The 576,716-nt window shown below is 38.9% G+C and overlaps 36 protein-coding genes across 61 annotated transcripts; 19 read left to right on the top strand and 17 right to left on the bottom strand.

The window, feature by feature from the left end:
* Positions 1-39,825: 39,825 nt before the first annotated feature.
* mfsd14ba (major facilitator superfamily domain containing 14Ba) lies at positions 39,826-54,877 on the bottom strand. The gene is made up of 12 exons (XM_066650871.1): positions 54,576-54,877; positions 50,385-50,483; positions 50,226-50,288; positions 50,009-50,136; positions 48,696-48,810; positions 48,194-48,412; positions 47,991-48,104; positions 45,071-45,142; positions 44,261-44,373; positions 43,990-44,087; positions 43,712-43,866; positions 39,826-43,019 (listed from the first exon to the last, which is right to left on the bottom strand). Exons 1-12 carry the CDS (start codon positions 54,660-54,662, stop codon positions 42,804-42,806), a joined length of 1,479 nt encoding a protein of 492 aa, XP_066506968.1. The 5' UTR covers positions 54,663-54,877; the 3' UTR covers positions 39,826-42,803.
* Positions 54,878-60,747: 5,870 nt separating this feature from the next.
* zmp:0000001301 (rab9 effector protein with kelch motifs) lies at positions 60,748-72,734 on the top strand. Its single transcript, XM_066650312.1, has 18 exons — positions 60,748-60,809; positions 61,434-61,506; positions 61,655-61,697; positions 62,003-62,081; positions 63,673-63,761; positions 63,868-64,014; positions 64,748-64,799; positions 65,223-65,323; positions 65,884-65,969; positions 68,481-68,562; positions 68,658-68,743; positions 69,445-69,532; positions 69,618-69,666; positions 69,900-69,987; positions 71,592-71,692; positions 71,909-71,993; positions 72,240-72,344; positions 72,630-72,734. Exons 1-18 carry the CDS (start codon positions 60,748-60,750, stop codon positions 72,732-72,734), a joined length of 1,521 nt encoding a protein of 506 aa, XP_066506409.1.
* Positions 72,735-75,018: 2,284 nt separating this feature from the next.
* Positions 75,019-85,995, top strand: LOC136675005 (spindlin-Z). The gene is made up of 6 exons (XM_066651370.1): positions 75,019-75,146; positions 81,122-81,450; positions 81,560-81,608; positions 81,874-82,124; positions 82,252-82,485; positions 82,904-85,995. Exons 2-6 carry the CDS (start codon positions 81,399-81,401, stop codon positions 83,101-83,103), a joined length of 786 nt encoding a protein of 261 aa, XP_066507467.1. The 5' UTR covers positions 75,019-75,146; positions 81,122-81,398; the 3' UTR covers positions 83,104-85,995.
* A 4,898-nt stretch (positions 85,996-90,893) lies between these two features.
* Positions 90,894-92,713, top strand: nxnl2 (nucleoredoxin like 2). Of its 2 annotated transcripts, XM_066651530.1 has the most exons (3): positions 90,894-91,395; positions 92,179-92,375; positions 92,407-92,713. In XM_066651530.1, the coding sequence occupies exons 1-2, from the start codon at positions 91,094-91,096 to the stop codon at positions 92,345-92,347; spliced, it is 471 nt and encodes a 156-aa protein (XP_066507627.1). In that variant the 5' UTR covers positions 90,894-91,093; the 3' UTR covers positions 92,348-92,375; positions 92,407-92,713. The 2 variants fall into 2 exon arrangements, with proteins under 2 accessions (XP_066507627.1, XP_066507626.1); XM_066651529.1 differs by having other exon boundaries at positions 92,179-92,713.
* A 3,104-nt stretch (positions 92,714-95,817) lies between these two features.
* tfpil (tissue factor pathway inhibitor-like) lies at positions 95,818-99,757 on the top strand. Its single transcript, XM_066650420.1, has 6 exons — positions 95,818-95,884; positions 97,129-97,323; positions 97,727-97,891; positions 98,431-98,496; positions 98,889-98,967; positions 99,451-99,757. The coding sequence occupies exons 1-6, from the start codon at positions 95,818-95,820 to the stop codon at positions 99,506-99,508; spliced, it is 630 nt and encodes a 209-aa protein (XP_066506517.1). The 3' UTR covers positions 99,509-99,757.
* A 3,635-nt stretch (positions 99,758-103,392) lies between these two features.
* On the top strand, positions 103,393-149,806 carry LOC136675312 (myosin-IIIb). Of its 2 annotated transcripts, none has more exons than XM_066651816.1 (32): positions 103,393-103,627; positions 104,696-104,761; positions 104,922-105,052; positions 109,582-109,684; positions 118,708-118,810; positions 120,385-120,541; positions 121,142-121,244; positions 121,522-121,647; positions 124,014-124,122; positions 124,755-124,871; positions 125,461-125,561; positions 126,459-126,545; positions 128,346-128,411; positions 129,819-129,932; positions 130,797-130,908; positions 132,838-132,881; positions 132,972-133,034; positions 133,685-133,804; positions 137,748-137,833; positions 137,925-137,972; positions 138,317-138,364; positions 140,123-140,214; positions 141,904-142,080; positions 142,368-142,495; positions 142,624-142,820; positions 144,608-144,697; positions 144,977-145,142; positions 145,686-146,018; positions 146,447-146,513; positions 146,917-147,877; positions 148,481-148,595; positions 149,278-149,806. In XM_066651816.1, the coding sequence occupies exons 1-30, from the start codon at positions 103,526-103,528 to the stop codon at positions 146,922-146,924; spliced, it is 3,264 nt and encodes a 1,087-aa protein (XP_066507913.1). In that variant the 5' UTR covers positions 103,393-103,525; the 3' UTR covers positions 146,925-147,877; positions 148,481-148,595; positions 149,278-149,806. The 2 variants fall into 2 exon arrangements, with proteins under 2 accessions (XP_066507913.1, XP_066507911.1); XM_066651814.1 differs by having other exon boundaries at positions 103,394-103,627; positions 146,444-146,513.
* A 1,288-nt stretch (positions 149,807-151,094) lies between these two features.
* On the bottom strand, positions 151,095-156,423 carry pdxp (pyridoxal (pyridoxine, vitamin B6) phosphatase). The gene is made up of 2 exons (XM_066651655.1): positions 155,615-156,423; positions 151,095-154,007 (listed from the first exon to the last, which is right to left on the bottom strand). The coding sequence occupies exons 1-2, from the start codon at positions 156,234-156,236 to the stop codon at positions 153,679-153,681; spliced, it is 951 nt and encodes a 316-aa protein (XP_066507752.1). The 5' UTR covers positions 156,237-156,423; the 3' UTR covers positions 151,095-153,678.
* A 592-nt stretch (positions 156,424-157,015) lies between these two features.
* setd9 (SET domain containing 9) lies at positions 157,016-161,653 on the top strand. Its single transcript, XM_066651503.1, has 6 exons — positions 157,016-157,185; positions 158,018-158,352; positions 159,254-159,377; positions 160,302-160,417; positions 161,267-161,372; positions 161,506-161,653. Exons 1-6 carry the CDS (start codon positions 157,088-157,090, stop codon positions 161,591-161,593), a joined length of 867 nt encoding a protein of 288 aa, XP_066507600.1. The 5' UTR covers positions 157,016-157,087; the 3' UTR covers positions 161,594-161,653.
* Positions 161,654-164,153: 2,500 nt separating this feature from the next.
* On the bottom strand, positions 164,154-174,933 carry mier3a (mesoderm induction early response 1, family member 3 a). Of its 4 annotated transcripts, none has more exons than XM_066651355.1 (14): positions 174,843-174,926; positions 173,952-173,976; positions 172,624-172,716; positions 172,303-172,448; positions 171,813-171,947; positions 171,527-171,647; positions 169,652-169,725; positions 169,410-169,479; positions 169,129-169,274; positions 168,883-168,961; positions 168,703-168,797; positions 168,460-168,587; positions 168,208-168,353; positions 164,154-167,698 (listed from the first exon to the last, which is right to left on the bottom strand). In XM_066651355.1, the coding sequence occupies exons 4-14, from the start codon at positions 172,399-172,401 to the stop codon at positions 167,250-167,252; spliced, it is 1,542 nt and encodes a 513-aa protein (XP_066507452.1). In that variant the 5' UTR covers positions 172,402-172,448; positions 172,624-172,716; positions 173,952-173,976; positions 174,843-174,926; the 3' UTR covers positions 164,154-167,249. The 4 variants fall into 4 exon arrangements, with proteins under 4 accessions (XP_066507452.1, XP_066507451.1, XP_066507450.1 ...); XM_066651354.1 differs by lacking the exon at positions 174,843-174,926 and adding an exon at positions 174,688-174,801; XM_066651353.1 differs by lacking the exon at positions 172,624-172,716 and having other exon boundaries at positions 174,843-174,933.
* Positions 174,934-187,694: 12,761 nt separating this feature from the next.
* Positions 187,695-204,719, top strand: grk5 (G protein-coupled receptor kinase 5). Its single transcript, XM_066650579.1, has 16 exons — positions 187,695-188,204; positions 191,725-191,820; positions 191,941-192,053; positions 193,903-193,980; positions 195,772-195,875; positions 195,968-196,060; positions 196,575-196,638; positions 197,787-197,927; positions 198,188-198,378; positions 198,646-198,683; positions 200,095-200,181; positions 200,955-201,163; positions 201,852-201,989; positions 202,301-202,438; positions 202,534-202,707; positions 204,359-204,719. Exons 1-16 carry the CDS (start codon positions 188,153-188,155, stop codon positions 204,449-204,451), a joined length of 1,809 nt encoding a protein of 602 aa, XP_066506676.1. The 5' UTR covers positions 187,695-188,152; the 3' UTR covers positions 204,452-204,719.
* Positions 204,720-204,771: 52 nt separating this feature from the next.
* On the bottom strand, positions 204,772-222,894 carry ash2l (ash2 like, histone lysine methyltransferase complex subunit). Of its 4 annotated transcripts, none has more exons than XM_066651324.1 (18): positions 222,757-222,894; positions 212,275-212,394; positions 211,283-211,349; positions 211,026-211,189; positions 210,456-210,544; positions 210,264-210,358; positions 210,065-210,160; positions 209,869-209,964; positions 209,690-209,765; positions 209,417-209,434; positions 208,619-208,721; positions 208,302-208,519; positions 207,545-207,712; positions 207,202-207,395; positions 206,997-207,089; positions 206,811-206,909; positions 206,150-206,209; positions 204,772-205,555 (listed from the first exon to the last, which is right to left on the bottom strand). In XM_066651324.1, the coding sequence occupies exons 1-18, from the start codon at positions 222,780-222,782 to the stop codon at positions 205,448-205,450; spliced, it is 1,890 nt and encodes a 629-aa protein (XP_066507421.1). In that variant the 5' UTR covers positions 222,783-222,894; the 3' UTR covers positions 204,772-205,447. The 4 variants fall into 4 exon arrangements, with proteins under 4 accessions (XP_066507421.1, XP_066507422.1, XP_066507423.1 ...); XM_066651325.1 differs by having other exon boundaries at positions 211,026-211,171; XM_066651326.1 differs by lacking the exon at positions 209,417-209,434.
* Positions 221,182-223,115, top strand: pnx (posterior neuron-specific homeobox). Its single transcript, XM_066651328.1, has 2 exons — positions 221,182-221,898; positions 222,617-223,115. Exons 1-2 carry the CDS (start codon positions 221,766-221,768, stop codon positions 223,045-223,047), a joined length of 564 nt encoding a protein of 187 aa, XP_066507425.1. The 5' UTR covers positions 221,182-221,765; the 3' UTR covers positions 223,048-223,115.
* Positions 223,116-226,120: 3,005 nt separating this feature from the next.
* aebp1a (AE binding protein 1a) lies at positions 226,121-241,185 on the top strand. Its single transcript, XM_066650773.1, has 20 exons — positions 226,121-226,600; positions 229,346-229,666; positions 229,756-229,812; positions 230,340-230,426; positions 231,006-231,086; positions 231,358-231,417; positions 231,534-231,593; positions 232,637-232,714; positions 233,227-233,336; positions 233,597-233,736; positions 234,224-234,308; positions 234,669-234,813; positions 235,148-235,227; positions 235,425-235,548; positions 236,374-236,570; positions 236,889-237,062; positions 237,631-238,024; positions 238,575-238,714; positions 238,844-238,943; positions 240,376-241,185. The coding sequence occupies exons 1-20, from the start codon at positions 226,357-226,359 to the stop codon at positions 240,954-240,956; spliced, it is 3,258 nt and encodes a 1,085-aa protein (XP_066506870.1). The 5' UTR covers positions 226,121-226,356; the 3' UTR covers positions 240,957-241,185.
* Positions 241,186-243,525: 2,340 nt separating this feature from the next.
* On the top strand, positions 243,526-250,401 carry ykt6 (YKT6 v-SNARE homolog (S. cerevisiae)). The gene is made up of 8 exons (XM_066650865.1): positions 243,526-243,777; positions 244,305-244,441; positions 245,643-245,725; positions 246,323-246,423; positions 246,642-246,746; positions 246,862-246,927; positions 247,209-247,310; positions 248,465-250,401. Exons 2-8 carry the CDS (start codon positions 244,338-244,340, stop codon positions 248,498-248,500), a joined length of 597 nt encoding a protein of 198 aa, XP_066506962.1. The 5' UTR covers positions 243,526-243,777; positions 244,305-244,337; the 3' UTR covers positions 248,501-250,401.
* An 802-nt stretch (positions 250,402-251,203) lies between these two features.
* Positions 251,204-260,029, bottom strand: ddx56 (DEAD (Asp-Glu-Ala-Asp) box helicase 56). The gene is made up of 14 exons (XM_066651140.1): positions 259,912-260,029; positions 257,383-257,544; positions 256,852-257,006; positions 256,570-256,740; positions 256,353-256,443; positions 255,444-255,685; positions 254,329-254,475; positions 253,989-254,102; positions 253,793-253,887; positions 252,991-253,064; positions 252,808-252,897; positions 252,406-252,511; positions 252,221-252,318; positions 251,204-252,066 (listed from the first exon to the last, which is right to left on the bottom strand). The coding sequence occupies exons 1-14, from the start codon at positions 259,966-259,968 to the stop codon at positions 252,001-252,003; spliced, it is 1,668 nt and encodes a 555-aa protein (XP_066507237.1). The 5' UTR covers positions 259,969-260,029; the 3' UTR covers positions 251,204-252,000.
* A 693-nt stretch (positions 260,030-260,722) lies between these two features.
* Positions 260,723-271,812, top strand: ccar2 (cell cycle and apoptosis regulator 2). The gene is made up of 18 exons (XM_066651811.1): positions 260,723-260,964; positions 261,700-261,785; positions 261,935-262,049; positions 262,159-262,294; positions 262,436-262,553; positions 263,459-263,602; positions 264,362-264,581; positions 264,732-264,842; positions 265,033-265,196; positions 266,065-266,191; positions 266,326-266,442; positions 266,641-266,778; positions 267,076-267,291; positions 267,512-267,658; positions 267,753-267,861; positions 267,976-268,173; positions 270,144-270,301; positions 270,433-271,812. The coding sequence occupies exons 1-18, from the start codon at positions 260,806-260,808 to the stop codon at positions 270,478-270,480; spliced, it is 2,511 nt and encodes an 836-aa protein (XP_066507908.1). The 5' UTR covers positions 260,723-260,805; the 3' UTR covers positions 270,481-271,812.
* A 1,037-nt stretch (positions 271,813-272,849) lies between these two features.
* h2az2b (H2A.Z variant histone 2b) lies at positions 272,850-276,127 on the top strand. Its single transcript, XM_066651111.1, has 5 exons — positions 272,850-273,013; positions 274,654-274,731; positions 274,819-274,932; positions 275,251-275,380; positions 275,587-276,127. The coding sequence occupies exons 1-5, from the start codon at positions 273,011-273,013 to the stop codon at positions 275,646-275,648; spliced, it is 387 nt and encodes a 128-aa protein (XP_066507208.1). The 5' UTR covers positions 272,850-273,010; the 3' UTR covers positions 275,649-276,127.
* Positions 276,128-277,504: 1,377 nt separating this feature from the next.
* On the bottom strand, positions 277,505-280,092 carry ved (ventrally expressed dharma/bozozok antagonist). The gene is made up of 3 exons (XM_066650149.1): positions 279,685-280,092; positions 279,093-279,349; positions 277,505-277,981 (listed from the first exon to the last, which is right to left on the bottom strand). Exons 1-3 carry the CDS (start codon positions 279,959-279,961, stop codon positions 277,664-277,666), a joined length of 852 nt encoding a protein of 283 aa, XP_066506246.1. The 5' UTR covers positions 279,962-280,092; the 3' UTR covers positions 277,505-277,663.
* A 7,442-nt stretch (positions 280,093-287,534) lies between these two features.
* polm (polymerase (DNA directed), mu) lies at positions 287,535-295,747 on the bottom strand. Of its 2 annotated transcripts, XM_066650606.1 has the most exons (12): positions 295,649-295,747; positions 295,388-295,546; positions 294,367-294,547; positions 294,162-294,260; positions 293,528-293,698; positions 293,368-293,439; positions 293,166-293,286; positions 292,120-292,252; positions 291,893-291,995; positions 290,967-291,269; positions 290,170-290,253; positions 287,535-288,216 (listed from the first exon to the last, which is right to left on the bottom strand). In XM_066650606.1, coding segments are annotated over exons 1-12 (1,515 nt in total). In that variant the 5' UTR covers positions 295,651-295,747; the 3' UTR covers positions 287,535-288,129. The 2 variants fall into 2 exon arrangements, with proteins under 2 accessions (XP_066506703.1, XP_066506702.1); XM_066650605.1 differs by having other exon boundaries at positions 295,388-295,730.
* Positions 295,748-296,269: 522 nt separating this feature from the next.
* gnsb (glucosamine (N-acetyl)-6-sulfatase (Sanfilippo disease IIID), b) lies at positions 296,270-311,628 on the top strand. Its single transcript, XM_066650604.1, has 14 exons — positions 296,270-296,393; positions 299,001-299,222; positions 300,785-300,844; positions 300,991-301,194; positions 302,100-302,165; positions 302,849-302,947; positions 305,771-305,938; positions 306,026-306,108; positions 306,483-306,601; positions 306,689-306,792; positions 306,873-306,974; positions 308,778-308,888; positions 308,979-309,086; positions 309,824-311,628. The coding sequence occupies exons 2-14, from the start codon at positions 299,064-299,066 to the stop codon at positions 309,980-309,982; spliced, it is 1,542 nt and encodes a 513-aa protein (XP_066506701.1). The 5' UTR covers positions 296,270-296,393; positions 299,001-299,063; the 3' UTR covers positions 309,983-311,628.
* A 523-nt stretch (positions 311,629-312,151) lies between these two features.
* mrps24 (mitochondrial ribosomal protein S24) lies at positions 312,152-314,575 on the bottom strand. The gene is made up of 4 exons (XM_066650607.1): positions 314,466-314,575; positions 313,342-313,422; positions 313,072-313,183; positions 312,152-312,608 (listed from the first exon to the last, which is right to left on the bottom strand). Exons 1-4 carry the CDS (start codon positions 314,562-314,564, stop codon positions 312,325-312,327), a joined length of 576 nt encoding a protein of 191 aa, XP_066506704.1. The 5' UTR covers positions 314,565-314,575; the 3' UTR covers positions 312,152-312,324.
* Positions 314,576-315,347: 772 nt separating this feature from the next.
* On the top strand, positions 315,348-318,933 carry nudcd3 (NudC domain containing 3). Its single transcript, XM_066651278.1, has 6 exons — positions 315,348-315,683; positions 316,332-316,621; positions 316,830-316,962; positions 317,217-317,360; positions 317,526-317,714; positions 318,177-318,933. Exons 1-6 carry the CDS (start codon positions 315,486-315,488, stop codon positions 318,285-318,287), a joined length of 1,065 nt encoding a protein of 354 aa, XP_066507375.1. The 5' UTR covers positions 315,348-315,485; the 3' UTR covers positions 318,288-318,933.
* A 413-nt stretch (positions 318,934-319,346) lies between these two features.
* On the top strand, positions 319,347-399,785 carry LOC136674536 (calcium/calmodulin-dependent protein kinase type II subunit beta). Of its 11 annotated transcripts, XM_066650566.1 has the most exons (23): positions 319,347-319,704; positions 325,096-325,190; positions 338,859-338,918; positions 339,283-339,337; positions 339,897-339,962; positions 345,934-346,006; positions 358,604-358,706; positions 359,380-359,463; positions 360,275-360,369; positions 360,512-360,634; positions 362,470-362,553; positions 363,239-363,281; positions 366,972-367,064; positions 373,447-373,484; positions 379,432-379,464; positions 381,894-381,962; positions 383,935-383,979; positions 386,482-386,530; positions 388,984-389,064; positions 394,311-394,386; positions 394,547-394,641; positions 395,050-395,284; positions 396,056-399,785. In XM_066650566.1, exons 1-22 carry the CDS (start codon positions 319,643-319,645, stop codon positions 395,280-395,282), a joined length of 1,755 nt encoding a protein of 584 aa, XP_066506663.1. In that variant the 5' UTR covers positions 319,347-319,642; the 3' UTR covers positions 395,283-395,284; positions 396,056-399,785. The 11 variants fall into 11 exon arrangements, with proteins under 11 accessions (XP_066506663.1, XP_066506653.1, XP_066506656.1 ...); XM_066650556.1 differs by lacking the exons at positions 379,432-379,464; positions 388,984-389,064 and having other exon boundaries at positions 319,351-319,704; XM_066650558.1 differs by lacking the exons at positions 345,934-346,006; positions 379,432-379,464; positions 388,984-389,064 and adding an exon at positions 351,697-351,769 and having other exon boundaries at positions 319,353-319,704; positions 373,450-373,484.
* A 2,006-nt stretch (positions 399,786-401,791) lies between these two features.
* On the top strand, positions 401,792-426,199 carry ogdhb (oxoglutarate dehydrogenase b). Its single transcript, XM_066650541.1, has 23 exons — positions 401,792-401,939; positions 404,290-404,689; positions 408,526-408,714; positions 409,659-409,761; positions 415,115-415,230; positions 415,464-415,618; positions 416,188-416,334; positions 417,489-417,579; positions 417,795-417,974; positions 418,750-418,878; positions 419,749-419,928; positions 420,061-420,213; positions 421,570-421,672; positions 421,798-421,926; positions 422,018-422,168; positions 422,459-422,586; positions 422,686-422,864; positions 422,943-423,014; positions 423,163-423,288; positions 423,862-423,934; positions 424,193-424,356; positions 424,473-424,627; positions 425,074-426,199. The coding sequence occupies exons 2-23, from the start codon at positions 404,459-404,461 to the stop codon at positions 425,192-425,194; spliced, it is 3,075 nt and encodes a 1,024-aa protein (XP_066506638.1). The 5' UTR covers positions 401,792-401,939; positions 404,290-404,458; the 3' UTR covers positions 425,195-426,199.
* Positions 426,200-426,499: 300 nt separating this feature from the next.
* Positions 426,500-435,582, bottom strand: pargl (poly (ADP-ribose) glycohydrolase, like). 3 transcript variants are annotated; one of them, XM_066650543.1, is made up of 18 exons: positions 435,399-435,582; positions 435,253-435,289; positions 433,383-433,475; positions 433,089-433,352; positions 431,596-431,682; positions 430,765-430,854; positions 430,598-430,669; positions 429,990-430,076; positions 429,715-429,875; positions 429,192-429,271; positions 428,927-428,999; positions 428,765-428,840; positions 427,960-428,107; positions 427,752-427,830; positions 427,441-427,549; positions 427,252-427,360; positions 427,031-427,159; positions 426,500-426,913 (listed from the first exon to the last, which is right to left on the bottom strand). In XM_066650543.1, exons 1-18 carry the CDS (start codon positions 435,464-435,466, stop codon positions 426,804-426,806), a joined length of 1,872 nt encoding a protein of 623 aa, XP_066506640.1. In that variant the 5' UTR covers positions 435,467-435,582; the 3' UTR covers positions 426,500-426,803. The 3 variants fall into 3 exon arrangements, with proteins under 3 accessions (XP_066506640.1, XP_066506639.1, XP_066506641.1); XM_066650542.1 differs by having other exon boundaries at positions 433,089-433,475; XM_066650544.1 differs by lacking the exon at positions 435,253-435,289 and having other exon boundaries at positions 433,089-433,475; positions 435,399-435,577.
* A 19,354-nt stretch (positions 435,583-454,936) lies between these two features.
* Positions 454,937-493,401, top strand: zmiz2 (zinc finger, MIZ-type containing 2). The gene is made up of 19 exons (XM_066650818.1): positions 454,937-455,424; positions 475,622-475,727; positions 479,007-479,121; positions 480,051-480,244; positions 480,792-480,975; positions 481,638-481,862; positions 482,383-482,577; positions 483,276-483,377; positions 485,165-485,333; positions 485,681-485,822; positions 486,092-486,302; positions 487,036-487,141; positions 487,270-487,427; positions 487,693-487,760; positions 487,953-488,021; positions 488,126-488,370; positions 488,550-488,719; positions 490,143-490,379; positions 490,724-493,401. The coding sequence occupies exons 2-19, from the start codon at positions 475,678-475,680 to the stop codon at positions 490,829-490,831; spliced, it is 2,748 nt and encodes a 915-aa protein (XP_066506915.1). The 5' UTR covers positions 454,937-455,424; positions 475,622-475,677; the 3' UTR covers positions 490,832-493,401.
* A 606-nt stretch (positions 493,402-494,007) lies between these two features.
* ppiab (peptidylprolyl isomerase Ab (cyclophilin A)) lies at positions 494,008-497,347 on the top strand. The gene is made up of 5 exons (XM_066650634.1): positions 494,008-494,223; positions 496,104-496,134; positions 496,222-496,310; positions 496,414-496,586; positions 496,939-497,347. Exons 1-5 carry the CDS (start codon positions 494,155-494,157, stop codon positions 497,069-497,071), a joined length of 495 nt encoding a protein of 164 aa, XP_066506731.1. The 5' UTR covers positions 494,008-494,154; the 3' UTR covers positions 497,072-497,347.
* Positions 497,192-502,391, bottom strand: LOC136674580 (RING finger protein 122). The gene is made up of 6 exons (XM_066650635.1): positions 502,192-502,391; positions 499,711-499,861; positions 498,712-498,757; positions 498,564-498,605; positions 498,401-498,483; positions 497,192-498,150 (listed from the first exon to the last, which is right to left on the bottom strand). Exons 2-6 carry the CDS (start codon positions 499,839-499,841, stop codon positions 498,045-498,047), a joined length of 408 nt encoding a protein of 135 aa, XP_066506732.1. The 5' UTR covers positions 499,842-499,861; positions 502,192-502,391; the 3' UTR covers positions 497,192-498,044.
* Positions 502,392-506,906: 4,515 nt separating this feature from the next.
* LOC136674877 (dual specificity protein phosphatase 26-like) lies at positions 506,907-511,916 on the bottom strand. 3 transcript variants are annotated; one of them, XM_066651163.1, is made up of 5 exons: positions 511,785-511,916; positions 511,293-511,471; positions 510,222-510,433; positions 509,825-510,035; positions 506,907-509,578 (listed from the first exon to the last, which is right to left on the bottom strand). In XM_066651163.1, exons 2-4 carry the CDS (start codon positions 511,469-511,471, stop codon positions 509,833-509,835), a joined length of 594 nt encoding a protein of 197 aa, XP_066507260.1. In that variant the 5' UTR covers positions 511,785-511,916; the 3' UTR covers positions 506,907-509,578; positions 509,825-509,832. The 3 variants fall into 3 exon arrangements, with proteins under 3 accessions (XP_066507260.1, XP_066507261.1, XP_066507259.1); XM_066651164.1 differs by having other exon boundaries at positions 506,907-508,324; XM_066651162.1 differs by having other exon boundaries at positions 506,907-510,035.
* A 1,444-nt stretch (positions 511,917-513,360) lies between these two features.
* clip1b (CAP-GLY domain containing linker protein 1b) lies at positions 513,361-541,271 on the top strand. Of its 3 annotated transcripts, none has more exons than XM_066650762.1 (22): positions 513,361-513,482; positions 515,642-515,816; positions 515,921-516,402; positions 519,658-519,782; positions 520,150-520,345; positions 520,953-521,150; positions 521,340-521,443; positions 522,411-522,471; positions 523,824-523,928; positions 524,430-524,555; positions 524,674-524,790; positions 525,932-525,989; positions 526,209-526,459; positions 527,566-527,628; positions 533,171-533,277; positions 535,627-535,747; positions 535,875-535,924; positions 536,628-536,688; positions 536,990-537,146; positions 537,230-537,282; positions 537,358-537,470; positions 539,439-541,271. In XM_066650762.1, the coding sequence occupies exons 2-22, from the start codon at positions 515,729-515,731 to the stop codon at positions 539,659-539,661; spliced, it is 2,859 nt and encodes a 952-aa protein (XP_066506859.1). In that variant the 5' UTR covers positions 513,361-513,482; positions 515,642-515,728; the 3' UTR covers positions 539,662-541,271. The 3 variants fall into 3 exon arrangements, with proteins under 3 accessions (XP_066506859.1, XP_066506858.1, XP_066506860.1); XM_066650761.1 differs by lacking the exon at positions 513,361-513,482 and adding an exon at positions 513,701-513,875; XM_066650763.1 differs by lacking the exons at positions 513,361-513,482; positions 523,824-523,928 and adding an exon at positions 513,702-513,875.
* Positions 541,272-543,409: 2,138 nt separating this feature from the next.
* Positions 543,410-548,552, bottom strand: LOC136674843 (B-cell CLL/lymphoma 7 protein family member A-like). Its single transcript, XM_066651114.1, has 6 exons — positions 548,428-548,552; positions 546,428-546,509; positions 545,965-546,058; positions 545,334-545,474; positions 544,934-545,010; positions 543,410-544,527 (listed from the first exon to the last, which is right to left on the bottom strand). Exons 1-6 carry the CDS (start codon positions 548,517-548,519, stop codon positions 544,453-544,455), a joined length of 561 nt encoding a protein of 186 aa, XP_066507211.1. The 5' UTR covers positions 548,520-548,552; the 3' UTR covers positions 543,410-544,452.
* A 1,992-nt stretch (positions 548,553-550,544) lies between these two features.
* On the bottom strand, positions 550,545-551,748 carry LOC136674245 (hydroxycarboxylic acid receptor 2-like). The gene has a single exon (XM_066650148.1). It carries the CDS (start codon positions 551,746-551,748, stop codon positions 550,768-550,770), a length of 981 nt encoding a protein of 326 aa, XP_066506245.1. The 3' UTR covers positions 550,545-550,767.
* A 7,311-nt stretch (positions 551,749-559,059) lies between these two features.
* Positions 559,060-560,043, bottom strand: LOC136674409 (hydroxycarboxylic acid receptor 2-like). The gene has a single exon (XM_066650419.1). The coding sequence runs from the start codon at positions 560,041-560,043 to the stop codon at positions 559,060-559,062; it is 984 nt and encodes a 327-aa protein (XP_066506516.1).
* Positions 560,044-562,731: 2,688 nt separating this feature from the next.
* Positions 562,732-565,339, bottom strand: LOC136675208 (hydroxycarboxylic acid receptor 2-like). Its single transcript, XM_066651644.1, has one exon. It carries the CDS (start codon positions 565,337-565,339, stop codon positions 564,377-564,379), a length of 963 nt encoding a protein of 320 aa, XP_066507741.1. The 3' UTR covers positions 562,732-564,376.
* A 3,502-nt stretch (positions 565,340-568,841) lies between these two features.
* LOC136675234 (hydroxycarboxylic acid receptor 2-like) lies at positions 568,842-570,410 on the bottom strand. The gene has a single exon (XM_066651681.1). It carries the CDS (start codon positions 570,401-570,403, stop codon positions 569,423-569,425), a length of 981 nt encoding a protein of 326 aa, XP_066507778.1. The 5' UTR covers positions 570,404-570,410; the 3' UTR covers positions 568,842-569,422.
* Positions 570,411-575,344: 4,934 nt separating this feature from the next.
* LOC136674842 (hydroxycarboxylic acid receptor 3-like) lies at positions 575,345-576,319 on the bottom strand. Its single transcript, XM_066651112.1, has one exon. The coding sequence runs from the start codon at positions 576,317-576,319 to the stop codon at positions 575,345-575,347; it is 975 nt and encodes a 324-aa protein (XP_066507209.1).
* Between the last annotated feature and the right edge of the window lie 397 nt (positions 576,320-576,716).

Raw genomic sequence — 576,716 nt, 5'->3', positions numbered from 1 at the left:
CTGAAAGAATGTGAAACTGTTAAAATGCTGTCACTGAGAATAGGAAATAGTCACAAAATAAGAACTGCATTTAAGACACTTGTTCTTCATATAAGTGGATCAGACACAGCAGTGCTACTGGAGTTTTTAAACACTGTCCCCACTCACTATCCACTCTGTTAGACACACAACTACCTTGTGGTCTTGTAAAGTAAGAGACAGTAGCTCATCTGTTGCAGCACAGTTTGTGTTGGTCATTCTATAGAATGATCCTTCAGAATGATCCTTCATCAGTGGTCACTGGACTCTGTTGGTTGGATGCTTTTGGATGGTGGACTATATTTAGCGCAGCTTTGTAGTGTCTTAACTACTTTTGGGGTGTCTTAACTGTTTAAGACGAGGGGGAAAGGGAGCTAGCAAAGTATGCAGAGCAAAATGTGGATGAAATCTGGAATTGTAGAACACAAATTGCACCTGTATGGTCAGTGGAGCTGATAGATTGGACAATGAGTGTAGGAGCAAGGATGTGATTTTATAGTAATGACTGATAGGTGTATGTTAACTGCATTTTCTAATGACACTTGGATTAATGGTAATTTTAACTGTAAATTAAATAAATTAAGGCTTAAGAACGCAAATATTTTTTACCCACCTCTGATGTTCCATACTGACCATGTTCCTCATAACGTCTATTCTGAATATTTGCATTAATTCCTTCATGCCATTCCTATCACTATGCAGCTGAAATTCATCATAATTATCTCTTAATCATATGCATTACATTAGCCCTGCAAATTGGTTGACTGTCAGGCTGAATATTCATGGCATTCTCACGCAAAGAAGCACAGCAGCTGGTGAGTCCATGTATCTCCAGGGCCACGGTGCCATGACCTGATTGTTTGAGAAAGAGGTGGAAAAAAAAGAGGATGTTCTCTTCCATGTCAGAGTTTGACGGTCTCTCCGGAGGGCTTGGCGAGGTGCTAAACGCTCCCTCTGATCTCCCCCAGCATGAGGCAGAGCTTTGATTCCAGCGCAAAACACCATTGTTTTCAGATCAAGCAGTAGCTGGGCTAGCTATAAGACATGATCAATAACAATGCAATTAAAATGCCGTTAGTGTTTCCCATGTTTCTCTGCTTGAGCCTCATTAAGATGAGAAGTGATTTTCGATGTGATGCATGCTTAGAACTAGTGTTGGAATTCGGTCGGCAGAGTTCCCTAACCCACTGAAGACCGCTTTTCAAAATCAGTTTGTTTCACTAGTAAGTGATTTTCAGTGGAATGTGTCTGCAGACATTATAAATACAAGATAATCCACTTGCATAAGGAAGGCAAAATCAAAAGAAACAAAAAAAGGGGGAAAAAACAGCAGTTCTCAATTCGCTAATTTGAAAAATGAGACACATAACAACAATGCAAGAACTGGTAGACCATCACTGTCTCCAACATCAGTATGTTTTCGAGACACAAAATCAAGGTCCAATCAAGATGGAGCGCTATCAAGATGGAGCGCTATCAAAAAACTAGCAATAAAAGAAAATGCCGTGCAAATCAAATGAAGACGTTGCATGTGTTCTCAGAACTATCAGAGTGTTTAAGGAAGCTCTGGACCTTGAGAAGTATAAACTCAGAGACAGTAACCCATCTGTCGCTGTGCGGTTTTTGTTGGTCGTCCTCAAGTCCTTCATCAATGGACACTGGACGTTGCCCAGAGGAACAGTCAGCTGTTCTTGTTGTTGCATGTTTGACTACTCTTAATGTGATTGTGCAGTGTTTTAAAACTCCAACAACACTGCTGTGTCTGATCCACTTGTATCAGTGCAACACACACTAACACACCCCCACATCAGTGCCACTGCAGTGCTGAGAACAAAAAACACCCAAATCATACGGTTCTGTGGTGATCGTGTTGGGGTCCTGACCATTGAAGAACAGAGTGAAAGGGAGGCTAACAAGGTACATGGTGTAACAGCTTAGATCCAAGTTCCAGGCCAAGATTTTAAAATGGCCAGCGGGTATGGCACTGTAACTGCAACTGCTAATGCACTTGACTAGAGTATTGCATCATATCAAACGGCCATTGCATAAATCCTGGCCTGGAACCTGGATCAAAGGTCTGGATTTGATGTTCTCGGCTGTAGAACTACAAAGTGCATGAATATGGTCATTGGAACTGATAAAATGGAGAATGCGTGTAGCTTGAATCAGGTTTTAATGTTATGGCTGATTACACATTTCCTGTTTCCTGTTTCAAAATGTATAACTTGCTCTTAATGGTTGGGAATTCTACAAATGAAGGGTATTCACAGTAGAGTAGTGATTTATAGAGATCGAGATTTTAAATAGGCTGCACGCTTGATGTGTTTTTACCCATTTAGCCTGGTCCTACATGCATGCAAACACTATTTTATACATATTGCTCTGCTCTCGCCTCTTGATTTATGAGTTCCCATGCGGCGTGTCATTTCTCGGCCTGAATCGAGCTCAGCACTAAACAAAAGATCCATATTTTTATTTATTTAATTTTTTTTAAAAGCCTCCAAACAGATCAGAATAGAGTAAGTACGGCCGGCGCGAATGTGATTTAGTGGGATTTTCCATTCAGCTAGATTGCGGTCAATCTGCATAGATGAGTTCTGATTGATCAATCAAGTGTTCCTTGAAGTCGGGTGTCCGCACTAGAGCCCCCCCGCCAGCCAGTGTAAGCTATGGACCTTCTAAACACACACTCAATTAGAACACAGCGATTGTGCAGTTCTGACAGGTGTGGACATGCATAATGCATGGCACATTGTGGTTTGCCTGCTCAGTGCGAATATTATTCCGACAAAAGCTGATGTAAAATTTACTGCTTGGAATAATAAGCAGGCGCATGAATAACTGGGAGAAAATAACACAAGAGCAAATGAGAGGGTATTACGTTCTGTATGTCAATATACATACAGTTAATCTGCATGGCTACTGTATGACTGAATACAGATGCCAGGTGCCGGATGAGGCTTAAGCCCATGCAAAAATAGTTATCTGTATAAAGCTTCCCCGTAAAGATGCGCACGCTTATGTAACGGGGGAAAATGTTATTACATTTTCCACAGGTTCCACCTAGAAATAATTTATGAGGGTCAGGGATGTCACCACAAACATATTGTGTGCTTTCATACATGATATCCTTCCACACAGCCAGCTAGCAACACTGCAAAACAAAATAATTATTTATTTTTCTCATGAAAATAATTTCAAATCTAGTCAATGTGTAATATTTCTCATGAGACTTAAAAAGCCATAAACATGCTTTTATTGTCATTGTACAATGTACAACTCCTGCTGATTTTAACCTATTCTGAGCAGTGAACACACACACACACACACACACAAACATCCAGACATGAATGATAAGGTACAAGAAAGTACTATTCCTTCACTCCCCCACCCCCCATTTTTTTACTGCCAGTCATGGGGATTGAACCAGCGACCTTCTGGTCCTTTGTAAACCTGCTTCTCTAACCATTAGGCAATGGTTTTAAGAATTATATAAGATTGTTGAAGGTAGTGTCGCAGTCACAACTCCAGGGACCTGGAGGTTGTGGGTTCGATTCCCAACTCCAGGTGACTGTCTGTGAGGAGTGTGGTGTGTTCTCCCTGTGTCTGTGTGGGTTTCCTCCGGGTGACTGTCTGTGAGGGGTGTGGTGTGTTCTCCCTGTGTCTGTGTGGGTTTACTCCGTGTGCTCTGGTTTCCTCCCACGGTCCAAAACCACGCGTTGGTAGGTAGACTGGAGACTCAAAATGTCCGTAAGTATGAGTGTGTGAGTGAATGTGTGAGGTGTTTGTTGCCATGTGAAGGACTGGCGCCCCCTCCAGGGTGTATTCCTGCCTTGCGCCCATTTATTCCAGGTAGGCTCTGGACCCCCTGAACTGGATAAGTGGTTACAGATAATGAATGAATGAATGAATGAATGAATAAGATTGTTGAGCCTATTTCTAGATGCTTTACCTCTTTTAAAGTGATCTTTTCATTCACTATTATTTTTCCACAGGTGAACATACTTCAGGAGTCTTCATGAACCAGCTGTGGCATGCTTTGGTCAAAATACCACAAGGCTCAAGCACAACAGCACCATTCACCACCTGTTACGTTACATAGCAATGACCCCCAACCCCATCCCAGGTTCACTACTCGCATTTTGCCATTTTCACGTGGCTCTTTTATATCTGGGCTTTCGTCTTTTATATCTAACATGTATCAACCCAGCCTTTGTGCCTTCCAATGAGGGGTACTCCAATGACGTCAGAAGTGGATCAGAAGTTTTAACCCATGTTTATCCTAGGCTGTCCTGACTGGGTTGGTCTTATTTTACAGTATCTGATTTGGTAGGCTCCAGTTACCCAAAAAGCGATAGTTTCACTAGTCGTCTTATTATGTGATTTAACCTAGAAAGTGTATTATTTCCTGAAAAAAATGCTAAATGACCTGCAGTTAGAATAAGACTCATTCACTTAAAAGTCACGGTGACTGTGTAAATCTGCTCAGCGTACTGAGATAACATCCCTTCTCCTGCATTGTGTTCTGGAGTTCACAATTGGTGAAAGGAAGAAGAAGAAAACTCCATTGATGCTAACAATGCCTGTTTACTTTACTTCCCCTGTATGCAATAATTATAAATATTTATTTAACAATGTGTGCAGCAAATTCCTATACACACAGGCTTATACATCAGTATACACCCAAGCCTACAGCTCCCTCCTCTCATTTCACAAACTGCAGGCTTTGGGGCTCATGGAAATGCAGCAATATTTCACACACACACACACACACACACACACATATATATATATATATATATGCCTAACTAATGCCTTCTCAGTGAGCGTGGTGATTGTATAAATTGATATATAATCACAGTAAATACACTCATTCATTCATTCATTGTTTGTAATAGCTTAGCCAGTTGTGTGTTTTTGGACCGTGGGAGGAAACTGGAGCACTTGGAGGAAACCCACGTGGACACAGGGAGAACACACCACACTCCTCACAGACAGCCACCCGGAGGAAACCCACACAAACACAGGGAGAACACACCACACTCCTCACAGACAGTCACCCGGAGGAAACCCACGTAGACACAGGGAGAACACACCACACTCCTCACAGACAGTCACCCGGAGGAAACGCACGTGGACACAGGGAGAACACACCACACTCCTCACATACAGTCACCCGGAGGAAACCCACGCAGACACAGGGAAAACACACCACACTCCTCACAGACAGTCACCTGGAGGAAACACACGCAGACACAGGAAGAACACACCACATTCCTCACAGACAGTCACCCGGAGGAAACCCACGCAGACACAGGGAGAACACACCACACTCCTCACAGACAGTCACCCGGAGAAAACCCACGCAGACACAGGGAGAACACACCACACTCCTCACAGACAGTCACCCGGAGGAAACCCACGTAGACACAGGGAGAACACACCACACTCCTCACAGACAGTCACCCGGAGGAAACCCACGTAGACACAGGGAGAACACACCACACTCCTCACAGACAGTCACCTGGAGGAAACCCACGAGGACACAGGGAGAACACACCACACTCCTCACAGACAGTCACCCGGAGGAAACGCACGTGGACACAGGGAGAACACACCACACTCCTCACATACAGTCACCCGGAGGAAACCCACGCAGACACAGGGAAAACACACCACACTCCTCACAGACAGTCACCTGGAGGAAACCCACGCAGACACAGGAAGAACACACCACATTCCTCACAGACAGTCACCCGGAGGAAACCCACGCAGACACAGGGAGAACACACCACACTCCTCACAGACAGTCACCCGGAGAAAACCCACGCAGACACAGGGAGAACACACCACACTCCTCACAGACAGTCACCCGGAGGAAACCCACGTAGACACAGGGAGAACACACCACACTCCTCACAGACAGTCACCCGGAGGAAACCCACGTAGACACAGGGAGAACACACCACACTCCTCACAGACAGTCACCTGGAGGAAACCCACGCGGACATGGAGAGAACACACTCCTCACAGACAGTCACCCGGAGCGGGACTTGAACCCACAACCTCCAGGTCCCAGGATATTTTATTTTGTTTGTTTGTTTTGCATTGAATATACATGAATCTTTGGCTATTCATGTATCCAAATCTATACGTATATGCTTCTGGGTGCTATGCCTGTGCCTGTGCATAAATAGACATTCATATAAAGCCTCCTTATAAAGATATCTCTGCACATATCAAGGCAAAAAATCAAATGACATTACATATCTCACACGTTCCAAATGGAAATAATTTACAAGGGTCACCGACGTCATTGTGAACAACACGTGTGATTGCATCCCTGATACTCCTCCAAAGAACCATGCTTGGCCAAGAAAACCTCGTATTTACACCTCCAACAGACTCCATACCACCTCACAATATGTCATAAATCCCACAAATGAAATTGGGGAAGAGTAGCTCACAGCACTCACCTCCACAGGTCCACGTGTATGGCCCATATTTGAGCAGACTGCTGATACCACATCCCCCTGCATCTGAATAATATACTGCCACCAGAACACCAGGCTTCATACATATTATTCCCCACACGGCTCTGTTAACTTTTGTCCACTGGCAATAAAGACAGACGCCTGGGTGCCTATATATTCCTACTGCTGATAAAGGTATATACATGTCATATTTATAAGCTTTATGTGAATAACTTGCAAAATGATGTGATATGTTTTTAAGTGAAAACTCTAAAATCTAACCATTATTCCAGTAGTGAGATTATGATTAGGAATATTATAAGGTTGTTTAACTTATTTAAAAGAAAAAGGCTTGAAGAAATGTGACCAATATAATTTATTTAGTGATTACTCAGTTTTTAACTGACCACAAAAGGACATCATTGGGGGTTAAGGATGTAATTTTCCTTTCATGACTCTTCAAAATGCAGCTCATTGTGAGTATCTGTTGCCTTGGGTGACAGATGTGGAAGTCAGTGTTCTCCTGCAAGCATGTGGAGCTGTCAAATGATGTTTGGCAGCTTATAAAAATAACCTGCATTGTTGGCTTGACATGTCTAGCCATGAATTACGAGAACCAGAAATGTAAACAACTTCAAAGACTGAACTTTGGAGCTGTAGCCCAAATAGGTTCCTACCCTCCTCCATAACTTATGTGTTATAGTGTTATGATGTTACACAGTGCAGTTTCTGCAGTGCTGAACCCAGAGTAGCAACTACAGAGGCTCGATTCGCCCTGTTACAGCTCAGTGAATCATCATAATGATTTTAAAGCTGTTATATTAAGGTAAAAATATTACGTAATGTTCTTTTAAATACATGCATAATATAGATATTAATGAGCAATTAACTCCAACTATTTTTACTTTTTCACAGAACTCATGATGGTACCACCTGATGGCATAATATTGGTTTTAAGGCATTCACAACAAGCAGCGTATTTATTGAAACCCATGGATGGGTCAAAAGAAGGGCAAATGCTATAGAAACGAATGCACCTTGGTTTTTTCGCAGGGGAAGCTTTGTAATACCTGCTATTGTGTATGAGCTGGATGAAAAAAAGCAGACTATTTTATTATCTGCAGGACAATATGCTATCATATATCTAGCTTTCATCCAAATAATCAATGAACCAGGGCTCAGTAGGCAGTGCCAGTCCTACAGTGATCTTTCAATAAAGCAACCTCTATGAGTGAATGATCTTTTCATTAGGTTGGAATGGTTTTAGTAGTAATGTATAGAGGAACGCTAGCAGTGTAATAGGAAAAAACAAAATGGCTGTTGAGTTTGCTCAGGCTTGTAATGTAGCTGGGGCTGATATCCTTGTCCTGAGTGTTATAGTGTTATGATTCAGTGAGAGAGAGAGAGAGAGAGAGAGAGAGAGAGATCATTAAGAGAACAAAGGGAGAGCCACGCTTTATCTCCAAGCTCAAATGCCGAAAAAGCCCAGAATCCTGTTGGGAATCCGCAGACTTGTCCCTCGATGATGTATGCGCCAACTGTACTTTAAGGGAACAATACTGTAAACCCCTGAGGGAACTGCAGCAGGGAGCTCACATTGATTTGTTTGGGCTGCAGATTGAGCGTGTTGAGCGTCATTAAATCAGTCATGCAGATAACTGAGCCTGTCTGCCATCACACACACAGCGTAATGTGTCACCAGGCCTTCACCCGCCACACTTAACTCCATCCCCATATCCCCACACTCTAGGGAAAAACACACAGGATCCATCATTACCAGTGAAAAAATGTCATATATGACAGAATAGTAGTCTTCCAAATGAAAGCCATTGTCACTGCATTATTTTGAGATTTAAAAGAGACCTGAACACTAGCTGGTATTTTTACCTTAACATTACAGCCTCAAAAGTGTTGTGATGATTCACTGACCTATAATATGGCGAAAAGAGCCTATATCCTTTCAACTTTGGGTTCAGCACTGCAGAAATTGCACTATGTAACATTTGGAGACAGGTAGGAAATCACGCCACCTCCTGCGCCCTTTCCCATTGATTTCAATACACTGCCTTATAACTTAACTACACTAGGGGGAGCCCCATATGGACAAAAAAGTAGTCCTAGTTTTTTTTTAAACTCATTATGGTGGGAGGGGCAGCGCGATAGGGTCTTGGGGTCCTGGGTTTAATCCTCACCTTAGGTTTCTTTTTGTGTGAGGAATTTGGTGTGTTCTCCCTTAGGCCTCAACATGGAACTCCATAAACATTATTTGGAACTGTTCAGCATGTTTACACCAACATAAACTGGTTCCCGAACCAGAAAAGTTCATTCCCAGCTGGAACCAAATAATACTTGGTTCTTCAATGTGAACCGTGACTTAGCATAATGCCTGAGAACTTGACAACTACTCCACATGTGAATCTGGTGGTTATCTATGGCTCCAGTGCTGTTCTGAGAATCTTCCGCCTTGGAAAATCAGGCCAATTTTGAGGTCAAAAGATCTCCTGATGTTAAGACGATCACAAATTCTCAGATTATCCTGTAGTGTGGGGAGTCCAGAATCCAATCTTAACACCTTAAGGTTCTGAGCTGTCTGTCGGAGTTTGTAATCAGGAAGTTGTGGTGTTTCATTCAGGGCAGATTGTGTAGTGTGGGGATTTGAGGACTAATAAAATCCAAATCGAGAAAATATGTGAAATTAATGTTTTTATGTGTGGAGTGTCCATCGTTATCAACATCGATTAGGATTTTATGGCCGTTATGGTGTGGGCCATAATGATACCAGGTAGAATCCAGATTGTGATTTTTTGGTACCTTCATCTAATAATAGACGGAATAATGCTATAAAGTTGTTAAAACAAAAATGAGACAAAGTGGACATACTGACTCGCTTTAAACATGCATTCACTTGCTGAGACACCATGCGTTGCTGAGTAGCAGTCCTGAATTGTCTGTTATTTTTTCTGATGGACTGGGGGAACCTTGTTGACCATACAGAATGGGTTTGTTGATTTCCCTCGCAGTCTCTAAAGCGCTGTAGTCTGTAGACAATCTCTGCAGCCCTTCAGCGGGATGAAAAAGCTCTGCGTGTTTCCACACTGATGTCAGAAACGCCACCGAGCAGAATCCGCTCGAGACGCCAGAAGCATTGTTATTCCACTGATGATGTCGCAGTCCGTCCGGCGCTATCGGGATCTCAGTGGTCTCCCAGAGATGTAAAGCTCCACTTAACTATGTCTCAACCTGAGCACACACCATGATCTGAAGCGTTAATATTTGTCTGTTGGAAAATTGATCTAATTGTAAATTATCCTTGAAAATATGCACTCATTAGCATCGCAAACAGAGATGGAATGCTGATTACAAGAAAGCAATTAAAGCGCATGCTGTTGTGTCATGACAGCGGCACGTGGGCGATCTCCTCTATGCCGCTATGAAGCAAGCTGGATTTTTTTGGGGGGAAGGGGAAATGAGAGCAGGCTGAGTTGTTTTGAGCAGGAGTTGTTCAGATCTGTAATGCTGTCTGCTTTGGGCTTAACTTCACCCGCAGGAAAACAAAATACACAACGAGAGCTTTAATTCGTTAGAAGCTCCTCTATATCTCAAACAAAAGACTCAACAACTTGGGGAATTCAGGTCTTTTAGAGCCTTACTCATTTCTCACACATCAAATACAACTCCCAGACTGCAGAGTGCAGTAAGTCATTGAAAGGCAGAGCATGTACCAGTGTTTGGTCCCATCAGACAGTGTTACAACAGAAAATGATTACGCCTCATATACTTATTCTTGATACACAAGCTGGAGTGTGAAGCTCCCGTTTCTTTCCATAGGCCAAAATGACCATTAACTACTCTTACCTATCATTGTTTATCAGGAGCTTTTGTGAGGAGATATACACTGATTATCCGTAACATTAAAATGACCTCTTTGTTTCTACACTCATTGTCCATTTTATCACTAAAGTGCTTTTGGAGTTTTTAAAACCCTGTGCCCACTCACTGTCCACTCTTTTAAACACACCTACATTGTTGATCCACTTTGTAGATGTTAGTCATCTTCTAGTGCTTCATCACGGGTCATAGGACACTGCCCACAGGGTGCCGTTAAAGGATAGTTTTGGTTGGTGGACTGTTCTCAGACCAGCACTGACATTTCATCTTCTTCTTCTTTCGGCTGCTCCTTCACCTCAGGGGTCAGACTAGCATTGACAATGAGGGGTTTAAAATCCGCAGTAACACTGCTGTGTCTGATCCAATTGTACCAGTGCAACACACATTAATACGTCACCACCACAGCAGTGTCACTTCAGCACACAGAATTATCCACCACTCCAGTAATACCTGCTCTGTGGTGGTCCAGTGGGGTTCTTGTGCATTGAATGACATTGTGAAAGGAGGCAAACCAAGTATTCAGGGCAACCAATGGACTGCAGTTTGTATTTAAAGAGCAAACAGCAACTCAAACAAAATATGGATGCTGTCTTTGTTGTTGCAGTTAACCTCCTTGGCCACTGGAGGTTGTCTCAACAAATGTGCACTCACAGACAAACACACTAGTGTTTGTTTAAGTTCAGAAGCTCTGCATCTTTTTAAGTTGGAAGGGTAGGTTTTAAGAAAAAAACGGCTGTTGTTTAGACTCAAATATAAGTTTAAAATAGCATGTTTTTATCATGCTTTAACCTACCGCACATTCTGCATTAAAAGTAACTTGTATTCTTGAAGCTCAACTCTACGTCTTGGTAAAGCTGTGCAGAAGTATGACAACTTTGCAGTTACTGACTACTCTCTGTTCAACGTTACGATGTTCATTACAGACCCTATAATCAGAAATACCACAGCCCTCCCATTCACATCAGTTTAACACTGTTCCTGTGGAGAGCACGGAAATTTAAATCGTGCAGCTGTTGGATGCCAGAACATCTGCACCCTTTAAGGTGGAATGAAAGATTGCAGTAAGAAACTCACTGATGTTTAACAGATTTTCAACCATAAAAACAAGAATGTACCAAAAAAACAACCAAAAAAAACAACACTTTTCTGACATTTACATATTGCCTATACCCTTGATACCCTGGAGCAGCTGCACATGAGCCTACAGTGCCACCAGGCCCAATGGCATGTGTTGGCCAGAGAGCTAAAAATCCCCCAAGGATTGTGCTGTAGAGCAGTGGAACTGCATTGGCTGTATTGATAAAACCCCATCTAATACCTCTGGGATGAGTTGCTATGGTGTTTGTGATCCAGAACTAATCATCCAACGTCAGTACCTGACCCTCTAATGCTGTTGTGGCAGAATCCCATCAAATCTTCACAGGAATGCTGCAATATCTATTGTAAAGCCAACTCAGAAAAGTAGACGGTTGCCAAAGCGGACAAACAAGCTTATGATCCTTAATGTTAGAAGAAATCATATAATCCTGCTGCAATGTTGTACTGACTGCACCGGGGGGTTGATATAATGGGAAAAAATCTTATATCTTGTGAATATATCTACTAGTTCTCATTATGATGATGTTGTAAGAATATTATAAGATTACTGCACCAATTTCTGGATTGTTTTGCTTTTTAAAGAGATTCTACCCAGAGAATTGTTTTCTCAAATAATAATACAACTTCACAAAAAAAAAGCTTAATATAAGCAAAAACAGGGCGGCACGGTGGCGCAGCAGGTTAGTGTCGCAGTCAAACAGCTCCAGGGACCTGGAGGTTGTGGGTTCAATGCCTGCTCCGGGTGACTGTCTTTGAGGAGTTGGTGTGTTCTCTCTGTGTCTGTGTGGGTTTCCTCCGGGTGCTCCGGTTTCCTCCCACAGTCCAAAAACACATGTTAGTAGGTGGATTGGTGACTCAAAAAGTGTCCATAGGTGTGAGTGTGTGAGTGAATGTGTGTCTGTGTTGCCCTGTGAAGGACTGGCGCCCCCTCCAGGGTGTATTCCCGCCTTGCGCCCAATGATTCCAGGTAGGCTCTGGACCCACCGTGACCCTCAATTGGATAAGCGGTTACAGATAATGAATGAATGAATGAATGAATAAGCAAAAACATCTAGAACAGAGGGGTTCTAACCTTGGAACACGCCAAAATAATAATTGCAGGGGATTGAGAGTTAATAAAAAGGATTATAAAACATTATAAAACTGTTTTTGTTTCATTTTCTTATTTTTCACGTCTGATTTAGATCACATTTTTTTATTATAATGATTAAAAATTATTGTCATTTGAGAAATTAAGGCTCATTTTTAGATCCCTGGATGATGAGAGAAAGACCCCTACCCCCCAAAGCAGGAGGATGTGTTCTGTTCATAGAAGCTGAAAAGAGGAAAGCTTTTATTGTCATGTGCTGCTTTTTATATTATTTCATTTTTGTATTTTATAATACACAATATTTTTAATACATACACTGCGATAGTTGGCATATTGGCAAGTTTGCTTTAGTTATGTTTACCATGGTTATGGTTTTAAAAAACTGGCAATGAGGGCCTCTGGATAACTCATCTAGAAGTAAGTAGCCATATAATTTTCTTCCCATGATCTCATAAGAGGAAGTATTAAATATACTGATTAGATTTAACTGCATGTCACTTGCATAGACATATTTTTTTTGTATTCTATTTGCATTTTTGCTTCTTGGCCACAGAGAGCAAGGAGGACGTTTACTGATGTGTCTGGTGGTAGTTTCATAAGGACGGGGTAATTATGATTAACGACACGAGGTGCGATAGTGACTGCATAGGCGTGTAATTGGCATTAATTACTTGGACTTGCACGGCATGTGTTTTGCAGCGGGTCATCACCGACGCACTCCAATCGAAGCTGAAGGAAGCTAGGTAGACACTCTAATGCTGAGTGCTTGGATGAAATAAATGAGACACACTGCAAAAAATAGTCTAAATTGTAGAATGTAAAACCTTACGCCTATATATAAATATATACCTGCAATTTTGTAATTTGAGGATATTGTATGATTTTTCCTGCTGTATCTAGGCAGTGTGTTTGCTCATTTTAGTTTGTTTGACTGAGTGAAAATGTCTTTTCAGAAAAGTCAAACAATCAGCCATTTGAATAAGACACTTTCTACAGATAAACCTAAAAGTACAGGTATCTAAAAATGACAGTAATCAGCTTATAATATGCCCACATCATTCTAAAAATGAGAATTATGAGATATATTGGCTTGATTTATGATGTTTTTACTTCATACAACATCATTTTTGCAGCGTACACCTGATTTACAGTAGTGATTCTGAGACAATTCTTTCAACTGTGGAGGTCATGGGGCTGAGGCCTTACATATTAAAGAGGGCATTTCAAAATGGCATATAATATTCCTCAGCCCGCACAATTCATTCTACATTACAGATACAGTGGGTGAAACACCAATGTATGCTCAGCTGTTCATAAAAAAAACATGTATTGTGGCAGGGACCTGATAAGACCACTTACTGTGTTGGGTCATAAATCACAAATTTGCAACTAGAGCTATGCCAAACACTGTGACCTTTTGCGAATCCATTTGGCACAGAAGTATGAACAAAGAGCTTGCAGGTATCACTGATCTGCACATGATAAATACTCCTGTAAGGCTACATTAAACTGCATCATTTCATGGTGTCTGACTAAAAAGTTGAATATATAAAGCTTAATGGAGTTATAAGGAGTCATGCATTATTCAGATGCTCACTGTACTTCAGACACATTGTCAAAATAGTGGATGGCTGGAAGTACAGCTAATGCAGCTAGCGATGTCATATTACAGGCCGTGGAAATGACCTGAATTTTCAGGATGCCAAATTTGACCAGAATCTTCTGTTCAGGTACAGTCCAGCTCAAATTACTGCAAAAGTTAAAAGGTAAGTGGATAATTTCCAGCCATTTTATTAGAGACCCCTACCTGGTAGATACATTTTATTGAAGTTGGTAGATCATGATAATTCAAAATTTGTCTTATACAGTTTCTAGCCCCACTTCAGGGATACGTTTGCAATAGCAGAGCCACTATTGGCCCTTAATCCTTTTGGGTGATGGATCACACTCAACCTATCAGCACATGTGTGACACGAGTGCATGTGTAAAATCCATCAGTATTACACTCATTGCAGTGCAAAACACAGTACTATTTCAGTAAAATGTCCTGTGATCAGCAACTGATTAAAAATTAATGGGTGCTACCAAACTGTGGCGGTTGAAAGCTGGAGGAATGTATGTTTAGAATGTATGCTAAATAAACCAAAAATATTCTCAGAGTTCAAGTGCTAAATGTAGATGAGAAAAAAATATATAATTAATTCTGTATAGCCGAATGGGCTGAAATGACTCCAAGCCAATTTGTAAACCAAATTAGTATTTACTGGAAAGGGTTAGTTGCAGTTATTGCTGCATAGAAACTAAAAGCTAACTGTACCACTCACAATTAAATGCCCAATCATAATAAGTATTTTGTCTAACTTAGTTTTCTTTATGACTTCTGTGGACTTCTTAGAAATTCTTATGAATTTTTACCATTGCCACATTTATGTAGAAATATAGACCGTTCTAAAGAGTTAACATACGTTCAAGGAAGGTCAACATGTTCTTCAATTCCAGATCTTGGATCCAGGTTACAGGCTGGAATTTTACAATGGCAGGCCAGTATGACACTATTCACTAGTCAGGTGCATTAGCATTTGCAGCTATAAGGTAATACCATTCAGCCATTTTAAAATCCAAGACAGGAGCCAAGGGCTGGATTTGAAGGCCTCTGATGTAAAACATATGGAGACATGGCAGGAACTCCAGATCTAACCTCCTTTTGTGCTATTAAGCATCATTTAATTAATAGATGATGTTTAGTATTAGCTGTGTCTGAGTGAAATATTAGTAGGCAAATAAGCTAGAACCATTAGCTTAGCTAGAAAATGCTAAGCTAATAGTACCCATGGTGTAAATTCAAAATATGTGATTTACTATGGCTTTTTTGTTGCTCAATTACAAAAATTTCTGGATTTAATATAATGTGGTAATGGACTGTGAGCAGTGTTGGACATTGTTTACTGTGAAGTTTCATAAAACCAATGGCTCTGATTTCTCTGGTGCGGCTGGTGTGTAGAAACATTACTCATTCATTCATTCATTATCTGTAACGCTTATCCCAGTTCAGGGTCGCGGTGGGTCCGGAGCAGTGGCGATTGCTCTAAGACTGCAAGGGAAGCTCAGCTTCCCCTAAAATGTAAAAAAAAAATAACTGATCAAATATATACTGTTGTGTGTACATATCATTGAATAAATATGTACTACAACGCGCTCAACTTTTGTTCAGAATCAGCTTCTTATCACTGGTAAAGACACGTCTTTCCTCTCAATCATTCGCGCAGCTTCACAGTGCTTTAAACAGTGAGGACGCAGAGCGTCCACAGAGTTCAATAGCAAAGCAGCGAAGTGCAGCGAAACGAGACGTGTCATTGGATAAATGCTGGGCTTTGTCACGCCCATCGGACGCTCAGCGTCTCTGGGGGTCTATGGGGCAGTGGGCTGGCCTCGGCTGGCCCGGACGCTCAGCTTCTGCATGATGATTGGATGATCTGTCTGAGGCTGAATCCCTTTTTGATTGACAGCGAAATGAGCGAATCAGCGATCCTTTGGTGTAGAGATCCGTGGACGCATTACATTTTCATTCTGTTCTGAGTTGAACCAGACTTTCTTAAACCTCTTAGCAGTATTTTCTTTGTTAAAAACGACTAGTGACAAATCGAGCTTCTATTTCTGGTGGGGTTGTTTGTAGCTGCTTGTGTTTGGAGACTGACTTCTATCACTCTTTCTGACTTCTATCACAGTTTCTGTCCAGCGGGTGCTGCTGAGCCCCTCCACCGTCACAAAGCACTCACAGGCGGACACACTTCACATGGGCCAAGGCCGTTTAAGCAGCCTAGCTCTGCTGGCCATTGAGAGGACACTAGTCAAGTCCCTGGAAAAGACGCATTGTTGGTACGACAGGGTCACAGATCATTTTCTTGAAAAGGAACGGAGGGTAGAATTTACGCATAAATAAACCGACACATTTTATAATGTAGGCCGAAATTGAGCTTCCCCTCCTTGAAAGACCAGCATCCACCACTGGTCCGGAGCCTACCCAGAATCACTGAGTGCAAGCCATGAACATTACTCGTTGGTTCATTACTCATACACAGAATCTTTCTACATTTCTCAGAAGCATGTTGTGTTTCTTTATGCTAATTATATTATAAAGAAACACAACCTCTTGAACCCAAGAACAGGAGCAAGTTAAAGCACCTCTGGTCATGCTGATAAGTATTCTGTAGTGCAGAATTGCACTCCACAGCTTCATCAATGTTATAGAACATGTGTTATAATATAATATAAGACCTCTTTGTGGTACTTCATCCCAACACCTACGCTAATAAGCCGCCTTTGTAGTTAGTGTGGCTGCTGGTTGTTAAGCTGTTCTCCCTTCTTTTAAATTCATAGCCGTAATATCCCATAATTATTCTAAACCTCACTCACAAGTTTGCAGCTAAAGAGCTAGGTTTATGTAATCATCTTCAGGGCTTTCTGTACCTACTGTTGTTGTTTTCTGTCTTTAAAAATGTGCACTCATAGGTTCCAGAGCAGGTCTGCTGTTCTTTCAGACAATGAACTGGACATGTTTCTCAAACTGATGAGTACAATAAAAGATTCTACAGTATTCTTGTAGGATCTAAAGGGAGTAATATGATGAAAATATTACATTTTCAGTGCATGTTAATTTTGCTGCCCCCCAAAGAACCTCCTACCTTCAGGATGTATCATCAGATTTTACTGTAAAGTCAAGTTGGCTCATTGACAACAGATGCCCACTAGATTGTGATATTTAACATTTGGCCAAAGCACCCTTTTAAACGAGTCCTATTAAACTCCACAGTGTTCAATGTTTTGGGTGAAATTTGTCAGCTCTCTGTATGGGCTAGTCTAATTGGTGCAGGCATTTTTGTGGATGCCATCCATGTCTGTCCACGAAGATGGCGCACTGTTTATCTCTCTGTCATTTGTTTCCCCAGCCGAGTGAATAAAAAGCTTTCAAGATATTTTACACTGACGGTTCTTGCTGCACTCTCTTTGGATTAATTGTGTAGGTAATTATATTTAATGGCTAATCTGACAGCGGAATGTTCAAATTGATAATTAGCTTTTCAAAGAGGAGAATAACAACTGTTTTGTTCACTACAGTGATGGGGGCTTCAATCCACATCCTTGGCCAAATGACAGAAATCCAAAAATTTGACTAAAAACATCGTTATTATTGTTTTATTTTATTATTGTACAGTTTCTCCTTTCCCATCACACCTGGGCTGATTTAAAGTCAGGAATGAAAATGGAACATCTTTATCTTGTTGGCTCTTATCTTAGGTCATCATTAATACAATTAATTGTGCCATATCATTAAAAATATACTTAATTATTGCTTCTTCATCAAAATGTGGTGACATTTTATTCTTTATTCCTTCCTAAAATGCCTTATGACGTGTGATTAACTTAACGAGACCCTATAGGCTTTGAAAAATTAGGTTTCATCCTTGTTTTGGGTTCCTGTCTGTTGGTCCTTTTAGATGGTTATTGTTGCCGAGTTCTGACAAACGCTAGACCTGGCAACCCTGTCAGTCACTCACCTCAGTAAGCAAGCTTGAGCAAGCAGTGTTGGATAGTAAACATGGACAAAACATTTTTGAGAAAATCACAGCCATCAGCAACAGAAAGTGGTTCAACTTCAACAGGGTCAGCACCATCGACAGTTGTTGAACAGCAGAGAGATATTTCAGGTGAGTCCACACCAGTGAGTGGGTCAATTGGTTGATGTAATAAACAAACGTGAGCTGCAGTTAGCTTGCTGGCTATGGTTAGAACCCTTGAGATAGAGCTGTGGTTAATTTGAATGTTAATAAAGTTTTACCGATGTAGAATTGGGGCTTGTAAGTATATTTGACCCATTAAAACAGGAGAAATGCAAGACTTTTTTCTTAAATCAAAATGTAAAAGAAAAAAAAAACAGTGAATAACATTTCACAGATGTAAAGTTAGTTACATTTTTAATATAAAATATTTCACAATAAGTCAGAGGTGCTCTAAATTACTGTGCTAACAGATACAAATTTAAGCATTTAGGAATTCTCTTGTCTCAGATGGCTTGAAACAGATTTAATATCACTGCTGTAAATGGGCAAAGAAATCTTCAGAGGTCAGCCTGGTTCTGAATATTTGGGCTAAGCCCCAGATGTTTAAAATGCTTGGCTCCGCTCATGGTCTTATTACTTCTAACCCAAATATCCTGTTTCCCTTAGAAACACATCAAGTTAAAGAAGTAAAATGTTTTCTGATTTCCATTTCATGGTGACTTTAAAAGGAGCTACATCTTGTCCTGAGAAAACACTCCTTTCACAACAAACCAGAGATAAAAAGACAGAAAACAATAACAACACATACTGGTAAAAAGAAAATTTTCACATAAAAGCAACTGGAGTTGGACTTTATGATTTTCAAGGTTCTTTTATTTATTTATTTATTTATTTTTAACAGTGTTAGATTTTCAGTTCCCAGAGCTGCGAAAAAGCCTCCAGGACATAACAAAGAAGGTGTTTTTCTTTCCTTTTTGATTTCAGAAACTAAGATAAAAAAAACTTTGTTTTCTTTTAGATAGATCTTGTATGCATTTAGACGTGAATGTTGATCTTTCTCTGATGAACCAGCTTACACAGTGGATTTTCCCCCTCCCCTTTTTCGAAAGCTCTCGTTCAGATCTTCTTTGTGGCGCCTGATACCAACACCTACGCTAATAAGCCGCCTTTGTACTCTGTGTGGCTGCTCGTTGTCGGACTGTTTGTCCTCCTTTTAAATACATATCTGTTCATCATCTCATAATTACTTTGAACTTGCAGCTGAAGCTAGCAGCTACAGTCCCGGGTCTACATTACCATCTTCACTGCTTGCAAAAACCTTTATTCTTTTTGTTACTCTCAGTCTTAAACATAATACTTGACTTTCTGTGCTTTTATGAACTTATGTGGGCACTCTTTATAATAGCTTGTTATATGTATATATAGAGCTATCCATAAATCAGAGGCCACACTTCATTCGATATATTGTACCTAGGATGTTCCATTTCTATTAGGAAGGACTAATTAAGAGATAACGAGAAAAATGGGACCCTTAATAACCATGCAAGACATAGTAGACCACAAGAGCTTTCATCTATGAGAGAGGAAAAAAAAAACAATGCTTCAGAGAAGACATATCAATGCTATGGGTCTGAAAGTGTGTGAAAATCATAGAAGCTGTTACTAAGTCAAGGCCATTGTCTTTACTCAGCTCATGAGAAGATTTAAATCCAACCAACACCTAAGACTGAACTCTGGAGGAATGAGAAAGCATGCCTTGCACATTCCTCACAAAGAACAGACGCTGTGATAAAAGTGAAGAGTGGACACATTACTGAATAATCATCTAGACATCTGTGTAATTAGCTGTTAAATGTACATTCTTCCTGATGCTGAAACTTTGAGTCAGTGGCTGTTTGGGCTGGAAATGAAATGGAAGGTTGCCTTCTCACAGTGTATTTGGGAAGAGATACCACAAGAAACAACAAACGGCGTAGAGTATTTATACCAAAATGTAAAAATGAAAGGTGATTTACTTGCCTTCTTTACAATCTCTACAATAGTCAATACCTGGAGCGTGGCTCGTACTGAGCTGTCATGACTCTGTTATGTTAGCACTTGTCAGGAATTATATTTTACATATTAATTATTAGCACATTTTGGGAAAGTGTTGCTCAAGTTTAACAGTATGGAATATAAGGCCTTTAGGGAGCATTTTTTCACACCTGTATTATTTTCAGACGTGTGCTGCACAGGTGGTACTTCCAAATTAATCACGTAAGTGTTTTGAAAGTTTGATTAGTTTTGGCGAACTTGAGACAGGTTCAAATGCATTGAGACCTGGAGCTGTGTAAAAGTAACTCTACCTGCAGCACCACCGTGCCACCCTAAATAATGATATTATTGTAATATCTAACCAGGTCAGTTCCCTTCCTCTCAGCCAAAGGTCATTTTCTCCAGAATACTGACCCTATTTCAAAACCTGTTCTCTTTTACAGGACTTGTAAGCTTAGTATTAAAGCTCCCGGCTTTTGCATTGTTATTTTGAGAAGCACTGGACGGGCATTTATGGGTGAAATGTACAGCACAAATCAGACGACCACACTCAAATCCTCTAGGCAACCTAAAGGGTCACTTAGAGGAGGGAATTTTCTGGCCACTACAGAGAAGTCTTGTGCACAATAGCAGCCTACATGTGTGTTATGAATGTGCATCCTATTCGTTAAAGAGTTTATAATAGCAGTTTTAAAATTTGTGTAAAGCAGTCATCAAATTTTTTACGTGTAAAATCACCTTTTGAAATTTGAACAAATGAAAGAACTGCCAGCATAAATGCCAGGGTTAGGCTACTTAAAATACCAAATCAGTAAATGTCCCCATCACCTTCAATAACAGGAAGCTGTTTACTTACTTCATCAATGTTGGTGTTGGCTCTGGTGGTACTCAGGGAGATGTCTGAAGCTGCAAAGTATCTTCAAGTGCTACCTATAGATACCTGTCCTACCTAGCAGCTCTGCACATGCTCAGACCCACAATTTTGAATGTTTTCATATGTTTTTCATGGTAAATTTGTTTTCCTGCATTATATAATCTTATCTTACTGTTATTCCATTTGGTGTTCCAAAAGTGTACATGTGGAATCAAATGTGAAAAAAAAGGATAAAACAATCTATTATTACAGTAATTACCTTATATTTCCTCTCATACAGGGATTTAGATTGTGCATATCTCCTGATTATACTTCTGAAATACTTCTTTTAGCCTATCCAAGTAGTTTTATTTGGGCAGCTGTACTTATAAAAGTTTCTGTGGTAGCACATTTCAACAAGGTAGCACAACTCGACAGAACACCGGGGCGTAGTGTGACTTTCACTTGTGTTATATTTTGTCATCCACATGAAACGGTTGTATAATGGCTTCCAAAAAGTAGTGACAGTTTAAACTCCAGTAGCACTGCTGTGTCTGATCCACACTGCACACACATTCTGAAAAAGAAGAAGAAGAAGAATTCATTCATTCATTATCTGTAACCGCTTATCCAGTTCAGGGTCGCGGTGGGTGCCAGTCCTTCACAGGGCAAGAATAATAATAATAATAATAATAATAATAATAATTCTTCCAAGGCCACAGCTGCCTCCAAGGTCACAGTACTACACGGGTAGCCACTCCCATCTCTGTTATTTACCCCAAGATTTCTTATCCAACCCATCATTAACATTACCGATGTCCTGTGGTAAAATGACATTGCCACTGCTCCCCATGTTAAAAAAAAAAAAAGTAATCCCATCCAAATAGAGCTTTAGAATTGTGCTCATATTAATGCCTTTAGTCATTTGCTTCAAGTTTGTTTACCTGGTTGGACCTCTCTCATGCTTTTCTTGACTTTGTGCTCTGCTTTCAAGTTTGACAGACCTGACTGATTATCTGATTTCTGATTCAGCCTCTAGACGACTCTGTTTGCAATTCCTTAATAACCATGCACTTGACTCCAAGCCCTGTTTTGAGTGAAGTACCTGACACTTATAATATTTTCACAACAGTCTCATAATAAGAAATGTTAGATGTATTGACTACAATATTTTTATACAGTGCTTTTTGTTGGATAGGAGACTATATGGGGAAATAGATGGTGAAATTTATTACATAGCTCTAAATAAAATATATATTTATTAATATAAATATGAAACTGTGTCTTCTTCAAAGTGATATAATTGGAGTATATTAACCATTCCAATCATGCTCAGTTATTTCTGAGTTTAGTGCTGTCATAAAGGCACTGACACTTTCATGAATAAATGTATGTAGAGTAACATTTATTATGTCAGTAAAATCATGTTTTATTGTCAAAATTAATTACTGAGAGTGTTATATGGATGAGTTTTAATTATCCTCATCCCCCCCTGTAATGCTTTGATGTGCCTTATAGTAATGGTGGACTAACACATACAAACAACTGGTTTTATGTAGCAATTTTCAGACAGTCCAGTGGACTTTTGTTGGTTTTTCACAAAGGCTTATTGAAACGGGCCAAGTTAAACGTCTGGCATTTGACACCGGTGTTCACCAGCCTTTAGTCAAGTAGCCAGCCAAGTTGCATTGAATGAATGCTCCCATAAAGCAGACCAAGGTCTACTTTTCAGGGAAGCCTCTTGAATATTTGAGAGTATTTACTGGCATTGAGTCCTGAAAACATGAGCGGGGTCAGATATGTTAGATGATTAACTCTGGATCACAAACGCTGCTCCAACTCGTCATCAAATGCATCACTCACACCCTCCTAAATGACACCTGGCATTCAGCATGGTGACCTTATAGGCTCATGTGTAGCTGCTCCAGAACATCCCATTTCACTTGATACTTTCCAGTGGAGATTATAAGCTTTGTGTCCACAATGTCTTACAAGAACTGAAATCCCCAATTGCAACAGGGGGTCAACAAATGTTTGGACATATATTGATCTCCTTGGTCCTACACTTGATGTCCATTCTCTCAGCTCCACTGACCATATAAGAACACGTTTTCATTCTACAGTTATAGATTGTAGTCCATCTGTTGCTCTGCATACTTTGTTAGCCCACTTCCACCCTGTTTTTCAACGGTCAGGACCCCCACAGGGCAGGTGTGATTTGGGTGATGGATCATTCTCAACATTGCAGTGACACTGAGCGTTGGTGCGTTAGTCTGAGTTGTGCTGGTTGGAGTGGATCAGACACAGCAGTGCAGCTGGAGTTGTTAAACCTCTCAATCTCCTAATGTCTCAATGTCAATTCAATGGACTATAGGACGACCAACCCAAACTGTGGACCAACAAGGTAGGAGTTTATAATAGAGTGGACAGTGAGTGAGCGCTGCTGTGACTCGTACCTCATTAATACATCAGTGTCACTTCAACACTGAGAATGATCCACCACCCAAATCGTACCTGCCCTGTGGTGGTCTCGTGGGTGTCCTGACCATTCAAGAACAGGGTGAAAGGGTGGCAAATAAGTATGAAGAGCAACAGATGGACCACAGTCTGTAATTGTATAACCACAAAGTGTTCCTGTATTGTCCGTAGAGTTGAGAAAATGAACAGAGAGCACAGAAACAAGTTGGTAGTCAATTTTATGGCTGATTGATATATAATAAGGATGGTTGTGTCTTTTATAGTGAGCTTTGCCAACCCCTGTTTGCTGTCATGGCTTAAAAGTTGAGAAGCACTGCTATAGCGGCGCACACATCATTTTATGATGGATATTTTGGGAGGTGATATTTTGGCAGTGGAAAGCTTCACATGCCTCTGAGGAAGTGAGCATTCGACCTCGTAAATTGGTGGAGCTGATGTGTGACAGGGGAGAGGCCTACTTTAATGGAACTCTGTGCTGAAAATGGAGGAACAAGACTGCGATCCAAATTGGAATCGAAAAGATCTTGTTAGATGCGATTGTTTGTCGTTTAGGCTTTGAAGAAAACATCGGTTCCTATGTCCAGCACGGAGACAAAATCCAAGTAGACTTCTGTATCAGTGGGGCAGTAAAACTGCAGTCATTTGATGAAATATGAGAGTGCTTTGGTCACTGAGCAATGAGTGGGGGGGGGGGGGGGTTCAGCCCAAAGACAGAGTGCAAAAGGATGAAGTGGGCTTACGAGAACCTATGCACTCTACCTTCTGGGCTGCCATCCAGTCAGAGCCTTGTCCAGAATTGCAATGAGCTTAGTAGTGGACGCCACTCCTGTTGACAAATCCTTCATGAAAGTGGTTTTGAGAAAGCGTACATTGATGTTATTTGAGGTGGATGTCTATGACATCCTGATACAGCGTTCTGGCGTGATGGGATCAATACAGAAATCGATTCATAACAGTATTAAAACATAAATAATGCAAAGAATTGTTCGTAAGGGTTTCAGGTTTTAGTTTATTCCCTAACCTCTTTCTAAACCTCACATCTGTCTATTTCTCTAGTCTTGCTCTGTCAGTTCGACATGGAATGATTACTGGGTTAGGAACACCTACCTTGTATGTACACTCATTTAAGCAGCTCCACTGACCAAGGAGCACTTTCTGGATCTACAATTACAGACCACCTGAGTATCCCCATTTCACCCACCTCTTCAATAGCCATAACCCACATGCCATAATTCAATCAAGCCCAACTTATGACACTGGAGACACGAGGAGCCCAAATAACACTTGCCAGTGGCATATCTAAACCGTAAGTGCCAAAGCTGGCATAGATGGCTTACATATGTATGCTCTTTGGGTAATTGCTAAACATATATATCTATATATATGGTTAATGGTACAGAACATGTTCAAAGTTCAAAGGAATCAAAGTCTGATCGAATTTTCAATAAAGGAACCCATGAGCTTGGGAATGTAGGAGCCTGGGAATACATTGATGCTTCCAAAATTAAAAAGAGGGATCAAAAGATATGAGGGACACAGAACTCATAAAAAACATAGACGCGCTACATCATTCTCAGAAAATAAAAGACCCTGGGAACATAGGATGACCTAACAAATGCTAGTTTGAGAACGCCCAATAGCTTGCCTGTTAGGCTAGTGTGTCAGTAACTTGCATCATACTTTGTTCACATTTCTTCAAGCCACTGCTATGGGAATTGATAATACACCAGTGAGTTTTCCTTAAAAATAAATTAAATCTAACAATGCTATGAGTCAAACTAGGAAACAAACACTGTGAAAATGCAATCATGCTAGGTGGTAGATTGCCAGCTAGCCTCAATTCACTGCTAGTCATGTTAGCAAAAGCATTCCACTCCCTGCTGCTGTCCTTTTTCCGCCGTTCTGTGCGACTGTAGTCACCCCTACTGCAGTTTCTCTGTTCTTGTTGTGGTGTAGAATGTGACTCAACTCCCCAGACTCTCATTAGCGCGAGAGAAGGAACTATATTTCGCATCACCTGGGAGAGCAATTAACACAGCGAGTTTACACTCAGGCCCTCATTGCTTGCCACCTTCAGTGTTGCACCTCAACAAAAAATGTTACCCTGAGCACTTCCTAGCACAAACAAAAATCTCGCTCAAAGAGCTCTGCCAACCAGATGTACAGTCAATGACAGAGAAAAGAGTGTGTTCGTAAAAGGCTTTTCAGACGACCGGGTCTCGCTAAGCGTCTGAGAGATGAGCCAGAGGGAAGAAAGCTCACAATTCACCTACACAAAGATGACGGCCTGTGAAATTCAGAGTTTGGAGTTTGGGGATTCTTTCTTTTCTGTCAACCAGAGGACGTCGAGCCTCTTGAAAGATGGCAGAGAATCTGGGACACACTGCTGACGGAGCTGTATTCACTTGTGAAAAGGTCATCCCCCACCCCACCCTGCCCCGGACACGCTGCCTCTTTTCTGAGAGGAAAACAAAGGTCATCACTCAGACCATTCTGACCGTACAAAAAAGAACAGTCTGCTTCAGGGAGGAGTGAAATGCTGAGCAAATAGTTAGCCTGCCGAAAGTACAATTTAGTCATCCTGATGCCAGTTAAGTCTAGTGAATCTTCTGAAACGAGGGGTATCAACAGGGGGTTTGTCCCCCGCTTTGCTGCTCCTACTCTTCTGGGAAGGTGTTACACCAGATGTTGGAGCATTTCTGTGAGTGGAAAACATTCAGCCACAAGAGCATTAGTGACATAAAGTACTGATGTTGGATGATTAGATCTTGATCACAAACACCACTTCAGGTCATCCCAGAGGTATTGGATGAAGCTACAGAACTCCAGAAAGTGCAGTTCAGCTGTTCTAAAACCTGGTGCTGGGGGGGCTTTTAAACCCCTTTGCTGACACTTGGCATTAAGCAAAGCAGCATTTTGCTCATTTGTGGTTCCTCTAGAGCATTAGATTTCATTTCATATTTTCCTTGGCAGATTCAAAGAAAGATATCGCACACACTAATAATGTACAAACTAAAAATGTTGAAAATGGTTCCATATAGAACCCTGAACACTTGAAGAATTGTGATTTGCATGATTAAAGGGTTCTTTGCATCATGAAGGGGTTCTTCAGATTGGTTCAAATGATCCTTTATAGCAGCTTTAAGAAAAGTGTGAGTACGGCACCAAAACAGTTCTTCTATTTTAAAAAGATTGACATCGTAACAATAGAGGAAAGGTTTTTGCAACATAGAAGCCTTTTTTGAAAGGTATATAGAACCATCTGTATATAGAACCCTTTAATCATGCAAAGGGTTTTAAGTGCTTATAGTTTTATACAGAACCATGTCTATTAATAAAAAGAATTCTTGCATTTTGAAAATTGGAGATTTTCATTCATTCATTCATTCATTATCTGTAATCCTTATCCAGTTCAGGGTCGCGGTGGGTCCAGAGCCTACCTGGAATCATTGGGCGCAAAGCAGGAATACACCCTGGAGGGGGCGCCAGTCCTTCACAGGGCAACACAGACACACACACACACACCTACGGACACTTTTGAGTTGCCAATCCACCTACCAACATGTGTTTTTGGACTGTGGGTGGAAACCGGAGCACCCAGAGGAAACCCACGCGGACACAGGGAGAACACACCAACTCTTCACAGAAATTGGAGATTTTACAAATGTCTATTTTGTGTAGTATTTCTGCAATTTCCACAGCATTTTTTGTGATTGATAAATCTCCCTATCCAATCAATGCTCCATAAAGTGTATGTGTCATGCTTCCGCGTACCGGGTACCAGATTTGCCTAATGGAAAAGCAAAAGAGCTGAGTGAAAGAGTAGGAACCATGCTGTGGAAAAGCACCATAAAAGTGTGAAAAGGGAGTGGACACAATTTTTAAAACCTCCAGCAGCACTGCTGTGTCTGATCCCCTCATTCCAACGCAACTCACACTAACACACCACCTCAACGTCAGTGTCATTGCACCACTGAGAAGGATCTAACATCCAAATGTACCTGCTCTAGTGGTCCTGGCCTTTGAGAAGGGGTCTAACAAAGTATGCAGAGCAACAGGTAGATTACTATATGTCATTTTAGAACTAAAAATTACACGAATGTGGTAAGAGAAGCTGATTAAATGGATAATAAGTGCATAGTGTGTCCACGTTAATGTAATGGAAATGACTATAAACACGTGGATATATAGAGTATATTCCACAAGCAAGCTACCACTCCTGAATGTCGAAGTGACATCGAAAGCAAGAGACACATGGGGGACAAGCGTGAATGTGAGCCGTCACAGCCGGAAAATTGGATTGTAATTAAAAAAATCGTAATTGGTCAATATTTTTTGTAATGTGACCATTTCAGTATTGACCAGTGTGATTGTTCACATGGATTGACCTTCCAAATGGAGTTTTCCTAGTGCTTTCTACAGGAGCCAGATAAACACATCTGCAAAATGTATTGACCATTGGGAATGCACATGAGTACAGTCACAAAGACTAAAAACCCTAAGTTAAAAACTGAATTTCCATCCTACATTGACAGGAGCAGCCACTGTAAAAGCCAAAGGAAGACAGAACAAGGACATAAGGTGCCATTGATGCGAAACACAATAGCACCCCCTTGCAAAGCAGCCTCTAAAAATGAGTGCCCTTTGTGGTGCAGTTCCTAACCATGAGGGAGTGAGAATGTGTGAATGAGTTACACACCAGTGCTTTGTATCTAAAAATATAGCACAGTAAGTGTTAATCATGACACACCAAAAGACATACAACGCCTTGAGCTCATTCCAACTAAAGAATCTCAGGACTTTTCCTGAACGAAGCCCCACCCATCTTTGTGGAAGTTATAAGGAGTGTTTCAGCCCAGACTGCTTTTAGAATGAGGCCCAATACTGGGTTGTGATTTAAATATCAGTCAGAATTCATTTTTTCTTGTGGACAGAGGGTAAAGTAATTATTACCGGAGAATCTGAGTGGTTTTAATCCCATCTAAACAGACTATTTCTGTCATTTTTCCAGAGCGCACCATCCAGTTTCAGCAAAGATTCCTGAGCCTTTTACCTACTGTAAATCGAGCAGTAAATATAACCCCAGGTTACATTAATCCCATGCGAATTGACATGTGGGTGAATATTCTGTCATGTCCCAGGGGTAAAGGAGTTGGGTTTTCTTGAGGATGGAGGTGCTGGAGGAGGCATTAAGTGATGTAACATATGGTTCAGGATGAGGATAAGCTCGACTGCTGAAAGATGCACCACACTCAAATCCACAATACGACCTCAAGGATCCTTACTGTCTGGAAGCTGTTTGGTTTTGTGTACAGTAGCAGCCTATAGGTGTGTTATGAATGTCTGTCCTACTCCTTAAGTCGTTAAATGATTTATAATATCAGTATAATAACTGTGTTAAGGTTTGGTAACTTTTTTTACCATCATCTTGCTCATTTTCTATTTTGAAAGACTGGAAGATAAGGTCATCGAGGGATAGATATTTTTGGTGGAAGGGGTATTGTCAGAACAGTAGTGCCAATATATACACACTCTAGTAGCTCTGCTGTGTCTGATCCACTGTGTGACAGCTGTGTGTAAATCAAGTAGCCACTCGTAGCTCTGTTATTTTCACCAAGATTTATTATCCAATGTGAATCTAACGTAAACATTACTGATGGTAACTGATGGTAAAATGACATTACTCCAGCACCCCACGTGAAAATAATCCCATCTGAATAGGGCTTTTAAAAGTATATTAACAAACATTTATTGTAATTCTTTGGTCAGAAAAAGGTCATGTGAAATTGACTTATGTTTTTTCAATGTAAAGCCAGGGGTAGAGGGGGAGTAAGACATCGCAGCTGTTTGTGTCTGAGAACACAAATCATTTTAAATCCATAAGTAAGGCACACTGAGTTAATCATCTGTAAATTTGCTGTCAATACACAGTCAGAACTGAGACTACTGTGGAGATTATTGACAGCATGGGACACACGTGGGTCTGAAGTTCAAAATATCAGAGACAATTAGAGAGCATTTAAATGCTTCATTTTTCCTGTGAGGTTTTGTGTTCGTCTTTTCTTTTTTCTGAGCCTTTTTTTTCTGTTGAGGGATTTCATGGGGGAGGGTTTAATTTATAACTGGACCATTATTACTTTTACCACCAGCTAGAAAGAAAACACACACACACACACACACACACACCAAAGCAAAAATGATATTTTGTAAACCTTTTATTGGATATTTTTTCCCAAGGCCATTTCTTCCCAAGGCCGCTATTGTCCCACTTTGTGAGCCTAAAAAGCAAAATAAAACAGAATAAAGAAGGTAGAGGAAGAACTACGCCTTCATCAACTAACTTTTTGATGTGTCCAATACTATATCCTCATCTGAGACCTACGGAATCAGGTAAACCATGAGCTATAGTAGCAACATTAAAGGTAATAATCTATAGAAAAAAAACTGGTGCTTTGATTTAATTCAAGCAATAACGCCTCACACAAATCCAATGGTGTAGAAAAAATTTGAGCACCTGCACTATTCATTGTCTACAATCGCTTATCCAGTTCAGGTCTATGGTGGGTTCGGATTCTACCCGGAATCACACCATGGAGGGGGTGACACACAGACACACACACACACACACACACACCCCTATTGTCATTTTTTGAGTAGCCAATCAAACTGGTGTGTTTTTGGACCGTGGGAGGAAACCTGAGCACCTGGAGAAAACCCACGCAGACACAGGGAGAACACACCACACTCCTCACAGACAGTCACCCGGAGGAAACCCACGCATACACAGGGAGAACACACCAAACTCCTCACATACAGTCACCCGGAGGAAACCCACGCGGACACAGGGAGAACACACCAAACTCCTCACAGACAATCACCTGGAGGAAACCCACGCGGACACAGGGAGAACACACCACACTCCTCACATACAGTCACCTGGAGGAAACCCACGCGGACACAGGGAGAACACACCACACTCCTCACAGACAATCACCCGGAGGAAACCCACGCGGACACAGGGAGAACACACCACACTCCTCACAGACAGTCACCCGGAGGAAACCCACGCGGACACAGGGAGAACACACCAAACTCCTCACAGACAGTCACCTGGAGGAAACCCACGCAGACACAGGGAGAACACCCCACACTCCTCACAGACAGTCACCCGGAGGAATCCCACGCAGACACAGGAGGAACACACCACACTCCTCACAGTCTTCCAGGTCCCTGGAGCTGTGTGACTGCGACGCTGCCTACACTTCTATTTCGCGGGAAAATATATGGCATAGAATAGACACAATTAAACACTTTCATATCAAAATGTATTATTGTTATTATAAGTGATCCTGTTTTACTCTTTTGATTATATGTAAATACATTGCACCAACTAAGATTGTTCCTGGCCATATCTTGTGCTTTAATATACCCATTTTTTTTTGTTGGGAATTTTTTATTCTCTCAAGGTTAGTCATTACCAATTCCACCCCAGCTAGACCTCCCACAGTCACACACACTGCCACCAACCTGGGAATGTGAGGACAAGTATTGGCTTTCTCTGAGACATGTGAAGCAAACTACTGCTGCTTTTCAAAGTGCAACTACACAACACCACTGGGCAATGTGTGCAGATATGCTATGCAATGTAATTGTGCCTGTGATGAGGGGAGTCAAAAGTGAAGTCAAATGTGCAATATAATAATAATATATATAATTCATCTGCAACAAAACTGGTTTTATATGGGGGAAAAGCAGACAAACTTTTTTGTATATGCAATGGTAGTTTGAGAATATTCAGCTGCATGGAGGAAAATGTGTAGACCACTTGCAGAGCTGATGCCAACCCCCCTTTCTTTCAAGCTCCTAAACTGCCATGGATGCTGAATCTGGAAAGCTGGTGGTGAGGAGCTCCATGTGCTGTGGCTCTTATCTGTCACACATCCGGCCCAGCAGAGAACACTTCCAGCAAGGCTTCACACAGTCTGACTGCTGCAGAAATAACGGGACACGGGAGAAGAAAGTGTTCCTTGTCAGAGTTGTCACCCCCATGGCTCTCAGTGTAACAGGGATGCATCTGCTCTATAACTTTCACAATCAACTCAGTACACTCTCTGCAGATCTCAGCTTTGACCCTCAAGCCAAGGCCTTATATTTTAATATTTTTATCTCTTGTTTCAACTAAAAATGCAAACTTGAACAGGAATGGTAGGTAATGCTAGCTTGCCAAAGTCAGCAGTAGGTTGTTGAAAAATGGTTTAAAAAACATTCATTCATTGTCTGTAAGCGCTTATCCAGTTCAGGGTCGAGGTGGGTCCAAAGCCTATCCTGAATCACTGGCCGCAATGTACGATCACACCCTGGAGTGGGCGGCAGTCCTTCACAGGGCAGCACATATACACACACACACACACACACACACACACACACACACACACACACACTTTTGAGTCACCTACCAACGTGTGTTTTTGGACCATGGGAGGAAACCAGAGCACCCGGAGGAAACCCATGCGGACACAGGGAGAACACACCACACACTCCTCACAGACAGTCACCCGGAGGAAACCCACACAGACACAGGGAGAACACACCACACTCCTCACAGACAGTCACCCGGAGCGGGAATCAAATCCACAACCTCCAGGTCCCAGGAGCTGTGTGACTGTGACACCACCTGCTGCGCCACTGTGTCGACCATTTTAAAAAAAATTATTTTTATTTATTTATTTTTAAAATCAATTAACCAAAAAAGTAAAGGTAATTTGGCTGCTAGAAGAAGCACATGCAGACTAAGAGAAAACACAAACTCAAGGCAGGTGTCGGATAGTGTGTATAGGGCGCCAACTTTCTGCAGTCAGTCGTTGCAGAACTCCAAACTCCATGTGCAGTGGAGATATGTTCTCTAGAGAGCTTGGTTTGGTGGTTGCCAGGATAACAGTACATGTCTGTCTACATTGTGCCTAGTGTAAAGTGGTGTGGGGTTGTTTTTCACGAGTTGGGCTTAGCCCTTTTGTTTCAGTGAAAATAAATCTTAATGTTTTAGCATACCATGAGATTTTGGACAATTTCATGCTTCCAACATTCTGGGAACAGTTTGGCGATGGCCCCTTTCTATTCCAACATTACTGTGCACCAGTGCACAAAGCAAGGTCCATAAAGGCATGGATGACTGGGTTTGGTATGAAAGAACTTGACTTGGACAGAGTCCTGAATTTCTTTGTCTGTTTCTTAAAATAGTGCACACATTTTCGAAAATCAACCATGCTACGCTTAGGATTTAATATTTCCGTTAAAGGAATATTTCAAATCGAAATGCTTATAAAAAGAGAAATAAATGGTATACAATCCTAAACAACCTCAACTCTGGGTGTAAATGTAGGTTTCAGTTCAAAACAATTTGAGTAAAAAAAAACAACCAAACAAACGTAGATGGTCAAGCATAAAATCATAAAAATAAATGAATAAACACATACATACATGAATACCAAAATCTCCTGTAGCTAATTAGTGAACTACTTTAAGGTGCACCCACTCAGACACAGATATTAAACTGTGCACACACACTGCTTTAAAAATGTCCACAAGAAGTTAACTTTGCCTGACTAAAGTACTCCTCGAGAATGAGAAGAACAGACCTCTAAAGGGAATTTCAACCAAAAATGCTAACACAGCTATAAATGAATGGATCATAATGCTAGCCAGTTCCTGCTAGCTGCTCCAACATCAACATTAGGCTCTCTGGGGCAAATATAGGATGAGTAAAAGTACATTACAATGAGATGATCTGGTCTTTATATTTCCTTTGGGGGAACAAATAAATGGAGCCTAATCCTAACCAGCTCCTATTTGCTGTCATTGCTCCATAACAGCATTAGCTAATTTAGTGGAAGTATTCTTTGAAATTCACCTCTACAATGTGCATGTCTGTTTTTTTATGATTCCTTTGAGAGAATGTATTATTACCAAAAATGCTAACAAAGCTATAAGTGGAATATAGTGTTAGCAAGTTCCTTCTAGCTTCTTCTATATCAACAATAACCCATCTGGGGCAAATGTTACTTTAAAACCTGCAGCTCTAAACTGGGACTGAGGAAGCCAGCTCTTTGGAGAAAATCTGATCTTTGGGTTTTCTAAATAAAATATTTCATGTAAAGCATGTTGATATGGAAAATAATTGGGAAAAGATGGTCAGTTCATTCATTCATTTTCTGTAACCCTTATCCAGTTCAGGGTCGCGGTGGGTCCAGAGCCTTCCTGGAATCATTGGGCGCAAGGCAGGAATACACCCTGGAGGGGGCCCCAGTCCTTCACAGGGCAACACACACTCACACACACATTCACTCATACACTCACACCTACGGACACTTTTGAGTCACCAATCCACCTACCAACGTGTGTTTTTAGATTGTGGGAGGAAACCGGAGCACCCGGAGGAAACCCATGCGGACACAGGGAGAACACACCACACTCCTCAGACAGTCACCTGGAAGAAACCCACACGGACACAGGAAGAACACACAGTCACCCGGAGCTGGAATCAAACCCACAACCTCCAGGTCCCTGGAGCTGTGTGACTGCGAAACACTACCTGCTGCACCACTGTGCCGCCCTTTGTTACACTTTAAATATTATAAATATTAGGTTTTTTATGTATACTTATGTGCATTCATATTCCCATACTTAAATTTATTGCACCTTTTTCTCTTTGCCCTTACACTTGTCTAAATCTGCACTGTTCTACTTTTTGCATTTCTGGTAGATGCTAACTGCATTCCGTTGCCTTGTACTTGTACTAAGGGCAAAGACAATACAGTTGAATCTATCCATCTAGTAGTTATTAGGAAAGTGTTTATTAAATAAAACAAAGAAGAAGAATATACCCAAATTCTAGAATGAACAAAGCTGTTATATACTGATTTGAACCCGTTCTGTGCTCTATTCACTATATGGTGCACTATTTTTGGATTCTACAATTTTGTAGTGGTCCCAGTTTAAACAATCCCACAATTCACTGCAATAAGTAGTGTATAACCAATGTACCATAGCGGATACCAAAAATACACTGCGTTCTCTACCCTCTACCATGAATTCAGTGCCCTATGAGTAAAGTAAAGAATATTGAGTAGTGGGCTATTGGAACACAGGTCAGGCATTTGTGTTTTTCTAGGGAGAATATTTCACACGCAAAAATAAACGGAAAAAGATGCTAGCCACATCATACTTCCCTTCATTCCCCAGCATCGACATTCTGGCTGAAGTGTTACTTTAAAACCAGCAGCTTTAGCATGGCTCCATTGCTCTCACAGACAAGATAAGTAGATGGGCTTTGAACACCAAATGTGTTTCCTGCTCTCAGATCTGAGACAACAGGAGCAAAGCAACTTGAGGAGTTTCCCTCTGGTTTCAGCAGCCTCCAGTGACAAGCATGCGCAGCAGGCTAGTCCTAAGCAAACAGGTACAGCTTCATGCCTGGTCAGATAAGAGGGTTTTTTGTTTGTTTGTTGGTTGGTTTTTCTACTTATTTACTGGCCCAGCGGACATCTCACTGATTCAGGTCATCTCCCGAGGACCATTCACCATTGGATCAGACAGGCCTTAGTGGACCCCCCGCTAATTGCATCATCACAGAGAGTGGTAGTGGTAGCAACCCTGGTGTAACTTGTGACCACCCCTAAAGGACCCCTTCTCAGCAGGTATCAGAGTAACAAATTGATCTGACCTCTGCAACGGAACGGAGACGTGCGGCAGACACTTTGATGCATAAAAATCCATTCATGCTGCATGCTTTAATCCATTCTCCACTCCCCCCCACCCCTTGAGATGGCCATGCAAAAACCCCAGGCATTAATATGTATGAGGCGAGGCGGAAATGTACACATCTTTGATGGAGAGTGGGGGTTCTCGCCTCGTGCAAAGTTGCGCAGTGTCAAAAACAAGTCAGATCCATTGAGGATAAGAATACCCACAGATAAATTGGTAATACAGTGGGCAATATCTTCTGAATCACAATGGGAAGAATGCAAATACAGAGTCTGCATATCATAGCAGGGGCTGAGTTGCTGAGCACAGACTTAACTTCCTAAAGCTCAGAAGCCGGATAGACGACAGATGAACGACACTGATATGCTGAAATGTGTGGGAATAAGTGACAGTATCAGTGTTACAATGGTGTGAGCTGATAATTGCATCCAACCACCTTATCAGCATCGCATGGGTGTTCGGTTTCAGTGCCGATGTGATTACGATTTCATTTGCACAGCACGCAAACGACTTTAAAGCGTTTGTAAAATGAAGTGAGTGTGATTTTTGTATTTTTAGTTTGTATTTCAAGTGAAGAAGAAGATTATAGCGTTGTTGTCTAAAGGAAATGTCTATAAAATAGAAAAAACTGGCATAACTTTCAAAGGAAATCACGGTTGGCACGGTGGCGCATCAGGTAGTGTTGCAGTCACACAGCTCCAGGGACCTGGAAGTGGTGGGTTCAAGTCCCGCTCCGGGTGACTGTCTGAGGAGTGTGGTGTGTTCTCCCAGTGTCTGCATGGGTTTCCTCCGGGTGACTGTCTGTGAGGAGTGTGGTGTGTTCTCCCTGTGTCTGCGTGGGTTTCCTCCGGATGACTGACTGTGAGGAGTGTGGTGTGTTCTCCCTGTGTCTGCGTGGGTTTCCTCCGAGTGACTGACTGTGAGGAGTGTGGTGTGTTCTCCCTGTGTCTGCGTGGGTTTCCTCCGGGTGACTGACTGTGAGGAGTGTGGTGTGTTCTCCCTGTGTCTGCGTGGGTTTCCTCCGGGTGACTGACTGTGAGGAGTGTGGTGTGTTCTCCCTGTGTCTGCGTGGGTTTCCTCCGGGTGACTGACTGTGAGGAGTGTGGTGTGTTCTCCCTGTGTCTGCGTGGGTTTCCTCCGGGTGCTCCGGTTTCCTCCAACAGTCCAAAAAACAAATGTTGGTAGGTGGGTTTGCTACTCAAAAAGTGTCCGTAGGTGTGAATATGTGCGAGGGTTGCCCTGTGAAGGACTGGCGCCCCCTCCAGGGTGTATTCCCGCCTTGTGCCCAATGATTCCAGGTAGGCTCTGGACCCACTACGACCCTGAACTGGATAAGCGCTTAGAGATAATGAATGAAGTAATTAATAATTCTGGAGCATTTCTATTGGTCCATTCATCATGAAGAACAGTTAAAATGTTGCTTAAATGATGAAGTAAACTAAAAATGTACAAAAATGGAGACAGCAATAATACGCAATGTGTGTTTTGGATTACTGGGATTACAAGGAAATGCAACCAGCTTCTAAGACCAAAATGTGGAAGTGTTGAGAACTATCTGCGCAGATTTCTGGAATTACATCTGAAAGGTATGGAAGCCAAAGTGTTGAAGTACTAAATACTGAAAATTGTGCTATTATATTTAATATTAATAGCATAATTGCTAATTTAGTATTTCCTATTAATTATCTATTATCTGCATTTTCCTCAATAGCTGAAAAACTAGTACGATGCATTTAAGAGCTTTAACAAGCTCAGTTAAATTATTGAAGATCCATTTACACAGTGTAAAAAAAACTGGGAGTAGAATAAATACATGATCAAATCCTGGTTTGGAACAGCAACCAAATCTACACACCTGTTCAAATCTGTTAAAGCAGTTGTTAAGCTACGCTGATACAATTCTGAAAGAATCGTGCATTCCTGCTTGATAGTTAAATATTTATATAGCCCAAAGTACATCAGTCCTTAAAGCATTCATACCATGGGCATTCAATAATGGGAATGCATTACAGCTGCAGCATCACGCACAGAAACACAAACACAAACTGAACACGTTATTGTCTGCCAGGCAAACAGTGGGAATGGATTTGTGGTTGAGAGAGAGAGAGAGAGAGACTGGGTGGACAGTGTGTTCTCCTACCCTCACCCCCCCCACACACACACACCCACCCTCCACCCCCAAAATGTCACTGCATGCACAACATGGGGTGGGTTTCAGAGGCTTGTTGGAGATTTTTTTTTCCCCCTCTCTTTTCCCCTTACTCTTTCAAGCACTAAATGGCCAGGGGCGTCCTCATCAGATCTATGTGGAGCTCAGTGTGCCGTTGTCTTCAGGCACTGCTGAGCTACAGCTACACTGCCCTCCAGAGGGCATTTAAGGTTAATGCTGTAATTCTGCTGATTTGTTGGACACTGCAATGCTGATAGAAACAATGGAGAAAAGCACGAAATGGAAGATAATCTGTAGCACCTGCATGAGGGGTATAACATCCCCTCGCCCATCTTGTGTACATCAAAATCTATTCCCTAATCCCCTAATCTCAGAAGAGTGGTTGAATGAGCATGTGTGCCGAAATATTTGGCCATGTAGGGTAGGTGCACTTTGTACTTCTCCAGTCACAGACTGCAGCCCATCTGTTTCATTGCATAATTTTAGACCACCTTTACCCTGTTCATCTATAGTCAGGACCCCCACATGTCCACCACTAATCAGTGTGTGTTTGTTGCACACTGACCACTGATGAAAGAGGTAAGGGGGGGTGTTTATTAAATTATGCAGGGAGACAGATGGGCTACAATCTGTAACTAGCATTTATTTATTTCATATCTACACAAAAACAGCCTTTAGGAACAAGTCTTTGATGTTTCAGGAGATATTCCTCAAGAAACTGCTTATTAGACAAGGAAGAACTTTAATGTAGTAAGCGCAAAGTCAAAGGGAAAGTAAGAGAAAAGGTAAAGGTGTGTATAGAAAGTAGGACTATTAACAAGACCTGGTAGAGCACCAGAATTGTCCTTCGGATAAACAGAACTTACTTTCATCGTGGAGATATATGTAATAGATAAGAGTGAATTTAAGGTTCACCCAATTCAGTTTTGAGAAAAACAACAAGTCCATCCATACACTGTGACAACAACTCCGCAATATGGGTCTGAAAGGATGTGTAGCTGTCTGGAGGATCTTACTCACAAGAGAAAAATAAAAGTTTCTGGTGATAACATCTCTTCAGAGATCTGACCTCACCATCTCTGGATGTGCTTGGAATTACCTAGAGTGTGAAAAAGCAGAAAATGCAGCTTCAGAGACACAACTTCAGAAGTTCAGAGAAAAATCCCAAGGGGGTTCTTTGGAAAACTGGAAGCAACTGGGGAAAGAGAGAGAGAGGAAAAAAATGGCAACAAGAGAACACCAAACATTGAAGTGGCTGATTTGTTGAAGATACTGTATGTGTACAATATTATAATAATAATAATAATAATTAAAAAAGGGGCGGCACAGAGGCGCAGCAGGTAGTGTCACAGTCACACAGCTCCAAGGACCTGGAGGTTGTGGGTTCGATTCCCGCTCTGGGTGACTTATTGTGAGGAGCTGGTGTGTTTTTCCCGTGTATGCGTGGTTTTCCTCTGGGTGAATGTCTGTGAGGAGTGTGACGGTGTGTTCTCCCCGTGTCTGCGTGGGTTTCCTCTGTGTGACTGTCTGTGAGGGTGTGAACTCCCTGTGTCTGCATGGGTTTCCTCCAGGTGACTGTCTGTGAGGAGTCGGTGTGTTCTCCCTGTGTTCGCGTGGGTATCCTCTGGGTGAATGTCTGTGAGGAGTGTGGTGTATTCTCCCTGTGTCTGAGTGGGTTTCCTCCAGGTGCTCCTGTTTCCTCCCACAGTCCAAAAACACACTTTGGTAGGTGGATTGGCGACTCAGAAGTGTCCGTGAGTGAATGTGTGTGTGTTGCCCTGTGAAGGACTGGTGCCCCCTCCAGGGTGTATTCCCGCCTTGCGCCCAATGATTCCAGGTAGGCTCTGGACCCACCGCGACCCTGAATGAATGAATGAATCAATGAATGAATAATAAAATATTAAATGATCTTTTAGAGAGAGATACCCCTTTTGAAACTCAGGTGAAAGAATAGGTGTTAAAACTTTTCTTCAGCCAGCTCAGAACCATTTCACATTCACATCCTGATGCCCTAAATAATGCAACACTAACCAGTGCAAGAAAAATTTATGTTAAGTGCTTGCTTGAGGAAAGACTGTGTTAATATTTGCAAAACATTAAGACACTGTTGTTGATAAAACATGAAAGCAGATGATTAGGAACTCTTTTAGAGCATGGCAGTGTGGGTAAATGTGCTAACTAGTTTGAAATATTCAACGATGAGGTGTGAAAGTTCTCTGTGAGCAGTCTTTTGACATAAAAATATATGTATTATATATAAATAAAAAATAAACAATGTATTTGTCGTTGGAATTCAATTAATCCACGTGGAGATAGTTGTGGACAGTGAGATTAAAAACTCTAAAGCACCACAGCTCCCCCTAGTGGCTATAAAACAAACCACATCATGGCATCATTCTCTTCTCAACCCCTTCTTTATTCGACATTTACGCCTACTAACCAGACTCCACCAAGAAAGACGTTACAGTAAATACATAAGTTGCTGTAATTTTTACCAGCAATAAAAGCTGTTCAGTTTAAGCAGTATTTACATTACTCAGGTATTTTTAAAAAATGAACATGGTTTACATTTTAGGCACATTTGTGTATCCTCTTGAAAAGATGAGAATAGCAGAGATCTTAACACAAATATTCAACAAACAGCTGGAACTGCTCCCCGTCCAACCCTCCCCCCCCAAAAAACAGGGGTGTTTGAGTCTCCGTAAAAGCCGTATTAGAGAAGAGCTGGTGAAATGAGTCGTCTCTGCCAAACCTACAAAAAAAACCTGCGTCAGAGACTGGGAACGTTCCAGATATGAGTGGCCAGCGTTTCTGTTCCAAAAATATAGCAGGTTCTAGCAACATTTAATATACTCCGTTAATACTATTCACATTTACAATACTTTACAATCTTAAAATACTTAATATTACCATCGTTGTATATTACATGGTCATAGTAACTGTTACAGGCTGTGCACTACAGGTCCTATATACACGCCCATGGAGCCGACTGTTGCTAATACAGGTAGACAGTCACCCACAGTGGGACGTCAATGTTTGCAATCTCGCTCAAAAATGCTTAAAAGGGAACTATACTGATCCTCTCAAGTTCTACATAAATATTTCAAAAAGTAATTGAGAGTGGTTTGATGTGAAATTCTGGACTGAAATGTTCACAGCAATAGTGATAGGAACCAGACGTCTAAGGAGTTTAATGCCTCTAAAAAGTACATCACAGAATGTTATTATCTGAAATGGTCATTTTAAAATACTATTTAATGCAGAGAAACACATTCAGGGCAAAACAGTCCCCAGTAATGAATTATAGTAAGTAAATAAATAAGCAATATGTGCACTGTAAAGATAGAGCTGGTGTGTTTCTTTAAATTGCACCATTTCACATCAAACTACCCTGAGATACCAACCACTGCATTATGCAGAAATATAAAAAAAAAATCAGTGGAATTCCCTTTCGAAGTTAAAGTAAGAACAAAGAGTGCTACTTCGCCATCTCAGGAAGTGTTACAAAAAATGCGTTTGGACACATTTGTCATAAACAGCTGCGACACAAAGTGATGAGAGGACTCCAGAGATCTGCAAGAAAACTGCAAAGAAACAGCGTGAACAGTAATGACAACCGTGAGCCGTTCTGACACAAAGGTGAGAGAAGGCTGTCACATGATGTAGTTGGAATGATAGAAACAGTAAAACGACAACAGCCAGAAGGTAACGCGGCTTTCATTCATAGTACTGTGTCACTGTGACCCGAGGGTGTTAATAAATACCCCCATGGTACTTAATAATAGTAATAATGACCTGACACATATAGAATGCTCTGTAATAAGGGAATGTTGAGTGCAGGAATCCCACGTATGTGAAGGTATATGAGAAATTAAACAGGAAAAAAGGAGGGAAAAAAAAGGTTTTGCAAGCGCTGTACCTGGCAAGAAAACCAGTCCGTGTACAAATGGAATGCATCCGCTAGTGCCCTTAGAGAGAGTAAGATTTATATTGGTTCTCTTAAAAAGAAAAGAAAAAAAGCTTTTCAATTTTACGGATTAATCCTCGGAAAAGAATTGAGTACGGCTATCCCAGCAAAGACTCAGAACCTCAAAAAAAACGAGGTAGCTTGCAATACACTTTAATAGAGTTTAGCTAGAGGTGAATGTGCCAAGATTTCCAATGAACACAAACACTGCCATTGCTTTCTTTTTTAAAAGTACAAAACAATAATATAAAAAAAGGTCTCACTCTAAGCAACAACATGCAAAATACTCTCGTAAAGTACCGAACGGTGAAACTAAGCAGTGCTAGATAATATGTCATTAAACAGCTCTGTTACAAACCTGTTAAATAAACAATGACTTGCAAGCTGATGCAAAAACGCCAGAACTACTGCATAGAAACTTTATCTGCCTAAATGCTTCGTCAACACCTCAGCAATCCTCAAGATTCTTGTGATAACCTCAAGCCATCTGGTGCTCACAGTAACTACGACAGGCTCAGCAATTCTATTAGCACCAGTTGTCTGACCTGTTGCAAAGTTAAAAACAATAATTGTACTAAAAAAGCTTGATGTAGAGGGCATGGCTACAATGATGTACAATACTGCACCGAGCGCTTGGCCCTGAAATCCTATGAAGCATCACTCTGAAAATGTTAATAAAAAATAAATAAACTCCTACCTCCACGCCTCACTGGATATGTAGATTTAAGGCTTGTTAAACAAACACTCCAGTAACCAAGATGAAGGAATCATTCAAAATATGCACTCACTAATCATTATTCTCTCATGGCTCTTCATCCAAAACATGAAAAATGTACACGAGCACCTATTGACTCAAATAAAAATAAAAACAATTAAAAATAAAGGTTCTGAGCACTTCCACTGACAGTAACCATAAGATCAATGAAAACTCAGCTCAAGCAAATCCCTTTACTGCACTTTGCCCCTTAAACCTGACTTAAAAACACATCTGTATGCATTCAAAGTGCCACACTCAAAATCCTGAGGCCCTCTAAAGACACTCCACAGCAATCTGAGGTTTCCCACAAGCCTGACTGCACATTTCTACTCCACTTCAGCTACAGCGCAATCTTGTTCCATTTGTCATCAAGCCCTTTATGAATTTATTTAGGTATGCTGTGGCGAAATAGAGTAAGAAAATTCATGAAAAACTTTGGTTCAAGAAACCTCTCCTTGATATAAAAAAAAAATAAAAAATTTAAGTAAATTAAAAATAAAAAATAAATAAATCTCCAGGGAGGTTTGGGGGGGGCCATAGGAATCGCTCTGTGGTGCTGGAGGCTGGAGGGGAATTTAAGGATTTAAGGGGAGGTGTTTTCTTTTGTGGTTGCCCCAGTTTATCTCAAATCACTCATTGGACCTCAGAGCTCTAATCAGTCACACAGTGCTGTCCTCCAGCAGAGGTTCAAAGTCCTCATCACTGCCCGGCAGCGGAGTGTTGACGTGGGCCCCGGCCAGGCTGTTGCTCCCCTTGTGCTCCTGGCACATTTTTGCTGCCGTGGGCTGGTGCTCGGGGATGAAGAGCGCCACGAGGAACGCCACCAGGACCGTGCATGCTCCCAGCAGGAAAGGAGGGCCTGGGACCATCACGTGCTGCCAAAGAAGACAGAGGGGTTGGTAAGGAGGGCATGTGTTGATGAATAGGGATGAATATAAAACACCTGGGTATCAGGTCATAGTAGGTACATTAAGCTTGTTTGCAGAGACCTTCTCTAATCACATTGCACTTTCTGGTGAAAATGCCAGCTGTCTTTTGTGGATGCATGCTCTCTGTGTGGTACATCATTGTTGCACCATACAGTGCACCTCTTAAAATGTGGTCCTGAAAACCACCATTTTAAATAACACTTCATTTCTTTAGTTGGTGGTTTCTGACAGAATCAGCTGCCCATTAGGAACATCAAGATCCTATAATGAAAGATTCTGAACTGAACACAATTTAGTCTTGTTTGTTGTTTACTGGTTAATTGATTAATGACTTACATTCCTTAGGCCATACCATCATTAATCTGATACCAGAAAAGACTAGAACATAAACATGTATTTTAGAGAACTGAGCGCTTTTGAATGTGCTAACACTTAGTTCAATCTCAGTAAAAACAAGTCCAGCTTAGTGCACCACCAACTTTCATATGACGTGCTAAACTGAACTACTACTATTAAAAAACAATTAAATCTTTGTCAGCTTTCAATATATAAACGCTACTGCCGTGATCCCTACTAGTTATTCACTACTAACTATATTAGCAATGTCTGTATTAAGAGCACAGCATGCAAACACTAACCTCGCTGGGTGGCTGGAGAGGGATGCCATAGTCAGCCTGGATTGGTGTAATCCCACTCAGCTCAACGTTGAAGAGGAAGAAGATAAAACCATACAGTGCTGGTCCCAGTCCATTACAGAGGCCTCGGATGCCTGTGATTATTCCCTGCACGAGTCCTAACATGACACAGCATGCCAGAGTTAGTTTGTGCATTGTGCTACGCCTTCACATAACTACACACTACCCTATTTCTTATTACATCATTCTAAACTCACATGGCCATGGAAGTGCAATCTCACCTTGTTGATCTGAGTCAGCGCTGCGAGACACGAGTGCACTTACTGCAGGGAAAGTAATGCTGGACATGGCAGCTACAGCTCCTGCTGCCCACATCATCCTAAACAACACGGACAGAGACATCAGGCACTGATTGGTCACTTCAGGACACCCTGTACACTTCATGTCAGATCACTGAATTCGCAGTAGAACAAGCTCAGCCTTCCTCCTTCACCACCATTTTTCTCCCATTTGTAAAAGCATACCAAGCCATACTGGAACAGCATGACTCACCATGGTTCGGATCCAAGGCCATACCACGCGAGCTGAAGGATCTGGAATCCTAGCCCCAAAAGAACCGTGTTCTTGTTCCCAATGGTCCTCATTAGCAGAGTGAGAAACAGTGTCTGCCAGGAGATCAAGATGATTTTTAGGGTGCAATACAAAAAAAACGACAATAGCTTTCTGAAGTACAGTATAAATGTTCTTATACAGACACTGACGCTGCACCAGTGTAACACCATGGCAAGAAAAGCCATTTAAGACATTCGTTATAATTGGTATTTCTCCAAGTAGAAAAATTAAATCAGAATACTGAACTGAAGGCCTGACATTTTATGAAAACTAGAATTGCTCCTGTAGTTGCCATTTTACATTGTGAGGAAACCATGCTCTGGAACAGCACTGTAAGTGAATACATTAATCATCACACTTTTTTAGGCTCGATTCTTTATCAGTTTTCACTGCCACTGTCACATTTAAAGCGATGGTTCATGGTCTCCTGTATTGGTGAATGTGTTATTCAAATAGCCTTCTTCCAAATAGGTTTACTGAATAGTGTTACTCAAATAGACCTCTGCTCACACACACACACTAATTCAGCCCTGACATGCCAAGGCTGAAAAAAAATAGCTTAATCTATTCACCAAGCATGAGTTTACCTTGTGCCATATTAGGTCATCAGTGAACTCTTTAACAGGATGCAATTCAATTACAACCCTGGCTTATTAAAGAGTAACTCTCTCAGACAATGAGGCAGCGCAAAATCCGTCTTCACGTGCACACACAAAAAAAAATCTGTAGAAAACGTTTTCATTTAAATACCTGGGCCAAGATAGAGAGGATCCCCACCACCCCGATGAACACAGCAATTGTAGTGGGTGAGAAGTTAATGACCTGTGAGATAGAGAAAGAAAGATGGAGAAGAAGGGTTGTATTGCTGCTCACAGACGCTGTCGGCCCAAGACCAAATTAACTGGTTTTGACAAATAATAGCCCACCGCTGAGCTAAAATGTAGCCAGCGGAATTTAACATTCTGACGGCTGTGTCCAAACAACATGAGAATGGTTTTCTATGCAAGGCTGCTACCATCCAAATCACAAGTCATTTCAGTTTGCTAAAAATTGGAAGCTTTCAGGAATTTTGCCTGGTTGCTATGAATACAAAATAAAAAAAGAATATACAGTTCCAAAACAGATTTTTTAACTAAATGTGAGACCAGGAGCCACTACCAAAAAATCTTAACTTAAGCTGCTTGCACCTTTAAGGCTTGCAGATATATGGGTGACATATCATCTGTTATTCTCATAACATTATGACCATGTCCTTTTGTCTGCACTCATGGTCTATTCTATTAGCATCCCTGACCATAGAGGAGCACTTTGTAGTTCTACAATTACACAGTGTAAGCTATCCATTTCTCGCCATTCACCCTATTCTTTAATGGTCAAGAGCCCCACAGGACCGCCAAAGAGCAGGTATGGTTTGGGTGGTGGATCATTCTCAGCACTGGAGTGACTGTGACGTGGTGGTGGTGTGTTTGTGTATGTTGTACTAGTACAAGTGGATCAGACACAGCAGTGCAGCCTGAGTTTTTAACAGCCTCATATGTTACTGCTGGACTGAAAACAGTTCAACAAAAAAAATATAAAGCCAAAAGCTGCCAGTGATCACTAATGAAGGAACAATAGATAACCAACGTAAACTGTGTAACAAAGCAACAGTTATTGTCTTTGACTTCACATCTACAAGGTCGTCTAATGAGCTAGATGTATCTTATAGAGTGGACATTGAGTGGGTACAATGTAGAAATAACTGCAATAAATGATACTCTTGTCTTTTTAAGCCCATTTTATGCCACTGATATAATGCTAATATAGTAGCATAATAATGCAACTACACCCCTTGAGAAGAATGATGAATATTTAGCAAAAACTTTGACATTAGACATTATCTTGATTTTACAGTATGTCTAAATTATCCTAAATAAATAAAACATAAACAAAAAATAAACCTGATTTCAACCATATGTACACAACGGCCAAGACTACAGACACCAGAGAACAGAACAGCGTGACTGGCTAAAACACTTAAGCCGTTAATTTATGCGTAAACAAACAAGTAAACTCAATTAGCAATAATGTAATTCTTGTGACAGGCCTAGTAAAGTGATAGAAACACCAGCAGAACTACTGTGTCTGATCCACTGATTCCACAAATGCAACATACTAACACACCACCACTGCATCTGTGTTACTGCAATGCTGAGAATGGGCCACTACCCAAATCATACCTGCTGTGTGATGGTCCTAACCATTAGCGAAAAAGGGTTTAACAGATCAAACAAAGTGGCAGAGCAAAAGATGGACTATAGTCTGTAAACGCAGAACTACAATGTTCTCCTGTTTTGCCAGTGAAGCAAAAAAAAAGGATAGTGAGTGGTCATAATGTTAGGTTTGATCAATGTATATCATAATATACTGACAATCTGTTCAATTCCAACATCATTTTATCATTGTTTTTTAAATTTTTGATTAATAATTTATCACATTTTTAATTGATCAAAAATTCGCATTACGATCACAGTATCACAGCCTGTCGAAACAGACTTTATTTAGCATAATGTACAGATAATTGCAATTATGAGATCGCGTTATCATCTGTTCAAGCATTGCTGGTCTAACGTGGCCTCAATGGCTGACTAGCTATATTTCCTAGCTTTGGATATTTATGGCTGGTTTAGGCACCTGCATAGATCTCTGAAATTGATTCATGGTATGCAGAGCATGCAGAGGCTTGCAAATGCATGGACCTGCACACCTCCAGAATCTCAATTGCACATCATATATCAGTGTGGAGCTGTGTGTCCTGTAAAGTAAATGCTGACTAACTGTCTGGGAGCCATGATTATGAGACCAAGACAATACTTGACCTGAACAACCTGAACTAGCATAAAAAAAAATGAAGCGGTTCGAGGGTCATTTGTCAAAAGATGCATGGGGTAGTACTGCCACAGGGGATACACTATTATTGAGTAAAAATCTACATCCATCTTTATTTTTTCCAGTATTATACTTCGTTCTGTATAAGAGTGTGAGACATTCTTCTTCATTGCTCACTGTATAAATTCTAGTTTGGATGCTGCTCCCTAGTGCACAACTATGCAAACGTCTGTGTATGTTACCCGTGTTGTTAATGATATTTAAGTGGGTTTTCATAGAAGTACAAACAAGCTTTTAGTAGCTCTTAGCTAAGGACACAGCTTGAGCTTAAATCAACAATCCTTACTGCCTTTAAAAAGATTTAGGGCACAGTCTGCAAATGACAAGTTTTTGCAGGAACCTTGATGCATAAAATAAATTAACTGAGGTTACCATTATGTAATAACTGTAACAAGCCTGTCCTTTGATATAATGCCTATAAACGAGCAATGCTTTAAAATCCATGTGTTGTCTATAACGTAAACTTGTAAAGTTTTATTGTATTGTTTTAAAGTATTATTCTAACATAAGAAAAAATAAAAAAACAATTCAATTAAAACATGTATACGTGTAATGTGTTGATAAACTGCATAAACACCAACTCAAATATCACCTGACACAGTGGTATATTCAGAGAATATTGTGATATTAGTTTTTAGCTATTCACCACTAAGACAAGTGCCTCCAGCAAAATGGCTGAAAATATTGGCAAAAGTCCAACAACCTAACAACATTGCCATAATCACATATGAAGGAGACTCACCTGTCTTAAATAGAGGAAGAAGCTGGAGTACTGGCCTGCCTCTGGCAAGTAAGACAGGAACACTGTTATACAGATGAGCAGCACAGTGGTGTCCTTCCCCACTTTCCTCAAAGACTGCAACAAACAGCACTAATCAGTACACAGCACTGAGACTGCTTCATGTACAGATATGTTTTTCTCAGATGTGTGTTTTCTTCCCTTACAGCAAATGGATCTGCCTGCTCCCAAGAGATTGGTGCCCCCCAGGTGTTCAGCCTCATCTTTTCTGGCAGGGACTCTGGGACAGCCAGCAGTATGAAGCATATGTCAGCCAGGGCGATGAGCGTAGCCACCAGCACCACCAAATTATCCCCATAGTTTAATGACAGGTACGCCCCAATAGCAGGGCTTGTTACCAAGCTAGCTGCAAACGTGGCAGAGACCTAGATGGAGATTTCAGGAGAATTAGGGTCAACACAACTGGGTATAGGCACATCAAATTATTAGCACATATTAAAAGAAATCTAATTAAAGAAAGCAAAGCTATCAAAATAACACCCAGTTGAAAACTCTGCTTTTTCAGGTCCAGCTAGATAGGTCAGCAAGAATTAATGTGGTCCTTCAAAAGAAGCACAACGTCCATGAACCCTAAAATTAAACAAGTGCATCTTTGATCGTCCGTCTATTTCAACAGCTTTTTCAAACAGGATTAAGAAAGTCCCTTACTAGGCCATATGCAGTGCTCCTCTCTCGTTCCTCAGTGACATCAGCTACATAGGCAAAGATGACAGAGAAGGTGACAGAAAAGGCCCCAGACACAGAAATCATGGCGAAGTACCACCTGTAAATGAGAAATTTTATTGTATTTATGAGTGTGAAAAATAAATGAGAGGGTGTCCAATATACTGACAATATACCCCTTCTTTTACCTTTAGCCCCTCAGACACTATTGGGATACCTGTACCAGAATGTTCAAGCTTTCACATATGCAGCCTTTAAATGTCCATGAAAATCCTGGTAAACAGGAGGTGACATTCTCAGCACGAATAATCAGTAGCGCCTTTATGACTGAGTCATCTCCAGAAAATAGACTGCAAATATTTCCTTGTGTAAAAACTATAAAACTGTAAAAATGCTAACGTTCTGCTTTGCTGGACATGCCATGCACACCATCTGTGTATTGCATGGTAGAATTCTGTCGCCACTTTCTAATAACATGTAGAAAATACACTTCTGTTAAATATAAACATTTAACTTTAAAAATGAACATTGTACAAACATTACAATTTGCCAGCTATAATTTAGACATCTCACCAGGCAATGCTTTGATTTCTGTTTGCATATGAGCTGTATTCAATCACTTCCTGGATATTAAACCATGTCTTGCACAAGTAAATTGCCAGTGTTTACACTCCAGCTTACTGAAATGAGTACTGTAGACATGGCAGGGGCTATGCTGCCATGTTTGGAGGAGAACAACAGGGCAAAAAAAAAGGAGAATGTGGATGTATAATATGACAGCAAGGCACAAGCACTGCACCATCTAGGTAGGAAACAATGGCTTTGTAATTTGATTAATGTCATCTGTGCTGTTGTTTTGAAGTATGTAGACACGTCAGCTGAACCTGAGGGGCACTGAAGAGACGGAACTCACCACTATAAAAATGTAGGGGTTTTTGTTTTTGTTTTGTTTAACAGTTTAGAAATAAGTTCAAATTTTAAGCAAGGTTGGGACATTTCATTAGTCCACAGCAATACAATCAGTAAGAAAACAAGACCTCTACATATCCTCGTCATCCAACTAAAAACATGTATCTCCATTGTTGTCGATTTTTAGTTTACTACATCTTAGAACACAGATGTCCTTCATATCATGTGAAGATTTCAATATGAATGGACCAATAGAAATACTTCACAATTACTTGGAATACAATCTTTTTACATTTACTTCCATTGACAGTTAAGAAGGTTTTTTCTTCCTTCTCCTGTAAAGTTACAATTTTGGGAGATATAATACAGGGAGAGAGAGACAGACGTACCAAGGGCTGAGCCTCATCAGAGGGATAGGGGCGCAGGTGAAGAACACTGTGACCAAGAGAAAAGACCTCCTGCCCCAGACATCTGATAAAGCACCAATTAATGGAGCACTCATGAAAGAAAGCAGGCCCTGGTTGACACAAATCACAGTGCGTTAGCCAAGATCGCAAATCTGGGTTAAGAGAGAGTCTCCAAAAATAATTTGCACTTATCTCTCACCTTCACTCCCTGAATGAGGCCGTTCATTAGGAATGTGTGTTGTGGGAATGTTTCGTGTAAAACCTACACAAAAAAAAAGGAACAGAAAAGAAAAAATCAATTGTAGTTTAACAAAAAGAGGTCAGAAGAAGAAACAGAAAGGAGGAGGACTAAACTTACAGTAAGCATTGGAGTGGTAAGGAGCCCCCATGCAAAGAACTCAAGAAAGATGACAACCACTGCATGGTAAACGCTGGGTTTCCCGATTCCCTGCTGCATCTGAAACACACACCAGTTATTAATAGAAGAAGTCACAGCAAATTTTGTAGGCATGGGCATATCAACCAAATAAAATAATCAATCAATCAAGAAATTAATTGTTAAAATTTAGTTGCTCAATTAGTACATCATCAATTTTTGACTAATCCATTCATCACTAAAAAAAAGCTCAAATTCTCACTAGTCTGTTATTTCCGCAAATCAAATAAGCACTTCTCCTTAGAGAGCAGCTGTTACAACTAACAACAACCTACATACCCAGAGCTGAGATACAAACCATTCCAAGATACACTTGTATTTAGCAAAGTGTGAACTCGTGAGACTAACACCGGAAATGATTTATTCATTCTCTACAAACAAGTTACATAAATCCAACATGCAGCCTGTTTGGATACAACTTACTTCCAGCCCATCTGTTATTAGCAAAATCTATATTATTAAAGTCTACTGTCTTTGTGCTTTAATGATAAATGTCCTGATATACTGTAGACCAGACTCAGCAGAAGAACACACACAGGGCACTGTGAACGGGCAGTGAACGTTTGAGCATGTGAGTTACGTAATGGTTCCAGACATCCTACAAAAAAAAGTGCCCATTTGAAGCTTTTATATGACATGTACTTCCACGGGCATTTTCCTGACAGAAAGCATTCAGCTGTTACATGAACACACTTTGTGTTTGTGTGAGAAGGGTTAAAGCACAGAAACAAGAAATATATCAGCACCATTTTTGTACTGCTAAGTTTATTTTCTTTAATATTGAGTATCACAAATTATTGTTTAAACACATTACCAGTCAATTGTTTGGACACACCCATTCAGAGAGGGCTTCCTTTGTTTTGGGCAATTTTCCACATATTGTGAATGTACAGGACCAGTCAAAAAATTCGAACACCTTCTCATTCAATTGTTTTCTTTGTTTTTTTTTATTATTTTCTACATTGTAAATTAATATGGAAGATATTAAAAATATGAAGGAACACCTAAAGGATTATGTAGCAGTTTTATACTTATACTCATACTTATACTCAAAGTAGCCACCTTTTGTATGATGACAGCTTCATGAGGTCATCACCTGGAATGGTTTTTAGTGAACAGCTGTGGCCTCTTCAAGAGTTAATTTGTTAATTTTAACCGCTTGCCTTCTTAATGTGTTTGAGACCATTTCTTGGGTTGTGCAGAGGTAGGGGCTGGTACACAGTTCTATAAAGTGAATAGCTCTATTCCACCAATGACTAATGAGGTGTGTCCAAACCTTTGATTGGTACTGTACGTAATTTGCCCTGAAACAAATTTGAGCACTAGTGGCCTTGAAACAACACTGCCTGAAAAGTCAGCATTAAATAAACTACTGCAATAAAACAGCAGATGCCATGCATTTGCTTATTTACAACATTTATTTTATATTTTATGTGCAAACAATATTAAAGAATAATGAAATCCAGTTCCAGTTAATTCTGTCATAGCATGCAGTATTATTTCAATTGCATCATTAGCATATTCAATATTTTTTTTTATTTAAAAATTATTTAATAAAGGGTCCTTTTTATGTTATAAAATTAGTTTAAAAGCAAATTACACTTTTACAGTTTTTTAGGTTTGACTGATATTTCAAACTGATATTTAATGATGCACTTATAATCTATAAAAGTAATACATTTGTCACTGGGCTAAAGTGCTCAAATGGCAGGGTTTTTTTAATTTAAAATTTTAAATGTTGACATTGACCTCTATGTCCATGATAATTGTTGGATACACATGGACCAACAATTCACAAATGAGTGTAAACCTAACAAAAATAAATTGTAATACGGCCGAACTATCACCTAAAGTGGAATAATAAATTGGGACATAAATGTACATGCTTAATCATGCATAATGTTCCCCCTAAACATTTATTAAACTTCTTAAAATTCATCTCTGCTCATCAAAATAACATCAAAATAGAAGTAAAAAACAAAATACCCTAGTGCCTTAAATGTGGCTTAAATATAACTGTAAATATACAACATAATTCCTGCCTTTATCTCCGTTACGTGCCTGTCGGATTGTCTCCTTGGGTAAGGGATGATGTAAGAAACCCCAAATGTTTAAATTCACCAGTTTGAGGTCATCTTTAGAACAATGCAGTTTCAAAGTGAAAATATTCAGCCATGATTGTTATTGCTTCATTTGCAAATTCTACTTTTTGTAGCATTTATTTATTTAATGTTACACTTATATAGCACCTTTCTAGAAACACAAGGATGCTTTACAATCGACATTCAACATTCAATCCACACACACACACTGGTGAGAAACAGCAGTCAAACGTGCACAGCGTACTCTCAACCAGGAACGACCGTCCATCTGGAGGACTGCATCGGGCACTAGGGTTTCACCCAGGATAGAGTGCCAATCCATATATGGGCACACACATTCACTCACACATACAGACATTCATTCACATACACACTCATTCACTCATAAATACTAACACTCAAATGTTACGTTAACTGGAGTGTGCCTTTAAAGTTCACCATCATATTAAATCCATTAGAGGGTTAAAAGCAGCTTAGTCACTCTGTTATGGATGAACTGTATGGATTAAAAATTTAAGAAGAGGCAGAGAGGGCAAAAACACACTCAAGAAGTCACAGTGGGGTTTATACACACCGGCTTCATGAATGTATGCATGATTTCAGCGGAGGGTTGAAAGAGACCAACTGAAATTCACAAACACATTTTGGTCTTGCTATACTTGTGAGGACTTTTACTGACTTGTATATCAATGTATATACTTCAAGTTGGTAATACAAATTGCCATAAAAACAAAAAACTCGTTACAAAGCTTTGTGTTTAACATTTCACTAACTGCACTTCACTAAATCAAAGCCTAACTTTGTTATATTTTTAAGGAATCATGTTGTTGGTCAGTGTTCATTTAAATCCCCCTCCATGTCAATTCACTTACTATTTCAATTCATCTAAATAATAAATTTAGAAGGTACTTCCCAAAAGAATAATCCCCTAATACTTTAAACGTTGGTTAAAAGCAAATCTACAGATTTCCCTACATTCCTAAAAAATATGTGGATATGTGATTTGCACCCACCACTTTCTTCATTTGCCCCTCTTTCACTAGCCTGTAGCTTGAAAACCCTGCCTTGTAAGTTGACAAGATTGGTTCCTTAGGTTTATGACTCACGAAACCCTGGTTGTCTGAACTCGCCTGTTTGAGACTGTCTTTGGAATGCTGCGGTTTCAAAGCAAACATTTTGAGCTTTGATTGATTATTTTACGCATGCTACTTTCTCTCGGATATTAAAACAAACCAAAACAAAAAAACAAACAAACATAAAGGAGCACAAGGACATGTTAACAAGGTTAAAAATGTGCATTTCCCTAGAGGGCATGTGAAATAATGACCATATACATGATCATTATCATATTGCCCACCTGTAACTGCAATAATTTACTAGCAACTTACACCTGGACCTGGACTTAACCTTTATTTCATGCCTTGTTTTTCATCATGAGGACCCAGGGCCCGTCCTCACAATGCGACAAAGACCAGTATAAAAACACACAGCTCACAGCTCCCTCCGTGTTACGTAACACCGCGCTCGGCGAACATGCTAATGCTAAGAGGGGTGCAACACACAAAACCGTTACTTTTTTTTTATGACAGCGTACATTATAACAGGTCTATGTAAGGGATAAATGTGTGTTTATGGCCTGAACTGAGACCGTGTGTATGTGTCCCTGGCGACGGTTAGCTGACATTTGGCGACAAACATTTCAAAATGGTGACTGGAAATGCGCTAACCGTAAGATAGCAAAGCGGATAATCGACAAACGGTCAATTTACTGTTTAACACATTCAGCGTCAGTTACGTTTACATTTAGTGAGACCTTTTAATCAAATTCTCCGGATAGCTGTCGAAATTGTTACTGTATTTGCTGTAAATTGTGAATGTTTATCCATGGCGTTTGTGAATGAATGAGCTCGGGCTCTAAAGCGAATATTCCGTTCCTCCTTAAATTATTTAAATGGCGGAGCATCTCAGTTCCACCGTCTGAAGTAATACGGCGTCGTCTTAATTGTCTTACCGGGCTGTCATCGTTCATTATTATTCTCTTGACGAGAACAACACTGTTGGTTTGTTTGGACTCTTTCCCGGACTGGGCCATCACCATCTCATCACATATCACAGGAGTAACATAAAATCCGTGCTGTGTGCATATCTTCGGTGCTCCTGCTCCTTCCAGGGTTTCTCCCTCGTTTTTAGCCCGAACAGGCTCCCCGTTTCCGTACTTGTTTTCTTAAAAAATGCTCTGAACTAAGGAGCTTTGAGGTAGCTACAGAGAATGTAACGTAAACGTTGCAGTTTTCTGAGCAAAAGAGAGATATTCGCCAGTGGAAACAGCGCCTCCTCAGAGCTGCAGTAGCACTATACAAACGAGCCTGAGGAGGAGAGTCGACTCAGCGAATGAAGAGTCGATTCTCCGATCCGAGCTGCTTTATTTATGAAAAATGTACTTGGATTTCATCCTAAAAAAATAACTCTAATTAGAAGTATTCCAAGTGTAATACCCCAAATTTTTACATCATATGTATATATTAAAAAGCAATATTATGATTTTATAAATCTGTGCATACATCTGTTTTCTAAAAATAAATTATCATACCTTAAAAAAATGGTGTGTTGTGTATGGTGGGCCCTAGGCTTCTTGGTTTAATCCTCACCCCAGACCACTGTCTGTGAGGAGTTTGGTATGTTCTCCCCATGTCTGCATAGGTATGAAAGGTTTCCTCACATAATCCAAAATCACAAGGTGGTAGGTTGATTGGCTGTGCAATTTTTAACCATAGTAGGTGAGGTTCCGGTGCCCCATTCTGTGCTGGTCCCAGGCCCAGATGAATGGGATGAGTGTGTCAGGGAGAATATCTCACATAATATGTGTGGCAAGTCTAATATGTGGATTGTATTAATCATAGCATGGAGCAGGCAAAAAGCAAAGAAGAATACTATTGTAAAATGTCTTCAGGGAGAATTTTAAATACATTTTTTTTATTGTAAATTGAGTTTTACACCCTGCTTTTTGATTCAGCACAGTTGCAAAAAGAACATTGATTTTACAGAGTTAAAGATAAAGCTGTGGCCATAGATTTCGGGAGCTCTTTATTATTATTCCATAGTCACCATCATGCCTTGGTTAGAAGCTCCAAATCTAAACATACTCCTCTATGGAAGTGAATGATATTTTTTTTTTTTAATCAGCACCAATCTGCCTTGATCACAAACGCAAATAATCTATTCCATATTTTAGGGGCTCCAGTGATGTTCAGAGGAAATATGTTCACAAAATGTGGAAGGCTTTGACACATTTGTCTAGTTCAGGGCATGGTATCAGTGACATTCAGATGCGGATCCTTTAATCGACTCCTTAGGAACCCAAACGAGATGATTCTTGCCCGTCTGTGTCGACTCTCAATTTTCTGGATTCGAACAGCTCTAGACGTAAGATCCCGTGGTAGGTGATATTTTATACTCCCACGCATTTCCCCGCAAGCCACGCCTTCCGCACTATGATTGGCTGGTGGCTTATGCTCACCACGGCTCTGGTGCTCACAAGCAGCTTCCCGCATTCAACCAATCGTGGCGCAAAAGACGTCATTCTATTGGCCAATCAAAGCACAGGAGGCGTGGCATTATGAAAAGACGTACGGGAAAAATGACGAACACTAGGAGGAACTGTTGTGGGTGTGAGTTTCAGTTCCCTGTGACAGATGCAGCTTTTATTAGACCATTAAAATAAATAGAAATAATTGAAAGGGAAGAATAGAACTAATACAATCAATAAGCTATAAAAAGAAATAAATACAACGATGCTCATAAGTTTATGTTCCCCTAGCTGAATAAGATTTACAATTCAAACAATAAAAGAATGCTCTTACAAAACACATTTTTAAATATCTGTGATCAGATGAAATTCCTTATATGAAATGTATTATATGTAGTGTATTTATTATAATAACAAATTAAATGTACTCTCAAAACTTTGAACACTATTTGTTGCCAAGATTTCTGGGCAGATTTACCACTTGAAAAAAAGTGTTCATAGATTGTCAGCCATTATAAAAGGCTGCAAGATGCTGCCACTGATGCTCAAAGAAGCAACACATGGTTGAAATGGAATTCAAAATATATTTTTAAAGATTTCTAGACTGCATGTGTATTGTAGTTGCAACCACCTTAAACAAACAGTACAAAAGTGAGGTGAATAAATGTTCTGTATTTAATTTCATTAAGAGCCCCGCTCCGGGTCACTGTCTGAGTTTGGAGTTTTCCCCGTGTCCATGTAGGTTTTTCTGTGTGCTCCAGTTTCCTCCCATGGTCCAAAAACACCTGTTGGTAGATGGATCGGTGACTCAACAGTGTCCATAGGTGTGAGTGAATGTGTAAGTTTGTGTCGCCTTGTGAAGGACTGGCACCACCTAATTGCGCCCAGTGATTCTGGAAAAGCAGCTACAAGACAATAAATGAATGAATGAATAATTTCATTATGTAAACTCCTCAAAACAGTAGAAAGCATGGGTCATGATCAAATGATCCCCAGTCTCTTCAGTCAGTTGGTAATTACAATTTTACAGAATGCTGATTAATAAAGAAATAGGCTTCAAGCATTATTTTAAGAATTAAGCTTTTCCAAACATGTGTTCATTCTGAATCATCTTGTGCCCACTCTAGACGTGACTGATATGTTCACAAAAATGTTCTCTGGGTTCTGGGTGAAGAAGGTCATCCTGACATTCCACCAAACGGTTACCTCATCTTGTTTATCTTCATTTTCTTAACCTTGACATCAAAATCTCATTAATTCTATGATAAATTATTTTCAGTGTCAGCATCTCTTCAAAACCTTCCTAGCAAAGGACAAGATCCTCAATTAGTCACCAACCATAGGATATTGATAAGTCTCCAGGGTACGGTCATTAGTTAGTATATAAAGTCTACACTGCATATCAGCATCAATCTTGTTTTAATGCACTTTGATACATTTTCTTCTTCAAAGAAATAAATAAATGACTAACTAATATTTTGGAACTGAGTTTCTTCTCCGTTAAGTATCTCTCCATACATTCCGGTTCTGATAAGACCAGTTTTAATGAGACCTTTTCACACAGGAACAAAAACATGAATGAGTGAACCCTTTGCTAGATATGTTTTTTATGTGTGCTACTGGTCCACACTGTTTCAGTTCAAGGTCACACACAGGTGACACCCAGAGAGCAAGAGCTAGATTTAAGGTATCCTCTGTTGTATGTGTTATAACAATTACAGGGTGGGCCATTTATATGGATACACCTTAATAAAATGGGAATGGTTGGTGATATTAACTTCCTGTTTGTGGCACATTAGTATATGGGAGGGGGGGGACTTTTTAAGATCGGTGGTGACCATGGTGGCCATTTTGAAGTCAGCCATTTTGGATCCAACTTTAGATTTTTTAATGGGAAGAGGGTCGTGTGCTTGGTTTTAACATAACTTTATTTTTTCATGAGTTATTTACAAGTTTCTGACTACTTATAAAATGTGTTCAAAGTGCTGCCCATTGTGTTGGATTGTCAATGCAACCTTCTTCTCCCACTCTTCACACACTGATAGCAACACCGCAGGAGAAATGCTAGCACAGGCTTCCAGTGTCCGTAGTTTCAGGTGCTGTATATAAAAGTGTGTGACCATTATTTTGCTATAACCTTTCCAAAGCTTAGCAGACATAAAGACTGTTGTAATTTTCATTCATTATCTGTAAGCGCTTATCCAGTTCAGGGTCGCGGTGGGTCCAGAGCCTACCTGGAATCATTGGGCGCAAGGTGGGAATACACTCTGGAGGGGGCGCCAGTCCTTCACAGGGTAACACAGACACACACACATTCACTCACACCCACAGACACTTTTGAGTCGCCAATCCACCTACCAACATGTGTTTTTGGACTGTGGGAGGAAACCAGAGCACCCGGAGGAAACCCACGCAGACACAGGGAGAACACACCAACTCCTCACACACAGTCACTCAGAGCGGGAATCGAACCCACAACCTCCAGATCCCTGGAGCTGTGTGACTGTGACACTACCTGCTGCGCCACCGTGCCGCCCCTGTTGTAATTTTAATTAATACTATTATAGACTGTTATAATTACAGTAATACACCAATCAAACATTTAAGTGTTACAGTTTTAGGAGCTACATTTTCAGGATGAAGTCTCTCAGTTGTTTTTACTTTGTTTGCACCCTTTCACTGTGTTCTTTAATGGTCAGGAACCCCAAAGGGCATATTTTATTTGGGTCGTGGATCATTGTCTGCACTGCACTGACTGCACTGACACTGATGTGGTGGTGTGTCAGCGTGTGTTGTGCTGGTACAAGGGGATCAGACACAGCAGTGCAGCTGGAGTTACTGATGGTATGTTGAATTTTTACCTTTTATTTTTTTATGGTATGTTTTACTTGTTTATTTTTAGTCCAATACTCTGCATTATTCAGACACATATATCCAGCTATTATACACAGTATATACTAACATCTATATAAATGCATATATGCACCTTTATTTACATTTATAAATAAAAAAGATGCAGGGGTTCACGACTAGTGTCACGCACTCGTCCTGTCATGCCTGTTTTCCCCGCCATTTGCTCTATCAGCACATGGCTCTGTTTGTTATTGTCCATGTCTCCGCCCTTGTCCCGCCTTTGTTCCTCCTCCTCATCCCTGTCTCATTTGTTACCCTGCCCTCTCATTATCTGTCTCAGGTGTTTCTCGTCTGGTAGATGTACTTAAGTCCCCTTGTCTCGCTTCCTCATATCTGTCATTTGTTTTGTTTCTTTCCCACTCCAAGTCAAGTCGTTTTGTTTCCTAGTCATGTCGGTTTGCGTCATTCTCATTCCTAGTCATGTCGTTTAGTTTCTCTCCCCAAGCCATGTAGTTTCTTTCCTGTAAATCTTGTTGTTTCGCCTCCAGTCTTTCCGTGTCTTGTTCCTTAGTTCGGTCTGTCTGTCTCTGTCGTTTTCTTATACATTTCATATGTCTTGTTGTTGCCGTAGTTGACTGTCTTCATTTTGTTATATCTTTTGTTTAATTAAAAGTACTGTGTTTTAGCGTGTGCATCCGTCTCCATCAGTCCGCCCTCCTTGAATCGTGACAACTAGTAGTCGTGAAAGGGGGGAATGATGGAGAATTAGGAAAAAAGTGAGCATATGAAAAACATATGAATCCACTTATTCATAGATCAGGCATGGGACATTTTCCCAGAGGCAAGAATATAGAGACATATGACTGTAATAAACAAATAATATAGAGACATGAGAATTATTTTAAACAAATGAGTTTTACATTAAAAAACATTAAAATGGTCAAAGGGATACTTGAGTTTATAACTCAGGCCTGAACTCTGTAGAAAAAATGGTGTAGCATGAGATTGTCTGGTACAGTGTGAAATACGACTTCCTTAGAAGACAAGGATACTTTTTAATTGGGCTCCTATGATATACTGTGTTCTTGGGGAGACAAGGGTACCATTTTGTGTCCTATGGAATGCAACCTAATAGGAGGGGCGAGATGACCTCACCCCAAAAAGTGTATGTAAACTGTGGTTTTCCGTGTGTCTTTGTGAGTGAGTCCTTGGGAGGCCTTCTGAGACTGCTCCCCAATGCTTTAAGAAAATAAAGAGCCTGCTGATCTTCCAAGTCGTCTTCGTCTTTCAAGTATTTTTAAAAGAACTAGAAACTTTTATTAGAACTTATTTTTTCAAGTTTTATAGTTAGACTAGATACCAGATTAACACATCGCGGTAACGACATTCCACAGCAAATTCACCAGTGGTAAATCAACACTATTAGTGTTAACAACTGAGAGTGTTAAATTATTACACTATCAGTGTTATTTTAACACTAATAATGTTGATTTAACACTGGTGAATTTGCTGTGTATTAAAAACCTGTGTCTTTCAGGAACAGCAGTGCTTACTGTAGAAGATTCCAACAGACTTACTGAACCCATTTCACTGAGAGCAACTGAGTGAGGTGCAGAAACGTCTGTTTACTGTTGCTAGGCAACAAGTGTCCTCATCTTACAGGTGTACAGCAGATCTGTGAATGAATTCGTTCCTATGGACCAATACTTCTGGGATATTGCACATTCCTGACTTACCTTCTACTGTTTCAAACACGTTTGATTAGGTGACAGATAACTATAAACAAAGAATTTCAGTGCCTAGAATGGCCTTGGCTAGTGGACACTGGGTTGAAAAGGAGATTGAAGGAGTGCCACCCACCCCAAGGTGAGCAACTGTCTTTTAGTAGGTTTGTAAAAAAGAAATTAACCTAATGCATGTATTATATGTCTTTAAAGGGGATTTCCATCAAAATTTTGATTGATGGTGCATTGTATTACAGTATATCTATAGCAGTTTGTACTGTACTCTACTTAATGTTTGTACTGTTACAGTTATAGTTTTATAGAACAGTTTTCTATAGTGTTTACATTCTGTAACTTGGTATTTTATTGCTCTGGGGTCTTTTGCATATTTATATTAATGTAGCACAGTGTCATGGAGATATATTTCCCTCTATACACATCAAAATTGAATTAGAATTTATTTGTGACAGGAACCTGTGATTTCACTGGGTATAGCCATTTTATGTTATATTTATAATTACCTGTGAGGGTCTCTTGGGAGGTAAAGCATTCCAAGCATTTGTCCTACCATCCAGAGATCACCATTTCAATCCCTGCTGATGGTTCAGCTATGCCTTGAAGTAGCTTTTAGAGGGTTCAGACATCTGGTTCTTATGACCCACCCTGCAAATATTTCTCACTCAGTTTCTCACCGTCAAACCATTTGAAACACCTCGTTACAGTAACATTACAGTGTTGTTCATTCAGTTTATGTGTTTATCTATAGGTACGGTCATGCGATTGCAGTGGCGGGAAATATTGTGTTTTTATATGGAGGCACGTCAACCATAAACTCTGAGGTGTGGAACATTCTAACACTTCAGCTATATTTGAACAACAGAGCTGACAACAGATTCACAGCTTTAAAGTGTGAAGAGATTTTTTGCATAAAATATACATTACATTGATTAACGTCATCTTAACCTACTTTTGTTTTACTCTCCTTAGGAAGCAGAACCTGTATATTTGAATGATTTCTACATGATTACAGGTAAATGATGCAAGCAATTGCAGTTTTAGAGGATTAATTTAATGTGTTAGTATTAGTGTTATGCCTTACTCTGTAATGTTATGATATACCATAACATTCTTTACATCTTTGTGTTATTTTTTTTTGTCATTAAGTGTTCTGTTATTAAAATACTCATTATTTACAACACCCGCACCCCCCGCCCCCGATCCCACCAATAGCACTTCACTGTACTCAATTCTTATATGTGAACCATATATATTTTAGAAATGTATGAAGTCAGCCTTTTCTCCCAACACTGACCTTTTTCATTTCTTTTCTGTAAGTCACTCCTACTCGTGTCACTTGGGAGATGATGCCTCAGAATGGAGTTGTTCCCACAGCAAGAGAAGGACACACACTTTGGTAAAAAAGCAAAAAAAAAAAAAACAAGATTGCACTTGAGATTGCACTTGACTTTAGGAATATAAGACATAACAAATGTATAATTAATTATTTATGAACACAGTGAATTACTTATACATTACATTGAAATAGTGTTGAAAATGTTGAGAAACATAATCAAATTAATAATAGTAATAATAATGATAATAATAATAATAATAATATGCGCAAAAATACCTTTTCATCAAAATCCTAATACAATATATGCAAACCAAACCAATATAGGGTGTGTTGTGAGGGTGACTGTCTGTGAGGAGTGTGGTGTGTTCTCCCTGTGTCTGCGTGGGTTTCCTCCGGGTGACTGTCTGTGAGGAGTGTGGTGTGTTCTCCCTGTGCCTGCGTGGGTTTCCTCCGGGTGACTGTCTGTGAGGAGTGTGGTGTGTTCTCCCTGTGTCTGCGTGGGTTTCCTCCAGGTGACTGTCTGTGAGGAGTGTGGTGTGTTCTCCCTGTGTCTGCGTGGGTTTTCTCTGGGTGACTGTCTGTGAGCAGTGTGGTGTATTCTCACTGTGTCTGCGTGGGTTTCCTCCGGGTGACTGTCTGTGAGGAGTGTGGTGTGTTCTCCCTGTGTCTGCATGGGTTTCCTCCGGGTGACTGTCTGTGAGGAGTGTGGTGTATTCTCACTGTGTCTGCGTGGGTTTCCTCCGGGTGCTCTGGTTTTCTCCACATGCTCCATAACACACATTGATAGGTGGATTAGCTTCTAAAAAGTGTCCATATGGTGTGAGTGTGTATCACTCTGCGATGGCACCCTCTTCAGGGTGTGTTCCTACCTTGCTCCAGACCCAATGCGAACCTGAACTGGATAAGCGCTTACAGGCAATTATTGAATGAATGAATGAAGCATTAGAGTCCTCACAGTTCACAGGATTTATTTTCTTTTATTATTATTAGATACATCCACAAAAAAAAAAAAAACAGCAATGCGGATGATCACATACACCCCTCACACACACTCCTCACCTACCTAGCATCTGGGTAAATGTACTGAAACCTTTGGGCTCTCAAACCCTTACTGTGCAATGGCTTCTTCACCCTGGTACTCAGAACCATCAATATCCTGTGACTAGACTGAAGAAAGAAAAGAAAACACACACACACACACACACCACTGCTGCTGAACATTGGACTTCTCTCATTCATTCTTTTAATTACTCTTGCTGCTAAATGAAAGATTGTTGAAACAGACAATCACTGCTCTCCATGTGCTGCTAATTAGTGTACTATTTTTATACGAATGTGCAGTGTTTACATCTCTGTAACCCCCTCTAACAATATCATCATAGCACACTGCAGTTTGTTTCACTTACATCACCCCAATGTGTAATCTGATTGGTCAACTGCAATGTCACTGAGATACGTGGATTCATTTCACCATGTACTGTACACACTGTATATAGTTGAACTGACAATAAAAATCCTCCTCCCGTGACACTTTACACTTGAGATAAGACTAAGAAATAACTAAACTAAGAAGATGCATTTCAAGACATATGCCCTGGGGGGACCCAGGAAGATTACTTTTTAATATAAAGATGTCATCTCTTCTTCACAGTGTTATCAAAGGGAAACTGTACTTATTCGGAGGTTCCTGCCACCCTCAAGCAAAGGAGTGTCTCCCGGGGGTGTACTGTTTTGATATTGGTAAGAAGCCACATCTCTCAGTGTTCCAAACAGAAGGAAAGTAAAACATATGGAAATTATCCATCATAGGAATTCTGAAATTAATTTGGTTCTAACTCGTTTTCAGTGTCACTAAGCTGGGAGAAGCTTGTCACTGGAGGAGTTGCAATGAAAACCCTCAGACACAGCTCTGCAGCTCTGGGGGACAATATATATGTCTACGGAGGTGTCCTGGATGGAATACCTTCAGATGACCTCATGATGTTCAACACAGGTCCTTAACCAATGCAGCTAATGGGGTGCTCAGATAGGGGTCTGTAGTTCCCAGAACAGCATTTTCCTGGGTCTTTAATGAAGCCTTATAGGGCAATTAAAGCAATAATTCCTAAAATGACAGAACCACTGGTGGTTCATTCTCAGGGCAGCAATGACGTTGACGTGGTGTTAGTGGTGGTATCCTAGTGTGTGTTGCGCTGGTACGAGTGGATCAGACACAGCAGTGCTGCTGGAATTTTTAATTTGAGTGCACACTCACTCTTCAGTCTATTAGACACACCCACTTCTTTTTTTTCAGTTGTAGATGTAAAGTCAGAGACAGTAGCTTATCTGTGTCTGCACAACTTGTGTTGGTCATCCTTTAGTCTAGTCAGTGGTGCATCAGTGACACTACAGTTTTTACAAACTTAAGCAGCACTGTTGTGTCTGGTTCACTCTTTCCAGCAACACGCATTTAAACACCAATACCACGTCTGTCAATAATGCCTTGGTGGTCCATCAGGAGTTGTGATCATTGAATAACAGTGAGGGCTAACGGAGTAAGCAGAACAAATGATGTGCTACACTCTCTATAAGGCTATATAGTGGCAGCTTTAATATTAGGGCTGACTGGTGTAGTGTAGGAATACTGAATGTGTCCTTGACTGAATTAACACATCTTATATTGTAATATCAATAATTAATTTAATTTGTGGAATGCCAGTAGTATTAAAATAGTTATCCTCTTCTAGTGTCAATGACATGGACTCCTGTTAAAACAACTGGGTCACTGCCATCTGCAAGGTAACATTATTATGTGATTTACATATATTTACATATATTTACATACATTTACATATATTAAGTATATATGTCCTGTATGTTTCAGAGATAAGATTTCGATTATTAAATCCCACTTTTATGAACCATACATTTAGGCCGTATTGGTGTTGCATGGGTCTGACATTGATCACTAGGTTTACAGTGCCAAGTCTCGCTCTGAACACACTGGGTGATCAGTTGTTGGTGCAGTATGTGAAAAGCGTTGCCATGGAGCCTTGGAGGGGGTTCATTTGCTTAGTGACCTCATGCGAAAATGTAACTGAGGGCCATCTCTTTTTTTTCCACTATATTTCTGATTCTGATTCAATATTGTGACCCCCTTCTCCAGGCATCCCCAGACACTCCATTCTCCTGTGCAATGTACTGTGAATGTTTCTTTTATAGATATAACCATAAGTGTGCTGCAGTCAATGAGCAGATCTACTTGTTCGGTGGCTGTGGAATGGATGGGTCCTACTACAAAGACATTCACATTCTAAACACAGGTATACTTCATACATAAAGGGAACTGCATAAAAATACAAGCAAATAAAAAAGGGCAACCAAGTGGAGGGCAAAAGCTTGACGTATCATGTAGTCAAATTGTCCTGCACTTATCCGTAAATGTTGGCTATTCTGAGCGGTCTGATGCTAATGCTCTAGATCACAATCCCCACACCAGCAGAACCCAAAGCTCTGTCACTCCAGAGATCAAGGTTTTACTGCTACTTGCCCAGTGCTGTGGCCTTTGTACCACAGTAATCAGCACTTGGCGTTGAACATGGTTACCTTAGACTCCAGCGGAGCTGCCCCAGGGCAGCAACGAATGCTGGTGTCCACAATTGGTGAACCTTAAATTAACAGAATATATTAATTAGAAGGGGTGTCCACAAACTTTTAATCAAACATCTGAATAAATTTGGCCATATTTTCACAGACATGTAGATGCTGAATATAAATCTCTACCTAAAAAGCTTTAAGCCTTTAAAAAAATTTTCTTTTCACATTACTCAGAGGTTATATCTTGTGAGAGCTGTTTCTTGACACCCACTGTGCTCCTCCACAGAGACCCTGGTGTGGCAGAGGAGTGAGGTCAAAGGGGAGTCGCCCCTGTCCTGCCCTGGTCAAACGTTTACAGCTCACCATGACAAGGTCCGAAACATCATTTAAAACGGTCCTTGTGAGCATTCAAATCACTTAATTTATCTCTATGGATTGAAAGGCAAAGTCATAAAATAGTAAATAAAAAAGTTTATTACTGGTTTATTGGTGTCATAGCACCAGGTGGAAACTCCACACACACTGTTAGCAAATGATGAACAGGTTGCATTTTCGTACCGTTTTGAAAATAGCCATGACATTACGTCTACCTCCAGTAAACAAGCCTGCTCTGTAGAATACCAACCGTAAATATGATCATTGGTTCATCCCAACAGATACACATACACGGATATGAGTAAAAGTCAGAGACCACCTTTCATTTAATATAACTCCAAACAAGAGCTTCATGTTCTCCTGCCTCTCAAAGATGAATGTTCCTGATGGTGATGTATCTTTAGCAGCACATCCAGAGGCAAGACTTCAGCAAGACCACTCCTTTCAGCTCCCAAGGGCTCAGGCAACGCACTGTAAACTCTAATGTTCAAAGTAATTATATGGATTGAGTGATTCAAACTTAAAATATATTGATGAGTTGCACCCAGAAGGTTGCATGGTGGCGTAACAGGTAGTGTCACAGTCACACAGCTCAAGGGACTTGGAGGTTGTTGGTTCCAATCCCACTCCTGTCTGTGAGGAGTTTGGTGTGTTCTTCCTGTGTCTGCATGGGTTTCCTCCAGGTGCTCCGGTTTCCTCCCACAGTCCAAAAACACACGTTTGTAGGTGGATTGGCGACTCATATGTGTCCGTAGGTGTGAGTGTGTGTTGCCTGCCTTGCGCCAGTGATTCTGGGTAGGCTCCAGACCCACCGCAACCCTTAACTGGATAAGTGATTACAGACGATGAATGAATGAGTTGCACTCAGAGTCCTGTTTGTGAATTCAAAAAACTTGATTATAGATTTAGCTGAACTTAAATATTATGAATTTATGCAGCATGACTTCTGAAGTCATAGACAGAAATATTCATTCATTCATTATCTGTAAGCGCTTATCCTGATCAGGGTCGTGGTGGGTCCAGAGCCTACCTGGAATCATTGGACGCAAGGCTGGAACACACCCTGGAGGGGGCGCCAGTCCTTCACAGGGCGACACAGACACACACACACTCACACCTACAGACAATTTCGAGTTGCCAATCCACCTGCAACGTGTGTTTTTGGACTATGGGAGGAAACCGGAGCACCCGGAGGAAACCCACGCGGACATGGGGAGAACACACCAACTCCTCACAGACAGTCACCCGGAGCGGGAATCAAACCCACAACCTCCAGGCCCCTGGAGCTGTGTGACTGCGACACTACCTGCTGCCGACACAGAAACAGTGCACAGCGATTTTCAGCCAGAATGGTGGATGGTGAATTTCATGTGGACAGGTTCATGTTTTTATTTCAGTGAGTGAGTGGGGGCGGGGGTGGGCAGGGGTGCAACAGGTAACATCGCTGTTACATAGCTCCAGAGTCCTGGGGTTGTGGGTTCAAGCCCCACATCTGGTTGTTCTCCCAACAGCCCATAAGTAAACATTGGTAGGTGGACAGGCTGTGCAAAATGGTCCATATGTGTGAGTGTGTAGTGCCCTGTGACGGACTGGTGCCTTGTCCAGTGTGTGCTCCTGCCTTCGTCACAGGGATTCCAGATGGGCGCTGGACCCAATCTGACAATTAATTAATTACTTAATTAATTAATAAGAACTCTTATACAATACATTTAGACAACATGCAATATTTATTTTAAATATTTAAATCCAATTAGTTTAGTACAAATAGTACATAGTATTGCGTACCATGTTTTTCTGTTGTATCAAGCATTATACACTTAAAGTAAATGTGTATGCATACTTTGAACATTTGAGTTTATGAACGTTAATATTACGGCAACTGATTGCCTTAATTGTTTGTGTTCTGCTAACTTGTTCAAGTTTACAATTTACTATGTGTTCTAAGAAGTTTTGGAGCTAGAATTTTGGAAAGTCTTGTTTTACTTGGACTTTTCCATTCCTTGTGCCAGTGTGTCCTACCACACATTTGTGTCAGTGCCACACATCTCCAGAGTCATTGGGTTCTGGGTTCAATCTCCACCTCTGGTCTGAGCATAGTTTAGTTTGTTGTGAGCACGCAAACCCAGGGTCTGTGTGAGTTTCCTCCAGGTGCTATAGTTTTCTCCCACTGTCCAAAAGCATATCAGTAGGTTGACTGGTGGTGCAATATTGTTAGTAGTTGTGAGTGTGTGAGTTACTGGGTGTGGGTGTATGTGTAATGCCCTGAGATGGGCCCAGGGTGGGTTTTTACATAGCACCTTATGGTTCAGAATAGACTCTGGACCCTGATCAGAATGAAGTAACATGAAGTTTCCCATGACTACCAGACCAAGGACTACCCAAATTATGGGACATAAAAAAATATGTCCCAGTCATGTCTTGTTCAGGGTCACCACTTTAATCTTGTTTTCTCTTGATTGCAGCTGGTGCACAATAATTCATAACAGAATTTCTGATTGTTTTACGTAGGATGTCTACTTGTTTGGGGGAATGGTCACTGGCCCTGATGGAAGAGTCTCTTCGACTAATGAAATTCACAAGTTTAGCGTTGGTAAAACACTGTCCTTATAATCTTATGTTCCCAAGTACATACTACCAACAATGTGCCATGACGATGCAACTTGTGTATTTTATATGTTTTCTCAGCAAAAAGGAAATGGAAGGTACCTCTGTATGTGGGGATTCCTCCAGCAAGACGCTATGGGCACATTGCCTTCATCCTTCATAGTCACGTGAGTGCATAAGTATATATATGTGTAAGGACCTGTATTAGTAGTACTCAGCTCAGTCCATCCAGTATCTATAGGTTCCCACACCAATCCAGTACAACTCTACCATATTTCACTAATGAGTTCACCTCTTGACAGGGAGAAACCCAATTAGCTGGAGTCGTACAGCGCTGAAAGATATACCTGCAGCCTCTAGGAGCCAGAGGACATAATTAAGTAATCCTGGTTCAGAGTAGATTTAAAGAGCTAATATTTTCCAAAAATACATTTTTTGTTTTGTTTTTGTATTTGTTTTATTCCCTTCTATATTAGGATGTAAATATAAAGCTGAAGGGAATTAAAGTATGAGTAACATTTATTAATTAACTGGATACAAATATACAACATCAGGACTAATACATGGTAAATTGTTGAGCACTATGGCTGAACAATTTGGGAAAAATATCAAACAGCAATTTGTTTGGACCAATATAGTGATTGTGGTTGTGGTCTGTTTTTATTCCAAAGATCAAGACACTCAGGCTTAAGGCTTAAGTGAGTGTCTAAGAGTGTCTTAAGTGACTGGTAGGAATGCCAATAAACCTCGATTGTAGTTGACAAGATTGCTCTATTAACAAAGAAAGTCAAATTCAACCCACTTTAGCAACAAGCAAGAAATCTTCTTAAAGGGAAAATGTTTTTAAATATGCTTTTCTTTCTTAAAGATGTATGTGTTTGGAGGCAAGAGTGAGGAGCAGGAATTCAATGACATGAAGATAATGAAATTAATCAATCCATCAGAGAGGCAGCCGGGTAAGAGGACTGCACCATATTTTCCTATCGATCAGTGGTATTACAATCTGGTAACCTAAATTATATTTTTCTACATTTACTACAGTCATGAAGGAAATTCTCTCTGAATTTGGACTTCAGGGAGTTAGCAATGGGTGGGTACATGTTCACGGCTTATATTTTGTTGCCTTTTGAGGACAGTCACAGTAAAAGTTAAGTGCCTTAAGGGTGTAATGACTGCAAATGACGGTAGTGTGTTGTCATCACCTGAAACTGAACCCCAAACCCATGTGCAAATTTGAAGTTCTAGTTTCTTTCTCAGTTTCACAAGAGCTATTTTCTTATATTTAAATGGAGTACGTGTGTGTGTGTGTGTGCATGTGTTCAGTTTCGTGCCAACCAAGGTTCCCAATGTGAAGTATGAGCTGAGTGAGAGTCCATTAACTGTGAAAACTGAGAGGACAGAATCGACGCAGGTGACTTAATCTGCTGTTTATTCACATTACTTGTGATACATTTCCAGAAGACACCTCCTATAAGAGCATTAATTTAAACTCATATGAGTTATCAAGTCAACATTAATAGTCATAAAATTCAGTCATTGTCCTATAGATTGTTCTTTGTTTGTCTATAAGATTAGTTTGTTTTAAAGGGACACTCCATTCAAAAACAAAAACTTTAACCATTGCTACATATGTTTTAAACCTGCCTACTCACCTCCTACAGTCTAGCCTGAGAGCCTCCTGCTTAAATACTAACAAAACCCCCTTCTTGTGATGTATATTGAAGGTGGGATTAACTTTTATTTCGGGGTGTAGATAAATGAGCTTGGGATGTTTGATATTTTATTTCTACCTGGCTAATGTAAAGGAAGCAAAATGGCTAACAGTGTTGCCAAATATCAAATCTATGTTTATAAGCGTCATCATGATCCCACTTCCACATACAGTGGAACCTCTACCTACGAACTTGATCGGTTCCGTGACCCGGTTCCTAAGTAGAAAAGTTCGTTTCTCGAGTCAATTTTCCCCATTTAAAATAATGGAAAAGCAATTAATGCGTTCCAGACCCCACCCCAAAAGTCACCCTTTTTGCACTGATATATGTTTACAACACTCTCAGATTAGTAAAAAAAAATACATGTAGCGTTACTAAAATAAAAAAGAAATACAGTGGTAACAGTAATAAAAAAAGAAATAAAAAGTTTCAAGTGGTTACACATCGCTACCTTGAAGACGTGACGACTGGCTGGAGGAGTAACACAGGCACTGGCTGTATGACGGGAGGTGGGGGGTGGGTGGAATAACGGAGTAGGCGGGTGAATGTGGGGAGACGAAGTGTAGATACGGCTTAACTTAGCACTAATTTTAATGCCTGCTATTTACACTAATGCTAAATTGCTAAAACTACAATTTGCTAATCTTAAACGCTCACTCAAGTCTGGGCGCTGGGAGACTCGCCTATTGGGGCCAGTGGCCATTTCCAGCCGCCGGCTCGGCGGAGGCTCGGGTTCGTTTCTAGAGTCATGGTTCGTTGGTGGAGGCAAAAATATTCAAATGCCCGGTTCATATATTGGAAAGTTTGTTAGTATAGGAGTTCGTTAGTAGAGGTTCCACTGTATTTGCTTATCCCATGCAGATTGTAATATTGAAAGAATACTAATGAAGAACAGCATGAAAAGTATAGAAAAAATTTAATTCTGTCAGTGTTCTCCCTGTGTCCGCGTGGGTTTCCTCTGGGTGCTCTGGTTTCCTCCCACGGTCAAAAAACACATGTTGGTAGGAAGATTGGCTACTCAAAAGTGTCTATAGGTGTGTGTGAGAGAGAGTGAATGTGTGAGTGTGTGTCGGACTGGCACCCCCTCCAGGGTGTGTTCCCACCTTGCGCCCAGAATGAATGAATTCTGTCAAAGCTGTTGAGGCTGAATGGCATAATACCGTCCAAACCATTATATGTCTGAACTGGAATGTCCCTTTAATACAACATAGGGCATTCAAAATAGCAATTACCATATTATATTTTGTCCACATAGAGCAGACCCAGCCTATGTATTTTAAATTCAATGTTTTATACCTTCTAGCCCAGAGCCCATCAAGATTTCACCACAGTTCGTGATGAGGCAATGAGCATGATCCACAAAGCTTTTGAAATTTTAGATGAGGAGTTCCTCAAACTAGACAGGTATGGCTTGGATTATATAATTAGCAGGTGAAAGTCACTTGCTGTATTAATTTGTCGTTAGTCAACATTTGGTAAAGGTACATTTTTAGTACATATTTTATTTTATTTTTTTTTTAGTTTGTTTAAGTTTATCCTAGGTGTGGCTATCGTGTATACCCTGATTGCAGCCGATTGCACAAGATATGTCAACTGTTGTTTCTTTTTCTCTGGAAATAGAGAAAAGTCAGAGCTTTCGCAAGCAGAAGAAGTGCTGCGTTGTGAGCGACAGGCTTACAATGAGTACCACCAGAGGCAGAAGCAGGTGTGTTGTATTTATTTATGGAGCTAACATGAATGAATATTTAAAAATGAAGACAGAGCAGCTCAAGTGATCTAAAGCAAAAAAATCTTTAAAATAAATCACATTTCGAAGTGTGTCCAAAATGGATCCTCTTATTTGAGCAGACATTTTCAGAGTACAATTTATTTACTGTTTTTGGTTTGTTTGGGGTTTTCTTTTTCAAAACAATGGATTAAGGAAGTTGGGTTTGTGGCTCTGGTTGGACAGGAACTTCAGGAAATGCTGGAGAAGCACAAAGTCCAGAACGAGGCTTGGCTACGAGCTCGAGCAGAGGAGAATGACAAGGAGAGGAAGGAGCTGTGTAAACTCAGGGTGTGTAACCACAAACAGTCATTGACGATGCACTGTGGCAGTGTTTCACTGGAGGCTTGCTATTTATATACCCTATGTCTGACTAGACAGACAATGACATTTCGACCTTAGCAATTAGCCTGTGCTGTATTTGACTGGACCTCGCTTTAAACTAATGGTCAATTGATTCTCTTATAAAGACAAAATCATACATTATACCAACATACCAGCTCAGTACTGACATAGCTATACAGAATTCCTTTAAGGCTGCTATAGACTGCTGTTTACCGTCAATATTGTTTATAGGAAGAGGTGCTTCACGAGCAGCAGAAGCTGAAAGAAGAGCAGTGCAACATCCAAAAACGCAGTGAGCACCTCCTGTCCATTATGCAGCAGTTCAAAGGCATGTGAAGACACTGTCTCCATGGCAACCGGAAGGAGGAGAGGGGCCGAGTTTTGTTTTCCATCACACTTCTTTGCTGTCATTGCTGTGCATCTGAGCTTGTTCATTTGCGGGACCCCTTTGTGTCTTTTAATCACTAGAGACATGCTTGCATAGATGATGTGTTTGGATTTTACCATTGTACTTTGTTATACAAAAAGAGACACCTGTAAAATCATGGCCTTATGTAATCAGACTAAGTCAGTTTGACTGTATGTAAGCTGTCATCTGTAATAGCAAGGAAACTACAAGCCATGGCCTTCAGTTCCGAGGCCTAAATAGCACAAATACAAGAAACACTCACTAGCTTCAGTGGTTAGCTGTGTTTTCTTTTCTTGAAAATTCATCTGAAATACACATCCTTAAATAACATAGAAAACAATTGTTATAACTACAACCGATGCTAGAAATGAACTGTAGCCTGTCTTCTACCATAATCAGATATTAACTCATCTCTGTGTAAAACTGTATTTAAGACAAATACCTAAAAAGCATCTGTACATTAAGAGACACATAGTGTCAAACACATGGTTTATTACAAACTGCAAAAGCAGGACAGTTGGTTAAATGAAATTAAAACAAGCTTTTAATACACTGCACTACTTACTTGATTCTTTAAACACACATAAAATATATTGGGACTGTGGCATGTTTGCTGTTGAGTTACATCACCTTCCCTTTTAACTACACTTTTTAATTATTTGGGAAAGAATGTTACTAATAATAACAGTTTTGCTATTAAAGATTTTGCCCATTCTTGCTTGTTGCAAGACTTCAGCTGCTCAGCAGTCCACGGTCACCACTGTCTGATTCTTTTTTTTATATGATGCTCCAAACATTTTAAATATGAGCCAAATCTGGACTAAAGGCAGGCCAGTCAAGCACAGACATTCTGTCTACAATATCTACGTAGGACATGCAGAGTAAGGCCTGGGATTGTTTGCTGAAATAACCATGGACTTCCTGGGAAAAGACTCAACAGTGCTGGGATCACTTGTCTCTATAAAATCTCAGTATATACCTCTGCATCAATGGTACCTTCACACATAAGTCTTCCATGCCCTTTCATCTCGGCATAGATCATTTGATATTTAAAACAAGCTGAAATATAGAGGAATCATTTAAACACAGCCCATTTCTCCACTGTCTATTAGGCCGTCTAAACTTGTGCTAAGAGTACAAAGTAGCCTTTCTGCATAGAATTGGTGAGTGTCATTGTTTTTCTGTTTCAGGTTGAGCTTCAACGCCTGCCCAAAATACTACTAAGCCCATTTAGCTATATTTATCATACTGGTGTATTGGTTTCTCATGCAGTGCTGTTTGAGGCCTTGAAGTTCCACAATGGTCTCTGACCTTGCCCTTATCTGTGGATTCCTTGAATTTTTTTACAAAGTATGATCAGTGTGTCGACCAGCACATTAAAATCTTTTTTTTTTTTTGGACATGTGTATGTTAAATATGAATTTGATATCATTAACAAACTACATATTCTCATTGTTTTTTGCATTTTACAAACTTTTCAGTAAATGAGGTTTGCACATTTTTTATGTTAAGGATTTGTGGTGAATTAGATAGCACAGTACCATTTTTTCTGATGCACTGGTTAATACAAAAATCAAGTGTTGTTTTATTTAACAACTACTATGTTTGACAGTGTACTACTTTTTTTATTGGAGTACTTAGGGTGAGTGATTTAAATGATTAAAATGATTTCAAGTGAGATTAAGCAGGCACTAAGTTAGACGTGTCAGAAGGTAACTCTACCTGATATCTGTACATAATATTCACTGCCTGTTTAAACAGTGAATACGGTGTTAGCAATTAACAAATGAATTTTTCCATGCCATTTTATTCCACTACATAAAATGCCTCATATTTCCTAATCGTCATTAAAAACATTTCTTGATATCATTCTGCTCATGGATTTTGATAGTTTGTGTCCATACAATTCCACACAGTGTGTGATGCTTGAACTATTCAGATCTATTCAGTGAAGTAGAAGCAGGAGAAATATATGGTGTGGCTTAATAAATCACAGTTCATTCATGGTGTATAGGTTTGGACAGGGGCACAGAGGACGGCCAACGGAAAAAAAATCCCTGTCGCAGTGTCTGCGCAAAAAAAACACACAATTTTTTGCCCTCAAGTTTGGAGCTGATGGAAAAAATGTACACTGGCTCAGTATTTCGCAGGAAGGCTGGGCCCGTTGCGCCAGGACGCGGCCAACGGCGGAGCACTATTTGGTTGAGTGAGAGACAGAGAAAGGGGAGGGGAAGGCAGGGCCGCCTTCTGCTCATCAAACGAGAGAGAGCGAGAGACGGAGGGAAGGAGAGGAATAATTCCCCTATAGCATGCATTAACATTTTCCAGTAACAGAGAGGGTAAGCTGACTAATAAATGTCCGACATGCAGATGTTTGTGGCTGCGGGAGAAAGTGTGTATATGAGACTCTGCGTTGGGGAGAACTGAGGGAGTATTTTTGAGGGGGGAAGCGTTGTCGGGCGCTGGATGCAGACATAGCTTTTTTGCCTGCTTGCGTTTGGAACGGGTTTCTCTTCAGGAAAAGGCTGTATTACAGTCCCTCCTTTGTTCGGCTGCTGTGGCTCTGCTGCGGGGATTGTAAATAATAGTGAAGCAACATGGCTGACGCGGCTGCTTGCTGCTGGTTAGCTGGCTAATGATCCATTTTCAGCTGAGTTCGTGGGGTTTTGTGTGCTTTTGGAGCGCATTGTATTTGGCTGCGTCTTTTTCTTTACGCCTCTTTTAAATGGCAACAACCTCCGCAGTCGTTAATGCTCGTGGAGGCGACCGTTGGTGCATCGCTAAGCGAGATTTAGCTAGGTTACCTGCGAGTGATTGCTAGCTTATTTTAGCCAGCAGGAAAAGCCAAAACGGGGTTTTGTGGTTAAGTGACACTTGGGGCATGTTATTTTCTTTGAGAAATAAAACGCATGGACTGGGTGGCTCCACCACGGTGGGTGAAATGAACGTTTATATTAGCTACGATTCTGGTTAGTTGGAATAAGCTAGCGTGGCTAGCGCTGACAAACTGCATCCTTCTAGAACATTACCACCTCTGAGTGTCCTTTTCCTCTGTTGTAAACTAACAAATTACTCCCGTAATCTGCCTGAGAAACCCCTCAGTCTTTTGGTAAATGAAACGGTGGAGTAGCTGGCCAACTTGTGTGCTGTCTCTATCACCCATTAGCCTGCTTCGCCTGTGGCAGGCGGCTGGCTGAAATGCGATCAGACTGAACTGATCTCACCGCATTGTTCAGGCGGTTCACGCCAATTTGAAACGTGACGCGAGAGTCCAACGGCTGAAACATCAGCCGCAAAAACTAAAGAAAAACCCTCTCTAGTCAAACAGCAACCCCAGAAACAATGGCGGACAACACAAATTAATCATTCGTGACAGAAACCGCGGTTTGTTTGGAGGGAGGGCGGTTGTTCATTTGTCTTTCTTGATGAACGGTTTGTAGGGCACCTCTACAGGATTAATTGGTCAATTAACTTGTGGCGGTAGGAGTGTCCGGGGCCTAAAGTAGGGGCCACCTTCACCTAATACTGCTAAGATTTTTAAATTGACCAAAAATTGGGGATGCACGATGACGTTGGAAACAGTGCTGCATAAAAACCTGGCACAGAACGAGTATAATAACTGAAAAATTAATAATTTCTATGTTGACATTACAGTTTGAAAGAGTGCGTTTTTCAGAAACCCAAACCATTTTTTCCATTTTAGCATAGGTTATCAAGACCATGGGGATATTTGGCTTATATGAGAGAGAGAGACCATTCAGAGGCAGCTGAAAATTGTACTGTTTACATGACTACTACCGCATTTAAATTACACTCTGACACTACATTCAGCATAAAGGCCAGGTCTCCTTGGTTAGCCATGTTATAAAAACATGCCTGGACTGTAATTTCTAGAAAATAATAATAATTTAAATCACAGTATTGGTCATAGAAATCACAGTTAGATGTTTTCCCCAAATTGTTCAGCCCTAACCGGTTGTTGCTGATATTTGTTGGACTCCAGAAGAACATAATGTTTAAGTGATGCCAGACTGATTCTAATCTTATAGAAATGAATGTTATGTTCCGGTAAAGCTGATCCTGTCGCAATAGCTGTATTTTGATTGATAAATTGTCCTAAAAATATTTCGATACATTTTTAGACCAGTTTATGCAGTAAATGTGGCTCCTCCACACCTCATATATTCAGCCTAGTCAACTTAGGTCTTGAACGAAGCCTAAAAGAGTCTAACATGCTACAGCAACCTACTTACAACAAAGCATGGCAAAGCTACAGTTCATTTTGTCAGCTTTAAACCTAAAATTAGAACACCTCCACGAACCTCTGGTTTATTCGTTTGCACTCTGTACACTGTTAGTGGCACTGTGTATTCACATTATAGTAAACGACTTAGTGAGCAGAGCCATGCTGGGAACCGCAGTGCAGCCTTAATTTTAAAGCAGACGCTGATTTTCTGAACAATAGGGCTGGCCCCAAGTTTTCAGGTATTCAGATTCAGTTCGTTGGGTAGGTATTCAGTTTCTAATTTTGAGATTCAGATATTCAGTTTTTGGATAAATGTGGCTATCGATAAAGGCAACGCTCCACTCAACCCACATTCAGGCTCTCCAGAAGTAAAAACAGTGCTCTTCCCACTCAACCCATCTTCAGGCTCATCAGCTTTAGTCTTTGTGCATATGAAGCCGAAAATTCAGTCATATAAAACAGCTTAACATGCTAAAACAACATGCTTATAACAAAGCGAGGCTACGGCACAGTTCATTTTGTCAGCTTTGTGCTTGAAATTAGAGCATCTCCGCTCAAACTGGTTAAATTGTGTATACTCTGTGCCCTAAATTAGCGAGCTAGTTAGCAGGTTAGCGAGCGCAGGTAGCAAGCGAAGCCATGCTGTGAGCCACAGCGCAGCCTGGAGAGAGGGTTATTCAAGCAGGGGTCAGATGCGATATTGTTAATGATAACAATATACACCACCCAACTCCGAAAATATACAAATATTCACTAAATATTCTGGCTGAAGCACCGAAGCCCTAAAAATGGTATTTGGGACAGCCTTAGTTTAAATATACTAAGTAAATGAAACATAACATTAAACCAGTTTTTAAGCAAATACACGCAACTGCTCTAGAATAATGACCAAAAAAAAAACAGGCTTGAGCAACAGCTAAAATATTGATGACATTCATTCTTATGCAAACAAATACGACAATAAAAATGTTCCATATTGAGGTTGGCAGCATTTACTGAGGTATTGTCCATATATTTTACAATAAGTCAATAACATAGGCAAATTAGTTTGGCAGGCCTATCCTTATCAAAAAATCTATTAATATCAGTGTAATATCATGCATGTGTAAAGTTGTCTTCAGTGAGCTGCTTCATAGCTTTTATATGAAGCCTGAAATTATCTCCTCAAAATGATAGTGGTCTAATGTGAATTAATTTTTCAATTTGTGCTGCGCTTGTTGTTGTGTTATGGAATGGTGCATTGTAAGTAAAAAAAAATCTGCCCAAAACTATACAGTTGTGACACAAACCAAGGAAAGCAATGGCTACAGTGTAAATAGAGGTCTTTTTGTTTACTAAAACAAATCAACCAGTCAAGGTGAAGTGTTATATGTAATGTAGATAATGATAAATCTGTAAAGGAATATTTTTTTCTCTGAGAGGTTTTACAGTACATAATTTAAGCCAAAACCTTACCTCAGAATCCTCAGGCTGTGTAAAGTAAGCTAAATTGTGTGTAGTTTAATAACTTTCTGTGAGGGAGCTTTTGGAGTCAAGCAGTATTTTAGCTAGAAGGTTTTGCTCACCACCAGTTTGAAGAAGTTTGCTGCTGTAATTGTACGTCTTGACAATTGAATTATTCAGATATTTATACATTTGGTGAAATTTCCTTATGTTTCTTTTGAAAAATTGAAATCTGTCATGGTTGGCTTTTCCATCATGGAGTTGTTCTGTCACAGGCAGCGGGTCAGTCATGTCTCTATGAGTTCAGTTGCTTGCTGAAAGATGTGGTGAAAACGTCATCAGTTCCAGCTCATTAGAAGGCCACCATTAGAAATATACTAATTCACTTTACTTAAGCGTGTGCTTGTGCTTAAGCTTTCCAACTGTTAAATGCATTATTATGACTTTTCTTTCAATGGATGCTATCTAAGGGAATAATGCAAGAGCCCTTCCTTTTGGATCAGTTAGCTTTGACTATCAGTGGTTACTGCATTCCAAAGAAATTTTGATTAGCCAGAAGTTGGAAAAGTGATTGAAGGGAGGCTGGGCTAATCCAAACTGAAGATGTGACTAATTTTTTGATAATTGTGCATAATTCATTGTTTCTGATGGGATTCTCAACAATTTAATGGGAGGTATTCTATAGTTGAGAAATATCTATTTCCATATAGATAGGGAGGTGATAGGAACATGAGGATAAGATGTTTACAGTGTAAATTAAGCAATTCAATTTGCTTTTAAAACGTGGATAAATCTGGAAAACTATTTCTTTGCAGACTCTGTAGCACTCAAAACATCCTGCATGTACCCCAGTTTCTATGAATATATATTATTTAAAAAATACATTAATACAAAAACTCAGAATTCTTATGACACAAAGGCACCAGGCAGCATATTCATAATATATTCATTCATTAATTGTCTGTACCTGCTTATCCAATTAAGGGTTGCGGTGGGTCTGGAGCCTACCCGGAATCACTGGGCGCAAGTCAGGAACACACCCTGGAGGGGGCGACACGCACTCAGACCTAGGGACACATTTGAGTCACCAATCCACCTACCAACGGGGCACCCGGAGGAAACCCAAAGGAACATTGGGCTTATTCATAATTATTTAGTGCAATAACTTTTTGAGGGAGGTTTCAGACATGTTAAATGATTCAGATCTCATCACCAAAGCAAACTACTCTCTTTCTTAAGCATGATTTTTTTTTACAGCATACAGCTTAGAATGTCTTGGTTTCCAGTTTAGTAATTTACCTGCAGAAATACAAATAAAATCACATGTAACTGCAGTAATTGGAACACCAATTTTGTCTATCATAAACTTGATTTCTAGTATCTTCTAAGTAATATCAGATGTATTCCATGACCTCTTTCAAATTCATTCTTTGGAGGTTGTTTCTTTCTCAAATGCAAGTTTAGCATTCAGAAAGAGGAGACCAAATACAAACTATAAGGCAGTAAGCTACTTAGTTATTTAGTATTTGAGAGCAGAGATGATGCTAAACTCAGGAGGACTTTCAATATCTAGTTTACTCTATTATAATGAATCTCGGAAATCCATTTGGCCCACTGTAGCTCATTTTGCATCAGTCATGCCTTTTCAGGACAATACTGACAAACTGTGGTCACCAGCACAAATAGTAACTCGAAATGAAATTCAGTGCATCCACGATCTAGGTTGTGGTAATGTCTTTTTCAGTTTCAGCCATCAAATTTGTTCCTTAAGGTTTAGCCAGTTAGCCTAGCGAAGATATTCTCTTTCAACCCTAATGTATTTTTCATTCTGTAACATGTCTGGTTTTGCTCAAAGAAGATGCAGTCAGTACTAATGCTCGTATAGGCATGATTTTTATTATACCCCAGATTTTTAAGTTCTTCTTTGTCAGACAGCTTGAGCTACAGTTCTCTCGAAATTTATTTTCAAAAACATTTCCGGTCAAGTTGACCCCAGTGCATAATGTAATGCAGTTGTGCCTGATATTCTGCCTTTCTTACATTGGAAACCAGACTAATTCATATTAGATTACCCAGCATAGCAACTGGGGACACTATTTTGGTAAGACTGTCTGTCTTGTGTGACTCTTAGCACAAAAGGTTAAAGTTACACTAGCCATGGGCTGCTTCTGCATGTAGAACAATCTTGATGTGTTATGTAACTGCTTCATCTTAGCTGACTGAAATACATATGTCTCATGTTAATATATATTTGATTCAATTTCTATATAACTCCAAATGTCTGGATCTCAGAGGCAGCCACAAGGAGAGTTAAGGAAGGCTCTCTTATTCTGAGAAATGGCACCTTTTTTTTTAAGGGTTTCATGTCAGTCTAATTAAACATCATCCATTTCCAACTGAGTTTGGAGTTCTACCAGAGACATCTGTTAAACATTATGCATGAAAATATTGAGACAAATTCTCCTTAGCTCATATGGAGTGCAGTTTAACTCAGTGGCTTTCAGTGCCTACATTTACTTAGAAAATGAATCAGCCATGGAAGCACAAAGCTGGCAATTAATCTCATTTGTGTTCTCTTATTCTTTCCTTGTCAAGACTAATAAATCTTCTTCTTGTTTTCTCCAGGTTTAAGAAGCCCTTCCACAAACGTAAAAGTCTGGATAGCCGTCCGCTGGCACAGCCCTGTGTGGGCTGCTGATAACCCAGCCGCCAGCTTTAAACCAAGAATCACACATCCTGTCTGTTGGTGTTCTACCACTGGTTTATATGTCAGCATTTTCCCCCACTGTAATCTGTTCCCCTATTCTTTGAATCCCCTTTTACTCTTTCCTTTATCAGAAAGGGTACAATCAATATTTTCACCCTAGTCCGGCAGCAAAGCTGCTCCCCTACATCCAGATGAATGAAGACCCCATTCGGGAAGAACGCGGCACAGAGATCCAGAGCTGATGCAGGTAAAACTGGTCTGAATGTTTTAATTTTGTGTTTAAAATGTGATCTGCTTTATTGGAGATACTTTCTAAAATGTATGTGGGTTCTTTTTATTTGTATTTCCCCCCCAAGGACATCCTGGTGTCTCGGCAAATATGATGAAGAAAAAGAATTCACACAAGTAAGTCTTCAAACCCATGTAAAATAATCAGGCAATAAAGAACTATTTCCAAATCAGATAAGAATCATATTATAAAAGCATTTCAGCGTCATAGACGTCGGATTTCTATGTAATATTTAACCGGTTTGTCGCCTGGTGTGGTCACTGAGAATTTTCAATTATAGCGGGCAGCAAAATCTCACAAGGTCACAATGGATTTTCAGGAGCTTAGTTTCACAGCACCAATATAGTCTGTGTTTATAAAAAGAGCTCTGTACTCCTGCAGGAAACACAAAAGCAGTGTCGGGCCCACCAAGGTGTCCCAGCCTCGGCGGAATATAGTGGGATGCCGCATTCAGCACATCTGGAAGGAGGGCAGTGGAACAGCCTCTCAGTGGAAGGGCACAGTGCTAGACCAAGTGCCCGTAAACCCATCGCTGTACCTAATCAAGTATGATGGGTTTGACTGCGTATATGGTTTGGAGCTGCATAAAGATGAGCGAGTGCAGGGTCTAGAAGTCCTGCCAGACCGTCTAGGTAGGCCTTGTTTTTGAGCTTTTTTTTGTTAATTTACAGGCATTGTGTTTTTCCATAAAAGTCTCTCTTCAAGATTTGAGTTTTTCTGAGCCTCTGTTTTTCATGTGATACTTCTTTCATTCTTTAGCATCCACACGCATCAGTGATGCCCATTTGGCTGACACTATGATAGGAAAAGCTGTTGAGCATATGTTTGAGACTGAAGAAGGCTCAAAAGATGAGTGGCGGGGCATGGTGCTGGCCCGAGCGCCAATTATGACCACATGGTTTTATATCACTTACGAAAAAGACCCTGTCCTCTACATGTATCAGCTCCTCGACGACTACAAGGACGGAGACCTGAGGATCATGCCAGATTCGAGTAAGTTCAGTGTATTTGCTGAAAGTGTAAATATCTGTCATATGTTATGACCAGTTTTGCTATTTGTAGTTCAAGGAGTTAGTCTTAACGTATTAAACGTATTAGTCTTAACGTATTAATCTTAGTTCAGTTTAAAAGGGATTTTGACTTTAAACAAGACAAAAGACACCAGTTTTTACCCTTGCAGAAAGCAGAAGACTTCAGATGTTTGACTTCTTAGCAGTAAAGTCCAAAAACCCTCACCAAAGTGGGGTGTCTTTGTGTTTAGACTGGAAAATACTGCAGCATGTGCTTACAACAGATGCATCAAAATCATACTGTGCTTTTAATAGTCCGCTAGAATTGGACACCATTTTTTACAGCATTTCTTGCTCTCACTCCTGTTTCGGAATCTAACATTTCTCTTAATGTGTTACAGATGACTCTCCCCCAGCGGAGCGCGAGCCCGGAGAGGTAGTGGACAGCCTTGTCGGAAAGCAGGTGGAGTACGCCAAAGAGGATGGCTCTAAACGGACTGGCATGGTCATCCACCAGGTGGAGGCCAAGCCCTCCGTCTATTTCATCAAGTTCGATGACGACTTTCACATTTATGTGTACGACTTGGTGAAAACGTCATAGACGGGCGAGCGGGCGAGAGTGAGGGAAGAAGGTAGCGGAGGAGAGACTGACTTTGGATGTGATCCACAAACTCTGCCAAAAGTTCTCGTGGAACGTTTCTTTGCAGCATCTTATGGAGACGTAACGATGGATATTTCACTGGAGCCTTGGATTGCCACTAGTTAAGTGTCTTTTTATTGTTTTTCAGATGAAGGGATAGCTGTGTTGACATGATATTCCCTAAACAAAAGTAGCTTAATATTCAAATGGTTGTCTTTTAGTATTGTTCATTCCTGTTGACTACCAGTAAAGATAATGAGCATACGTCATTTCCACTAGTGAAAAGAGGGGGGGGAACAGGTCCCAGAATCAGTTGTCTGCCTTCAAGAGTTAACATGTTCTCCGTTCTGTGCTTTGGGATGAATCAGGCGGTTTGGAGGACTGAGAATATACGTGTGACTGTTACAGCTACGTGCGGAGTTATGCCTTTACGTGTCACCCAAAGTCTTTGTTTCTTGTTCGCTTTGCTGAAGTCAAGCAGCACCCAGCAGCAGGGAAGACTAAGTTCAGTTACTCCCTTAAAAACCTTTTACAATTACTACAAATTTTACTCGTCATCTGTTTGTTAGATGATATGTGTATTTGTAGTGTGCACACCAGCTTCTTGCTTTTCTTTCTAGTTAGATTTACAAATTATTATTTTTTTTAACACAACTTTTGTTCTTACTACATGATAAAATGCTAAAGCAGCTTATCGGTGGGTTAATAATCTTAAGCACTAATGGCATTTGACCTCTGTTAAAGATTGGAGCACTTGATTTTATTTTTTTGTTTGTTTTTTTGGAACCTGGGATTTGTCAGATTCAGTCATGTATTTAAAAGTTATTTACAAATGAGCATTTTTAAGCTTCGACTGAATTTGTTATATATAAGTCTTGTGAAAATCCTGCTATCGCTCAGCTATAGCTTATGTACTTGAGGTGTTTTAAATGTATTTGCAATTTGTATTTTTCTTTCTTTATGTAACGCTATACATCGATTATTTTCAGAAGTTGTCTTAAAATGTTATTATCCCACATCTTTAGATCTTTCACTAGGACAAAAGTCAGAACGGTTTGTAACGTTAGATATATAATTTTTTTTTTTTTTTTTTTTTAACCGCCCCTAACCACCCACCCACCCAAGACAATTGGCCACATTTCAATAAATGCAATAAATATTAATATTCAGGAAGTGCATTGCAATCCTACCGCCTTCAGTCTCAATTGATGACTAATAGGTTTTTACACAATTAGCCTTTAGAGATTTTATTTTACTCCTCAGTTTGAGTCTAAATGTGCGTGCCTCACTGTTTGATTGTCTGGTTCCAATATTTTAATGTTTTGTATGTTCACTGCAGTTCTCTGTGTAGAAGATGACCTGAGGGCCCCCTCTCAGGAATGTTACAATGTTTAAAGTAACACATCCACACTTTGCAGCCACATGTGTTTTTCATTACCTCATGTTTCTCGTTCATGAGCGTTTGGCCCACTACAGCCCAGCCCTCCTCCGCCTTGTTTTTAGCTGTGTATAGAAGCTCAGTTTCTGAAGGAAACAGCCAATGTGTTTTCAAGTGTGACTGCAAAGGTCACACCCAGCTAATTTTTATTTTTTTGTCTTTTGATATGCACAGCGGAAAACTGTCAGTGCAGCACCATAGATTGTGCAACTGATGTTGCTTTGATTTCTTTTGTTTCTTTGTTTGTTGGGTTTTTTAATTTAATTTTTTCTCCTTTATTTTTCATGTTAATTTCTCCCAGTATTGACCCCAAGACCTTAAGGCAGGCAGGCTGCTTAGCGTACCAAAAAAACCCCAACAAAGCAAAAGATCTGTCGTGGATTAAATCGTTGTGATTTGTACACAGTGGGGGGAAGCATCATCCTTGGTTGCAGACTGGGACTTGGTAATGGTTTGTTAGCTAAAGAGGAGGCTATGGGTCCTGTAACAAAACTAGTATGCACCCCCCACTATCTGTTGCAGCTACATGTACTTAAGAAGTCTATATTTTTTAGTAGGATTCTGTCTTATCAGTGGCATATGGACGTGTCATTATGCAAACGGACATTTGGAAAAAGACATGTTCGATGGATTGGCCTTTTATTTACATTTACCTACTGTAGTATTGTACCGTGTTTGATGTCAGGTCGACGTGGGAAATTGAAACAAAGAAAAAAAAACTAAGAACGCTAGGCCATTCTTTTTGCATGATATGAGTAGAGTTGTAACTGTATGTTAGTGTGATGCATGTGAACCTTGTCTTTTTATTTCAGTTATTTGTTCCCTAAATGAAAGTTTATTGTGTTGCTAATTGTGAAGTTCCTGTTTTTAATTTTTTATTTAATTTTATTTTTTTTATTCTTTTTCCCATTTCTAAATAAAAGTATTTTATTTTCTACTATGCTCTATCAGATCAAATGCACTGGTGTTCTATGTGGAGTGCCAACTTGAAGGGCAAGGTACCAGTGTTACACAGCATTTGAGGGATCATATCTTTAAATCTTTAACCTAGTACTGTTGCACAGTGGGATGGATTTGTACGTTTTTATGCATCAAGAATTTGAGAATTACGGTGAAAACAGGGAGGTAAAGGCCTTACGTCTTCGGGATGACATTGTTAATACGTTAAAAACCTTATATGTGAAGTATGTAAGCGTATGCCTGTGTGTGTGGGTGTGTGTATGGAACTTCATGCTAATGACCACACATATATCCAATTGTACATATCAAATTGGAGAAAAAGAATTTTTCCTTCTCAGTGCACAACTTTACACAGCGTGAATAGAGTGGCGTATTTATGAATATGATCCCTTTGAGATGCTGTTGCTCTTTGATTACTTTGTAAAAAAACAAAAAAAAAAAAAAAAAAGGAAAAACAGTGCAATTTGATGATTGTCGCAGATACATGTATAGTTCAGATTTCATGTTCTTCACATATAGGTAAATGGCTTCTATTGGACCGCTTTTTTTTTTTTTTCTAAACATTGTAGATAGTTCATTTTATTTGCATTTAGAAGTATAAACACATTTTAAAACCTGTTACTTAATTCTGTAAGTAATTTTTATAATTATTATGTAAGTCTATCCTAAGATTAAAAAAAATAAAACTTCATGTGAAACAAGTGCGTCACTGTATCTGTTAGAAGCTATTGTGCACAAAGTCACCGGAGTGGAGATTTAATCATGAAAGCGTCATGGCAACATTTTTTAGGGCTGGACGATATGGTCAAAATTTATATCACAATATATTTCTTCATTTTAATATAATATAATTCCGATATCGATATAAACAGTATAAAATTCACTGAAAAACCTCCAAAAACAAACAAAAAAACACGACATCACCATCAAACATAAACCTACTGGCTTTGTCAATATGAATACTTTTAAACTTCATTTTAAATTGAGTGCAATGACACCCTCTGTCAGTCGGTGACAGATGTTATAAATAATGTATATTGAAATATTGAAAATGTGTTTAAAATTATATAATTGTTATTAAACATTTTATACTGTGATTTTATATTAATATTGAATTATTGTCCAGCCCTAACATTTATTAATATAAAATGTCATGTGTTTTTGTGTGAAAGGTGCCAAAGGTGATAGGAACCAATGTTAAAACATATAAGAAAGTGTCTTGGATTTATCTTACATTCAAACATAGCACATAAAGTAAGGAAATTTGTGTTTGTAGATTATTTCTTTGTTGTAACAATGCTTTTTGGCAATAAATTCATTGGAAAGCCTTAATTTCCCTTTTAAATGGTGCCACATTTGTAAGGAACATGGATTTGTGGCATGAGCAAGAGAGCTGAGTATGTGGGTTATGGCCATGAAAAATTTGCCAAACCCTCTCTGCCCAACAGCTTATTCTTCCATTGACTTGGTTGGTGTTTGGTGGATTGGATGATTAAAGTTTGAAGAAACAAGGCATATTGGCAGTTTAACAGTTTATTCATTTAACAAACAGGAGCCTCAGTAGCGTGTGGAAGAACCAGACATAGCCACAACAGTCTGGAACCTCCTCCTCACGCTGGTCACCAGCCTGGTCACACACCGCTGTGGGATGGCATCCCATTCTTCAACTAGCATTTGTCATTAGTCAGCCAACGTGGTTGTGTTCATCACTGTAACACGAACAGCACGCCCAAGCTGATCCCACAAGTGTTTAATGGGGTTGAAGTCAGGATGCTGGCAGACCATTCCATCTTCTCCACTCCCAAATTCTGCAGGTAGTCTCTGTTAAACCCCGCTCTGTGGGGGTGAGCGTTATCATCTTAGAGGATAGAGTTCAGTCCCAGACTGTGAAGATATGGAATTGGCACTGATTGCAGAATTTCATCTTGATATCTTTCTGAATTGAGATTGCCTCCAATGATGACAAGACTCATTTTGCCAGTGAGGGAGATGCCGCCCCACACCATCACACAAAATAAGCTGTTTGGCATTGGCAGAGAGGGTTTGGCAAATTTTTCATGGTTACAACCCAAGTACTCAGCTCTACTGCTCATCCCACAAATCCATGTTCCTTACAAATGTGGCACCATTTAAAAATTAACAGACTTTCCAACGGTGTACGATTTAATGCCAAGAAGCTTTGTTACAACAAAGAAATAATCTACCACACACAAATTTTCTTACTTTTTGTACTATGTTTAGATTCTGAGAATCTAGCAATGGCCCTTGCATCTGAGCTTTGTGTGGACTATGTTTACTGTCTTTAAGGGAAAATGCTTCTTTTACTGTTGGCTCATGTTAGCTCGTTCAGAACGCAATTCAGGTCAGTAAAAGCTGTTTTATCTTTTAATTTTATTCTGGTACTGATGAAATGTGTGCTTTATGTTTCCATTCATTCATTTTCTGTTAATGCTTCATCCTGTTCAGTCTCGCAGTGTGGACAGAGCCTACCTGGATTCATGGGAGCAAGCCACCAACACACCATGGACAACCAGTTCATCATGTTAGGTGTTAGAAATATGACAAACTACTCTCAGATTAATATTTCAGTTCTTTAAGACCTCATCCTTTATATGTAATATGTATGCAGCAACAGCGCTGACAAAATACTAAACAGTAAATATAGCCTTGAGCTGTGTTGGCCTAAGGCTTCTTACAGTTAACTCCCAGAAAGATTTCAGTTAACTCATTTTCCAACATTCTACATTCTTTCTGAAATGAAGCGTGATAATTGCTAGTTTGTTGTCCTCCACTCCACTCCACCCCACCCACTTTACTGCAGTAGCAGCTATTGCTCTTCTAGGAATGTTTTTGGGTACACATGATATATTTTTTTCTTTAATATGTCAACCATTTCATTCAACAGAAAAAGTAAGTATAGACTTCCTCTTTCATTTACCTCTCCAGACTCTTACTGTTTACGTCGTCAGAGAACTCAACCAAGTATATACACAATCAGAAGCATGTGGTAAGTCCAAACACCACTGAGAGAGAATAAGGAACAAATTCATCCATCCATCCATCCATTATCTGTAACCGCTTATCCAATTTTTTAGGGTCGCGGGGGGTCCAGAGCCTACCTGGAATCATTGGGCGCAAGGCGGGAATACACCCTTCACAGGGCAACACAGACACACACACACACACATTCACTCACACACTCACACCTAGGGACACTTTCGAGTCGCCAATCCACCTGCAACGTGTGTTTTTGGACTGTGGGAGGAAACCGGAGCACCCGGAGGAAACCCACGCGGACACGGGGAGAACACACCAACTCCTCACAGACAGTCACCCGGAGCGGGAATTGAACCCCCAACCTCCAGGCCCCTGGAGCTGTGTGACTGCGACACTACCTGCTGCGCCACCGTGCCGCCCGGAACAAATTCAGTGTAAACCTAAAGAGAAAACATTCATTCATTCATTGTCTGTAACTGCTTATCCAGTTCAGGGTTGCGGTGGGAACACACCCTACAGAGGGCGCCAGTCCTTCGCAGGATGACACACACTCACACATTCAATTCAGACTCTCTCACAAGGGACACTTGGGAGTAGCCAAAGCGCCAAACGGCATGTGTTTTTGGACCATGGGAGGAAGCCGACGGATCTGGAGGAAACCCACACAGACACAGGGAGAATACAGCTAAATTCTCAGAGACAGTAAAGAGAAAACAATCATACATAAACAAAAACAGTGTGCGGGCCTTTAGTTCAGGGCTGAAAGATCGTCACTGGACCAGATCTTGCCCTATTACTTAAAGGACACTAGATTTTGGAGGAGGAAGGCAGAGAGCTAATTTAACTCTTGTGTAGTTAAAGATCTAATTGTAGCCAAAATAAATTAATAAATAATTTAAATCATAATAAAAATGCAGAAAAGGGTTATGTAACTTTTGAGCACTTCTGGTGAAATTCCATAATAATCAATTAAAAAATTATACAAATAAAGTAAATAATGTTTGGGGGAAGTCGTGTGAGCAACATCCTACACATAACAGATATGGTTTCCACTCATTTTTAAAGAGCCCTCTAAAATGCTTTCCGTGTTCTCCTGTCAGTGTGTGGTGTTTATTAAACAAGATGCATTGAGTATAACATCGCCAAGTATTTCAACTGCAATGTGCCAAAGACTGTCAAACAGGGATATTCAGAGAGCCAGAGCTTCTGACATCACAAACCTAATGTATGTCAACTTGGGGGGGGTATGGCTTTCAAACAGCAGACTAATAACAGAAAGATGGAAAGAAAGGCAGAGACTAATTGTGCGTTCATATAAAAGTGAAAGAAGACAAAAGTGTAGCGTTGCATCTAAGCCCCTTCTAAGGCATTAGGAATTATATTCTTGGAAATAAATATTATATAACATAACTGCAAATCTACACAAATTTGTGCACATTTGTGTATTTTAAGTACCAAATCTTTTTGCAAACTGTGAAATTAGACACTGCCTCAGGGATCTATGAGCAACTGAAGACCCAAGGGCACATATGCATCTAATGGGACACAATTTCCTTGTCCACTTCTATCCTCGAGCTTGTTCGTTTTTTTTTTCCGGTGACAGTAGTTGTGTTCCGCTTTGTGTTGTCAGAGCCAGTTTAAGCCATATTTACTATGTTTTTATAACTATATTGTAAATTCTGCCTTGATTTTGCTTAAATATTTTGAGTAAAATTAACATATAAATTGTTAAACAGTTAATTTAAAATGATTTAAACCTTAAGCCCGAAATATGTGCAAAAAGGTTACAGAATGAATAAGGCACTTAAAAAAACATTAACACTAGTGGTACTTGCTACATTATTGATTTGATTATACGTCATACAACTGTAAGGCAGTATTTTAGGACAAATTATGAAAGTATTGACAACGTCTTCATGGTTAGAGGGTGTTTAAAAATTACAATGAAACAACTAAAAAGTTTTTTGAGTTGAATGATAAATGATACAATAAATGTTTTTATTTTTATTAAAATATTGATTATACATCCCATCCAAAACATCTTTTTTTTTCGTATGTCCTCTCTGACACTAGAGCACCTGGTTGAGGAACGGTGTAATTCATGCCTCTTATTCTATCAAATCGTCAATGTTGTGCTGACGTAATGATGTATTCTGTCAAATCAAACTACAACTTCTGAGTACTTTGTGCTGAATTGTACTGCAACTGGCAACCGCGGCGTCTGCGTGTTTATGGGGGTGGGGGGTGGGGTGCGTATCATGGAAGACGTTGATTGGTGAAACCGAACGTGATGTCATTTGCATAAGGGCGGGTCATAACATGTTTACATGCTCATCCAATGAGAGTTGAAGCCGCTGACCAAAACACTGCGCTTGAGAAGTGTTGCCAGTGTTTATACATTCTTCATGTTTCTCTGCAGCTGAACCTCAGCATTTCGAGTTGGGAGACGCCACTGAAGGGTTGTCTACACACACTGTTCGTCACAGTAGTTTGAAGAGTGACAAAAGAGCCACAAAAAAAAAAAACGAAGCGTCTGTGGTTACTTTAGGAGGAAGTATGGTGGAGGTTTTTGCGGGCCGAGTACTTTTGAACAAAGAAGGAGATGTCGTCGACCCAGAGGAGGCTCTCCGGAACAAAGTTGTGGGGCTGTATTTTTCCGCAGGCTGGTGCCCGCCTTGCAGGGACTTTACCCCGATTCTGTGTGACTTTTACACCGAGCTGGTGGAGGAGAGCGACCCTCCGGCTCAGTTCGAGATTGTTTTCATATCCTCTGATAAGTCCACCGAAGATATGGTTGACTATTACCATGACATGCACGGAGACTGGCTCGCCCTGCCCTGGACAGACCAATACAAACAGTGAGTATATATCTCTCATATATAGCTCAATGATATATTCTATCTTCTCAGCTCCTGGCTTATAGGAGTAGTTGACAGAGTGTAGACCCTGTTGTTCTTCATGCTTTTTAGTCACATTTCACCCTGTCTTTCAATGACAAGAACCTCCACAGGACGACCATAAAGCTGGTATTATTAGGTAGTGGATCATTCTCTCATTCTAGTACTGACACTGTGGTGGTGGTGTTAGTGTGTGTTGCATTGGTACAATGGATCAGACACAGCATTACTCCTGGAGTTTTTGAATCACTGCCCACTCTGTTATACCCAGCTTGTTGTTACTCCATGTAGATGACCAACAGTTTGTGTTGGTCGTCATTTAGTCCTTCATCAGTAGTCACTGGATGCTGCCCACAGGACACTTGGCAGTGGTGAAACTGAGTTATTTTTACAAATGGAGGTGAGTCTAGTTTAAAAAATATATGGATTACAGTATTTTGTACAAAGGTACATCTTGGAGCAGAGTTAAATGCACTATAGGCAGTCTTCAATAGCACTTGTCATTAGCATAGTAGGCTTTCTCCTTTGTAAGAGGTTTAGTGAACACTCTTTGGAGGATTATGTGCAAAAATAGGCCACTAGCCCTCTGCCTCTTCTGGACTGTCCAGTAACCTGTGGCTTTAACAACACTTTATCAGGTATAGAAATATCAAATTTCTTGAGGCTGAGATGTGTTTATTTTACAATACCTTCTTCATTATTACAGAAACCATTCTAATTTTATATTGCGCATGTGTCTTTCAGTGAGCTCAAGAAGCGGTACAACATCACTGCTGTCCCCAAGCTGGTCATCGTGAAAGAGAATGGACAAGTCATCACAGACAAAGGCCGCAAGCAGATCCGAGACCGAGGCCTGGCTTGCTTCAGGAACTGGCTGGAGGTGGCCGAAATCTTCCAGAACTTTAAATGCTGATGTCTGGCGACAAGCCACAGACCCCAAGGGCTAATGAAAAGCTACATTTTGCATCAAGCACTTTGTGAAAGAGTCTGAACACTTGAATGTTGATACAGCCATAAGCTTTGAGATTTTTTTTATGATGAATATGGCAATTTGTAAAAAGAATTGCTTTTGCTATTTCCAAGAATTTATATGATGTGTACTGCTGCTTTTTTAGTTTATCTCTATTTTAGGAAAAAAAGATCAACATGCCTCCAAGTTTTCTGAGGATGGCTTTACTGTTACTTGAAGATTTTCAGCTGTTGTTTTTATGCCTAGCATTGTCATGGTGCTGCAGAGTCATTTAGACTCCCCAGCGTTTCATTAAAGCACTGTGATATATCCCTGAGAGAATCATTTTTCCGCTGTGCTCTGCTCCCAGCCTGCCTCTGTTTTTCCTCCCTGTTTGCAAAACATTGACTCACTATGAGAACACTGTTAGATCTCACGTGACAAGTATCTAGAGGGTGCTTCATATACACCGCAAAACAAGGGGATATTTCACAAATCAGAGCTTTCTTATAAGCCCCATATCAAGCCTTTCCAATAGACAAACTTGAATTCCTACTGGATAACCCCCCTTTTCACTTTTGTTATCTGGTTAACTGCTTAGTAAAACATCTAATATCAGTATAGAGCGGCACGGTGGTGCAGCAGGTAGTGTCGCAGGGTTCAAGTCCAGCTCCAGATGACTGTCTTCGTGTGGGTTTCCTCACCCGATCCTAAAACACACATTGGTAGGTGGATTGGCAACTCAAACGTGTCCATAGGTGCGAGTGTGTGTCACCCTGCGAAGGAATGGTGCCCCCTCCAGGGCGAGTTCCTGCCTTGTCCCTAGGGTAGGCTCCGGACCCACTGCGACCTTGAACTGGAAACGGTTTCAGACAATGAATAATATCAGTATACCTAAATTGCCCCACATTTTGTAGAAAACGTTATTACGGGTCAATTCAACAAGCAGGCATCCACAGACATTTGCTCATATATTTTAGCATTTCCTGTCTATAGCCATGACAGGAAACTGATCTCAGTTTCAGTATCCAAATCCTTCCATGTACTTTCTCCATTCACTACCGGGGGGCGCTAAATCAACAGCACAATCGGAACTCAAGCTCACCACTAAGGCACAGAAATCATACTGTCACATTTTATATTAGTACTGTATTCAGTTATTAATCCTCTTTATTGATATAATAATTTATTATAGTCAGTTTCCGGAACATGGATTAAATCCATGTCCTGGATTAATTAGCAGTTGGATTTAAATCCTTTTTATACCTATTTAAACATAATCTGGACCTGGGAAGTGAGCCAGTTTAATTTGCCTACATCTAATAGTGCTATAATATCTGGTCTTTGGAAGGAGAATTCCAACTTTTTTTAAAATATAATAATAACATATATAATGTATTATTTATTTTTTTGTGAAAAGACCATTCAGAGTGATTTGACCCTTAGGTCACGATCCGTGGGGAGTTTGGTGTGTTCTCCTTGTGTCAGTGTGGGTTTCTTTCCTTCCATAATCCAAAAACACATGTTGTTATGTGGATTTTCTGTGCAAAGTTTTCTGAGTGACTGGGTGAGTGTGGGATGCCCTGTAATAGACTGGCAGGCTGTCCAAGAGGAGTTACTGCCTTGTGTCCCATGATTCCAGGTATGCTCCAGACCCACCATGATCCTAATCAGCAGTTGCAGAAAATGAATGACATGTGGGAGACAATGAAATACTATATTTATTGACATTTTATCATCACAACCATTGAGAAGTTTGAGCTATAGAAGGTGAGTGAAAAGGAAAGAGAATTTTCCTCAGATGTTATGCCTCTGGGAACCCTCCAGTATTAATATATGGTTATGATCATGACCATGATTATGATGTGCTATGAATTCATTTTTTTCCCACCATTATATTTTACATTACATCTCCAAAGGTTTGTGAGTACCTAGTCATCTGCTGTATCCTCTGTAATAAAGTGTCTGACCCTTTTGCTGCTACTGTTCAAGGGAGGCTTTACATTAGATGTTGGAACATCGTGAGGATTTGGTTACATTCTGCCACAAGATCATTAATGACTCCATCACGTCCAAAGATATTGGATGCAGTTCCATCACTCCAGAGAATCCACTCCATTGATCCTTAACCCAGTGTTGGTGGGCTTTACAACACTTGTCATTAGGCATAGTGACTACAAGCCCTGCACTGTTGGAGGCACTTTTCTTTCTATGGTGTTTGTATGTGTACATAAGCAAAGAGGATACTTTAATATAGTTGAATTCACTAACTAGTCAGTAATATCAGCTGTTATATTTATGAGCTCCTTTAGTATCGATGGCAGTGAGGCCTTAATTGCTAATGACGGGTCCAACAGGTAGAAAGTCAGCCTTGTTTGGGCTAACTCACTCGGAGGAGTTTTTCTGCATGTGATTGGCCGATGACGCCGCTAAGCATTTCATAGATTCTTTACAAGAAGTGTGTCACTGTTTTAGTGTCAGTTTCTGTTGGCCAATTCTGGGTGTGTGTTGGATTTTTATGGCTTCAGTAACAGCACAGTTCAGGAGTAAGAATATCAGATGAGTCAGTTAGCTAGCTTTGATGTATCACATTTGCTAGCATAATATTACAATGTAAAATTTAAAAAAAAAATAGCAAGATACACAAAAATGATTTGGCAAACACACTTTTCCACTCTATTTACAATTCAGATTGGGTTTTTGAGGTAGACACTGCAGTGTTAGTAGAGTCTTCCCTAAGGACTCTGATTAGTGTAGAAATGTGTGGCATCGAATCCTGGTCCGCCGTTTTGAAGTTAGTAACAGCCACTTCTCCTTCACTGCACTGCAATACAGGCTTTTTTAAATCAGCTGGGAAAGACTTACAGATCTGTGAACATTTTTGTCAATATTTGATTATGAACTCTAGTGATGTCAGGTAATGGTTTTGAGTGATTAGCTCTGGATAAAACACTACTCCAACTTGTTCCAAAAATAGTGATTAGGGATGCTTTATATGTCACTAGCCAAACTCTAAACTTGTCACTGGGTATGGTTTCCTTTGTGTAGAGGCTTCAGTATGGCTCATTCAATAACAAAATGATTGTGTACACAATGGGCACACTATAAAATAGCTGAATTCATGACATAAGTGTTGGCAACAAATCTTTGGCCATAGTGTATCTGAGTAAGCAGAATCATATTCTAATGTGCTGCGTGTATTTAACCTGAAGTGATCAAAACTACCCCCCACCACAGAACAGTGAGTTTATACATTTATGACGGAAACTACATTTGCTCTCAGTGAGAGAGCAGCACACACCCAGGCCATAAAACTCACAGAACTGATAAAAGAGTCTAAAGGACATTGCCTGGACAGAGCTTTATGAACGGAGGATATACTAGTGTCCACTTGTGCATACAGAGGATAGGAATCAGAAATTGTGAATAAGAAAATGAATTCGCAACGTTCTTTACAGTTTTTCTTAGTGGCTATTGTTTGTGCTGTTGCCGTGGCAACAGGTGAGTTGTATTGAATTTTACTGTATCTGTCATTTCCATGATTATGTTGGCACTAACTTGTAGCATACATGACTAGAGATTAATCTGGAACTGAAAAAAAATTTGTAAACATTTTTAATGATAAGTGATTTAATTCCATATAATTTTGATGCATTTCTATTGGTCCATCTATCGTCAAATTGTCATATAAAATGAAGCTGAATATGTAGAATAATGCAAATCAGAAAAATGTGGATACATGTTTTTTTATAATTTGTTTCTTCCTGCCATGGTTATACCTATACGTCCAAGTACTGAAGGCCTTTACCTAAAAGTGTACATTTCACTTCAACTTTATGTTTGACAGGAATTAAATTAAATCAGCTTTATATTAGCATCTGAAAAGAAATATGCTTTTCTTCCTTATTTTAATGATGCTGCTGGTTTTAAAGGCAGATTGTGTTAGCTACGTAGTTTCAAAACTAGACCAAGCATTCACAAGACAACCCAGAATTGCCAGATCTTTTAAACAAGATCACTATAAACTGGAGTTTTATTTGACTTTGAATTTTGAGTATGTTTGTGAACACCTGATCAGGAAGAGTCAGTCTGGTTGAATTTAAGTTGCTCCAGGAAGTTATATTAGAAATGACCAACATGTACTCTAAAATCTTTCTGTGGGCTTTAGAAAAAACTGGTCTGAAATTTAGCCATAAGTTTGTAATTGTAAATATGAAATTACATATAATTACAGAAAAATTGGAAGTTGAAGTGAAATAAAAAAAAAAATTCTACTCAACAATAAATGTGGACATTATTTCAGTGATTGTCATTTACTGTTGGAGAAACAAAATTGTTTGTTAATTAAAACATAAAGTATTGATGAGTTTAAACTCTTTATTTAGAAGCAGAATGTGAATGAAAAGCATTTGTTTGTGGGGAAAAAAAGAGCCATTTCTTTTCTGTAAATCGTTACATGAAGAAAAGTTGTAAATGGGATTTTACACTGACTTCTAGGTGTGATTTTATCCCCTAAAACCAATAAAAACACAAAATAGTTGTTCCCTTAATTCTATTCCCTTGACTTAATTTCATTGACTCAAGTCACCATTTTCTCAACATTTTCTTGTTTTCTGTTGATCTCAGTTGTCTGTGATCTCCCTTATAATTTTTATTTGCTCACAAAAATATAAATGATTTCATTATTACTGATGTTAATATCCTGCAAAATAAATGATGAATCCTTATTTTCTTTATTTTCCAAGATCCGAAATGCAGTAAAAACCCAGGTGAAGGAACTGGACAGGAGAGGACCGTGAAATTTTCCTATAACCCTCAGCTAGGCTACTGCACGCCTTTCTTTCGTAAAGGAAACTGCAGCGATGGAAACTGCTTTGATTCTGATGTAGAGTGCCTGAAGTCTTGTTCGGCAGAGTATCAAGCTTCCTATCCAGAAGGAGGTAAATGACTGCTGACCACCACTGACCACTTCACCTGCTCCACAAATGATGTAATTCATCGAATTAAGAGTCATTGTCCATTACAATGTGCTGAAGTTTGTCAGCTTATGGATACAAAACATTTGACCAGGGGCACCTACTTTTTGGTGCACCCTAAAGGTACTATCTAGGCCCAATATATGTCCAAACCCAACTTGTTTATTCTCCAAAGACAAGCACTGCTATTGGAAAATGATACACTGGACCAGCTGCACATGAGGCTCAGGATATTTTGTTGAGTGCCAAATGGTGGCCATAGCTGTTACTGCAGTAGAGGGGGACAAATTCCCTATTAATGCCATTGATTTCAAAAGAAATGTTGTATCTTTACTGTATTTCACTTAAGGTTTTCTGGTTGTTTTAGATGCAGTGTGTGCTTTAGAGATGAATCCTGGCAGCTGCTTTGCCTCCATTCTCATGTATTACTATGACAGAGAGGAGAAGACCTGCCGAATATTTCTCTATAGAGGCTGCCATGGCAATGGAAACCGCTTCGAGACCAAAGAGGCCTGTCAAAAAACGTGTCAAGGTCAGCCATCTCTTCTCTCCTATTCTCTTTTTCCCCTTTCCATATTGTTACTTCTTTTTCACCTTTGCTCTCTGTCTGCTTTTTCCTCCTTCCCCATAATTTACACACCACTGACTACACTCTGGCTCATTTTAGTTAAATATTAAGCTCAGCATCATAAAGAAACAGCCACTTCTGCACTGAGCAGCTTCACAAATCGCACATAGATGTGATTATATGTGAACAGCAGCACTATGCTTGTGCTTCAGTTCTATGTGTAATTAAATAAATGGTAATGCAATAGTCATGTTTTAAATTTTGGAAGCATGTTTAGTATTTGATCCAAAAGTCTGAGGAAGGTGCTGCAAGGTCAAAAATCACTGTGAAGCTGTTGTTGCTGAAAGTACTGTTAATGAGTTGGTATCCTTTGTGTTGTTGTATGGACTTAAATAGAGTCAGCATAAAGAGACGCATTGTTGGAATCGCAGATAATTCCCTTGTTGTCCATTAGAGGTCAGCACAACCCAACCGCAACACTTTCAATTTGCCTTATTTTGCAGCAAAGTCTGGACGAATCCTGGGGTCACCGGATGCTCCTAACCCCGATGAGCAGACAGTTAATGTGGGTGAGTGTTAAAATGAAGTCCGAGGCCTAGAGTTGGACTCTTTGAATGGATAAGATGGTCACTCATTGTGATGCTAGCTAATGCAGGCATCTGTTAACTGGTATAATGGAGAGTTAGTGTTTTCCTTCAAGCATGTTAAGCTGTACTGTTAGGTGTTATTAATAGAAGTTCAAGCAAATTCAGTTAGTGGCATAAAACATCTCAAAAGAAGCATGTGATGTTCTCACCCTCCCAAGCTGGTTTGCTTGAGGGAGTTGTAGCTAAAAAATGGAACTGAAAAAGTGTATACAAAACTTTATGCTATTCTTAATGTGTATCTGTGTTTTTACGTTTATCCTTAACGGCAACTCTCTTTCATATTCGATCATCTCATGTTTGTTTGTTTTGCTCAGGTCTGATTGTTGGCGTTCTGGGTGGCATCGTATTTGCAGTGGCAGCGATCGCTGCTATTGTCCTTCTTGTTACCCAAAGGTAATACCAATAATAGACAAACATTTCTGCACAATACTGCAAACATAAAAGGCCCTGAAAAGTAAAATGGTCATTTATGTCCAGCAAGATGCATATGACCAGTGAACAAATGAAGTCGTTCTCATTCAATACTAAGGATTTTGATGTATGGCCTTTAATCTGGGATGCAGTAGAATGGGAATTTGGGGGAAAATTTTATAACATATCAATGTGAAAGTTATGAACTGTGGAAAATACCTGTAATCAGATAGTAATTAATAATCCATTTTGACATTAATTGTGACAGGCCTAGCTCAGCATCATCCAAACAAATCTGCATATACAATAAGTAGGATTATAGCAAACTGTAAACATTTATCTGTAAACAAAAATGATTTCTATATAATGTGACTCCGTACATGCAAAACAATGTGTTTAACCTATGGATATTGAAATTGTACTGAATCAACACTGTAAAATTCTGTATTCTATTTGTATTAACAGGAAAGCTAAACGTTCAGAGATGAAGAAGGTGCCTACAACTGACATTGAGATGAGCTAGGCAAAAGTTTCTGTCTAAACTGTGTGCTCTGCTATTGTGTATGATTCTGATTTTGTTTGATTTCTTAATAACAATTGTATGAACCACTGATCTATGGCAAAGACGCATATTGTACATCTGTGGTTGTATTGTACATGTGGTAATCATACATCTCCTGTTATTGTGTAGTAATGTCAAATCAATTAACCTTATGGCTACAAGAGTCACATAAAAAGCTCTAGAATTTAGTTTTATAGTGGCTTTAGTTTCCCAGATTGAAAATTACACTTATTATATGTAATTGCCATAATACAACAGAATTTTCTAGAAAGCATTCCCCAACCTGGTCAGCTGTGCCGTTTAGAACCAACTCTAGATACTAACAAAGTTAACAGATAAACAATACATAAAACCTAACAAGTGGTCTTTAATCAGTAGAAGTCCTTCCTGTAAATATAAGCCTGCGGTCGGTATATTGTTTGATACATTTTTTATGGTATCTTTCTTACTGCTTTTGTTTTTTTTTTTTAAATAAAAGTTCTGTCAGTAAAAACATTCATTGTCTGTAACCACTAATCCTGTTCAGGGTTGAGGTGCCATCACAGACTTACTCATTGTCTCACACCTATGGACACAGCCAATTCACCTAACAACATGTGTTTTTGAACGTTAGAGGAAAACCATGCAGACAAGGGGAGAGCACACCATACTCCTCAGTGATCCAAGGCAGGGTTTGGACCCACAACCCCAGGAATCCTCTAACTGTTTCACCATGCCACTATCAAATTTTCAATAAATATTAATCAATATAGCAGATGATGTACTTCGGGCTAAAAAAATATAAGCACTATTTAGCACAAATTAGCCTACTAACGTAGCATTACTGCCATCCAGATGCAAATTTTACACTTACATTATAATACTAATATTAAATCCCTGCATTTAAAGGTTTGTACAATTTAATGGAAGAATAGATGCATCAGTTGCTGTTTTCAGTCCTCAGACAACGTTGTTTAGCGTTGTTAATAGGAAATGTAAAGACCTGTAAAAATCAAATATTGTGCATTTGGTACTGCTTTTAGTTTAATCTATGTCAAGCTGAAATAAGAGATTGACACAAGTTCACTATTTACAGACAAATAACAAGTAAATAATCTTCATGCAGTCGAATACAGAAAAAAAAATAATGTGAATTCTCAGATTTCAAGCCCAGGAAGCCCCAAAGAAATAAACTTTCCACTGCTGGACTAACAGGGTTGTCATGGCTGAAGCTAAATGAAAAGGCTAACAGAGTGAGCCTTTGTTTGTGAAGTTTTTAAGTGGTTTTCCATTTTAGAGGCTGCAATTTACTTCCAGTAAGTCATGTACAGTTAACTGCAGAGACAACAATATATTGAACAGAGATAAATTATTAGTAAGGCTGCTGTTAAACGAACCAGGATGCTATGAAAGGTATCTATACTATTTGAGATTTCCCTCAGGACCTGAACTGTTTTTTTTCCACACCCGTATTTGGGAAGACCCCGCCTCCTGCACGAGGGGCGTATTAGGAGCCAATCGCGGCTCTGTGTAAACCAAAACTGAGTGATTGTTGTTTTGTAGCTGATGCAGCGCCATCTTTAAAAAGGGTACATTCTGTACACGGTTGAGTGCAAAGGTTGTTGTTATTCTAAGTAAAAAATATATATTGACACAATCTTAGCTATGCTTTTAGCAATACTATATAGTAATTTTACCTTAAAATCACTGTAATGCTTCACTTAACTGGTAAAGGGTAATAGAGGCTCTCTGGTTGCTACTCCCACCTCAGCACTGCAGAAACTGCACTGTGTAACCTTTGTAGGCTGGTAGGGAGAGTGTCCGAGGTGTGTTTCTACCCTGTGCCAAAAAGTTCCAGGTAGGCTCTGGATCTACCTCAACCCTTATCAGGAAGAAGCAGTTACAGAAAGACGAGTGAATAAACAAATAATTAGTTTCGGTTTATGTGTTTAGTTTAAAACTGGAAAACTAAAACACATAAACATGACACATTGTCATACATTTTGCACACACAACGATTAATATTTATTCAGTAGGTTAAAAACAATAAATAAACAGTAGGCAAGGTTTGCAATAAAATGTTATGTTCTTTGTAGAGGATGCTTTTACGTTGCTTTCAGCATTTATAGTAAAATAAATAAATAAATAAATATAAACACTAATCAGCTAATCGTGTTTTCATTTCAAAATCAATAAAACATGTTAATTACAAAGCTGAGACAAATTTATATATATAAAATGCTTATTGAACTGACCAGCAACAACCATTATAATTTTTAAAGCCTATGTTCAAAAATACTGTCTCCTAAAATATATAAATAAATAAATATATATTTGACACATTTGTGTTCAGTCACAACAGATATATACACCATTACTGCCTTTGAAAAATACACTGTCTGGCCGAAAAAAACATTGGTGTGCATTTGCCGTGACATTGTTTCAACATCAGTATGCATCATCAAACTGTTATTTCCTTTGAGTTGCACCCATGTTGCAGAGATCTTGTATTAAGATCTATTATGATCTTGTATTGACCATAATAGAGTTAACCCACTCTATAAAGTATTTTCCAGTACATTCCAAAGACATCCCAAAGTCTTAAAGTCATGACTTTGTTGCAGCAAAACAATCTTTGACAATGATCCCTCATGCTTCCAGAACCACAGTTTCAAAATTTGGGCCCAATGAATTGCACCATCCTGCAATATGCCTGTAGTGCATGACTAGGGCATATATCTCCCAACATCATTGTTTAAGAAATGAGAAGCTGCTCACTGCATTAGTTAGGGTTAAAAGAATTGCTGGCAGCTGAAACTTTTAAGGGGCAGCCTGGTTTTGCAAAACTTAATGTCACTGTCACTCATCTCCAGGGCCATGGTGTTGTGGGTTGAGTCCCCACGTCTAGTCACTGTCTGTGAGGAGTTGGAGTTTTTTGTTTGTGTGAATTTATAGTTTATTCCCACAGTCCAAAAACACAAGTTGCAAATCTGCAGTTTTTAGCTGCATTTATTTCACTTTATTAAAGAAAAATAAAACACATTTCTGATTCATTTTACTACGAATACAGACAATGTACTGCAAAGGAAAATGTTTTATACTTATATTATTTTTAAATAATTTACTGATGTTATACAAAAATGTTTTACAACTTCATCATTAATTTATCATAAAAGTTCATATTGTATTTAATTCTCCCTGTTGTGGTTGTTGTTGTTGTTGTTGTTGTTTTTAGGTCAGTGTGATTTGATTCATTGTAAGCTTTCTGAGTTAGTGTTGCCAATGTAAAGTTAATAAACTTATTTTAACACTTCTGCTGGTCTCTGTGAGTTTTTTAAGTGAGAGTATTTTGAGACATTCATGTCACGTGTCATGGCAGGTGGTCAGAGTGAGGTTGAAGGTGAGATAAACTGTTTGGATGCAAGTGTTGGTAAGACAGGATGTGTTAATGGTTTTGGCTTTAGTTTAGACCTGTGCATTTTAGTAACAAAAAACAAATGTAAATCACATCCAATACTTTTTTAGTGTGTATTTTGAATCTACAAATTATTTAACCAATCCATGTGCAATTTGCAAATAAGAGAACATATAGCATACTGTGTTGAGTTTTGCCTGTTGTGTTATGTTTATTATGTTTTGTGTAGTTTGATTTACTTATGTGTTTGTATTTTTTGTGTAATTGTGTTTTTGTTTATTTTTATTTGTCTGCTTTTGGTGTGTGTCTGTGTGCGCGCGCGCGTGTTTGGGGGGGGGGGGGGTGTAGTAGCCAATCCAAAAGCAGGGGGCGTGGTTATGTTCCCGAATACCGGTGGAAAAAAACCCGCAGAACCCGACGTATCAGAAGAAGCATAGAAAGACAGAGCTCATAAACTCACTCAGCGCAGAAGAGCGAAGGCGGTAGTCGGCAGTTTCGGCGATTAACGAGATGTTTTAAGGAATGAGGAGCTCTGAAACGAGACAGTCGCCCTCCACAGAGTTGAAGTGAGTCCTGAACAAGCCATGGAGGAACACCTTCAAGAAGATTTGGCGAGTCTCTCAGATCTGGACGAGAAAAGTTTACTCGAATCTCTGACTGGCCGCTTTAGCCGCAACCACATTTATGTGAGTAACGTAAACTTCGTACATGTAAATGTGTTGTTGAACCCAATGCATTGACAGATCAATTCCATTTATATTTAACAATTTACTCATAATTCCGAGATTGAAATGTCAATCAGCTCATTTTATAGTGTTTATAGATTGTGGTGAATGAATCCAAGTCTTCCAACGTCTGCTTCTCAAATATAGCCACTTTTTATTTTCCAAAAGAACCAGTGACATTGTATGTGCCTTCTGGGTGTGTATATGTAATGAGGATACTTGTAAGAATATTTATTTATTTATTTATTTATTTATTTGTGGTATTTTACTTCCCATAATCCCTTTCATGTAACGTTCCAATATAAATTGATAATAAATGTATATTTTAGACCATTTGAAATCTCTCACGGACTAATGATTAAACACATCATGTTAATATTCAGATAATATGAACTTAAATATAAAAAATTCTGCTCCCCCAATAAATTCTAATGCTTCAAAAATGGCATAGATATAACTCTAAATTTTGCCTCCATTGAGTAAGCACTGATCTATGAATGTGATTAGTATGGGCCTCTATCAGCTGTCAAATTCTCACCACTCGTCTGCTGAAACCTTTTCTAGCATTTGAAAATCACCACAGATACATATCTCTTTTTTTCCTCCTTGTGTTTTAAAGAATTAAGTATCAGGAAATTATAGTCAACAAATCAGTTAAGACTCAAATGTGAAATGAAAGACCACCACCTTTTGTTGTCAACTGTTGTTGGACTGTTTTACACGGACACATCATGGCATCAAAATCACTCCCTCCACAACCAAGATGCCCTAAGGGTGTTGCCACCTCCATGTAATAATCTACTAAATGGAAGTGTAGGGCACTTTCTGCTTTGAAGGTCTGGTTCTGTCACCAGCACTGGACCATTCTGCCTCAGCTTCTCTACAAAGGATCAGCACATTTAACACTGGATAGAATTCCCTTTTTACATTATTTTTAAGATGGCCGTATTCATGAGGGATCTGTACTGGACACTAGGACACTTACAAAAATATATTCTTGAAGCAGAAGATTTGTTTCCTCTGTTACAGACATATATTGGAGACATCTTGGTTGCAGTGAACCCTTTTAAACAGCTTCCACTCTATGAAAAAGAGGTGAGTCAAAGGCTATTTTCTTTGGGTTAAGTGAAGCACTTCCTATTGACAGAAAAATAAAAGATAATACACTCATGACCTGTTTTTATTGTCATCGTCCTTCATATCATGTTTTGATTAAAGAACAGAATTCTACCTCCAAAATGTCTTTTATTTTCAGGTTTCTGAGAGGTACAAATGCCATGAGAAAAGGTCTCTTCCTCCACATATATATGCTGTAGCTGATCGAGCATACCAGTCCATGTTGGGACGCTTAGGAACAGGGCCTAAAAACCAGTGTATTGTCATCAGGTGAGTCCCAGAGTGAGTTTTTATGCTTGGAAGATTTTAGTACAGGTTTAAATCCCCAGAGTCTAGGCCTTGTGCACAAAGCCTTGTAATGTTCCCAGACAGTTTACCTGTAAGCAGACGTGTGAGGACAGGTTGGTTTTAGACATGTCATGGCTCATAAGGAGTTATGGCAAGAATTTTGCATACACTTTGGTTTATTTGATAATAAAATCAAGCTTGAACTTTGTTTGTAAACTTGACTTTTATCTCTTTATGTACAATACTGTGTTTAAGTCATTTGACATTTGTTTTATCTCTGTTCCAAATGTTATAAAAATTTCAGGAGATATGTAAAAGGAAATAAGAGAGATCATTCGTCTGCATAAATAAACGGAAACACAATGGAAAAATAAGTGACTTAACAGCTGTTTCAAACTGGAGTTTCTGCAGTTATTAAAAGTTGGGACTCCATGCAAGACCTGGAGTAAATAGAACCAAATATTTATTTGAAAAATGTCAATTACATGACTTGAAAATAATGGATAAAGAGGATAAAATTAAAATGTGCCCTCTGACACTTGCACATTAGATTCTCACTTGAAAAAGCTTCTAGAATGGTGCATGCTAACCCATTCAGCCTTGTTTTCAGTTTATTTGGGTTCTGTAAGAAACCACCAAGCACTCACGTCCTGCTTGTGCGTTTTTTAGCTGGCCATCATATGCAGTGGTGTCCTGTGTTGAGATCAGTTTCCAGCTCCTTCAGTGAAATGTGTCCATAAATGTTGGACATAAATGTAGGATATCTGGGGTAATGCATTTCACAGACATTTACTTCTCAGAATCTGCTTAGAGTTTGTTGCATGTGATGTCACTCTGTACAGTAGCTGCCATTTTGAGGACTTGATTATAACTCATAAACACATCATTTAAAATAAAAAAACATTTTATTGTTTCTTTAAATATTTTTTTCGTTTTTTTTCTAGAGAACAAAACCCATTTTAGCCAGACCCATTAATCCATGTCATGTTTGTAAACTGTCCTACTCTGCCCCATCTGTAAGTAGAGAATCTCAGGGCAGAAAGCGCAGTATTGAACAGGAATATGTGGAACTTATAGCTGGATAAATATAATAATTAAATGTACTATGCACTGTGTGAGTGCAGATGATAATTGTTTATGGCCTACACTGTCTCTTGTATATGGTCTAGAGAGACATTTGACTGTGGTGAGAAAACATCACTTACTGATAATCTTACATTTTTAGGCGAGGAGATCTACTTTATTAAACTTTAAAGCAAAATAAAAAGATTTTAGAGAGAAAAAACATTGTTCCCAGAATCGGTTAAATTCTTAGAGCACAGACAATATTCACCCAGAATCAGGGTGAAAAACAAGACAAAATAATTTTAGCTTGTCGCCTCTTAATTGCGGAAGAACAAAAACACAAGTGAAATAGCAAAATTACTGAAGTTCGTAAGCAGTCTGTGTATGAATAACTCTCATAGATGGAGCAGAGAAATACATTGGAGGCTAAAATACTAACAGTTTTCCATTATATCCTATCATGAAAATGCTAATATGGCTAATAGAGTGCAATGGTCTTTTCCTCCTCATTCTAAAACACACTGGGATTCTTTCCCCCGTGACATGAAGAGGAGGTGGGCTTCGGTGCTTCACTCCAGTGCAGGGAGAGGAGCTGTGTATGAGAAAAATATATTCATCTTTCACCTCTGTTTACATTAGTGATGCACTTTAAAAGCAAACAATCAGAACTATGAAATCTGGTGACCGCAAAAAAAACCCCAAAAAAACAACACATGACTGCAGTGTTAATCCATGAATAATTTGGATGATTAATGCTAGGCCTGGAATTGTCATTTATTTTCATAGGATTTTTTAGGGTTTGGAAATGGGTATTAAATTACACTGATATCAAACATGACAGTGCAGGGATTTAACTTGGATCTATATTTTTGTAAAAGTGATAACAGCCAGAAATGATTGCTTTATTAAGGTAAAATAATGTTTATATCGATCCCATAACTGGGAAATTCTCAGTGTTACAGCGTGAAGAGGATAGTTGTAGTAGCTTCAGAAGCATTATACAACACAAAAATGTTGTCATATGTATTTATATATAATTTTAAATAATGGCGGTAAATGGCCATCTTTGTAATTCTGTTTGATTTAATTCATTATTAGATTAATTAATTTATTAATATAAAATATTTTGTGAAACTATATAACATATGCACTAAAATCTGACGGATTCAGAGGTAGAATTTAATTTAGCCTCCTGTTGGATAGTGAATAAAGGATGTGGTTTAAGTTTCCAGTAACCAGCAACCCCAAGCAGGGTAGAACAGTGAGATCTCCCCTAGCTACCATGCAGCTGGTAATGAATGACAAGGGGAGTGGTCCGGTGTGTATTGGAGGACCTGAGGTTTTTCTGTGGTCAGTGGTGGTGTGTCTGTCTGATAATCGTCCAGACAACAAAGCAAGAACACGAGCCACACACAGTGACCAAAAAACCCCACACACCCCTGTGTGTGCATCTATACTTGACCATGTTGATGGATGTAAACAAGGCCTCTATTTTTAATTGTTAAAAGTGTCATGATGAGGATAAATAGTGTCTCACAACAACATTTCACCACTCTGAACAACACTATGAATGTGCAATATTATGACTGTACAAGAGAAGGAGAAATAATTATTTTCATATGGTGTAAGTTAATGTAATTATGAGGCTTGAATCTTGTATAGGACATCTTCCTTTAAGTGGGCCACTATGGCTTTATATTTATGGTTGCACAGTTATTTTTGTCTGTTTTATTTTATATGTAGTCATTTTTGTTGAGTGTAATAGAGGGAATCTCTGTCAATTCAAAAAAGCAGTATGTGAGCCTTGCAGTTAGTGGTATTTAATTGATGGTGTTCTCTGCTCCCTCGCTTAAGTCTCTACTTTCCTCTTAATTTGGGTGGCATTTACTGTGTTAGTAAATAGATTGTGGCCACAAAAGTGGATTTGCAAGTTGTATTGCTCATGCAAATTCCTAAGATCAGTTTGTAGACGCCAGCCCTCTGACATGCATATCAAGAGGTTGAGAGTGCTGCGAGTCTCTGAGCATTTGCTTATCAAATGTCTTTTTAATTTCCACGAAATCCTGCTCCTAGAGAAGAGATGTTGGACTGCGCTCTCTTGAGGCTTTGAATTGCAGGTGTTATTTAACATCAGCATCTATTATAATCAGTGGATGCATTTTAAAAAACAGTGAAAAGATACACTATATGACTACTTGTGGACAACTGCGTAGAGTGTTTTAGCATTGAGTAAGGTGACCTTAAGACCTTCTCCTTCTCGAGTGCTGTGGTGTTTGGTCTTTGTGGTATTTTGAACAAAGCATGGCACATGTTTTATTAAGACACCAGAACTGTGTTAACTTGTGTAAAAGTTGTATATGTCCCCTTTAAAGCAGCTGAACTCACAAATTATAAAGGTTGTCTACGAATATTTACACTTAGAGTGTAAAAACATAGTAATTGTTAACTATGTCATAAAGTGAGTCAACGTATACTCAAGTGAATGATTCAGTTGTTGCTATTAAAAGGAACATGCTGCTGTTTGTGTGTAAGCCACAGATTAAGTGGTAACTGTTGTATGATTTGTGACCCAAGATCTATTTTGTAAAAAAAAAAAAAATACAGAAGATAAAGCAGAAATGTAAGCTGTTTAAAATTTGAACACATTTTTTCAAATTGTCAAAATAAAAATGTAGTTATTCTCTGCAGTGCCTCCTCTGGTTCAACCTGTATATAGGCATGGATGACATGGCATCACTCCAAATTATAATGACACATAACATTCTGGAAATCAGTCAACTGATGTAACGGCCCTCTGATGACATCCACCCAAACCACACTCAAAAAATATGAGAAGCGTATGAGCTTAGAGTGAGGAAGTTATTTGGTTAATTTAGTTGATTTTTTTTTTTAAGTCTATTTGTGGTTCCTCAAATTTTTAAGCTTGTCTCAAAGTAGAACTAGGGATGGAGTTAACTCAGACCAGTAGAGTTCATTATTCTTTAAAAGGGAAGAGGTCCCAGGGCCCTGGCCTCAACTCCAATGGACATCTTTGGAATAAATTGGACCACAGTTCTCCTCGGAAATCAGTGCCAGACCTCACAAATTCACTTCTGATTAAATGGGCATATATCCCACAGACACACTCAAATCTTGTGGCAAGTCTTCCCAGAAACACTATGGAGGGGAAAGGGGTGCAACTTCATATAAAGGCCAATGGATTTATAAAGGAATGTGTAACAAGCCCATATGCGTGCTCTTGTCAGGTGTCCAAATACTTTGGGCCATGAAGTGCTTACGTTTGAATCTTAGTAGATTTGAAATCAGATATTTACACCCGTGACATACAATGTTCCCAGCTTTTTAGCGAGTGTTGGGTTACACTCTGGTTCAAAACACTGATGTTAGCAGTACATTGCCCTGTTTTATTCCAATCTTCACTCCAGGTTTTGTTTCTCTTTCCACAGCGGAGAGAGTGGGGCAGGGAAAACGGAGAGCACTAAACTCTTGCTGAGGCAGCTGATGGAGCTCTGCAGGGCCAACTCCCAGCTGGAGCAGCAGATCCTGCAGGTAAGATAATATTCTCTGCTGCTCTCCCCTCCTCTCCACTCCTCTCCTTCCCTTTTCCACTCCTCTGCTTGCCCAGCGGGGTCCTGCTGGAGCTCATTTGAATGCAGCCTCATGGTTTGCACACATTGAAGACCGAAGTCAAGCCGGAAAGGAAATGGTGGATAATTGACTCAGCATTTGGCAGGTACCTATTACAGAGATTTGTGCCAGTTCAATGGGCTTCTTGTGGAGTCAATGCAGAATAAACACTACATTTCACACGACATGGGAAATGAACACAAGGCAGTAGTGATGTTAGAAATTGGCCATGAGCATAGACACTATCAGAGGCATTATAATAATAATAATAATAAAAAAAACATCCGTCCACTTGGATTTAATATCTCAAATCAAATCAAACTTACACAGTACGACTAGTTGTGAAATGATATGCTTATGCACATGAAAAGAAAACAATGTCAAAGGTTAAACCTGTAAGATAAAGAGATTACAACGGTAAATAAAAATATCAGTTAAATATAAATATATACCGAGCTAATAATATAATTTAACTAAGGGAAGTGTGTAAAGAAATGTGCCAAGGACAGTATGCAATGTGTGCAATACAGATATGAACTGTCGCTTGTATAGTGTGTTTGCAAACTGCAAAAACAGTATGCAACATTGAACAAGAGGTTGTTTATATCTAGGGAAACAGTGTCAGAAAATGTGTCACTCTAGTTGTACCTTTTGCTGTCACTGTGCTTGTACCTTCAAGGGTACATATTTGTATGTTTAATTAGGGAACATAATTGTAGCTTATTTTATTATAATTTTAGATTTTTTAATTACACCCAATTTCATCTCAAGGACTTTTATTATGCTTTTTTTTATTTGACACAGTTCTATAATGAAAACTTAGTTTTCATTAAAAAAATGTTAAAAATATTCATCACTCCTTCTGTAGAAAACAGAAGGGAATACATTTAGGGAGCACAACCGGACTTTTAAACACTGTTGTACCTTTTTAAGGGCACATTTACACCGTTTGTACCTATAGTGAACATTACTGTATCTTTTTTTCTGAGAGTGTATGGTCTGTAGAGATCTACATTTATTTACGGGATTTAGAAGATGTTCTCTTCTAGTACGACTTACAGTTTTTAACCCTGTCACAGAACCTGGCTAACGCAGCATTTGGAGTCTAGCCCATGGATTTTTGTTTGTGTAGAGCAGTTATCCTGTCTAAGATGAGAATTTGAGTCAGCAGGCAGCAGTGTTATTACACTATCCAAAACCTCCACCTTTTAGGCTTTGGTGCAAAAAACTATGTAAAAATGCATCCAGAAACCCTGGAGCTGTATGGCTGTGAACCTACGTGTTGCTCCACCATGCCCCCAATGTGTTTTATTTTTATTTATTTATTTATTTTTTTAGTATAATTTGACCTAATGGGAAGGACAGTCATGTTTGCCATTACATGGGCAACTATTCATTATAGGGAAATTGTCATTGATGCAAACTGTGATTAATTTGCATGTTCTTTTACTGACATTTTATGTTCCACACATTGTAATTAAAACCGCACTACTGTCGACATCTCTATTGTTTTTGGCTGTTAGTAAGAAAAACCCCCCCAGCAATTTATATGTAAATATGAAGTAAAAATAGATTTCCCAAATGCCATCTTGCATTTATTAAAGTAAACAGCCAAGTAATAAACACCATCCAGTCCAAATGTCAGGTTATATATGGTGTAGAGTATGCCATGGTTTCATTACCTCTGTTAAAGGAAATCTCAAAACATGTTCTTATCAAATGTCCACCAGCTGTAAGGTCAGAAAGATTAGAGAGGACACAGGCATTAAATAACTCTCTCAACTTTATCTATCAGCCTATCACTGCATCCTGTTGAAGAAACAACAATTACAGCAGTTCTCTTCCAGGATTGTTGAGTTCCAGTGATGTGCTAAAAACATCTTGGAGGGGGAAGCAGTGATTGACTTCTCATTTTATATGTTAGTTCATTTTAGTTGATCGGAGCAAGGGATCTGAGATGAATGACTCTTTGTTTACAAACTTCCAGAGTTCCCTAAGCTCTGATCTGCAATCAGGTTTTGATTCAGAGGAGCCCAGACGTGTCTAACATTCAGGAACAACTACACTATGGAAGTGGAAGTGTTATTTTGAAACCAGACCAAGAGTGAAGTGCCCCTATTGATTAATGTCTCTGTGTGTCACTGTGGTGAGGTGTGTATGTGTGTGTATGCATGTATTCTCCGTGCCTTAGTAGTTTCTGACTGTTAAGAGTTTTTTTTATTATTTGGGCAGTGCAGCAACACTAGGATTCTGTTTCAAAGCTTGATTTCATTGTAGTTCTTTAAGCAACTGCTCAGTACCACAGTTCAGTTTAAATATTTGGATGAATTTTGCCAATTAAATTATATTCCTTTATTTTGATTGTACCATGGTTCAAGTTGATAATTTTTGTTGATTTTCACCAGGGTTAGATTAATTTGAATAATTTTACCAACATTTTGATTATTGTGGTTTATTTCACCATACAGTGGAACCTCTACCTCGGAAATTGATCCGTTCCGTGACCCGGTTTGTAAGTAGAAAAGTTTGTGTCTCGAGTCAATTTTCCCCCATTGAAAATAATGTAAATGATTTAAAAATAAATAATGGAAAAGCAATTAATGCGTTCCAGCCCACCCCGAAAGTGATATATGTTTACAAAACTCTCAAATTAGTAAAAAAAAATACATGTAGCATTACAAAAATAAAAAAGAAATACAGTGGTAACAGTAATAAAAAAAGAAATAATAAAGTTTTAAGTGGTTACACATCGCTACCTTGAAGACGTGACGACTGGCTGGAGCAGTAACACAGGCACTGGCTGTATGACGGGAGGTGGGGGGTGGGGGGAATAACGGAGAGTAGGCGGGTGAATGTGGGAAGACGAAGCGTAGATACGGCTTAACTTAGCACGAATTTTGATGTCTGTTATTTACACTAATGCCAAATTGCTAAAACTACAATTTGCTAATCTTAAAAGCTCACTCAAGTCTGGGCGCGCTAGGAGACTCGCCTATTGGGGTCAGTGGTCATGTCCAGCCGCCGGCTCGGCGGAGGCTCGGGTTTGTTTCTAGAGTCATGGTTCTTTGGTGGAGGCAAAAAATATTCAAATGCCCGGTTCGTATCTTGGAAAGTTTGTTAGTATAGGCGTTCGTTTGTGGAGGTTCCACTGCAGTTTGTTTCAATTATTTAATCCATTTAAATGTTTTTATTTTTTTCCCCAAATGGTTTGATTCTACTATTTTGATCAGTTGCGTTACAATCAAACAAGACCTCGATCATTTTGATCAGTTTCACTATGATTAATGAATTTAGTGGAATCAGTCCATTGTCCCATAATTCAATTCATTTCAGTACATTTCAGACAGACTTCATAGGCGTGAACAAGACATTTCCAACAGTGTAGTCCAATTTTTACGAAGCTGACAGAAGGCAACACTGCGTCAATTGTTCGATTAGAAGCTGTTCAGTTTTCTGTGTTGTATGGATGCCTTAAAATCAGTCTGACCAAAGTTGCATAATAAAAAGTGAGCATCAAGATGGAGAGAGACAAGCTCTTTTGTTTCTAGCAGAACACAAAAGCTTATAGAACCAGCAACTCTCTGACTTTAACACAGTGGATAAAAAAAACAATCATTTTTAATGAGGGAACAACACACACAGGTTCAGAGCTTCAACCTTCTGCACTGCCTCAGAACAGTTTCTTATACAGCTTTAGATCCTGAGAGACGTGCTGGAACTACTCATGGTGTGTTTTCTGTAGAATGGTGTGAACTCAGTTTGTTAAATGATAAATGTTAAATGACAAAGAAAAATGACAAATGACAAGTTCATGATCACTCCTGCTCCTCCTCCAGGAATTCATTTCTTCTTCCTCTTTCAGAATCTCCCTGTGATTTCAGTGTTTAAAAAAAACACATCAGATTTGGTGAAGGTTCCACTATGTTAAAAGTCACATCCTTTTTTTTAATCTGATATAAACTCACTCTGTGTGAATAGGCCTTAATCCTAATTCATTCATTATCTGTAAGCGCTTATCCACTTCAGGGGCGCGGTGGGTCCAGAGTCTACCTGGAATCATTGGGCGCATGGCGGGAATACACCCTGGAGGGGGCGCCAGTCCTTCACAGGGCAACACAGACACACACACATTCACTCACACACTCACACCTACGGACACTTTTGAGTCACCAATCCACCTACCAAAGTGTGTTTTTGGACTGTGGGAGGAAACCGTAGCACGTGGAGAAAACCCACGCGGACACCGGGAGAACACACCAACTCCTCACAGACAGTCACTCGGAGCAGGAATCGAACCCACAACCTCCAGGTCCCTGGAGCTGTGTGACTGCGCCACCGTGCTGCTCCTTAAGCCTAATAAACGATAATAAAGTCCAAAATCTGTTTGATTTAATCACCACTGTCATTTGAATGTGTGACGATACACTGGTCCATTTTTATCTCCCCAACAGGAGCAATGGTTAGGATGTGTGTTGAGTATGAATTATGAACTATTTGGAATCCTTCAGTTGCGAGTGAAGCAGTCAGACGTTATATTTCGTTATACTTAGTTTCTTACACTCGGAAAGTTGTGCAACATCATCAAACAGAAGCATTCTTCTCATGGCTCTCACTTACTAGAACAAATATTATGTAACTTGAAACATGTGTTACATACACTTGTTTTACTCGCTTAACCTGAACAGAATGACAGGACGTGTATTTTCAGGTTAATGCTGGCTCAACAATTTCTTACTAAAGACTGCATTGTTGTATATTACCATGATATTATGTCTTAGAAAGTAGAATTATCCTAAATATAGTTTGTGCATCTAATATTTCTACAAATGTTAAAACAAAATTCCGCGTATTTAGAGATGTTGTTTGCATGTTTGAAGTCATTTTTCCTGGTGACAGTGTCTTATTCTATTGGTCGATCAATATTACTACGAATAATTTTAGCATTTTCTCCCACAAAAGTATAAAAAAACTTTCTCTAAATAGAAATCACACAAGTAAAACTGTCTAGAAAAAGGCCTTAAAATCTTACAATATTCATTCACATACTCTTTTGATATCCTCTAATTGAAGTGAAATTTCAATAACTGAACATTTACAGTTATTTTAATAAATGGATTTTACTGCAGAATGTATGTGACAAAGGAAAGGAAGAGAAGGTTTTACTTAAGGTCTTTAAAGTGTCTGGTTAAAAGGCCAAAGAAAACATATTGTAAAGGTTTTTTTTTCTTCTTCCTCTTTTATTTCCTCTTTTATTTGAGGCAGTTGAGTAGACATCTGCTTTTAATTTAGTTTTTTATATATAACAGAATCCTTTCCATATGAATGTATATATATTGTTACTTTTAGTTAATGTTATTTTTCTAAAATATCAACCAAAGTTTGGTACTAATATAATGATTAAAATAAGCTAGACTTTTGGAACTAATTTTAATTTATTTACTAATATAAGATGTGCTTTGGTTTACATTCAGAGATGTTTCTGAGTTTTCCTTGTTGAGTTTCGACAGGATGTGGGGAGAGGACAAAGGCAGTCAGAGAGAGTGAAACAGAGCGAAAGAGGGAGGAACTGCCTGACACTTTAGACAGTTCTGTGGGGGAAACACTACTCTCTGAGGAATTACATCACTCAGAGTAGTTCATAAGCACAGAGCTCTCCTAAAGGCTAGTGTGACTTTTGGAAAGCCCTGCTTCTTGTTAATGGAAATAGCTATAGCCTTGGGCTCCAGTAAATAATAAGGGATCAAATGTCTGATTGTTACATTAGTATATGCTTCTCTTTTTGTACTTTTGCTGCAAGGAGTCTTCTTAGGTTATGGAATAGCCATGGTACTGACTCCTAGCTGTATCAGAGATTCTGCATTAAACAAAGCCCCCCCCCCCCCCATATTCACTTTTTGAGGATGTCTCTATGAAGCAAAAATGGGTTGTTTATCCAATCATTTGAGTCACATGTTTTATAGTACAATGCAATTGTAATAATTTTTCTCTGGATTATCACTCTGGATATGAGCGTCTGCTGGATGCCATCAATGTAAATGTATATTTAATATATAAACACGTGTATAAATTGGCTTCGCATATTAAAGATGACTGATGGCTATTTTAACTGATTTTTTTTGAGCGCCTCGGAAATTTCAACATGCTTTCGAAACCTGTAAATTGATGTTCAGTTCTAAACCAGCTTTTCCATTCAGAAATTTATTGTAGTCTCCTATAGCATGGTCACATGATATAAGAGAGAGAGAGAGAGAGACTGTGAGAGACTGTTCTTTTGTGGGAAACATGATTCATGGGAGGACCTCCAGAAAGGGCACAGAGTCCCACCAGTCAAAACAAACTTTTTCCAAGCCTCCGGCCTTCCTTATTTCAATCTCTCTCTCTCTCTCTCTCCATATTCAGAGAGTATCACCAAAGCATTAATACAACAACATAAACCATTAAGAACATTACAACATTTTTTTCCACTTCACATCAAAAATAGTATTATTAATAATAATAATAATAATACAAACAATGAAACAGTGATCTAATAGAACTGTAATAATCAATAATAGCTTAAATGAAGTGTGAAAACAACAGACAAGGTATTTGTGTGTGTGTGCGTGTGTGTGTGTGTGTGTTTGTGGGTGTTAGGGAGTGTGTGTGTGTCTGTGGGTGGGTGCCTGTGGGTGTAGGTGGCTTTGATGGAGTACGTGTGTGTGTGTGTGTTTGTTGGCCACTCAATGTCCCTGAATGTGTGGCAGGCAGATGCATATCTGCCAGGGCACTGCTCTCCCATGTCTCTGCTCTCTGGGGAGCCAGGTCTGTCTGTAGTGGCCGGTCTGTATGGCCAGGCCGCGGGCGCTGAATCTGTACCTTGTGTGTGTGTGTGTGTGTGTGTGTGGTCAGTCACTGTGCTGATGTATTCTGCTACAGTGTACTGTGGATTTAGGGCCAGATAGCACTGCATTCTGGTGTGTGTGTGTGTATGAGTTCCAATGGGTGATGTAGTTGTGTTTTTGGAGTGTCACAATTTGGTTGACTCTGATTGGGGTGTTTCAGACTGGTCCTGACGTGGGTCAGTGTGTGTTAGTGAGGTCAGGACCAGCTGTGTGAGGGAACTCTTCACTTTGCTCAGCTCTTGGCTTTGCAGTGATAGTCGCAGGTCACTGTATTTTAGATGTAGCCAATATTTAATCATTCATTTTCATATCTTCAGTAACAGAGGGCACTGGCCTAATTCCGCTCTGCTGCCATTGTTTGTTGTCGTCCTGTGCAGGAATAATTTGAGCCAGATCCGAATTGGGATTTGAATAGGAGTGTGGCGTTTGATGGCGTAGAATGCCCTGCGTTCTTTCTCTCTCAGTTCATTTACCACTGGACTGAAGCTTCCAGTTGCTGATCCTCAGTCCTAAATAGTTCTACTCTCTACTAGAGTCTAACCTGTGAGTCCCTAGTGTGAAGCAGGGGGAGTTTCCCTGAAATCTGGGTCTCTTTTGGAAGATGACGGTTTTGGTCATTTTCAGGTTGACTGGCGGGGCCCAGTTCTGCCAGCACTGCTCCTGCAGGTCCAGGTTCTGCTGTAGACCCTGCTCTGTGGAGGACAGCAGAACCAGCTCATCTGTGTAGAGCAGGAATTTGATCTCTGAGCCGTGCAGAGTGAGACCAGATCGTGGCCAGTTCGTTTATATAAATGTTAAATAAATGTGTTGGGGTTAAGCAGCAGCCCTGTCTCACTCCTCGCTCCTGAGAGGACAGCCCTGTCCTTTTGTTGCTAATCCTTATTGTTTGTGTATATCGATTTAATAATGTCATATGTTTTACCCCATTCACCATTCTCAATAAAGTTGTAGAATAGACCACTGTGCCAAATGGAATCAAACTCTTTTTAAAAAAACAATAAAACATGCAAATATATAGTTTTATTAAGTCAATCAGGGTTTGTAGGGTGTAAATATGATCTGATGTGTGGTGATTTGTTATAAATCCAATCTGACTCTTGCTCAGGACACTGTGCTTCATAAGGAAGTCTCTCTCTCTCTCTCTCTCTCTCTCTCTCTCTCTCTCTCTCTCTCTCTCTCTCTCTCTGTTAACTGCTTGCTCGAGACAAAGCTACAGAACCCGACTGATTTTCCCATGTGGCAGATTTTCCTTCAGCACACTCAGCTGTTATTCATGTTGCATGTGTGCTTTTAAACCCCTGCTGTCTGGTTTTTGTGGTTCCACTGGTTTTAAAAATACTACCAAGGATTATGTGGCAAATAGATTGTAAGCAGACAACTCACTGTTAACACTTACTGAAAAGCCCTCCATTTTTCATTTCCTCTGCAGCACCGTACAAAGAAGCAAAGCATATCAATTTAATGGAAAACTACACAGAGGCCTTGAGTATAAGATAAAACACCACTTTTCTTTTGATCTGAACATTGCCTTATTACACCTTCCATTCTTTTCATCAGCCTCTATTTCAGTTTTTTCAAACCATTTGAAGAAGTTTTTAACCCCTACAAAGTTAAGAAGTTGTTTGTTGATCTTTTTTTCACAATCCGAATAATACTGTACACATTCCGTGTGTTCAGGTCTGGGCTCTGGGGTGGTCTGGTCATTGTTCTGAGGTCACCAACATTTATTTATTTATTGATGACATGTATTTTTTGTGTCCATTTCCTTGTCTCAGGAATAGCTTCATAACCATTTCAGTTGACCCACAATGTTGTTCAGCCTTCTGATGCAGAATATGCAGATGCTAGAATATCAGTTGTCACTTTTCCTAACATATAGGTATTGTGTTTATTTTGGAACACCAAAATCTGATGTAAGGACTGGCGCCCCCTCCAGGGTGTATTCCTGCCTTGTGCCTAATGATTCTGGGTAGGATGTGGACCCACAGCGACCCTGAATGAATGAATGACAATCTGATGTTCTAATATTTTGTTTTGTTTTGGGTTTTTTTTTCTGGTGAACAGGTGAACCCTCTTCTCGAGGCCTTTGGGAACGCTCAGACAGTCATGAATGACAACAGCAGCCGGTTTGGGAAATACATCCAACTGCGCTTTCAGAACTCGTCAGGTCAGTGTACTACAAGTATTAAAATATAGAAATAGTTCTGTCACTATATCATCTACATGAGTAGTCCAGATTGTTACCAGTTATTCTTCAAATGTGGTGACACCCATTCATCCAGCATTCTAAGTGTGGGAGAAAGATCTGGTTGGAAAAGTTAACATTCTCCTACAAGCGCGTAGAGCTGTCCAGAGTGCTTCTGTTAGCAGCAGTTTGAAATGGATTGCTCACTGCCTCTACATGTGCAGCAGTCTATAATTGTCCTAGGATTCATGAGTATAAATGGGGCTACAAAACGTTCTTTGAAAGATGCCATAGAACAACATAAAAAGCATTTTACATGAAGTGAAGGTTTTTAAAACCTTTAAAGGTCCTTCACACTCATCTCTCTCTTCAGCAAACATGGATCCTCTATGGCATTGATCAAAATACCCTTTGTGGCAAATCTGTTTTTAAAGTTGTGCCCTGTGGACAGCAATACATATAAATGTGTTTTTATTTGATCTATGAAAAGCATAAACAGCAGTGAGGTCAGGTGGAATGTATTAAAGGAATAATGACATCAGTGGTGCAATGGCAAAAGCCGTGCATAACTGGTAGGAATTGATGACACTGCATTGTACCGGGCACTGCTGTGTCATTATAAAAGCGTTTATATTTGCTTTTTGTGTTATCGGAATTATCATAGTACAACTAAATATATATATATATATATATATATATATATATATATATATATATATATATATATATATGGGCGGAAGGACACAAAATATTTGACACTAATAACCACTTCACACGTTATCTATCTATCTATTTATATCAGATGCTTCTCTCTGTCTGCTCTTTCTTTTGACAAACCTACGTCAGTTATATTCTGCTGCCAGTGGTCTGTTTTAAAGGGGTACATAACATATAGTTTCCACAAGTGTACACAGTCCATGGTCGTAATGAATTAGGATCATACGACACATCTTCATCCTCAGTGCTTTCTTTAAAAGATAATGAGCCACTGTTCACCCCAATCTGAGAGCACACTAGAGAAAGTCTTGTCAGCAAAGGCTCTGGGTTTTAGCCATTGTCACATTGTTCTCTTTATTCTTCATTCTTGGTTTTGCCGTTTTTACTCAGTACTCTGGTTTCTCCACGCTCACTGTGTTTATTTCTTTGCGATCTCACATAAGCATGAGCCTGTGATTGGAGTTACTCAGCTGGGGAGGCAGGACAGTTAAAAAATGTCCAAAATCAGAATGGCAAATTGTATCCTGTGTTTCAGACTTGGGCAGTCTACGAAAAACCAACTGCACCCAAATAAATGTGCAAATGCACAGAAAATGTGATTGTTTTTCATGATGTGCCCCAGTTAAATGGTGCAGCAGTTACATTGTGGTGCCTGTAGGACACCTTAAATGTTGAGAAAGCTAGAACCTAACTGCTGTATTTAATGTGGAAAAACAGTTTTTTTTTTCTTGAATCATTGAATAAAAAGAAAAAAATCACATCCTTCTCTGGTAAGTTGTTAGTGCTCATCAAAGTTGGAATTAATTTCTGCATTGTGACCAAACCGTTTACTTCTCCAGTGAAAGGGGCCAAAATCAATGAATACCTCTTGGAAAAGTCCCGGGTGGTCCACCAGGACGAGGGCGAGAGGAACTTCCACATATTCTACTGCATGCTGGCTGGCATTTCTCCACAGGACAAGGAGATGTACGGCCTCCTGGACCCCACTCAGTACCGGTCAGTCTACCCATGGTGTCATCTCAACCTTTGAGATTACATTAGAAACACTCATTGAATGCATTGGAGTCATTACAGTAAACACAGGGTAGTCTTCATGTCATTTATTGATGTGTGTAAAAGTATGCATCGTGACACAGATTAGGTCTTATCAGACGTCAAATGAGTCAGCTACCTTTGGCACTCCCTGTTTTGGTTTCACCTTAAAGGTAAATGAGGCATTGTTGTGTTTTTGCTGTGGGATTAAATTGTCTTAACTGACACACACTATATCTACAAAAGTGATGTACATGCTGAATGCCAGAGCTCCACTACATAGTCCCTGATAATTGGGTTGTGTACATTTGGGATGAGATAAACCGTGTTTGTGATCTAGAACCGAACTGATACTGCTATGTCTAAAAGTGATTAACTCCTCAAAGAAATGTTTCAACTAGTTTTTCTGCGGCAAAGTTGGAAGACAAAGTCCCTGATAATAGTCTGAATTTTAAAAGAATGTACATATACTTCTAGCCTTACTGTCGCCCACGCTGTGTTGTAACTGCTCTAGTGTCACTTGCTATTCATTTCATGACAGGTGTGTCATTGTTTGTCTCTCAGGTATCTGAATGGAAGATTTGTCCAGGAAGATATGGTGCAGCACTGGGGCGCAAAATACAGTGAGGTGTCGAATGCTATGGACATGGTGGGCTTTGAAGAACAGGTGAGATGTTATCACTCTTCTTACTTTATATTTACTTACGTATATAATTCAGAACATAGTGGTACTGCAGGTAGTCTTTCTACTGCACTGCTCAAGGGGCCTGGATCTGTAGCTTTTACTCTTCTGGGAAGGATTTATATTCAGATAAAACAGTTCTTCACTAGAGGAGGATAAGTTGCCTTTGTTTCATTGTGATCTTGGTCAGGTGGTGGGGGTTTGGTTTGGTCTGTTTGCGCATAAATTGCGGTCTTTACTGAACTGTTCTTCTTTTACTTAGGAGAAAGTGGACATGATGACCATCCTTGCCGGAATCCTGTCTCTGGGGAACATCACATTCGAGACGGCAGACAACGATGCTCTGAAAGTCACAGACAAGTCTCAGGGTTGGCTCAAAGCCGCTGCGGTGAGTTTGAGTTTCAGTGTCCTTTTTCTGTTTATTTCAACAACAAAAAAGGTCAGCTGTAGGAAACAGTTCCTTAGAGTGCCCCCATAGAAGGAACCAAGGCAGTAAATGAGCTGATTTTCCTATTCTTTAGCAAAGGTTAGTGTTGTTTGTTTTTCTGAATAATTCCCTAAAATATAATAATCAGATCTAATCATGACATCAGCTCTGTGGACTCCTTTTTCTCAATGAATGGAAACATTCACAGATCCAAGGGTCTCGGATGTGTTTCTAAAGGCGCTGAATGGGTGAAGGAATACAGCAAAAGGGGAAGCTGGGAGATTATCAGTCTTGCACACGCACACGGTAAAATAAACAGGCTGATTGTTCATCTAAATGCCCTGGCTCTGACTCTGGAACAGAGTGAATGGAACCTAAGGAACCAGTCCAGAGCCTCTGCTCCACCCCTGCTAGTCAGACAGGTGAAGTATTGCTGCCTCCGGACAATTAAACTCCTCGGAGCAGGGGCTTGGCTATTGGCTCTGGCTACATCTGGCTGTTCACGATAAGATGGGTGGTGCAATAAAAGGTCACGAGAGGCTATGTTTAGATTGTTCCAGTATGTAGACGGACTATGTATGAGCAGGTAGCTTATTGTAGTGACGCATTTCCTGTCACATTGTTAAAGCAGCACTGGTGTGGTACACCACACCTTCTTTTTATTCTATGCTCCTATAATAATAATGAGGAAGTGTGGTTGCAATCTCATAAAGATTGCTAATAGGTGGGTAATTTTGTAATTCTTCTTAGTGACTGAAAGTAGTCACTACACTAATGAAACGGCATGCGGTCCAGTATTTCTTGGATGCTGCCTCTCACACCAGGTAATAACATCAGAAAGATGTTGTTAGATTCAGCTAATTACATATCACTGAGAAATGATGGCTGGGTTTCAATAGCAGGCTCTGGTATAGCACAGATCAGTAAGAACCGATGACTAGGGTTTGATTCCCCTCTTGGGTAAGAAACTGATGTTATCAGCTGATGTAATTTGTAGTGACTCTGTATATAATTTCAGATAAGAAACGAGTGAGTAATTAACACTAATGCTGTATCATTTCTGGAGAGTTACTGCACTATATTTGTGGTAATAATGCCATCACTGAATAATTACTTTTTAACAGCTCGAAAATTTATGGGTGAATACTGACCAATAAAGTTCATTCATTCATTCACCAATCCACCTACCGTGTTTTTTTGAAAACCAGAGCACCCGGAGGAAACCCACGCGGACACGAGGAGAACACCTGATCAATAAAGTCTGTATTCATTCATTGTCTGTATTGCGCTTATCCAGTTCAGGATCGCGGTGGGTCCAGAGCCTACCCAGAATCACTGGCCGCAAGGCAGGAACACACCTTGGAGGGGCACCAGTCCTTCACAGGGCGTCACACGCTCACACCTACGGACACTTTTGAGTCGCCAATCCACCTACCAATGTGTATTTTTGGACTGTGGGAGGAAACTGGAGCACCCGGAGGAAACCCATGCGGACACAGGGAGAACACACCAAACTCCCCACAGACAGTCACCAGGAGCAAGGCTCGAACACACAACCCCAGGCCCCTGGAGCTGTGTGACTGCGACACCTACCTGCTGTGCCACCATCGCCCTATCTGACCAATCAAGTCCCACTGAAAATTCAACCAAATATTTATGAATGACAGTAATGAAAATTAAAGGCATACCCTGTATTAAATGAAGAATATAACCATGCCTACGTGAATTAATAGAATACACACTCATCTCTTCCTTGTACACTCCAAAGCAAGGTTCCAGGTTTACAGCTAGGGAAAACCCCTCCTAGTGATCTATCTTGAAGATAGAAGTAATGTTTTTTTGAAAAATTGCCTTGAAGACTGACTAGAAATTTGATAACTATTTCAGATTGTATTATCCTCCAGATCAGTAGCTAGTGTGGCTTCCCAAGGGTTGTGTCTTGTAACAAAAATGCATTCTGGGTATTGTCATGAGTGAACACCTAATAGCAAATCCATTGTTTATTTTGTCATAGTTTGGAAGCTGAGAGATACTGAGAAATACTAGTTTAAGACAGGGATGACCTGGTAATATGTATAAATGCTGAGTGACACTGTAGAAATGGGATTCACTATTATCCAATTAGGTTTTTGGTCAAGCTTTCCTTTGTTATTTGTATCATCTCAGGGGGCTACCACAGATACATTGGTCAACAATGCTAGTAAATTAGCCTTCAGTACACAGGCTTCTTGTTGAACTTATTCACTTCTATGCTGGCATGCTAGTAAGTGGTAAAATATTTTAAAATATATATTTTTCATTATTTGTTTTTGTTCTTTCTGCCTCAGGGTCAGTTTGGGGTTCAGGAGGAGGAGCTGCTGAGGTGTCTCACCTGCACCATGTCGGTGGCGCGTGGAGAGTCCATCCACCGGCTCCACAACCAGCAACAAGCTGAAGGTGAAAAGAAAACAGTTTCTTTTACATTGCATTTTTCAGGAAATTGAATCCCACAGTGTTTATGCTGGAAACAAGGATAAGGATCAGGGTCAGGCGTGAGCTCAAATCTCACAGGTGTTTTCCAGGTTATTTCAATGCAGAGTGTGTTCAGTAGAGCAGTTGGCCCATTCAGTACTCTAAAATGTACTGAACGTAGAAGTTGTACTGCAAATAGTACACAGTTCATTTTATATATAAATAAGCTCTTTGTAACATTTTCCAGTGTAAGTTATAGAAACTGAAATTATTTATGATCTTTTTTTCATATGGAAAATAATGGCCCTTTTAAAATTACACTGAAAGTTATAATAAAAGAACTTCTTCATCGGGCGTTGCGATATTAAAGAGGGAAATATGTTGTTTACAAGTTTTAATGAAGAAGCCAAAACTAATGCAATTTATGGCAGGTAATGACATCATTTTGCGATGCATTTTCATTGCTAGCAATCAGCTTGATGGGAACACACCACTGGGCAGCAGCAACTAGCAATTATTTTGACCTGTTTTTGTTTTATCACTTGACATTTGCAAAAAAAGTCAGTGAAAAGTTTTTTTTTTTTCTTGTAAATAAAACCAGTCCTGTTTTATTTCAGATGCCAGAGATTCGATCGCTAAGGTGGTCTATGGCAGAGTTTTTGGCTGGATTGTGAGCAAAGTCAATGAACTGCTGTCACATAAACTGGATTCAGATGTTGAACTCAGTGAAATAGGTAAATATTTGGTAAATATTCATGTGCCCTCATGGTCAGTATATTTTTCCCTTTGTTCCCTGCTATTTTACATTGCTTTCCTTTCCCTTACCCAGATAAATCCCAGTTCAAAAGCATATCAAAAAGCAGCGTAGTTATAGGACCCAGTCATGTTCCTTGTATCCTAAAACACAAGCCTCACATCATATAACTTTTATATTTTTAAATTAAATTAAATAATTAAAATAACACTTTACTAAAAGGGCAGCTTTCAAAAGGCTATGCAGCACTTTTCATGACAACAGTCATAAACTTATATATCCATTTTTAAAGGTTTATTCCAATAGCACACTTTGTTGTTGTTGCTGCAGTGAAATTATATAAACATTAAATGCAGGTTTATGAGTTTAGGTCTTCTTGGAATATTCTTTATAAATATTTATTTAATTAGTTGGTGTATGGCACTGGTCAAAGCATCTGCCAAATGCTGTATATTTATGGGAGAATTATGTAGGTGTTATTCAGCTGCCACTCAGTACAGTATTGTAGAAGCTTTCTCCATACTGAAAGGAGGATAAATGCTGTCACTGCTTGCTTTTTCTCTTCACAGGTATACTAGACATATTCGGATTTGAGAACTTTGCTGTGAACCGTTTTGAGCAGCTCTGCATCAATCTCGCAAATGAGCAACTGCAGTATTTCTTCAATCATGTAAGGAGTTATTGGTTGATATATACTTTGTTTCTGAACACAAACACCCAGCATCATTTCTGAAGCAAGTGATTAGGCAGTTTACCCATATTTGGGAGGGTTTTACAATAGATGTTGGAATTTTGCTTTGAGGATTTAATGGAATTCAGCCACGAGACCATTAGTGAGGTCCAGGACTGATGGTGGAGGCTTAATTTTGCATCCTAAAAGTCACTCAAACTCACACCAATTTGCTTTATTCCGCTCTAGCTGACACTTGGCATTAAGCATGGTGACTATCTGTTGATGTGTAGCATCTGTAGATGATGTGTCCACAAAGGGTGCACATTTACATGGCTGTGTTTACCAATTGTAAGAGGCGTCTGCAAACCTTTGGCTATTTAATGTAGAACTGTCCTTTTGTATTCATACTTGTGGAGCACTTCATGACCACTGGTGGAAAATGATACTTTGTTCAATCGTTGTCCCTGTTTACCTTTGATCTCAGGCATATTTTATTCAGGCAAATACAGTCATGTAAACACTGAGGATTCCCCTTCGGTTAAACTATAATCTGACCACAATTGTACATGATATCAGCATAATTTTGATACTGTTTCTTAGATCTTAGACAGCTGGCTCGGAAAACAAGTTTGAATATGTTTTCATGCTCATGCTGTTGTGGGTTATTGTTTTTGCCAAAACACTGGTACCACAGAATTATTTTCCTGAATGCTCTCCATTTAGATGACCCAGTTTTGAGAGCTGTTTTTTGTTTGGAAGGCTGATGACACAGTAGAATTTATTCTGAATCAAACGCTGATTCAGTATTGTTTGTTTGGAGCCTTTCAGATGAATTGCCACATTTGATGCCATTAATGAACAACAGCTAATGTAACGGGTTTCCTCTTTCTACAGCATATCTTTCTAATGGAGCAGAATGAATACAAAGAAGAGGGCATCCAATGGGAGACCATCAGCTTCAAGGATAACAAACCGATTCTGGTAGGGTGCAAATGTCATTGTTTCTCTGTGTGTCCTTTATGAGCTGGAATACTGTAAAAAAAATACAAATATTATGGATTTCTGACAAGATAAGTAGTTTTAGTATAGTATGAATATGCCATATGTTGTTTATTATGAAAAAAGGGGAAAAGGAAGAATGGCCTAAACATCAAGTAAAGGCATGTTATCAAGAAAATGTGCAACATTTACCCCTGTCATCAGAAGAGCCCTCATCTCTCTGCACAATCCTCGCCAGTGTAAGCCTATATTAGCCTAAGCAACAAAATGGGGCAGTTAGTGTTGCGAATTAGAGATGTGTATACTTGTCTCAGCATATATTAGCCTTGAGGGCATAGAGTGTAATTACACATCCACTACATAAAACACACTTTAGTACATTTAAGTGGACAACTGCTGTTTATTTGCTGGAGATATGATGTTAAACAAAAATGTAACAAAAAAGTACTTTCTTTTAAAGTATCCTTCAACCTCTACGTTATTTAACCAGGGGTTTCCTAACCTTTCCGTGTGAATGTTTCAATCCATTCCATTCTTGTCTGTCTGTGAGAAACTACCACCTCTCAGAGGCCAGAATTTGGCAGACAGTATCTTAGAAACAGGAAGTGCTGAGTGTGCAGGCCAAATACCAGACAGCTTGTGACTTATCGTCCTCAGACATTAGTTTTGGATGCTTTCACTTTGTCACCTTTTTCTTAGCACCACTCAGGGTAACACAAGTTGTTTGTGGTCTTTGTATGGAACTTGTCTGTTTTCTTCTGCTAGATTTGAATGTGGACTGCTATTCATACCCTGAAAGTATTAAACCTGCTCTGTAATTATGGCTCTGTGGCTCCGGTGCAGCTGCAGCTTCTGCCACAAGGAGCAAATTTAGTACAAATAAGTGCATAGAACTGCAGGAGGTGTAGTAAGGAGTTTTTTTCCTTATGTGCTGTGTTTTATATATGCTTGGGAGTGCAATTTCTTAAACACTGCATTTCAGTTTTTTATTCTTTACTGAACCTGTGTTTCTTAAAATCTCAGATATCCAAACATTTCGATTTTTTTGAGGGGGGGGACAAATGGGTATTATTTTTTTTTACTAAAGGTCTGTACAGAAATATTTTGACGTTCCACAACCGATGGAGCATAATCTTCACAACAGTGCACAGTTCTAAGCAATGTTACACAACCAGCAGACACACCTTATTAGTGTATTCAGCTATTTTATGGTGTACCTGCTGTGGACAAAGGTGTTTAATTGTACATGCCCAGTTTGCATATTCCATAGAAGAGCATGAAATGAAATGGCACGCTGCGGAGCATGAGCAGCGTATATTAATATTAATATTAATTAATTAAGCTTAATATTGTGTCTTCTAGAAGGGTTAAAAATACAGAAACAGAAACATTGGGCTGAGGAACAGAGGAACTTCATTCTCTGGAGTGATGAAACTCCAGCCATCACCTTTGGGATTAGACAGAGTGTTGTTTGTGATCTAAAGCTAATTCATGGTCTTGTGGCTGAATCAAAAGTTCCAGTACTTTGTGAAGATTTTACTCCATCAAAGTCTGGCAAATTACAATTACCACCCTTAAATTCATAAGAATTGTGGTATGAACAGCAGTCCACAGTGTCTCTGCCATTTAATCCCTGACAAATTACTGTGATTTTGAACTATTAAAAAAATAAATAAATAAAACTGACCAAACAAAACCAAAACCTAATTCTAGAATATAACATTTTTATCTGAGATCTGGAAGGCATAAGGGTGTACTAATGGTCAAGGGTTCTCTCTCCAGGACCTGTTCCTAACGAAGCCGATCGGGATCTTGTCCCTGCTGGATGAGCAGAGTGCCTTCCCCCAGGTGAGCTGACCTTTACAATCACACAGTCCTCATCAGGAAGCAGAAGGTATTTGTTTGCACACATTCTGGCCTGGACTACATGACATCATATTGGTCAAAGGGAAGGTCACCTTGTTTCATATTTGTGTCTATCTAATGGTTGTCGTCTGCTTAAAACAACACGACACTGCAGATGAATATACATCTGTGAATCATGCATGCAAAACAATTAGACATTTTAGCCTCCTCTAGGCAAGGCATGGCAAGGTAGGTTTACTTACAGAGCCTTTTATACACAATGACAATTCAAAAGGTTTTACAAGAAACAAAAGAAAGAGTTAAGAATTAAAATATAAAAATGCCTCTATTTGCACAGTTATTGTTCAGGGAAAAGCATTGAAGTCATTATGAGGGTTAGGGTTAGTGTGTAATATGGATTTTACAGTTGAATGGAGTCTGTTAGGAAAAGGGGTGCCTTTTATTTAATTAGGTATAACAAAGGGTTAAGCAATTGATTATAAAATAATGAGGAGACTATAAGTCGTCCTGTGTATACTTAGATGAAAAATGTAAAGTTCCGCTTTAAAGGAACGGTCTGTTGAGAAAACCAACACCACTTGTTGATATGCTAATAAATGCATCAGTGGTGCCAGCTAGTTTAAATTACATTGAAAATATTTTTAGTTTGTTAAAGAAATAATTCAGTTGAAGGATTTCAAACAGCCATCCAATCCAAAAAAGACAACAACCCGTCCAAAAGCACTACTGCAGATCCACTGTACAAGAGTAGTTGTTTTATAACACAGGCACAATATACATGTCAGTTTTAAGTGTGCCAGTGCTGTGATATTGCTGTTTCATTTTACATCATTTTTTTAAGATATAAGCTGTAAAGAATTGTATCTACTTGTATCATTGTATCATTTAAGACCAATGAGAAACTATGAACATTACATCACTCATATCTACAAACAAAACTAAACGAAAAGAAAGAAAACAGAACCTTAATTTACACAAAAATAATATAAATAATCATTTAAATTACACACATTTGTCAAATTCTATAAAAAAATTATTTTTTACTTAGTTTAATTTTGATCAGTATGTCGCTTAAAAACCATGTGTTGCCTCGATCTAGAACATACATTTTGGTTTTTCCCTGATAGAAACTACACCACCTGTTTCCACAGCACAGCATTACGCAGGATACTCAGGAATTCATTCCATTACAGCACAGCCCCGTTCATCAGTTACACCTAAGCTATTAACAGAACAAAACATCATGATCAGCATAAAATGTGGCAGCTGACTAACAACATAGTGAATTCATGAGTCATGAATCATATGAAGTCTGACTGCAAGTGTGTGGGAAGAAACAACAAAATCATTAAATGAGGTTTCCTTCAAACGCTGTTTTTCATCCTGCAGGCCACAGACGGAAATTTTGTGGACAAGCTGAATGGCAAATTCAAAGCCAATCCTCACTTTGAGGTGGTCCGGAGTCACAGCCCCCTCTTCGCTATTGTACACTACGCTGGAAAGGTATGTCTCCAAAGGACTGATCATCTTTCATAGAGCACAATTTCATAGAAACATCTATTTTGTTGTCTCACTCACTGAACACTTGGTGCTCCATCTACATTAATGTTTCATTAAACAGATACAGTTACTTACTATAGCCACCTGTTGTTGTGCTCAGTTTATCAGCAGCCTTCTTACTATGGGCTGGGATGTGGGAGGGTATTCCACAAAGCAGGGTTTCAGAGTTAGCCAGTTAACTTAATGTCTACGCATGAGTAATTCGGTAGGAACATTTCTGGCTTCTTTTTCTGTTGGTTAGGATTGACTTTAGGTTTCGGTTTTAAGTGAAAGAAGTAGTAGTACTACATTAAATTTATGAATGCAAAAGATGATACAAACAAAAATCACATGTAGCATAAACATAGTAAATTACCTTTATATCAATGATATCACAATAAGTTTCCCTCATTAACTGAATTATCTGTTCAGTGTTTACATGATTTAATCAAATATTTGATTTAGTTAAAATGTTTAATAAAACTTTATATATTTTTGGCACTACTACCGTGTTATTACTATTATACATATATAATAATAATAATGATTGTTGTTGTTGTGGTAGTAGTAGTATCATTTGTAGTTGAAGAATTAATAAACATTGACTGATGTGAATTTAAAATTGTATGTATAGTGTGTTTTTGGAATTCATGTGTAATCATTTGGTTTTAAACGGAAGTTAAAAAAAAAAACCCTGACCACTGTGAAGAGCTTCAGGAAAATGCATGCAAATCATTCATCAGATACAGAGACCACCTCTAACTGACTCTGGTCTTTAATTTTATTTCTTTTTTTTTTTTTTTTTTCAACTGTCATTGTTCTATTCAGGTGCAATATAATGCCAGTGGCTTCCTGGAGAAGAACAGGGACAATATTCCAGCCAACATCCGAGCTCTGTTCATCAGTAGTGTTACTCCCTTGCTCAGCGTCCTTTTTTCTGGTAGGCCACATGCATATTTTTAGAAAATATAGGTTCGGGCTGTATGCGATGTTCATCTTAACTGATTCTGGTTAACTGAGATTATTATCACATAGAAATGTATTGTTGCAACTTCCACTAAGAGACTGGTGTTGGTTTTCAGTTGTGCTGCTACTATTGATATAGATTTTTTTTTTTAATATATATATATTTTTTTCAATAAGTCTTATTCACTTATTCATTCAAATAATCTTTATGTGAAATTCTAAAAATTAAACATATCTCTGCCTCCCAGTTCAATACTGAAACAAATATCTATGCTTTGGACCTAAAATGTAATCTATAAGCATTGTGATTCACCTATATGTGAATCTATATGCAGTGGAAAAATGACCACAGACAAATGTTTAATACGATGTTTTTAAAACGCCAAAATGGGGACCCTGTTCAGTTCGGCAGCCCCAAACACATCAGGATGTTGATTCTGTTATAACAGCAGTGGGAGTTAACAGGGTAGCAGAGGAAACTGCGTCTTTGAAACAGTCATAAAATATAAAACAACAACAGGTCTTTGCACAAAACCACTTGTCATGATAGAGCTCAGCCACATTAACCTCTGAACTTGAATCACTTTCCTGTAACCCTAGGTGCATAGCAACAGTCTCCAATTTTTACAGATTCACAAACTGTGCTAACAGTCAATCTTCAAAGAGTGTAAAGACCCAAGAATTTTTAACTACTGAAGCTAAGCAAAACATTTTGTTGTAGTCATAGTTTTCACTGCTTATGAACACACAATTCCATACGACATGGAACAAAATCACTGGAAACCATCCCTGACTATAATCACTCTGCTCCTTAGATTTTTTTGATTTTTTTAATTGAAGGAATTGAAGTCACATACTATATGGTTTAACATTTTCCAAATCACAGATCATGATCACAAAAAAACTCACTCTGATGCTACTAGTGTGTAACATAGCCAGGCTGAAGGGAGCAGCATTCACCATGTGCTCACCACTGTAATTAATTAAACTGTTATAATTATATACAGTAGTGTGAAAAATGTCAACCCCCTTGGTCAAATGACACATTTTTCTGTGAAAGATTTTTTTGTTAAGTTATGGTGGCACAAATGACTGATTGCTCCCTTAAGTACAGAAAATATACCACAACTGTGCATTAAATGTGAAGGGTTGTCACGCCCTGGTCCTGTCTTCTGTTGTTTCCACCATGTGCTCACGTAGCACATGGCTCTTTGTTGTTGTTCCTCTCTCTGCCCTTGTCCCGCCTTAGCTCCACCCTCTCGTTGTGCCTCCTTTGTAATCCTGCCCCCTCATTATTCCAGGTATCCCTTGTCAGTGTTGTCTATTTAGGCTCCTTTGTGTTACTTCCTGGTTGTTGGAACTTCCACATGTCGTTTTGCACAAGTCTGTCTGTCTCTGCTGTTCCTCGCGCTACTTTCACTGGTCTGTTTGTCTCGTCCATTTCCCTTTCTGTGCTCTGTTTGGTCTGTTTAACCCTCTAGGCTGTCTGTCCCCCGTTTGCCATGTTTAGCTCTCTGTCTAGTTTCAGTCTGTTTAGCTCTCTCTGTTTAGATCTCTGTTCTCTCAGTTCTCACTGTCTGTTTAGTTATCTCAGCCCAGGTTTAGTCTGTATCTGTCTCTTTAGTGTAGGTCTCAGTTTAGTTCCCTGTGTATTGTCTTTCTGTCCATATCCCTCTGTTTTGTTATCTCTTATAGTTTTAATAAAGTTTGTGTTATTGAGTTTGCGTCCGCCCCACGATCCTTACAAGGGTATGCACTTTTTTTCATTTAGAAAGTAAGTTGCTAACAATGTAGCTAAAAGTCTGCTGACAAATTTACTAATAAATCTGTGTTAATGTCATTTTATTAATCCATGTTCATTTCTGTTTTTTCTTTGGTGTTTCCTTTTTTCTTTTTCCCCCAGCCACAATTTCCAGAACAGGTACACTGATGCCACGTAAAGCAAAGGTATGATCTTTCATGGGTCCTTTGTTATCTGCCTGAATCATTCACACCCTTTAAGCTGCTAAAATGTGCAAAACTTTGTATCAATTTCAGTTACAAATTGTGGAGGACAACTTCAACTCGACCAGAAAACAGTCTGTGGGAGCACAGTTCAAGGTATAAATAACACAACCAAGTCATTCACATTGCAACTGTTGTCATTTCACTGTTGTGCAATACACTGTTCCAGAGACACTGAGTCAGAAATGTTTACAGTTGTGGTGATAGGAACCAGATCCCCAAAGCCTCTAAAAAGCCTCACAAAAAGTTCTTAAATGAGATGCTTATGACAAAAGAAGACATTGTGTTATGATAGTTTTGAGATAATTAAAATGAAATTAAAAGTCCTAAACCTTAAGTTTAGTATGAAATTTTGGACACCTGCTAATGTCTTCTGAAATTATTTAAATAAGAAGGTTTTCCTCCTATAACAGCTTCTGCTCTTCCAGGAAGGTTTTACTTGAGTTTTAATGGATGTTGAAACCTTTTATGTGAGGATTAGATGGCATTCAGCCACAAGGACATTAGAGAGGTGAAGTTTATCATCTGCATAGTGTTCCTTTGAAAGAAAGAAAGGTAAAATTACCACACAGTATTCAATCATACACTTTTTGAAGCCCAAAAATAAACGTGTAGATATTTTGCACACAAAAATTCCCCTTTATTACCTCTGTCAATATAGACAGTATCGTATAATATCAATATAGACAATATCGTTTTCAGGGTCAGTAGTATTTTAAAAATGGCCATTTTAATGTCCTGAGCAGCATTCCCTGGCTGTCCTGATGGAGAAAATGTTTGCAGCCAGCCCACACTTCGTCAGATGCATCAAACCCAACAGCAGTAAACTGCCAGACCAGTTGGACAGTAAGCTTGTGATGGATCAGGTATGCTACAAGTCCTTCATTTAAAATGGTATAAACTTGTATATTAACCTTGTATTAGCCTTGTACCTTCAGTGACAATCAGTAGACACATCATGTCTTGGCTTATTGAATGTATTGGTGTACACGACTGGATAAAGATCAGTTTTCACATGTATTTGGTGGCCTCTGAATTCACAGTGAATACTTGGTTTGTTACATTTCCTTGGCAGGAAATGAAAGAAGAGTGTATTTGGCCATATTTGCTTCCCTAAAGTTGTGCTCACTCTTTACTGCTCTGAAGACAAAATGTAATCTTCACTATGATGTACAGTGATCCCTTGTTTTTCGCAGGGGAAGTGTTCCAAGACCACCTGCGAAAAATGAATTTGCGTATATAATTATTATTTATTCATTTTTTTATGTATTTAACGAGTATTTGGACTTTTATAAAATTCTCCCTGTTACTGTTAACAGCCCACCCTTTGCATTAAAAAGTCATTCTATAATGTTTTTCAGCTGGAACTACATGTGATATCCTACCAGTTTCTTTAATAGAGTAATTCCTAAGCTGTGATTTAGCGTAAGTAAATTTCACTCGTATGTGGATATGAACAGTACATGTACTGTACGTAAGAAATACTTGAATGCTTGAAGAAATAACTTATATATTGTTTCACCTACAGGCCTAGTCTAATGCATGTAAATAATAAAAAAGCCCCCTTGAAAAAATCCACGAAGTAGCGAATCCGCGAAAGATAAACTGCGAAGTAGTGAGGGATTACTGTACACCAATACCATCCATTTCCCAGTACAGTCAGCAAAGATATGATTGGTACTGGAGATACAAAGCTAATGTAAAAATGGCCTCTATATTAACATGTTGAAACCCTCCATATCTAAGGGTGTGTTCAAACATGGCATGTTTGCTTTGTTTAAGATTTACCATGGGGTTATTGCTCTGTGAATGTGGTTCATTTAGGTGTGTTCCAGTGCTGTTATCTCAACCCTGGTGTAGACCAAAGAAATAATTTTTTAGTGAATTTTGTGATTCGTTTTTTTGTTTTGTTTTTTTTAAACAGTAGTATGTGTACAGAGAATGGACCAAAAAAAACAATTGTGGTCTCCCCTGCTTGGGTTCCTAGAAATGATGTATTAATAATAGTTTTGTCCTTAACACCACTTCCAAATTCTCTTCTATTCTTTCTTAACAAATACTCTCAGTTCAAGTTGAGCTCAATACTAAGCCAATTTAAAATATTACAATTTATTTTCACAACAATTATATTATGTTAATGCTCAATTTTATAAAAGCACAATTAAAAAAAAAATAGCACACTCGAGTGTGTCCTAAGATTTTATTCTTAGTTAATTTTTTTTTTTTTTTTTTTTTTTTTAAATTAATTCACATATTAAAGTACATAGAAAGAAAACACAACAATAAAGGTAAAAAAATATTAAGTTAATAGACACTCCTTCCACTTGTATTGTTCTGTGTAGACAATGCAAAAAAAAAGTCAACATTATACACTAGGGCTGTGTCATATCGTATTGTTTGCAATAATAGGTCATAATTATACATGAATAAATTTGGCACAGCAAAATGGCTCTGAGGTGGAGGAATTTTTTTCAAAAAAGGGAGTGACTTAATTCACATGGAGGTGGTTTTGTTACAAAATATCAGATGTACACAAAACCATAGTTTTATGTTAGAAATGAAAGAAGCTTTTAATATTAATATTTGTCAATCCCCTGAAATATTGTGATATTATTTTAGATAATATTATTATATTATTTTAGTCTTCTGAACATGGTTGGGAAGCAAATTATATTGTGCTTTGTACATTACAGGCAATATATGCTTCACGTATGTTAATAATGGGCGCGTCTTGTGACTTATTGCTGTAGAACAGAAAATGAATAAAACCAAACCACACAGTTTATTTTTCCCTTCACTCTGGACTAAGAAAATGAACTACAACGTCTTCAAATCGCTCACTTTACTTACTCACTCTCGTTTATATCTGAGGAATTTAATCAGTAATTGACTGGTCTGAGTGGATTTTATAGCTGTGGTTTCTGATCTAGTCTATAATCAAAAATAAAAGTCTATAATTAAGATGATAGCTGTTGTGTTTAGCTGTTAAAAGTGCATCCACCTGAAAGTATCTGTAGTGCAAAAAAAGTGTCAGATTACCATGGCCCGTTGTGGTTTAGTGGGCTCATGGGAATTCAGTGCTGCTCGGAAGAGCTGAGTTGTACTGCTTACTTTAGTTTTATATCTTTAAAATTAGTGGACCCATGTAATCTGTGCTTTCATATAAAAACTCATTTTGCATTTTGATTTAGCTTCTGTGCTGTATTTGCAGTTCTAAAGGCAGACCAGAGACATGTGTAAAATAACTGTAAAAATTCAGCTGGTTTGATATGTACATTAATTTAAAATATTGAAATAATTGCTTGCTTAATAACCAGCCGCATTAAAGGTATCATAGAAACAGACTAAAAACACTTCGGTCAAAGCTGTCCAGCAAAACAACCTTTTTAGCTGTCTCCCATCCAGTCCTTTACCAGGTGCAATATTATATATGATAAATTATGTCATTTTTACAAACCTTGTACCTTTTGTAATATACTGCCAATCTAGTATTTGGGGTCACCATACCTTTTGAATGGATGATAACTGTGGATACCCCAGCTACCCCCCACACAAAAGATTATGTCTCCCAGCCTAGGCAGGAAACCCCTGTTCAACAAGTAAAAGTCCTGGCCTGAATATTAACAATCTATTGAAACTGTTGACTCAAAGGTGATTCCAGGACTTGAAAAGTCTGAGTGCTGTTAAGTACCTAGGGAACGTTCTGTTTCACTTCTGATAAATATCAAAAACATTCATCATTATCATATCATTCATCACATTTCAGAACCCGAGCCTTCAGATGTGTTACATGTCACAGAACAAATAAGCAAGCTTGTTTAAAAATCAAGACTCACTGTCAAAATTATGCTCAAAGTTTCTGTATTTTAACACAGTCTTTAAATACATCTACTTCCTACACCTCCCACTCACTTCTAGTTTAAGCCACAGCCTAAACATGTCACAAACACTGTATCTAAAGGTTTTTGGACACACCTTATAACTAGTAAATTCAACTAAAGTGCACTTACTTTGGACATTAATCGATATTTAACGTGTACAGTTTGTATAATTTCTGAAATGCATGAAATGAAATGAAATGAAATGAAATTGTCAAAAGCATTTGAACATTTTGTGGTCGATGCTCATTCTCACTGTGGACTATATTATATAGCCCCCAATAGCTGGGCTGTAGAGCAGTGTAAGTTTGGGATACGCTGGAATGTAGAAACTGTTAAATAACTCAGTGCCCTCCATTTTAAAATTAAATAAATAAATAATTTCTTAATTTCTTTGTGTTTTATCAAAGAAAAAAAATGTTAACCGTAATCTGTAACCCAACAACAAAAAGTACACGCTTTATTTTTGGAGAAAGCAGGGTGTACACACTGGCAGTGTACATTTGAACATGATCTGAAGAGCAAAGCAATACTGTTCTTAGCCTGACAAAAGCTTTCTATACACTCTTTTGTAGGCTTTTGTCCTCCTTAGCTACACAAGTGACCTGTAATCCTTTTGTGTACGTCTTTCTAAGTCACATGACACAAAGATATGTAGGTTGAATTCTGTCAGAGACCTCAAATGCAGGGTAGGAAAATGCAGCATGCGTTTGGCTGCAGCGCCCCCTTGAGTGCAGCTGTGAATGTACAGCCTGGCATTAGTACAAGATACTGTAATAGCTCCACTATAATTTTGGAGACAAATCACTGTTTGTTAAGTGACCTGTTTTTGAAACACTACTGTGATATTGACGTTTGTAGATTTCTCTCAATTTAAAGATGCAGGTCGAAAAATGCTTCTCCTTAATACATTGTTGTTCTTCTCTCTTAGCTGAGATACAACGGCCTGCTGGAGACCATCCGCATTAGAAAAGAAGGCTTCTCCTGGCGACCGTCTTTTGCAGAGTTTGCACAACGGTTAGTAGGACCTACAATATGTGTTTGATTTCAAAAGCTGGACATTAGGGTTTCATTTTCAGATAATTGCCCAATTCTTCTGACCTTTCAGGTACAATATCCTGCTGCTAAAACCAGATCTGCCTCTGGACAAAGAAAGGTGGGGACAAATCTTCAAACAATATTCAGTGATAAGCATTGGAATTGCTATTCGCATAAGCTCATTAAGTTCAGTGGGAAAACAAGACACTTCACATCATAGCTTCTACATCATAGTATAGTATTAGATATTGCAATTCAGTGTGTCCATGCTTATAGATTCTGTTCCTTTGGATTTCAGTTTTCCAAAGACATTAGTAGGAAAATTTCTCCATGTCATATTAGCACAGTGCAGTCCTTTTATATGTAAAATTGTTATAATTATGTTGTTTTGACACTTTTGTGTTTTTAATGGCTTCAAATTATTACATGTTTAAAACATGATTCTTTGTTTTCTTTTCTCAGTTGTATATCAATCCTCAAAACCACAGAGCTGCAGGGCTGGAAGTGTGGGTAGGTTTCAGTTCTACACTTGCACACACTAGATATCTGCACTGGAACGGATAAACCTTAGTCCATCTCACACCATTATACTTTAACCTGACCCATCTAATTTCTTATTCCAAAGGCTGTGGGAAATGACTGAATATAAATAATTGATCATGTTCTTGACATTTAAAACAAATACCACAGCAGCTTTTGTAACACATGTTATTCCTGGGAACAGGAAGTTTAAATTCCTGAATTAATCTTAGCAAAGGAAAGTCTGCTCTGATATTTCCATCATCCCCATGCATCTTTCTTATTTTCCCTGGTCAGATTAAAGACTGTGTTCCTTCTGTTTCATCCCAGTTTTGTTAAAGGGCTACATTCACCAACTCCTCAAACTCTGGAGTTGTTTCATAGTGAGAATGTGCAGTGTTGTTTTTGGGTTTTTTTTGCGCAGCGGTGACAGGCACCTTCAACCACCCGCACACCCCGGCCCCAACCGGTGCAGCGCAAAATTATTTAAAAAGCGAAAAAGAATACATACATTACACAAAACATTTTACACTTTTTGTTTTTATAAATTCAGTTTCATAGACTGCAAGCCTGGCTTAAAGCTCCATCATAGGGACACCCAGGGTATATTGCAACAATATTCTGTGATAAATTACAAGTTAAAATACTAGTAATTCTTTGTACAGAGAGGAATGAAACAAACACGTGTAAGTTAGTGTAGTATACATGACAAACTGGATAGAGATCTTTTTTCTTCATTATGTCAGTGTAGTTTTGATGATTACTGAATTAAAATATCTTAATTTACTAAATAAGTGTTGGGGTCAAACGTATTTTAATAAAGAGTTATCTGTGTTAAAAATTAACATATTAGCCTTGACAGCACTATTTTAAATGTAGGATATAAACAGGCTCCATTCATTAGGCAGTATGTATCAAACTGAAAGAAACATTCTAAATGTTTTCAACTATAAAAGCTATCTAACTTAACGTTAGCTATCTAATTTAACGTTAGCTAGTTCTTTCTCTCTCTCTCTCTCTCTCACTCACTGGCTTGTAAGCAGCTTGGTTAATTTTTCACTTCCTCTGTTCCTCACTTCAAAATTAAAGCCCTCTGCTTTTGTAATTGCGGTTTCATGTAATTATTTAAATTTGGATGGACCGTGACCTAGGTTCAGGCTTTTACTTTCATGACAGAGGAGTCTTGAAATAATTAAAAGAGAGAATGTGACGGGGAGTGCGCTGTTAATAATAACATCACAGTTTTGTCTGTGACCATACAGCTATAATCACCTTTGAGTCATCAACTGCTTTTTTAATTAAGCAAATACATTAAAGTAAACCACAGAAGTGCAAAATACACATAGCGCAAACACTGGAATGTTTATATAGGTATTACTTTACATCTATTATATATAACTCCAGCCCAGTGTAAATTAAATTAGAATTAAATCCCCCAGTATATATTCAGGCCTCATCGAGCTTGGGTCAGGTGCAGATAACACTAGCATGAAAAACTCAAATCATGGAACGTTTTTATTGTACACAATATTGAATTAAATGATTTGTGATGTTTTTGTGCTTATCAACTTCCGAATCTGTTGAAATCAGAATGCTCTAGACATTAATATTGCACAAGACCATGTGATTTCTGAGCTGTAATTATACTACAGTTTTCCCTGAAATCAACCCTGATGGGAAAATATGTTTTCTATTTCCAAGGACACGTGGGGCTTGTTGAATGATGAACGTTTTGCCTCTCACTTTCAGATCGTCCCGCTTGTTTTTTAAGTACTGGCACCAGGAGGAGTTGGCTCGTCTGTTAGAGAAGCTGGGAAAGGCAGCTGTTGTCATACAGAAGAGTAAGTGTCAGTTAACCCAGTGTTTGTTTAAGCGATCTAATAAAGTCCCAGCAAAATTGCCATCTGAAGCCATTTCTCATAAAAGCTCTCCTGAGCATCTGTGCCAGATCTGAGTTCTGTTGTAAATTATCATCTTATAGACTTTTGCCCAAGGCTCAGTGGAGACGTACATTAGCAGACAGATGAAATGAAGGGAATATGCAGTCACGAAAGGGCATGATCAAACCTGAAACAAAAAGAAAGTATATCCTCATATATGTCTTCAGGCTCATTTTAAGAGCTTTCTTAATTCATTCACTCTTTGGATGTTCCTCAAGAGAAATACTACCCCATCTCACAATAAGAGCAAAAGGATAACAACTTGTCATTCAGGATGGGCAAAACTCTTTGTTCATGTTTTTTTGTTTGCATGTGTTAACATGCCACCACATAGTGATGATCCTACATGTTCTGCTTCACTGAAAAAAAGACCACGTTTGGCACTGGGGTCCTTCCTTAGACTGGGAGAACGGTCCAGTTTGAGGACACCGCAACCCGGTCTCACACTCACTCATGATATAGTCACATATGTAGGAGACTGCAATTCGTAACATAGTCGCATATTTCCGACATTTTATGCGACAATATCACAATCTTAAGTGTATGAGTAATTACCATAGAAACACTATGCGACAGTAACACGAAAACTCTTCTTCATTACAGGCGTCATTACTCATATAACATAGAAAAAGGCAATTACATAACATAGATTCTTATTCCAACAAAGGCATAAAGTATTTTATTATAATATTTCTCCTAAGCAATGCTTATTATTGGTGTTCTACTTTAGCTTTAACTCTAACGAGAACATTTCTTTCACTTAACGTTATTTTGACTAATTTTCAAAAGGTTAATACTGAAAAGGACATTTCTGTAGCCATTATTTGCTTCGATATTTTAGCAAATAATGAACTAGTAACGTTATATTTTTCGTAAATAAAAATAAGACGGTGGTATTAACGGATGGTAATGACGCCTTAATGAGGAGGAGTTTTCATGTTACTGTCGCATAACACGGCGGTTTATATGGTAATTACCCATACACTTATGATCGTGATATTGTCGCATAAAATGTCAAAAATATACGACTATATCACGAATAGGTGTGAGACCGGGTTGGAGGTTTAGAAAGTGTACTCCGTCCCATGCAGTCCGTGTGTTATGCCCAGCTGGCCTCTGAAACTGGCAACAAATTCTGCACATGAATTTATTTACAGAATGTGGCAGACCCTCTTATCCATGACTTATAGTTTTTTAACATATTACAGATTTATGGTAATGCAGTCATTTGTTTGCTTACTCTTTTTATTGCTCACAAAGACTGTGAGAGTTTCCTCCTCCTAGCATGTGCTTTTTTTTTTTCCAAAATATGTGAAGTCAGCCACGCCTTCTTTTCAAATTGTTGCTGACGCATGTTCATTCAATGGCTCTTGACCCTAACACTAAATGCCCGGAGGCAAAGGCAGCTAACAAATGCCTTGGCAGTGGCTGTGAGTTTGCAACGACAGGGCCAACATAAAACAACTGCACCACTTAGAAAAACTATGGTAATATATATTTATGCCGCAGTGGTTAAATATATCCATCATTAAATGTTTGATCGTTCAATTGCAGTGCATCTGCTTCAGCTTTTCTGTGCTCTTTTTCTAGACTACCGTGCAGTGAGCTGCAGGAGGAAGTTCCAGGTCTTGCTGGCTGAGGTGAGGAGACAGCAGCAGGCCCAGCGAGAGAGAGAAAAGCAGGAGGAAGAGATGAGGAGGAGGCAGGAGCTTCTGGAAGAGGAGCAGGAAAGGAAGAGACGTCTGCTCATAGAGCAGGAGAACAAGAGTGAGTACACACTTTTAATGTCTTTTTTTCTTCTTCTTCTTCCTTTAACTGCTATAGAACTGCTATTTGTGGTTTAAGAACATATTTTAAAGGATGTTCTGCACTTCTTTGGTTTACTTTATATTATTTGTGTCAATAAAAATGCAATAGATGACTCATGTGATTATAGCTGTATGGTCACAGGCAAAGCTGTAATCTTATTACTCACAACACACTCCCTGTCACGGTCTCTATTTTAATTATTTCAAAACTGTTAATTAATGTGTTTCTAATCGTGGTCATTTCAGGACCAGTGTCTCCCCCAGTTCCTCTGCCAAGAAAGAAAAAGCCTGAGCCTAGGCCACGGTCCATACTCACTGGACTTGCCCTATCCCGCCTTGCTCCTGTACCCCGGCCCCGCAGCAAACAGTTTGAGGTGAGTCCAGTGGAGGATATAGAACCTTTTATCAAGTGGTTTGTATGTTTGTCTGTGAATCAAAATTCATCTTACAGACTGTGTTACTTAAAACATTAACCTTGAACTTAATTTGTGCATTTGGACAGGCCACTCCGTTTGATAACGACCTGCACAAAAACAATGACCTGATAAACCTTCTTGGTGAACCGGGAGACGAAGAGCGAGCCAAGGAGAAGCGAAAGAGGAGGAGTAACACCATCCGCTGGTTCAAAGAGACGCAGGTCCGGAAAGTGGCCCGGAATGGGACTTTCCCTTGCTGGTTCCACGGCATGATCACACGAAGGTTTGTATATTTACATGCTAGTGGAATTTGCGCATATATGATCTGGGTTTTGTTTCCCTATATCTACAGTTTTACTGGATCCATAAGTAAGTCTTGATTTGTCCAAAAACACACGTTGGTAGGTGGATTGGTGACTCGAAAGTGTCTGTAGGTGTGTGTGTGTGTGTGTGTGTCGCCCTGTGAAGGACTTGCGCCCCCTCCAGGTTGTATTCCCGTCTTGCGTCCAATGATTCCAGGTAGGCTCTGGACCCTCCACGACCCTGAACTGGATAAGTGCTTACAGATAATGAATGAATGAATGAACTTTTCTGAGGATATCAAGGACGACGTCAGTACTGAAGCAACACTAGGACAGGGCAGGTAGTGTCACTGTCGCACACCTCAATACTTTCTGTGAGAACATAAACTGGGGTTACACTTCATGACAGATTTTCAGCCAGATTTTAACCCCAAATTCCAGTCTGGCTGAGTCTGTGGTTGGTGTGATACAGTGGTAACACCATTAGCTCAGAGACCTGGGTTCAATTCCAGGTCTGGGCAACCAGCCTGCTACACCAGTAAGAGTCCTCGGGCAAGACTCCTAACACTGCATTGGCCTACCTGTAATACCACTAACCTCATAAGTCACTCTGGATAAGAGTCTGTCAAATGCCTTAAATATTAACACAAATGTGATAGTTGTCTCTAGTCTGCAAGCTCTTGCGCAGTCAGAGTTCTCAGTTGGAGGGGACGTCATGTAGTGTGCGAGGGACTCCACCTTTTTTGACATGACTATGGACGTGTAAACTCTTCACCAACTCAAGTCTGAACGAGTCCCATCAACAGCCAATGAGAACAGAGCACAGAAAGTAAAGACAGGCACGTGCAGGGACCTCTACAGTGGAGGACGGATTAAACAATAAAACTATGGAAAACTACATATCATTTCATAGAGTTAGTCCCCAAATAACCAGTATTACCTGTAAGAGAAACAAAACAGAGTGCCACAGAACAAGCCGTTACGGCCTTTATTCCAACTTTATACCGTTCTAACAGTTATAAAGAATTGAAGGTGGAATGTGGCCTTAACTATGTTCTCTTTTACATGTCTCCAGCTCCCTCTTCAGTGTTTAGAGGTGCTGACCATGTCTTCCTTCCTATCCGTAACCCATGATTTCTTTTAAATCTACACAAATAGCAGCGCAAACTTTAACTGCATTGAGTCCATGTTTATTTGTGTCTCCTAGGAAACACAAGTCGCGTGTTTCTTTTGGGGTTTTGGGGTTGTGTCGTTAGTTATTCCTAGTCATTGAGTGTGTACCTGACATTTTTCCAGTTTTTGTAAAAATCGGTAAAAAAAAACAGTTGTGTAGCAGGAGACACCCAGTCTGTGTGTAATCTGCCCAGACAATAAAAGTTGTGTAGTGTACCCAAGGCTTATGTTCTCCCTGTGGCAGCGAGAGTTCTCCCTGTGGCAACGGGTTCTGGTTAATAACATCCACTAATCAAAATAATTGCAACTTTGGAGATATCAGAACAAACGCAGGTAGCATTTTATACAAAGGTTCGATTCAGACTCAATTGGCACCTTCCTGCCTCAGAATTCTGCTTAGGTTGACAGCATGTTTCATAGGATATTTTAAGATAATACCACATAAGCAGAGCAGTCCTTTACCTGTCAGTACAGCGACGCCACATTCAAAAAACGCTAATTGTTATGATTAAATCTCATGTATTGTGTCACACAGTGATATAGGTGCCATGTCACCCATAGAAAATCTTGATGTATATGTATTTTATTCCTTTAGGCAAGCAGAAGATCTCTTGACTGACAAGCCTCTGGGCTGTTTTCTGATTAGAGTGGGACAGAGCAGAGAAGGATATACACTTTCATACATGTAAGTTTTCAATCGCTGTCAGCCTGTTTTTATCACAGCTCGAATTACTTTCGGGGATTTTTTTGTTTTGTTTTGTTTTTTGTAGCCATTCTATTCTATTGCTTCAGTCAGCTTTTATTTTGACTTGGAAGTGCACCAAGCATGACCCTCTTTTCCCAAGCAAACAAACAACTTAAGTAAGAGAAAGGGATCTAATATTAAGAGAGGCAGAAGATATGTAAAGAAGACAAGTAAAAAAGTAAAAGAACAAATAATAATAATCCTGATTATGAATCACAGGGGTGGAAACCGCTGTCGACACTACATGATCGAGATGCAGAGTAATGGGAAGTATGTGATTCTGGGTGAAGACCGGGCTCACTCTTCTCTGCCTGACTTGGTCCAGTACCACACGCAAGTGGGCATCCAACCGTTCATGGAGTTACTCACCATACCATGTGGCCAAGTGAGTTCAGAAATAACTGTCTCAGTGATATCAGGTTAAGCATGTGGAAAAATCAGAGAGAAAAATTATATATACACATTGTTTTTCACACCATTGATTTTCTTGTAAAATTCCCAATAAGTTTGATGTGTCACACGACCCTCTTCCCATCTGAAAAAACAAAAGTTGGATCCAAAATGGCTGACTTCAAAATGGCTGCCATGGTCACCACACATCTTAAAAGTTTCCCCCTCCCATATACTAATGTGCCATAAACAGGAAGTTAATATCACCAACCATTCCCATTTCATTAAGGTGCATCCATATAAATGGCCCACGCTGTAGATGTATTTGTTTGAGTGCTCATCATTTCAGAGAATAATATGGTTCCACTGATCTACAGCTCAATTCAGGGGTCTCTAGCCCACACTCTGCACTGGGCATTGTGAATATTGGCTCATCCCATTCTATCCTTGGAGATTTTACAGTAAAAGCTGTATTCGGATAATATCTTTAACGTTTCACAGATATGCCTGTAAACATTTCTTCTGTTCTCTGCCACAGCAATGTGACCATGAGCCAGACTATGAAGAGTTACAATATATGATGACTCCTGTCGCGCTGAACAGCAGCAGTGTGGAATCTGAGGAGCGCATCTACGAGGAGCCGGAGAAGATGCACCTGGAGCTGCAGAGGCTTTTCCTGCCTCCAGGGAAGAACCCAGGGCTGGACTTGCACAGGCCACCCGTGCTGAAGAGAGTGTCGGACAGGCGCAGGCGTCTGGAGGCCACAGAACTGGAGCAAAAGGGAGAGGAGGAGACCGAGCAAAGCAGACCTGTTCCTCGGCTGTACCCCTCCATCCGATTGGCCATGAGGGAGATCCAGCAGATCCAACAGGTGCAAGTCCATTCTGAGCCACATGTGCTACACATTTAGTCTTAGTTGTGAAAAAAGCTTTTGTAGGGATCCTATACATTTATGAATGAAGACCTTCAGTTAGATATTATTCAAGCATGTTTTCTAAGGTGTAACGAAAACTCTGACATGAGTTACGATTACAGTCACGCAGAGAGTCTACATACGCAACACATGTATTTTCGTTGCAACGTATCCAAGTCTCAATTTACCCTTCAGAGCAGATCTGAAGGTTTGAGATCTAATCAAAAGTAAAAGCTCTTCAAACCTGTTCAGACACGCAGGTGGATGCTATCAGAATTAGTCTTTGTTTTTCATCGAAGCAGTCACCATAAGCCCTTGAGACGTATTCCCAATCAGACAAGAGCCTCTGTATAAACATGTCTCACCTCTTTTCACATGGGCAGCAGTTCTCAAGCAGCCAGGAACAAACGGCAGTACCTTCCCACAAGCCCTGGGGACTCTGGAGGAAGAAAGGTGACTGTTACACATCAACTCACCACTGCATGGGTGTGGCAGCATATACGCTGGGTTATTATTGTGTATCAGCTTCCTTCAAATTTATATGGGATTTTTATATTACATAAATCATTACATATTACATACTGTGAGATAAACAGAAAATGAGGCCACTCATTTTTTCAGTTTATCCATAATTCAATCAATCCATCCACCCCTCTGTAACTTAAGGGATTGATTGGTTGATTAATTTGTTGATTTTTTGATTGAATCTGTTTTTTCAAATGTTTTTTTCCAATTATACAATTGCAACCTGGTTCACTGTTTTCTGCTGTAGTGCATTTATTAACAGCTTTGTTTGTGTGTCTTTTTGTAGCAAGGTTTTAATTCTTTACTTCTTAATTTTTTAATGTAATTTCAGATTCATAACCCGAAGGAAAGGGAACACATCCCACATTCTTGCTGCTATCTACCGAAAATGTGACCTGGCAAGGAATGAGGAATGAATGGCACTTGAACAAATAGAGGAGGAACTACTCATCAGGGGAATTTTAGGCATTTGATTTTTAAATGTTGTTGTGTATTTTAGTCCTTTGGTTCTTAATTGTACTTAAATAGTTATTTAATTTGTAAATTATGTTGTGAAACTATGGGCTTCTTAATAAATGTCAGATTTCATACACGTCTACCTGCCTGGTGCCTGCTAGTCTTATAGGAATGACCTGAATCTAAACTTTGAAGGAGGAGGGGGATATGAAATGCCCTGGATTTATATATCCGTGTTTATAGACGTCAAAATTTGCTGTGAAACCTCATTTTATCCAGTCATATAAATATGTGAGGTCAAGTACTGTATTGGACGGAGATAATTCACTACAGAGAACACAGTTCCAATAATCCCACACCTGGGGGGGCTTTTTACAATAAGTAGCTGACACCTGATATTGCTCATGGTGATCTTGGGATATGGAGTTGGACTGTTGAAAACCCATGACAGCATAAGGCTTAGCTTATAGCAGCTCACTCATCAGTCCCGTGTTTAGAAGCAGCGTCACATGTAAGAACACACAGTCTCAGGTTAACCCAAGCCCCTGTAAATCTGACAGGAGCGTTACGGAAACTGTGGAGTAAAACAGGAAAAACAATGCGTAATCAATCTTGGCTGATGCCTCCTGAATATTCTAAAGACTTTCTGCTCGGTTTGAGAGGTGTGGCTTTTTTTCGGTCTGCTCATAAATAGCGTGAGAAATCAGAAGATCAGGATTCTGCAACAGTAAAGTGTGACTAACAGGAGACTGGAACGCAGACGACGTCCATCAAAATGGATCTCAAAGTGTTTGTGCTGGTAATCACCTTGTGCATCACCTTTACCACCATCCAAGGTAACAATATATATCAGGACTATCATCTCTGAACATGATTCTGATAACTTTATGGTATGTGTTATATTGTTGTGAAGGTCATTGTACTGTATTTTTTTAACATTTATTGGAATACAGATTTGTAATGCAAGGAAACGTGCAAATTCTAGACGTATAATTTATTAATCTAGAAATAAAGGCTAAACTTCAAAGAAAACATTGGACAATTTGTAGTATGTGTTTATTGTTCTTTTTTTAACCCTCTGTTGCATGCATTATAAAGATTTAAAACATTTTCACTTCTTTGCTTAAAACAGACCTGAATTATTACATTCAAAAAACAATTGTTAAAGAAGAAGTCATTCTAATTTAAATACTATACAGCTCCTCTGTGATTGGGTAGATCCACAATGTTGTTTTAAAGGCAACAAACAGATTGCAGGTTCTAAATTTTGTCATTTATAAAATGGTAAAAGAGAATTAACTGGTTAAAAAATGAAGACTCCAAAAGTCCTGCAATAGAGGTTTTATTGGTGGATAATGTGGTAAGGTAATTATTTACAAGCATCCATTATGTAAAGCTTGCTTTCATTTTTCTCACAAGGAAATTGCTTTTAATCCCAGGTGCCACTCCAACATGCTGCCTCCGTACGTCTCCCATCCCTCTGGCCATTCTGAAGATAGCAGAGAAGGTTGAATATCAATTTCGCAATGGAATCTGCGAGATCAATGCCGTGGTGTGAGTTTTAATGTGATTCTGTATTATGATAAATTATCAAGAAGTGTTTTTTAATACAGCGTCTATAGAAATCTAAATTAAATCCAGTATGAGATGCTCTGAATGCAGCTGCACACGAGCCTAGCTCATCACACTTATGTCTAGAAGGTATAAAGCCCCCAGAACTGAGCTGTTGAAGAGTGCAGCTGTAATCTTCAGTCTGGAGTCATGGTGCCTTCCAAATGATTACACAGTGTAATTGAAAGGTGAAGGTTATGTAACATCGTGGTTAACTCACCTCTGTCCCCACTTGCTAGCTTCAAAAAACACTGGACACTTTTGTGCCTTTGTCAGTTAAACAAAGCCTCAAGAGAATGATCAAATCACAGATTTTTTTTAAATTGGAGTTTACAAAATATCTCAACATTTCTTGAAATGGGGTTTGGAGTTTGTGGTGTTTTAAACAAAGCCTGTCAATGACTTTCACATATTTTGGCACCTGATGAAGTGATTAGTGATAGAATTAAAATAAAACTAAAGGTGGGACATGAATGAAGAACGATGCTGCCTTGACAAATGTGCATTAGTTTTCACCTGATTGTTGTAGTAGTAGTTTAAGTCATGTTTGTCATGCCTCAGGTTAGCGGCTGCAATTCTGGACCCAAAACACATTTGTGAAACAAAATAATCTGTTCAATTGCAGGCTGCATTATAATGGGAAAAAGTACTGTGCTGGGACCAAAGCGAGGCACATCCTGAATGCCATTCGGAAAAAAATGGGCAGCCAGCATTTTAAGTGAATTGATCCACTGACCTTCTGAGAAGATATTCTTCTGTTCCTGCCAGTCCTGTGCTGTTCCATTCATTTCAAAGCTAACTTCACTTTCTCACTCTCTGGAGTAATATCAATAGATTTTCTATGAGCACTTTCCTTTGTTTCGTGTGTGTGTGTGTGTGTGTGTGTGTGTGTGTGTGTGTGTGTGTGTGTCCTACTAAGAACATCTTAATCTTCACATTATTAAAAATGTACATGTATATTTAATTCTTTCATTGTCTGAAACCACTTATTCAGTTCAGGGTCATGGTGGGCTCAAGCCAGGAACACACCCTGGTCCAGTACTTTGCAGGGTGTGTATTTGTCTCTGAAAATTATATTTAAGGGAGAATTTTTGTCTTAACCAATTATTATGAGCGAATATATTTTCTTATATGTGATTTTTAAAGCAAATACAGGTTCAATTTTTGGTTGTTCTTAAATCTTTGACTTAAGATCTTGAATAAATGACTTATTTTCTCAAAGTAGTAAGACTTGACTGTGTTCTTAAAATGTTTATTTACTTTGTAAATAAAATGTATTTTTTTTTAATATTTCTCAAAAAACATTTAGAAAAAAAAACCTTTCATACATATTTTAATGTTTGATTAAAACGATTAACAGATTTCTTTTTCACCTGCTGTGTGTAATGTCTGATGTTGGCGTGGCGCCCCCTGCTGGTCACAAGCCTCAGCTGCAACCTAATGCTTTCAGTCGTTAATAAAAGTGCTCAGCAGGGGGCGCTTCGCTGCTACAGGTCAGAGTCTTTCTGCATTTAAAATTGATTTAACAGTCAGTCCTGTGGCGATGGGTGCTGACTACTGAAGAACACTATGAAAGTGGGATAAAAACAAAAACTAGTGTATAATTACAGTTAGTAATTGGTTATTATAATGTTTTGGTAGGTCGGGAGGAAAATGAAAATGATACAGCAGAGAGCTAGTGATCTAGCTTCCACTGGCATCGACTAAGTTTTATTAAAAACAATGTGTGCTTTAGACTATAGAACTTGCAGTAGGCCGTAGTCCAGGAAGGAGTCCCTATGCAGATCAGCAGGTTTATGCAGCACAGTATTTACTTACAATTTATATTAGGCTTTGGATAAATGTTTACTACACATTTTGGAGATGTTAATTAGCTAGTGCTAAGTAAATTAATTGAATGAGAAGCGTTACTGGGGGTTTTCAGGGAAAGACAGGGCCCTAGACCACCAGAAAACTGGATTAACGTAACTACTTTTCTGTGAGGACTCCAGGTTTTGAGGATTTGATGGCATTCAGATACAAGAACATTACTGAGATCTGGGGTGTATTCCATAAAGCAGGATTGAGCCAGCTAACTTAAGCCCAAAGATGAGGACTGTCCAATAGGCATCACCCTCAGATCCCATTGGACAGGCTTGGCTTTGGGCTTAAGTTAGCTGGCTAACAAAGAAATCCTTCTTTGTGGAATAGCTCCACCCTCTAACTGACCCTTTGCATTGGGCACAGTGACATTATGGTCATGTTGTTGCTGTAGAATATCTGTATCTGTATTTATTATAAAATATCTTTCTGTATTTATTTATTACTGTATTCGGCTGCAGTGTGTGCACCCAACTTTCAGTCTGATTGTGTATATTGTTTAAGACACATGTAGATCATTCACAATGTGAAGCTTTAGACACCAGTGTGAAGAGACTGGGAAAAATCAGTTAAGATCCAAGGCAAATTTTATTTAGAAAGGCAAATTTACACCACTTACATAAATACTAAACGCCAAACCAGTTCACAGTATGTATACAGTATTCACACAGATGTTTGGCATTCCCTTAATTACATACTTCATTTGAAAATAATATTCCTTCAGGTACAGATTGCAGTGTCTAGCTAAGAACAATAAACAATGACTAAAAGTCAATCAAGCTCCTGGTGGTTCACAAGTAAGCCACGACTGTCCAGTCTCTACTAGACAGCCAACACTAAGTGTAATTACTAGTAACAGTATCACAAGCATTTTAAATTACAGTTTAACTCCCTTAAGCACTCAATTGGGTCATCATTCATACAAAATCAAACATTCAGTGGTTTCATGGTACACATTTTCTTGAATGAAGCACACACAACTTGGCACGTTGCTTGTTTCAAGCTTTTCACTGAGGGCTTACGAAAAAAAAAAAAGAAGAGTGGAACAGATTGTATCGACTGCGACCAAATCCAGTTCTAGTGGCTCAAAAATGGTCCGATTTCATGAATTGCTAATCATTAAGGAATGCTTTTAAGGAGCAATCAGTCATTTTCACCTTAAATTCTTCTTATACTGACACCTTGTGCCTAGGATGCGTCACCAATTCTGTACTCCCTGGAGTGGGAAATGGTTGGCTCATGTACTACAAACAGTTAAATGTTTCATGTCATGTGACCTGTACTTTATACATAACATGAAATTAATTATTGTAAAATGACGTATTGCTCCTTTAAATTAAAATCTATTTTGAAAATGCTTTCACAAAAAGGCCTCTTTTGTGAACAGTACGAACTTGTTCCAAGAATGTTGTGGATTGGTAAAAAGTGGCACCAAATACAAGACGTTCTTCAAAAAGAAATCAACGAGTTTATCTTACAGCACAGATAAATCAACCTGTCGTTTCCTGTGAATCCATTTGGCACAATACATAGTCATCGTCTTTGCTGTTCATTAAAATTGTTCCTAGAGCGCACACAACAATGACCAGAGAACATGTCAGAGGTAAATTACAGTACCAGTGTTGTCCAGACTGGATAGGCAATGCATTGATTGTCGCTTAATTAATTTTGTTGGGGTTTTCTTGCCTGAAAAAAAAAATTTAAATGGTTATAAAATTAATTCCATTTTAATGAATCATAGAACTGCAGACAAATGCCAATCTACTTTGTTAGGGGCGCAAAAAAATGTATTATAATAGGAATGCATAAGAACTGGCTAAAATCAGCAGGATTTTGATATATTTTTCATTTTGGCCAATATGTGCTTCAATTTTATGACATGAATATTAAAGATGTAACCAAACAGATCCTATCAAACAGTATCTCAGTACAGGAGGTCCTCGGGTCACGTCAGTCCCGAGTTACGATGTTTCGTGGTTACGACACATCTCCCGTTTACTGTATAAAGCCTTGTTTCGACTTAAGTGGTTTTGCGTCGTAAACGTTGTAACGTGAACTTCGTGTGTGGTGTGCGCGGCGGAAGAATACACGGTTACGCGGCTCGGGACCGAGGAGGATAGGTGTTAGGATAGGATAAGTGCTTACAGTGTGATATTTACGTACAGTACGTACGTATTTTCCGACTTACACCGAAAATCGGTTTACGACGCAATGTAGGAACGGATCAACGTATATTTAATCATATATTATTGTTCTGCGTTGGCAATCCTATAGCAAAATGCCATAGCATAATCATGCATGACTCAATATGCTCGTTATTGAAATAATGTTAGTTAAATAGGCAATTGATTTCACAGTTTGTGATTTAAAATGGCTGTTTGGCCCAATAATGTTTATACTGTGATTCTGGCTAATAGATGGACTGGAAAAGTATTAGCCGCCTTGTGCCCAGGGTGAGGTGTCTGTTAACACACAGTAGCTTATACAAATATAATTTTTGTTCATCCAAATAATCTGTATGTAATTTTTTTAACAATTATAAATATTTGATCATAATGTTATACCTCAGTTATTACATATGTGCAAACAAAAACATCTACTGGTTTAAACTTTCTGGGGGAATGCCATATTTTTTTTATTCTGCACTGCATTACATTCTCTGTTAAATTACATTTCAGTAGTTTTATTATACAGCTAAAATTAAACGGTTTCAAAAAAAGCAGCTATTTTCTTCACGAATTCAAGGATCATGTACACAATATTTCCCAAAGCACTACTTTATTTTGTGGTATTTCTTTTTTTTTTTTCTGTTTTTGTGCGTGGCATGCCATTTTTATAACCCCAAAGTGCGCCTTGTATACTACGAAAATTACAGCCAGGATGATGTCGTCCAAATGTTTTTCCACTGTGCTTTAATCGTCAATGTGTGTGGTATACCTCCAAGGTTTTGTAGTTCAAATACATGTTACATCCTTGTCATCATCAGGATTGTGGACTGAAAATTCATAGGATAAAATTAGACGAACCATGTTGACACATAGCTATACTGTACACCACAAGCAACAGTATTGGGATTAAGACTTAAGACTGACAGTAATGACTGCTTCTTCGTGCCGGGCTGAGTTGTCTCTTGCACTGTGGGGTTCAGTCACAATGGGAATCATCCTTACTCCTCTTCCAAAGCCTCCAAGAAATCCGCAATACTTTCCACCACGTAGTCGGGCACACAGTCCTTCTTGTCCAGAGACTCACTGTCTTTGTACTCTTGTGCCTGCTCCATGGTCGACACGCCGGTCAGTGTAAGCACGGTGGAAAGGCCACAGTTGGCACCGAAGAGAATGTCAGTCTCCAAACGGTCACCAACCATCAGGGACTGGGCTGGGTCCAGATCGAATTGACTGGAGATGCACTCGAACATGAATCGGCTGGGCTTACCGATTACGATGGCCTTCCTTCCACTAGCTGTCTCCAGAGCTGCGGTGAGACTCCCTGAACCTGTGCACACGAAAGCAGAGAGCGTCAGCGGTCAAAGCCTGTCCACCATGTTTGCATAAGCCCTGCGCTGACATTTACTGAAACTGCCTTTTGTAGCTGCTGCATGCTCCTGAAAAGCTTGGACAAAAGACAGCCACTCTGCCAGCATCCACCACTGTGAACCACTCACCAATTCAAAATGTGATTCAGTGCCCACTCCAGGACATGGTGCAAGTGTAACACAAATCATGGCAATTTCTCAATAAATATTGCACAAGAGGACAAACATTTGTCTTGGAGCAATGAGGTCAGTGATGATGTACACTCAGATAAACCCAGGTTCACGAGGTTTACTCTACTGACTGGACAAAGGCCTAATCTGAGTTCAACTCCTGTTGCGTGATTCTCACTGAGGCATATAAAGCACCAGTGATAGAAATAGTGAAAATACATCTGCAATTTACTGCCTCTGAGAGCTACTTCCCAAAATATTATTATATGAATATGTAATGAATAAGCTTCCTGCTGCATGATACATTTATGGCAAATTTGATCATACTTCTATTTTAGAAGTGTTTTATCTAGTCAGATAAATGTAATAGTGTCTATCAGGGCTATCTCTCTGTAGTAGACACTGGGGACCAACACTGTAAAATTTCTCAGTTTTATAGTTTCTCCTCATTGTGTATTAGATTTAAAACACGCTGGTGGTTTTATTTACATCCCATTTCTTACATTATGTAGAAATTTGGAAAAAAAAAACTACAAATCATTAAAAGCAGCACTATATATGTTTGTCGCCTGTAGGAAATTCACAACCACCCTGATGGAAATATATAATCGGAAAAAAAAACATGCAAAATAATTTTCTAACAAGGGTCACACTGCATTCCGGTTCTCCAAAATAGATTTATCTTAAGATGACAAGCATACTCACACTGAAGGAGTGTTCAAAGTGAATATGATCAGAACACTGTGATGGAAATGCCTTCATTAACAATCAGCATTGTAAGACCCAGGTATCCTGCCCTACCTGGACTCCCTTTTTTTTTTTTTTTACCTGCTTGTGACTGTAAAATGTAAGGTTGTGTGATGTAGTCTGAAAACGTAGAGCAGAATCTGACAGCTCTTAATGCTGATGCGTTTTTAAGCTTTACAGGGAAACGCACAGCAGCAGAAAAATCATTTCAGCTTTTGTTTTTCATTCCGTATCCCATTTTCTTTCAATTTTACAAATTTTATGTAATGCGGTTTTAACAGGTGATTATATCAGATGTATTAGGAACATGGAAAGCTCCAAAAGCCAGGGCAAAGGGTGTATATTTCAGGACAGGACAGAGAAATGGGTAGAGTTTTATTTGCATTTATACATAACTATTTCTGCAGTCAAATGTTATATGCATTTAGTATATTAGGACAAAGATATACAGCATGGCTGTTGTCATTTATATGTAAAGATAAGTGTATGTTTACCAATTTTATAATATTTCAATGCATGTGTAATATTTTATATATGCATATGCCTTTTACACACACATACATACATAATAACTGAAGTACGACAGACAACTTAAAAAGTGGTCTTAAAAATGCAGCACTGATACTCCCTGCATGTGTAAGGAACCTACCGGGTGTGATTCTCCCTCCACGAAGCGGGTGCCACGGGTCCGGGTCCGTAGCAAGGAACAGACACTCGGAGTCGCGGAGATAGCAGCAGGCCTTCGCGAGCTTCATGAAACTGAATTTCTCGTCGTAGCCCACAAGCACCGCGCGCACGTCCTCCTCGAGCGGACAGTCTGCGATGCTGCTGCAGGACTCGGAGCCCTCTGCTCCAGCGGAGTCCTCCTCCGTCACCACGTCCACCCCCGCGGCCCGGAGCTCCTGCAGCACGCCACTGCCGCCGATGGCGAACACCTTCCCGCGGAGCTGCGCCGTGTCTCGCAGGAAGGCCGCTGAGCAGTACGACGAGCTAAAGATCTCCTCCTCGGCCACGTCGCCGAAGCCGAGGCGCGAGAACTTGGCGGCATAACTGCCGCGCGGTCGCGTGCAGTTGTTGGTGACGAAGAACACGCGCTTGCCGCGCTGCTTGAGCAGCCGCACCGCCTCAGGAGCCCCGCGAATCGCCGCTTCGCCGTTCCAAACCACACCGTCGCAGTCGAACAGAACGTCGCGCTTCGACTCCAGCAGCTCGCGCAGCTCCGCGCCGCGCACTCTGCGGCAACCGCCACCACCGCCGCCGCCAACGGCCATCCTGATCGACGCGAGAGGCAGCGAGCTCGCGCGCGGGCCTATGATGACGGTTACTTAGATTTTAAAAAAATTTAATTTCAGAAATCAACGGTTAAGTCATTCGCATCATTAAACTGAAGAATGAACGGCGCCCAGCTCCGGTCTCTTCACACAGCGTCCGCCAGAGGGGGCGGGTCTCAGGAGATAGCTTTTGCTGACGCTTATTGGTGCAGAGGACGTGGACCCGCCTTCGTCATCAGGCGAACACCAATAAGCTCTGACGAACGGACCCTATAATGGTAATCAATTACTGTGGTAAAATGAACGTTGGCCCCTGCGTCTGAACACGAGAAGGAATTAGAACTAATAATGTGTGTGTGTGTGTGTGTAAAGCCATTTTTAAATATAAAATATAAAAATTATATTTTATATAAAATAAAATGTTTGACTATAATGCTGAATGTGAAAAATATTTCATTATAAAACAATGATTGCAAACACAAATGTTATAACCACTAAAACAAAACAATAGCACAACAACAATAATAAATAATGATGATGATGATGGTTAAAATTATTATTATTAAACAACCCTTCTTGCGCTCTCCGCTGTGCTAGGTGGCGACCGCGGATGAAATCGAGAACAGAAAACCGTTGGACACCACAGAATGAAATCACGGGTCTTGCCCAAACCGCAGCATAGTGCACTAAAAACTGAGTCAAAACTAGTGCACTATCCTTAGAAGCTCATTCATTTGGTTAGTGAACGGAGCCTAGAAATGTGCGATTGTTCACGCGCCCATGTCGCCCTCACAGCGGAGAAACTACAGTACACAACTTGATCTGACTGTAGCTGGTTTTGATGGAATATTATGAGAAAAAGTCTAATAAAGCTCTTAGTGGAGAGTTGGAAATCATACAGACACAGATTTGTACCGTGGATGATTTTAAATCTTCGAAGAAATGAGAGGTTAGTATTATTTGACACTTTACTGACTGATATTTTAGACAGCTTGATTTCAGGAACATGGTTTAGTAGAGAGTGGAATACAGCCACACCATTGGAACATTTCTGTGGTTAATTGAAAACGTGTCTTAAACTATAGTAATAAGAGCTCCTAAGAACTTCTGACCTAAAAGTAAAAAAGACAATTTCCTAAGAATGTTTACTTATGTGTTTATTTTAGGGTGACCAGACGTCCTCTTTTACCCGGACATGTGCTCTTTTTTAAACTTAAAATATGTCCGGGCGGAATTTCACAAACGTAGAACTTCGAGAAGTTTCGTTCACAAACCAGTCCCGCCCTCCCCTACTCCGATTGGTTCGCTTGACTGAGAAGGGGGCGTGGTGAAGTAGCCTAAAAATCTTCTGATTGGACGGTCTGACTGTAGAGCTACAGTTAACCTTCTCTGTAAACATTTAATTGGTCAGTCTGCACGTCAGTAGTCCTTGTTTACGTCAGGTAAAGCTCATGTACCTACCCTCATCTCGAGCAACTATGCCGAAACATAAATGTAAGTTCTCGGATTAATTAAAAAAGAAATTCCCATGTTTTGTGTAACAAATAAAGGTGTAAAGGACCTAAAAGCACACATAGGTTCAGCTAAGCATACAACGGCTGCGAGGGGCGTAACCTCACTCCAACACCCCCAATGTGACATATATATACTAAACCTGCAATTTAACTTCATATGCAGAAAGTAATCATTCAAATGAAAATCCATTTCCAACTAAGTATGTGCATTATACACCCTACCCACCTGTTGTAGTCTCTTCATTGGTGTTATTTTTCCTCTCCTAGAACCCTCCGCCATGTGAGTGATCATTCCAAAGACAAACTTATTGAAGATGGAGAGGTAATCAAGACCCTCACATGTCTTTTTACGGGTCTGCTGAGGAATGACTGGAGAAAACACACTGAGCATCTTCACCTGCTCCCAACCACCTCCCAGGAGAAATACCTCAGGGCTCAGAATGATTTGACAGGGACAATAAAAGTGTCCCCCTGTTCTACAATGCTGGACACGCTGGGTTTCTGTATTGAGAGACAGGCCAGCACGCTTCCATCAGCAGGAACTGGAGTCTTTGTTACAGAAGGACATGTGCCAAAAGGTGTAACTGTAGCAATGTATCCAGGTACATAACCCTCACCAGACTTACGCTTTAGACAAATATGGGTCACCTCTGGATAGTTAATCAGTTTTACACTCACTATATTTCCAAAAGTTAGACAGGTTTTTTAAGGGGCACCCATTGCTGACAGGCATTCAAATAAATGTGCATTTACAATTTGTATGATCTCCATGGAAAGCATGAAACAAAATGGGATGCTCTGGAGCAATTGCATACAACAATTTAATACAACAGTTAACATGGTCAGTGCCAAGCATGGGTTAGAGGCTTCAACCTGCAGCTCCATTATCCTGCATGTGTGATAGTTACACCACTGTGCCACCCAATTCATGTCATATTCTCAACAATTATCTATGATTTTTTTTACACAATTCCTCTGTTTACTACATTGAGAAGTATCATACACAACCTCTATTGCTAGGACATTTCTGAAACAAATAAGTCTGATTCTCTACCAGTCACACAGCTCCAGGGACCTGGAGGTTGTGGGTTCGATTCCCACTCCGGGTGACAGTCTGTGAGGAGTGTGGTGTGTTCTCCCTGTGTCCGCGTGGGTTTCCTCCGGGTGCTCCGGTATCCTCCCACAGTCCAAAAACACATGTTGGTAGGTGGATTGGCGACTAAAAAGTTTCCATAGGTGTGAGTGTGTCTGTGTTGCCCTGTGAAGGACTGGCGCCCAATGTGTATTCCTGCCTTGCGCCCAATGATTCCAGGTAGGCTCTGGACGCACCACGACCCTGAACTGGATAAGCGCTTACAGATAATGAATGAGTGTTTCAATAAGCTTCATGTCATAAAAAGGCACTTAAACTAATGGGTCTAATGAAATGTTGTATATTCTCATGATACTATTAGAGTTCAACTTTAAGAATTTACTGATAAGGCAGTTTTTCTGTCTTCACAGGCACGGTGTATCAGGCAGATGAGCCTATTCTCATCCAGTCCATAAGAAACCCTTTTGTTTTTAGATGTATAGATGGTGTTTTGATAGACGGCAATGATAAAGGACTGTCCAAGCTGGTGTTTCGGTGAGTATGACCTCTCTTTGTTGGGCCTCCAGTTTCCATTTAGGGAGTTGGGAGCAGGAGTGTGGAGGTTGTTGTATTAAACAATTTGTCATTTAAAATGTGCAAAAATCAGGGACCACCTGTGGGTCCAAAGCCTACCCAGAATCATTGGGCACAAGGCAGGAACACACCCTGGAGGGGGTGCTAGTCCTTCGCAGGGTGACACACTCATACATTCACTAACACCTAGGGACACGTTTTTTGTCACCAATTCACCTGCCAATGTGTGATTTTGGACTGTGGGAGGAAACTGGAGCACCCGGAGGAAACCCATGCGGACACAGGGAGAACACACCACACTCCTCAAAGACAGTCACCCGGAGGAAACCCACGCAGACACAGGGAAAACACACCACACTCCTCACAGACAGTCACCCGGAGGAAACCCACGCAGACACAGGGAGAACACACCACACTCCTCACAGACAGTCACCCGGAGGAAACCCACGCAGACACAGGGAGAACACACCGCACTCCTCACAGGCAGTCACCCGGAGGAAACCCACGCAGACACAGGGAGAACACCAACTCCTTACCAACAGTGACCTGGAGCATAATATAGTTAATATAGTTTATTTTAGTACTGTGAAGGAGAGCAGCCATTATTTTCAGGAGACACACTTTTGGTTTTCAAAGTAATCTACAGGAATATTCACCCACACCACCAAATTTCAGTCCTAGAAGTTGGGTGGAGATTGAATGTGAATGTAAAAGAATTCTGAGGTCAACCAAATTTCTGAATTAGTTACACCCCAGATTAGGTTTGGTCTGATCAAACTAAGGTGGTGTATTACTCCGACTTGGTTGTGAATAAATTAATGGCTATATTTTTGGAGCTAATCTGGAGAATGGTGAAATTCAGAATTTCTTTGTTCTGTCTCCTAGGTCATGCAGTGGACGGGACAGACTTGGTCCATTCAGGCTGAGTGACAGCTCATGGCTAACGCTTCATCCAGAGAATCCTCTAGCAGTGGGGCAGTATGTCAACAATTGCTCCAATGGCAAGTGATTTCATGTATGGTCACTTAACCTGTGATATATTTGAAGATAATGCAGATGTGCTGCATTATGTGCTCAGACAGGAAGCACAAAGTTAACAGAAAAATGTGACAACGGACACCAATTTTCAGCTTCATCTCAGTAATCCCTAGCTGTAGCATGCATAGTGAAAACAGCTGCCTATTGGTTTCTACTAATACACACAGTGGTGCCACTGCCACAAAGCTCCAGAATCTCAGGTTCCTGGGCTCAGACCTGGCCTTGGGTGGCTGTCTGTGAGAAGTTCTGTGTGTTCTTCCCGTGTCTGTGTGGATTTCCCCTGGGTTTCCTTTCACAATCCGAAAGCACACGCTAATAGATCGATTAGCTGTGAGACTTTCCCCACTTGTGTGAGTGAATGAGTAAGACTCTGATGGTTCCTGCCTTGCACTCAACTGTATAGGCTCTGGACTCCCTGTGATGATGAAAATGGTTACAGAAAATAAAGGGGTATTTTATGATACACACTTAAAAACAATGGCTCTACAAGTGTTCTTTATTAAAGGAAAAGGTAGTGTATAGAACCCTGAACATAATTAAAATGTTCTTTGCATCATGAAAGGGTCATTAAAATTGATGGAGAAGTGGTTCTATATAGTACCTTTTAGAACAGGGTTCTCTTTGGCACCAAAAATGGTTCTTGGTGTCATATACCATGCAAATGTTCTTAAAGTGTCCAGGGTTCTATATAGAACCATTTATTTTAATAAGGACCCTTGTAGAACTACAGTTTTTAAATGTGTATATTTAAGGTATTGGTGACATTTTGCAACATTTTGTCTTAGTCACTATGTTCTCTCATTTCCCCCTAGAAAAAACTGCCAACGTCTGTTACCAGGAATTTGATGTCCCTGATGAATTTCCTCTAGAGCTTCGTCAGTATCTTCCCAATGTTACTTACAGGCCACACATACAAAGGCAAGGCATACATCGTATTTAAAATGAACTAAAACCATTTGATATTTGATGTTCTGCCCAGTAACTGCTGATGCTCATCTATATTTGTGGTGCTGTTAATTGGCTTAATTAGTTTTTTTCTATTCTTTTTCAGACCACTGCGGTGTGTTGTCCTAGTGTCATTAAGGGACATTAACAGGGGTGAAGAGCTGTTCTCCAACTACTATACCATTGTGCACTAATCTGATAATGTAACAGTGTTTTATATGGTTATGTATTGTATAAACATGAAATAAAGCCAAGTAATCGATGTTGGTTCTGGAAGATTTTTAAAGATCATTAAGCTCCTAACAGTTTAAGGAGAATGGGATGTTAATTTTCATGTTTTTTTTTACTGTTTTACTTTTTTACTGATGAATAACAAGTGGATTCAAATATAATAATTATGTTAAAAGGAAATTGGAAATTCTATTTTTCACAATGTTAGCATATATAAAGATGCAAACAGTCAATTTTTGGGATGCTTTCCAAGTCTGAGTTGTTCACAGTGGTGGTGATAGGAACGAGACATGCAGAGTGTTTAATGCCTCTGAAAGCTTCTTCATAGTAGTGGACAAATCCATTGCCTGATGTTGGATTCACAATAGTTACAATTTTAGGATAAAACAGTTTTCAATCTCTTCATGGAATAAGGACATATGTTCTCAGATTCAACTCTATTTAAAAATAACAATTCTTACAGAAACTCAGAAAATACATGTTCTGAATATTACTTAAAATATTTGTGCTGCAACTGCAATCACTATCAAGAACTGGGGAAAACCCAAGAATTTTGTTAAATAATGTAATATAATAAATTAGGCTTAATGTGACCATGAACCAAATTTATTCATTCATTCATTATCTGTAAGCGCTTATCCAGTTCAGCGTCACAGTGGGTGCAGAGCTTACCTGGAATCATTGGGCGCAAGGCAGGAATACACCCTGGAGGGGGCACCAGTCCTTCACAGGGCAACACACACACACTTTTGAGTCACCAATCTACCTACCAACATGTGTTTTTGGGAGGAAACCGGTGCACCTGGAGGAAACCCACATGGACACAGGGAGAACACACCACACTCCTCACAGACAGTCACCCGGAGCGGGAATCGAACCCACAACCTCCAGGCCCCTGGAGCTGTGTGACTGCGACACTATCTGCTGGCAATGACACTGACAATTCAGATTTTTAAGGAGCAATATACACCAATCAACCATAACATTATGACCACCTTTGTTTCTACATTCATTGTCCATTCTCTCAGCTACACTGACCATACAGGAGCACACAGAGACAACATTAGTTTCTACTGGACCCAAAAAGCCCCAGAATCCTTCTGTCTAATAAGCTCCGTCACCAGAGACCAGAGTAAAATGAAAGAAAATGTTGGTGTTCCATTTGAAAGCTGGAGACAGCTTAGAGCCCAACAGAACAAGATGGATTCTGAGGAACAGGTAATTTCTGAAAAATAATAAAAGTATAGACAAGCATGTATAGATTAAAAGCAAAAACTCTGGGGTTTGTGTTTTCAGTGAAGCAAGTGAGGAAGTAGAATTGTTTCTAAAGCTAACTTCAGCCTCACCTATTTAACAAACAGGAAATTCAAATAAGCTGGCGAATAACATAAGTATAACAATATTAGCCTTGTAAACCGACCCATTTATAGTGGAACTAAATGTATGAATACAAAATTTGTCAATAAGTAAACATCTAACTGGCGGCACGGTGGTGCAGCAGGTAGTGTTGCAGTCACACAGCTCCAGGGACCTGGAGGTTGTGTGTTCAATTCCCGCTCCAGGTGACTGTCTGTGAGGAGTTGGTGTGTTCTCCCTGTGTCCGCGTAGGTTTCCTCCGGGTGCTCAGGTTTACTCCCACAGTCCAAAAACACGTTGGTAGGTGGATTGGCGACTCAAAAGTGTCCGTAGGCATGAGTGAATGTGTGTGTCTGTGTTGCCCTGTAAAGGATTGGTGCCCCCTCCAGGGTGTATTCCCACCTTGCGGCCAATGATTGCAGGTAGGCTCTGGACCTACTGCGACCCTGAAGTGCTTACAGATAATGAATGAATAAACAGCTAACTTCTAAAATGACATTTAAGGTGGAAATGAGTATTTAAGAAGGAAGATATCAGCCTCAGCTATTTTTCAGGTGAATATAAATGGCCAAATATGCTTTTAACAAACAAAACCAGCAGCAGATCATTCACCTTTTACTTTTCAGTAGGTCAATGTTTTAGTGAAATAATGTACACTTGTGTGTAAATAGGTAAATTATGGCATATACTATGAGCAATGTAGTCCAAATTTCCTGAACTAGTCTTGCACTCATTCCAGTGCATTGTTTTCCTCCAATGGCCTAATGGTTAGAGGACCAGACTTGGTATCAGAAGGTTGCCGGTTCATACCCAAGACAGGCAGGAACATCCACAGTACGCCCCCCTCTCTGCATGTGTGTTCATAGTCCCTAGTGCACTAGTGTGTATGTTTTCATTGCCACAGGTGTTAAATGCGGAAGACACATTATGTTGTACAATGGCAAATAATTGTATATTATTATTACTTGGTTTTAAAAGCTCTGTGTCAGTCTTACAATATTCTTTTAATGGAAAATTTACAAAATGTATATTTTGGAACTCAATTAAAACATTCCTGTCATATCTAGTTAAAGAGGCCTACAGGACAACGGCAACTGAATATAACCTCTATGGAAAGTATAAATATATCTGAAAGAAAGACATAATAGTTCCAGAACTTTATTCCTGGATCTGTTTGCCAGTCATTTAATTATAACAGAAAATACAAAATAAAAACCAACAAAACAGAAAGTGTCTATGTACAAATATTATGAATGATAAAATTTCTTTTGAATAGTAATTGCTGTTTGATTGTCTATTTAACACTATCATTTCTTTACACCAAAATAAGTGTCGAAGAAATTTTTACTGTAATGCTTAGTTTCCCCCCCAGCACAAAAAGTGAATGCATGGAGAAAAGAGAAAAAACAAAGAAAAAAAAAAAAAAAAAAAAGAAAAACTAACCAAAACAAGGTTATCCTCATAAGGATGGTTTTCTTAAATTTACATTAAAAGTTTTGCCCTGGAAGCAAATGACCATCACTACATTTACAACAATTTTAAGCTAGTACTTTTCATACAAACTTTGGACATAAGTTACTTCACCAACACAATTTCCTAAAGCTCTGTTCAATCCTTGGAGGGACAGGAAAAATTAATTGCACAACCTACAGGACTCAGATCTGAGAATATTGTTTAAGTGTATTAAACAAAGTGTATCAATACACATCCTTCAAGTATGTAATGAAAAACAAAAACAATGGAGAATTCTGGCCTCAGGTACAGGAAACGATTTTACATAGCATGAGCCATACTCAGGTCATCTCTCTCACCAGCCTTTAAATTTCTCAAAAAGGACCTCTCAAGTCTCATAAAACAGCACAAAATAGTCTTTTTCCCTCCCAACGAGGCCATTGTCTTTGTGTTTTTTTTCCAGGTAGATTTAAACATGCACGTTTTTTAATAAGCAACAAGTGTTAAGGCAACACTGCAAAAAGGGCCTTGCCTTAACCAGCAAACATTCTTTCTCTCAGACAAGTTCAGTAAACCCCCCAGAACATAATACTGTACATTCAACTACTTCACTAATTAATCTGTGAAGACTGGTGCGTAGGGACGCTCTACCGGGTCTGCACGGACCACAGGAAGCCCGGGAACATGCAGACCCCAAAAGCGCTAGGCTGGCAGTGGAGGACAGCTTAGCTTCACGCGCCATGTACTGAACATCAAACACACTACACCCACTTGCAGTTTTAAGTGAATAAATAAATAAATAACTCTCTTCTTAAGCAAATCTGTCATAAAGCAAAACCAATAAAAAATAATAAAAAAGGAAAAAACAAAATATATATGTATATAATATATATCAGCTAAACATTAAAGCAAGTAAAGGCATTTCTGTGGAATACTTAAAAGTTACAGACTCAAAAGCACAGATTTTAAAGTTTTTAAATTCAAGTCTGTTTGCCAAGGAAGAGAAAGTGGGAAGGTTATGTTGGTGTCTGTACATATTTACAAATTATTGCCATATGAGAGTACGTAAGTTCACGGAGGAAAGCCATATTGAGGTAAATATACTTGATCATGTCAATAAGGGATATGAAGAACAAAGCTGGGAACCTTCACCAAACAAGGGCTAAAAGGGTACTCTCCATCTGAAAACAATCAGGTCTTAGTGTAAACCAAACCAGTTACAAAGTCACTCAAACATTCTTACTTGAAAATGCAATCTCTCAGATTCACAGGTTCAAGTAAGGTCATAAATAACCATGTCCAAGTTGAAATCACTGTAATAAATGCATAGATAAATTTAGGTTAGCCTCTTCCCTTCATGGACCATTTGGATGTAGAGTTGAATATTCCGTCTTGAGAGGTACAATAAACGCAAACAAGCACCTGGGACCTTCAGTACCACTTCTAGAAACAACTGGCAATAAAAACAAGAGGGTCTGTTGGGGGAGACACGAAGTTGTCAATGTGAATATATACAAAACTGGCTGTTAAGATGTGAACTTTTTTTTGTTGTTGTTTTTGTTTTTTTAAACAAACAAACATCCCAAATAATGTCTGCAACTACTTAAGCTTGCCTAAAAAAAAAAAAAAAAAAAAAAAAAAACCCATGCAAACCATTATACTTCAAATAAAGAATCACTCTAGTGAACAAAACAGGGGGCAGAACTGATAACAGTTGAACACATTGAAACATAGAAAAGGACATGTGCCAGTAAAACATCACAATTCTTCTTGTTTACACAAAAGGACCTCAGAATACAGCTAAGGTTTGCTTCGTAATGACCAAAGTGCAGTCCAATGGTCTTTACAGCAATAAATACCCCCCAAAACCAACATTTGACTCCAAAAAAATGCAAAAGGGAGTATATAAAGAGCACAAATAAATAAAAAAAACTTTCAAAAGGGTGTGTAGCACACAATGTTGCAGTGTTTTCCTTCTGTCCGATGAATGAAAAGATCTACTGAAGCATTCAAATATGAAGGGAAAAAAGGGTAATTACCAATCTTTTATAGAAATCTACAAATCTTTGTTGCATCTACAATAAAGCTCGATTGACCATATAAAAGGGTTTTCTTATGAACTGCAGTATTTTACTTGTCAAAGCAGAGTGACTAAATCCTTAACTGCAGAGCCACTTCAATGCATGACTATGATTAAAACTGCCCAGAGCCTGTGAATCTTAAAACAGAGAAGTGTTCTTTTAGTGTGCACATCCTCTCCATTTACACAACACAACGTTTTTGCACTGCATGAAAACATTTCCAAATATATTTTAATACTTGGAAATAATTTCACCTTACATAAAAACTATGAGTCAGGAGTAGGTACCGGTCAACACAGCTGAGTACCAACAGACTTATCGCCAGAGACCTTGTCAACTGTGAAAATGGTGTAGAAGTGTGTGAGAGACATTTCAGTGACTTTTCTGGCAACTACCGACACAGAGTGAAAGTCCAGACCTTCCACTCCTATCCCAAGTTCAGCTTCCACAGTATTCGGACAGGATACATGACACTTTCCAAAATATTCCGGACTGAAAATAAATGGCTGTATTAACTCTTGAGAACTCAAGATTAAGGTCTATACAATAAGACATCACTGATGTCAGAGTAAAAAAAGGTATCTGTACATATATACACGCACATGTACATAATTAATAAACAAAAACAACAAAAAGTAGTAATTAAATTTCCAGTGAGCTGCTATGTACATGGTTCGATTGCAAGCAGGTCCCATCAAACCGGAGGGAGTCGTTTTTGTTTTGTGAGCGGTCACTCGGACTGCAGCGCCGTGTGCTGATGTAGTGTGTGGCTCCCCATGTAGCTGCTGGCCTCGCTGGCCGAAAGGCTGCCAAAGTCAGTGACAGAAACTGCCATTTTGGCACTAGTGATGTGGTGCGTGCGGCCTTCAAAGTCCACGCCCATGCTGCGGCTGCCCACAGCCACCTCGTTCAGAAAGGGCTCAGACAGGCCCATCTTCAGCCTCTTTGCTGGCGGCCTGTCACAGTCTTCACTGCACACATTGAGCTGCCCGAGGTCAGAATGGTAGAAGCCAGAGTCCAGCAGATTGAGGCAGTCACCGTCTCCGTTGCCGGAGAAGCCAAGGGGCTCATCGTGGCCCAGGGGTCCACGGTGGAGCCCTTCCAGAGAAGAGAAGTTGTAGGAGTCCAAACAGCTCACGTCTCCAGGGTTACATACAGATGCCACGCTGCTGGTTAATGCTATGGAGAGGGAAAGAATAATTAGGTAAATTTGTCATTCTTTGTTACTACTAAAGGCCCAGGTTCAATATATTTTATGTTAAATGTACACAAATTACAACTACAAGGACAACTACCACAATAAATACATCTTTTCATCTTTGTGTAATTTCCTTTGAGTTTTCATCCTATGGCACATCATAGTTCTCTGTGCATTTTTAACCACATAATAAAACCAAAATCCTGCCCTTAATGCTTTCTATTGCATTTTGTCAGTTTCCTGAGTGTTACACAACGCTTTTCTTTTACAATGAATGACATGAACATACTGAATTATTGTGCCCTCAAGCAATGACAGCTAATCGATGGCAACAACTAATCACTGAACACCTAGCTACTATGCCTTTGGGAACTTAACATTAGGAAATTGTCAAACTTTCGCCTAAGTATTCTTTTAAAGCACACTCAAAAACGTCCAACAAGATATTAGAATTAGAGTGACAATTGCCAAAACAGCAGGATGAACATACCAGACAGGTCACTGGCAGTAATGGAGTTCAAGATGTTGAGCTGCTGGTCAGCTGAGGGCTCTATCCTGCCACTGCTGCTAGAGCAGACAGAGCCTGAGCCATCCACAAGTCCTTCTGCTTCATCTACCAGACGATCCATCAGGTCCCTGCAGAGCCAGATTACAACACACATTGTACTTCTGGTTTCTCTCAAGTGAATTAGTTTTTGCTAGTTGCCTTAATTCCTTAAAATGTATCTGGCGTAACACTTACGTTACACCAGGGTAGCTGCTGTACTTCTTTTTCCCAAAGCGATTTTGTTGAACAAAGAAGTCGAAGCGTTCTGACTTTTTCCACATGTAGTAAAAGGCAACGCATTCAGCCACAGTCCTCGTGTTCACCTTAAAGACAACATATAAAGTAGCAATTTATGATTTCAATTATATACATATAAAAAAAAATTCACCAATCCAATCCCTAAACACGGTTTTGTATTCACTGATGAAATTGTCTTACTTTGTGCTTCTGAATGAGGTGGAAGTTCTTCTCATATAATAGAAGAGCATGTTCAAAATTTCTACATTCTTCTTCAGACCACGGGACCATTTCATCTAAAGAAAGAACTTAAGTGAGTTCCATTTTATAACTGTACCAAACACAGCTTGCAATTACTTAACAATGTGTGTGCCAAAATACCGTTTGATTTTTCATTGCTGCGATTCCGTTCGAGAGCGTCCCGGACATTATAGTTACACTTAACAAGCTCGTACAAGGCCTGCATGGAATAAAAACATAAATTAAAACCCATTTGCAGCTTGTGATACAACACAATGTAGGAAAGAATACTACAGTTTTACAACAGATTTCTTGCACATGCATATGTCAAAGACTTATATAATTTCTTGACATTTTAATGTACCAAATAAAATAAGCCAAATTTACCTGTTCATTATCTCTAACAAGTCCCTCTCCATCTCCCTCTCCTGGTCCATCAGTGCCTGACAGAGTTGCTTCTAGCAAGAAGTCTTTCACTTTTGACTCTGGTAACACACCCGGTTGCCAAAGTAACTGATCATCTTCATCATAAACTGCAGATTGAATGAAATCATGTTAAAACAATGCAATAACAGCACTGACAATTTTATATTAATCAAGACAATTTCCCAAAATATGAATGACCAATATCTGTGGTTTGATATTTTATTTCACAACATGTAACTTACCCTTCTCATGATCATTATAGCAGGTAAGGGAGGGAATTTCAGCTTGGTACTGAGATCCAACCATGATTTCCTAAAAAGTAATAATATTTAACACACCAAGATACAACTTGAAAACAAAGCATATATTTTAAAATACCACTAATGACAAAAAACCTTAATATTAATCTTTAGCAAGCTACTTCTTTACTCCTACATGTACAAAATCTCAATCTTAAAATGAAACTTAAACACCTAGGCCTCACCTTTCTTGAGTCCTCAGTGTTCAGACCATCTTCCTCACCTTCAGACTCTTTGTCTCCATCATAGATAGTGTTGGCTACAATAGAAGTCACAGACAGGCACCATTGATTTGATTTTGTATTCAGCAGCTAAACATTTTGGAAAAATTCTGGAAAATCGTGCAATTAATTTTTCAAGAGGCCTTTTCAATAGGTTTATAAAAGACAACAAATGCAGGCTCTGAGAAATGTTGGTCTTTAGCTTTCCCTTTTTATTTAGTAGAGTGCAAAGAAACGCTAAAGCATATTTATTTTGGGAGCATAGGTCCAAAATTTAAATAATTGTGAGTATTATATTCATCCCTTAAGCATTAAATGCTTAAAATATTTAATGAAATTAGCCACTCTATGTTGGTTAGTGGGTCAACTACGCCAAATTCTGTGCAACAACAGTTACGGCAATGTTGACTGGCTTCTGAGAGCTATAGAAATCCAGTTTAAAATGATCAGCAGTTTAGCAAAAAACAGGAAATCTTATAAACAGCAGGGGAATACCTCTACCCAACTACTGACAGCTGCACCATAGAGCTGTTTGTTTGCCTAAACAAAAAAGTAGACATGATTTACGTAAAATTACCATTTAACTTTAAAATAAGAATGTAAAGTCAAACAGGGAGGCCATTTTCTCTTGAATTTCTGTAACTTTGATTTTAGAAACAAATCTATCAAATATGTGCTCTGTCACCTTCTTGCAGCTACGTACCCTGAAAATTCTCACAGGCACAGATGACAGCCAAGATTCAAATTTCAGTCAAAGCCATTTTTTTTTTTCAATAATATTTCTTTTGCATATCGATAAAACAAATTCTTAATTATACTGCTTTAAGCACAATACTAGAACACTTTATATTTAATAAAAAAAACATTTATATAACATTAAAAGCTAAAGAATAGTCTCCACACACTAGAAATTAGATACCAATTGTTCCAAATGACAAACAAAACGAAAAGTCCCTACACCCACCCCTATATACTGGCTTTTTAAAATGTATCACTGTTGATATTACCTTTTAACTTATCACAAATATTTATAATATTTTTATGTATTACAGCTTGTAAAATTCTATTTTAAATGATATATTACTTTATTATTTATCAATTTCCTGTAACCACTACAGACTTTTAATGTTTCAGTGATGATGATGATGAGGTAAGAAACAATTGATGTCATTTTATGCTATAGCCGATCTGTATAAAGGAACAATATGTGCATGGACTTTCCAGACTTAAATTACTCTCTAAATAATTTCTCTGTAATATTGGCATGTTACTACAGTTTGCATGCTAATGATATCTATATGTATTTAAAAAAAATTACAGGTAAAAGTGACTTAATTTAAAAACCATTTTTCCTACTTGAAATTATTTTGTACTTTATGATTATGTAAGAAAAAGAAAATCACTATGCACCAACATTCTTCTCTTAACTGATGCACAAGTGACTCTTAATTAGGACTGGACAATAAATCAATTTCAGTATATTTCACAATATCAAGTGTCAATTTTTTTTAACACATTTTCAACATTTCAATACACAGTTACATCAACTGTCACTCAAGTTCATTACCGGGTGCTGCAGTCGGTTCAATATTTTTTTTAATTAACTTTAAAATTAATATAGAGAAAGTCAAGAGGTTAATGTTTGATGGTGATGTCGTGTTTCTTGTTTTTTCTTGATAGTTTTTCTGTGGCTTTTATATTGTTCATATTAATTTCTGCATTATATCCTATTGACCAAAATTAAGAAACATATTTTGATATAAATTCTAGCCTTAATGTTTCCTAAACGAATAATGACAAAATCTCCTATTCAGCTAAATTTGCCATTTCAAAACTTACAGCGAAGGGTTCTGGGGAAGAAATCAGTGGTTTCATGTGAGGTCACAGATGGTGTGAGATCATCAGCAGAAGACTGGGTTTCTTCATCATCTCCAGACAGTAAGTCCTTAGCAATTTCCTCCTGTCCAAAGAAAATGTATTTGTTTTTAGAAAGAGCAAAATACTTTAATGAACATTATTTTGGTCCTAAATTACAAAATTGTGTCATATTTACACGCAATTATTCTGAAAAATTTTACGCATTTTAAGATTTTCAAATGAAAGTATATATTCAAATGTAACTTACCTTGTCTAATGTCATGTCAGGTAACTCATCAGTAAGTTCCACAGAGGAACTGTCCACACTCGAACCGCCTACAGTGCTGACTGATGGCTCATACCTATACAAGGCCAACAGCTCCTCCAATGGCATGTTCCCCTCCTGATTTGATTCATTGTAGGGATGCATGACAAAATCAAAATTAAATTAGGATGGTCAGATGTGTTTCGATAACATATACTAGCACTAGCCAACTGTTTCTATTTGTCTAATGTTCCATATATTCAAATAACTGATATTTAATTAGCCGTTTATTGCACTACTACGTTAAAATGTCTGCGTTTAACAATATTTTACTTAATTTGTGTCCCTCTACAAACAAATGTTACAAGATTTCTCTGTAGAGATAACTCGGGTAGTTACAACGACCATATTGGTGCATGCCTCTAGACAAATGGAATAATATTTTTTTCTAAATTAAGATAATAAGAAATCACCAAAATAAGGCAAGCATTACCTTCTCCAGATCTGCAATCTCCGAACTCCTGTTTGATTCTCCTTCCCGCATCTCTTCTTCCTCTAAAGTGTGCTCATCGTCATAATCATGGACCAACATGTCTGCTGTTGGGTCAAAGTCGTGATCCTCTGATGACAAAGAGCCAACTGCAAAGGATACAATATATTGCTTTAAAAAAATCCCCAGTTATTTAACAAAATCAACAAAGATACATAAATATTAGGGCTGAACGATTAATCTTTTTAATACTGAAATGTTCAAAATGCAAGAACGTGTCTTGCAATATTTATATATCTTATATTTTAAGGGGGAAATTTTAACCTAATAATGCAGTGGTGAAGTTGCTGTTGGGCACACTAGATTCAGCATTCAAGCCTCAAGTCCGAAAAAATTGATGTGCCGGTCTTCTTGGAGCTTAATTTATAGAAGATAAAACACATTTAAATTATATTTGAAATATTGTACAAAAATGGCAAGTAAATGGTTCTCAATTCGTTCAGCCATAACACATTTTCATATAGACAATTAATAGACATGTAATAGAAAATTAATACTGAGTAATCCATCATATTAACATACACCAATCGGCCATAACAAAAGTCTTGTTTCCACATTCATGGTCAACTTAAACTCCACTTACCCTAAACATGCATTATGTCTTTCTACAATTACTGTCTGTTGCCCATAGGTAGCTATGCATAAATTGTAAGCCTTATTTAAAAGTTTTATAAATGATCAGTACTCGCACAGAGCAGATATTTATGTTGTTGATCATTCTCAACAGTGCAATGACAGAAGTATAATCTGTGTGTGTTAGTGTGCTACTCTGTACAAGAGCAGGAGTGCTAGAATTTTTTTTTTTAGTTAGAATCACTTTATTGGCCCCTGTGCTTGAACACAGTAATTTGTTCTCTGCATTTAACACAACTCGTGCAGTAAAACACATTTTACACACACGTTAACACTCAGGGGCAGTGAACACACATTCCTGGAGCAGTGGGCAGCTGTGGCTAGGGAAGCAGTTGGGGGTTAGTTACAAGCCCAGTTCCCTAGCCACCGGGCCATGGCTGTCCATGCAATTCAGTGTTACTGCTACACACGGAATAGTCAGTGATTCAAAAACATTAATCCAAAACCATTCTAGGGGCACTTTATGACACTGATGCAGGACTAAAGGATGATTAGCACAAAACTGCAGCAACGAGTTACTCTCTCTAATTTCCAGTCGCTCTATCTGTTCAAGGCAAGTAGCTCTAATAGTGTGGACAGTGAATGGATAGTGTTAGAAAATTCCAGCATCACTGCTGTATCTGATCCACTTGTACTAGCTCAACACTAACACCAGCACAACATGTCCCTGCAATGCTGAGAATGATACACCACTTAAACAATCTCTGCTCTAATTATTCAAGTAAACCATGGACATACAATTGGAGCTGATGAAAATGACAATGTTTGTGGAAACCATAAGTTGGCTTTTAAATTTTATGGCTGATCAATATGAATCCCAAGGTATAGTTTACAGAATATACAGATAGATATAAGACTGATAAAACATACTGTAGCAGAAAATGTGAGGCAAACGGCTGTAAGTATGTATACATACAACTTTGAACTAGCTTAAAGAATTTGAGGTGAGTCTCATTTACCTGGACTTGTACTTCCCAAGGAAGCCTGAAACAAGAAAGTGACATGTCAGATTACAAAAACTACACAAACTCATACTCAAACTTTGCTAAAACAGAAGTATTAGGCAATATATCATGCTGAAATAAAAAAAGAAAAGAATAAAAAGGGACATCGGCATTCTAGGGGAAAAAACGTTTTATGGGAGACAAAAGTTACATATTGTGACTTGAAGTGAAAAACTAGTCTGCAAGTTCAATTAAATAACATTTCAACAACATTTACGGCTACAGAGTTGTCTATCGATGTGTGGAACTCGAACTCTCAACTAAAACGATAACTGTTACAGCTCGGTGTACACAGGAGGTTCAGACAAACTGGTTCGCTGTAGCTGTCTATCATATCCTCAGTCAATTTTATCTGGCGGACTACCGCGACTTTCTTTCAGTGAACGCTGCGTTATCCTGCTGTAGTAGAGTAAAAACGACGTTATTTTTTTAATAAAACCGCGCTCAACTAAAACTGTAAAATCTAAATTTCAGACTCAAATAACCGAATTTAGTTCCTGACGTTCCGTGTGTCAAACAGACATAATTAAACAGGATAAAATAAGACTGTTCTTGTATAAATAGCTCATTTAAAACCCTTCATTTGATGAAATTTCAGTGAACCGGAGCTCGGCGGAGCTGCTGAGAGAACTGCCGCCCGGCCTAAAGCCGACGATACGAAAGCCGAGCGGGGTTTAATCGCTCTTTTTACCGTCAAACGCAGTCCTTTCCCAAAATAAACGCGCATTTCTCGTATATAAGAACTTCATCGTTCTAAACCCGCCGAAACATTTCGCCCAGCTCCAGAAAGAGATGAGAAAACAACGTTAAAGGTGCGTCAACTGCTCCGTCTTTTTCCAATCTTACCTCCGCCATATTGATACCTCTCCGATACTAAACGGGCTTTACGCTAGAACCCGGATTGAGGCGGCGGACCAATAGGATGAGAGTATTCTCGTGCTCGATGCTGATTGGCTACCAACCTTGACTCAAGGTTGATTCTTTTAAATGAATCGACACAGTGGACGCAACAGTAAGAGATGACCCTTTCGGTTCTCAAACGAATCTCCAGGCGGCAATTTTAAATGTAAATATATATATATATATATATATATATATATATATATGAGTTTAAATTATGAGTTTAAATTATTATTTTACTGATGTTGTTTAGCGTATTACATAATGGTCATTAGTATTTAGGTACAATGTTGCTGACTATTGGTGGAGACAAAGAAATTATGATCCACAAGACCCCATGCAAAATCAAGTTTTTTTTTATTTTTTATTTTATTTTTTTTTATGTCAGAATAACATGTTTATATGATAGAAATACCACATGCGAACTAAACAGTTAATGCCAGGGTATTCTTCATTTTGAAACTGCATCAAATCAGGGTAGCACAGTGGCGTACCAGGTAATGTAACTGTCACACAGATCCAGGGACCTGGAGTTGTGTTTGAGTCCTCAGACTGTCTGTGAGGAGTTTGGTGTGTTCTCCCAGTATCCGCGTGGGTTTTGTCCAGGTGAGTGTGTCACCCAGCGAAGAAGTGGTGACCCCTCCAGGGTATATCCCCACCTTGCATCCAGCTGCTACGGGTAGGCACCAGACCCGCCGGAGCCTGAACTTGATAAGCAGTTACAGACGAATGAATGAATGAATGAATATTTCCAAATCATTCATATCAACTATAGACGAGAGACGTTTGAGCTGCAGGCAAACGGACAGGTTGATGAACATAGTGATGTTTACGTATATATTGAGAAACCTTTATTTATTTATTTATTTTATAACAAATAAAGACAAATAGTTACGCCTAGGACTTTTAAAGTATTAGGGGAATGTTTCTTGGAAAGTATGTCTATAATAATAATAATAATAATAATAAAGATTAGTCTATGACCAGAAAAGAGGCTTTAATAAATTTAAACAAAGTATGCAAATTAATTATACTTTAACTAATTTTAAAATTCTCTTAAATGGTACAAAGCTATTTTTAACATGCATTTAAAATACTGTCAAACTTTGTCAGTCTTTGAAACACATCATTTTCTAAATAAAAATTCTAATCTGTTGCTTTGACTCCTTTTTGTGTTAACAAGACTTTTTAAATGATTTTCACTAGAATGAAAACCGAGTATGAGGCTGTGTCTGAAATCGCTCCCTATTCAGTGGATCATTTCAGACACAGCCTGAGTCTGCTCTTCACTTTCGTTAAAGAGTTGATTAAAAGAGTCGACTCGTTAGGGACGACACAGCGAAATAAAGTAACGGCTCTCAGCAGCCAGCGGTTAGCAGTGCAAGCTAACTTTTCTAACTTTTATAATTCTATGTTATTAAAAGGTTTAGTCAGTGTAAAACTGTACATTTAGATCGATAATTTGAAATAGACTCCTTACAGGCATTAAAATATTTTCATGCTTCTGAACATTGTGAACAAAGTTTCATGCCAGATGAATGATTTTGTTTACGTCTCAGCAACTGTGCAGCAGAAGTCTTTCCCCTAACTCTGCCATATATGGTGCAATATTATGGAAGCAAATCTGTCTCATCAGATTTTGAAATATTACCACCTTTTAATTTGTAGCACTGAATTTTTTTTGCACTGAAATTATGCATCTGAATATAATTGCTCTTGAATAGAACTCGTGAATTTTGAAGAACATGTGTTCATTGTTATTATTCAAGGTTAATAAATTCAGATAAAAAAAAATCAAGCTCAAAAAATATATTTCTAAGTTGCTTAAATTTGGTAGACGAAATTCAGAAACCAAAATACGAGTTAAAATATATTCAGATACACATCCGGGACACTAAGGATGAGCAATCGATTCATTTGGATGTTTCACCTTAAATGCTGCACTAGTTCCATTCTGTCGCCGCTAGATGGCGAAATACGAACACAACTTCCATACCGTGGAAAAACTACACGTTCAGCTTCCTTCCGCGGAAATGATCTCTTTACTTTCAACGTGTCTCAAAAATCTGAAAGTCATTAAAGACACAACATAACAGACTATTGATATCCTGAAGATGAAGAAATTTTACTGTGGAATTTTTTTTTGTAACGGCCCTAGTGCAGCATTTAAGGTGAAAGAGAAAATCCAAATTGGTCACCCTTGGTATCTCGGATGTGTACTCTGAATTTTGTTAACTCGAGTTTTGATTGTCTACCGAATTTGAGCAACTTCGAAATATATTGTTTGAATTTTTTGGAGCTTTAATTTTTTTAATCTGAATTTATTAACCTTGAATAATAACAGCGAAAACGTGTTCTTCAAAATTCACGAGTTCTATTCAAGAGCAATTATATTGAGATGCATAATTTCTGTGCAAAAACAAAAACAAAAAAAAACTCAATGCTACAAATTCAAAGGTGGTAATATTTCAAGTCTGATGAGACAGATTTGCTTCCATAGATTCCGCTCTCTCTCTCTTCGCTAATCGCATTGGGTAAAACAATAAAACGTAAATTCACGCCGTAGTAGGGCATTTGAAAATCAGTCTTGCAAAAAATCACATATCTAAACAATATTTAAGTATCGCTAACAGTGTTGTAATTCTTTGTGTGCAAAACTGCATGTAGAACACAACACATTTCCATTTCGCGACAGATTTTTCACTCAGTGTAAAAGTTAGCTTCCTATTCTCTGAGGGGAAAATCTACCGCCATTTGTAATCCTTACATGTAGAGTACGGATACCAACACAGGACAAACGTAATCTCATTGTGAATCTCTCAAAACCACTGAATGTGGTAGCAACTATCTCGTTTGACTGCACCTACTTAAACAAAAGCGTTTTTATCTAAAAACATATTTTCTTTCAAAGTCAAGCAAGTCTTGGACATTAATCTACACACATATGACTCCTGAAAATGTTGATTTGAGTGAGTAAAGTACTTCTATTTATTTACAATTAGCTATGATTTCTTAATATATTTACAAGTGGCCGGAACTTGGGGTACATATGTACGCTAGGTTAGTTAGCTAGCTAAGTGGTTTTAACAGGAACACATATAGTCATTAAGATATTTTATATTTTGTTTTTGTCTTTTTAATGATACATGTACGTTATTTTATGTCTTATTCATTCATTATAACAATTCCCGATACCATGAAATTCAAAAACACATGCTAGGTGTGATTTGGAAAAAAACTAATATTTTATATCTGTATCTAATATTCCTTATCATATTATTATTATTGAGAGGAACTGCAGACACAGAAGAACCTGAGTAAGCGCATGCTTGTGCATTCTGTGTTTATTTACCAACTCAACTGATCTTGTGGACTTCCTGTGCTGTGGCTCCAGTCACCTGACTACAACTATCAACTGAAACCCTTTCTAAAGGTGTTCAGTACCACTACTGATTCAATTAGGGAAACAATCAGCTCGAGGGAGTTTCAGCTGTGACTACTCCCTCAGGCCTTTTGTTCTCTGCCAATCTTGTGGACTTCCTGTGCTGTGGCTCCAGTCACCTGACTGCAAGTAACAACTGAAACCCATTCTAAAGGTGTTAAGTACCACTACTGATTCAATTAGGGAAACAATCAGCTCGAGGGAGTTTCAGCTGTGACCACTCCCTCAGGCCTTTTGTTCTCTACCAAACTGTCAGTGGGCGGTCTCACCTGGGACAAGCAATCACCAACACAGGACAGCTGTGTGAGATCACCATTACAAAAAAAGAATGATCCCTCTGAAGCGTCAGCCTTTGTGTTCAGCCTTTCAGGGGTGAAGACATTCTGGGGTAAAGACATAATGTGTCTCCCAATCGTGTCCCCCAAGCGAGGCCACCAAACAAACAAACAAACTAAGCCAAATTTTCCTCCTTCCACAATGTGTCCCTACCCCATCTCTCCTCTCTCTGGAACTCGCAGTCGCTTCTACTTCCACAGACGGAAACGAAACCTTGATAACCTTCGCTCTCTATATCACACATCCACACCCATAACCAATTCCTTCTCAATAGGTCTATGGAACTGTCAGTCTGCAGTAAACAAAGCAGACTTCATCTCCGCCTATGCAAACCATCTTTCACTTGACATCCTAGCCCTCACTGAGACTTGGATCAAACCGGAAAACAGCGCTACCCCCACTGCTCTCTCCATCAACTACAGATTCGCCCATACGCCAAGGTTGGTAAACGAGGTGGTGGTACGGGGCTGTTGATTTCCAACACATGGGAATGTACCCAGTTCGAATCATCAGTCTCATACAGCTCCTTCGAATTCCATGCCATCCTGATGACTGCGCCAGTAAAAATGTATGTGGTCGTTGTATACCGTCCCCCAGGGCAACTGGGTGACTTCCTAGAAGAACTAGACACCCTGCTTTCATCCATCCCTGAACATGACTGTCCCATGCTCATTCTCTGTGACACGAACATCCACCTTGACACTCCGGCTGCTGCTGACCTCTTCTCTCTGACCCACTCCTTTGAGCTACAGCAGGTATGCACCCCCTCAACTCACAAAGCAGGTAATGCACTTGATCTCATTCTCACCAAACACTGCCTAATTAACTCTGTAAATGTTACTCCTCTACATCTCTCTGACCATTACTTTATTCAACTCAATGCTTGTCTCCCTCAGCAACCCACTGTGTCCGCTCCCTCTGTCCCCTTCCGGCGCAATCTCCACAACCTATCTCCCACCCACTTCAAATCAAATCAAATCAAATTTATTTATATAGCGCTTTTCACAACTGATGTTGTCACAAAGCAGCTTCACAGAATTCCAGTAAGACAAAGATTTGACATGAAATGTAAAAACAAATGTAAAACCCTCAAGTGAGCAAGCCAGGGGCGACAGTGGCAAGGAAAAACTCCCCCAGCTGAGGAAGAAACCTTGGGAGGAACCAAGGCTCACAAGGGTTGACCCATCCTCCTCTGGTCAATCTACTGGTGATGATAGTTAGTAGTCCATGAGAACTTCAGTGTAGGGACAGCTTCAAGGCACTTGGTGGTTGCTGGAGCGTGGGCAGCTGGTCTGAAGTGTGGAGGAGGGTCTCGACAGTCATCCATCCTTCTCTGCCCTTGTGACTTCTGCTCTCCCACCCCCCAGCACCTTCTCATCTCTTGAGGTCAATGACGCCACAGAGTCACGCTGCACAACACTGAGCTCCTGCTTAGATCGCCTGTGCCCTCTGACTACCAGACCCGCAAGACCCATGCAGCCCCACCCGTGGCTTACTGACTCCCTTCGATCAATGTGCATTAACCTCAGAGCTGCTGAGAGGAGATGGCGAAAAACAAAAGACCCATCACACCTGACACAACTACAATGCCTGCTCTCAGCCTTCTCAACAAATGTCACCATTGCAAAAAAGAAATTCTACCAAGACAAAATCAACAACGCTACTGACACCCGGAAGCTGTTTTCAACCTTCAAGTCTCTGATGAACCATCCACCTCCACCCCCTGCAACCAACCTCACCGCTGATGCATTTGCTGACTTCTTCACCAGCAAAGTTGCTGCAATCAGCAGCCGGTTTTCTGACCCTTCTACACAGCCTCTGGCTCCCCCTTCGAATCCTCCTAAACCTACTGTTTCCTTCCCTTCTTTCACTCCTCTCACAGAAGATGAGGTATCAAATCTTCTTAGAGGTGGCCGTCCCACATCCTGTCCACTGGATCCCATTCCTACCACCCTACTGCAAACCATAGCCCCATCCATTGTGTCCGCAGCCACTCATGTAATCAATTCTTCACTAACCTCTGGAACATTTCCAAACACCTTCAAGCAAGCTCAAGTAAGACCTCTACTCAAAAAAACTGCTCTTGCTCCTTCTATAGTAGAGAACTACAGACCAGTCTCTCTCCTCCCCTTCCTGTCTAAAATCATTGAAAGAGCTGTCTTTAAGCAGGCAACAAAATTCCTCTCCCAACATAACCTTCTTGACTCTAACCAATACGGCTTCAAGAGCGGCGACTCGACGGAAACTGCACTTCTGTCAGTAATGGAAGCTCTTAAAGATGCCAAAGCAACAGGTCAGTCCTCCGTTCTCATTCTGCTCGACCTATCAGCAGCATTTGATACGGTCAACCACCACATCTTACTAAACAAACTCACTGACATGGGCTTCAAGAACAATGCACTCTCCTGGTTTGAGTCTTATCTCACTGGACGATCCTTCAGTGTGTCATGGCTTGGACAAACATCAGCGCGACACCACCTCACCACAGGTGTGCCCCAAGGCTCAGTGCTGGGACCCCTCCTCTTTGCCTTGTACACCACCTCTCTAGGCCCAATCATACATTCGCACGGCTTCTCCTATCACTGCTATGCAGATGACACACAGCTCTATTTATCCTTTCCTCCAGGAGACACTTCAGTGGCAACTCGAATTTCTGACATATCTACGTGGATGAAGGAACATCACCTCCAATTGAATTTATCCAAAACTGAACTACTGGTCCTCCCAGCCAAGCAAGCTACTCTCCACAACATCAGCATCAAGCTAGAGTCCCTATCAGTGGCTCCCACCAAGGTTGTAAGAAACCTAGGTGTCATGGTTGATGACCTTCGCAGATCACGTTACTGCTGTAGCTCAATCGTGCTGCTTCTCCCTATTCAACATAAGGAAGATTAGGCCATACCTAACTCAACATACAACACAGCTCCTCGTTCAGACGTTAGTAATCTCCCGTCTAGACTATTGCAATGCCCTCCTGACAGGTCTTCCGGCCTGTGCTGTGAGACCGCTACAGATGATCCAGAATGCGGCAGCACGCCTGGTCTTCAACCAACCAAAAAGAGCACATGTCACGCCCCTATTAGTTGAGCTGCTTTGGCTACCCTTAGCTGCTCGCATCAAATTTAAATCACTAATGATGGCCTTCAGAGTATTCACTGGTTCTGCTCCCATCTACCTCAATAGACTCTTAAAACCATACGCTAGCGCCCGCCCTCTCTGTTCCTCAAAGGAGCGCCAACTAACACGACCAACCCCCCGTACAGGTCAGTCAAGGCTATTCTCATCTCTGGTACCATGCTGGTGGAATGAGCTTCCAAGCACTATCAGAGCAACAGAAACCCTCTCTGCATTCAAGAAATCATTGAAAACCCAGCTCTTCCGAGAGTATCTTTTGCACTGAATGTCTTTCTTTAATGCACTTATTACTTCCTGGCATACTGCACTTAATGTAAGGTATTTTGTATAATTTGTGCTGTAGTTCGAATGTTAGATCCTCTTTTGTAAGTCGCTTTGGATAAAAGCGTCTGCCAAATGCATAAATGTAAAATTATTATTATTATTATTACTGTTACTATTGTTATTTACATTTAATATATTGTTGGTAACCACTTATTCATTTCAGGGTCTCAGTGTGTTTGGAGCTTACCTGGAATCATTGGGTGCGAGCACACTGGAACAAACTGGACCGCATGCCAGTCCATCACAGCGCTTGATTGACTCATACATTCACGCCTAGGAACATATTTGCACAGCCAATCCACCTACCAACAAGTGTTTCTGAGTGTGGAAGGAAACCAGAGCATCCAGAGAAAACCCACACTGACATGAGGAGAAACAATAAACTCACAGTCACCCAAGGCAGGGCTCAAACCCACAGCCCCAGGACCCTGGAGCTGTGTGACAATGACACTACCTATTGTGCCACCATGCTATATTTGAATTATGTTTATGAATGATATATAATAATGATATAAGATTATTTGTAGTAATAAAAGAATATGTAATAATCTTTTGTTATTATAGCTTAAATTTGATCAGGCTAGATATTTTCCACAAGGAGGAGCCATTAGCACTTGTGTAAATTGTGTATGTCTTTGCAGGACAGGAATATGGACAAGAACAAAAAGAATTTAAATAATTGTTCTTAATTTGGACAGTGACTACTGAAAGAATTTATGCTGTAATGTCTTTAAATTGGGCGGCACGGTAGCGCAGCAGGTAGTGTCGCAGTCACACAGCTCCAGGGGCCTGGAGGTTGTGCGTTCGATTCCCGCTCCGGGAGACTGTCTGTGAGGAGTTGTTGTGTTCTCCCCGTGTCCGCGTGGGTTTCCTCCGGGTGCTCCGGTTTCCTCCCTCAGTCCAAAAACACACATTGGTAGGTGGATTGGCGACTAAAAAGTGTCCGTAGGTGTGAGTGAGTGTGTGTGTCTGTGTTGCCTTGTGAAGGACTGGCACCCCCTCCAGGGTGTATTCCTGCCTTGCGCCCAATGATTCCAGGTAAGCTCTGGACCCACCGCGACCCTGAATTGAATAAGCACTTACAGATAATGAATGAATGAATGTCTTTAAATGTATTTCCAATAATTATTCATCACTTTGTTGCGACTGTGAGCCTGAAACGGAGGAGCGGAAAAGATCATCATCTTTTTTATTTTAAAGTGAGCCAAGAATCTCCTACATCTGGTGTCCCTCGCAACTTCCACCAGCTCCTCCTGCGAGATTCCCAGGTGTTCCCCTGCCAACCGGGAGACATAATTCCTCCAGCGTGTCCTGGGTCTACCCCGGGGCCTCTTTCCAGTTGGACGCGCCTGGTATACCTCCAGTGGGAAGCATCCAGGAGGCTTCCTTACCAGATGCCCGAACCACCTCAACTGACTCCTCTCAGTGCAAATGAGCAGCAACTCTACCCTGAGCTCCTCCCTAATCACTGAGCTCCTCACCTGATCACGGAGAGTACGCCCAGCAACCTGTCGGAGAAAGCTTGTTTCAGCCGTTTGTATCCACGATCTTGTTCTTTCAGTCATTACCCTGAACTCAGGGCCATAGGTGAGAGTGGGTACATAGAGTGCCCGGTAAATTGAGAGCTTTGCTTTATGGCACAGCACTCTCTTCACTACGACGGTCCGGTACAGTGACTGCATTACTACAGATGCTGCACCTAATCTACGGTACGATCTAATGATCCCTCTGCCAATCATTCGTGAACAAGAACCCGAGATACTTGAACTCCTTCACTTGGGGTAGGTTCTCACCCCCTACCTGAAGGGATGCCATCTGTTTCCGGGAGATAACCATGGCCTCAAACTTGGAGGTGCTGATCCACATACAGACCGCTTGACACTTGGCTGCAAACAGCTCAAGTGAACGCTGGAGGCCTCAGTGTGAAGAAGCCAGAACAACATCATCGTCCGCAAAATGCAGACATGCCACCTCCCGAGCCCCTCGATGGAAACCTTCCTGTCCCAGGCTATGCCTCGCCACCCTGTCCATGAATATCAGGAACAGGAGTGGAGAAATGGCACAGTCCTGAAGGAGTCCAAAGCCCACAATGAACAAGCTTGATTTACTGCAGAGGATGCGAACACAACTCAAACTCTGAGAGAACAAGGTCGGTACGGCTCGCCGGAGCGACCCTGGCACCCCATACTCACAAGGCACCTCCCACAGAATCTCTCGGGGAACACGGTCATACACCTTCTCCAAATCCACAAAGCATGTGTAGAGTGGAGTAGCAAATTCCCATGCCCCCTCAATCATCTGTGAAAAAGTAAAGAGTTCCCCAAGCCAGCCAAGCCCAAAAAGCCTCCTTCTTCCGTTTGACAGCTTCCCTCACACCCAGTGTCCACCAATGGGTTCTTGGGTTGCCGCCACTGACCCTCTTGTTTACCGGGACAAACTCCAACTGTACAGCGCCAGCCAGGGACTTGTGAGTATCCCCACACCCGCCTGGTGCATCTCACCCTGTGCAAAACCTGAGTAGGAGGGAGACCATCCCCTATTTAAGAGTTTGGTTCCAGAGCCCACACTCTGTAGAGGTGAGTCCAACCATATCTAGCTGGCATCTCTAAACCTCACGCACCAGCCTTGGCTCCTCCCCCCCCCAGTGAGGTTTTATTCCACGTACCACGTACCAAGAACCAGTTTCACGGCCAAGTTCCACAACGCCAGGGGCTCCTTCGCCCCCGCTCTATGCCCGATGAGCATTGCATCGCACCCTTACTCTGGATCTTGCGGGTGACCCTACCAAGCTGCCGGCCAGGTTACGTGGCCTCCCCCAGTTGCCAGGCGCTTGCCGTCGACACTACCTCCAGGCCTGGCTCCAGGGTTAGGTGAGGTAAGAAGTGTAGAAAAATAGGCAATTGTAATGTTGTGGCTGATCAGTGTATACACAATTAATTCATTCATTTTCTGAAACTGCTTATCCAGTTCGGGGTTGTAGTGTATCGAGAACCTACTATGAGTTAGAAACACAACCTGGAGGGGACAACAGTCATTCACAGGGCGACACACTCTCACACATTCCCTCACTCCCACACATGTGGACACTTTTGAGTCAATCAGGGAGTCAGCCAATCGACCTACCAACGTGTGTTTTTGGAAACCCTCACAAACAGAGGGAGAACACACAGTGTATACACCATTCTTTCAGAAAACATATCACTAATACATTTGTTTTCAGGTATGTTTAGATCATTTATATTTTAAGGAAACATTAAGCTATTGCTGACTGGCCTGAAGTGATATTTTTATTCACAATTATAGGTTCTATTGTTATTGTTATATAAATATTTTCTTCCTATTTTTCAGATGTAATTTGATTATATTCCTCAAATATACACTTGTATGCCATACGAAAAAGCAAATGTAAAAGGTCAGGTTCTGACATTATTGTGCGCCTTTTTTCCAGCCCTTCAACCAAGTTTATTTTATTCTTTATCTCATAGCAACTGATGGTGGCGCCAGTGGTTCACTTCCAAACACTTGCCTTAGTTTATTCATATGCTGTATCCAGCATACAAAGTTATACAACAGATAAAATGATAAAGTGGAATATATTTGTTCAAATTCCTTTATAATTCAGTTGTTACTGTATGAAAGGATTCAATGTGTAGAAAATACTCAGCTCTGTATTTCTTTAAAATGATAGTTATACGAAAAGGTCAAGATATTAACAGTAAACATTTAGCCAATTTATGTCCAAAATAATAGAAAAACTATAAAGAAAAACTATAAAGAACTAAGAGCAAACTGACATCACCATCCAACAAAAACATCTTGGCTTTGTCAATTATTAATATTTTTAAACTAACTTTAAAATTGAGTGCAGTGAACTGACATTGATGAATAATGAATATCAGTCAGTGACAAATGTGGTAAATGATGTATATTGAAATATTGAAAATGAGTATAAAATCATGTCATTGTTAATGAAACATTTTATAGTGATTATAGTGTATAGTGAAACCTTTCATTTAATTCTTTTGTACTTTTAACAGACAGAAGTTTAAAGAAATGATTGTCTGTGTTTTCAATGATTATCTTAATTCTGTTTGTTAAATATAAACAAATTTAGAAATAGTTGCCTGTAACACACACACAACAAAAAAGCTGTCATGTATACCACTGGGTTGCATCAATATTTCTTTCAATTACATTTTTTAGAAATGTAGGAATTGAATATACAAATTTTTGCAGATTTGCCAGTGCTGTATAAAAGAATTTGACTGCTCAATCGTCTGTGTGATTTTCCTCATCATGATGCACCGTACATTTCTCCTGTTTTCAGTAGGAGACAGATCTGCACTGTAGGCAGGTTAGTCAAGCCCGCACACTTTATGATGCCACACTTTTAACTCATGCATAATGAATCCTGGCATTGTCCTGTTGAAATACACATGATGTTTCTGAGGAAAAAAAAACACAATATCCAAAATACCAACACGAGCTTCAGCAACAATGGTAACTTTATATATTTCACTCATGCTGTGGGCACTGATGCATCTCCATTCCATCACAGATACTGTATTTTGCACTTTTCATTGGTAACAGTCTGGAAGGTCTTTTTCATCTTTGGCACATAAAAACTGATGTCCATTTTTCCATAAAACAACCTGAAATGTGGTCTCAAAGAAGCAAGTTACATTATCCTTTGCTAAAGTAAACAGTAAAAATAAAGAAAATTATTTTGCACATTTGCTTTTTCTAAAGACATTTCTGGCGTTCAGAACATGCAAACCACCAGGTGTCTAGGTGGAGCTTTCATGGTATATATTGCAGTATTTGAACATCTCTGCTCAATGCTTGTTAAACAGTCAATCATTCATTCCTGCCATTCTGGCAGGTAGCCAATAACATTCTTTCTTCCTCAAAAGCAGTGCTGCCTTTAGAATCATTTTTAGTAGTGATTTTACACATATGACGTTTCCATTAGTGAAAGAGAATGTACCATAAATGTAAAGGTGTTAATTGGAATTTTTGAAGGGCAAATGCTGCCATGAATGCAACAGTTTGCCTTTCACATCAAGCCACTCTGATTTTGTTTACATTTGAACTGTTTAATCTAGATATTTAGAAAAGTTAAGCTTGAAAACTGACTAAGTGAAGTCGATGTCATGACACTAATTGGTAGCTGAAGCTATATTTTTTATTGAATCTATATTTAGCAACATTTACCTTTCTGACTGAACCATTCTTGAGAACAGAATTTGATACCTTATCCTTGCCAAATTGAACCTGGCAGTGAATATTAAAGCATGTGGATGGTGGTGTGGACACATTTTTTACTCAGACTCAATCTTATTTTGATTTGGGTGCTCTTGATTCACAAAATTACCCAAAATGTGCATGGTGCATGACATAAACCAGTGTTCTTTGTGGGTCACATTCCACCCTATTTTTGCTGGCTTGACTATTTGGTTTGGTATCTTCAAGTATAGGCCTATTTTCAGGTTCCTATGTTCTATATAGGACACTGAGGAACACAGGACACTAGGAAAGTACGTATATAGAACGGGAGAAGGTAGGACGATGAGAGCACTGACCTTTGGAAAGTAGGTATGACTTCCAGTTCTAACCTAACTCAATGTTTTCACAGCCTACAAAGCCACCTGACTGCCCTTTTGTTCAGTAAACCAGCTTCTATGCACTGCCTCCTTTTGGTTTCAAAATAAAACAGGCTCTACTACCTCCAGGTCCAAGTGACGTAAAATGTGATTGTGAGAGTTGTGGTCCACCTTAAATGTACTTGAGTTGAACATTTAAACAATAGATAGAGTGCTGAGCTAGCAGTTCAGTTCTCACACTGAGGAGGGACAGTTAAGAGAGACTTCAGGCCTTGGAGGACATGCAACAAAATGAAGACGTTTTAAGAATATGAAATGAACCAGACCTTAGCTTTTTACCCCACAGGCACACACGTAACTCAAGACCCCACATTCCTGATTTTTTGGACTCTGCTGCCTAATGCCACATTGCTGTGATGGAGATTGAATCTATGGTAGCGAACACTGCTTTGATCAGGGCTAGAGAAGGTAAAACAACTTTTAATTTTATTTGTCATATAAATGTTTAGTAGACTTAAATAAGTATCTTTGGTTTGCACGTGTTGGAAGATGGAATCAAGGATTAGACTTTTTTTAATAAGTGCTTGACTATGTTAATAATGATTAGGTTAGAAAGACAGATTGCAGACAGCAATACCATTTTGTTCTTATTGCAGTAAAGTCAATGAAAACTATGGGTTTCTTAAAGAAAATGTCAATTTTGAGGTTCAGTAAGTAAGGACAATTGATTCTTCTGTGGGACTGAAACAACAGTATAATGGCCTTCACAAACTGCAGTGTAAATTTGGTGATCTCAGGTCAATTATGTGCTTTTTCTCGAATTATATGAATGGGTGATACTACATAAGATTTTTCATTAATCTCTGAATTGGATGATAACTGCGTGGTAATGAGAGCTTCTGGGATGTTAGAAAATAGCAGGGGTCCTTTTTTACCCAATGTCTCCAATGTGAGTTTTAGAGAACTTTTTTCATTCAAAATTTGCATCTTTGTTCCATACAGAGCCAGTGCGTAACATACTGAGCGTCATGCACATAGTTGCAGTATTTCTATTTATAGCCTGTCACAATGCCAGCTTTGCAGGAGAAGATAAAGAACAGCACATTCCACATTTTTTTACTCAGTCCATGTACAAACAAAGCACGTCAGATGAACATTACTGGGAGACTCATAAAACAGGTACACATCTGATTTCCTCAGGTCATAAACAGGTTAGACTCCTTTTCTTGCTGCTGTCACTTGGATGGTGGGTGGGTTCTCACTGTAAACACAGATACACTCTGTCTGACCAAGAGTTAAAATAAGACCAAAGGACAAAAAAACAGATAGTGACGTTATAAAATACAAGGAAATATTTCATCATACAAATGTCAGTGAGCTATTCTCTTTTGTCAAAATTATTATTTTTTGTAAAATGCATTATGTTTTTAGTATGTTTTATAGATTATAACATTTTTAATGATCAGGGCATAAATATATATATTGCAAACATAATGATTTAAGAAGTAATTGTAAAGAATATGGACACTCTTAAGAGATAGACTCTGTATGACCAACAGAGTAAATTAGACCCACAAAATATAAACCTGTTTGTAGAGATGTAAAGTGTGTGGAAATGATTCATCACACCATTAGCCTATAAGCACCACATTATAAAATAATATTTATGAGTGCAATGGTTAATAATTAGGTCATAAATGCCTCACAAATAATAACCCGAGCATGTATAACACATAAGGCCTAAAAAGATCCGACTTGAAATTCATTAAATTGAAAACATTAATGTCAGTCCAATCCTGCACAGAACAGCAACCAAAAGGAATTCAGGTGTGGCTCTTTATGCACGCATCTCAGTAGAGATACTATGTCTTCTATTTATTACTCACTTCCCTAATCTATTTTTAACCTGAGTACTGTTTACGTGTCCCAGGATACCAGAGATGTCTGTAAACTTGAGCAGTAATGTCGAATAATAAAGCCTGATGAAAGTCCATGCCTGTTTTTGGAAGTCTGTACCATTTTCTATTTCTTCTCATGATCAGATGTGGCTCTAAGGGCACACAAATTTTTGGAAGACTGATTAGAATGTACTGACTAGATTGTAAATTCTTAAAGCACTCAATTCTGTAAGAGATAGTTTTGAGAAATGTAGATATAAGATAAACCACTTGTGTAAGGTCATTTAAAAACTTGTTAAAATATTTTAAGAAGGGAAGGTGTCTAAGGGCTATCACAGGCTGCCCACCCCAGAGCCCAGAAGCAGGAAATTTAGAGGTACTGAACAATATCCTTGTAGTTTTCTTTGAAAATCTGAACGCATTCCCCTAAAAAGAATGAAAGATGGAAAAAAGCCAAGGGGTGTAGACTAAACTCTACAACATGATCCTGTGATTATCTGTTACTTAACTGAAAAGAACTGTTTAATAGCGAGAGTTCTCCTCCAAGCATGTTGATTTGTCCAATTTTACTGTGCTAGCAGCAGTTTGAAAAAAAAGGAGTGGCTAATGCACTGTCACAGAAGACAATAAATACAAACAAATATGATATGTTTCATTTAAGTTTTGTTTTATTATTATTATTTATTTATTTTTAATTTTATAATTTTTTAGGCTTCTAAGTACTGTTCTGTTAAATTTATATTTTGCTTTTTTTTCTTGCTACAGGTCATTTTGGACAATTTCTATTGGCATTGGTCATATTATCCAATAAACAAGGAACGTCCCTGGACATTCAAAATAGGTCTAAAAGTAGTCTGTCCATCAAGGACATATTTTAAACGTCAATGGACGTCCAAAATCCATCTTAATAAGTTAGTTAAGTGGTGACCAACCGATAACGTCAGGGGATGTCCAAAATGCGTTTTATACAAGTAATTTATTTCGGGACCAAGTAAAACATCAATGGACGTCCAAAATACGTCTAATAGTCGTATTTTCAATGTCTGTGTTTGGACGTCTTTTCAACTTTCATTTTCAACCTTAAGAGAACGTTGATTTGACGGCAGTCATTACGTTATTTCAACGTTGAATCAACGGCTAAATGTTTACTGGGTAGCGATAACTTGTATTAATTGTTTATATAAAGTATTTTTAACACATCAGCTATTCTTCACCACATTTAATTTAATATTAGTAAGATGGCTATACAAGAAAATTGATGTTTAGGAACTGAAAAGAAGAGGTGTGTCCACAGCTATGCACAAAGATCATTTGAACTTCAGGGTCACCACTGTTCAGTTTGCAATAACTGATGTAATGAACCTAGATTGCAGCTACTGGTGTTAAAAATATTGAAAAAATATTGGAGTAGTTTATTTTTGTTCTGAAGCTACTCTCCCACCAATTCACCCGTATAGGGTCCGTATGAGCTGGGGCTGATATGTCCAAAGACTTGTTTGTTCTTTTAATGAATTAATTTAGTCACTATAAGTTGCAATCATTATGAATAGACATTTGTGCACACAGCTGGTATAATCTCTTTAGAACAGCATGAAATTAAATGAATTAAACAACAAAGAGGAAAATGAATTTCCTTCATTTTAGAAAAATATTGGAAAAGGTGTTTGCAATCTTTTGTTCATAGTGTCCATTTCTCACTAATTAACATTTATCATAAATCTATACTTAAATTGCGCAGTCACACTGAATTATTTTGTAACCATAGACTTGCTTTTGTGGTCTCTGACACTGTATGTCTTCTGTAAAAATGAAAAACTGACGATGAAGTTTAATGTCACACAAAGTACCTGGACCCACATAAACAAGTGAATTTGAGATTACTTAGCAACATAATGCGGCAAGTAAAAATTTGAATTAATTTTACAGTGGCTTAATGCTAATGTGTGGTTTATTGTTAGCTACCTTAGCCTCCTAGGTCTAGGAAAAACTGACTTCACTACAATATTTATATAAATCATTAACACTGGGACTAGCATTATTGCTACAGTTCAGAAACTATTATAATAAGACTCTTTGCTGTTTATCTGAAGGCACTGGGGGCAAACGCAAAGGAAGAAGTAGAAGATGGAAAGATTTTCTGCGTTTTCCTCACATTAATGAGTGTACAGCACTGGAGAAGAGCATTGGTGAGATTCTGAATTATTTTGTGTGTGGTGTTATTTATTACTTTGTTAGTCAAATAGCAAACATGGTACTGCTTCAGTACAGTGTAAGTGTTTTTACTAGTGTCATACTCTATGTTACAGAACGGGACTACTACAGTCTGTGTGTAGACCAACCTATTGGGAAGGCCCTGTTCCATCAATACTGCGAGACTAGACCTGAGCTGAAGCGCTGCATTAACTTCTTAGATGCAATGGTATTATGCTCTGTGCATTGTAAACATGGTGATGCTCAATGCACACAGAGAGATTAATTATATAATAAAAACTCAATTCAATTAGATTTTTAAATAACTTAAACATATGAATTAAAAGCAAATAATATACAAACCCCATTTTAAGAAAAGCTGGGACATTTTGAAAAATGCAATAAAATGTTATTTCTCTTGAAGCTGTAAATAATTGGCAAAAGCACAAAAAAAATACAAAGAATGAAATGGTTTATTTTGTAAACGTGTAGCACAGTTCTACATCAACTTTCCTTGTAATATGTTTGGAAGATACCATTTGCAAGCATTGCAGGTGGAAATTGTTTGCTTTCTTGCTGCATAGAAGAATTCAGCTGCTCATTAGTCTGTGGTTGCTGTGGCCTGATTCTACTCTTTGTGAAGCACCATAAGAAACAAACCTTGACTCCAGACAGGCCAGTTGAACACATTCAATCTGTGTCTATGAAGACATGTTGTTATAGCAAGTACAGAACGAAGCCTGACATTGCCTTGCTAGGATAACCACAGACTTCCCAGGAAAAAAACATCTTCATAGCAGCATATGTCTCACTAATAGCCCAATGGGTGCCTTCAAATTAATGGAAAGTTCTCACATATGCAAGTCACCAATGCACCCCATGCCATGAAAGATGTTGGCTTTTGCACCTTTGCAGTTAAAAGTCAGAATTGTCTAAAACATGGACTCCTCTGAAATCAGTGAGCCACAACCCATCTTTGCTTTCAAAAAGTCAGCCTTTGGTGGAATATCTTGCCTGTTAGGAGTTCACCTGCTTATTATTTAAGATTCAAATACAGTGATCCCTCGTTTTTCGCGGGGGATGCGTTCCAAATCACCCGCGAAAAACAAATTTCCATAAAGTAGAGGAAAGATAATTTTTTTTATGTATTTAACAAGTATTTGTACTTTTAAAACCCTCCCTGTTACTGTTAACAACCCACCCTTTGCATTAAACAGACATTCTATAATGTTTTTCAGCTGGAACTACATGTGATATCCTACCAGTTTCTTTATTAGAGTAATTCCTAAGCTGTGATTTAGCGTAAGTAAATTTCACTTGGATGTGGACATGAACAATACATGTACTGTACGTAAGAAATACTTGTAAATGATATATTTACTTGGATTGAATTAAATATTTTGGCTATTCATCTTTCACGGTTTTCCTAGATTTTCCCTCAATATCCGCGATATAGCGGCCATAAGCCCCCTTGAAAAAACCCGCGAAGTAGCGAATCCGTGAAAGATGAACCACGAAGTAGCGAGGGATTACTGTATATCTTGAATATTCTATAATTTAGTCTTAATTTTTTTTACTCTTATTTATCTTCTGTTACAATTTTTTGGGAGAGCACTGCAGGCACCCAATTTTATATGTTACTATATTTGCAAAATAAGATTGTTTGTGATTTTTCAGTTAAAAAAAACTTCAGAAGAATGATCACATCACAGAATCTATTTTTAATTATATTTTATAAAATATCCTAATTTTTTATTCTGCTCGAGAAGTCACCCATATGACCAAAATACAGCACATGCTGCTCTGCACTGATTTCTGTATAATTTCAGAATAAGATCATAGAATGTATTCAACATGGGAAAATATAAGGGATTAAGGTTTCGTCTAGTGTGTGGTATTTGGATGTAGGGCTTGGAACAGAAAGCTTCACTGCATTCTTCAAAGCAGACATGGCTGTAGTTTATCATTGTTTCTACGTCAGAGTTTAAAAATGCACCGTCTACTACATATTCTTTCTTTTTTTCCATTTGAAATGTATTCTGTTGTTGTTGAGTTTGCCTTTGTTTTCTGTCACTCAGGAGAAGCATGAGGTGACTTTAGATGAACAGCAGACAAGCCTTGGCAATGAAATTATTGAAACATACCTCAAACCACAGGTACCCAAGTGCTAGAATGTGTTTTTCTAGTGTACTGTATGAAACAGTAATACACAAAGAATATTATGTCACTATAGCTTATTTCAGTCTGGTTGAAATTACCATGCATATTTTATATGTCACCAGTTCATTCAGTTGCAACATTAGTAAACTCATATCAATGCTTCTCTTTGGCAGCTATTGGTTGGAATATCAGTGCATCCCTATTTTACAACCCCATGACCAAAAAAGTTGGGATGTAGTGTATAATGTAAATACATATAAACAAAATCACAATGCAATAATTGGTCAATCTCATGAAGCCATATTTTGTGCACGATAGATCACAGAACACACAAGTGAGACATTTGAAAAATATTAACTTATTTAGAACTTGAGGGCAGCAGCGCATCTCAAAGAAGTTGGGAGAGTGGCAACAAAAGACTGGAAACTAATATGGTATTTATAAATACAGCTGGAGGACCAATTTGCAACTCATTCACATGACTGGGTATAAAAAGGGCATTTTAGGGAGATAAAGCTTCTCGGAAGCTGTGAACATCTGTGTATAAAAACAATTTTTTAAAAAACATAAAATTGCAAACACTTCGAATATCCCACCATGAACATTACATCATATTATAAAAAGATTCAGAAAATCTGGAGAAATCCCTGTGTGCAAGGGTCAATATTGGATGCCTGTTATATTCACGCACTGCAATAAAAACAGGCATGTTTCGATACTGGAAATCAAATGCAAGTTAAAGCTGTAAATGCAAAGAAGAAGCTATGGATCAACACAATTCAGAAATAATTCTGTCTTCTCTGGGCCAGTCTCATTTAAAATGGACTGAGGCAAAATGGAAAAGTGTATTGTGGTCAGATGAATCAAAAATGTATATTCTTTTTGGAAACTATGCCTCGTCCTGCAGACTCAAGAGGAGAGGGAACATCCAGCTTGTTATCAGCGCCCAGTTCAAAAGCCTGCATTAGTGCCTATGGTGTGGGCAGTATTGTCTTGTATTAATAGGGGGTGTCAGGATCCACAGTTTGTGTGTGCAGGGGGCAAAACGGCGAGCGGGGGCAAAGTAGACAGAGAGTTGAGCACCACAACAGCCTGGTGGATGGAGCTGTCCCTCAGTCTGCTGGTTCTAGCCTGGAGACTCCGCAGTCTCCTCCCAGATGGTAGCAGGTTGAAGAAGCTGTGCAATGGGTGAGAAAGATCGCCTAACCTGAAAAGGTTTTAGAACAACATATGCTCCCATCCAGACAACATTTCTTTCATGGAAGGCCCTGCATATTTCAGCAAGAAAACGATAAACCATATACTGCATCCATCAAAGCAGCATGGCTTTTCAGAACAAGAGTCTGGGAGCCATACTTCACACATAGAAAATATTTGGTGCATCATCAAATGAAAAATCCTGTCAAAAACAAAAAAGACGCAGGATTCTTGAGCAGTTAGAATCCTGCATCAGACATTAATCAGATAACATTGCTCTCCTGAAACTCCAGCAGTTGGTCTCCTCACATCCCAGACTTTTACAAACTGTTGTTAAAAGAGGACCGAATGATACACTTTTTTGAGATGCATTGCTGCCGTCAAGTTGTAAATAAGTTAATATTTTTCATGAATTGGTAAAATGTCTCACTTTCAACATCTGATATGGTTTTTATGTTCTGTTGTGAATAAAATATGTCTATGAGATTTGCAAATCATTGCATTCTGTCAATATTTTACATTTAATACAGCTTCTCAACATTTTTGGTATTGGTGTTGTGCTCTAAATTTATCTTCATGTATGTGTTCAGTCACCCCAGTTTGTGCAGGAGATTTCAGAGAACTACAGACAGATGTGCATAGAGATGCTCCAGCACCACCACACCTACGACAGTGACTTCAGTTCCTGCCGAAAGTAAGCTTTTAGATTTTTCTTGTCAGTAGGTTAGTGTTAATTAAGGTATGCTAAAGAAATATTTGAGCTTGTTCTCTTTTGATTTATTACAGAATAGTCCATGACTATCTAAGTGGAGCCCCCTTTAAGGATTATCAGAACAGCATGTATTTTGATCGTTTTCTGCAATGGAAGATGGTGGAAAGGTGAGTAATTGATGGCATACATCAATATGTAAACTGTCCAGCTATAACATTATGACCACTTTCATGTTCCTAAACTCACTGTCCATTCTTTCAGCTCCACTGACCATACACAAGCACTCTGTAGTTCATCAATTACAGACAGTGATCTTTATGTTGCCCTGTATACAGTGTTTCCTCTCTTTCACCGAGTTCTTAAATGGTCAGGCTCCACCACAGAGCAGGCCTGATTTTGGCTGTGGATCATTCTTAGTGCTGCAGTGACACTGACACTGTGGTGGTGTGTTATGTGTGTTGTGCTGGTATGAGTGGATATACTGTATATACCATATATGAACAAAACTTTATGGACACTAACCCAATGTTTCTTCTGAAATAAAAGGTATTTTAAAGCTATTTTACTGCTGTAAAAGCCTCTACTCTATATGCTAAAATAGCCTTGCGAAATATGTATAATAATTCAACATATTCCATTTTTTATATGAAGTATAGCTAATCTTTATATTTTGGCCCACAGAAAGCCTGTCACAAAGGATTCATTTCGAGAATACCGCATTTTGGGAAAAGGCGGGTTTGGAGAGGTGAGATTTCTGATACTATATTTTACTGAGCAGCAGCCAAAGACCCTATTCAGCAAATGATGTTGAAGGCACTCTATATTTGAAATGGGCACATGTTCTATATTTTTGTAGTATTTTATAATTTGTATATATCTGGGGTCCAGATATAAAGTTATTTTATATTTATTAATTATATATGGGGCGGCACGGTGGCGCAGCAGGTAGTGTCGCAGTCACACAGCTCCAGGGACCTGGAGGTTGTGGGTTCGAGTCCCGCTCCGGGTGACTGTCTGTGAGGAGTTGGTGTGTTCTCCCCGTCAGCATGGGTTTCCTCCGGGTGGTCGGGTTTCCTCCCACAGTCCAAAAACACACGTTGGTAGGTGGATTGGCAACTCAAAAGTGTCCGTAGGTGTGAGTGAATGTGTGTGAGTCTGTGTTGCCCTGTGAAGGACTGGCGTCCCCTCCAGGGTGTATTCCCGCCTTGCGCCTAATGATTCCAGGTAGGCTCTGGAATTGGATAAGCGCTTACAGATAATGAATGAATGAATTATTTTTTTATATATATATATGTCTGTTAATATATTTAGAACCGCATGACATTATTAATGTCATAATCATTTTCCAAATTTTTTGATTTTTGATGATTACATGTGTAAAATGTGTAAAAAAAACTCCAAAATTATCTCTGTAAGATTACTGTTGTTGAGGTACAGAAATATAGTGCAAGCTGAACCATTCCTTATATCTTTGGCATATCTGGGAGGAGATGCACTGCTGTAGGCTTAATACGTTTTATATATTGTCCAAATATATTAATTCATTCATTCATTATCTGCAACTGCTTATACAGTTCAGGGTTGCACCTGAACTACTGTGCGTAAAGCAGGGACACACCCTGGAGGGGTCACAGGGCAACACCCACAAATTCACTCAGAAACTCACACCTACGGAAACCCACAAACCCCTTTGAAGCCCATGCAGACATAGGGAGAACACCCATGCAGATACAGGAAGAACACAGACATATATTTTATTTATTTATTTATCTATTTATTTATAGTAGAGAATGTACATTTGCATATTATACTCTAACAGTACCATTTCATTTTCAGTATTTTAATTAAATGTAACATAATACATAAATATATTTCTTATGATTTTTATCTCAGGTGTCTGCATGTCAAGCTCGGGCTTCTGGGAAAATGTACGCTTGTAAAAGACTGGAGAAAAAACGTATCAAAAAGCGCAAGGGAGAAGGCATGGCCCTCAATGAGAAGCAAATCCTGGAGAAAATCAACAGCAGATTTGTGGTGAGAACATTTTCAAATTTTAAACCTGTATGAAGTATCACAATATTCCATACCAAATCAATACTAGAGGGACAAAACATGTCATCTGTATGCCAAAAGTGCCTGGATCAGACATCTCTTTATTTAGTGCAGAACTGTTCAGATTTTCAGCTGTATGACATAGTACACTGCATAGAACACAACTCTGGGATAAACCCACTCATTTTGTTTTGCTAAGGTTTAGTAAGAAAATTAACTGATTTTATGTTTGTCCGGATTAGGTCAGTTTAGCCTATGCCTATGAGGCAAAGGATGCCCTGTGCCTGGTTTTAACTCTAATGAATGGTGGAGATCTGAAGTATCACATATATAACATGGGTAGTCCTGGATTTAGCAAACAGAGAGTCCAGTTTTATGCTGCTGAGATCCTCTGTGGCCTGGACCACCTTCACCAAAACTCCATTGTTTACAGGTAAGATGCTCCAGCTGTGTATCAAACCTTTGATGATGATGATCATGATGATAATAATAAATAATGATAAAAATACCGCGACCTTGAAATGGATTCAGCTGCAAAGAAGATGATGATGATGATAATAATAATGTGACATACATTTTTATAGCATTTTGTAATGTGGGAAACCTAGTTAGCATATATGAACATGCAATAAACATTAGGTAGAAGACTGTTGTCATCTGCCATAATGGAGATATATTTCACTTTTTAATTCTATTACAGGGATTTGAAGCCAGAAAACATTCTTCTGGATGATTATGGTAAGTGCATCTATAGATGACAACACATTAGTCTTAATGAACTGAGAATGCTGCTCAAATTCAGTGCTCTTTAGAACAACCTATTCTTTCATAAATATTTGTAATGGCAGACTGTGTGGCTAGGTGCTTAATTGTTGCATCTGTGCCAATGAGACTGAACCATTAAATATTGAATTTAGTTATTATATATAGGCATTAGGAAGGTTTTAGAATACAGCTTTAAATTACTATAAGATTAACTATGCAACAGCTACGCGGTTTCTATTTTTACCACCCAATGAACCATTACTTTTTTCCAGGAAGTGTCACTAACTGCTTTATTATCCCTCACAATCAAAAACAAGGAACGTTGTTAAGAGGTAACATAGGTGCTACATATTCTACCGGTTCAGTAACATTGTCCAGTGAAATGATTTTCACCAGTCCCCAGTTTTTTCTGTAAAAAGTAGTCAGACAACTAACAGTAAGTCGCACCATTCAGTTACAAAGCACATTCTACAGTGTCATGTGACAGTTTATAAATAAACCACAAGAAAAATTCAACAGATTTCCTTGTGCTTCACATTCATGAGACCTGTTTTTGAACCTGTGACACAAGAAGTTTGCTTCATCAGTATAAACTGAAAGTTGCAGATGTGGTTTCTTCATTCATGATCTTCAGTCATGCAGGACTGTTTATCGTGTTAAGCCCAAATTTAATCTTTTACGCAGAATGAACCTTTTTCAGCTTTCTTAACAAGCAGCCAACAAGGAAGTGTGAATAAATAAAAGTAATCTAACACTGAAATGTTTAAAGCATTCTCTATGGTCAATTTTCTCAGTTTAAAAAAAAAAAAAAAGCTTTCAATGTCTGTTTTATTGCTTGCTTTGTAAAATGGACTTTTGTAATGTACGGCACAGTTGAAGACATGACCTTCGTTTTCTTTTAAACATCCTAATGTACCATTAATCAGATATATTAAGCACAGCTTTCTTCAGACTTCCAGAGATCTATGTAGCTTTACCTAAGTCTAAGTCTTGCCTAAAGGATTCATTTCGGTATGAGTCATGTTTTTTTAACAGAACTGTTCTTTGATATATTAACTCCAACAGAAATATATGCATTTGACACGTTGTGCTTTATTAGGCCTCTGAACATTCTTAAATACTTCAATATTGTGTTTAAATATGCAAAACCTTGAGTTATTCTGAGTTTATTGTTAAAATCGTAAGGTGCCAAAGATGTAATTTGATGATGATGTAATTTATTTGTACACCAAATAAACACATGTTAAATGTGCTCCTAGAAAATCTGTGACTCTTATCTAAGATTTAAAAAAAAAAGTCACGGGACACTATCTATAGCTTACTGTCATGCAAGAATCTCATTATTATCTGTAATATAATGTCACTTTTGTTTTCTCGCACACAGGGCACATACGACTCTCTGATCTGGGGCTAGCTGTCAATCTGTATGAAGGAAAGGCTCGGGGCAAAGTAGGAACTGCAGGATACATGGGTATGTAAAAATATTGTCCATTTCATACCACAATGTAGTTTTCAATTTAGAGGTCAATCTCTCAGACAGGGATTATTCCTAGTTCTGCAGTACAAAGCATTCATAATGGAAATTCTATCTTGAAACTAAAGTATAGTCCAGAGCTAGGTATATACCTTGAATAGTAAACTTGTACTGTATTACATGTTCAAAAATTAGCAGTTTAACTCTGCACAATTATTGTATTCATTTAAGTTTCCCCCATAGCTGGTACAGATATTCATTTGTGTGCACACAGCTTCTATAATCTCTGTAGAAAAGCATGAAATGAAATGGAACATGTTGGAGCACCTGCACATCAGCTTAATGTTACCAGTTCCAGTGCCAATGACAGCTATGCAGGAATAATATCTACTTCCGCATACTTTGACCTCATAGTTTATTTTGATTCACTATGAAAAGACCAAGACCCAGCTAGATGAGATGCAAACAACAAAGATTTATTAATGGATTTTCCTACATTTAATTTAACTATTTTTATATAATTTTTAAAACCTCTGATCCCACAAAATGTATGCAATCATTGCTGGCAGCTGGGTTGTTAGGAAAATGATTCCTTAGAAAATCTGTATTTATGTGTATTCACTATATTTAGCTTAGATAACCCTTACACAAATCCTAAACCTATCCAACAACTCAGATTTAGCATTTAGCAAGCGTTCTCTACCTCACTGTTTACACTGTTAGCATTACTCACTGAATGATACGCTTGTGTAATGTGTCTCCACTCATAGCTCCAGAGGTCATCAAAAATGAGTCGTATGGGACCAGTGTAGACTGGTGGGGACTTGGTTGTCTCATCTATGAGATGACCGCCGCAAATCCACCATTTCGTGACCGCACTGAGCGTCTGCACAGAAAGGAGCTGGAGATGAGAGTCCTGGAAAATGAGGTGACCTACAAGGAAAAGTTTGACAAGCCAACTAAAGCCATCTGCGTAGCAGTAAGTGGAATGGATAAACAATAACATTATTTACCCTTTACTACTCTGAAATTAAACATTTTAAAAATACTTTCCACAAATTAGAAGAGGTATAAAAATGAGCTGTTACTTTTTAAAAATCATATCAAATCTAATCATTTAGACTCAGTGTTCTTTCTATGTTTACATTTAAACAATTACACAATTATAATTTCATTATGAATAACAATAAGACAATTACATTATTATGAGTTTATGCTCTTTGAGGATTTCAGTGGTTTCAAGTTAATAGTTGGCTACATCAACTCCCAGGTTTACACTTCCTCAGGAGGGCAGACAGAAATGTTTCCTTCAAGTTGGAAATAATTGCTAAGATTTCTTATCAACAAGAGTATCACAAAGTAACTACTGGGGTTTATTCCACAGTTTGCTGTAGAGAAACCAAAAGATACTGTTGTCACATTTTTTAATACATCCTTGTACTTTCCCATAATTAAAGGAAGTTAGAAGCATTTTTAACACGTCTACAGTGCCATAGAACAGCTCGTGTACCATCTAGTGTTTTTAAATAATTGGTTTCCTTTTAATTGGCCCTAGCCTGTTTTTCTAGAAACCATTTTGTGTTTAGAAATAAATGTTGCATATACAGATCAACCACTATGTTTATCAAGTAGTACTTGTTGATCACTCATTTTTCATTCTACTTCAGCTCTTGAACAGGAATCCAAATGAGAGACTGGGTTCTATGCCTGGTGGCACAGCAGCTGTAAAATCCCATTTTTTCTTTTGGGGTGTTAACTTCAGGAGGCTGGAGGCTGGAATTGTGGACCCCCCCTTTGTGCCTGATGTGAGTGGTCAATAATTTTTTGCCCGTACAGTGAGCACCACTTAGTGTACAAATTTAAGGACCGCTCATCTGTCAGTCCACAACAGAATCACTGTTGATCAAATATTATTTGGGATGTGTACAATTATCAATACAGCAGAGACAGTTTGAGGGTGATCCACTACTAAAATATCAAGCCATGGGCTATTCTCTTGTCTCTTGAGATAATGGTTAAACCCAAACTGCATCCGTTTCTAACTGTACTCCAGTGGATTTACAAAGTATAGCATCCAGTAAAAACAAGGATAACCTTTTGTTCATTCCTCTAACAGCCGAGAGCTGTATACTGCCAAGATGTTTTGGACATTGATCAGTTTTCCACTGTAAAGGGAGTATGCCTCGATGAAAGAGATGAGGATTTCTACACCAAGTTCAACACAGGGAGCATTCCCATCCCCTGGCAGAGTGAGGTATGAGAATAAATAGAAGATCAAAGTATATCAGACACTTTGATAGTGTTATATACATTGAATTGCCAAACAAACTCTCTTCTTCCTCAATGCAGATGATTGAGACTGAATGCTTTAAGGATCTGAATGTATTCGGTCCCAGAGGTTCAAGGACGACTGACCTGGACCGGAGCATCCAAATCCGACAAAGCCCTGATATCCGCCGCAAGACCCAGAACCCTGCTGAGCCCACTCGTCACAAGCTTATTGAAAAACTCTTCAAGAGAAATGTAAGGATACATGTTAGATCTTAGTGGAGTCCTAGGATTAGAATTAAGCCAGAATAGAACAGACTTTTAGATCTTGGTGGAAGCATATATTTAGCTTCAACATTCTGAAGTATGGGGCTGTTATTGTGGGAGGTTCTGTGTAAGGGTGGAATTGAAGATGACAAATAATTGGGGAAAAATACTGGCAAAATTGAGGATAAAAATCAAATATTAACCATTTAGGCATTTTTAAGTGTAGCTCCATTTAGGTCCATTTACATATCTGCACATATCTTTTTACATTCTGTATTTTTATTCAAGTGATGACAACTCAAACATCACATTTATATGTCTTTTAATCCCAAAACATCTGACTCCCATGTTCACACTGTACCAAGATATTTCGTTACATGGGGTGATGTGTGCTCACACTTTGCATGAAACACAACCTCATATGGGGTGTTTCTGTCGATCACCAAACTCTGCATTCTGTATTGTATTCTGTGAATCAGAAATGTTGAGAAAGTGTAAAGCTTTGTGGACTTGTGCCTTATAGTGCACTGAAATTGCCAACCCATATAGATTTCAGAAGTGTAAAAAGAGCAGGCGCTGTGAGGATTGTGGTGTGTTCTCCCAGTGTCTGCGAGGGTTTCCTCTGGGTGCTCCAGTTTACTCCAACCTTCTGTGTCACCCTGCAAAAGGACTGACACCCCCAGTTACAGACAATGAATGAATGACAATGAGCAGAAGTCCACAAGTTTTTGGCTATATATGATTAAATGGGGGGCAGCATAGTGGCGCAGCAGGTAGTGTCGCAGTCACACAGCTCAAGGAACCTGGAGGTTGTGGGTTCAAGTCCTGCTCCGGGTGACCTTGTCCACGTGGGTTACCTCCCACAGTCCAAAAACACACATTGGTAGGTGGATTGGTGACTCAAATGTGTCCGTAGGTGTGAGTGTGTGTGTTGCTCTGTGAAGGACTGGCGCCCCCTCCAGGGTGTATTCCCGCCTTGCGCCCAGTGATTCCAGGTAGGCTCTGGACCCACCGCAACCCTGAACTGGATACGCTCTTACAGATAATGAATGAATGAATGATTAAATGGATTTATGACATGTTTTCAAAATGTTAAAAAAAATCTTGAATTTGCTGTGATATTGTGCATTTAGGGCAAACAGACAGATCTTTGTGAGACTATTAGGTCAGTAAATGTTTGTGGGATGCTGAGATTGCAAGAAAAGTGACCAAAATGTCGGACATGTCAGGTATTCGTACGTCTGACTGCTCATTTGGGAAGTCAGTTGGACATTTTACTCCCCAGTCTTCCTCACACTGCACTTCTATAGTTTAATAAGTGTAAATTCAGTCTTAAGAGTTGGCTAAAATTTCAGTGCACGTCTAACTGTAGATGAACATTTGTATTTCAGTTTGCTATGGGCAAACGTTTGACAGAATTGTTGCCCTACTCCCAGATTACACCAGTTATGATGCAATGTATTCTGTTACATTTACGTACGTCTGAATTGTAGGTGTGTGTTTGAGTTCGTGAACGAATAAAAAGTAAAACTTACTGATCCATCCATGTGATTGAGATTAAGTAAACAGGTGTAAAAGCTAAAATATGTAGAATACTTGGTATAAATGTAAATTAACATATATATTATGTGTTTTGCAGCACCGTGATGAGCCCACAGACCAAAAGAATTACTCACCAAACTGCAGGTCAGAGGATCCTCAAGCAAGATTGCTGGAATATGACAGCTTATAAACTAAACTATAAACTAAGTCTGCGATTAATCAAGATTGTGAAGTCAAAAGCACTATAATTATAATTATTCAAGAGTAGCTGAAGAATCCCTGCATACTTGGTGCTAACAATATTCTTTTCAGAGTGTACAGGAGCATGAAGCGACTTGGAATATATATATATATATATTTTTTTTTATAACGTGAGTTTTTTTAGCTTGTATGTGTGTGTGTACATGACTGAAATCTCTATGTAACTATTGTGAATACTTTGTTTCTTTCCTCTATTAAACATTGATAAGTCTGACTACCGCAGCTTGTATTTAGATTCACTTTATTAAAACAAGCGCCAGTATTTATAAAAAAAAAAAACAACAACAATGCTTAAGAGTATGGAAACGCATCCAAATAATGTTTCACATCTAGGTGAAAAATTGTGAATCCATTTCCTAATGGAACAATGTAGAAACACAAAACAGGAATTAAAGAAAAAGCTAAAAAGAAAAACCACTGCAGGCAACAGTCAACTACATATGGGGTAAATGGAACATGTCCAAATAAAATACTCAACATCACAAAGAACATGGGTTTTAGACTTGTCTAGAAACCAGCTATACGTCACCAAAACTGTTTTGAGAATAAAATAATGGCATTTAAACATGAAATTTACCATAATATTTACCAATGCCTGTTTTCATTCAAGTAAGTCTCATATCTTCTTAAATGTATTTTAACTGATTCCACTATCAACAAAACAGCTGTTGTGGTTTATAGTAACAGTCTGGTTTGATAAGATGCAATGAGGGCAGATATCTGATACTTTTTTAACCCTCAATTTAACTTGTATGTTTATAAAAGCTGCACATAGGACCAGACTGAGTGAAATCAGTGGGCGTGAAGGAGTGACACTGGTCTTTATGTTGTATAAAGGGGCTGTGGTAAGAGTGTAATAGCTTCTGGGTGATTGGGCTTGGCATCATGTTAAAATTGTATTTTGAGGATGACATGAGAGCAGAGTTTAACCTTCCCATGGAGGACTGCGGCGTCCATCAACCTCCGTCTCCACATGATACAGAATATCCGCCAGTGTGTGTTCAATCACTGCACCCCAGCCCATATCACTCATCTAAACACACAACATAACGGAGGTTGAGCACAGGACACACAGCTGCTTACAGGGATGGGCAATATGTCAAGCATATCATTCTATTATTAGTACACATCAAGCCATTTTGAGACACAATATGCAATATTACATTCATTTTACTCAAGCATTATAACCTGCAATAGTTGACCATTCCATATAGACACAGCCTCTGCTTTATTATTTAGATCCATTAATTATACTTCTGTGGTTCTACATACAGTCACAATACTTTTTCTTAAGGTCCATTTCTACCTCTCGTCATTCTTTAGTATCTTTTATTGTGCTTTCAAGATTTATACGCAATAAGCTCTGCTATATTAGACTACCCCTCTACCACTCCACATTCAGAAAGCAGTTTACCGTGGAACACTACTTATAACTTCAACTTGAATAGAGAAAATTAACCTTGTCTAAGTTTAATAGAATGTGTTGTTTTACATACTGTGTATGGCACATTTTGAAATAAGAACGTTTACATATTACCTCAAACATTTGTCTGAATGAAATTAAGGAAAATTCAGTTTTCCTTTATATGGGCCTTTAAAAAAAATAAAAATAATTATCTGTACTCACTGGCTGATACTTTATGTCCTTTGGAGGGTATTTGAAATGTGGCCCAAAATTTACAGACACCTGGGTAGAAAAGCAGGGAGAGCATATCATCACGACCCCTTCAGAAACCATTATTTAAAAATCATATACTACATTCCAAAGGTTTAGAAGAAATGCCATGGATAAAATAATAATATTACCATAAAACAATACTTTTTGACTAAAGGCCTGTAGCATCATTAAAATAAACTCATTGTTACTTGCTAATTAAGGGTCCAATCATAAACCACTTTCCAGTATTTGAAATCAGAAGATAAACAACTGTAGGGTAAGCTCTTAGCCAAATGGGAAGGTCTAATTTTATCAAATCTTCATATTGTATAAAGCTAATAGCACGCAGATTTACATTTATTTCTACATTCAGATGCTCATTAATTTGAATTGAGTGTGTACTAGTTTGTATGTGACAGAAACTTTATAAAACTATGCTGGCTTCTGTAAATTTAGCATTTGGCCCAAGTTTCATCATGTTTGAAAAGTGGACTTTCATTGAAAATAGCGCCATCTGGTGTATATGCTCAACAAGTTACACCTCAATAATAATTTATCTGAAAGAAACACAAAACGCGGTTAGCTCTGTAAAACATCGAGATGAATTAAAAGTATGGTAAAAATAACATACGGTGCAGCTTTTGTAGAGAGAGATGGCAGGGAAATACATGCCCTCAAACAGGTTTTCATAAGCCAAACCCTGGCTCACTCCGTTCTTGTAGAAAATCATCTAGAAATAAATTCAGAAATTCGAGTTTCATGTTCAAATCTAAGATAATTAATAGTGAGTGCAGAACAGAATTTCTACAGTACTCACTCGACTGTTACTTATCGTCTTTAGGCTCTTCTCTGCCTTATCCACATAATCTTTCTCTTCAAAGTAGAGGTAGCTTTTAAATTTAATCAGCGCCTGCAAGAGAAACAATTAGTCCTTTTCTCCCACTGTTGTTTTCACATTTGGAAACAGCGATTATATATACAAATGTATCTGAGAATATGCACATAAATAAACGTATCCATACTTTGTCTTTGTATGTGTCTGGCAAGGCCTTTGCCGTCTCTGTACCATCTGGTAACTCAATGAAAAAGCCCAGGATGTCCCCCTGTCCGTAGCAATCGGAGTAGTGCTTCCCGATGGACTGATGGAAGCGGGTGCCCTTTTTACTGCGCCACGAGTAACTGAACTTATCATAGCCCAGTGGAGCCTGAAGATTGCCTACAAGAGGGGATATACGCTGCATCTTGTAAATGGTCTAAAGCTTGCATCTTTTAGCATGTTATAATGTTATAATAGGGTTATAATGACTAGGACAACTCATGAATTATTTTTATAAGGGCACAACACTTTACATATTAATTACGCACCTAAAGGCTGGGACCAGCCGAGACGGGCAGCAGTGTCAGGGGGCATCTCATCTACGGACACCTCGAAATACCAGGCACCTTTTCGAATCCCATGAGATGCACGCACCATCGAGTAGCCCTTCTCTCCAGTCACAGTGAGGCGGTCATCAGAGATCTTCAGCTGAGGGGCTTCAGGAAACACAAGATTAAATATTAACACAGAAACAAAATTCATTTTTGGGTGGGGATTTTCGTAAATGTGAAATACCATCTGGGGAAATTTTGGACCTAACATAACCCCCGTCTGTGGCTGAGACAAAGCGGGACACACTTTTGACAGTTATCTTCACTCTCTGCTTGTTGTAGCTGTTTTCGCATTATTCTCTTCCTTCTTCACACAATTTTATATTTTACGATTTTGTTGTTTTTCCACAATTTTTTCCACTTTGTTTTGGTTGTGTTTTCTCATGTCTCCATGTCTGTTTTGCACAGTTTAACTATGTCTTTTCTCATAGGTCCAGCACTGATTAGTGATGCTCAGAGGGGCAGGCAAAATCATTCCAACAGGCGTACACTACTTAAGGAGAAGTACAAAATTAGAATTCTCTTATTTACATTGTTTACTGGTGATTGAGAGTTGTAAAATCATGAAAATAAAACACGGCTGAATTCCTATCCATGTCCTAGATAGGCCCAGAAAAAAAATGTATTAAAAACATATGTGAATTGTGTGTAGAATAAGGCTTTAATATTCAGTAGTTATATTTAACATACGTACCTCTGTCATGAAGTGCTAGCAGCACTCTCTCATACAGACATGCCCTGTACAAGTCTCCTGGGATAGGTTTCCCTGCCCAACAGTCCAACTCCAGCTTCTCCGGATCAGGTGCATGGGGGTCAGGCTCTGCCAGGATGTAGCGGTAACCATCCTTGTTGAATGGGTGCTCAAGTGGGTAGCCATGAGGAGGCAGACGTTGGGCAGAAAACAAAGGGTCACTGGACAATTATAAAAAAAGGAAAAAAAAGATTAGAAAAATCACCAATATATAAAACAAACCTCAACCTTGATTTTTTTTAAAAATAGATTGGCTGTACCTGCGAGTCCTCTTGGCTGTTCCTGCAGTGGCTCCATCTTGCTGCTGTTGCTGCTTGCGTTTGGCCCCTCTACCTTTTCCTGTGCCAGGAGGTGGAAGGCCACCTATCATGAAGACAAGTGCTTTAAAACACAGCTTCTAATACATATATCACATTATATTTTATTATTTACTAAGTACATCAGACAGTTAATGGTAAATAAAAGGACTTTCTTCAAGTATATAAATACTACTAAAACAGGACAAATAGAAATAAGGATCTAGTTTCCCAAAAGTTCAGTTTAAATATCTGCTGTTAAAAATCAACCGGTAGACAAAATGTTAGCAGCTTTAGCATCTTTTGATAATCACTGTGCCAAAATATTTGCTTTTGGGGAACCAAATCTAGGACACAATCTCGAACTAACTAAGCCTTAATACTATGACCAAAACATTATTGACAATAGACAACAGAATCTCTAACAGGAGCTAACACCAAGGGCCAAGAGATATGCTTTGCTTGCATCTAAATGCCACATAATTTTGCTAAACCCTCATGCAGGACACTGTATTTATTTTTCTATTTAATTTGTTTGTGTAGCAAAGAAGACAAGAGCAAGCACAAATAAGCAGGAATTAGTGTACACATTGGGTTGATGACTAGGCACAGTTTGCCCAAAAGTAGCAAGCCAAACAAGCTTTAGGACGAACCATAACGCAAAGCTTCAGGTGACAAAAACAAAAGCCAAAGAGCAAGAAGGGTTAAAGGAGCACAAAAAAAACAGCCTCGAGTTCAAATGACACTGGGCTACATATTCACCTGAAAATGATGATCCACCTGGAATATAATGTAAAGCTGTTAGGGACACCTTCAGAATTTATTATCATACAACATACAACAGATTTTTAAAATTCTTTTCACATCAAACCACAATGAATGACTTGGTTTACATGTCACCCAGTGAACTTAAACTGTTTAGGAACAAAACAAAACAAAATAAACACCTTTAATAACAATGTGAATGCAAAAGAAGTTTTGATTTAATGAGATTACATTCAAGAGCTCAGGTTCATTTTTTCAAGTCTGTCTTACCGTTGAGATTACCAGCAGCTGTGACAGTAGTAGTTTGCTTTTGGTTGTCGTAGGAGGGTCCAATATTGGCCAAGTCCTTAAAGAATCATACAGAAAATACATACATACAAAAAAACTTGAAGTTCCCCAAATTAACTTAATAAATCCAAATGCAAATTCAGATTGAAAGAGACCTGTACCTGATCAAGGAGGCCAAACTTGGGATATTCATCCTCAGAGTCCTTACTGCCAGGGTCAGGATGTTCCTTCACTAGAAACACATCACGTTCTTTACTCTGAAATTAGAAAGTCCTCACATGGTGAAAGAATTCTTGCTTCCTGTCTCAGAAAGGAATAACAGCACTGAGCACAATAATAATTATCATGACCATTTACCATGGTCTTCACTATGTTGTTCGGCCAAGTCAGCTTTCCTGGTCTCTGACGAGTTGTCATGCACTCCCAGTATTTATCAATGAAAGGAATAATGTCCTGAAAAACAGAGAGTATTATAAGCTAACCAACTGAAGGGCTACAAAACAGCTGAGTTTATCTCTGTTTTTGTTTTATGTATTTTATCTATTTTAAAGTTTACCTTGTCTTTAGGAAACATAGTCTTTGGATGCTCCTCTTGAGTCCTTGACCTCCATGTCAGATTAGCCAGAGCTGTGAGGCACATCTCCTTTAAGTCTGAGGACGTTTTCCCAAAAAAAAAAACAATTTAAACCATAACTCTTTAGAATTAACATTTTGAACGTATTAAAAACAAATAAAACAAAACACTCACTTGCTTGCTTCCTCAAGAAGTATGTATTACCACTGTGGTGACACACATTGCAGTGGAATACATAATTGGTCATAAATGGAAGACATGTTCTATGGGAAAGGAACAGGAAGCAGAAGATTCAGATATCAAACACTTTAAAGTCAACGTGAATCCCTCTATGATAAAATGGACTTGGTAAAAGGAGGATGTTGAGATTCTTATTATTTTCACAATGAGGCACAATCAAATCTCAAAGGCACATAAAATTACTTCCAATCAAATATAACAAGAAAACATTTTGAGATATATTTATTATAAATTATATGTAATTAATTACAACACTACTGACATTTACACTATCACAATTAGTTCATATCAATTATAGTTTGTTTTTAAACATTATCATAAGAGTCTAGTTATAACTGTAAAAACTACATTATCTCTTTACGGACTGTTGAAAGAACAGTAAGCATCACAGTAACAGCTTGTTTAAAAGTTAAAATAAATCTTTGTTTGTGTGTCAAATAATCATGGGACATGTTTACAAAAATGAAATTCAACAAATACGGTTGTAAAAAACTGCACTCTTACGTAGTGTCAATGCCAAATGTGTCCGCAGTGAACCACTTCATACACAATGCGCACTGTAGCTCCACATCACCGAGCTGCCGGCCGCTCTCCTCGTCTCCTGAACCTGTTTGAGCATCTGCAGCCTCAGGACCCTCACCACCCACATCCTTAGGATGCAATGAACAGTGGAATATGAGATATGCATTATTGACATTTACACTGTTAACCATGAAGTGTTTACCTTATTCTGAATCTCTTCAAGCAGTTTGTGGACCTACCATTGTCTCCTTGCTATTGCCAGATTCTGTTTCCATACTCGCTGTTAGGTCTCCAAATGGTGCATCCCTATAAAGAGAGAAAATGTGAAATGATAAATGATGATGAAAGTTTAAATATTCTTAATATCCTTGCATTCATGCATTCATTCATAAATTAATAAATAAATAAAGGTAAACACTGAAAAATAAAATACTTGGAAGTGGTATATACTTATATTATTGTTCAATATCTAGCAAAAAAGGTCTTAACCCTATATAGTTTTCTGCACTAAATCTACTTTATGGCCGTATAACAGCCTTTTTTTATGTTAAAGTGAGTCCATGTGAATCCAAGGCTTTCAACACATAAATATTCATTCATTCATTCATCTTCTGTAACATAACATAATGATCAGGGTCGTGTTGGTCCCTAAGCATAACCTAATAACTAAATAACTGTTTACATTTCAAACATTTAATTGTACAGAAATATGTAAAAGTAGAAAGAGTACTCCCTAAACCTTAGTCATGTTAGAGAGATCTGTTTAAGACATCCCTCATCATTTTTATTTATAGAAAGCGACGGATTAATACTTTCTATGCACTAATTATTAAAGAATTATAAGGAGAATACCATTTTTCAAACCCAACGACAAAAATTATGAAAGGATTCTCCTCTCGTCTTTGGGTTCAAATCCTAACAATACAAGATCAGTTAAAACAAGGTCTTTAGCTTTAGTAAAGTATGAAAATACTCATGTAAAGGCCTTAATAGTTTCAGCTTCACATCCTAAGGCAACCTTTGTGTCTCTAAACAACAGAGAAAAAGACAACAGAACTTACAGAGACAAAAACATTAAGATTATACCTCCCGTTTACTGACTCATATTCCCCCTCAAGCTTGAATATTCAACACTCATGCAAAAACATTTGAATCAAATTCCCAAAAACGCTGTTTACGTGTCATTTAACACTCAGTTTCGATGTGCAAAGCCCTTAAATCGGACTCTTACCCTTCTGCTGTTTCTCTCTCAGACACAGACACAGTCCCCGACTCCGGTTCCGCGGCCATCATTAAACACCAAATCACACACAGCAGAAATCTCGCGATAGCACAACAACATTGCCCCCTACTGGACAGCGAGGGAGAGAGGACATCAAAAGTGAGAAAGAGAAAATGCAGAGGTAGGAAAAAGAAAGATATATGAAGATAGAAAAAGAGGGAACAGAGAGAGAGAAAGTAAGTAACAAAGAATAGTAAGAGAGTGAGAGACTTTGTCTCCATCATTTATTCTTTATATTTTATATCAGTGAGTATTTATATATCTGATTTACAAACTGAAAAGTTGGGACACTAAACAAATTGTGAATAAAAACTGAATGCAATGTTGTGGAGGTGCCAACATCTAATATTTTATTCAGAATAGAACACAAATCACAGATCAAAAGTTTAAACTGAGAGAATGTATCATTTTAAGGGAAAAATATGTTGTTTCAAATTTCATGGCGTCAACAAATCCCAAAAAAGTTGAGACAAGGCCATTTTTTACTTCTTCTTACAACACTCAACAGACGTCTGGGGACAGAGGAGACCAGTTTCTCAAGTTCAGAAATAGGAATGCTCTCCCATTCATGTCTAATACAGGCCTCTAACTGTTCAATCGTCTTGGGCCTTCTTTGTCGCACCTTCCTCTTTATGATGCGCCAAATGTTCTCTATAGGTGAAAGATCTGGACTGCAGGCTGCCATTTCAGTACCCGGATCCTTCTCCTACGTAGCCATGATGTTGTGATTGCTGCAGAATGTGGTCTGGCATTATCTTGTTGAAAAATGCAGGGTCTTCCCTGAAAGAGATGACGTCTAGATGGGAGCATATGTTGTTCTAGAACCCGAACATAGTTCTCTGCATTAATGGTGCCTTTCCAGACATGCAAGCTGCCCATGCCACAAGCAACCCCATACCATCAGTGATGCAGGCTTCTGAACGGAGCGTTGATAACAACTTGGGTTATCCTTGTCCTCTCTGGTCCGGATGACCAGTGTTCCATAAAGAACTTCAAATCGTGACTCATCTGATCACAGAACAGTCTTCTATTTTGCCACACTCCATTTTAAAAGACCCCTGGCCCAGTGCAAACGTCTGAGCTTGTGGAGCTTTCTTAGAAATGGCTTCCTCTTTGCACTGTAGGGTTTCAGCTGGCAACGGCTAATGGCACGGTGGATTGTGTTCACTGACAATGCTTTCTGTAAGTATTCCTGAGCCCATTCTGTTATTTCCTTGACAGTGGCGTTCCTGTTTGAGGTGCAGTGACGTTTAAGGGCCCAGAGATCACGAGCATCCAGTAGAGTTTTACGGCCTTGACCCTTACGCACAGCAATTTTTCCAGATTCTCTGAATCTTTTGATGATGTTATTCACGGTTGATGATGATAACTTAAAAGTCTTTGCTATTTTACGCTGGGTAACACCATTCTGGTATTGCTGCACTTTCTTTCTGCGCAACAATGGTGGAATTGGTGATCCTCTTACCATCTTGGCTTCAGAGAGACACTGACACTCTGAGAAGCTCTTTTTATACCCAATCATGTTGTCAATTGACCTAATTAGTGTCACACTCCTCAGCCTCCCCGGTAAGGTCTATGCGGGGGTACTGGAGAAGAGAGTCCGACTGATAGTTGAACCTCGGATCCAGGAGGAACAATGCGGATCCTGGAGGGTACATGGGAGTTTGATCAACCAGTCTACATGTGTTTTGTGGATCTGGAGAAGGCATTCGACCGTGTCCCTTGGGGTATTCTGTGAGCTCAGGGAGTACGGGGTACTGGGCTCTTTGCTATGAGCTATCCAGTCCCTGTACAAACAGAGCAGGAGTCTGGTTCGTATAGCTGGCAGTAAGTCCGACTGTTGGACTCCGTCAGGGCTGCCCGTTGTCACCGGTTCTGTTCATAATTTTTATGGACAGAATTTCTCTGTCCATAGTGGCGGAGGGTGTCCGGTTTGGTGGTCTCAGGATTCCATGTCTGCTTTTTGCAGATGATGTGGTCTTGTTGGCTTCATCGAGCCAGGACCTCCGGCTCAAGTGGAGGAGTTTATATACCTCGGGGTCTTGTTCATGAGTGAGGGAAAGATGGAGCGTGAGATTGACAGGCGGATCGGTGCAGCGTCAGCAGTAATCTACCGTTTACCGTTCAATCTACGTCCCAACCTTCACCTATGGTCACGAGTTTGGGTAGTGACCGAAAGAACGAGATCGTGGGTACAAGCGGCTGAACTGAGTTTTCTCCACAGGGTGTCTGGACTCTCCCTTAGAGACAGGGTTAGGAGCTCGGACCATGTCGAGAGGAGCCAGTTGAGGTGGTTCGGGCATGTCCAACGGGGAGGAGGCCCCGGGGCAGACCAAGAACACACTGGAAAGGCTACATGTCTCGACTGGCCTGGGAATGCCTCGGTATACCCCCGTTGGAGCTGGAGGTGGTGGCTGGGGAGAGGGAGGTCTGGGTTTCTTTGCTCCAACTGCTTCCCCCGCGACCCGGACCTGGATAAGCGGTGGATAATGGATGGATGGTCTTCCAGCTGTTCGTTATATGCGCCATTTCCTTTTTCCAGCCACTTATTGCTACTTGTCCCAACTTTTTTTGGGATTTGTTGACACTGTGAAATTTTGAATCAACATATTTTTCCTTTAAAATGTTACATTTACTCAGATTACACTTTTGATCTGTCATCTATGTTCTATTACGAATAAAAAATTGACATTTGCCATCTCCTCATCATTGCATGCAGTTTTTATTCACAATTTGTTTAGTGTCCCAACTTTTTTGGATTCCGGTTTGTAGTCTGTTCTGATACTTGTAGCTCTGTTATTCATAAATTATGTGGATTGTTTGTGTGTGTGTTTGTTTGATTCTAATGGCAGTTTCCAACCCATACAAATATATATATATATATATATATATATATATATATACTGTTTGAAGACATTTCTACATCTTGTATATTGTGTTTGTTATTTGGTTTATCCTGTAGTTTTGTGAATTTTGTGGTACTATCTGGATCATTGTATTTCTGGAATATCTTTATATTATGTTCCTGAGAGAGGTATTTGTTTAAATATAAATATTCTCTCCTTACAGATTTATCAGAAGTTTAGAAGAAATATAGTTTTCACAGATCCTACACCAAACAAAAGAAAACTTTTTGCATGGTCTGTGTTTATACCGAACACTTTTTTTTTAGTTTGGTCAATTTTTGTCTATTTAATTGGCTTCAGTCAGTGTGAAGTTTTGTTCATTTTGAATTCTAAATGGTGGTTTTGGGGAGGTGCCTCAAATCCTTGAGTTGTTCTGTAGTTTTCTCATTCTTTTCAGCAAGCAGTAAGCAAAATGCACTTTTTTCCATACAGAGCTATTCCATAGATGTTTCAGTATTTTTTAACTATAAAAGTATTAAACTGTAACAATAATAGGGCTGCATGGTGGCACGGCAGGTAGTGTCACAGTCACACAGCTCCAGGGACCTAGAAGTTGTGGGTTTGATTCCCGCTCCAGGTGACTGTCTGTGAGGAGTGTAGTGTGTTCTCCCTGTGTCTGTGTGGGTTTCTTCCAGTTGACTGTCTGTGAGGAGTGTGGTGTGTTCTCCCTGTGTCTGCGTGGGTTTCCTCCGGGTGACTGTCTGTGAGGAGTTTGGTGTGTTCTCCGTGTCTGCATGGGTTTCCTCCGGGTGACTGTCTGTGAGGAGTGTGGTGAGTTCTCCCTGTGTCTGCGTGGGTTTCCTCCGGGTGACTGTCTGTGAGGAGTTTGTTGTGTTCTCCCTGTGTCTGCGTGGGTTACCTCCAGGTGACTGTCTGTGAGGAGTGTGGTGTGTTCTCCCTGTGTCTGCGTGGATTTCCTCTGGTTGCTCCGGTTTCCTCCCACGGTCCAAAAACACACAGTGGTAGGTGGATTGGCGACTTAAAAGTGTCCCTGTGTGTGAGTGTGTGTCACCCTGCAAAGGACTGGTGCCCCCTCCAGGGTGTGTTCCTGAACTGGATAAGTGGTTATAAACAATGAATAAATTAATGTAATAATAATAATAATATATATTATTGCATTATATATTTAAGATACATACATGAATGATGTTTTTCAAGGTAAAAAGCTGACAAAACAGTATTTTATTTATTTTATTGTGCCATACACATTATGTCTCTTGGTTCCTCTCATGATCATTGATAAGTGAATATACTTTGATTATTGTAATAATATAGGACAAACTTTCAGGCTAATTAAATTTCTGCATTTATATTCTAGAATCCTATCAGGGAACTGATGTCAAAAGAGCACAAGTCCTTTCAGAAAAAAATATATAACTTTAAATGCAAAAGCCAGATTGGGAAGCTACAGACCCCTTTTAAAATTATTGGCCAAATGTCACTGACTCTAAAACTAATCATAAACCTGTAAAACACAGTTTAAACAACTATTACTCCTAACAGTGCTATTGTCTTGTTAAAAGTACATGACAATTATTACAGAGACTGTTGTTAAACGCAGGGGCCAGACAACCAACAAGGGAATTCCTCTGTCTGCTGAGTGTAAAATGCAGCCAGGAGAATGCAGGGGTTATTGTTAAAGTACATGATTGTTTGTGTGTCTTTCTCTGTGATCTTTTGTTGGCCATCTGTGAAGTGTGGACAATGCTTAGGAGAGATGGGGGGCTTGGTTTGTGCTACAAACTGTAATGAAATACCCCCTGAGTCCTTGGTCTGAATGAGGGTTTAAAAAGCTTCTGCTTAACCTCTTACTGTGAGACAATTGTGTGCTTTTATCCTCCATTTTGCTTTGAGTGCATTGCCTCGTGTCTGTTCCCCAGCACACTTTCATTCAGACTTAAAGCAAGATATTTCTTATAGGGGAATTCCAATAAACATTATTACTGTCTCATTAAAGAAAGTCATTTGATGTGAAATCCTTCTTCCTAGAAACACGAGAGAAATCAGAATTGCTCATGTTTAAGCAAAATGTTTGATGCCTCTGAAGGCTACCTCACGGTAATACAATAAAATGGCTGCAAATGTCTTCTGGTGCCCATATAACAATAGATTTAAAATAACTTTTCCATGTAATACCAATTCCTTCAGCACTACAATGGCAACTATCATCTCTTGAGGCCTTCACTGATAAATAATTGTTCTAGCAGTTTTGTGTTCAGTAAAATCTGTTCATTACTAACGGAGCAAATGCATGTCTTTATTAATCTAGACAAAATATTGAACTAAATTGATAGAATGAAGGTACAAGCTGCAAAATTTCTAGCTTTCATTTCTCAATATTAAAGATCAATTCCATCATATACCTTGCTAAATTAGGAAATCCCTGTGCTATCAACCAATATTACTATTCAACTAACGAAACTGTACAATTACTGAGAATCAGTGGTTTATTTAGTTTAAAATGACCTCCTAAAAAGTAGTGTTGCTGGCACACAGATCCAGAGTCCTGCGGTTCAATCTCCGCTTCAGGTTTCCCCACATTATGAGACCTATGGTTTGTTCTCCCTGTGTCTGCATGGGTTTCTTCCAAGTGCTCTGGTTTCTTCATACAGTCCAATGCATGTTGGCAGGTGAACTGGCAATGTTAAGTGAGTGTGTGAGTAAATGTGTAAGTGTGATGTCCTGTGATGGACTGGCATCACGTCCAGGGTGTATTCCTGCCTTGCGGCCAGTGATTTTTAGTAGGCCCTGAACCCATCTCAACCCAAAACTGGATAAGCTGGTACAGAAGATAAATGAATGACCTCCAAAGACATGTTGTTTTGACCCTTTCAGTTTGAGTAATCCATCCCCTCCATTGTAATGAATATCTGAAGGCAGTTACTACAGTTATATGGCCGCAATAAGACATTCAGCATCCTAGCAGTCAGAGAAGCACACTGCTTTACTTCTGTATTCACAAGCTAACGAAAAGCAAACAAATAAAATAATAAAACCAAGAGAGTCTGTCCTCAAATATTAACAAGGAAACGGCTGTTGTTGGTTTTTGGGGGTTTTCTTTTTCAGATTTTCCTCCCACTTTCAGGATACAACATCAGAATTTTTCCCTTTGCTTTAAGCTGCAAAGTCTCATCTAGAGAATACCGCAGCACTGGGAACAATTATATTTACAATAGACATAAAAATGCTTTCACTGGAGTGTCCCTTTAACTTTTACTCAATAAGTTAATGTAATGAAATTGTTGTTACAAATAAATAGTGAACCAAGAGCTTCAAAAGAGCACATCAATTACCCTCATAATAAGGTTAATAAGGTTAAACTATTTTACGGTTTAACTTCAGAAGCCCACATCTCCTATGGAGAGAGAAATAGTGGACTCCAGGGAGCTTTGGGCACACTCCTCTCTGCTGGCCCCTTGCTGGTGAAGCTCTGAACCTTCATCTCTCTGGACAAAGAGGGAGGTCAGGGAGGGTCAGCGGCACAAGTGACATCTGCTAATTGTCCTGGTGGGCCGGCTAAGCTTCACTCCACGAATACCAGTGCTTTGCTTGGTGTTGACACCTGGGAGGACTCTGGCAGCTGCCACAGAAGACCACCTCTGGAGGCTTTAGAGATTATTTACAACTTAAGTCGGCTCTCAACACCCCCAATGCACTCTGCAAAGTTGATACAGTCGTCAGTCTGTATGCACCGAGATGCAGATGGAGTGGAACATGGCTGGCTTGATTTATTCACGCTCCAAAGGGTCAAGAAGTGAGATAAAAGCAGTTGCACATCGTCGCTTAACAATGAAAATCATGCATCTACATTTTTGTCCATTTTTAGTTTACTACAAAAAAAATCTTTAATTTAAAGTTAAGAAAGTTTTTTTTTCCTTTTCCTGTAAAATGATTATTTTTGGAGATACATATTTTTCATTGAGCAGCCACAATATATAACATGTTTCAGATGTCAAAATTTGCATCAGCAACACAGACGTAATTAGACATTCTGCTGAAAATTCCATGATCTGGACTTATTTTTAAATTAAGAGAAAAAAACTGAAGTGGAATTTGCAGTATACATGTAACAACATGTTCCTGTTTTGTTAGCCTTATTTTATCATCAAATGTTTTCTTCCGAGTTTCTCATCTCATCTCATCTTCTTTTCCATTTCAGGGTCGCGGTCTTCCAAATTTCTATAAATATAAATACTCAGATAAATGCATATTTATACATGTATGTTTTAAAAATCCTAGTCGACTGTAAGTGAAATAGACATCTAAGAGTAACAACAGCTCAGCCACAAAGATGTAGATCATGGCCACTGAGTTTTGAAATATGAAAAAAAAAAAAAACACATACTCTGTTGCACCACTCACTACTGAATCACTATTGAATTCCAAACTCACTGTGAAAGCAGCTGTACATAACCCTAAGATCATTATGACAATGACAAGTATCAGGAATGGTGAAAACACTTTTTGGAGTGATGAAATATGCTGCATTGTCTAACCATATCATGGATGAATGTTTGGCAGACATCAAAAAAGAAGTAGCCTTTTGCACATATGCACTCTGGAAAAAGTCTGGAGAATCAAGTCCAAATATTTTCCCTTTGTGAGTTCTCCTTCCATACACGTAGCGCACAGTGGGGGATGCATTCTTGCAGATGGAAATATTTGTGCTTTAGACATGGGGCAGCATTTTGCAGTTTGTGCAGGAGATACAGGATTCTATGGAACATTTTCCTGTTCTATTCACACATTCAGACAATACCCTGACTTTGTACTAGAGAGTTAGCAGAATTAAGCTGAGCTGAAATCTGTGCCAAATATTACAGCATATTTATTCACACATACAACTCTTGGTAAAGCCCAGAATATTTCTGGATTACAATGCATGTGCAAATATATTAATAACGCCAGTAGTAATGTTTGGGAGAGGAGAAATAACAATGCTCTTAGGCTGTTTTTCAGGGCGTGTGCAAAGCCCTTTAAAAGGAACATTCATTATTGTAATAAAAAAATATATTTTTAAAAAATTCAGAATATATTTCCTCATTATCTGCTAGCTCTCCTGTCTGTTTGCATGCACAAAGCCAGTCTTTTTAAATGTCTTATTATTCATTAATCCATTATCTGTAACCGCTTATCCAGTTCTGGGTCACGGTGGGTCCAGAGCCTACCTGGAATCATTGGGCACAAGGCAGGAACACACCCTGGAGGGGGCACCAGTCCTTCACAGGGCAACACACACATTCGGACACTTTTGAGTCGCCAGTCCACCTACCAACATGTGTTTTTGGACTGTGGGAGGAAACTGGAGCACCCGGAGGAAACCCACGCGGACACAGGGAGAACACACAAAACTCCTCACAGTCACACAGAGCGGGACTCGAACCCACAACCTGCAGGTCCCTGGTGTTGTGTGACTGCAACACTACCTGCTGCGCCACCATCTATATATATAGTCTAAGATAGTAGCTCATCTGTTACTGCGCAGTTTGTGTTGGTCACCTTTCAGTCCTTCATCAGTAGTCACTGGACGATGCCCACAGGACGCTGTTTGATGTATTTTTTGTTTGGTGGACTATTCTTAGTCTAGCAGTGACATTGAGGGCATCAAAAACACACAGCAGTATACACATACTAACACACCACTACCACATCAGTGTCACTGCAGAACTGAGAATGATTCACCATCCAAACCATACTTACTCTCTGGTGGTCCTGTGCGGGTTCTGACTATTGAAGAACAATCAAAGTGGGCAACAGAAGTATGCAGAGCCACAGAGATGGTCTACAGTCTGTAATTTAGAAAGTGCTCCTGTGCGGTCAGTGGAGCTGAGACAATGGAGGGTGAGTGTATAAACAAGGAGGTGGTCATAATGACTTTTCAGACAAAGTTGTGCTTTAAAGGCTTTATGTCAGGAAACTTGTGTTTCACTTTACTTAAAGAATACTCTACTCTATTTTTATCCTTAATTGTGCTTGAATAATTATTTAAATAAACCAATATTTTTGCTTTAGTGCGGATTAGAGCTACTCTACCGAACTTTGACTAAATAACAGTAACACCACTTGAAGGAAGAATGCTCTCAAAATGGAGTCACTTCATTTCCATCACACTGAGCACTCGCGCGCTGTTGGCACCGTAAAAATCACACAGTTGCAAATAAGAACAAGAGCTGCCACAAAAACACTACACGCTTTTTAAGAAAAGGGCACATTTTAACCAGCTGCAGTGCAATAAACAGCCAAGAAGCGTGTCACCCACCGAGAGCAACATTAGCATCAGAAAGCCCCCAGTGAGAGACCTCCACTCTCCGGGGTTATAATATCACCGGGAGTTGTGCACCGGGGGAGAGCAGGGCTTCTGGGTTTTCTTTCAGACCCCCGTCTATTAAAATGTTAATTTTCCACGCGTGATGGTCGTGTGTTGAGCTGGTATAAATGTGTGGAGCTTGGAGAGGCGGCCAGCTTTAAGAACACGAGGAACAGCGCTGGCTGTGAGTGTGGTTAGATCCATTGCTGTGACAGGACTCCGAAAACATGCCGCAAGAAACCAAACACCAGTCCGCCACGACTTCTTCTTTTTCCATAGTGGACATCCTAGACCCCACCAAATTCACAGGAAGAAACCGAGAGTTAAATAATACAGACTATAATATGAAGAGAAAATGTGGTGAGTATTTTTCTTTTCTTCCATTTTTGTGTTCCTGATTGAACTTTGAGAAATTTAAAATATATCATAAATTAATGTATCAATAATTTAATTGTCATTTTAAAGATATACAGCATTCTGTACGGTTTTCCTCTATCAATTTCATTATTAATGAATATATCTACTCGTTTACTACTTACCCCCTTATCTGAGGAGCGTCCGTTTTTTTTTACTGTGGTCGCTAGCCAAATATTTCGTAACTCAAGAAAATAACTCAGAAATATTAAAGACTAAAATGAACATTTGTCTATTATTATTATTAATTTTATTATTATTATTATAATAATTATAATTATTATTATTATTACAAAATATTTTAAATGACCGTTAAAAATCCCTGAGAAAGTGACGTGCATATATGAAGTCTTCCACAAGAGGGCGGCTTTCTCCCGCCTTTTAATTTTTAAATATCATGAGCGTTTTTTATTAAGGTGGCTTATGTCCAACCTTAACAATATGGTAGGACTTTGCCCCTGTACTTTGTAATTTAAATCCTGCTTAACTGATATTTTGTCTCAAAGGAAAGAATAGCGGAAAGCTGCTAAAATTCAGATCGGTCACAATGAGCATTTCTCACCGACCCTCGCGTGTGTAACGGACTCCAAACGCCTTCATGAACTGTACTTTTCTGCTTCATTACCATTGCCAACTCTTACGCAACTATCTTTCCATTTGTCAGAATCGCCTTTGAGAGAACACAGACCTAAAGACTCCAGTCCAGACTCTCCGGTACCGGCTCGCAAAGCCAGGCGGGTGCGCACGGCCTTCACGCTCGAGCAGCTGCGCGTGCTGGAGCAGAGCTTTCAGAGCAGCCATTACCTTTCCGTCCTCGAGCGCCACGTCATCGCCACTGCGCTCCATCTCTCCGAGACTCAGGTGAAGATCTGGTTTCAGAACCGGAGAACCAAGTGGAAGAAGGAGCGAGAGGGACACGGAATCGAGGAGCAGAACCACTTCACCGTTTTCCCGCCAACGCTGACCCCAAACATTTCATTCTCCACCGCTCGTGAGGCCTCGTGCCACCAGGCAGCTCCACTGTCTCTACATTACCACACACCTCAGACCTACCTCAGCTCTCCGTACAGTTACCATGCACTTCAATTCTTCTAAAGACACAGCTCAAATCGGATGAAAACATACTGTTTTCACAGAAGACTGAACCAAATATTAACCTATTGTTATCAACATATTTAAAAAATTGCCTCATGGTGATTTTCATATTTATATGCTGTAATAATTCTTTTTATGTCTCATTTTGTAATAATACTCTTTGACATTTTATGTTTCATGTTTTAAAAAATGTACATTACATAAAAATATATTTTTTCACTACTTATGTGGGTTCTTTTATTTCTCATATGTAATAAGTTATAGCCACTCATTTGGAATATACATTTGTGAACTAAACTGATTCATAGAAAGTCCTCTCTGGACATTGATTATCCCCCTGGAGGAGTGGTATTCCATATATGAAAATCTTTAAAAGTGATATATTTTCCATTTTTTCTGTATGGGCTGTAAGGGAAAATCTGCTAATTTCCTTAAACTACAGAATTGATTTCTCAGCAAAATTTCTAATATAGAATATTATAAGAAGTTTCCCTAAATACAATTTATTAATTCAGGATACGCAGCAAACAATTAAGTAAATTCTTGTTTTTGAAAGATTTACCATTGTGTAAACACTCAATAGGTGTAGATTTAATCTTCGCTAGGCGTAGTAAATAAAACAGCTATATATTTTATGTTTGCCAACAGCATCATTCTAAGGAAATCTGATTCAGTGTATGTCTGTACAACACAGATTCGTTTCATAGACATTCACTAAACCCATGATAATTATTTTCATTATAATAAAAAATTATAAAAGTGGAATTAAAAAAAGAGTCAACTTTCCCTTTAAATGATACGTGTTTGTGGCTAAAATGTTTAAACAGTCTGATTAAAATTTGCAACTCAGCCAAGAGGATTAATAACTTGTTATTTTATGAAAATATAAACATGTTCATGACAAATACAGACAGGGCCACATTCACAGAGGGAGAGCAGAGTGTGGGGACAGACAGGATATCAGATGATAAAGGAGAAGTTCAGTCAGTCCAGCAGTGTCCTCACTATTGATATAAAGACAACATTAAGGAGAAAAAAAAATGTTTGAAATAAATCCAAATGAGCCCAGAAGGCGCACATCTGTCTCCAATCTAACAGATGGTTTTCATTAACATCACATGTCTGTCAGTACTGTCAATGAATACTTGCATTTTCATGGGTTTGCAAAGAAAACTATAACATAGGTTGAATTATTGTGCGTGGATGTAAAGACAGAGCTGGAAAAAGATGTTTTAGAATGGAAAGCAGACTATAAAGCATATCTGTACTAAGTTGATGTCAATGGAATGATCAAGGCACTGGTGATTTGTGTTTATGTAATTAATCTTATTAGCTATTTGTGTACCTTAAACCCCAGAACATGAACTAGATTTGGCCGTTTTTTGGGGGGCAATAATCTCTCTTGCAGTATTAAGATGGAAATGAAACCCTAACTTAATTTGGAACAGCAGAGAAACACATGAATGATGTTATCAGGGCTAACAAAGTTTCTGGCTCCCTCCGGAATTACATCATCAAGGCCTTGTCTGATATATCCCAACTTGAAAACATCTCACACTATCGAGCTCCATTTTCTACAAGAGAATTCCACAGTCCTCACTTCCATAAATGACGAGATTCGGCCTTTTTAAATGTAAAGAGTTTGATGGAACATTTTAAAATTTCTAATTTTAGTTTTAAAACATACTTTTCAGCTCATAAAATATATAAGTAAAATTATCTACACATTCATTTTTCACAGTCGATGTCACAACTATTATCACCATTGTATAGGACAATGCACCAAATCTATAACAAATCATTTCTGCCTTTTATATAAACATTTGAACAAGTGACAGAGACTGTATAGCAGAGTTATTATATACTGTGCAGTTCTTAAATGTTAGGAAGAAAATGTGCAATATCTTCATGAATCAGTTTGTTGTATCAGGTAGGATATGTCAGTGTGACTACTGAGCTTTTAAACAGTTAATAATAAGGATAGAACAACGGTGCACTCCTCTAAACTCTAAACTAAACCAAGGGTTTGTCTGGAATGATTACACTCAAGAGCAATGAACAATGTCCTGTTGTGCAGCGGTGCGCAGCCGTGCACTCTTATTCTAGAAAGAGCACAGTCATAACCACAATGAATCTAACCAGTTGTACAAAATAACAATGAATGCCCACTCTTCAGTTTGGTTGTGCTTAGCTGATGGAAATTTACATTGGTTAAAGGCACCCATTCGTCTGCAGAATTGTGCGGAGTCAGAACCCACTATTGGTCCATTAAATATATCCAGTCAAAGTATAAGGTGAACATATCTCAGTTTCAAGAATTATACACTGGTGTCTCAAAATGCATGGTCTTGCATGGTTGTTATGGGTCTCAAGTTTGCTATATCTTATCCTTTTTATGTTCTCTGTGGTATTTCTCTATTTAAACCTATGTCTTATCTTTAATCATATCTCTACACATAAAGACCTCCTGAAAAATGAATAACTTATACTTAATTATTGTTTTGACTGCAAATGGAATTGGTCTCTGGGGTTTTGTATATCTTTTAAATACATTGTCTGTGAGTCTGTATATAGTGAGAAATACATATCTCACTGAGAATTTTAACCTTGTGGAGCATATTTCTATAAGTAAGAAAGAGTCAACGAAATTTAAGAAGGACTAAGGTCAGTTTTGAGGGTTGGAAAACACCTGGAATGACTAATTCTTACATAAGAAGCATTCAATAACTAAGAGCAAAGAAATTCCTACTTGGCAGAACTCTTTACAAGCTTTTGTGAAGGTTAACTACTTGACCCACATATTGCTTGAAACAAATAACATTTTTTTTGCTGCTTGTCATGGAATATTTGGTCCATTTAAGAGAAGAAACTTTGGATGTGACTCTGCTTCACTCTAATTTACCCTCCCCCTTTCCCTCAAGCACTTCTTCCACTACCCTCCCCAGTCTGGGATCTTTTCCCGGAGATTTGTCTTCCCACACTCACTCAGAGGGGGCTGTCCGAGGAATTCGGCTGGAGTGGTAGTCCAGTCTGAGAAACAAAAAAGCAAAGAGGGCACCAGTTTTAATTGCCATTCATTGATTCTGCTTGGAATTGTTGTGGCTGGAATAAGATGTTTTGACTGGATACATTTGGATGAACCCTATTTTTTAAAGGCTATCTGCTAGTTTTGTGGGAGGTGCTGGACTGTTTTTTTTTGGTGCACTCACAGAGCATCTGCTTTTGCTTTTTGGCACTCTTCAGTGACAGCAGAGCTGTAGCTGTAGATCTACATTACTTTGATCTTTGTGGAGATAAGCAGAATAAGCAATGAAGATGTGTAAGTTGAAGGTGCCACTTTTGCTGACCTTGTTTGCACTCTGCTGGATTTTAACATGCTTTGGGAATGCAGAGGCCGATGGCATGGTCAAGTCTGATCAGGCATCCAAAGGCAAGGCAAGGCAGATACAAAAACAAAAGCCAGAAGGGACTCAGTTGGATGAGCCGGGAACGGACGTGGAAGCCAAAAAAGACAAAAAACAAAGTAAAAAATCACCTGAGGAGGTTTTGGCAGGTAAGGAGTTACCAGCATCCCACCCCAACGTATGTCTTGTGATAGACTTAGTTCATTTTCAAAACAAGAAAAAAATGTAAAGAAAAATATATATACCAAGTACCTTTTCAACAGAAGGGTTTATAGATAACACTGGACCGGACAGGTGGAGCGCTTATTATGAACCAGAAATAATCAGCCTTCACCTGACATATTTAAAGGTCTCATGGAAGAGCACAGTCAAAACCTAGTAACTGGAAACCAGTAAACACTTGAGCTGAAGTAAACTTAATATGATTTGAAAAATCACAATCCAAGAAAGTACAAATTCATTAAAATTGTACTTAACTGCATGAGTAAATGTAACTAACTCCAGTGATAAGGTTAAAAGAAAAGTTCAAAGAAGATGCAGTGAACTTCACATCCTCAGCTGTATCTTATCATGTTGACACATCTGGCAGAGGTTGAATGTAGCTTTTATCCTCTTATGCAAGACACTCAGTAACGGAGGACTGTTCAGTCCACTGACACACTTCATACGCTGCTTTATTTTCCCTGTAGCATGCTGCCGAATGGAAAAGAGATTATTGTTGGGGAGTAGTGGAGGGAAAGAGTAGATGGTAATCACAGATGGATTTTGAAAACACCGTGGTCAAGCAGAACGCATATCCCCACCACTCTACCCTCGCTCTGTTTTGCTAATAGCAGTGTGCTCAGTGGTTTGAGTTTGCAGAGGCAGGAAGAGAAACAGACCCAACATTTGGTTTGCATTGAAGCAGTCACACATCTATCTCCCTTAAAGGGGAAATCCACCACTTTCTGAAAATTGCAGCATAATTTGACGGCTCAGATGTAAACAAAGACACTGCATTTGATTTAATGTGAAAAAAAGGGATTTTTTATTATGCTTGTGATAGGAACAAGGGATGTGATATGAAAAGTAAAATAGATAACTTACTTTTGGGGAATATTTAGACTTTAAACAATCTGCATGTTTTTTTTTAAGTAAATATAGTTTAAGGCAAAATTCAATAGTAAAACAATGTTTCAGCAGTCAATAATTTTATGCAATACATTTATATGATGTACATTTTAGAAGCATCTGTGGGCAAATCATGTTTCAAATCACCATCACTGTGAAAACCTCCAACTCTCTAAGTTTCTCCATGGGCACAACAGGTAGTGTCGCTGTCACACAGCTGGGTGACTGTTTGTTAGGAGTTCTGAATGTTCTCCCTGTGTCCGCATGGGTTTCCTCCGGATGCTCCGGTTTCCTCCCATGGTCCAAAAACACTTGTTGGTAGGTGGATTGGCGACTCAAAATTGTCCATAGGTGTGAGTGTGTGAGTGTGTGTCACGCTTCGAAGGACTGCCACCCCCTCCAGGGTGTGCTCCTGCCTTGTGCCCAGTGATTCTGGGTAGGCTCTGGACCCACCGCGACCCTGAACTGGATAAGCGGTTACTGCCAATGAATGAATTAACAATATTCTTTGCATTGCACAACTTCACAAGGCCATTCTGAATTAATTTAATTACACAGTCCTATTGAGGTACCCTTTACTTGTTTCCATTTCAAAGTCTTTAACTTAGATCTGTCTTATGACCAAATGAAAAACCTTGGACAAATACAAAGACATAAAGCTGTGTAGTGAATGATTTTTTGATAAGTAGATTAAAGAAGGAAAAACTCAATTTTGGTGAGCCAGCTGTCTGCTTTTGCAGAGACACACACACACAAGATTTATGCTTCTGTGGCCTGGACTGGATTTGGCAGCGTTTCATTTGCTGCTACCACTGTCAACTAGCTGTATTTTATAGTTGTAAAACTTTTAAAACTTACAGCTACTCTTTGCTCTGTATTTAATGTAATTACGAGCACAAGATTTAGGAGCTCCACTCTCTGAATGTGTGAAAAGTTTAATTAAAGGGGCACTATTTCCAAAATAAAAAATGTAAGCATTTATCTTTGTCTTACATTTTCAGAGCGAGAGAAACCAAGTGAGTGTGAGTTTGTAAAATGTGTACAAATCATGAATTTTTTCCCTACTTTTTCTCTTAAAAGTAAAATGGGAAGTTTCAAAACAAACATCTAAAAAATGTGCTTTTTTCACACATGCAAAGTTCATACTTCTTTCTTTACTAATGGCTAGCAGTTTCGCTAGCAAACTATTAGCATCTAATGTTAAGGGAAAGATGTGACTGCTTATTCACTTATTTCTGTTATGTAACTTTCCATAAAGAATATTACGTGTTCTTTGCCTTACAGGAAAAGTGTCTGGTGACATTGTATATGTAATATAAATTTTGCCTTAAAAAGAAATAGCTATATATTTCATATATTATTATTATTATTAATATTAAACCTTTAATGGTTAATTTCAAGTCAAATCATTCTGAATGGGTTTGTTTTCATCCATCAGATTTAGCTGAGTAGACATTTTAGAAAATCAGTGGAATTCTCCTTTAAGCCATGAGTGCAGAAATTATATTGGCTTAAGAGACAAAAGTCTCTGGTTTGGCACTGTGAAGTACAGCGTGTGTGGTTTTTTTCTTTTTTTATCCACTGTCTCTGCAGCAGTGAGTCATTATGCTTAACTTGTATTTTTCTTGTTTTAATGTATTTTATAATGATTTATATATTTCCCCTCAGATTTACAACACTGAGTAGAGCTAATAAGGTTTTAGACATTATATATTCTATATTGATATAGATCTTCACTCCTTTTTTTCATGTGTACATTACTATTTTATTCCTTTTCACACAAGCCAAGGTTAAGAAAGCAGCCGAGAAGGAGGACAGTGCCAAGAAACCAAAAGCCCCCAAGCCAACGAAGAAACCCAAGCCACCAAAGCCAACGAAGAAACCTAAACAACCAAAGCCAACCAAAAAACCCAAAACCATCAGTAAACCCAAAAAGCCAACAAAACCAACCAAAAAACCCAAAACAAACAAGAAACCCAAACCCACCACTAAACCCAACACTCCCACTACACCACCCTCAGTGAAAACTGAGAGCCCCCCAACCGAAAAAACAAGCCTGGATTTCGAAGAGAAAAAGCTTCTTGAAGATCTTGGATGGGGCATACGTATGTATTTATCAACTTTATCGTGTATTTTTGTTGAGTGTGTAAAAATCATAAAAGTATATTTCTTTAAAATTCTTTTCTCTCGTCAGTTTTACCAACAGTGTCAGAGAAGGAAACTGAAAAGGAGTATCCAAGCCCAGAAGAGGGTACGTAAAACTATTTAGTCACTCCTGTTCCAGTATATTGTCAGTAATCAAGTGTCAATCGCCAAACAACACACCATTTTATATCTGAATGAATGTGGGTCTGTCAAAAGCCTTCACTGTGAAAAGGAAATGGACTGAAAAGAACTGTGAAAAGAATAACGGACTGAAACCTTCAGAGCCCAGCAAAATGAATCATTGTATTTAATGGCTTTTTTTTACTGGAAGCAAAATAATTAAAGGGTAGTCCGTAACTTGTGCACAGTACGCTTTGTCTAAAGCTTGTTTCTATTTGTTTTTAGTCAGATGTTATTGTTCTCTGAATAATTGTGTTCTAACATTAGATGTTGAAACATTTTGAATAGTGGAACTGACTAAAACACAAGGGTTTAGCAAGAGAAGTAAATGTAAACAAACCAACCAACCACTTTTATGACTTCCATCTTGCTGCTTTAAAGATGTTCCAAGACCCTTTTTGCTGAGGCAATGAATTATTAACAATAGCCCTTTCATCTTCTTTTTTCCTACAGACAGTCCCCTCAAGAAAGAAGAGCCTAATTTACCTTCTATAAAAGAAATCCCAAAAGAACATGACAGTGATTACTGGGATGCCAGATGTATGTTGGGAACAAAAGTTTAAATCCCACACACAAGCCAAAATTGATTTAGCTAGTGAAATTATCTTATATTTAGTGTAAATCAATAAATACACAATTTCTGAATATTCAGTTATATGCCATTAACAATTTGACATCATATTGCTGATAAAAACATAAGCATTTGTTTAAACAAGCAAAAGCACTGTAATATAATACGTCTATGTATTATTATGAATTATTCAATGTTGCGTTTAAAGAAGCACTGATAAATTTTGGTTTCAATGTTTCTTCTTTATGATGTAGCCATTATACTTTTTCCCAGTGGCCTAACTGCATTAGAAGTAAACCATAGAGGGACACTCTGGTGCATAAACTGGTTTCTTCAGAAACTTCAAAGCAATATATAAACATATCATGTGAATTGCACTGTGTTTAAAAAAAGGGTGGATCGATTTCAAAACATTCATTTGATAATTTTTAATTTTCTGCTGCTTTAATATGACATCAGTTTTGCAGTGCAGAAAAACGAATAAAGGATAAGCCATTAAAACCTCATTCAACACTTAGACCTTACATTTTTACTCTTTGATCTGACAGATGATGTGACGGAGCCTGACCTCCTTCCTCGCAAACAGGCCATCACCACAGAAGACCCACGTATATATTTACCCATCCCAGGTAATCCTTGGCAAATTTGCACTATGGTCAGGCGTAGGCCTTAAATGACTCTTTGCATGGAAAGAGGAGCCCACAAGTTTTACAGGAAACATTTTAAGACATAAACAAGAAAATAATAGTGTAGTGGCTGGCAGCTGGTAATTAAAGGCAAACATTTGAGTGAAAGAAATACAAGCTTTTAGCATTCAGTAAGAAAATGTTGCAAACTTTGTTTGTTCTTTCTTGTGTATTGCAAACTGGCTAATTTGATCCTGTTTTTATGCTTGTTTAGAAGAGACCACAGCACCGTCATCTGTAGCCCCCTGGTATGAGGATTATGATTATTCAGACTGTACGTTCACTCAATTTTTACTATGGTTTGTTTAAGAAGTTTTTTTTATTTAGTTCTCCTGTGTGCGATATGCAAATTACAATGTATTTCTGTCGCTTCTCTTTCTCTCTTCTCAGTGGAAGAAAAGAAGCTGAAGGAGGAGATGGAGAGAAGACAGAAGGAGAAGGAGGAAAAAGGTCTAAAACCTTTTTAGTTTTTTTGTTTATCCCAGGCAGCTAGCTGTAGGCCTCTAGCTAGCATTAGTTAGCATTTAACTAATGTAGGCCTCTAGTTAGCATTTATTTTATAAATGTCCCACTCAGTTCAAAAAGTATTATGTAATTATTTCCAAGGGGAAAAAATGCTTTATTCCTTAAAAGGGGCTTAGATAACTCCAGCGTCACCTTTGTTCAGTAAACAAGGATCTATGAAAATACAATTTGTTCCCCTCCTTATTTTCAATTACCTTGCCACCACTCTGCAGCTTGAAATGATTTGTCCAGTTTTATGAGGTAAGAAACCCTGGCTAAATTCACCCTTTTGAGAATCTCTTTCAAAGCTAAAATGCTCTCTCAGTACTGACCTCTTATTTCACTGATGATACGTCTCCTAGTGTGAAACAACACAACATGGGTATGATAACAAAGTTGAAGCTTGACTTTCACTAGACGTGCCTTTAATTTTAGTTCACCTTACAACACTGAATATGTCATTAGCATTAGCCAGTTATCCTGTGCAAAAAGATATGATATAGCTAATGTTCTCTCCTTACATTGCATGCCTTATGTCAAGTGCCAACAGTGCTTAAAACCTGTCATGCTAGTTTGGATGTCAAACAAATTCCTTTCAAATTTTAACACTACATTTTGCAGTTTTTCCAAACTGAAGTTTTTACAGTGTTTTAGCCAAGAAATCTCACTCTAGAGAATGGTGAAAAACAAGAAAGCATGTTGACAAAGGGTGCACTGAAGATATCCATGTAAAGAAATAATTGATGATACGAGTCAGTAGAAAAGTGTTTCAGTACAGTGTGCAGGTGAGGCAGAGAGAGATAAGATCATGTTAAAAAATATTACAATATTTCTGAAATATTTCTTATCCATTGTGAATTGCTATATTAAAGTCTGCCATTTTGTTGATGAATGCAGTGATATAATGAACTTTATCAGTGGGTTGGAGTATGAGTTATTTTAAGCTTACATGTGTGAATATGATATCATGTTCTTTCTCTCTCCAACAGCTGAAAAACTGAGGAAAAAATGGGAGGAGGAGGAGGAAGAAAGAAGAAAGCAAGTCCCTGTCCATGTTGAACCAAAGAGTGAGATTTTTCCCAAAGTATCTTCTGATTTTGTTCTAAAAAGGAGAAAGAACAATGACTCTGATGTAGCTAGGCTTCATATAATTTTATGTGGTACACGAGTCACACGTTTTATAAAGGGTCTGGTTATGCCTCCTGAGTAAACTGCAGTAAATGTCAGCCCAGGTCTGTGCTTCCCCTCTCAGATGCTTTTCCCTTCCAGCTGGAGGAGGCCTGTGTTGAGTTTGTGGGCCCTGACTGGGGTTGTTTTAAAAGGAGCCAGCATCACTGTTGGCTCCCACTGCATCCTGTCTACACTGCAAATGGGCTTCTGCTCACCAAAGGCAGCTTTCAAACAGGAGTGGAATCATTTAGTCAGTGTTCTTCTTTTGCACGAACAGTGACAGGGTTTTTATGTCAGCAAACAAGGCTGTCTGGCTTGGCACTGTGTGTTCACTGCTGTAAGCGCTGTGGTAAAAACATCAAGCATTGTGCAAATGCCATTTTAATGACAATGTTTTCCTTTTTCATAGATTGTCCACCTCTTGGCTTGGAGTCACACCGTGTGGAGGATGACCAAATCCTGGCTTCCTCCATGTCTCATCATGGGTTGTCAGCCCAGAGAGGACGTCTGAACATGCAGGTGACTAAACTTCTCCTGAATATGGAGCTCAGAAGATACATTTATTCGTTTAACTATCTAAGCGCTGGCCCTATCATAAATAGATCTTACGTTCAAGCCCGGATTGTGCCAATCAGCCATTCAAGGTTGGGAGTTCACCAAAGCATATCTGTCCTCAGTCTCTGGATGAGTAGGATGGCCCTCCTTCTCCCCCACATCACAAGAACTTTGCTTACATGTAAAGTGGGGTGAGTGAAATACAATTTGTTCTGTTATTCCAGAGCTCTCCTGATGAAGATGATGTGTATGGAGGGGCTTGGTGTGCAGACAGCGAAGAGAAGGAGCATTGGTTTCAACTGGATGCTCATCGAGAAGTGGAGTACACTGGAGTCATCACCCAGGGCAGGAACTCTGATACAAAGTAAGAGTCATTAGCAGTGATCATGATAACTGTTATATGACATATAATATTATATATAATCCATGAACTACCTTAAATTTCACAGTTCACAGAACTATATAAAGATTCAGACATGCAGTTGGCATAATGCTAATTGAAAGGGTGTAAACAGGGTGTATTCATCGTCTCCTGAACTACCCAGTTTTTTGCCCAGTTTAGTTGTGGCCAACTCTATATACTAACTAAGTAATGTGCTAGCATGTGTTTTCTCTGATTCATGTAAGACTCCTGCTAGCTCAGTTTGAATGTCACTGGACAACTAAACACACTTGGACGAGAAAACTAACTACAAATTCACTAATGTTAGTTTCTCTTGCATTCGCTGACATAACACCTGGATAAAGGTGAAGTCATCCTAGACATGGATGGCTGTGACAATGCCAGGATGTCCAATGCAAAAGTAAACAATCAAACATGCCTTGATCATATGTACTCCATTTTTTTACAGTGATGATTTTGTTTCATCATATTTCGTGGCGTTCAGCAATGACAGTCGTGACTGGACAGTGCTTCATGATGGTTATGCGGAATGGGTAATCAGATTTTTAAGTTCTATTGATTATAGCATTCCCACAGTCCAAAAACACACGTTGGTTGGTGGATTGGCGACTTAAAAGTGTCCATAGGTGTGAGTGTGTGTGTTGCCCTATGAAGGACTGGCGCCCCCTCCAGGGTGTATTCCCGCCTTGCACCCAATGATTCCAGGTAGGCTCTGGACCCACCGTGACCCTGAACTGGATAAGCGGTTACAGATAATGAATGAATGAATGATTATAGCATAGTATATAAAGAATGCAAAATGCTTTAAGATTCTAACCCATACTAATGGTTTTGTCTGAAATTGATTTAACAGCATAGTTAAATTTAGGTAATAATTTTCCTTTATATTTTAGCTCTTCTATGGCAATGTCGACAAAGACACTCCAGTAAAGACCGAGTTCTCCCAGCCTATAGTGGCACGATATATCCGAATTTTACCCCAGAGCTGGAATGGAAGTCTGTGCATGAGACTGGAGGTGCTAGCCTGCCCTCTGCCCAGTAAGCACTTAGCTTTTAAAATTGTTTGAAATATTGGCTAATGATTTCTCTCTAAAACTTCTGTATAATTTAAATACCATCATATAATTAAATTAAAGGTATGAGACATAATATTGTACGGCACTACTTTAATATTCCACTGTTTATGCTGGTAGTGACAGAAACCGATGTTTTGGTAAGCTGTGTTACTTCTTTTCAGCAAGATGTTTAAATGGATAATATAAAAACATTTTGATTTGGAACTTGAGTTCTGGTTCTTAAATTCAAATTGCAACATGTAAATGCAATTCTTAATCATGAAACCCAAGCAACTAAAATGACCATATTCCAACAGACACTTACATAACAGAAAATGATGTTACACCTACTGATGACTTGGATTACAGGCACCACAACTACAAGGAGATGAGGCAGGTGAGGTCTTTCTCTTTAGCACACTCTCACATTTTATTGCTGTGTTAAGGCTAGAGGTCAAGGCTGTTATTCTCATACTCACATTCCTTTGACACTGTGAATGTGTGTCATAAGCCTTAGCTTTACTTTAAACATAAACATGTTTTCTCTGTTTGGATTTTTTTCATTCCATTGTCCTTTTCTTCTTTTTAACACAGATGATGAAGGTGATAAATGAAGAATGTCCCAATATCACCAGGATCTACAACATCGGTAAAAGCTCTCAAGGGCGGAAGATGTATGCAATGGAGATCTCGGACAATCCAGGAGAACACGAGTTGGGTACAGTCTATAAACTTTCATAAATTGACCTTCGTTATGTGTGCATGTAAACCGCAGAGAGTTCCAGTAGGCTCCAGAACCACCACAACTTTGATCAGTACGAAGCATTTACAGAAGATGAATGAACGTATAGAACATTTTTATGTCAGATTTTCAGGTGTTGTGCACACTTCCCCTTTCCTGAGACCTGATTTCCATTACCATGGTTCCATCTTACAAGATTGCTTTCGACTTACATTCAGTGATGTTATGGTCTGGGCTCTTGGGCAGTGAATCCTTTGTTCCCAGAACACTGTGAAGCTGCAGATTTATTTGTTGCAAATATTTCTTAGTTCAGAGACCTGAGCTGATATCGCACACAAGATGAAAGACGTATTCCGCCATCACTGTCAATATCACATAAACAGTGTTTAAATCTTTCATCTTTGAAAGAAATAAAAAAAAACTAGCTCCCTCTTTAGAACTGAAAATATTGTCTGTTCTTCTACTGTGAAGACTTAACATTGTGGGTCTGAACAGGTGCACAGCTGTCAAGCCTTTACTCCCTGAGGACTTTGCCTTAATAATAGGAGAGGGAGAATAAACTTAATATTAGTGGTTATTATTTATCCTTGTCTACCAGTGCAGGGTGATATAAAAATAATGGAAGAGTATGGAAGAATAAGTAAGAATATTTATAAAAGATATATACAGGGTGATGCTTAATATGACCAAGGAAATTAACCCACTAGGGAAAGTGACAATGGGTTTGGTTGACTTTAAAATGTAAAAAATCAAAAAAGTAGTGAATTATGATAAATACTTTTCTCTTCATGACTTTTTTAGGAGAGCCAGAATTCCGCTACACTGCAGGACTGCACGGGAATGAAGTTCTGGGAAGAGAACTCTTATTATTACTCATGCAGTTCCTGTGTAAAGAATACAATGACGATAACCCACGGGTGCGCCGCCTGGTTGATGGAGTGCGGATCCACTTAGTGCCTTCCTTCAACCCAGATGGATATGAGCTGGCTTATGAAATGGTAAAAAATATTTACTTACAAATTAATACTTTATACAGCCAAACATTAAAGGAAACATTCATTTTCTCCAACGATTCTAAATCTTTTTAAACATGGCCACAGCCAACACTATGAAGCATAAACTGGCTCAGACATAGATTACAAACCAATTTGCAAAGCAGTTCTTCACTGCATGTTGTACTGTATAGAAAACATGTAAAATAATAATTTTAACAGATATTTACTGTTTTTAAGCAGTAAAAATCTTTTAAAAATCCTTTAAATATTGTGTTCTGCTACCTCTTTTGTTTCTTCATTATTATTATTTTTTTTTACTAGGGCTCAGAAATGGGAAACTGGGCACTGGGCCACTGGACAGAGGAGGGCTATGATATTTTCCAGAACTTTCCAGACCTTAACAGTATTCTGTGGGGCGCAGAAGATAGGGGTTGGGTTCCTCGGATTGTGCCGAACCACCACATCCCCATACCTGAGAACTTTTTGAACGGCTCTGTAAGCAAAGACCAAGCATTAAAGATTACTGATTTAAAGTCTGTACCTTTGGTATCATAAATTATTTGTTAATGAATCTGTAGACTTATAACAGGTCAGCAACACTTAACAACTCCTCATCAGCCCTAAACAGACCTCCGAAGTTATGCATCATTCTGTAATTTATGTCCCAGTGGCTAAGCTCGTTTGTTCTGTGAAAATAATAACCATTTTCATACATTTGCCCTGTAGGTCACTTGTTCCTTTGTGATATATGAATTGTAAAGATTAATCTTGCTTACTACAGGCAAATTGATTTATCTGTACATTTGACAACGATTGCTGTTTTTCTGGTGTGTTTAATTAAGTTTCCCAGGCTTCTAATGTCAGCATTATTTGTATTTATTGCCTTTCAATTCAGAGGATCCAGTCACATTCTGAGGAGAAGTGTACATTTTGCATAAAATAGCAATTTGCAGCAATTTCCAAATAGCACAAATAAAGAGATCCTAATATGGACATGATACAAACTACATAATATTGACCCAACATCATTTATGTAACATACCTCTGCATATATTGTGCTTAGGTTGCTGTTGAGACTAAAGCCATAATTTCTTGGATGGAGCGAACACCGTTTGTTCTGGGAGCAAATCTGCAGGGAGGAGAGAAGATCGTGGCATACCCCTTTGACATGCAGAGACCCCCCAGGTCCAGCAGCATGGACGGCAGAGTGGTGCACCGAGAGGGTCGTCCCATTCTAGAATACCACATGAATGAGGAGACCTGGGCCAGGATCCAGATGCAAAATGAAGTGGCACTGAGGGAGACAGCAGATGAGAGCATGTTCCGCTGGCTGGCCATGACATACGCCCACAGTCACCTGACCTTGACTGAGACATACCGCGGATCCTGCCACACTGATGACATCACTGGGGGCCAGGGAATTACCAACCGGGCCAGCTGGAATCCTGTAGTTGGCAGTGAGTACCACTTTACAATAAGACTGGACTTATACAAGTTCATAAATAACATGGCTCCTGAATGGTGCTCCTGTTTAAGCAGTCACCCTATAATCATGAAATCTCAAAGTTGATCCCCAGTGATGCCACTGGGCACCTGAGTGTCTGGTAACATAACAAATTTGGGCAGTTGGTGTTCTCCTCCAAAAGTGTCGAACATGTCAATGATGCCAAAATAAAAAAAAAGAAAACAGACCATCACTGACCTGTTGACCATTGACTGAACCTAAATATTTTGCAGATATGCAGGTAATAAATCTAGTGGCAGTGGAAAGAAAATGAAGGGATGTGTGCTAATTATTTACTAAGCTGTAGCACTATTACACACTTTCATGTTACACTCTTTCATTTTTAAATGAAACACAAGGTTAAACACAAGGTTTCCCCCTAGTGACAAATGTGGTAACTAAATGTAGAGCTAGTATTTTAATTTTCTTTTGAGGACTTACCAGATAACTCCACAAATAATCTCTACTGAACCAAGTGTTTTTTATGTTTGCCTTCATCTTAGGTATGAATGACTTTAGTTACCTGCACACCAACTGCTTTGAGATTTCCATCTTTCTGGGATGTGATAAATTTCCTCATGAGAGTGAACTAGCCATGGAGTGGGAGAACAACCGAGAGGCACTGCTTGCTTTTATAGAGCAGGTATGAAGAACAAACACTGAGAAATTCTTTATATAAATACGCTGACTTTTTGTGAGCTATATGATGCAGAATTTCATCATGATAAATATGAGTGGGCCAGCAATGAACTGTATATATTTCATCAACCAGGTGCACCGTGGAATCAAGGGTGTGGTGAGGGACACAGATGGTGGTGTCATCGCCAATGCCACAATCTCAGTGGAGGGCATTAAACATGATGTTAAAACAGGTGACGACTACAGCATGACTAGTGTATTTAGTTAAGAGCTTAGCCCAAAATGGAATTGTACATCTTTTTTGAGTCTATGTCCTAATCTATAGCAATGTCATATACTATTTGAAACAACCTATCAATCAATCAAGTTGTCTTCAATTTGAGATAAAATTTAAAGTATGTGTTGATTTAGACATGCAGTTATTAGCCTTAACCAAATGCAACTCATTTGCTTTTGTTGTATTTTTTATCTACATTCAAAATCCAATGCAGTGCTAAAAGCAGCTGATCAATTACATTTAAGTTAAAGAGCAAATGAAGGTTTGCAGGTTTTATTTTTGAGCAAATCACTTCAGAGGGCTCATATCCTGCATGTTTAGATGAACTGGTGTCCAACCTGTCTTACCCTTCTGTCACTGTACATTTACATTTAATGTTTTACAAACATGCACCTCTGTTTACTCAGAAAATATCCTTAGCTGCTTTGTATACTCTATAGGGTGACCAGATCTGACATGCAGAAAAAGAGGACACGTCTTGGGGGGGCGGGGTGTGATGAGTTCTCGCCCCTCGCTGCCGTTGTATACTTAGCTGAACCTATGTGTGGTTTTAGGTTCCTTACACCTTTATTTGCTACACAAAACATGGGAATTTCTTTTTTAATTGACCCGAGAACTTACATTTACGTTTCGGCATAGCTGCTCGAGATGAGGGTAGTTACATGAGCTACTGACGTGCAGACTGACCAATTAAATGTTTACAGAGAAGGTTGTCGACCAATAACGGTAGCTCTACAGTCAGACCGTCCAATCAGAAGATTTTAGGCTACTTCACCACGCCCCCTTTTTACTCAAGCGAACCAATCGGAGTAGGGGAGGGCGGGACTAGTTTGTGAACGAAACGAAATTCTATGTAAGCTCTAGAAAAACAAAATCCCGGACGTTTGTGAAATTCCACCCGGACATTGTTTTAAGTCTAAAAAAGAGAACATGTCCGGGTAAAAGAGGACGTCTGGTCACCCTATTACTCTACAATGCAAAAGAAACCTCTAGCTCATATGATGTAAAATACAAAAGTCAGTATGGAAACCTAGATACACAATGCTCACTACATTTTGCCTGAATGACAAAAGATAGATATAAGTAAAAGAGGCCTGCTCTAATGGGCTGATTCAGAAAACAATATGGCTTAAATCATTTGTCAATATATCATGTTTAGGCTTAAACAGGCAGATATAACTATTGAATTCTGTGACTTAACAAAATCAATGATTTTAAAATTGCTGGGTTTTGCAGCTTAGTTTCCATATATAGACTTTAAAAGCCTCTTACATTTTTTTTACAGAAGCCTCTGTAATACTGAACATTTTTAACATGCAAAGTGCAAAGTGTCCTAAGCTGCAATTTTATAATCACATACTAAGAGAGCTTTTTTTTTTTTGCTTCAGCTTCCACTGGGGATTACTGGAGACTTCTAAACCCAGGAGAGTATCGTGTCACTGCAAGAGCAGAAGGTTATTCGCCTCAGAGTCGGCTTTGTATGGTGGGCTATGAGGCAGGGGCCACATCATGTAGCTTCACACTGAAAAAGTCCAATTGGGACCGAATTAAGGAAATCATGACACAAAGAGGTAATGGGCCAATTAGAGTGGTTCCAAAGCAGCGAGTTCAAAGTCCAGATAATGCTATCACTGATAACAAAGCTCCACCCACAGTTTCCCAGAGCGATAAACTGCGTCGCATACGTCTGATACGGCAGCACAGAATGCGAATGCATAAGCTGAGGGCCAACTCAACTCAACCCAACTCAACTATGGCCACCAGCACCACTACAACCACCACCACTACAACCACCACCACACTGCCACCCACTACCACCACACAGTTAACAACACAAACTACTGACTCCTGGTATGACTCCTGGGTTGTGCTGGACAGTTTATCCATATCCACCTCCACTGATACAGTAATCCAGGAGTCTGAGCCCACACAGGAATATGACTTAGCATACAAAATAGATGATTATTAATCAGACATCATTCCTACATGAGACTAGCTACAAATGTTTTGGTCTTTACCACCTCAACAGTATTTCATTATTTCCTTTGCCTATAGAAATATACATTTTCTCTCTGTGGAACAGAGAGCATAAACATAACTGGAGACTGACTGAATTAAATATATATGGTTCACTTTTAAAGGATATTAAAATAACGAGATAAATTTCATTCAAGCCCTTATGTTCTCAAATCTCATTTGTGCGATTTTTGTATTTTCATGCATTAAAAGCTTTTTTTATAGAAAATGTGTGTGTTGTAGTCTTCATCTGTATTTGTTAAATGACAGAGGATACATTTAGAAATTAAATTAAAAGAAGTGTCCTGAATCACTGTAAACAGATTAATTCAGAGTGGTTTGACATGAAAATCTTTGTCCCAAAGGTCAGAACTATGGTGGTGATATGAAAATGGCATTTGCACTCTTCAAGTTCCCAAAGGAAATTATTTTATGAAAAAAGTGTCTATGAATATGCATCCTGAGACAGTATTTTAGGGGTAATATTTTGGCCTAAAATGCATTTGAGAAGGCGGTACGGTGGTGCAACAGGTAGTGTCGCAATCACACAGCTCCAGGAACCTGGAGGTTGTGGGTTCGATTCCCACTCCGGGTGACTTTCTGTGAGGAGTGTGGTGTGTTCTCCCTGTGTCTGTGTGGGTTTCCTCCAGGTGCTCCGGTTTCCTCCCACAGTCCAAAAACACATGTTGGTAGGTGGATTGACGACTCAAAAGTGTGTGTGTTGCCCTGTGAAGGACTGGCGCCCCCTTCAGGGGGTCCTCGTGCCCAAAGATTCCAGGTAGGCTCTGGACCCACCACGACCCTGAACTGGATAAGCGCTTACAGATAATGAATGAATGTATTTGAGAACATATTTAGGTCAGGGAGATGTAATGTGGTTTTGTTTCTTAGAAAATGTATAAAATAAATGCAGTAAAATAACACTATATATTTATAGCATAAATCACATCTGACACATCAGAGTTTCAGCGGCACGGAACTGGATAAGCGATTACAGATAGTGAATGAATGAATGTTGAGTTTCAGAGTATCTTACACGTTTACACAGTGGCATTAACATAGTAAATTTCTAAAAATGAACGGAAGCAAATATGATAAAGATATCACCAGTGCATATATGAACACATACAAACAAAATTCTAGAAATCAAGTCTTAGTTGTTAAAATGTTGATGCTGTAAGTTGTATATTCTAGAAGACTTATCATATTCAAAATAAGCAGTCACCATCATGGCTGAGCATTTCCACTTTGAAACTGGGGCATTCCAAAAATCTCAAAGTCTCAACATTCAAACTGAGACAGCCAGGATTTCTTCTTTCATCAACCTAAGAAACTAATCCCATCAACATACAGAGCTGGGCTTTTAAGTTGAAATCAAGTGGCAGAGGAGTGAGTGAGTATAGAGGCAAGGCAAAGCAAGTTTATTTATAAAGCAACTTTCATACACATGCACATGAGCAATTCAAAGTGATTTACAGAGTCAAAAGAAACAGTAAAAAGCAAAATTTAAATTAAAAGCAAGAATTAAAATAATAACTAAAAAACATTTAAAATAACTAAAGTTATGCAATAAAAATAACACATGATTAAAATGGTTCAAACAATTCAATTATAATAAAAACAAAGAAAAAAATAATAAAGTGCCTTTCCAAAATAAAAAATTGAGGATTATTTTAAACTGAGCTGAAAGCTTCAAACAACAGTGTTTTCAGTCTTGATTTAAAAATGTAAGGGCTCTTCAAATGTTCTCAATCAGCTGGTTCTCCATGTTTAATTTTCACATCAGGCAGGACTAACTGACCAATTCCTAAAGATCTAAGAGCTCTGACAGGCTCATATCTCTGTAGCAGATCTGATAAACATGCTGGCCAGTAACAACACCTTAAAGTCTATTCTGTAATAGACTGCTTTCCAGTTTAAGAATTTAAGAACGAGGGTGTGACCTCTTCTTTTGCTCCTAGTGAGAACCCTGGCAGCTGCATGTACCCCAAGGTTTCAAGCTAGTTCCTTAGATTTTAGGGCTAAAGGTTCCAGAATCCAGATATGCAGCCAATACATGTCTCTCATTTATGTTAAATAAAATAATCTCTGTTTTATCTTTAATCAAATTCAGTGTCCTACCCAGTTAGGGATGTGCTCAATGCACCTACACAATAGAAGAGTTTGGTGTGCTCTCCCCCGTGTCAGCGTGGGTTTCCTCCCACAGTCCTACAGTGTGTGCCTTGTGAGGGACAGGCGACCCCCTACAGGGTGTGATTCCAGGTAGGCTCCGGACCCACCGTCACCCTGAACTGGCTAAGATACAGATAATGAATAAATGTCAGCTGGGTGTTTTTAATTACAGGAGGAGATTTATGTATTTATTTACCGCCAATAAATTAATTAACTGGCTAATTAATTAAAATATATGTGTAATTTTTAATTACTTAATGATTCATCTATATATATTTTGTTTTGTTATTTAGGACTGAAACATTTTATTCAGTCATTTAGTACTTTTATGCTGAAATCTGTTCCGAGCCGCTGACTCATATTTTTTCCACTTTGAGTTTAGCTTAGCGGCCAGCGCGGCCAGGTTTTGGTTCAGGATTGGCACTAGCTCTTATAATTTTAGCCCTTTAGTCACTGTGATACGGTGAATTAAAGCAGTCGTTTTAAGTATGTGTTGTCAATATCTCTTATTTAGAACATTCTGTTGAGCGTCGAGTTATCGGACCAGTCTTACCTAGTCTATCTCAATTTAACGGATACATTTTCTCTTTGCGGTTTGAAAGGTAAGGTTCGCGGAGTCTCGATGAACTTTTCCATTCCACCTTAAACCGCTACATAGTGGAGTCTGAGAAAAGCCCTCCATGATAGTATTCCACCATTTAAGGTGGAACGGAACATTCTAAAGAAAAGCAGGCGAATTGGAGGCTAAATTAAGACCTGTATGATATGACTCACAATTAAGCGTAACACAAAGCTTGTTGTATTTTACATTAGCTTGGCAACACACATTTAAATATATGTAAAACGTAACGTAACGTTAGCCTGTTGCCTCGCCTATTTATTGTGACACGTCTTCGTGAAGCTATGCTAAAAGGCTACCAACTTAACCATTTTACCAGTGTAAACGCCAGTCAGACCTTTATCTAAACACTGATAATATTTAGCCGAGTGTCGGTTAAACACATTTCTGTTCGTTTTAGAGATATTTAAAGACAGCCATGTTAAAAAATCGTTGCTTGAAAGGCCTTAATCAGCTTAAAGTATCAATACTTATGTCATCTGCTTAAGTCATATCTGTGTCCTATTTCAGGTCTGTTAAGAAGTAGCTACGCAACAAAACATCATGAAACTCTACAGTTTAAGTGTCCTCTATAAAGGCTCGACCAAGTCCAACCTCTTGAAATCAGCTTATGATTTATCTTCATTTAGTTTCTTTCAGAAGTCCAGGTATGTTCTGTACGCCATTATTAACTAAACTATATTATTGTACTGTAATATTGTGTACACAATAATTTATTTTATAAAATCACACGTCCATCTATATTCCTGTGGGTAGACGGCAGCAACGCACTCAAAGTTGAGACAGAAGCATATATACAGCTGTGAAATTCAACCTTCCTTTAATTATAATTTTCAATTGATTGGGAACTGGTTCTGATTGTTAAATGTTTTTCAAATGGAACTTTTGCCCATACTTCCTTAATAGAAGGCTTTGCCCAGTGGTCACATCCTTTTGATTCTTCACTTAATGATGAGCAGTAGGAGATAACCTTGGTCTGCAGACCCCTCAAGCACACACACACTCTTTAGCACCTGGTTTAATAATCATAGATGTCCTGGGACATATGTTTCTCTAAAATCCTAAAATGCACTTACACTCACACATATGCACGTTACCCATGCTGCGGGCTCTGATGCACACCGACTCCATGACAGATGTTGCATCTGCACCTGTCACTGATGGGCACAGACTGGATAGTGTGTTTCACCTTTGGCATGAAGTACTCAACATCCATTTTGCTACAAAAAACTTAAATGTGACAAAGGTGTGTTTCCACTGCTTTTTGGACCATCTGGGATGAGCGATGGTCTCTCATACAATGTCATCTGATGACTCAAAGGTCACACTTTTTTTAACAGTAGGTTTTCTTGCCTTGCACTAAATGAGCCAAGAATGCTCTGCATGTTATTTTCAAAATATTATGTACAGTAGAGGGTGAAAGACCTAAATGGTTTGCAGAATTGCTGTGAAAAATGGTCTATTTCATGTGAAGATGTGAGCCATGGAGGATGCTTCTTCTATACATTAAATATTCACCTGTTTAAAGTGATGTGCTTCAAAATTAATTTGAATATTGCAGGCATCAAATTAATTTGTCTACATTTACAAAATACAATAAAACAGGTCATCGAAAAAAATGAACATCAATGTAAGACACACAGGTAAAGAGAATGAAAGTGTGAAGAAAAAAAACAGACACTAGTTTTGAAATGTGATATGTTATTGCTATGTACATAGCAATTGTCTTCGTGTACACCTGTTTAAATAAGTGGCTGTTAGTCGTTTGTTGATATGAACCTTTACATTTTGTATACTGTGTTGTTTATTGCCTGATGAATATTTTTTCCATAACACATTTTTCCCCAGTGTACAGGAATTCATGACATTCACCAGTGCCCTGATAGTTGAACGTTCATCACTAGGAAGCCGTGCTTCTGTTAAAGAACAAGGTTTGTTCACATCAGCTAGCTTTGGCACAGGAAACTGTCATTATTTAGACTTGGTCATTACTTGCACTGTAGCTGGAAGAGCAAATTACTGAGCGGATGTTCCTCAGCTGACAGTTTCAGTGCAGTTAAAACACTAAACTGGCCAGCTGCTGTCTCTTTTCAGCGAAGGTCTGTCTTAGGACAGAAACCGAATCTACAGCAAATTCTTTGTTGTATGTCATGCTGTTGGGGCACATCTGGGCTATGGTGACATAAATATTTGTTAAAATAAAATAAATGTTAGGTTTAGAATGTTTGGATTTAGATATTTTATAAATGTATGGATGTTTTTGTATTGGAATCTGCAGATAGGCACATGGAAAATGTCATATTTTGTGCCTAAGATTCCCATTATTGATACATTTTTAGGAAATTTAGGTAATTTTATGAAGCCTGTGAAATTATCAATAAGCTTAACTTCAAGCATGTTAAGAAGGAAGAAGGAGCAGTTGTGTTATGTAATGATTCTACAATGAATGTATTTAGCAGGCTCCACAGTATGTGAACATTTTTAAGACACTTAAACCATTTTTAAATCGATGATGTCTTTATTCACAGAATACCTATGTCATGTTTATGTCCGGAATGACTGCCTCAGTGGAGTAGTTATTGCAGACAATGAATACCCTTCCAGAGTGTGTTTCACATTGCTTGATAAGGTGAGCCTTTGTTTGTGTACTGGGAAGTGTTTAAAGAAGTAGCAACTCATAAATATTCAGTAGTAAACATAGACTTGTTATATATATAATTAGCTTTAATGCTCATGATTAAATATTATATAAAATGGGTTTTACTGGTGTATTCTTTGTGTTTGGGCTTAACTGGTGTTAAAGTAGGAGTTTTTAGGATCTTTTAATGCATTGCGCACCTGTTGCAGGTGTTGGACGAATTCTCCCGACAGGTAAACAGCATAGACTGGCCCTCCGGTTCACCAGCCACTGTACAGTACACAGCTTTGGACAGCTATTTGGCTAAGTATCAGGTATGTGTATTGATCAGCCAGACCTAGAAAATATTAAGTAAAATATGCTTCACAAAGCTAAACAAAATTGCTTCAAATCATAAGACAGAGCCTGGAAATTTGATGTTATCCACAGAACCCCCGTGAAGCAGATGCCATGACCAAAGTACAAGCAGAACTTGATGAAACCAAAATTATTCTGGTGAGAACATGTTAATATTTAAAATCGGTTTGAATTAGAAATTTTCCATCTGTAGGAAGATGCCAACTTAAAAAGATAACTTTTTTTGCACAGTTGCACAGTAATATAATCAAAATCTGGAGATTATTTAGTTCCATTTTAATACAATGGGCCTTTTTAAATAACACACAATGACTTTATTAGTCTTTTCAGGCCAGATGAGTTCTTGTAGTGAGAATACAGCTTGTTAAACTTTTACTGCTGGATTGTTGAATTAAGTTTTTATTTCCTTTTTTCTTCAGCACAACACAATGGAATCCCTTTTGGAACGAGGTGAAAAGCTGGATGATTTGGTGCAGAAGTCAGAGCATCTTGGAAACCAATCAAAAGCATTTTATAAAACGGTTAGTACATGGACAGGAATTGTATACTTGATTCACAGAAGATACCGTAATAATCTGCTGGTATGAAATAGGGCTGTGCCATATCGTATAGTTTGCAATACTATCGTCATAATTTTTTAAAACAATTTAAGAAATCTATATCATGATAATTTGATTTTACCTAATTACGTCATGCGGTTATCCATTATACAGCATATGCTTTTTACATGAGTCGTTTAGGTACAGTGAAGTATGGTGGAATGTGGTTCTGAGGTGGTGGAATGTACTCCAAAAAAGAGTGCTTTCAGTCGTGTGGAAATGGTTTGGTGACAAAATAAACTGGTGTTATGTAAGAAATGAAAGAAATCTGTAACAACAGAAGGGGAAACACAGCTAATATGTTTCACCACCTGAAGCAGAAGCACCTGGTTGAGGATGAGGAAAATCAAAAATGCCATTAGACTGGTTCAGCAGCCATTGAGCTCTAACTCACGCAGATGAACTACACTAACTCAGCACAGAACCTATATTTCCCTTATTTGTTTTATTGTCTGTGAAGCTTTGTTACTTTTTATAATTGTTTACATTTGCTCTTTATTTTCATACACTATTTTTTGCACTTTTATTGTGTGGTAGATTTGTGTGCTACATTATTTTTTTATACAAACTCGGAATCTTTGTAAGTTACTGTTTTTTACAAAGCAAATGTTTACAGATTTTTTTTGTCACGTGAAACTTACATTTTTAGTCAATTTTTTTAATACTATTAATATATATATTAAATATATTTATTCAATATTATTAATATTAATGTAACATTTGTTGCAATAGTGTGTTCTTTAAATTAATAAATGTATATTTTCAATGTTTTGTCCTTCCCTGACCTATCGTGATATTATTTTAGAGCTATATCGCCACACCCCTATTCTGAAATGTTTTCTGTCTGTGTAGCAAAAAAAAAAAAGATTATTTATTTATTATCTGAATTTATTGTAGTTGGCTCACTTTGTTATTGCAGCTTGCTAAACTTGACATTTAACTCAGGTCAAGATAGCAAGCCTAGCTTTCATTCATTTTAAGCTATATTAGCACTGTTTGCTTTAACTTTGTAATGGGCTTTTAATATCTAGATGTAATAACTTTAGTAAATGTGTGTTTAATTTTATTTCCTTTAGGCACGGAAGCAGAACTCCTGCTGTGAGGTGATGTGATGACAGCATTGTGTTATATTCTCCGTGGACGCTTTTTCTTTTCCCTTTATCTCTCTCTCTCTCTCTCTGTCTCATTCTCATTTTTTTTCCCCTTCCACTCTTTCTCCTGGCCTAGGCTGGGACACCGAGTAGGCAGCCCTTTCAAAGACTCTGGGGCAGGGGTCTATAGTGAAGGTTGAGGATGGGGAGAATCAGTTTTTTGTGGGGTTTTTGTCTCCAGTTTGAATTAGGGGGCTGATTTCTCAGACTCCACCACACTTACTTTGTGAAGATTTTCTTTTCATTCATGTTACCCTGAAGGGTCCGATTTAAACCTTAGAATGTGTCCTCAGGGTGTGGCTTTATTTGGTTTAAGATGATCAGAGGACATTGTGAAAAGGGGGCCAAGTCACACTGTGCCTTACTTTTTAGATGGCTGTGTATTGATCATAGGTGCATTCAGAGAGACCGTTCCTTTAGCCTTAAGAAGTATATTTTGAGTGGCAATACTTTTATTGTTCATCATCTTCATTTGAATTGGAAGCTCCAGGTAGAGCATGGTGAGAAGAGTAGTTTCTCTAGGGTTTTTCTTTTATTTATTAATCCAAATCTCAGCATGCTGTCCTACTGGATAAGGTTACCTGCTGGGGAAACAATCAATCACCGTTTCCAAAATTTCCTGTACAGCTAAAAGTTGTTGTGATAAGCAAATGTGTTATGGCTGTTTTCTAATATGGTATGTGAAATATAAGTTATTTTGGAAATGTATGTTAAAATGAGTAATTTATTCATACTATTCTCTTCAGTTATATGAGTGAACTTTTAACTCCCTAATGAAAAGTTTTGCTGTGTTTCCACATAAAACATTCCCAGTTTCACTTGGCTTAGCACTGCAGTTTAAAAAATAGAAAATGGTGATGATTCTGCTTAGACGGTTTGTGTTTTCATAAACTAAATCAAAACCTTGAAGTGTGGTCCCCTTTGAAATCAGTCCCCTGAACCTCGGCTCAGAACAGGCCCCTGTAGTTCTGCTTAAAGCTGGGCCTGTGAAATGCTGTACTTTTTTTGACTGTGTCTACCAAGCAGCAGCACGTGGCGTTAAACACACTTTACAAACAGTGATGAGTCTGGAATCACATGTGCACATAGTCTTGGTCTTCAGAAGTTTTTGCTTCATTTCTTTCCTGTTGGCAGAAGTGGCAGACACTAGATGATACCCAGGGATTGTATCTCGTATCTTGAGGACTGTGGCTGCTCTGAGAGAACAGGGTATGCTCAAAATATAAAGCCACAACCATCTCATCTTTGTGTGGTTTGTTTATCATGGAAAAATTATAAAGGCTCTCATCTTTCCAGAGTGCTTAGGGTAAGCGCTCTTTTACACTTCTGTTAAAAGTTTGGGTTTATTTTGTGAGTATGCTTGTGATCCTCCGTGTAAAAGATGGCTGATGTTGTAGTGATCTGATGGTGTTAAATTTTATGCAGAATTGCTCCTCAGTTTGTGGCTTCTGTACATCCCTACGCAATGTAAGGGTTATATTGTATAAATGACAGTATATTGCCTCGTGAAGAGTGACGAGGTGCTCTGGAGGACCTCCTGAGGTGCCTTTATTGTGATTGCCAAACCTCGCTAGCTCTTTCAATCTTAACTTGCCATAATGGCAAAGTGCTATGTGTAGTTGTGTATAAAACTAAATTTGCAAAGTATACTCTTACATGTTTATTAACTGTGTTTATAAGCAACGTTGGTTAACATTTGGCATTACATATACTGTAACACCTTTCATGGAGTTCAACTTCAAACTAATCAGCTTTGTACTCTAGTTTTTAAAATCCTTGTCTTAATGTAATCAATGTACAAATAACACTGCAGTTGTATTTAGTGGGATGTTATCTGCAATCTGTAAAAACTAAATATCACTTTGCTGAATCTGTGGTTGTGCTGTGTTTTTTTATATGAAATCTCATTAATCTAAGAAAATATGTTAAGCCAGTTATCTGGTCAGTCGATATTGTTATAAAGAAGTCTACACAGTATGTTGTAACAAAAATTTGAGACCACTCTTCAATGTATGTCAAGGTCTGGGAAATACTAGAGCAGTGAGTGAGTCACTCAACGGAATAGTGACAGCCTTCTGCTTGCTCAGAAGCTCACTGATGCACAAAGGATGTCATGTCTGATTTCAGCTGACAAAAGATACGGGAGCAGGTTTTTTTTTGTTTTTTTTTTAAATAAAAGTCAGAGGATCAGAGCACAAGTTCGAAGTCCAATTGAGACTATTGTTCACTTTCAAAATTAATTACAACAACAGACCTGTGAGCATCACAACTCTAGTACAATAGAAGTTGGCCAGGTCCACAGAACAGACAGCTGGGTACATCCCACAGATGGCACCTTTCAGTAGAAGACAAGCCAGTGGAGGGAGTGATGCACTGGATAATATTCTGCTGGAAGCCATTCACGTGGCCATGGATTTAACTTGTGCCACTTATCTAAACCCCATATTAGACAGGTTGTCTAAATGCTTGGGTTCAGCTGTGTATATTATTTTAAAAACATTTAGCAAGTAATATGTTGCATATGGTATAGCCTCTGATGACTTGCTTATGTCCTAATTTTTGTTGGCAGATGTTTCTGCAACTATTTTACCAACTGAAAAGTGGAACAAATTTTAAACACACAACCAACAATTTCCAGTTTTTGTGGTCATTATTTAATCAATTAAGGCCCTACCAGAAAGTGCTAAACGTGTGTATTTTTAATTATGTACAAAAAGGTCTGAACCATGACTTTACATAGTCACTGTCCAATTAAAAAGATGTACCTTACAAAATAGTAACTTTAAAGAAAGAAAAAACCTTAAGCTTTCAATGGAAGTGAATGTAAAGTTATTTTATTCCAAATAATTTGTCGAGCGTTTCTATTGGTTCATTCAGCATAAAATTTTACACTGAAGGACAGCTGCTCTGTTCCAGTGATGTAGAAAACTAAAAATCGACAAATTTAGATGCATGATTTTAATTGAACAATGAATATAAATAATGTTTTTTTTCTTCATGTTTTGAAACATGAAATTGTTTTTGAATACAGACACAATGGCTTGACACTTCAAAAATAACTGCCACTGCTTTTTGTGAGTAAAGAAAAAATACTGGGCAAAGTTTTTAAACAAGACTTACATAGAATATAGCCATTACCCCCAAAGTGGCAATAAATGTAATTATTTACCAGCTAGTGGTACCTCATTTGTCCAGTGTTAACTGGCTTCCTGGCTCCCTTTCTGCATGAGAATAACCTTGAAATAATTGCATCTCCTTTTTTAAATGGCATAAGGATTGTAATTATTCTTCTTGCTTCAGCTCCATGAGTCCTTGTTTTTCCTTTATTCAATGACAGTATATGTCCATATAGCTTCTCATGTTAAAGATGCTTAAAGCAGTGTCACTCCATTGTCTCTTCTGGTCAGTAAAGTCCAAACAATCAGAGCTGGACCCTTGTTTTTTTTCCATGTCATGTTGAGTTAGGATTTGCTCTTCTTTCCTGTGTAGCGGAAACTCTTCAAGGGGTTCTTGCCTCTGATGTTCTTCTGCAAAAATGAAATAGTTTGCAATGTCAGAAAAACATAACCCATAATAAAATTTAAATGTTAAACATTGGAGCTTCTTATTTTAAATGCAATTAAATTCCTTAATTGTACAAAGGACCTTTTTAAACATTTTCCCTAGAAATTTTTCTCTCACCTTAAAGGCAGTTTTCACAACTCCCTTTGGGTTTAGCTTTGGCTTCTTCTTCTTTTTTCGTAAGAGGGGATTCACCATACTTTTCATTGTGGTTGGGACTAAGGAGCACAAAAAAAGTTATTCTAAATGTATGCAACAGTAATGTCCACACAAGTACAGAAAATATTATTCAGATAATCTCTTACTCAAGTATTCAGGCACATTGCGCATATGAGGTTTGATGATGGCAGGATGGAGGTCTTTGTCGTGACGCAGCAGCTGCAGATCTCTGGGGTTGTCTTCGAAATATGTCTAAATCAGATCAACATGTCAAGTTCAACAACAGCTTTTTTTCAGGTTTTGAAACAGCCAATATACTGACACAGTATTGTGTACTAAATCTACTACCCGTTTTAAATATGACCCCCATCTGCGAAAACTGTTCTTTGGAAAATAAAACCGTTCATTCAGGGACTACAAGACAATTTAGTTCTCCATCTCATGTAAGTGGCACATTGCAGATGAAATGTGAAAATAAAAAAAATAATTGATTGTTTAATAATTTACAGAGAATTTAAAAAAAAAGCGCTCCTTTACAGTACACTAACCTTAAGTTTCTCTGAGTTAAGTAACTCTTGTTTTATCTCTTTTAATCTGGCCTCCTTCACTGCTTGCTTGGTGACCGACCTCATGGCATCCTAAACAAGTTGAAGCACAGTTATTAATCAGTGAAAACACAAAATAACTTTGCTAAATTGCTGTACATTGTTAGACAGTGAAAATATATGTACCCGACATCTGTATCTAAATCCCTCTATTTCCTCCATTTTGAACCCATAGGGCTTTAACACACAGTCAGCATTGTCTGAAAATAAGAAAACAAAATAGTTAAAAGAACATAACTCGAACTCTTTATAAATGAATATGACAAAAATCTAAATAAAAATGAAAGTACATAATTTTCACACAAATATGTAGTTTGTGTGACAACAAATATGTAGTTTGACATTTCTGAAAATGCTTTTTAGTGTTTTGCACTAGTGCTATGAGGCTAATGTAGCCTCATAGCACTGCATCTATCCACATTTTTAGATTACCAGGCATAGTTTCAGAACACACAAAAACAACTCTAGCTGGCATCGACAGTGGTTCTTAGCCCTGCCCTCCTTGTTGTGGTTTCTCCTCACTCAATCACACACATTTCAGAAGGGGTTGCTAGTAAGCTCGTTGGTTAGCATGATGCTAATTACTACAGTGTAAACATTTACATTTTTGCTAAACTTGGGTTCCATGGTGGAAGAAAATACTCAAATTTAATTTTAAAATACTCTAATTTGATTTAAAATACTAAAATACAACAGGCTTCATTCCAGTCAACAGAGCCTGGTGTTGTAAGCAGCCGGGCTAATCAGTCAAGCAAAATTAGCTGAGCTAAAATAGGGAAGAAATACCCCAGTGTTTAGTCATACAGAGTATTTCTATGTTCCCCTTAATTTGTGCACTCTATTCATACTCGGCAACACTATGTAATATAGGACATAGGGTTGTAAAAAGTCATTCAGAAAGCCTTTAATAAGGAGTCATGTCATTTACCTCCCATCAAAGCGTTCTCAACCTCCTCCAGCAAAGGGAGCTCTGAATGAGAAACAAATGTCAGGGCAGTCCCATGATTATCTGCTCGTGCAGTCCTGCCAAAAAGATAAGTCGTCAAAAAATATGAGCAATAGGTTTGTCCTATACAATCAAAAATTTTTTTTTTTACAAATGAGTTCGAGAAGTTCATGTTTACCTGCCAACTCTGTGAATGTAAGACTCAACAGAGGTGGGAAAATCGAAGTTGATGACATTGGCCACATTCTGGAAGTCAACACCTCTGGACACACCATATTCTTTATCTTTGCCTCTGAAAGAAATGACAATACAAAAGTTACATTTCCATATTCCATTTATACCTACATTATCTGTATTCTGGAAACAAACTATATAATTGTGAATGCACAGACTGTATTACATCCATACAATCTCTAATGACAAAGAGAATGCAGCAATATGAAAGTGCTGCACATGAGCCTAAAGTCACAATATGTTCTATTAATAATTCATGTAGTGACTCTCAGGTCAAACTTTACGTTCTACTCTTTGCTGAATTCTTCTTCTTCTTCTTCCCTTTGCCCTCTGTACTCTGGGAACCAGAAGCTGGGTTTTCAAGCCCTTGTTCATCTGTGGCTATAATGTAGTCATAGAATCCCTGGTTAAACTGTGATATGATGTGACACCTAGAAGATAAACAGAAAATCCAAAGTTAATCCATCATGTGCAAAAGCATCTCATCTCATATTTGCATAGGCAGGACATAAATCCATGAAGTTTACGTTGATATTACTCAGGTTAGTCACTGACCACTTTATTATTTTTTTTTTCATTATTATCACTTGTAAAAAGTACTGTTGCAGTATATTTTAGGTTCTTATTAATGGTCAGTTTCCAACCACAGAGCCACTATCTTAATTACTAGATAGGTGCCTATAAATTCAGATATATATATCGCTATACTTATAGATTTTATTTTGTTAAAGCAGTGTTTGGTATCGCTAATAAGATATAATAAGCTTGAATTAACATTTACTTCTTTATTAACTGCACATTAAAAATTGTAATGCTTCAGAAAAAAATAATAATAAAATTTCCACAATGCAGTAACAAGTACAAGTGGGAAGACATAGTCTAGACTGACTGAACAGGTTTAACCCTATCATGAGGATATTATAATGAGTTTTCTAAGGACTGCTGCTGACCTGTGTTAGCGTGCTTCTGTGTGGTTGCTTGAATGAAGTAAGGACTCTTTGACATGCTTTAAGTTGAGGTTACACTACACAACTTTCAATCCCAATATTAAATATTTTTTGCAGCAGTCAAGAGTGCCAGCAAAGATGAGAGTTTTGCCTCACACCAAGCTCAATTTAAGGAATGTGTAAATGAGCAGGATCTTTCCAACACACCTATGGTAACTGTGCTTTCTGTAGCCGATACCAATACTGTGTTTAAGTGCCAGTATTGGTGCAACACTAATTATTGTCATGGTATTGATACATACTCATGTAGTAGCCTTTATGTGAGTTTTAAAGGGCCTTTCTCTAATAATGTTTATTTTTTTTTTTTTTTTTTTTTTGTAAACAAGATTTTTGATATTGCATTGGTCTAAAATTGTTCATAAAGCATCGTTACTATTTCTGTAGGTACCTACCTAGAGTGAATGGGCAGTTCAGAGTTGAGGACACAGGCAGGAATGCTGAACTGTTCTAAGAAGAGCTTAAGTCTGTAGCAGCGGTCAAGAGTGCCAACAAAGATGAGAGATTTGCCTCGCACCAAGCCCAGTTTAAGGAGTGTGTAAATAATCAGGAACTTATCTTCCTCTTCACATTTCACACTATACTGCTGCAGCTTGGAGCTCTCTGGCAGGCATGAGCCCTGCAGCCTCAATGTGACCTACAAAGAAGGAGAGGCATTAACACTAACCAGTAACAAGTAATTTATCCTCACACACTACCTCACCAAACACTAGTGGTTAAGGGAGTTGTTAAGTCATTCCTTAGTCTTTGTTCCTGATTCATATCCGATTGTATATGTTCCCTAAATCTCATTTTTAGGCTCTAGCATTCCAAGTTACCACATCAGACGGCAGCCATTCTCTTGTATGACTACACTGGGTGTAGTAGCAATGACACACACATGATGACTAAAGAACCCCACAATAAACGGTTTGGTTAAGCTGGATTTGAAACAACAACAAAAAAAATCCAAGCTAAATATGCTTGTTTATGTGGTTTCCAACACTTATGATGCAGCAATTTTAATCTAGCTGTTGTCCACACATTTGGCTTAAAAAGAACCCACAGGTTAACGTCCAGTGCGTATTGACTTTTTTGTTATATCAAAGTTTTTTATTAGGTAGTTCAAGGGCAAAACTAAGTACACAAACTTGGATATCAAGCTTGTTGGCTGACTCCAACTGCAGGAGAGTGGAGGTTGTGTACATTTTTTGTCAAATTATAACGGTTCTAAAAACATCACACTTTGCAAAAGTGGAGTGTTTAAGTAAAATAACTTATTTAGTTCAACTGCATTAATGGTCATGAAAAAAATGTGTACTTACAGGATTGTGCAGAACCAACTCTTTCAAAGCCTGCACATCATCATTGAGTGTAGCAGACATGAGGAAAGCTTGGTAGATCTTAGGTAAATGACTGTAAAGTAAGAACAAACTTGTGTGAATTTCAAACATCCATATGGCTTAAAAAATTAACATTGGTAGTATTACTTCTATATGGACTATAAAAACGGTTATGAGCGCTAGGGATCAAAACACTCACCACATAAGGTTTTTAAGATCTGCCTCAAAACCAAAAGAGAAGAGGAGGTCAGCCTCATCAATGACTAGCATCTCCAGACAGGAATGCAGCAGTATGTTCTGGGCAGAAATGTGGAGCAGAACTCGAGATGGAGTGCCCACCACAACGTCAGGCCTTTCCATTAAAATGGGCCTAAAACACAAAAATATTACTCCATCATCACGTATACAACTACAATCAGACTACAAGATTAAATGTAAAGTTTGTTAATGTATAAACAAATGTATTTCAAAGTGGACTGACCTCTGTGCTGATAAATCTGTTTTGCCTGAGATATCAGCCACTCGAATGTCCCTGGAACAGTAAGTGGTCAGCTGTCGAATCATGGTCTGTACTTGCTGTCCCAGTTCTTTGGTGGGAACCAAAATCAAAGCTCTGACCTCCTGCTCCCGCACAATCTGCATCAAAAGAGGTTCGGTCAACCACTAGTTGATTTGATGACTGATGTGTATGGATGATTTATAGGGTTTCAACATTTTTAAGTATTGAAAATTATTTCAAATAAATCAGTTGTGTGATAAAGCAATGTGATTTTTGTGACGCTTGTATGTGGCTTCAAACAATAACAGTAACAGCAAAAATTATGTGATTTAAAACCCCTGATAACCTTTTTGGATTTACTAGACTTAGATGATGTTTACCCAGATTTTTCATTTTATGGGAAAGAAAATCACAGGTATGTCAAAAGAAAAAAAGAAGAACTGAAAACTTTACTGACCTCAACACCGCTTCTTTTAACAAACTTAGACAAAAACAGGAACCTTACTCTTTTACCTGTTTAGAGGTGAGGAGCCGCTGGATGACAGGCACAGCATAGGCAGCTGTTTTTCCTGAGCCGGTTCGAGCTCTGGCCAAAAGATCCTTTCCTTCCAAAGCCAGAGGAATGGCCTTCTCTTGAATAAGGGTCGGCTCAGCCCATCCCAGGTCAGCAATAGCCTTATACAAACAGAAAACACAAGGCATTTAAAATACATACAAGCAGGATGAAACTGAAGGCAGGTAGGCACAGTACCTGTCAAATGTTGGAACACGCCCACTCGGGGAGGGTTTCTTTGGTTTTGGGTCATTTTCCACATATTGTGAATGTACAGTGCCCGTCAAAAGTTTGGACATCATCTTATTCAATGGTTATTCTTTGTATTTTATTATTTTCTACATTGTAAATTAATATGGAATACATTACAACTATGAAGGAACACATGTTGAATTATAACCCTAACCCAAAGGTGTTCTATCAGGGTGAGATCAGGACTCTGTCCAATCAAGATCTTCCTCACCAAACCTGCTCATCCATGTTTTTAAGGACCTTGCTTTGTGCACTGATGTGCAGCAACGTTTCAACATGAAGGGGTCTTCCCAAAACTGTTTCCACAAAGTTGGTAGTATGAAATTGTTCAAAAACTTTGGTGTGCTGGAGCATTAAGAGTTCCTTTCACTACAACTAATGGGCCAAGCCTATCTCCTGAAAAACAACCGCACGCCATAATCCTCCTTCCACCAAACTTCACACTCAGCACAATGCAGTCAGACAAGTACTGTTCTCCTGGCAACTGCCAACCCCAGACTCATCTGTAGCAATCAACTCTCCAGAAAGTTGGTGCCCTCTGCACCCCAGCATCGGCTGACACAACTCGTCGTTTTATGTGGCCTACCACTTTGTGACTGAATTTCTGTTGTTCCCAATGGCTTCCACTTTGTTACAATACCACTGACAAATGACTGGAATATGTAGATCGAGGAAATTTCAGGACTGGACTGTTTGTACAGGTGGCATCCTATCACGGTATCCCACTGAGCTCAACCAATTATATCGCAAATGTTTGTGGAAGCTGTCTGCATGCCTAGGGGCTTGGTTTTAAACACCTGGGGTAATCTTTGGAATAGTTTAATTCAATAATTTTGATGTGTGAGTGAATACTTTTGGCAATATAGTTTACATTCTGTGCAACATATTAACATATTTAGAAACAAGTTTGGAATGGTTTAGGCTTGTCCCCTTTCGTAAATTTAAAATTAAGTAATATTAATGAGAACTGCACATTTCTTTCTTAACTTCTATTGGCTTAATAAATGTGAAATGCAGCATTCTATACAATTTAGAGAACGATATGTGTAGGGGGAGTGTTAGTCTGAATTGCACTAGTAGGCGTGGATCATGTCAGATTTACTTGCCACTCAGACACTCTTACGTTGTTTGGTCCATAACGTTACAGATGCAAAGTCAGAGACAGTAGACCAACTGATGCTGCTAAGTTTGTGTTAACTAACATTTATCACCACTCCTAATTCAGTGGTCAGTGCATTGTCAACAGGATGCCGTTGTCTAGATATTTTTGGTTTGTGGTCTATACTAAATGCAGCAGTTACTCCAGCAATACTTGTGTATCTTATCCACCTGGACCTGTGTAAGATACACTAAAATACCACCACATCAATGCCACTACAGTGCTGAGAATGATCCACCACCGCACCACCATATCATACCAGCCCTGTGGTGGTCCTGACTACTGAAGAATAAGGTGAAAAGAGACAGATGTACTACAGCCTGTAACTGAAGAAATACAACGTGCACCTATATGGTCAAATGACCTGACAATAGTAGTTTTGGGTCTAAAACATACAAATAAGCCAACAAACATTTATGGACACAGAGGCAAAACAGCCACAAAAGGTGGTTATATTTTAAGTTACATTTTCAGATACATCAGCGTTTGTAACTATTAAAATTAGAAAACAGATGTATTTTGGCTTGTCGTTTAGTAAATTAAATTCAGAAGTAAAGCAGGTTTATGGTGTGTTGTTGACACGCCTGGTTCCTATCAATCTCAATTCTAAATAAAGCTGATATGGCAGGTCAATCTATATTTCACAACAAATCTCTTTTAACAGGGGGATGTACACCTCGTAGTTGAATATTTAAGAGACTTAGTAAATCAAATCAAATGTTCTCTTTAAGTATCACTATAGCACTGACTATTATCACCTACGTCTGAAAAGTTACATGTAGTGCTTTGAATGACTTGAGAAAGCAAAACTAACATAGTTTTCATGTGAGCTGATGAAATAAAGTGGAAAACAGGAAAATAACTAAATTAAGCCCAAAAACACAGTAAATTACGACTGACCTAGAGAATAATCTAAACACACACTGAGCTAACGCGGTACAGCGAACACTGTGGGAATAAAACATAAGAAACTTGCTCGAAAAATGGCTGCCACTGTGAGTTTTCAGTAGTGGATCATCATTTCGACTCTAACTACATATTAGAAGCCTTTTAGTATTTTATTAATGAAGAAAAATACCTTTAAAAGGCGGTCGTCCAAGCCCATCTCGTGGAACTGCAGCTTGTCGGTTGCCATTTTTCCCACGTGTGTTTGTGAGAGGAGGAGTGAGAGGAGAAGAGAAATGAGACGAAGCCGAGAAAGCGCTCGAGAAAAAAACAGCGACACCAGCAGGTAATGTCAGTAAAAAAATAAATAAATAAATAATTATATATATATATATATATATATATATATATATATATATATAATAAAATAAATAATAATAATAATAATATACAGTTAATAATAAAATAATAATTTACAGTTAATCATGGTTGCCCCCATAAGAGGGACCCACTCTATGCAAGATAAGCTGTTTCATACAGGTACTATATATAAAACATGCACTAATCACCTCGGTGTCACTGCAATGTTGGGAATTAAATCATACCTGTTTGTGGTGGTCCAGTGGGGGTCCTGACACTATAAGAACAAGTCGAAAGGCGGCAAAGTATGCAGAGCAACATATAGACTTTAGTCTGTAATGGCAGAACTACAAAGTGCTCCTGTATGGACCTGAGAAAATGGACAATTAAGTGTGGAAACTATATGGTCATAAGGTTATGGCTGATTTATGAACATATTTGTTATATTTTTGTATATGTATATGTATTTCTTCTGAGATCAAGGGGTTAATAGTGAGTGTGCTCACTTTGTTGTAATAACTGCTTGTACACTTGTTGTATTTTGTAAGGAGAAGGGCGCGATTTGGAACTGAGCCAGTGTATTGACTTTTACGTCACTCCCCAGGTGAAGTGTGTTCTATTAAAATTGAGGTTAAATATATTTGACGGTAGACGTTTCTGCTTCTTTTCAACGAGAGACGCGGTACTGAACTTAAGCAATTCAACACGGAAAATTTGCTGTACAAAAATGCAACGGAGCACCGGAGCGGCGGGGTGTTTTCTCCGTGGCAGCGGGGCTCCGCGGCGGCCACACGGGGGCAGTGTCTCAGCTTTGCAGCGGAGGAGACCTAGTGGAGATCCGACCCAGAGACGACGAAGACGACAAAACGCTACACATAAATCTGAGGTGAGCTAACGGTTTTGTAGTCTAGATTTTCATTTTAGGGGAAATAAACGGTTGTCTAACGTTTCAGTTAAACACACACAACTACACGGTCGGTAAATCGGGGCTCTGAAAACCCGCCGTTCGGCTCTATATACAAATGATAATGCACTGTTAGCACGGCGAGCTAAGATATATTACGCTGGAATGACAGCATTTGGAAAAACGAGAAAAATGCTCAGATGTCCTGCAAACGGTAATGACCTCCTGCTTTAGTGTTAGAGCAGCCAGCCAGTAGCAGATGGCACGGATTATAACGAGAGCGTTAATCTATGTAGATGATGTTGAATAGATATATAGAAAAATATATTCATAATGCAAGTATATGCGGTGCAGATTGATAAAAAGAGATTTATTAAAAATTATTAATTGAAATTGCACGGTATATACATAAGAGTGCCGGAAAGGTATGTTTGTGTGTGTGTGTATGTATATGACCTTGTTAACATGGATAATCTCAGTTGCTCCTTGCCTCAGAATCTCAGATCTGACTCATGAAAGACTTGATAAATCAGTTCAATGGGTCTCAAGGCATTAAGTCAAGAATCTCTGAACCAGAACATGCCTCAACTGTGTTTATCTTAGCTGTATTAGTTGGATCTCTCTGAATGTCAACAGAAGCATACTAACATGTACATGCATGAGTTACAACAGCAAGAATTAGTAATAGTTCTGCTAAATTAAGAATTCTCTTTTCAGATGAGGCAGCGAGTTTTCACCGGCATCGTTACGCAGCTGCAGGACCATCATGGGATGGTAGACCAGGAGGTTCGCTTTCCTATAAGGTCTGTGTTGTGTGGGTTTATATATTTATTTATCTATGTCCCTCCAAGTGCTTTCTGTGCATTATATAATTGTTCAGTCATGAATTGCATAAGAAATCATTGTGGGATATGTGTGTGCTCATGATCAAATTTCTTTTGCTTTCATCCAGTGTTGTTGTCGGGAGGGTGCCCTTGGTCGGTGAGAAAGTGCTGGTGAAAGCAGTGCAGGATCCTTTGCAACCTGTCAACTGGACAGCACAAAGAGTCCAGGCTCTTAATGGGCAGGTACACTGTGAAATCGTAGTGTTATGGGAATGTGGACTGACACATTTGTGTAATAAATATGAAGTTAATTTATTTGTTCTTCCCTTTTTGTCCTGCAATCTTCTGTCAGCCGTTCAAGTCCCCACCTCCACTATTACCTTCCATGTCAGCAAACATGAAACCAGGCATTTTGGGAAACAAACCTCAACCTTTGCTGAAATCCCCCAAAATTCCTCCACTTATTCCTACTATGCAACCAAATCCAGGTGAAAAGTTCTTACTTCTTGAAACATTAGTGTATTTATGAAAACAGGCACCTAATGTAATTTCCAACAGCAAATTTTACTTCAAATGTTAATGTCACTGCCATTTTTATTGTGATTTACTTCCTGGCTGATATGTCCTAGGTGGTATGCACCAGATGCCCCATCACCAGCAAATGCCATGGGCTGGGCCGTTCGATAGCTGGGGTGGGAACCGGAAGAGGCACATTGAGGTTGTGGGAGGACGAAGAGGTGGACGCTGGTGAGTCACAAGAAGTTACCGCAATTGTTCCCTTTTGTATCTGCTCTCTCCCCCACCCAATCTTTCTGATGTATGAGATTACAGAGTTTTGTTTTCATATTTCTGTGCTCGTTTAATCATCTCTTGAGTCTGCTTCTAAAAGCTGGACTTGTTAAATAAGCAGCAGACCAAATGGCCATTTACACCTGGCATTTCAATGTAGTGGTGCAGCAGGTAGTGTCGCAGTCACACAGCTCCAGGGGCCTGAAGGTTGTGGGTTCGATTCCCGCTCCGGGTGACTGTCTGTGAGGAGTTGGTGTGTTCTCCCCGTGTCTGCGTGGGTTTCCTCCGGGTGCTCCAGTTTCCTCCCACAGTCCAAAAAAAACACACTTTGGGAGGTGGATTGGCGACTCAAAAGTGTCCGTAGGTGTGAGTGTGTGAGCGAATGTGTATCTGTGTGTGTGTGTTGCCCTGTGAAGGACTGGGGCCCCCTCCAGGGTGTATTCCCGCCTTGCGCCCAATGATTCCAGGTAGGCTCTGGACCCACCGCGAGATGGATAAGCGGTTACAGATAATGAATGAATGAATGAATTTCCATGTAGTTTTAAAGGAACACTTATGTTCACATGTCATCACCAGTGGCAAGGTATTACACATCCTTATTATGCCAGTCTCTCACTGTTTGTTGTGAGGGAAAAATATTTATATTGTGTGAATTACTTTCAAATGTACCAAGTGCTGTCCATATGACCACATTTCGTTACATGTACATGCCTGTACATAACCTGTTCATCTTAAGGTCTAAGGCTTGAGCACCCTGAGCTACTTAACTACACTTAGTTCTAATGAGCATTTGTGTTTATTTCAAGTATACATTGACCAACAGACAAACATAACATCTCCTTGCTCTTTATTCCATGACTCAGGGAGGAAGGTGGCAGTTCTTGGGGAGGTGATGGCACACATCAAAAGAGGAGGAGATGGAGAGCACCTGAGGAAGATGCACCAAAGAGGAGCACCTCTATAGCCAGCCCAAGCATTCCTCTCTTCTCCTGTTTCCCACGAGACAGGTAAGTTCATTCAGATGTTTCAAAGTCCAATTAAGGGACAGGAATTTGCTGAGAAATTAATTTGTCGTTGCTGATAGAAGGCCTCATATCTGCAAAACTAACATAAGCAGAAAAAAGACATCTACATATTAATAATAAAAAGGATTTACCGATCATCCAACAGGAAGAGTGGGCCCTGTTTTATTAAATTTTATTGAATAGGTTTCTATGAACAACAAGTGACATTCCAGATGGTGTTTGTTTTTTTTTGGTGTAAATTCCTCAGACCAGCTTGGTTTCCATACATTCACTAAAAACAAATTACAGATTCCACAGCTCATGGTAGGTTAAGAATACTTCTGCATGTAGTTACGGGGTTCTTATTAAACAGTGTAGAAATGCATTCGTTCCTTGACTGCCATGATGGATTGGTTACTAAAATAAGGCTTTATTGCCTATAGCTGTACTGGCAAAAAAAAAGTCACCAGATTCCATGAAAATACAACCTCATTTATCACTGGGGGGAAAAACTAGTTCAAGAGACACAAACATTGTAATTGTTTATAGTAAATATGACATACAATTTTACATGGTCAACACTACTCATACACTCTGGCCATGCATTATTAACTTTGGAAACAACACTCAAGGGCTTGGTGGATCAGGTGCCCAGTGCAAGATTATATATACAGTACATCTACCTCTGGTTTCATGGGTTCTTAACACAGAAACGACATTTCCCATGTACTCTGTAGTTATCGTATTTTGTCTGTCTTTCAGCCAGTCATTGGACAATATGGAGCTGCTGCGGCGCTATCCACAACTTCATGCTCCTTCCTCACTCTTTCATGTGCAGCTCTGCTGGCCAGAGAGTTTTCCACCCAGCCAGCCTCTGCCCCTGGCAGGGCCCTGCTTCTTTCATGTGGGCCCCAGCCAGCCTCAGACTGAAACAGATGCTTCTGAGTCTACAGATACCACAGATTCAAACTTCTCAGTTAAGGTAGACATAACAGACTTCAGTAAAGATTAACTCAGGTCTGTCATTAAATTAGAAAATACCTGTACATAACATATATAATAGGGGCAGATGTCTTTGCCCAGTGAAGTGCTCTTCTAAGGGTTTTTTGCTCATTTTCCATTGCCCTTGCAGGTGATGTTGCTGTCCATGCCTGGTATAGAGGACTTTTACTCTCAGTGTTGCAGCTGTTCAGAGGATGGTCAGGCTCAAGGGGATAACGTCCACCCTTCAACGCTTTTCAAGGTTGGTACACTGTGTCCTTTTTTTTTTTTGTCCTCTTCTATTTTACCCTGCCTTTATGTTGTTATTTTATTTTACATTTCCGTTCTTTTAATGTGTGTATGCCAGTAATCTGAACTTAGTGTTTAGAAATATTTTTTATATATAATGTTTTATCCCTCTCCCCTCTTCCCGTCCTCTGTATGCTTTATAGTTCCTTTTGTCAGAGAAAGGAGGGGAGATGCAGCTGCCTGGAGGTCAGTGGTGCCCCAAAATCGATGGCTCCAATCCTGTCAAGGATAGCAGCGTTCTCATTCGCACTGCAATCCGTTGTGTGAAAGAGCAGACTGCTCTGGACCTCACCAGTTGTACACAGTGGTTGGTCTTGTTTTGTAATGCCTCACACTTTCAACATCAGTTTACAGCTTTTCATAAAGAAGCACCTAAGATGTCAGTAAGCTAAGCAATCAGTAACTACGCTGCGCAAGCTCACGGCGTGGGCAGAGTGAGTTTTGATCACCCCACAGTAACTGAAAGAGCAGCCAGAGATCTTTGTTTAACATTAATAGAAATGAACTAACAGAGTTTAACGGCATGCTGCATATTCACAGCTTTTTAACACTCTTGTATTACAAGACATTTTACCATGCCTTATCTATGGTTTCGTTTTTACGCTCTCAGAAAGAGCCTTGTCTTTCATTAAGCAATGCAGCACAAAATGTTCCATGAAATATATTACATTTTATGCAATAATACAGGACATAGCGCAGTAGTCTACTTTTTCATTAGATGGTCATAAACATAGCACAAAAAGTAAGAAAATTTGTGTTTGGTAGATTATTTCTTTGTTGTAACAATGCTTCTTGGCAATGAATCTTATACAGTTGGAAAGCCTGTTAATTTTTCCTTTAAATGGTGCTACATTTGTAAGGAACATGCATTTGTGGGATGAGCAGTAGAGCTGATTATGTGGGAAAAATTTGCCAAACCCCCTCTGCCAGTTTATTTTTTGGTCCCACATGTATGACTCCTTCCCCACTACTGAAATGTCAATGAGGATAGTGTGACAAATGCTTGCACCCAGTGTGGTTCCCAGCTAAACTAGGCTTGTCTGATCTTTTCTCTTATTTAATATACCTTAATGTATTTTAAAGACATGTTCTTCAGGCAGTCATAAAACATTCTATGTTATATTTAAGCAGATGCTGTTCTACACATGCTAAGAATATAGCCCTTTCGTCCTCAGGCGCAAAATGGCTGAGTTGAGACTACTAACAGGGGATAAAGCAGAGACAGTTGTGATCTTTCTACCAGATGTGTGGAACCTAGTACCAACAGCAGAGGAGTGGGCTCAGTCAAGGGATGAGCAGAAGGTTAGATCACTGTGTACAAATACTGAATATATTATCCTCAGTAAAATGTTGGATTTGTTTTTCCCCCATTACAAACAGAGGAAAACACATTAATACGTTTGATTTTTCCTTTCTCTGTCTTTGTGGTTTTGCAGGAGGATGAGTCTCCTCTCCCTGAAGCACCTTCCCTGGTGGTTCAACCCTCTGCAGGTCTGACGCTGTCAACACTCTCCCTCTCTTCGATACTGGAGCGTACAAAAGATGCATTTGAGGTTGGCATCTTTGACTCTCCCACAAATGCAATTCTTGAATTGAGTTTAACAATTTAAAACAAAAACAAACAGTGATACATGTAAATGTAATTTCCAGTTGTTAACTCTGTCCACATGGGCAGCTGGATTATTCATCTTTCTTTGTGTTGTTTTCTACTTGTTTACATTCAGTGATATCCGTATGGTTGTTTGTGACAGGTGTGTTTGGTGGGAGAGTTATTCAGTGAGATGCTACAGAGGGATTTTGGAATGAAGTTGTACCACTCTCTCCGTAGCCTGCCTCCAGATTCAAATGCTCCCGTTTCTAAAGTCAAAGCTGAGGATAACACTTTCCTGGTAGGCTAAACAATTTGGAAAATATAATGTACTAAGACAAATATTGAAACCAAACAGTTCTGGTTGTAGTGATAATCAGTTGGCAGTTTACTGACACATCAACATAATTATATCAGATTTATTTTCAGGTGAAGGCTGTTAAAGTGTATTGAACCTGAAAATGTCCATTTTAGTTGTGTGTGTTTGATGATCCCTTTACATTGCTGCATAGAGGGTGATTGTACAAAAAATAGGCTGTATATCTCTGAAGTTCTGTGTATCCTTTAATAACTTACTAAATTTTTTTTCCTCCCTCAGGAAGAGGGAAAAAAAACAGTTGAAAAGAAGGCAAAAACGAAAGGAGCTAGTGATTCCAAGAAAAAGAAAACAAAAGAAGCGGTCATAGAGGAGGAAGACACTGTAATGAAGGATGAAGAAGACGAGCCAGAAAATCAGGAGGAGGGCAAGGAACAAGCAGTGGGTGAAGAAGAGCTGAACAGTGGCATTTCAGACAATCAGTCACCCAAAGACAACGTAAGTACAAATACTTGGGATACCTCATCTTTTATTTTATATTATTTTATTCTTACTTTAAGGACAGCAAGTATGGCACCCATATGGCTTATTTGATCTACTTGATTACTTTTGCTTTTGCCATTACATTTTAAAATAAATGACCAGTGCTGCATTGTTACAAAATAAGTAAATAAATAATAATACTCTTAGTAACATCTTTTCAAATTCTTCTCTAAAGGACGAGCCTTTGGATCAGTGCATAGAGCTTCCCCGCAAGGTGCTACTCTCCTGGGTGTTTTTTGACCGGCATCTCACTGGCCGCTTGAGGGAAAAGGACGTCCAGAATATTCTTCTGTCCCTTGGGCTCTACCTCACCAATGCTCAGGTTTTATTTCCTTTAAATCAAAAATGTGTGAACTGAATGAATACGAATTTTTAAGTCGCTGTAAACTCAAGCTTGCGTTTCTTTTATGATTTAGGCACTGGATCTGGTCAAAAAAGCATCAGTTGGTGGGCAGTGCTTGTACCACAAACTGTGCTCTCGTTGGACAGACTCAGAAGAGGTGCCATATGACCTCAGTGCTGAGGGTATGATGCATATCTTCTCTCACACACACACACACACACACACACACACACAAAAATAAGAGTGACTTATGTGAATATGCCTGCTCTATTATTCTATCATGTTTCTGTACTCAGGAAATAAAGGTCTGCTGCCTGCACTGCCAAGTAAGGAGAGAGGCTCTTCTCGGCGGTCAACCAACAGTGCAAACTCTGACATTGTCACCTACAAAGGAACCATTGTGAACATTCCCAACCTGCTGCAGGCCCTCGAGAGCAGCAAGGCAGTGCAGCATGAGTTAGAGAGACGGCTCACAAGTGTGCAGGCCACACTCGGTATGGCAAGAAAGCACTCAAACTTAGTTCTTTTACGACCATTCTGTACAAAAATAATAATGAGATGGAAAGATTACCCGTCTAAAGCCTGGCTCACGCTACACGATTTTTAAAGATCCTAACTGATGTTGGAAATGTAAGACACCCCACACAGACATTTTTCAGTGCTTGATCGTTGCTAGTCCCCACAGTACACGATCTGCCTGAATTAAACGCCACACACTTTCCAATCTCTCTCACACACAGACAGAGAGCTCCACTCCTCAAAACCTCGAGGGAATTTCAATGATGCATCCTGAGAGCATGAGGGAGTTTCTCACACACTTGGGCTGTGCCCAAACAGAAAGCAGCAGGTACTTTGTGCTCTTGTTGCCTCACAAGGCAGCATTTTGAAATCAAGGTGTTTGTAAAATGAGTCAGAGTATTCAATATTTCAGCACAATGCCCAGGCACTTGTACACTAATGCTCTTTCGCCAGAAGTATTAAAACCTTGTTAATCCTTTCAGGCCTCACATTCACGTGGCGTTTGTCCACCCCACACTACAGGATTCTGAGTTGTAAATAATGCATGTTTCACATTTACAATTCACACTTAGGATGCCCTGAGTGCTCTGGGAGAAGATTGGACTTTAGACTCCCCACACTACAGGATAATCTGGAAAGATAATCGTTTACCATCATCCTAAAATCGGCCCGGTTATCCTGTAGTGTGAGTCAGGCTTTTAAAACAATTTAGTGTTTTCTATGCGCTAAGGCTCTCTTACACTGTATTGAGAAGTCTGATATTGCAGTTTTTTTGGTCACTCTGCCTATTCAATCTAAATGCATTTCACAATTGACTTGAAGCATAATAAAACTTGACTATGTAGAAGGGCTAGTGTTTTGACAGTTATACAGTTGAGGCCATAATTTTGTATATACCTCTACCTTTTCAACTTTATACCGTTTTTCACAAATCCACATTTCATTTTACCATGCCACGTGTTCACTATATTACTGTATTTTCACATGTCCTCAGGTCAAAATAATTACTAAGTTTACTAATGTATTTATTTCAAGCTTTATATCAGATTTTAAATGGATCAGAAGTATACATACACTGTTATTGGTGATTTGGCTTTGTGTTTTCGTAACTTAAATTAAATGCTAACATTAGCCTTGCACAATCTTCACACAGTACTGTCTTGCAATTGTAGTCCATTCTTCCTCAAAGAGCTTCTGTATTTCAGTTGTGTGTTGGTTTCCTTTTTCAAATACTCTGTTTAGTTCTGCCCATACATTTTCTATTAGATTTAAGTTAGGACTTTGTGGTGGCCACTAAAATACATTCAATTTGTTGTCTTTGTGCTTTTTTCTTTTTCTTTATAAGAATGCTTGGGATTGCTGTCCGTCTGGAAGAATAATTTATGATCATGTTTAGCTTTTCTGGTCTTCAGGTGTTACCTCTGTATTTCTAAATAACATTTGTATGGTAGTACTTTTAGATATCAGTTTTCAAATATTTTACATCAGTCCCTTTCCCAGTTAAAAATAAAAAATCCCATATCCTGATGCTGACACCCCATACTTTAAAAATTGGTATGTTGAAAGCCCCATGCTTTTTCCTTCATTATGTAGACCTGGCCAAACAGAACACTCCTGCAAAAGGCTAGATCTTTGTTCGGTTCATTGTGTCAGCCAGGTCTGGCTTTTTTCTTTTTTGTTGTAGGGGCTTTTACCTTGCTTGGCTGACTTTCAGGCCAAAGTAGTACTCTCTTTATAGTGGATGTAGATCTTTTGGTACCTGATGTATCCAGCTACCTCACCTGGTTTGTTATTTGGTTGATTTTTGGACCCAACTGTAATGTCACTTGTACCCAGTAAAAGGGTCATTTTACATATGACAGGTGTCAAAGCTCTATGCATTATTTGTTTGCACTGATTATATATATATATATCTCCACTGGACTTTTTTTTCCATGTTTTTCAGAGGAAATTGAGGCGAAGCAGGAGTTATATCAGCAAGAGCAGCTGAAGAGCAAGTTGGAGAAATCTGAAGAGTTCAATAAGGTCTATGAGAAGAGCCTGAAGGAAAATGCTGGTCATATGCTTGACATTATTGAGAAGATGCAGAAAATGGTGGACCAGGTAATGACGATAGATATTCCTCACATTTTTTTCAATATAAGGATTATAATTCAATCCTCATTATTTTGTAACAAAGATTTTAATTTCTTGTCCTTTTTACATCAATTTCTTTCTTCCGTCTTTATTTACAGACGACAGTGCTTACAAGGACAAAGGAGACAAAAGGAACTAAAGACTAAGAGTCTGATCAGTGAAACAGCAGCAAAATTTTTAATTTTTTTTTCAGCTGTCTTAATCTCCTTTGAAATGTGGAGTTTATTAATTAAATTGAACTTTTTTTCCCCAAAATGTTAGATTGCTCAGCCTCATCTTACATTCAGTGACAAAGTCTGAAAAGTCCCGTAGGTTTTCTTTAACAAACAGCTTGTTTGATTTGTTTCTTATAGAACTTGCACAGATGTTAGTCTTACCCTCTGTAAAAATAATTAATGTGGAAGTTAATGTCCGTGGTTTACTTTATATTTGTTGTTATTTATCTTTTTTAATCTCATCAGGGCAAGAATATATTAAAACTCTGAGTTTTGGATGTGGCCTTATGTACTTTCCAGTACTATAATTTACAGGAGTACCATAATTTTTCTGGGGTATCAGCACAACTGTTCAAATTTAGAATGTGTTTTTATTTTATTTATTTTTTATGAAAAGTGAGCCTGTTGCTAGAGTAGCATAATTGACATATCAAAATTTCTCGCTCGCACACTAGACAGGGCATTCAGCTGGTTAATCCTACCTGCGGAAAACTTTGCACAGCCACCTAAACACTGTGTATATATAAATTGTGGGAGGAAACCAGAGCATCTGTTGGAAACCGATGTGCCCAGGAACTGTTTTTTATTTTTTTTTTTTCCTTCCCATTTTCTGTAACCACATAATCCTGTTTAGTGTTGCAGAGGGCCCAGAGACTACCTACAAACATTGGGTACAAGAAACACATTGGACAAGGGACCAGTCTATTGTGGGGCAACACACACACATACGACACAATGTGTGTCTTTGAATTGTGGGAGGAAACTGAAGCACCCAGAAAATACTAATGCTGACACAGGGAGAACACACCTAGCTCCTCACAGACAGTAATCCAAGGTGAGGATGGAATCCCAGACCTCACGATCCAGGAGCTGTGTGGCAGTGACACACCATTAGCTGCCCTCATTACACTGTATGCCATAGTCTGTTTTATTTTTTCCACCTCCCATATAGTTGCTATTTATAGCTTTAGCCTCTTTAACCTGCTCATCAATGACCAGGACCTGTATGGATAGCACACTGGTACAAGTGGAACAGGCACCAATGTCCAATGCGTAAAGATACAGTGTAAGTTTACCCACTGAGTGTAAGGATTTAATGTTGGATGATTGTCCTTGATCAGAAATGTCACTTAAACTCATTCCAAAATTATTGGATGGTACATTCCAGAGAACTGCTACAGACCGATGGTGGGAGGGATTTTTATTCCTGTACTTTTCTTTACATTTGGCCTGGTAAAATCAGGAATGTGTATAGCACTCTCAAAATCTTCACTGACATATAAGTAACAAAATAAGAAGACTATTGTATTTTTTTTATTATATCTGTAAATATCTGCAGAAAAAAGTTTAAAAAAAAAATGAAAATATTCATTTAACCCTGTGAAGGACTGGCGCCCCTCCAGGGTGTGTACCTGCATTGAGCCTAGGGATTCCGGGTTGGCTCCGGACCCTGAACTGGATAAGCGATTACAGATCATGAATGAATATAGATTAATTCAACTTTATTAAATATATCTTACAGCAAAAATTAAATACTTAAAAGGATAGTACACAAAACCTTAAATTTCACATCTGCCCCTTGATTTTGACTGATTTTGAACAGTAAAAAAAATTATCCCTATATTAGTTATTGCCAAGAAAATAAATCAACAGCCCAATGCCTTTTAAACTGGTTTAGATAGAACAATACCTTTACCTTCATTCTATACAAGTAGATCTATGAATATGCGAGTATACCTCACCTCTTTTTCCATTTAAACCTCCACCCCTTGCCGGCAGCTTAAAAGACCCAACCCACAAGTTGACTGGATTGGTTCCATAGGTTTATGATGCAAGAAATCTTGGCGGTCTGGATCTCCATTTTGAGAGTCTTAGAAACACTGCCGTTTCAAAGCTTAAATATTTAGCCAAGGCACAAACTTCTTATTTTGCTCATGGTGTTTAAAAATCACCACACAGACATATAAGGAAGGTACTTTAAAAAAAAATTATTGCTTCTTCACTGGTTTTGCCTGAAAACTGCCTATGTTTTAAGATGGATTTTTGCTTTTAAATAAGGTTCTTGTTAACGATAGTGTGGTCCATATTAATATGATCCTTTGCTCTATTTTTTTTAAAACGGTTACAGCATGCAAAATATATTGACTCCTTTACCCACCCGTATTGTGAAAGGCCCCGCCTTCCAGTCCTTGGATTCCCTCGCTATTATTGGTTAACAGCTGGCTCGTATGAACTACTAGCCACTACTAGCGCAAGTAATTCAACTTCATTAGCCAATCCAAGAGATGGAAGGCGGGACTTGTCGAAAAACGGGTGGGGAAAAATGAAGCGCTTCAATTATGTAAACTATCTCCCGCCATTTCAGCACCACCTACCGCCTGATTCATTATCTCCACGTCTCTGTGTAGCCGTAGTTTAATTTACTTTTGATTTCTGACTCTACAAATCTCTCTCCAGGGACATGGTAAGAATGATTTTTCTCTTGTATTTGTAATGTTGCTTTATCTTATCGCCCCGTCTCAAAACGGGGATTCTATTTATGTTTCTGTTCTCGATTAACGGTAATGTCACTAAATATCGGTTCTCTGTAGGTTTATATGTAAACATATGTCGTTAGTTATGGCTCACATCTGTCATACGTGAATATTTGCCCATATAGCCACGAGTTCAAGGGGTTTTGGTGAAGCTGAAGTTGGTATCTTGTTCGAATAATCCGTTCCTCCTTAAATGGTTCAGTAGCTCCAGGCGACAGACTGTTACTGCTGCGCCAATGAAGCCATTTAAGGTGGAATGGAAAAAATCGAATGGAAACCCAATTTTACCTTATAGGATTTCGGTTAAGGGAGCGCGAACCTTTCTGTTTAAAAAAAAAAAAAAAAAAGTTTGAACCAGTGCTCTTTGTTTTAACCTGTAGTATTTCTGTTTTATTTTACCATTTGCGTTAATTGTGGCGTTTAACGTTATTCTTTCAGCTTGTTGAGCTTAATGTTTGTTAATCTGGACCAACAGTTAGGCGCTAATTTGAAAGAAAATGCAGTAATTTCAAGCAGGTTAAACATTATTTATGGAGTAGAGAGCAGTTTGAAAGGCACCACTGTAGTTCTGTATGAGTTAAGAAACGGGTTAATCCGTTGCTGGCTAACGTTAGCACGATAGCTTTGGCGCTTGTTAGTAGCAATGAACTGTCATTTATATCCAACTCAAATATTTAGCTCTTCAAACCCTTTTTGGGAAAGTAACCTTAGGTATTTTCTCGACGGGTTTCTCCCAAATATTCGTTGTCATTATCTCCTCAGCTAAGCGTTAAAAAGTCGCTTTTTGATTAATGTAAACTCCCAAACTGTATTTCTGCTTGTACTCATTTCAACTACCTACTTCACTAGCTATATTACTAATACCACTACACCCTCAGCAACGGCAGTGTTTTGAAATGACGGAGTTCCAGAGATTAAAGATATACCCAAGTTTCGTACTGTTCTTCGCACGTTTAATGATCGTTTCCCCACATTTAACAATTCTTTCTCACAGATTCTTGTTCCCTTTTAACGGCGCTTCCCCTGTTTAATGCTGTTTTCCCCTTGTTTTAATAGGGTCCCGCCGGTTTAGAATGTCTTATTTCATTTAATGTAATAGAAACTTTATTTCAACGGAGTAGACCCAGAATAAAAACGGGACCGAATTATTATAATTATTATAATGATAGAATGAATGATTAAGACTTAGACGACCTAAGTTTAATAATTCGGTCCTCCATTTTAATAATTTTTTTTCTCAATATGATTTCTCTTCTAATTCAGTGTATATTCTGTATCATTAATTATTTTATTTTCTGTTACTAATAGTTTTCTTAAAGTCTCATTCGTAAATCAGTCCTGGGTCCTTCAGTATGTTTAATATGAAAAAATAGATTGCTGTAGCTATGTTTAGAAGGGAAACTAAAAGGAGATGTACATTTGTAGTTAAAAATACATCATTTAAATGATTAAGACTTACTGTTTAAGTGTTTTTTTTTTTTTGTTGAGTTAAAGATTTACTACTTTGCACACAGTTACAATTGAAATTTTTATCTCCATATTTCCACCCTCGTTTGCTTCTCTTCTCTAGGCAGGCGGAAAGGCTGGGAAAGACAGTGGCAAGGCTAAGGCCAAAGCAGTTTCCCGCTCACAGAGAGCTGGTCTGCAGGCAAGCATCTTTCTACCTGTTAGACAAATGTAGATACTCCCTTGTATATTTGAAAGAGTATGTTATGACTCTTGTTATGTTCTGCAGTTCCCAGTAGGTCGTATTCACAGGCATCTGAAAACGCGCACTACAAGCCATGGACGTGTGGGTGCCACAGCAGCCGTGTACAGTGCAGCCATCCTGGAATACCTCACTGCTGAGGTAGAGTTCAAGCCTAACTGTCATCATACATTCTCAAGCTGATGAAATTACAACTTTACAAATATCCAGTCTTGTTTGTATCTTCAGTATTGATAATCATCTTTGGGCATAGTAGTTCCAGTTCTGTACTGATTGATGAGCCGGAAATTCATTCATACTATTTAACAAAATTTCTCCAGGTTTCTAAAATGAAGCAGTGCTCATCATCTTGTCACACATAGAACCATTATCCCAATGATGAATTAAGTTTAAATTAAAATACAATTTAGTTTTGCTCCTTGTGGTAATCCTGTCGTCCTCTTGTATGTGTAACAATAGGTGTTGGAGTTGGCGGGTAATGCTTCCAAAGACTTGAAGGTGAAACGTATCACTCCGAGGCATTTACAGCTGGCCATTCGTGGTGATGAAGAATTGGACTCTCTAATCAAAGCCACAATTGCTGGTGGAGGTTAGTTAAAAGACCAGGAACATTATTTTGTTCTTCAGAGACTGAAGCAATGTCTCAAATCATTTTCAGGCACTGTCCCAATTATAGCCTGCCCATGTTAATTTAGTGAGACAGTTTAAATCTTGATGTGTGTTTAGCATACTGTTAGTCTCAGTCAATATATTCAGTCAATTGTCTATCCTAACTAAATTTCTCTTGTTTTTTAGGAGTCATTCCACACATTCACAAGTCGCTGATCGGAAAGAAGGGCCAGCAGAAGACTGTCTAAAAAAAAAAAAAAAAAAAACCCCCAGAAAAGCAGTTTTGTCATGTCTGTATAGTTAATGGCAATCAGTGTGGAGAGGATTTGTTTTTATGTCTTACCTTTTTTGTCTGGTTGTTTTGTAACCGTAGTATTAACATGAATAGTGCTTAGGTTTTTCGATGTATTAAGGTGGGTTCTAGAGGTGGGAAGGGTACAACAGGTGATGGCCAAGGAAAACAAACAGGTTCTTTTTAAATGGGTTAAACAAAAAAAGGCATGGGGTTTTCAGTGTAATATTTCATGTTTATGGCATGTGTCCTAAACCTGTTTTATACATAAAATATTGGAATTTTTTAAATTGTGTTGTGGTATTCTTTTTGTCCTCTTTAGAAGAACACGGTTCTTTATATAAAATCGTCCTAATGGATGTTCCCTATTATGTTTTTGCTCCTGTTACAAAGATATGCCATACTTTAATGTTTGAGTGTAAATCAATCACATAAATTATCAATAAACCTCATGTTGTGCATCACTTTTATTTTTTTCTAAAACAGCTCTTAAATATCATTTGTACTTTAAAATGTCCTTACATTTTTATGAAGTGGAGTTTTACCTAACCATAAAATTGAAAAAGACTACTACATCCAATTCTTTGTACACTTGGATCTTTCGTCCTGTTCATCAATAAGCAGGTCCCCCTTATAGAAGGTATTTAGGTCAGCACTGCAGTCAAACTGTTGGGTCTTGTGTGAATGGAAGTAGTGCTGCTGGGAACTGTAAACACTACCTGCTCTCAATGCTCTATTTGACACATCTACCTGGCAGTAGGCAGTACTTTACCTGTTGCTGCAAAATTTGGTGACAGGATCTTGTTGGATGTATGGTTTTGTTTGTTGGACTATTGGACATAGTGTGTAAAACTCAAGCAACCCTTCTATGACTGATCTATATGTGCCACTGCAATAGAAAATAACACACCACTCTCACATTAGTGTCGCTGCAGTGCTGCAAATGATCCACAAAACCAAGTATTTGTCAGGCCGTTTATCATGAGAAGTGAAGCATTATAGATTTGAAGAGTTTATGGTTTAAAACTTTTTTGCAGAAATTTAATACATTGTAAGTTATTCTATAAATTGTATAAAGCATTGATAATTTGTTTTGTATAGTAAAGTGGCTATGTTTGTGTTACAGATTCCAACCCCTGGTTCCTTTTAACATAACTGTAAAGTAATTTGAGGTGATTAGATATATATACAATCAACTGTTTCTGAGTTATTATTATAGAGATATTATTATAGTTTAGAGGAAAACCTCCCTTTACAGGGCTTACAGCAGTTTTTACTGTATAACAGTGCCATCTAGTGTCCATATAGACTATGTTCATGCTTGTAGGCATCATCTTTTACTCGCACAGATATTCAAATGTGCGTAGACAACTTGTTTAATCTCATGTTAAAGCATGAAATGAAGGGGGACCTGGAGTAGGTGCATGAGTCTAAAGTATAAATCCACCTGTTACTTCACTGTGGAGCAATGGAACTGCTTCCTGTTCCTGTGAGATGAGTTGGGAGCTTTTTATGATCCAAACTACTGATCCAACATCAAAACCTGACATAAAAAGTAAAGTTTGTATGGCTGAGTGTCATCAGATCCACACCACAAAGTTGCAACCTCTAATGGTAACCCATTACTGTGTAGTAGAAACTGCATTTCATTTGAATGCCATGACCATATTTTGTTTCTTAACTCACTCTGGAGAGCACTTAGCAAATGAATAATATCTCTCACAAATGTATGGATAAACATATTTATTATACACTCATCTTGCACATATAAACTTGAACAAAATAGAAATTTTAAAACATTTACAAGTAGGTATTAAATATTTAACCATCGTAAACAGAAGGGTCAAAACAGACCAAATAGACATTCATTCATCAAAAAAATAGACATTCATTATTGCACTCAACCCTGTTGTGTGGTTCTGAAAGGCTGCATTAAGACTGGTGCATTCTGCGCAGCTCAGAATGTCTGGGTCACTGAGAGCTGAAGTACTGGTGGTGGTATGGCTGGTAAGGGTTATTGGTGGGACTTCTGTACTGGTAGAGAGGGTTGACTGGGAGGGCTGGGATGGAGGTGGCTGGAGAGGGAGCATAGTGGAGGTTGGTGGGGCAGAGGTAAGAGGCTGCAGCCTCCTGTGGTGGGTAGTAGCTGGGGTACGGAGCTGGTCTGTAGCTCTGGAGTTCAGGAAAGTGAATGAGCTGCGAAGCCACATTAGCCTGACAGGCGTGAGCCAGAGCGTCCTGCACCGTCCTCTTCAGTTTCATTCGTCTGTTCTGAAACCAGTTACGGATCTGTGGGGGGCAAAAAAAAAGTTTGTTACTATATGGACATCTTCACAATTCTGAGTTAGACTTTTCATTGCTGCAAACTGTTTCTTTGAAACGTAAAATGCATTATAAAAATGTATTATTATAAATGTATTATTATTGTTGTTGTTGTTGTTGTTGTTACAGTAATAATAATATTTAAAACTGTAATTTAAAAAAAAAAAATCTGGCATATATATTCTAACTAATAACTGACCACCATATAAATTCACAACTATTTTAATGAAGTCACAATAATACATATGTAGTAAACATAACTATGTATTAGGGTGACCAGACGTCCTCTTTAACCCGGACATGTTCTTTTTTTTACTTAAAAAATGTCCGGGCGGAATTTCACAAACGTCGGGGATTTTGTTTTTCTACAGTTTTGTTTTTCTACATAGAACTTCGAGAAGCGTTTCGTTCACAAACTAGTCCCGCCCTCCCCTACTCTGATTGGTTCGCTTGAGCGAGAAGGTGGAGTGGTGAAGTAGCCTAAAATCTTCTGATTGGACGGTCTGACTGTAGAGCTACAGTTATTGGTCGATGACCTTCTCTGTAAACATTTAATTGGTCAGTCTGCACGTCAGTAGTCCTTGTTTACGTCAGGCAAAGCTCATGTCATCCCGAGCAGCTACGCCGAAACGTAAATGTAAGTTCTCGGATGAATTAAAAAAGAAATTCCCATGTTTTGTGCAGCAAAGAAAGGTGTAAAGGACCTAAAAGCAGACATAGGGTCAGCAAAGCATACAACTGCAGCGAGGGGCGTGACCTCATCAGCCCCCGCCCTCTTTTTTACCATCTCAGATCTGGTCAGCCTATATGTAATATATAATGTAAAATGTAAATATGGACTATCTAGATTGTTAAAGTTTTGTTAAAAATTTTTTATTTAGGAATCTGTTTCACTTTTGAAGCTATTTTCTTCACCCATTAAAGACTATCAGCAGGTTCAACATATCAATGCTAACTTTGCTAAGCGTCAATAAACCCCAGCGTTACTAATGAAACCTTTAATCTCTGTGAACTATCTCTGCACTGGACAGTAATAGCTATTTTATGCACTATTTTATTAAAGCAGTGCATCTCATACCTGTTTATCAGAGAGACTGAGGCGCTTGCAAAGTTCAGCCTTGTCCTGAGCTCCTAGGTAAGCATTCCTCTTGAAGGCTTTCTCCAAGCTCTCGATCTGCTCGGCTGTGAAGGCAGTGCGGGCCCTTCGGCCTGTAGCAGGCGACACAGAGGGAGTCGGCTGTTTGGAAACCACTGGAGAGAGAGAACGTCCACCTTCACTTTCATAGCCGGACGTCTCCTCTTCCTCTGTTCCACTGCTGAAGTCTGACTCTGGAGCTGCGAGGGAGAAAATGTAAGAGGGAGAGTTAGCATTTTGTCTTGGATGTAGGGTAGAGACCATTTTGGAGCATTTTTGAATTAGGAGGAGACACTAAAGCCTACTGAGACACTTAATGTCAAATATATTGTTTGTTCTGCGATAAAACAATTTTCATTAAGGTAAACAATTGCTTATTTGTTTTATTTAACATAATTTAACCCTTTAAACCCCAAAGGCCTGCATGTGGGCCCACACTAGAAACGGGATAGTTACATAAACATTAACAGTAGTTGAATTATAATTCTTCATATGAATGATTAAATAGCAATAGGCTTTTTTTTCAGTGACGTACCATGTTGGCCATTCTCTGGGTTGCTTGTGCTGATCTCCTGCTTTGAAGAAGCAGTGAAGCTATGTACTGGTCCCACTGCCTCAGGTTGTGCCTCCTGAGCTTCGGTGCTGTCCACTCTCCTGCTGTAGAAGCCAGGGAGGCTTTCTGGAACAGTCCCGGAGGTGCTGGCTCTGTCCGAAGCTGTGGTGATCCAGGAGCTTAGATGGTTTATGACTGTTGGGCTGGAAGGAACCTGGCTGCTTTGAGAAAGCCATTCGATGGAAAAGTGTCCCTTCATTGTAGCTGCTTTGAGATGAAGTCCAAAGAAGTATGATATCCAAAAGAAAGTTTGTGGAAATGCTCCTGTATGAGTCCTGTTTGTTTCAAGCTTGTTGTAGTTCTGGATTCTGGATGCGAAGCTAGGAGAGATATGAAGAGAGCTCCTGAGAGGTAGAGAGATCCAGCGCTCTGTTTGTCTTTGGATAAGTGATAACCACCTCTGGCACAGGGCTGGGGTATTTATAGGGCTAATCCCAGCTCATTTACAATTCACTTAGGCCAGGATCAAAGGAAACATCCTCCCGTCTGTGCTCCCCACCCCTTGAGTTTTCACAAGTGTGGTAATTAAGACGTCTCAATCACCTCTGAATGAGCCCATTAATTCCTGGCTCCAGTAAGTCTGGTGATGTAGCAAGACACCCCCTCCCCCCACCCTCAGCCCCAACTTCCAAAATCATCTCTGATCCTCCGTCTCCTCTCGGAGGTTTCTCTGAGGTTTCTCTGTGTGCTTTCACAGGTTCCTATGGTTGAAAGTCCAGGGTTAAACATGGGATTTAATGCCTCAGATCTCAAACTGTTTTTAAGTTCTAATGTATATGAGGGGACAGCACCATGACGTCATGGTGTTATGCAGCACATAAAACTATAGCTCTGTGTAACACATAAACGTATGCCAACAAATGTCATATTGATATATCACACATTATCATATCATTATTAAACACAAAACAAATATTGTTAACAGTAATACTCATAATACATACTACATACACAAATTCAATTTTGAAACCCATAACTTTTATAAATAAAACATAACACCCCATTAATGTTGGGCTGTTTAAATGAGTTGAGATTTATAATGTCAAAGAAATGATGATTTGAGAATATTTGAGAAAAAATAATATATTTTTGGATTTTATTAGTTAAGAGCAACTCATAGTTAGACAATAATATCTGATAACTCTTTTGCTTTTCTTATACTGCAGATTTAACTGGCATCTTTTGTATATATGGATACATGGGTAACACTAAGACTGAGTCACACATGACTCATAACAGAATATTATGGATGTGTAAGTAAGAAGTAAGAAAATAATATGTACATATACAAGGCATTTACATCAGCTCAACATTTTATGAATAGCACCATTAGGTGCCTTTAACAGTCAATGGTTATGACATTGACAAGGCACCATTGGTGTATATAATTAGTAGCATGAAACACAGTAACTCTTCTTTCTCTCTCACACACACACACACACACACACACTTGATGTTCTTGTGAGTGGCTGCAAATCTGTGTAATCCAGCCCTTGTTTATGTGCTCTTTAGTCGGTATTGGTATCAAAGCGCGCAGGACCTTTGAAGTGCCAGGCAGCAGTTAATGGCCTATTAGAGAAACACTACACCGACAGCGGGTCTATCTTTTCACACCCGTATTGTGGCTAGCCCCGCCTCCTCCACAGTGATTGGTTAAAAACGTCTAACGTTGAGTTTTAATTGGCTATTACTTTGCACTCACGTGACAGTCTACAAACCTACCCTATCACAATCCTGTATGCAAATGAGGCCCCCGGAATACTGGTAGAGAAGAAAATCAAAACACATCCACGGTGCGATATGGAGTGTGGAGACAGTAGTCTGGCCCCACAACTACTACAGGCGATAACTGGAATTATTACTGTCTGTTTATCAGCCTCATCAGCGGCTTATCTCTGCCCTGAAACGATCAATCTATCCGACTACTCGCGAATTCATCACAATAAATAAAGCCGCGACCTGCAAATTGCCCATGAGCTCCCAAGGGCAGACGATCATTGTGTGCAAGGGATCCCATTGATCTGATCCCCGCAAATCCACCAAGAAAACAAGAGACAAAAGAGAAAATGGACGGCGCCATGGGTGGAGATGGAGTCATTTAAAGTGATCATAATGCAGCATTTATCCCGTGAAAAATCACTGCTTCCATGGTCTATTAAATGTTAAGAAAGTTGTGGAGGTCAGCGTACAAAGTTCCTAGAGTAGCCTAATTCAATTCACAAATAAAAACATTACTAATTCAAGAAATACAAAAGTAGCATCTTAAAAACTATCAAAATAGTTGCCTAACTCACACACAGTGGGAATTCTGAGCATTCCCATATCTGCCAGGAAAATGCTTAAAGCTCCAATCAACCAATTTGGGATCCTGTTGGGTTCAAATAAGTTGAACAAAAAAGTAAGCAGTAACGTAATACAAACATCTAAGAAGTTCATTCACTCACATTCTTGGGTAGAAGTATTACAAATACATCAGTATTTTACAGAAGTACCTATACTTGAGTGAATGTGTAGCTGCTTCCCAGTTCTAGTAACCCTAAGTGAGGCCTAATTTTATGAGCATAAAGCATGATTTATTAGTTACACATTTCTGGATTTAATAATTTAAAATAATTAACCTACAGCAGACATAAAGTGACAATATATTTTGAATTCTCTAAAAACTTTCCAAATTTATATTTTGGTGCATAAACCTCCAAAGTGTCTGCTTTTAATCTGCTTTTTTCTTGCATTTTTCTCTCCATTTATCCACACCGTTATTACTGAATTTGCTCTACTTTTACTGGGAAGGCTTCATATGAAATTAAATAATAATGATAAAAAGATCTTTTGCATTTTACATTTCATTCATCGATATTTAATTATTATTAGTTATTTAAAAATAAGTTATGAATTATTTACTAATCTGATAGTTTCCTTTGAAGTTGGGCAAATCTGTTTCTCTTGACGTATTTTCCCCAGACACCTACTGAGTTTTAAGCTCTAATTATGTTGATAAATGTTTGTTGTTGGACTATTGTATGTTTTTTTCTATTATTTATTGGAAAGGTACCATTTCAGAAATACTGTTTCAGACAGTGTTTTTATGTTTTATATTTTTCTAGGTGGCTCCATAACTCAAATGTACACTGTAACACCTGACAATAATGGTGCATAATTCAAGATGCTTTAGACAAGTAATAAGGCTTACTAAATGTTTAGGTAATGTCACAATTAATCATTAAGTAATGATAAGAAACAAGAGCTAGAATTAACTAGCATTCTCTTAGAATTTTATATAATCCTAAAAAAATGAGTAATTGTGACTTTACTAAATCATTTAGTAATGCTTATTACTGCCTTAAGCACTGTTAATTAATGTACCCTTATTGTAAAGTGTTACCGTGTACTCTACTTAACTTTCCGTGGTTATGACTTCAAAGGGCAGATAACTTGCTGACCTTCTCTTCTCATATCTGCAGAGCTATCTCTCTCTCCTTGTCTTTTGTTTAAATGCCACAACAAAACTCATGCCTTTCTGTATCTGCTGTAGATCTCTAGGGTGCTGCTAGGCAGTTTCTGTGTTTCTGTGTGGAATGTGTTGAGAGGACAGTCCCGCAGCTCGGTTCCAGCTTCCATGAGTCCTGAGATGTGATAAAGGGGAGGAATGGCTTTGATGTGAGTGGCAGGACAGAGAGAGAAAGAGAGAGAGAGAGAGAGAGAGAGAGAGAGAGAGGGATACAGTACAGACAGCCGCCTGGTTTCACAGAGGACAGACGGGAGGGGCAGGAGACGGCGTGTCCACCTCCTGTTTCAGTGATTCTGCCATCAAAGGCCAGATTACAGTGTGTCTGTGCTGCTTGATACAGGGTTGATACTGCATTATCAGGATGACGAGACTTCTGAGCAGGTGCTTTGAGAAAGATGTGGTCTCTCAAAGCAAAACTTTGACAAAGTTGAAATCTCTTTGAAAAATAATTGCAATGCTATATTCTGGATATTGTATGCATAGAAGGTCAGTAACAATAATGTCTGCATGTCATACAGAGGTTTTCCACTTTAAAAAAATAGCAATCTCAGGACACCTGTGGTTTTAAATAACAGTGAACTTAAAACCCTTGAGCATTGTAGTGCGTTACTCAATGTTTTGCCTTTCGCACAAATGAAGAGCCTATGTAGATTCAGTGCTTTGCAAAAGTTTGGGAAAGAAGCTCTTATTAGCGATGCAAAATATAAACAGCATTAAAATGTTAATATCTGAGACATATCAGGATCCATTTTTGCTTCAGATCTAAAAGAAATCTGCAAGAGTTGGTGACTATCCTTTCACTGACCCTACAAAACTCAATGGGTCTGAAAGGACATAGCGCTGTCATGAAGTTGTTACTGAGAAAAACAGACAAAAGAAGAACATTTAAAATGAAGCACCAACTGGGATGTGGAGTGAGGCTAATACAGAAACACTGCAAATGTATTTAATCAACTGGGAGCAGGTCTCAGGAACAAGTCTGGAAGTTGATACATTAATGCCCACCTCGGGTCACCGTCTGTGAGGAGTTGGTTGTGTTTTCCCTGTGTCTAATCTGAGTGACTGGGTGAGTGTATGATGCTCTGCAATGGACTAGCACCTTCCAGGAAGGCTCTGGCACCACAGAGACCCCAATCTCGATGAAACAGTACAGGGAATGAATGAATGCTCCTGTTTTTCTGTTGTTGTTTGTTAAATATAATTTTCAGCTGATGCTATATTTAAATGAAATGAAAACCACATGATAGATGGTCACCTCTTGATAAAATTGATGATTGTGCTTTATATTTTGTGACTATTTTGGAACAAACGAAAAAGGTTAAAAAAAACATAACTGACAAAAGTATTTCTTATATATTTCCTTTCTTTTAAAGTGTCAATTTTGGAATATTTTGATTTCATACAGCAGTGTTGTACATAGTTATATGAAGCACAAAATATTGTCACAGTCAGAACAGTGTATTGGATTTTAAGGCATTTAAATTGGACCATCTCTACCGGTACATTTGTGTAAACATTTTTACAGCTTTTTCAGTTATATTTTATTTGCACAAATATATTATATTACATTTGCCCTAGTAGTTCAGCGACGGACAATAAATACGTCACTCAAGTCAGCTCCCTCCCTCCCTTCAGCCCTCAGACGACAGTCTCTGACAGTGAATGGGCTCCAGCAGTGATTGCCTTTGATTGCCTTCACTGATCCCCTTTCATCTCTAATGGGCACTGTTTGCTGCTCTGTTAGGGACACAAACGTGTCGTCCCTGCTCTGTCAGAGCTCGTTCAGCCGGGACCCTGAGAGCCTCCATCAATACATCAGGCTCTTCATCCAACCTGCCGGAGCCGTCATATCTCACACAGGATGAGAAAACCTCCGTTTGGCTTTATTACGTGCCAGAGGGTCAGCGGTGTGGAGCGGGAAAGTTTAAGGAATTTCATTGCATTCACGTAAAGGTTAATGGTAAGAAACCACAATGGAAACAAATCTCCTGGTCCTTTTGATTTTAAAATGAAAAATAGTTCAAATTTTCCATAATCAATCAATCAGTCAGTCCATGTGTGTCATAAGCTACTAAGTAAATAAGTTACTCCATGAGTTATTCACGCCATGATTTTATATATTACCAATTTATGTTAATATTATTTTATAAACCGTAGTGACTTCATTAAATTGTGCATTTCACTGGACAATTTTGGAAATTACTATTTAATAGAAGCATAAATTGTTGGATTATGTTGAATCTAACTCGCATAGACATCCATTTAGAACTCTGGAACCACTTTTTATATTAATAACTATTGTTTAGCACATGGAAATTGGTAATAGAATGAAGATACGAATGTAAATTTATGACAAATATGTTGTTAATCCAATTTTATCCAATTTTAATTGAAACAAGGAACCGAATTTACAGTGTAGGATTATCATATTCAGGCCATTTTAAGCATAGACTTCCTACAACATTGGACTATTACTGAAAACCTTGACTTTGAATGGTGTGACACTTAGACATATTTGCATTAGTCCTTTTAAACAATCCTTTAAGCCTTTCTCCAGTAACCGCTGATCTTATAATCACATAATTTTGACTACAATACCCCCATTAACCCATCCCTATTGATTCCAATCAGGGGTCACTTCAAAGAGGGGATCAGGGACAGCGGTGGAACTGGGTCTGTTTAAAAAAGGCTCCAAGTCATTGATAACAGACGTGAGGCCATTCACTAACATTCAAGCCTGAATCCACTCCTACAGTCAGACTCTCAGGCTCAGACACAAGGCCAGGGGCCTGACTCCGGGCCCTAACTATCCTCTCACGGCCATCTCACCCCTCTTGTCTCCCATTCAGCAGACTTTTGCTTTCACACGTGTGGGCCAGGAAGAGAAAAGGTAAGTGTCGAGAAGGGATTAGGACCCTATTGAGCTTCAGTAGCCCCCCCACACCCTTTCCACAACCAACCCAACCATATTTCACATGGATCCACATTCAGAACTCCTAGCTCAAGCCACAGTGGAGCCGAGGACAGCTTACATGTTTTTGAATGGGGATTTAGATCATGGTCTCCTGTATGAAAGGAGTGTCAGAAATATTTGCTCAGGAGAAGAAATGTGTGTGTGTGTGTGTGTGTGTGTGTGTGTGTTGGGGGGGGGGGGGGTACATTTGGGGCTTTCCTTTTCCTGTTAAAGGGTGGTATAAAGCCCGCCATGAGGTGCGACTCTGGCCTTTGAAGTTCAAAGGATGTTTAGAGGTAAGTTATGCTGTTTGAAGAAAAAGAAAATGGGCAAAAATGTATGAGGAGCTCAGCCTGACGGACTAGTCTGTAACTGCTGAAGACTGACATAACCTGCAAACAACAGGAAATGTTTGACAGTATTAAAACAATCAAATCTTAACTTGGTTACATATAATTAACATTTTACTGTAGCCATTTGTACATACATTCATAATTTTTTTATTTAATTGCTGCATAAACATCTATTAAGTCATATTCCATCCGTTTTCATAAAGGCTGTTGTAATCATTTTCACTTTAGGACGTTTTATGGCAACTAACATGTTAGAATAAACATTTATAAATGTTCGTTATAGGCATAAAGTCAGCTTTCAAAGAAGGTTTATATTATATGTGTGTCATGTAGCTAACAAACACCTACAGCAAACTGTTGCCCAAAAGCAAATATGACAAATTACAACCAAATAATAAAGTGTATAAATCTGCAAAAATAAAATATGAAGTATATTTGTGTAAAGTACAAATCATTACCATGCACAAAATCATATAAGGTCCTAAGGGTTTGCACATTACTGCGTGTCTGAATTAACACAGACATTAGATTGTAAGTGTTTAGATAGTACATAAGATAGTATAGATAGTACTTTTGCAACAATAGCTACAAGCAGGTCAATGGATTTCTGTGTGTGTGTGGTTGTGGTGGGATTACTATTTAAAATGTCTGAAAGCAGTGACAGTTGGAAAAAGTAGGCCAGAATATACCAGGTGCATGTATATCAGTCAGAAACTCCTTAACTGCAACAACTCAGATTACAGATAGTGGAGCAAACACACTACAACGGTGATATGAGGCTGATTCCCTCTTCCTGAACACGCAGAAGACAGTTTCCGCAGTAAAAACAAGAGAAAGCATCAGCTTGTCCATTTACCTCATGTTCACCTTGTCTAGAAATGAGATTAAGGACAAATGCTAAAATGAGATATGATTTATTTAGATGCATAACCTACATTAACATACACAGAATGTCCCATGTCTTAAATTCAGATTTCATCTTCTGGGTATCAGCCAAAATTAGCTGCAGTTTTGTTATAACATTAAAACATTTGTCAATTTAAACATTTTTTCATTTTCATTCGTAAAGTTAATTTAGCCGTACAGTCCCAGCTGGATTTAAAAGTTGGAGCACCCAGGTCAAATGCTGGTTTTCCAAGTGAAATAAATGCTGCCTTCAAATCATCCTCTGAAGTTTCTACTTCCAAAGGTGGAGCTTGTAATTACAACATGATGTGGATTTAAGTGGCTGGGGCAATTGATGCAATGAAAAAAATGGATCGACAACTGAAATCTGTTATGTGATTAAGTAAAAAAATGACAAATGTCCCGTCCATTAACCCCCACTCACTGGAGCATCCACCTTCCCTGTTTTAGATACTGATGGAAGAACCATAACAACATTAGCAATTTCACTGTAACAATGTCCCTTACAAAGGCAGAGGCACATGGTTTAATGGACTTAAGGCATGAGTTAATACAAGGCTATTTATCTGGAGATAAAAACCAGACTATCTGACCCCTGCTGAGTGCTGGATTTGTTGATGTCAGAAGTTGAGCTGGACTGCAGTTAGTTAAGCATTTCTCTCACATGGGGGAATGTACTCTAAACCTAAATAGGCAAAAATCTCCTCTTCTGAATTTGCTCGAAGGTACCGCTGCTGCAGAACAGATAAAACAAAATGTGGCAGATTTTGAAATTCATTCATTCATTCATTTTCTGCATCCTTCAGATTATCATCACCTACATAACAACATATCTGAATGTATAACTTCTTGCATTTAATGTACAATGATATTCTTTCACATTTAACTCATCTGTGGCAGCGAACACACAAACACACTAACGCACTGAGGCAGTGAACACACAACCGGGGTGTCTCATAAGTATAATGTAAGATAATGTAAGAAGATATGAATGAACATGGCCTATATAACACTTGTACTTTTGTGGCATGGATCATTCATTCATTCATTCATTCATTATCTGTAACCGCTTATCCAGTTCAGGGTCACGGTGGGTCCAGAGCCTACCTGGAATCATTGGGTGCAAGGTGGGAATACACCCTGGAGGGGCGCCAGTCCTTCACAGGGCAGGTATAGATCAATAAAAGATAAAAATATAACTATTGTAGTGCATTGATTTTATTTATATAATACTCATAATGTGCACAAAATGTCTGAAAATTAATGACAGCTTTGTTTTTTTTGTTTTTTGTCACTGGTGTCTGCAGTGTGTTTAAACTCTGAAAGCTTGGGTCTATACATGAACTAAAGGACAGGTAAAACCAAAAAGACAAAAAGTAGTAATTCCTGCCAAAGCAATTATTTGCCCGCACACTTGTCAACACTAATGCAATGTTGGTACAAGAGAGTTCTTCTGATGACATGATTAACACTGGATTTAGACTGAATGACATGTCCAATGGGAAATTCCCCATTGAAAATCCTTTCTAGTCCTAGGGTAAGCATAGACAGCGTCTAGTTACCTGAGTTTAAGGATTTTTACAACAACAGCCAAGTATTAGCATGTTTTATTCTGTCCCCACAGATAAAATACACAACAAAATGTTTGTGGACACTTTCTCAGTTTATATTGAATAAGGGCTGTTAACTAGTCATTTTTTGGACAGCACGGTGGCGCAGCAAGTAGTGTCACAGTCACACAGCTCCAGGGGCCTGGAGGTTGTGGGTTCGATTCTCTGTGACTCTCTGTGAGGAGTTGGTGTGTTCTCCCTGTGTCTATGTGGGTTTCCTCCGGGTGACTCTCTGTGAGGAGTGTGGTGTGTTCTCCCTGTGTCTGTGTGGGTTTCCTCCGGGTGACTCTCTGTGAGGAGTTGGTGTGTTCTCCCTGTGCCTGTGTGGGTTTCCTCCGGGTGACTGTCTGTGAGGAGTGTGGTGTGTAAGTGGATTGGCGAATCAAAAAAAGTGTCCATAGGTGTGAATGTGTGAGTGAACGTGTGTGTGTGTGTGTGTGTGTGTGTGTCTGTGTTGCCCTGTGAAGGACTGGCGCCCCCTCCAGGGTGTATTCCCGCCTTGTGCTCAATGATTCCAGGATTCCAGGCGACCCTGAACGCTGATAAGCGATTACAGATAATTAATGAATGAACTAGTAATTTTTCCCTTTGCTGCAGTAACTGCTCCTACTTCTCAAGTAATGATGAGGATTTGACTGAATTCAGCCACAAGGAAATGAATGAGGTCAGGTAATTATTTTATCTCTGTATTTTTGTTACTGTGTAAGACATTAGATAAGATCACATTTCCATCCAGGATTCAGTAAAACATCATTATTTTTTGTGTTTTCATAGTTGCACGATTAATTATGGTTCACAAAAGTCAGTTAGGTATTGGACACTGTTCCTTATTGTAAGGAGGTGGTGCCGGGGGGTTATACACTTCTGAATAACCCCCATATACGACTTTCCCATTCTGCTGGCAGTGCTTTTCTACAGAGATAATACAAACGGTGTGTGTGTAGTTTATTGCTTTTGTCAGCATTAGGAGCACATTAAAACAGCTGAATTTACTCATTAAAACTTTGGCCATATTGTGGATTGCAAATGAGAATATGTTGTTCAGTTGAAACGTTCTTTTTGAGTTCCTTCACTTACTTGTTTGCTGTCGTACAGAGCGTGACTGCTTAAGGACATGCCCTTCTCCTGCCCTGCCCAGCGCCTCAGCTCCCTCTCAAACAACTGTGGGAAAGAGATGTTTTAGTGGGTTACACTGGATTCCTTTAAGGCATCAGATTAGCTACAAATCTGATTCACAAAATGCTCTTCTTCTTCTAAATGTAATCTGGCAACCAGTCTGGAACCTTGTACTTGGGAACATTAATTCTTTAGTCTTACACAAATTAACCTTGGGCAAACTGTATGTCTAAATACTCTCAAAAATGTTTTTATCATACAAATTAAATTTCTGACAAATGAGATACTGTTTTCTATTAAATTAACATAATGCCAATAAAATTCAATCTTTAATATAGCTTCCATTAACTGATTTTAGAAATGCAAAATAATTTAACAAGCATTAAGACACTTTCTACAGTTTTCTAGTTGAGAATCTAGTTTCTGTTGCTGTAACTACTGAATAGTTATAAATTGCTTTTTAAATTGATTTATAAAAACAACAAGCCATCTTCACTGATGATTAGTTTTCACGTTATGAATCAGTTATTATGCTGTCACCTACTGGCCTGGATGTATCAAAAATTATGTACTAAACCCATTTTAAATTTGGCCAGTCCAATATTGGGGTAGTGCTCTATGGTAAATGAACTGGTCTCAATACTGGTGTCTCAGCACCCATCTTCCAAGGCCATTGCAATATGCTGCGTGATAAACGACAGGGAAGTGCTAGATTTTTGCCAAATTGTCAATTTTGCCACACACTGATGATACTTTACCTTTGATCCTGTCCAGCCAAGTGTAGCAAAAGCAAACTGACTGTAGGGACTGACCACGAGGTCCACTCGAACCGCTCTCCAAGAAGGCACTGGCTCTTGTTCTTTTGTCCTATCGTCACCTTCCATGGTGCTAGAGTCATACGAGGCAGTTTCCTGAAGCGATCTACTGCTGTCTTTATCTCGTTCAAGTTTAAATATCGAGAAACACCTCTCAAATCTGTCCATATTATGAGGAGGACGAGCAGGTCCGTCTTTACTCTCCAAGTAAGAATTCCTAGTTGTTTTCTGATATAGGAGCAAACCCTGGGGATGAAACAAAAGGAACAGAAAAAATGGTATTCTATGTAGACAAAAAAGGTTTGTAGCCACATGTTAAACATTTCTTCTGAAAATAAGAAATTAAGGAATTGGATTACACAACACCTTTCCTCAGGCCAACTCTGTGGGGCTTTATTTGCCTCATGAAGATGCATTATGTTCAGTATGGAAACCTCTGGCTTATGCAGATACTCCAGAACATCAATATTAAATTGAATATTTTTATACAGAGATCTTAACTGATTATTAGTTATTCTATATTACACCTGGAGCCACTGAGCTACAATGGAGCTCATAAAAAATGGAAGCTTATCATCTACCAATTAGAAATTAATAATTTGAATGACAGCATATTATACACTGTGATTTATACAGGTCTCTGAAGTCTCACGCATTTCAATAAGGATGGACTTTTTCTGACTGTGTTTTTTTCAGCAAGCTGATTGGCTCTTCTTATTAAATGGTGAGATTTCCCTGAACACAGACACCATGTTCTTGTTCATAAGGGTCTCCACCCTTATAATAACTCTGCTTATGGTATAAGGGGAAAATTGTGTAAAGGAATTTTTAAAGACCATTAAATATAGATACAGCTGAATTATAATCACCTGTTTCTCTAGCCAGTTGATAATTTTGGGCATCAACCCTTCTTCTTCTCCCTCCTCTGTGTGTGTGATGAGAAAGTCCACATCATGCCCGACCTCCTTACCCCTAAACAGATCTCCAAAGTGAGCAACTCACCACATTATCTTTTTCACTTAATCCATTTCAGTGTTGTGAGTGAGCAACTCATAGGCTTGCTAGTCATATCAGAGTGTATAAATAAAATAAATACCTTCTGAATCCTCCCATGAGCTCAATGATGGCTCCAGGCAGCACAGCATTCACTGCCTCTTCTACAATGTGACTAATTGCCACAGCCTCCTTTTTAGTGACAGGTCTGTTCAGGTCATTGTAATACCGCACTCCTAACAGAGAGTAAGTTCAGCACTAACTTTACAAACAGAAACAATTAGAATTCAAAATTTTAGCTACTGTTATTTTACCCATCTGTGTCAATTCCTTTTCCCAAAAGGTGTGCCTTGATTTAGACATACACTTTGAAATATGGAAAGCATAGTATTTAACTTCAGAGAGTATTTTATTTTATGACTTAAGAGCCTTCAAAAGCCTTCAAAACATGTCATACCTTCATGTAATAAAGGGGACAATTATACAAAATGTGCATAACCTAAAGACCACCTCCCTATTTTCCACACACACTGTATGTTGTTTAAGCTCCACTGACCATACAGAAGCACTTTGTAGTTCTACAATTACAGACTGTAGTTAGTTGGTGGTTTCAGCCTGTTCTTCAATGGTCAGGACCACCACAGAGCAGCACCATGATTTGGGTGGCGGATCATTCTCAGTGCTGTAGTGACACTGATGTAGTGGTGTTGTGTTATTGTGTTATGCACTAGTATAAGTGGATCAGACACAGCAGTGCCGCTGGAGGTTTTTTTTAACTCTCAGTGTCACTGCTGGACTGAGAATAGTCCACCTACCAAAACTATACAGCCAACAGCATCTGGTGACCCCTGAGGAAGGACTTGAGTATGACCAACAAAAACTGTGCAGCAACAGATGAGCTACTCTCTTAGTCTTTACATCTACAAGGTGGGTCAATGTAGGTGTGTCTAGCCAACACAGTGTTTAAAAATTCAGCACACAAAACATGCCTGCCCTGTGGTGGTCCTGACAATTGTAGAACAGGGTGAAAGGGGGCAAACAACGTAAGCAGAGCAACAGATTGACTCCTATCTGTAATTGTAGAAATACAAAGTGCTCTTTTATAGAGAGGGGGGCTAAACATAGACAGGATTCAGTTGAATCTTGTACCTGCCTGTTGTGCCTGGTTCAGTTTCTGTCCTGTGCGTATCAGGTCTAATGGGCTCCTCAGGCCTTCCCTAAACCAGCGATCAGCACTCTTTACTCCCACCCCAAAAATGCCTGTTAAAGCCTGGAGCAAGGGAAAGAACACATACTTTACAACAACATTGAACGCCAGGTGCTATAAACTCAACAATTTGACACCACATACCTTCATTGCCTGATATTGTGCAGACTGTACTGTTGACTCCACTTCCCTTGATGTTCCATCCTCCAAAATCTCCTAATCAGGAATGCACTTATTTGATCTCTTCTTCTCAACTCATCTTTGAGCATGGGTCAAATTAGATGAACCACCTGTATTCTCTTACCTTTATAATTCTGAGCGAATGCTCACCCAAGCAAGGCAGGTTCCTCAGATCATCCATCCCATGCACAGCCTGAGGAAGAGCTTTCAGGACAGAAGCAGACCGTCTGAAGGCTACACTCCTCCCCTCGTTCTCGTTGAACTCTGCATTTGCTGCTAGAATCTCCAGAGCATCCTGCTCAACAGAGGAATTCATACTTGGGTTTTTATGTTAATACAATAAATGTATTGTTAATTAATTGTTAATTGTTGAGGAGCCATTTTGGTCTCATTAAAGGAATTGTAGTTTTGTTTTATACTAAAATGATGGTACTGGGCAAATAACAACTAATGAACTAATCGAATGGACTATCCACCATTTATATTACTGCCATATTTATATTCACAGTTAAAACACCCTCTTCTATTCTTATATTGTATATCTGCACTACGATATGTACTGTACATCACTACACTATTACACTACACATGATATAAATCTTTTTTCCATTGTATGTTTGTAAATGATATATGTTTTTCTCCATCTTATATGTTTATATATAGTGTGTTATATACAACAAAAAATGAATTGGGTTTTGGTGATATAAATAAAAAATACATTTATAAATGGGTATGAAACTATGACAGAACTGACTTACTGTGAGAAACGCATTGTGGTGTTTCAGAGGTGTTCTTCTCTGACAAGCATAACTCTTCATTAAAGTTGTAGTAGTGTCCACAGAGGGCTCTGTGCTGGTCTATTAGACAAATTAAAGGGTTTAAGTTTTCACTCCTCCTCCTCTTTCTGAAGTTTCCACTTAACAGTGTTAAAGACAGAGCCAAAAAGCAAGAAATACCCATTACCTTTAATCTGTGTCTGTCCTGAGGTGTTAAAGGCCGTCCTTCAGCCATACTCTCAGTCAACCAGCTGATGTCCAGCAGATGGACAGAATGTGTGGTGTCTTGTCTATTTGTGTGGTTATTAAGCCAGGTCTGGACCTCATCTCCTGTATTGCTTTCAGATACAACATGAGTGGTGGATGAGCTGTAAAAACAAAAAGACCTGAATTGTTGTTACAAAAATTATGCATCATTCCCCGAAAAGATTTTTTCAAAATCATACATAATTCACTGGTTGAGATATAAACAAAGAAAATTTGGGTGTTCTGAAGACACATGGTATAAAACTGAGAAAGTTACTATTTTTTTAAACTGAGCAGTGAAGGGTTTTAGATGTAAGATAAGTGAGACTTATGTTGTAATAAAGTGCCTTTCGCATATCCATTATGAAAAAAATGTGACTCTAAAATTAATTTCACATTTAACCGCTCCAAATTTGTTTATTTTGTATCTTAACATTCTTAAATCTCTGCCTGGTCATTTATGAAACTCCTAAAACCACTTCTGTTGTTCAAAATGACATGTTTAGAAATTACTACCAAGAAAACATTTGTAAGTTGTTTAGATGTAAACTCTACACCTTCGCCCTCGTTCATTATGCTCTGATGTATGAATATGCAATTAGTCCCGGCACCCACTATATCTCCACCCACACCATCACCGCCAGTCTTTAAAGTCTAGCAATTTTGACAAGACTGATTCCAGAGGTTTATGACATAAGAAACCCTGGCTACCTAAAAATGCCATTTTGAGACTTCCTTTGGAACATGTGCAGTTTCAAATCAGAATTGCTCAGCCATTGTGTGATTAGCTTATTTCACTCATGATGTTTTCTAGCATATAAACAATAACACACAGACATGTCAACAAGATTCAGAACCTGATCCTTACTGGAGGGTGTATTTAATAATAATTATGTAGATTTTTCAGAAACTCGGTGGAGTTCCCCTTGAAAATGAAGTTATCATGATGTTTAATCTCCTACCTGAGTGATTCTTCAATTAAAAAGCCCTTACTCCGTCCAAGTCGTGTAAGAAAAGCTTTTCTGGAAGCTCCCATCTTTCGTTCCAGGATAAAAATTGCAACTTCGGGAAATTTACAGATTTTATTCTCTTGGTTCTCATCTTCAACTTTTGTTATTTTCCTGCGTTTCAGGGGAAACATAATGTGTTACACGTCTCTTGATAGCAAGCTAACCACAATATCTAACAGACATAAAGTAAAGATCATAGTCAAATATAGCTACATTTCCTCTGCTTTCAGCGAGTGTTTTAATGTGATGAATGTACACAAGTGTCAACCTCTGAATGAAAAATCACTCATAACGTCAGCACAAAGTCTAGTTTCTACTAGCAACATGCTTGGAACACTGCTTGTGATTGGCTGTGCTCGAACAGCTCCATGCTTCCTACGTAGTGTACATTACCGAGGAAAATTGTAGACTTGCGTCATCTGCTGGTGGTTTTCAAACATATTTGCACACAATTTCATTAAAAAGCTTTCACCATAATAATAATAATAATAATAATAATAATAATAATAATAGTATGATGTCGGAGCAACGGAAATTGTTTTTAAAAATTATGTAGAAGAAATTATATTGTCTCTTTTTTCTACATGTTTTTTAAAACATTTTCCGTTGCCCCGACATCGTACAATTATTATTATTATTATTATTATTATTATTATTATTATTGGGGAAATAATGTTGTACTCATGTACACCAATTGTGCCTTTGCTGTGAGTCCAAAACGCCATGCTAACAGGGCTAAGTGTGCAATAGTAGTCAGCAATAGCGCACTACTGTGAACAAGGGAGAGATTTGGGACAGAGCCGTCAGAGCTCCTGTAAATATTGTACCACTCAAAAGAGTTCCGTTTAAATGTTGAGTTTGTTTGTGGAGGTGAAAATTATGAATTAATTCACTGTGTATGTTACAATTAATGTTTTGTAATGGAATAATCAGGCGCGAATGGATTAACTTTATTCAGGTAGGTTAATAACGTATAAAAATGTTTCAAGTAAACAGATGTCTTACACTTTGAGAACAGGTTTTACTTTCTCTTCAGGAACAGAGTAGATTTGAGAGTCAGATTATAATTTACATTTCCCATTAATATGATATGAGAACACGCTGCATTCCTTTCAAATACGAGGTTTATCATTGGTTAGGGGTTGTATTGTTTATGTTCTGACTTGATACTGACAGAGTTAAATATTTCTTATCATTTTATGACTCCGTTGCACTTACAAAAGGGATATGACTGAATGACAGCATCAGAAAGGTTTCATGAGCTCATTTTTTAATTAATAATAATAATATTAATATATATATATGAGTACAGCATGGAAAGACTGAATATCAAGTGTCTCCCACTTCCTGTATAGTGGACTATGCTGGCCATATTTCAAAAGAAACCCATTTAAAAGTGCAGTATATGATGACTAATTGTGAGCCAATAGCTGCACTAACTTAACATGCAGTGTAGATCACAAAGTAGGGAATAGGGAGCCTTGTGAAATGCAATCTACATGTAATTTAGTTTTTTAGAATACCACATTGTACATTCATTCATTTATTCAGCTTTCCAGATCAGGGTCGCAGTGTGTTCGGAGCCTGTCCAGAATCATACCATAACACACTCTGTACAGAGCACCAGTCCATCGCAGAGCACACACCAGACTGGTGCTCCAGGAATATGTTTATTATTCAGCTGCTTTATTTCACAGCTGTCAGCTGAATTAACAAGAATCTGCCATTTTATGTTTATAATGTTTCACTTTCCTCTGATAAATCTGCTTTGACTGGAAATGAAACCAAGGTCACATTAGTTCTGAAGAACACTCTGTGGCCTCTTTTAGAGGTGAATGAATGGTAATGAAGAAAATTAGTAGGTCATGTCTCAAAATAGCTTCTCACTTCCTTTATAGTGCCTGAATACACTGACCACACTCGTGATGATATTTCCCACAATCCTCTGGAGTACATGGAATTATTTATTTATTTATTTATTGTATCGTTACGCTTACATAGCGCCTTTCTAGATACTCAAGGACGCTTTACAATCAACACTGCTCAGGAAGCTTCCAACTTTAAAGGCTAAGCACCACTTAATTGACCTCCATGAATATTTCACATTATTTTAGTTACTGACAGATATAAGTATGAATTAAAATGAAAAAGCAGCTTAATTTGCTTTAAAACTGACAATTTTATTAAATTGACGGAAAAACCCGAGCTCGCTACGGAAATTCTTGAACGCAACTGTGACGTCACTGGTGGACAACAGCTGAACAACGCCGCAGTAAAACACCGTTATGACTGACTGTTATGACAGTATCTAGCTAAATAGCCAACATTATTCATGACAATAGCCTAGCAATAAGCTAAACTCAAATTTAGAGGCACAGTTATTCTTGTAAATGTGATCGAAGTCGAACTCGAATTCATCCGACACTATAAACCTCCGTAATGCAGCTACGTAGCCGAGTATAATCTGAGCCACCGAGTTTAGCGAGTCAAGCTAACGTTAACTAACACCAACTAAAACAGGCGAAGTGAGTGTCCTCACCCTGTTTACCTCCATGTTACAGAGGCTCTTGAACACCTTTCGTTGGTGTCCTTACATGCCCATATTGTTGGAAAAGCGCCAGTGAAATGAGCTACAGATAACGGAGTGAGCAGATGGTCCTTTCCAAAGTGCCCGTTTAAAGTTGACAGATTTAGTCCATTTTCTGGATATTTTGGGATCTTTGGGCCATTTGTTCACAGATGTCCCACTGTACATTGAATGATTGCAGCCAAAAACAACACACCTTTTTGTCATTTTGCATTAAATTAAGTGCAACTTCTAGAGTGTTGTCCACCCTCTACGTCACATACAAGACGCCTATTAGAGTTTCCGAACACTGTTGGGGGGGAGGTGGGGGACCAACGGTCTTTTAAACCTTATTCCTTGAATTAGTAAGAAATAACATGTTTAATGACTATCAATAAACACAAGTTAGGAACTCAAATTCCACTGTATTTGTTTGTTTGACACTTTCATATCGCTGGTGCTTAGCCTTTAAGATTACTGTTCGAACACCAAAAAGATTTTTTGTTCAATAATGATTATTTCATCAGTGCTGTTTTGTCAATAGTTTCTGCTGTTTCATCTTCCTCTGAATGATCTGCCCACTATAGAGATGGGAAATGACTAGGTGAAATGGTGGGTGTTTGTGTGTGCTGGGGGGCGGGGGCGGGGGCGGGGTCGGTTAAATATATCTAAATAAAACCCAAAACGACAAAAATCAATGCTGTTTTGTGATATTTTCTTGCTGCTATAAGAGCTGTTGCTTTAGCTCCATTCATGTCAAACTACTAAATAAAGGAGGGAACTACACTGATTTATGGCTCTGCTTGAGTATTGACATAAACATTTACGCTGAGGTTAAAGTCCCTCTTCGGAAAAAAGAAAAGGAAAACACAAGGCAACTGTCATATGACCATAGAGTTCCACTTCCTCAAACTCTGTCAGACCATCCCACCGTGACCGCGGCAGATTCTGCGTTAACAGCGAAGAGTTGGTCACTCTGTTTTCTTCTCTCGCTTTCAGTGTTTTGCTCGTTGTCTGTGAAGCTGTTCCTCTGCGCGTGGACTGCGTGTGTTGTGGAGACTCATGGCTGCTCCTGAGAGAGAGAGAAGGAAGAGTAGAAGGGCAGGGGAATGTGTGCTGCTCCTGGTCTTTACCTGTGCCCTCAGGTGTGCACAGAGTCTCAAAGACAGCAACGTCGTCCTCATCCTCACCGACGACCTGGACGTGGAGCTCGGAGGACTGGTGAGTTCAGCACAGCAGAGAAAGGCTGATGAGTTTTTAACTCTGAATTTACAAGTGCTTTGTACATGTCTCAGTTGCATAAGAGAATATCATGTGTGCACGAATTTGCACCACGACGAAAGAGTGGCTACTATCTGGGAACAAAACATTGTATTATTACACGATATGAAGCTCTCACTTACATAGAATTTAATTTTTAAAATCGAACTTTATCTTGCATTAATATTTAATCTAAGTTAATTGAACTCTTTTGGAAATATCAGATTTTTATTGTTTTTTATTTTTAATTGATATATTTTTGGTTTAGTTTTTTCCCCTTTCTTTTCATAAAAGTGTAAATGATTATGTTTGAGAAATTAACTCTATAGTGGAAGGAGGTGTGGCCAGTTTGGCTCTGTTTTGTGTCATATCCTGAGTACTATTTTGGTCAGGTGCTTCTCAAGGTGTCATTTGTTTCACACAGCGTGGTTTTCATGGTTTTCTCAGTGTGTCGACCTTCACTGAGAACTTTAGGCCTGACTGTGGTGTCTGTAAATTATATTGTTTTTTCAAAATGTAATGATTTTTTTTTTTAATTCACCTACTAACTTAACTTCTGTCTAAAGATTCTCATGACAGCTGCTGATCCAAGGATGTATAAACTAATTAATTCAGTTTATATGGATGTATAATTAATATACTGTAGTGAAATTGACTTGACTTCAATGCACAATTTGGTGTTACATAAAGGAAACAATCACATCAAAACAAGGGTCTTGCATTTCATTTACATCTATGGTATTGGCAGATGGTCTTATAAAGAGTGGCTTACAACTTTTAATCAGAATTTATGCAGTTGGACGAATGCCATGTTAGGAGTTTTGCCCAAGGACCATTATTGGCACAGTGTGGTGTTCCTGCCCAAGCAGTGAATCAAACCTTAGTCTTCCTTGTCTCAATTTTAATAATCTTGGCAATAAATGTGTGGATATAATTAGTGTCTGTGTGTACAACTGCTATATGTGTATCAGACATTTTCAAATGAACATTTCTTTCATTATTTTGCTTAAGAAATAGGATAATAATGAATCCAGTCTAGAATAGTTGGAGCATGATAACTTTTAGTTGTGCAACATTTTTAAAACCAGAGGTTGCACAGTGGCACAGCAGGTAGTGCCACTGTCACACAGCTTCATGGTCCTGGGGTTGTGGGTTTGATCCCGGCTCTGGGTGACTGTCTGTGAAGAATTTGGTGTGTTCTCCCAGTGTGTGTGTGGGTTTCCTCCCACAGTCCAAAAAACACATGCTGGTAGGTGGATTGGCTACTTAAAAGTGTTCATAGATTTGAATGTGAATGACTGACTGTGATTCCTACTGAGACACTGAACTGAATAAGTGGTTACAGACAATGAAGAGATGAACAAATGAATGATTTTAAAGCCTAGAGGTAAATAATGGATATGTTTTGGCATGTGCCAGAGTTATTAATGCCAGTGTTCAAGTTATTAATATTAGAGAAGAATATGTACCACCAGTACAGATTATTGCAGGCTCTTATTAACTTAATCTAAATCTCTCCACAGACACCTTTGAAAAAGACCCAAACTCTTATTGGCGATGCTGGTGTCACCTTCTCTAATGCGGTGAGTGAAAATGTGGAGAGTGGTTGGCAGCTTCTTTGGCAACACTGTGGTTAATGAAAGAAGAACTGCCAAAGTGTACTTTGTTTAATACTTGGGTTTTCTGTTGCATACAAACTAATGTGCTAATATTTTTCTATGGTGTTTAGTACACAGTGACACCACTGTGCTGTCCCAGTCGGAGCAGCATCCTCTCAGGGAAATATCCACACAACCACATGGTCAGAAACAATTCCCTGTCAGGCAACTGCAGCAGCAAATCATGGCAGAATGGACCTGAGAGCCAAGCCTTCCCTCTCTACCTCAGCAAGAAACTTTATCAGACCTTCTATGGAGGGAAGTACTTAAACCAGGTGGGGTTTTTTGTTCTGCTTCTGGGTGTATTGGCTTTAATTTATCAGAAGCCCTTTTCATTCTTGTATTTGGGAATTTAACAGTAGCTTATGAGGGGAACCGTTTAACTGTGACACAAAAGTAAAACTGGTGTTCTTAAGGTGCCAAACTCAACTAAGCTACAAACAGCAATTTTATGATGTCCGGGTACTGTCATAAGCTGTGGCCTGCCTTGTGACACTAATGTTTCTGGCTCTGGGCCATACGGTCACCTGCTGTCCACACCATGGGTTGCTGATGCTTGGCAGCCTATGAGTATACACAGATTTCCTTAACAGCTATTATCTATATAAACAAACTCACAACTGGGCTGAGTGTGTAGAAATGTACATTAAAATGAACAACAATAAAAGATTGTCTGGTTTTAACATAAATCAGCAAAATGATGAACTAGACGTGGATTTTGCCCAGTGATTCTGGGTAGGCTCCGGACCCACGAGACCCTGAACTGGATCCATTTTTGTGTGTTTCATGGAGTAACCCAAAGAATGGTTATTTGTTTAAAGGCCACATTTTCTTAGTAAGGGAGTGCTGAGTGGAAACTTATTTCCTCAGCCTTGAAGCAGATTCATTAGTTGCATTCCAGTCATTGCTCATTCTGTCGTCATGTGTATCAGTGAAGTTTCATGGATCAGTGGTTTGTTTGTTCTTCTGGGAGCTTCAGTCTGAACTCATTTCAGCCTTGATTAACTTTGAATAATGTACATTTATTAGTAATTTTATAATTGTACGCAGATTAGAGTACAAATATTTGTCTGATCAGTTGTTATTTGCCTGCCACAGTGGTATATATCCTTAATGAGTCTGTTTTAGTTCATTTTGCTTTACAGCCATTTAGTTTACAAAATTATCTGCTGTTTTTCAGTATGGATCAAAGGAGGCTGGAGGTGTGACGTATGTTCCTCCTGGCTGGGACCAGTGGCATGCCTTGGTGGGTCATGTGCTCAGTCTTACACTTATCACAATGATTAACCACAGCTTAATTAACAGTACTTTCCTCACTGAAGAATCTTTAATAGCTGAATTATGAGCCTCTTTCTTCTCTAAAAAGTACTACAATTATTTCAAGTATGTTTTAAAGGCTGCACTATTTGTTGATAAGTCTGTAGACCCGCCATTTAATGAGAGAATTCAGCTACTTTTAAGGTTACTTAGGTTCCAGTTGTCTGCACAGCTTAAATTACCTCCATAGGAAAGCATTAAATGTAATATTATGCTCTGCATCAAATGCACACAAGCCCAAAGACACACTCATCAGTACCAGTACCTGACCTAGAATTATAGAGTATAGAGTCGCAGTATAACAGCATGCTCTGTGGTGGTGGAGGTCCATTTCATACATATGGAATGAGTTTTAGTGGTGTTTCTAATTCAGGACTTATCATCCAACATCAGTGACCTGACCTCACATCCAACATCTAATTGTAAAGCCTTCCCAGAAGAAGAGACGTTGTAACTGCAGCAAAAGAGCAACTCCCTATTAATACCTAGAGACGAAATGTTGAATGAGTAAATGACCACAAGCTTTTCACAATGTAGTATATGTAATTTGTATAGTTTAGCACTCTGGATTATTCCATAAAAAGGTTTTAAAGAACTAATTTGTTTCTGCAGGTGGGAAACTCAAAGTACTACAACTACACACTCTCAGTCAATGGAAAAGAAGAGACTCACGGAGACAGCTATGAGAAGGACTACCTCACAGACCTTATTGTGAGTTCCAAATGAATAAATTAGTCTATATTCATTCATTTAACATGTAGATAAAGCTGGTAGGTGGATTGGCCACTCAAAAAGTGTCCGTAGGTGTGAGTGAATGTGTGTGTGTGTTGCCCTGTGAAGGACTGGCGCCCCCTCCAGGGTGTGTTCCCGCCTTGCGCCCAGTGATTCTGGGTAGGCTCCGGACCCCCTTCGACCCTGAATTGGATAAGTGCTTACAGATAATGAATGAATGATTGTATAAGATGTGAGTTATGATCAGAGAGATAAGCCAAATAGGGATGTTTATGATTTTCGAAATGGTCAGAAATTTTTGTGTGCACTCAATTTATTACTAAATTTGACTTTATACATTTTTAAAAAATAAGGGCAACTGTTTGGTAAACAATGTCAAAATCAGATTTTGTACCCAGTCAACAGCACTCATACTTTTTGTTATTAAAAATGATACATAGCCAGAAGTGTTTTGATAGGCAGAATCTTCTCATCATACGTAGGAAAGAATTGAATGAATGACTTCTGACTTTTGACATAAGCATGCGTATAGATTGACTGGTCGTCTGCAAGTACACAGAGTTGAGTATTTAGCGTGACACTAGTTAAGAAGTGGTAGGGGACTTAATACTCATTGAGGAAGTGTAAGCAGTGTCTCGTGGTGCTGTCATGCAATAGCCTTTTTTACTCCAGGAATAAATGTATGGAAAATCAGTCACATTTCTTCTGGATGATCTCTTGGTCAATTTGTGAAAAAAATAGCCTTATCACATTGTTAGTGTTTAAATTTGGACCAGGATTCGCTTAGTTGCTCTCTGTAACTAACAGGTTAAGTTACTCCACAAAGTTAGTGGTGATGGCATAACTGGCCTTGCTTTCTTTGGGTGGATACTATGGCCCTAAGTATTACCCTCATCACAATAAAAATTGGCAAGTAGCGTACACTTTCTTGTGTAATTTAATATCACATGGAACCTTGTGGTCTTGTGCCTTTTGTGGAAGCTGTATTTATCTAGCTCTTTGTGTCATCTGCTTTTTTACACGCTTCTCCGTGACTTAGCTATAGCGTTGCATGTGATTGGTGACTTGTGAAAGTGCTGAGCTTTGTTTCAGTGTGTAATCTTGTGTGGGCTTGTTTTTAATGGCCTGCTATAACACTGAGAACTTAAAAGAAACATTTGGCCTTTCTGATATGAAGTTGTGTAATCTTATGGGCTTATATTGGGTCATTTCCATCTTTATTAATCTATAGCTTTGAAAATTTAAAAAATGACCAGCCATGCTTTGTGGTATTTTCATTGAAAGATGAGAATCTAAAGCTGCATTAATAGAAGCAGTGTAGCAGGTTGCTCCAACTTATAATCATTGACACGAGTTTCCTAGACATTGGGAGAGAACCTGATTTCTGTTTCCATAACTACTCTGCTTTGAAGTTGCTTTTTAAGGAAACAATATGAAATTGTCTCCAGGGATTATCCTACGCATTACAAAGAAGCCATTTACTGACATTATGTTGCCTGTAGGTATCCAAGATTATGTATTAAAATCAGTGGTAGTTTGTTCCTTAGGGTGATTGGGTGATGCCCCACCAAAAGGGAAGGGGAGGATTTTTTTTCTTTCATTCTACAACAGTAAAAACCCATGGCTCTGTATTAACCAAGCTCTGCCAGAGGGTTTGTCCTGCCTCTAAGTATCACAGTCCAGTCAGGGCAATTTCATGATGGTGGAAAATTGCCCCAGATTCCTCTCATAACCTCTTATGTTAAAGCGCTTCTTTTTCGAGCTGCAGAGCCTTCAGTACCTTCTCAGTGAGTTCTGGGAGTGCTCGCCCCAAAGTACTTTTGTCATATACGAAGTGAAGCGTGTTCCAAGTGGCCCAATACTGTACTCCCTACATTGCTCACTAATAGGGCACTGATTAATTTTGGGCACAACCCTGTATGCATACTCAGAGCAGCCAGAGCCATGTGGAGAGAGCAGTTAGCGATCTGGTCTGTACGACTTCTGTAAACTTCACAATACTCTATATTCTAGAACTCCTGCACCTAAAATAAAACATATAAAACTAAAGAGTGAAAATGTATAGACTTTTTATCTGAGTAGTAATAAAGCTCTTCTCTCTTCAAAATATCTGTGAGAGAGACTCAGTGGCAAATTATGTTTATGACCACAGCTGATTCGCTGTAGAGGCAAAGTAACATTATTAAAGAAGACATTTATAATGAACTCCTGGATAAAACTCTCCACAAATACTGTACGATATGTAGATAACGAGAAAGCTGTATAAATCGAATGGTCATGGGTGGTATTTCTACATGAGGTGACCACAGAAATAAAACCCTTTAATATTAGATGACACTGTCAAGTTAGATTCCTGATTAATTTGTACAGTGCAATGTACAGTTTTCTAGATGGCTAGCTCTTAATTTGTCCAGTGAAGAAGTCACCTTAGCAGTTATCACAAGAATTGCGCACCCCTCCGGAGAGGTTTGGCAGGAACCACCACGGATAAAATTGTTTACAAATGGCAGCTCCATGTGGGGGACCCACTCTAAGGAGCATAATTGTGTTCATTCAGGGACTATAAAGCAATTTGATTCTGCATGTTGTGTGATTTTGTTTATTAGAGAAAAATGGTTTAAAAAAACCTGTGCACCCAGTGATTCTAGGTGAGCTCTGGACCCACTGCGACACTTGAGGAGCTACTGGAGGAGCGGTTAAAGACGATTTCATAAATAATGTTTGCAATATTTTGATGGTATAAATTACTGATCCTGAGTCAAAGTTTTACATCTGCATTTTTGTTTTCTTCTTATTTTGCAGCTGAACAGATCACTGAACTTTTTGGAACAGCGAAGCCCCCAGCATCCTTTCTTTATAATGTTGTGTCCACCAGCCCCTCACTCCCCTTGGACCGCAGCCCCTCAATACCAGAAGAGCTTCATTGATGTGAAAGCTCCACGTGATGGCAGTTTCAACAAACCTGGGAAGGTAGCTGACTTTGTAGAAATAGTACAAGATAAGCTGGTGTCATATTGTGTGCGTAAAAATGTGTGTGTTGTGTGTCCTTGGTTTCAGGGCAAGCATTGGTTGCTGCGTCAACCTCAAAACCCTATGGCCAGCAGCTCCATTGACTATCTCGATGATGCTTTCCGTAGAAGGTACAGAGATGTTTCTAATGATAACTTAGATTACCATGTAGTGACAACAGTAGACTAACACTGGAAAGGTCTGATTTTTGTTTGGCAGTTTGGAAGATAATGGAAATTTGAGTCTGTTTAGGACAGATTTTGCTGGGCTGGGGCCAGCATTTCTGTAGGTTAGAGTTTCAAAATAATTCAAAATGATAGTTTGATTGCTTACTCGTTTTTCTTAACCAAATCTGAGTCAAGCTGCTGCTGTAATGTAGACTAAGAGCTACCAGTGGGACATGGCTATAGAAATAAAGACGTCTAATTTGCAATAGGCCCTGGTCTGACTGCCTTTTCCACACTACTGATATTCATGGTTCTGGTATGTTCTGGTTTGCTTGAAGGTGGCAGACTCTGCTGTCTGTGGACGACATGGTGGAGAAGCTGGTGAAGAAACTGGAAGACATAAATGAGTTGAACAACACCTTCATTTTCTTCACATCCGACAATGGCTACCACACAGGTACAGTCATCACTTCATGTTTCTCATAAATATACCCTATTCCTACTACCTCTGATGGTACAACCTCTTTTAACTTCTCTGTTCTAGGTCAGTTCTCCCTCCCCATTGACAAAAGACAGCTGTATGAGTTTGACATTCGTGTGCCTCTTTTAGTCCGAGGGCCCGGCATCCAGCCCAAACAGACTCTGCAGGTTAGATTTGAGAATCTGCTCCACAGAAACGTATAAATGTGTGTTGGTTCAATTTTCAATTTTCTGTTGATGTCTCCTAGGACCCAGTGATTAATATTGACCTGCCTATGACCATCCTGGACATTGCTGGGGTCAACCTCTCTACTGTGAATATGGATGGACAGTCTTTTCTACCACAGCTTGTGAGTGGGCAGAAGACAATTTACACAATGAACTCAAAAAGTAATGGAACAGGATGTACAGTGTTTTGTTCCTGAAATTTGAAATTGACAGGTTCCAAAACATATTAATTGTTAAAAAGTTGTAACCCACCTTTTAGAAACAAAGATGTGCTTTTAAATTAAGCGTTCCTATGGTTTCCATTTACTCACTAAGCACACCATCCTCCTGTAAATAACATGTTCTCAAATTCACAAACTGTCATGTGACTGCATCAAGGAGGTTCAGTAAATGTCACTTGAGTCAAAGCCTTAGCTTCAGAAATCTTTTGCATTTTAAGCTGTCCACCACTATCAGGATTTTGTCCATTCCGTTCTCATAATGTAATACAACCTCAGTGCAGTTTTGCATGTTTTCCCTTTCATTTTTCAACCAGTACATTTTTTTAATAACCTCTCGGCAAGATTAGTAAACCAGTACAAATAACAAAGAAAACTAGTAAATTACAGAAGCTACAGTGCAACAAGTCCCTCCCACAGATGACCTGTATTTATTTACACTTACCAAAACTCAGACTTTTTCAAGCTGTACACACTTCTTTAGATAATCTTTAGTATTTGTTTCCGAGATTGTTGTTTCCAAGCATCTTGCTTGTGGTTTGTGTGTGGTATACCATCTGAGGTTCTGAGTTATGCTTAACCACATTCGCTCCTGTTATTTGGTGCTGGTATGGTTTGATGTTTTATACAACTATATAAAGAGGACACATTATACCTCATTTCCTCAAGTGAACGCAGTTCTGGTGTCTTATTACCATAAAATACCTGTGACATATTTTTGATCAAAACACCACAAGGATCAAACAACACAGCAACCATTCTCCCCTGTCTAAATGGCCCTGTTTAGAATGACTGGTTTCAACATCTATTCCTTTAAATGAGAATGAGCCAGAGTTCTTTCAGAATGAGTCAGTTCTTCTCTGTACTCATGTTCACCATATTTAATCACTACTCTTATCTCTGTTTGTTTGTTTGCTAAGCTGAAAGGGCTGTACTGACTGTCCCAGAGTACACATCGCTAAATGTGTTTAGCATTACTTGGATCATGGCAAGCAGAAAAATTAACCAACTTATTAAACCTTAAAGTGTGGAAAAATATTGCAGCAAATTTTGTGACGTATCAAAGATGGCATTTCACAATGGTGATATCATAGCAGCAACAGAGTATTTATTTCCAAAGATCCTCTGTAATTCCCTGCATATTCCTGTAAGTTTGTCAAACATTTAGGAATAGTTTTGGTGATAGTCTAGAAACAAATTATTTACAATTAATGTAAATGTTAAATGGAGAAATATACAGACCAAATTCTGATTCAAGATGGCTGCTTTTTAGCAATGTAGCACACTCATGTCAATTTATATCAGCATGTCACACACTATCAGAAAACAGTTTATTTGTGTCCTTTTGAGATTACCCAACATGGTTTCAGCCAAATGTGTGAATATTTATAGTTACATTGTTTATACTGTAAACTGCTGTCCATAAAACCATTGCTTGTTAGCTTTGGTCGTATAGCACCAGTGCCAGACTGAAGAAACCAAGCCTGTTCTGGCTGATGTGGGAAACTGGGTAAACTTGATCAATTGCCTAACTATTCCTTTAATAACCGGTTTTCATAAGATTTGAAATTTGAAATTCCTTGTTTATGATTTAACAAATCTGTTAGTTTGGTTTTGATATGTGTGTTGTGGTTACATTAGCCTTAGTAAGAGTTGTTTCTGTAAATTATAAGCTGAATTTTAATTGGGCAGTGATTCTTCTCATAGGTTCCATCTGCACGAAACGGCACTTCTCGTCCTTTCTTCTTAGTGGAGTACACTGGTGAGGGTCTCTTTCCTACAGATCCTGACTGCCCCAAACTGGGTCCAGGACTGGCTGTAAGAGCATTACCATTAGTACTATTTTATTTCTGAGAAGTAAATTAACTGGTATTGTATATTCAGTTCTGGTTCTCTTTGATTCTGTAGAACTGCTTCCCAGACTGCGTGTGTGAGGATGCTGTTAACAACACATATGCCTGTGTTAGGACTCTGAAGGACAGTAATTTACAGTATTGTGAGTTTGCTGACAATGAGGTGAGTGTTTTTCTGCTGTGACCCATTATATTCATATATCTACCCTGCAGTAGCTACTCGTTACAAAACTCTATTGCTGACATTAATAGCATTTAATATGTATCCACCTGCTTATATTCTTCTGCAATATCTGTTATTATGCAACGTAGACGCTTTTCTCCCCGGTGTATTTTATTTATAGGCAGGGTTTTATTATATACAATGCTATAGGTCATTCTAGACACTTCTAAAATCTTGTCCATATTTCTTCTTAAGCCATGGGTGCTAATAGGGAGTTTGTTCCCACTTTGCCAACAGCGTCTGCTATTCTGAAAAGCATTTACACTAGATACTGGGACAGTGCTGTGGGGAGAAACGCTTTCAGCCACAGGCACATTAGTGAGGTCAAGTGCTGATAGCAGATGACCAGCGCTTGGTCACAAATGCCATTCTAGCCCATCTTAAGGGTGAAGGATAGAGACTTATTGGTTCAGAAGACACAGTTCCTGGGGCATCATACCCGTCTAGCTCCAGACTTGGCTCCCATTTCATTTGATGCTTTTGTGTGGAGATTATACAAGCTGTTTTTGCATAACTGAACATCTGTGTCCATAGTGGGTGCACCTTAGAATTTTCTAATAATTAACGGTGCGTGCAAATTTAACAACATTTGGTAAGGAGTGTAGCTTCCTGTTTAAAAAACTTGTGTTATTGCATATATATAATATATAAATATACATATTTTTTCTGAACTCTAGTCTTTTGTGGAGGTCTACAACCTGACCTCAGATCCTCACCAACTGGAGAACATTGTGAAGAAGGTAGACCCTTCACTCTTGCAGAACATGAACCAAAGGCTCATCAAGCTTCAGTCTTGTGAGGGAAAGAGCTGTCGAGATATCAAGTCACATCTGTAAAGAAGAGCACCATGCTGGAGCACCTAAGCTACTTTTCAGGCTAAAGTGTGAGCATATCAGTATACATACTTCTACAACTTTATCTGATGATCATCTTCAGTGACCAACTTTTATGATCCACAACACAAAATCCAACCAAGATGTGTTTACATAAAGCCCTTGCTGCTATATTTCACTTCAAATATATTTACTAGTGATTTTTTAAGGAATTTGGCCATTTTACTGTGATTTAAATGTATTGGTTACAGCAAAATATTATAAACTGCTATTATTCAGTCATTAAAAATGTGTTCTAGATTGTTTGTTCTAATATGAACTTGCTTTACATCTAGATTAAGTCCTAAAATTCCATCTTCTTTAGCGCGATGCATGATTTGGGGTGATTAAAAAAGTATAAACTGATTGTGAAATGCATATTGAGACTTGTCATTGTATAATCATGCTGTTTTTAAAAAATTAGCTAATTCTAAATTTGCTAACTTCACATTTGAGAAACTTATTTGATCAGTCTTTGCACATTTGGTGATAGGAGTCAGACGTTTTACGAGTTTACTGACATTTAAAAGCTTTCTAACAGAAAATGATTAGATGATATTGTTCAGAATACACTGCCTGGTGTCTGAGAAATTTGCCACACCTCAAATGAGTAACACATTTTTAAAAAAGAAAATCAAATCATGACATAGGGGTACATGCTTATTGTAAAGTAGGCATCTAAAACATTTTCATAGTCACTGTTTTACCATTATTGACATTAGAATTGAAATCACAGAATACACATGGATATTAACTGGTCAATTTGGATCGGAAGTGCCCTTGGTTCCTATCAGTACCACTCTAAAGATTTTGATTGTAAATGTATCCATTCGCATAGAACCACCCAAACACCTTTACATTTTAGTAACTGAATCAGGTACACTGCTTAAAACTTGGACTTCCTTTTAATTTATGCAAAATATTAATTTCTGTGCTCTTATTTCTTCCTGAATCATAACAAGACAAATTTAATGTGGACAACTCCCGGGTCTGGTCTAATGAGTTCATATTAAAAAGGAATCACTCCCGTGAATGTGAATGTATCTGTAGCATAATTGTGGAGGTGCTGTTTAACAGCAGTTAGCAAACTTGATACTGTGGCTTTGACCCAGTCCAACTGGGGCTTTTTCTTTCATATTAGCTGTGCTTCTGCAAAGTACAAAATGTGTTTTTTTTAAAAAGCACTTTAATACTTAATATAACTACATTGTACCTACTTAAATGCACTGTGAAATGGTTGAGAGCTTTAAAAGTTTTAATATAATAAGGGTTCTTTATCAAACTTTGTATCCATTCAGATTTTCTCATTTGTGCGCATCATTCGCTTCAGTATTTTACATCTGATAAAGCAGTACAGATGTCTGAACACTCCAAACAACACTTTCAATGTGGCTGTAAATGGAATCTTTGTGTATGTTTTGAGGGAATGCTGGATATTTAAGGGAAATCCTCCTCTATGGATTAGTTTATGATGTAATTATGTGCCTTGCCTTTGCACTGAAACAGTGAACGTGCCTTTGCCTGACAGGAACCTTTAAATCAGGTGATTAATACATGTGAATTGAACCCATTTTGTCCCATTTTTAACAAACCAAAAAAAGTAATAAAGTCCTAAGAAATTAGTAACTGTTTGTGTTCTTTTTGTGCTTTAGTGGAATATGAGGACAGATGGAGTGGACAGATATCATTGCAGTTACAACTGCACCCTTTGCAGACACACACACAGAGTTGTGCATGCAAAAACTATTCAATAACAGTGTGGTGAGCTTACAGGTTTGGATAGGCTACTATTGTCCCAAAGGGGTACTAACGTCCCAAAAATGTAAATTGCTTTCAAAGTCTAGAAAAGTGCTACAAAAGTATGACTATCTTTAATTAAGTCATTTGCCTAGTCACCATGCCCAGTGCCAAACATAAGCTAGATATACAGCCCCCAGTGATGGGCCATGGAGCATAAGTAGTACTCCAACAGCAGTACCAGAACTCTGAAGTTTTGTGGCTGAATGCAGTCATATTCTGACAGTAATGTTCCATTATATAGAGTAAAGCCTTCCCATCACAGTGTAGGCTGTCCATGAGCAGGAGTGCACAAACATTGAAATCTAATTGTAATTACAGTATTTTATTGCTCCATATTTATAGAATAACATTTAGCTCAATGTTAACAAGTTCATGTGTTTAAAGAAAAAAACTTTACAAACATACATTATAAACATGATATTCAGATGTAGACCCATAACAGGATTATGTGAATGAAAGCACTTCTGATTCTCAAACCATTATCAAAACAAACAAAGCAGAAAATCTTAAAGGTACTTGTAGACCGTTTTTTCCTCCAGTGTCTGTATCTCCATCTTCACTGGACACTTATAAAAATGTGAGAGTAGTTCCTCAGTGTATCCAACAAGGAAATAAAATTTATGTGGAGGGAGCCTCTGAAGCATCAGAGCACAAACGACCAGGAGGTTACCTCTGCGCTTAATGACCAGTTCATTAGCTAGACAGCCATGAAATGTGCCAAATATGAAACGCCGGATGAAGACGTCCTCTACGGTCCTATCTGCGGCACCATCCTCTCCTTGGAGATTACCTAAAGGAAGACATGGTTTAAAACCGCATACAATGATGTTGCAATGCACTGCTGATTAATTCAGAAATCTGAGCATCATTCACTGGTCTCTTTATGAGAAAGCTCTGTCTTATTTCACAGTCACATACTGCCCTCAAAACTGATGTGTAGCTTGTTTCACATCTAGAATTCCATCAGTGGTTAGTTTCTTCTTGAGTAATGCCTAAAATCACCTTTACACATTGCATGAGACCGTGAAGTCCCTGAGTACACTTCCCAACAAGAGTATATTTGGCTTTATATATATCTTTTAGAGCATCACTAAAGAAAATGACTTATTTCTGATTTAAGATGTATCAGAGAGATCAAGCTTCAGCCTGACGGGTCAGATCTTTTATTTCAGAAACCACATCTCATAGATAAGTGTTATTAATTGAAGATTAATCAAACTAAAATTAAAAACTGTAAAAAGGAAGTGACTTGCTTGTATGATGTGAGAGCCATCCCTTTCTGTGTGCGATCTGGTGAGGGGGCAGAGCCTGCTCATAGGTCAGGGGTCGGTCACCTTTACCCACACGAACACGAGCTGCACGATTCTGTACAGATAAGGCATTATTAAAAAAAAGTTTAATATCAAGGCGTCTAAAAGCTCAAAGACTTGATAATAACGGATAACTATAAATGTTGTGATTTTTATCTGTGTAAGAATTAAAGTACAAACTCCACTGCATTACATACACTTTCAGAAACTCACCTTACAACAGACTGTAGTAGAGTGAATGCTCCTTACTCCAACCCTGAGCCAAACTGCACCATTCAACTGGCTCAACACATTCTGTGGAGTGATACATGTGATACATAGTTACAAATATTTAACACTAATACTTTAAATAGTTCAGAATGAATAGGGCACTGTTCAGTTTTAGAAAGCTACTCATCTATACAACAATATTAAATATGTATATATAGGAGCAGGTGACGCAAAATATTAATATCTAGTTTCTACAATCAATGATGCAGGGGGCATCTGTGGCTCTGCATACTTGTTAGCCTCAACTTGTTTCAATCCCAAAACATCACCACAGAGCCATTATTATTTGGGCTGTGTATCATTCTCAGCACTGGAGTGACATTGACTTGGTGGTAGTCTGTTATGTTGGTATGAATGGATCAGACACAGCTGTGCTGCTGGAGTTTTAAAGTCATCAGTGTCACTGCTAGACAGAATTTTGCAACGACCAAAAATATCCAGAAGACAGCATCCTATGACCACTGGTTAAGGATTAATAGATGATTAACACAAACCATGCAGCAACAAGTGAGCTACTGTCTCTGACTTTACAGCTACAGGATTGACCAACAAGGTCTAATGTAGTGGCCACAATTACATGTCATTAACAACTGCAATGCGGGGTTCCTGACCTCGAAAGAACGAGGTATGAAGAACAACTGGTGGACTAGTATGTAATTATAGATCTACAAATGTCCATATATGGTAAAATTAATAGTGATAATACAGCTGATAAGAAATCATGACAAGAAATGTTTCATGTTATACCTGCATCATCAATAACTTTAAGGCTGAACAGGTTTGGGTAAAGTTATACTATGACGTGCTGCATCTATGTTAACCTTAGACTAACAATACATTATAAATATGAATTCAGTGACAAGTTCAAAATCTAAATTATGCATAAATCCTTTATATTTCTATAACCAACACTAATCCACATGCTGTCCTGCCTGACATCTCACTGCTGAGCTAAGAGAATACAACAATAAAACAGCTCAGGTTAATAATGCGCAGAGAAAATTCAGAGCCTTGTTGATGAACCCTGCTATGAGTTTAACATAAACTAACCCTAAGAAAAAACTTACTGTTAATATTTTCGTGTGTGAGCTCAAGGACGCCGCCATTTCAGTTCTGTGCGAGTCCAGAGACAGCAGCTCTATTACTGCCCCTAGTGGCTCCTCCATTATAGTACACCTGCATTATATCAACCTAACAGCGCGCTGGCATTATTCAGTATTGTGTGTAAGCAGCGCCCCCTGGTGATTTTTATTTTAAAGTAAATAAAAAAATGTATGCACTTGTTTTGTGTGAATGTGCCCTGAATATTTTTTAAATATTTCCGAAGAAAAAACAAACAAACAAACAAAAAGGCTTAGATTATAACTTCATCTTCACCTTCATTCAGTACAGGGCATCTATAAACATGCATTTAGTTTCCGCCTCCATCTTCAGGTACCTCTCCGTCGTAGGCCTGCAGCTTAAGAGTTTAACTTTGCAAATAATGTCCGTCTGAAACTGCCCATTTAGATTATAACACGAATTAGAAACTGAACAAGTTATGCACTAATATATATTTCACTGGTCAGGTTTGAAATTAAAATGATTAAATTAATATGTCCTCAATTTTATACTGAAGGAATGTAGAAATAAATCTATAAATAAATAATTCCATGATAGAATAAATGTGGAAATATATAAAGCTATATATAATACACGTTGAAATGCATAAATAAATTGTATTTATTCGCGGTACTATATCACACCTATTTACTATTTTTCGTTCTCCGAAATTAATGCCCATTACATCATTAATGTAAACTTAGAATTATTAATAATTTCAAGAACAAACTTAATTAAAATTAAATATTTAAAAACAAAACATTTGTGAGGCTCCATGGCTTGAATAGACCTACATAAACTTGAAAATGTTTTTTCGGTCATGGGACTTTTATTTTGATGAATGGAATGTGTGCTGATGGTGTAGTATTTTTTCTGAGTGTGAGTGATCTTGTGCGGGTCGTTGTTTATTTGCTTTTAAACAGTGCAGTTTAACGTATTTAACTCTAATTGTCTTTGTAGTGGTGTTGTTTTCCGAGTCCCTGAACATGTCTTCGCCAATGGAGATGACGGAGTTGTACGATAATGCGCTACTTGGTATTTTGCAGCACGTTGGAAATATACAGAATTTCCTGCAGATATTTTTCGGGTTTCTGTACAGGAAAACAGATTTCTACCGGCTGCTGGCCAGCCCCAATGACCGCATGGGGTTTCCCCCGGGAGTAGCAGAAAAAATGGTGCTGAAGGTAGTATCTGCTCACTAACTGTTCTGCCTCGTCGGCTAATCCCCTGTCATCCAATTCCAGGGTGACACAAGCCAGTCAGCAACATGGTGAAACCTTGTGTTTACACTGAAATGCTCAAACCCCGATCATAGATTAACCCTCAAAACGAGTGACATTTCTTTGGATAGTCCTCAATGTTGGGTTTAAGTTATCTAACTATTATCCTGCTTTGTGGAACAACCCCCAGGTGTCACAATGTCTCACTCACCAGAGCTATGCTATATATATATATATTTATGTTGCTCATGGCAGATAATGTCTTTGAAAAGTACATTGTAGGTTAAAATCTATCACAAAACATGCATCTTTTAATGATTTCTGTTAATGAATTGGTGTGATTTTAGCTGTAGCCTCATTTTTTTTTAAAAGCTTTAAATGTTTTTGTCTTGTTTATATTACCACAGTTGTGAAGAGTTGGGAAGCTGCTCTTATAAATGTTTATCTAATATTAAAATTATGTAAACAATTTTAAATAATTGGTGCAATTACCATTATGTGCCACATGAACAGCTATTCAGTGCTTCACATTCACCGCATTAGTTTTCCAGCTTAATACATTATCCACAATGTTTTGGATTGAAAGATCCTTTTTTTTTTCCCTTCCTCCAGACTTTTAAGCTGTTTGAGAATTTGGCAGCTCATGACAGAGAGAGGGTAATGCAGTTGGCTGAGGATGCTAAAGCTGTGCCTCCTGCAGTACAGGAGCTTGATGTTGAGTCACAGCAAGAACCAATGTCTGCAGAGGCACAGCAGGAGACCACACCAGCTGCAGTTTCATCCACAGAACTAGCCACAGACACAGAGACCCAGCAAGAAAACCGTGTCCAGCCTGTAGAAAGTGAACAGCCAGCAGCAGCAGCAGCAGCAGCAACTAGCTCAGACTTGAGTGCAGTTGCAGTGTAAGCGTTATGTTTTTGTTTTGAATTAGGTGACAGTTTTAAAAGAGGCTTTCATAGAAATTTTAGATATTTTTCTGCAGCTAGTAAAGAACATTAACAATGCATAAATAATATATTAACAGTAATATATTAATTATTATTTAATGTATAAAGTATTATTATGTGTCATCCTGCCATACATTAATCCAATCTGTTATATGTTTTGTAGTGAACCGGAGAATTTTCAAACCAACTCAGACAGCTATAACGGTGCAGTCAGGGAAAACTACAGCTGGTCACAGGACTACACAGATGTGGAAGTTCGAGTTTTCGTCCCACCCAGCATTGTCAAGGGCAGACAGGTACCTAACAGCCACAGATATCCATTGCATTACAGGTAAAACACTTATCATCCAGATCTGGCTTTGCATGAATCGTCATCTAGCAGAGGATCACAGAACTGTGGACAGGCCCAATTATTCACACATAAGGTCATATGTTAATGTCCATCTGTGCGGAAAACTGTTACAGCATGAATATTGGCTCCATGTTAGTTTGAGCCCATTTAGTTTGTCAAATCAAGTGAAAATAATTTATATTCCCTTTCTGTTTGCAGGTTTCGGTTAATCTCCAGCCTAGTAAATTACGTGTGGCAGTGAAGGAGGGAGCATCAGAAAGAGTTTTGATGGAAGGCGAATTCACACACAAAATCAACACAGAGAATTCCTTATGGAGTCTGGAGCCAGGCCACTGTGTATTGGTAGGGTTTTTCTTTAAAAAATATCCTCATCTGTTATTGTAAACACCAGGAAACTTTCACCATTACCAGCTGATGATACTGATAGGCAGACGACTAAATTCTATTCCATGCAATGTAGCAAAACCATAAGCTTGCCATCATGATTAGCCATCCTTTTTCCCTTAGTTGTCTCTAAATAAAATCGGGGAAGTGTGGTGGAGTGCTGTGCTGAAAGGAGAGGAGGAGATTGATGTGAACAAGATCAACCGTGAGCGCTCTATGGCTACTGTGGATGAAGAGGAGCATGCTGTGTTGGATCGGCTTACCTTTGACTACCATCAGAAACTGCAAGGAAAGCCCCAGAGTCATGAGCTGGTAAACAGAGTGCAGACATGTCTTTGCTGAGAGTGTTTTATTTGGTTTGGCACAGTGGAATGCATACTCTAATAAACATTACCATCCAAGAGCTGATATTTGACTTTCTCTTATAAGTATGTTGAGCATGTGGTAATTCAGTAGTCTCCATTGGAGCATTTATAAGCCTTCACATTCTTAGACTGGTAGCATTTGTGTAATAAGGGGACCTACCTAACAGGTGGACATTTCTGTGATTAAAAAAGTAGAGGAAAAGTAGCGTTAAAGCGTTGCTCTTTGTTTACTAAATGAGATATTTTTCCACAGAGTCCTATTAAAGGAACTTAATTAGAATATTAGATTTGGTATGTCTGCAATATTGACATGTTTATGGAAATAAGGTTGAAAAATGCAGAGATCAGATATTGCCTGCTTTATATCATTAAAAAATGGACAATAACTTATTTTTCTTTGGTATTTTAGAAAGTCCATGAGATGCTGAAGAAGGGCTGGGATGCCGAAGGATCACCGTTCAAAGGACAACAGTTTGATCCATCCATGTTTGATATACCACCAAGTGCTGTACAGTTCTGAGCTTTAGCGAATTTGGCAGATGCTGGGTGGACAGCCCTAATTTCAAATCTGTATCATACACCAATGAAAGCACTGACAACTCAGCACAGACTGGTTTAATGCAGTGTGACGGACATTACAAAGGCACTGCGGAAGTTGTTATGCCTTTTTATTGACTGTGATTTGCTCAAATGTTTAGGTTAGGCTGGCATGGGGATATGTTTAGGTCTGATGACTCTTGTGCTGTTTTCTTCAGTGATTTTGCCAGTGGTTGAATGAGCCCTTGTTTATCAACTGATTTATGGTCCAGCTTCCTACTTACAAAATCTGGCCTCTGTGTTCTCCCCTTTGTAAAAGCTTTGTTTCTAGGACTATCAATTACAACTTTTTCCACTAAGTGCTTTGGTGGAATTAGTTATTAAATTGTGTGTTAATAAAAGAAACCGAATGAGATGTTTGTTAGCCAAATTAAGACTACTGGGTTTTACAGGTATCCACTTATATCTTATATTCAGCACATCGCCATGTTCCTGAGCCATATTTGGACTTTGTGTTTTATTTTTTTTTGATGGGTAGTCAGAAAAATAACTTCTATTTTTGTTTTCATCTAATTTTTGATTGTAACTTGTGCCTGATACAATAAAATACATAAGAGATATGAACATATTTTCTTCTTGAGTCAATACACTAGTGTACTAATATTAATAAACTTTATTAATAGAATTTTCTCTTTAGAATTGTTAACTTTTTTATATGCTACTTCAACTCATCCTTAATGTATAAGATAAGGAGCTCTTTCTACTCTAGAAAATGCGGTTTTACTGCTCCATATAAGAGTGCTGAGGGGGCTTTATAGCCCTCTTGCCTGCACTTGTCATTGGTTATGGTTTTTGCCTAATTAGTGGCAACCTCCAGAGCATCCCATTCTGTTGAAGATTAATATTCCTAGTTGAATGTGCTCCCCAATGTGTGTTATTAAAGTCTAACAGAACTACTTGATAACCTAAATGATGGGAGTGGAGATCTAAAATAGGAACAGGCACCTGTCAGGGGAGAAGATGCTGCCGCGCGGCAGCGTTAGTGCGCCCCCTGGCGGCCGAGGCCGTCATCCTCGTCCTGTCAGAGCCTCACACTTTACAGCGGAAAAACAACTGTACTGCAGTCCGGAGGAGTGTAGTCTACTGAGGGCTCAGGAAAGCAGTCCAGCTCGTTCTCTCTTCAGCGGAACTCATCCCTCACCCTTCTGTGTACCTGTACTCCGAGTCGGCAGACTGTGTTGTGGCTGAGGGCAGTGATTTAAGGACACGTTAATAGCGTGGAGGGACCTGAGCTCGGATATTATTATATCCACGAAGCAAGCAGAAAGGAGGGGAGACATGGCAACGACAACCTGTACACGCTTCACCGACGAATACCAGCTTTACGAAGAGCTCGGAAAGTAAGAAAACGAGGCATTTTAATATAATCTCTGTGATATATCCAGCTTTAATTGTAGTAGCTAGTTGAGTTGGTGTGTTCTTGACAGTAGCTAGCAAAACGGTGGCAGTTAGTAGTAATCTCAATACTCTCCAAATAATAGAGGAAAAACTTGCTTTTGGTTTGTCATTACAGCATCCTAACGCTGTCATTTGTCTTCAGCACGCTGTGTTTATTTCGAGTAACTCTTTAAGGGCTGTCCTCACTCACTTCAGCCGCCGCGGTGGTAACATATCTCGCCAGAGACAGTGACATTTGCAGCCTGTCAGAAAGCGGGGCGGCTGTTTGCTGTCTATAATCTGAGTGTGGAGAGAAGCATGCCTGCTGCCTGACGTTAGGAAATTATTTTACTCTCCCCCTCCACACCTCCTTCTCTGACAGTATTACGTTTCTCCGTTTCGTTTGTTTTCCCTCTTGAATTATTAAATGTCTCAGCGCCACCACAAACACAAAACATACTTTGTTTTTTATCTAACTGGTCGATGTCGTTTCTCGCCTTTTTTAAAATGTTGAAGTACCTCCAACGGACGCGCTGTGGGCTGTGGCTTGATGCTGAGATAAAGTCAAATCTGATTGGCTGCACTGCGTCCAAATTTGCATTCATAATTATGGAGCCTCGGAATATGATTGGTCGAAGAGCTTTACTTGGAAAAGCGATACATTAGGTGTGACTTATATGTAGACTACAACTTAAAAAGTTAATTTACTGTATGCCCGAAAAATCAAATGGTTTCCTGTTCCCTGTAGTACACTCTAGGTTGTGAAATAAAGGATTCTGCATTATACGTGTGATATAAAGCTTCCTTCCTCCCATTACCTGCCTGACACACTTAGTTACTTAGTGCACTAGTAACTTTCATGATCTGTACAGTGAATTAAATAGGGATTAAGGATCCATTGGAGGGTTAGCATATGGCTGTGTCTAAAACTGCATACTTCCATTCTAAATAGTGTAAGCAGTACTTACTATTACTTTCCCATGCATTTACATGACAGCAGTGCAAGGCTATTTTAGTTTTGCTTTTCATTCATTTCTAAGGAAACACGTCAGTTGTAATTTTCATAATATATTCGATTGTCTGTAATAACTGCACACATTAGCTTTGGCCAGAAATTGGCAAAGCAGGCTTTTCTTTTTGGTGCAATGTAAATGCATTTAGCTAGAGGGCTTTCTTTAGTGATATATGTTCAGTTTTAAGCTGTTTTAATGCAGATGTTCTTGGAGCCATTATGGATTCGAAATGAAGGGAATCAATTAAATTTATTTCTTAAATGAATTTTTACTTCAGATTAATTACACCCAAAATTAGTCATTTTCTATGAGATATTCTTAATGTATGAATATTTGTAAATATAAAATCTTTACATTTTCAGCATTTCATATTTGCCCAAGTAACAAACTATAAATCAAACTGTTTGCTGATTAACTGGCATTTTAAAAAGTTTGCCTATGTAATAAAACATGAAATCAAACAGAAATTGTAGGCTACATTGAAATGAGGATGCAAATATTTACTATGTAACATGAGTTATGTGTATTTATGCTATGGCCTCTATGTGTAACAGCCGAATTCTAAGTCAGTGTTTGTGTCAATAAATTACAAAATTAATCAGGCAAAAGAGAAAGAATAGGCTAGGTCTTCCATGTTTAAAAACATGTTGATTTAATCACACACCCCTGTAGAGAAGATCTTGCAGCATAAATATGATTTATATCGGTTCTTGACATTTATGTGGAATCTTGTCATATTAATTTCATGTGCTGTTTTCTCAGCTGTCCTTCCGGGACAGTTTAATTATTTGATCTTACTAAGGCATGGGGAGATAGTGTTAGCCAAACTGGCTTAGCTGACTACTTGGGTCTAGCTGAATTGTACCTGTGCTTAGGCCTGTCACATTAATTATATTTTCAACTTATTGACCAACTCACTGCCCATTTCGTAATCTTACATTATTTATTTAACACTGAACATCACCAATATTGTAGCCAGTCTTTTTGTTCTTTTCTGTAACATTCTCTGGTTTCTCTATACTGGGACCATTATGTTGATTTGTCTAAAGACAGTGTTTTATAATCAAATTCCCGCAACCCTGGACTGGATAAGCACGTACAGACAATGAGTGAGTGAATGAATGAATGAATTTCAAATTCCAATGTATGAATATTCTGAATAAATGTGTATTTGATAAATGTTCATTGCTTTTTAAAGGTTGTAATAGTATTATTATGCTGTTATATTATCGTTATATAAGTGGCATAAAAACGTTTGAAATGACAATAATATAGTTTACCTCAATAATAAATGGGACAATATATCAACCCCAGGGCGGCACGGTGTGAGTGAATGTGTGTATGTTGCCCCTCCAGGGTGTTTTCCCGCTTTGCGCCCAATGATTCCAGGTAGGCTCTGGACCCACCATGACCCTGAACTGGATAAGCACTTACAGATAATGAATGAATGAATATCAACCCCAAATTTTCTACTGTGATAGGCCTACCTGAGTGTCCTGTGTTATATTGGATGCATACTAGCAGTACTACTGAGACCAACTTCCACTAGTCTATGCTCTTAAAATGTCTGTAGTATAATCAACAACAGAAGCAATATAAGTTGCCTAGCAAAACACAATTGTTAGCTAACAGTTGAGTAGCTTTATGGTGAGCTTTACAGCTACTGCACTGATGTGAAACCTTGCGTTTTCCAACAGCCTGTGTAGACAGTGACAGCAGAATATCACACTCACTGTGTGCGTGTGGTAGGCAAACTCGAAAGTCTATTTTGTGGAATCGAGTCCAAAGCTTTAAGGTCAATTCTATTCTCAAATACCTGGAATTGGACTATCAAAAATATTTAGAAATTGAATCCCTGATCATGATTTGTGTAGCTTAGCTAGTTTATATGGTTGGATTCTCTGATGGAGAAATTGGATTTTCATACTAAATTAATTTTGGACCCCACTGGTCAAATTTCTTGTTAATGTGTTAAATGAAAATAAATGTCAGGTAACAGACAAAATTAGACACGTTTTACAGCATTTTCAGGTCATTTTATGAACTTAACAAAAAAAAATATGGCATGATATTTGAAATGGCCTAATTTTATGTTGAATTTTTAAAACATATTCTCACTTAAATCTACAAAACAGTTGATGTGGTGCCCAAAACTTGGCCTGTGATTGTAAGCCTTTCTTTTTTAACTTGAAGTGTATGTGGAGAGTTTCATTAATGCTGAACTTGCTGGTGGTTAATGTTTTTTTGTTGGTCAAAATAGCTTGTGTAAATGTGCATGGATGTATGTGTTAGGAGGAGCCAAACCTACTGTAAACCAGCAGTATGTCAATATCATGCATGGAAAGCAGTAGCTGCTCCATTTCATGTCATGTGGGCAGAAGCGTGTGTCCCAGTTACCATCAAGCAGTGGACGGCTGCTGCCCTTTACGAGGGTGGAAAGCTTCCTGAAGTAGATAGCTCAGTTTCAAGGGTGTGCATGCTCCACTCAGAGTGAGAATGTGTGCAAAAAGTGTGCAGATGGTCATGTTTTAGCTCCTGTACGAGCTGATATTCTTCACACTGCCGCTAGGGTTAGTCTAGGCTGACAGCTAGACTCCACCAAATCAGCTCAATGTCTCCTCAGAGAGAGGTCAGTTTGGCTTAGCTGCTAATAAAAGCCACTTTTGCCTTCACATATCATGGGCAGCAGAGAAGATTTAAACTGCTTCAGCTCTGGTCGAGGAAAGCCTCTATCCACTAGTGTCCCTCTTTTTACAGAAGCTTAAGTGTGCCCTTCTTGACCCAAGCTGGATTATGGATAGTTTTTCTCATAGGATAAATAATGTGGCATACTATTTTCATCCATTATTGAGAATTTGTGAGTTGTTTTAATGGTATAATTATCATGGTATAACCTTCAGTTTTCATAAGAAAACTTTCATTACTTTTCATTAAAAGTAGGTTGATCACTCAGGTCATGTCTGTCCAATTTTTTCCACTTCAGCTTAGTGGCAGAGCTATGTGAGTAACAGTACCGTAGACAAGGGTTGATTCCCAGCTTGGGCAGGGGAGCCACGATATAACAATGGGGGTTCTTGCGTAAGAATACTCATGCAGCACTACCCTACAGCAGAACATCTGTTTCTGCAGTGGGTGCACCTTAAATTAGCTGAATTTAATATTTATAAAGTGTGTCTAAGGTTTGGAGTTAAAAGGACAATGGCTTTTCTGCCCCTAAATAATTTCATCCAGGTAGATATGTGGTCTCTTCATTCACTTCCTATGGCGCCTGTGTGTTTTGACTGAGGTCTTTAATGTTATAGGAACAGTACAGTTCCCTGTGTCAGCAGCCATACTGCTCAAGACTTGCAGAGTGTATTGTATAACAGCAGAAAGGTACACTAAAATTAGCCAGAAAGCATGACATCAGGCATTAGTGTTGATGTCCCCACAGGTTTTTGTTATGCAAGCTGTGCCGAAAATATCAGAAGAAAAGAGGTCTGAGGCAGCAGACTCTTGAAAGACAGCATATGTTGTTTTTTTGTGTTTTTTTGGAGTTTTTTTTAGGTTTATTTATTCTATTTTAGATATTTATTCCCTGGCTGTTACCAGACCACTGCCATTGGACAGGCAGTACTAAAGAAACATTTTGAATGCATCAACAGCTGCTTTTTGTATTTTCTATAACATTAGGGTGACCAGATCTAATAACGGTAGCTCTACAGTCAGACCGTCCAATCAGAAGATTTTAGGCTACTTCACCACGTCCCTTTCTCACTCAAGCGAACCAATCGGAGTAGGGGAGGGCGGGACTAGTTTGTGAATGAAACGTTTCTCGAAGTTCTATGTAAGCTCTAGAAAAACAAAATCCCGGACGTTTGTGAAATTCCGCCCAGACATGTTTTAAGTCTATAAAAGAGGACATGTCCAGGTAAAAGAGGACGTCTGGTCACCCTATCTAACATGTTCTGTAGTATTGCTTCTCAGCATCATAAAGAGCGAAAAGCCTTGGGTTTTTTAATATAATTTCATGCATATTCTTCCCAGCTTGGTTATTTAGTGCTTTTTATATTTACTAATTATTATTTACAATTTTACTAATATATTACCAATACTTTTACTAATTACTAATATATTAGTATACAGAATTCTTTGAAAAATTGATAAATACCAAAGGGATCATATGAAACCAGCAATGCAACTCCATATTTTCTCTTTCAGTCACTCAGAAACAAACAGTGATAACATTTGATGAAAACTGTGCAGCTGTGGAGTGTTAATTCATGTTTTGTGTGCAGAATGCAGATTTTCTTCTGTAAAATATTATTCATCTTGGCTTTTTTCTTGTTTTCTTTCCTTCAGGGGAGCTTTTTCCGTCGTGCGACGTTGTGTCAAGCTGTGCACAGGCCAAGAATATGCTGCCAAAATAATCAACACCAAAAAGCTCTCAGCAAGAGGTGGGTAAATTGTGTTTGGAAATGGGGTGTAGGCTCTCTGCATGGTCATACACTTAGAGAACACTTGGTCTGCAAGACCCCAAAGCCAGCTTTTATAATGTTCTGCGTCTAATCAATGTTTCTGGGCAGATGAAACACAGTGGCAGCAAAGCTAGTTGGTGTGTGGAGGCCCTGTGATATGTTGGATAATGATATTATTATTTGAACCAATGCCTTGATATCAACGTTTATTGGGTTTAATATAAAGACCCATAATTATCCAACATTTCTTGTGGAATCAAGAATAATATTAAGCATATTGCTGCAGTAACAGATTCAAGATACTCCAGTTCCTCCCAAAGGTATTAAATGTTAAATAATAACTCCTCTACTGGTACTTTGCTTCATGGTACCTACATTACTGTACTCTGCCCTGTTCAGCTTTCAGGAACCAGGTATTTTTTAGTATCTGCTTGTTTGTGGCTCAAAGCAAGCCAAGTAGGCACTAAAACCAGACTGAGAAGCCCTGGCTGGCCAGAGAGATTTGTCACTCTACACTACGAAATACAAACATTCAGCAAAAACTAGCCATCTGTAAATTCACTACAGTAGCGATCTCATTTGTTTTTTATCTGACTCACAGTTTCAGTTTATAAAATTACACCATTGACTTATGAAGAGCTACAAATTTTCCACTGATTGGTGGCTGACGAAAGAATCCAGCAAGAGGATGGTGCAACAAGGAACAGACAACCTATACTAATCTATCTGAACTAATGCGCGGAACTGTGTTCAGTTCCAAACAACAACAACAAAGCATGAATACACAATGAGTAAACAACACTTAATGTTACCACTACCTTTGTTGTGGATTACAAAGCCTGACCTTGAGGTGACAGTGTTTTGCAAAGTCACGGTTTTGGTGGGGGTTAGATATGATTAGAGTTGAGTAGTTAAGATACAGTGCAATGGAAAACTGCTATAGTTGACTCCGGGCACTGAGTGTGGTGACTTTAAACTTGTCAATGTGTAGCTGCTTCCAAGCGTCTTATTCTAGTGGTGATTTTTTTTGGTCTAGATTTTGTACGGTATAAAAAACTTGTACAAAGAAATGCACAATTCACAAACTCAAGACAAAACACATAGACAAGTGAAGCAAATGAATAAAGCCACAAAAAGATCAAAAAGATAATAAAACAGGGGGAGTCCATGGACAGAGGTCTGCGTTCTTCCCAGATCTTGCACAGAGAGAGAAAGAATGATGAGTCAAGATAGAATACATCTTCTGTCATACAAAATCGAGTCTTATTACAGACACATATATTCACCAAGGTAACCAATGGTCATTAAAGACATCAATTTGTGTTCTCAGTGTAAATGTAATTCTCTCCATAAATATATATCATGAACTAAATCTATCCATTCGTTTACCGCTGTGCTTTTTTTATGGAGATTATATAAACTTTGTATGAACAATTGAACGCCTGTATCAGCAATGGGTGCTTTATTACTCAAAACCAGACAGAGTTGCACCATGTGCTTTTGGCTATGAGCACCACTTTATTTTAAGAATGGTGGGTGTTTGTGAATGTCTGAAAATTCAGTTGATGTATAAATTTGTTAAAAGGAAATGCAATGCCAAGAAACTTTAAAACAGGTGGCCACTTGGGATACAAAGTATCAAACCCTGTGTCGCTACTTCACATGTCCATTCAAGACATAGCTCATATGTGAATCACCTTCTTCATGAAAAGTGCTCTAAACCCTGTTTAACTGCATTCACCAGCAATGAAGTGGCAACGAAGGAACTACATTTGCAGAGAAGTCAAATGTCAGGAAAGGCAGAAAACATCACATGACTGAGTATCTGATCACATGGTGCTGTGTGTGTGCTGGTTGAGAGGGTCTTTGTGAAGGTCCTGTTGGTCGCAAGGGTCTCTGTTTGTGTTGGTGCTTGTTTATGAGCGAGGGTGTTGCGGGATGGTCCGTTGGCTGCTGAGGCAGCTTGAGCATTTGGCACAATGTGGGCAGCGTGTCTGTGAACCTTACATGCCTGGAGCACTAGACTCAGAGGGCACACACACACACACACTGTGTCACACATACACTCACTCACTTGTTTTTGTAGTGCGTCTGAATGTGAAATCATACATGTATGTTCAGTTCAGAGACACCCCTTTTAGATGGGTGATTTCAGCTATATTAAGCTGCACATATTGTGAACACAGAGTTTCAGTTGTCCACTATTTAACGTGTCCAAAATGATCTCTATAAAAATGAAAAGCACAAGAAAGTCATCTTTCTTGTGCATCTTCTTGTGAAAGTCATTAAAGCTCCAGCATTGGGCTGTGGAGAAGTGGAAGTGTGTTCTCTGGATTGATGGAGGTCCCAAACTAATTATACAACATCGCTCATGTTCTCATGCCTGAATGTCATCAAATCAATGTTGTAATATCTAGATGAGAGCATTCTGAAAAAAGCAGAAGTGGGTAGGTAAAAAAGAAGACAAATTACCTATTGATACCTTTAATTTCATATGAATAAGCAGTTATACACAAATGGCCATATATTTAGCCTATATATTCTAAACATAGCTCTAAACAACAACAAAAAAAAGAAATGATTTGTTCCTCTAAACACAACTGACATTTTTGACATTGTCTTAACACGTAGGTTACTGAATAATACATACACACACACACACACACACACAGAGTTCTTAGGGGCATATTTTAACATAAAAATATGCAGTAGTCACAAACACACACACACATAAACACACAAATACCCACAGGCTGTAACATGGTCAGAGTGCTGCAGTCTTGTCCTATGGCAGAGTCCTACTGTTAGCCATCTGTGCTTTTGTCACTGTCATTTACTACAACGATGTGGTACATCCAAGTTTAAAAGGCTGTGAATGCTTTGACTCATCCCATAAATGCATGAGTGTTTATAATTGGAAGCGTGAGTGTATGCATTATCCTTGTTTAACCCTGGATGGGGTCACCATATTTAGTTAGGCACACAGTCTGGGCCAATTTTTCAGCACTGAAGGAGTTAAAGGGAGACTAAAGGCTAACACTTGCCAGTGTATCTGCTAAAACCAAGGGTTATTAATGGAGAATTGATCCGCCCCCACTTACTCTAATCTTTTGGGAAGGCTTTACCTCACATTGCAGAATGTTTCGGTGAATAACTGATAGCATTCAGCCACATAAACATTAAGTACAGATGTGGGATGAGTCGTTCTGAATGACAAACTCCTCTCAAACTCACCCAAAATTGGATGGAGTGGCATTACTCTAGAAAATGAAGCCCAAAGCTGAGGGGTTTTATACCCCTTCAGTGTTTTGGGCATAATGAGCAATGGGTGCACTTATAATGTATACATGAGCAGTGTAGAAAAGAGGGACTCTCCTGTAATCTGATGGAATATTTTGGAATCAATTCACACACTTAATCAGGTGCATCTGCAATGCAGTACATAAGTGGCCTGGATTTCACCAAAAGCACCCCACTGTTTGGCAGCAGTAAAGCTATGAGACTCACCAAACCAGCTGTCTTCGGTTGTTTGATGGGAAGCAACTCATAAAACTGGCTTTTAACTCACTCACTCACTCACTCACTCACTTATTCACTCACATTTAGGAACCGCTTCACAAGTGGTTGCTATTTAATGTGTGGCATCACATACATCGTGTTCTTGACTCCCTGTCAAGATAAATATTAATACAGACAATCATTCAATCTATGATTACTGCTGACAGAGCTATTACCGAGGAACACTGTTCTGGGGTGGGGTTGTGGTTGGGTAACGAGTGCCAGCTATGCTTGATTGCTTCAAGTTAGCTTCAGATCGCTGGATGCCCATGTGAGCTGTGTTTATCATAATCTGAGGGCTTCCTTGTGAAATTAAATTCTGTCTGCACGCAACATAAATTGCTGCCATTTTGTCTTCCCTGCTATTATTCAACATTATTAATTCCGATCAAGTCATGAAGGGCCCATGGTCTACATATTTACTTTCTTTTTTTTTCCCCTAACGTCAGCTTATAAGGACTGTGTAGGTTTATGCACCGAAAACACTCATCTTTACTCATTTCTTTCATGACCATTTTCTTACCACTCTTCATTCATTGAAATTCAACTGGATTTTTGCCTGAGTCTTGAAGACGGATATGTAAATGGCCTCTGTTCTGATTGGTCGAGAAGTCCAATATGAAAACCTATATATAAAGGTAACAATGTCTTAAACAATGTGTGGACATGGTGTGACATAACCAGACGTAAACTGAAGCTTCAAAGGCAAAAATCACAGTATGTGTAAAGCTTAGTAACAAAATATAATATTTACTTATAATTAGGGCTAGGCAATATTCAGAACTTCTATTCGACATAATCTTGTCTATAACGAATATATTATTTTTTTAACTGTGTTTTGTTTTTATTCTGTTGTCCCCAATGTGTGTTCATGTACTGTCCCTTTAAAACCACACTAACACTTTGTAGTCACATTCTGCCCCTATCTGCCACATGGAAGCAACATGTGGCGAACCTAAAAGCTGAGGCAGACCGAGCGTCTCGAGCAGCTTGTACCAAAGGAAAACACAGCGCCCGTGGCTTTGACGTGTTGTGTTTTGACTTTAATTTAGATGACACTGAACAAAAAGAAGTCAAATGCAAACACTGCAAAACATTTCAGCGACCAAAGCACAGTCACACAGCAAATATGAACAGTGCTCAAAAAACGAGAGGAACAAGCTCCCAGCAACATTAGGAAAAATATCCCAGCTTTAATACCGGAGCATACTGTAGTCACTGAACAATGAGTGTCAAAATACAAAAGCAAAGTAATTGTTCATTAATCGTAATAGTGGTAAAATGTATAATTAATCGTGATATTGATTTGCGCTCATATTGCCCAGCACTACATATAATGCTTTTTATTCATTCTGTTTATTAAAATAATGGTTAATTGAAGGCATTAATAAAAAAATTTCACTGCCCTAGAATACATTTTGTCCCAGTTGAAAGTTTTTGAAAGATTACAAAGTGCAACATACAATCCGAGGATGATATTTTAAAGAGATATCATTAATAATCTTGATTTTTTTAGCAATACAATATTGTGCAGAATATGCTGAACTGATGCCAATGCTTCACACACAGTTTTTAACACTTAAGAGGCACTGGCACTCTATACTTGTGATTGTGATTGTGTATGGTAATTGTTTTTGTGGTTAAGACAGCATACCCACAAAGAATGCAAAATTGGTATTTCCCAGCTTAGTTTTAGCGATTAGTGCGTTTTTAACACTGTTTACATTTCTGCTTATATTTATGATATTTGCCAGCTGATCTTATCCATAGTGACTATTTTAATTATGTCAAAGACTTTAATCTGTTGTTGGGAGTCTTTCCCAAGAACTCTATAGGTGCAGCATTGGGTGGCTACCAGTGTGGGGATTTGAACCCTAGTCTCCTGCATAGAAATAATTAGTCCTACCCTGCAGCTGTTTATGTACATTACATCAGGTTTTCCATGTTATGCCTTGGTAACATGGACTGTAACTACATGTTTGAAGCACATTTGTCTGTGTTGTTTGTATGAGCTGAGACAGAGCGGACAATGCTAAGGTTTTACCGGCGTGACTGAGACTGTTTCTGCTGCCTAAGGTTCCCAAATTGCATTCCGCGGTTGTGTGATGATGTCAGCGTTCTTACATATGCCCCTCATGCTACTAAGTTTCTGATGAGCTCTGTGGCATTAAGTTAACTGTGAGCTGCTGGAACCAGCATCATCAGAACTCTCTTCCAAACAGTATAGATGGCTGCAAGGCTGGCCAAATTGGTATATATTTAATCTGATTTTCCAGTGAGATACACTGTTATTATGCTTAACCAGACTTCAGTTTTAAACAACTGGACCAGTTTCTGCTGTGCCGTCAATTCCTAGACTTCTCATGCTGAAGTGAAACCATAGAACTGAAAATTTTCACTCATTAAAGCTGAAACAGTTCCCCGACAATGTCAACGGGGTGATGCTACCAATGTTGTAGAACTAAAAGGGGTAGAATTTGAGCCCTCTCAAGAGTTGAGAGGATTTAAAGACCGATGTTCTGTTGGTAAAATCTCTCACTGCCAGTCAGTAATAGTGTTTCAGAAGCCGAGGCATTGCTCTTCCCCCAGCTGTCCTCCTTTCCTCATGAGTCATGAGCGGCAGACAGCAGGCCCCCACAGTTGGGCGTACAGGATCCAAGCCCAGGCCTCAACAACCTGTGTGTGTGCGTGTGTCTCTGTGTTTGTAGTATTTATTCTCTGTGTATATATATATATGCATGTATCTGTTTGAGGGTGAGAATCTATTGGAACTTCATGATTCATTTCAATGTAGATTTAGGCTGCCAAGATGTGATTATAAAACATTTCTCAGTGCATCTCTAATTTCAGTGGCATAGACTAAGCCTTGGCTGGACTTGACACAGAGAACTGGATGTCCATTTTACCTAAAAACAAGCTGAAAGGTGAACTCATGTTACCATAGCACACTTTTTCACTGTCTTTCGGACCAACTCAGATGAGCTTCGGTGGCGGGTTGTGTTAAGTGGCACCAGTTTTTCCAGGCCCACATGGCTATCAGTAGCATGAAGGTTTCTTATGCAGTGCCATCTGAGGGCTAGAAGGTCATGCTCATTTCCTGATTTCCTGACTTTGTTACAGTAGAACAGTAAAGACTTAAATATTTTGCAGTCTATTTACTTTTTGACAATTCTCTCACAATGTTTGACACAAGGTTGTCTTTGCTTTCAGAGACCAAGCTTTTGGTAGGTGCTCTTTTTTTTACACAAGCGTAATACCTTTATCTGTTACCATTTCACATGGTTATTGTGGAAGGTTTCAGAAGAGTGTAAATATTCTTTAAACATTTCATTCTTACTTTGTCTCCATCACAACTTTATTTGAGTGTGTTGCAGGCATCAAATTCTAAATCTGTTTGTATTAAAAGCTTCCCCGAAGGGAAGAGGCAGTAAGTGGTGTTTGGTGTGTGTGTGTGTGTGTGTGTATGTATGGTTTTTGCCTTTTTTCTGACTGAACAAAAATAAAACTGCAGTATTCAGTCAGAACCAGAGTGTATCTTGTTGTTTTAGAGACATTCGAAATTCATTTAACACTAAATGATGTTTAAAGTAATGTGCCTTTTGGCATGAGTAGATGCGAATAGAGTTCGATATGAGATCATCAAGGGAGCAAGTAAAATACAATCCATTTGTAAATGTCAGCGAGGCTGCATTGTATGGCAGCAATTTCTCTAACAAGGATAGATTAGTACGGACAATAGCTGAGCTAAATGTAGTGCAGTCTCTGTGCTGCTGGGGATGGACAGTCAATTGCACAGTTGGAGTGTGCACTACTACATTACTATGAAATGTAAAACATTAAACATGTTTTAACACTAAAACGCCCTCCTCGTTTGTGCACACATTGTCTATTTGTTCAGCTCCACTGTCAATAAAAGAGTTCTTTCATCAATAACAACCTATAGTCCATATCTTGCACTACATACTTTGTTATTCCCCTTTCACACTGTTCCTTAATGGTCAGATCCCTTACAGAGCAGGAATCATTTGGGTGCTGGATGATTTTCAGGACTGCATTGACACTGATGTAGTGGAGTGTCAGTGTAAGTTGCCCTGGTACAATAGACCCCACTTAACAACCTTTGAACGGACCAACCACCCAAGTGATACCTGCAAAATGAACAATAAATGAAGAACATTGAGGTCATATTAATATTTTAGCTAGGTGATGAATTTGTTGTGACAAATGCTCTAAACTTAAATGGAGAAGAAAATAACTCTCTAAACTTAAGTATATGTTGATGTAATTTCAGTATAACTTAAATTTTATTACGATTAATTTGGGTAATTTTGATTGGCCAGATTGTACTGAAATGGCCACCACAGTGTGAAGAGAAGAAGCTTTATTCATTACCAATTTATACTTTTTTTATTGTCTGGAAGTATAAGGTTTTGATAAGACCAATATGATATACACGAGTATAAAATGTTTACAGAAGACATAACAAACACGGCGAGATTGGTACTGGGTCTAGTCAATGTAAGTGAAAAAATGTCTGCAGAATTCACAAAATGTATCACTGTTGTTGTCATTTGACTTCATTTGTTCTCTAAGTTTTAAGAAGAGATGATGATAGCTTGTCATCAACCCAGTCATCTACTGAAGTATTTATAGGAAATCTTACAATGCAAATTACTGTGACTGATCTCCAGTGGGCCTCTAAGTGCATCCTATCAGAGCAATATGGCCAAAAAAAGGGGAAGAATCAAACTGTCCTTGTCCCTGTTATTGTGAGTTTAATGTTCAATCTCAGCTGATGCCACAGCCACCCGCTGCTATGAGTCCTATATATTGAATTGGGCATGCTCTCCCCTGTTACTGAGGGTGATGACAGTGAACACAGGCATTTGTTAGCTGATACAACAGAACTAACGGTTAGTCTACTCCTCCCATCATTTTGAGCTGTCCAATGATGTTGGTAGTTAAAAGTTAGAAAATATGGATGTCATCCAGTCAACTTTACATAGTGTTTCTTTATGCCTTCCCAAATCTCACCCCATGGCATTCCATTATTATTTCGGGTTATCATCCAATACCTAATTTTACCTAGGTTTATAAATACTTCATTATTATCAAGTGTGCTGTTGATTTAACAAATCCATATGGTCAAGGAGAATATTTGGAAACAAACATAAGCTCACAACACATCTACTACTTTTTCAGGATAAAACATTAATTGTAATTTATTTGTATTTGATGTAATAACTTTTAGTTTTAGTTTTCTTTATACAAGCACCAAGCTTATTGAAAAGATACATTATTTTAAATAGTAACACTAACCGTTGATGCCTAAGACTTTGACACGGTAGTGTACACTCATAGTATAGTCAAATCATAGTCACCAACTGCATACAAATGGATTTGTGGCAAATGATAAGAAGCAGAATGACTTATCTTAAATTCTCACAATGAACACGCTGACTTTAAGAGGCAAATGGGAAGTAGGCCAAAGCTGTTTTTACGGAAATAAGGTTCATGAAAGGGTCTTAAGAAACAGCAGAGTGAGGGATTGCATAATATATATATAAACAACAACAACAGAAGTGATTCCATTATAGCTTTTTACACTCCAAAGTGTTCAGAGTAAAGAAATGCCTGTGTCATATAGAACTGTTCAGCGTTTGTTTAGAATGTGGTTTCCAAATGCACTGGGGCCTTAAGTGATGATGTTCAGAAGTGACAGAGGCACCATTAGCCTCAGGTTTTTGGGGTCTGTTTGTGAGCAAAATGTCAGAAGAGATTAAATTGGAGAGTATTATTTTTTTTTGGTGTTAATTATTTAAGCCTTTAAATTTGTAGAAAATTCTCTGAACAGACCATCTTCTGGGCCGAGCCAGTTTAGATTAAATTCTCCCATGATTCCCAGTTCTAAAGCACCAAAGGAAGATATTGGGTCACTTACATTTAGAGCACTAGGGACGGCGCTCTAAAAATTCTTAGCCACTGGCTGAACCGTCAGCTTCACTGAAGCTCTATATTCCTTAACCTAGATCTGAGGTACAGAAGCGCAGCCTCTAGATCGCATTCTAGTTTCTTCTTACACAATAAAGGCAAAATACAATATTGCCATTACACTGGTTTGTACCTTGCAATACATTACAAACAGATTCATTAATCCTTTAAATATGCATGGTATTATATATGTATAATAAAAAAAGTAATACATAAAAAAATCTTTGATATGCAACTCGAATATGATACACATCCATCCATCCATCCATTATCTGTAACCGCTTATCCAATTTTAGGGTCGCGGGGGGTCCAGAGCCTACCTGGAATCATTGGGCGCAAGGCGGGAATACACCCTGGAGGGGACGCCAGTCCTTCACAGGGCAACACAGACACACACACATTCACTCACACCTACGGACACTTTTGAGTCGCCAATCCACCTGCAACGTGTGTTTTTGGACTGTGGGAGGAAACCGGAGCACCCGGAGGAAACCCACGCGGACACGGGGAGAACACACCAACTCCTCACAGAGGGTCACCCGGAGCGGGAATCGAGCCCACAACCTCCAGGCCCCTGGAGCTGTGTGACTGCGACACTACCTGCTGCGCCACCGTGCCGCCCATATGATACACAATAAACTATAAACACTTGCACTTATCTGGATAATCTGATGTTGGTCAGGATAGCAAAAAAGGCTCATTTGCATGTTGCACTATATAGTGTAGTATTACTATATAGTGATTTACAAGTGACATATCCTACAGCCTTACTGTAGACCACTGCTTCCTATAGGAACGATGCTGCATAAAGGAAGTCTACTATAAAACCAATTGATCTTTATCATTTAGAAGTGGTGCATACACATATACTGTACTTCCTACATTGGACATGACACAACTATAGAATACACACAAGGTTGCAACTTTAGTGTGAGGGTGTTTGGTTTCGATTGGTGAGACTCACCTACAGCAGCTCATTGTTACTCTTTGTTATTTAGCTAAATCACCACTCCAGTTCAAGACAATGTTGTATGAATACATTCAGGGGGCAGCCATGACCTTAAAGTTAGAGGTCAGTTGGTCACTAGTTCAATGCCCAGGACCGGCAGGAAAAATAAATCCACAGCTGAAGTGCCCTTGAGAAAGACACCTAACTCCCAAACTGCTCCCCTGCCCCTGTTGTGTTTGTGTGTGTGTGTTCACTGCCACTAGTGTGTGTGAAGAGTTGCTCACAAGTGTGTGTTTTTGTGTTAACAGTTGGGTTAAATGCAGAGAAGTCATTTCTCTAAGGGGGTCAATAAAGGTGATTCTCCTTCTTTGTCTTCTTCAGGGTTTACCATTAATTAGGCCTCTGTTAAAAGTTTTTTCTTTTTCACTGACCTGACACCAGTACTGCAGCCTCCCTTATGCCCATAAAAGCCTGGTTTTGGCTTGGCCAAGCTGGTCAGTAATCAGGTTGAATGGACCCTGTAGCACACAGCTGGAACTGTGTGTGTCACTGGCCACACAGCTGAACAGGGGGAAACATGTCACCCCAGCACAGGCAGATTTTAAAAAAAGAACCCTAAGGGGCTTCTACAGGGCACAAATTATAAATTATGAATGACTACTCTCTATTTTGGAAGTGCTCAAAAATTGCCCATCATGACCTCCAAGTATGAGAGGCCTAATAATGAACAGAAGTATAGAGGTTTCATGATGATGATGGTCATCATTGTCAACGTCATATTTATCTTTTCTGCTTAATCCAGTTTAAGGTCATGGTGGCTCAGGGCAAAGAAACCCAGGGAACTGTTTCTGTCCCCCACAACTTTTACCAGCTTTTCCTGGGGGACACCCAGGTGCTCCCAGGCCAGCTGGGGGATATAATCTTAAATCATCCTTATCAGGTGCCCGAACCACCTCATCTGGCTCCACAGAGTTGACAGAAAAAATACAACCTGTAATTTTTTGAGTTTGCTTTAATCACAAAAGACGACCTGACAGAGAAATTGAGCTGGGTTTGGTTTATATTTGTAAAAGTATATAAGCAAATAGAAGCATCAGGGACAAAGCCTTCTGTGTTGTTTGATCCTTGGGGTATTTTGACCAAGCATGTCATTGATGTTTGCCCCCATTTTATCCTTCTACCCCTTCTACTCCTCTGTAACGGCTTTAGACTAGATATTGAAACTTTTCTGTGAATATTTGATTGCACTCAGCCCCAAGCAAATTCACACCACCCCACAGCTCAGTGCTGAGGGCTTTACACCCCTCTAGCCAACACTCAGCATTGGGCATGATGACGTTAGCCTCATGTGCAGCTGCTTGAGAGACTCCCATTGTACTTGTGTGTACACAAAGGTTGAACCTTCAAGTTCAAGTCCCTAATGATGAGGACTGTCTATAATTTGGTTGTTTGCATTTAAAAAACGTAACAAATCTTTTTATACATTAGCATTCTGAAGCAGCTATATTCTGATGACTCTTGCTGCAGAGTGCTTTGAAGGTATCTGTTTGCATCATAATTCAGCATCGTCAAATCATGCTCACTAGTGTAATCGAATGTATTGTAAGTTCAAACAATAGAACCAGTTGAGTAAACCTCATCTTTATGCATGCTAGGGAGCATTCAGTGATTTCCTCCCACACTCTGTCAGTGCTTCTCTCGTTCAGCCGTTACACCACAGCAACCTCACTGTTCTTCTTGCCGGCATTTTATAGTGCACTGAGACATAAAACTCTAATATCTCTGCACTGTAGACCATAAATCTTGTACCTCAATTTTTCATTTTCAAAGCATTGTGTTGAGATTTCACAACAAATGAACCAATCAAAATTGAACTCCTGTTCCATTAACTTCCATTAGAAATGGAAAACTTTTTTTGAGATAGAAGCTTTTGTTCCCACCACAACGATATGCAGCCCACCCCAGAGTTTGCGGTAATTCAGTGTGTGTGCTGAGTGCTGAACTGAACAATACGTATGAGTCTGAAAATAAACATAAACTAACACTGCCATTTACCATTTAATGAGGGTATTGATTGTAGGCTATTGATTGAAGGGTGGAACATGATTCATTGTTATTGTGTTGAATCGTTTGTCATCGTTTTTGACTGAGTATTACATTGATTTTGGCATGATTAAATGGTTAAATGGTTAAGTAAACAGTCTTGCTGAGTGATTTGATTTGAAATGTGTCATTCTACAAAATACACAGCAATGATGATAGAAACCAGACTTCCAAAGCTTTTAATGACTCTCAGCATTGTCTCATATAACGTTTTTATTTTAATATGTTGTTTGAAGCATTTTTTTGTATGGTTTTTACATAAAAAAAACATTCATGGTAAAGGGGTAGATGCAGGCATTTTAAAGACCCCCTCCAGTGAAAATAACTTTTTTCTGTTTGTTTTTTTTTAGCTTGTTAACATGTCTGTGTGTTTTATATTTATATATATATATATATATATATATATATATATGCTACAAGGCAAAACATGGTATGGCAAGTTTATTTATAGAGCACCTTTCATACAAGGGCGATTCAAATTGCTTTACAAAGTAAACTTGTCAAGGGAGAAATAAGTAGTCAACCCCAGGGCTCAGTATTTTCTGTTTGAAACTGTGTTGCAACACATGGCAGATTCAGACAGCCAGGGTTTCCTACATCATAAAACACAAGGAGGCAATCCTATCAACTTGCTGGGCAACCTCAGAAGATCTTGGTAATTATGGATTGCAAATAAAATGGCCGTATTTAACAAACCCTGGTTACTATCATCACTGTTGTTAAGACAAGCAAGTTAATAAGAAATTCACTGTGAATAACATCACACCACCTCTGACCACTACAAATGACTTTGTTTACCTCTCAGCTGTTAAATAATGCAGCGTTTCGTGGTGTTCTTTTTTTAATGTTCACATCTATATTGGTGTGAATTATTCTTAAAAATCAGGAGTGAAACCCTAAGGATCTGTCAGAAAACACAATCGTTAATGATTCATTCTAACAACTGCATGATTTAAAATGCATACATAGGAATTGGTATGATCACAAGTAAATGCAACACTTTAAACATTAATGGTGTTTTTATTGTCTTCTTTCTGTCCTAACAGATCACCAGAAGCTTGAACGCGAAGCCCGCATTTGTCGTCTTCTCAAGCACCCTAACATTGGTGAGTGCACAGATTTCCAATTGACACTAATGGCAAGCCTATTAAAATACAAACTTTCCTAAGCGCCTTAAGTGAGCTTTTTAAATCCTTTACTGCAATATAGCTTTATGACAGTGCAGTCAAAAATGGCACACAGTTGAGACCAAGGCAGGAGCATCTGCAGTTTCAGCAGGAGAGAGCTTGGCTGGGCTCCGACCACGAGAGAACAGAAAGTAGGCTATTCCCTGCCTAGCACACTGTGTGCTTAAGCTCCACTTTTCTATTTATGCAAATGGAAAAAAGAGCATTTACAGCACAGGCCTGTCAGCCTCGGAGGATGACCGTAGGCATAACGCATTTGTTTCTTTCCTTCTCTTCCCTCCAGTTCGACTCCATGACAGTATATCAGAGGAAGGCTTCCACTACCTCCTGTTTGACTTGTAAGTGCATGTTCTAAATGCAGCACATAATTAAAAATTTGCCTGCGCCATATGTCCTTTTCTCTGCTATCTACGTTCTCCGCATGTCTGATGGCTCCCACCCATTTGTTCTGCACTCTTTCCCTCCTCGTCCATCCTCCACCGCCTCCCCCCACCTTTCTCAGCATCCCTCGCTCTCCCCTTTTCTCAGAAACTAGTTTCCATGGCAACAGAGCCGGGCTGCCCGGCTGTAGAGAATCCTGCAGTAGGGGCTTCCCCCCCGAAGCCCCGGGATGTCTCTTCTAGAGGATTCCCCCATCCATCCCTGCTTACAGTCTCTCTCTCTCTCTCTCTCTCTCTCTCTCTCTCTCTCTCTCCCCTCTAACTCTCTCCCAGACAATAGCACTCACTCATGCTAGCATATAAAAATGTCATCTGTATGTCCAAACCAATTGCACCCATCATCACTTACCAAACACAAAAGCCACATTTAAAGCCTTTATGTGCCCAGTGTGACAAATGACCGTTCATAAAAACAAGGCTTTCATAACATGCTTTCGGCTCTTTCCCTTTCTCATAGAGTCACTGGCGGGGAGCTGTTTGAAGACATTGTAGCCAGAGAGTATTACAGTGAAGCAGACGCCAGGTAAAGTGATCTCTCCATATTTTTTTTCCTGTTTTTTAATCCCTCTTGTCTTCCTTATACATCCCATTCACTGCCTTCCTTCATTTATATTGTTCTTGCATCTTTACACTGTAATATTTTTTGTTAATGTAAGGATTACAAGCAAAGACACAGAGGTGTATATCAAATAAAATATCACACTAATGCATTACGTAGGATTCTGCATTAAAACTCATGCAGTCATCATATGACCCCTCCCACAACTATAGGCAGTTAACATAGCGATCATATTTGAGCTGTAGTGCATACATTTTCAGTGATTCTCCCCATAGAAAGCAGGCAGTTTTCAGCGTGGGCAACGGCGCTATGTCAACGTTTCCTCGCATAGCCGACGGATATCTGCTTCCACAGGTCCCTCTCCCTCCCTTTCTGCTTTTCTTGTCTTTCATTTAATTTCATCTCATCCCCTCCTCCCTTCCTTTTTAACGCCTGTCTTCTCTCAGAGACTCGCACCTAGCCACACACACACACGTAGACGCACACACAAACACACACACATGCGCACATGCACATACACACACACTGCAGTACCCCTCAGGAGAGGTACTTTAATCAATTTGACTGTGTGGGTGTATTGTGGGGGCGTGAGACGCACAGTGAGAACCAGAAAGATAGAGGAGAGAAAATGAAGAGAGAGACAGAGAGAGGGGGAGAAACCACAGACAGGAAGAAAATGTGAAAAAGAGAGTGAAGCAGGGAGGGCTGATTGATAGAAAGATCCTAAGAGGAGAATAGAATAGAGAAAATAAGAGTGCATGGAATTTGAAGGAAAGAGAGAAAGGGACAGATGAGAGGAAGGAAAAGACTTGTAGAAGGAGTGCGAGAGAGTGAGAAGAAGGGGAAGAGAGGGAGGGAGATGAGAAAAAGACGCAGAGAGGGAGTGTGATTGAGAGAAATGGAAAAGAGAGAGTAGAAAAGAGTGAATGAGAAAAAAGTGAGATAGAGGGAGAGAAGAAAAAAGAAAGAGACAGTAGAAGATGCCCTGGAGGCAGAATAAGAAACTGACAAAAGAAAAACAAATAGAGAGACAACATAAGAGTTTGCAGTTCATATTTTTTGACGGAAGTAGGACTGTATTTAATGTAAATACTTTTCTATTAAGTTATCCATTAAGATGAAAAAGTGTATGTGATGTTTTTTGAGATAATTTTCACAATATAGCAGATCTGTCAAACACTAAAGCCCCTTTTCACACTGAGAACCTGATACATTGCTGGCACACCTTAACCGCTAACATTCACGCTGTGCGTCATTCACACCCTTAACCCTTTATAGCAAATGCCTAAATAAGCCAGTTTTCTCTCACTGCTTTTGCTGGATTAAATTCATATGTAAAGAACATATCTAACAAAGCCAGAAATCATAGCTTTTATGCAGTTTGTGTCACAAACACAAACCCTAAATGTACTTTGACCTGTATTTTAAAATCTCCATTCATCAATTAAACCCCTAAAAACTAATTTCTGTTCAGCAATATGACATATATAGAAATTAAATCCTAAAACAATAGGTAGATGTAGCTAGTGGTGGACATTAACAAAGTAAATGTAATTCGTTACTGTACTTAAGTAGTTTTTTTGTATAATTGTACTTTACCGAGGTATTTTTGTTTTTGGGCGACATTTTACTTTAACTTCACTACATTTCAAACTCAAATATATTACTTTTTACTCCACTACATTATGAGAAATCTGTCGTTGCCTTTTTTCATGCGTATAAAATATATTTATATTTCAAAAGTATCAACGCATAATCACACCAATCAGGTTACAGCGTGCACATTTCTTAAGTGGGTCGGCCCAGACAGAGCTGTCAGGTTCAGCATCAGTGCAGCAGCATCGAGTGCCGGCGGGAGTGTGTATGCCAAAAGGACGAATGAAAATCGGAACATTCTGCAGCACCCCTGGCATCGTCATGCAACTTTTCTGTGAATTTATAAACTTTTTCCGTGTTTTGGCAAGTTTGTTTATGAACAAAAGCCCACAATGATTGCAATTTTTTTTTAATTAAACATAAACGTAACTAAGTTGTCCATAAATCTTAACATAATTTTACAGCAGTTGGGTTCTACCTAATGAACAAAGTTTGCCTTCAGTGTTTTATGCTTTATAATATTTTTAATAGATATGTGTCAGACTGATTTGCACTTAGTACAAGAGGTAGTTCCTCTTGTATTTATTGCTTATGACTTGAAAGCAACATGAACCAGCAACAAAGGTAAACCAAAGTAAGAGCATGTGCCTCGTCAAATGAGAATTAACCGCGTGCTATACAGGAGCTAAAAAAAAAAACTGTTCTGTTGCATTTTGTGGCCTTTTCTCCAAATCTTCGTAAAGCTGCTTTTTAAAATAAAGGCTTCTTTATAACCTTCTTTATAAACTATGTAACGTGCCTTATAGGTTCGTAAAATGTGAATATAATACATGCAAATCAAAGCAAAAATTACTAAATTAAATAATAGTGTGTTTTTACGCACTTTTTGAGGTTATTACAAAGAGTGATGTGTTTTTACCTAAAAAGAGTTGAATATTTTTGATACTTAAGTACTTTTGAAGGCAAATACTTTTGTAATTTTACTCGAGTGAAAACCTAAATTGATGACTTACTTTTACTGAAGTAATATTTTATACTGATACCTTGGGTATCTGTACTTTAACTCAAGAACATGATTTGTGAACTTCATCCACCACTGGATGTAGCTCTACAACTTCGCCTTCATTTATTATGTGCTATAAACACAAAAATAGATCCCACTTCTATCTCATATGATCTCGATGACAAAGGAAACTACCAAAATACACCTGGTCCGTCTCAGAAAAAGATTCAGTTTCAAAGAGGAAAAAATCAGCTATTACGTTGACTGATTGTTTTGCTCATGATTCATCCTCTAGCCTTTAAAAAACCCAACACAGATAAGTTAAAAAAATGTTTTACTTTAATCAACAGTGTTTGGGAAATACCCTGTAACTCAGAATTGATACTGAAATCATGTTCCATTTGGAGCGTTTATCTAATAATAAACTGCATTAATGTTTAAATGTACAGTTAAATATAAAGTTAAGTTAAAACTTTTGAGTCAGGATGTGTCAAAAGTTTACTAATAGCATTACTCTGTAATTTAAGTGCAAGAATTTTACATAAAATATAATCAAAAGCTTCTGACAAAATGTGTGTATAAACTGCAAGGCTTTTCACCACAACTGTATATATAAGATTGTGAATTCCTTAGTTGCTCCATTGTTTATCACTATAATGCCATTGCGTGCTTGTACACACATATGCCAATAATTTGATGAATAATTCAGTATGAGAAACAGAGGCGTGTTGGGCTCCCCAGTGATCCAAGTGTAAGATTTATCATTGTGAGTTCAACACTAATGCCTTAACCATCTAAAGCTGGCCTTGGTCTCTGGGTGAGTAGGATGGCCCTACTTCTCTTCTCATCACTCAGCACAGCGTTAGCCTTTGCAGATGTCTGTTAGATATCATATCAGATCTGGGGCTTTTGTGTCCTTCGACAGGCGTGTTGAGCTGTCCAGTGGTGGTGTGCTGGCGGCAGTTTGAAAAGAAGCAGAAGCTGGCTTCACTTGTCTCCCTCTCCCAGCTTGGTGACACTGTGTGACTGGGTGACTCTTAGCTAGCTAACAGTTGCAATTTGCCTTGACTATTGGTGTAGCTTGGCTTTAACTCCAAGCTGAAACTTTGTAGATTTTTAGTCCACTAAGCCCCCACAATCTCATTGCATTTTTTTTTACTGTATAGAAATAGCTAAAAGAAAAATATAGACAAAGGCATATATATATATATATATATATATATGTATATATATATATATATATATATATATATATATATATATATATATATGTATATATATATATATATATATATATATATATATATATATATATATGTATATATATATATATATATATATATATGTATATATATATATATATATGTATATATATATATATATATGTATATATATATATATATATATATATATATATATATATATATATATATATATATATGGGTGTGTGTTTGTCCATCCCTTCTGGACAGAATAGTGCAGTGTCCCCCTCATCCCCAACCTTGCAGGCCACACCCAAGCCCCCAGCACCTGCTTGCTTTAGTGTCCCTCAGGCCCTGCTTCCACTCCTCAGAGAGCGCTGAAAGTAGGCCTCTAATTAACACACAGATAATTAGTGTGCCAGCTCTGACTCAAGCCTCCACAGCTCTCCCAGTATTGTCAGCTTACACATACACTCACTCACTCACTCACTCACACACACACCTTTTCACACATACACATCCCATTCACTTCGTTTATTACTCACAGATACCGGCCCTCGCCCCCGCATAGGATCTAGCCTCAGTGCTATTATTTGGAGTCCTCTCACCAGAACAGTTAAGTGCTTTAGAAATCCGAGCAAGTGAAAGAAGAGTGTTATCACAGACAGAATAGCCAGAGACAACACTCCTGACATTTTAAACCATGGACCTGTCTGGTTAGCATCCACATGCCCGACCAATATATCCTTTCACTGATAAACTCAACCCAAATCCAGTTGATAGCTTAGATGGTTTTGTTAGTAATAAACAGATAAATCTAATGTCAGTTTATGGGTGCCACTTATGTAGGTGCACTTTTTTGTTCAATTACAGACTACACTCCCAGCACTGTAGTAGTGATGTATAGTCTGTATGGCACTGGTACAAGGGGATCAGACACAGCAGTGCTATTGGAGTTTAAAAAAAAACTCAGTGTCACTTTTGAGTGAGGAAGGACTATCAGATGACTAACCCAAACTGAGAAGCAGCAGATGAGCTGCTGTCTTTTACTTTACATCTACCAGTTGGACTAACAATACAAGTGTGTCTAATAGAATGAACTGTGTTTGATCTACTCGTACCAGCGCGCTCACTTACATACCACCCCCATGTCAGCATCTCTACAGAGCAACAGATGACCAGCAGTCTGTAATTGTAGAACTACTAAGTGCACCTGTATGCTAAATTTTATAATAGCTGATTAGGGTAAAAATGGTACAGCATTTATGTCAATACTTTCGGTCTTTGTTAGCTTAGCAGTAAAATAATGAATGGGATCAAATTTGTTAAATTTGATTATCCTGTATTGTCAGTTATCACAAATGTTTATTCTGTTTTAATTTTTATATTTGGGTGCCCATAAGAGTTAATGAGCATATCCTTGATTAACCATAGAAGGAGAAAAGCAAAATGAATGATGTATTAGTTAATAATGAATGGCCTGGGTTCGGGCTCCTGGAGTTGAATTCAGTATTACAGAATACATTAAAACACATTTAAACAAATAAATATGCAAATATGTCCAACTTTACTAATAATAATGCTTTCTTGAATTAAACTTAATGCAAAAATTTGGTTTTAATTTCATTCTTCTGAAAAACTGGATGATGTTACCTGGAAAAGATAACTTAATATTCAAGTACATGTGCACATCCCTAATAAAAAAAAAGGTGACAGTATTTTCATACTGGTCAGGACTTACTGTATACACATGACTGTATGACAGAAACATCACAGAATCATCAGCCACACTGGTAACCTGACACGCCCACCCACTTCCTTGTAATTTGGTGTGACAGGCCACCTTGCCTGCCTCTATCATTTGGCCAACTTGTTTCTTTCCTGTTTCAGTGTTTCCGGTGTTGAGTTGTCCATCATCTCTCTTTATGGTTTAAGCACAGTAGCCTCACACCACTTTCGCAACGCTGTAAAGCTGTCAGATTTTCTAGAACTTCCTGTATGTCTTTTCCTTCTTCACCACCATCTTTACATTTTGCTAACCCTGCCCACACGTCCTTCCACTCCTGGCCCCCTCATCTTATATCCACCTTTTTCCTTCCTCTCTGTCCTTCCCTCTTTTGTCTTGTCTTCGCAGTCACTGCATCCATCAGATTCTAGACAGTGTCAATCACATTCACCAACATGATATAGTGCACAGGGACTTGAAGGTCAGTATGATGAGTGCACTGGCCACTGCATGAGCCTCGTGAATGCCTGCATCAGTGACCTGACCTGTCTGCATCTCCGTCTGTGTCTGTCTGACCTGTTTGGATGATCTTGATTCCTGTTTCTCCCTTTTAAGCTGCACTTGAGGCACTGGAACAACTGGATACTTCCTCTAACTTCTAAGGCACCTTGTTTTCATGCAAAAAGAGAAACTAACCCAACCTAACCCAACCCAGCTCCTACAGCCTTTCCAATGGTCCTTGTAAATTTTCCACAAGATGGAGGTTGTGCTTGCATGGCTGAAAAAGTTGTAAATTAAACTCGTAAACATGGGCAAGCCTGACGATTGAGGAGCCAGTACATTGTGTGCTACCTTGTGACAATATCTCACATGCCTGCCATGGCTCTATAACAGCAGACGTGGGTACGGTTTACAAGATTTAACCAGTTGAACAACTCAACTTTGCCTTCGTGATCAGAACACAAACAACTGGAAGTTACAGTTTGGTAATATGAGTTTTCCAGCTTTGCGAGTAAACATGGGCAGTTTGAGGATGTCATCTTTGCGATGGCAAAAGCTGTGTAAAACTTTTTAGAATTATAATATGTGTATTTTAAAGAATTCAAATTAGGCATAGCAACCACATTTATTATAAATCAGCTCGGTATGTTTGTTAACTGACATATAATGGGCTAACTGCAAATATTTAAACCAAAGATTGCTTATTATTTCTTGGGGTTTTGTAACACCTTTAGAGGGCAGCAGTGAGAAATGTTTGTTTATTTGAGCTTAAACCTCATCTGTCATTATTCGATTTTAAGCGTTGCCAGTTAGGAAGCAAGCTAGCTAATTGGCTTATAATTTAGTCGTTACAAACAGTGAAGGAATATGAATTATCGGAATTATTGAAGTGGCAATGCTGGTAATTGATACCTGTTTTGAAAACTGAATATCCCCTAATTCTCAGCTGCCAAGTGTATACACGTTACTGAGCCTGGACGCATGAAGGCCACTCTGTCCCCTCACTCAGTGGAGTGATATCTGATAGGACAGAGCAGAAGCATTGCTGACAGGGCACAGGGAAGCCCAATCTATCTGTCCTTTCTAGACTTAATGGTTCTGAGATTCAGAGGCACTCTGTGTGTCATATGAGAGCGCCATGTACACACTACACAATGTTTGCCTAGGATTTACACTAGCACTCTCCCTCTCTCTCTCTCTCTCTCTCTCTCTCTCTCTCTCTATCTCTCTGTTTCTCTCATTCTCTCTATCTCTCACTCACTCGCTAGCTTGTTCGCTCGCTCTCTTTCTCACTCTCACTCTCTCAACCCACGCCTACACAGCCTGACTCACTCTGCTCCTGACACGCTGCCTCATTTCACTAAGGATGGATATTTGAACGGCAATTTGAATATTCACATTTTGAAACAAACAGCAGAATATCCCCAAAACAAAATTGGTGATATTGTTATGAACATAATAGGTGATCTATTCCCGATGGTTCATCTTATTTAGGGTAATATCTCTCGGTTTCATGAGTGTGTAGTTGAATGTATTTTTGTCTTTGATAGATAAACAGTTACAGGGAATAGATTAATAAATAAATATATTTTCTTAATCCAATTTCTTAATCTAAGAGGGCAATTTAAATGTTACTGCAGCACAAATCAATTGAAAGTAGAACAATAAAAGAGCAAAATAGCATTAGTAAAATAATTTTCTAACATATATTGTACACTTGAGAAATAGAAGTAAACAAAATAAACAGTTTAATGAACTTGTTCACCCACAGCACAATAACTTACACTGTACAAATGTGTCATCTAGTTGTGTCATCTTACAGACACAGTATCGGCTGTAAGGCTGGTGTCTAGTAAAAAATAAATTTGATGTTTTTCTTTGTCAGCAGTTCAAGTGCCGTTTCTTAAGATGATAAGATGGTATTTGAGGTCTTTATATTTGATAACGCTTTACTGACTGTCTTTGTTCGTAAGGTTACACGACACCTACTCAAGCCTTTTATGACCACTGATATAAACCTACATTAACGTTTGTGTTCATAAAAGCTGCTTTATTCAGTCTCACCTTTATGGCAACAGAAACTTGTAGAATAAGCCTTTATAAATGTTTATAAGGTTCATATCAGATGTCATGAAAGGCCTGTGTCATACAGCCTTATGAACAATGACTTACAGTAAAGTGCTGCTGTATATTCTAATAATACCTTTACTTTGACACATCATATTTCAGCATCTTGGCCACACTAACAGCCTCCCTCTTGCTAGCGCTCCCTCTCTCTCTCACTCTCTCTCTCTCTCTCTCTCTCTCTCTCTGTCTCTCTCTCTGTCTCTCTCGCTCACACACACACACACACACACACACACACACACACACTCGCTGTCTCTCTCTCAGTCCATCTCACTGATTCCTCCTACCACTCATCTCTTCTGCATTCACTCTCACTCTATTTCTTTCTCATTCACATTGTCTCTCTTTCTTTGACTATTTCTGTCCACCCTCTATTTCTCTTATCGCTGTCTCTCTCTCTGTCGCTCTCTCACACTCTTTCTCTCGCTCTCTCTCTCTCTCTCAAACACACACACACACTCACACACTATAACGCACATTCTGTGGGAGGATGCATGAGATTGTCACGTTTGAGGACTTTTTGTTAAGTGGTATAGTGTTAGTGGGAGCTTCCTGTGTCAGAAACACCGTAGAAGGGTGTCAATAAACAGGAAAGTGTGATGTTTGTAGGTTCTTCTTTTTCAAATATATGCACTGGACACTGTTTATACTGGACACACAACCACACACAACAACAAAATATTTCACAAAGTTTAAAAAAAAAAAAACAATATTGAATTTACTGCAGGCCAAGCACTACACTGAATTCACACAAATGTAATGATGTGATGTACCCTCAGACCCTCAGTCTTGTTTGTTCACTACTTGCATCTCTACTGAACATGTACAGACATTTTCTTTTTTGTCATTATTCCCTAGAGCTGATTTAAAATAGGGCTGGACAATAATACAATATGAATATATATTGCAATATAAAATTTTTCAATAACAATGAATGGTTTTTAGACACATTTCCAATATTTTAATATGCAGTACCATTGAAAAGTTTGGACACATCTCATTAGTCATTGGTGGAATAGGACTTGTCAATATATAGAACTGTGTGATAATGATAATGATAATGTGCAATTATTTGTCATTATACAACGTACAACGAAATGTGTCTCCTGCATTTAACCCATCTGTGGCAGTGAACACACATACACACACACACTAGTGCACTACGGGCTATGAGCACACACCCAGAGATGGGGGCAACCATCCCAGCAACCGGGGAACGTTTGGGGGTTCAGTGCCTTGATCGAGGATACTTCAGCCATGGATGTGCCTACTGGTCCTGGGGATCAAACTGGCAACATTCCGGTACCAAGCCAGGACTTTAACCATTAGGCCAAGGCCGAGGTGTACCAACCCTACCTCTGCACAACCCAAGTAATGGTCTCAAACACATTAAGAAGGCGAGCACTTCTACAAATGAACTCTCAACGAGGCCAAAGCTGTTCACTGAAAAATATTTCAGGTGACGATCTCATGAAGCTGACTGAGAGAACGGCAAAAGTATGCAAAGCTCTCATCAAAGCAAAAGAATCTAAAGTACAAAACATGTTCTGGTTTGTTTTTGTTTACTACATAATTCCATATGTGTTCCTTCATAGTTTTAATGTCTTCTATATTCATTTACAATGTAGAAAATCATTAAAAATAAAAAAACTAAGAAAATCCATTGAATGAGAATGTATCCAAACTTTTGACTCATACTGCACATTCACAATATATGGAAAATGGCACAAAACAAAGGAAACTCTCCCTGAGTGGGCGTGTCCAGACATTTGACGGGTACATTATTGTCGTCAGTTCAGCACACTCTATTTAAATTTTAGTATAAAAAATAGACAATATTAATATAGACAAAGCCAGAAGGTTTATTTTGATGGTGATGTTATGTTTCTTGTTTGTTCTTGGAAGATTCACACTGGAATTTATACCTTTCATATTGATAACAGAATTATATCATATCGACCAAAATTAAGAAATATATAGGAGGTCCTCGGGTTACGTCAGTCCCGAGTTACGATGTTTCGTGGTTACGACACATCTCCCATTTACTGTATAAAGCCTTGTTTCGACTTAAGTGGTTTTGCATCGTAAACTTTGTAACGCGAACTTCGTGTTTGGTGTGCGCGGCAGAAGAATACACGGTTACGCGGCTCGGGACCGAGGAGGATAGGTGTTAGGATAGGATAAGTGCTTACAGTATGTTATTTATGTACAGTATGTACGTATGTTCCGACTTAAACCGAAAATCGAGCCGAGGACCCCCTGTATTGTGATATAAATTCTGGTCATATCGTCCAGCCCTATTTTAAAGTTTACGGTATGTGCGTATTTTATTATGCAAATATTAAACAATAAATTTAAAGGACATATATGAGTCTGGGTCATTTAAATCATCCAGGTCAGTACGTGCAAACTTAAGTAGAAGTCATCTTTATCTGTGTCATGGGGCAAGTACAGAGAAGTTAAGAAGATTTCTAGTTTAAGTTTTTTTCATACCCATCTTGTTTGTGAGAGAATAAATACCAGGTGACTACATAAAAATCGTAGATTTTTTTTGTAACTGTACAAACCACTCTGATGCCGAAAATAAAATCAGGGATGAGGAATGGTCTTGTGGTGTGACATAATCAAAGAACAGCAATGTGGCATCTCAGACACCCCACGACACCCTGAAGAAAATCTAGCATGTTAGAATTTTTTGGATCTTTTCTCCTAGTCTGACATATTCTACGATAGGTTTCTTGACAATGACCAATAGGAGCACAGACTGCTAGGGTTTTTCTTTTCGGAACACACAGTGCTTCTGTAGCCATGATTGACAGTTTCTTGACCTGCCTCATACACGACAAGAACACAAACAATGATTGGTCTATGTCAAAAGTGGAGTGTTGCCAATCTCCACACTAAGACACGGCACAAATTTATAGAGGTAATCTGACATAGTGAAGGTTGTGAAAAACAAACATACAGTGTAGTCTGATCCTGGGATTAGGCAACTAAGGGTGTCAGTGTCAGCTTTTATCATATCTGCTTTGTGTGCTCTTTCTCTTCACACTGCTTTCTTTGTTCCTTTGTTGAGCAGCATTCAAAATGCAAGCCTCACGTTGTCATAAAAAATGAATAAAAAGCATATTGATTTTTATGTTCATTCCCTCACCCGGGGTTTTAATGTTGTAATAGGTAATTCCACAGAATTTAAAAATGGTTCCACAGAATTAAATGGTCATTTAAAGTGGTTTCACTGAAACCAGAAGTCTAAAAAGAGAGGCCACAAAACCATAAACATTACAACACTTGGATATTGCAGCAGACATTTGAGCTGTTAAATTTCTCTACAGTGTAGCAGTTCATGTCAAACTGCCTTTAGTCTGCAGGAAAAAAAAAGGTTTAAAAGGTTTTTGCAAGTGTCATACTCAGGTCAAGAGTTCAACATACAAACTCAAATAGCCCCCTCCCCAACACACCCACCTCCTCCCTTGCCTGTGCCTGTGCACGCGAATGTAGCTCTGCTCAGACTAACCTGCGCCCCCTGGTGTTTGCATGCAGTCATTGCATCCAGCAGATCCTGGAGGCGGTGCTTCACTGCCACCAGATGGGCGTGGTGCACCGAGATCTCAAGGTGAGTGACAGGTCTAGTTCTTTTCATCAGTTATGTGATGGCTGCATGCTTGTGTATCTGTGTGTGTGTGTGTGTGTGTGTGTGTGTGTGTGTGTGTGTGTGTGTGTGTGTGTGTGTGTTTATTTATCTGGTTCTGTGTCTCTCAGCACTGTATATCCTGTCCTAACACTGAAGATGATAATGTGTATGACTGGCAAAGTATTTTGTACCACAAGTTAATGTATGCAATGAGTTTTTTTGTTTGTTTGTTTGTTTGTTTGTTTACAGAATGTGTTGTATTAGGTGTGTGTGGCATGTTTGCATGATGTGAGTTTTGATCTGTTATACAAAGTATCATATATTTAGGACTTTGTGTTGACTGTGATAGCTTTTATCTTGTGATGGGTGCTGGTGTTATCTGATATTGTGTAAAAAGAGGGTTTAAGATGGTTTTTTGATGCTGTAACTGACTTCCAAATTTCAGAAATCTTAAGCTGAATCTCAAATGGTGTTACATGGCTCATGGAACTCTGACTTCTACACTACTGTAGTGAGCTAAATTATAGAAAGGGACTTTCAGTTAGTATATATATATATATATATATATATATATATATATATATATATATATATATATAATGCCGTATTTGGGTGTACTAAACAAGTACACCATTTTCCACCCAAAGTGGGTATAGGGAGCCATTTGAGATTCAACTTTATATACTGTACACACTTACTGTCCACTTTATTCAAAGCATCTCCCATGTGTTCTTCTACTGTGAGATCCTCTTATTTTATAGTTCCACTTAAGTACTGTTTATCAGCTGCCCTCAACCTCATTTATCATCGGTAGGTTTCTAACCCCAGGACCACTACTAACCCGATATTATCTGGGTGGTTAAGATGAGCAGAGATAAAGTAGAGCAAATTGCAGGGATTTCTCTACCACGTTAAGACCATGCAGCCACCCAAAAGTTAACAGACAGCGATTGGTTCTGTGGTCTGGAATTTTTGGATTACATCAACAGTATCTCAGAGCCTTGTTTTTGATTTTCTGTGTTTCTTTAGGAACAATGTTGTGGAACACTGATAATACATATTTCCATTTAGGTTTTTTTTCCTTATTAGAGGCTGCCAATTTGCCATAATCATAAAAAAATGATACCTGAAACATTCTATGTAATATATCCACCGATGTTTGATGACAGCACAAAAGTAATAACACATGGTCTATAAAGAGTTCTATAAAGAAATTTTTAGATGCAAAGAAACGAATGGAATTGGTTTGTCCATTTGATCTCACTTATATCTTTCTATCACATCTTTCATCTTCATAAATGTAAAGAGTTTTTTTTTTACACTGCGTGGGTTTAAATAAATAAATAAACAAACAAACACACTCACATGCTACTAGTGTGACTGCCACACACTTCAAGGGTCCTGGGTTCTGTCCCCACCTTGGGTTATGTTTTATGAGATCATGCTAACATTCTTTACTCACTGTTCATTGTATCAGCTCCATATACCTTATATGTGCACTTTGTTGTTCTGCACAGGACCATCACAGAGCAGGTATTACTTGGGGGTTGGATCATTCTCAGCGTTGAAGTGACACTGATGTTGTGGTGGCGTGATAGTGTTGCGCTGCTACGAATGGCTCAGACACATCAGTGCTGCTGGAGTTTTTAAACACTGTGTCTGCTCACTGTCCATGCCTACCCTGTTTGTCCAACTTGTAGATGTAAAGTCAGAGACAGTAGCTCTTTTGTTGCTGCACAGTTTGTGATGGTCATTTTCCAGTCCTTTATCAATGGACACAGGATGCTGCCCACAGGATGGTGTTAGCTGGATATTTTTGGTTGGTGGACTATTCTCAGTCCAGCAGTGACACTGAGGTATCATTCAAACAATACCTGCTCTATGGTGTTCTGATGGGAATCTGGAACATTGAAGATCAGGGAAGTAACAGACAATGTGAATGGACTACGCTCTGCAATTTTAGAAGTACAAAGTGCAGTTAGACTCAAAAGTGTCCGTAGGTGTGAGTGTGTAAGTGAATGTATGAGTGTGTGTGTTGCCCTGTGAAGGACTGGAACCCCCTCCAGGGTGTATACTCGCCTAGTGCCCAATGATTCCAGGTAGGCTCTGGACCCACCGCAACCCTGAACTGGATAAGCGCTTACAGATAATGAATGAATGAATGAAAGTGCAGTTATATACTGAGTAGAGCAGATGAAATGGACAATGTGTGTAGTTGCACAACAGTGAGTTTTGAATTCACTCTTAAGCTCCACCCATTATATTAGAATTTTAAAAAGTGTTTCCACCTGAGCTGATTCTAAATGAGGCATGATACAGAGCAGCCAATCAGAACAGCTAATTATTAGTCTTAAAGGCACAGTAACAAAAACAGGAAATAAGTTGAAATTTCTGATGTTAAAATATCAAAAAAGCACATAATTGTCGTTGGGTTTATACTTCCCTTTGTTCAGAGCAAGCATGAAAATTATGTCCTGGCTTGCTTGCCATTCACAAGGACAACTTAGCATTCTAACCAAATATGACAAAAAGAAAAAAGCTCCAGGTTTGTCCTCTGTTCATTGTCTTTTTTTCAATGCACTCTCTTCTCTCACAGTAGATTTGCTGTCACATCTTATAACTTCACTTCCTGTGTTAGGTTCATTTAGATGCCTTTGGTTCATAGTCAGTTCAAACTTGAAATGAACTGCACAACGACTCATTTAAAAACAGGCAAAGGCCCACCTGCTCAGACGGTCTTGTTCTGCTGGCTAATCAAACACTTACTCTAACGAACCGTGCTAGCAGAGCAATCGCACCAGGGTTCATTTAAATCTGACCAAATCTGACTATAAACACAACCTTGTGTGTAAGCAATAAGGCTTGCAAAGACAGAAGCGTGAGAGTCAGTATACCAAGAGGTAGATAAGAAGGTTTATAACTTCCGCTTAAAAGCTTTCTGAGAGCTGCTGTAAAGTGTAATACTGTTCTGTGTGATGTGATATTGAGTATGGTGCCTGTGACCACCACTGTTTAATTCAGATGTTAACTATAGCGTGACTTTTCTGAGAGTCACATCACAGCACCTTTTTTGAGTCAGTCCAGATCACAATAGTTCTTTAGAGTAATTCCTTAGGTGAGATAGTATTGGATACAAAGACATGAGTTACTTCATGCCCAGATATAATAAAACATTGTTCAGTTGGGTGTTGCTATAAAAAATCTGAAGCAGGGTGTGACTTTATTGAGATCCCTACCAAGTCTCAAGAGGAGACATAAGACTCCTGGACTTTTTTCGCAGAAGAACATCTCTATGGTCCTGTTGTTGTGAAGGATAAACTAAAGAGTTCCTTTTCCTGTTTTTTTATTTCCTAAAGAAAGCCTCTCTTGTCCACCGCTCTGCTATCCTTTGGGAGGAGTAACAGAAAGAGAGACTGAATGAGAGAGAGAGAGAGAGAGAGAGAAAGGCTGGAATGGCTCTCCAACACCCACACAGTTCTTCTCCTCTGCCTTCTAACCCACTTTTTCACCCAGCCCAACTTCCACCAGAGCGGAAGCAACCTAACCTACTTTATACTGTACCAGGCACAATGTGCGAGGCTGCAGCACTGAGTGCACGCACACACACCCTCGCATATATGCTCTGGAGCTGTAAATATGCCAGTAGTGTCTGTAGTTGTGCTGTTATATGTATTGCGGTGGGTGAAGAAAATATTGTATATCCAAGGAAAAACTAATGAATCCAATCCGATCCTGTAACAAAGCCGGCCTGAAATAGCACTCACACAGTTGTATGCAAACGTTTGGAGATCCCTAGTCATACTACAGGAGTCATTAAACTAAGTGCTTCAAGATGTTTTTATTGGCATAGTGTTAGGCCAAGCTGCTGTGTTTCAGATTATTAATTTTCAAGCAGACTTTGACAATTTCATCTTTATTGTTTTACAGCAGCCTTAGTGCACACTGTCTGGAATATTTATCCAGCTGTTCAGCACTTGGACACTTCCATTTATTTGGTATTGTTCTTAAAATAATGTAACATCCTTCTCTACATACAATATGTGGTAACCCAAAGAACTTAATTGACCAGTGATGACATGGTTTATATGTCGGAATTATTTTGGGAACGTATATAAATAATTAATAAATAAATAAATAATCTATAAAGTATAATGTTTGACAAGTTTGAAGATGAAAACCTACTTTAAGAAACTCATTTAAAGTGATGTACCTCACGTAACAATGCCTCATTTTATAGCATATTTTCTAACAAGAGAAAAACAAGAGGGGTATCCTTTTTGACCGATACGCAAGGTTTAAATATCAGTATCAGTATTGGTAATGGAAAAGAAAAATAATATCGTATCATCTTAAATAAATCTGGTTATAGTTTTTAATGATAAATTAAGAAGTCAGTGTGTATATTCTTGAAAACTAATAAACATTAAGGACAGAAGTCTACACACACCTTGACTGAAGAGTTTCAAGCTTAGTTTAACACACCCTCCACATATGTCACAATATATTAATACTTCATTTACATCATAGGTCATTTTCCAAAATTGTTCAGTGACTGATATTTATTTTAGCTTCTATTCTATGTGCCAGATTTTCAATGGATCGACTGAGCTGCATAAAAATTCCATAGTTCCATAAAACTACATAGTACACAAGGAGGTGCAAATTAAGTGCCAGTGCTAAACAAATGTTATTCCTACAAGTTCAATTGAAACCAAATGCAAGAACAAGCCATTGCAAAGTCCTGACCTGAATCCCATTGAACATTTTGTGGGCTGAACTGAAAATGCCTGTTCGAAAAACAGGTGAACGAACCAAACATGACTGAATTACAGCGGCTCTGTAAGGAGGAATGGAATACTATTTCAGAACATTAATGTGGGAATATTGTTTAAGGCTTATAGAAGTTATGAAAATAAAAGGGCAAACCATCACTAACAAACAAGAAAGCACTAAGAAAGTGCATGTAGACATTTGATCCACCGAAAATCAGATCTGATGCTCATCTTTTAGTTTTAAATGGTGGCAGAAAAAAACCCCACATATCCTGATGTAGGGGCAACACAGTGGTAGTGTTGCTGTCACACAGCTCCAGGGTCCTGTGGATGTGAGTTCAAGCCCCGAGTTTGGTGTGTTCTCCCTGTGTCTGGGTGCTCCAGTTTCCTCCTACAGTCCAAAAACACACGTTGGTAGTGAATGAAACACACGTATGTGTGAGTGAATATGAGAGTGTGTGTCGCCCTGCAAAGGACTGGCGCCCCTACAGGGTGTGTTCCAGCCTTGCGCCCAGTGATTCCAGCTAAGCTCTGGACCCACCGTGACCCTGAACTGTATAAGTGGTTGTAGGCAACGAATGAATGAATGAATATCCTGATTTAACTAACACACTAAACGTGGTGATGTAAACTATGGAATGGTGAAAAAGGAGTTTGAACATCAACGTTGTTATAGAATTTTGCACTCAATGATACAGTTTAAAAGTCAAGAGAGATCACTAAGCATTATAAGTAAATTGTCTACAGGGAGATGCTGTCATCTCTTGTTTCAAGCCAAAGCTTTTTTTTTTTAATAAAACTTCTGCATCGCTGCTGTCTTGCAGTACAGTCACACACATTCCTGCCAGGAAAATGCTGCAACACACTGCTTGGCAAAGCACACTGAGCCATCTATAAATACCACTCCCTGATTGCAGTAAAATCATTTAAACACCTTGATCCACTCACAGTCCACTTTATTTGAAGCACAAACTTTGCACTTTCCTTCACTGGCCACTTTATAAAGTCCATCTATTTTAAAGATCCACTATTTAGTTACAGACTCCAACCCATTTGTTTTCAGGCACTACTTTGTCTCTCTTTACTAAGGTAACAGCTTCTGCTCTTCTGGGAAGTCTTTAGACTTGGGACATTTCTGTGGGGATTTAGGATTCTGTGGTGATATTCAGCCACAAATACCTCAGTGAAGTCAGGTAGTGGTGTCAGGTAATGATGAGTTCTTAATCATGAAAGGCACTCCAACTGCAGAGGTGGTTAATGGTTCTCCATCACTGCAGAGAGCATGTATTTCCACTATGCTACAGCCCAATGCCAGAGTGCATAATATCTCATTATCCCATTAGCCCATACCTGGCATTGAGCATGTTGACTTTAATCTCATGTAAAGCTAGCCAGAGCATTCTAATTTAGCTTCATATCAAGCTGTTCATGCACAATCTGAACATCTTTTTCCACAATTGGTGACACTATCATTTTAAAAGTATCTACACATGTTTGGACATAAAACATATGTTTCAAATTACACAAAAGTACCAAAAGAATTGGAAGTTCTGAGGAAGATTTTTTGGGGACACTGTCTGTAAGCTTCCATTATTGTAAAAGTCAAAGCCCTGCGTGTGCAAGTCTTTCCAGTTACATCTGGTTGAGTGGGAGCAGTGTGACAGGGGTCAGGCAGAGCCAGGGGCAGCATTTGAACTCCATGAGGAGGTGAAGTGTAAACTCTGATGAGCTGACCTCTTGTCCAGCTGACTGCGTCTCTAACCTCCACAGGACGGTCAGATTCAAACCGACCACTTTTACCCTGGTCGCTCAGACATTTGGCCTTTATATGTATTATACAGGCAAAGATGTGGCATGATATTGTACTGGATACGTTTGCACCTTTAATGATGAACTTTAGGATCTGTTGAGATGGCTTTCTCTGTGTATCTGCAGTTTGTGTATGTGTGTGTGCGTGTGTGTTTGTGATTTGGGACTAAGTAGACTGTATAAATGACTGTTATTGCAGTGATAATCTGAGTGCACTTTTGGTGTCCCCCTATAGCCAGAGAACCTGCTCCTGGCCAGCAAATGCAAGAACGCAGCAGTGAAGCTAGCTGATTTCGGTTTGGCCATTGAAGTGCAAGGGGACCAGCAGGCTTGGTTTGGTATGTAGCCACTTGGTGTAGCCAAGCAGCAATAAGTAATTTTAACCACCAAAAGGTACCCGACAATAATTATAAAAGTGATTATTTATTCTAGAAAATGCAGCTCAAATTAGTTGTAGAAACCATTTACAAAAAAAACAGAAATTTTTTTGTAGTCCTTGAATCTGTCAGTTTCAAAAAAGAAAGGTCCACCGTATGGGGATGGCCATGTTTCAAATAGACCTCGTACTGATTCTCTTCCACATACAGACTGCAGTATAACAGCTGTTTCATAATGTACAAAAGGATCATTTGAGAAAATGATTGATTAGTCCTTTAGGAGTATGATTTTTTTTTCTTAAAAAGAAAGAAAGGAAAAGAACCATGCCATTACGAGAATCAAATTTTACATGATTAGTAGAAAGATTGTATGATTAGTAGAAAGATAGGAGAATGTTTAGTAGAAAGAAAAATAAAATATAGAATGATGAATGGAGCTGTAGGGCATTGTAACAGGATTTATACTGATTATACAGCTTCAAGAATGAGGTACTGAAACACAAGGTATTGAAAGATATTGGGGAAAAAAATATTTTATACCTTTAAACCAGGTAAGTTTTAAGCCTTGTAAGAAAAGTTATTCCATGTTTTATAACAATAGTGTACATGAATCCTCTCATATCTGGATGTGCAGGATTTGCTGGAACACCAGGCTACCTGTCTCCTGAGGTCCTGAGGAAAGAGGCTTATGGGAAACCCGTGGACATTTGGGCTTGTGGTGAGTCAGGCATTCCCTCTGGCTTTGGCACCTCTCTCTCTCTCTCTCTCTCTCTCTCTCTCTCTCTCTCTCTCTCTCTTTCTCTTTCTCTCTCTCCCACACAATCCTGCAGCATAGACAGATCAGACCTGGCTCTGCAGAGCTCTTCTGTTTCAGTCTCTCCAGAGAGGTTTTGTTTCTGAGTTCAAGTTCTGCTCCTCTTAACCGTAACTACAGCATCCTCTTACTAAAGAACAGACTCAAGGCTTTATTCTTTGGGGAATATCTTTGCTGTGTGTGTTTTTAGGGAGGTTTATCGGCATGACGATATTAAGTTGTAGTACAAATCCAAATCTGTTTGTCTTACATTACTCATTATTCACACATATTTGTAAATTGCATTATTATTTTGACACTCATTACCAAGTACTTCCATAATCCGACAGTTCTACAAAGCACAGACAATAAAATCAACCATAAGCTTCCACTTTTTTGGAACTGCTGCCAATACATCACTATACAGCTCAACACACTTGGAGGAGAACACTAACAGCCCAGTTATGATATCACCCAGTTTGTCTGGTATCCTGCTGAGTGCAGAGGGAAAGAGTGCAGAGGCGTCACTTGGGATTAAACTCTTGATTTCCTCATGCTGGGGCCAGCTATATTTCTTTCTCTGTGCATTAAACCACAGAAGAGTATGAGAGATTGTGGCTCCAGAATTACACTGGGACCCTAAAAAGCATAATCTTTGTATAGTGCTGGATGACAAAAATTTTTATAAAGAATTTATTGATTTCTGAATTTTTCATTGTTTGAAATATCTACGCAGGGGTCATTCTATACATTCTGCTGGTGGGCTACCCTCCTTTCTGGGATGAGGACCAGCACAAACTCTACCAGCAGATTAAAGCTGGGGCCTATGATGTAAGAGCTATACATTTTATCCTGATATTTCTTCAGTGTGCACATTTCACTCATTTTAACTCTGACGATATATATATATATACAATTTATATATATAAATACATGTGTGTGTGTGTGTGTGTGTCTGCCTGCTGTTTTACAGTTTCCTTCTCCAGAGTGGGACACAGTCACCCCTGAAGCCAAGAACCTCATCAACCAGATGCTCACCATCAACCCAGCCAAAAGGATCACTGCACAGGAAGCACTTAAACATCCATGGGTCTGCGTAAGTTGCCCTATCTTCAGCCATTTAAGCACATTTACTAACCTTCACATTCATCACATGCAGTGGAACATGAAAAGATCTTTAACGCATCACAGTCAAGTCTGATATTGATTTTAAAATATAGAAATTAAATTGTAATTGTTAATATTTTAATATTTTCAATACTAGAAAAATAGTTAGTTCCCATATGGATTGTACCAGATTCTTTAGTCTTTTTATTTACTATTTTGCTTAACACAGCTTTGTCCATTATTAAACATTTCCAATAAACCTGGAAAATGAAATCATTAAATACACTTAAATATCAGTCAGAGAAACATCAGTGGATAAACAGGTGTATCTAAAACTAGTGTCTAAAATCATCTAGAATCTAAAATCTATAGTAGAACAAAAAAAAAACTGCCCTCAGATATATGACTGATTGGGAATGCTTACCAGCAGAAAATGCAACCGCCTTCTAAGACTGAACTTTAAAGGTGTAGAAGAATAACCATGGAGATTCTGGAAACATTCTTTTCTGTACTATGCAGATGAATGTAAATAATATTAATAAACTCTAATAGCCTCTAATATATGTTCTCTGCATTTTTTTGATGATAAAAAAAGTGACGTGTACATAATAGCTTCCACTAAATGATATTTAGATTTGCATTTTTTAAAAGCAGGAGCTGGTATATGTGTTTGGTATGAATAGTACAACCAGGAAAGTTTAATATGTTCAAATTAGAAAGCAGTGTTTAAAAATAGCTGGCTATAGTTAAAAATAGCTCTTCTGGAAGCAGACTATTTGTGTGTACCTTTGAGTAACACTTCATCTGTGGACTACAATACTAGGAGTTGACTGTAAATAACTGGATGCTGAAGGGATTTTTATTGTTTTGGCTATGCATTTTGGCAAATGATTGTGCTTTAAAAGTGCAGATTATTGGAGAAACATAGTTCCCTCCTCTTTAGTGTTCAGTAACTGGCTAAATGCATAGGATATTAAATACCATTCGGTCATATTTCCTGCTTGTTTGCAATTCTAATGCTTGCATGAAATCTGTGACCCACTGGCAATACCTGATGCTGGGTGTGGACGTTGTGCTAGTGCTAGGCCTGTAATCAAGATTTTTGCCTTGGTTCTTGTCAAGTACAATACATAGTAGGTAGGAATCAGGTAAAAACAACTTACAATGTATCTGTATATAATACAGCGCCAACCTAGATTTCTGTCGGTTAACATGTCAGTTAACAGAACTGGTCCTCCTCTAAATGTGTTGAGTTCCAACAGAGCCTTCTTAGCCACAGTTTGAAAAGAAGCAGAGGTTGGCTTCATGTGTTTCAAAGAAAATGATAATAAATGCCTTGTCTCTTGCTACCTTTTTGTACATTACATAAAGATGCTCTGCACACAGCTGACAAAGAAAGAACTTATATATTATGAGTTTTATAAGAGCAAAACTTCCCCGAAATAGCTATATATGCCTGTGATTCTTGTATGGGTCTCTTATTGCAGCTGTAAATACAATAAGATTAAAGCTGCCATTCAACACATTAACCCCATAATCTTTGCTTTATTCAGTTAAGAGCCAGAGCAAAAATATATTGTCACTGTCCAACTACAGCTCCATATAGCTGTGTCAATGTATATTGCAGTATGGACACTGCACTTTCAATCAATAAGAATACAAATGGAAAAGTAGAAGTATGCATCAGATGGGCAATATGTGTCTCATATAACAGTGTGGAAATCTGGCATAATATTAACACAGCTTTAACATGCTCTTGCATAACATTAACACAATTTGCTGCAGATCTGTTTCTAATTCAGTCTCTCTTGGTCTCTCTCATAGCAACGCTCCACTGTGGCCTCCATGATGCACAGACAAGAGACAGTAGAGTGCCTGAAGAAGTTCAACGCAAGACGAAAACTGAAGGTCTGACTGAAAAGAAAATCTCACCCATCTCAGACACACCTCACAAACTGATTTAATGTTAGTTGCAAATTATTTTCAACGCATCTTAGTGCATCTGTTTTTTTTCTGAAGCCTATTCTTTTCTTGTCCTTAACATTAACATATAGTGTTTATTTATTAGAGATGCACTTTATGCCCAAAAAGTTTGAAGAGACCTCTTATAATGAGGGGTTTGCACTACTTCAAGGAATACCTTTATGAATGTGCATGCACAGATTTTAATAATCTGCATTTAAATCATTACCAATAGATTCTGACACTCTGCAGCAGCTGCACATCAGCCAGAGTTCACCGTGCTCAAACATGGGCTAGGGCATTGGACTCTGATCCAATAGCACTGCATTCTCTGGATTGATGGGCCTTCATTCAACATCTTTGTTATATGTTGGAGTGTTTTTTGCAATCCAGACCCAGCTTGGTTACTCCATGCTCATGTGCAATTTCTCCAGAGCTTTTTCATTGCATTTTTTTCAAAGTAGATTATAAAAGGTGTGTCTTAAACTTTGGATTCACTTTGTAACTCATGGGTGGCTGTGACTAAGATGAAGGGAAAAAATATTTGGTTACCTCTCCCAGCCCAACCCCAAGCCTCCCAATAAATCATATGTTGCAGTAACCCTTTGCTCTGTGACCTATTTCTCCACAGGGTGCCATTCTGACCACCATGCTGGTGTCTCGGAACTTTTCTGGTAAGTAAATGTCAACCTTGCAGCCCAAAAACATCAGCTAAGAGTATTTTATCGGCCTCTTCCTTTAGTATAACAGGCTAAAGGTCAAAGCCACGTGAACTCTCCAATCAGGATTAGTGTTACAAGCTTTACTGACAACTTTGTTATTCAGCATGTCCTTTGAGGAATATTCAGTATACACTGCTGTGCATATTTTTTTGTGTGTTTTGTTTTGTAAGAGACATATTGTATTGATAAAAGTACAGTGATAATACATGTTAAATCACTAATTAAATCTGTACTATGTAAGAATTTTAAGTTAAAATTAAAAGAATTCAGGACGAAAAACCTTATATGTGTTCTGCGAGTCACTTGTAAAGCAGGAAACAAGAAAAAAGTCAACAGTAAAATAATGTATATACAGTGACAACAATAGACAATTTAGTTAAATCCTACGATAACATTCCTTTCTCCAAGTTTGGACTGGGTTCTCTCAGATTCAGGTTCATTCACCTCATTAACCCGGTACAAAGCATAAACCACTTTACAAAAATGTTTGTACTTATACAATGGGTGTCTCCAAATGATCATATATCCAAAACATACATAGCGCAGCTTTAATGACGTTTAATGGAATCTGGTGTGGATTGGTTGAACCATGAGGCTGCAGATAATAGGCTGCCTAATATATATTTTATTTATTCATGTGTGTTTGTCTTTATTCTAGTTTTTCCAGAAAGATTTAATGGTTAAGCCGGCTGTACATAAGAAAACAAATTGTTTTTAGTCAGGAGATTTCCGCCTCATTGTGATTGGTCCATTACACATTACATCACTCCACTGCATTGGTGATGAGTGTCAGGAAGACATTTCTTTATGCATACTCACGACAACATGTTAAGTTCAATTTCTCTTAGCTTGTTCTTCGTTTGAAGTGCCCTGCCGGCTTTACTGCCAAGATAAATAGCTCTCAATATAATTTTCTCAAGTGGTTTAAGACTTTTGCACAGCAGTGTAGAAGCAAAGCTAACGCAGCATCATAAAAATCCTTTTTCTTAGCAGTAGGTGCCATTAGAGAATTGAGATTGGGGACATAGCTCAGTGTGAGTGACAGACAGCCACTCTAGATTTGGATGAACACCGAAGAGGGACGTCCAGTGTTTGTGTGTGTGTGTGTGTGTGTGTGTGTGTGTGTGTGTTCATCCAGGAAGTTCAGGGAACACATACACCATGTCTGGAGAAGCAGTCGCTGTTGGGTGTGTGCCTCTGTGGCAGAATGTGTGCGGTTTCTGGCGTTTATAATAACATGTGATTTGTGTCTGCTCTAATGAAGCATCTGCTCCTTCACACACTCGCCACACACTCACACACATCTCACACATCTCACACTCCAACAGCAGGTCGGTGGGCGGCAGAGACAGTGCGCCTGTTCTCTGTTCTAGGAAGCTTTTAGATGAACTCGGATTTCTCTATTTCTCTATTTCCCTATTTTTTTCCTCTCTCTCTCTGTCTCTCTATCGCTCTCTGTGTCTCTCTCTGTCACCATATCTGTCACTTTCATTGTCTCTATTATTTTCTTTTTCTCGTGTTCTCTTTCTTTTCAATCTCTGTATCGCTCTCATTTTCTACCTACCCCTTTTCCTCTTCTTCTCTGTTCCTGCCTTATCCCCCCTCCCTCTTATCGCTACCCCTTCTCCATCTATCTCTCTCTGTCTCTCATTTCCTGTCTTGCTTTCTCTCTCTCTCACTCTCTCCCCTATCCTATTCCCTCTTTCTTCTCTGCCTCTTTTTCTTTTTTTCCCTCTGTCTCTTTGTCATAATCTCTCTCTCTCTCTCTCTCTCTCTCTCTCTCTCTCTCTTTCTCTTTCTCTGATCTGCTCTCGTCCTGCCACTCTTGGTTCTCTCCATCCCACTCTCATCTTCCCTCCCTCCTCGTGCTCTCATTACTGTAATTACCTCATCCTGCGGGGTGAGTCAGCGGGAGAGGAGGCGGAGGAGTGTCCGAGCATCACTCACACACACACACACACACACACACACACACACACACACACTCTCTCACAAACAGACAGCAGACAGACAGGCACACTCACACACACACACATACACACATTCTCAACCAGCCCTGAAATCACATATTATCTTGCTGTGGTTCCATTCTAAAAACTAACCCAATACACAGGACATTTTTCTCTTTTTTACAATATTGCTTATAGCTTCCATCCTAATTTATAGTTTTACATGTTTCATAAGAATATAATAGATGCTTACAATAATGACTGTACCTTTTTTTTTACTGTTTTTGGTGAAATCAAGAGACACTGGGCAGTGGGTCTAGTGCACTGTAGCCATGTGTTTGATGCTGATAGCAGAAACTTGACAAGACCATGAGCTTTTTTCTTGTATCACTGTGACAGGGATGACAGGAGTGAATGTTGCTAAGCACCACGCACACTCTCTTCTAGGAACAATGCGCTCAAATCATCGAGTAATGCTGAGAGCAGTGCCTATTGTATTTTAACCCCTTAAACTCTAAAAGCGTGTTTGCATCTTGCACTAGCTTGCGTTTTTTGTGATCGGATCATGTTCAGATTTCACTTAACCTCAGGAATACACCGTTGTGGCCATTAATGACAAACACCAATGAAAAGTCTTTGCTGAAACCACACCTTTGGGCACATTTTTTAAAACTGATAATAAATATACATTAATGGCTAAACTTCTTTTTTAAAATTTTCCATTCCACCTTCAATAATGGAGCTGTTACATTCTGGCACCAGTCCATCGTAAGTGCTGCAGCTTCTCCTCCACCAATTCTCCACCAAAAAAAAGCCAGACAGCCCCAAATAACAAATATATACTGAGTTGACTGAGAACTGTGATTTTTTTTTTTTTGCCAAACTTTGTGGTCAGGTGCTAAGACTGAAGGTTAAAAGCAAATATTATAATAATTAGACCTCCGTCAGTTTCACATGTAAAAGAGCCTATAGATTTATTCAAAGTGCAGTTTGTAAAACTATTTTTTCATGGGTCCTCCCATTTTTGTCCAAAGTATACTACACAGGTTGAGTGAAAAAACAAAGGCAGAATCTCAAATGGCTTCCTACTGCCTATAAAGTGCACTGCATATGTTTTTCTGTACAAAGGGAAGCAATTGGCATTCATTCATTCATAGGTTTCTTTGACCTATTAGACACTGAGTGTGCTATTTCACTGTGAAATCTAAAAAGACATTTGTTGTACACTACATATGCAATAGGGAGCCATTTTAGATTATTTCAATGTTCAATACATTTTAGTGAACAATATAAAGAGAATCCGGCTTAAGTTTATCGTATTGTGATTCAAGTATGAAACACATGTTAATGCAAGATCTAGTCAGCCTCTAAGGGTCAGTATACGGGCTCATATTTTGTCTTCACTCTCATATATAATTAATATAAATATGAGATTCTTCACTTATCCTGTTTATGTAACGTACACGTTAAGTCCATGGTAGCTGCTGAATAATTAATAGACACTGCTGAATAAGAAGTCATAATATTAATAGACTATTGGTAGACTAGGGTTCAAGGGGTTAAATTTCTTCACTCTAACAGACTGGTCTTCTCTCCTTCCTCCCTGCCTCCTGCTTTCTCTCTCTCTCTCTCTCTCTCTCTCTCTCTCTCTCTCTCTCTCTCTCTGCGCTGTGTTTGTACTTGTGTACATCAGTGGGCCGGCAGACCACAGCTCCGGCTACAGTCTCAGCGGCAGCGGCTGCTGCCGCAGCTGCAGCCGGCACTACGGCCGGCCTGGTGGAACAAGGTAGCCTTCCCCATGCCCCTCAGAAGACTCGACCTATTTCTCTTTTTGTCTTTCTCTGTCTGTGTCCCCACTATGTGTCTCATTTGTGTCTCAGAGTCCACATTTCAGCATGGAACCCAGCATGTCTCATATTCAATTCCACACTTGGACAGTAGTGTATGGTAACATTCAGAACAGAATACAATATATATCTAGGGATGTCCTGAGCAAGTTTTATGGCCCTGATCAGAGTTTTGTGAACTAAAAAAAAAGAATAAATTGAATAAATATAGTGAACATTAAACCGCTTCATTACTTAAAGTCTGTGTATGTATACAGGTCTGTAACTTTTTGTTTAATGCTGAAATATGTCAAGAGTGAAATGCAGCTCTATACAACAAGATAACAATATATAATCTTGCTGTATAGAGCTGTATCTCACTCTTGACATATTTGAAGTGTCTGCCTCCTCCTCCTCATTGCCCTTGAAACAAATTTGTAGATTTTCAGCACCTATCTGAAGCTGAAATAAGCGGTTTGAAGTCCCTCTTGTTTGTAACTGGCCAAGTATGTTGTGCTCAGCCAAAGCTGTAGTTTCCCAGCATATGCTCGTTTCATAGGGATGGGCATTGTCTATATTTGCTTTACCTAAGCTCAGCCAAAAATAGTAAAATATATATATATATATATATATATATATATATGTTTGTTTGTTTGATTGTTTTTTGTTTGTTTGTTTGTTTTTTAATTCAGACATGTTCTGATCAATTCTGTTACTCATATTTCAGTATTTCAGGACATGCCTGGTTATAATTCTTATACTTCATTGTCCCATGTTATCACTCTTTCCCTGTTTCTTGTTTTTGTTCCTTTTTCCCAGCCTTTGTATTATTTTCTCTGTCTCTCTATGTCCCATCATGCCATCTCATCTACTTGATCTGTTCCGTAACCTATTCTGTCCACTGGCAGCATGGTCCATCCTCTTGCACTCACCACCATCTAACATCCCTCCCATGCCTTTCACTGCTCTCCCATCTTCCAGCTGTGCTCCCTCTCTTCCTTTCTCTTTTTTCCCACCTCTCATTCATTCTCTCCCTCTCATTCCCTTTCATTTTCTCTGATTATCTCTCTCACGCTCTCTCTTTCACTCTCTTTCACTCTTTGGTTCCCTGTCACTTCTCTCCGGATAGGTCTCTCTCCCACACCTCCAGTGCTCCTGTGCCTGCTGGTTTGCTGAATGCTGCACGGGGGCCACATGCATGTATTGCGATGCTGAAGATGGCCCAGATCGCATTGCATGAATGAGAAGACTTTAATCTTTGCATTAAGGAAAGGGGGTTCAATGTCAGGGTAGTGGTGCAAAATGTCATAACCTGTTGGGGATCGGTTGATTGGACCTATGTGCTTTAGAACTTGATTAAGATTCCTTTAACTACACCAGTGAAGTTGAACGCCTTTTCTAGGGGGTCATTGGCATTGATGGACTTCTGTTGAATTTAAAAGCATTTTTATTATATTATCAGTGTGGGCACAATTAAAACGCCTGCCCTGTCAACATTCGTTCTTTCTGTTTTTACAGAAGATCAGCAAAAATCCTGTTCAACTTGATTAGGAATTGTAGCTACAGTTGCCTACATAGTGTACAGTTTCCAGGTGGCACTTATGCTGCACGGAAGGACTATGCTATGTTGCTTTCTGTCACATGATTCTGATGGAGGCAGGAAAATAAATCAGAATGGAGGAGACTGAGGCGAGGAGCCTGTATTGTGGTAGTTTAGACGATGTTATGAAAGAAATGTACAAAGCATAAACCACAATATATGCTGCAAATAATGGTAAATGGTCTTTACCAAAGTGCTCCACCATGAGTGTCGTGTGGTTCTCTTTTATTTTGCTGTGGATTAATTTAGCAACAAAAACAGCACAGCGAAGCATCTCAATGTTAACATTACATTTGTTTACTTATTAGGTAACGTTAGATACATAGTCCATTATCAGTGGACATTCCCAGCACCCACAGGACCACACAGTCATTGACCACACAGTCAAGTCAGTCTTTACATTTCCATCTTAAATCTTGACTAAAAAGCTGACCTCAGCCTCATGTTTTTGTGAGAAGTGAGTATTGTGTGTTACACAGGTGTGTTGGTGCTATGGCTGTGCACTGGTGATAGATTTAAATCTACAAGAAGCACAATTATATTTGAACAGGAAGTGTCCTGACCGATGGTGGAGGAAACACTGTTTTTCTGTCTAAAACTTGCATTTCTCTCCCTCATGAACAACAACTTTTGGTACTTGCTCCTACTAAAAGCTCCTTGAAGTATATCAGCAGAAATAATTTTGTGTTATTGTAAACAATGGAAACCAAATGCTCCCTGTGTATAAAATCACTTCCTGCTCTCCATCTGCAGTTCATGCAGTGACGTGATGTCATCTGCAAACAACCTGTTTTTGGTAACTATAGTCCGTTTGTACAGTACAATGTACATTAACTGAAATTTCTGAGGTGTACCTGCAAATAGAATCAAATAGTGAGTCTCTGAGTTGAGTCCAAGTCAAATCTTATGTCTCTGAGGTGTGATTCAGGGTCAAGTTTGTTTGTTTGAGGTATGAATCTGAGCCTTCTCGAGTCTGTGAGATGCCAGTCTTGGGCAAGTCCAAGTGAAGTCTCAGGTCTCTGAGGTGCAATTCCAAGTCAAGCCCAGAGACCCTGAGATGGAAACTTGAGTCAAGTCTTGAGTCTCTGAAGTTCGATTCTAGGTCAAGGGTTGAGTCTCTGAGATAACAGTTCAAATGCAGTCTCCAGTCACTGGGGTGCAAGCTGGAATCATGCACTGATTAAATGGGCTACAATTTTGAGTCCAATCTAGAATCTTTGAGGTTCAAGTCCAAGACAAATCTTGTATCTCTGAGGTGTGGTTCAGTCGTCTTGTTTCTTTGAGATATGAATTTGAGTTCAGTCTGGACTCTTAGGCAAGTCAGAGTGAAATCTTAGGTCTTTGATGTGTGATTCTGAGTCAATACTAGAGACTCTATGGTAAAAAAAAAAAAAATAAATAACACATGCCAACATTTGAGTCTCAGAAGGTTGGTTCCAGGTCAAGTCTCAAGTCTTTTGAGTTATAGGTCTGTGCTAAGTCTTGAGTTTCCAAGGTCCCAGATCAACTGAGACTCTGTGGTGCAGATCTGAGTCAAGCCTCAGGTATCTGAGGTGCAATTCTAAGTCAAATCTGAATCTCAGAAGTGTACTTTTGAGGCAATTTTCAATCTCTGAGTTACAGTTTAAAGCCGAGGTATGCAATCCCACAGATGCAAGTCCAAGTCAAGCCTGGAGACTCCATGCACTACATTTTCTTGCTAGTTTGAATAGATATTGTGTCAGTATTCTGTAAAACAGGTCTTACAAAAGAAGTCCTTTGTTAGTGGCGCACAATAAGGCTTTCAGAACTATTCCGTATTCTGTGGACCAGATCTAGTAATATAGTTAAACTTCACAAATCAGAGGCCTACCTGTGATGTGGTTAATTGATCCTCGATTCACTTTGTTAGAAATTTGCCCGTGCATTTTTTTTACCATTTTATAACTGAAGGCAAGGCTCAGTTTGTGTTTTACTTCATTTGCCTTACTCAAAGCTGTGACTGACTTTCTTTCCTCTTCAGCTTTTGTCGAGCTCTTTGTACGGTGTCCTTGTTCTTGTGCGTCTTTGTGCGTGTATTTGTGGGTCAAAGGTCTTTTTGGGCAAGCTGTCAAATTTGTCAAACCCCCTCCAGGTGCCACTGAAACAAGTGAAAGGAGGATATGGGATTGAAAGGACGTATGTCTATGTTTTCTTTAAGGTATACCTGAAGACACAAGATTACAAAGTCAGTAAGATCACAAAAACTGGCCTTGTGTAGGCGTTTCTCTTTATTTGTTTCACATTTTTTTGCATTTCTGCTCCAAGTAATCATTCATATCGTTTAGTATCATAGTTCCACGTACTTGTGGTCAAATTCAAGCTGACTCCAACTCTAGTCAGCGTGCATTTGAACCCCCTGCCCTCCGTCAACGAACAAAGGTCTTCCGCGCGCATCTCTTCTCTTCTATTATTACTATCTATCTCTATCTGTCACTCTCTCTTAATCCATTCTCTCCTAATCTTTCTTCCTCTCTGCCTCATCTTCCTCTCCGCTGTCTAAAACTTGTGCCAAGGTAAGGACTGTCTTCTTCTGTCTCTAACCCTCTCTTGCTCTCTCTGTCTCTAAACTATAGCTCTGTAAGAACGCTATGCCAGCTGCTTTTCACGTGGTTTTATTTATTTTTTTTTTATTTTTTTTTTTAACTGTGTTGCCATGGTTGTGATTTGGCAACAGTGTCACACAGTTAAGGTTGTGCACTCTATCACCTCATTTACTTGGTTCTAAGCGAATGAAACAGATTCGTTGTCCTAAACTTGGCTGTTTGACTAGACTATGGGTGATATCTTCATAAAAGGGTGAAGTTATGAAGAGTGATTGGAAATGATATCACCTGCATCTCACCTCCCAAGCTTTCAATACTGCGAGTTTGTGTGTGGGTGCATGTTCTTGCAGGAATGCATGCAATGTTCAAATGTAAAAGAATACAAGAAATACATTGAATAAATATTTTTATTTTGACAAGATATTATTCAGAAAGCAGTTACTTAATACATTTTATGAGAATACCTAAAGGTGTATGAGAATACACCTAAAAAATAAAACAGAATTATTGTAGAAATAAAAAATAGATTTACATTTTTTATAGATCTATAAAACCAGATTTAAACACCAATAATTCTGCATCACCTTCAGTAAAATCTCAACTCCATAAGTACTGGGATACTTGGTAAAGATTATTAGTCACCAGTGAAATACGAGGTCAAGGATGGCCACTTAAGAATTATGGATTTTAAAAAGTGCATGTCATGGAATTACTACAAAGACATTTTTATGACCTTTTTCTCTTACTGTTTACCAATAACTATGGAGCTGACTGTATATATAATTGACTTTACACAACAATGACAATATGTGAATGTGGGAGTGTACAGTACTGTGCAAAAGTGTTTAAACAGTTTAACTAGATAGTAGTGTATTTTTGCTTCTTAGTACATATGATGTATTTCTAAACCAATAAACATCATATTAAAACAGTATATTAATACAGTCTTTTAAAATGGTTAACTGTTTAAAGGTTGGTTTTGTTTGTTGTTTTGTTTGCTTTTTGATATTTGACGAGCTGGTCTGGAGGAACTGTTTGGTTCGGCTCAGCTGAAATAAATTCTACAAGGAAAATGTAATTAAGTATTGATTAGCTGATGCACAAACAGCAATGGAGCTAGAAACTCTGGGCTTCTTCAAAGAGTGGTTAGACTCTGCCTTTATTTGCCTATGTTTTAGTTTGTTTTGTATTATTGAATACAATTAACTTCGTAAAAACGTCAAATTCCAAATAAAATTACCAAACCTCACATAAACGTTAGCTCACTTTCCAGTTTGCATTTGGCAGATGCACTTATTCAGAACACCGCAGAATATTTAATCACGTGAAAGAAGTTGGCTAAGGCAGTGTTAGGAGTGTTGCCTGTTTAAATTGGGATCTGAACCATAAGCTTAGTCCCAAATTTTGCCTTAAGCCATTCAGTCTTCTGTGTGTGTGCCACATTAACTTATACACAGTGAATCAATGCAAATCTTGTCTAAAGCAGCTACCTCCACCATATTGGTCAGACAATTGTAAACACAAACTTGACTCAAGGAGTTTGGGGTAAGGGGCCGTGGCAGATTCTTTGTTGTTGTGGTTGTCATTAAAGGGGATCCTAAAAGTAGTAAGCACCCCATTAGATATTTTATAACCTCATGGACCTTACCAGCAGATTCAAACATGAAACTTAGGACCACAGTTGCACCATTTGGGACTGTGCTTTAGTCTGCCATGTAGAAGGCTGTATTTTTCAGTACCCTAAATAATAAAATGAAATCTTCTCTACTTCCATGCATGCATATCATCCATATTAAAGCTACTAGTATAATTTACTCAGGTGACCCCAACACTTTTGTCAAGTACTGTACTTGTATGCCCACACTCCTGCATGTGCGATTGAGCCCATTCCCTGGTGTGCATGCCCTCTCTGCCCCTCCCAGAGGGCAGTGATTCCCTCCTCCCTTGCTGTAACCTACCTGTGTTAGGGATTTTTTTGCCCCTCTATCTGCTCAGCTCTTCCCCACCCGCTGTTTAAAAGCCTTTAATCCTGCGTGAGGAGAGAGAGCGTTCGGGCCGGAACCCAGCGGGGTTCTCTGCACTGTCCTGCCGTTTCGGCTCTTTCTCGCTGGTTATGGTGACTGTTGCTCCCTCTCTTTCCTGCACCCATGTTTACCCTCCCTCTCTCCCCCTCTGCAGCAGCCAAGAGCCTGCTCAACAAGAAAGCTGACGTCAAGGTAAGGCCTGTTTTCATTTAATATCATTACCGTACACATACATTACTCTTTATCTCTTGTTTCTCTTACTTTTCCCTCTATTTACGCTTTCCTCTTCTTTAGCGCCAAGATATTTCCCTCTCCACTAAGCAAGTGAATCCTATTTTTCCAAAAGATCCTTAGTCCTAATCAAGTTAGGGTCTAAAACTGGACTATTAGCATCTGATTGTCAGTCGTCAGCAGTTTCAAGCCTTATAATCTTAGAGGTGTTTGTGTATGTATTTTCTTATTTTTATTAGGCAGACCTGTCACAGCTATTATCTAGTATTTATTATTGTATAATAATAAACACTGGTCAAGATTATTTTGTAGAGGTTTACATTGTAGCAAAAGAAACGCGAATTGGGTGCATTGTTATGAGTTGGGATAAGACAAATGCATGTGAATTCACTGTATGGCCAAAGGTTATCCTAACATTTCTTCTGAAATCAAGAATATCAGTCTAGAATTAATTCCATCTTTGCCACAGTAACCACTTCTGCTCCTCTTGGAAGGCTTTACACTAGATAAAAGAGCATTTCTACCAACATTTGAGATCCTTAATCCACAGGAACCTTTGTAAGGTCAGTTTGTGATGTGGGATGATTAGTTCTGGATAACATTGGAATTTTTTTAAAAAAAATTCTGGATTATAAAGTTGTAGTTTTTTGCATATAAAATGATCTTAATATTACAAGAATCAGTACTTTGATTTTAAAATAGTTGCATTGTCACAAAATAATAAAATGCTATTATTTCCAGTAAAAGATTCACTATTAATGTATTTTATAGTTTGAAGTTTTAAGGATTTGATTTATTGTCTTTTTTAGGCAGTAAATTCATTCTCAGAAAATCATGTCATAATTCATAAAATATTATGACATTTTTGTTGAGATATTGTCTTTATTCTTGGAATTAGAGTCTTGGAATATTCCCTAAAGTAAAGAATCATACTTCAGTTTTGCCTGTAAAGCGTATGGCCTTTCCCTGGAGCTCCAGCGGCTTCCACTAATCCCTCATTCACTGGGCTTCCATAGCACCATAACTGTGTAGCGTGGAGAATAAGAGCAGATGTTGACCCCTGCTCTCCAGCGAACTGCGAGATGCGCTCAGCGAGGATTCATTTGGGCTGATATCCCATAATCCCCTCCCCTCCACCTCGGCCTCGCTGCAGAATTAGACATGAACCTCTCCTCCGCTGTCCCCCTGTGATTGGATGGCTAGTAATCTGGAAAATAATCCTTTCCAGTCGTGAATTCCTCATTCAGAGCATTAATCATACCTTATATAACGTGTTAGCATGCAGACAGTAAAAAGCACTCGGAGGAGAATTCAGCAGCAGTTATCCATCCCTCCGGTTCCCCACCCCCCTCCCATGGCTTATTTCTACAGCATGGAGCACTAAATAGCCGTTTTGAACATAACTGCCTCTGACATTTCAGTTTTTGTTTTCTATAACACTCAAACATGAATCCAGTTAGACGCTCCAGAGAATTTTCTTAATTTTAATGTTAGTTTGGTGAAAAATCACCTCATACCCCGAGCTGATCAGCCAAGGCAAACCAGCCTCTTTAGTTGGGAACTACAAAGTTAATTGGGTTAAAAAGTCACTGAGGCTTATGGTCATTAATTAGCATTGTGAAAAAAAGCATGCCTTAAAGATGTCAGTGTGACTGTTAACTACTGCTTTGCTGTGGATTCTATCTGATTTTTAGATTACAGTCAGTAATACAGGGTAGAAACAATAAAAACGAGACAAATAAATGTTTTGAACATTTTACCACATTTGGAGTAAAGGGTCTTTCACTTTATCTTATACGTTTTTGTTTTTCTGCTTTCTTTCTTTTGTTCTTTTTTCTTTCTTTCTTTCAACATACATGATATATGTAGGTTTTTCATTTTGCACTATAATATTCTATAATAAAAAATTACAGATATTCACCTCTTCTCCTGGAGAAGAGAATGAAATGTACCCTTAGGGAGCACAACTGTACAATGTACAACAAAATGCGTCTTCCCATTCGTGGCAGTGAAGACATATGCACACACTCTTTCGTCAGGGGCAGGGAACACATACCCAGAGCAGCGGGTTGCCATTGTTCAAGAGCACCTCAGCCATATATTGAGGGAGGAGGACAGCGCTGTTCCTTCACTCTTCCAGCCCACACTTTGGTAGACCATGGCTTCTGCCTAGATTTTTATTAACAGTTCAGCTGAAAATAGAGTCAATGCAAATGTTAAAACTCACCAATAAATAACCTATTTAGATTTTGTGAAAATGCAGAATGTTTCAAAATTAGGTTATGTTAGGGGGTGAGGCAGAGACAGTGACGCAGGGAGTTGGAGGGAGCCTCAATACAAGCCATCACACTTATTAGCCTTATGCTAAACATAAACAGCTACAACAGCTACAGCGAGGCTTAAAAGGGTGGTCTACAAACACAAAAGCACAGGCCACTTTTCATGTAATAATAAGTAAAAAATATATATATACCAGGTGAGTCAAATGTTGCAGGACACCCTTTTATTTCTTTCATATGCATCACCATTTTCCCATTGGAAAAACCTGCCCTTGATCCAGTATGGTGGCTTTCAATATGGTAGCCATGTTCCAGACATAGCCTAAAAGATAGGCCCCTTCACCAGTTACTTTCAGGGCTATTCCAATAAAAGGACATCCTGCTACATTTGACTCAACCTATATCATCTTTTTTACCTATTATTACATGAAAATCATCATTATATCATTATAAATTTGGGCGTGGCCACAGATTCAACTCGCCACATTTTTCAGGGTTTCAATAGAATAGTGTCTAAATATGCTTACAAATCAAATAGTAAAATGTAGGGTCTATTTACTCTAAATATTAACATTTAAATGTGAGTGAGTGAATGTAAGAATGAGTAAATATGCTTGAGTGAATTTGTGGGTTTGTTACAAGACAAAAAAAAGTTACATTTATTATAAAACAAGAGTCTCTAGGGTGAATCAAGAGAAATGTGTGTCCATTTGCTGTGAGATTTTGTAGACGATGTTGCCATGGGAATGTAAGAAGATGGCCGTAAGCACATTGTACTTGAATCTGTTTAACTACATCAAAATAATGTGCTGCATTTTTATGCCCTGTTCCCTGCTCCCTCTTTCCCTTCACGCTCTCTCTCTCTCTCTCTCACTCTCTCTCTCTCTCTCTCTCTCTCTCTCTCTCACTCACTCTCTCTCTCTCTCTCTCTCTCTCACTCTCTCTCTCTCTCTCTCTCTCTCTCACTCTCTCTCTCTCTCTCTAGCCCTTTCGTTGCCTGACTGTAGCTGCATCTCATTCAGCTGAGCTTGCCGCCCACAGACCTGCGGCACTCTGACCGTCTCTCAGCCTCTCTTTCAAACAGCCCTTGCCAACTCACACAGGGCTGGAGTTAACTCTTAGATATTATCATTTTGTAAAGATAGTAGGAACTTTATCCAAAGTAATCAGAGATCATAATATAATGCAAACATTATATGTTTTGTGTCTCTGTAATAAAGGGTGACTATCAGTTGCTTATACTTTTCTGGCGAGACATTACACTAGATACTGGAACATTGTGAGGATTTGATGGCATTCAGCCACTTTAATATTAGTGAGTTCAGATAACCCCAATTCATCTCAGTGTTACTGAATGGACCTCCATCATTGCAGAGAACATGTCCACTGCACCCCACCCAGTGTTTGGGGTCTTTATACCCTCCTAACCAACACGTTTCATTGTACGTGGCAACCCTAGAAATGTGTGTAGCTGTTCCAAATTCTATTGGCCATTGCTTTTTTAGGGTAATTATATACTCTAATATATTTTGTGTGTACATTTCAACACCTGTGTTAACAGGCTCCTTGAAGTACTTGAAATTAGAAAATGTGTCTACAGACATTTAGGGATTTAGTGCATCATATAGTTGTGATCACCTATACGTCAGTAGTGAGCTTTGAGGTCTGGTGGACACTCATGCTGTACACTAAGTGTCTGTTTGCCACATGAATGAATGACAAATGAATGAAGCATTACCCAATCTCTACACTTTCACACCTGAGCCATAGTCCACTTCACCACTTTGATGTTCTCATCTCATCTCCAGCTCCATCCCAGTCCTCCCTCTTGTGATATATATGCACTGAGTGTGTGTGAGAGTGTGTGTGTGATAGGCAGTGAAGGGTGGGGTCACCTCAGTGGGGAATGAAGCTCCCGCTCCAGGAATAGCTGGCAGTCTGAACCCTGGGAACTGAGAGACAGAAATAGACGCCTTTGCGCCTCACTCATCGCTTAGCAACTGGCTCCACACGCTCCAGCATTCTGACATTTTAGGCTTTTTCTCACTGTTTTTCATCTTCTTCCTCTGTTACCTTTCACTGCTGCAGCAGGACTGGGGAAGGACTTGTCTTGACTGTTTCAGACTGAACATTCTCGAGTTACCGATAAATTGGCATATATCCACCAGCCAGTTTATTAGAACTATCTTATTTGTAGTTGTGCCTCTAAGGTGCACAATTACATCCATTAGGAGACCATAAAAGACTGTGTTACAAACACTTCCTTCCTTTTTGTCCTAAGTTAACTTGTTTCCGCCCACCCGCATTATTTTAAAAATTGAATCTGTAGATAGAGGAGTAATGGCACGTGCACATTCAGTCTGCGCAGAGTGCAATAAATCAGAGTAGTATCAGAGCATTCTGTGTGCTCAATTGTCCTATCACTGTAAGAAAGATGCATAATGAGTTTTTGTTGAGATTAACATGAGTTCTTTCTCAATTTTATAATTATCCTATATTTATTTATCTATCAATCTATCAAGTTAGGAAAACTACTTAGTCAAGGTCAGTTATTTTTTTGATATGTTTGTTAGCAACTGATAACAAATTTCAAGCTGGAATCTTATATAAAACAGGTCAAAATGACAGAAAAATGTTTGTTAATGTTAGCGTTACAGCTATTATTAAAAAAAAAAGATAATAAAAGAAAATGGAAAAGCATACTTAATTGGAATGAACCTAAAGATTGTGTAATGGCCCAAAAAAAAAAAATTAATTAAATTTCCCTAAGTACAGGTCTTAGAAAGAATAACTTATTAAGCAGAAAAGATAATAATTTACTTCAATTAAAAGCCCACTGTTTTATATATCTACCTTGCATGTGTACAGTTAAATTATAGAATATAGCCCACCTGTTGATGCATAGTTTGTGTTAGCCCTCCTTTAGCCTTTGCTTTTGGTCAGTTTCTGACTACAAAGCCATTCTTGGCTTGATATTTTTGGAACCACTCAACCTAGCAGAAACACTAATGTGTGAAATCCCCGCAATCCAGTCACACACAGACTACCATGTCACTGTCATGGAAATGGTTCAACACCCAAATAATATCCAGTCAACTGTGAACACAGCCCAAAGCCCAATGCCTGGGGGTTTTATATCCCTCTTGCCACACACTGAGCTGTAAAGCTGTTGCAACTGGCTGACTATAAAGGATTCTCTTCAAGCAGAGTGTCTTTAAATCACAAAGTGGAATGGAACAAAACAGCAAAATTCAGAATGGCTTTAGGCTTATTTTCTTGTACGGAATTGAGATCAAGCCAGAAATGTAGATCTTGGAGATGTCAATATGCATCGTATTTATATGTTATTTCTTGGTTTCACACCAGTGGGAAAACTTGGCACCCATCAAAGCTTCCTGCTCTGCGTTATTATATTTTTGGCTAAATTAGGCTGCATTGCTGACCTTTCATTCCTGTTCCTTTACTTTCTTCGTTCTTCTACTCTCCTCCAAATATTTATCCATATCATGTTCGTTAAATGTACATCTCCAGTTCAGTCCATCAAGAGTTCACTCTCCTGTTCTCTCCTCCCCTCCGTCTTCATCCATCCATCTGTATGTCATCCTGCCACCCCACCACCACTGCACCAGAAACGGAAATCCAGCTCTACTGTTCAGTACATGGTGAGGATATTATTTAATCCTAATCTCTTTATAATTCTCCATTGTTCTTTCTGTTGTGCCTCCATGCCTGGAGTCATTCATCCCTTCATTCATTGATGAATTATTCATTTTTTAATCTTTTTGAGGATTCTCTGTACTCGTTTGAGGATTTGTTCCTACTTTTATTTTTTAAAAATCCACATGGAGGAATACACACGTTTAAGCTGAAATATGAAAGTGGTTATGAAGTAGTTATGAATTCCCCAGGACTGTATTCAAAGACACAATTTGTAAATCCACTTTTCAAAGAACGAATTTACACGTTTCAAAAAAGTTTACATTATTAATATGGATGTTATGCGGTGTGAAAAAAACAACATTTAATAGGTGATGCAGTCATGCTGAGGTATGAAGGGAGCATCCAGGAAAGGCCTCATACTTTATGAGCAATGCATAGGTCAGTGCTCTCCATGTTACAGAAAAGCATCTGTGTATAATCTTGTTTATGAACAATATTCCTCAATAAATAATTACAGGAACTTGGTGTTTTTAACTGGGTTTGTACAAACGAAAGGGTGTTTTTGTGTGCATCAACCTGTTAAAATTTCTCTGTTGTGTGCAGTATACATTTGCTGTGAGTTACAATGATGTCACTCTTGTGAATGGATATATAATACACAAGCTTTTCTTCTTAAAGAATATTTAGGTCATTCCCAGAATTCCTAAAGCAATCTCCCTCTGGACTGTCCCTGTTTCATTACTTTTGGTTTTACATCGTCTTATTTGAGGTTGTAGATGTTCACTCTCAGGTGAATTTCTGTCTGTATGCTCCATGTTAGTTTAACTTTTTACGTTCATAGATTGGTCTGTCAAACGAACCCACTATTCTCATGCACAATAATTTTACGCTGTTAAACAGATGGTGAAATTCTCTCCTGCCAAGATAATGGAAAACAGAAATGTGTTATTCTGTAGATGAAATTAATTTTGTGGGATATATTCACATTATACGCTACATACATATACATCAAACAAACCACTGAAATGTCCTGCTGTTTCCTACACTCATTGTACACCTCTTTTGATGAGAAGCCAGAGGTTGAATAACAAAAACTGTGGAGAAACAGATGAGTTAATTACTCTAACTTTCCATTTACAAGGTGTACCTACAAAGTAGGTGTGTAAGGAATAAAACAGACAATAAGTGTATAAAATAAGAAGAACATGTATTGTTACACAACTTGTCATTGTAAATAGACATTACCATTAATGAAGTCAGTAGGCAAAGTTACATCAAATTAACAGATTTGTGGAAATAATCTTTCTGATCATCTAAGACTTAATTGTATTGCTTAAAATAATAGTGTTTTACAGATAATGTGAATCATTTTAAGATTGTAGGGAGGCACAGTGTCACAGCAGCAGGTAGTGTCACAGCCACACAGCTGTAGGTGGATTGGCGATTCGAAAGTGTCCGTAGGAGTGAATGTGTGAGTGTTTGTTGCCCTGTGAAGGACTGGCGCCCCCTCCAGAGTGTATTCCTGCCTTGTGCCCAATGATTCCAGGTAGGCTCTAGACCCACCGCGACCCTGAACTGGATAAGCGGTTACAGATAATGAATGAATTAATTAATTTTAAGATTGTCTAATCATTAATTTTTGAAATATTACGATATTTTATCAAGACATCATTGTCATGACCTTATGATTTATTTTAAAATACATGTTATAAATAAAAATGCTAATATGTAGAGATTGATAACTCATTAATGTGAATACAATAGCTTAATGGTGTAACATGCATAACATACTGAACTAGCTTTTACTATTTATGAGCCCTCTGGCTATAAGGAAAACAGTAACAGTACTGGATCTATTTCGCCCCTCTCAAATCCATACAGAAATGCTTTTTTTCCGGTATACATTTTTCCAAGAAAGGTAAAAACTGTTGCTGCTGGAATGTGACTAAACTCCTATTAATACACTTAATTTCAGAAGAACTGTTGGATGAGCAATTTTCCACAAACCTTTGGCCATATAATGTTTGTCCATTTGAATGCGAATATAGTCATTGCGCTGCCCACTGCATGAAGCCTGAATGTGTGAGTTTTTTTTATTGTAAGCTTGCCAAGGCAATCAGCTGGATGCGATTATATTATGCTTTTCAGGTTTACAACTCAACCTTGGAATAATAAGTTACTGGAGAAAATTTTGAAACCATATTTGTGGGCACAGGACGGTCATTAATCGGAAAGTGGGTTCCACCAAGCCTGTCACTGCTCGATACACTACCTGCTACAGCAATACCAACGGCGGCATTTCTTCTCTCTCTCTCTCTATCTCTCTCTCTCTCTCTCTCTCTCTCTCACTTTCTCTCTCTCGCTCTCTCTTTTCCTCTCCCACCACCCTGTGTTCCCCTTTTTTAACACCACTGTTGTGTTTTCTGCACAGCCCCAGTCAAACAGCACGAAAAACAGCATAGTCACCAGTCCCAAGGGAAACATCCCCTCTCCTGCTCTGGTATTTACCTCCTTATTTCTCTCTGTCCTCTCACTCTCTGTTTTCCTTTTTCTTCAGTCTTTCTCAAAGGCTCTCCTCTCCTGTCTCCTTATGTCTTGTCTTTGTCCACATCTCTGTCCACCACCGGTCAGCGGGCATCAAGGATTTGAAACAGACACTCACAGATAGCCTAGAATTGCAGACAATTTAAAAAAAAATTTTTTTCATAAGTTTCAAATAGTATTTTGAAAGCAGGGACAGTAAGCAATTATGTAAAATCTTTAAATCAGGAACCAATTATAAATAAATATTTATATTTGCATGCAAAACCACTGGTTATGACTACATATATTTCTGATTTACTGTATAGTTTTTTCCAGCTTGTGACATGAGGTGCCCTGACATTTTTTAAATTCACTCCATAAAATTATTTATTATTAGAGCTTAGATTACAACTTATATAGAGAGATTTAAATGAAAATAAAATGGGTCATTACTCATTGTCTCTGTCTTTGGGTCACATTGGTAAAAAAGAAAAATTCTCTGAATGGTTAGGCCTTTAACACCCGTTTTTATTTAGCCATTAATGTGGCCTTGTAGATATGTGTAAATATGTCTGTGTCTGTGTGACAGTTCACTTTTACATCGTGACCAATTTTCTTCTCAGTGGTTTGAAACCAGTTGATATCTGTTTTTTGACCCTAACATAGCTTCTAAAAAAAAGCTTCTAACAGCACAAGCTGAGTGAACTCTCCCTGGGTTTAAGAATGGGCGGAAGTTCATTGCTTGTCCTTTTTTCCACTAGACAGAACCAAAAATCCCTGAGATATGGATAATAGGGACATACATAATGAAGTACAGATAATCAGAGATAAAAGCAGAGTCAAAACATTGACGTCAGACTCAAAAAATGAATCACGAATGTAAATTAATATTCTGTTCCTGATCTGTTGGATTTACTGGGTATTAATGATTATTGTGAAAGACGCTTATTAGTTACTCTGTCAGAAGCAATATATGAATGTCGAGTTATAAAGGGTCTTTATTATTTGTTTCTTCATCAGACTGAGTAGTATTAATGGAGTTGTTTCCTAAGCCTTACTAACAATGATTTTTATCAATACGATTTACTGTAGATTTGGTGAGCCAAAATATTGTGAGCCAAAATCAGTGAAATCGAAACCAGTGAGGCAAAATATTATGCTCAGGCCTGCCTATGTATTATGGACTCTACAAAATGTCTGAAGGTGTTCTTTGGTATCGGTATCAGTAAGCGAGTAGGTAGCAAGCAGGATTCTTTAAGTCCTGCAAGTTTCAAGGTAAAGCTGTCAAGCACACTCAGATACCCAATCCGATTGAAATCTGGGATATTTGAAGGCCACTGCAACATTCTGAGCCCTGTCTTGTTCGTCAAATAATTTTACTACCGTTGGAGAACATTTTTGAAGTTCAGATGAATGTTTCAGCAGAACATAGCCCAGGCATCCCACTCCCTGCACCAAAAACATATCAGGCAGATGGTCATAATGTTTTGGCTCATTGGCGTATGTTAATCGGTTAACAATTTTTCAGTGTACGTTTTACTATAGTTTTACTTGCTTGGTTTATACTGAGGTTACTTTTTACATTTTGTCTTACTTACTTGCTTATATTGCATTCTGAAACATATGCTCATTGGTCTTTAGTTCTTTAGTACCCTTTACATTTTTGGCTGCTGTCCTTATCTAATTTTCTTTTAACTTTAACCAGAACATCACCTCCAGTTAACAATTTTCATTCATTAAACCCTATGTTTTCTCATGCTCTGTCTAACTCTTATTTGCTCTTCTACTTCCTATCTTCTTATTATTTCCCCCCTTCCTCTTTTTTATAACACCGTCTACTATTTTTACTCTCACCATCTCTCACCTTCATTTTTTGCTTTCTCTCTCTCTTTCTGCCTTCCTTCTTTCTTTCACCCCTCTTGCCTTTCTTTCTCACTCTTTCTCTGTAGGAGGCTCAGACCACTGTTATCCATAACCCAGTGGATGGGATCAAGGTACATCCTTCCCCACCGTCCTCCTCATCCCCTCTTTACTTTTCTCTCATTTTCTTCCTCACTTTACTCTTTCCTTTAATCTCTTTGTCTCTGTCGACGGTAAAATTAACCTTTGGAGCAGGGAAAAGTGGCTTTTCTAAGAACACATCCCTGTGAACATCCCTCAAAAAAAAAAAAAAAAAAAAAAACAGTTGCAAGACAATGCTAATAATTGAAATGACAATAAACAAGGCTCATAGCTTGTAGCTTCACAGCTAGAACAAAACAATCAGCAGGGTCACTTATACAGCATGAAAGTAGTGAAATTCACTATTCAATTCACATTTACTGTCAGAGTTGTAAAGGAATGGTTTGACAAAAGAACAAATGTTTTCTGTGGTTTTACACTGGACCTAATAATAAAAGAAGGTTATGCACCAATTAGCATCATGCAAACTGCACACAAATCATCAGGGCTAGTTCGCCCTTAGAAATGCTAGCATGTGCTTCATCCAAGACAAATTAAGCACCCTTTTTGCATCTTTTGTTTAACAAAAGTGTGGTTTGAGGCAACTGAATGTTTATTTAGGCATGTAGTTAGTAAAATAATCTTTCATTAGTTATTAGCTACATTAGCTGTTGTACCTTCGCAAACTTCAAACATCATGTCTTGGCTAATTAAAAATACATTTGGGCATTGGATATAATTGTGTACATATTTTGCTATGGTCTAATTCTTTAAGCCTTTGTGTTGTTAAAGAAATGGTTAGGCAAAATCAAAAGTTTGGTGTACATTTATAATAGCACTGAAACTGTTAAATGCTAATAACAAAGCTAAGGATAATATACTTTATTGTCATTGCACATGTGCAACGCAATTGTGCAGCAATCCCACAGTGCTTTACACACACACTATAAGTAAATATGTAATAGACAAAAGAATATAAATTGCAGAGTTTTAAATAATAATAATAATAATATGTATATAATTAAACAACTGTGGTAGCAGATTCCTGGGATAGTTTTAAAAATTAGTGCACAGAATATATTGCACACTTAAGAACAGAATGGAAGTGGAATTGAACCTTGTCAGTATGTACAGTGTTTTATGGAGTCAATGTCAGTGTGTGTGTGTTTGGACTTCGCTAAAGATGTTAGTAGCCATCAAAATTTTCTCAAGTTCCTCAGACAATATCCAGGTCTTTATTAATGCCACTCAATATTTTCTGCTTGGTTTAAGGTGCACTAAAACTTTCTGTAAGCAATAACTATGTGCAAAACTTCACTTTATACCTAAAACGGCATTTTAGTTAATTATTAAATTATCATTTAATTATAACTTCTTGCATTGGGATGCTAAATGTCAGAAGACCTGTAGCCTGTAGTGGCCAACCACGAAGTTGTACACAGTGAGGTTTTACTATTTTTGCTGTTTTATATCTCAGCGTCCTATTTTTTATGATCTTGCTGGATGTTATTTGGTAAGTGACTTTTGACTCCTAGTACTTGTAAGCTTTTTAACTCAATTACAAAAACTGGATGCAAAATATATTTTATCTAATTGACTACATATGCAGTAAGTGGGAAATTGTATAAATTACATTTATATGCCAAACCATTCCTTTAGATTTAGGTAAGTAGTTTTTCAAGTACAATTCAACTGAACTTAAGAGGCTCAGCTATCGAATCTGGATAATCTTGAAAGTTGTCATTTTTTCACCACCTTCTCAATCCATCACAGCCATTCTGGCATAAGGATTCAAGTTCATTCTAATCTGTACATAATAATCTCCACATTCCAAGTCCATCTTCCTCTCCTGGCCTTTTCCCTCGTCCATGATTCCTCCTCATCCAAACAGCTGCTGCTTTTGAGCGGCAAGGACTCTGAAGAGCTTTCCGTATCTCTGTGCTCTGGCTGCCCTGTCTCAGTCTGATAGCCGCTCTGTCTGTCAGTCTGCCTCCACGTTTGAGTGTGTGCAGTAGGCAGATAACCCGCCCACAGGATACTCTGAGAGATATGGGCCCAAAGAGAGAAGCATCTGCGTGTTGTACATGTCAAAGATTAAAACATGCTATTAGTGAGCCTGTGTTTTTGTGTGCGTGGGTAGGCAGATTTATTGGGGCTGGTTGAAACAGCTGTATGCTCTCCACTGCCATCTGGAGAGTAAATGGTGGAACAGCAGTATAAGATCATCTTATACTAGTGTTATATCCTCAACAGGTAGCTGCCTACAGAATAAGCTTCAAATGCCATCTGAGCTTATTGCTCTTACATTTGGGCCAACGTTCTTCATTTGTAACTGAAACCTGTCTGTGCTAGCTAATGTTTGTATTAACCTGAAGTTGACTGTGCAGCTCCATTTGTGGTGATAATGGTTCTCATTCATTTCTATGGCAATTTTTTTTTGCGCTGTATCAGTTGCCATACGTTAAGTGATGTTCTTGACATTGTGCTCATATGTGTTTCTGTTGACGGAAAGAATTGACATTGATATTAACTTGAGATTTACACTTGTGTTACAGGAATCGTCAGACAGCAGCAACACCACAATTGAGGATGAGGACGTCAAAGGTAGGTTGCATCTGTATGCACACACGCTTTGGATAAACTTAAATATGAATTCCCCAGACTTTACTACATGATTAGACTGCTGCATTGAATTTAAAAGGGTTTTGTTAGTCGTTTAGAAATATATTTTTCCAATACAGCTAACATTAAATAGAAGCTAGTTATGGATGTTAATGATATTATTGTCATTAATGACAATATAATGACATAAGTGTGTTCCCCTTTTGGAATTTTTTTAACAGCAGTGCTTGGTTTGAAGATTTTAATTTAAAGTTTTCAAAACCTCTACATAATTGGTTGATTTGACGTATTTTGACGTGCAACACCAATTACACTTCTCCAATTGCTTTTAGAAGCAATGTGAGCTATTCTAAATCAGTAAGTTTCCAACCGATTATTTCTCTTCAGTGGAATCCAATTTTAAAGAACTAATACAGACACTTGACCCTCAGTAGTGCTGGTAAAAATGATTACAACAAACAAAACAGTTAACACCATGCAAACAGGCTCATGAACCGGTCAACACTAGCTTTCTTGTATTTTTATCGATTTGGACATATTTTAACCCAATATTAACCTAAATAGACTCAAACCTTTACACATTCAGACAAAATCAAGACAACTAAACAGACAGAACTGTCAATGAAGCAAACTCCAACACTCAACCCATGCAGAATCCATTGTGTAGTAAGCCTATCTGACATTTGTTCACATCACGTCCTCTTTAATCTTCTCTGACAGCGTTAATTGCAGGTTTGTGAATATTGTCATGCATATTGGCATGTACTTTGACATTTGACCAGAGCTTTGTGTATCAATAAATTCTCATCTAAATGTCATCAGCATGGTATTGAATATGATAAGGACAATAATAAAGGGAGAGGAGGCAGTTCATTGGATGAAAATTGACTGTAACATGTACCATTCAGCATGGCAAGGGAAGATCTCTTGCTTTGACTTAAAAAAGGCAGTTGGCTTTATTATATAACTGCAAGCAGCAAAATCCCCTCCGCATTGTGGGGATATGCCTAGGCAATCTTACTAAAACAGCCCAAAATATCTGAGCGCAATGCTGCAGACGTCTTGCCTGGTGATTTCAAATGTTTTGGAAATGTAGTTTTCAGTTTCATTTGTCTTATATATTCAAGTCTAGATTTCTCACCATTTAAAGAGACAGGAGTCTTATCTTCTGCGACCGGAAATAACTGCCCTGTGTTGTTGCAATGATAGCTGCCAAGGGAACAGATAAGCACTTTAATGTTACAGTAAACGGTATGATTAATAGGGTAAAAGGGCCATAACCATAACTTGATTACTCCTGACAGAGGCATAAATGTTTCTTATAATTATACCAATTCAAATATGAGATAAATGAATATATTATTCCAGTGGAATCACTATTATAATACTCTATATAACCAAAAGATTGGGGACACCTATATGCATGAACTACGTGGCATTTTCTCCAGTAACAGATGGTGTTGCATGAGATGTTGGAATATTTCTTAGTCAAAATAGTCTTAGTGAGGTCAAGTACTGATGATGTATTCTTAGTTCTGTACCACAGACTCCTCTTCAACTCATACCAGAGTTATTGGGATGGAGCTCTATCACTCCACGCAACATAGTTCCACTCCTTCACGGCCCAGTGCTTTGTACTTCTCCAGCCAGGCACGGGTCATGGTGACCTTAAGCTCATGTGCAACATTGCATTGCATTTCATGCATTTCTATGGAGGTTTCACGAGCTGCGCATGCACAACTTAACATGAATGTATACAGCGGCTAACTCGGTTCACACGTTATACGAGGTGTCAACAAACCTTTGGATATATAATGTATATTACACTTGTAAGTGTACTGCTCTGAACTAGAACGCTGGAAAATGGTCTGTTAAACTTGGGTATCTCTTCCAGTTTTAATACAGAAGGTTAACTGAATCTCTCTCTGGTCTTTCTCTTGGGAGAGACGGTCAGGAACATTGCAAGGGCACCTTGAATGCAGTATTTTTAACTTTGGAAACAAGACTAAGGAAGGCGGATGTGAGATGTGAGCTACGAGTGAAATGAAGACTTGTGTTTGTACGTGTGCATATGGATAGTCACGTTGGTGAACATTAGCTCTTTTTCTGTTTTATGTTGTACCACTCTGTCCCTCTTCAAGTGTCAGGGGAGTTAGAATGGGGTCGTAATGTAGACCAGTCATTGGTGTTTCTATGGTGTGCGTGACTTGACCTCAATACCAGAACTGCTGTGGCTTTGTTACATGGTGTGCCCAGATCACCCATCCCCGTCTCGATTCTCTCTGGACTCCCCTACACACACACACACACACACACACACACACACACACACCCGCCATCACTCCCTTATGACGTCTCCACCCCACTGTCCTCCTTTTTTCAGTGCTGTCTTTCTCTGTGTCTTCCCACCTTCACTCTTCCCTCCCACTCACTAGGAAAAAGCCTAGATAGCAGCTCGATTAAGGCCGCCTCAGAGTCCGGCCAGTCTCCTGCAGGTCCTGCCCCAGCTGTATTCTGTAAGTCATCAGTGCATCCCTCCTCTGCGTCAGCTCCGTTTGGCTTGGCTGGTCACTCCTTGCACACCATCTCAATTCCTGTATTAACCTGTTTTGGCTTGAGGAATATACAACGATTGGTGTAGCGTGCAGTTGGTGTAGCATAGTGAGTTGCACCTTTAATAATGAAATGAAGGGAACACAGCAGAATGGGGCTACACCAATAAGAGTCTTTGGGCAAGAACCTCATCTCAAAGCTCACCAATGCCTTTATACCAAAATATTTGCAGTAACCGTATTTGAGTTACTCAGAATGCTTTGATTTTCAATAAAGTGAAAATACATATATACACTGATCAACCATCTCCTTGTTTCTACTCTGCTCCACTGACCATACAGGAGCACCTTGTAGTTGTACATTTAAAGACTGTAACCCATCTGTCTTGTTGGGGTCCTGACCATTGTAGAACAGGGCGAAAGGGGGCAAATAAAATATGCAGAGCTACTAGTGGATTACAGTTTGTAATTACAAAGTGCTTAACTATGGTCGGCAGAGCTAAGAGAATTGACAGTGTAGCAACAAGGAGGTGGTCATAATGTTTATTTATCTCTACATAGCTATAGCCTACATAATGATATAAATATGGGCTATAAAAATTAAAACATGGAGCAAAAGCAAATCAAAATCATGTTAATTGCCCAGAGATTCACACCCTAATGTCTAAATATAACTGTAACAATATGGTGGTCTCTGGTTCCCAGCCCTGGTCCTGGGTTTCCAGATTGAGGGCTTGATATTTACCACTTGAGTCAAGCCTGTTAGGCTAACCAATAAAAGGTCACTGGGACTGGAGGAACCCTGGACATGGGAACCCTAAAACCGGAGTTGGGAACCACTGTGCTGTGTAATCAGAGGCCCCTTAAAGTCAGACAACAATCCTTCTCAAGTGCTATCAGGGCCTAGCGCTTTAACAAGGCCTATATTGGGGGTTTCAGCTGAGTCATTACGGCAGGACAAGACTGGGGCTTGCTCTAAGCCAGCCAGAAAGTGAGTTTGTTAAACAGCCGTTGTCAGCGTGCTTTTAGCTCAAAGACCCGAGAGTTTCACTGATCTTCCTTTTGTGCGGTGCCACTAAACCCAAACGGATCAATGTCACTTCTTCTGAGGTGGTCCAACTCTGCTCGTGTGCCGCCACCTAGTGGCTGCTAATGGATTTGCATGTACATTGACCTCTACCTTTTTAACTCAGGGGTGGTGCTTGCGCACCTGTGTCTAACACATTTTGGTTATTTCCTTGTTCAAAAACGTCTGATTCAAATCATCAGATTTACATTTTAGCAAGTCTTTGAGCAGGGGATCACCAAATTGCCTCAGACACCCCTGTTTTAACTGCATGGGGAATCCCTCAGTCAGCACCCCATCCAGCATGTGATAATGAACTGATCCCATCTGAAGTATCTCTGCTGTTCTTCTTCCTCTGGCCTGGGCCTGGTCCTGGTCCTTGTTTTCGTCCTCACCCCCCTACTCACCCATGCCCGCAGCCTCCAAGCTGACGGACATTCTGGGCTGTGTGCGCAGGGGTCCAGCACCCTCCGCCCCACCCAGTTTTGAAGGGCGAGTTACGTCTGTTTCCTCCACTCCATACCCCCCCAACATACAGAGTGAGTAGAGTTCACCCCCTTCAAGCCCACTGCTACACGTGGTCCAAAGTAAATAGTATGCCAATAGCTTATACCGTGTCTACTGTATACACGCATAACAAAACCATGAAATTTTAATACAATGTACATATACTGAAGTCCCAGATAATATTCTGTAGTTGAAATAGTGTGTTAAAAATATCTCATATTAAATATAAAATTTATCTGATGAGCAAAAATTGCCCAAAAAAGCAGTTTAATGACAAATGTCCACCTGAAGCCACATTCTTTTTGAAATTAATGAATAAGCAATTCCGTGTGTGCCCAATCTTGGTTTGATTTCTTTTTTCCACATTCCTAAGTTGTCCTACTGTCTCTGTTGCCCTTTGTCCATTTTTTCATGTCCATTTGTTGTCCTTTATGGCCGGACTGTGCTGTGGGTCACCCCTCCACTCTCTTTAACCCCTCTCAGCCCGCTTGACCAATGTGGTGGGCAATGTAGGCCGCTCCTCAGCCCCCTCTCAGCCTGAGGCATTGAGGACACCTACACCTCCCTCCCAACCTTCCTCTCCTCCAATCCCTCCCCGCTCCCTGACCACTCATAGTGAGTACTGCATGGTGTGTAAGAGAGTGAGCTTCTTCCTCAGCACTGAACGTTTAACCCCTTAAATCCTTGTAGCACCATTTCTCAGTGCAGGTTGTGAAATATCAACTGTCCTCTATACTTCTGTGTTTTCATCTTCAAACACAGGAGCTAATTTATTGTATCAGTGGTGTTTGGAGCAGAGACATCACCAAAATGTGCAGGACTGTGTCTACTTGAAGTCCAGAGTTGAGAACCACTGCATTATACATGTAAAGTTTTCTTCAGGGACCTCCCAAAATGGTTGTGGAAGTTGTGGGTGCTTCTATATAGCAACAAATGCCAGCAAAATCATTTTTGTGGGAAAAATAATCCATTTAAACATTTTTTGCCTTTACGCAAAATTTAGCTGGTTAGCTGAGCACATTAGTGTCCAAACTTTGCTTCATTGTTTTGCACTGGAGCTACAATGCTAATGTAGCTAACAAGTTGATAAGCTAGTCTATTAGCATTGCCTCAGGGTAAAAGAAAACAAAAAGTGGGACAGAACTGACTGGACTGGTTGACTACAGTAAGGTTACAACCCGGTCTCACACCTATTTGTGATATAGTCACATATATAGGGGACTGCAATTTGTGACATAGTCACATATTAACGACATTTTATGCGACAATATCACGATCACATGTTAATGGGTAATTACCATAGAAACACTATGCGACAGTGACACGAAAACTCTTCCTCATTTCATGTTACTCATAAAATAGAAAAAGGCATAATGCTAATTACATAAAATAGGTTCTTATTCCAACAAAGGCATAAAGTATTTCATCATAATATTTCTCCTAAGTAATGTTTATTATTGGTGTCCTATTTTAGCTTTAACTCTAACGAGAACATTTCTTTCACTTAACGTTATTTTGACTAATTTTCAAAAGGTTAATACTACAAAAGGCATTTCTCTAACCATTATTTGCTTCGATATTTTAGCAAATAATGAATTAGTAACATTATATTTTCCGTAAATAAAAATAAGACCGTGGTATTAACGGATGGTAATGACACCTTAATGAGGAGGAGTTACTGTCGCATAACACGGGGCACTGATATGACGGTTTTTATGGTAATTAGCCATTCACTTATGATCGTAATATTGTTGCTTAAAATGTTGAAAAGTGAGACTGGGTTGAAGGTTAAGGAGGTTTTAGGGAAGTTTTACAAGATATTACTTTCTAGAAGAACTACTCAGATTTTTACAAACTTACACAAAATTCAGTGTGTTAATATTAATTCAGAGTGGTTTGCTTTGAAATGTTGCATTTCTTTACAGTGTTAGTGATAGGAACCAGGGGTCACTAGGTCAACAGCATAAATACAGTCAATATATTTGGTTTTAAAATGGTCAATGTTATTACAAATGCTGTTTGAGTTTTATATGAAATGTTCCCACAGGAAGATAGCAGCCATAAAAAATAATGAAGAACAAAAATATCCTTACTGTCTTGTGCATTTAGCTCTGCATCATGAAACTCAAAACTATCATAAAACAATGCTCAGGCATTAAGCATGGTGTTTATAACCATGTCATGTAGCAGCCTCACGGTTGTAGTATTAGGTGGGGATAGGACTGAGTTAATAAGTTTTACTGAATGATTTTGTTTGCATTTTAACCAATCATTTATATGGGTAATATGGAAAGCAAAATAATTCTAACACTGTCTCAATGTTTTTTCTGGGCATGTTGATATGTGAGATCTAGCCGTGCTGCTGGAAAGGGGCCTGCTTTTGCTCTGCAGTCTCTGCTGGGTAAAGAAGAGCTAAAAGGCAGTGTGCTTCACAGCTAAGTTTGCTAAAGCATTAGACCTGCCCTGCTGTGCCAGCTCAAAGAGTAAAGGAGAAGGACGTGTGGAGGCAGTCAGCTACTAAGCTCCCCTGCTGCGGAAGAGGAAACTACTGAGGGAGGGCGGGAGGGAGACTGAGAGAAAGAGGGAGAATGAGAGAGAGAGAGAGAGGCCAACAGTAAGGCTTATCTGAAGGACGGGAATAGCACATTGAGCTGTGCCAGCTTCACACTCTAAGTGAAGAGGAAGAGCAAAAGAGAAAGAGTGAATGTGTTCTGTGAAGGAATGCTATGAACAAGAAGGTGCAGAGAGACATTGGGTTTGTAGTGGAAGGATTTCTTGACTGAAGTTGAACTTCATAGACATTCTTGAGAGGCTCATCACTTGCTAGAGCTTCTGTTCATACCCTTTATGCATTAACGTGTGATTTGAGCGGGAGACAAAGGTGTGAGGAGAGACATGAGCCAAAGGATAAGTGGTTGGATTGAGGACCACAAGTGAGATGCAGTCAGGTGAGTCAGAAAAAAATTATCGTTCTCCCCTCCTCTACATTTGAACTACTCCCAAGCAGGAGAATTTGTGGGTTTACTGTTTTCATTCAGCTCTTCAACAGCTGGAGTAATACTCCCAGTATGGATGCGAGTTTTTGGTTGCACTGCACAGGATTTAGTTGTTAAATATGAGACAAATACATTTATACTTGTTGAACATCGTGAGAAAATGTGTCAGTCCACCTCCTGAAGTTGTGTCAGTGATCAGATTTAAATCTGCACCCAATAAACCAAGAGATTGTATGTGATACACAAGACCTGTCTGTGAAAGAATAGGAAAGAAGAAATCTGTAGAAAGAAACATGTAGATAATGTGGCTATATGCATCTTTTATATTCTTTGCTGCTATTAAGACGATTTTAGAAGCTTTTAGGTGCAGTTTGTTAGAAATTCTTCAAGATCATCCATTGACATGGGAAAATACCTTAGGACTATACTTCTCAGCACCTCGACTTACCATATTGCCTTGCTTAAGAATACACCTGAGCAACTGAATGTATTCTTAATGGCCTCCTGTGCGCATCATGCGAATCATGAGTTTTATTTACTTGAATGGTGAAAAGGACTGTAGCTGGTGTTTTGAAGTTTGGCCTTTGCTATTTGTAACTCTGTGGATATTGTGTGTTTTTGTTTATGTGATCTGTGTTCAGCTCGCAAGCAGGAGATCATTAAGATCACGGAACAGCTCATCGAGGCTGTGAACAATGGAGACTTCGAGGCCTACGCGTGAGTCACTGCCTCTTACTCCCTCCACACTGAATTCAAAACTCCGAAATACAGCATTCGAGTTCACAGCTCATGATGATTTGGAGTTTGAGTCATGGAGATATGTGCAGTGCTGTTTGGTAGGCAGCAGAAATGTGTAAATAGTGCTGTTTTGTAACAGGAAGATTTGCGACCCTGGGCTCACTTCCTTTGAGCCTGAAGCGTTGGGAAACCTGGTGGAGGGGATGGACTTTCACCGGTTCTACTTCGAGAACTGTAAGTGAAGAAATGGTCGACTGAAAAATAGTGCCTTACAGTTAGTAGAACTCTTAGTGAAATTTTGTTGTCTGCAACACACTCCAAAAAAATCTGAATAGACAAGTTAACTGTTAAATTATGTTTCTTTTTTATTAAATTTTGTTTTATTTTGGGAACTGAGAATACTAATGTTGCAGTGTTGCAAGTGGAATTTTTATGCTCATTCTTGCTCAATTCAGACAAAACCAACATACACTACCAACAGAGTGAAGGCTGCGAAAGTTGCATAAGTAAAAGACACATTTGTTGTTACGGAGGGAAGATTTCTTTTACTTTAACTGTTTATTTCATTTTATCTAAAAAAATAAAAAGGTGACCAATAAGTTCACAATATCTCATTTTCTCATTTTCCCTGTTTGTTTCCAGTGCTATCTAAGAACAGTAAGCCCATCCACACCACCATCCTGAACCCTCATGTGCACCTGATTGGTGAGGATGCTGCCTGTATCGCGTACATCCGACTTACACAGTTTGTGGACAGTCAGGGCCGGCCGCGCAGCAGTCAGTCAGAAGAGACACGTGTGTGGCACCGTCGTGATTCTAAATGGCAGAATGTGCACTTCCACTGCTCGGGAGCCCCCGCCGCCCCACTCCAGTGAAGGTAGAACACACTTATACATTTATAATACATATTTTTACTCAAAAGCATCCATATTTCACTTTCGTATCTAATTTTTCTTTTTTCTTTCTTTTTTTTCTCATAGTAGAATAAAGGCAATTTTATTGACCTCTTGATTTTAAATAATTTTCTTACAGCTTGTTAGTACACTTTTATTTACTCTTAGTAGTAAATGCAACTAGGACGCACCAGTCTAGCTAGCAATCTAGAGCAATGGGAAACATTTTCATGGCACAGCTCCAGGGAACTGGAGGTTGTGGGTTCAAGCCCTGCTCCACGTGACTGTCTGTGTGTAGTTTGGTGTGTTGATGAGTTGATGATGTATATGAGTGTGTGTCGCCATGTGAAGGACTGGTGCCTCCTCCAGGGTGTGAGCCTGCCTTGCGCCCATTGATTCCAGGAAGTCTCCGGACACACTGTGGCCTTGAACTGGACAAGCGGTTACAATGAATGAATGAAAGAATGTTGTCTCACATCACCAAAGCTGTACCAGTCGTGTTGTGTGTCGTGCTGTGTATAAGACAGAATTTGGCCATTTATTTGAATATTACATTCCATCATAAACGGTGCAGCAGTTCAGTTTTGCTAGCGCTAAGCTAATCCTCATATCTAGATTTTGGCCTTTCTATATTCGACATATCAGACATTTACATTATTTTGCCTTGTATATGGCACTTTTCAATGCTGTACCTGAAATATTCTGAAATGTTCTCATTTTTAAATAGTTTTATAACATGTGTTTGTGTCACAAAGTGGGACCTCAGCAGGACGTCTTTCGACAAGAGTGCTTTTGCCGAGGAGGAAGGAGAAGAGGGATGAGTGGGACGGCAGGAAGGAGTCCAGTGTTGGAGAGCTCAGGAACTTCCAGCCTTCCAGCTCTGCCACACAGCCGTCTATATGCCTGCATGCAAACCTACAAACACAAACCTGTCTGTCCTCCTACCTGGTTGCTCTCCAACTACCTGCATTCCTCCCCAGAGCCACTGCTATCGCCTGCAGGATCCACTCTAACACAGGCCAAACACAGCACCAGTACATAACAAACCACACCACACCAAGCCACAGTTCACTGCAGCTTACTATGTCTATGCCAAGATATATCCAAGCGATTGACGACAAACATATCAGTCCCAGACAGCGAGAACAGACTGAAAATAACTGATAACTAACTGGTCCAAGTGTTATAACCTGCTCAATGCCTTCTTTCCTACAGTCCCCTTCTCCCCCCTCACGCACACTCCACTCTCGTCTCCATTGGCCTTATGCCCTATGTGCCCAGGCACTCCTAACTATAATAGATAGTGTATTATTATTATTATTATTATTATTATTATTATTATTATTGTCACTACTTTTATTATTACTACTTGTCATTTTAAGTATTGCTGTTGTTCTATTGAGGCTGTATATTTACTAGTATAATTATTGATGCCAGTTGTACATGGATTTCTTTTTCTTTTTTTTCCCCTGGAAGCATGGATTTTTAATAGTATTTAGTGGGGTTTTTGTTTGTTTATTTGAGTATGATGAAGTCTACTTTAGCAGTATTGTGCAGGTATAAGTGTACAGTAAACACAACTTGAGAGGATGACACGTTTCAGACAGAAGCTAAGGGTCTTGGTCTAAAAGTCTGACGTTTATATGTTACTAAGTTGAAACTAATCATGTATTGTTCGCATTTAAATTGGTTGCATTTACTCCTTGAGAATTCCTTTTCTAAAGGTTGTTTAGTCCCATAGATGGTTTTTAAGAAGGTCTAGAATTGTTCATTTAAGGCATATTATTAGACAGCCTGTCAAACTTCCACTTGCATCTTATTGCACTGATTTTTGGAGTGATAGTATTGAGATATATTGGAATATACAGAAGGATGAGTGACATGACTAGAGTGTGCTGCAGTTAACTGCCTAAACATTAAGTTTGAGATAATCTAGAGGAAGAAGATTTTAGAGATTGTATAGAGTTATTAAGGCACAATGTTCAATGCCCTGTGGATTTTAGTAGTCTGGTGTACAGTTAAAGTAAAGAGAGTTTATGTATTATATATATATATATATATATATAAATCTAAACATCAACGTCAACTCATGCACCTTTTAACCTTCACCCTTTTGGTGTTTGTTTCTTGTCTGTATATGCAGAGTTTTTTAGATTTTTATATATTATTTATGCGATGGTAAGAACTTCTTGTCGTCGTTCTTGTCATGTGAGGTTTTTTTTTTTTTCAGAAGTATGTGTGATGGAGACGTACTTCAAGGTTGTCTTGTTGATATGGCAATGAACAGTCTTCTGTTGACCTCTTGAATGTGAAAGCGTGATTCTAAGCTAAAGGGAGACCTCATTGCTCCCTCGGTTCGCTGTAGAAGGAATCAGCAGCTTTTTTCCATCCTGAACAGTTTGAATGAGATTCACACACAAATGTGTGAACATCTGTATGTTGCAGTTTGATGGGCTCACTAATTATGGCACTGTTAAGATTAAACATGGTGTTTGTTCTCAAGATATTAAGGAAATTCACTGGACGACTGCTGTTATGTTTTAATGGTTTTACGTTAATTGATCTGATTCCTGTTCATTTCAGTCTCAAATGTGAATCTAACTTTTGTGTAGTATGTCACTGAACCCCATGCTTCACTCTGGAGGAGGTTGAAACCTCTTTGTACATGGTGAACAGTGTGAGACCTCTCCCCTCTACAACAGCGATCCAAGCAGCATGTCCGAATACTCTACTCTAGTGTTGTTATTTCTTTCCTCTGTGTGTTTAGTATTGCAAGGAATCATTGCAAACTATTGCAGATTTAACTTTTAACAAAAGTAGGTATCTTGTAAAACCGCTATGTAGTGCTAACATACTATAGATGGCAATTACGTGCATGAACTTCAAACCTAAAATTTTTGGTGATTTGCATTTCATTCTTTGTTTATTTTTTACTGAATGCTGGTGACTTATGCTCCGCTAACAATTTTCAGAGCTTTGTAAGTGCATATAACTATTTTTGTCTCAAGATAATGATGATGATTATGACTATCACGGTTCAAAATAACATGTAATGATGATTGTATGGCATGCTTTTGTACAGGGGTTTGTTGTTGTCTGAGCAGTGTCGGTTGATCCAAAATGAAGTTTTCCATGAGGTGCCTAAAATGGGCCGCATACTTTACATTTCTCCAGTCAGCTCAAGGTCTTTGCATTTTGAATAAATGTGGCAGAGATGCCAATATCAGTATTGAAACTTTGGGTATTAAGGTTCTTTGGGTATTTCTTCTTTCTGCTAACCCTCAGGAAGATATACACAACAAACAACATCACAAATCATTTCATGATTCTTTAATTAAATAGAATCAAATTGAAAAAAGACAATCAACTAAAGTTTTCATACTCAGTGAATCAGCTGAGTGAGTTCTTTGCAATTTGAGCGATTAGCAATATAAATATTTGTCAAATGTGGGAACTAATATGTAGTCTCCGTAATACTGTAGTTACCAATTATGTGTATTTGAAACTAAATTAAAAGTTTGCTGTTTGAAATGTGTGTACATTATTTCTAGATTAATTAGGAAAATAGTTTCTAGATCATAATTAGATCATGGGACATTCCTAGAATTGTTACAGGGTTGTTTATAAACTGAAATCTGCCTAATACTGAGACCTGCTATTGAATTTGTTCCATTTGGTCTTTGGTTGACCATCACCAAATGTGTTTTTTAATGTTGGTTTGCTTGAACGTAACATAATTGGTGACAGATATGAAGGCAGATTTATGGTTCTAAATATTGGCTTTTACAGTTTGAAATCTGCCCTTTTGATGAGGCTGTCTATCATAGATAGATTCTGGTATTGGGCAATATTTTAGAAACCCCAAGGAACCTGTCAAACAAAAAAGAACTCTTGACCTGCGGAGATTGCTGATGGTATGCCATTATTTCCTAATGGATTTCCGGCTGCTGGAACTGATAGCCAATTAAAACAACCGAAGCAGTGAAATGAGTGATGTAACCTCATGGCCAATAACTATGTGTGTGTGTGTGTGTGTGTGTGTGTGTGTGTGGCTGGGTGGATGAACAGTGCTATGTTCTTCAAGTGACACCTTGCTGCTCTTACAACATCAAGCCAATAAATATTTGTAGTGTTTCCTCCTCAGCTCCTCTTTTACCATCATTTGGTTTAATTTTGTTCCCCCTTTCATTTCTACGATGCTGAGCCTTCTCAGTTTCTTGTTTCAGGTCTCATTTTTGGAGGTTATTTGTATATATATAAAATCTCTTCTATGTAAAACAAGATTATGTGAACCCTATATGATTATTAGAAACATTAGTTTATGATGACTCCCATGTTTCTTCATATGATAATTCTTATCTGTTCTTCCAATGCCCCCCCTCTCTATCTATCTCTCACTGCTCTCTCTTTCTCTCTCTGCCCCCCTATAACTTAAGAAAATGTGTTAAGATGTTACCAATATGTTACCAATAAAATCAATAATGTCAACACAAACAAAGCTTCCTTGACCGTTTTCTCAGAGGTTATCGAGTGTTCTCTTGCTAGTGGTGTGACAAAATATTGTGTCAGTGTATTTTCCAGACTGTGACTGCCTCAGTCATGACAGAACAAACAAAACATTAATTGTCTGTGAAAATTGTATTTTAAATGATGCAAATCTATTTTTTAATGTGTCCAAACCCATTTCCATAAACCAAGCATATCACAAAGCCTGTGTCTGAAACACAAAGCAGCAACTTTGATGCCTTGGTGTCTTACTGTTTCATAAGTAAGTACCAAGGCAGTATTTTGACACAACTTGGCGCCTCCATCCCTGAGAACACTGCCTTAGTAAACAGCATTCCAGTCGTTTCAGACACAGCCAGGATTTACTCTGAAATAGCAACAAAAAACATCTAGTTTTAGGCAGCCATTTTGTTTTGTTATCTAATGGATACTTGCTGTGACAGAGAAATGTCACAATATGTACACAATACATAAACAGGAAAAAAAAAATTTGCTTTTAAAAATGTATTTTAATATTATGTGACAAGTAGGTTATTTTAAGGCATTTTGGTTGTACTTGTTAGACTTCTTTTAATCAAATACATATGATTTTCCCTTCGGATGCAGACAGAAATGTTCAACCCACTGCACAGACATTGCTAATAATAAATAAACCAAACTACTACTCTATTTTGGTGTGTGGACATCTGTTTATTCCAAATTTCTTCTGAAATGATGTGTATTAATTAATTTCTTGACCCCTTTTGATGCAGGAATAGCTTCTGCTCTTCTGGTAAGGCTTAAGACTAAATACTGAATCACTTTTGTGAGGATTGAATAGCCTTCAGTCACAGAAGACTAGTTAAATCAGCTAGGTGCTGTGTGATTCATTTTGAAGGCACTCCAACTCATCACAAATTCTGAATGGTGTTCACTTAAAGAACACATGCAGTTCACAGCCCAGGACTGAAGACCCTCCAGCAGCACTAGCCCTAGCCAACAGCATAGCCAACTTAGCTAGTTGCTCTAGAGCATTCCATATCATTTCATACAAGTATGAGTCCAAGAAAAAATCACATTACACTGTATATAATGTGTAAAATCAAATCAATTACCTGCCAAGTCAAAGATTTACTTCTGTCTATTATTACAAGAGTAAAAGTGATGTATTAAAAAAAAATATATGCCCCTAAGAATCACCTCTGTCCCACTTACCCTTGATATTTACTGGGTTAGGTTGTAAGACTTCTGTTTCAATGTTTTTGCATGCTCACAGAAACCTTTATCTTGTGTACAAGTTGCCCAAGTGACCTGCATTCAGTCAGACCATGTAGTAGGTGATACAGGCTATCTGAATGAGCTGCTGTTTGTAAGTGATAAAAGTACATTCTGAATGTGAAACTTGACCCTGCTTCAAACCAGAGATTAAATCTGTGCTGCTGTCTTTCTTGAAAGAGTGTCCAGAGATCCACTTTACACAGGGATTATTATCTCATTAATTGTGCAAGCCCTTTCATTCCTTTTTGTGTCCTGATCTCATCAGTCGGTAGCTTTCTGGTGGATTTGGAGGAGTGGGGTATGAGCAGTGTTTACAGAGTCATTTTTAGTGAAGATCTATATTTCATTTTTAATCCGGATTAAAAGCTTGAAAGTCACTTAATGTTTCTAGGTCTTATTTTATGTAGTGAAGTCGGTGTTTTTCCAGCAGAAAAAAAAATTATACTGACATCTTGTTTTTTGGATGTGTAAAAGATTCAGAAGACTACATTTATTTTTTATTTTGACCCTTTCTAAAGAGCATAATGTGGTGTAACATTTAGGGACTACAAAGCAATTGATTCTTCATGAGATGTGACTAGCGTTTTGGACAAAAACGAATGAATAAAAATAATGAATGGCCACTTTAATAAGTACTTAGAGTCTCTCTCTCTCGCTCTCTCTCTCTCTCTCTCTCTCTCTCTCTCTCTCTCTCACTGACGTAACTCCGGTGACGCAGTGCTCGTCCACTCCGCGTTTGAAAGTTGGAGGAAGGCGGTGGGAGCTGAGGGACGGATAAACGCCGGCTGGAAGCTGTGCGTGTTCTGGTTTCATTGACGATATTAAACCTTAGGTTTTACTTTCGAAACATACGTTTCCACTCTATACACAGCCGAGGTAAGTGTCCGGTTTTATACTTGTCAGTTTGGCTAACGCGGGCTGTGTGTTTTTCAGTTTATCTTTTCACTTATTTAGCTGAGGGTGCTAGCGATAACTAACAGTTACCGTTTTAGCTGCAATGTGACAGTGTGCTAGGCTTTAACGGTCAGAATGACCAGAACCACGCTATCGAAATAAATAACGTTAATGTTTACCGTTTACCGCCTGAGTAAGAGACACTTAATGCAGAGAAAGTGACATTAACCCTTACACAAGGTGTTTTACATTCAGTGCCGAAAAACGTGTGTGAACAAACAGTACGTAAATCTTTACGTCATTATTTTTCATATTGAAATTTAAATAGCGTAAAGTCCTAGATGGCTTAACTGCTGCAGAGGTAAATTGCGTTAACTACGAGTCACGTGACCCGCGCAGCCCTAGGTATGTAAAGGTTTGACTCCTTTAGGCTAATATTATTCACTCTCTGGCTGAACAAATTCTCCCACACCAATATTCAGCCCTTATTGTCCATTTTATTAGCTCGACTTACCATGTAGGAACACTTTGTAATGCTAAATTTACAGACTTTATTCAGTCTGTTGCTCTGCATTCTTTGTTAGCCCATTTTCATTTTGTTCTTCAGTGCTCAGGACCACACAAGACCATCACAGAGCAGGTTTGTTTGGGTGATGCATAATTCTCAGCACTGCACTGGTGTTTCCTTTTTAGTGTGTGTTGCATCGGTACAAGAGCATCAGACAGCAATGTTGCTGGAGATTTTAAACACGGTACTAACTCACTTTCCAATCTTCTATTAGACACACCTTCATTGTTGCTCCAACTTGTTTATATAAATTCAGAAACATAGCACATCTGTTGTAGCGCTGGCCGATTTTATATCAAGATATATTTCTAAATTTAACAATTCAGATATCGATATAAACAAAATAAAAGCAACAGAAAAAATGCCCAGAAACAACAAGAAACATGACATTAAAACATAGTCAAACATAAACCTCTGGGCTTTGTCAATATTCATATTTTTTTATTAATAATGTCCCGCCCTACATCACTGGTTGTGCTAGTCATACTCTATTCCTTCATCAGTGGTCACTGTACCACTGGATATATTTGGTTGTTGAGCTGTTCTCATTTCTTCAGTAACACTAAGGTGTTAAAATCTCCAGCAGCATTACTGTGTCTGATCCACTCTGCCAGTGCAGTGCACACTAAAATACCACCAACAGGTCAGTGTTATTGCAGCTCTAAGAATGACCCACCTAGGACAAAGTCATTTGAGATTCAGTCATAGATAGGCTTGAAAAAAAAAAACACATATGTGCATAACATGCTACAGCAGTTTGGAAACTAACAATTTGTTTATGTTACATTTTATAATTACCAATTTACCAATATGTTTATATTACACCGCACTCTTCTATTTCCATGGAGCGACATTCATATGTTTGTGGAAAATGGCCCTAACATGGAGCCTTTTAAGAAATGTCAGCTGCCTAAATACTCTGGCTGACTGTCTGAGCTGTCTAGACCGCGGTAGCATTTTCCGTTCGAGTTTGGGTCTAGTCTGGAGTTGGTAGTTAGCTGACTGTGCATGGTAGATAAGCATGTTTGGCCACCAGTGGAAACAAACTCCAATGTATCCATTCTGATAGTTTTGTGTAAGTCAGTTGCTAAAAGTAAGTAAATAAAGTCCTTCAGAATTTATTTATTTATTTTTTTTACATCAAACACATCTGTAATACTATGTTAATGCTTATTCAATAAATTATCAAGTTTGGTAATTCTAATTGTTTTTGAACAAAGAGAACTTTAACATTGTATAGGCTTTTATTTACTGTCTGACAGCTGACCTCAGCCCCCATTAAATGGGCAACTGCTTGCTTTTCCTCGCATTTCTGAACTGTTGGGGCTCTGTTCATGTGTAATTGACAGGGCTGTCAAAGCTGCTGTACTGAGAGCTAAAGATTTGAATCCCATTTACATATTTAATGCACGCTGAACCAAAATTTTATCACTTCAACATTAGATAATAATTTGTGCCTAACAATGTTTGAATGAGACACTTATTCGTTCTTAGTTTTTGCCACTTTTTCAGAAATTTAAATTGGTGAGAAATGTCAGAATTCTAAAATGAACACCCTATTATTATTATTAATAATATTTTTAATCTCCTGCTGTTTGCAAGCCTCAGTGGTGAGGAAGCTTGATGCTCCTATTGAAATTAAAATTTTATGTTTCAGATCTTTAAGCATTTCATATTTTAGATTATAAAAGATTTGAAACATAATTTTGAAGATTTGAAAAATAATATTTAATTTTATTGTTCTGTTTTATATTTTTTAAACAGTTTGTGAAACTGCCAAGACCAGAAAAACAAGCTAGAGCTGCAGACTGAGGTGCAGCTGCCTTGAAGCCACATAATCTGAGGACGTGATCTGAGCTTGTTAGGGAGAATTTTCATTTCTTACTTCTGGTTTGGAGAAGCAAAGGAGCAGTGAGCTGCTTTAAGGACAGCTATGCATTACTTAAGGACTTGTGCTGCACGGCTTCGGCCGCTCACTGCCTCACAGAAAGCTCAGAACTTTTCACAGCGGAGGCCCGCAGTGGCTTTGGTGCCAAGGACGTTTGAGCACATCAGGTGCTACACTGCACCTGTCACTGCTGAGCCCTTTCTTAATGGGACAAGCTCTAACTACGTTGAGGAAATGTATTATGCTTGGCTGGAGAACCCCAAGAGTGTGCATAAGGTAAGCTTGTCTGCTTCATAGTGAAAAGCGACGTGGATATTACAGTAGATTCTATTTTTGTACTTGACATTGTCACAGTGCACAATAATATTATTATTAGACCTAAGGATTGATTATAGTGTGAAGATAACACCAGTGTGGCTCATGTTATTAAAAATATATTATTATTAATCCCATCATTTATATATTAATTGCATTTTTATTTGAGTATGTTTAAAATATAAATTGTCCTGTTTAAAATCAGTGTATTTAATTATAGACATGTCAGAAGAATAGATTTATTACTTTTAGAGCTCAGCCCTGAGCCATTACCATTAACAGTTTACAGAAGAATTGTTTATTAGATATTATTCATAATTTTATGACAGATTGAAATACTGATGGACACAAGACACAGAGGTCATATGGTCTACTCCTATTTGCAGTTACACTACAAAGGCATTTAGAGATGTTGTATATTAAGTTACTGTGGTGACCAGCGGTGTAGTGTGAATGAACCATTTATCATGCAAAATGTGTGAAACAAAATTCAATGAACAGAAAAGATATTAGTTGCCAGTTAGTCTGGTTAAGCACTCTCTGTGATGGCTACAGTTCACCTATGAATATTTCATAGGGAAACATTTCAAAAATATTAATGTGTTAAATGTGATGCCCCTAATTTTTTATTTAGTAAAATATTAATCGGTCATAAATTTAATTTGGACAAACCTACATAGAATAAGCCTGCTAGCTAATAGAACTGGGCCGTTGGTGTTCACCTCTAAGCATGTTGAACTGTCCAATTATACTGCAATGGAAGCAGTAAGAAAAGAATCTGTGGCTGGCTCCACATGTCTTTGTAGAAATATGGCCTGACCTTCATCCTCTGAGCTTCCGGTTGCATCAGGTCATTAGGGAAGACCCTGCTGTTGGGGCCCCTCTCTGCCCCATCATGGTGTATAATTATCATGGGCATCTGTAAGCTAGGATTAGGGATAGGGGTGGGCGATATGGCACACCTATGGTATTGGTGCTCTCTGTAGCCGATACCAATACTGTGCTTAAGTGCCGGTATCAGTGCAACCCTACTGAAAAATGAACGGCAATTGCAGTAGTCATGGATCTTTTTTTTTAATAGTCTGGGTGTCCATACCTGAGATGAAGGGGTTTTAGGTTAGATATAGTAATATATTTTAGTAATAGGTAATTGACAGGTCTATTCAGATGCCAAGCTAAGGCTCTATGTAGAGCTATTTTTACTTCTGAACATGCCTTGTCACACCTGCCTTTTTCTGTGTCAGACTTTCTTCTCACTCCAGGAAGTTTTCTTGTGTGTTTTAGGCATAGGGTGGTGCCTGTGTAGCATGTGCAGCAAATTCTTTAGACAATTTTTTTTAAATGGTCCCCCACAGACATCACCCAGACTTTGTATTAAGGGGCTGGAAGGATAAAATCTGGGTAATGTCTGGTACAAATGTTTTGTACATTTACATTTACACATACAACTCCTTCAGATAATGCCTGGAAAAGTTCTGCATGTTTAAAAAGTGCTTCGGTTTCACTTAAACAGGTAATAGCCATTTATACTTATACTGACAACAGTATCCCACTTCTGTGGTTAGAAATTGTTATTTTTACAGCATTTCTGGTCCTGATGTTAATTCATTGGAAAAGGCAGGAACATCTTGTTGTAGAAATATGTGGTTCTTCTGAAGTCATGATTTGAGGAATGAGAAAGGCCTTGTTTCATGTTGTGCAAGAGCTACAGCAATCACCATGTGCAGAAACAATAACAATAGGCAAACTAAAAAGAGCCCGCAGCAACATCAGCATATTTCTGCTGTTAGGAATTCTTCAAGTTTTCATCCACTGTGTAATTTGAAAGTCAGTGAGGTAGTTTTTGGCTGTACCAATGATGATAAATCTTGGCAAATATGTGTTCCCCTTTCTGTCATTTGTTCAATTAGTCAAGCTGAAATGAAAATCAAACTGTTTGTCTTGTTAATTTATGTGCTCCGTGATATTAAAGGGGAAGTATTATGAAAAGATGGCTTTTTCAGTGCATTTGTACATTAAGTTTGGTATCTGGAGTGCCTAGCAACCAACAAACTGTGAAACAACATAACCCAGTCTATGTTTTGTGGTCTGTCTAAGTCAGAATACATGGAAAAATATCAGCTGGTCTTACTTTGGGCTTCCTGTTAACAGAGTGCAGAGAATTTACAGTTGTCTCACCTCCTTCTCTGACTTTCTCCTATCACCAACTCACGGTCAATAGAGTGATGGAGGAGCCAGCTCCACACAACAAGTTCAGAAACATGGGCAGGAAATTTAAATTGGGACTTCCACTGTCAGTAATTATGAATCCTTTCCCCTTTGTGACAGGGACACTGCTTGTTGTGCCACTGTTGTATGTGACACCACTGTTCTATGTAAACTTTAAATTACTGCCATGATTTTTAACTTTCCTGATTCAATAGCCTGCATTAACTAATACAAAATGATTGATTGTCAGATGAGGGCCCTAATGCTCATATATTTGATAAAAAGCTGCATCAAATAATCGTTGCTGTTTAAATTAAGGTATGAGTCAAAACTCAGATATTTTTTTGTGTATAAAACATATCAACATTAAAGCATCATTAAACCTTAATATTAAGGCACTGCATGTTGAAAGACATGCATTAGTTTGGAATTTACTCTGTTTCTAAGCCTTGGTGGCTCTCTGGAAGGATAAACTTTGCTAGTGATTGACTTTCATCATGGTCATGTCTCCACTATGCAAGAGCACTTTACTGAGCCTCCCGCACCCTGCCATGGTACACTGCCTCCGTTCCATCAACAGTTTCTACGTTTACAAATTTAACTCGCTGAGCTCTTTAGCCTCTCAATGACGAAAATCCAATTAGTCACTGGTCTGGTCAGAGTGTGCTTGGTCATGTATCTTGGAGCTAGGATGACTCATCATGTAACTAAGTCAGGAGTACAAAGTTTTCTTTTGCTGAATAAGGAAGAATAGGGTTTATGCACTGGTCAAGACTGTACTTTTCAGCTTGTCTTTGTGGTTTTGAGGTTTGTGTTGAAATGAAAATGAATAAAGGAGGGAAGGCTGTTGAAGGAGTGAATGCATTTGCTTTTAGCTGTAAACTCTGTTTGTTTACTGATAAATAACATTCACCTTAAACCTTGTACAAATTTGTAGAAAAAGAACAATGATGAACAACAGAACTGTCATTATTAATACGACTATTAAGGTTATTTGTGTATACCCTGTGATTTTGTGATGACATTCTACAAATAATATAAATAACAGGTAGTTGTTTCATAGTGGGTATTACTGCACACCCTTCCTTGGCTGCCTGGCATTTGGCAGTAAACCACACTGTACCAATAAAAGTCATCAAGCAAAACTCATATTTTACTCTGCCATCTCTGTTATTTGATTAAAACTTACTGTACTGCAGAAATGTAAATCATAGGAGCTCATATAACATAAACATGTTTTGTATTTCCTACGGGTTTGACCTACAGAGGTTTAAATGCTCTGAGAGATGTTCAGTTCAGAAGAGTAAATGCAGTAAATGTGTTTTTTTAATTTTCCTTTTCACTGTAGAGTCTATTAGTTTATTTTTGTATTTTCTTCTGTTATTTATTGGATTTCTTTGATATTTGTTTTATTTTACTTTGAAGAGATAAGAGCTACAAGGTTGAAATTCTTTTGTTTTAAGATTTAAGGCTGTATAGATTTTGATACTGGCTAAGTTTATGTTTTTAATGAAATCTCAATATTATTGTTTATTTTTAGATTTTATATATTTTTATAAGTAATAGTTTTTTGGGTTTTTTCCCTCCAGTCTTGGGATATCTTCTTCCGTAATGCCAATGCTGGTGCACCCCCAGGTGCTGCCTACCAGTGCCCACCTCCATTGGGGGCGAATCTGTCAGGACTGTCTGAGGCACAGGCTCTCGTAGGAGCTCAGCCCAGTGTGGAGAAACTAGTGGAGGATCACTTGGCTGTCCAGTCCCTCATCCGGGCTTACCAGGTAACCACTCGTACTCATGAAAACACAGGCTCCAATGAACAGCTGTTAACATAAACTTAATTAATACAGTGATGATTTGAAATTTCCTAAACCTAACCACTGATGAAAACTTCATTTTAGCTTGTACGTTAAAATCGTCATATTAATTATTTCCCTCTTCTCAGATAAGTGGTGATAGAATGGAAAAAATCATATATATATATATATATATAAAATACAGCTTGAGTCAAAAGTTGCAGAACACACTTTTATTTCTTTGATATGCTACATGACCACCTTCCCAACTTGCCCTTGATCCAAGATGGCGGCCATGTTCCAGTGTTCTAGGCATAGCCTTAAAGATAGGCCCCCTCACCCGTTACTTGCAGGGGGTCTTCAGATAAAAGGTTGTCCTGTGACTTTTTACTTATCCTGTATACATTTATGCCTTATTTTACATTTATATACCTTAGTGTTTTTGCATATAGTGTTGTAAATGTTACTCATACATTTTTAATTACAAAATCATTCCAAGCACTCCTGATTAATTCAGGAAGTGTTTCAATAAATTAGTCATACATGTGCTTAGTCTTTGAGTACTGTTGCATTGTTCACAGGTGAGAGGTCACCACGTGGCCAAACTCGATCCTTTGGGCATCAGTTGTGTAGATTTTGACGATACCCTGTTTACAGTGGGGTTCCATCAAGTCGGTGAGAACAGTGTGACGTGCAGTGTCTATGCTGACCAACTTTGATGAGTCTGTGTTAATTTTGCTTGTATTTTCCCTTTCTGTTTCTGACCTCTGTCTCATCTTTCTTGGCTAATCTTGATTCTCACTGTGGCCTAACCCTCCTTCTCATGACCACTCATGTTTCTTTGGATTACTGTCATTTTCTCTTCTCCTTTCTTGCTGTTGCTCGATCTCCCCTGTATTTCTCTTTCCTGAAATCCTGCACTATTACAGATTCGTGGGCACCACGTTGCCCAGCTGGACCCCTTGGGAATTATGGATGCAGATCTTGATTCATGCGTGCCCATGGATATAATCACGTCTTCCAATAAACTCGGTGAGATCATTAACTATCCTGGTCTGGATTTTTTTAGGATGTTGAATTATGTATTCCACTCTTCCCCAGAATCTTCACGTCCATATCCATGCTTCCTAAACTAAACCTGAGACATCATTATCGTTCAGCATTAATGTTGCTTTAACAGAAATGTAAGTCGCCCACGCCATGTCCTCTAATGCACTTCATACTATCTCACATGTTGGGTGTCGAAAGGTCTGCTGATTATAACCAGATGGTCCCTGTTCTCTTTAGACCATAGGATGAATTGTTCAAGAATTTTACATTTTGATTTGTTGAACCACATCAACTGAATATAGTGCCTTTAATACAGTTTATCTTAATTCTAAAATGGCTGCTTTGGTTTATATATGGTTTCTTCTTGTATGGTAGTTTTAATGGCACTTGTAGATGCAGCATAGAACTGTTTTCTATGCCCATGCAGTGATTTTCATTAGAGAATGGTGTTTTTAATGTAGTGCCACTCAGTATTGGTTTTTGGCACTCTCCCAGCATACAGAGATTTCTCAGAAATATTTATTAACATAATGTACTGTAGAGGATGAAATCCTCAGGTTCTTAGCAATGTTATCTTCAGATTTATTTTTTAATATTCGCCCTATATGCCTGCAGACTTTTACAGAACACTGGACCTATTCCAATTTTCTGAAGGACCCTAGGATACTCTTTTTATACGCACCTGTTGCTAATGAACCTACGCTAGTAATCACATGTTCCTCCAAATCTCTTATATTTTAATATATTCCTGAACTTGTCTTTTGTTGCATCTGTCCCAGAGTTGTTTTTTTATAATGTTTTGCTGTCCTCAAATTCAAAATAGTCATATGTTTTTCAAAAAACAATAACATTTCTCAATTTAAACATTTGATATCTTAAATAAAAGTGCACATTCGCAATGGCTGTATTTTTTAAACAGATGTCAGGTTATATCCATCAGTGTAGGGGTGAGTGGGCTTGAATAATCCTGAAGTAGTGGCTGCATATATATATATAAATTAGTCTTTTAAACCCATCCTGCATTTAGACTGCATTACCTTACTGCTTATGACGTGTGTTTAACCTTGTGTGTCTGGATGTTGGCAGTGGGTGAATTGCAGAAAGCATTTTCAAGAGCTATGGCCAAGTTCATTATACTGTCAACAGAGAAAGAGGGGGTTGCATGTGATTAGAACAGTGTCAGTGTTCTTCCTGTCAGCATGGAATTTAATTTCCGGTTACCCATTGTCAACATGTGACCTGTCCAGTCCAGTAGTTCCATTTGTCATCCATTATACTTCTGTGCTGTGTTGTTTAGGTCCAAGCACATTTCTCATCCTATGTCGCACTGCGGTTACTCTCCCTCTTTGGCAATCACCTGCACTTTTCCAGCACTTTCCACAATGCCCCTTTCACTGCACTGGTATCACCTAGGCTGCTGCGTGTCCCTTTTTGCTGTGAATGGCAGACTATTCCAATTGCATTGTTCTGTTGCCATTGGCAGAGTTTACTCACAAATACACTTTCATACAAGATAAGGCAAGAAGATGATTAATGGTTACAAAATGTAATTGTTTTATAATGAATCCAGGAAACATTCTGTCCCTGCACACTCATGGTACATTGTGACCAAAGGTTTATAAGATTACAGACATTTTAAAATAGCACTCTTATCAAGTGTCACATTTGAGTTTGACTTTGTAAATTTGCACAAAGGAATCTAGGGCTAGTCAAGAATGTGACACATCTTTTTATTCACAACACATGCTACACTTCCTCATCCATGTGAGCACAGAGTATTAGCATGCAGAGTAAGGGGAGTGAGTGCATGCTCTTTTCCTGACTCAGCCCTCAGCTTTTCAACCTTGCTTTGTGCAGTGCCTTTTGAGCCAATGTAGTGTAGCAGTACTGCTATTGTCAGTGTTTTTTTTTTCAGTGCACAGCTTCAGTGTAAGTTGATGGCTGTATGATGCAATACAGTGACATGATTCAGTAATATGTGGAAGTATATAGCTGTATCATTTGTGGCATTCACAAGAACCCGACCAATATGAATCTATTTCTAGATGAGAGGAAACGGCTAAAATATTTTGTATGGTAGGATTTAGGTACTGTCTTTAAATTTGAAGTATTTTAGAAAAAAGTAATGTTTACTATGTGAACTAGCTGTTGGAGTTATGAATCTTAGATTGTGCATCTAGTTCAAAGTTATTTTAGTATTTTTTTTATTATTATTTATATAATAATATATAAATGAGTTCACATGAATATTTTCCTTTGATACACTTTTATGTTTGTGTATAACCTGCAGTGTTGACACCCACTGTTACACAGTAGAATTTCCTTTACCAACACTTCTTGACTTGTAAGAATGATATGGTCTATTTATTGTAAAGTAGCTTAGTCATGTTTCTTATCTGTGTGATGTAGAGTGAAGGTAAAGCTAGATCTAGTCTCACAAGCCTATTGTCAAAGAGTCCAAGGCATTTAGCCCCTTGATGTAACCAAGACTCGTCTACTGAAACAGGGAAGGGCAGTTTGACTGAGTTGATTTTAGTTGAAAAAATAGCTAATAACAGACTAGGTTTTTGATGGTAACCATATTACCAAGATACCATGGACATGTGATGCATACAGCTGTGACGAGCTCATTACGACTATATTCACAGGTTTTTTTTTTTTGTTTGTTTTTTTCCCCCTAATTGATTGATTGATTTTGTTTAGTTAAACTTTTTGAAGAATGCCTTAGATGCTTGCAAATGTTTGTTTCCCTTGGAACTGATAAAACCTGCTTGAAGTGCTTATGGATAAACAATCAAAATGGCACAAGTAAAATCAGTGTGGCCAGCTTAATGCAAATGTATGTAACCCTTCATTTATGAGTATCTGGGATTTTTTATTTTTATTTATTTTATTATTTTTATTTTTTTGTGTAAAAACTGCAAGTTCTGTATGAGGTGGATTCTTTATTAATATTAGATAAACATGAATATTATCTCATTGTGCACTACAGGAATTGTGCTGTTTTAGTGGGTCATATTTGTGGATCCAGTTGGCACTTAACGAGCAGATCTTGAAAACAACCCCCTGAGGCTTGTTGCCCTTTTCTACAGTCTGTAGTGAAATAAGTACAGGAGGCAGTGGATGAACTGGAGGCAATAGCTTGTTCCTGTGGGTTTTGAAAATGTCCTGGGCAAATGTGCTCAATAGTGTATTGGGTGGGTGGGATATTTTCTTTACTATATTGAAAATTTAAGACATTTTGTTTAGTAATACCTACATGTCCATTCAAAAACATGTATCTCCATTTTGTGTACACTTTTAGTGTACTACATCATTTGAATACAGCAGCTGTCCTTTACACTGTGTGAATATTTCATGAAGAATGGACCAATAGAAATGTTCCTAAATTATTACTTGAAATAAAATCTTTTTATATTAATTTCCATTTAAATTTAAGAAGATTTTTTTTCTTTCTCCTGTAAATTAGCTTTTTAGGGAGCTACATGTTTTTGATTGGACAGTGACAATATACAATTTTTTTGTCACTTCAGGTCTGAATGTAGGGGTGGGTTATTTGGCAAAATATTTATATCATGATACTTCTCATAATGCAAAACATTTTGGTGCATTGCACTGGTAAAGAAACTGGGTACAATTAATTATAATTCATGATATTTTCAAAAAAGCATTTTTAGGATTATAATAAACTACAACACTGAATGTAATGTGTCAGCCTGCCAGTTTACAAGCTCTGTTTATTTCCATTTAAAATTGTAACCAAAGCTAAGATCTTTTTCATTAACAGCTATTAATAAACAGTATTGCTTTATTAAAATGAAGCAAACAGCATAACAATCCCTTCCCCCCTCAGTTTTTATTTTGAAGTTCAACCAAATGGAGTTAGCTGAAGTTAGGTGTGTGGTTATCCTTTTAATTTAAAACAATTTTTATTTATCTAGAATATAATAAAAAGCAACACTCTAGAGATCTGACATCTGCATTCTTTTCAGTGGTGGAGAATCAAACATATGTTACTTGAGAATGAATGCATATCCAAAACTTGTGAGCAGTAAACTGTATATAAAAGCAAGAATGTTTAAATGAATCCTTTTTATATACATTATATTGCCAAAAGTATTCAGCTGTTCCAATCATTTCCATGGACACAGTTGTATAAAACCACGCACCTGGGCATGTAGACTGCTTCTACAAACATTTGTGAAAGAATGGGTCACTCTCAGTATGTCCAGTCTTAAAATTTCTTCAATGCAATATATTCTGCAGTCAACTGTCATTGGTATTTTAACACAGTGGAAGCAATTAGGAATGACAGCCACATAAATTGACAGAGCGGTATCAGTGAATGATAAGTCGCATAGTACGCAAAGGCTGCCAACTTTCTTCAAAGTGACCTTCAGATTATCTCAAGTAGAATAGAAATGGGTTTCCATGGCCAAACAGCCTTATCCAAGCCTTACGTCACCAAGCACAATGTGAAGCATCGGATGCAGTGGTGTAAAGCACACTGCCACTGGACTCTAGAGCAGTGGAGACATGTTCTCTGCAGTGACGAATCACTCTTCTCTGTCTGGCTATTTGATGAAGGAGTCTGGATAAGGTGGTTGCCAGGTAAACTGTACATGTCTGACTATTATTTTTCAGGAGCTGGACTTGGCCCCGTAGTTCCAGTGAAAGGAACTCTTAATGCTTCAGCATGCCAAGAGATTTCCCAACTTTGTGAGAACATTTTGTGGATGTCCCTGTTCAAATATGACTGTGCACCAGTGCACAAAGCAAGGTCCTTAAAGACATGGATGAGCAAGTTTGGTGTGGAAAAACTTGACTAGCGTGCCCTCAGCCCGATTGAAATGAATTCTTGTCCAACATCAGCATCTGACCTCATTTTGTGCAAAGCCTTCCCAGAAGAGTTGAATTTCTTATAGCTGCAAAGGGTGTCGTCATCATATTTAAACCCTATGGATTAAGAATGGGATGTCATTCAAGTTCATATGTTTGCGAAGGCAGGCGAGTGAACACTTTTGGCAATATAGTGTAGTTTTCATTATTCACCCACATCTCACTCCATTTAATTTTAACCTAGCAATATGTTCCCCTTTCCTCTGCTCTCCTATTTCTCTCTTTCATCTTCTGTCATGTTTTGGCTGCTTGAATTTTCTCTATGCATCTGTCCAACATTCCATGTGCAGCATATCACACTTGTTTGCCAGTCAGTGCACTTTGGGCTTGTTTTGCCTTTCCGTCCATAGTGCTTTTATCCTCTAACATGCTTTCTTACCAATCTGTTCCTTTGTGTTCCCTTCTTCTTGTCCCCTATCCATGTATTGTCTGACAGGCTTCTATGGTCTGAATGAGGCAGATATGGACAAAGTGTTTAGACTCCCCACCACTACCTTCATTGGAGGCAATGAGAGTGCCTTGTCACTCAGGGAGATCATTCGCCGCCTTGAGGTACAAACTGTCTCCTTACACTGTAGGAAAATTAATAATTGATCCATTCTTTATATTCTAAACTTTAAGGGTTTGTTTGACAAAGTAATGCTTACAGAATATAGATATTTTATACGTAGCTTTCTATTTTTTGGCTTTGTTATTTTCTCTTTATATTTACTGGACAAATGTGAAAGTAAAAGTACAGAAAAACCAGTTTTGCGTTATGTGGTTTAAGTAATTGCTGCCTACAGATGGCATACTGCCAGCACATTGGAGTGGAGTTCATGTTCATCAATGACCTGGAGCAGTGTCAATGGATCAGACAGAAGTTTGAGAAGCCTGGAGTGATGCAGTTCACTTTAGAAGAGAAAAGGACACTTCTGGCCCGTATGGTCCGCTCCACCAGGTCAGCAAAAGCTCAAGCACTCACTTTGTGCCCTTTCGGACACTTAAAGGAATAATCAGCCATTTTTTGTCAGTGATTCTTCATGCTGTTAAACCACAAAGAGGGGCATGCTTTATGGAGCATAAACTGGTGGTTCAGTGACTACAAAGCAGTTTGATTTGCATCTTATAGAAAAATGTAAAAATAATATATCACTTTCATGAACATATTTTGCTGCTTTTTGGTGGTTTGAAAGATTGTTCGCTTTAGTCAGTTGTCCTGTATTTGTGTATAGTTTACACTAATATAAAATTTAAAGTGTTTGCTATTGGTGGTAAGAAATTTTACAACCAGTAGTTTTTACCTTTCACCTACATCTGTCACCTCACAGTTGATTTATTTTGGGGTGTGTGTGTGTGTGTGTGGGGGGGGGGGTCCTATGAAGGACTGGCGCCCCCTCCAGGGTGTGTTTTCCAACCTTATGAGCTTAGAAACTTCAGATTTTACGACTAAATAATTTTTCTACTGGATACAAGGACACGGGTCGATACAAGCGTTTTCATGACTGTTAAAGGTTGTACTTATGACAGGTTTGAAGAGTTCCTGCAGAGAAAGTGGTCCTCAGAAAAGCGCTTTGGGCTGGAGGGCTGTGAATCACTGATTCCTGCCCTGAAGACTATTATTGACAAGTCCAGTGAAAACGGCGTGGAGAGTGTTATCTTGGGAATGCCTCACAGGTACCTTAACCACTATCTAAAATTTCTTTACTCACTTGTATGTTTTTAATAATTGTGACAGACTTTTCTTTGTACATCTAAAAATAACTTGTAAATGAAATTAATTTAAATAAAATTCAGCTGTTGTTTTGGTCTAAAACTACAAGCCTGCGGACCTCATCGAGCCTCAGATCAACTTTACACAGCCTCTCACATATATTTATGTCTAACATGGGGATTTGCTTCACCCAACAAACATTGTGGCTGGTCATGAGAAATAACAAAAAAATTTAATTTTTCCATTAAAAATAAACTACTGAACATAACTGAAGATGCTTTTCTATCTGTAGTAATATATACATCATGTTAGAATTAAGGAATAAACAGAATTATCAAGCTAATCCGCAAAGCACCAATTTTTCATTTTTCAACATTTAATTTACAGTGACTGTTAATTTCATTCAGCTTTAACAATAAATCTCACATTATGAGCCTCTAATAATTGTGCTGTTAAATGGAAATTAAGTTTAATTATTTCACCATTTAAAAAAAATAATAATAATAATAAAATGCTTGTATATATTATTAATAGTAGTAGAACTGTTGCTATTAAACATTGATTTAACATTTTGCTAGTTTTTTTTGTTAGTTTAATAAAATATTATTTTGGAATATTAATTTTAACTACATAAAATACTGATTTAAAACTGTCATCTGCTTTGCCTTTTTTGAAGCGCAACACTACATTTAAAATCTTGCAGAAACACTCCCACCTCTCAGTCTCTGTAATCATCCTGTGGAGTTTCTTTATGGTTGTATATATGTATTGAGTTTTACGCCCAATGTGGTCTGTATATGCAGAAGAGTAAGTCAAAGATTGTATCTGCTTTAAAAATAATTGAAGGGCTTTGGGGTAAACAGCAACATACTAGGAAAAGATTACCATTAGAGGAAATATATTTGACACAGCAGTACCTAGAAATGCTATAACCAATGTTAATGACCTATAGCATTCTCTCTGGGTGGCACTTCAGATTGCCCCTGGTAAACAATAGTATCTATAAAGGGTATTTTGGACTGTAAAGTTGTATTTTATTCTAATTATTGGTCTGCAAGTATTTTGTGTTTGATCAATGGATTTCAGTAATATGGATCTTCCTGCACTCTCTTACCAGGGGGCGTTTGAATGTGCTAGCTAATGTCATTCGTAAAGAGCTGGAACAGATATTCTGTCAGTTTGACTCCAAGCTGGAAGCTGCAGATGAGGTTGGAAGTCATTCTTATTTCCTGTCATAATAAACCAGTTTATCTATGTAATGTATATGTAGATTACTTGCATACAGTGCTAATGGATTGCATGAACATGTTGAAAAACACACAAAACAAAAATGAAACTGCATTCATATTTTTAAACTCACTGTCCACAGCTGTCAACATTTCTCATCAATTTTTCTGTTTTTCTTCTGGTATCTACCCTTTAGGGTTCTGGTGACGTTAAGTATCATCTAGGGGTGTATCACAGACGAATCAACAGAGTGACCGACCGTAACATCACCCTCTCTCTTGTGGCCAACCCCTCTCACCTGGAAGCAGTAGACCCAGTGGTGCAGGGCAAGACAAAGGCTGAGCAATTTTACTGTGGAGACACTGAAGGCAACAGGGTTAGCATTCAGTACTAATAACCTTCCTTACAAAACCAACATGTCAAGGGTAGTAAGTATCAAATATCATAATGACTCTGAAGGATACTGCTGCCAGTTTGGCTTTTGAATAATCTTAATTAATTTCTTAATTGAGGCAAAAATTAAGACTTAAGATGGTTTAAACGTATTAAGATGGAGGAACGTAAGCTTGTGGAGCCTCATAGCTCTTTTGAAGGCTATAACCATAAATCAATTAGCTGAATAATGTATCTTATGTTAAAGGATGGTAAAATTCACAGTTGTATACTGCTTACCTCAGATAAAATAAAGATTTCATAATTAGTTTACTAAAATCTATCAACCCAGTGGAGTATTTCCATACAGATAAATGTGGAAGTTTATGGATACAACTTATTTCTTTAAGTGTAAGTTGGAATTGTCTGTGTCAGGGACCATCAGAAATGTCAGACATGTGCACACTATTAACATGTTTATGGCTAACTAAAATGTCACACCCTTTTTCCTTTACCGTACAGTTACTCCTGAAAGTTCAGTTTTACAAGAAATTTATTTTAGAGCCTTGTCACCAAAATATATTAGTTGGCTGATGATGTCTCATAATATTGACAACCCACAGTTTGTGTATCTGGAAATATAGTTTTGTATTGGCCTGGATCTGAGATTTATTTTTTGTTTGTTGTTAATTTATTTCTTAATTAATGTATATTTTGTATAGGCTCAAAGAAAAAAGAAAAATTCAAAGATGTCTTATTTTTATGGCCTTGTCTTCTAGGTAATGTCTATTTTGCTACATGGGGATGCAGCATTTGCAGGCCAAGGCATTGTATATGAGACCTTCCACCTGAGTGACCTGCCCTCTTACACTACACATGGCACAGTGCATGTTGTAGTCAACAATCAGGTTTGGCTTCCACTACCTTTTTCTAGCTACACCCACCACATTTGTTCAGCAGTATTAGCACTAGGGTTACATCCATCCATCCATCCATCCATCCATCCACCCATCCCTGTATTTATCAGTGCAGTGAAATGATGCATTGTTGGAATATGGAAATATTTACCTTGGCATTGTCTACTAACATCTGCACATATTGATTATGCCAGGGATAATTAATTAAAACTCATTAAGGTCCAGTTAGATTAAATATTTGTACATAATGTATAACTTGCATCATGATCAGTGCTATATCCTGCATATTGAAGTAGCCTTGTAGCTATAGCAACATTGTATGTGGTTAACACCTGAATGTCAAATTAAAGTGCCATTTCAGTTAAATTTCAATATATTTCAACAAGATTTATAAATATTATAAATAACTAATACTCTAAATAAAAAGTCCTTTTCTCGGTTCAGGTAAATGAATAGTGATAATGATGATAACTTGTCTTGTAGTTGCAGTTAAATATAAGGCTTTTCCATGACCAGCAGTCGGATTGGCTCTTATTGCTAGAGGGTGGGACTTAATCTGTTAACAGTAAACTGATAGTGTGGGGCTTTTGCGTGGTTGAAAAGAACACGTGCACCCACACGGCCCTCTGTGGATTTTGTTTTACACCCCTGACTTAAACAATCACTCTGTTCCAAATTAAACAACTCTTAATAGTTTATTCGTAACAGGTCCAGGTCCGGATAGGACACCGCCTGGGTCCAGACCCGGACTGCAGTCCACCTATTTGTGAACCCTGGATAATGCACTGTAGCCTTGCTTGAAAGATATTCATTTAAGGACATACTGCCCCCGCCATCAGCTATCATATGCTTCCTCATTAGATTGGCTTCACCACAGACCCACGGATGGCCCGCTCCTCCCCATACCCCACCGATGTGGCCCGAGTGGTCAATGCCCCCATTTTTCACGTGAATGCAGATGACCCAGAGGCTGTGATGTATGTGTGCAAAATAGCCGCTGAGTGGAGGGCAACCTTCCACAAAGATGTAGTGGTCGACCTGGTGAGCTGCCAACATTCTGCTGTTAAAACAGAATTTTACTGTAAAACAGAAGTGAATGTTTATTTATGTGCTTGAACAATACTGTTTACATCACTCACCTTCCCTTTTTGATTTTGATCATTCGCTTTTTAGGTGGGCTACCGGCGGAATGGTCACAATGAGATGGACGAGCCCATGTTCACACAGCCGCTGATGTACAAGCAGATAAAGAAGCAGAAACATGTCCTGCAGAAATATGCAGAAAAGCTTATAGCAGAGGGAGTTGTCACCAGGCTGGAATTTGAGGTCAGGCAAAATACCTTGAAGGACGTAGCAGACATTGTGGAACATTATGTATTATATACATGAGGGCTGCAACTAAAAGATTAACTGACTATTATTTGAGAATGCATTAGTTTATTCTGACTTAAGTTAATTGAGAAAATAACTAGTCTAGTTGGCTGTTAAAAAAATATTCTTCATTCATTGATTTAAAATTTAAAATGTTTGAATGTCATGTTTCAATATCTTCTTCAGAACATATTCTAGGGTATGTAGGGTTTTCTGCTTTTGGAGACACTATTTTAAACAGTATAAAAGGTGAAAGAAATGGCAAAGAATTTGATTGAAGTTGATTGTATAAGATTACATTAAGATTGCATTATTACTCAAGGACGGCACGGTGGTGCAGCAGGTAGTGTCGCAGTCACACAGCTCCAGGGACCTGGAGGTTGTGGGTTCGATTCCTGCTCCGGGTGACTGTCTATGAGGAGTGTGGTGTGTTCTCCCTGTGTCCGCATGGGTTTCCTCCGGGTGACTGTCTGTGAGGAGTTTGGTGTGTTCTCCCTGTGTCCGCATGGGTTTCCTCCGGGTGCTCTGGTTTCCTCCCACAGTCCAAAAACACACGTTGGTAGGTGGATTGGGGACTCAAAAGTGTCCATATGTGAATGTGAATGTGTGAGTGTGTGTCACCCTGCACCCCCTCCAGGGTGTTCCTTCCTGGCGCCCAATGATTCTGGGTAGGCTCCAGACCCATCGCAACCCTGAACTGGATAAGCGCTTACAGACAATAAATGAATGAATAAATTATTACTCAATTTCTTCTCCTTGCAATACTCTTTAGTTTCCTCTCCTCCCATGTTTAATAATCATAAAATCAGTTAATCTCATCTGCAATTGCCAACTACACAGTAACAATATGGTCATCAGCATTGTCAGATATACATTTTTCTTCAGCATATTCACCACACATTAAACAATAATAACCATGCACTTAGTGTCGTTGTTTTGAAAATCACCTGTGCACTTAAATATGCAGAAACATTAAAACAAAATCATACAAATGTTAATTTTACAGTGCAGTTTTTAGGTTATCTTTAATTAGTGCTAGCTTATGGTTTTTTGAATTTATTTTTTACCCCCCCCCCTCCCCCCAGTTGTGCACGACCCTGTTATGTAGTTCCTCCCATCTCTACTCATTTATTTTGCTTTGCCTTTGCTCTTCTCTGTGCAAGTTGATTACCTTATCTATAATCACATCAAAATATTTCTTAAAAAATTAATTTTAACTAAAGAATTAAATAAAAATGGTTGTTCTGGCACGTTTTTGTGAAAAGTATATTTTGAAATGCAATAATAGCTTTGGCTTATTTGTGCCTTCAGGAAGAAATTGCCGAATATGACAAGATCTGCGAGGAGGCGTACACTCGATCTAAAGATGAGAAGATCCTCCACATCAAACACTGGCTAGACTCCCCATGGCCTGGTATTCTTTCCTTTTTTCTTTGTCTTATTATTATTATTATTTTTTTTTTTGCTGCCTATGTAGTCTGTACAGAACATGATTTTAGTCCTATAGGTTGACTTGATTGGGGCTGATTTGTTCGACAGGTTTCTTTACTCTGGACGGCCTGCCTAAGAGTATGAGTTGTCCCTCCACTGGCCTGAATGAGGAACAGCTCTGCCACATCGGCAAAGTGGCCTCCTCTGTGCCGGTCACAGATTTCACAATCCATGGAGGTGCGTATTTGAATTTCAAGTACTTTATTTTTTCCATATACTCATTGACTTTGTGTTCGGGGACAGTAGTCTAACTATCTTTTCCTACAAGGTCTGACCCGTATCCTGAAGGGCAGAGCAGCAATGGTAGAGAACCGGACAGTGGACTGGGCTCTGGGGGAGTTCATGGCCTTTGGTTCTCTGTTGAAGGAGGGCATCCATGTGCGCCTCAGCGGTCAGGATGTGGAGAGAGGCACTTTCAGGTTGTTTTTAAGATTTAATCTTTTTTTTTTTTTTAATTCGTCTTGCAATTTCATGATTAAATTGTACAGAATATGCATTTAGTCACTAAAAAACATTTTTAGTATGTCGTTTAAAAAGATATTTGTAAAGTACAAAATCATAATTTAATGCTACATAAAATGAGAAATTTCTCAGTCCATTCTAGTATTGATCAGCTGATTCTTTACTTGTTCTTCTTCTTGTACTAAGCCAGAAATGTTCATGGAGAGCATGGTTAGGCTGATATACACTCTCACTCTCCTATCCACAGCCACCGCCACCATGTACTGCATGATCAAAATGTGGACAAGAGGACTTGCATTCCTATGAACTACATCGACCCAAACCAGGCACCTTACACTGTATGCAACAGCTCACTCTCTGAGTATGGAGTGTTAGGTACGTTTTTGTATTCTATTACTGTGGTAAAACACGTTAAAAACATTTGCCCATTAGCACATTATCGTCCCTGTGATCTTAACTCTCTGCTATCTGTAGGCTTTGAGCTGGGCTTTGCTATGGCTAGCCCTAATGCACTGGTGCTTTGGGAAGCCCAGTTCGGAGATTTTCACAACACGGCCCAGTGCATCATCGATCAGTTCATCTGCGCTGGCCAGGCCAAATGGGTGCGCCAAAATGGCATTGTCCTTCTGCTTCCCCATGGTATGGAGGGAATGGTATGTTCCATTTCTCCCTGACTCCTTTTTTTTTATGCCTTTTAGTCTGTTCGGTTCCTAAGATGTTGATGTTTTCAGGGTCCTGAGCATTCCTCCGCTCGTCCAGAGCGTTTCCTGCAGATGTGTAATGATGACCCAGACGCTTTCCCTGTAAGTCTCGCATGAATGTGTTTTGAACCAGTGTAAACAAATTGCAAATAAACTGTTCCTTTATATTTTATTTAATCAAAGTCCAGACATGATGGATTTAAAGACTTTGCTATGACATTTCCCTTGAGACCATTTTTGTCTGTTTCAGAAAATCACAGATTACTTTGCAATGCAGCAGCTCTATGACTGCAACTGGATTGTAGTGAATTGTTCCACTCCTGCCAACTATTTTCACGTTCTGAGAAGACAGATCCTTCAACCCTTTCGCAAACCTGTAAGAGCCAATACTTTCATTGGACGTATTAGTAGCGTGTTAAGTTGTTCTTTACAATTTCACACATAACAGAACTAGCCTATTATGGGTTATATCAGTCTCACAAGTGTGAATCGTGTGCTGATAAACAGAATGGATTGCATCCTTATCAGCCTTTTTAGGGGGATGAGAGAAAAAAAATAATGTTGGTTACATGTTCAAACAAGCACTGATATGAGGCCTCGAGGAATATTAGGAAAAATCCATGGTATATTTGGTATAATGATTTTATAAGTAATTTTTAACCAGTGAAATAAAAATACATTAAAAACACAGGTCAAAATGAGTGTATGTTTGTAATTTGTACAACAAAAAAACAAGATATAACTTTGTCTTTTTGTTAATTTCATTTGTCTGATTGCATCCATTTAGTATAAACCCATTTCCAGAAAATGTGACATTTTTAAATATATAATAAATACAAATTTACTCATGAACGATTTCCAGTGGAACATTTTTCTGGAAATGGGGTTGTAATTGTCTGGCTGTAGTCATGGCAGAGTTTTAATGGTTCTTATTTTCTGTCACCTGCAGCTTATCATCTTCACTCCTAAGTCACTATTACGTCACCCTGAAGCCAAGTCCAGCTTTGATGACATGTTACCAGGTGAGTGCTTTCGGTAATTTAATTTGTTAAACCAGTTCATATCTGTACACATCTAACATATGTAATAAATTTTAAAAAATAATTTAAATGTATGTATATACATACATTCACTGGATGTTACATTGTAATGTTTCATGAATATGTATAGGATTACAACAACATATAGCTGTAAAACTCTCAATCAAAGTAATGAATTCTGGATATGTGAAACTCTTGAACACACCATTTGTATGTGCTGTTTTTTTCATTTGTAATTAGGTACACACTTCAAGCGTTTGATCCTGGAGGATGGACCAGCATCCCAAAACCCTGCTGGAGTGAAACGCATCATATTCTGCACAGGAAAAGTTTACTATGACCTGACCAAAGAGCGCAAGAGCAGAGAGATGGAGGACACTGTGGCTATCACCCGCATTGAACAGGTGCCACAAGTGTATATGCTCATATTTACAAATGCAAAGAAAACAAGTTTTAAAACCAATGAGTGAAAGAAAATAAAGAAATAATGAAAAAAGAAATTGTGTGGATTGTTTTGCAGCTATCTCCGTTTCCCTTTGACCTAGTGAAGATGGAAATGGATAAGTACCCACAAGCTGAAGTGCTCTGGTGCCAGGAGGAGCACAAGAACCAGGGCTACTATGATTACATCAAGCCACGAATCTGGACAAGTGCTGAACACACCCGTCCTGTCCGGTGAGACTTACGAACACACTCCTTTTTGTTTCTGTCCTAAATTCACAATAAACAGTTACGTTGTGGTGCATGGAAATTTAAAAGTCTCAGAAAGGAATCATAGTCATGCGAACGTAGCTGCAGCATCGTTTACCGTGGAAAAGACATTAGAAATGATCATGTTAACTGTCTTGCAAGGCTGGTTTTTGTAGCTGATATACATTAGACATTTTAGAACATACTGTAGCCCGTAATTTAGTGCAAGTATTTTAGGAAAGTCGTTTTATATATTGTACATATTTTCATTTATTGTTTGCTATATTGAATATGTCCTGAATTTTCTTTGTGTTTTGTTGCATTACAATTAGGCAGTCACAAGGTTTGGTGCATTACCAGTGACTGTTACATAACTTTCCCACTGGTTAAAATTTCCTCTGTGATTGAATGTGTGTTGCTTTCATTCTCAGTTATGCTGGGCGTGAGTCAGCCGCTGCCCCTGCCACTGGGAACAAGAAGGCTCATCTCCTGGAGCTGAAGCGCTTCCTGGACACAGCCTTTAACTTGGATGCCTTCCAGGGCCAGCCCTAAACACCTCTTTGTTGTCTGCCCTTAGTGCTGCCCTACTGTCTGCTGGCCAGGTGCCATCTTTTCATCCCTCCATCATTCCATCCCTCCATATTCTATGAAGGCGCTGACAGCCTCCAAACACACCACTATAAGCGTTTCCAGTCAGAGCACTGGCAGTGACACAGACTCACATTGCTGCAGCTTTAAAGACTGCGATAAATTCTTTTTCAGTTAAACATGGTCCCAGTCGGTGTTATGTCACTCCAACAAACTAATTATTCCACTTTGGCTGCATGTACCACTTATTTCAGCTCAAGGCCTTGCAAAATACTTAATGTTAGCGACTGACATTGAACAGTCGCTCTCTCTCAATTAAGTCATTTGAATAATACAGTCGCTTCCGTTTTTTTAATTCCTTACATTTTTTTTAATCCTTATTTATGTATCAGAGCACACACAACCAAATGCACAACCGTAAAAAGTTGTGCAGACCTCACAAACGCACACACTCTGGACAGGTCTGATTTTATGAGCTGTATTAAAGAACTGCACAGTTTTTGATGATGTAGATAATTTTTAGATGTAGATAATCACTGAGTTTCAAATGGAAACGAGGCCACTTTGCCAAACAGGAACCCTTTATGGAAAACTAATTCTTCAAGTAAATACGAAGGAGGTCAACCGTCTGTTCTTCTTCGGCCTTCCCATTCCTTCATGTCTTACCTCCATGCCAAAACATTACAAGCGTTCATTCAGAAAGTCTCTTAAGTGGCAATATTTTATCTTCTTGTAATTTATGGATAACACGACAACTTGTTTTAAGTTAAGGACTCCAGGACTAATCAAAGGGATTATTTATTTTCTTAGCACTGTTCATACTATTATCCTGCTTTCAATAAAGGTACCTTTCATTAAGAACGTGCCCCAGATTTTTACATTATATAGAAAGCTTTCTAATGTACCTATCATGTAGGCTCTTTCAAAGACTAGATATGCTACTTGAACACTATCATGAACGATGACTGTTCTGGATGGAAAACTCAACAAGAAAACCTTATAAAATCTTTTGAAGGTAAAATAAAATTACTTGTTTATTCATATCAGTCTTGTTACTTCTACCTCAGTGTCATCTTGCAATTTGTTCTTCATATTGTCTTTTTTTTTTTTTGTCTGAGCTTTCCTAGTCATGTCCAATCTCAAATCTACTAAGCTGGGAGCGGAGAGGCTAGCTGGGGTTTTTTGAGACATGCTTCTGCTACTGGTAATGAGTTTTTATCACTTGGTTCTCCAAACGTGTTGTGTTTAAGTTTTATTTGTATTTTATTTATATTATTCTCATTTACACCATGTTTACACCTTCAGCAGTGAAAGGATCCAATTACCATTTATAACATTTTGTCAATACCATGTTAAAGGTGAAAAAAAAAAAAACCATTCAATTACTACCATTTATATAAATTCCAACGCCTCGGGTCGTAATTTCAGTTAAGATTCTATTACAGAAAGATGTAAACTCTGAAAACAAACAATCATTCCAGTCACTCATTACTGATTCTTCATTATGTGGAAAAAGAAAGGAAATACTCCTGTTGTTCTCAGTGTCCTCCAAGTTTCAGGGCTTGCAACCGCTTCAAAGGTGACTGTGAGAACCAGACTTTTCTCTAATGTACTCGAACACATTCCTTTTATCCTGAGAACGACTGTCCTCGCCATACTTCTTCAGCAGTGTGTATAACTGACCTGTGGAAGGAGGGACACTTTGATCAACTGTTGTAATAGCGCAACACAAATGGTCGTAGTATACTGCTTAGTTTTCATTATTGTTCCTTATTAGACAGTGATGTTTATAATACTAACCAACACTGATTTTATGAGCCTTCAGAAAGTAATGTATACTCTGCAGCTCCTGTTCCTGGTGTTTGTTTCCAAAAGTGAAGAACGCCATGTCTCGCCCAGCCACAGCGGCAGCCATCATCTGGATGAGAGCTGTTCAAAGCCAAACGGACCATTTTAGTACATGCATGCATTTGGTAAGACCTCCATTTTTAAGGACATTTTTTCCAGATGATGTCAGGTACCTTTTAGCTTTGGATCGCCATTAAAAGCGCCACATCCCCAGTTACCAGTTGCAATGGCAGGAGCGTACTCATGCGGAGTATTAGGATCTCTTCTGAAGCCGACGAATGCCTTTGTCAACAAAATACAGAATGGAAAATCAGCTCATTGATTGAAATGTACAAACTCCAGACACTAAGACACTAGCTGACCTTATTGAGCTCTCGCTTGATGTTTTCTTCTGTGTACTGTTCCTTAGGGTTCTTGAAGCTTAAGGCATCTATGGCAATAATCTGACAGTAGCGCCTTTTCCACTCATCCCTGTAACACAAGCCAATTGGAGTAAAATACTTTAGGTCTATGACAATGGTGATAGAACACACACTGAATTCATGGAAATATCAAGTCAATGGTAACTCCTTTTAGTCTTAGATTACGTCTGGGTACCTGTTCTTAAAGTCCAGATATTTAGTTAAGGGTAAACATAACAGGAACACAATGTATAGATTTAGTACTCTTTTACCTCGGTGTGTTATCTGTGTATGGACCTTTCCATTCAAAGCTGTCACTGTAACCAGAGATAACACTGTATGTCTGGGCTCCTGAAGAGGAGGTGAAGGGAGAGTACATTTAAAGCAAACAGAAAAAGTTTCAGATATTGGCCATTGCTCTTATAACGGCCTTCATTACACGGGTTGATAATTCACTGTTATAGATGGGAAGTCTACTACCTGTGATTTTGAGGCACTCATTGTCAGCCAGTTTCTCAGTGAATAGCCTCGCCACAATCAGCTCTGGGCTCATAAGAAAGCGGATCTCTTCTTGGACTAATCCTCGTCCCAACACCCCTCCACCTATAAACTTGCAGGCGAAATCCACCTGTCCCAGAGTGAGAGGAGAAACGATTGTCCAGTAAAAAAAAAAAAATAAAAGATAACATTATTCAGTAACACTGCTGCTCTCCTTTTGGTAGGCTGGGGTTTAGTTCCCAGCTTGGGAAATAACACCACAGTATACCAGTAAGAGATTTGGAGCAAGGCCCTTAATGCCCAGGAAATACTACATCTAAATATTGCAGGTTTTTTATTTTTTATTTATTTTTATTTTTTTTAAAAGATGGACCCAGATCCTTTATTAGTGAAACATTCATTCATTATCTGTAAGCGCTTATCCAGTTCAGAGTCCGGAGCCTACCTGGAATCACGGGGTACAAGGCTGGAACACACCCTGGAGGGGGCGCTAGTCCCTCACATGGCGAAACGCACTCACAACAAGGGACTTATTTATTATTATTTTTTTTCTTTTTGAGTTGCCAATCCACCTACCAACGTTTGTTTTTGGGAACACCATGGGGGAACCGGAGCAAACCCATGTGGACATGGGGAGAACACACCACACTTCTCACAGACAGTCACCTGGAGCGGGGCTCGAACCCACAACCCCAGCCCCAGGACCCTAGGGCTGTGTGACAGCAACACGACCTGCCCCTTATTAGTGAAACAGTATAAGATAAAAACAGGAATACAAAAGTCTGACCTGCAGCATGCCTTGACCCTGTTTCTCAATTGAACCATGGGAAGTGACATGAAGTTTGGTAAGAGTCTCTGTCTTCCTACAAGTAAAAAAAAAAGCATCAGTGTCAACTTCCTTTTGTTTGAAGCTGCAAATATTTCTCTAACCAAAGCAAAAGTCATTTACTTCTTCCAGCAAGGGAGGTCCTTTTGTGGAATGCAGATTCTTTCAAAAGTGACTAGTCCATCTGGTTTTGTGGCTGTTCGACAATGGGGGGGGAGACAGCACACACTATTAATAAATAAGTCATTTTCAACAATGTTTCCTTGACTAACGCCTGTTTATTCAGCTACAGAACTTTAATTTGTTTGTGTGAATTTCTGGTAGAAAATACACGTTTGTTTCTTTGATTCAATGCTATATTTCATTTCTTACATTTGAACATTTTTACCTTCTTCAGTCACAGTGTTAAAGTAATGGAAAATGGATCTCAGCTTCTGTGTCTTTCTCATGCACGTTTTCTCAAACAGACTGTGAAAGAACATAAAAGAGAATGGCCTTAATTTTACACTTTAAAAAACTTGGAAAAACTAGAGTACTCTGTTTTAATTCCTAAACATTTGGCTTATAGAATGAGTCTGTACCAAAATACCCATCATAGCCCAGTACCATTCAAATATTTATAATGTTATTAGTAAACACTTTCTCTATTTTCAACGTGAGAAGGTATGGATTAATTTCCTTGAGTTGAAAATTTAGAGCTGTAAATGTAGCATTTTGGAGGTAATTCTGCTTACTTCTGACAGTGAAGTATAAATATAAATGTATTAACACTAAGTAAAATGTAATGTATTTTAATTTAAATAAATTAAACATTCAGTAAATTGTTTTTCATTTCAGAATCAGTCCTATGTACTATGCAATGCTCTGAAATGTATTTCCAAAGTGTAAGATGAACAGGGAGAGTGTGGCACCTGCTGAAATTGATGGTGGGGAAATTGGAGTATTCACTGCCAGGTTTGGTGCTGTTCCGGTGAGGGAAGGTGCAGAAGAAAGCGTTGGCCAACAAACAGGAGATCTGCACCTGGGACAGTGTTATGGAATGGCTGCGGTTCTGCCTCAGAAGAGGAATGGGCTGTGAACAAGCAATGAACACAGTTTCTGGTGACGCAGTGTCTAGTGACTGAAGCTAATCCATCTCTCGGCTGTGTACAGTTACAGAAAAAAGCATGAACAATTCAGCTCTTACATGTCTGATGTAGTCCTCCAGCTGCAGGGCAAGCTTGGCTGTTTTGGCGATCACTTGGGAAAAGTTGTTCTCATGCTTGTTTACTTGCTGATGAACAAATGACAGGCATGTGCCAACTTTACTGTGATTAAAGATTTGGCAATTTATCAAATACACCTTCCAGGAACTTAGTCAGTGGCCATTTTTTCAAGTTTCCCTACTCACTACGGCTGATACCATTACACCAGAAAAACCCACGCTATCATCACCACTGTGCTGAGGATAATCCACAACCCGAACACCATCTGGGAAGATGTGGTCCTAATGTGGTCTCTCTTCATTAACGTTAAGGTGTTGAGTAGCTGACTATGGTTAATATCTGTAAACCTCTAAGTTTAACACATATACAAAAGTTGCTTCTAATAAAGTACTCAGTGAATGTAGATACAAGGAAAAGAGTACATGCAGAACTGTGCAGTATTTAAATTCCAGTCAAAATGATATATATTCAGGTTTTCAGTAGAAAAAATGCAGGAAATACATTTCTGATCATAACTCAAAAGCGTCCAACCACAAGTGTAATCAAAATATGAAAAGACTCCAGTACATAGAAGTATGAGTTCACTGACCAAAACATAGTGGTAAAGGGCATCGAAGTCCCACTCATTTTTGTATGTTTGATTGTATGACTTAATGGCCTCCTGAAATAACAGAAAGATCACTTTCAGCAGCTGTTCAGGTTCAAAACATTTTTAACGGTAGCTTATTTTAAGGCAAAGACTATTCATTATCATACCTCTACGTCTTTCACCGAAGCATTGCCCCTTGAAAGTTCATTTAGAGCTCTATTTTTAGCTTTCCAACGAGAATCAGCGTCACTCCTCGTCTGAAAAAAGAATCACATCAGGGATGTTACTCTTTCACAGTGTTTACTGAGATCTTTTGTGTTACTAACTTTGTGTGTTAATGTTTTTGTACGACTTTTTTTATTTTGCAACAATAACACATTAACAGGCTTTAATATGCAAATGAGCCCATGAAAACCCATGCGGATACAGTAATAACACACCAAACTCCTTACAGACGGTCACCTGGAGTGGGTCTTCAACCCACAACCACAGGACCCTGGAGCTGTCACATTTTCAATAAGTGTATTGCTTGTATAAAAGTATATTAAGTTACAATAAATACAAAAACGTAAACATGTTTTCAAAAAAGTAATGTTCTGAGCTGTTGTGAAGAATAACGTTTGTTTCTAGATATTCTCCTTGTTAAATCAACAGCACTTCAAAAAATACTCGACTGCCTCAAAAATGTTAAACCAAGACATTCACAAAGAGAATATCATCTAAATATTATCACTTGGGAACCTTTTGCAGGAGGCAACAATGACTGTGGTCATCACTGTCTAATGATGATGACTGAAACAGCTGTTTAGTAAAGTTTTTGGTTAAAATGTTCCCCTCCTACACAGCTTCCACTGTAGGCAACAGGGAGGTCGCTCTGTACTGAGACACACCCAGTACGTAGCAATGAATTTTCCATAGTCATCTATCTCATGCAAAGCTGACACAAAACAGCTTAAAATATGAGGCCTGAAAAAGGAAGTTAGAACTTGCAGACTTACAAGATCTAGAGGTAGTTTCACATGGTTGTGGTCCCAAACATGTATCCCCTGAAATGGAATGAATTTGATGCTCTGGGTCATGGCTGTCTGTTGAGATACAAGGATCAACATAGATGAAAACATTTACAATGACTTGAAATGTTCAGGTACTACAGCAAAATAATCACACTCCCAATTAACACCCTCCATTTCAGAAAACGTCAGATGAGCAGGTGTCCACATTTACATTACTTTCAGTGAATCAACGGTCTATTCACTGTTGTTGTCTCATAAAAACACACCTAGGTTAGAGTAGGCTGGGTGTTTTATCAAATTTTATGGAACAAACAAAATAAAATAGAGATTAAAATGTTATTAAGTCATTATGGCGATATACTGACTGACATAGCTGTAATTTGCTGGCACCTAGTGGTCTGGATGTATCAGAAATTCAGTACCAACCCTATTTTAAATATAGCTATTGCTACTTTGGGGACCTGTTTATAAGAACACTAACTGGTTCTTTAGGTGATATTTGATGGTATGGTATTTCAGCTTGAGTAAATAGCAGTTCATAATAAATATTCATTCATTTATTATCTGCAACTGCTTATCCAGTTCAGGTGGGTCCAGAGCCTACCTGGAATCATTGGGATCAAGGCAGGAATACACCCTGGAGGGGGCGCCAGTCCTTCACAGGGCAATACACACACATTCACTCACACACTCACACCTATGGACACTTTTGAGTCGCCAATCCACCTACCAACGTGTGTTTTGGACTGTGGGAGGAAACCGGAGCACCCGGAGGAAACCCACACAGACACAGGGAGAACACATCAAACTCCTTACAGACAGTCACCCGGAGGAAACCCACACAGACACAGGGAGAACACACCACACTCCTCACGGACAGTCACTCGGAGGAAACCCACGCAGACACAGGGAGAACACACCACACTCCTCACGGACAGTCACCCGAAGGAAACCCACGCAGACACAGGGAGAACACACCACACTCCTCACAGACAGTCACCCGGAGGAAACCCACACAGACACAGGGAGAACACGCCAAACTCCTCACAGACGGAAACCCACACAGACACAGGGAGAACACACCAAACTCCTCACAGACAGTCAGCCGGAGCGGGAATCGAACCCACAACCTCCAGGCCCCTGGAGCTGTGTGACTGCTGCACCACCGTGCCACCAATTCATAATAAACATTTAATCATAAATATGATTTGCTCATTTTGGGCCTAAAAATACTTATTGCTCCTTTGGGATGAATAGCATAATATATTTAAGGACTTGAAACAGATAAAAATGATCTCTAGGCCTGCTTTCAACAAAAATTATTCAGTGTATTGTTGCTTTATATGAAAAGAAACAAATATTATTTAATTAATAATTAAAGGCAAAGCTTGCAAATTTAAATAACAAAATAATAACCCATATGTAATATGACAGAAATTATTTTTTCTTTATACAGCCCTTAATATTAAATTTCTTACATTTATGAGCACAGTGTGATGTGGGCTGGAGGACAGGTGCTCGAGCTCCAAATGGCATTCCGGCTCTTTCTGCAGCTGATTGAAAGGACAGGTCTCTCCATGCTTGCCTCCAGTTTCAGAGAGAGACCCCAAGCCTGAGGCTTCCATCCTGGAGGGCTCACTGTGTCTATGTTTGGAGGAGTGGGCCTTTGATGACTGGTCTTTGGGCGACTGTTCCTTTGACGACTGGTCTTTGGGCGACTGTTCCTTTGACGACTGGTCTTTGGGCGACTGTTCCTTTGACGACTGGTCTTTTGATGACTCTCTGCTGCATCCTGCTCCATTCTTACTCTCTAACTTCATGTGGTTGAGGCATGCCTTCATCTGAGCGCTGTCATTACGAGCCATCTATTAGTGATAGGGATGAATGACTAATTAAACCAAAAGGTAAATGCAGAGTTTCAGCAAAAAATACCTTGCATATGCACAGTCATTTTACACTCTTAAACTAACTGTCACTGGGGTGGTAACTTCAGGGGTACATCAACAGTACATTTTGTATGGGAAAAGAACTACCATATTATATTGCACTTTAAGACTTTTAAGTATTGATTTCAAACAAACGATTTTAACTTCAAACTTGTTATTAACCCACACAAACACAGGAAGGACACACTACACTCCTCACAGACAGTCACCCGGAGAAAACCCACCCGGTCACAGGGAAAACACACCACACTCCTCACAGACAGTCACCCAGAGAAATCCCACACAAACACAGGAAGGACACACCACACTCCTCACAGACAGTCACTCGGAGGAAACCCACCCAGACACGGGGAGAACACACCACACTCCTCACAGACAGTCACCCAGAGGAAATCCACGCAGACACAGGGAGAACACACTACACTCCTCACAGACAGTCACTCGGAGGAAACCCACCCAGACACGGGGAGAACACACCACACTCCTCACAGACAGTCACCCAGAGGAAATCCACGCAGACACAGGGAGAACACACCACACTCCTCACAGACAGTCACCCAGAGGAAATCCACCCAGACACAGGGAGAACACACCACACTCCTCACAGACAGTCACCAGGAGGAAACCCACACAAACACAGGAAGGACACACCACACTCCTCACAGACAGTCACCCGGAGAAAACCCACCCGGACACAGGGAAAACACACCACACTCCTCACAGACAGTCACCCGAGGAAACCCACGTGGACACGGGGAGAACACATCACACTTCTCACAGACAGTCACCCGAGGAAACCCACGTGGACACGGGGAGAACACATCACACTCCTCACAGACAGTCACTCAGAGGAAACCCACGCAGACAAGGGGAGAACACACCACACTCCTCACAGACAGTCACCCGAGGAAACCCACACAGACACAGGGAGAACACACCACACTCCTCACAGACAGTCACCCGGAGGAAATCCACACAGACACAGGGAGAACACACCACACTCCTCACAGACAGTCACCCGGAGGAAATCCACACAGACACAGGGAGAACACACCACACTCCTCACAGACAGTCACCCGAGGAAACCCACGCGGACACGGGGAGAACACACCACACTCCTCACAGACAGTCACCCGGATCGGGACTTGAACCCACAACTTCCAGGTCCCTGGAGCTGTGTGACTGCGACATTACCTGCTATGCAGCCGTGCTAACCCTATATTTTATATGGTTGTATATGTATTTATATGCACTCTGCCCTGTTTATATGTGCTGTATATGTTCTTATCAGATGTCCTGAATGTGTCCTGTATATACACTGTTTGTCTCATATGTATTTATGCCCTGTATTTGTATTGTATATGTTGTCTTGAGTATATTTTAAAGGTACCATATGATTTAGGTATTTATGTTCTGTATATGTTCGCTCAATGTTTACATTTGCATTCACTGAACACGTTAGAACAAAATACCTTTTATTTCTAGTGAGTGGATAGTATATTATAAAACATATTAATGTTGGTATCACACACAGATGTATTTATATCACGTTCAGACCACTCAAAAGTTCCGGTTTCGATTTGGTAGAAATGCTGCGCCGCGCAGGTTTTTTAACTTTAGCTTCTCTCAGACTCAGCGCGGAGATGAGCCGTGAAAAACACGAAGGAATAAACACACGGAGGATTGTTGTACTCACGGTTTTGGCTGTGTATGTGGACACGGCTGCTGTGAGTCTGTTTGGTTCAGAGAGAGAAGAGAACAAGTGAGGCATGAATCTTATTCCGAATATGAAAGTGAGAGTGAGCAGGACTTGTTTCTTTTTTGAAACACTGGGGGCTGTACCTCAGATAAACATCTCGGCCGACAGAAAAGGGTCTGAAAATCCATGAAAAATAGCTCTTCGGTCTCATGGGCACATTCTTCTTTTTAATGTCCTCTGCAGCTCCTTCGGCTCAGCTCAATCTGAAACTAAGTTTTCGTGTTAGGCTCAGAGCTAACGTGAAGCTCTGAATTAACCTGAAGTCAGCTAGTCATTCTGCACTTTGCAATTTTCGCCTGAAGAGGGCGCGACCTTCATATATTATACTCCTATGTAAGGGTCGTGATAACGTACTGACACCTACTGGACAATTTATTACTTACCTAGCTACCTTTTCACCAACAACACTCACCGACTGACGCTCACTGACCACTTTATTAGAAACAACTACTTTATACTGACACTCACTGACCACTTTATTAGAAACAACTACTTTATACTGACACTCACTGACCACTTTATTAGAAACAACTACTTTATACTGACACTCACTGACCACTTTATTAGAAACAACTACTTTATACTAACACTCACTGACCACTTTATTAGAAACAACTACTTTATACTGACACTCACTGACCACTTTATTAGAAACAACTACTTTATACTGACGCTCACTGACCACTTTATTAGAAACAACTGCTTTATACTGACGCTCACTGACCACTTTATTAGAAACAACTACTTTATACTGACGCTCACTGACCACTTTATTAGAAACAACTACTTTATACTGACACTCACTGACCACTTTATTAGAAACAACTACTTTATACTGACACTCACTGACCACTTTATTAGAAACAACTACTTTATACTGACACTCACTGACCACTTTATTAGAAACAACTACTTTATACTGACACTCACTGACCACTTTATTAGAAACAACTACTTTATACTGACACTCACTGACCACTTTATTAGAAACAACTACTTTATACTGACGCTCACTGACCACTTTATTAGAAACAACTACTTTATACTGACACTCACTGACCACTTTATTAGAAACAACTACTTTATACTGACGCTCACTGACCACTTTATTAGAAACAACTACTTTATACTGACACTCACTGACCACTTTATTAGAAACAACTACTTTATACTGACGCTCACTGACCACTATATTAGAAACAACTACTTTATACTGACCCTCACTGACCACTTTATTAGAAACAACTACTTTATACTGACGCTCACTGACCACTTTATTAGAAACAACTACTTTATACTGACGCTCACTGACCACTTTATTAGAAACAACTACTTTATACTGACGCTCACTGACCACTTTATTAGAAACAACTACTTTATACTGACGCTCACTGACCACTTTATTAGAAACAACTACTTTATACTGACGCTCACTGACCACTTTATTAGAAACAACTACTTTATACTGACACTCACTGACCACTTTATTAGAAACAACTACTTTATACTGACGCTCACTGACCACTTTATTAGAAACAACTACTTTATACTGACACTCACTGACCACTTTATTAGAAACAACTGCTTTATACTGACGCTCACTGACCACTTTATTAGAAACAACTGCTTTATACTGACGCTCACTGACCACTTTATTAGAAACAACTACTTTATACTGACACTCACTGACCACTTTATTAGAAACAACTACTTTATACTGACACTCACTGACCACTTTATTAGAAACAACTGCTTTATACTGACACTCACTGACCACTTTATTAGAAACAACTACTTTATACTGACACTCACTGACCACTTTATTAGAAACAACTGCTTTATACTGACGCTCACTGACCACTTTATTAGAAACAACTACTTTATACTGACCCTCACTGACCACTTTATTAGAAACAACTACTTTATACTGACGCTCACTGACCACTTTATTAGAAACAACTACTTTATACTGACATTCACTGACCACTTTATTAGAAACAACTACTTTATACTGACACTCACTGACCACTTTATTAGAAACAACTACTTTATACTGACACTCACTGACCACTTTATTAGAAACAACTACTTTATACTGACACTCACTGACCACTTTATTAGAAACAACTACTTTATACTGACGCTCACTGACCACTTTATTAGAAACAACTGCTTTATACTGACACTCACTGACCACTTTATTAGAAACAACTGCTTTATACTGACGCTCACTGACCACTTTATTAGAAACAACTACTTTATACTGACACTCACTGACCACTTTATTAGAAACAACTACTTTATACTGACACTCACTGACCACTTTATTAGAAACAACTACTTTATACTGACACTCACTGACCACTTTATTAGAAACAACTACTTTATACTGACACTCACTGACCACTTTATTAGAAACAACTACTTTATACTGACACTCACTGACCACTTTATTAGAAACAACTACTTTATACTGACGCTCACTGACCACTTTATTAGAAACAACTACTTTATACTGACGCTCACTGACCACTTTATTAGAAACAACTACTTTATACTGACGCTCACTGACCACTTTATTAGAAACAACTACTTTATACTGACGCTCACTGACCACTTTATTAGAAACAACTGCTTTATACTGACGCTCACTGACCACTTTATTAGAAACAACTACTTTATACTGACCCTCACTGACCACTTTATTAGAAACAACTACTTTATACTGACGCTCACTGACCACTTTATTAGAAACAACTACTTTATACTGACATTCACTGACCACTTTATTAGAAACAACTACTTTATACTGACACTCACTGACCACTTTATTAGAAACAACTACTTTATACTGACGCTCACTGACCACTTTATTAGAAACAACTACTTTATACTGACACTCACTGACCACTTTATTAGAAACAACTACTTTATACTGACACTCACTGACCACTTTATTAGAAACAACTACTTTATACTGACGCTCACTGACCACTTTATTAGAAACAACTGCTTTATACTGACGCTCACTGACCACTTTATTAGAAACAACTACTTTATACTGACGCTCACTGACCACTTTATTAGAAACAACTACTTTATACTGACGCTCACTGACCACTTTATTAGAAACAACTGCTTTATACTGACGCTCACTGACCACTTTATTAGAAACAACTACTTTATACTGACGCTCACTGACCACTTTATTAGAAACAACTACTTTATACTGACACTCACTGACCACTTTATTAGAAACAACTGCTTTATACTGACGCTCACTGACCACTTGATTAGAAACAACTACTTTATACTGACGCTCACTGACCACTTGATTAGAAACAACTACTTTATATTGACGCTCACTGACCACTTTATTAGAAACAACTGCTTTATACTGACGCTCACTGACCACTTTATTAGAAACAACTACTTTATACTGACACTCACTGACCACTTTATTAGAAACAACTACTTTATACTGACACTCACTGACCACTTTATTAGAAACAACTACTTTATACTGACGCTCACTGACCACTTTATTAGAAACAACTACTTTATACTGACGCTCACTGACCACTTTATTAGAAACAACTACTTTATACTGACATTCACTGACCACTTTATTAGAAACAACTACTTTATACTGACACTCACTGACCACTTTATTAGAAACAACTACTTTATACTGACACTCACTGACCACTTTATTAGAAACAACTACTTTATACTGACACTCACTGACCACTTTATTAGAAACAACTACTTTATACTGACGCTCACTGACCACTTTATTAGAAACAACTACTTTATACTGACGCTCACTGACCACTTTATTAGAAACAACTACTTTATACTGACCCTCACTGACCACTTTATTAGAAACAACTACTTTATACTGACGCTCACTGACCACTTTATTAGAAACAACTGCTTTATACTGACGCTCACTGACCACTTTATTAGAAACAACTACTTTATACTGACCCTCACTGACCACTTTATTAGAAACAACTACTTTATACTGACGCTCACTGACCACTTTATTAGAAACAACTACTTTATACTGACATTCACTGACCACTTTATTAGAAACAACTACTTTATACTGACACTCACTGACCACTTTATTAGAAACAACTACTTTATACTGACGCTCACTGACCACTTTATTAGAAACAACTACTTTATACTGACACTCACTGACCACTTTATTAGAAACAACTACTTTATACTGACACTCACTGACCACTTTATTAGAAACAACTACTTTATACTGACGCTCACTGACCACTTTATTAGAAACAACTGCTTTATACTGACGCTCACTGACCACTTTATTAGAAACAACTACTTTATACTGACGCTCACTGACCACTTTATTAGAAACAACTACTTTATACTGACGCTCACTGACCACTTTATTAGAAACAACTGCTTTATACTGACGCTCACTGACCACTTTATTAGAAACAACTACTTTATACTGACGCTCACTGACCACTTTATTAGAAACAACTACTTTATACTGACACTCACTGACCACTTTATTAGAAACAACTGCTTTATACTGACGCTCACTGACCACTTGATTAGAAACAACTACTTTATACTGACGCTCACTGACCACTTGATTAGAAACAACTACTTTATATTGACGCTCACTGACCACTTTATTAGAAACAACTGCTTTATACTGACGCTCACTGACCACTTTATTAGAAACAACTACTTTATACTGACACTCACTGACCACTTTATTAGAAACAACTACTTTATACTGACACTCACTGACCACTTTATTAGAAACAACTACTTTATACTGACGCTCACTGACCACTTTATTAGAAACAACTACTTTATACTGACGCTCACTGACCACTTTATTAGAAACAACTACTTTATACTGACACTCACTGACCACTTTATTAGAAACAACTACTTTATACTGACACTCACTGACCACTTTATTAGAAACAACTACTTTATACTGACACTCACTGACCACTTTATTAGAAACAACTACTTTATACTGACACTCACTGACCACTTTATTAGAAACAACTACTTTATACTGACACTCACTGACCACTTTATTAGAAACAACTACTTTATACTGACGCTCACTGACCACTTTATTAGAAACAACTACTTTATACTGACGCTCACTGACCACTTTATTAGAAACAACTGCTTTATACTGACGCTCACTGACCACTTTATTAGAAACAACTACTTTATACTGACCCTCACTGACCACTTTATTAGAAACAACTACTTTATACTGACGCTCACTGACCACTTTATTAGAAACAACTACTTTATACTGACGCTCACTGACCACTTTATTAGAAACAACTACTTTATACTGACGCTCACTGACCACTTTATTAGAAACAACTACTTTATACTGACATTCACTGACCACTTTATTAGAAACAACTACTTTATACTGACACTCACTGACCACTTTATTAGAAACAACTACTTTATACTGACGCTCACTGACCACTTTATTACAAACAACTACTTTATACTGACACTCACTGACCACTTTATTAGAAACAACTACTTTATACTGACACTCACTGACCACTTTATTAGAAACAACTACTTTATACTGACGCTCACTGACCACTTTATTAGAAACAACTGCTTTATACTGACGCTCACTGACCACTTTATTAGAAACAACTACTTTATACTGACGCTCACTGACCACTTTATTAGAAACAACTACTTTATACTGACGCTCACTGACCACTTTATTAGAAACAACTGCTTTATACTGACGCTCACTGACCACTTTATTAGAAACAACTACTTTATACTGACGCTCACTGACCACTTTATTAGAAACAACTACTTTATACTGACACTCACTGACCACTTTATTAGAAACAACTGCTTTATACTGACGCTCACTGACCACTTGATTAGAAACAACTACTTTATACTGACGCTCACTGACCACTTGATTAGAAACAACTACTTTATATTGACGCTCACTGACCACTTTATTAGAAACAACTGCTTTATACTGACGCTCACTGACCACTTTATTAGAAACAACTACTTTATACTGACACTCACTGACCACTTTATTAGAAACAACTACTTTATACTGACACTCACTGACCACTTTATTAGAAACAACTACTTTATACTGACGCTCACTGACCACTTTATTAGAAACAACTACTTTATACTGACGCTCACTGACCACTTTATTAGAAACAACTACTTTATACTGACACTCACTGACCACTTTATTAGAAACAACTACTTTATACTGACACTCACTGACCACTTGATTAGAAACAACTACTTTATATTGACGCTCACTGACCACTTTATTAGAAACAACTGCTTTATACTGACGCTCACTGACCACTTTATTAGAAACAACTACTTTATACTGACACTCACTGACCACTTTATTAGAAACAACTACTTTATACTGACACTCACTGACCACTTTATTAGAAACAACTACTTTATACTGACGCTCACTGACCACTTTATTAGAAACAACTACTTTATACTGACGCTCACTGACCACTTTATTAGAAACAACTACTTTATACTGACGCTCACTGACCACTTTATTAGAAACAACTACTTTATACTGACACTCACTGACCACTTTATTAGAAACAACTACTTTATACTGACACTCACTGACCACTTTATTAGAAACAACTACTTTATACTGACACTCACTGACCACTTTATTAGAAACAACTACTTTATACTGACGCTCACTGACCACTTTATTAGAAACAACTACTTTATACTGACGCTCACTGACCACTTTATTAGAAACAACTGCTTTATACTGACGCTCACTGACCACTTTATTAGAAACAACTACTTTATACTGACCCTCACTGACCACTTTATTAGAAACAACTACTTTATACTGACCCTCACTGACCACTTTATTAGAAACAACTACTTTATACTGACGCTCACTGACCACTTTATTAGAAACAACTACTTTATACTGACATTCACTGACCACTTTATTAGAAACAACTACTTTATACTGACACTCACTGACCACTTTATTAGAAACAACTACTTTATACTGACGCTCACTGACCACTTTATTAGAAACAACTACTTTATACTGACGCTCACTGACCACTTTATTAGAAACAACTACTTTATACTGACGCTCACTGACCACTTTATTAGAAACAACTACTTTATACTGACGCTCACTGACCACTTTATTAGAAACAACTACTTTATATTGACGCTCACTGACCACTTTATTAGAAACAACTACTTTATATTGACGCTCACTGACCACTTTATTAGAAACAACTACTTTATACTGACGCTCACTGACCACTTTATTAGAAACAACTACTTTATACTGACGCTCACTGACCACTTTATTAGAAACAACTACTTTATATTGACGCTCACTGACCACTTTATTAGAAACAACTACTTTATACTGACGCTCACTGACCACTTTATTAGAAACAACTACTTTATGCTGACGCTCACTGACCACTTTATTAGAAACAACTACTTTATACTGACGCTCACTGACCACTTTATTAGAAACAACTACTTTATGCTGACGCTCACTGACCACTTTATTAGAAACAACTACTTTATGCTGACGCTCACTGACCACTTTTTTAGAAACAACTACTTTATACTGACCCTCGCTGACCACTTTATTAGAAACAACTACTTTATACTGACGCTCGCTGACCACTTTATTAGAAACAACTACTTTATATTGACGCTCACTGACCACTTTTTTAGAAACAACTACTTTATACTGACGCTCACTGACCACTTTATTAGAAACAACTACTTTATACTGACGCTCACTGACCACTTTTTTAGAAACAACTACTTTATACTGACACTCACTGACCACTTTTTTAGAAACAACTACTTTATACTGACGCTCACTGACCACTTTATTAGAAACAACTACTTTATACTGACGCTCACTGACCACTTTTTTAGAAACAACTACTTTATACTGACGCTCACTGACCACTTTTTTAGAAACAACTACTTTATACTGACGCTCACTGACCACTTTATTAGAAACAACTACTTTATACTGACGCTCACTGACCACTTTTTTAGAAACAACTACTTTATACTGACGCTCACTGACCACTTTTTTAGAAACAACTACTTTATACTGACGCTCACTGACCACTTTATTAGAAACAACTACTTTATACTGACACTCACTGACCACTTTATTAGAAACAACTACTTTATACTGACGCTCACTGACCACTTTATTAGAAACAACTACTTTATACTGACGCTCACTGACCACTTTATTAGAAACAACTACTTTATATTGACGCTCACTGACCACTTTTTTAGAAACAACTACTTTATACTGACGCTCACTGACCACTTTATTAGAAACAACTACTTTATACTGACGCTCACTGACCACTTTTTTAGAAACAACTACTTTATACTGACACTCACTGACCACTTTTTTAGAAACAACTACTTTATACTGACACTCACTGACCAATTTATTAAAAACAACTACTTTATACTGACGCTCACTGACCACTTTTTTAGAAACCACTACTTTATACTGACGCTCACTGACCACTTTATTAGAAACAACTACTTTATACTGACGCTCACTGACCACTTTTTTAGAAACAACTACTTTATACTGACGCTCACTGACCACTTTATTAGAAACAACTACTTTATACTGACACTCACTGACCACTTTATTAGAAACAACTACTTTATATTGACGCTCACTGACCACTTTATTAGAAACAACTACTTTATACTGACGCTCACTGACCACTTTATTAGAAACAACTACTTTATACTGACGCTCACTGACCACTTTATTAGAAACAACTACTTTATATTGACGCTCACTGACCACTTTATTAGAAACAACTACTTTATACTGACGCTCACTGACCACTTTATTAGAAACAACTACTTTATACTGACGCTCACTGACCACTTTATTAGAAACAACTACTTTATACTGACGCTCACTGACCACTTTATTAGAAACAACTACTTTATACTGACGCTCACTGACCCCTTTATTAGAAACAACTACTTTATGCTGACGCTCACTGACCACTTTATTAGAAACAACTACTTTATGCTGACGCTCACTGACCACTTTTTTAGAAACAACTACTTTATACTGACCCTCGCTGACCACTTTATTAGAAACAACTACTTTATGCTGACGCTCACTGACCACTTTTTTAGAAACAACTACTTTATACTGACCCTCGCTGACCACTTTATTAGAAACAACTACTTTATACTGACGCTCGCTGACCACTTTATTAGAAACAACTACTTTATATTGACGCTCACTGAACACTTTTTTAGAAACAACTACTTTATACTGACGCTCACTGACTACTTTATTAGAAACAACTACTTTATACTGACGCTCACTGACCACTTTATTAGAAACAACTACTTTATACTGACGCTCACTGACCACTTTATTAGAAACAACTACTTTATACTGACACTCACTGACCACTTTATTAGAAACAACTACTTTATACTGACGCTCGCTGACCACTTTATTAGAAACCACTACTTTATGTTCTCTTTAATTATAGTTTTAAAAAGTAAAAAAACATTTACTGGGTGTATTTTACCAATGTAATATTATAAAGGCTCTTGACCTGGCTGTTGAACTGTTTATTGTGTGTTATCCCCAGCTAACCATAAGCATCAAGCCCTTAAATGCAAATGTTTTGACTCCCCTGAGCTAGAGGATAGCCAACAAAAACAGACCAACAACAGATGGAGCAATAGCCCTTTTACTCAACACCATCAAGCTAAGGGTTTTTAATAGAGAGTATTACTAGAGATTAAGTTGCCCACACTTTATTCTTGGTCTATTTTGCTATCACTCTTATAAATAACTACTTTCACTGTTTTTTCGACAGTGTTGACAATTTGACCCGAGCGAATGAGCACTAATATCTTTGTATCTACACCAAAGTCTGTTGATATCCAGAGAAATTCATGTTTAAGCTGTTTATATATATATATATATATATATATATATATATATGTATGTATGTATGTATGTATGTATGTTTTTATAGCTACAACCAAAACAGAGCAAAAGTAGCCAATATAATATGTCACCGAACACATGAATCCTGACTCACTGTTTGAAAGGAGCAAAGTCCTCTGACCCCCTCTGCAGGATGCCATTGATAGAGAGAATCACCTCTGGTCACTGGAACAACAGGCCACTTTAAATGTGAAAAGCTCTCCCTTTTTCACTCAGATGGTTCCACCCAGAGGGTGTTTTCTCTCCTTTTTCTGTAATGATTCTCCACTTTCTGAACTCTCACATGACTGGACTCTCGTCTTAAGCCTTATCCCTGCTACTCCAACCAACAGTAACAATTTAATTATTATTATTATTATAACCACAGATCTACAAATCACCTCAATCCACACCCTCAGCTCTGTGAACTACTGTAATTTCTGATATACTGAGTAATAAACCTAACTGTATTAATTTATCTGATTGATTGCTTATATTTAATGACTTTTCACATAAAAGGGATAAGCCAAATATTTTATTCTAATATTTATTTTATAGAATTGCACCCATTTGAAATGGCCTTGTACAACCAAACATAAAAACAGTTCAACGACATCGTGTCCTTGGGCTATTTGGTGAAATCTGAATGAGCTGTACACTCATTTTCTTTTTACACAGAAAACTGTGATTCACCTATTCGCTTGATAGTTCGTATCCTAGTTCGTTCACACTTTTAGAAGAGAGTAACATACTTTAAATGTCTGATAAATCTGTGCCGCCTATTAACGCAGAGCATTTCAGAGGGTCAGATTTGTGTTACAGCCTGACAGTGTTTACTACAGTACGGATTAATTTCAGAGCACATCCAACAGGAGTCACAACATTCTCCGTTTCAATGAGGACGGGGGTTAGCAGATTCGGGGTTGACATACTTTCTCTTGAGCCTTTTCTGTTTTCATCCTAATTAGGAATGCCACAGTGTGATTGAGAGGGACAGAACGTCCGCTTCAATCGGCATTCGCTCGGGCTGATGTGGCTGTTAACGTCCATCTGAGTTACGCCACTGCGTATCATCCGCAGGCTCTCACAACAGAACCCCCCCCCCCCCCCAACCCACCACCACCACACACTTCCCCTCCCATTTTGAGGTGACTTCTCACAGATGTAATGCAAACGCAGCTGTTTGAGATATATGCTGAAAATGCTGACAAAGGCAGAGTTGTGTAATGTGAAGTGTGTTCTTCATCTACCTAGAGCCAAATGAAATTAGATTGTAGAGTGTGTTGTCAGAACTGTCCTGTGCATTTTAATGCAGGACATGAGAAGGCCTGCGTTTTCATTGCTGCAGTGTTGGCATGTCATTGGCTTGGCTGAGCAAAGGTGGGAGAGAACAGCTTTTTCTTCCTGATCCAGCCAACACGATCCCACCCCCACCCTGCTCCCTCTCTCTCTCTCTCTCTTTTTTTTTTTTTTCTTCTCATTGCTGTTATTGTCGGTCAGCCACTTCCCGGGAATGTTCCTCTCCAGGCCAGGGAGAAAGTCACTACAATGGAATGCAGGGCACTTAAAAAACAGTGTTGACTTAAAAAGGCCAGAAAACGGAATCAAACATACAATCTCTGGTGCGTGTGCCCCTTTACGTGTAGCTAGTGGGCCGCGCTAAGCCGTTGTGCTTAAGCTAAAGGAAATGTAGTCTAGAAAGTGGAGGGCTTAAACCTCTCCTGCTGTATTAACTAAAAAAAAATACCCCATCAGCTGGGTTAAGCTTAGGCATTTGCCAGTTGCGTGGTGGACTGTGGTGCAAGGGAGAGAGTAGCGGGCAGATCAATTATGAAGAATCAACACTTCTTATCAGGATATTTGTTTTTGAGAAATGACAAATGCAATATGTATGTTTGAATGTCCGTACAAAGATTTCCTTGTGTTACATATACATGTAATTCTGCAAGTATCAGTATCTGGATCTTAGCCTTGATAGTATAGGCCTGGAAAGAAATCCACTGCTGTCGCCCCTCCCTAATTGGGAGGGTGTCCTTTTTTCGCTTTCTCGGCTGTGAGATTTCTCTTTGTCCATATCCTTTTCGGCTAAAGGGAGCGCGCCGCCTGCCTGAGTGGCTCTTGCTAAGAGAGATTAGCTGGGCTGGGGGCGGGGTCAAAGGACTAGAGCTTTAGCCTCGTAGCACTAGATCCCTGGCCTTCATCAGGATCAATAGCAGGGTGCTGTTTGACCCTGATACAGTGGCTCTATGTGTTCGGCAGTTTTGCGGAGTAGGGGGATAAAAGGAGGAGGGGTTAGTGTGTGTATGTGGGGTGGTAGTGGTGGCAGTGTATGTGTAAAGGGAGGGGGATTGGTTGTTCTGGCCTGTGACATTGTTAAATGACTGCAGTAGATGGGAATGGGGAAAGTGGGGGGTGGGGGGGTTGGTGGATGCGGCAGGTCGTGGGGGAGGGGAGGCTGTGGGAGGTGGCACTGACATCGATAGCAAGGAGAAAGATGGGGAAAAAGGCAAAGAATCTCAGCACCTGTTTCCAGGGCAACAGGGAGCTGCTGAGCATAAGTCAAACTCCTTTTCTCTCTCTCTCTCTCTCTCTCTCTCTCTCTCTCTCTCTCTCTCTCCCCCCCCCAACCCACCCCCCCTCGCTGCGCTGGCCTCATGCAGTGATGCAGGCACTTCAACTGACTGATCTCAGAGACACACAAAGGATAACGTAGCTGTTTTCATATGGTTCCTGTTTGCTTTAGTCTGCCATGTTTTAAACAGTTTGGCCTCAAACTTGTGGCCTGTGTAGGCATCAATCTCTATTTGCAGATTCACCTTTCAAGCGAGGTGAGGGCTAATCGAATTAGTTAATTCTATAGATATAAATCAATATTGCCCACAAAAGGTTTTGATGCTTTCAACAGCTTGTAATTTGTCTCCTCTTTACCTGCTCAGCTAAGTCCCTTTGTTCCCTGAACCTCTGACCAAAGAAAAAAAAGCTTGCTGCACTCACTCCCTACAGCACTTGTCTGGTTCCAAACCTCTAGAGTAACATTCAGTCACGCTCATCAAGACTGCAGATCTATTGTTCTTTTCTCAGCAGCTTCAGTCTAGCCACAGTACACACATTCATTCTCTCTCTCTCTCTCTCTCTCTCTCTCTCTCTCTCTCTCTCTCTCTCTCTCTCTCTCTCTCTCTCTCTCTCTCTCTCTCTCTCTCTCTCTCTCTCTCTCCCCCTCCCTCCCTCCCTCCTGCTGTCTCTCTCTGCTGGATAATTCCCATGATATGTTCTTGCCATCGGCATGGCACATACCATTTTCAACCAGGGGAGAACAAAAGAGAGGCTACAATTTTCTAACGCTTTTCTTATTTAACTGCAATCGAATACTGTGCACTCCCTTGGCTACAACAAAATCAGTTGAATCTAATTATGCAATGATGCAATTACTTTTGTATGTACCAGTTCTCATTGCAGCTCACATTTCTCACTCCTCCCTCTTTGCGGTGGTGGTGCGGCCCGTTCCCTCTTGGCATGGTAAAGTGTCTGTTTTATTGACTCAATGTCTTAAGGGCAGTTCTTTTCCTCTTTTTCTGCAGATATGGCACTGCCCTGTGAGATCTTAACAAGACAGAACAAGGAAAGAATATCAATTACACTACAGCAAAATAGTGAAGGATTGAAAAAAACAAAGGACACTAAGGACATAATTGATTTAAAGAGGTGTTCCTTGTGATCTCAAGTAATAAGACTTGTCTATATATATATATATATATATATATATATATATATATAAGCTCTATAACAAAGCTATTTAACCAAAACGCATTTATCTTCTTAAACACATATTAGAATTAAATACAGATAACATGATAATAATGAGTGACATTAATGCATGTCAATGGGATAAATGAACCATTTTAATACCACTTCCCATAGCAGCCCAGTATTAATCAGTTATCACATCTGGCTGTTTTGTGCAGCTTTGAATTATATCCAGTTTTCTGGTGGCGGTCAACTCTTTTTTTAAAAAACAAGAACGTTTTTTGTTATTTATCATATTTAGGTTTATTTGTGATTAGACTAATATTATGCAGATTAATTACTGAAAATGGAAACACACACACTACTGTTTAAAATGTGTAGGGACCTTATAAAAATGTTTCCCTTCACAGTAAAAGTGTTCAGGTAAAAACATACATATCATTACAATAGTAACAAATAAACATAAACATGTATTTTATTTTATTTATTTATTATTTCTTTTTTTTCAGAATGGTTTATTATAAAGTTAGAGTAATTTGGTTCTGGACGTTTTCATGCACTCAAGACTGCTTAAATTTGTGAAATTCCATCAGCAGCAGGTTTAATTTAATGAGGGATTGATTAGCTGTACTAGGAACTGAATGGTAAAGACTGGGCAGCCTTGATGAAAGCTGATGGAAATAATTAAAGCTAATACACTCAAACACATCGTATTACATGAACTGTTTAGTCGCTTAATTGTATTTGTCATAGTTGTAGTGTATCTTGGACAAATAATTGTTTTATGTCCAATTAAAAAGCTTTGTGTGGAATGTACATTAAGCCTTTTGGGTGGTACTGTATGCACTGCAGATAATTCAAGAGGTCAGATATTTTTTAGCAAGTTAATAAGTTAAGTTTTTTCCCTGTATCCTGTCCTCCACCACTTAAATCTGTAATTAATAATGCTTCAGGCCATAGCTATAGAGAGCATCTATTCACATTTTTGTCACCTAATCAGAAACACATCCTGTTTCCTAAAATGAATACAAGTAAAATTAACGTTTATTATCCCAACACTTATTAAAGAAACAGTTACATAGATGCTCCAGTGCTATTATTGAGGCAGCATAAAAGACCATCCAAGAGAGCAGAGAACTGCATCACAAAATCACATTCAAAAGGTAGTGTATAAACAATGCCTAAAAAATAGAATAAATAACAATTACTTTAATTTTTCATATGAAATAAATATACCCATAAACATTTTTTGTATAAAATAACTACTCGCCTAGACGACACGGTGGTGCAGCAGGTAGTGTTGCAGTCACACAGCTCCAAGGACCTGATAGCTGTGGGTTCAAGTCTCACTCCAGGTGACTGTCTGTGAAGAGTTTGGTGTGTTCTCCACGTGTCGGCGTGGGTTTCCTCCGGGTGCTCTGGTTTCTTCCCACGGTCAGTGGTAGGTGGATTGGTGACTCAAAGAAGTGTCTGTATGTGTGAATGTGTGTGTGTGTTGCCCTGTGAAGGACTGGTGCCCCCTCCAGGGTGTGTTCCTGCCTTGCGCCCTATGATTCCAGGTAGGCTCCAGACCCACCATGACCCTGAACTGGATAAGCGCTTACAGACAATGAATGAATTACTCACCCAACAAACTTGAGAGTCAATTTCAGTTTCTTATGTTCTTCCATATTAATATTATATTAATTCCATATTAATATTGATATTTAAAAAAAAAAGGAAGTTCTTGGCAAAAACATTGGCTAATTTTACACAAGTAGCTCAGAAATACAAGTACACATTACTGTTGGATATATATTTGTTTAAGCAGAAAACCCAGAGTGGGCATTCTTTGCCTAAACATTTCACTCATCCATCAGTTGAATGCCAGGTTAAGCAAGAGTCTCAAAGAAAGGGATAACTAACTGTGTTGGCCCTTCTCTTCAGGTTGCATCATAGGAGACAGATCTGGACTGCTGGCAGACAAGTCAAGCACATACACTCTGTCTGCAAAAAACTCTGTTGCAGCATTTGCAGAAGGAAGTCTTGTATTACTGAATTTGTCTTACTGAAATAACTACAGACTTCCCAAGAAAAGACGTCATCTTGATGGAAGCATACGTCTCTCTAAACTCTCATGTACCTCCACGTAAATGATATCTTCATTTACAAGCTGATTTGTACCCAAACAATGACAAGCAATAGCTTTTACACCTATCACTGATCATACTTTTGATAGTCCCTTTTGTCTTTGGCATGGAAAACCTGACATGATTTTTTTCTGTTTGAGACTGCCTTTCTCAATTTGTGGCTAAAAAAAACAAATCCATTAACAATATCAATCCATAAACTATGAAATAATAAAAGCCTGTGAGTTTTTTTTTTTTTTTTTTTTTTTGTGGTCTGTATAAGTCAATAATCATGGGCTAAAAGTCATTCTTATTTTGTGCTAATGTTTATCCAGGTTCAGTTCTGGACCTGTGATTTTATGAGAGTGCAAAGACAAGGTTAAATAGAACAAATCAAACGCAACAACGATGAAGAAATTATTGTACTGATAAAATATGGAGAAAACAGAGAATGAAGAAGTAAGACAACCAAGTGAAAATGACTGAAAATCAGAGCTTCTGTTTCTCACACCTCACTGCTACATGCTTCATGCTGAATGCGAGCTGAATCATGCTGAATGCTGAATTCATCACTAAATGTGGGCAGTGGCTCATACCTCATTAAATGAACAGATGCTGAATCCAGTCATTCAGTACCTCATATATAAGACAAAATGCCTGTTATTGTCCTCTCATTCTGCTTGAAAGAATAAAATCCTAACTCGCTGGCTGTTTCTAGCTCTGTAAACAGGAAGAAAGTGTAGTGTAATGTGGACCCCCAACATCTCAGTCAAGAACAGGGGCATCTGTCAGTCAGGGCCTGGCATATATGAAGCTATAGCTGTAACAGCAGGTTATCTCTAAGTAATAATGTCAGAAAAAGAACTCAAAAAATGAATTTCCATCACTAACTTCCCGCTTACACAAAACTATGGAAGGACACACATTTAAATGTGGCTTTTCAACACGGCAAAGAAAAAGGTGAAAAAAAGGTGATGTTGACTTTGGTCTAGACCTGCATTATTAGGCCTAGACGAGGACATTTAAAATATAAAGTCAGAAGGTTGCCACAATTTCTAAAAGATTTTTATATTTGACATAGATCTGTAACAAAATATACAGTGTAATTTTCAAGAATGAACAATGTCTCTCAAAATATTGCTGTGAGAACAAATCCTTCTATCTTCATTTCTGTAGCTTTTAATTTTTTTTACATAATTTGAAAATGCCAGTTGATTTAAAATGATCACATATTAATGTATATTACCTCGTATTACCATCATTAATGCTAATTAACCATATAGGTTCTAGTGCGATTCTAGACAAACCACAACCCTGAACAGTATAAAACAGTTGCAGAATCATGGAATGATAGAACTTACAGATATTGTCTCAAATTATAATTTTTCACTGAATTTTTTATTCTCCTGTAAAATGTGATAACACAACTGGTAATTTTAACATTCTTAAGGTGAAAATTAATGGTTCAGATCTGCCAGACAGCCAGTTATCCGATGTCCACGGTGGCTGTGCATTGTGCTAGTGACGGATAGCTGAGGCATTTTCAGGGATCGGACTGGGGTTTATCAGTTAACCAGTTAGCTTGTAAGTTAGCTTCTCTAGTTTCTTAGCTAGAAACTACATTATGAATGTCAGGTTGTGTCATCTTTGGCAATAATGTATTAACATACCAAATCAGCAGCACTATTTAAGTATTGTAGCATTGGTAACATAGGATAGCCTAGCATGGGATAAGCATTTTTTAAGGAGCACCAAACAGAGGAGCTGAGCCACGTATGGTTTTTAGCTAACTGGGTTTAACCACAAGAGGAGCAGTAAGATGTAATTAGCACATATTCCGTTGCAAGCAATTCAGCCTAGAGCCTTTGGGCTTTGGTCTAGGTTGGCTCTGAACTTCTTTGACCTTTCTTTTGTGCACTGTGTGACATGAACATTGTTTTTCCTGAGGGGGATAATTACAACTGAAACACGTTTCACTTTAAACAAAGTTATGTACAAATGTTCATAGGCTCTCCTTATAATCAGTGGATTCAGCTCAATGTAATCTGCACCCACTGTGGACAAAGACACTAAGCTGTGCACACAGTTTGTTTTATCTCCTTACAAAACATAAAATTGGACACAAGATTAAAGTCACAATGCTCAATGCAAAGCATCGGCTAGAGGAGTGTAAGATCCGAAGCAATGGGGCAGTGGGCTTCATCCTCTAGACTGAGTGGCTTCTATAATCCAAAACTAATCACATACCTGACCCCAATAATGCCATGTGACTAAAAATAATGATGTATTATCTATAATAACATGGATGTCCACTGGTTACCTGCAGTCGTCACCATCAACTTCATCAACCTTCTTCATTATTTTCATTATCATTATCATTCTCCTTCTAATCCACCTCCTTATTACCATCATGTTTATAATCATCCTTCTTATTACCATCATCCTCATCACCATCTTCATCATCATCATCCTTATTAATATTAGCATCACATTCTCTTCATTACAATCATTCTCAATCATCCACCCCATTTTGTTGTTCTCGTCATTATAATCCATCTCCTGAATATTACCATCATCATGTTTATCATCATCCTCATTCATCTCCGTTACCATCGTTTTTAAAATCATCCTCTTTCTCATCATCATCATCATCATCATAATCATTAGCATTATTATTTTCATTCATCTCCCTGTTACCATCAACTTTATAATCTACCTCTTTCTCCTTATCATCACTACATACATTATTAACATATTTCTCTTCAGTACCATAATTCTCATAACCATTCCTCTCTGTATCCTCAACCTCATAATCATATTTGCCTCAAAATCATCATCCTCCCATCATTATAATCCTTCTCCTGATTATTACAGCCACCATCATCATCATTGTCATGATTGTCCACTTCTACATCTGTACCATTATATTCATCATACATCAAACATAATAATAATCAACCCTACCCATCATACCTCCTACAAATTATGATAATCATTTTCCTATCTATAATCTTCATCATAACCTGGTGGTTCTCATCATCATCAATATCACATTAAACACCATCACCAGTATCATTACCATGACCTTTATCTTCCATATCTTTGTAAATATTATCATTATAACATTCAATCTCATCCACCTAAAAAACACCATCCACATTATCCTCCTAAACATGATCTTCATTCTCCTAAATATAATCATCCTCATCATCTTCATCCTGATCATCCCTATCCTTCTCACAGCATACATTCATCTCATCGTCTAGTCATTATTATCCTAATCTTCATCATCAACCTCAAATTCTTAAACATATTTCTTATTAATCTAGAAAGTATATTCATCCTCCCAAACACGACCATCCTCTTCCTCCTCTTCATCATCATTATTATCCTTCTGATTATTATCATTCTCCTCCTTATGATTCACCTAGTCATTTTTACCTTATCTTCATCTTTATAATCTTAAAAAATTAATTATATCATGATAATAATCCTAGATATTATTATAATCATACTTATCATTTTAGTATTTAACACCCCCCTTTACATTATCATCATCATCACCTTCATCCTCCTCTCCTTTCTCTCTGTAGTGAATCCTGCTCGATGGGCGATCGGCTACTCTGGTCTGAACTGCGTGGAGGGGGAAGTCAGCTGGGGAGGGCGATGAGGGGGTGAGTGACAAAAAAAAGAACAGAAAAGAAAAAAAGAAAAACTGCTTCTCTTTCTTCCGACAGAGAGCACCTCCATCCCCATGATCTCATGAATAAATTATAGCGGCTCATTGTGCAACAGAGGGGAGGAATGCAGTCGAGCCGAGGAAAATACGGCCGCGGGTAAAACCTTAACGTTACTGTCTGCACATCGATCCGAGGCTCGGAGCTCTGTCCCCGGCTCCGCTCCTCCGTTGTCGAGCCCCGTCTCACCGCGCAGCTGCGGCTTCTCTCTTTTTACTGTTTTAGATGGATTTTAAGTTTCAACCAGGACACGAAAACCTGCTTTTGACTCCAGATTACACGGAGGCGAACTGAGAAAAGGAGAAAGCCGTAGAGAGTATATCTGGTGTCGCTTTTGCAGTTCTGTAGTTTTGTAGCGAGAGGGTATTTTTCGCAGAAGTGTCCGACTCTCAGCGCGGAACACGGAGCAGCGAGCGGACCAACCTCGGGCAGTGGGAGTCTTAAGGTAAGAGCTGTTTGGTTCTCTAGGAGGGTTTAAATAATTTTAATCGCCCCAAACCCACTTGTTTTACTGTACGTGTGCCTCGGCTCTGGATTTTCTCGGACGCCTTACAAAAAAATGCAGTTTGTTTTCTCGTGTTCGCTGCTTGCTAGTTAGCTTCATGGAGAACAGCCCCGCTAGCCTAGCCCATAGAAATGAATGGATAAATAAGCGTCATAGCTAACTAGCTTACCACGCATTAGCTTGTAGGGCTAAGTGGATTTTTTAAAAACCAAACTGGCTGGTGTTTTGTGTTATGTTCACATTTTCCCGGCAGTACTGTATACATTTCGGACTCGACAGACACTTCTTGGTTCACTGTGAAATTTCGTCTGGTAGCGGTATATATATTGTATTAACTGTGCTGTATTTTATGTCCAAAGCCGCTGAGGTTTTGTTATTCTTTTCCAGCATGTTGTGTTAGCCCTGAATAAGGTCTCCAGTGTTTGTTAGAAATGAAATAGCTCAAATCAGATTTTTAATCCAAGTCCTGCTTTGTTCTTTTCTCATCATTTTGTTCCGAATGTTCTGAACTACAAGCTCTGGGCCATGGTTGCTTTAGTAGTGTACAGAGAATCAGAGCTTGTCTAATGTTTATGCTGTGGTCTGAGTTCTAGTTGTACAGCTACTTTTTAAAAGTTACACTAGGCTGGTTTGTTTTGTTAAAACTACTACAGAAAAAAAAATATATAAACATTGAATACCATATTAGCAAATAGTGATTTTAGCAATTACACCATGTATGGTGTCTGAACTTGTTTGGAAAACTGCAATCTGGAACATGTTGTTGTGGTAGTGGGGTTGTTTGACTGCTAAAGGTGGCCTTGACTAATGCACCAGGGAACAGGTTGGGATTCGGGATGCACACTAGGTCGGTGAACTACAATAACACAGACGGGCTCTCTCAAGTTTGGCATAGAAACATTAAACTCTTTATAATGCAATCATGTTAGAATAGATAAGGGAAGTCCAATGTTACTGAGAGGAGTTTTTCAAAGCTACAAACCTTTGTATCAGATTGTATCTTTGTGTTTTAATGTGTTTTATATGTATGGTGTATCATAAAAATATCTGGAAATATCATAATACCTTTGGCATGTCACTGCTGTATTCCCAATATATGTAGAATTGACTGAGAACAGGTCACTTAGATGAGCTGTGTTATTAAGATGAGGGATATATATTTACCAGGTCTGTAAAAGCTAATGGTCACACTTCACTAAAGAAATGAAGAAATTTCTCCTCAACAGTGTTTCAGTCATTTCAGATTTCAGCAGTATGTTTGTTGCGCTGTAGGTTCTGATTCATGCTCATGGTGTATTGAAGCTGGTAGGTGTATTGGTTTAGGAGAAAAAGCAGTGGGGTGCATGCATCACAATACTGTCACATTAACATCATCATAGACACTCCACCCAGGTGATTGAGCTATGGTGTGGTGTTACACTAAACACAGGGGTGTGTTCAGCCAGGGCGTTATGTTGTGCAGTGCTCGGGCAAGACTGCATTTAACTTGCTTTCTTTGCATGAGACCGCATGAGATCATTTGTATACTATAAATGGTGTCTGCAGTGTTCTGCGGTGTTTTACTACAGAACGTGGCCTAAGCTATATTTTGGGCCAGCACAGCCGAGCTGGAAAAGACAGCACAGGAGGTGACATGGACAGATGGTGAGGATCTTACACTGAGCCAATGTGGTGCTCACCCACATGCTAGGGACTCTGTGTTTGTGGGTCAGAGAACAGGTAGGCTACAGATGCCTTCCCTAAGGGTCAAATTGTGGCCATGTTAGTGCCCCTATTGTTTGTATTCCCTGGTTAGATGTTTCTAAATCAAACATCAATACCTTTTTAATGGCATATTGTGATAAAGGCAGAAGCCTTGCAGAAGGCCTCATCAATAATAGGAGCAAGACAAAAACTGTATTGGAATATCACTGACGTTCTTGTTAAAATATCAGAAACAACTTTGAAACACAGTTAAAAAAAAAAAAAAAAAAGCCAACGAATGGGGAAGTGGGGGAAGCTGTGGATCTTCACTGATTTTATTCAAAATCAATAGACTGTTATCAAGTTACTTTGGAGTGTGAACCACCTGTATACCTGTGTTTGTGTCCTTGGTTTTCATAGAATAATTGTTAATAACAAATCCCTGTATTTCTATGAGTCACATATACTGCCTACTTCACTAACAGTGGCATGGAATCACAGGAAAATAAAAGGTAACTAAATGTGCTTATGCATGACTCATTTCTCATATTATATGGGCCTCACAGTGTCAAGATAATGTTTATTAAAAGCTCTACTTGCCATAAGGGTTTGGTAAATTATTAATAAGTGTCCAGTATCTGCCTTCTAGCTGTGGCCAATTCGTGACAGTGAATGCTGTACCGTTGCAGTTGACATGTAGCCAAGCTTACTGTTTTTACATTTAGTGGTTTTGCACCAACAGTGGACATTACTCAGAGCCTGACGCAAGGACACAGATCACAAATAAACTCTCCTATTTGTGTGTTTTTGCATTGATCACTCTTCCACTAAGGAATTAGCCACTGCTGTTGCCACTTTCTAAACACATGTTTGTAGGAAAGAGGAATAGCTTAATAATCTCTGATCATATCTTAATTGAGTTGCTAATGTCCACTACATTCTATGCAAACATTGGCTGTGTATTAATAGGCCACATCAATTAGCTTGTCATGTGTTGGTGGGAAAGAGCCAGGTTTTTAAAATAGAGGCAGTGTACCCGGAAATCTATCACTTTATTTTTTAACCTTGGGTTGTGCAAACACGATGGCTGACCTTGGCCCAGAACTGCAGTGTGAAGACAGATTTCTTTCTTTCTTTCTTTCTTTTTTCTTTTTTTTTTGTGAGGATGTGTCAACAGGAGCACTGGATAAGAAACAAAGGGATGAGCTTAATTTAATTTAGAGCTTGCAAACAGGGACAATGGATGATTTAAGAAGAACAGTTCCTTCACACTTAGTTATGCATAGAAAATAAATGAGCCCCAATTGGTATCAGATGAAGGGCTTAACTTGCATAGATGCTGATTGTGATGTAGCTAATTTGTTGGTAATTCTTTAAAGAAAAATCTTTTTAGGCTTAGTTTGTACCCCCAATTCATGTCTGTTAATTCAAATATATTTTTTGGTGATGAGTTGAAATGCAGTTGCATTTGAGTACATTAAATTGAATTTTAAGAAGATTTTTTTAAATGTAATGAATTAAATATTTCTTAACTCACATTAGCTTATTTCTATATATGTCCTAATTTTGAGGGAGGTTAACTCACGCCCCAGTGGCTAATAAGTTAGGTTAGATGTAGCAAGGCCCTGGGGTTAGGTGTTAGGGTCTCAGCAGGGGATTGGGAGCGGGGGTGGTGTAATGTGGCTCTATCAGATCGGTCATCACCAGCTTGCAATGGAACATGGCTTAGCTGTGTCCATTTGTTTTCAAGATGTCTATGAATTGACAAATTACAGCATTTGACCCACTGCTCCACATTGCTGTGACATAAAGGTTTGTTATACAGTAAAGCTTTTGGCAGTAATCTGCATGAGGTGTAAGCCAGTCAGGAAATGACTTCTGATGGTTTAGGTTTGTTACCAATAGTGTTCACTAACAAGCTTGAAACCTTGATAAGGGATTTCCTAAATGTTAACGCTGTCACTCATGGTTATTCAAATGGAAAGAGTGATAAATGTTTTAGCAATTTGTGGTTTCAGTTGTGTATCATCATTAAAATTTTTGGCTTAAAGAATGTTAAAAATAAATAAATAAACTGCTTCCCAACTGAAGACTTTCTACATTCATATCCCTAAGCTCTGGGAAAGTCATTCATGCAAATAATTTCATAAAGATTCAAGACGCTGTCATTGATTCTTGTAAACAGTTCTATGTCTGGGTTCTAAACTGGTCTGTGTGGGGGACCTTAAGGTAAGTGGGAGATGTGCAGAGCTTTAGGTCAAAAAGAAACTGCAAGTGCATTTGTGCACCACCCACAGAGATGATGCCAGCGTAAAGACTAATGCACAATATCTCTATGTCAGTCTCATGGCCTTGTCCTCGCTCATGACTGCTTGTGTGTCTGCTGGCTGAGGTTGCTTTTTATAACCTCTGACTGAGCAATGCCAACAGTGTTGAAATAACCAACCTGGCTCGACCACTGGGTGTGTTTATGGTTCAGTGTGAATCTTATATTATGTCAGTTTGTTGGGCTTTGAGACTGTGGTTATTGCAGTTAATACAATACAATACGCAGACTGAGTTTCTAAGGAATGCTCCACATGTTCACACATAAATGGGCTGTATTGAGACAAGACCCCCACTGATGCGCTTGGAGGGTTTAATGGGATCGTATGATGGCAGAGCAAGGAGCTTGTCCATCATTAAACATTAACATGTTGAGGCACAGATTAATTTAATCAATAACAGAGCTGTAAGTGTGATCAGAATAGGCTGCATCCAGTTCATTCTCATTACACTGATTATTATTGACAGATTCAAAGGATTGTTAATGTTAGACTTGATTTAGTGTAGTAGTCTTGTTGCATGGATCTGCATTCTTCTGGACCAGAGTTTATTTGTTATTTATGTCCTTATGTTAAGGCACATGATTATAATTTTAGGTCTTTCTCTGTTTTCATCCTAAAATGTAGAATTTTTTGCAAACTATCTGTGACCTGCTGTCATTCCTCCCAGACAGACACTTGTTTGGATGGTTGGGTCTGGATTGAGTAATTTACTGCAACAGTAAGTTTCCTAACAAGGTTACAGTGCAAATTATGGGGCAAGTTACCACTTGAACAAACCTTTAAACCCCTAAATATGCCAGTTTCAAAACTGCATATTTTCTAGTTGAATGCTGCTGGTGTCTCAAGACCTGCATATATGATATCTCACACTGACCTGAAGTTGCCTGGTAATCATTACTATAGTTGTCTGTACTTAGTAGTTGTCTGCTTCTTATTACTTTTATTTTCTTTTATAATATAATTTACACGCTAGCCTTCACGCAAAAGCTATAAAAATGATTTCTTCCCAGTCTTTCTCACAAATATTCTCACATATTTGGCTATGCTCAGACTGGTTTTGCCTAGGATCTGAGTGTGCTTTGTGCTTCATTTTCTGGGCGGTACTCTTGAAGCTATATAATTTGATCTCTTATTGTGTGTATTTTGGTTTGTCTAAATGGGCAACGACGGAAATGCTAGCATTAGGCAATATAGACATGCAAATACTGATTATTAGCATAGATTGATATTTCATTTCAGTGTGAAAGCACGTCTATCATCAGAAAGCTGATCATACACTAGTACTACTGAGGTGTTACTCAGACGTCAACACGAGTGTTAACAAGCGAGTGGCAGTAAGACTGAACAGCCTGGAGATCATCAGATAGCCCTGTCTGTGTAATCTGTCCATGGCCTGCCTGCTGTTTTTCCCCCTTGCAGCCACCACATTGTCAGACAGATGGAAGAGGAGATGACCAACCTCCTATTGACTGGTTTGCACATAGTAAAAATCCTTAGAAAATGATTTGTCCATTACCTACAACACATCTCTGTTGGATCAAATACTGGACAGGCTCATCAAATATGTCTGTCCTTAACCAGCCTTTCATGTTTCCTGTGTCTTCAATTTCTTTGTCATGGCCAAACAGCCTTAACCTTGTTTGAGACTGGCCAGTGATTCTGCTCAGCCATTCATGGTTTCCCAAACCAATGAAACAGATTCCAGACTGCCATTCTTTTGTTAGTTAAGCTCTGCGGCCACAGGCAGAGGGCTTGCCAAGGTGTTGAGACGCGCTCTAGCAGCCTTGTGGCCATCCCTGCATGATTATCATTCCCAACTGCAGCCTGGCATGCTAACAAGTTTCCCCCATGCCAGAGTAACATAGTGAAGCAGGCAAGTAACAAACACCTTTCCAAGAACTGGCCATGATGTTGAACATCGTTATATATATATATATATATGTTTTGTTTTTTAGCAGAACTGTTTATTTTAACAGTATGGCTGGATAAAATCTTTTTGGTATGGCTTCAAGAGAGTGTGGGCTAGACGCTCAAGTTTGGGGGAGGGGAAGGATTGTGCAGTGCAGTGGGGGCAGGTAACTCTCCCTTTCAGAACAGCTGCCGTTTGCTCTGCAAATTGATGTTCTTTCGTTTCCCCCAGTATGTTTGGGTACACAGGAACAGCTTTGATCTCTATAGGACACAAGGCTTTTTGGACCACTCACCCAAATTGCTCCTGTAGGCACTGTGGCCTGAGGACTGTTGATTCTTCTGAAAGATGAGAAGGGGAAAAGACACTTTGTCTTGGATATCAATGCGCTAGGGTCGCTGGGGTCAGCACAGAGTACCTTTCCACCAGCTGCTAGGAATCTTGGGAATGTGAGTGAAGAGGATGTTCAGATGGACAACCAACTGGTGGCTAATGGGTTCTCTTTTATTTTCCTGTACCTAGCCACTGTGATTTAATTGCCCCCAAAATATGCTGAGGTATTGGACATGTAAGACTTATGCATGTAGACTAATATATATATATATATATATATATATATATATATATATATATATATATATATATATATTACACACACAACACAGACCTGATTACCCAAAATAAAGATAATTTAACTAGTTTTTATTCAAAATAATCTTGTAGCATTTCTATTGATCCATTCATTATGAATTTTAAACACACTTTGAAGGACACATAGCTAGTACTGAATTTTTCAGATGTTGAAACTATAGATATTTTATATGCACAAACACACACATATTTCAACATCTGAATACAGACATTTATGCTTTTAAAATTCACTGCTAGCAACATTGTCCAAGGCAATGTGAGACATGATAGAAACTTTCTTAACTACGATCCTTAATTTATTTTTAGTTTGCTGTGGTGACAGCTGCTGCAGATAAGGAGGATTAAATTATATGTTTTATGTCTTGTGATACATACTTTGGAAGGGGCTACTGTACTGGTGAAAGGACACTTGCGAAAAGGCTTAGACACTGTGAAATTGTTCAAGTGCCAGGCTATGTTAACTGAGGTGTCTCTTCATTCTGCTTTCTTCCTTCCTTTAGACACTGAGAAATTAACTAGAAGAGACACATTCATGTCTGTGTTCTGAATTACTTTTTTGCCTTCTGCCTGAGGAGGGTGTTTGAGTGTATTATTTAAATGCTCTTTTGCTAAATCTTCAACATAGAAAGAGATACGGCATTTCAAGGTTTGAACTGTGTTGCTAATGGCCGTGTGGACCAATAACAATTAACTTTTAATGAGAATAGTACAGAAGAGAAGATAATAATTAAAAATGTTAGAATCCCACAGTTATCAGTGCAGTATAAACAGGCATTTAGTCTGCCATACTGTGGAACCAGTCCTTCTGAGAAATTTGTACAGTCACACATGATGAAAAATTCAGCATATTGTCACAGTGACTATTTTTTCATTTGGATTTCATCTACAATGCTGCCCTCCGTCTAATCTTCCCATCAGCGTTCTGCCTGGCTCTGACGCAGATTTGTCGCCACTCTGCCCTGCCATGCGGCTACTCCCTAAATAAGCTTGTTTTCTTCTAATCTGGCCACCAGAGGAAAACGCTCCATGTCATCATTCACACTCTCCATATGGCGTACCTCCCTATGTGAGGACATACAGGGACAATTCATCATTATGTAGACAAAAGGAAGGTGACCAGGGGGTCAGGCTTGAAGCCATGACCCTTGTCTGTAAAATTATCATAGGATTTGTATCCATCAGTATAGCATTTGGAGATTTTAAGCCAGTTCTACAAAACAGCTTCATTGCGTTGAGACTCCCTGTGTAAATCTTTGACAGACAAACTATTTTAACCAGATGTTGAGTTCTTGGTTCAAAAGTTAACATAAACACATAACCCAAAAATGTAGCCATGTTTATAGATGATATGTAGTATGACAAATATTGGAGCATTTTCTTTTTTTTTTTTTACTACATATATTGTATTTCACCTAGTCTAACTTTGTAAGCTTTAGGTTTCCCCCACCAGAGAACCATTTGCTTAGCATTATTCCATAACTTTCATTTGCTTTGGAAATTAAATTCAAATTACTCTGCAATACTTGACATGAAATACTTAGCACAGGCTAAACCTGTATCTTTTACACGCTTTCTCAGAAACACCCCCTGACCCAGCGCCCAGTCCTTTTCCCCCACCCTCTGGAGAGCACATGTGATCAGCTGGTGTGGAGGAGCCTCAGCTGGCTGGCTGGAGGAGCTGCCCGTAATGGGCTCATCCTCAAGGCTTCTCCTCAGGCAGGGCCGGCATGGCCGCTTAGTGCCGAGTGGAGTTAGCCATGCAAGGTCACTCAGGTTAATGGATCCTCTGTACTCTGTGACAGGGACACTGTGGGTCCTGATAGATGCCTCATTAGCGCTCTCTCTCTCTCTGTCCCTCCCTCTCTTTCCCTCCTTGTGGACAAAGCAGAGTGAGACATGAAGCGGTCAGTTATTTGAAATGGTAATGTGTGACTTGATCAAAATGGACACACTGTAGGCTGTAGTGCTGATAATGGTGAAGTCTGTCTCTTCTCAGTGTTTGTAATACCGGGACTAAGTTTCTGATCTTATCAGAGGAGTGGCTTCTTTGTGTTTACTTTTAACATTTCTGAATACAAACACCTCTGTTAACATCATATTCTAACGCTGTGGTATGATTGTGTTGTACAGCTCTTAAAGAATTTTATCTCCTTATTTTAAGACACAAACAGCCCAGTCATTTTGTTGTATTGATTTTCTATTTGAAAGTGGCTATTGATGGTTCAGGGGAAAAAAGCTGAATGGTTCATATTTGTACAGAAATTACTAGGGATGCACCAATACTACTTTTTCTTTACCGATATTTCATGTTCAAGTATCTGCTGATACAGAGTACCGATACCAACAGAGGCTTATAAATAATATTTATTTTGCTGTACTTACAGATTTTTTTGTTAAAGCAGTGTTCTGTATCGCTAATAAGATATAATAAGCTTAAACGAACAACATTACTTCTTTATTAACTGCACATTAAAAATTTGAATAATTCAGAGCCATGGGGGGTGCAGTAACAAGTACAAGTAGGAAGACATAGTCTAGCCTGAATGAACAGCTTTTTACACTGTCATGAGGATATTTGTCATGGCTGTGAAATGAATTTTCTAATGACTGCTGCTGACCTTTGTTAGCATGCTTCTGTGTGGTTGCTTGAATGAAGTCAGTGTTCTTTGGCATGCCTTAAGCTGGGGTTACACTACATGACTTTTAGCCCAATTCTAAATATTTTTGCCTCAAAATCGTATTTGAGACCAGTCACAGCATATCAAGCATTTGATTTTATTCGACTCGAATTTGCAAGTAGTCACATAGTGTAACCTCTTCACCAACTCAAGGTGGAACAAGTCCCTTCAACAGCCAATGAGAACAGAACACAAAGTAAAGACAGGCGCGTGCAGTGGAGCTCTACAGTGGAGGATGGATTAAATGGTAAAATTATGAAAAACTACAATATACAGTGCTGGATGCACTTGTCCCCGAATAACGAGTATGTATTCCCATCCACGACTCAAAAACATTTATACATGTTTTTTCTTTGTGGATCTACACAAATAGCAGCACAAACAATAACTGCAGCAAGTTGTACATCCGTATTTATTTATGTCTCGAAGAAAACTCGAGTTGCATGCTTGGTTTGGGAGTTTGGGGTTGTGTAGTGTGTGTGATATATTTCCAGTCTCCGTAAATATCGACAAAACAGTCGTGTAGTGTGAAATACCCAGTCTGTTTATAATCTGCCCCAACTTTAAATTGAGCTGCATCTAGCGGTGAACATGAGCATCGGTATCTGCGTCATGGGGTGTGTCCCAAAAAGTGCCCTGTGTACTACATGTAGGGAATAGTGAGTAGTGGGCCATTTCCAACACACCTTTGGTATCGGTGCTCTCTGTACCGATACTGTGTTTAAGTGCTAGTGTTGGTGCTGATACGGTATTGGTGCAGCACTAGAAATCACATCTGGTGGAAATGCCATAATTATAATGCTAAAAATCTTGGCCTGTATCTCTTCCCATGCACCCATCAACAAAGGTCTGGTCATGTGTCAAATACACTGTAAAGCTGGGATTGGTACAGACTTCCTGCCTCCCTCTGATCTTAAGCCCTAACCTTACTGTGGGTATTTGATTGACAAAGAGAGTTTAGAGACTGGGACCATGTGAGAGCTCTGTGACCTTTCACCTCTCCAACCTAACACAGAGCTCTAATCCAGGAGGTAGAGAGAGGTCAGTCTTCAGCATGATGCCCACCTGACCCTCTGTCAGGCCACTGGAAGGCCTACATCCATCCTATCTCACAGGTCTATCCGTGTGTGAGTCTGAGGGGACCAAAGGCAGAAGAGTTGAAGCAGCTGCTCCTTCAGCTGGGTGATGAAAAATCAGCTGACTACTGATGAGAGAACAGTCTTGTTGTTTCTGATGGCTTAGCAAACTCTGTCCTTGCCTAGCCTCTATTTGTTAAGGGTGGACAAGGTGAGGTCAGATTGGTAAGGGATGCATCAGTATGAGAAATCTGTGGATATATAAGTAAAGGAAGCTCGTCTCTCAATGCTGCATAGTCCATGAGTAGGCTCAGTCTCTGTTGGGGAAACCCCTTTTAAGTTTAGAAGAATTTGAGTTGAGTTTCTATCAATGATATTTGGAGGAAATCATCAGAAATATCTTGCTTAAGAATAGTGTAGCGTTTTAATGGTTGTAAATTAAACCATGTAAGTTGCTTCTGTTTAAAATCATATTGATACTTTTTTTTTTTTTTTTTTTTTTTTTTTTTTTTTTGTAAATAAGGATCAATATTCATATAAAAAAAGTATAAAGAAAGTGATATTTTCAAATGTGTCTTTACAGGATTGTTTGTGGTCTACTTTTTTAGATCTAGGTTCTTTTTGGTGAATCATGGATATACAGCACATTGATATTATCGTTAATGCCAGTGTACCTCCCACCCCTAGTGTGAGTGTTTCCATTTCTGCTCTCTTAACCGACAGCTTCTAGCCTGTGTTGGTTAAGGACTTGCAAATGTTTTGGGTACTAGATCCAGACTCATTTGCATGTGAGCTCAAGAGAGCTTCTAATGTGTGTGTGTGTTTGTGTGTCAGCTTGGAGTGAGTCAGTCCAGGGGTGTGACTACTCTGTGGCGCACACAACAACATGTAGAGCTCCCACAGTTGTGATGCTGGTTTAGAAATCCGACGTCACATACTCAGCGTCACTGACACTTCCTGTGGCTAATGCTCTGACCACAGCCCATGTCCTCTTCCTGGAAATCCAAGGATTGTTGCGTTAGTTTTAGGGCTGCACTGTGTATCATTTAGTGCTGTCGTTGTAATGTGTGCATTTGTAATGATTACACTGCAGGATGTGCAATGTCAAATAGGACAAATTAAATCAAACAGATTGTTGTACAATTTTCTTGAGGCTTAGTACAAAGAGAGAACTTATTTTCCAAGAATAATCTACTCGAGATGTGTTATATAACATAATTTACTCAGATTAAAGGGTGCTTGGATACATAATTTGTTGTTAGTGAGTCACATGCATTCTCATTCTCGTTCATTTGACTTTATTTGACTGTTTTCATAGAAAAATATTATGATATAAGTTCAGTTAATATCAACCAGTGCTTTAAACCACCACATTTCTTTCTTCTAAATGAGTCAGTGCTCACCTGCACTTTGCATCTTTGTGCTCTGCATCTTTTGTGTTCTAAATATCGAATAGCATGAATGTTCAGGAAAGGATTTGCATCTTCAGATTTAAAGTAATCTACACTGAAAAATTTTAGAATTTTTTTCTTTCCTCCCAGATAGCGCTATTATCCTGGGGAAGATGTATTATATCATATTGCCATACACACTGCTGAAAAAAAAAATTCCCATATCATACAGCTCTACTTGGTCCACAACTTTGATTTGCACATTCAAAGTTGATCCAGTGTTAAAATCTTGTTCCTGGAAAGACTTCTACATTTCCTGAATGTCCTCTGATCTCTTGGTTGCCCCTCTTACCCTATAATCAGATTAACTTCTTGAACGTCTGACCAGGCACAAAGGATACATTCATGCACCTGTATAGACGGCATCCTTTTCTCGACTCTTGCCGTGCCTCACTGAGCATCAGCTCTCATCTGTAGCTACCGTATGTTCACCACAAAAGCCTATACAAGCTCTGCCATCCATCTGAGAAGTAGAAGTCAAGCCTCAGCGTGGGTCAAATAGATTTCTTGGCTGCTCACTCCACGTGTGATTGAAGCGGAGTGAATGCCCTGTATGGATCGTGGGCTGATGTTCTCCGCCAGCGCTTCTCTCACTGACTGCAAGCTGCGCAGAATGGATGGATCCTGATGGCTCTATTTTAAGCCTGGAGGCCACACATGTGAACACTGTCCTGGGCTAACCCTTTAGAGCTTCTCAGATAAATGAAAAGAAGTGGCGCGTAGACATTTCCCTCTGGGATGTTTAGTCTAATCACTTTCTTAATGTGCCAGTTAAAACATAAGTTTGGGGATGTTCGGAGTAAGTTGGCAAGGCTCTGAATATATTGACATTTCGAATCCATGCCTGTATTTGCTGGGCCGTCTTATTCAGAATGCGCGTTGAAGGTCACTTTAGTTTCATTATCAGCGATGGTTATAAATTGGAAGGTTATTATACAAGTCTGGTCATTGCAGATAGACAGTCTAAGACATGAGACGACATATGTACTAGTGGAACCTTGTGAAGAAACTCCTGCACTGCCTAAAACTAGCATTCCAGTGGTGTTGAGACAATTCCCAGCGCTGAAAGCTCAATAGCAGTAACAGTTTTGCTCAGATAGCCATGCCAGGCTCTTTTGCTTCCCTGCAGTAGCTGTTCTGCATGCCTTTCTCTCTGATATTAGAGGAATAATGTGGCTGTTGTCAGTGAGGCAGGCCAGCAGTAAGCTGTCTGTGCGCGAGTCTCCATCGAGTGCTTCTGTCACCGTTAATCAGGGAAACCATCAGTCAGTCAACCTGTTTTCTCCCTTCCACACCAGCGAGGGAGAGAGAGCCGCTGCTGTGTGCACAGTGAGTCACGTTGCAGGGGAGAGGGAGAGAAAGGGAGAGAGAGAGAGAGAGAGAGAGATTGAGAGGGGAGGGGGAGAAACTGAGTGTTGAAGTCAGACAAGTTTATCAAGCAGAGGCCCTTGAACGAACCAGCCGACGCTGCTTTTATAAAGGACAGTCAGAGCCGTGACAAAGTCGTTAAAGGAGAATCAATACAATGTGACTCCATTTGCATTCGGGGCTGCTCGATTCAAAGCGGCTCATGCAGGGAAAATGGGTTTTAGAGCAGCGGAATTCTGCTCTGCACTGTTCGTAGCTGTCTATGAAATAAAAATATTAGCACTTATGTATTTCATGGCAGCGTATAGCTTTGAAATCTTTTTGTTAGCTTGTTCTTTTATGGCACTTAGAAATTGGCAGAATAGTTAGGTAGTCAAATACAAGTAATTCAGGCTCTTTTTACAGATATGAGAATGCAAATCACTATGTATTAGCTATCAATCTGACTATTTCTGATTGTTAGTCACCAGGGTTTCATAAACACTCAATACACTTTCAGTTCCTGTCTCATTTGGATAAGCCCATGTTCTGCAACCAAAGCAAGTTGTAGCAGAGCAGTTTTTTCCTCCCTAGTAAACAAGCCCTAGCCACTCCTACGCGTGAGGAGAACAAAAAAGGCATGCATGACATTTTCAGTGTTTACTGCCCTTAACCTCCATTTTAAGGTGACTTGGGCGGAGGCCGAGTATTCCTATGTAACGTTGGACTTGTAGAGAGCAAGCGAGAGAGATGGGTGAAGGGTGGATTGCTTGACCTAGAGAGAACCCTCAATGCACCATTAAATGTGCTGAGTGGAGATAGTCCCAGTCCGTTCCACTCCACTGCCGCAGCTACTCGGCCTTGGCTTGCTGCCTCTCAGCCAGACGCAAACAAACTTACAAACCACTTACAGATGTCTGGAGAAATGTAGATGCACAGAAGATGCCATGCTGGCGATGTCATGGCAAAGTTTAGAACCTAGGGTCTATTTTCACCATATTAAGTGATTGTTTAGAATTTCTTTTGTGTTGTTAATTCTTCGAGCCCTGTTGTAAAAGTCAGGACTACCAGAACATGGATATATCTGTCAAGTTTGTTTGGTAATAATGCCTCTGAAACCAAAGAACAGTCAGACTTTGCTCTGTTCTTCTGAGAATCTGACATTTAGAACTTGTTCTATACTTCCTAGTGACTGCTAATCAATTTATTCAAAGGGAGGTGTCAGATGAATGCTGCATGAGCACACAAGGCCCGTAGGTATGAGAACAGCAAACAGCTCTAAACACAGGCCTGGCCATTATGCAAACACAGCTGACCTGCGAGGTGACACTTGTTCGTTTGGCCCCATCCGCTCACTCACAACTGGCCATTACATTTCAGTAGGCAAGTTGGGGGACATATCTTACCCATATTTCCTGACCAGAGTTCCAATAGTGACTTCTATAATAATTGCACATTTTTTAAAACGGCAGTTTCCGTATTAAAACATTAGACTGTTCAGCACAACCTCAGTTAGTTGGACATTGAGGGAAACCTTAAAGAGGAAATTAACAATTAATATTTTGAGTTTCAAGCTAATTTTGATAAATGTTGTATTACAGTTTTTTCCAGCAGTAATTGCACAACCTTGATAAACGTCAGGGTTTTAATGTTTAAACATTTGGTTGGCAGTTTCTTCTCTCCAAGACCCTGAAAATGGAATTAGTGTTCATGCCTGAAACCAAGGCGATATATGGAGGCTTTCCCTCACTGTAATGTAAGAAGTATTTGTTGAATCCTGAAATGTAGATGCCCACAAAAGCCCAGAGTTTTTAAATTTTCAAGCTCATTTTGTCCACTTTTTTTGGATGTTTTACTACTTTTTTTTGTGCCATTTGTGTATTTTGTCCTCTAGTATTTAACCTTGTATTTATATAATTGTATGTATGTACTTGTATATTTTTTTAAACCACTGTGAATAAGATTGGTGGTTTGAATCTCTCAAAGCTTGTGTTTGAGCATCTCTTGGTTTTTGGGTTATGGAAGCACTTGCTTGTGCGGTCCCTGTGCTCGATCACATTTAACGAGCCTCTCTTGTGGTGTTGATTTAATTTAACCCTCAATTTCTTGTGTAGTTCTGTGCTTGGTCTGACCTTCACTTAACAATACTCTGAGGCTCGCTGGGTCCATGTTTAGCATAAGGTTAATAAGAGTGACAGTTTATACTGATGCCCTCCCTCCTCCTCCCTGTGTCACTGATGCTGTCCTGACCCCTCTTGCCCTTGCGATCAACTCCTCATCGTGTTTAGAAAATCATGTAAGGCAGGGTCTAGGTCAAATTTAAGATGCAGATAATCATTAACTAAGTATTAGTAACAGTAATAAAATCCTGTTGAGTAAATGATGTGTTTTGTTAGGTATTATATACCCCAGATCTCCACAGGTCAAATGGGCAGTCTCAGTAGACAGAGTCTGAGTAGAGTCTGAACGTGTCTGGTGGTAATTTGCTTTCTTTCCTTATCTCCCTGATCTCCTTGGTGAGAGATAGGATCTGTATTTCCCACCTCTCTGTTTGTATGCTTATGCAAAGATGTCCTGTTCTCCTGGTTCCTAGCAGGCTGTTTGTAACTTGCCTGTTAAGAGCTGTATCTTTTATCTCTTGTCAACCTTTTCTTCTCTGGCAAGGGAATCTGGTTACTGCAGTGACACTGATGATTTTTGCAGTGCTCCTTGCAGATCAGTGCAATACTGCTGTTGATATGTGTGGTCAGCTGGGGTGTGTATGTATGTGTGCAGGAATGTGTTATCAGACCCAGCCTTCCTGTGGCTCCTAATCCCCTTCTCACTGCCCACCCTCCCCTGTTTTTTTTTTTTCCCTCTCTCTCTCTCCCAGCCTGGGCCATAATGGGGGAGGGGAGCCCTCTTGGTCATGTGACCCAAGTCGCTTCCCCATTTGGCATGTGGACAAATGGGAGATTTTGGAAGGCAGTCTCAAGTGAGCCATTAGCTCATGCTGTCTTTACTGATGCTAGAGATGTCCTCCATTTTAAGCTCTTGACTCTTAAATGAGTGGACCCACCATTTAAAAAGGACTTCTTTTGGCTAGACGATTGTTCGTGTTTCAGAAGTAGACTACAGGTCAGCCTGATACAGATCTCTTCAGGTATTATAGAGGTCTCTGCATTTTTACATCCTGCTTCCGCACTTCTATACTTGTTTCTGTGCATCGGAACATGCCGTACAGCTTCCACTCCCAACCTGGCCTTTTCTGCTTCAGTACATGGATTTGCACACTTTAAAGGCACTTTGCTCTAATAGAGCTGAATCTGCACTTCGGTTTAGAAGCGCTGACATACGGCCATTCCTCTGTCCTATCAGAAATCATAAGTCCTAGAATGGCTTCTGTTTGCTGCTGGCAAGAAAAATGGTGGCATTAAAGAAGCCTTAAAGTATACATCCAAAAAAATGTTAACATGGCAAGGAAAACTAGTAGAGATCAATTAGCATAAGGTCATTTCAAAAACAAACTGGACTTTTTGGCCCAAGTTCCCTTCAACTTCCCCACCCATGAAGCAGCATCCTGGCCAAAGCCTTCATGCCCCAAACTTTCCTGTTCTGTGGTTGAAGGGTGCGTCCCAGGCAAAACTAGAAGCCCAAACTGCGAGACAGACAGAACGAGGGGAGGGCAGAAAATAACTTTCAGGGCCCGTAACAAAGGAGGGAATTGAAATGGGAGATTGCAGAAGGTATAGACGGCAAGAAAGAGAGAGAGAGGGGTTTTAGGGAGTGTGGAATATGGTGTTGGTGAGGCCCCGCAGGACGAGGGCACTGCAGGCCAGAGGAGAAATGGGAGGAAAAGAGGAGGTGGTCAGAATGAGTTCAGGAGAAAGAGGCAGCATGCAATAGAAAGAGAAAGAACAGTGTGTTCTGTTCATTCCTGGGTAAGAACAGTTTGTGCTGTTATCCGTCTCTCTCACACACAAACACACACACACACACACACACACACACAGGAGAGCAGGGGATGGGGATGCTGAAGTGTACTACCCAAGGGCCCGTAAATAAGATCCTCTGGTCTAACCTTGTGTGTACTGTCTTCATTATACCAGATTCTGTATGTGTTCTGTTTGTCATCTCCATGATGCAGACTTGATCCAAGCCACCGTTTGCGGTTCCCCGTGCCCACATGGCAGCCTCTTTTGTGTGCATTTCTGTGCTTATGCTCCACAGAAGTGGTGCACGTTATGTTGCTGCTTTGAGCACCTCATACAAAAGGCACTGTGTGTGTGTGAGGGTTTTACGAGAGGGAGGAAAAGAAAAAATGCTGCAGTGTCGCATTGAAGCCATGCTGACAGATGTTGGTGTAATTTGTAGTACCTGTTAGGATGACTGCTCCTTTGCTGAAGGGGCTCTCTAATGTATGATGCTAATAACCGCAGAGGTTGACTTTCTCAAGTGTGGGCCTAATTAGCCGCAGGCGGTTCAGTCTGTCAGCAAGTCGCATACTGTTAATTAAAGACATAAGGCTAGGTATGAACGGAAATGCAAACAAAATATATAAAACATGCGAATCAGTTTTCAAAAATGTACCTTGAAATCTGCTTACTCAATCATAAATGAACGTTCTGAATGTTTGAAAGACTTATACTAGAAAAACAATTTGCACTGACCACTTGGGTCACTACACCATTGACTCTTGTGGTAACTTATAACAGTAACAATATGTTTACTGTGGTTTCTTAGATTGTTAACACAATGTCTGCACCCAAAACAATCAGGGGTTACTTTGGAAAACTAAATAATTTTGTAAAAATGTACAATAATTCCCGTATTATATCAAGATATATCATAATGTTCTGCAGCAACAGCTTTTTTTTGTGAAACGTGTGCCCGTTTTGTCTCTTCTGTGCATGATCATGGCTGCTCATGATGTCGCTCATGGCTATGGACAGTGTGTCTTTTGTCCTGAGAAACAAATCATTCAGTTTGGTCACATCTGTGTCATAACTCGTTTGCATAAACTTGATTTGGCACTGTGGGTCTCAATGTCAGCTACATATAGCCTGCTCTCATAGGAAATGACTGGTTCCTTCTGGTGTGAACAGGGGGGGTTTTGGTAATAAAGATTTTGATAATAAGTTGCAGTGTATTGAACAAATTATTTTCTCTCTAAAAGCCTTTTTATCTTTAAAGCAGAAAGGATCATCTGCAGCTCAGTTTTCTTTAAAAGATCAAATCTTCAATGGCTTGTTTTTGTTAAGGCTGATTTAGTTGAACATTTAAAAAAATGAAACAAAATAAAATGTATATTTCTGCACTCAACAAAATAAATAATTAGTAGATTACTGGATTGCTAATATAATCAGTATTGATGGTCCCAGTTCTCACCCCTGTGGTGTCGCAGCGCAGGAAAACAAAAGACCTGAAATTGAACAAACAGTGTGGATTGGTGCACGGCTGTGAATGAGAAAGGGGGCATCACTAGCATGTTAATATTATTAAGCCTGCTTCACTCGAGTGGTTATCAAAACATGACAATGGAGGTTCTCATGCCACCCCCCCCCCACTACACACACACACACACACACACACACACACACAAACACACACCTTTTTCTTTCCCCCACCACATACAATTTCTCTCCTTCCCATCCTCTCATTATCCCTGTAGGTGTCCCTCACTCTCTGATAAACTCTGCCTTCTCTCTTCCCCCCACAACCCAAGCCTCTCCTTCATCCTTCTTTTCAAAGCTGTAGGGTGTCTGACCTAGATCCGTAAAGGAGAGAGTGAGGGGAAACGGAATGGAGAGTGAGGGAGAGACGGATGGAGTGAGGAGAGGAGAGGAGATGAGAGAAGGGGGGGTGGGGTGACAGGCACTGATGTTGGCAGCAAATTAGCATGTCTGTTAATGGTGCTTACTCTGAAGATAGGAGACAGACGCAGAGGTATTGAACAAGGAGGGGGCACGGGGGTGGGTTAGATCAAGGTGTACGTGTGCCTTATTTATATTATGTGATACGATAATATATTGACATCGCTAAGGACGTCTAAGCACACACGTTCATAAAAGCACAACGATAGTGAGCCATCCCTTTCTCCAAATAAGCTCCCCTGGTCACTTTGAATAATTGATGGAGGTTGAAGGCATTATCTTCGAGGAGGGCTCGAATCGCACACACAGACAGCCATGAGATCCTCAGCCTTCTTTCCACACTGCATTTTTCTCTTCCTTTTGAAATCAAAGCGCTATAAATAGCCCCCTCATCTCTCGCCCCCCATTCCCTCCCTCTGTTTCTCTCTCTCTCTCTCTCTCTCTCTCTCTCTCTCTCTCTCTCTCTCTCTCTCTCACACACACTGTGTGTGTGTGTAGAGGAGGAGTCTGCAGGCAGCCAGCGGTGTTTGGTGCTGGGGCGAGCTTGCTTGTCCACAAAAAAGAACACATTTTATAATACATGTAGTCTCCATTGCTCTCTGATCCCCTTGGTTCATCTTTTGTCTTTTTACCTTTCCAGTACAAAAAATTGCTCCTCTTCCACAGCACCCCCCATCCCCCCCACCCCCCTCCCTACCTGCTTGCTGCCAAATTGCCCTGAATGCATAGAATTCAAGAAAACCTGAAAATAATTCTGTAAAAAAAAATATATAGAAAAAAAAAAGAAAATACATGTATTCTAAAAGCTTAGTGGCTTTTGTGGTTAACACCATGTCTGTGTGTGTGGGGTTGTCTTTATTCTTTACTTTAAAGCTGTGATTGGTGGAGTGGCTCCAGCTCAAGGAATGCTTGTGAAATGTGTGTTATCGAAACTGTGGGGGTGAGCGGAGATATGTGCCTGAGCTGGGCGATTGGTGATTAACCCCTTACGCCTGCGGGGCTGAACTGCAGTGTTCAAAGAGTGGCTGCACAGTGCTACTGCATCCAACAACAGCACGACTTGTGTTCCTCTGTGAGTCATAACGGAAAAAAGAAAAAAACATTTGTTGCTATCAAAGTGACGTTTTTCTTTCTTTGTCTGTCTCTCTCTCCGTCTCTCTCAGACTGCCTGCCAGGTTGAGGAGATTTGGGGTTCCCTGCTGACCCCCACGTTCCTCCGATGAACCCCATCAACTCCATGAAACCTACCCTGCCTCCAACGCCACACAGGTGTGTTTGTGACCAAGCTGTCTGCACTCCTGTTTCATGTAGCACAGCACATTTTGTCTTCAACACTCACCCACACACACCTCTTCCTCTCAAACGGCACACTCAAGCCCTTGAATCTCTTGATCTGTCACTCGTTTCCTTGTACTGAGCAGAGTGCTCCCAGAAGGCTCAAATGACACTCTGCTAGTGACGTTTTCTTTAGTGGCATCTAGGTTTCAGTGCGGTTGCACATAAGAATTAGCAATTATCCACGTTATAGCACAGCTTAAGCTGCCTTCTTAGATTCATTAGCTAAAGAGTGTAGTTGTGTTGGATCTTTTTTCTTACTTATTTTGTGAGGAATTGTTTGCTTTTTGAAGTCCTTGAATTGAATAAAGTTAAATCTCTGAAATGATTTTAGTGAAGTGATATTAAAAAGTGATCTTATCGTTATGTGTCAAGCATGATCATACTGAGGTAACATGCTCAAGCTAATTAGAAAATTGCATATTGCAAAGTCTTTTTCTGGCTGTCACTAGTCCTAAACAGAATCATGGACCCTCACTTATCATTTACTGAGCCTCTGGTCTGCCATGCTGTTGATCTGAATTCCAATTGGCTGTGCCGTCAGCTCACCGTTGATTGGGTGCCTGGGGTTTTGGCTCCGGAACAGCATTTTCCTGTTTCAGAGGAGGTGGGCATCTGGTGGTTTCTTCAGAGGAACTGAAGAAAAACCTCAGCCAGCCCCCACCCCCCCACACACCTCCCAACCCCCATCAGTGGAAAGCTCTCAGCTACCGATAGATGAGCTGGCCAGCAAGCTTGCCTTTTTAAGCCCCAGAACAATCCCTCCAATGACCACCAACTGCTGAAGGCTGTTGCACAGAGCCACCAGAGGACTTCAATATCCTGTGGGCTGCAGGCCAGTGGTGAGGGCCTATAGGTCGAGCTGGAAATGCATCCAGCAGAGCCCCTGAACTTTCTAGGTTTAAAGAGGCAGGACATCCGGTTGAGGCTGTCACTGTTCATTATGTTAATAACAAAATAGTAGCAATATTTAAAGTAAATAATTGACTAACTAGAGGCCACTCAAATAAAATGGACTGAACTGTCTCATAAAGATATAAAGTAAAACAAAATGTAAAAAATCTAGAGGACATTTTAAGGGTTTTTTTTGTGTGTTTTTAATATTATATCTAATGATTTGTGTCCTTTTCCAATGACAGCAGAAGCGTCTTGAAAAATGAACACAGTTCTTTTTGACTTAAAAAACGATCAACATAGTAAATTAAATTACTTAAAGAAACACTAGGTAAGATTAGTTTCATTTGCTCCTGGCACTCCCCTTAGTGTAATTCATTTTTACAGCACTGTACTGAAATTAATGTGGAGGGGGAAGGAGGACTTGCATAGTGCAGTTTCTGTAGTGCTGAGCTCAAAGTAGCAATGAAGGAGGCTCTGTTCTGCCCATTATAGGTCAATGGAGCATCACTGATTTAAAAACTGTAATTTAAAGATAAAATATTAGTGTTCCTTTAATTGTCTCATGTTGGATAAAAAGAACACTTAATACAGACAAAAATAAACCTTCTATACTACTGTACTGTAAAACCCTGGGGCAAACACACATGTAAATGTTTAGGAATGAAAACAAACCATCTCTTTTTATTTAAACAAATTACAGTCTGAATGATTGCATATCTAAAATTGTGACAGTGGCATTTTGTCAGCTTTTGCCTGGGGAAGTTAAAGCAGTCCATCCCATGTGATGTGACAGCAGAACCACAACTAAATGGCTGTCTGACACACCACATTTAGTGTTCAAACCTCAAGTCAGAAAGAATGGAAATGCAGATCGGCTTGGCTAAGGAGAAACTGAAAAATCAGATATTTTCTTCATGTTCAACCACCTAGATGTTTCAGGCACATTGCTTTAGTGAGGGTGTTAAAATCCTAGAAAGGCTAGTAAGTTAATTAAATATATGCCTTATTAAGGATTATTATGTTGGTGACAGCCCCTTATAAATGTATTAAACTATTGCGAAGTGTAAGGCACAAGAGAACTAAAGGTAACTGTTTAGATTATAAATCAGTTAAAAGGTAAATTGAGTAATATTTGCACAGCTGGCTTGAATTAGGAGCAACGCTGATGGTTAGAGAGTCTTAAAGAACCAGTGGGCCCAGCAACTGTTGGGAAGAAATCATAGTCAGGCAATGATTGCCGTGTTGTGTTCTGAACTCAATGACTTACAGTCCTCAAACACATTTCTTGTTTCTTTGAACATCCTCGTACCATTGCAGCTGTAGAATTTAGAAATATTTATATACGACATCTACCTTCAGTGAGAACATATTACATTTTTAAATGCTTGAAATTGATTTAAACTACATAGTCCTGAAGTTTTTACTCATGTCTGCGATGAACAAAGACTTGATGCCAATTTTAATCCCAAGTATTTTAGCAAGAATTTCAACTCGATGCTTATGCCAAGTAATAATGGTGCTGAACCTCAGAGGCGAACTTAATTGGAAGCCTTTCAGCATTTCTCTGTGTTTGGAGGGCTTTTTAGTAGCAGCATTAAGCCACAGTATTAATATTGTGTATATCAGACAGTAGCAACATGCACTGTGTGTGATCACAGACTGCTAATTTTTACCAGCTGTAGTTTCCCTGCTTTGATTCAGAGCTGCGTCTAATGTAGTTTGGCTAATTTTGGAAAGATTAAATGGGACCGATCTGGTTTGATCCAGTTATACGGAAAACAGTAGGTACTCTAACACACACACACACACACACACACACACACACACTTGAGCACGAACACTTACGCTCTCACCCCCCCCTCCTCCTCCCTTCCTTGGCATCGCTACTCTTTCCTGTCTCTAAGTGACTGTAGTCGCCATGGAAACATTGTGCCGAGCACCTCTAGAGCATGTGGCTGTGGCACATTCAAGTCACACAAAGACTCTCCTATACACTCTCTCTCTCACTCACTCACTCACTCACTCTCTCTCTCACACACACACACTCTTTTTCTCTCACTCTCTCTCACTCTGTTAACACCATATGTCAGTATCACACAAAGACATGAACATAAAAATCCCAGTATGTCATTTCAAACCAGCTTTGGATCCTGCGGAAGGATCACTGCTACTGTAGGTGAATCAAGCATTGCCACCTGCCTGGTCACATTCAAGAGGAAAAAGAGTGAACACTACAAAGGGAAGAAAAGAGAATGAAAGGGTAGTGTTTGTTTCTGTTACACACTGGTCCTAATCCTGGTTTCCCTCTTCCTGCAGTGACGGCTCTTACCCCTATGACCCATCGTCCTGGCAGCAAGGCACCAACCAGCCCCCCGGCTCCCTCTCTGTGGTAACCACAGTGTGGGGGGTTACCAGTCCTTCACCCAGCCAGGTAAGCCTGGCCCTACCTGTCTACTTCATAGTTTCTTTAAGACTGCAAGAATAATAACATGTTTTATATCGCACTGTGTTTACATACAGGGTTGTTTCTAGAGCTGGAACGAATATTAGCGATTAGAGAAAAGGGTAAATCAGGAGAGAGTTATGAATAAATATGATTATTGTAATTATGTAAGACCACATGTGTCTTTTTTTTTTTTTTTTTTTTTTTTTTAATTATATTCTGCAAGTCAAAAGACGGTTTCAGTTTGTACCAGAGAGGGCGACAAAATCCTTGTCATGACCAAAGCATGTTTATTATGTGTGTCAGTCAAGGAAAACCAGAACAGCAGCTTCAGATAAAAGATTGTAACCGATAACATTTTTGAATCTTGTGATTCAAGTCACTTTTTTTTTTTGCATTTTTCTTAAATCTGGAACTAAAGATTTTTTTTTATATAATTCCAATTAGCAGGGCATTTCATTTATAAACTCTTGTTTATGCTTCTAGTGGACTATTATAGTGGCTTTCTACTTTATTGCTTTTATTCTGTGGCAGTGTAGATTTGTGCTCATACACTGAAAAATACAAGTGTTAATTTAAAAAATAGACTATTGCAACAGAATCAATATTAATATGTTCTTCTTTCGTTTCTAATACAATACCATGGTTTATTGTACAGCAAGTTCTTCCACCTCAGGACTTTCCACTGTGTACTTCACTGTGGCTAAATGACTCATGTAAAAATGTATGCCGTATTACGGGTAACTGCATGACGTCATTACGTTAACAGGCCTGAATATCACTCATATCATAATATTGATTTTTTTTTTTATCGTGTTAATTATGACAATATTATTGTGAATGATATGATATGGCTCAGCCCAATTATTTATAAAACTCAGTGACACATCCCTCTTTCTCTCCACTCTGCTTCTCAGGTTTTTGGCGCTCCCATGGGCCCAGGTGGTAACTCGGCTGGAGGTCACATGATGCCTGGAAACAGCCCCGGGATGAACTCCCCACAGTTCATGGGGCAGCAGGGCTACCCAGAGCCCAACAAGGGTTACATGCAACAGGGCATGTACGGCCGACCCAGTGGAGGCTACCCAAGCGGACCAGCGTATGGTGGCAGGCAAGTGGAGCCCACTAAAGATGGGTTCAGTTCGGTTGTGTTTTTGTAGCTGTGACTGTGTTTAGGCTCTCAGTGATGTGGGAGAAGTGTGACGTCAGGGCAAAGGTCCAGCGTCATTGTGCGGAGGCTGAGCACGCTCTTAGCTCAGTGTGTGTCAGTGAGGGAGTCCCGCCCCTGCACTGACTCACTCGCCCGCCTACACACACGCACGAGCACACACACAAACTCATACACAGGTTCATACTCACCAGTGTTGTGTTTTCCCCCAGGAGCGATTTGCATAGCAATAAATCTTTTGAATCACTGACTCGGAACATTTCATTTTGCTCCCTCTCTGTGAGACATAGCAACAATCAGGCTTTCTACTACGCTGCATAGCAACACGCATAATCATCCATGTTCACATGTTCAACTGCAAAATATGTCACACTGCCTCTGGCCATGTTTTTCAGCATGACCAGTGCTAATCTTGTATTGTGGTGAATGGGAGAAGCTGTTGGATGTCAGAAATGACTGTTTGCTTGTGTGTTTCTTCTTTCTGTCTTAGCTACCCCAATAATGGCGGGGGCTCCCTCGGGATGCCACCTCACGGAGTCCGCCCACCCACTGACTTCACCCAGGCCGCTGCCGCTGCTGCTGTGGCCGCTGCTGCCGCTACAGCTACAGCTACTGCTACAGCAACTGTCGCTGCAATACAGGAGAAGCAGAACCAAGAGATGAGTTATGGGCCTGTAAGGAGCATCTTCTGTTTTATCTTTGTCTGACTGTTAACAGGTCATCTTACTCACGTTTGACAATAGAGGATGGTTTAGTAGACAAAAGATTGACACTCAGTGATGTGGACTTGGACACTTGTTTCTCTTTCTGATGAAAAGGCAAGGAAAAAAAACAGTCTGAAACAATTTATCCCAGTATGCAGTCTGACAGTTTACAGTGGATTGAAGGGTATAGATTTCAGCTTAAAAATCTTTTTCAGGGTGAATGCACTGCAGTTGAAATCTAGTGTGCGGTTGTGTAAAGAGTAGCATTTAACTGGCCTTAAAGCATTTAATTCGCCCCCTGCTGGCTCACGATAGGTTGCAGAACTCCATGTCCAGAAACGTGGTTTTAATTAGTATAAAAAGGGTGGAAATAGCATAGGAAACTGACTCAAGTCTTGATGCGAGAGCAGACGTTACATATTCACTGACCAGAATTCGATGGAACATCACAAGCACAGTGGCAAAGGCATGTTTGATTGTTCACGCTGGTGACCTAGTTGCTGCTTTCCATTCTGTAGCCAAGGCTTGTCATCTCTGGCTGCTGGCAGCAGGCATGTCTCCAGCCATTGTTCAAGCTTGCTGGGTCTGATGGGTGTGGGATCGTTTATTTTTTTCCCCTCTCTTCTCCACAGATGGGTGGCGCTTCCTCTTACAACACCCAGTTCCTGTCCCACAGTGGACCGCGCGGGCCACCCGGTATGGCCCCCTCTGGCATGGTGGGATCCAGACCTCCCTCCATGGGACCCATGTATGCCTCGCAGGGGCAGCGCCTGCCTCAGCACTCGGGCTATCCAGGGGGCCAGCAGGGTCCCCCACCACGACACCAGCAGGGGTTGAAACGCCCCTACAATTCTGAGGTTAGTGAGGATATACAGTCTTTCACTTTAAATGCGGGTTGTAATTTTTGATACTCGTGACAGCTTGTGGCCACAGTTGTGTTTCTTTTTCATTCCTGCTATCTGGGTTTCAAAACAGGAACTTTAATCCAGTTTCCAATCCTGGATTATGTAAAGACTGGTATTTAATTGAGCTGTTATTGTGATTCCTTGATCACCTAGTGTCATACCTACCAGTTAAAAAAACAAAAGGGTTGGATAGAAATACCCGCAAACTTGGTTTTAGTGTAAACCTTTCACAATTAGGAGTGTTGATCCCATATCAACTGATCTTGAATCAGTATTCCTTCAACAAGTTACCATACAATCACTCAAATTCTCAGGACAAAAGTCACACTTAAAATAGGCATGACCAAATAGTTGTTTTTCCAATCTTTGCAGCATCAAATTATTTGTGTGGCTGGACCCTGGTGGCTGGAATGCTGCATAAAGGAATTTTCAGTTTCTTACCCTATTTCTTTCTTATTTTTTTTTTTCATAGGGATTCCCAGGTCAGCAGTATGGCTCTGGAATGGGGGCAGCCGGGCCATACCCCGGCCAGGCCATGCAGTACCATGGCCCTGGCCCACAGCGGTCGGCTCCCTCACCCTCCTACACTGGCCACAGAATGCCCCTCCAGCAGGCCAACATGGGCCAGTATCCTGCAGGACCAGGAAACCCAGGCCAATACTATAAGGTGAAACATTAAAATAGCCGCAGCAGTTAATGCTGGTTCACGCCCTGAGCCCCTTGATCATCCTTGGTGACAGTAAAAGACCCCTCCTGCATGATTCATTTTCACAAATATTTTTTTAGAGTTTGCTTTCTTGTAGAATATTTACAAGTGCCTACCAACACTGTGGCAAGATAGCATTATCAGATTTCGTGGTGAGCAGGTTCTTGCTTCTGTGTTTTGTGGCAAACAAGCTGCTGCTTTGTGAAAGTCAAACCCTGGAATCTGATACTTGCTGCTGCAACAGTGAATTGAATCCTACATCTGAAAAGATCTTGTAAATGTCATTTACAGTAAAAGATCAGTCTGCACTTTGTGGGCGATATGCATAAATAAGCAGGAATAAATTCTCTAGTCAAATGTTACACTCACAATCGCTGTTTTAAACAGTTTGAATGATGATTTACAAACGTTTATTTACAAACATGGTCCTTATTAACAAATGTCACTGTAGTCTAAATAGTTTTCGTTTCGCAAATAGCCAAAAGTAACAAAAGAATCAGACGTTTGTTAACAACGTGGTTAGCGCTGGGGGAGAAAACAGAAAACAAAGGCAGAGCCTAAACAGAAACTTGGAAAATCTCATCCTGCATTCCTTTTATATCTTTTAATAAGGTATCACTTTGGTTGAGTGACATTGATATGACTTATTTGTTTTTTAGGCGGAGCAGTTTAACGGGCAAGGCAACAGCCATGGCAGCCTGGCTTCAGGAGTGGCTGGAGGCGCAGGGTACAACACCTTTAACCAAGCAGCTGTGAATGGGGTCAGTGTTTTCTGTCTGTCTCTCCATGTCTGTCACTATCCCATTTTTAGTGTGAATGCGCCTTCTCGTGGTCATTTGAACAGAAGTATATACTTCTGGCAGTTATGGAGGCTGCAGTAGTCATTCAGAAAAGTTTTGTTGAACAGTTCCTTTTGTTGTTGTTGTTATTAGATTAACTTTGAGACTAGCAGAGAATAGCTGCTGTGAGTGATTTTGTTACATTACCTATAAATCTAATGTACACACAATATTCTAATAAGAGAAAAAAGTTAAGCTTGAACTTACACTTTCATGACATTGTTTCAACATAAATAATTAGATTCCTTGGGAGAATATTTATGATGAATGAAGCTCTTGCTTAAAATAAGAGAATAACAATGGCTCTGAAATCGAAAGCTCTGACATGTTTTGGAGGGAATTGCTTAGACTGTTATGGCCTACTGCCTGAAGTACCGTTTACCTCACAATCCATACCCATAGCAAATTATAATTAACAATTAATTTTTACTTGATCAATAGGATGCGATGCTCCTGGTTGGAAAAAGATGCAAAAGACAGTAAAATGTGCTAGAAATATTTATTAAACATTTTAACTAGGTCTAGGGTTTTATTTATTTATTTTTAATTTGTATTTTTTATTTTTGCTGAATATTAACATGTCCAATATTATCCATTCCCTTTGATACCGTCAGACCTTTTGAGAATTGTTTTTTATATCATAATCCTGGTCATTTCTAGCATGTTCTACATTCTAGTCTAAACATTGAAAACAGCTGATGCAGTAGTTAGTTCTGTAGTCCTATAAGTATGTCATAGATTAAAAAGGTCATGGTTGGACATTAACTAGGGTGGTGCAGAGAGATTTGTGATGCATGGAAGCATCTGTGTTCTTGTGGATATCACTCCAAGCTCAGAAGGGTGAATAACTCCTTTACGATGCAGACCAAAAAATATATCGAGAAACAAGTCCAAAGCACTGGAAAAACTGACGTTTATAATACTGTCTTCTTGGCTACAGTCTACTGTGAACTTGCTACAAATTATGCCTTTCTTTGAAGCAAAGTCCATGAAGTGTGTTATAGAGACTCTGCCTTTAAATCATTCTCAGAGTATCCACCAGATTCTTTCTTGTGCTATAAAGGAGCAGCTTGCAGAGTGTCTGTCAAACACAGAGGGCATCTTCACTAATTCCCCTCAAAGCTCTCAGAGAAAGTGGATGAGGACTTAACAAGGACTTGCCCCAGTACTTAACTGGGTAGACGTTTAGTTCCAATCTGCTGTTCATTTCTGTTATATTTTGCTTGAAAGAACGGGCATTAAGTCTCATTTTCTGGTGCACGTGATTTCTAATAGAAACCCTGAAAAGGAAATTATACTTTCTGGTTTCTGGCAGTTATGGAGGTTGTTCATGTGAATTAACTGCACTCATTGTTAATATTAGATTACCATCTTTCTTGCTGTGTCTCTTTGTAGGCTGATAGCTCCACGTAAGTTTGCTCTTTCCAGGGAGAAGCAGTTAATATTTTACAATTTCAGGAACAGCGTGTTTGGACTTTGTTACCAGGAGCATATGCTTGGTCAGAATTAATTTAAAAAGGCCTATATGGCTATGTAAAGTAGTGCCAATAATAATCGGTTATCTTAATTCAATTAGCACAAGAATACTCTGAACCATATTAACTAATATTCAATATTTACATTGAGTAGGGTTTATATGGGACGTCTTTCCTTATAAGTCATCATGCTGACTGATGTTGATTTAATATTTTATGTATGTGTTTTCTCAGCCTGGACGAGCGATGCCTGGATATCCCAGCTCTCCCCTCCCCGGAAACCCCACTCCCCCTATGACCCCGGGCAGCTCCATGCCGCCCTACATGTCCCCTGGCCAGGATGTAAAGTCTCCTTTCCTCCCTGACGTCAAACCTAACATCAACTCAATGCAGCCCCCTACAGGTAGGAATCCACACTTGCATAAAGCAAACACTATTGTTTTACTGCGCCATATGCAAACTGAATAGCAATTGAGACACACTTTGCACTATTTCATTTGAGAGTTTAAAAAAAAAAGCAGGGTCCCAATCATGTCTATAAAACCATACCTTGTGTTGTTTTTATATTTAGACCACACCTGCCATGTGACCCAGACTAACTGACTGATAGTAACACTGTTTTTCAAATCTGTTCACGAGTGTTGAAAGGATAAACCATCCCAGTGTTTCTAAATCTCTAAAGTCTAATTGTGTGCTATATTAACACTGAAGTCTGTCTCTAAGTGTAAGGCTCACTTTTTGTGACTGTAGGTAACCCTAGCGACGACCTGCGGCTGACCTTCCCTGTTCGGGACGGGGTGGTGCTGGAACCTTTCCGGCTGGAGCACAACCTAGCCGTCAGCAACCATGTCTTCCAGCTACGTGACTCCGTCTACAAGACACTCATCATGAGGTGAGATGCAGTCTTAAGCCCTGACCCTGGTCTTATCCAGTTGTTCTTTATGTTCTCTGACATTATTAGTATATATGGCACTAGAAGATGCTTTCTTAATGTCATGGTTGATCAATGTATACAAGCCAAAAAAAAGGCTTATTCCAAAATAGTGGTTAGGGGCAGTATACAAAACATTTAAAAAATGTAAATATCACTGTAAGCACCAGTCAATATAGGATTGAAGCAGATGTATGAAAATAAAACAAATCTCATGTCTGTTTGTGTAGGCCAGACCTGGAGTTGCAATTTAAGTGCTACCATCACGAGGACCGGCAGATGAACACTAACTGGCCGGCCTCGGTGCAGGTGAGCGTGAATGCCACGCCCCTCACCATTGAGCGCGGGGACAACAAGACTTCACACAAGCCCCTTTACCTGAAACACGTGTGCCAGCCGGGCCGCAACACCATCCAGATCACAGTCACCGCCTGCTGCTGTGTAAGTTACTGTGCTGTGTGTGTGAGAGTTTCCTGTATTTATACTCCGTTTCACACGCTTGGTTTATGTTCTCTTTAGAAAAGGATAAGTGCATGTAGAAGATAATTGCAAACGCCCTGTTTACACTTGGCATTAACATCAGATTAACTGGTGATCAGATCATCATCCAATCAAGACAATACTTGATCGTTTTAAATGCATTTGTATCTAGATACTGATCGGATCTCATTATCTTGTACCCTATTCAAATTAAATTGGATTCCTCATGGCTGACTGTCCTACCTCTTCATAGCAACGAGTGAGCCCACGTCTCACCACAGCCTTAATGAGCAGCAATGAGAAGCAAGGCACAGAGGATAAAGTTATTACTATTTTTGCCTCCTGCTCTTGTTTCATGTCGGTTTTATGCAATTTGTCCCTTTTAATGTTAACATTAATAAAAACATTATGATGCGTTTGGAAAATTGGACCCCTGCCGTCATTGTTGTGCAGGAGTCATAAACTCTGGGCCTAGTGGGCTGGAGTCCAGCTTACTTTGCAGATTTGCTTGCTCTAATGCACCAGCCAACCCTGCTAATTAACTGATGAGTTGAATCAGGTGTTTCTGAGCAACGACATCACCTTCAGGACCAGAATTAATGATCCCTGCTGTAGAAAATAATGTTGGCAAGTGTGTATTTTGTATAAACACAGTTTATGTATGGCTTGTAATTCTCTCTCTCTCTCTCTCAAGTCTCATCTGTTCGTGCTGCAGCTGGTTCATCGGCCCTCTGTGCGCTCTGTGCTGCAGGGCCTGATGAAAAAGAGGCTCCTGCCGGCCGAGCACTGTGTCACTAAGAGTGAGTTCCAGTCTTACCCCTGCCTCTTCTTCACCTGCTCTGCACCTGCCACCAAAACTCACTTTCACTTAAATTCCACAGCATCTTTTTGCCATCATTAATTTTGTCTCTGGCTCCTCTGCTCCCAGTCAAGAGGAACTTCAGCAGTGGGACCATTCCAGGAACCCCAGGCCTGAACGGTGAGGACGGTGTGGAGCAGACGGCCATTAAGGTCTCTCTCAAGTGTCCAATCACCTTCCGCCGCATCCAGCTTCCTGCACGAGGCCATGACTGCAGACACATACAGGCAAGTAGAAGGCATTACCTCTTTTCTGTTTCACATTTATTTACTGATGATTTAAAAATAAGTAAAAGGACACTCGTAGTGACTTTTGCATTTTAAAAATCCTAATTCAAAAACATGGAAGTTATGTGTTTTTAATGTTACTTCCGAACAAGTGCAGAGCTAAAAAGAGTACTGAAGTATATTGGAGTTAGATACTCGGTCCATCTCTCATAATGTCATGCTTAGTTAATTAATGAGCCTATTCTGTACCTATTCCTCCCGACAGTGTTTTGATCTGGAGTCTTATCTGCAGCTTAACTGTGAGAGAGGAACCTGGCGCTGTCCTGTGTGCAAGTAAGAGCTTTGTACTTTGCTTCTTACGCTTGAGATGTCTGCTCTAGAATGCTGTTGTGTGTAGGGTTCTAAGACGTTGAGTTATTTCTGAATATCATTCAAGTCAAGTTTGAAGTCCTTAAATTTAAATCACATACTCACTCAGGCCATGTCATGCCCATTAACGCTTTGACATTACCCTGGTCATTGCAGTAAGACTGCTCTTCTGGAGGGCCTTGAAGTGGATCAGTATATGCTGGGCATTCTCATCTATATCCAGAAGTAAGTTCCTGCACATTGTAGTGACCTATACCAACCTATAATTATTCACTATAAATGCATTCACACTCCATGTCTTCTTACCGTCCGAATCTTTCTGTGATTAGTTCTGACTATGAAGAAATCACCATTGATCCAGTGTGCAGTTGGAAGCCAGTCCCTGTGAAGCCAGACATACACATTAAAGAGGATCCAGATGGTCCAGCTCTGAAGCGCTGTCGCACTCTCAGCCCCAGTCACATGATCCTACCTAGTGTCATGGAGATGATCGCAGCGCTAGGCCCAGCCTCCTCACCCTACCAGTCCCTACCACAAGGTGGCAGCAGCAGCACACCCGATTACCCCAGCCAAGGTACAATAAATATATGGATCAACTCTCATACAGTAGTGCTTAGATTTGGTTTGAAGGCTCATATAGAATATTTTGAGAGTTAGGTTAATGATAAACTTGTCCTTTGACATGTTTGAGATTCTTGGATCCTGCAGAAACTGTGTAATGACCTTGCCTTTTTTTCTGTCCTCATCTCATAGCTGGTTCAGGATATTCTAACCAGCCAGGTTTCTCAGACTTCCCTAATGCCCCTGGCACTCCAACACTGGGGGAGTTCGCGTCGGGGCCCCCACCTCTTTCTTACCAGGCTGACCTGCCCAGTGGACTCCTGACCCCTGAAAAACCTGTGGGGCACCCCATGTCTGGACAGGTATTGTTTCCAACATTTATGACCAGCAACATGTATAAATAGGCATAGGTTCATACATTTAGACACTGGTTCAATTTAATTCCAGATAATGGGTTGTTATTAAAGAAATTCATAGCTGATAATGTCACTAAAGCTGGAAGCCATGGGGCCTACAGTTGGGAGTGTGCCAAGTTGATCTTTGAACACCTTTGGTGTTCAAAATGTTGTGTTAGCTATGATAATTAATAATTAAAATCCCCTCCAGTCAAGTCATGGATTAAACTCATGAATACTCATCTTTGTTCTTCAAAAGGACATATTTAGAAGTTATTTCCAAGTAAAATGGTATTTCCCTAATGCCTTTTAGATATAACTCTAAACCTTCACTTTCATTCAGTACATGTAGCTCTATGAATATGTGAAAAGTCCCGTCCTCTCTCTCCACTTACCACAGTTGCCTACCACTTAAAAGTCCCACTTTGCAAATTCTCATGGTTTCATAGGTTTGTTACAGAAACCCTGGTGATCTGAATTTGTCTTTAGAACACTGCTGCTTCAACGCAGACAATTCTCAGCTACTTTGTTGCTGCCTTATTTTTTGCCTAATGTGTCTGCGTGGATTTCCTCCCACAGTCCAAAAACACACGTTGGTAGGTGGATTGGCGACTCAAAAGTGTCCGTAGGTGTGAGTGAATGTGTGTGTGTTGCCCTGTGAAGGACTGGCGCCCACTCCAGGGTGTATTCCTGCCTTGTGCCCAATGATTCCAGGTAGGCTCTGCACCCACCGCGACCCTGAACTGGATAAGGGTTACAGATAATGAATGAATGAATGAATGAATGATAAATAGATTGAATTTTTTCATTTGGTGAGTTCTAGCACGTTGTCGTGCTTTTGTTGCCTCTTTGCCAAGGGAAACCAGGGTGTTCTGACCTGGAGACTTCTACTGTTTCCTGTCCCATGGAACCCATTGCAAAATATAAAAATTATTTGTATGACACTAAAGTTAAGTATTAAACATCCAGTAGGGACTGGGTTTACAAATCACACTATTTAGTGCATAGTCTGTACATGGTCCTTACATTCTGATATTATTGAGCACCCATGATTACACACTTGAAGGAAAATGTGACTTTAAAAACTAATATGAAAATAACGTCCCACGGGGCAGGAAAATTAGTGAAAATTAGCATTAGCAATTAGCATGAAACAAGCTCTGTATATACAAGCTATGTTGTTAAAGCCAAATTAAATGTAGAAACTGGCACTGTTCTTCAGCCATTTATTGGACATGAGTAAGTTTAAACACAGGACATACACCTGTAAGGTGCATGGCAGGTTTTTGTGCATCTCGCCTGTCATTCCAAACACCAGAAGATGTACTGCATTTAATGTTATATGTACATATGGTCACACATCTCTCTTCTTCTATCTATTTAATTACAGATACCTCATTCAAGTCGCATGGACCCATCTCACAACCCTCTCCAACAACAACAACAGCAGCAGCAACAGCAGCAGCAACAACAGCAGCATCAAGCTCTCCACAGCAGTTCCAACTTGGGTGGACCTGGAGGACCTCTGCATTCGCGCAACTCTACTCATAATCCCCGGATGCACACAGACAGCTTCGGGCTGGGTGGCCCCGGAGGCCCGGGAGACGTAGCAGAGCCTGCCCTTGATGTGAGTGATGTTGATTTTTCTTTTTTCTTTTTTTTTTTTTTTTTAAACATGAATTTCATTTAATATTTTAAATAAAGTAGGTTTGCAATTAATAAACTTAAGTGTGTTGGGTTTTTTTAACCCTTAGTTAACTTATTGAAGCACATTTTTATGTTTCTGGGGGAGTCCAAGATCATCAAAGAAGCATTATTTTATTTTTATTTTTTTTTTAAGCGCAGAAGTGTATTGTATGTATATACTTTAAATACATGTAAATGAGTATTATTGATCAGTTGAGTTAAAAGCTAGTTAGAAATAAGTTAGTCTCAGGCTTGATTCTAATGGCTCATCTTTTTCTCCTCCAGCTGCTCCCAGAGCTAACAAACCCAGATGAGCTGCTGTCGTACCTGGGTCCTCCTGACCTCCCAAACAACAGCAATGATGACCTGCTCTCACTGTTTGAGAGCAACTGAGCCCACTTACATCCCCCCCAAACCACCTCCAGCTTAGCCACACCGTCCTAAAAAACAAAAACAAAAAAAAAAACAAAAACAAAACAAAAAAAAGACTCTTCCCTGGCCTAGATACTCTCAGCACGCTGTGAGAAGGTTTTGGGCGTCAGGGCTGGGAATCCTCACAGATGTTCAAGTCTTTTACCCACCACATTCCTTGGAGACTGCAATTCAGTCATTCTCATGGAAAAGAAGGTGCAAGAAGATAATTTAACGTGACTTCATTAATGTTAGTCTGCCTCTGAACTATGTCAAATCTATTGTGATATTTTTTTTTTCTTTTTTTTCTTTTTTTTTTAAGAAATATTTTCATTTGGAAGAGTCCCTTTCATATTTTCAGCTCCTGCAAAAAACATTTGTAGAAAAGCACCTCATCTGTCAGACTTGTGCTTGATGTAAAATATAGTGCGTCGGGAGGGGGCGGGAGCCATTATGAAATTTGCCCCTTGTTGTTTGTTCTAATCACATTTTAAACCGAGTGTGAAGTAGTACTGATATTCTTTAAGATCCTGAATGTGTTCGTACGAAGAAGGAGGACAGAGTTCTGAGCTACGCGCTCTCTTTAGGAAGGATTATGGGAAAAGCCAAAAGCGTTTGCTCTGTTGTAAGCTGAATGCAGGAAATTTGGGAACGCCCATGGACCTTGCAAACGCAAGACAGACATGCATCAAAGGGTTTTAAAGAAGAAGAAAAAAATGGCAGTAAATTAGTGCCCTACCCTGTAGGTCTTCACCATTACTTGATTTCACAAATGTGTACACGACTTGAAGTCCAAGAGTCAGTTTATACTCTGTGTAAGAAGATGCCTCTTTGCAGTTTGCATGCTCTTGTCCTTCACCTTGTTTAGACATGCAGTCATGAAGCATATCTAGCAGTAGCATCGAGAAAATGTACTGTACACTCTCGCACAATTTTGCCAAACGTGATGGAAAAAGGCTCTATCTAGAGGCAAGCATCAGACCATTGCATTTATCCTGCAGATACTATTAGATGGAAGGAAGCGTACAAATTTGGGGAGTATGTTTATGGAAGATAAATGCAGTGATTTGGTCACTGAATGCAAGAAGCACACATGCGCACACACCTCTAGCTACACCTGATATCTTTCTGGCACGCATCCACTCCACTCCCTGCTCTCCACTCCCTCCTTGTTCATTTTTCTCTCTCCTTCCCCTCCCTTTTACTTAAACAGGTTTGTCTTCCTGCCCTGTTGGCACATGTTCCTGTGCTAATCGCAGTTTTATAGAAGCCAAGACTAGATTTCTTGACGCCGATCCCTTTCTCTACAACAGGCCTTCGTATTCTCATTTGTGGGCATTTGATTTCAGTTGCTTTTTGGATATGCAAGAGATTTTCATCTTAAAATGAAGGACTTGATCGATATGACTGACAAAGTCCAAATAAAGCAGAGGTCTCGCAGAGCACAAGCAACCCAATCACACATTGCAAACAGGGTATATCACACACACACATGCTCGCTAAAAGCACCTCTGAAAAGAGTGCATTCAGGTCCTAAACTATTCCCAGTGCCATGTTTGGCTTTGTCTTGTCTCTGTCACATCTGCATCTTTCATGTTTGCAGCAGGAAAGGCCTCTTAATGGTATGGTCTTAATGGCAATACCCAAGATTTTTACTGACGAACAGTTAGGGAGCGGCGTTGAAAATATGTATAGATATAGGACTATTATTGTTACAGATGTGAAAACTTTCTGTCCCATAATGTTAAAACACACAGGCAAACATACACCCGCACTCACACTTTAAACACTATGACAAACGATCATTTTGTTCGACGGGATCTTGTTCCAAACTGTCCCTTTCAGTTCAACTGCAAAAGAGAATCGATAGAAAGAAGTCTACCAACCTGTTTCCTGTCTCGTCTTATTTTATTATTTATGAGCACTCTCTCTGGACACAGTCAGCTATGTGCAGTTTGTATCATAACAATCCAGGGAGTGTCAGGAGTTATTATTGGGTGTGCAATTGTTTTTGAAGACATTTGTGTATCATAATTTTATCTTTGATTATATAATTATTGTTATTATAATAATTATAAAGATAATTGGTGGACCTGTATGCATCTCTCTCTTACGTGTGTTATCTAGCAAAAGTTTATGAATTTGTTTAAAAGAAAAGAAAAGGAAAAAAAAAAAAACAGTTCATTTCCCATCAGATCTGTGACTTCTGGTTTTCAATAAGAGCTGAGAGACTTCCTTTGAGACCAGCACCCAGTCACACTTACTGTTAATCCAACTGTTTAAAAAAAGATGTTTGTCATGTGTAGGTGAATCTTTAAGTTCTAATGATCGAATTAAACTTGTAAAATTGAAATCATTTTGTTTTTTTCTAAAGATGTGAAATATTTCCATTATGTTTTTTAAGTAAAGACTTAAGCCCCATCATGTTTCACTTGCATTTTTTGCCTAGTCCTGACAAGCCCAGTACACTGACACTCCTGCCTTTTGGTCTGGGAATGTCGCAACTGCGGAGGATTTCAGAGTCGTCCTGTAGGGTTGGAGTTCTCCTTTAGCTAGGTACTTACTAACTTAATCCCAAAATTGAAGATTATCCAGTAGGAAATGTCCCTCTGCTCTTTTGCTATTGGACGTACAAGATTCCTGGGCTTTTCTGGTTAAACTTAGAAACCCTGCTTGGAGTTATTCGCTCCTGCTGTAGTGCCATGTATTGTGAAATATATTGTTTTTATTTTATATATTAAAGCTGTGCTTAGTTGCGCTACTGCACTGACGCTGGGGTGACTTCATGAGTCAGTTTCAGTTAAAACATATTTTTGACGCCATGTCTGCTTCAACCATAAAACATTAAACCGTCCTTTTGTACACAGACACCTTCCGTACGCTTTTCCCTCCATGCCATAATTACGAATTTAGTCCACGGGCCACGCCCTCTTGCCATGACTGGCATCTTTGACCGCGTGAGGGCGGAGCCCCGCCCACTCTATTTGCTCAAAATATACACGAGCTATAATTGGCCGAGTACGCTATCAATAAACGGCTCTCCGCCCGAACTCTGTTGATCTTGAGGATTCGCCCAAATTTGGAACTCCGTGGTCATTTATGCAGCTACGCGCTCTCTGATTGGCCGAGCAGGGAGTCATTCTACATTCTGTCATCTCTATAGGTTCCAATGGGAGTGAGAGACTGGGTTTCCCGTGCTGGTTGTATACATCTCGTTTCGTCAGGCGAAGAGCTGCGACATTTCGTGCGGTTCACTCGTCGTCTTCAGTTAAGATTTAGACACCAGAAAAGCGTCAGTGTTCAGTATGGGCAACCCTAAAGTTTTTTTTGACATCACCATCGATGGCAAAAGTGCAGGACGCATTGTGATGGAGGTGAGCGATGATTTGCTGCACTCAGTTTCCAAACGTACTCTGAGATAACGATCTAAGTTGCTAATGTCATATTTAAGTATGGCTACGTTAAGGATCATATCAGGGGACGGCTGATGATCAGCGATGACAGCCTGTGTGTATTAGAACTTTAAAGCCTGCTCTATGAAACATCTGTAAATACAACCCAGGGGGAGAGTGGACATAGCCTCCTACATCAACACATAGGTTTAAAAATCACCTGAACCCCTGAATGACTTTGCCAGGTTATGCTAGGATTACATAATAATGTTTACATAATGCGTTTCCCTTGACGTGCCTGGTGTGAACTGTGGCTGTATATGAGGGGTCTCTCTGTGTACTGTAGTGTAATGTAATCTGATCTTTATCACTGGGCTTGGGCACAGTCTTGTTGGTTGCCACTCATCCTCAAAATCAGCACCCACATGTCCTGCTTTAATTTGCTTTGCCTCTCATCTTAGAGCTGTGAAGTGTAGTGCACTTTTAGCCCGATTAAGGACGCCATTTTTATTTTTTTCATAGCGCAAGATGCCATTTTGAATAGCCGTAAGAAACCACTAGAGTCCAGTTCAGTTTTGCTGAAACTTAATCACATTTACAGTGACTCTGTCTTTCCAAAATATAAGGCGTGTATTTATTGGTTATTGCGATCTTTTGGCAGATACAACTCTAGTATATTGTTTAGGTCTTTTCAATGAGAAAGCTAAAAAATAAATAGTCCGGTCTTAACCATTGAGACACGTTTACTAATTGTCCGTTCCACCTTAAGTGACATAGCTACGTGTGGCGGAACGGAAAATTCCACTAGGATGCTGACGAATGCGATCTTTATCGCGAGACACAGGAAGCTCCTCTGAGCATATTGTGGATATGAAGAACTGTTTTACCGTTTAATTGAAAACATATTTGTAAAACGTTGAAAATGAAGCAATTGTATTCGGTTTTGAAGCCTTCTGTCTGCAGACTGACCAATTAAATGTTTACAGAGGTTATCGACCAATAACGGTAGCTCTACAGTCAGACCGTCCAATCAGAAGATTTTAAGCTACTTCACCACGCCCTCTTCTCACTCAAGCGAACCAATCGGAGTAGGGGAGGGCGGGACTAGTTTGTGAAGGAAACGTTTCTCGAAGTTCTATATAAACTCTGGAAAAACAAAATCCCGGTCGTTTGTGAAATTCCGCCCGGACATTTAAATCTAAAAAGAGGACATGTCCGGGTAAAAGAGGACGTCCTAGCCCAAATTTGACCAAAATGAACCAATGCGTTAGACATAATGGACCCAATTGTTTGACTCGAATTATTCTCCCTTGGAGAGTAGTGACGATGGGCGTGGTTATTTTAAGGGAGTGGCATATGTTGGGAGGAGCTATTTTATCCATAATTTATGCAAATAGTCCACTAATGTTACAGAAGCTGATGTCCATCATTTGTAAAAAAATAAATACATTTATTACACTTACATATATGTAGTTACACTTTAAAGTCATAACAATGTCTAATTTACTCACTAGCTATAGGCTAGTTTATAATCCTGTATAGATCCACATAAACATCATATTGTCACAATGCAGTTGGTTAAATGTTGCTCATATGCACACTTTCAGAATTTCAACTATGCTCACATCATTGTGAGGCAGTAGTGTTTCCGTGGAGCACATGTCTGTAAACCAGTGATAAAAGATTGAGTCATATTAATGAGATCTAAAAATCATAATTTTGAGAAACTAAAATGTAAGTAGTGCATCATCTTGAATTAGAATCACCCAAGGGATACTTGTACTTTTCATATTGATACAAACAAAATGGTAGTGTTCTTTAGTCCACAAGACGCTGATCCTTGTATTTCCCTCCTCTGACAGCTGAGAGCTGATGTGGTCCCAAAGACTGCCGGTAAGCATCATTTCTTTGGAGTTTCTTTGTAACAGAATGAGGCGTTAAATGGGTTTCAGACATAATCACCTGTTTACTTCCAAACAGAGAACTTCCGGGCCCTGTGCACTGGAGAGAAAGGTTTTGGATATAAGGGATCTGGTTTCCACAGAGTCATCCCTGGTTTCATGTGTCAGGTGAGCTGTCAGTGCAAGATACTTTTCATCTACATTACTGTTGCTCCATTCACAGTCAAGATTTAATTAATCTGAACTGCTCTGATGACTCTCTGCATGTTAGGGAGGTGACTTCACAAACCACAACGGCACTGGTGGCAAATCCATTTATGGTGAGAAGTTTGCTGATGAGAACTTCAAGCTGAAGCACACAGGGATGGGCACTCTGTCCATGGCCAATGCTGGATCCAACACCAATGGCTCCCAGTTCTTTATCTGTACTGGTGATACTTCTTGGTAAGAGCTAGGGTTGCAGCTTTTCATCTCCTACAGTTTCTCCATATTTGTTTTTGGTTTTAGAGATCACTCTTAATCTGCATAGGTAGATTTGTGTGGGTGTAGATTGTATCTCATTGAGTTTTACCCATTTAAAATGGTGTATTATTATAGCAAAATTGCTATTAACTTTATTCAAAATGCTAATGTGTGAAGGCAGAATACAGTTCAGTTCAGTCAGATGTGTCTTGGCAACACTTTCATAAGCTCCCTTCAAACTGTAGTTGTTAATAGAAAATAGGTAAATTTCGTTGACCATTTGAGAAGTATATTGCAGGATGTTGATGTGTCTCTGTCTTTTGACTGTGAACAGGCTCGACGGCAAGCATGTTGTATTTGGGAAAGTCGTTGACGGAATCAAAGTTGTCGAGGCTATTGAAAAAAAAGGAAGCAGCAGCGGCAAGTGCTCTGCCAAGGTCAACATCGCTGACTGCGGCCAGCTTTAAAGATTGCTGTCACTCAGCCATTCCCTGTCGTTTACATTCTTTGCTTTCTTCCTTTTTTATTATTTTTAAATTCATTCCTTTCCTTAAAGAAGTACTTGTTCCATGTATCAAGGCTATGTATTATAGGTGATCACATTTGTTTAACATAGGAAATATTAGCATTGGAACAAGATTATTTACAAAAGATTTTTAATACAACTGTCTCTGAGCGGATCACAGTTCGGTTGTGGTTCAGGTGGTTTAGTATCCTTAAAGTTTCAAACCAAAAGATATCATTCTTATTCTCAATAATCTGGGAACAAATGTTATTATTAAAATCTTGATTTTGTAAATTATGGTGTGCTATTGCAGTCCTTTATATTGTCCACCAGGGAGCAGTGTGAAAAACTATATTCAATTTCGTCCTAAAATGTCAATTCTGAATTTGAATATTCCTAAATGTCCAACATATTTGGAAAAGATGTTGGTAATACCATTTTGGACACCAATATGCAACTGAAGCAGTTGGTATTTTATATTGCATGCTTTTAGGATCATTTCAAGACCTAACAAGAAGTTTTTTTTTTAAACACTTGTCTCTGTATAGTTAATCTCTTAAATCAGACCAAATGACCTGATGAAGATGGGCTTTACCACCTTTAACATGAACATTTTCAGGTGAGATGAAGCTGCTTTGAGTTTATAGAGGTTTTGAAAAAGCCAGCTGAAAAAATGGATTTTGTTTAGTTATTAACATCAACATTACAAGACATGTTGACAATGTCCATTTACAGGTCTAACTGCCAAACTAATGTGCAAGAAGAAAATCACAAATTCTAAACTCATGTCTGATAAATGAAACCATCTAATTTTAAAGTCTAGTGAACACACACAATTGCAATCTCATTAAAACCTCTCCTTAAAGATAGACATTCCCATGCAATGCAGCGAATAGGCTGTTAGATATTTTACAGCAGTTGGTCGGAGAATTAATTTACACCAGCTCATCCAGTATGCTTGCAATCCGCTCTGCTGGGGCAGCGAGTGGCTTGTTGCACATGGGACACACACAGCGTACTTCCAGCCACTTCACTAGACACCTGTGACACAAGAGCAAGAATGGCCATCATAAGAACTGTACACCCAAAACAACATGCCAATGAAACAATGTTCCTAGAAAGTCTAAAACTATCACTGGATGATGTATTCACACTAGTAAGACTCTTCCTCTACTGAGAATTCATTAAAGCGATTAATTTATTGAAAGCAAAGGCCACCCTCCAATGAATTTCACATCCTCCTTTCAATAATCAAAAACAAGTTCTTGGCCTTAGCAACTCTGCAAAGTACCTTTTGTGGAATCCGTGTTGGCATGGCAACATCCCAAGCTCATCTTTTACTCTGAAGTCCTCCAAACATACAGCACATGTTTGCTGAGGCAGAAGATGAGACACGGTAAGGAAATAAACTACAAATGTATTTTGACCAGCCCAAAACAATGTACTGTACTTACCCCAGGAATATTCAGCTGCTTCGTTTCAGCTTGGAATGGAACCTATAAAGAATAAAAGGACACTAAAATAAGGCCAGAGTTTATGCAGACTCCATCACTTAAAGAACAATGTATAAGCCTTTTGTAGTGTCTGGTATTTCCTACTTACCACTTTGTAACCAAAACTCTCGCAGTGGGCTTGGTGACGCAATTTACTGGAAAGACATAGTCACACAATTATTCACAAGGACGGGAATACAAAAAGCCTGCATACAATCAGTCTAATCTTGGGCAATCCGCTGAGGATAGTTGCATTTTCACAAACCTCATCCTGTAATCTGTCTCCTGCTAATTACAGAGTGTAAAGTTTAAGATTTATATTATACATGAGCTTTTTTAAAACCATCAGAATTATATTGCATTAAACAAAACTTATGTCTTCTTAGAATCCTCAGAGCAGCTATGACCTATAACCATGAGTCAAAAAAGTTACATTTGGGGAGGAAATAGCCATCATGTCTTTCTGGACTTTAAACTTAGTTGGGATTCTAATTGTTAGAATTTTTTAAGTTAGTTTATTTTGAATCACCTGTTTAAAAACATATGTAGTATACAATGAAATAAGGCACATATAATCGTAAAAACAAACATGCTTGATGAACAATTGTAATAAAGCACTATACTTTATTGACTTATTTTCTTCTATTACTTCTTGATCACTATATTTAAAGAAAAACAAAACAGTGGTTTCAGACACACAGGCACATTTTCTCCTATTCCTGCTCTTTGCTTTCGTAAACTAAGTTGGAGGGGAGGAGATTGAGGGGGGTTGGATTGCTAAGAATAACCCCTGCAACAAAAAGAGGGATGATACGATCTGTTCATGAATTGTTTGAGACAGGAAGTACTTCAGGCCAGAGGAAGTCCACTCTGCCCTGGACTTACTGTCCATCACATGTATTATTCAAATGACAAAAGTCTGTCAAGAGAGAAAGAGTGTGGGATACACATATTTAGTTCTTTGGAACAGAAATGTGATTGTATTGTAAACTATTTGTAATCTTAAGATTGTCTCGTTGTCCAAGAGCTGAAAACAAAAATACACAAGATGTTGTTTGATGGGATGATAAAGATGTATTGACTCCTAACTCTTGTTCTGTTTCAATACCTTATAAAGCAGCAGCAAAATATCAGACTCAAGATGAAGACGGTTATTCCAGTGCCAAAGATGACCATATATATGTTCAGAAACACATCCTGGAAGGCGACTGAAGGCATAGTGCATTCAAAGCGAATCATCCCCTGAATGTCAGTGTGCCCTGAAAGAGACACAAAAGACAAACCCTTCACATATTTGAGCCTTAAAATAGCTGGACAAATATTAATAAAGTACGTTCAGAAATAGTGAGCTAAGGTCAGATCCCTGCCATATTTACAGTATACCGATAAAGCCCAGCAAACCTACAACACTGATGCATTACAGTTTGTGTTAAAGGTAATCTTGAACGTGAACTGAGAAATATACACCAAATAGACATCTATCAGACTTAAACACCAATGTGTAAAATGTACTGTTTAAGCTGCTAATGAACTGGTGGTGGAAAGAAAAAGGTAGAATTGTGTTACCTTATTTGCAATCTATATAACAAGTATAAAAAGTATAAAATATAACTTAAAAGCTACATACACAATTGTAATTAAAAAAAAATTTAAAAACCCACTTTTTTTGTTTTATTTAGATAAAATTCAGGAGATGTTTCCTCACCGTTTGCTGCTCTCCACTCAGTTTGAGCGCTGCAAACCTGTCTAATGTGTTTATAAAACCGTAGTGTCAGTAAACAATTAAAAAAAAAAATCTCTGTCAGACATGCTAGGCTCCCTCTCTGCTCACAATAGAGAAACTGAAAAAAATCAAGAAAAAAATATGAAGATGTTGCTTTATTCCTGCTCCATAGGTGGGTAATGTTGACCTATGTTCCTGTTTAATTTTACTTAGTTAGGGACCCACTAAATTCAGGAGGCTGCTAACTTCTTGAAAGTAACAGATTGAACGTGCTAAAGAAATGAATTTACAAAAAAGTCTCTGTGTTAATTCAAACAGTGAATGAACTTCAACCACGTACATGTTGTTTTTCTCCTCAAACACACGGTTCCACCTTAAAAAACATGGAAATTCTTACCATAAACAAACCAGACAATGCCTTTAACTATAAGCTGAACATAAACAAATCAGATGATGCCTTTAAAATACAAGACAAATCAGCTTTACAGAGTTCTCTGTTGAATGGCAGTGAAAGTTAATACAGCATCTATTACTATACACACCATAAATTAAAAATATCTTTTCAGTTGTTCTTGTTGTATTTGGCTCCCGAAAGAACATTTTATACCCTGTGATGGACTGGTGCCCTGTCCACTGTGTTGCTGCCTTGTGCCCATTGATTATGGGCAGGCTCTGGACGATCAGGATGAAATGGTTATAGAAGTTGAATGAGTGAATAGAATATATTAAAATGTGTTCTCTATATATTACACAGTCCGGTATGTTTCTTGTGTGAATAATTCTGAATCAGGATCACCATTTCAAATCATTCAAAAAAGTGTTTGTCTCTCCAGAGAATGTAGTTCCTCTGCTTCACAGACCAGTTTTTATTACTGTGATAACTTACTAACTGCGATAACCAGAGAACTGTGATAATATGCCTCTTTTAAGGCATTATGGGATCCCTTTAGGTGTGCACTTTAAAGTACTTCGTTAATTCACCTTCTTTGACCAGTTCAGCAGGATCACACCCTGAACAGGGTCCCTAGAGTAGTAGGATTTACTAAGGGGTGTCTAGAAATTTTTTGACATGCATTGTACCACCAAAAAGGATGACACTAGCTTTACATATTGTATATAAAACTGGTTTTCTCACAAAGATTATTGAATATGTAACGTAATTAAAAAAAGTAAGAAGTGCATATAGCAATTTCACTTTCATGTAACTTATTAAAAATCTATATAACTACAAACTTTTCTAGTCCCTTTGTAAGTTAGAAAAGAGTAGAACAACTAAAACCTTCCCTCTTTTTAATATGTTCTCTCAATTTTCTAAACCGAGCCCCAAGTGCAATAAACAATTCTCTCAGTTTAACAGTGTTACCTCTTCATCCCAGAATCATGTCTCATTCTGTTTGTTAATTTGGGGGTGTAACTGACTAAGGGTGGTTTCCCAATCAGGGATTAAGCCTGGTCCTGGACTATATCCTCCTTTCAATGGAAAAATCACAATTCAAAATGTAGTCCAGCACTAGGCTTAAATCCCTGTCTGGGAGACCACCCCAAAAAAGTTTAGGAGACGAATGGCTAAATTGAGGGAATTATTTATTTAAACGGAAAATTGTGCCCTATTTTAGAGGCTCATAAGAATGATCACCTCACATATAACGTTACCAAAACCTTGTCCATGTTCTGCTTTAGACAAAACTGACTAACACACATCAACGTGGAACATATAGCAACCCAAACATTAACCTCTTCGGGCACCATTCTCTTTGTAGTCTATATTTTCGACACGGGGACCGTTACAACAGACTCTCTCAGCCCTCACTGACACCAGCGTCTTCTAATCTCACACGCCAAACTAAATGTCTTTAAAAAGCTCACCATTATCGCTGAATTTGATGAAGCTGGTCTGAATTCTTGACCAAATGTTTCAGAAATCCCCCGCTGTAAGGCATTCTACGGTAAGGTTTTCAGGCTGTTTTTCCTCAGCACGGCTCCATTTCGCCTCAGAGACGGAGACGTTGTAGCGACGCTCTGTTTTGTTTAAATGGGAGATTCTGCCGAGTCAACCCTCCGCACGCGGAGTTACTGTGGAAACCGCACAGCGTCAGGTCCCGCCCTCTGCGCTATGATTGGCTACTTTTTTACTCACAAGCGGAGCTGATTGGTTGAACTCGTGTTTCAGATTCCGTTGAGAGTTGATGGAAATTTTACTGACGTCAGAAATATTTACACCCATCCGCCACAATATTAAAACCATTAACAAATGTGGTGAAAAAAACTGCCTCGTTATAATGGGATAGTCAAGGGGTGGGATATATTAGCCAGCAAATTAAGGAATCTCATGAAACTGATGTGCTGCAAGCAAGAATAAATGTGCAAATGTAATTCACGAGAGTGCCAAATGTGATTTGCCAAAGAAGTGTTGTGACGGTCAAAGAATATTAAGAATGTCTCTCAAACGGCAAGTCTTATGGGGTATTAACGGCATGCAGTGGTTAATCTACCAAATGAGGTCCAAGGAAAGACTGGTGAACCAGCTAGAGCGTCGTGGGCTTCTGCAGTAGAACAAAAGATTGACTCGTCTTGTCTGATCCCACAGAATTGTAGCGCAATCTGTAGTAAAGGTTAATGCAGGGGCTGATAGAAAAAGGTGTTAGAACACAACATAACACAGCTTGCTGCATAGGGGCTGCATAGCCACAAAGCTAGTCAGACTATCACAAGACTGGCTTGTGATGGTAATTTTTTTTTCTTGTGGCATTATGCTGAAATCAGATTACAAAACAAAACACTGACATATTTCGAGTTTGAGTGGGATAAGATTAACATTGACGTTAGATAATGAGGCTGTGTCCCAAACAACATACTATGGAACTACACTACAGAAAGCACTGTTAAAGGTGGTATATTATATTTTGCATACTATTCAGTGCAGCAGTATGCAGTTTGGGACACGGACAGAGACTAACGTTAACGGTAGGGTGACCAGACGTCCTCTTTTACCCGGACATGTCCCCTTTATTAGACTTAGAAAATGTCCGGGTGGAATTTCACAAACGTCCGGGATTTTGTTTTTCTAGAGCTTACATAGAATTTCGAGAAGCGTTTCGTTCACAAACTAGTCCCGCCCTCCCCTACTTCGTTTGGTTGGCTTGAGTAAGAAGGTGAAATAGCCTAAAATCTTCTGATTGGACGGTCTGACTGTAGAGCTACCGTAATTGGTCGATAACCTTCTCTGTAAACATTTAATTGGCCAGTCTGCAAGTCAGTAGTCCTTGTATACGTCAGGCAAAGCTCCTGTACCCCTGTATGCCGAAACGTAAATGTAAGTTCTCAGATGAATTAAAAAATACATTTTTGTGTATGTGTTTTGTGTAGCAAATAAATGTGCAAAGGACCTAAAAGGTTCAGCTAAGCATACAATGGCAGCGAGGGGCGAGATCTGGTCACCCTAGTTAAAGGAGCAATATGTAGGATATTTCCTGTACTTAATAAAATGTCCAGGGTGTGTAATTAAGGAAACAGACAAAGCAAAAATCATTTAGAAGTTGTAATTTTAAGGTAGAAATACTACATAGTGTTCCTTTAAGTAGATAAATGTTTAGTGACGTCACATACAATTGGGTTGTGTGTTTTAAATCGATAAAGTGGAATAACAGTTGCTTCAAAAAGTTTCAAAAGCTATAGCTATAGTGCTGGATGTGGCTCTTAAAGCCCCTGGGAAACCATTTTGAAATTTTGTGGTTATTTTGTATAATGCTAAACTTGGGTGTTGTGGGAAATATATAGCAAAATATGAATAAAAAACACAAAACAGAAATATGATAAATCTATCTTCAAATATGACCAGTACTGCTCTCCTGTCGATGTAGAATGGGCAGTCTTAAAAGTGAGTAATGCTTATGTCACTATTACCCTGACCAATCACAAGGCTACCATAGCCACGCCTCCTCTCTGAGTCAAAGTGAATGGTGAGCTAAAGCTTAGGAGCCATTAGTAAATGAGCTAGCTATTCACCAAGCTATGGGGAGGGAATGAAAAACATAAACAGAGCAAACAGAACACAAAATAATACAAAACGAGCCTGCATGAATTAAGTCTGAGTACAGCAGACATAGCAGCAACACTTGGTCTGTGTGGTTAACAGCGTATAAGTGGAGATATCAGCCGCAGTGGGCCGGCGTGTAGAGCAGAGTAGCAGCGGTAGAAACCACCAATTAAGATATTATATAACATAGTAATCCAATATGATAAGACAGAAATTATAATTTTATATTCTACAACAGGACTCCTGAGGAGCATATACAATACATAACATACAATAGTCCTTAGCAATCAGAAGAAAAGTGTTTGACAGAGCACAGTATAAAGTATAAACAATAGTAACTAGAGACTTTGATGAGAGGTTTAGAAGAGAAATTTAACCAGGAATAATGAAACACAATTCTAAGCCCTAAACAACAGCCCTAAACAAATTCCTGTAAGCAGGGTCACAAAATGAATGTAGCAGAAACATATGCCAGTTTTCAGATAAGTTTAACTTAACCACAAGATTATTGTCTGTGGGAACATTTTGTTTTTTGTAATCCAAGAGAAAAAAAATGATGTTATGGCAAGTGCTGTTTATTTGGAAAGAGGAAGTTTCAGTGTGTAGACTGGAATTAAACAAATGTCAGTTCTAGGTTCTACAGTTATGTCCATAGCAAAAAAAAAAAAAAAAAATCTGTGGTGTGATCACAAAGTAGGAGGTGCCATCTAATTACATTTTGATCATTAAAATGTAATTAGATTAAGAGTTGATTACTTTCCTAAATAACAATACTTTGGACTAGAACACAACATAAGAGAGTTGGGAACACTTCTAACTTTCTGAACCTTTAATGCCTGCTTACTCCAGCACAACTCGCTGTGTCTCACACACTCTGGTCCTGGTAAGCATTATTCAGTTTACTGATACTCTTGTTACACTTGAGTAAATAACTACCCGTTTCTGATATTTACATATTTTAACTGAAAATACACTAAATGTTCAAACATTTCTAGACACTCCTACCACATATAAATGTTCACATTTGCCCACAACCTTTGTATAATATTCACAGAAATACATGCAACAAAAAAATGATGATCTGGAACAGCTTCACCTGGACTTAAGGTCACCATGCTCAATGTCAAGCATTGACTAGGTGGGAATAAAGCTCCCCAGCGTTGAGCTGTGGCAGTGGAATTGTTGTCTGTAATGATGTTGCACTGTTTAATACTTTTGGACGCTGTTGTGCCATTCATGAGTCAGAACTAACCCTCCACCATCAGTATCTATCCTCATTATTGTTCTTGTGGCAAAGATTGTGTGAACACTTACCAGAAGAATAAAATCAATTTTGGAAGAAAGTTTGAATGAGCCAGTGGCAACACTTCTAAGCATGGTAATCTAATGTGCAACTGCTCCACTGCGTCCCTTTTTTAAATTCATGCTCTTCTACAAGCTGCTTGTGTGAAATCAGCAGTGGGTTCACTGCCATCCAATGGTTGAAAATTACTAGCACTAATTTTGTAAAAACTGGAACATGAACAGCAATTGTTTGAGAGATATCATGGAATATTAGTTACCTTAAAGGAAGTGTCTACCATTGTGGGCAATTGCAGTTCTCTCTGGTTGTATACATTCCAAAGATAAGTTGTTTGTATGTGGCTGAAGTTGTCTGGAAGTTTTTATTCACTGTTTGAATTACCACAGAAACTCATTTGTAACTCGAGATGTATATTTTTGTAACACTTACGTTAATATAGTTAGCCGTCTCACAAATTTGAACACCTAGGTTTTCAAAGTTTGGAGTTCTTTCTGTTGTCTAAAACACTCCAGATGCCTCTGCTATGAGCAGACAGGGAGAGTGAGTCAGAGAGAGAGAGAGAGAGAGAGAGAGAGAAAGAGAGAGAGAGAGAGAGATCCTAGCATACGGGACCAAGCTAGTTTGTCTTTTCACTCATTTATAACTATGCCTTTAAATGAATATCAGAGAATTTAACGGGAAAACTCTCAGGGCTTTTGTAGCCTTCATAGAAACACAAATAATTTCTGCAAATTAAACCTTGTTTGTCATGAACAGAGGAATAGTGTGAGAGTGGACCATTCTTTTCAACCAGAGATCCCAGTTGTGCTTTCTAGGGACTCCCAGCCTTAGATGGCTGCGGTATCAGCAATGATTGAATCAGCCATCTCCTAATTATAGTAGCAGTGTATATACTGCTGCCCCACTCAGGAGTTCAACTGGCTGATATACAAGCTTCAAATAATTTAATAAATATAATCAATTCAAACCAAAAATATACATGTGTATATTTTTCAAATTATTGCATTTACTAGCTGATAGAAATAAGCCTCAATGTAAAGCTGAGTTTATGGCCCATAGTGACAGTTCACCACAGAATTTTACCTCTATATTGATTTTGTTAATACAATTCATGACAGTTGATTTGGATTTGTTAGCAATCTCTTAGTTCAGAACTGTAGTACCAAGATTCGGATGCCTGTATTCCTTGAAACAAGACACAAAATTCACACCACAGATCAGTCCTTGTTTTTATTTACCATAGACCAAGGGATACAAAAATTAAATCCATCAAAAATTGTTCAAGTATAGCTATAGAAAGGGTTGTTTTAAAATGGAAGGACACATTCAGGCACAGAAAAGAACACCACAGAACATGAAATCCAAGTTTATATAACACTTACATGACTTGTATATGTACTGACAGATTACATACAGCACCAAGATGTTATACCCAAAGCGATCATGCCATTAAAACCATTGAAAGAACTGCATCATTCTGTTTTCATGGAGAGATTGTTCAGCAATACATGGCTGTGTGTTTTGCAAACCATTTGTACACTTAACAATCCTTTCTTTTAGAGTGGGCAAAATCTGGCTTCACTGATATGCCAATGAATTAAGAATACTATGTGGGAGTAGTCTATGAAATATAAAACAAATAGTTTTACACAAAGGGTGCCATCACAGAGAATGCTGTGTGAATGAAATAAATTATGCTGGCTTATAATAACCCTTTAAAGTAGCATCCAGCTACTTTTTATGATACTGGTCAGGAGAACACTGTATGAGTGTCATTTAATTCAAGTCTGGCTGCCCTGTGATAAATTTGTTATTTCTTTGTAAATTCAAACAGTTTACCTCGTACATATGGTATATACATAAATATGCCCTGTTGTCACAACACCATAAACAGCTATGTTACACAACGGCTCACAAGACACTGAAAGAAAATAAAAGGGTTTTATACAGCCTACGATCACAATTCTAATTCTAACAACTTGATATCACAACTTCCAGGCTTTTTCACACCACACAAACAGCTTGGTGGCATAGAACAACACTTTGACATCTTCCAGGTAGTGACTAACAATGTGGCATGTCACAAATACTGACAAAGGTGAAACATCACAATTGAGGTATTTGTCACTCTGATCACTGTTTTAGAAATACCTAAGTTCATGTATGTATACACCCAGAATATAATCACTACTCTATCAAATCTTCTCTACGATGTTAAAGATTGCAGAGAAACTATTCATAAGACACAGATTGGTGTGAAGTTCCACTTATTGATAAATACATGGTTTCTGTGGTCCCAGCTCCTAAAAGTTGTAATACAAATTCAAGTCCAAGCTATTAAACAATACATTTATGTCATATTTAAGATTTCTTTTTTGTTTTGGTGATTTTAAGGAATAAACAAATCTTTAACAAGACTTTATATATTTAACAATAGGACAAATTACAACTGTAAACCAATTACACATAAAACATTATAAAAATCATTGTTAATATACATTTCCTGGTGATTTCAAGAGCAAATTTAATTAAGTTAAGAAACTGACACTTCATTGCTTGGTTTTTAGCAAGAAATGTTAAATACAGAGAGTTGCTGCAGTTCTGTGTCATATTGCATGCACCCTGTACACAAGGGTACCACATTACTGCTACATTAAGAGCTGCAAAACATCAAAATATTTGCATAAATTATATTTAAATCGTGTCATAATTTAATAAACCTTAATATAATCTCTAGCATTTTAACCTAAAGCTCTCTCTGCCACTTCTGTATAATCAGGGACCATGGACAATAGCTTTATTTGCATAATTTCAATGTTTTCCCATCGGGCAGTTGCTGAATACCATGAATAAATGTGAAATGTTATGTTATGTGGATGTTATAAGCTAAATTTAAATCTAAAAATACCTCCTGACAAATGCATTAAGACCTGTTAGACCGCCAAAAGGGTCACCATCATTTAAACAGTGCTTAAAGTATTCATCTCTGAGAGACAGGAAAAAAACAAGCTCCATTCTTGCTTCAGACTTGAAAAAAAACCTAAAGGCGTTTCTGTCAATGCTTTAACTGTGTGAACACAACTCAACACTGTGTGTGTGTGTGTCAAGAAGCTATTACTGAGAAAAGAGAAAATAACAAGAATCAAACAAAGAAGCTGCTGGTGTTCTCCGAAATATCACCTGGCCACCCCAGAGCCCAGACCTTAACATTATTGAATGTGTTTAGGGTTACAAGGACTGTGAGAATCAGAACTGCAACCCATTTCTTAGACTGGACTTTGAAGTTGTACAAAAATATCCCTGCAGATTGCTTAAAAAAGTGAAAGCAAGTTTCCTGGATAGATTCAAAGCTGTATTAAAGGCAAAAGGCAGACTCACTAACAGGTGAGTTATTTTAAATATTTTTTTATATTTGCGTGCAATCTTGTGTTAAATTATATTTGTTTTTGCTCTTTGTTTGCCAGTGAGAGAGTAATAACTTGAGCCTGGAAATGAAATGAAAGCTAATCTCTGATGTTTGTGTTTATATTGTCCATGGTAATCCATCAGGGCTTACAGACGTGGGAGAGGGAGGTTTGGTTGAAATACTGAAATAATACTTTAAATTTGCTGGTAATAATATAAAGGTGCAATTCCAGAAACTGGATAAGCGTCTCCATAAACGCTAGTATAAGTTGCAAGAAAAAATGAAAAGAAACTGCATCCAACCAATGTGTTGGTCCCATACTTACGTTCAACTTCTTTGTTACCTACTTTTATTTCTTTGGATATTGTTACAGTTCAAACCTTTCAGTTTTGATAAATACATTGATATAATTGTAAGACTCCTAGACCTGCACAGGACAGTGGTCATTTTCTTGCAATGGATTGGTTTTGTTTTGCTTTGAAAGTTGCCTTGGGGGACTACTTTGTGGCTGTTATTCAAAAAAAAAAAAAAGAAGAAGAAGCTCAGTTACATGGTCATTTGAGCAGAAGGTGAAAGGTTAGCACTGAATAAGGCAGTATGCATACCTCAAGAGGTCTTAATGCAGTAAGGCAATTCTACTGATCACAGGATGAAAGTGGGAATGACTAGACTGTATGTAATAATCTTGTATCATAATCAGTAAATACACTGTATTTGAAAGGCAATGGTTTGAGAGTGGAAGTTCAAACTTTACCAGTGGTTTCATGTTGAGTTTCGGCTAGCGCGGAGAATACTATCCAGGCCACTTAGCTGTCGGAGGAAGCCGCGATTGGGGATGACACCACGGTGGTCTTTGACAGTCTTGATGGCCTCTACTAATGTCATGTTCTGTCGAATCATAAGGTAGGCTAGCACCAGAGTGGCTGAGCGACTCACACCCACTGCGCAGTGCACCAACACTGTTCCTGCAGAGCAAGCACCAAATAGACATATTATAAGCAAAAAGAAAACCTCAACCCTGCAATTACGTGTGCTATTGAAATATAGCCATGTAATTACACAGTTCATCCATATGTTAGTTACAGATGGCAATAACTGATGGATAAGGGTTGAAATAGCCATCTCTGGTCACGTGGTGATTCTGTACTTACCTCCCATACTGAGAGCTTTATGAATAAACTCTGCGGCAGGGTAGAAGTTCACACTCATATCAAAGGAGGGAGAATCGTGGGCCTCGATCCCATGGTAGGTAATGTTCATGCCCTCGTAGTACTCTGCCCCACCTCGCCATTTGCTCTGCGCACAGTTGAGGATGTGCGTGATCCCGAGCTTTATAAGCTCTCGTCTGTCTGAAGCTATGTCTCTGAAAGAATATTAATTGAAAAAAATAGGTTTATCAACAGACAATAAATACTACACGGTTCAGGCCCCTACATGACTAGTACTTCCAGTTATAATAAGTAAACCGCTATGAAAGCCTCCTGTACAATATGATATAGAATGTAATATAAAGCTTCTTTAGGATCTAAAAATCTGCAGCCACAGTCATTATTATGGGACAATTTTTTAAGTCAATATTTGGAGTGCCCAATTACACACTAACCATTAAAATTAGTGAATGTATTTCATTTACAGTTCACCCATTGTGGACACAAGCTCAGTTTGGCAGTCACAGCTTGTAGAGATTCTATTCTAAATAATTAATTGATATGGAATGCTCTGGAATAGTTGCACACGAGCCTAAGCTGAACAGTGGCAAATGTTGGCTAGATGTTTGTAAACCTACCCCCAGCACAAGCTGTGTTGTTCTTTGGAGAAACTGTATTTTGGGTACAATTAGTGCAGTGATGTTTGTGATCCGTCTTCCAACATCAGAACTTGACCTCAGTAAGTAATTCAGTGCTTAATGCAATCAATTCCACACAGCAATGTTTAGTCTAAAGCTTTCCCAGAAGAGTGGGAAATGTTAGAGATGCACAGGGGGCTTCAGTGCCCATTACGGGGACTCTATAATCTTAAAGCTGGGGTTTGGCACTGTGCATAGTGACGTTAGGCTCATGTGCAGCTGCTTCAGTGGGTGTCATTCTATTGGTCTTAACATTATTAATAGAGCACACGCCGTGTGCGAGCAATTGGACACCTGTGAATTCAGTTCTTATAAGGGACGTCTACAGACTTTTGTCCATATAGTGCCCCCTGTAAGAAAAACAAATAGTACTCACTGGTCGCCGATGTAAAGCCTTGGCCACACCTCGTCTGCATGATTACACGCTGTTTTGCCGGTGTAGAGAAGACGCTCAAGTTCAGAAATGGTTAAAACAGGTGACCCTTTATCTGACTCTCTTCTGCTCGGAGATCTCGAGTTGCTTCGTGACCGTGAAAACCGGGACATGAACGCCATCTGTGGATATTTTAGTGGAACTCAGAGAATATACATCAACACTATGTGGAGAAATAACAATAATAAGGCGCTAATTGGTTAATAGCCTAATGGGAAGGCCTAGTGTATATAGTGAATATAAACACCACACAATATGGAAACTGCTGGAAGGGTCCAATTTCCAAATCGGATTATCAAAACAGTACATTAATGTGAGATTTAATGCAGTTATAAATAGTAACTAGTAAAACGACTAAATTACCCCGCTCTAACCATATTTATTCATTCTATGTGAAACGGGTATACAGAGAAAAGACGCGAATTTCAGCCTTACCTTCCATTCGTCTTTGTCAATAAATGCGCTGCAGAAAACAAATTCGTTTACTCCTCCTTACTGTTTTGAGTCGTCCACTTCAAAAACAATATTTCGGCATATTTCAGTGACTCATGTTTGTTTTAAATGGTGTCATCGCAGCCTGTGGAGAAGCAGCAGAAACGCCCACCTACTAAGATCTGATTTAAAGCTACAATACGGACTTTCACATTGGCCGCATCCCAAACCGCTTCCTGCTCTATACGTAGTGCCCTATGTAGGCCGTTAAATACCGTCTTCCACGGCCTAATATTGTGTGGCATGTGGCACAGTCGAAAGCCATATTTATTATTAGTTTCACATTTCGATATTTAACACGGTGCACTAGTGCAGAATCCATAGTCCCATATGCATTTTATAATCAGCTATTTGAGGCACAGTCGTATATGCAGCTACTCATTGTTTTCTATATGAATTTTCTAACTATAAGGGACATTGTGTTTAAAAATAGCTGCCACGTTTAGCAATGACAACAGCACAAGTGCATTCCGTTTGGGAAACAACAGGAACAAACAGGAACAAGAAAGACAGTGACAAAAACAGTGGATTGCAGTTCTCCAAACAGGTGCACTGAGCTGATATCATTGCTATAATCATGTTTAAAGGCTAAGCCCCACTTAATGGACCTCCATGAATATTTCACATTATTTTAGTTACTGACATATATAAGTATGAATTAAAATGAAAATAGCAGCTTAATTTGCTTTAAAACTTACAATTTTATTAAATTGACGGAATAACCCGAGCACGCTACGGAAATTCTTGAACGCGACCGTGACGTCACTGGTGGACAACAGCTGAACAACGCCGCGGTAAAACACCGTTATGACTGACTGTTATGACGGTATCTAGCGACAGCTAAATAACCAACATTATTCATGACAATAGCCTAGCAATAATCTACACTCAAATTTAGAGGTACCGTTATTCTTGTAAATGTGATCGAAGTAGAACTCGAATTATTGCAGCCAAAAACAACACACCTTTTCGTCATTTTGCATTAAATTAAGTGCAGCTTCTAGAGTTGTTGTCCACCATCTACGTCACATACAAGACGCCTATTAGAGTTTCCGAACACCGTTGGTGGGGGGGGGACCAACGGTCTTTTAAACTTTATTCCTTGAATTAGTAAGAAATAACATGTTTTCTAACTATCAATAAACACAAGTTAGGTGCTATACTTTAATATAGCTGGTGCTTAGCCTTTAAATCACGTTCTTCAAGATTTGCATTTGGTTTGTACCGTTACTGTGCTTTCAAAACGGGGTTGTGGTTGTACTTTAATTTCCAAGTAAGGACTATATGAATTGAGGGGTTAATGTGATATATTTTGAATGTTTTGAATATGATATTCACATAGTTCATATTAAATACTGAAAAATTCATATTTCCGCGTCTGCATTATTTTTGTCCAAAACTGAATTTTGTTTATACTGCAACAAAAAAAAACCCATTTATGTTTTACCATTACTTGTACCTGTACCTCCCTCTTGTGGACGATATTATTTATTTCTTTGTTCCGTTATTTGAGGACCACTGGCGACAACAGCCTTCTTTCCAGCTGTGTTCTCCAGGGTGGGAAAGCGATTTTGACCGATTTGAAGAGAACCAGATTTTTGTGTAAGCGGAAATTTACCCTGGCGCTCCATATTAACGCAGGTAAGAAACAAAAACATACACGAACTCCTCTTTTACCGCTGCGCTGGTCCTGGCCGCTCGCCTGTTGTCATAGCAACGTGACTCGGGCTTACTAGTGTTTTGGGGAGCAGTTTTCTCCATTTATAAACCGTAAATGTTGAAACTTCGTAAGCCATACAAATCCAAGATAATGACTGGAATAGAGGGTTGTACGAGGCAAAGGTTGACTTTTTAATTCTCGTCTTCCGCTCCACCTTAAATGGCGCCCGAGTTACTTTTCTAAGCCGGAGGCGCCAGAATGGGACTGCTGCACCATTTAAGGTGGAACGGAAAATCCGAACTTGTTTATTGGGTGGAGCCACAACATTCCTGCACTGCCTGTGTTGGGATGGGGGATGCTGTCCGTTATTAAAGGTAAGACTTGTCTGCTATCGTTAATGTGCCGTTTAAACAGTAAACAGCGACGCTTTGACGTTATAGCCATTGAATACGCCCACAGCACTCGGGGCGAGTTCAGCTCAACATAACGGTTTTAATTATCGCCTTGAGGTTGGCTACATGGCTAGTTAATGTTAGCTAGCTAGTTAGCACTGCCGCTGAAGTTGGCTTCATTAAAAAGGCTTTTGGTGAATTCAGTTGTAATCCAGTTGTGTGCTGACACTCAGATAACTGTACGCGTCTCAAACTCGAAAGCCCCGCAAATGTCAGCTAAGCTTAACTGTAGATGGGTTAGACAAAAATATGTTAGTGTTTTGAGGTAACGCTGCCTTCTCGCCTTCTTTAGCTGTCAGCGCAAGACTCCTCAGCATCTGTGCTCATCCACTATTAAACCATGTTATTATAATATAACAATATAGGCATAGGTTTGTAATTCAACACCGGATCAGACTATTCCTCTGTGAAGTGACCATGGTTGTCTTTCTTGTTTTTTTGACTCATGAAGCCACAACATTACTACTGTATATCAGCTTGATAAAAAACAATGTGTGGTTCATTTAAACAAACAGTCTTCATTGTCCAGTTTAACGTGCTGATTGTTTACTGTGTCACTAAATATTACAACAAACAGTATTGTTCCCTAAGGCACCGCTGGTGAGATCCCTTAGTGGTAAAGAATAATGTGTGGCCACATCTTAAAGAAAGCCAGTTAGATAATTGTTTAATATACTTTTTGTAAGTGTATGAAAAGGTACACTGCCTGGCCAATAAAAAGTCGCACACCCCAATATATTACAAGCATTGTCTTATTTCAGCTCCACTGATCATATAGGAGCATTATATACTTTGTGAGTTACAGACTATTGCCTGTCTGTTCTGCATACTTTATTAGACTCCTCTCCCCTGATTTCAATGGTGAGGACCCCCATAGGACCAACACAGAGCAGGTATTTTTTGGGTGGTAGATCATTCTCAGTGCTGCAGGTGGTGGTGCATTTGTTTGTGCTGTGCTGGTATGATTGGATCAGACAGAGCAGTGGATATTTTAAACCCCTCAGTGTCACTGCTGGCCTGAGAATAGGCCACCAACCAAAAACATTAATTAGTAGTGTTCTGCGACCAGCGTCCTGTGACCACTGATGAAGTGAATGACTAACACAAATGTGCAGCAACAGAAGACCTACTGTCTTTGACTTTACATCTACAAGGTGAACCAATACAGCGGGTGTGATTGTTGGAGTGGACAGATTTAAGAACTCCAGCAGCACTGCTGTGTCTGGTCCACTTGCACCAACACAACACACGCCAGCAAAATCACCACTACGCCAGTGTTGCTGCAGGGTTGAGAATGATTCATCAACCCGTTGTTGAGATATATGGGTCCTGACTATTGAAGAACAGAGTAATATACAGCCAAAATGTATGCAGGGCTACAGCAAGTAATTTTAGAACTGCAAAGAGCTCCTGTATGGTCAGTGGAGCTAAGAGAATGGACAGTGAGTGTAGAATCAAGGTAGATTCATAATGCTATGGTATACAATTGGGTATACTGCCAGCTTTAATAAGGTATGAGATAATTAAGTACTTCGCTTTCCTGCCTTGCCACACTATAGTAAGCTAGGTTTTAATTTTATTTAGACACATTTTCACCAGCAGACAATATTCACATTGGATTTATTTGTAAATACATTATATAATATTTATTTAATCACTGATTCTAACTCCTTCTATTTTTTCTAAAGGAATAATATCTCCCAATGTTGGAGAAGGGCTGACATTCCCCATTTCCCTGCAAGCCCAGAACATTTATTTCCACAGTTCAGGGAAACATGAGTACAGGGAAACCAAGCGGTCTTAAGCCTCCTAGTAAGATTGGAAAGCCTACTGGCCTACCAAATAAGACCTCCCCTTCTTCAGGTAAGATCGTAAACACAGTATTAATTTCTTTGTGGAGCACATAATTAACAAGGGACATACTGAATGATTGCTAAATTTTGATTTGTTTTTCTGTTTTTGTCCAGCCACCCCAAAACCTATAACTTCTCCAAATGCTGGCACTCCCACTGTCAATGACTCAGTGGCAGAGTTCTCAGTGGGCGAACGTGTGTGGGTGAACGGAAATAAGCCCGGCTATCTGCAGTTTATTGGAGTGACACAATTCGCTCCGGGGCAGTGGGCAGGGATTGTTTTGGATGAACCCATAGGGAAGAATGATGGCTCTGTGGCTGGAGTGCGATACTTTCAGTGCGAAGACTTACGAGGTATCTTCACCCGGCCCTCCAAACTGTTCCGGACTCAGGTCCCAGAACGTGAGACCAATGGTGCACAAGCCTCATCTGGCAAGGATGCCTCTACTGCCACTGCTACTGCTGATGGAGAAGCCACCACTGCTAACAAGACTTCAACAAACTTGGCCAAAGCAGCCAGTGGTTCTGTTGCCAACCTGTCAGAGGCAGACTCCAAGAAGATTAAACGGGAGCTGAAGATAGGAGATCGTGTCTTGGTAAGGATATTTTTAGGTCAAACTTGACACTGAATATTACTTTTAAAATTAGCTTAATTAAATATATATTAATTATTAGTTCAAGGAGCAATTTGTAATATTATACAGTTCCATTCGGAAATATTATACAGTTTCAAAACAGTGGGGAGAGCTGTCAGATGTGAAGCTCAAGCAGGTTGCCAGTTTGAGGAAACCTGAACAAACAAGCAAGAGACAAATTTAAGAACTTGGGCCGTGATAGCTAAGAAGAATGTACCATAATCAACAAATTTACACAGAAAAGTGTTCATCATTTCACTAAAACATCTATCTATGCAAGAATATGAACACGTTGCTGCAATTTCCCTGCATTTACAAGCCTTTACTGTCCAAATCCACATATTTTGACTAGACAAGGCTTTAGGTTGGCAGCATGGTGGCACAGCAGGTAGTGTCGCAGTCACACAGCTCCTAGTAAGGAGTGTGTTCTCCCTGTGTCCGCGTGGGTTTCCTCCGGGTGCTCCGGTTTCCTCCCACGGTCCAAAAACACATGTTGGTAGGTGGATTGGCGACTTAAAAGTGTCCGTAGGTGTGAGTGAATGTATGTATGTATGTGTGTGTGTGTGTGTGTGTGTGTGTGTGTGTGTGTGTGTGTGTGTATGTGTGTCTGTTGCCCTGTGAAGGACTGACGCGCCCTCCAGGGTGTATTCCCGCCTTGCGCCCAATGATTCCAGGTAGGCTCTGGACCCACCGCAACCCTGAAATGGATAAGCGGTTACAGATAATGAATTAATGAAGGCTGGAGTTACTTACCGACTTTCCCTTTCACCATAAATGTCGTTTAGGAGGCAGATCTTATCCACGATTTGCATAATTAAACATTTTGTTCCACCTTATATGAGTTCGTTTACGAGTTTTATTGCCGTTATTCACCAGGTTCTTGAATTCTCTGTTCGACCTTAAGAGCTGAAGCTAGTGCTATAGCTTTTAAAACTTTTAGAAGCAACTGTTATTCCACTTTATCCATTTAAATCACACAAACCAACTGTATTATTCAAACAACTATCACAATTTCTGTATTCAAGCATTTAGTTCCACCTTAAATGGGTCTATTTAAGAGTCATATTTGCTTTGTTCTCTAGTGTCGTATTGAATACTCATCTCCCCCTTAAACAACTATGCGAAGCTAAAGCTAGCGCTAGGATTTATAAACAAATCTTGTTTTGAAAAACATCTTATTTCCCAAAACAAATGACCAACTGCATATCATGTCACTAAAACATCTACCTACTAGAAAAACGCTTATATTTGCTGTGTATTACCAAGCTTGATTTCTCCATTCCAGCTTAAACAGGTGAATATGCGAGGTTTTTCAAACACAATTCTTACTCTTTAATTTGTTTAAAAAACACACACACACCACAGAGAAACACACATGAATCTGCATCAATTGCTTTAAATCAAACAATGGTATTTACACTTTTCAATCATATTATTCACCTTCTTCGTGTAAAACACGAAAACAGAGTCCTAGCACCTTACATACGTCACTATGCCTCACTTTCTTTATATAAAACACACAACCTCCGACATTTACTCCTTTTAATCTATTCATAGGCGTCTGTACTTCTATATTTTTTCAGAAATGATTTGCTGTTACCTGTTCAGTAGAAAATTAGCCAGCTCTGGCTCTGTTCTCTAGTGTTACTGCTTGTAAACTGCCTCCACCTTTTAAACACAAGGCTAATATTTCCTCTCATTTTATCTCATTGGAGATTTTTAGAAGGGCAATGGGACTTTTTGGGTCTGGTAAAATATAACATTAACTCTGTTCACTTGGTCACTTCATGGCTGCGAGACACTGTTTGTAAACCTGGCCACACGGTGAACTGTTCAATGATTGGACAGAGGACGACACAGGCAGGACCTCGGAGGGCGGGATCACAGGAGCTCTGCCCTGGACTGGGCACTTCTCAAAGAGAATATACTGCTTTAGCAATGCTGTGAGAGGCAGCAGTGTTTTAGCTTTGAATGTGTCCTTAATCTATGATCACACACCCTGGACATTTTATGACTAAGTGCAGTAAATATCCTACAGATTGCTCCTTTAAACTAAAGTGCGATATCTCCATAATAACATGCTTCCATAGCTCATGTGGTTTGCCAGATCTAATGTTTTCAGTTATTAAACTCACTGGAAGTTAGCTTAATTACATATTCTTATTAAAATCTTACTGTTTATACTGTAAAATAAATTATTTGCTGAAATACTGTTTATTTTAATGTTTGCACTGCTTCAAAACAAATGACAGCTGTAAAGTTAGCATTTGTGCTTTAAATCTAGAATATTTTTATAGAGAGTAGTTTCCCCTTAATTTGATGCACACATGCACTGTTATGAGTCTTGCCTGTGTTTATACCTGAACTAGGACACCCACCAGGGAGTTATCAACTGTAACATATGGCTGCTTTATCTGTGGTATTACGTTCATTAGGCTTTACTTGCTTATATTCTGGAGAGAATGCATGACTCTCTGATTGCTGTGATCATCAAGAAACTCAACTGCATTGCATGAAGTGTGCATAAAACATATTCATGATGTGTATTGAATTTTCAGATTCATGCAGTATAAAGTGATATACTAAGCTAATGGCTGTTCATATCAAAATAGATTGAGTGACAGATTGAAAGAGCAAGAATCTACAAGTGATAGACCTTTAAGAATCACAGCAACTTTTTCTCTTCAGTAAAAGGTAAACTCTCTGGTGTCAGCAAGATTTGCAGTATTTGTGTTGGTGTCTACAACCTCAGCTGTGATTCATCATGGCATTTTCAAACATCAGGAAACAGAAAACACTTTTGTGTGGGTAACAAAGGACTTCTTTTTGTAGAATGATAGAGTGACACTGAGACTACCAGTACTGTGTTTCTAGGCAAAGTGTTGGCACAGGTTTTGTCTGCATTAAAAGTAGAGACAATAAATGTTCATGATTCATTTTAAAAGGTGGCAGGCATCTATGAGTATGTCAAGCATCAGAAGCACTGTTTATTACCTGTGAATTACAACAGTCTCACGTCCATCTGGCTGGCTGTTAACTTTCATGAGCTAGATGAGACCTACAACTAGGTTACAATAGGCATTGACTTGCATTCAGTGAGAAAAATAATCTTTAATTCTAATTCTGTAGCTGGCAGTTTGACTTGCAGTATGTAAAAATCATTACATATTTGAAAAAAAAAACAAATCAGCAGATCAATTGCATTCATTCTTACAGGTGGGTGGAACAAAGGCAGGTGTTGTGCGCTTCCTTGGTGAGACTGATTTTGCCAAAGGGGAATGGTGTGGAGTGGAGCTTGATGAGCCTCTTGGCAAGAACGATGGAGCAGTGGCAGGTGTTAGGTATGGCAGTCTTATTGAAAAATAAGATGGAACATATTTGTTTGTCTAATGGTGCTTTTCCACTGCATGGTACCTACTCTATTCAGCTCTACTCATTTTTTTGGTGCCTGATAATTGGTTTGTTTACCATTACTATGTCCCCTTTTCCCCATCCCTCGAAATGTAGTTGGTGACATCAAAAACACTGTTTCTAATGAGAACTGCAGACTTTAGAAGTGACAACAAGCAGCAGTAATGTTAAGCATTGTTTAATCATGTTGTGGTTGTTTTTAGGGCTGAATATGGCTTAGAGTAGGTACCATGCAGTGGAAAATGCACCTACGTTTGTATCCATAACCTATATTTCTGTATTAATCTTGTCTGCTAGGTATTTTCAGTGTCAGCCTAGGTATGGTCTGTTTGCTCCTACGCACAAAGTGACCCGCATTGGCTTTCCGTCCACCACCAAAGTCAAAAGCTCAAGACGTAGGTCCACCCTACAACAAAGCCCCAGCGCCTCTTCAGTCAGCTCTCTGAGCTCTGTTACCTCCTCTGTAGGAGGCAAACCCAGCCGTGCAGGCCTGGTAACTATCTTTATCTGCATCCTACACGCATTATATTTAGAGGCAGTTTTATATATTCAGGATTATATGAGGAGATATATTCATAAGGTCATTACTGATGAATGCAAATGAATGTGTTAGTCTGTGTTTACATGGGGTTTTGAAAGAGCTGTAAATTCTTCACCAATTAGTGATACAGCTGTGGTTTGACATGCAGCCATGGTGACTGTGTCACTGACTCAGCAGCATTGGTTGTTTATTTAAAGTGAATAAAGGCAGCACAATTATAAACATTGTATAATACTGGGTTTAAATAGAATTTATTCCTGAAAATTTAGATCTCTATGGCTTTCAAAAATACATCCTGTTTAGTCCATTGTTTCAGTTGGTGGCAGACGTTGTGAAAAAATGTACTCTGCCGAAACATTCAGTTTACCAGTGAAGAACTTCAGTCATGATGTAAACACAGCATACCAGTTCAGCTCACTTGCTGTACTGCTGAACTAATAACTAAAGTACTAAAACAAAATAAATATTAAAGAGCTCACCCAGCTCTGTTATACATGCTGTTGATCTTTTTCTTTTGAAGGTCTTCATACCAGACTTAACATAAATACACTCCCTCTAGCTCACAGAGACTTCAGCCCGCTATGCTCGGAAGATCTCAGGGACCACGGCCATGCAGGAAGCTCTGAAGGAAAAGCAGCAGCACATAGAACAGCTCCTCGCCGAGCGGGATCTGGAGAGGACAGAGGTTGCCAAAGCCACCAGCCATGCAGGAGAGGTGCAACAAGAACTTGCCTTGCTCAGGAAAGGCCAGGAACAGGTTGGCTGCTAAATTTTGGAATTCCCCAAAATTTCTTGTTGATGTGGGTCTTAATTATGTATTGAAGAAGAGACAGTTTGATTTCAGCTTGTGTCATTTTTGTAATCTCTGGTTTTAGACATTTGGGTATTTTATTAAACGCATAATTACCTGTATACAATATGTAGACCTATTTGTTTGTATTCCAAGTACGCAGTGGAGATGGAAGCTAAGTTGGATCAGTTACGTAGGCTTGTGGAGACCGCAGACAGGGAAAAAGTGGAGTTGCTGAATCAGCTTGAAGAGGAAAAAAGGTGAAGCCTCTCTCTCATAGGCTACATTCACACAGCAGTTAAAAGTGGCCTCTTTGACACATATGTGACACAGATGTTTTCAGATTTGGGCCACTTTTTTATAGGGTATTGAAATTCATGTGACTTTTACATCACCCCAGCTCATCACCAGAATACCGTCCAATTTCACTTTTAATTTGAGGTGCTCAGGACATGGAAACATACTTCTCACAATATTTTTGCTTTATAAGAAATATTGGTAAAAGAAAAACCTGTCAAATGTCTTAATACAGGTTCCTATCCCATTTATGAGAAAGTAAAACTTGTAGAAATTTGTATAAAGAGTTTTTATAAAAAAACAAACACGAGAAGAGTTTCTTTCTGAGTAGTTCTGTATCAGTTTTATAGTTTATATGCGTATGAAGCTTTTTGTCTGTGCTTGTCTCCTTCTCTTTGGAGACCTTGTGTTTGTTAGAGAACCGGTAAATTTGTACTTAGATTGTAAGAGACATCTGTTCATATTTTAATATCCTTTAATTAAAGCATTTAATTAATACTCAGTACTTTAGCAAAGAAAGTATTTGGGGGAAAAATAAATAAAATACAGTGCAGCAAAGTGAAACAGTCTGATCCTTCAATTAAAAAATGAAAATGCTTTGTATGAAACAGACTGACATTTCCTTCAGATCAGCGCCTGAAGCACTGTACTTTTGCAAATGCGGCTCAGTTCAGGTGTGTGATCTGTTCAGAGTGATGTCAGATATAGGTTACGTCATAAAGGCAGTGTGAACAGCAGAACAAAAGAAAATCAGATTTGGGCCACTTTTACCAGCTGTGTGAACATTGCCATAGTGATTTAATAGATGGAGTGAGATAAATCTATGACATGAAGTTATTTTAATATTGAATTTTACTTCTTATGCCTAATGAACATTGGAGAAATATGCTACAAATGCATGTTGATAGAGAGCTCTTTGCTTTTTTACAGGAAAGTAGAGGACCTTCAGTTTCGTGTAGAGGAAGCTTGCATTACCAAAGGTGATCTAGAGGTAAACTGATACTCTCTCCTACAGTTAAATTTTAGAAAGATGTAAAACTGAAAAAACCGCACGTATACATTTTCATCATCAAGAATTTTGTGTTTTAGTTTATTTTGCAGTGTGATTATGTGATGTACAGAACTCTAGGAAAGGAACTATGGGTTTTTCCATGCACTATAAAAACAAGAACATTAACCATTACCAGTGGAGTTTATTTTAGTAGTTCTAGATTATTTGCACTTTTTGGAGAGAACCATTTTATATTATTCCATGTTTAATAGTATACCACTTTAATTATGGCTTATTATCTTGCTTGCTAAATAGCTAAAGTCATTGACTGATATGAAGCAATATACTGCATTAATAAGGTGTCAACTCACACAAGAATGTGTATGATCACACAGAATCACATTTTAAAAAACATAATGCTTATATTTTTCTCTGTGCATAAACATTCTGTAGTTCAGTTTGGCATAAGTGCTAATAACATTGTTTCCTGCTTATGGTTTCTAGCTAGCTTTTAAAAACGGTTTATCTTTACCTTCTTCAATAAAGAATTACAAGTGGCTACAAGCCAGAAACAGAGGTAAATGGTATTGAGCGCCTTTTTTTGGTATCAGTCTTAAACAGGAAACCAGACATTTAAGTAATGGACCAGTGGCCAACAGTTCCCGTTTTCTAGTACCAGTGGTTCCGGTATTTTGTTCAGCCAGAGAAAGCACCCAGTGGAAGTACCTAAACAAATATTTGCTGATACAAATTTTATGATATTATTTTTTGTGTGCCTTGAGCTTGTAGGTCACTTTAGCTTCCTCACTACAGTCAAAATGCTTAAAATATGTTGCTGCTTTATTCTTTTTCCAGAAAGTTTTAAGACAAGACATTTACTTTTAATTTCTTTTTGCTCTGTAATGCTATAGCTTATACTAGAATGATTTGTATTGTCATACTTGAAAATACTGTGTTCTTTAAAAGGCGTTTCTTTGATTGTTCCTTCATTTTGTAAATCATCTTCATCTTCATTCATAAGGTTCATTCATTCCCTTTTTCATTCAGTCATTGGTTCATTCATTTCTTCCCACGATTCTCTTTATTTGGTCTTCAAATTCAGCCAGTCACTTTTGTTTCTCCTTTATTTGTCAGTTTTTTTGTTTACTTTGCACCGCTTTACACCATTCCAGGCTCCTTCTTTCATCTTCAATAGCCACTCACATTGCCATTGTGCCACTGCTCTCTTTGTCCGCATTCATAGAAGAGGATGATGTCAAGGCCTGCATGAGGCTCTTCGTACTTGGCTTTGGGCTTGCATGTGACTGCAGCGCTGCTCTTCTCTCTTTCTCCCCTCCTTTCTCTACTAACAGACGCAGACCAAACTGGAGCATGCCCACATTAAGGAGCTCGAACAGAGCCTTCTCTTTGAAAAGACCAAAGCTGATAAACTCCAGAGGGAGTTAGAGGATACTAGGGTAATTCAGTCTCGCACTATCAAATAAGGCAGGCGTCTCGACCAGCGAGTTTGCATGAGCTGTCTCTCGGGACTCGTGTCAGTTCCTCGTGTGTTTGTCACATTTTGCCTTTGTTTGCATGATGGAGCGAGGTAGGTTTGGACTTTTCATTTCAAAGAAGTGCTTGACAAGATGACAGGAATGTCATGTAGTATTCAACAGCAGAAATAATCTTGTATGGATACAAGATTCTGTATATCCATACAGAATTTGCATATGAAGATATCATGTTTGTATATTCTACTGCTTGATAAATACCATGAATCATGAATGTCATGAATCATTAACGAGGACTGATCTAAAGGCCACCAAGGTTGACGCAGCAAAGCATGCTAAAATTTGGCATCTTTTTTGCTATAAGGAACAATGTAGGCTATGTGTAGAATTGAGGCACCTGCATTACAATATATAATGTTCAACAGTGCTAAGTATGTAACATCAATTGTAAATGTCGCATAACAGGTGGCCACGGTTTCTGAGAGGTCACGAATTATGGAGCTGGAAAAGGAAGTGTCCGAGCTGCAGTTGCGCCTACGATCACAGCGAGCAGAAGCTGGAGCGGCTTCACCTCCATTGCAGGACAAAAGGGTCTGACTCTCACCTGATTATAGTTTATAATACATAAACTACACAGAGCTCATTGCTCTTCTTTATAGTGACAAAGCTTATACATACCATCTGTTGTTGAGTGCATACTCTCTTACAGGTCAGAGAGCTCAGCAATGAGCTGGAGGCCAGGAACAAGGAACTGCTTCACTTCCAACAGAGACTCAGCTCGACTGATCAGGAGAACAGTTCCCTTCAGCATCAGCTAAATGACTTGGTATGACCACTTCTTCTGAAGAATCTACAAGACTAGAGACTACTTACAGAATAAATTTCAGTTTTCATAGCAGTAAGAAATTTCACTTTCCACATCCATCGATTTCTTACTTCGGTCCAGTGCAGTTCTGCTCTATATGGCACCATATGGATAAATGACATTGATGACTTTGTTTTCAGTTGAGTCAATTATTTAGTATTGCCTGGGGACATACACTGTACAGTGCAGAAAGTCAGAGGCAACTCTTCTGTTTAATTTAACTCCAGTCAACACAGCCGTTAAGTGCAAGTTAGAAATTTCAGTGTAAGAAAAAAGGGGAAATTATATGTTTAACAGAACCTTACACAAATTCCAAATCTAAGCATAATGTTGTATTTGTCAGTATTTAACTGGTCTACTACAGCCCCCAGATTTTAAAATAAGCAAAAATTACAGGCCTTCCAATGAAAGGTTGCCTCAGTTGTTTGACATTAGTTTATCATTCAAAAGAACACTAACATTCACAGAAGTAGCTGAAATATCTGGGGCGGCACGGTGGCACAGCAGGTAGTGTCGCAGTCACACAGCTCCAGGGGCCTGGAGGTTGTGGTTTCAATTCCCGCTCCAGGTGACTGTCTGTGAGGAGTTAGTGTGTTCTCCCCGTGTCCACGTGGGTTTCCTCCGGGTGATCTGGTTTCCTCCCACAGTCCAAAAACACAGGTAGGTGGATTGGTGACTCAAAAAGTGTCCGTAGGTGTGAGTGTGTGAGTGAATGTGCGTGTGTCTGTGTTGCCTTGTGAAGGACTGGCGCCCTGTCCAGAGTGTATTCCCGCCTTGCACCCAATGATTCCAGGTAGGCTCTGGACCCACCGCGACCCTGAACTGGATAAGCGGTTACAGATAATGAATGAACTGAAATATCTGAGATATACTATACCTTAGATATACCTTATACTCTCTTGCAAACAACAGCAAAAATATGGATTGAAATTTGTAGAGACATTCTACATGTAACTCTTCTTAAAACCATAAAAGACCCGGTACAGGAAAGAACAAATTTGTAAAAATGCAACCCACTTATTTCACGGAATGTTGAAGGTATGAAAAATGAAGCCTGGTCTGCGGGTTTTTCTCATGTTTTTGTGTTTCGTTTCTGTTTTAGAAGCAAAAACTTGACATGGCATCAGAAGAAAGTAAAAGCACAGTACTATCCATGCAAGGTAAACAGTTCACATCTGTGGCTCTGTTGTATTCTCTGTGTTACTGCTGTATGTTTAGAGAAAGTGTTTTTGCATGTACCTCCAGATAAAACATAGCAGATGAACACTGTTACATTAAGTTTTTAGGGAACATATTTACACTTTCAAATGTTCTGACTTTAGCGGAGGGTGTGCTTTGTGGTGTAAGAGCTGCTCATTTTATTATTTGTGTGTCCATAGAGATGGAGAAAAGCATGCAGGCAGACAGGGAGCAGATGAAACAGCTATGCATTGAGAAAGAGAAGCTGGAAGAGGAGATGGCTGCTAGACAGTTGCAGGAGCAGAAACTGTACAAGGAGCATGAGCAGCAAAACAAGGAGCTGCAAGAGAAAGTAGGCCAAGTGGAGCAGGAGCTGGGCAAAGCACAGGAGAGGAGCACAGAGCTGGAACGGCAGGTGACAGAGCTGCAGCTGTTCAAGAAAAAAGCCCAGGTGAGGAGTGACCTGAAATCCATTCTACTGAAAAGAAGCTTTTAACCTTCTGGACAGAGATGACTTTTTGTAGCTTTGTGAGACATATTTCACTGTAACCTTTTAGAAGTAATTTGTGGAATTAGGTTGGATTATTTTGAGGGTAGTGTATTCGTTGGAGGGGCACAGGAAAATTGCCAGTGCAGTTTCACTGTGTTGTTCTCCACATGCTGTTTAAGTAATTCATCACACACATGTATGTAGTTGGCAAAGACATGGAACTGGTTTTAAAAACAGAACATTACTCTGTTGCTCCTCTGAACTGCTGTGTAATAAATTGTTTTAGCTTAGTTTCTCAATGTTTAACTGGATCTGGTTGTAGTTAGGGGTGAGTGACATAGCCCTAATATAATATTTTAGGGTATTTTCACAATAACAATATCTTTGGCGATATGACGAAACAATGAAAAATACTTTTCCTTACGCATGTTTAAGAATTTAACAGTTACATATACATGACCCAGTACAGTACTACTTGGGTATCCACTGGCATCACATCTGTACCTATTTGTCCGAAGATCTAATAACTGTAATAACAGAAGTAATTTATTTGAGAAACAAATGTTGTGGGTACTGCCAGTTTTTACAATATTTACTTTTTCCTCAACGTTATAAAAGTATAGCATCACTATTATTATTGTGTGTAGGTTTCATGATGAATAAACCAGTAGAAATGTTCCAAATGTACTGGAATGCATAAATCTGTATAAGTTTGTTTTATAAAATAAAATGTTGGGGTTTTATTATGACCGAATTGTACAGACCACTTGTCAGTTTAACATCAATTTCCAAATTGCAATTGTGCTGTTGTGAATCACTTATCTGGATGACACATTTTCTAATGAAACATGCTTGACCCAGATTTGACTTATTTATTGTGTGACATGAGTCTTGGGGGTTGCTATTTTGGCAAAATATGTAGAATTTTAAGTGAACATAGAATAATAAACTAAATCTTACATCCTACATGACACCAGAAATGAAATACAGGAAAGGGTGAACATTTAATGCATCCTGTAATAGCTAAAATCTGTTTTTGAATTCATAATTTTTTCTTATCCCCATAGAGTTCTCAGTCTGCAGACGCTCTGGAAACTCTAAAACAGAAGAATCAGGAGATGCACCAGCAGGTTAGGAAGCCTTGTTTTTTTTTTAATGATAACTGGATCTGAAGAGGGGTTCAAATGGGTAGTATGCTTTTAGTTTTGGAGGATGATTAAACTGCAATGTCTGTGAGTTCCAGTTGCCTCCCTGCATCTGTGTGGATTTCATAACACAGTATAAAAACATGTTTGTAGGTGGATTGGCTGTGTGGAATTTTTGTGAGGTTCTGAGTGACTGGGTGAATATGTGAAGCCCTGCGGTGGATAGGCACTTTGTCTAGGGTGTGTTCAGACCTCACAGTTTGATTAATGATTTTGAGTTGGGTCCGAAATTGCCGCAACCCTGATCTTGATGAAGCAGTTGCAGGAGAATAAAAGAATAAAAAAATGGGTGCTGTGCTGGTTTTATGTTCTATTGCTATTGTCTTATGTATTATTACTTTTCAGTCTGGTCTTCATAGAGCGGGTATTCCATAGTAATTCTGTATTTGCCCTTAAGCTGTCATTTGTGAAAATAATAGGATTTCTATTCTTGGCTGTACATTAAAAAGAGACTAAAGCACTATTCAGATGGGATTAGTTTTACATGGCGAGCTGGGGTAATGTAATTCTTATCAGTTTCTCAGTGATGTCAGACTTGTTGTGTGACAAATGTGTTATATATATATTTTGTCTTCCCTCAAGTGTATTACAGTTTTTTTTAACTCTTTATGAAACATAAGCATGGAACAAAATTAAGGACGACAACAAAATCATGCTCAGCAGGGAGTTTTTTTTTTTTTTTTTAAGTTGTATTCACACCAGAATATTAAAGCTACTAGATTAGTTTAGCAATAGCTCAGGGAATTCTCACAATGAAAAATCAAATCATATTTGCCTAAAACACCATGTTATTGTAATGATAGTCATTAAAATAATGACAATCGGCCATAAGTAGCTTGGGTAATAAAGGCAATATTTTGGTATTTAATCCTCCAGTTACCTATTCTATCTCAATGTCACTAAAATGATGGGAAATCCCCAGCTGTGTTCTTGATGTGGAGCTCTTATTAAGTGCTGGAGAGAAGCTTTTTTGTTAACTGAATCGAAACAATGCAACTGCTTGATGAGTGGCATAATAACGTAGTCATACAGCTGTTACCCAACTCGTGTGTTAAAACTGTGCATGGCTCGCCTTCCAGCTCTATGCAAAACATGTTTTGTACACTCATATGGGTGATTATGTAAGCACTCAAATGGGCTCAGCTTATGCGAGAGGACCCTAGCCTGTAGGGTTAGGACTGCTCCTATAGGACTGAAACAGTCACCATTCGCTTGTCATTGGTGCTCATGTAAAAATAATGCTTCTTTCCTAAGTGTCTGTTACTGAGCAGTCCATGCGGCTGATGTTCCCTTGATAGAAACAGCCACAGTACAGATGGCATCAGCCTTTTAGATAATTCTCTGTGAAACAAGATCAAGATTAGAGATTTGTGCACTCACACTAGATAGCAGTACAGATTAGAGATCTGCGTATGGAGACACAGCAAGAGTGATGTTCTTCATTTATCAAACATTATTAAAGCAGTGATATAGGAATAATTGATAGCAAAAATGGTTTATATTGATTTATTAAACAGTAATATATTTCATCATTTTAATTTTTCTCTTTAATCGTAGTAGAGAGGCATCAATGCAAAGCCTGGCAACTATATAATTCAAATATCACCTGAAAAGAATGCTGGGTATTTGGTTGGAAAGTAAAAATATGTAACAAATATAGTAACAAATATAGACTGAAACACCACAGGATCACACAACAGTGAAACAAAATGTAACATAAAGTAACAGAAAAAGTATATTATAATAGCTAAATTGCTTATCTGAATAAAAACATGTTTTTTGTAAGCTATTTATTTTGTGTTTATAAGAGTTTACATTGCTGTGTATTGCATTGGCCATTGCTTAAGGATTTAGTGTCAGGAAAAATGTTATCTTGCCATCTCTTGTATTTTATATTTACCAGTTTTTCAAAGCAATAATCCATCTATAGTATATTATTTCAATGCAGTGTTGTGGGTTTTTGGGGTTTGATCTCTTGTGAGACTGCAACCATCAAATGCTTGGAGTTTGTGAGAGCATATTTGGTTGGACAGGATGGTCCTCCCCCTCCCCACAGAGTTTAACATGATACACGCCAACACTGGTTAGTAACACAAGTGTAAGGTGAGTGTAAGACTTTGGTGCATAGTCCCTCATTATAGTAAACACACAAAAAATCTAAATAAAAGTACAGTATGTACACATTAACTTGCACTTTACCCACATTAACTTATAGCATACATACAGCATACAAACTATTGCACTATTTACATATGGTTGCTGTCCAATTAAAAACATGTATCTCCATTTTTGTAGATTGTTTTTAGTTTATTACATGCTTTGAACACAGCAGCTGTCCTTCATGATGAATGAACCAATAGAAATGCTCAGAAGTTACCTGAAATAATATCTTTTTACATTCACTTCAATTGAAAGTTAAGGATTTTTCTTTCTCCTGTAAGAAACATGTTTTTGATTGGATAGTGAATATATAATAAGTGTTATATATGAATATAACAGTATAATTGCAGACATATACATTACGTTTACTGTCTTCATCTGCTTAGGTTCATAGCATCATTGAATTTGCAGAGACCTAACTAGTGGGTGGGGAAAAAGGCATGTATAAAAATAGTTAAAAAAAAAAAAAACAACAACATGTCATTAGTCTGTGTAGGTTATTAAGAGTGGGCTGTTGTGGGGTTGTTTCTTGAACTACTAAGTGTATTTTATTTACATTTAGATTTTAGAACCAGAAATAATTTTAGCACTCAGTCCGTTCATGCTGTTAACTTGTCCAAATGCAAAAAGTTGCTTTATTGCTTTGGAAGATATAAATGCATGTTCAGATTATGGAAATCATGTATTTCTGGATTTTGGGTAAGTCTTGAAATACGGCATCAGATTAAACTGATTAGGTTCTTGGGAATCCAGCCCAAACCATTCTTGGAGAGCAGAGCTGTAGCACTCAGCTGGAGTGCGGCTCCTGCGATGCTGAGGCTGAGCCTTGGACATGCAGCATGTTGTAATGTTGTGACTTGTCATGCTCGCTCTCTCTTTTTTTTTTTCTTGCCTCTGCATCTCTCTTTCTCTCTTTGCCAGCTCTCCAGGCGTGATGTAATCATGCACATGCTACCGTTAGCCATGGCGGCTGGCTGCCTCTTTCTGCCCGGCTGGGCAGAAAAATTGAGGGTTAAAAGCTGCGAGCCCTCATCTGCTTGAAAACAGCTGCCACGTGCTAACCTAGTGTTTGCCCTCAAATTAGAATTTGCATTCTCCCTATTTTGTGCAAGTTCAATTTAAAAAATGCTTTGGGGAGCACATATTTTCCTTTGACATAAATAACCTGAATTTATGAATGTCTAAGCGGTGTGTAGAGGTTGTTCAATGTGCAAGATTTGTTGGCACAGCAGTTCTGACTGTGGAGTGATTTTGTGAATCAGGACCTACTACCAGTGGATTGTTAGAGCAGAGAAAAAACATGGAGGTTGACCACGAGACACAGGTGCTGAGTGGTGATGCAGGAGCAGGATGGGATGCCTAGAGCTTGGGGCAGAGAGGCGGAGAGGGGATGAAGGAAGCTCTGGATTGGTGGAGGGAGCTGGATGAAGATGGAGGGAAATAGAAGGGAGAGAGAGAGAGGGAGAGAGAGAGAGGAGGAGGAGGAGGAGCTTGGCAGAGCTTACATAATGAAGCTGCTCTGCAAATCACGTCAGAGTGGGTGTGAATGTGAGTGCTTGGGACGACAACAGCTCAGAAAGCTGCTCTACCATTCTCTCGCTCTCACACTCAGCAGGGGGTCGATGGCAGTTTATTATTGATCCTGTTGGTGTCTGTTTATTTTTTGCGTGGAAAGAATTCCGACATGGATGTGGCAGCCCTGCACCAGAACTACTCAGGAAGCATGTATACATCCCACTTCCAGGTACTGCCCTCTCAGCTACAATGTAGAGTTGACTCTCAATGTACAGTTTACTCTCAGTTTGAATGATGGAACAGATTATGGTTCTGATTAAGATGGTGTGTAATGGAGGGATATTGATTTGAACTGTGGATGCTGAATAGTTTGTGGACTTGGTTCTGTTTTCTTGGGCTGAAGCTGCTCTATGTTTAAAATGCAAACACATCAGTTGAGGATGGGGTTTGTGTGTGTGTGTGTGTGTGTGTGTGTTTATCTATATTTTCTAAACATAAATTCCCTATGTAGAAATAACAGAAAATAAGTGATAATCTCAGAACCAACTGCAGGGTCCTGACGTGTTAAATAATTTACAGGTTTTTAAAATGGAAGGACAATCCCCTTTATTTTTGCTTACATGTGCTACAGCTAATGATACATCTTATTAGTATTACTTTATAATTACTGGCAATTACGTAGTTACCATACGGTTACACTTTACAGTTATACAATTACAAATTTTAGTCCATCTGTTGCTCTCCATACTTTGTTAACCCCTTTCACCCTGTTCTTCAGTGGTCAGTACTCCAACAGGACCACCATATAGCATATATTCTGGTTGGTCATGCTCAGCACTTCAGTGACAAGTGGATCAGATAGAGCAGCGCTGTTGGAGTATTTAAACACCATGCCTCACTGGATACTATTACACACATACTTTAATGAATCTATCATGTAGACGTAAAATCAGAGACAGTAGCTCATCGGTTGCTGCACAGTTTATGTCCTAGTCCTTTCTGTTCTAGTTCTAGTTAACTTTATAGTGCAGCAGTGATTCCACTGGCCCACCTGTCATTGTAGAACTACAAAGTGTACTTTTATAGAAATTGGAGTGGATAATGTAAGAGCTGATCATAGTATACCAGGGATAAACCATTCAAATCAGCAGATTTTTGTTTTTAAAGTGCAATCAGAATTTGGCAATTTATAATTTTAATTTTGGACTTTTAAGATGGCAGTTACAAGCCAGGTACAGTATGTGCACTATTGCTTAGTTCATGAAGAGCATATGTTTATATTGTGAGTTTGACTAGAAAGAAGTACCAGAAATATGCTAAAATGTTTTATATGTTTACTGGTACATCCATATTCAATACATGTGCTAGATAAAGAATAAAACAATGTCTTCTGTTTGCATGTCGAGTTTAAATAATTATTGACTTGAGCTGTTGTCACAGCACGTGGTGTAGTTTGTAATTAACACTTCCATGTAACATGGAGCCAGTTCATCAATGTCGGCCACTGGTTTGATTGGATTGAACCGAAGGTCTCGAGACAAAAGGGGAAAGTACTGTATAAGCCTGAGTGAATATGTCTGAGCTGGAAATCAGCTTTTGATTTTTTATTTTATTTTACATCAGTCTGTGAGCTTCAACTGCTCATGCTGCGTTTTTACCCACAAGTACAGTATGCTTGGCTAATTTTAACTTTTTGTCAGATTTCATTGTGAATGATGCATTTCATCTGTCCCATATTTCTTGTCTGATGTTCTGTGCCTCTCCATCTTTTTCTGTTCTCTCTTTCTTCCAGCTTGAAGCCCTCAAGCAACAGAACTCCAAGTATCAGGAAGAGCTCAGTCTCTCCAAGGAGCAGCTCAGCTCTGAGAACCAACGCATTGGAAGCCTGTGCAAAGAAATGTGAGGAACTTTTACACAGTTGCGCCTTCTGGGCTGCAACAATTTAACTTCAGTTACATCATGAGGGATTTAGGACTGTTCTTTTACTGCTGTTGCATCTGTTTTTTTTTTTACACCAACCAAAAACCTTGACTACCGTTTGTTCTTTACATTGTGTCAATATATAATAGTGTGGACCAATAATAATAGTCCAAAATCCTTGGATTAAAGTTATGTTCGTGTTATAGGTGTAATAGCACAATCTCAATTCAACTGAATATAACAGGAGTACCTCTATTCTAAATATAATTATAGATAAAGCAAATTTTTAAAACTAATAAAGACATTTTTTCACATTATAGTGCAATATTTGGAAAAAAAGCTGCTTTACAGTCTTTCAGTACTGTACTGCTGTACCATAAGCTGAAACATGCAAGCTAGAAACAGACACCCTCATCATCATGATCTTTTTCCGCTTGTCCATTTCAGGATCGCGGTAGAAACAAACATTGTAGTTTCAATACACACATATGATACAATAATATACATACAATGCAATGTAATACAATCATGTTATTTTGTTAAATAACTAGGTGTAGATTTGTTATATTAGGGGAGATATATTATGGGTTTTGTGGTTCCTCTTGAACTTTGAATATTTCAGTTTCTTTAGACTCTTTGACTCAGAGTAGCACAATGATAGAATCTGCTTTTATGAGCTCCAGTGAGTCATGGAATGACGAGGAAATTACGTAAGGAAGCAGGTGGCTTCAGCATCTTTGATTTATGAATCAAATTGGTCAGATTTACTTAAACCCACACAAGGAATTATTCACATAGTTTATGTCTTCAGAACATGTTCGGTCTGTTTGTCCAGCAGCAGAATTTTGAGCAAGTATACCTGCAAAGTCCTATAACATCAGATTAGAACATAAAACATGGACCATAATGGGTTTTTAAAAGCCTCAGAGCCTTCTCCTCCCAGGAAGTATTATGTAAGCACATTACTTCTCATGCTACAGCATGGCGTGGCAGTCTGGCCTGTGACCTCAGCTCTGCAGCAGAAGAACGGAAACTTTTACATACTATGGAGCTATTTTGCCTTCTCTGGGAAACAGCCAGATGTTATTTTTGAAGTCTATGGACAGCATGGCTCTTTGTATTTTCTTTTATTTTTTATGATTGAGTTTTATTTCTCTCACATGTATATATAGTGTTTAACAGTTGTGCATTACTCATTGTTATGACTCTGTTGTCAAGAACACTGCTGTGTTTGCAGTATCTGACTCTTGATTGTGTTGCTGAGCATTTAGCAGCACCTTAATTTATTTATCATGGAGACTTCAAAATGATTTTCTCGCAGCATTTTGAACCCGACCCTGATGCGGTACGATCCTTTTAAGCGTGTTCAATTGGATTTAGCCCTGCATCAGACTGCACAGATGGTAAAAATAGAATGGTACATTGGCTGCACATGAAGAGGACACTGATGAGTTTGCATGTAATGACCCTAGCTGGAGTCCAAGCTCAAATGTCACATGATGTATACTGTATTTGTCCAGTTTTTATATAGAATTAATTTTTTTGAGTTTTCTTTTCAAAACCATCCTAAAATTTATAATGATATTTATCATAACCCAGGGGAAAAAACTAATGGTAGTTTTTTTTTTTTTTTTTTTTTTTTTTTTTTTTTAATCATTGTTTGAAATTAATTACATTAAATTACATGGAAGGCGGCACGGTGGCGCAGCAGATAGTGTCGCAGTCACACAGCTCCAGGTGCCTGGAGGTTGTGGGTTTGATTCCCGCTCCGGGTGACTGTCTGTGAGGAGTGTGGTGTGTTCTCTCTGTGTCTGTGTGGGTTTCCTCCAGGTGCTCCGGTTTCCTCCCACAGTCTAAAAATACACGTGGGTAGGTGGATTGGTGACTCAAAAGTGTCCATAGGTCTGAGTGAATGTGTGAGTGTGTTTCACCCTGTGAAGGACTGGCGTCCCCTCCAGGTTATGTTCCCGCCTTGCGCCCAATGATTCCAGGTAGGCTCTGGACACACCGCGACCCTGAACTGGAGAAGGGTTACAGATAATGAATGAATGAATGAATAAATTACATGGAATAGAAGTTTGTTATAAATTGTTATATGCATCAAATTAAGAGTAGTAACCTTTCTTTTAAAATGACCATTTCAGAAAAAGTGGTCACAGGATACCACTGAATAAAATATTTGGATTATTGTCACAGCATTTATTTTTCTAAACAAATCAGTCCTCTCTTTGGTCTCAGGCTTGAGTGATGTTTCATAAAACTACACTGCCATTGTCTGATAAGCACCCCATAGTTGGGTTAAAAAGCATAATCTCTTTCATTCTTCAGTGAGGAGCTGAAGCTGGCAGCCAATCAGAAGTCACAGAGGCTGGCAGCGCTCCAAGAGGAAAATGGGAAGTTGGCTCTGGAGCTGGACAGCAGCCGGCAGGAGGGCCAGAAGCAGCAGACGGTGTGTATTTACTACACAGTTTTTATCCATCTCTCCAGTGGCCATCGGGATCTTATCGGCCCAGTGAGTAATATCTATGCTGACATGCTTTATAGATCCTGAACTGTATTCTGTTCTCATTTTCCAGCTTGACAGTGAACGTCTGACTCTTAATAGTCAGCTGGAGATTAATGAGAGGTAAGAGGCTATGACGTGTCTTTCTGACGTAACCTTATTCTCAACCCTGCTGTAATTACAGCACCCTGAAATTACTGTTATTTCCAGAGATTGGTGTCTTTAAATTTTCGCTTGATCACTTCCAGTGAGAGCTTTTTAAAAAGGAGATTTTCCACAAGGCTTTTATTGCAGATCAAAATGTTAAGCCCAGTCTTTTCTCTGTCTATCAGTATTAGCTATAATGAGCAGAACAAGAATTTATATAATAAAAAAGATTGTAAATAAATAAATAAATAAATAAGGCATGGGAAAGAGAGGCTAAAACAATCCACGTTATTCCTCTGAGGCTTCGTCCTAAAAATAAACTTTACGCTACATTAGCATTCACACGGCATTGTGAAGACCAGGAGATCAAAATATTTTTCTCTGTCCGTCCATTGTTTTCTTTGCAGAAATAAAATCCACATATAGGTTCACTACAGCACATATTCCTCTATGTATGTTTATGCAGCTTGATTATTCTGTCGTCCTATATATAGCTCATACGCTCGCTGCCTTCCCGCTCATGTGTTCGGCATGTTTTCTTAAGCTTTTAATCTTTTGACTTCCATGGGGGAGTTCATGCTTTTGTTTTCCCAGAATACTGTTGTTTTACTTTTTATCTACAATGAAAAAGCTGCCTCTGTTTACTCACTGATCACTAAAGCTCTGTCTGCTCTTGCAGGGAAAATTCCAATACTTTAATATCTGAGAAAGACAAAGAACTAGAAGCATTAAGGAATGAGGTAAGGGCTTTGAAAACGGACTAAAACAACTTACAGACAACAACACAAGACTTTATACATAATGCTTCCTGTAGAAATGCGTAAAATAATTTTTTAGTTTATTTTTAATATAATGTATATATATTTACATTTTCATTTACACACTTGTGTGTGGTTCTTTTGTAATCTGAAACAACTAGAAAGATTATTGTATCATTTACTGATAATTCATCTGTTTATTGAACAATTAATTTCATGTCTGTATCATGCGTCCCTAGTTGCTGTTGAGTTTTACTTAAAATAAGGGAACTTTTCTCTCCAGATTGCAGTGTTGCGTGGGGAGAATGCTATGGCTAAAACGCTGCAGGCAGCAGTGGAGTCTCTGGAAAGGGACAAGGTGCAGCTACAGAGTAGAGTGCAAAGCCTGGAGCTGAAGTTGGAGGGAAGACCAACTGAAAACCAAGAGGAGGATTCCACAGGTTAGTGGCAACCTTTGTGGGGGACAAACAAAATCACATTTGTTTATATTGTTTGTGTTATAATGTAATGTGTGTCTCCATAGGTGATGCAGTTGTAAACCGGCTTAGAGAAGAGAAAGAGTTTGCTGAGGGACAGGTAAAGAAAACTGCTTTGAAGTGCTTTGTCTCTTTTATACACTGTGTATACTGAGCTCTTTCTCCTGTGTATCAGATCAACTTCCTCAATTCAGTCATCGTGGATCTACAAAGGAAGAACGAGGAGCTGAAGGTGAAACTGAAGAAAATGGCCCTGGCTGAGTTCAATGGGAATGAAGACAATGAGGGGTGAGTTTGTTTTATTACTAACAACTACAGTTGGCACAATGCATTTCAATGACTGTCTGTGAGGAGTTGGTGTGTTCTCCCCGTGTCCGCGTGGGTTTCCTCCGGGTGACTGTCTGTGAGGAGTGTGGTGTCTTCTCCCTGTGTCCGCGTGGGTTTCCTCCGGGTGACTGTCTGTGAGGAGTGTGGTGTGTTCTCCCCGTGTCCGCGTGGGTTTCCTCTGGGTGACTGTCTGTGAGGAGTGTGGTGTGTTCTCCCCGTGTCCGCGTGGGTTTCCTCCGGGTGACTGTTTGTGAGGAGTGTGGTGTGTTCTCCCTGTGTCCGCGTGGGTTTCCTCTGGGTGACTGTGAAGTTTGGAGTGTTATCCCAGTGTCCGCGTGGGTTTCCTCCGGGTGACTGTCTGTGAGGAGTGTAGTGTGTTCTCCCTGTGTCTGTGTGGGTTTCCTCCGGGTGCTCCGGTTTCCTCCCACAGTCCAAAAGTCCAAAAACTCGTTGGTAGGTGGATTGGCGACTCAAAAATAAAGTGTCCATAGGTGTAAGTGAATGTGTGTGTGTTGCCCTGTGAAGGACTGCCGCCCCCTCCAGGGTGTATTCCCGCCTTGCGCTCAATGATTCCAGGTAGGCTCTGCACCCACCGTGACCCTGAACTGGATAAGTGCTGACAATGAATGAGTGAATGCATCTTATTGAAAATGTCAAGTCAAATCATATCATGATGACATATTTTATGGATTGATTCAATCCTAAAGAATCTTAATCCACTCAACTGTGAATGTAAGTAAAATATTTATAAGGCAGAAATCACGGATAGCACACCAATATCTTTAAATTTTGTATGCGTGCTCCAGTCCATTATCTTAAATACCAGCCCTTGTTATGATTTATTCACACAACTCAGTGAAAGAATATCACAGGTGAGCTGCCCCACAGAGAAAATCATTTTTCATTCTAGTTTTTATACTGATTTCATTTTTCACAGAAGTTACACAGTGAGACCCCTTTCACACGGATCTGTTTATTTTTAAAAACAGAGATTTTTCCTCTCCGTTTTTGAAAACATCCCAATCCAGTTGAATACGAAAATGGCTGCATTATCACAAAAGTCCAGTAGGGGGCCACAGTACCTCTTTAACAGAGATATCAAAACACCACAAAGCATGAGAAACAAAGGTTTAATCCCAAATGAAATAAACCCATGAAATAAATCTACTGGAGTTAGATCTTGATCTAGATCTCGATATATATTTTTAAATACAGCATCATATATATTTAATCATACGTGGGAATCTGAAACCTAGTGCTAGTTGCATTTGCTAGCTGTATATTGTAGTTCGATGGCTTATGTACTTCATTGTATAGGGAGTCAGGAGCTATTTGTTTCAGTCAGAGACAGGCATTCTGTGTGACATCAGTGTTTCCGAAAATATATTCCTGTGTCCACATGAGAACATGAGAAATCTCCACCTAGGAGAGTTTTGGGAAATCTTTTCAGAGACCTAAAATGCTGTTTTTGTGTTGACAAGAGGCCAAAACTCTGGGGTCTGAAACCTTCACATGGATCTGATTTTTGCTCTATCATGTTTCCTTTTTTATTTGTGATCAATTCTTTATTTGCAAACTCTACCGTGTTTCTTGAAACTGGTCACTTATTTCCAGGCTTTTATGCAAAAAACACATTGTCAATATTTTAACAGCATTTATACAGCAGTTTTGATGCAGACTAAAAAGTTGATGATGTTCCAATATATAAAACCTCCAATTTACAGGAGCTGAAGCTTTAGTGTGTGTGTGTGTGTGTGTGCTCTGCTTCTTCTCAGAGCTCCAAATATTAGAATGAAAGCTTGTCACATTAATTCTTTTAATTCTAGTAATTAATCTTGCTTTCATATGAAGTATATTAAACATGGGTTAACATTATTACTCATCTTGACTCATCAACTCATCTTGACCCCCCCCCCCGTGTATTTCCAGTGAGGTTAAGAAGAAGAAGAAGCCCCCTCCACGTGTTTTCTGTGATATCTGTGACTGTTTTGACCTTCATGACACTGAAGACTGCCCGACCCAGATGCAGTCTCCAGACTCCCCTCCTCACAGCACGTACCACGGCAGTCGGAGTGGCGAGCGGCCCTACTGCGACATCTGCGAGGCGTTCGGCCACTGGACAGACTCCTGCAACGACGACCAAACCTTCTAGAGCCCTGAACCTTTCCTCTATGAGAAAAACCAGGCAATGCACAAATGATTTCAGCAGCATTAGCTCCTATTTTTGTATGCTACGTGTGTATGTCCAAACATTCTCTACATTCCTCTTGATTGAAGAAAACGTCAATGCTGCTTTGTTGGAATTGTCCCAAAGGTTAGAGACCTTTTTTGTCTGTTGTTAATATGGTTTTGTACATAGCACCACTCATGTTTGACAGTCCTTGGTGAATTCCATCCTTTGATTGGATAAGGAGTTGGGTGTCGACCGGTAAAGTGATAAAGAATCCAAATGGATCATTGTCATAGCCACAGGGAAGCTTTCACTCCAGTGCAGGCACTCAAAAGAAGTCTAAGCTGACCAATAGTAACTTATTGCACTGCTCACTTTAAATGCATTCCACGTTACATGTTCAGCACATGTTTTTAACTGTCATTTCTCTGATTTGTCAAAGGTTATCTAAAGTATTCTTTTATAATACATGTCAAAAAGAGGTAAGTCATGATACTGTGTCCTATGAATGGCTTTTTAAGTGTTTTTACGTCTCGTTCACTAGAGTTATTAAAGCACAAGTTGGATCATATTGTATCTCCCTGTATAGCTGTAATATTTATATTATTGACAATGTTTACAAAGTAACCTGGTAAACTGCAAAAATTACCTTTGTTTTTTTTGCATTGAACTTGTGCATATTATGCAAAGATGCCTGTATATTGTTTGTGGGTTATATTTGCTGTGTTTAAATCAGATCTTACATTTCTGTTCACATTGACAAGCATTTGTCATAACAGCAAAATATGGTCAGGTTCCATTTTGACATTGTGACAGTCTGTACTGTTCATGAAATGCATACACACTAACTCTATAAATAATACTGAACACATATTTCTGTCATTATTTTAAGCATTATGCCATTTTAACTATCGTACTATAAAGTCAATATGAACAAGAAATCACAACGCATGTTTGCTGAGTTTAACCTCAGATGATACCTCAGCCAGTCAAGGCCCAGAGAACACAATTGGTTTTTCCTTCCTCTCCCTATCAGGAATCTGTATAATAAAATAACCAAATCGGGCAGTTAGGGCTCTCCTCCAGGTGTGATGAGCCTAATAACACACTAGATGCTGTTTGAAAAGAAGCAGTAGCTGTTTCAAATGTTTTAAAGGAAGCATGTGTTGGCTCTCTAGCTCCCAGCTTGGTGGCACAGTAAGATTAGGGAAGACCTAGCTAATGTGTAGAAACTGCAGCAACAGCAACTTAATTAGGGAGAAAACTTGGGAGTAAAACTCCAAAAGAATATGTTAATATGGAGGTTTAATAAGTTAGCATATAGTTTAATTTTATAGGAGATGGAACAGGATATTATTAGTTAATATTTTTCCATGGCTGCTGTTGCACTGTGATGTAATCAGAAATCAAAAGATGATTTAGAGTTGGCCAAAAGACATTACACTTCTGTCAAAGACTGAAATATGAATGTATTTATTTATTTTGAATTTCCTAATTAAAAGAAAAAGGTATATTGGCTGAAAATGTAAACTGGTTTTGATTTCAAGTTGAGTGACTACTTTAAATTTAAAGTGGCATTGTGCAATTAAACATCATGGAAACAAACACTGGACTTCATTGTTTTAATACGCACCCACCATCAACTTTATATAGAAACACATGTTTTACAACCACTTACTCTCCAGGCCCACTAGATATAGCAATACAGTTGGAGATCATTTGTCTTACACAAAGTGCCATGGTGGTGCAGCAGGTAGCTCTCACAGAGCTCCAGGGACCTGGAGGTTGTGGGTTCGATTCCCACTCCAGGTGACTGTCTGTGAGGAGTGTGGTGTGTTCTCCCTGTGTCTGCGTTGGTTTCCTCCGGGTGACTGTCTGTGAGGAGTTTGGTGTGTTCTCCCTGTGTCCGCGTGGGTTTCCTCTGGGTACTCCAGTTTCCTCCCACAGTCCAAAAACACACGTTGGTAGGTGGGTTGGTGACTCAAAAAGTGTCCATAGGTGTGTGAGTGAATACAGTGTGTGTTGCCCTGTGAGGGACTGGCGCCCCCTCCGGGGTGTGTTCCTGCCTTGAGCCCAATGATTCCAGGTGGGCTCTGGACCCACCGCAACCCTGAACTGGATAAGCGCTTACAGATAATGAATGAATGATTTTTTTATTTTGGTCAAGTGGACCATTCTTAAGAGACTGTGTCATGGTAGTGTGGGCATTTACGCTAATATAAGTATATCTGACACACATCAGTTTCATTGTTATGTACAAAATGGTGCATCATCCAGAAATATCCAGTCAATGGCAGGTCTGTGGTCAGAAACTGACCACTGCTAAAAAGCTAAGGCATAGTTAATACGAGAAATGGGTATTTTAATCTACTTCTGAAAGTCTTGTGATTGTAGTATTAGTGAAGAACTGAAATAACAGGGATTTATTTATTTATTTATTTTTCTCTAACTTGTTTCTTGAAACTGATCACTTATTTCCAGGCTTTTTTATACTCGTTAATATTTTAACAGCACTTTTCATGTCGAATAAAATATTTTAGCAGACGAGGTCCCAATATATCAAGACATTAAATTACAAATGCCTCATCAAGAGACTTATCCTCTCTGAATTACCAGCAAATATATATTTCAAGCTTTCTCTCACATCTCATTAAATATCCATCTTCCCCTGACACCAACCAATCAGAACTCCTAAACACAAGCCCAGAAATAGCCTGCTCAATTTTTGATAAGTGCTTTGCCAGTGCAGCCAAATGAAACGTAAGATGAATAAAACAATCCAGAGGAACTTAAAAATTTATATAAATGCCAATTAAGGAGAAGGACATTCAAGGCTTTCTCTGTCTAAAGTTTGAATAACTTTTGAAATTCGACCCTGAATTGAATGTGACATATTTTTCAAACCCCAAATTAAAAACAACATGGAAACAGAACTGGAGTTGGATGAAGTTCTGAAATACAGGAGGTCCTCGGGTTTCCTCAGCCCCGAGTTACGATGTTTCGTGGTTACGACACATCTCCCATTTACTGTATAAAGCCTTGTTTCGACTTAAGTGGTTTTGCGTCGTAAACGTCGTAACGCGAACTTCGTGTGTGGTGTGTGCGGCGGAAGAATACAGGGTTACGCGGCTCGGGACTGAGGAGGATAGGTGTGAGGATAGGATCAGTGCTTACAGTATGTTATTTACGTACAGTATGTACGTATGCTCCAACTTACAACGAAAATCGGTTTACGACGCGACGTAGGAACAGCTCAACGTCGTAAGTCGAGGACCCCCTGTATTATTTTCTTAAAATGTTCTTTTAGCTGTAAAGATTTCTATTTTACAGTTAGAATTTAAGCCACTTGGTGCAATTTGATAGTTTTTCCATTTAATCGACAAAGTAGAGAATATATCAAACCATATATTTAAATGTTTAGCAAACAACAACTGTTATGGTAATTATATTTGAAAAGTTTTACCTTGTTGTCAGTATAAAGTATAAGGCTGGTATCAAATGTTAATACTAAGAACATTTTTCCACCCCAAGAATACCACTAGTTCTAATGTAAAGACATATGAAGATGTAAAGACAATCCTCAAGAAGCTTTCTGAAGAAAGGTATGTAAAATAAATAAATAAATAAATGTTGTCTCCTGATGCTTGTTATAAAACTGGGCAACAAACCAATAACAGAGACATGAACATTTACAGTATTTAACATCTTTAATTAAAACATTTCAGCATGATTATAACAGCACTAACGGTGCAATAAATAAATGCAAATCTTTTTTGTACAAGATAGAAATCTGTTGAAAAATGTTCCCAATCTTACCCGAATGTACTCAACTCTATGTTCTGAGCGGTTGTTTTTGAAACAGCCACAACAGGCAGATGTCAGTGTATTCATAACTGCCAAAGTCCTGGCATAATGAATGTAAAGAATCTATTTTTCATCAGCATTAAGGAAGTTCCAGCATTGCTGGCTTGGAAATGAGGTATATTTTGAGGTATTCTCACTCTTGTTTTTAAACTTGTAACAGATATTTTCTAAACCCCCCGATAACCCTTTACAAATAGTAGTAATTCACATGCATTATAATATGAGACTTCACATAAGGTTTCCACTCAGTTCCATGTTAACTGGTGCTTGAAAAACCACAGAGAAAAACACAACAGCAACAGAATTGCTCTTAAACGGCAGGTGCAGCTGTGACAGCATTTGGTTACTAAGACAACTATGGCCTATCTTCACTCTAGGGCCAGTTATTCGGTGGAAAAGTTAAATATTTGAGAGAGGTAACAAATAAATTAAAAAACTAAATCAAAACCCTCATATATTCACGATAAAACAAACAGAAAAATAAAAAACATTCGCCAGGAATGTGCTAAACCTCTCCTCTAGACACTTATTAATATCCTCATTAACCATTTTAAACAGTATTCACTCATTTAATGAATCCAAAACCTACTGAAAGGCTTCTTTAAGCAATTAAGACTACAGCAGCAAAACCATATGACCAACATGGGCAGTGCCCCAGCGTTTCTTTTCAAACACAAGTGGGGTTAAAGGTTAGGGTCCAGTATCTCACAAGTGGAGGTCAGTTTTCCTCATTTGACCTTTTCACAGGCACAGTGATGGCTGCAACGTCATTTCCCTAACACTTTGACTATAAGAGGAATGGAGAAGAGGGTGAAAGAGCAGAGCTTCCCTTGGCAACATGGTGTGTTATCATTTTGAAAAGAGGGCTGAGATGGGGCACAACTTCTCACCCAAAAGGATGAGGGAACTTCAGCTTTCTTCACAGTCCTGAGAGGAAGAATCCTGTTTGCATTTCTTACTCTGAGGTGCCTCGTCTTCCAGTTCCTATAAAATAAAATAGCATCAAAATGTAGTGCGAAAAGAGAGAGGTTTGCTTAAATAAATTCATTTGCACAGCTGTCAAATGAATCCTGCCCTAGATGATGTCAGTGGGTGCCTGAGGCATGTTTCAGCTCTTTCCATAGGTGTTTGACAGGCCATTTCAGAACAGTCCATTGTTCTGCATTTGCTTCTAATTTTATCACCTTTCAGAAGGAATGAAGCACTGTTTCACTCATAAAAAAAAACACTCACACAATTTGAAAATTGGTTTTTGAACTGCCATTAATACCTCTTTGATGTGAGGTAGATTATTTAATTAAAAATAATTATAGTTTTTTTTTATACAGAATTATCCATTTAAAGCTGCCCAACACTATAAATATTTGAGTGACGATGTATTTAAATTTACCTGAGTTACTTTGGATTTTTCTGATGATGGTTCCTTCTCTGGTGCGGAGGTCTCTGGGGAGGTAGAGTTGCTCTTATCTGTAAAAATGATAAAAATATGAACTGAAAACAAATGTTATCTGGACTTTTTTAAACATTTGTTGATTAAGTAGAGTAGAGTAGATGTTAATTCAACATATTTCTATATTTTCTTTAATCTTCTGGGGTCCATTTTTGACATTTTATAATATGGTTTTCAAACCTCATTTTGTTAACCAGGTTGTTTGTCTTTTTTTGTGGGTTAAATAATCAACCACCGACAAAATGTTGTTGCAAATCATATCAATCTAACAAGTAGCAAACAACAGACTAGTTTCTGGGACGTTCAGGATGGGGCTACTGCACAGCTGTCCTGCAGTCACCTTGGTCAGGAGACGGTGTCTTGTTTTCACTTCCATTGCTCTGAGACAGTGCAGCGGCCTCAGGCGCTGGACTTGTGCTACAGCTGTTTTCTGGCTTCGATGGAGAGGTGTCTGCAATAGAGCTCTGATTGCTGTTCTCGTCTGTTATATTCAGAAAAAACAAAATTGGATTGGTGTCAACAGTGATTTTACCACTTATAAATTTCAAGAAATTATTCTTGAATACGTTTTTGTGACCATTTTCATCCTCTTTTGGGCCTTAGAAATATGCATGCTCTCTTGGGTACTGTGCTTTTAATCTGTGAATCATCCGTGCTGTAACTGGCAAGTGATTTCACAACTCCCTTTTTCATATCAAAACCATGTACTGATGGTTGAAAAATTAGTATGTTTTAAGCTTTTTCCATGGCTTCCATGGATTTGGAAATTAACAGTATATTGTGAAAAATGTTAACTAATTAAATTCTTGCAATTCACAAGAGCAGTCAAATAATGTTCTTCCATGTGCCCTCCAGTGTGTTTCTTGCACCCAGTGATTCTGGGTGGGCTCCGGACCCAGCGCGACCCTGAACTGGATAAGCAGTTACAGAAAGTGAATGAAAGAATGAAGTTTTGGCTTTTACTGACTCACCATTTAAGTCAGTCATTCCAGGAGAAGAGCTGTTCTCTGGAGTGGTGACTTCTGAGCCATACTTGTCATCTCTGCCTTTCTTCTTTTTATTTTTCTGCAGGAATGGTAACAAATACATTGTCTGCTGTTTAAATGAATTATAGCATGAGGATTTCTCTAAATATCAATGCTCCATTGAATAAAACCAAAGCATATTTTTGAAAGCACAGACAACAGTATTAAACTTATGTATCAGAGGTATGTTGCTCTAGGAGAATTCATCAGTTTTCTACAAATTATTAGTACAAAACACTGGATACATATGTAATTTATTGTGGAGAGCAAATAAAAAGGCTATATATGAGATAGACCTCTGTTCCTATGAGCACCACTGTGAAGAGGTCTGAGTGTGCATCAAGACATTGAAGCAGTTCACATCAAACAATCAAACCATCACATCACAATATTTCAGTTTAAGACTTACATCATCTGGCCTTGGATCAGTCACTGGCACCCACTTGAAAATACGCAGTGAAGAGTCTCCTACAGTCACCCACTTTTTCTCCCTGCCAAATGGCATTCAACAGACATGTAATAAAACACTAACAACCTGGTACTGCACTAATTAAGGGGTAGAATTATAGTGTCAATGCAAATACAAAAGGCTACATGGAGGCTATATTAAACTACATGGATCTTGTTGGTCTACAAGCTTGAATTGCACACATTTTCAACTCTAATTCACAGAAACAGTAAGTAAAGTTAATAAACATCCATCCATCCATTATCTGTAACCACTTATCCAATTCAGGGTCACGGTGCGCCCAGAGCCTAACTGGAATCATTGGGCGCAAGGCGGGAATACACTTTTTAGTCACCAATCGTGTGTTTTTGGACTGTGGGAGGACACCGGAGCACCCGGGGGAAACCCACGGAGAACACAGACAGTCACCCGGAGCGGGAATCGAACCCACAACCTCCAGGTCTCTGGAGCTGTGTGACACCACCTGCTGCACCACCGTGCTGCCCCGGTTAATAAACAGTTATAAAATAAGTAAATAAGTTTATAAAAGTATATAAAAGAGTTTATACAACTCTGTTGCTAGAAAGGTTGTGATTTTGTGTAAATTGCAATAAAATCAAAAATGATGCACCCCACAACTTGAGTCGTGTTGGCTTTTGTACCTTTCGCTGATAAATCTGAATGGATATGTTCATCTTTTGCACAGAAAATTTAACATTAATTTTCAAGAAAACAAGCTGATATGTGGACTCATCTGTCGAAAAAACACATTTCCACTAACTTTCAGAATGTTTAAGATGAGCTCAGGCAGTGGCAGATGGTGTTATGTAAAAACAATTTTTCAGAGTATCTCATGTACATATTTATCACATTAATAAAATGTATTTAGACTCTAGTAGACAATCTAAGCACTCCTAAACCTATTAATATTGTATTTAATACATCTATGAGGCTAACTATCTCAACATGCAAGAGCTTGAAAGGTTATCTAGTTGATATATGGCGGTACATGTGTTGTGATGTATTCAAATTGTTGAATTATCATTCTTTTCAAATCTGCACTACATATTTCTCTATTTTAAGACATTAATCTGTTTACATGCCTGGGCCCCCACTAATGGTCCACAAACCAACCCAGAGCCCATAACAGCTCAGACTAATAAAGCTTTGTGGGCCCCACTAAGATGTGCTGCCTGTGGAGATGTCATGAGAAGAATGAGAATATAAGGGAAACAAATGAGATGTACAAAGACAACGTTTTTTTTAATACATTGTAATAGTTTGGAGTTTATTTGAATGTTTGTTAGCTGAGGAAGTCAAAAGTGTATTATTCTTGGGTTTGTTTTGAGAGGTTTTACTAATGTTTTCGAGCACTAATGTTTGATATTTAGGGACACTTATTATAGATGTTCAAGACACCTATCCAACGTTTACAACATCTTTAACTCATCCATTCATGTTTGTGGTGTGTTCAGCTTGTGTTGTGGTTAATGGTGGCCCTCCCCCTCCCCCACTGCCCTGAGTGTGTGAGACGAGGAGAGCGGCTTTAGCGCTAAATTTAAACCTGAACCGAGAGTAAAAGCAGTGACTGTGAAGATGGTGAGCTCAGGAACTTGGGGTTTTGTCTGAGAGCCGTTAGAGAGCCGCAGAAAGAGAGAAACGGCTCCATGCTGAGGACTTCGGCGAAATGGCTTCTGTGTTCAAGCCGCAGAGCTGTTAACGTAGCAGAAAACACGGAAAATGGCGAGGGGGTTCGTCCGTTAGTGGGTCACAACAGCCTCGAAATCTCAGGAAGACTGTGTCGGAGTTTAGTTCTTAAAGAAATTCCGGTTAAAACTGCTCTTTTTCTGTTTCTCTCCCTCCTCCCCTGTTGTCTTTCTCGTTTGCGCCTCCCTCCCCCTCCGCAGTTATCTAGGATAGTCCTCTCTCACTGAAAAAAAAACCCCAAACCGCCTCCTTACCATTTTCGTACTTTCTCAATGGCGGCCATGACCCGCTTGATATCATCTTTAGCTCTGCTCCGGGTCTCGGCGCGGACCGAGCGGCCAGACATCGCTGCTGCTGCTGCGGATTAACAACTGACAACACACTGAATCCTGACTCGGCTCTTTTATTACCGCTTCTATTGAATCGGTTCTTTTGTCAATGCATAGACCCGAACTAGTTCAACTGAATCGAGTTTTTCTGCGAACATCTACGCATTCATTACACACAGGAGGCATTTCAGAAAATCACACAGTGATATATATATATATATATATATATATATATATATATATATATATATATATATATATATATGTGTGTGTGTGTGTGTGTGTGTGCTGATATTAAAAAACGAAGAGCCGTCTCTGTATATTTGTTATAAAATGTAGTATCCATATTTTGTACAAGGACGAAAGACTGCAGACATTCAGAAAGAAAGCTTAACCTAACCATAAACGCTCGGAGGAGCTCCACAATGTTTACATTCACACTCAAAATAGAATACAACATTTTTAACCATATACCCTAAATTCCTGAATGAATTAAGCCATGATAATGACTTAATAATGCGTGGGAAAAACTTGATAAGATACGTAATGTGTGGGAATGGCTTAATAAGGTGTGGGAAAAATATATTTTTATATCTTTCTCAGAACAGGAAGTGTTGCTATCACACAGCTCCAGGATCCTGAGGATGTGCGCTGATCCCCACTCCAGGTGACTGTCTATGAGGTGTCTAGTGTGTTCTTGTTGTGTCCACGTGTGTTTCCTCCGGTTGCACCAGTTTTCTCCCAGAATCTTTAGTGTCTTTATGTGTTTCATAAAAGAAGATGTAGATTTAGACTGATTAGCCTGATATTGAGAGGCAAATTAATAGCTTATGTGCCTGCACGGGAAAAAACACAGCTTTTTGCTTCAGTGACAATGATGAGATAGAGGCAGACAGAGACAGACAATATGAAATATGGTCTGGGAAAAATAGAGCGAACTCAGGAACACATGGAAGTCATGACCCTGCTGTTGTAGAATGAGAAGATAGACAGACAAGAGAGGAATCACACAGAGAGAGTTAGAAGGCAGAAATGGGAAGAGTGGGTGGTCTGGGAAATATGCCTTTGTTAAACCTTTAGAAATTAACAAAAAATCTGAAAATATAGAAGGAAGAGAGGATGATATTGCTGGATGGAGTGTCCAGATAGAAAGCAGAGGGTCTGAAGGAGAGGCAGTGATGAAAGAAGGGCAGACTGATTGAAAAAACTTAGGAAAGCGGTTGAAGCTCTGAAGATGCTTAAGAACTGAAGGAATGTAACCAGAAGTTTGAAGATAAGAATCAGCAGCCGAAATATCAACCTGTAATGAAGGACCCGGACATCCAGCAGGTATGGAATAAGTGGAAAACAGAATGGAGGAAACTGAAGAAGATACTGATGCCTGATGATATTTAATCCAGTAACATGAAGTGAAAACCAGGTACAAGGACACAAGGAGGCAAACGTTGGAGGAACTGGAATGAGAACGACAGCTGAGGAGAGCATCAAGAGCAACAGAGGACAGGATCCTAGCAGGTTTTTCTGCAACGGACTTGAGAAGACAGACTCAATCAGAAGCTGAAACAGAGAAGGGTGTGTCAAAGCCCAGAAACCATGAGCAGAAAGAATGGAAGAAGAAAGCTGCAGAATTTGAAAAGAACAAAAAGATGACAAAGAGGAGAAGTTTCTGGAAAAGTTTGAACAGCGAAGAGTGAAAACTAAAATGCACTTTCAAGCAAAAATAAATAAATAAATAAAGAGAATGCAATAGGATTAGAACCGATAATAAATACTATTAATACACACCAAAATTCTCCCTTATGTTTGTTAATATAAAAGTCATTTAATGAAACATAGATGACAACAGCTTCAGGCCAGATACAGGCCATGTAAATTTTTTTTTAAACATGTAAATATTTTAGAAGTTAAAGACTAATACCCCCCCCCCCCCCCAAAAAAAAAATATATATATATATATATATATAATAACAGAATTACTGAATTTGTATTTTAATTTTGAGCCCCAACTTGCATGAGATTTGAAAATGCAATAAATTCTGTACATTAATTTTATAATCATTTCAATTTTCAGTGTGCTACAGCTTCCTTAGTCATTTATCTTTAAGGACTTCCTAATTATTTTAAACGTGAAGTTATACTACCAAAGTAATTATAGTTTTCACACATTATTGCAATATTAATAACAATAATTTATAAGTTTGTATGCAATAAGGTCTGCACCACTGATTCCAAACATACAATATATAACAATAGCATTTCTTCTCTTTAGTGGAGATTGTCTGTAATCGTTGCTGGTCTGGCATTGATTTCTGGCACCTGCTCCCCTGATGTATTTCCTCTAAATTTCATGACAAGTTTCTGGAACGTCTTACTGAAAGTAGGACTGGCGAAGTAGTAAACCAGAGGATTGAGTATGCTAATGAAATAGGTGAAGCACAATGAAGTATGAAAGGCTACACTGGCCTCATGGAAGTTTTGACACTGGTTGTACTGGGTTTTCAGGATCAAAACCGCCACCTGTGTAATGGTGCTTGGAAAAAAGCAGATGGTGAAAACCAAAGCAACAACATAAATAAACTTAATGACTCTCTTGATTTTTCCCTGGGTGTCCATTGTGTTGTCCTTTAACTGCCTTGTGATGCGGGCCGTACAGAAAATAATAATGTTTGCTGGCACAAAGAACTCCATAACATAGAAAGCACGGTTCCAGTTGGCAACTGGATTGTTCCCTAAGCAAATGTTAAAGGTCTCACACTGGGTGCGATTGTTGTAGTTCGAGTGATTGTAAGTCAGCAGGTCTGCTGTAAAGGCAATGATAGAAATCCACAAGCCACAGGAGACCCACTGAGCATAGGTCAGGTTCATACGATTGATGCGGTGCAGCGGGTGAACTATTTTCAGGTAACGATCCACGGTCACTGCTGTGAGGAAGAAGATGCTAGCCGCCCTGTTTGATGCCTGGAGGAAAAGCAGGATTCGACAAAAGGCATCTCCATAAATCCAGTCCTTGCCTCTGAGGAAGTAGTCTGCCCGGAAGGGCAAACAGAAGAGGACCATGGTGTCAGCTACAGCCAGGTGCACCAGATAGATGGAATTGGGCTTCCAGTCCTCCATGTAGAAAGCAAAAATCCAGAGGACAAGAGTGTTTCCAAAGAGGCCAAAAATAAACTCTAGAATAAGGACAGGGGGCAGAATCTGGTTGAAAACAGTTGTATCAAAAAAACAGCAATGTGAAGTATTTTCCATGAGTGTAGCCCCAAAACAAACTGTTTTTCTCAGAGAACGTTCCTCCACAGCAGTTGTGTTTGTAATCAGTGAATCTTTGTGACTTCATGTCTTTGTTCTATTACTATATGTAAATAACATACAAATGCTATGCAACTAAACACATTATGAGCTTGTTGGTTGACTGAGCTGGTGTTCTTCATAAAATGACCAGTGAATGTTTTTACGTGTATCAGGAGGTAGAGCAAATAGTCATCACTGCAATTAAGCAACCTTTATTAAAATTATTAAAGTATAAAGAAGCAAGGAAACAGGCAGAACTGGTGCAGACTCTTATCAACTCTGGACAGTGAATAACACTACGCCAGCGGAAACGGCCACACACCAAGTCTAACACACACACAACCTCAGAAACAACTTCAAATCCCCTTCAATAACGCCAGCACAACTCCGATATAACTAAGAGGTAGCCACCAAGCATGCTGGGAGCTCCCCCACAAGCACCCAACACCTTCCCATACTCAGTGCTGCAAATGAATACAGCCTACACTTCCATGTGTTTATATAATAAATTTAAATATAATGGTTAAATTCAAAACACATCCAAAGCACTTTATCTCACTGTCAGCTAGCCTGGTTTGCATGATAAAATTAGCAATGCAGATGTAGCTAAATCCAGCAGTGCTCTAAGACTGCAAGGGAAGCTCAACTTCCCCTAAAAGGTCAAAAAATAAGTGATTAAATATATATTGTTGTGTGTACATATCATTGAATAAATATGCCCTACAACGCGATTAACTTTTGTTCAGAATCAGCTTCTTATCACGCGGTTTTCCTCTCAATCATTCGCGCAGATTCACAGTGACTTAAACAGAGCTCAACAGCGAAGCAGCGAAGGGCAGCGAAACGAGACGAGTCATTGGATAAATGCTGGGCTTTGTCCCGCCCATCGGACACTCAGCGTCTCTGGGGGTCTATGGGGCAGTGGGCTGGCCTCGGCTGGCCCGGAGGCTCAGAGTCTGCATGATGATTGGATGATCTGTCTGAGGCTGAATCCCTTTTTGATTGACAGCGAAATGAGCGAATCAGCGATCCTTTGGTGTAGCGATCCGTGGGAGCATTACGTTTTCATTCCGTTCTGAGTTTAACCAGACTTTCTTAAACCTCTTAGCGGCATTTTCTTTGTTAAAAACGACTAGTGACAAATCTATCGCAGTTTCTGTCCAGTGGGTGCTGCTGAGCCCCTCCACCGTCACAAAGCACTCACAGGCGGACACACTTCACATCTCTGCTGGCCATTGAGAGGACACTAGTCAAGTCCCTGGAAAAGACGCCGTGTTGGTACGACAGGGTCACAGATCATTTTCTTGAAAAGGAACGGAGGGTAGAATTTACGTATAAATAAACCGACACATTTTATGATGTAGGCCGAAATTGAGCTTCCCCTTTTTTGTTTATAAATTAGATTAGTTAATCATTTTAATCCAGCACAGTGTCAAATTTTCCAGAATAAAAGTCTCTGTGAATATAAAATCTGTTTGAGGAGATAAAAAATTTAGTTATATCCTGTAACCAGTAATCGGAGTGGTCTACAGTCAGTGGTGTACTAACCTCTTTATGCCAGTGGACAGATATATGCTTGCTGTCTGGGTTTCAATACTTGTAAATGATAAGCTTTTGACTAAGCATATAAATATATTTAAAGTGTACTTACAGAGTTGTGGAATAACATGACTTGAATTCTCAGTATATATTAGGTGTAACCTAATTTAATTTCAATTACGTATCAGTAATGATTTATACATTTACTGGTTACAAAATAGTACACTTTAAGTACACTATTTTTACATTAAGTAATGTAGTAATTCATACATTATTTACATTTTTCACTCTATTGTTACTTTGATTTTGTACCAGTGCACCAGGCCTTGAGGGCTGTTCCTGAAATACAATGTATAATACCTAAGGAAATGGTCTAAGAATAAAAACTGGTAAAACTGAGACCCACAAGTTTCACTGATGCTCCTGGATACAAAAGCAGCTTGCTTTACACGTTGGTTGCATTTCTGTACACTGCTCAGAGTGCTTATGCTGACCCCTGTCGACTGGCCAAATTATACTTTGGGCAAATGAGCATCCAAATTGGCCCCGGTATGGAGCTATATTAGGGTCAAAAGTTTTGTTCATTGGAAAAAAAAATCTGAAACTGAAAGTTCAAATCTTGAGATTGAACTTTGAAAAATACAACAATGCATTCAAAATGTTAAAAAGTGTAGGATGATTTTTTTATTCAATTTAAATAGAATTTTGATTAAATTATTTTATTTCTTGGAATAAATCATTTATTTTCTATTTTCACTTTCCTATATATTTTGATATTTGAAGTCTTATATTTTTCAATTGCAGATTTTATCTTTTCAGATTAAAATCTTAATTTCCGATCCTTGTTTTTCAGGATTTGAAAGTGAAATTAGATCTGCGACCAAAAAATATATTAAAATAATGGATTCAAAATTCCATTTACATTGAAAGACCTCATCCTACACTTTTTTTTAAAAATTATGAATGCATTGTTATATTTTTCAAAGTTCAATCTCAACATTTGAACTTTCAGTTTCAGATTTTTATTCAAATGAATAAAACTTTTGACCCTAATATATCTCCATACCCCTGGAGCAATGGTCCGGATCTGATTAATCACGTCTTCTATTACATCATATAAAAGGCTGACAGCGTGTGCATCACTTACCCGAGGAATTGGTATCAGGATTCACTATGAGAAGAAAGCAAGCACTCGGGGCAGAGTGATGCTCTGATGTTTTTGTAATTTAGTTCTAGTGCCATCTAGTGGCATATGTTGGCGTTGTAATTGTAAAGAAAGGGAATATTCTAGGAAACACCTGGTCATTACTGCATCCGGCAGCTTCTGTTCGATTCTTCCAAATTTGTTTTCCATCTGTAACTTCTGCCTTTTAATATCTTTAATGCCTTATTTGTTACATTTATGTAAGTTAGTTTAAATATTAAGTATTTTTCAAGTTTATTCGGATGCAGTTATTAGCAACTTAGCTTTCTGCTTTGCTTCTTTTTGTACAAGGACAAAATTTGTTATTGTATATATTTTAAGAAAATATTTGTTTTATACAATTGCTGTAGTCCACGAGTATGCCATGTGTGCCATTTGTTCATTTTATCATCTACATTTGTATTTGTAGTTTTACAAGCCTTCCAGTAAACAAGTCACCAAATGGAAACCGTATCTTTTTTTTGGAAGATTTGTAAGTTAGCCCTGTGTCTATTGATACAACATAGTGATATGATACAAGGGCAGAACATTCATTCATTCATTCATTCACTCATTGTCTGTAAACATTTATCCAGTTGAGGGTCGTGGTGGGTCCGGAGCCTACCAAGAATCACTGGGCGCAAGGCAGGAACACAGTGAACTATACTCTGAACTATATTCAGGTAAAGTTCCATGGCTTTGCTGTGACAAAGATGGACTGCAAGGAGGAAAAGCAGGTTTAAATACAACATAATGCATTTCCATACATCCAGCACAGGCAGAAGGGGACCACAGAGTCAGCTACAACCAGGTGCACCAAGTGTCCGTGTGGAAGGGAAATATCCAGAAAGCAAGAATGATCCTAAAGAGGCAAAAAATGAACTCTAGGAAAAGGAAAGGAGGTAGAACCCAAGTGGGTCATAAAAGCATAACACTTAATTGTTGGCCATGTGGGCAGCTCCATAACAAACCGCTTTCACAGACTTTTTTCAAGAGAAATTTTCCTCATTATCAGTTGTGCATTGCTTCCAGGAAATCATCTTATCTTCAGGGACTTTATGTTTGCAAATGATATGCAAATAACACTAAGCACGCTGACGCATTGTATATTGACACATTATATATTGTGCAGTGATTCTCTCCAGATTGGCCACTAAGAAGGGTTAATAGGGGACATAGTTTCCCAATGTGGGCTGTTGTTTAACTCTTATCCACCACAAAAGAAAAATAAAAAAACATTATTTTAGATCTATTAAAGCATATACATGTTAATATATATGTTATTAACATATAGCTTTACTATAACAGTGATATTTTATTTCTCATGCTGGGAGAAACAGATTTTAGCAAGAGTTTCAGTTTTCATTTTATAGTGGAACACAAAATGCTTACCTTACATTAAAGATAAAAATCAGTATGAAGCCTAAGGGCTTGTGTAACTCTTAATAGGTTGATTCATGCACTGAAACAGACATGCAAGAAACTAGAAAACAGCTTGGTTTTTTAGGGTTTTTTTTTTATGTTTACAACAGAAACACATGGGTAATTGTTTTAATTTTCGAATGTGTGAGGGTCCAAAGCACTGGTTATATTTGTCAGCACTGGTGGCCACACTCCTGTTGTCTTTTCTCCAACATTAACCAAAAAAGGTGGACTGTTTATCTGGATTGACTGCAGCTAACAGCATCCAAAATACACCCTTTTTCTGCTCATGTAATTTTAGTGTGATTATTCTGTAGAGAGGGTGGCACAGTGGTGCAGAAGGTAGTGCAGCAGTCACACAGCACCAGGATCCTGTTCCACTCCAGATGGCGGTTTGTGAGGAGTTTGGTGTGTTCTCCCTGTGTCTGTGTGGGTTTCCTCCGGGTGCTCTGGTTTCCTCCCACAGTCCAAAAACACACGTTGGTTGGTGGATCGGCGACTCAAATGTATTCATAGTTGTGAGTGTGTGAGTGAATGCGTTGCCCTGTGAAGGACTGGTGCCCCCTCCAGGGAAAAATATAATGCAATTTTATTCATTTTATTTACTATGATTATGAGAAGATTACTTAAAAATGTGCATTTTTATATGAAACACTGGTAGTGGCAGATTGGTTAATGTCACGGCTGGGCAGGGAAGATGAGGACGTACACACAAGGGAATCTTTTATTAAAAAACAAAAACAAAAAAAACAAAATCGTTACTAAATAAACACGAGCAAACTAGGACAGAAAACAAACTACATTTAACTGAACAGGACTAGACAAGAACAAACTAGGACAAGGACAGTCAAGGTGTAGACATGGGTAAACACAAAGACACAGAAACACACATCTACACACACACAAGACCAGACGAAGGATACTGAAACAAAGGGGCTATATATTCACAATAAAAACAAGGAACACCTGAGGAGCAGGACCACAGGTGGAGACAATAACAAGAGAGTGGAGCTAAGGTGGAGACAATAACCAAAACCAACAGAAAGCCATGTGTTGCCAGAGCACATGATAGACAAAGGAAAACAAAAACAGAACACATGGGGCAAGGGCATCACAATTAATATGAAGATCAGACATTGTGTGGCTGGGGAAATGTGCCTGGTGTCAAAAACGTACAAAATTACTGACATAAAATGCAAAAATAAAGGGCTGGCAAGTGGAGCGAGAGCAGAAGATGGTGCTGGAAGGAGTGTCCAGAGAGAAAACTGGGAGGCTGAAGAAGGGAGAGGCAATAGTTAAAGGACAGGTGGAAGATCAGAAAAAATAATCCATGCACATTTGATTGAAAAAAATGAAGAAAGCAGTTGAAGCTCTGGACCGTGAAGCTCTAAATGATGCTGGAAACAGAAGGTTACAAGAGCCTGAGGATAAGAACTGGCAAGTTAACTATCAGCTCTTGGTGGAGAATGGGGAAATTCAGCAGGTATGAAAAATGAGAAAACTGGAGAAGACACTGGAGAAGCCAGTTGAGATTCACTCCGGAAAATCCAGGTTGAAAAAACTGAGACAAAAGAATATGTGGCTATGGTAGGTAGTCTCTCAAATGCTTTACATGTGAAATAACATTACTGAAGCTTTTTTACGGTCTGTTTATGAGTAACACATTTCTTCACACAAGCAAAGTAATCTACTTGGAGGCTGGACCTCAGTGTTCTGAGAGATGACCATTAAGAACCAGGTCTTTACTCCACCACAGACCAAGGTATAGAAACTGTGTACAGAAGGGCTGTGTCCCCTTCTGCACATCTCTAACTTGAGGTCTAAAAAGAGTGCCAATCTGGTGGAAAACTGGTGGAAAACCTTTCTTTTTCGCAAAGAAGAAGCAACTGACAGCAAACAATGAACACGCTCAAAGAGTGGCCCAGGTGAGACCAGTGGTCACACCTGCCTTGGATCCCCTGGAGTTTGCATATCAGGATGGCATTGAAGTGAATGATGTAAATATCAGATTGTACCTCCACCTGGACACAACACACACCCCTGTTAGGATCATGGTTTTTTTTCCCTCCAGTGCATTCAACACCTTACAGTCTGTATTCCTAGGGCAGAAGCTTTGGTGGATACAGGTGGCTCAACCCATCATCTCCTTAACAATGACTGGTCAATCCCAGTGTGTGCAGCTGCAGGACTGCTTTTAAGGCAAAGCTACATGTAGCACAAGGCTCCTCAGGGGACTGTATAAGCTCTGTTACTTTTCTACATAGACTTCTCAGAATTCAGATAGAACTATTTCCAAATTGGAAAAAAAAGCCATATGATGTATAGTCACACGTAGAAAGCTTTATTCTGATGATAGCCATACATTATATCTTTTTGAGTATTAAAATATAATGTATGTTTAGAGACATTAGAGGAAATTAAACTGAAAGGCTAATTGCTTGATCTGACAAATACACAGAAGTAAAATTTGATTACACAGAAAAATAAAAGTATAATCATTTTTGTATGTTCTAATTCAGACCTATACAGAGATTGTAATGAATGCCCCTGGTCTGATTTGTTTGATTTGTTTGATGTTTGATTTGTGCAGTAGGTATGCTGCTGTAATGCTGCAATTTCCTTTGGCATCGACAAATCCTCATTCACAGACACTGAACAAAATGAGCTATAAAACATTAGTGTTTAAAAGTGTAGAATCACTCATAAATATAAACATTTCATTATATAAAAAGGTTATTTTATATACAATTGAAATTGGACATCGCCGCTGTCCAATGAAAAACATGCATCCCCTAAAATAGCAACTTTACAGGAAAAGGAAAAAACCTTCTTATCTGTCAATGTAAAAAGATATTTTGGAGCATTTCTGTAATTCCATACATTATGAAATTTTCACACAATATAACAAGACAGCTGCTGTATTCAAATGATGTATTAATCTAAAACAAAACAAAAAAAAGTATATATACTGTTCACAGTTCAACCAAAACAATGTGTAATAATAAATAATAAATATATATCCATATATTATATTAATTATATTATAAATTATTTGTAAATTTAACTCCAACCAGACCTCCAACATAGATTCATAGTGTTTAATATATATAAAAACAATCTTCCCTTTATTGGAGATTGCCTGTAACCGTAGCCAGATTGGAGAAGGTTCCTGGGACCCGCTCCCCTGTTGTTTTCCCTCTGAGTTTCATAATAAGTTTCTTAAGAGTTCCACTGAATGCAGGACTGGAGAAGTAGTAAACCAGAGGATTGAGTACACTATTGAAATAGGTGAAGCACACTGAAGTGTAAAAGGCTATACTGGCCCCATGGAAGTATGGACACTCACTGTACCAGGCTTTTAGGATCCAAACTGCAACCCGAGAGATGGTGCTTGGAAAGAAGCAGATGATGAAAACCAAAGCAACAACAAAAATGAACTGAATGACTCTCTTGATTTTGCCCTGGGCGTCTATTGTCTTGTTCTTCAACTGCCATGCGATACGGGCCGTACAGAAAACGATAATATTCGCTGGCACAAAAAACTGAATAACATAGAAAGCATTGTTCCAGCTGGAGAGTGGATTGTTCCCCAAGCATATGTTGAAGCTCTCACATTGGGTGTGATTGTTGTAGTAGAAAAAGTGATCAGAAGACAACAGATATGCCGTCAAGGATATGATACAGATCCACAAGCCACAGGACACCCACAGGGCATAGGTCAGGTTCATTCGATTGATGCGGTGCAGTGGATGAACTATCTTCAGATAACGATCCACGGTCACTGCTGTGAGGAAGAAGATGCCAGCGGCTCTGCTGGTTGACAGGAGGAAGAGCAGGATTCGACAAAAGGCATCTCCATAAATCCAGTCCTTGCCTCTGCGGTAGTAGTCGGCCCTGAATGGCAAACAGAAGAGGACCACCGAGTCAGCTACAGCTAGGTGCACCAGATAGATGGAATTGGGCTTCCAGGTGTCCATGTGGAACGCAAACATCCAGAAAGCGAGTATGTTTCCAGAGAGGCCAAAAATGAACTCTAGGAAAAGGACAGGGGGTAGAATGTGGTCCAATACCGGTGTATCAAAAGCACAGCACTCTGAAGCGTTTGCCATGTGGGCACCACCAAAAAAGTCCTCGCAGCTTTTCTCAAAAAGAACTTTCCTCAACAGCAGTTGTGCTTTGCTCCCAGTGAGTCTTTGTACTTTATGATTGCAAATAATATGCAAATAACACTAAGCACACTGCCACATTATAGACTAATTTGATTCTTTCCAGGTTGGTCACTAAGAGGGGGTATTAGTGGGCATTATATCCCCATGTGGGTGGATGTGCAACCCTGATCCACACCAAAAGAAATATAAAAACATGTTATTATAGATATATTAGAGGATACACACATTAATGCTCTGTTTACATTTTTGCTTTAATGTAAGAGTTACTTTATTCCTTGTGATGGAAGAAACAGATTCTAGAAAGAGTTTACGGTGTCAGACCGTATATAGTGGAACATAAAATGCTTTCCTCACATTCAGAGACTATCAGCATGAAGATTAAGTGCTTGTATATATTCTATTAGCTTGATTCATGCACTGAAACCAATGTTGAACAAACAAGAAAGTGCTTGTTCTTTTTCTTCCAAACCAACATATTGTTTTGATTTATGAACATGGGTGGGATTAAAGCTCTTGTTGAATGCTACTGGTCAGTCCAGGCAGCCACTCTTCTGTTGTCTTTTCTCAGACATTGGCCCATCATTGTGCACTGCTAACATCTTCCTAAATGCATCCTTTTTCTGCTCATGTATTTTTAGCTCTCAGTGTTTGTATAATGAAAAATACATTCATACTATAAAAACCTCACTAAACAATGTAACAGGGGCTGTAACTCAGAGTATGAGAAAATGGCTGTATCCATCTGTGTTCGGTGGTGAATTATAACAGCAGTTCTGAGGAACTGTGCTCTAACCTGCCTATTTTAATGCATGATGGCTCTGCCCCTGAATTACTGAAACACATCACTAGGACTGTAACTTGATTTTAAAAAATTAAATAATTAAGTTCACAATTTGCAATTGAAAATAATTAATCATAAAAATAAAGAATCTTCCTTGTAATTTTGGGAGGGAGATTAATGTGCAGTGTGATATTCATGGCAAACGACTTTACTATGTGTAGTTTAGAGAGAGCGAGAGAAAGAAGAATGGTAAGAGCATAATGATTTTTAATATATATTTTAGTATAAATAAATTCTGACGTCAACAGTGGCGACTTTGAGTTTACATCACTAGATAAAACCACTAATCACTAGACTCAAGAGTGAATTATAGGAGGGATTTGGGACCAAATTTGATAAAAATATTAATTAAAAGTGAAGATCACAAAACAGTCAGTGGTTATTTGACTGAAAAATGAGGAAAGCAGTTGAAGTTCAGAAGTAAATGAAGATCCAGATGATGCTGAAGAACAGAAGAAATGTATCTAGAAGTTTCATGATAAGAATCAGCAGCAGAAATATTAGCTCTTAGTGAAGGATGAAGAAATACAGCAGGAATGGAGGATGTGGAAAGCAGAATGGAGCACACTGGAGAAGACACTGGAGATGTAGGATGAACTTCACCCCAGAAACATGGAAGTGTAGGAAAAGAAAATTGATGAAAAATGGAAAACCTTTATTACAGCAAGCAGTAGCAAGATACAATGATGTACCGTGGATTCAGCGGAGCTGGACTGAACATTGAGTAGTAGAAAAACACAGCATATATAGTTTGACAATACTGCCTTCTCCTAAGCTCCTCCTGAAGGATGTGATGTCAGTTGTGTCTGAATACAGTCCATGTGTAAATACCACCCAAGTTCTAACTCAGTGGAAATTGAGTTCTGTCAACTTCATGTTTAGACTAGTTCCCTTTGTCTGTGGTGGTTGTTGATTACTCAGTAATAAACTTCCTTTGGTATTGATTAGGTCTTCTGGTCCCACAGTGAGAGCTGTTGTGGCTCTTTCTGCTTTGCCTGTTCATATGCCAAATGGTCAACCTATCTCTATGAAGACACACTGGTTTGGAACATTTATTATGATATTAATATTGTTGATTGCAGCGAGGTAAGCCAGACACATTTGGGTCCATGCTGTAATTTCTTACAGAAGTGAACACCAGGTACAAGGCCATGATGAAGTAAAATTTGGAAGTTGGAAAAGGAAAGACAGACGATAAAAAGAGCCCAGAGAGAAATGCTGGAGAGAGTGATGAAGGAGACAGAGGACAGAATACTGGCAGATCTTCCTGCCATGGTCTTGAGGAAACAAAGACTCAGGAGCTGACACAGAAAAGAGTGTGCCAAAGCCCAGAGAAAATGAGCAGAAAGAATTAATGGAAGGAGAAAACTGCAGAATAGCAAAGAAAGAAAAAAGAATACGATTAAAGAGCAGCCAAAGGTCGTGAAAAATGAGAACAGAAAAAGCACAGAGAGGAGGATCTTCTGGAAATTACTCGTGTCAAAAAGGAGTGAATAATAATGACTGAATAGGTTTTAGAAACATTAATAAACTTTATTAATACATATTTAATTTCTCCCTTATATATGTTAATATAATATGCATGTAATAAAAAGGACAACCTCTTTAAACAATTAAATGTTAAAAAACTTCAAGACTATTTTCTACAAGAAGAAAACATAATATTCAGTTCAGTTAAAATAAAAACATACTCTTGTTCTCAAACATCTGAAAAGGAATTTAATGCATTATGATAAATGAACTACATTTGTGTGAGTACAATAATCTTATGAGAATTCCTTAGTGTTCCGATAACTTTTTATTGTTATACAGATATAGAAATATATATTTATATAAAAATTAAACAGAAAAATGAGCTGAGCTTTAAAACCAAAGACATTGAATGAATGCGCTTCAAAACACTTTTGTTCAAAAGTGTAGAATCAGTTGCAAATTATAATAACAGTCAGTATACAATCTCAGAAAAAAAAGGTACGGTAGAGGTACATTACTGATCACTAGAAGTACAAACAGTGTAAATGTACCTTTAAAAGTACAACAGTGGGTTTAGAGCCCCATTGTGTTCCCCAAAGGTACATTACATTCTCTTCTCCAGGAGGATAAATGAATACTTGGAATCTTTCATCATAGAACTGTGTAAAATAAGAGAATATAATAAAAGTCCTGGAGATGAAATGGAGCTTATGAAATAAAAACCATTTTAAAATCTACAATTATAATAGAATAAGGTACAATTATGTTCCCTAATTAAAAGTATGAATATGTACCCTTAATGGTACCACCACAGTGACAATTTTTCTAACAGTGTATATAATAATATCAATAATAATAACTTTTTTAAGGATTTAAATAAAACGGTCTAAGATGTATACAAAGCCCTGGTGTATGGGGGCTGCACGGTGGTGCAGCAGGTAGTGTCGAAGTCACACAGCTCCAGGGACCTGGAGGTTGTGGGTTCGATTCCCGCTCCAGGTGTCTGTGAGGAATTGGTGTGTTCTCCCTGTGTCCGCGTGGGTTTCCTCCGGGTGCTCCGGGTTCCTCCCACAGTTTAAAAACACACGTTGGTAGGTGGATTGGCGACTCAAAAAGTGTCCATAGGTGTGAATGTTTAAGTGTGTGTTGCCCTGTGAAGGACTGGCGCCCCCTCCAGGGTGTATTCCTGCCATGCGCCCAATGATTCCAGGAAGGCTCTGGACCCACCGCAACCCTGAACTGGATAAGCGGTTACAGATAATGAATGAATGAATGAATGAATATCCAGTATGCTAGAAATCCTCTCTCTGCTCCGGGCAGTAGAACAGCATATTTTATACAATGAACAGATCTCCAAATATTAAAAAAGCATGAACAGAGATGAGGATTATGCTGTGTCCCTGCACCATAGGTGGGTAATATTGATCATTCTCAGACTCTAAATTTGAGAGTGTGCTAACTGCATATATGTAAACAGTGACAGAAAGAGCTAAAAATTGAAACATACCATTCTACCTTCTGAACATAAACAAACTAGACTTGGTCAAAATCACAGGCATTCCCTTTCACTTGTGGAAATAGAAGTATGAAATTTTAGTAATTGTCACCAAACTGTTATTTATAAAAAAAATGTTAAATTTAAACACATTTGCTGTCATCTTATATTCCTTGACATTTGAAATGTGATGTGTGTATATTCTTTTTGTTATAACTTAATTTTGTGGTACATGTTTCTCAGTCACTTATGAATTTCAAAAATTACATACATTTTAATTTGCTTCTGTTTGCATAATTATTTCAAACATTGGATGTTTCAAATTTCTACTCTAATAGAGTCAGTATGTACATTAATCTTTAACTACATCACCACCAAATCCGAACATGTAATATATATATATTTAGATATAGAATATATATTAAAAGCATTTCTCACATGGTTATTTCCTTAAGCTGAGTCTGTTATTGTAGCCGGACTGCAGACGCTCCTGGGACCTGCCCCCGTGTTATTTTCCCTCGGAGTATAATAATAAGTTGCTGGAAATTTCCCTTGAATGCAGGACTGGCGAAGTAGTAAACCAGAGGATTGAGCATGCTATGGAAATAGGTGAAGCACACTGAAGTATAAAAGGCAAGACTGGCCTCATTGAAGTATTGACACTCATTGTACCAGGCTTTCAGGATCAGAACTGCAACTCGACAGATGGTGCTTGGAAAGAAGCAGATGATGAAAACCAAAGCAACAACAAAAATGAATTGAATGACCTTCTTGATTCTTCCCTGGGCATCTCTAGTCTTGTTTTTCAACTGGCATGTGATGCGGGCCGAACAGAAAATGATAATATTCACTGGAACAAAGAACTCCATAACAAAGAAAGCAGAGTTCCAGTTGGCAACTGGATTGTTCCCTAAGCAAATGTTGAAGATCTCACACTGGGTGCGATTGCCATAGGTCAAGTGGGTATAAGGCAGCAGGTTTGCTGTAAAGGCAATGATAGAGATCCACAAGCCACAGGAGACCCACTGAGCATAGGTCAACTTCATACGATTGATGCGGTGCAGCGGGTGAACTACCTTCAGATAACGATCCACGGTCACTGCTGTGAGGAAGAAGATGCTAGCGGCCCTGTTTGTTGCCAGAAGGAAAAGCAAGATTCGACAAAAGGCATCTCCATAGATCCAGTCCCTTCCTCTGAGGTAGTAGTCGGCCCTGAAGGGCAAACAGAAGAGGACCATAGTGTCAGCTACAGCCAGGTGGACCAGATAGATGGAATTGGGCTTCCAGTCCTCCATGTAGAAAGCAAAAATCCAGAGGACAAGAGTGTTTCCACAGAGGCCAAAAATGAACTCTAGGATAAGGACAGGGGGTAGAACCTCGTCCAGGACCGATGTATCAAAAGTACAACACCCTGAAGCGTTTTCCATGAGGACAGCTCTGAAACATATAGTTGTCAGCTTTTCTCAAAGAACTTTCCTCCACAGCGGTTGTCCTGTTCTCTGAGTGAGTCTTTGTATCTTCAGTGACTTAGTATTGTTATTGCAAATAATATGCAAATTATATAAAACAAAACACATTGCCACATCATAATCTAAATATGTGACTGGGCTGGTGTAGGTGTTTCTCATAAAATAGCCAGTGGTAGAATGGTTACTGAAAGCTTGTTAACCCATGTTTGTGGACATGTATCACAGCATGAAAAAAGACATTTCTGATGGCCTCAGGTTGATGATAGTCATCAGCCTGGAAAATGACTTTTCTGGACCCCACTTCTCAGTCAGACAGATTGTGTACAAATGAAAAAAATTCATAACCATCATTACCCTCCCCAGGAAGTTCGTGGTTGGCCAACGAAGGTCATGCCAAGGTCAAGGAATGTAATAGTTCATGAGGTGAAATCCACAGAGACCCAAGGTAACTTCTAAACAACTATAAGCTTTTCTTACATAGTTTCCATCATCAGTAGGACACTGAATAACAGTGGTGGGCATGGCAGGGTTGCAATGAAAACGCTGCTGCTCTCATAAAAGCACACTGCTGCATTCTGCAGTTGCTAAAGATCACACTGACAAGCCAGAAGGCAATTGGAGCTGTGTTTTTTGGAGAGGTGAGAATAAAATAGCCCTTTGGTTTAAATGAGAAGCGTTATGTTTGGAGAAAGGATTCACTGCATTTCAGCATAGAAACCTCATCCCATCAGTGGTAGTATCTTGGGTTGTACTTTTTTTGTTGTCTCTGGGCCAGGACAGCTTGCCATTATTGACGGAAGAATAAATTCTGAATAATACTAACAAATTCTAATGGAAAGGTGTTAGGACATCTGTCCATGACCTAAATCTCAAGAGAATATGGGCTATGTAGCAAGACAATGACCCTAAGCACGTTGTTCTACTAAAAAAGCAAGCAGTCCATGGTAGGAAACATACCAACATAACAGAGTTGAAGCTGTTTTGAATGGAGGATGGGCTAAAATTACTCCAAGCCCATGTGCAAAACTAATCAACACTTACCAGAAAAGTTTTGTTGCCTTTCCTGCTGCACAAGTGTGTCACACCAAAAGCTAAGTTTCACATGCTTTTGCCACTCACAGATGACAAATTAAATCATTTACTTCAATAAATAAATGACCAGGTCTTATATGACAGCCTCATTTGTTTGGTTTTGCTTCTCCTTACCTAGTTTTAGTCAAACTTATATAGATATAAAATTCTAAATAGTTCATAAACTTTCAAGCAACACTGTATATACAGCTCTATGTGCTTTATGTAGATCAGGGGTGTCAAACCAGATCCATGGAGGGCCGTGTGGGTGCAGGTTTTCTTTCCAACCATGCAGAAGCCACACCTCATTCCACCTGTTTTTAATCATTGGATCTAATCAATAGATCTTGACTTTCAGTATTGTGGGGCTTTTGTGTGGTTGAAATGAACACCTGCACCCACACGGCCCTCCGTGGATTTGGTTTGACACCCCTGATGTAGATGTATATGGAGTTCTATATTATATAAGGCAGGGGTGGGCAACTCCAGTCCTGGAGGGCTGGTATCCAGCAAAGTTTGGTGATTGCTCTGCTAAAACACACACCTTAAACCTGGCAATTAACAGATGAGTTGACTCAGGTGTGTGTGAGCAGAGGTATAACCAAAATTTGCTGGATACCGGCCCTCCAGGACTGGAGTTGGGCACCCCTGATATAAGGTATATGCTATATACAGTACAGATATAATGTATATTCTTTGAAGATATAGCATAAAAATATGCCTAATTTCACTTTACTCTTATGGCAATTCCTTAAATATTAACCTGACTGCACAGAGCTGTAGAGTTCATTGGTATTAGTAAATCTATGGAAAACTTGTGGAATTTATTGTGCAATTTATATAGGAATATTCTTTTATTCAAAATACTTCCAAGGCACTCTGTCTCACAGGAAGGTAGCCTGGTTTGCATAGTCTGATAAAATTAGCAGTGCTGATTTAGATAAATCCAGCATGCCTGGACACACAGAATACCAGTTATATTAGTTATAACAACTAGAAAAAAAACAATTTCTGTAAAAACTTGTGTTTCACAGACCTTTGCCATGAGTACATATAAACACTGCACAAGCATTAGTGTCAGACACAAGGTGACCGTCCATTACAGGACATCACATTCTCTTCCAATCTCTTACTCTCTCTTTCGCTCTCTCTCTATCTCACACACACACATACAACTTTGGACAATGTAACACAGCAAATCCACATACTAACATGTGTTAATTGTACTGTGGGAGGAAATAGGAGAGAGAACACAGGAGAATCCTCACAAACAGTAAACCAAGAAGAGTTTTTAACCCGGAACCTGAGACCATGAGCCTGTGTGGCAGCAGTACGACCTGTTGTGCCTCTGCTGTGTGTTTTAATCACCATACGTTAGGAAAATACATTTATTAAACTGATGCTTAACAGTTTATCGAGTCCCTATTGGTAATGATGTTGACCAACTTAATAAAAACGCTTTGTGCAACATTGTTCATGGAGGAAAATGAAATATATACACATTTATTTTGACATTTGTTGTGATATATATTGGAATGTCATTCAACAAATACAAGTAGGACATGCTTTTGATCACTGCTTATGTATTCTTTCCTACATCTCATTTTTTCCAGCTTTACTGTGCAGTTTTTTTTTTTTGCAAATGATAGTCAAATTTTTACTGTGGTGGATAATGAAGTTAATGTAAACTTGAGCCCTCCAGTATATGTTTATATATTATATTTGGATATGCATAAGCTTGCCTCTGTCTCTGCATGTTCAAAACAAAATTCCATATTTGCAAACTGAAGTGTCATTTGAGGTAACTTTAATTTTATTGCCACTTGCAGAATTGTTTTTTTTTTTTTTTAAATACAAGAGAGGGAGAGACCCATCCTGCTGGATTAGCCTCCTTATATACCCTGGCCCCTCCCCTCTCTCTTGCAGGGGCAAACCAATGGGGCAAAATACATTTAGTGTGCACCTAAAAATACAAACACCTTTCTATTACTGTTTTCATGTTCTATACTCAGGTAAATATAAATAGATAAAAATATTCAACACTTTTGTCCTGCCTTACAGAATGACTGGATCCTTCCATCATTCTCAGCTAAGTCACAGTTCAATGCTGCTATAAAATTCAGCCAGAATAAGTTAACTCAGTAGGCAGTGGTGGGAATTCAAACGTAAATGAAAACGTACAAGAAAGTTAAACTTCAACCACAAAAAAGCTATCATCAGCTTAAAAAGGCAAAAACTAAAAAAAACCCTCAGTCAAGCCTCTTAATGCCTGTTTGGCTTTGAAAAGCAGAGTTTGTGAGTAATTTATTAACACAGATTAATAAATTAAATTAATAAAAATACGTTAAAACATTTCTGCTGTAATGTAACATTGACTTTTATTCTTTGTGATGCAAAAAACTGAGATTCTAGCAAGTCTCAGATTTCAGTTTAATAGCTTAAATAAACCAATGTTTCTTGCTCCTCATACGGGCTGACTGGTGTTTCAAGTAAATATTTTAAGGGACGGGTGCTGAAACCGCTTGCTCTGAAAAGTTCTTTTGACAAATGTAGGTCACTAGCGAAGTTTTATTTTGACCCAATATGTTGCATTAATTTGCATTAATTTATTTTAAAATATTTTTTAAATATTTCAGTAATGGTTATAGAACCTTTATTTAAAAAAATCCATTTACACACATCTTCCTTGAGATTTGATCTCCATATTTGAAATGTGATGAATTCTATATATACACATTGGATTACAACGTAATTTTCAGTGTGGTATAGCTTTCTCAATCATTTAAGATTCTGGAAAAGTAGAAAAAATCTTAATTATTCACAGCTTCCTGTGTGTTCCTAATGATCTAAAACATCAGAAGTTTCAAAGTTCAGTCAAAATAGAGTCAATCCTTACATTTATCTTCAACCTGATCTCCACAACTCCAAGCATGTAATATATATTAACAGCACTTCTCACGTGTTTTTTCTTTAGCTGAGGTTGTCTGTTACCATGGCCAGACTGGAGAGGTTTCCTGGGACCTGCTTCCTTGTTGTTTTCCATCTGAGTTTCATAATAAGTTTCTTGAAATGTCCTTTGAATGCAGGACTGGCAAAGTAGTAAACCAGAGGATTGAGCATACTGTGGAAATAGGTGAAGCACAGAGAACTATAAAAGGCTACACTGGCTTCACTGAAATGATGACACTCGTTGTACTGGGTTTTCAGGATCAGAACTGCCACCTGTGTAATGGTGCTTGGAAAAAAGCAAACGATGAAAACCAAAGCAACAACAAAAATGAATTGAATGACCTTCTTGATTTTTCCCTGGGCATCTCTAGTCTTGTTTTTCAACTGACATGTGATGCGGGCCGAACAGAAAATGATAATATTCACTGGAACAAAGAATTCCATAACATAGAAAGTACTGTTCCAGTTGGCAACTGGATTGTTCCCTAAGCAAATGTTAAAGGTCTCACACTGGGTGCGATTGTTGTAGTTCAAGTGGTTGTAAGTCACCAGGTCTGCTGTAAAGGCAATGATAGAGATCCACAAGCCACAGGAGACCCACTGAGCATAGGTCAGCTTCATTCGATTGATGCGGTGCAGTGGGTGGACTATTTTCAAGTAACGATCCACGGTCACTGCTGTGAGGAAGAAGATGCTAGCCGCCCTGTTTGATGCCACAAGAAAAAGCAGGATTCGACAAAAGGCATCTCCGTAGATCCAGTCCCTTCCTCTGAGGTAGTAGTCGGCCCGGAAGGGCAGGCAGAAGAGGACCACCAAGTCAGCTACAGCCAGGTGCACCAGATAGATGGAATTCGGCTTCCAGGTGTCCATGTAGAAAGCAAAAATCCAGAGGACAAGAATGTTTCCAAAGAGGCCAAAAATGAACTCTAGGATAAGGACAGGGGGTAGAACCTGGTCCAAGACCGATGTATCAAAAGTACAACACTCTGAAACGTTTTTCATGTTGAAAACTCTGAAAAGTAGTTGGCACAGCTTTTCTCAGAGAACTTTCCTCCACAGCTGTTGTGCTTTGCACTCAATGAGTCTTTGTATCATCAGTAACTTAATATTGTAATTGCAAATAATATGCAAATTATATAAAACTAAACACATCGCCAAATTAAAGGCTAATTGTGTGACTGAACAGGTGTAGGTGTTGCTCATAAAACGGTCAGTGTGTGTACAGTGGTGCTAGAAATTTTGTGAACCCTTTCGAATTTTCTATATTTCTGCATAAATTTGACCTACAATTTCATCAGATATTCACATACATACTAAATGTAGATTAAGAGAATTAAATCAACAAATTAACAAAACTAACTGACCAGTTTTACATATTTGTGAGTGGCAAATCTATGTGAAAGTTCAGTATTAGCAAAACAATTTAAGATGATATTAAGAGTTAGGAGGTTTTAATCAATGAGATGGATTAAATTGTTAATACACATCAAATGGGAAAGGGTAAAAACATCTCTAAAGGTTTTGGACTTAATCACCAGACTGATCGGATACAAATTGAAGAAATTCATGACCATCATTACCCTTCCCAGGAGTGGCTGACTTACAAAGTGGGTGGAATTTTATGGTATGAAAATTGTTGTGGTATTAGTGTGAGATATAGTGTTATTTCCTGTAAGTTTTAAATATGTTTAAATTCAAAATACACCTCCAAGGCACCCTGTCTCACACGCAGGGAGCCTGGTTTGCATAGACTGATAAATTTAACACACTGATGTAGATAACTCAGCACATCTAAACACACTGAGGGTGGGTGTGTTCTTTAATTTGTATTAAAGCTAGGGTAGGTGATTTTGTAGAAACCAGTGTGGGTGGAGTTGGAAAGAAATCCCACCACATTCTTTCAGCCCTCTTTCCAAAGCCACTCCCCAAATTTACACGTATACACAGAGATTAGTAAACACAGAGAGAGCTCTGCAGAGGGAATAATCTTTGTCGGACCTAGAAACATGGATGTCGTTGACACCTAGACAATTGAGAGAGTGCAGCTCAAAAATGGCAGGTCTCTTGGGCATACTTTGGGCAAATAAGCATCAGAAATGGGCCACAGTCTTTTATACCATATTGAAAACTGGATGCATGTGCATCATTTGCCTGAGAAAGGCATACTATCAGGATGTATTATGAGAAAAAAGCAAGCATGCAGAGGCACTATGATGCTCTAGTGAAATGCGTGTCTCACAGTCAAATGGTCGACATTAGCATTAGCTAGCAGCAGTGAAAGCAGGCTGCTAACCACCAAGCAGCAGTGATAATAATAGGCTTCCTCAGCTGACATTAGCAGCAGCTGGAAGCAGTGTTGTCAGGCTTCTAGATGTCAGGCTGTCTCAGGAAACCACAAACAAACGTACAAGAAAGTTAAACTTCAACCACAAAAAGGCTACCATCGGCTTAAAGTGGTAAAATATGAAAGTCATGAAAATGTTTACATTTTGTTTGGGTTTTTTAGGAAATTCCTTAGATATTGTCACCATTTGTTGCTTTTTATTTGGTAAGTACATTTACCTATAAATGAGGGATTGATGTTTTGATTTGTATTTATTATGATGTGATACATTGTCAATTTGTGCTGTTGTGGAAAGATAACTTTTATGTGGTAGGGCACAAAGCTAATCTGAAGGTTAAAACATTAGCCTTTTTTATACACTGCTAATATAATAGTATGGTCACTGAAAGTTGTCTGATTCATTTAACATTAGTCTACTAATAAATACATTATAAATTGTTCTGGACAGCTGAATATGTTAAAAATGGGCTTTGAGGTTACAGTGAGATTAATGAGAAAAATTCTTTACTGGACATTACAATAATTAATATAACCCTTAGTCCACAGGCGCCTGGCAATGATTCTTTTAAATATCATTTTTGGGAAGGAACACATCTCTTTTTTTCTAACATGAGTCATGGGAACATTTTAAAATAATAATTAAAAAAAACATTAAATGGCAAATAAAAATAAACCAATATGCTCCATTTAAGCCCACTTCTATGTGTTTTTTCTGTTCATACCAAACTAGATTCAAAATTGAAGCTCTTAACTGAAATGATATTAAAGCGATTTATTAACACCAAAACTCATAATCACAATAAAAACTGACAAGTTTACATTTTAACTGTGTTCTTAAATGTTACTTAAATCAAGCATCACATTTTTAAACCAGAAGTAATATACTTGATAAATGATCAAAGCAGAGCTGGCATTTATGTAAAAATGCATACATTTAATACAAAGAACTGACTGATAAATAGGGTGACCAGATTTGAGATGGTGAAAAAAGGACACGTCCTGGGGGGTGGCTTTGCCTGACATAAACAAGGAATACTGACGTGCAGACTGACCAATTAAATGTTTACAGTGAAGGTTATCGACCAATAACTGTAGCGCTACAGTCAGACCGTCCAATCAGAAGATTTTAGGCTACTTTACCACGCCCCCTTCTCACTCAAGCGAACCAAACGGAGTAGAGGAGGGCGGGACTAGTTTGTGAACGGAACGCTTCTCGAAGTTCTATGTAAGCTCTAGAAAAACAAAATGCCGGACGTTTGTAAAATTTGTTGAAACGTTTCTGAAAAAGAGGACATGTCCGGGTACAAAAGGACGTCTGGTCACCCTACTGATAAAACGTGTATGTAATATAACTCACAGCCTTGTCTCTATTCTGACTTTAATAGAGATTTCGCCTGCTTTCCTGTAAAGATAAACAAAAAACTGCCCATATGTACTTCACTGGACAGAAAGTCAGCAGCAGTCAGTTGTTTGTGTATTCGTGTCTTTATTTGGACAGAAGAGATTATTTTTTTGTTTTGTAAAACATAGAGCAGAAAGTAAAAGGTTCTTGGGTCACAGAAAACGCTTCCAAACATGAAAAAGAGATTTTGATGAATTACCTTTCAACATATTTCTGTTCAAGGGTCCTGTAAAAATGTTGAGCGGAGCTCGGTAAAAATTGTCTTTAAACCGTGGTAAACACACGAAGACGAACAAGACGTGTCCCAATTCTGCTCTCAGCTGCGAACCCTTAAACACTTAAACCCTGATGCCCCTTTTGCTCACCTTCAAAACCGTCATCACAATGCACACTTCAAGGAAGGTTAGTGGCAAAATCCCAGATTTAGAAAAATCCAGGCCGGATGTATTTTTTAGGACAAGTCCGGGGAAAAGACGCATGGTTGAACAAAAAAAAACCCCAAACAACTTTGAACCAAAATAAATAAATAAATAAAAATACATGCAGTGCGAATATAACAAAAAAAATTATTCATTTAAGATTTTTACTGAGGTAAGTATGAACACAATAAAATATTCAACACATTCTTCCTCTCTTACAGGTCCAGACTCACCCCAAAACCCGGATGACTGGATCCTTCCAAACTCTACTGGAGAAGAATTCACACTGCTATAGAAATCAGGTAACAACATTATAAACTGGTTCAGACCCAGTGAAATGTTTTGGGGTTCAGTGTTTAAAATAATCTTGAAGGGGCATGCACCTGACATATAATTTTTTTACAATATTTTTATTTATCTATATATTTTTACAAATAAAATTCTGAGAATGTGTCATTACAATTGGCTAGCTCTTCAGCCAATCAGCAACAGACTGTGTTCATGCTTGTACATCAGACGGTGAAAGGTGTAGAAGAGGTTGCGGTACCCCCCCCCCCCTTTACCCCCAGCTAAAATGTTTTATTTCTCTCTGAGATAGGCATTTGGTAGCGGTTGGAAGTCGGAGAAACGGCATGAAAAAGGATGAGTTGCTCTATTTTGGCTCCATAGTGGGGTATCACTGACTTATGCTTGCTGTGTCATGCGCATAACTTAGGTGGAGTCCAAATTCAGGAGACTACAAACTTTGATTGAAAGTAAAGGCATACCAAGCAGCACGTAGTGTTGTCTCACAGCTCCAGGGTCTTGGGGTTGTGGGTTCAAACCCCATTTCTCCCTGTGCATTTTTTCCTGGTGCTCTGGGTGGACTTGACTACTCAAAAGTGTCCCTTGGTGTGAGTGAATGTGTGAATGTGTAATCATTCCGTGCAGGCTCCAGACCCACCACTACCCTGAATTGAATAAATGGTTGCAATGAATGAATGAATAAACACATATTGAATGTGATACAAAACTACGCAACTTGAGTTACAAATGAGTTTCTGTGGTAAATTAAACAGCGAATAACTTTTCTGCTTTAACGTAACCTTGACTTTTTATTCCTTGTGATGGGAGAAACTGAGATTCTGGCAAGAGTTTCAGATTTCAGTTTATAGTGGAACACAAAATGCTCTCCTCACATTCAAAGACACTAACAACATGAAGCCTACATTTTAATAGATTAAGTACATTTTAATAGCTTAAATAAAACAACATTGCTGTTCCTCACATCTCACAGCTGGTTTGTAAGTGTTGAAACTAGTTCTGAACAAGGCAGTTCAGACAGGGTAAAAAAAGTGCTGTGTGGTTTGATCCTTGTGATATGTTCACAAAAAAGGCCACTGACATTCTTTTATTAAGAACCCAGAGAACAGGGTAAACCTGGAAAAGGTATAATACGACTAATTTAAAACCAACCTGATATTTAGACTTAAAAAAATCAATTTACAAACATTAGTTGTCTTCCTTTAGATTTGAACATTTGAAATGTGATGACTTCTGTATATTGTTTTAATTATAACTTCATTTTCAATGTGCTGCTGCTTTCTCTGTGATTTGTTCATTCTGGAGTAGTATATAAACAGCACAGTATTGTGTTGTTTTCCTAATTATTTCATCGGAAGTTTCAAAGTTCTACCATAATAGAGTCAATTCAGACATTTATCTCCAGCCATATCTCCACCTGATGGCAAACAGTGTTATACAGCATTTTAAGAGCACTTCTCACATTGTAATTTTCTTTAGCTGAGGTTGTCTGTTACCGTAGCCATACTGGAGGTGGTTCCTGGGACCTGCTCCTCTGTTGTTTTCCCTCTGAGTTTCATAATAAGTTTCTTAAAAGCTCCACTGAATGCAGGACTGGAGAAGTAGTAAACCAGAGGATTGAGAGCACTATTGAAATAGGTGAAGCACACTGAAGAGTAAAAGGCTACATTGACCAATGTGAAGTATTGACAGTCCTTATACAGGGCTTTCAGGATCAGAACTGAAACCTGACAGAAGGTGCTTGGAGTAAAGCAGATGATAAAAACCAAAGCAACAACAAAAATAAACTTAACAGCCCTCTTGATTCTTCCCTGAGTGTCAGTTGTCTTGTTTTTCAACTGCCTTGTGATGCGGGCCGTACAAAAAACGATAATGCTCGCTGACACAAAAAACTCCATAACATAGAAAGCACTGTTCCAGCTGGTGGTGGGACTGCTACCCAAACATATGTTAAAGGTCTCACACTGGGTATTGTTTTGCAGGTGGTTGTATGTCAGCAGGTTCGCTGTAAAGGCTATAATAGAGACCCACAAACCACAGGACACCCACAGGGCATAGGTCAGGTTCATACGATTGATGGAGTGCAGCGGGTGAACTACCTTCAGGTAACGATCCACGGTCACTGCTGTGAGGAAGAAGATGCTAGCGGCCCTGTTTGATGCCAGGAGGAACAGCAGGATTCGACAAAAGGCATCTCCGTAGATCCAGTCCCTTCCTCTGAGGTAATAGTCCGCCCTGAAGGGCAAACAGAAGAGAACCATAGTGTCAGCTACAGCCAGGTGGACCAGATAGATGGAGTTAGGCTTCCAGGTTTCCATGTGAGAGGCAAACATCCAGAGGACAAGAAAGTTTCCAAAGAGGCCAAAAATGAACTCTAGGATAAGGACGGGGGGTAGAGCCTTGTCTAAGACCGATGTATCAAAAGCACAACACACTGAAGTGTTTGCCATGTGGGCAGCTCTGAAGCAAACTGTTTTCACAGCTTTTCTCAGAGAACTTTCCTCCACAGCGGTTGTGCTTTGCTCTCAGTGAGTCTGTGTTTCTTCAGGGACTAAGTATTATTATAATATGCAAATGACATACAAATGTTATACAACTAAACACACTGCCACATTATAAGCTAATTGTGTGACTGAGCAGGTGTGTTCCTTATAAAATGACCAGGTAGGTGCTATACACTGTTTAACATTTCATACTACATACATTTATGGAGATATACCATATAAAATATGCCTGTTTTCACTTCACTGTTATGGCAAGTTCTTAAGTGTTAGCAAGACTGCAGAGAGCTCAGTGATGTTTGTGAATGGATAGCTGAGAGACTTATGGAATTATATAGTAGGAAAA

This window comes from Hoplias malabaricus, chromosome 18 (assembly GCF_029633855.1).
Source record: "Hoplias malabaricus isolate fHopMal1 chromosome 18, fHopMal1.hap1, whole genome shotgun sequence".
Taxonomy (NCBI): Eukaryota; Metazoa; Chordata; class Actinopteri; order Characiformes; family Erythrinidae; genus Hoplias; species Hoplias malabaricus.
This window is presented reverse-complemented; position numbering and strand designations above follow the sequence as displayed.

Excerpts from the sequence above, each read along its gene's own strand:
- mfsd14ba (XM_066650871.1), bottom strand. The coding sequence starts at position 54,662 with ATGGTGATGGCCCAGTCCGGGAAAGAGTCCAAACAAACCAACAGTGTT. Across the intron at positions 50,137-50,225 it reads GCCTCATTCAGGGAGTGAAG|GGCCTGCTTTCTTTCATGAG; the intron begins GTGAGAGATAAG and ends TGTGTCAACCAG. Across the intron at positions 48,105-48,193 it reads AGCAGGCAGATCCATTTGCT|TCTTTGAGGAAAGTGGGGAA; the intron begins GTAAGGGAAGAA and ends TGTTTGTTGCAG.
- zmp:0000001301 (XM_066650312.1), top strand. The coding sequence starts at position 60,748 with ATGGCCTTGGCTAGTGGACACTGGGTTGAAAAGGAGATTGAAGGAGTG. Across the intron at positions 61,507-61,654 it reads CGTCAACCATAAACTCTGAG|GAAGCAGAACCTGTATATTT; the intron begins GTGTGGAACATT and ends TACTCTCCTTAG. Across the intron at positions 69,667-69,899 it reads CTTCAGGGAGTTAGCAATGG|TTTCGTGCCAACCAAGGTTC; the intron begins GTGGGTACATGT and ends GCATGTGTTCAG.
- LOC136675005 (XM_066651370.1), top strand. The coding sequence starts at position 81,399 with ATGAAGACCCCATTCGGGAAGAACGCGGCACAGAGATCCAGAGCTGAT. Across the intron at positions 81,451-81,559 it reads GAGATCCAGAGCTGATGCAG|GACATCCTGGTGTCTCGGCA; the intron begins GTAAAACTGGTC and ends TTCCCCCCCAAG. Across the intron at positions 81,609-81,873 it reads AAGAAAAAGAATTCACACAA|GAAACACAAAAGCAGTGTCG; the intron begins GTAAGTCTTCAA and ends GTACTCCTGCAG.
- nxnl2 (XM_066651530.1), top strand. The coding sequence starts at position 91,094 with ATGGTGGAGGTTTTTGCGGGCCGAGTACTTTTGAACAAAGAAGGAGAT. Across the intron at positions 91,396-92,178 it reads TGGACAGACCAATACAAACA|TGAGCTCAAGAAGCGGTACA; the intron begins GTGAGTATATAT and ends TGTGTCTTTCAG.
- tfpil (XM_066650420.1), top strand. The coding sequence starts at position 95,818 with ATGAATTCGCAACGTTCTTTACAGTTTTTCTTAGTGGCTATTGTTTGT. Across the intron at positions 97,892-98,430 it reads CTGTCAAAAAACGTGTCAAG|CAAAGTCTGGACGAATCCTG; the intron begins GTCAGCCATCTC and ends CTTATTTTGCAG. Across the intron at positions 98,497-98,888 it reads TGAGCAGACAGTTAATGTGG|GTCTGATTGTTGGCGTTCTG; the intron begins GTGAGTGTTAAA and ends TGTTTTGCTCAG.
- LOC136675312 (XM_066651814.1), top strand. The coding sequence starts at position 103,526 with ATGGAGGAACACCTTCAAGAAGATTTGGCGAGTCTCTCAGATCTGGAC. Across the intron at positions 125,562-126,458 it reads TGCAGTATTTCTTCAATCAT|CATATCTTTCTAATGGAGCA; the intron begins GTAAGGAGTTAT and ends CTCTTTCTACAG. Across the intron at positions 146,019-146,443 it reads AGATCCAGCAGATCCAACAG|CAGTTCTCAAGCAGCCAGGA; the intron begins GTGCAAGTCCAT and ends TCACATGGGCAG.
- pdxp (XM_066651655.1), bottom strand. The coding sequence starts at position 156,236 with ATGGCCGTTGGCGGCGGCGGTGGTGGCGGTTGCCGCAGAGTGCGCGGC. Across the intron at positions 154,008-155,614 it reads TGGAGGGAGAATCACACCCG|GTTCAGGGAGTCTCACCGCA; the intron begins GTAGGTTCCTTA and ends TCGTGTGCACAG.
- setd9 (XM_066651503.1), top strand. The coding sequence starts at position 157,088 with ATGAGAAAAAGTCTAATAAAGCTCTTAGTGGAGAGTTGGAAATCATAC. Across the intron at positions 157,186-158,017 it reads AATCTTCGAAGAAATGAGAG|AACCCTCCGCCATGTGAGTG; the intron begins GTTAGTATTATT and ends TTCCTCTCCTAG. Across the intron at positions 160,418-161,266 it reads TGTCAACAATTGCTCCAATG|AAAAAACTGCCAACGTCTGT; the intron begins GCAAGTGATTTC and ends ATTTCCCCCTAG.
- mier3a (XM_066651352.1), bottom strand. The coding sequence starts at position 174,723 with ATGCGCGTTTATTTTGGGAAAGGACTGCGTTTGACG. Across the intron at positions 168,354-168,459 it reads AGCAGCTACCCTGGTGTAAC|GGACCTGATGGATCGTCTGG; the intron begins GTAAGTGTTACG and ends CTGGCTCTGCAG. Across the intron at positions 167,699-168,207 it reads TACTGCCAGTGACCTGTCTG|CATTAACCAGCAGCGTGGCA; the intron begins GTATGTTCATCC and ends CCCTCTCCATAG.
- grk5 (XM_066650579.1), top strand. The coding sequence starts at position 188,153 with ATGGAGATTGAATCTATGGTAGCGAACACTGCTTTGATCAGGGCTAGA. Across the intron at positions 196,061-196,574 it reads CAATGGAAGATGGTGGAAAG|AAAGCCTGTCACAAAGGATT; the intron begins GTGAGTAATTGA and ends TTTGGCCCACAG. Across the intron at positions 200,182-200,954 it reads AGGAACTGCAGGATACATGG|CTCCAGAGGTCATCAAAAAT; the intron begins GTATGTAAAAAT and ends CTCCACTCATAG.
- pnx (XM_066651328.1), top strand. The coding sequence starts at position 221,766 with ATGCCGCAAGAAACCAAACACCAGTCCGCCACGACTTCTTCTTTTTCC. Across the intron at positions 221,899-222,616 it reads TAATATGAAGAGAAAATGTG|AATCGCCTTTGAGAGAACAC; the intron begins GTGAGTATTTTT and ends TCCATTTGTCAG.
- ash2l (XM_066651324.1), bottom strand. The coding sequence starts at position 222,782 with ATGACGTGGCGCTCGAGGACGGAAAG. Across the intron at positions 207,713-208,301 it reads GCTAGCACTTCATGACAGAG|CCCCTCAGCTGAAGATCTCT; the intron begins GTACGTATGTTA and ends TGTTTCCTGAAG. Across the intron at positions 207,090-207,201 it reads CAGACACATACAAAGACAAA|GCGCTGATTAAATTTAAAAG; the intron begins GTATGGATACGT and ends TTTCTCTTGCAG.
- aebp1a (XM_066650773.1), top strand. The coding sequence starts at position 226,357 with ATGAAGATGTGTAAGTTGAAGGTGCCACTTTTGCTGACCTTGTTTGCA. Across the intron at positions 229,813-230,339 it reads GTATCCAAGCCCAGAAGAGG|ACAGTCCCCTCAAGAAAGAA; the intron begins GTACGTAAAACT and ends TTTTTCCTACAG. Across the intron at positions 232,715-233,226 it reads TGTCCATGTTGAACCAAAGA|ATTGTCCACCTCTTGGCTTG; the intron begins GTGAGATTTTTC and ends CCTTTTTCATAG.
- ykt6 (XM_066650865.1), top strand. The coding sequence starts at position 244,338 with ATGAAACTCTACAGTTTAAGTGTCCTCTATAAAGGCTCGACCAAGTCC. Across the intron at positions 244,442-245,642 it reads AGTTTCTTTCAGAAGTCCAG|TGTACAGGAATTCATGACAT; the intron begins GTATGTTCTGTA and ends ATTTTTCCCCAG. Across the intron at positions 246,747-246,861 it reads GCTATTTGGCTAAGTATCAG|AACCCCCGTGAAGCAGATGC; the intron begins GTATGTGTATTG and ends TGTTATCCACAG.
- ddx56 (XM_066651140.1), bottom strand. The coding sequence starts at position 259,968 with ATGGCAACCGACAAGCTGCAGTTCCACGAGATGGGCTTGGACGACCGC. Across the intron at positions 257,007-257,382 it reads GGCTCCTCACCTCTAAACAG|ATTGTGCGGGAGCAGGAGGT; the intron begins GTAAAAGAGTAA and ends CTTTTGATGCAG. Across the intron at positions 252,319-252,405 it reads CAATGTGCCTGAATACTTGA|TCCCAACCACAATGAAAAGT; the intron begins GTAAGAGATTAT and ends TGTGCTCCTTAG.
- ccar2 (XM_066651811.1), top strand. The coding sequence starts at position 260,806 with ATGCAACGGAGCACCGGAGCGGCGGGGTGTTTTCTCCGTGGCAGCGGG. Across the intron at positions 262,050-262,158 it reads TCCAGGCTCTTAATGGGCAG|CCGTTCAAGTCCCCACCTCC; the intron begins GTACACTGTGAA and ends ATCTTCTGTCAG. Across the intron at positions 264,843-265,032 it reads ACCCTTCAACGCTTTTCAAG|TTCCTTTTGTCAGAGAAAGG; the intron begins GTTGGTACACTG and ends TATGCTTTATAG.
- h2az2b (XM_066651111.1), top strand. Across the intron at positions 274,933-275,250 it reads TGGAATACCTCACTGCTGAG|GTGTTGGAGTTGGCGGGTAA; the intron begins GTAGAGTTCAAG and ends GTGTAACAATAG. Across the intron at positions 275,381-275,586 it reads AGCCACAATTGCTGGTGGAG|GAGTCATTCCACACATTCAC; the intron begins GTTAGTTAAAAG and ends CTTGTTTTTTAG.
- ved (XM_066650149.1), bottom strand. The coding sequence starts at position 279,961 with ATGAAGGGACACTTTTCCATCGAATGGCTTTCTCAAAGCAGCCAGGTT. Across the intron at positions 279,350-279,684 it reads CCCAGAGAATGGCCAACATG|CTCCAGAGTCAGACTTCAGC; the intron begins GTACGTCACTGA and ends TCTCCCTCGCAG. Across the intron at positions 277,982-279,092 it reads TCAGTCTCTCTGATAAACAG|ATCCGTAACTGGTTTCAGAA; the intron begins GTATGAGATGCA and ends TGCCCCCCACAG.
- polm (XM_066650605.1), bottom strand. The coding sequence starts at position 295,566 with ATGTTTCCCCTGAAACGCAGGAAAATAACAAAAGTTGAAGATGAGAAC. Across the intron at positions 293,699-294,161 it reads ACCACAATGCGTTTCTCACA|GATGCTCTGGAGATTCTAGC; the intron begins GTAAGTCAGTTC and ends TCTGTTGAGCAG. Across the intron at positions 293,287-293,367 it reads CACAATATCAGGCAATGAAG|GCTTTAACAGGCATTTTTGG; the intron begins GTATGTGGTGTC and ends CCCTTGCTCCAG.
- gnsb (XM_066650604.1), top strand. The coding sequence starts at position 299,064 with ATGGCTGCTCCTGAGAGAGAGAGAAGGAAGAGTAGAAGGGCAGGGGAA. Across the intron at positions 300,845-300,990 it reads GTGTCACCTTCTCTAATGCG|TACACAGTGACACCACTGTG; the intron begins GTGAGTGAAAAT and ends TATGGTGTTTAG. Across the intron at positions 301,195-302,099 it reads GAGGGAAGTACTTAAACCAG|TATGGATCAAAGGAGGCTGG; the intron begins GTGGGGTTTTTT and ends GCTGTTTTTCAG.
- mrps24 (XM_066650607.1), bottom strand. The coding sequence starts at position 314,564 with ATGGAGGAGCCACTAGGGGCAGTAATAGAGCTGCTGTCTCTGGACTCG. Across the intron at positions 313,423-314,465 it reads CACACACGAAAATATTAACA|AATGTGTTGAGCCAGTTGAA; the intron begins GTAAGTTTTTTC and ends ATCACTCCACAG. Across the intron at positions 313,184-313,341 it reads CTACTACAGTCTGTTGTAAG|AATCGTGCAGCTCGTGTTCG; the intron begins GTGAGTTTCTGA and ends TTATCTGTACAG.
- nudcd3 (XM_066651278.1), top strand. The coding sequence starts at position 315,486 with ATGTCTTCGCCAATGGAGATGACGGAGTTGTACGATAATGCGCTACTT. Across the intron at positions 316,963-317,216 it reads GCATTGTCAAGGGCAGACAG|GTTTCGGTTAATCTCCAGCC; the intron begins GTACCTAACAGC and ends TTCTGTTTGCAG. Across the intron at positions 317,361-317,525 it reads AGCCAGGCCACTGTGTATTG|TTGTCTCTAAATAAAATCGG; the intron begins GTAGGGTTTTTC and ends TTTTTCCCTTAG.
- LOC136674536 (XM_066650566.1), top strand. The coding sequence starts at position 319,643 with ATGGCAACGACAACCTGTACACGCTTCACCGACGAATACCAGCTTTAC. Across the intron at positions 339,963-345,933 it reads TACAGTGAAGCAGACGCCAG|TCACTGCATCCATCAGATTC; the intron begins GTAAAGTGATCT and ends TTGTCTTCGCAG. Across the intron at positions 367,065-373,446 it reads GGCCGGCCTGGTGGAACAAG|CAGCCAAGAGCCTGCTCAAC; the intron begins GTAGCCTTCCCC and ends CCCCCTCTGCAG.
- ogdhb (XM_066650541.1), top strand. The coding sequence starts at position 404,459 with ATGCATTACTTAAGGACTTGTGCTGCACGGCTTCGGCCGCTCACTGCC. Across the intron at positions 409,762-415,114 it reads CACGTCTTCCAATAAACTCG|GCTTCTATGGTCTGAATGAG; the intron begins GTGAGATCATTA and ends ATTGTCTGACAG. Across the intron at positions 419,929-420,060 it reads AAGATGTAGTGGTCGACCTG|GTGGGCTACCGGCGGAATGG; the intron begins GTGAGCTGCCAA and ends TTCGCTTTTTAG.
- pargl (XM_066650542.1), bottom strand. The coding sequence starts at position 435,466 with ATGAGACCGAAGAGCTATTTTTCATGGATTTTCAGACCCTTTTCTGTC. Across the intron at positions 429,272-429,714 it reads CCCACCATCAATTTCAGCAG|TCTGTTTGAGAAAACGTGCA; the intron begins GTGCCACACTCT and ends GTTCTTTCACAG. Across the intron at positions 427,160-427,251 it reads TGGCGATCCAAAGCTAAAAG|CTCTCATCCAGATGATGGCT; the intron begins GTACCTGACATC and ends GGCTTTGAACAG.
- zmiz2 (XM_066650818.1), top strand. The coding sequence starts at position 475,678 with ATGAACCCCATCAACTCCATGAAACCTACCCTGCCTCCAACGCCACAC. Across the intron at positions 480,245-480,791 it reads GGACCAGCGTATGGTGGCAG|CTACCCCAATAATGGCGGGG; the intron begins GCAAGTGGAGCC and ends TTTCTGTCTTAG. Across the intron at positions 481,863-482,382 it reads AACGCCCCTACAATTCTGAG|GGATTCCCAGGTCAGCAGTA; the intron begins GTTAGTGAGGAT and ends TTTTTTTCATAG.
- ppiab (XM_066650634.1), top strand. The coding sequence starts at position 494,155 with ATGGGCAACCCTAAAGTTTTTTTTGACATCACCATCGATGGCAAAAGT. Across the intron at positions 494,224-496,103 it reads CAGGACGCATTGTGATGGAG|CTGAGAGCTGATGTGGTCCC; the intron begins GTGAGCGATGAT and ends CTCCTCTGACAG. Across the intron at positions 496,135-496,221 it reads TGTGGTCCCAAAGACTGCCG|AGAACTTCCGGGCCCTGTGC; the intron begins GTAAGCATCATT and ends ACTTCCAAACAG.
- LOC136674580 (XM_066650635.1), bottom strand. The coding sequence starts at position 499,841 with ATGATTCGCTTTGAATGCACTATGCCTTCAGTCGCCTTCCAGGATGTG. Across the intron at positions 498,484-498,563 it reads AGCAGCTGAATATTCCTGGG|CAAACATGTGCTGTATGTTT; the intron begins GTAAGTACAGTA and ends CTTCTGCCTCAG. Across the intron at positions 498,151-498,400 it reads CAACACGGATTCCACAAAAG|GTGTCTAGTGAAGTGGCTGG; the intron begins GTACTTTGCAGA and ends CTTGTGTCACAG.
- LOC136674877 (XM_066651162.1), bottom strand. The coding sequence starts at position 511,471 with ATGGCGTTCATGTCCCGGTTTTCACGGTCACGAAGCAACTCGAGATCT. Across the intron at positions 510,434-511,292 it reads AGGCTTTACATCGGCGACCA|AGACATAGCTTCAGACAGAC; the intron begins GTGAGTACTATT and ends ATATTCTTTCAG. Across the intron at positions 510,036-510,221 it reads TAAAGCTCTCAGTATGGGAG|GAACAGTGTTGGTGCACTGC; the intron begins GTAAGTACAGAA and ends CTTGCTCTGCAG.
- clip1b (XM_066650762.1), top strand. The coding sequence starts at position 515,729 with ATGAGTACAGGGAAACCAAGCGGTCTTAAGCCTCCTAGTAAGATTGGA. Across the intron at positions 519,783-520,149 it reads GGAGCAGTGGCAGGTGTTAG|GTATTTTCAGTGTCAGCCTA; the intron begins GTATGGCAGTCT and ends CTTGTCTGCTAG. Across the intron at positions 524,791-525,931 it reads AGCATCAGCTAAATGACTTG|AAGCAAAAACTTGACATGGC; the intron begins GTATGACCACTT and ends TTTCTGTTTTAG.
- LOC136674843 (XM_066651114.1), bottom strand. The coding sequence starts at position 548,519 with ATGTCTGGCCGCTCGGTCCGCGCCGAGACCCGGAGCAGAGCTAAAGAT. Across the intron at positions 546,510-548,427 it reads ATTGAGAAAGTACGAAAATG|GGAGAAAAAGTGGGTGACTG; the intron begins GTAAGGAGGCGG and ends GCCATTTGGCAG. Across the intron at positions 546,059-546,427 it reads CTGATCCAAGGCCAGATGAT|AAAAATAAAAAGAAGAAAGG; the intron begins GTAAGTCTTAAA and ends CCATTCCTGCAG.
- LOC136674245 (XM_066650148.1), bottom strand. The coding sequence starts at position 551,748 with ATGGAAAATACTTCACATTGCTGTTTTTTTGATACAACTGTTTTCAAC.
- LOC136674409 (XM_066650419.1), bottom strand. The coding sequence starts at position 560,043 with ATGGCAAACGCTTCAGAGTGCTGTGCTTTTGATACACCGGTATTGGAC.
- LOC136675208 (XM_066651644.1), bottom strand. The coding sequence starts at position 565,339 with ATGGAAAACGCTTCAGGGTGTTGTACTTTTGATACATCGGTCCTGGAC.
- LOC136675234 (XM_066651681.1), bottom strand. The coding sequence starts at position 570,403 with ATGAAAAACGTTTCAGAGTGTTGTACTTTTGATACATCGGTCTTGGAC.
- LOC136674842 (XM_066651112.1), bottom strand. The coding sequence starts at position 576,319 with ATGGCAAACACTTCAGTGTGTTGTGCTTTTGATACATCGGTCTTAGAC.